General features: G+C 41.2%; 1 protein-coding gene, 1 long non-coding RNA gene and 1 pseudogene across 3 annotated transcripts; 2 read left to right on the plus strand and 1 right to left on the minus strand.

Annotated features, from left to right (window-relative positions):
- Positions 1-52,255: 52,255 nt before the first annotated feature.
- LOC144261739 (28S ribosomal RNA) lies at positions 52,256-53,268 on the plus strand (annotated as a pseudogene).
- A 104,689-nt stretch (positions 53,269-157,957) lies between these two features.
- On the minus strand, positions 157,958-395,352 carry LOC144260466 (uncharacterized). 2 transcript variants are annotated; one of them, XR_013345022.1, is made up of 5 exons: positions 395,273-395,352; positions 367,156-367,339; positions 344,283-344,469; positions 236,745-236,800; positions 157,958-158,002 (listed from the first exon to the last, which is right to left on the minus strand). It is a non-coding gene; the product is annotated as an uncharacterized LOC144260466 (long non-coding RNA). The 2 variants fall into 2 exon arrangements; XR_013345023.1 differs by lacking the exons at positions 157,958-158,002; positions 236,745-236,800 and adding an exon at positions 293,623-293,884.
- Positions 223,296-234,729, plus strand: PRL (prolactin). The gene is made up of 5 exons (XM_077809099.1): positions 223,296-223,332; positions 225,160-225,341; positions 227,392-227,499; positions 229,810-229,989; positions 234,538-234,729. Exons 1-5 carry the CDS (start codon positions 223,296-223,298, stop codon positions 234,727-234,729), a joined length of 699 nt encoding a protein of 232 aa, XP_077665225.1.
- Positions 395,353-576,716: the final 181,364 nt, after the last annotated feature.

Genomic DNA, 576,716 nt, shown 5'->3' on the forward strand with positions numbered 1-576,716 from the left:
CTTTTCCAGTTCTGTTATTCTGTTTTAAAAAACACTGACATTTTCTTAAACAGACATAATTTACAATTTTAAGTAACACAACAGTGCCTTGGTGTGTAAGGGCCAGCAAGCAAACAAGACTCCTTTCAGAAAGATCAGAAAAAAAAACAGTCTTGTGCTCAGTGAGGTCACTACAGCTTAAAGCTAGAAGGGTGCAGAACTAGGGCACTTCTGTGATTTTTTTTCCGCTTTGAAATGTATATAATGCTCCCATTGCAGAGCCTCTGAGTGTATGTAGAGTAAAAAACATTACCCAACACCACAGTAGCATGTGGGAGTAAATCTAGACACAGAGAGATCAACCAGGGTCCTGATCCTGCTTTGGTTGAAGTCAACCGCAAATCTCCCATTCACTTTAATGGTGCAGGATCAGACTTTTAAGTTCTGATCTTGCTCCCTAAGAAGTCAATGGGAGTCTTTTTGTTGACTTCATTGGGCTTTAGATCATGCAATGAATGCACTTTTATTATCAGAACTCCACCAGACTGTTCTATACTCTGGGACTAACTTCCTGCAGAGGATGATGGGATCTAAATTAGCTGTTACCACTCAAGAAAGAGATCTTGGATAGTTGTGGATAGTTCTCTGAAAACATCCACTCAATGTGCAACAGCAGTCAAAAAAAGCTAACAGAATGTTAGGGATCATTAGGAAAGGGATAGTTAATAAGACAGAAAATATCATATTGCCTCTATATAAATCCATGGTACACCCATATCTTGAATACTGCGTGCAGATGTGGTAGCCCCATTTCAAAAAAGATATTAGAATTGGAAACGGTTTAGAAAAGGGCAACAAAAATGATTAGGGAAAATGGAACAGATTCCATATAAGGATAGATTAATAAGAGTTAGACTTCATAGAATCATAGAATCATAGAATATCAGGGTTGGAAGGGACCTCAGGAGGTCATCTAGTCCAACCCCCTGCTCAAAGCAGGACCAATCCCCAATTAAATCATCCCAGCCAGGGCTTTGTCAAGCCTGACCTGAAAAACTTCTAAGGAAGGAGATTCTACCACCTCCCTAGGTAACGCATTCCAGTGTTTCACCACCCTCCTAGTGAAAAAGTTTTTCCTAATATCCAACCTAAACCTCCCCCACTGCAACTTGAGACCATTACTCCTTGTCCTGTCCTCTTCTACCACTGAGAATAGTCTAGAACCATCCTCTCTGGAACCACCTCTCAGGTAGTTGAAAGCAGCTATCAAATCCCCCCTCATTCTTCTCTTCTGCAGACTAAACAATCCCAGTTCCCTCAGCCTCTCCTCATAAGTCATGTGTTCCAGACCCCTAATCATTTTTGTTGCCCTTCGCTGGATGCTTTCCAATTTATCCACATCCTTCTTGTAGTGTGGGGCCCAAAACTGGACACAGTACTCCAGATGAGGCCTCACCAATGTCGAATAGAGGGGGACGATCACGTCCCTCGATCTGCTCGCTATGCCCCTACTTATACATCCCAAAATGCCATTGGCTTTTCAGCTTGGAAAAGAGACGACTAAGGAGGGATATGATAGAGGTCTATAAAATCATGACTGGTGTGGAGAAAGTAAATAAGGAAGTACATAATACAAGAAGTAGGGGTCACCCAATGAAATTAATAAGCAGCAGGTTTAAAACGAACATGAAGAAGTATTTCTTCACATAACGCACTGTCAACCTGTGGAACTCTTTGCCAGAGGATGTTGTGAAGGCCAAGACTATAACAGGGTTCAAAAAAGAACTAGATAAATTCATGGACAATATGTCCCTCAATGGCTATTAACAAGGATGGGTAGGGATGGTGTCCCTACCCTCTGTTTGCCAGAAGCTGGGCATGAGCAACAGGGAATGGATCACTCGATGATTACCTGTTCTGTTCATTCCCTCTGGGGCACCTCTCATTGGCCACGGTAGGAAGACAGGATACTTGGCTAGATGGACCTTTGGTCTGATCCAGTATGGCCATTCTTATGTTCTTAATCTGAACTGACAGAAGAAATAGAGAGGTGAACTGAATTGACCAAGATCAGACAACATGCCAGTGGCAGAGCCAGGAATAGAATCCAGCTCTTCTGAGTCCCAGGCCAATACCCTATCCACTGAACTATGCTTCCTTGTATGTGGAGCTTCCTTGGAGCTGTAGAGGGACAGAATTTGGAACTAAATACATCACCCCCTTTCTATTAAAAGGGGAGTACAGTAGTTTATTTTTCCCTGAAGCTCAACAAAGTACATGTTGCCTGAGTTTTATTATAATTATCCTATTTGTGGGACTAGATATTTTCACAGCTGCTAGGTAACTACACCTGTATTCTCCTTCCACAGTCCACTCCAGGAGTTTCCAGTCAGGCATTGGCCACGGTCGGAAGACAGGATACTGGGCTAGATGGACGTTTGGTCTGACCTAGTATGGCTGTTCTTATGTTCTTAGCTGGAGTTCTCATGTTATACCAATAGGGTGGTCTTAAAGGAAAAGATCATTGTGACACTTTCTGGCAGTTGCCAGGGTTGTGAGGTACCTCTTTAGCATCTGCCCTTAGCATAAGGAAGCCTTCCTTGTAAGCCTCCCCAATTCCACTAGCCACAGGCAACATAACCATTCCCCTCAAGGCTTATACAGGCCCCGCTCTCTCTCTCCCCCTCTCTCTCTCGATGTTAGTGATTGGCACACTCCAACCCCCCAGCCTTCCAAGCATCCCCCTGGAGTGACCAACCCCAGATCCACTAGAAACAGAATTCACAAGGTAGCTGCTTCCAAATAAATAGTACTCACAAGCCTATCAGTTTCAGCTCAAGATCGCCATTCCATTTAGCATTTAGATATGTTTATAGTGAAAACAAGTAAAAGGCTATTTAACAAAGAGGAGAGATTTAAATAATAGTAAATAGAAACACTGGAAACAAATGGTTACGTGTAAAATAAAATCATAACACGCATTTTAGAACCTAGACTTACTTAACTAGTTACTATCATGTTTTCTGGTAGTGCTGACGTGTTTTTCAGCCAGGTAGGCTGTGATCCCTTTTCCAGGAAACCAAGCATGCTCTCAGCTTGTCTCCTCAGTGAAAGATCCCAGGTTCATCTCAGTACCTCCAGTTATGCCCCCCAAATCCATTGTCTTTATTCGTAAACAGGACACCCCCTCACTATTTTTGTTATTTCCTGCTTCTCTTATGTCAATTCACAGCTTCTTCATTTGCACTAGGCTCAGTAATGCACATATACTGAGGGTATGTCTATATTTAAAAGGCTACAGCAGCATAGGTGAGCTGCTTTCGTGTAGACACTACCTATGCCGATGGTGTAGACAGTACTAGGTAGGTGTAGTTAATCCACCTCCCTACGAAGCGGTACCTAGGTCAATAGAAGAATTCTTCCATCAACCTAGTGCTTTCTGCACAAGGACTTAGGTCAGTTTAACAATGCCACTCACCCCCCAACTGACGTAATTAAACTGACCTAATTTTCTAGTGTAGACTAGGTTTTACAGTGTTAGACACAAAATACCCAATGACCACCCAGAGAGAGAAACTTTTACTACCCTCTACCTAAAAAGAAGCTGTTTAGCACCTTCTGGTGAGCTGTCTAAACTTATATACCTTAAACACATAGTTTTCAGTATAGATATATAACTCCTTAAATATCATCCATACATACCTTTCACTATGACTATGATGACCAGTAAGCTACTGGCTTTCAATAGAGAGCTCACCTGCCTTTGGCACACTATTAAGTAGATACCTGACCCCAGGGATCTTTGTAAAATGCTAAGTACCCCTTATGCCTTCTGCCAGCTGGCATCAGGAGATCTTTGAGTCACAATAATTACAACTGTCTGTCACAACAACTGACTGTCACAATTAAATAAATTGTCCCCAATAAAGTAAAACTCACTCAGCCATAACACAAAAAAAGTAAAAAGATGAACCTTATATCATTTCCTAAATCTCAACAATTTTGGCCTCTGCCACACTAACAGGGAAAGTGAGTTCCATAATCAAGGATCCTCCACTGAGAATGCCCTAACTTTAGTCCACTTACAGTCATATCCAGGATTTTTAACAGCAGCATTCTAGTTGATCTCAATTGCTGGGAAGGTGCACACGGAAAGAAGTAGTGTCTCAAATATTCAGGATTTAAAAACCAATAGATTCAAACCTAAGATTGTATCTTGACAGATGGAAACTAGTGAAGTCTGCACAAAACAGTTGACATATGAGCCACAGGACTGAAACTGCAAAATAAATGGGTGCAGTAGCTAAACTTTCTATGTGGTCTTGAAGAGTAGCCCCATTTAGAAGTACTACAGAATTACTAAATCAAAAGATGTGAATTAAATATTGGCCCAAGTGAAAATCCTGGACCCAAACACCTGAACTTTGAACATCAGCTCTGGATTCAAGCTTTCTGGGTCTAAATGAAAGTTTGTTTAAATACTTTTAGGCCCTTATTCAAAAAAAACTAACGTAGAATAAATCCATGTGTCTGCACTTCTGGGGTACAACTGGGATCATCAATGCCTAAATACTGTGAAAAGGGCTGTTCTGATGATATTTGAAAACAGGAATCTCACAAGAAAGCCCATACTTGTGAAATCTCTAGCAAAATGTTGCCTCAGGAAGTTTGGATAGTCCAGACAAGGTTGAGATAAGCATGCAAACTTTTGAATGTTTATCTGAAATAAACTCAAGCGCTGACTCTTTTGCAAGTTACTTGAGACTAGTGTGTACACAGTAAATATATTCATTCTTTTGACCATATTTATATTTAGTTGAGGAATCCAGTTTGATAACATTGCCCCCTGCCTCTGCAAGCTGCCTGGATGGAGTCAAGTTGATTCAAGAGAAGCAATTATGCTTGAGACATCTCTCTCTATTCTACACAGATTACAGCAAATTTGAATTTAAATTAGAAGTTAAAAAAATGGCTGAATATGGTCAGAGGTGGGTATTACCCATGAGCTTCAGTACTGAATATGTTTGCGTGATCAAATAAATACTCTATATTATACTGAAGCTTTTGAAGAATGTTTAGAAGTAACACAAGTGGGAAAAATCCTCCTTGTGCCAGACTCTAGGATGTTTTTTAAACATACATCAAGGCAAAGCCATAAAGCAGCCAGTTGCCCTCTGCCAAAAGCAGCATTCTCTCTCTCTCTCTCTCTCTCTCCCCCTCTCTCTCCTCCTCCCTTGAAATGAATAAGATCTAGATCAAGGAAGTTGCACCACACCCTTTAGGTACTTTTTACATTTGCAGAAATCTCTATTTTGCAAGAGGACTTTTTAGTTTTCTTTTGCCCAATCAACCCACCTCCTTCCTTGCACTGTACCAAAGGTCAGAAGACAAATAAGGCCTGTCAGTTCTAGAGCTGCAGTGGTCAATCCAAGCTATCAGCTGTATGCAAGGGGCCTCATACCAACGGTCACAACCTTGCTAGGGACTTCTGGAATGTCTCAAGGTATCAGTTCAACATGAGGGGGTGGGAGGGAGAGTGTTCTTATTCAAGATTACCTGTGATAAAGACAGCTCTGTGGAGGTCTGGTAAGAATGAATCTTTCAGGGGATAACACATGCTGCAATATTTTATCAAAAGGGGTTACAGTAAACCCCTTCTACTCCTGTCTCCTAATCTTCCCTTTCTTATCAAAATACAGTAAGTATGTTGTTAAAGGCCTCTTATTGCTGCAACTAAGTTACATCAGCTCCCCTCCACCCCGATCACATGCTGAATCAGCAGTTCTGAAAACAGTGCCGTCTCTGACAGGCACTGATTCTGGATATGTCAGTTAAGCACTGTGAAGGGCAAGCGGCCAAGTGGCAGCACGGTAATTTCGGAGTTCCTGCATAACACTTGCTAGCCTGCAAGATACTGTGTGTGGGTTTACACTGATACGAGATCACAGCAATTGAAAACATGGCTCTGCATTTAGAATCTGAAGATCATTTGCACCCCTGCCAATGATTAACGTACATAATATGATGCTTCTGAACACGTCTCAGAAACTTCCTAATCAGGGAAAGTGCTGAAATGTGTAATGCATGGGTGCAACTTGGGGCAGCATCTGGATTTGCAAGTGATTTTTTTTGGTAGGTGGGACATAGCACATATAAAAGTAAGAGAGAACTTTAAACAAAATACAATTAACATTTCTATAACCCCTATTTTTATTATCTTTTCCTCCCTAATCCTCCTCCCCCTCACACACACACACACACACACCTTTTTTGTCATTCTATTCATTTTTCAACAGGTCACTTTTCTTTCAATATTTTTTCTGAGCTAATTAAAATGGTTTGTCCATTTCTCCATATTTTCTCTCTCTCCATTATTCTCACTCTTTTATAGTATGTTGCTTACCCCCCTATGAGCCCTTATCCGTTGAGATACCTTTGTCACCTCTGCACCCCCATTTTCCTTATTGCCCATCCCCCGGGTTCTTTGCTGTTCACAATCTCTCTTTCCTGTCAACCCGTCTCTTCTGCCACAAGAACACCACTGTCTTTCTTTCCAGCCAATGGCCCTGCTTCAGCAGTCCATTCCTGTTTAGCAAATCATTTAAGCATGTACTTAATTATTGAGCTTAATTTTTATTTCAATGAGCCTTAAGCACATGCTGAATGGCTTTACTGGACAGGGGCAGATTAGGCACGCGTTTAGATGTTTTGCTGAATTGGAGCTATAAACCATCATCGACAGCAAAGCAAAGCATCAGGCAAACTGTAATGAGCCCCTTTCTGCTCACCACATCTGTACACCACATCCATCACTGGGGTGCTTCAGTGCTTATAAGAGTAAATAATGGCCTGCATAAACCACACTCTCTAGCAGGAATGAGAGAGGCTTCTTTTTAAAATGTGGGTTACTCTGCAGCTATAACATAACTGTTTCAAAGGCTCCCAAATCCTGCATAAAACAAAGTAGAACCATTCCTTGAAGACAAAACAGCAGTAGCAGGACAGACAGGTGCTCAAACTATCTTGGGAGAGTAGCACATAGTTTAAAAAATTACTTCAGCCTGAAGTAATTTGAAGGAGAACCCATCAGTGCAAATGACAGCAAGGGGAGGTGGAGTTTTCACATTATCTCAGAGGTTCTGAGTTGATCAGACTTTCAAGTACTCAAAACTGGAGAACAGGCTAGAAATTCTGGTGTGGCAGACTCCAAATGTACCACACAAACATATATTACAACTCATAACACTAATACATAACAAAGTATCTAGCATTAAAATATTAAAACTCATGAACCAGATCCTGGCCCCCTGTTTATGGCCTCAAAGGGCTACAAAGCCCTCAACATGGGAGAATCCTCAGGTGCTGTAATGCTGGATTGGCTGGTTTTCCATCACCCTGCCTCACAGACTTGAGGGACCGAGTTACATCACGGACCTGACTGGGTAACAGGAGCACGTTCAGAATACCATTGCACTCGGGTAATCCCGAGCCACTAGAACAGCCCCTTGAAGGTGTGGGTAGCTGGGAGCAAATTAAAGCAGCTTTGGGGCTGCTCTAATTTGTATCAGAGGTTGAATCATCCTGTAGCTGCCACAGGGTCAGACAGATATAAAGTCTTTTTGTCCCTCCTAAGGTCCTGCACCATGCAGAGCTTGGCCATTTAAAAACTGGGGCCCATCTTTTTCTAAAGTAAACTCACCCCCAAAAGCCCATTACTGCATTGAAAACAAGTTAATAGAGCTATTTGTGACTGCAACAAGAAGTTTAAGGGTGTACATTCATCAGACTTGATGCCCATTTCTTAAGGCAGTTGATCTGATCATGTTCAAGTAGTGTATAGGGCCAAAACCCATTTGCTTAACTCACAAATATGGTTAAATAGCCGTCATGCACAAGGCAAGCTGGATTTGACTCCTAATCAATAAGGACACAATTCTGCAAACTGTTAATACTGGATATATGTGCTGATTCAGCAAAACACTCAAGCACGTGCTTAATTTTAAGCGCATACATAAGTCCCACTGAAGTCAAGGATTTATTTAAGTTTTTTGCTGAGGAGCATAATCACAGTAGTAAGAACTAAGTTCAGTACTAAGTATTTGCAGAATTACAGTATTGGCTGTAATTTTGTTTTGTTTCTGATGTCATAACCCTCACTCAGATTCAGACCTTTAGTGAGGAAGTGAAAAGGTAACTACTTCCACGGAAACAGACAAAACTGCTAGGGAAAAAAAATAGAACATTTGATGCATTCCCCAAGGCAAATATTGTGTAATCATGATAGTATACTACATCCCTCATAACTCTGTGAAGTATAAAATGCAGCAACTTACCTATCCTTAATTAGCTGTATTTAGTAGTTTTTATGGACACTGAACATAGTGTGTTAATTTGCATATATTAGCATGTCATTTGCATGCTTACCTCAAGGTACTCAATTTTATTACCTTCCGTGGCCCTATTTCTCTAATGACTGTATTGGAATATAAAAGATTCCCCATTGTGTTTGTTCTATTATCTTTATATGTATTTTGGAATAATGCATCTTGCTGAGATGTGAGACTCTTTATGCAGAAGCTTTTGTTTTAAAATCTAAGCCATTTCACAACCACCCACCCTGCTGAATTTTCTGTCCAGTTTATATTTTCTTGCCTGCTCTTCAATCTACCCAAATAAGTTCTCGGATTTTTTTTTAAAAAAGAGTCAGGTACTGAGTAGAAATTTGCTCAAGTTTTAGCTTAAAAAGAAAGTCAAGCACAAAAAATTAATGAATCTTACTCAGTCTATCAGCACCTAAAGGCACAGAGAGAGAAAAATAACAGCTGCAGCTGGGGAGAGCTGAAAAGGGTCAGAGGTTAGTGCCTGCATCTACATTCACTGAGAGACAGGGAGGAAAAATAAAGGGTCTCTCTTTGTTGCAACTCAGCACTATTTTAGAAAGTGCAGATACTAACTTAATTACCTTTTGCACTGGAGCACTGCAGCAGGCTATAAATCAATACCTAAGGTCACATTGCTAAAAGCAGTAAAAACAGCCTTTTCTCACACTCCAGTATGTTGTTTGCTGCTTCTGCACCCGTATCACTAGAGTTCAATATCAGATGGGAAACAGAGGGCTGAAATAATGACCACAAGAGGAATCAGAATGATAAAAACTGATGTTTAAAGTGACCTAGCCAAACTCAAGGCAGATAAGATGACCGCATTAAATCTTCTATCCTTTAACAGTTAAGAGACCTGTGTAGCACCAGCTGAGTGCCCAGCAGTTTAAAGACATTTCAGTGTGTCCTGGATGCTCGTTTTGAGTTATAGTTTGATTTTTTTTTTCCAACAGTAATTTCCGCAGAGTAAATCTTTGGCAATTTGAACCAGTACCTGAGACGAACAATAGATGTGAATGCATGGCATCTGATTTCAATAAGGTATTGGGTGCAGAGCTCATTTTAACAAAGGACAGACATTCTCATTTGATTTTCTATTATACCTGCTGACCCAGATATTTTACAGCCCTTGGAAGAGAAAACAATTGATATGAAACTGTAAGATATGGAAAGAGCCACTTCCAGCTGAGACAAGATTGGCACAATTTTTAATGGGTTTGCCAGAGGGAGCCATTTTTTCATTTTGGTGCACATGGTCAAGCTGCTGCCTCAAGCACCTCAAATGCAGTAGTGTGCAGGACACACGCCCAGGTGCCAGAGAGATGAGGAACTCTATGCCTAGATTAGATTAGAGGACCGAGGCTCTACTGCCTTGCAATCATTCATACTTGTGATAGGCGAGAGCAATGTGAGTATAAAATGCTACCACGGCTCTGACCTGGTAGTGTGTTATGCTCTCTTTCCCCAAGTGTAATTCACTGTCCAAGGTAGAAGGGAATCAAGCCCTAGATCTCTGCCCTGATACCAAAGATCCCCATGAGCTTGGAACTAACTGGTAGAGAGATCACCTTTCCCACTGCAACTATGGTCTTCCTTAACAGTGGAAACTGTTGATCAGTAGGAGTAGGCTTGAGAGCAAGGCAAAACACTTACAGGAACTGGACCTGGACCTAGATTTTGGAGCTCACGTGCATTTTTTACACTTGGCTTTCCACACACAAAACGAATCAAAGTCTGCAGGCAGGGAAGGAAGAAAAAGAGACTATTAACATTTTTATTTTTAATTACTTGGAAGGTGCCTAGATTTAAGATGACGAGTATCACAAAATATCCTTGGTGATACAGTAGATAGATACACTCATACAAGAGACAGATAGGACTCCATTTGAATCCACATTCAATTAGCTGGAGTATAATTAGGCCAAGTTGGAAAACTGAAAAATATTTTTGGTAAAATTTGACTACTGCCTCTACATAAAGTACAGTAAAAATAAGTAAAATTCTGATACTCAAAACCATGCCCAGAATATTTTTATTACCTTCAGGTTCAGTATTCTGAAATTTCCCCTTTGGACTGTTTGAGTTGCATACACCCCTTATGAAAAAAAACAACATAATGCAACCTGGTTTGACTTTCAGCAGTCTTAAGAGAAAGTGTTTGTAGATGGGAATAAAATTTTCCACCAAAATCCAACTCAGGAAAACCAGGTTTTCAGAAAACAGATGGTATATTTTGAAAAATATATTTTTAAAAAGAACCCTCGTGGGAAACTAAATTTGTATCTACCCAGTATACAGAATTAATTTTCTTGATAATTATGGGTGTTGTAATAGGATATAAACAAAACCCAAACAGTATGTCAGGCTGGGCCTTCATGTTTCGAGACACCTGAAATTTGCATCACTGCCTACGGGCACATTTCTGCCACTAAAAAGTCTGTTCTTTTCATAGAGTGGCGTTGTGTGTGATCATTAATCATAGACTCTCAAGCGTTGCCACCATAAATACTGAATCTGCATAAAATTCACTACTGAAATTGCAGGATTTTTTCCCCCAAAGACTATCAAATGCAGACATGATGGGGAGAAAGTCAATAGCAGACAGAACAGAAGAAAGAAAAAATACCTCCCTCGATTCACTAGATTTTGCTTAGACATTTTACAGCAGTACTATACATTTCTGGTACAGTTCTTCAGATTCTTGAGTATTGTACTGGCTCACTCTCAGTCTTAATACACACACCAATCCTCAGACACATCAAAATATAGCTTCAACATAAAAAGGAAAAATCTTTCTTTCATTATTTCAAAATAATAAGTCTTCTATAATTATTTTAATTTTTCCTCCAAGACTGTCACATAAAAATACAATATAGTGCATCTAAGGGGAATGTATTTAGATTTGTATCTTAAATCAAGTTTCAATATTCTACTCACAAAAATGGGGTTAGGCATTTGAAAAAGTAACCCTTAATCAGGAATGCTGAACATAGCAATACATTTAGTATGCCTGGATACTGGCCTGATTCCAAATTTTTAAAAGAAATATCAGAATAAAAAAAGAGAAACACATTGTGATTTTTAAAAATCTATTTTAACTGTAATTAGTTTCATGCCTGTATAAATGTATGGTATGTAATTCACAAAGATTTACATGGGTAATAGATTTATATAAATACCCATGTGGTAAAGTAACTAGGACAAGGAAATGGGATTCAAAAGGCCTGGTTTTCATTCCTGGCTCTGTAACAAACTTTCTGTGTAAACTTGTCAAGTCATTTAGCCTTTCTATGCCTTAATTAACAGAGGTAGTCAAAAAACATTGGTGTAAGTTTTCTGTTGGAAAATGCATTTCCATTTGTGTCAGTTTTGACAAATTTTCAATGGGAAAATGTCAAAATGAATAATTTAAAATTCCTTATTTCATTCTGATAATGCTGAAATGTTTCTTTTTGATTACCATAGGTAAAAATATTACAACTACAACTACTATAAAAATTACAACTATATCATGTCATTTTGACTTTTTAAAGTACCAATGTTTCAAATTTTTTGAAGTTTTTGGAATTTTAATTCCACAAATTTTTTTTGAAATTTCAACTTTTCAATCTAGTATAGAATGAAAACAAATATTGAAGTGTTGGAATTTTCTGCTGGATGGAAATTCCATTTTCCAATGAACTGTGTTAGTTGACCCATCTGTAAAATGGGGATAGTATACTTACATATTTAATGGCATGTTTTGACTCAATTACTTAGGTTCAGATGGTTAATTGTTTTATATACACCTGCAGCAAAATTATTCCCTTGAATGAGAAAAACATACCGCAGATCTGTGCATGGGACTATTGCTAAGAGAGGCTGTAAAGAGCTGCCCAAATGAAACTATTTGCAGTGCACCACAAAAACAAGAAGTTTTATTTGTCACAAAAGACCCAGGAACCATGCTATATATTCTTGAGCACCATATTACTGGTACTGGGGCTGGTCAAAAATTTTCCGTCAAAACTGCTTTTTGACAGAAAATTGTCTTTTTTTTGACAAAACACAATTTTTCATGAAATGGGCCTGCTTTCTCTGGAAAAGTTTAATTTTTCATCAAAAAACAAACATTTGAAAACTGAAATATTTGGGCCAAAGACCAAAATATTTTGATTTGGACATGCACAGTGCCTCATGGGAGTTGTAGTTTGGTGGCTTCATGTCCTCACTTTCCTCTATGGACCGGGCTCTCCAGCCAGACTACATCTCCCATGCTTCAAAGCTTCCCATTTCCAAGAGGATAGACCATGATGCATTATGGGAGATGTAGCCTAACGATGGAGCCCAGTCTATAAAGGAGAATGGGAGCATGAGTTGCCAAATCTACAATTCCCATGAGACACTGCCAAATCAAAATATTTTGGTTTTGCCTAAAAAAAAAAAATCAGTTTTCATAATTTTTGTTGAAAAATTGAATTTTTCAGCAGATAAAAACATTTTCTGACCAACTCTAACTAGCACTGTATCTAATAACTATTTACATCTACTACTTAAATATCATAACAAAGATTTCACATTCCATGGGGCTGCTATCCCCCTCCCACAGAAATGGGGTCAGAGAAGACAGAGAAGCAAGGAATGAGAGGAACTTTGTCTTTGTCCCCCTCCAATGCCCTGGCTAATACAGCTGTGCAAAGGGGGAAGTAATCTGCTGCTGGTTTGCACTGGTAGTAGATTACTTCCCCAATGGAGCAAGACGGGAACTAGGGAGTGAATTATGACTCTTAGGCTAGAAGCATCCTATTTTGTCTTAGTATTTATTTGTGACTAGTAACATAGTTCTGCTGTGCTACTAGTCACAAATAAATCAAACTAGTGGCAGGAAAGAAACATGGTTCCTTGGAAAAAATAGGATTCTGGAATTGGGATGGGTTTGCTAATTTCCCAATTCCGGGAATAAACTAATCACTGAGATTAAAAAAGAACTATGAACATAGAGCTGAATCCAATGTAATTGTTTATATATTCCCACAGATGAGCTTTAGTCCTCATGACTATGACTGATAATGCCAGTAAGAGTTATAGTGGGCTAAATTCTGCTCTCATTTGCAGGGAACCTAATGGGTTTCCTAGGTTTAATGAAGAGCAGAAGTTGGTCCTGTGTTGACAGTTGTTATACAGAATCCTGCAGACACAGCAGTCTGATATTTTTATGCTAAGCCTCCATGTTGATTTTGAGATGTAGATTCATTTCCACTATCTAGTTTGTATTGAAACTGCTAGGCTCACAGATCTGAACCCAGATTTTCAAGAGCTGACCCTCTTAACACATTCACTTCTTGGCAGCTTACCTCCACTTTCAACACATATTCTGCAGACTGACCAAGAAAAACATTTTTCTTTTTTCCCTTTGTGAGTGGGCTCTTTCCTTGTCCCTTTTCTGAATTAATTCAAAAGATAACAAACTTAAAGTCAGGACTGTCTGTTAACAGCCTTTACCAGTGAAAGATCAGAGGGGAACCAAGCAATCAGGCTAAAAGTGGAAACAGTTAAGACCAATTATAGCAAGACAAATTAAAATGTTTCATAGTTCATGAGTCAATTTAGCTGTAGGTCACGTATTACGGAATTGAAGGGCTCAAAATATTCACCTTATTATTCCTCTGTGTGCAAAAATAATAACAGCTGTTCTAGTATTCCAGCTGTATGTCATCCCATAGTTGATAGCTGGTTGCACCAAAAAGTGCAGGCAGGTCAGAAATAGAACTACCATCAAGTTATTCAGAGTGTCTGTCCCGCTTCCCCAAACATCTTCTCTCCCCCTTCCAAAGCTTTAACTCTATCCTTCACTCTTGCACATTCTTTTCTTGAAGTTACAGGCTGCTCTGAAAAACTTTCAGCAATAACACAAATACCAGAGGTCCCTAAAATGTCTGAAACTCTTTCCCTTTCACCAGGGGCGGCAGGTTTGTAGAAATTTTGGTAGTGCCCAGAACCCGCCCCCGCCCCCAAACTCCACCCCCACCTGCCTAAAGCTCTGGGAGGGAGTTTGGGTGGGGGTAGGAGATCTGGCGGGGGGGGGAGGGGAAGGCCCTGGGCTGGGGCAGGAGATTGGGGTGCAGGCTCTGGGTGGGAGTTTGGGTGCAGAAGGGATGAGAGGCTGGGCTCTGGGAGGCAGTTTGGGTTGGGGAGGGGATCTGGGCTCTAGGATGGAGTTTGGGTGCTGGGTGAAGGCTCCGGTCTGAGACAGGGGTTTGGGGTGCAGGAGGAGGGGTTGAGGGGTGCAGGCTCTGGGAGGGAGTTAGGGGCGGGAGGAGATGTGTGGGAAAGGGGTTGGGGTGCAGGCTCTGGGAGGGGGTGGGGGGTTCGACGCTTACCTGGGGCTCCTAGGCAGGGCGGGTCAGGGGGCCACCACGCGCTGCTACCCCCAGGCACTAACCTCGCAGCTTCCTATTGGCTGCAGGGGTGCTTGGGGCAGGAGCAGTGCGCGTAGACACAGACCCACCCTGCCCAGGGGCCACAGGGAGGGGCCAGCAGCCATGTGGAGTGAGCAGGCAGAAGCCCCTCAGCTCCGCTGTGCTGCCAGTGGTGGGTGGGGGCCCCGGGGCCGTTTTAAATTGCCCGGGGGGGAGCGCCCGGGGGCGGAAGGCGGGGCTGAGGGAGAAACCAGGCCTCAAACAGTGCTGGAGCCAGGCCCCAGGCCAGCAATATTGCTGGTGCCCAGGCACCACGGGCCCATATAACTCACCGCCTATGCCTTTCACCACATCAAAGGTCTGAAAGGCTGATTTACAGCCTCACTCCACTGGTGTATAAGACCCACAACGCTGATCTTCCACTGGGAATACCCACAGTGTAAGAGTGATTCCTTGGCAGCATGGCTCTACTCTTTACCCAGTGCTTAATTTGTAATGAAAGAGGTGCCAGGGCTCAAGCAACTTTTGTACTTTCATAACGGCCATGGCAAGCCCAGAGATGCCGGGGCTATGAACTGCCAAGCCTAGAGATGCCGGGGCTCAGCCCAAGCAAGCCCTGGCACAAATTAAGCACTGTCTGTACGCCTCTTGCTGCTGTCTTCACTGTAGGGGCATGAAGGGGGAAACTGCTCTCCAGCTCTCCCATAGAGAGCTGTTGACTTTCAGTGGAACGTAGGTGCTAATGAAAAATGTATCCAGTATCTATCTCTCTCTTCCTCTTCATTGCTCTCTAAAGCAGAGTGACAGATTAGAGTTTCAGATTTGAAAAAAAATGATTTGAAAATAAATGTTGAATTGGTCTGTGTTGGTAACAATGATTTCCTATGTAGGCTTTGAGTGGCTGCTGCCTCCTGCCCTCTCCCTATGCTTTCCAGCTCACGTAATGCATTATCAATCACATGGCTTTCCTATGATATACTAAAAGGCAGTAAACAAATGTTGTCAGCACTCTAACCTTGAGAGAATGGGATTCTGCGAGGAAAGGAGGAACTCCCTGCGTCCTCTTCCCCCATCTCTTTGCGCACTCATGCAAGAGGAAAGCCAAAATCTGACTATATAAATAAGCCTCACAAAACCCCTGTAAAGCAATGTTTGCCTACCCAATTTACAAATGAGGAAACTGAGGCAAAAATAACTTACCCAAGCCAAATACAAACCTGGGAATAGAATGTAGGAATCCTCTGTCCATCGCCTGCTCTATCCATTTAGCCACATTGCTTCATGATAGTAACCAGGCTTCGTTCATATCACATTTTGAAGCATCAGCTATCTAGGAGATTAGCCCACCTTTTAGCATATCATGCTTTTCTTTCATTTGATCATCAGAGGAAGATACAGCTTGTTTTTTGGGGCCACATACTATCAAGATTCAGCACGACAGATCTAGTTACAAGGTTTTGCTTCGAGAAGTGACTGTGTACATCATTACAGACAAAACAAGAAATTCACCCAAAGTAACAGTTTTATCAGAATAAATAGGCCCAGACCTTCCCTGATAGCACCACTTTCCACTGGCTGGGTGATTAGAGAGGCTATCAAACACAACCTCTTTCCTGCTCTCCAGGCTTTAAATAAATACTTGTGCTAATTGCAGATAGCAGCAAAATGCAGCACCAACCGTTTCAAAACGGGCATGGATGTGAAAGGAATAAACAAGCTATGGTAGATTAAACTCTGCAGAGTGGTGTTTTTCTGACACTGTCAGAATGTATAATAAAGAGTCCCTTGCTATTTTACTGTTCCTATCCTTGTAATGCATGCCGGATACCTATAATTTATGACACCGAGCCATTGCTTCATGAGTTGCACTTCCTTTTAAACTGATGCTGAACTCGTTAGTGGGGAAAATGTGACAGGTTGATAGTGGTTTCTTATCTTCAGGTTAAACATTGTCAGAATAATTCATGGTCAGGCAACTGTTAGAACTGTAATGTTTTTATAATTGGAGCTGGAGTGGATTGTTCACCAAGGATTTGAGATCTAGCAAACAAGACTCCCCTGTTCTGGAGCTCACTGCCTGCTCATCCATCAGTGTTCACAAAGGGCAGTATTCTGAAAACCATTCCACTGAGCTTTGAGAAAATTTCAAAGAGATCCAAGCAGAGGAACCAACAGAGCTGCTGAAAGGTGAAAAATCACTGTATTGCCAACTCTCAGTGATCAAAAATAATGAGTCAAGTCCCAACAAACAGTGAGATTTAAATAATAAATAACAAATAATTATAATAATAAATGTTGGGTTAGTTGTTAACGTTCATGTTTTCAAGTTTTTCTCTTTACCCATGAGGGCTAGAAGCTTACTTTATTTTTAATGAAAGCAGAGATGGTCATGTAATCACATGACTCCTGGAGCTGAGGATTTAAGAAAAAACAGGAAATAAAATCCTGAGAGCTGGAAACCCTGAGGTTACATTCAGAATTGGCTCCTTACATCTGTCAGTTTAGATCAGCTAAGAATCTGGACCTATATCTGTTTTCTGGGAGTGTGTATTCTGCATGTTGTATATTTGCATGCATGTGTGCATGCGCATGTGTACCTATGCCAAGACTTAACTGAGGACAGTGACCTGTGTTCCAAAACTGCAGGAAAAAAAGGTGTGTTAAAGTTTGCACTGAATTTGCATAGAATATGCAGCTTACATTATAGACTGGTTAACCCAAACTTTAATTGTGAGAAAGTGCTTGCATTTCAAAGAAAGGAAAAAGCTCATTTGTTATTAATGCTGACCCTTTGTCATTAGCTATCAGTTGCAACACAAATTGCTTCTTTATTTTATTTCAATTTATTGTTATACGCTCACGAGACCAACAAAATGCTCTGGTACCATGACCTTGAGAAGTGGCACTTACTTCCAAGTTCTGTACAACAGAACACAGCACATGGGCTTAACAGAGCAAGTCTCAATGAGATGAGGTGGGTGAGGTAATACCTTTTATTGGACCAACTTCTGTTGGTGAGAGCGACAAGCTTTCAAGTTTCAGAGTAGCAGCCGTGTTAATCTGCATCCATAAAAAGAAAAGGAGTACCTGTGGCACCTTAGAGACTAACAAATCTATTTGAGCATAAGCGTTCATGAGCTACAGCTCACTTCATTGGATGCATGCAGTGGAAAATACAGTGGGGAGATTTATATACACAGAGAACATGAAACAATGGGTGTTACCATACACACTGTAACAAGAGTGATCAGGTAAGGTGAGCTATTACCAGCAGGAGAGCGGGGGGGGGGGGAAACCTTTTGTAGTAATAATCAAGGTGGGCCATTTCCAGCAGTTGACAAGAACGTGTGAGGAACAGTGTGTGTGGGGGGGGAGAGGGAATAAGCATGGGGAAATAGTTTTACTTTGTGTAGTGACACATCCACTCCCAGTCTTCATTCAAGCCTAAGTTAATTGTATCCAGTTTGCAAATTAATTCAAATTCAGCAGTCTCTTGTTGGAGTCTGGTTTTGAAGTTTTTTTGTTGAAGAATTGCCACTTTTAGGTCTGTAATCGACTGACCAAAGAGACTGAAGTGTTCTCCGACTGGTTTTTGAATGTTATAGTTCTTGATGTCTGATTTGTGTCCATTTATTCTTTTACGTAGAGACTGTCCAGTTTGGCCAATGTATATGGCAGAGGGGCATTGCTGGCACATGATGGCATATATCACATTGGTAGATATGCAGGTGAACGAGCCTCTGATAGTGTGGCTGATGTGATTAGGCCCTATGATGGTGTCCCCTGAATAGATATGTGGACACAGTTGGCAACGGGCTTTGTTGCAAGGATAGGTTCCTGAGTTAGTGGTTTTGTTGTGTGGTTGCTGGTGAGTATTTGCTTCAGGTTGCGGGGCTGTCTGTAAGCAAGGACTGTCCTGTCTCCCAAGATCTGTGAGAGTGATGGGTCGTCCTTCAGGATAGGTTGTAGATCCTTCATGATGCGTTAGAGAGGTTTTAGTTGGCGGCTGACGGTAATGGCTAGTGGCGTTCTGTTATTTTCTTTGTTGGGCCTGTCCTGTAGTAGGTAACTTCTGGGTACTCTTCTGGCTCTGTCAATCTGTTTCTTCACTTCAGTAGGTGGGTACTGTAGTTGTAAGAACGCTTGATAGAGATATTGTAGGTGTTTGCTCTGTCTGAGGGGTTGGAGCAAATGTGGTTGTAACGTAGAGCTTGGCTGTAGACAATGGATCGTGTGGTGTGGTCTGGATAAAAGCTGGAAGCATGTAGATAGGCATAGCGATCAGTAAGTTTCCGGTATAGGGTGGTGTTTATGTGACCATCACTTATTAGCACCGTAGTGTCCAGGAAGTGGATCTCTTGTGTGGACTGGTTCAGCCACCAGGTTTGCCGTGACATTATCGGGGATACTGTTTCTGATGGCTTGTAGTCCATCTTCATGTGGAATGTTGATATAGAGGGCTTCTACATCCATAGTGGCTAGGATGGTGTTTTCAGGAAGATCACCAATGGATTGTAGTTTCCTCAGGAAGTCAGTGGTGTCTCGAAGACAGCTGGGAGTGCTGGTAGAGTAGGGCCTGAGGAGGGAGTCTACATAGCCATACAGTCCTGCTGTCAGGGTGCCAATTCCTGAGATGATGGGGCGTCCAGGATTTCCAGGTTTATGGATCTTGGGTAGCAGATAGAATACCCCTGGTCGGGGTTCTAGGGGTGTCGGTGCAGATTTGTTCTTGTGCTTTTTCAGGGAGTTTCTTGAGCAGATGATGTAGTTTCTTTTCGTAACCCCCAGTGGGATCAGAGGGTAATGGCTTGTAGAAAGTGGTGTTGGAGAGCTGCCTAGCAGCCTCTTGTTCATATTCTGACCTATTCATGATGACGACAGCATCTCCTTTGACAGCCTTTTTGATTATGATGTCAGAGTTGTTTCTGAGGCTGTGGATGGCATTGTGTTCTGCACAGCTGAGGTTATGGGGCAAGTGATGCTGCTTTTCCACAATTTCAGCCCATGCACGTTGGCAGAAGCACTCTATGTAGAAGTCCAGTCTGTTGTTTCGACCTTCAGGAGGTCCTTCTTTTGTAGTCTTGGTAGGAAGGTCTCTGTGGGTTAGTATGTTGTTCAGAGGTGTGTTGGAAATATTCCTTGAGTCAGAGACGTCAACAATAGGATTCTAGGTCACCACAGAACTGTATCATGTTCATGGGGGTGGAGGGGCAGAAGGAGAGGCCATGAGATAGGACAGATTCTTCTGCTGGGCTAAGAATATAGTTGGATAGATTAACAATGTTGTTGGGTGGGTTAAGGGAACCACTGTTTTGGCCCCTTGTGGCATTTAGTAGTTTAGATAGTTTAGTGTCCTTTTTCTTTTGTAGAGAAGCAAAGTGTGTGTTGTAAATGACTTGCCTAGTTTTTGTAAAGTCCAGTCACAAGGAAGTATGTGTGGAAGCTTGTTTTTTTATGAGCTTATCCAGTTTTGAGAGCTCATTCTTAATCTTTCCCTGTTTACTGTAGAAGATGTTGATCAGGTGGCACAAGCACAAGAAGATGTTGAAAGTGTGTGGCACAAGCTGTCAGCATAGTCTGTGTGGTATGTAGATTGTAATGGATTTTTTACCTTTAGTCCTTTTGGTATGATGTCCATCTGTTTGCATTTGGAAAGGAAGATGATGTCTGTCTGTATCTGTACGAGTTTTTTCATGAAGTTGATAGATTTCCACTCCATACGGCTAAATTCAGTACCTTGCATAATGACAGATTTCAGAGTAGCAGCAGTGTTAGTCCGTATCCGCAAAAAGAAAAGGAGTACTTGTGGCACCTTAGAGACTAACAAATTTATTTGAGCATTAGCTTTCGTGAGCTACAGCTCACTTCATTGGATGCATTCAGTGGAAAATACCTGATCACTCTTGTTACAGTGTGTATGGTAACATCCATTGTTTCATGTTCTTTGTGTCTATAAATCTCCCCACTTTATTTTCCACTGCATGCATCCGATGAAGTGAGCTGTAGGTCACGAAAGCTTATGCTCAAATAAATTTGTTAGTCTCTAAGGTGCCACAAGTACTCCTTTTCTTTTTACAAGCTTTCAAGGTACACAGAATTCTTCCTCAGGACTGGGAACAGTACTCAGAGTGTCACAGTTAAACACAAGGTCAAACTGTTTAGCATTAGTAGTTGGCATCTGAGGGATCATTCAAGGTGAAGTGGCCCATTATTTCTCCTGTAGTCATAGGACAAAAATGGGGGTTAATGGGATACAGATTGTTACAATAAGCCATAAATCCAATGTCTTTATTAAGACCATTATATTTAGTATCTAGCAAAGTTATGAATTTAATCTCCCAGGCTCATCTTTTCAAAGTGTTGTGGAGGTTTCCCTTGATGATGAGGACCAATAGGTCAGATATAGAGTGATGGCTTTGTGAACAGTGTTCACCCACGGGTGATAGGGTGTTTTTGCTTTTTTATCATTTTCCTGCGTGAATTCATTTGAGAGTGTAGTGATTGTCTGGTTTCACCCACATAGCTGTTATTGGGGAATTTAGTGCACTGGATGAAGTACACCACATGTTGTGATAGCATGTGTAAGATCCAGGGATCTAAAAAGGTATGCTGTATGTGTTGGGGGTTGGTCACTGTAGCAGTGGAGATATGTCTGCCAGTTTTGCATCTATTGTTCTGGCAGGGTCTGGTGCCACTTTGAGTTGGTGTGTCCTGGTCTGTGGAGAGCTTGCTTCTAATGATGAGCTTGGAGTGGTTGAGAGCTTATTTGAAGGCCAGAAGAGGGGGTTCAGGAATGATTTCTTTCAGGATGGGGTCCCCCTCAAGTATGGGTTGTAGCTGATTGTTGATACCTTATGTGGGTTTTAGTGGGGGGTGGCAGATGACCACTCGGGGTGTGCAGTTGGAGGGAATTTTATTTCTGTATTGAAGCAGGTTCTCTTGGGGTATTCAGGTGGCCTACTCCATGATGCAATCTACTTCTCTGGTGCATTGTCCCTGTTTGATGAAGGTGGTTTTGAGTGTATTAAGGTGTATATCCCAGACTTTATCCTCAGAGCATATTCTGTAGTATTTTGAGTGCTTGACTATAGATAACAGATTTCCTGGTGTGTTTGGGGTGGTTACAGTATGTGGATGACATTGCCCCAGCTGTTCAGCACACAAGTCTCCATACCATCAGCTGCATCCTAACCCAAGTTCTTAGCACAATGGCTGATTATTTCCAACTCTGGAAACTTAGGCCTAACCCCAAAAAACCATGGTGGCCACTTTCCATCTGAACAATAAAATGGCTAATACCAAACACGATGTGCAGTTCTGTGATGCGAGCATCAGCCATGAGGCTAGCCCAAAGTACCTCAGCGTTACACTGGACCAGAATTTGACCTTTCGACAACACCTTGAGAGTGCCCACAGCATGGTCAGGTCTTGTGTCGTGCTTATCAGGAACTTGGCTGGAACATCATGGGGCCCCAGTCCACGGACCTTACAAACTGCAACAATTGCCTTGATATATTCTGTGGCTGAATACTGTGCACCAGTGTGTTCTAACAGCAGTCACACTAAATTCCTTGATACTCAACTCAATAACGCCATGCGCATAATGTCAAGGATGCTCAAATCAACTCCAGTCAACTGGCTTCTGGTCCTATTGCACATCCAGCCTCCACAGATTAGAAGACCTGCCCAGTGTGACAGGATCCCCCGGGTGCAGCCTGGGACTGTGGAACAGATGTGCCCCCTTAACTCACTATTCTGGGTTGTCTCTCACAATGCTTTGCTAGTGACAAGCAGCGAAGCCATCCAGGTCCTGTTATCACTCAGCACAACCGTATGTGGAGCCCCACAGCCAGCTAGATTGCATGAATGCTTCCAGAGCCACTCATGAATCACACAGAGTAAGGCACCAGCCAAATCCCCCCCAGCTCCCAGACTTCTACCTCAGGAATATAACATTTTGCACTGCTCAAGACCCTTTCCTGAGCAATGCAAGTTTATTAATTGGTTCACCACTTCATCAATGGAAAGTGGATATACACCAGGCTTTGTAAACTTGAGCAGATTTACAAAGCACTTCAGGTAAACAGTAAAATAATAAACAGTAAAACAAGTTTATTGATTACAAAAGACAGATTTTAAGTGATTATAAGTGATAGTAAAAAAGTCAGAGTGGTTATCAAAATAAAATAAAATATAAGCATGCAGTCTAAACTCTCAACCCTATTAGACTGGGCAACGTCTAGCTTAAGCAGTTTTTCTCACCCCATTAGGTATTGCAGTTCATAGTATACAGGTTTCACCCTTAAAACCTGGGCCAGTCTCCTCTGTTGGAGTCTTCAGTCTTCTGAGTGTCCTCGTTGCTTGCAGCATAGGTGTGGGGGAAGAGAAAAGGCGAAGCCTGGGGCCACTGTGTTCTGTTTTATATCCTTAGCCCATTTGAGAACACAAGTCCAGGCATGTCTGGTGGGCATTGGTGAGTCACCAGGTGAAGCAATACCCCCGCTGTGTCTCCTGTGAGTGAGTCAATGAATTGTAAATCCTAAACTGGACAATGGCTGGTGATGTCTGCTCAGCACCCACCTGGGTGTTGGTTACCTCCCTTATTGTTGTCTCTGGAGAGCTAGTATCTGGGCGCTTCCCAAACCCATAGCATATTTTAGTGAAAACCATACAGCAGAATTATTATAATTTTATATTCATTAATGATATACATACTTGGATGGAACAATGTGTTTCAGGAGATCATAACCTTTCCCCTGATACCTCACATGGCATGCTTTATATGCAATATCACAATTATATATAGATGAGGAATATGGGGGTTACAGGGTGCTCTGCCAAGATACAGAGTGTCACACCAGACATCTCGCTTTCTCAACCATGTCATTGCAAACATGAGAATTCTGTTGCACGATGAGCTGCAGAACCCACCAAAGACAAGATTAAAATCCTGCATCCCTCTATGGAACCACATTAAGACCCTTACATTCAACTTTGAAACTGGAGCTCCATGGAGAGCCACATGGAGCATTTCAACAGTGCAAAATAAACAGCTGTTGTTGACCCAGCCGAGGAACCACTGGATTTTGATTTATGTCAGAGAGACTCATGAAGATTGAATCGCGTCAGGATATCTCATGGGAGATGTGGACAAATCCTCTTTAAATTGAAAATGAGGCAAACACCTATATGCGACTGTGGTCTCCAGGCACAAATGATGGAGCACATCATATCTGAGTGTCCCCTTTGTTCTTTCGCCAGGGGCCTGAAGGACATTCACCAGCTCACTGCTGTGGCAATGGGCTGTCTTTCAAATCTAGATATACATTTGTAATCATTGCTACCTACCCAAGCAATACAAAAGAAGACTGGATCTATAAGGTAGATGTGTCATCCATGGGTTTCTTACCTATAGATGTTTGTAGGGTTCTATTGCTGAAATTGGTGATGGTGTCCAGGAAGTTGATGCTAGTGTGGGCGTGTTCCAGAGGGGGTTTAATGGCACAGGTGGCAATTGTTGAATTTGTGGTGGAAATTTGTGAGGGAGTTTAAGCCATCTGTCCAGAGGATGAAAAACAACATTGATGTATCTCTGGTATATCATTGGCTTTGTGGTGCATTTGTCCAAAAATTGTTCTATAAGTTGGCCCATGAAGAGACTGGCATATCAGGAAGCCATCCTAGTACCCAGGGCTGTTCCCATCGTTTGGACAAAGTGATTGTTGTTGAAAGTAAAATTGTAATGTGTGAGGATGAAATGCATGAGTCTGGCAATGTGTTTGGGGTCGATATCTGATGGCTGTCCATTGTCTTGTAAATATTTGAGGAAGGCAGCTATGCTGTCATTGTTAGGGATGTTGGTGTATAGGGAAGCAACATCACATCTCAGACACTCCATGACTCGCTCCAGTACCATTAGAAAAAGAGAAATTCTGGATATTAGACACTTTGTGCTGTTTGAAAAATAGGTTTTGTATAAATAAATAAATATTTAATAATGCATGCTCTTTTCTTAAAATAATATTGATGGCAGAGCTATGATTGTTATATGTCTAAAAATCCCAAATGGCAAACTATAATTAAAGCCAGAACTGTTGAACAAATAAACCTGTTAAATACACAATATTACCAGGCAAAATGGCTATGCGTTTATCTTTTTGCTACTGTAATTACATTGACTGCTGCTCTTCATGCATATATTAATACCTTGCTTACATTACAGAGGCTAAGACATAAATTAAAGAGCACAGACTTGAAGGAAGGTTGTAGTCAGACAGCAAACAGTGGTAGCAAGCATTTTATATTGAAAAATAAACTCCTAGCACTGGATTTGACTGCTGTTTTTACTGGGATGTTCCAGTTTCTTGCAATCCCAACAACCCAATTTCTCCAAAATTATAATTAATGAAGTGTCATCTTGGAAAGCCTATCTAGACGAGGTTTACAAAATACTACAGGTCACTTTGCCCTGGCTGCGATTACAAAACTAGCTGGACTCAGAGAAGACATTCAGTTTATCTTGAGATAGGAAAGGAAAAACACCACGTCAGTTCTATTTTCTGTGTAATAAGACAACTATTTTAAGGGCTCTCGGCTAATTTCAGCAAGGGTTCTGTATAATTATTGATTGGCTGGAGTGGGTGTGCTACCTATTAGAGGCAAAAGAGGTCAGGACATTCATTCCCATGGGCTGAACTTTTCTGAACCTGGAAATGAGAGAAGAGACTTGGAAGTGACTTCTGACCACTTGAGACAAATGATGCCAAAACTGCCTTTACAATTCATATGCTGTATTTAGCTGTGCCTGGCTTTTGAATGTAGGAGCTGTTAAATATTGTACTTGAGATTGAAAAATTACAAAGACTGTGATGTTTTCTTGAAGAAACTCATGGAAAAATTTTCAGGTGGCACTTTATCTTAAGCTTCTATTTACAAATGGTTTGGAAAAGATTAATAAATGATGGGTAGATGTCATAGGCATGATTAACATGAGTTATAGATGGTTATAAATATATCAGTAGAAGGTGTTATGGGTGGTTATTACATCCAAAAGAACTATGCTAATAGAATCTTAAGGTTACAAAGCCAAGCATTCAAACATTATGAAAAGCCAGAATTAAAGTTGCCCATGCAACCTTAATTCAGCCACTTTGTGTTTATCCATTATCGTAAGTCTAATTATATGATCACATAATGTTTTGTTCATGGGACCCCGCCTCACTCTGAGCACAGGATGGATGGTACTTACTGAATGGGTAGTCATTCGATATTCTTTTTAAATCTCAGGATTCAGGGTGTGGCCCTATGCATTATTTACTGCACACCATCCAAATGGCCCACTTGACTGCAGAATTATTAATTTCCTCATGGTGCTTTTCCATGGTATTTTTATTGTAATATGTTAGCGTGTTACAAACATTAATGAATTTATGTTCACCACACTCCTGGCAAAGGAAGGGTGACATTTATCCCCATTTTACAGATGGAAAATTGAGGCACAAAGATTATGATCAAAAGTATCTACTACTTTTGGTGCCCAATTTGAGATGCTCAGGATCTGATTTGTCAGAGTACTTAGCATTTCATAGTACTTTATATGATCAGAGCAGCACTCCAATTGACCTCAGTTGCAGGTATAAATGCTCAGAACATCTGCAAATTAGAACCCAAGTGTCAAGCGGGGTACCCAGAAAGCAAAGCACAGACACTGGCCACCTGTACAACATTTTGATTTATATAACTTGTCCAGCATCACACAAGAATTCGTGGGAGAGACAGAGATAGAATCCAGTTCCTCCAGGCACATTAACCAGGAGACCATCCTTTCTTTTCCTGCAACCCCAGCTCACTCAGTATAGATGCTCCAACTTCTGTGACGAATGAAGCAAGGATCCCAGATATTTGCGGAACATCAAAGGAATGCTGAGACTCAGGAATCCTGGGTTCTATTCCAGATTCTGAGGAGGCATGTGCTCTAGTGCTTAGAGAGTCTTCCACTCCTCTACCCCCAGCCTCTCCATGTCTCCTTCTGAACCTATCCTCCCTTCCCTAGCTAATCTCCCTGTTATCAACACTCCATACCCCCTATCATCTGCTGCTATCCCTTCCAGCTCCTACCCATCCTGATAGACCTGACTTCAGGCCTCATCCCATCCTGCTCCTATTCTCAACACACACACAAAGCCCTGTGAAATCTCCCACTAGGCCCTACACCCTCAGTTCCCACACACCTCCACAACTGCCACCTACGCACCAATCTTGAAACCATCCCTTTCGAGTGTTGTGATTTTGGGGAAGGCTACATAGCCTGATAATCCCTCCTTTATTTTCAGCAGTTGGCTTGATCTTTCCTATCTAATGTCTTCAGAGGAAGACAGTAGGCCAGCTCCCCCGCCAGCAGACTCAGGAGCAGAATCTTCATTTCTAGAATCTTTAGATAAATCTCACTTTTCTTTCTGTTCTCCTTCAACTCTCTCCTGAGGCCAGTTTCCCTCATATCCTGAGTTCTTGACTCCCACATGACCACTCCATCCTTCTTCCCTCCCTCCCTCTGCAGCTCTCTTCTTTTCCTTCCTCCTCCAATGGCTCACTTTCTTGTTCTTCCTGGGAGCAAAGAATTTGCATGGTCCTTTGTGCCCTTATGTCCGTGTGAGCAACAATCACCTAGGAGCAATTCAGATTTACACCTCAAAGTCTGAAACACACCCCTTTCCAGAATCCATAAGGGTTCTGGGCTGGATTTAGCTCATCTCTCGTTTTCAGAAATGAAAAAAGTTAAAAACATGTCAAAACTTATATCACTCATACACACTGTACATGTATACAGTGGGCCCAATCCTCCTCTCATACTCATTTTACATCAGTGTAACTCCATTCACAGGTTAGCACTAATGTAAGTGAGAAGGGACTCAAGCCCACTATGTTGAAGGGGAGTTTCTTTGTGCACTGACTAAGGCCATGTCTACACTAGCACTTATGTCAGCAAAGCTTTTCTCTCTCAGAGGTGTGATAAAACACACCGCTGAGTGAAATAAGTTTTGCCAGCATAAGCGCTTGTGTGCACAGTGCTATGTTGGAGGGAAATGCTCTCCTGCCGACATTGCTACCGCCACTCATTGAGCTGATTTTATTATGTTGACAGGAGAGCTCTCTCCCATCAGCATAACATGGCTACAGGAGTGCTCTTACAACGGCATAGCAGTATCAGTACAGCTGTGCTGCTGTAAGCCTGTGAGTGTATACATGACCTAATTTTCACGTTGTTGAGTGACTTTGGTACTGTGACTATTTCTTATTTCCTTTAAACGTTCTTAACTTACTGTAGGGAAGTTTGCTGAATGTTCATGTTACTAAGGCTTATGTACCCTCTATAAATGACTTCAACTACATATTTTAAGTCACAGAATCATAGGACTGGAAGGGACCTCAAGAGGTCCAATCCCCTGCACTCATGGCAGGACTAAGTATTAACTAGACCATCCCTGACAGGTTTATCTAACCTGCTCTTAAAAATCTCCAATGATGGAGATTTCACAACATCCCTAGGCTATTTATTCCAGTGCTTAACCACCCTGACAGTTAGGAAGTTTTTCCTAATGTCCAACCTAAACCTCCCTTGCTGCAGTTTAAGCCCATTGATTCTTGTCCTGTCCTCAGAGGTTAAGAAGAACAATTTTTCTCGCTCCTCCTTATAACAACCTTTTATGTACTTGAAAACTTATATCCCCTCTCAGTCTTCTCTTTTCCAGACTAAACAAACCCAATTTTTTCAATCTTTCTTCATGGGCATGTTTTCTAGACCTTTAATCGTTTTTGCTGCTCTTCTCTGGACTTTCTCCAATTTGTTCACATCCTTCCTGAAATGTGGCTCCCAGAACTGGACACAATACTCCAGTTGAGGTGCGGAGTAGAGGTACATCAGTGCGGAGTAGAGCGGAAGAATTACATCTCGCGTCTTGTTTACAATACTTCTACTAATACATCCCACAATGATGTTAGCTTTTCTTTTGCAACAGTGTTACATTGTTGACTCATATTGAGCTTGTGGTCCACTATGACCCCCAGATCCCTTTCCCCAGTACTCCTTCCTAGGCAGTCATTTCCCATTTTGTATGTGTGCAACTGACTGTTCCTTCCTAAGTGGAGCACTTTGCATTTGTCCTTATTGAATTTCATCTTATTTACTTCAGACCATTTCTCCAGTTTGTGCAGATCTTTTTGAATTATAATCCTAACCTCCAAAGCACAAAGTCCAAAAAATAACGGTATTCATGTATTATTGGAGGTTTCTTTCACTGGCTGGCAAGCTGCCTTCTTTCCATTACATTTAGTCACCCTGTTTTTGAGCAAGGCATTTTCAGTGTTGATCAGTTGTGTGTTTCCACAGTCCTATGGATGGTCACAGCATTAGCTGGTCTTAGGCAATTAACATCTGGTAAATTAAAGAAGGTTACCCTGTCATGGAACAAATATGGTTCCCTGATCATGATTTCAAGAACCAATGCTTGAGACCATCACTGCCACGTATGAAATAGTGTGGCAGTTCCATTTACATGAAGGAAACAGGCTGGAAGGACAGTTATCTCCAGGGTGGGTTTCCAGTTAGAGGATTTTAACAATTTTATTTGCCCTTGTAAAGAGTAACGTTCAAAGCCCCATTTTGCTGACACTGTTTATTATAATACTGCTACTGTTTTAAGATCACATTTTCATATCTACACTAACATGGAGTAATATTTTGTTTGAAGAGTAGTCCCACTGAAACTTGGGGGGTAATATACTACTCATCGAAAGAAAGGATATTAAAATCTGACCCTTAATTACTATGGACCATTCCTGAGGTTTTTAAAGCTGCAGAAAGTATTTTTAGGGTGCTTGTCATGTAAATGCCACAGAAGTAAGTTTGACTTCAATAGGGATTTGCTAATGACTGAATGAAATTTGCATCAGTACTTCAGGATTTGGTCCATATGATTGTAGATCAAGAAATCTGCAGCCATTTATACTCAAATAAGGTATTAGTTTGTGGAATGTATTTTGAGTGCAATATCTAGTCATGTAGATTTCTTTTGGTCTCTGCAAGATTTTGCAAATCTCTTACTGTAATACCTTGCAGGGGAAAAAATCATATTTTTCAGCTGTTTCCATTATATAGAGAATGTGGTGCAGAGCTTCAGCTGGATTTAAGTAAGCATAGCTCCATTGACTTCAACAGAACTACATCGATTTACACCAGCTGAGGATATGAGCCCTTGCATTTAATCTGAACAAAATATATATTGGTAATACAAAACTGTTAGAAGATATAAGGAAAAACAAGATTACTTTTAAGGAGCTCAAATAGAAATTTAAGGAGAAAAATGTCTCCAGCAGAAATGACACAGTCAGAGAATAACACAGACCACTGGAATAACAACCATGCTGTCAAAATATAGCCAAAGGACCACAGTTTGCAGAGAATTACAGTATCATTATCAGTGACATGGGGAAAAAAAGATAAGAGCAGCTTAACTACTGCCTGTCAATGTCTGCGCCTCGTTCAGCACCCAGCTTAAATAGTATTCAGGCAGCTGCCTGTGGATATACCCAATATTACATGTTAATGTAAAAGTTAGACTGCCAAGTTAGTGTCCCCCCACACACACACTTTTCTTTGTTCTCTGAAAGGAGCCTACCAGAAACTACTTTAAGCTTCTTCCATGACATTCACTGTGATCCCAAAAATGCAGAAGATGCATGCGGCTTCATGATTCACAACTATGTTAGTTTCTGTCGTATAATAGAGAAGGAAGTAACCAATTAGAATTCAGAATACAAGTAACCCTTAATGTTATTTTTTTTTAATTCCCTTCTTAATTCTGACCTTGGTCAAGTCCCTTCATCTCTCTGTAGCTCAGATTCCTCATCAATAAAATGGATAATAAATCAATACAATAATAATAATAATAGCATACTTTATATAGGATTGGCAGGATATTTTAATCCTAACCAAATCTGAGAGGCAGTGTGGGTCAGTAGATAGGGCACTGGATAGGAACTCAAGAGATCTGGGTTCTACTTGTGACACTGTCCCTGGCCTGCTGGGTGATCTTAGGCAAGTCACTTTCACATCTCTGTGCCTTTCTGTTGTGTCTATTCAGATTTTAAGGTTTTTGGGCCAGAGACTGTTTTTCGTTTATGGAGTCTAGGTCAATGGGTGCTACCATTGTACAAAGCGTCCATTACAGTTATTTAACTTTTTGACAACTCATTTTTTAAATGTATAGTTTTTAATATGCAAAATGTTTTGGTCCAGACACTGTGGATTGTATGTAGCTGGGCCTAAAGACCAAAAAAAATCTATAAAGGCAAATAATATGAAGTTTGCAATTTAACTACGTGTTAACATGTTAGACTATAATGGCTCAGAAGGAGAAGTTATCGTTTTTTATGAAGAAAGGAGGCCAGATAAAGGATTGGTTCAATACTAGAAAATATTTACAAGACAGAAAGAAGTAAAGTATTCAGAGTTAAAATAAAAAGGAGTATTCTTAGGCACAACATAAAACTGCATCTGTTGAAACAACTCAAGTTCAGAGCAGTCTGATAGGGCATCCTTTGTTGCTCAAGTATGGCAGTATCTATCCGTGCCCTCAATAGATAAATTAAATGACGACAGATGAAGGGCCATTGCCAAGACAGTGAAGGAATTGCATTTAGATGTGTAAATAGTTGGTACTAAACCATTAAAATAAACAGGTGAAATACAGATTTAATGGCTTAGACTGCTAATACCGGTTAATTTGTTCTTTGACCATTTTATAAACTGTCTGAAACTCAAATTAGCAGCACATTTCTTCTAGTAAAGAGCACAGTCCTTTGAGGTGCTAACTTGCCCTCTCAGTTTTCAATGAATACATAATGTACCACACAGCTTTCAACTATGACAGATACATAAAATCATCTTATTCTTCTGAGGGAGGGGGGTAGGGGCAGGTTTTAATCTTGCTAGAAACAAATCTAATTCCGAGGTATGCAAGTTTTTCCAGCTCTTCTGTCCTACCAAATAGGTCAGTCCCGTTACACAGCACTAAAAATCTGGGCTGAAATCCTGGCCGTGGTGAATTCAATCGGAGCTCTGCTAATGACTTTGATAGGGCCAGGATTTAACCTCTGAATCAGAAAATAGCCACTAGGTACAGCATTTGCTTCCTGGTCACCCCTCGCCCCCAAAGAATATCATGTATTTGTAAACTCTCAATGCTCTTGCTTTAATTCTGCATACTGGAAGCTTCTCAAGCTGGTTGTGAGCTTTTTTTTATGTTTTACAAATATATCCTTCTACAGATATTTGGGCCCAAGATGTAAAGTCTGGGAAAGTTTGGATCTGCCTCCAAAGTTCAAGGATGTTTGGATCTGGAGTTAATTCATTATGGAGAAAGGGCCCAGCTTGGAGGTTTAGATCTGAACTTTATTAAATTTCAGGGCATTCAGATTTGGGATTTGGTTTAGGCCCAGCTGTTATCCGCATCTCTGTACATGCTCCTCTAACAGATTTGGAGGCAGCCAAGACTATACTTGTCAGTATGTAATGTAAACAGCAGTCAGTATTGTTGTTTTTGATGTTGTAGGTTGGGTAAATTTGAGTTTGTTTTGTTGGTGGTAAGTTTTTATTTTTTGTGTTCATCTATAACAGAGGTGGGCAAACTACGGCCCGCGGGCCACATCCGGTCCACAGGACTGTCCTGCCTGGCCCCTGAGCTCCCAGCTGGGGAGGCTAGCCCCCGTCCTCTTCCCTGCTGTCCCCCCCCAGCAGCCTCAGCTCACCGCGCCACCAGCACTCTGGCCCACCGCTCCTGTCAGGCAGCGTGGGTCGCGTAGCTGGCTCCGGCCGGGTGGCGGGGCTGCGAGCTCCTGCTGCTCTGAGCAGCATGGTAAGGGGATGGGGAGCGGGGGGGTTGGATAAGGGGCAGGGGTTCCTGGGGGCAGTCAGGGAACAGGGAGCAGAGGCCGGTTGGATAGGCATGGGAGTCCTGGGGGTGGGGGGCTGTGGATAGGGGTTGGGGCAGTCAGGGGACAGGGAGCAGGGAGCAGGGTGGGTTGATAGGTGAGGTCCTGGGGCACGGTTAGGAGCGGGGGCCCGGGAGAGGGCGGTCAGGGGACAAGGAGCAGGAGGGGTTGGATGGGTCAGGGATTCTGAGGGGGGCAGGAAGTGGGAGGGGGCAGATAGGGGGCAGAGGCCAGGCTATTTGGGGAGGCACAGCCTTCCCTACCCGGCCATCCATACAGTTTCACAACCCTGATGTGGCCCTCGGGCAAAACGTTTGCTCACATCTGATCTATAATATCACATGGTAGTCTGGATCCGCAGTGATGGAAGCTTTAGAAATACCTAGGCAGGCACAGAGCACCAGAAATATATCAAATTACTTTATATTACTCTCCACAACAAGTTACTAGAAAGTCAGTTGTAGGATGAGTGATGAAAATCAAATAAACAAACAAAAATTTGGTTTCACACCACTTATCCATGTTTTTTTCCAGAAGTATCATCAAAAGAGTTAGGTACATAATGTAAATAGAAGTTCTCATTCAACAGTGGAGATACCAAGACAATAACCAAATTATATTTTTGTTTGTTTTTATTTTCCTCCTAATTTTTAAATGTTTAAAAATTTCCAAACCAGTTCTAGTACTGATCAAAAGTTCCTTTAAGAGACCTCATCTCATGAGACACTCATATCTCAAAGCTTTGATATTGATCCTCTGTTCATGAAACACAAATATGACTGTCATCCTTTGGAGACTGCTGCCACTCTCTAGCCTATAGGTTTGTTTCCTTGGGATTTGCTTATTTGTTTTACCAGAGTTTACAAAATATAAGCATGGTCTAAGTCCTGCTTTTCATCTTAGTAGAAATGGCTTAGCCCAATATCCCTCACACCTGTCTCCGTTATGGGCCATATCTGAACAACTAGGGCCAGATCCTCAGTTAGTGTAAATCGGTGCAGCAATACAATCCTAAAAGACTCCTCATCTTTATACAGTAAAATTTGGTACCATCTGGGTTAAGATTGAATTTCAAATCATGACAAGTTTGGGAGCATTGAAATCTTTGTTTTGGAGACAGCCTATTACAGAGATCCAGTGTTTTGGTTTAGCCCTATTTCTACTTATTAGCTAAAGGCATAACAATTTGAGATGTGGTATGAATAGATTCCCATCACTATAATTTCAACTCAGTGATTACACTGAACCAAAACCATTTCCTGAGCATAAAGACTCAGGATGCTATTCACATTGTTGCTGAAAATCTGGCTGCAGGTTTCATTCTGTCTGCTACGGGTGCACTTGCTGGCACTCTGTATCCTATGCTACTGGACCATGTGCATAATCTGATTTAAATCCAGGCACACACAAAGATAGGTCCCTCAGAAGCCAAGAGAAAACATAATTCTCTAGGAAATAGAAAGATTGCTACAGAAAGTCACCAAATGTCACAGCTTCCTCTTCTGGAGCAGGGTCACTAAGAGGGGATGCTGTAAAAAAGTTATCTGTGTGGGGAAATTCTGATGCAAACATCCATTCTGATTCTTACACCAGTCAAAAGCAGGAGTAATTCCACTCAAGTCATGGGTCTCGCACTGGTGTAAAGCGGAATCAGAACTGGACCCTCCGACTGCTTTCATTTCCACCTGTCAAAGGCACCTCCAGGCCTTGTGCCTCAATGCATACCCAAGTCATGGCAATATCTATAACAATATACTCTTACTCATGTCTTACTTCTTAATTTAAGAGTAGATTGTGCTAGCTAGCATCTAATAGTTATTAATATCCTAATAGCATTAAGGTGTTCAGTATTGAACTTAATTGTAACACTGATGAGAGTCCACTAGAAATGTGGAAATCTGATTATGTGGAATCTCAATAATAAATCACAGCTTTCTTCCCATTCCTTAATAAACTGTTAACCAATACTAAATTAACTATAAGTAGTTAAAGAAGACACTGAAAATTTAGACTGAAGGACTACTGGTATCTTTTTAATGGGAAAGATTAGATTCTTCAGACCTGGTGTACATGAGAAGCCATCAAGCTGTATACTAAACCACTTGCTGCTCAGTATTCTTCATCAGTTAAAACTTAACAAAAAACACACACCCCTAAAAAACACATGCCTAATGTATTTCCATGCAGCAAAAACCTGCAGCACAACTGAGCACCAACTGCTGTGAAAAATTGTCATCCCACTGTCACATTCCGGGTGCAATCCAGACCAGTGTGGGGTTGTCTCACCACCTGCCCTGCAACCTTGGGTGCCTCACAATGCTTTGCTGTGGTAGCTCCCTACCTGGGCTGCTCACAAACAGCCAAAGAGCTTGCAGGTCACACTCTGAGTGTCTGTGTATAGCTACAGCCCTGGCCCAGCAGCTCTGACCCCAGCAGCCTCTCAGTATCACTCCAGTCACAGTCTGGTTTCCACCAGCCTTGGTTACTACTTGCAGACTGACCCCAACACACTCCCAGTCCTGAATTTTCCTAAAAACATCTGTACTGCACTGTCCAGCCCTCTCCTGAGCAGTTGAGATATCAAAGGTCCATTGCCCCGTTAAGGGTCAATATTCACCTGTTTGCTAGTTCATTTTAAACACAGCACTGGATTGGTTTAGATTTAAAATAAAACAAAGAGAGATGTTTTAAGTGAGTACAAGAATAAGGCATTAAAGTCAGAAATGGTTACAAGAGAAATAAAGATAAAGCATTTCCTAGTAGCTAAAACTTAACAAGCTAGACTTGGTTCAAGGTAACGTCCTTACCACAAGTTCCCGGCAACAACACTGACCAAATTCCCAGGTCAAGATATCCCCCCAAAGGTCAAAGGGCTGGTTCCTTTGTCTTTTTAAGTGAAAGAGAGAGAGATAAGGATAGGTGACTTGGGGTGGTTTTGCCCCTCACTTTTATAGTCCCAATCACCCTTTGAAGTGGATTCTTCTGAGGGTTACCACTCAAAGCAAACTTTATTCAAACAGTAAAGAAGTCAACATGGAGTCTGGTGGTAAAGGTAGCCCCATGCTCTTTCTTCTCTCCTGTGTCTGCTGAAATGCAGATTTGCCTTGTCTCTTGCCATTTTCCCCTCTTGCTGTCTCAGGGACCCTGTTTGCTACTTATATGTAAATTGAGGTAAACACACATTCCTCTGTTTAGGATAAACCTATTCAACTACTTTTGCCTAGTCAGAGCTGTGTGGGTCTGAACATGTGCTAACATCATCATACAAGGGGAATGCATAACTTTACATATAATGTTGCTACATACATTTCACAAGCAAGTTCATTAGTTTTCAAATGATAGCTCACAAACCATATTTTGTACAAAGATTATTACAATAGTGTGGAGGATGTGAATACAGGGGTGCTTTTGGTCACACCTACTTCACTAAAAAGATCATGCACATTCCAGAAACCTTCTCAAACAGCATGGATTTGCTCCACCTATACCCACCAACCATAAAACCACATGCATTCCCAGAGTTCACTACATTCCCTCATCAATAAGTTCTGGACACCCTAAAGGAATATCAACCCAAGACTTATGAATCTGACCCAGGCCTTTCCTGGCTTTTAAAAGAGAGTCATAAAAAACTGGTGCCAATTGTGACCAAAATAACCAATGCATCTTTCAGAGAAGGTGTCAAGGTTCCTCCCCCACTCTGAACTCTAGGGTACAGATGTGGGGACCTGCATGAAAAACCTCCTAAGCTTATCTTCACCAGCTTAGGTCAAAACTTCCCCAAGGTACAAAATATTCCCCCCGTTGTCCTTGGACTGGCCGCTACCACCACCAAACTAATACTGGTTACTGGGGAAGAGCTGTTTGGACGCGTCCTTCCCCCCAAAATACTTCCCAAAACCTTGCACCCCACTTCCTGGACAAGGTTTGGTAAAAAGCCTCACCAATTTGCCTAGGTGACTACAGACCCAGACCCTTGGATCTTAAGAACAATGAACAATCCTCCCAACACTTGCACCCCCCCTTTCCTGGGGAATGTTGGATAAAAAGCCTCACCAATTTGCATAGGTGACCACAGACCCAAACCCTTGGATCTGAGAACAATGAAAAAGCATTCAGTTTTCTTACAAGAAGACTTTTAATAAAAATAGAAGTAAATAGAAATAAAGAAATCCCCCCTGTAAAATCAGGATGGTAGATATCTTACAGGGTAATTAGATTCAAAAACATAGAGAACCCCTCTAGGCAAAACCTTAAGTTACAAAAAAGATACACAGACAGAAATAGTTATTCTATTCAGCACAATTCTTTTCTCAGCCATTTAAAGAAATCATAATCTAACACATACCTAGCTAGATTACTTACTAAAAGTTCTAAGACTCCATTCCTGGTCTATCCCCTGCAGAAACCAGCATATAGACAGACACAGACCCTTTGTTTCTCTCCCTCCTCCCAGCTTTTGAAAGTATCTTGTCTCCTCATTGGTCATTTTGGTCAGGTGCCAGCGAGGTTACCTTTAGCTTCTTAACCCTTTACAGGTGAGAGGAGCTTTCCCCTGGCCAGGAGGGATTTCAAAGGGGTTTACCCTTCCCTTTATATTTATGACAGAAGGAATCTTCCCTTCCTCCTTCAAACATGCAATAGTCTAACAAACAAAAGAACAAGTATACACTGGTTTTAACCAACTACCTCCAATGCCAAACCTACCATTCCTGAGTAAGCTCATGGAAAAGCTAGCCAAAGCTCGTCTAACTGAGGCTAACATTCTAGACCTGGCACAATCTGGATTCAGGCCAGGACATGGAACTGAAACTGCCTTATTGGCACTGATGGACAATCTCTTCCTGTCGATGGCAAACAATCAGTGCAAACAACCATTCTCAGACTCCTGGACCTCTCGGCAGCATTCAACATTGTTGACCATGAGATACTGCTGTCTCACATAAGAGAAGGGGCAAAGGTCCTGGCTAATGCACTAAAATGGTCTGAGTCCTTCCTGTAGCACCCAACGAGTAGATGGGAAACTGCACCTCTACCACTACACCTCTCACTTGTGGAGTTCCGCAAGGATCAATTCTCTCTCTGGTTGTTTTCAACATCTACATATAACTACTAAATGAACTGGTCAGATAAAATGGACTCAAATGTCAGTAATATGCAGATGACACACAACTCTATCTATCCTTCACCACATATGACCTCATCACTGCCATCAAGATGGCCCAGTGCTTCAAGAAGATTAGCTCATATATGAAGAACAGCTAGCTGAAGCTGAACCCAAGCAAGACAAAGGTGACACTGGTGAGCAAAGGAAAGCATTCTGAAAGGTCTACAGCCACAGTACAGTCTCCTGTGGTTGAATGTACACACCTCAGTTTGTCAGGTCAGTCCATAGTTTAGCATTGCTCTTGGATTCCTCATTGACATAGGCTCTCACAAAGTAGCGTCCATGAATAATACTTTCTATCATCTTCAGTTAGCTCCTTCCCATCCTGGCAGACAATGACCTGGCCTCAGTCATTCACGCCTTTCTCAGAAGGACTACAGCAATCTGATATACCTGGCATAGATTCATAGATATTAAGGTCAGAAGGGACCATTATGATCCTCTAGTCTGACCTCCTGCACAATGCAGGCCAGAGAATCTCACCCACCCACTCCTATGTCTGAGCTATTGAATCCTCAAATCATGGTTTAAAGACTTCAAGGTGCAGAGAATCCTCCAGCAAGTGACCCGTGCCCCATGCTGCAGAGGAAGGCGAAAACCACCAGGGCCTCCTTCCAATCTGCCCTGGAGGAAAATTTCTTCCTGACCCCAAATATGGCGATCAGCTGAATCCTGAGCACGTGGGCAAGATTCACCAGCCAGATACCGAGGAAAGAATTCTCTGTGTAACTCAGATCCCATCCCATCCCATCACAGGCCATTGGGCCTATTTACCATGAATATTTAAAGAACAGTTAATTGCCAAAATCATGTTATCCCATCATACCATCTCCTCCATAAACTTATAGAGTTTAATCTTGAAGCCAGATAGGTCTTTTGCCGCCACTGCTTCCCTTGGAAGGCTGTTCCAGAACTTCACTCCGCATGAAGTCTTCAGCACTTAGGAAACTCCTACTAGTACAGAACACTGCAACATTTCTCCTCAGCAACACTGGTTACCACAAGCACATGAAACCTGTCTTGTGTTCTCTCACTGGTTTCCCATAGAATGCTGAATCAAGTTCAAGACTCCGTTCCTTATCTTTAAGTCGATCCATGGCCTAGGATATCAAAAATATTGTCAGGTTTCAGAGTAACAGCCGTGTTAGTCTGTATTCGCAAAAAGAAATGGAGTACTTGTGGCACCTTAGAGACTAACCAATTTATTTGAGCATGAGCTTTCGTGAGCTATAGCTCACTTCATCAGATGCATACTGTGGAAACTGCAGCAGACTTTATATATACACAGAGAATATGAAACAATACCTCCTCCCACCCCACTGTCCTGCTGGTAATAGCTTATCTAAAGTAATCATCAGGTTAGGCCCTTTCCAGCACAAATCCAGGTTTTCTCACCCTCCACCCCCCCACACAAATTCACTCTCCTGCTGGTGATAGCCCATCCAAAGTGACAACTCTTTACACAATGTGCATGATAATGAAGTTAGGCCATTTCCTGCACAAATCCAGATTCTCTCACTCCCTCACCCCCCTCCAAAAACCCACCCCCATACACACACAGACTCACTCTCCTGCTGGTAATAGCTTGTCCAAACTGACCACTCTCCAAGTTTAAATCCAAGTTAAACCAGAACATCTGGGGGGGGGGGGGGTAGGAAAAAACAAGAGGAAATAGGCTACCTTGCATAATGACTTAGCCACTCCCAGTCTCTATTTAAGCCTAAATTAATAGTATCCAATTTGCAAATGAATTCCAATTCAGCAGTTTCTCGCTGGAGTCTGGATTTGAAGTTTTTTTGTTTTAAGATAGCGACCTTCATGTCTGTGATTGCGTGACCAGAGAGATTGAAGTGTTCTCCGACTGGTTTATGAATGTTATAATTCTTGACATCTGATTTGTGTCCATTTATTCTTTTACGTAGAGACTGTCCAGTTTGACCAATGTACATGGCAGAGGGGCATTGCTGGCACATGATGGCATAAATCACATTGGTGGATGTGCAGGTGAACGAGCCTCTGATAGTGTGGCTGATGTTATTAGGCCCTGTGATGGTGTCCCCTGAATAGATATGTGGGCACAATTGGCAACGGGCTTTGTTGCAAGGATAAGTTCCTGGGTTAGTGGTTCTGTTGTGTGGTATGTGGTTGTTGGTGAGTATTTGCTTCAGGTTGCGGGGCTGTCTGTAGGCAAGGACTGGCCTGTCTCCCAAGATTTGTGAGAGTGTTGGGTCATCCTTTAGGATAGGTTGTAGATCCTTAATAATGCGTTGGAGGGGTTTTAGTTGGGGGCTGAAGGTGACGGCTAGTGGCGTTCTGTTATTTTCTTTGTTAGGCCTGTCCTGTAGTAGGTAACTTCTGGGAACTCTTCTGGCTCTATCAATCTGTTTCTTTACTTCCGCAGGTGGGTACTGTAGTTGTAAGAAAGCTTGACAGAGATCTTGTAGGTGTTTGTCTCTGTCTGAGGGGTTGGAGCAAATGCGGTTGTATCGCAGAGCTTGGCTGTAGACGATGGATCGTGTGGTGTGGTCAGGGTGAAAGCTGGAGGCATGCAGGTAGGAATAGCGGTCAGTAGGTTTCCGGTATAGGGTGGTGTTTATGTGACCATTGTTTATTAGCACTGTAGTGTCCAGGAAGTGGATCTCTTGTGTGGACTGGACCAGGCTGAGGTTGATGGTGGGATGGAAATTGTTGAAATCATGGTGGAATTCCTCAAGGGCTTCTTTTCCATGGGTCCAGATGATGAAGATGTCATCAATATAGCGCAAGTAGAGTAGGGGCTTTAGGGGACGAGAGCTGAGGAAGCGTTGTTCTAAATCAGCCATAAAAATGTTGGCATACTGTGGGGCCATGCGGGTACCCATAGCAGTGCCGCTGATCTGAAGGTATACATTGTCCCCAAATGTGAAATAGTTATGGGTAAGGACAAAGTCACAAAGTTCAGCCACCAGGTTAGCCGTGACATTATCGGGGATAGTGTTCCTGACGGCTTGTAGTCCATCTTTGTGTGGAATGTTGGTGTAGAGGGCTTCCACATCCATAGTGGCCAGGATGGTGTTATCAGGAAGATCACCGATGGATTGAAGTTTCCTCAGGAAGTCAGTGGTGTCTCGAAGGTAGCTGGGAGTGCTGGTAGCGTAGGGCCTGAGGAGGGAGTCTACATAGCCAGACAATCCTGCTGTCAGGGTGCCAATGCCTGAAATGATGGGGCGCCCAGGAGTTCCAGGTTTATGGATCTTGGGTAGTAGATAGAATATCCCAGGTCGGGGTTCCAGGGGTGTGTCTGTGCGGATTTGATCTTGTGCTTTTTCAGGAAGTTTCTTGAGCATATGCTGTAGTTGCTTTTGGTAACTCTCAGTGGGATCATAGGGTAATGGCTTGTAGAAACTCATGTTGGAGAGCTGCCGAGCAGCCTCTTGTTCATATTCCGACCTATTCATGATGACAACAGCACCTCCTTTGTCAGCCTTTTTGATTATGATGTCAGAGTTGTTTCTGAGGCTGTGGATGGCATTGCGTTCCGCATGGCTGAGGTTATGGGGCAAGTGATGCTGCTTTTCCACAATTTCAGCCCGTGCACGTCGGCGGAAGCACTCTATGTAGAAGTCCAGTCTGCTGTTTCGACCTTCAAGAGGAGTCCACCTAGAATCCTTCTTTCTGTAGTGTTGGTAGGGAGACCTCTGTGGATTAGTATGTTGTTCAGAGGTATTTTGGAAATATTCCTTGAGTCGGAGACGTCGAAAATAGGATTCTAGGTCACCACAGAACTGTATCATGTTCATGGGGGTGGAGGGGCAGAAGGAGAGGCCCCGAGATAGAACAGCTGCTTCTGCTGGGCTGAGAGTATAGTTGGATTGGTCAAACTGGACAGTCTCTACGTAAAAGAATAAATGGACACAAATCAGATGTCAAGAATTATAACATTCATAAACCAGTCGGAGAACACTTCAATCTCTCTGGTCACGCAATCACAGACATGAAGGTCGCTATCTTAAAACAAAAAAACTTCAAATCCAGACTCCAGCGAGAAACTGCTGAATTGGAATTCATTTGCAAATTGGATACTATTAATTTAGGCTTAAATAGAGACTGGGAGTGGCTAAGTCATTATGCAAGGTAGCCTATTTCCTCTTGCTTTTTCCTACCCCCCCCCCAGATGTTCTGGTTTAACTTGGATTTAAACTTGGAGAGTGGTCAGTTTGGACAAGCTATTACCAGCAGGAGAGTGAGTCTGTGTGTGTATGGGGGTGGGTTTTTGGAGGGGGGTGAGGGAGTGAGAGAACCTGGATTTGTGCAGGAAATGGCCTAACTTCATTATCATGCACATTGTGTAAAGAGTTGTCACTTTGGATGGGCTATCACCAGCAGGAGAGTGAATTTGTGTGGGGGGGTGGAGGGTGAGAAAACCTGGATTTGTGCTGGAAATGGCCTAACCTGATGATTACTTTAGATAAGCTATTACCAGCAGGACAGTGGGGTGGGAGGAGGTATTGTTTCATATTCTCTGTGTATATATAAAGTCTGCTGCAGTTTCCACAGTATGCATCTGATGAAGTGAGCTATAGCTCACGAAAGCTCATGCTCAAATAAATTGGTTAGTCTCTAAGGTGCCACAAGTACTCCATTTCTTTTTGTAAAATATTGTCTAAATTTGTAGGACAAAGACCATGGTCCTCAAGCACAATGGAACTCTCAGCAATAAAAGTAAAGCTCATCTGTATGGAAGACAGAATTTTCTTGCATGCAAGTTCAAGACTGTAGAATGAACTTCTCCAGCAACTAAGGGTTATCACACATCTCATCATTCTGCACTCCTAGAGCAAAACACATTTCTGTGACCTTGCCTTCTTTAACAAATATATTGCAATGTGTATATTTTAAAACAAACAAAAAACCTAAAACCCTACCAAACAAGACAATCCAGTGTATGTTATTCTCCTCCTGAGGAGAGGATGAGAGAACAAACATGTGACAGATGTGTAATCAGGTTGCTTGATGCACTACTGGACAGAGCTCAGATACTACAGAGAAGAGCACAATATAAGTAAGACCTTATATAGAATACTTATCTAATATAGATGTGATAGAAATACTTAGAATTAATTTTACCAGATACCTTACGCTAACAAACAGACCTAATCTATTAGTTTAGTGGCATATATTCCCTCCTTCATATGTATACATCAAAGGACAGGATGAATCTGGCAACAGATAATCCGACCTGAAAGTCTCACTTTCCTGCCGCACAAATGTTACACACTCATTAATATGTGAAGGCATTTCTTAACAGCAATAAAACAACTCCTAAGCGGACACTCAGCTTTGCTCTGTCTTACTGAATGAGTTAAGACTGTTGCACAAATATATAGCAAGAGAAAGAAGAACTGCATTATAGGAATGGACATATTTATGCACTTCTTCCAGTGTATATAACGCCTCCCCATTGCTCTAGATACTACATTAATCAAAAGTGACAACTGTCCAAAAAATACAAGCCACTTAACAGAGGTGAACTGTCCAATCAGAATATAACAGCCTAGGTCATATCCCAAAATAATAATAAAATAGCCCCAGTCAGTTACCACCCACTCTTGACCAGCTGTCAATTAAAAGCCTAAGGGAAAAAACTCATTACAGTTAATTACCAGCATTCAAAATTGTATCATCTATGAGCTGACTCTTCTTTATCTATTTATAATTACTCTACATACAGTGGGAGCCATTAACAGGGAAGTGCACTGTTGTTTCACTGTAAGTAGAAGTTTGCTAAGGGGCTGGTCAAAAGCCCACTGAAGTCAAAGGGAGGTTTTCCTTTGCCTTAGCTTTGGATCACCCTCTCAAGTTGCCCCTAGAACTCCTTCTTACCTTCTCTAGTTGCAAGGGGCATTGACATCTGTGGAAGACTATTGGAAAGAGATTATATCTTGGGTAGTGAATGAAACAAGACCATTTTCGCTGTCCCATTTCTCTTTTTTCCCAGTTTAATACAAACCTGCCTTATTTTGTTGATGACATAAAAGCCCCTTGGTGGTTCAATCAGTACTGAGACCTTTCAATTCTCACAATGCAAATGCTTCTAATATCTTATTTCTATCACCCCAAACTATGTCAATTCTGAAGAACTGTGGGAGAAAGGCAATTTGTACTTTGTGTGTAAAAACAAACAATACAGGGCAGGTCTCTATTGCTATGGTATTTACTTTCACTTTCGCAGATTACTGTTGTGAGTTTTTCCCTTCTCTTCTCTCATGTCATAATAGATCTACCGCTATAAAATATACTTCAAAATTGTTCATAGTATGACATGCACCACATACACACAGTGAATTTTTCCTCAGGGAGTACTGTTCTTTATTTTTTTCATCACAGGCTCAGAGTGAAGATATAACGGATTGTGCATGAATTGGCAGTAACGTTTGTTTCCCCAAAATCACTGCTTCAACCCTAATTTAGCAGCATTACCAGAGAGAACCCATTTGAGTGAATGAACCAGGTTGGCTAGAAACCATGACAGAAGGGATCCTAACAAGGAAAGCTTCCTGATGGTGGGGTGCAGGAAGATGTCAAAGAAAGACTGCTTCAAAATCCTGAAAACCGTATTGGAGGCTATAGAAAGAGACTAGTAGACCTTTGGAGAAGAAGTCTAGAGCCACAGGTAATTAGAGGTAAATGGGTTTCACAGGGAAGGGAAATCTGAATGGTAGTTTTGGAGAGAGGGACAGTGAAATGGAAGAAACTTCAGAAGATTTATTATTCATGTTGTGGTAGCATCAGGACCGCATTGTGCTCGGCATTGTGCCCATATGTATTATGAAAGAAGCAATCCATGCCCCAAAGAGCTTTTAATCTAAGTAGATTGTTTCTAAGTTTTGATATGATTCCAAGATGCTGGGGTGGGGTTTCACCAGTCATCAAAAGCAGCACTCTGTCCTGTTTAAATGAACCTTAGTACGAGCTGAGAAAATTGAAAGGATCGGTTTTCTGTAGTTGAGAGAGGAGACAAGGTAGTAAAACACAAAATAATGAATTGCATAAAAGAAATAAATGAAGTGCTACTGTTTACCCTGTCATAACACAAGAATAAGGGACCGTTCAATGAAACTGAAAGGCAATAGCATTAAAATGGATAAAAGGATTTTTTTTTAAATAGAAAACATAATCAATCTGTGAAACTCACTGCCACAGATGTCATTGAGGCCAAGAGCTTAGTAGGCTTCAAAAATGGCTTAGACGTTTGTATGTATAATAAGAACATCCATCATTACTTGGAAATGATTAAATAAGGTTAGGAATATATAAGCTCATGCTTTAGGGTATAAACTAAGACCCAAGTGAGACTAGGAAGAAACTTCCCGTACGGGCAGATTATTCTGTAACCATTCGCTGGTTTCTTGCACCTTCTTCTGAATCATCTGGTGCTCCCCACTGTCAGAGCCAGGATATTGGACTAGATGGTCCTGATGCAGTACGACAATTCCTATCTTCCTATTGTCACACCAGAATTCCTTTGGTTGGTGAGCCTCTGTGTTTTTCCAGCCCTCACAGCAATACCAGAGTGCAACATCCCAGCGTGTATTTCACTGTTGCACAGCAATGAGAGACTGTGGCCCGGGAGCAGGTGGCTCACTTCACTCATCAGGACTCCATGATAGATGAGAAGTGAGGCAGTTCTTGAGAGATCTATTTCAGGCTGGCAGTACTTCAGTCCATTCTGATGTTTCTTGCAAAGATCTGGCAGGATCGAAGCATTTAAAACAAAAAACAAAACAACCCAACAATGCTCCCCTCCGCTTTGATTTTGCCCGCTATAGCTCTGAGAGCTGTGCCGAAGAGTGAAAGAACCAGGTCACTGATGATTAGAGTCTGTTTTGATGTAGGATTGCTGGAATAGGCTCTGGAGAAAAGTGAATAGTGAGCATGAGATTAAAGAGCTAGTATTAAAGCAGATATGCGGGCTTTGGTCCTACAACCTAGCACACAGTCCCAATCAGACATCATGCATTATTATTCCCTTGAGACGGTCTGGGGCACTGCCCCACTGGGCTCCACTAACACAGCACTACTCTCATTAGATGTGAGAAGCATTATTAAGCATTACCAGCAAATCTGAGGCTAGTAGTTCATTCAGCATCTAAAATTATTAGATGTGAGAAGACATCTATAGCAGCTGGCACCTACAACATTATAGCAATAGACCTGCTTCTAAAATCTAATGCTAGGGGGGAAGTGGCAAGGGGAGTGGGTGAGGAGGAGAATGACAAAGGAAATGGGTGAAAAGGGAGCAAAAATGGGGCGAGCAGAGATTGTACAACAGAAGACAATGCAAAAACAGAGTGAAGACAATACAGGAGCAATTGATATAAAGAAAAGAAAAACAAAGAACATTTATCCCACAATAGAGAGCCCATGCTGCCTAAGACAATAAGCCAGGAAAACCAATGCAGGCAGTGGGAAGGACCAGTTGTGAGGGGTAAGGGCTGAGGCATTTGTCATATATTAAAACTTGGACTCACAACCTTTACTTCTAAATCTTTGGCCTCTATTTTTGGTACTGGTCGGATGCTCTTCCACTGAAAACATTCTGACATGGACCCTGATGGCCATTAGCCAGGTCTAGAAAAGAAAGCACATACTTTGCGCCTGACAAAACCAGGATGGGACAAATTGATTCCTGCTTTAATGTCATTGACTTCCATGAGCTTACACCACTGAGATGATTTGGGCCTAATCTGTTTGCACTGAACAAGTGCTCAAATGAACCAAGTAATCATGTCAACTGAGACGCCAGGCTAAGTCTAAACTACGGGCTCGAGTTGTGATTCCTCTGCTTGTACACACACACACGTGCGCTGGCTCTCCGTGTCAAGCTAGCACGTTTATAAATAGCTGGGTAGCTGAGGTAGCACTGGTAGAAGCAGTGGAGGCATGCTTGAGCCGTGACTAGTGTGACCCAACCTGAAATAGGTGGGTACGCACACAGCATGGTTCAGCCGTGCCACCGCTGCCACTAGGGTCTGTTCTAACTTAAAGCAGCCATCCACAGTCACAAGTGGGCTGCTCTTTAGGCTAGAATATCTCAAGTTCATAGCTCTCCAGCTACTCCCCTTCCTGCCCCTGACACACCCCTCCCACCCCTATTCATTCCCATCTCCCCATCATACCCCTACACTAGTTGCTGAGGTGGGGGAAGTCAAGGGATAGCCTAGGTCTGCCTTTGCCAACTCCACATTGCCTCTGTGCTGGGAGTATTCCTTGGTGATGAATGTAAAAGTGTTGCAGCAGAGCACAAAACTGGGTTTGGGGTTTTTTTAGGTTCTTAACTCCATTAGAAAGCGGAAATGGCTTTACCGAAACTGAGAAAGTAAAGCAGTGTAACTTAGCCCTGTGATTATCCTCTGATGGATAGCAAATACTTTTCTCTGAACCAGAATGCAGGACTGCTGGTCTCCATAAGGATTATCAGGAGGCCCAAGTGACGGGGGGGGGTGGACTCTTGACTGGAGTAGAAAATCTCATCTGACCCTTTCTGAGAAGATTCCAAACACGCACACAAACCTCTGTGCGTGCAGCACATGCTATCAACCCGTCCGTTTATAAAAAGAATCGTTACAATACGAGTGAGGAAATATCCTTTCTTGCAGTATTTCCACATCTGGGCCAAGCGGATCTCACAAGTACGTAGGCATGCAGTAATGAATGGGAAAGGGAAGTTAACCAAACTTTTTTTAACATTGGGTTCAAGTTCTGGGTGAAGGTTCAGGGAAAGGGCAGGGGTCCCTGTTTTACCCAAACTAGTTTGAACATCCCTTGTAAAGAATGAAAACAGCTGTCTAAGGCAGTGCTCCAAGTTGCCAACAGTTTGTAAGGCTAAAAAAGTTTAATCGATTAAATGAACAGGCATTTGTTTTCCTACCCACCAATGTATCTGAGGACTATAAAGGGACAAACTGCATATCTGGCAACTGAAGCTGTCAATAGGGCAGGCTAGCAAACAGGAATTATATTTTGTAGTTCTTGTTCTGTATTAGAAGAACATTTACTGGGGATTTGGGAGATGCAGGTTCCAGTCCTGACTTCAATCAAGCAGAGCAGGGACTTGAGCCTCTGTCTCCCACATATAAAGTGAATTCCTTAACCACAGGACTAGTCTGGGGTGGACTGGTGGTTGGCTGGCTAGGTCGGTCGGTCTCCCTCTCATCTATACCATGTCTAGAGAGATAAGAGGGATATGTTTTTGCTAAAAGTTTCGGTTTCAACGAATCAACATTTTCTAATGGAAAAGAGATTCAATGGAAAATTCCCAACCACTTTTAGCTGTGTTTTTCAGGTGTTAGCTAAGGGTCCGTAAAAAAATTTTTTTTTTAAATTTCAGTTATCATTAGTAAGCTTAGGGTAGCTGAAATTACCAATGAAACATTATAAAGTAAACTGTAAGAGATCCAGTCAGGTGCCCCCTGCTGGGCACCCACCAGACTGCTGTGCAGGTAATCCAAAACCCTGGAATCCTGGAGCCCTATGCGGCTTAGGTCTCTGCAGCCCCCGGTCTCAGCCGGTTGCAGTATCATTTCTTCCCTTGGTGCGTCTGGCACATTTCCTGGGCACAGACTCAATTAGTTACTCCTTTATGGAAATGGTGCTCCTCAGCCCACCAGTCTTGTGTCCCCAGGACCAGCACTGAAGATACCTCAGTTTCTTAAACACACCCTGTCCCAGAATCTCACTGACAGATGTGAGTCTTGTGGGTTACACTATAACTCTCTCAGGAGGCACATGTAATTGTGAAGCAAATAACACACTCACACACTTTACACAGAAGTCTAACACATTTGCTCTTTTTACTTAATCATATGAAACACAAGAGAGTACAGATCATTTAGAAAACAATAAACACGGCAACCACAATGCCCCTCATCAGCTTACCCTTCCCTTAAGAGATCATCTAGGTTCAGAAAAGCAGGCAGAGTTCCCTGCCTCTGCAGGCCCCTGCAGGCTGGAATGCTTCTCTCTCTTCTTGAGCTGGAGACAAACTGGCCTATGACCCCAGGCAGCTCACCTCCTCCCTTTCTATAACTTGTAGCCCCCTTTATCAGGTCAACAGGTGACCAGAGTCCTGCCAAGTGACTTCATTACCAAGGCAACCTCTCCCCTGCTAAACCAGTTCTCCTGGTTGAGAGCCAGTCTATTGTTTAGAGCGATTCCATTTCTGTGAGAGAGCACTTAACAACAACAGCCCGCTTGTTTTTTTTCTTTTGCCACCAGCCTTTGGAATTTCAGTCCAGCATGGAGGCGAACCAGCAACAGAGAAGGCAAAAGGCTGCACATTCAAAATGAAGTTTGCTGCTGGGTAAAGACACATAGAAGGAGGCATTCACGACTTAGCAGTTTTCATAGTAACACTTCGTAATCTCAGCTAGAATTCATAAATTAGGACAGCCGGATTCCCAAATTGTCACATAGGCATATTAACAAAAGCCCATTGGAATCAATAAGAGTCTTTCTTTTGGATCAGGCACATTACACTCTCCCCTCCAGCACTGCCAAAGGTTGAGCAACGGAGTTTATAATTGAGGGCTGAATTATGGCTTAGTTATGAATTAGCTTCTGTCTGGCCTGCTCTCCTGAGTCATTTTTACTGTAAACTAAACTCTTTGCAAATCACTGTCATTCATGACTAGTCATTACTGTTACAATGAATCAATGTTGGGGGAGAAATTAAGGATGTTATGGACCCCTGCTAAGAAGTCACAGGTACGGCTGTCCCTGAATTAGGATCTATCACCTAATTGATCTCAGTGCAAATAAGGATAAGGAGCAAGAAAAGGTAAACTAAAAAGGTTCTTTATTTAACATAAGGTAAGTATATGGACAAAATATCTCAGTGGCTGCATGGGCATGAAGCCCAGAAACCTCTCCCTCTACAAATGACAGACAAATATATTTATACTTTACAGATCAAAGTTCATCTGATCGTCTGCCTCAGCCTCGAGATGTTGGATCCGGACCTACCACTGCATTTGGGAATGACACGTGGTGCAGGAGAGACTCGGACGTTTGAGGACTGCTGGACCAGGATTAGGATCAGGATCAGTTCTCAGGTAAGTAGCTGTGGTGGTACCTCTCAGAGATCTTCCGGCGGTTCTTGATCCAACAACACTAACGCAGACTGCTACTAGGTAGGACAGAGGGGGGAGGAGGGGGCTTTAAAATCCTCTAGTCTCTAAGCAGTTTAGTGACCACCTGACCAGTCCTTTTCCCACCTTTCCACAAAAGAGTGCCAAACGCAAACAAAAGGGCACCAAAGTTCCAAAGAGAAGTGTAGCCAACATGGCTGCCAAACAACTACTAGACACCATTCAAGATGGCGATTTTAACAAATTTTTGACATTATCATTTCCCAGGTAAATAAAACAAGATACAACATAGACATAAATCAGAGCATGCATATTAAAATATAAATACATGAATAACGCTATACATTACCAACACTGCTATATTACACTGTTCTTTTGCTGAAGTTTGCCTCTGACAGCTTGTAGTTTGATAAGTGAAAGGAGGTTGAGGGACATTTTAGACCACAAGGGTCCACAGAAATCACACATATCACAGTCCCAACATAGCCCTGGGACAGTTTTTAAGAACTGTATCATAATGATATATAAACATACCAAGATAATATTATCATCATTGTAACAACAGGGGAAATGCTTCTGCTGCTCTTAGCCCTGCTAAGAATTTTGTTGGTGATATCACTTTTACAACCCATATATACATCATTGGATGCGTTTCTTGCTATAAGCTTCTTGCTTTGAAACACAAAAGTAGACCTGGTCAAAAATTTTCCAAAGGAAAGTTTTTGGAAAATGCCAATATGTGGAAGGTGAAATATTTTGCAGAAGTGTGTCAACTTTGTTGAAAATTCGTTGAGAGAGAAAAATAGAAAAAATACAATTTTTTTTCCCACAGTTCCACGGCCCAAAATGTCCAAGAAAGCCAGGGCTTTGCCTGGGTGCTTGCTTTGAAAGTTTCCATACTTCTGTTGAATACTCCTCATAAATAATTCCTTCTACTGTCTCACATACAGGCTCAGACTCCTTACAAGGACAGAACTGCATCTGCAGAATCCAACCACTAGCCACTCCTTCTCTCTGGCTGATCTGGGTGCATCCCGCTTAGCTTAGAGAGCTGCCCTGCATGGGTGGTGAGGAGGATTGGTCCCCAGGCTACACAGATATGTTCCCCCAGTGCCAGGGATACCCAAGTAGTTGTGGTGGGGGAGGTGTCTCCCATGGAGGAAATAGGAGCTGGCTTAACACATGTTCCTGTACTGTGGCTGTCAGTCAGGCCTGGCTAGGCATAGGAATAGGTGACTCCTGGCAATTTTGAGGTGGTTCCCTGTGCCTGTAGCAGGGAGGATGGGGTCTGCACACACCACACAGTCAACCTATGGAACTTGTTGTCTGAGGATGCTGTGAAGGCCAAAAGCATGGGTTCAAAAAAGAATTACATGGATAATAGGTCCATCAATGGCAATTAGCCAAAATGGTCAGGGATGCAGCCCTATATGATCCGGGTGTCCCTAAGCCTCTGACTGCCAGAAGCTGGGACTGGCTACAGAGAATGGATCATTCAATAATTGCTCTGTTCTGTCTATTCCTTCTGAAGCATCTGGCCCTGGCCACCGTCAGAAGACAGGATACTGGGATAGATGTACCATCAGTCTCATCCTTTATGGCTGTTCTTATGTTATTAAAAGAACAAAAAAAAACCAAAAAACCATTACAACAAGGAGAAAAATTATAAAGAAAGGATGCATACAGCACTTGAGATTCCCAGGTGGTCTTGCATCCAAGTACTAACCAGGCCCAGGACAGTTTATCTTCTGAGCTCATATGAGTTTCAGTGCATTCAGTCCAGTATGGCCATGGATAGTTGAATCTGGATTAGAGGACAGGGCTGGGAGTCACCAGCCCTTGAAACAGGTTACTGAATGCCTTCTACTGCTGGCTTTAGAAGGTTCTGATGATACCCGTTCCACGGGATCCTTTCCCTCATTTGATGTCCTTTTTTCCTAATTTCTCTTCTTCAATCTATCTACCAAACCCTTTTCCTGGGAATCTCATGATGATTAAAACAATTCTAGCTTCCTATAGATGGATGGAACATGGTAGGACAGGCCACTTGAGGTGGTCAGTATCCTGACTAACCCAGAAAAGAAACCCACAGGGGTTTTCACATAGCCAAATACCTCATCTAATTAGTGATGTGCATGAATGGCTGAATGAGAGTCTCACTGTCCCTATGTACTATCTAGTGAAACCACAGCCAACAAAATGGGCTTGGCATACTAAGCAGTGAAACAAGACCCTGTTGAGCATGACTAGTCTGGTACTGTGAAGAGACATGAGAGGTGCAGAATAAGTTAGAGGCCTCCAGGCTGCCAGAGAAATATCACTACTCATATTGTTTTTTCACTTGCCAGTTTACCAGTGAGGTGGAGGGAGGAGAGGCAAACCCTGAGGGGCTCTCACTTCTGGCTCCAGGTACCTGGTGCATGCTGGGCATGACCTGCTCTGGGAGAGGTGTCATGTTGGGTGTTTGACTAAAGCAGTACACCAGTAACAAAGGTGTACTAAAGTGAGTATAGGGAGGACAGAAATCTCCCATGGCGCAGAAGGGCAAAAGCTCATTCAATCTTGATTTTCAGTATGAATACAGACCAGGAAAGTGGGGCCTCACAATGCTTCTCGATCCTGAGAAGTCCAAATGTCTCTTCATCCAGAGCCTCTATCTCCTTTCCTGAAGAAAAACATCTCTTTAAGCAGGAGGTGTCAGAAATGTTACCACAGGGATAACTGGCTTTTGGCAGCCAAGCGTTCATAGCAGTAGCTTTTTGATCCTTCAGAGTCAGCTCTTTCTATCATTGTGAAGCAGAATTCACCAATCAGTGGTTGTTCACCCACTAATAGGGAATGTGAGCTGGGGATAGACCATCGTGAGACAGGTTAGTTTTATGCGATTGAAAATGTGTTGCAATTGTAATCCTGCTCAGTATGAGAGGAACCACAGGTTCAGACATTTGGTGTATGTGTTTGGCTGAAGAGCCAATGTGGTGAAGCTACCATCTGTAGGATTATGACTGAATTCCTCTAAATCAGTATCCCCCCTAAACATAACAATATGGCAACACTGTGGAGCCTCAGTTGCCCTGGATAGCCAGCTAATCCCTCAGGTAGGGCACAGTACAGAAAACTGTTTATGTTGAGACCAGAGTGTAGACAGAAGGGAGCTGCCTATCACCTGTTCATGGGGATAGCTCAGTGGTTTGAGCATTGGCCTGCTAAACCCAGGGTTGTGAGCTCAATCCTTGAGGGGCATTTAGGGGCCAAAAATTGGGGACTGGTCCTGCTTTGAGCAGGCGGTTGAACTAGACGATCTCCTGAGGTCCCTTCCAACCCTGATATCCTATGACAGGACGGTAAGCAAAACCAAGAGATTGTTGAAGACCACATTTTCATAACTTGGCACTATATTAGGGTTCACAACTCAGGTAAACCCACACAAAAAGAGGCACATATTTGCATATACAAACTCTTGATTTGCATGGGCAAATTCAGGTACATGTGAGCGGCCTGTTTTATTTGCAGGTGCAAAGCTATTTTAATTGAGAGGCTCACAACCCAGGAAATTTTGCACATTTCACAAGAGTGGAAAAAAGTTTTTATTTCACGGTAAACATTGCATGAAGCAAAGACCAGATGTTTGCCTGTTTTTACTCTGCCTCACTCTCCCAGCTGGAGTTATTAATTATACCTTTTATTCTCCTTTAGCAGCTCTTAACTTTAAAAGATTAAATGGCTTGATTAGCCCTGTTTAGCATTTCCTAGGTGGTTTATTGAATGTCACATTTAACATTCTGGCACCTCAGAGATGAAGCTAAAGGAGGAATAGAAGCCTTGAAGGAATAGAACTATTTTTTCCAGGGAACAGGAGAAGGGCAATTGTTATAAATTGGACATTTTTATTTACACTCCAACACACACACACTCAGCTAAAATGTACATTATTTATAAATGTTGACATGGATTTTTTTTAAGTATCTTTGGAAGTAGTTTCCTAGGAACAGTACCTGCACTGTTACCTAAAAGAGTGCTCCACAAATGTCCTCATCTGTCTTTTCTAGCAGATCCACCTTCTTGAAAGTATGTAGGAATATTCTTCAAAGGTGAGGATGATGTGCTATACCAAATTCACTTATTCTAAATGGGGCTGAGTCTTTCTCCTTGTATTCTATGCCATATGTTACATAAGAGGTCAGATTGGTGATCATAATGATCCTTTCTAACCCTGGAATTTATGACTCTATGAATCCTTGCCTGGCTCAAATGGCTGCATCCCCACTGGCAAAATGGAACCTGTCATTTACCAACAATAATGGGAGCTATGATGTAGGTAGCACTTAAGCACTTTTACTATTGTATACTCTAACTCTGCTCAGTGAATGGATCTGCTTGGGTGGTGAGCTACAGGTCCAGTATTTTCCACAGTAAACAATAGCTGGCTGGCATGTGTAAGTAAAAGTGGGGGAGGAGAAAGTGTGTGTGTGTATATATATAAGGGCGGGGGGAGGAGAAAGTCTCTCCGTGTCTGACCTTCAGCTAACTGGAACATATTCAGCCATTTAAGGCATTGTCATTGGATAAATCCTTGTGAATGCCTGAGATCATAGAACCCCTCCATTTGTTTTCAGGCCTATCTCCAAGCTCTGGTTAAATAGCTATCATTTCTAACATTTGCATTCCTCTTACCCTGTAGTGGGAGAGGGGGAGGAAGATGGTGCTATCATAATTACACTACATTCTTCTGGATTCCATAATGAGCTATTATTTTGCTAATGGAATATTCAAGTAGTCTGCAGTAATTTATCAAATAGTCCCAAGTCCCATTTTCTCTGTGTGAATCTTTTTGTTCGCAGGTAAATTGATGTGTGGGGGGTTATCAAGGCTTTTTTGTAATTCAAATTAACCATTCCACCTCCCTTTCTCAAGAAAAGCTCTTTAGGCACAGAATGTTATTTCTTTTAAATAATGTTTAGAATTAGAATTGTGCAGACTTTCTGTGAGTGGTAATTTCTGCATTTTAATTTAGTCTCACAATGTCTGCATTTCAACACCTAATTTTGAAAATTTGCCTAAACCAAAGGGGAGCAAAATGTAATTCAACTTCTTTTTAAATCCATTGTCTGTTCCATTGTCAGATTAAACTGCACTGAGTTAGAGATAAAGGACAGAAAACCCTCCTGGTTTTCAGTGTTTTATTTTACCTACAGTGGAGGAAAAAATGGCCTGAATGTACATATAGAATAAATTGAACACCCACCACACGTACGCACACTCCGCACACATATGGGGGGGGGGGGAGAAAGAGAGGATAGCTAATAGCACTGCAGAGCAGTTACTGTTCAAAGCATTCTCTGCATCCAACACTTTCTCATTCAGCGCCTTTCTTAAAACCACCTCTGCCACAATGACTATGAGAAATCAGCCATTTAATAATGGTTTGGGGGGTATGGAAGGGGACAGTTGGCATTTTACATATAAGTAACAGAAGAAAAACTGCAAAAGGAAATATACGTAGACAAAAATTGAAAATATTTGATCCCTCTGCCACACACACCATTTGCCTGTCATCTTCTTAGACCTCAATCCTGCAGTACGCTCAGCAAAAGCATACCTGTGCGCCTGCACATATCCCCATTGAGAACAGCCTGTGTAGAGGTTATTTCCAATTCGGAGCCTTAGATTTTAAGCTCTTTGGAACAGAGCCTGTATCTTCCTATGGGTCTGTACAGCACCTAACACAAAGAGGTTCCAGTCCTAGTTGGGGTCTCTGGAGACTACTATGGTGGGGGCTCTCCAGTCAAAGATAAGTTGTTCCAAACTCCCATCCCTCCTCCAAATTTTGGGGAGGGAGGAATAACTCCAATACACATATCTGTTCCAAGATCTTTATCAGAAGACCCACAGCACCACTAAACAAGAATACACAATAAATAAAACATAACACAATAAATAAAATCTAAATACATCACAAAGGGACTTTAACTCCATCCATAACAAGCCATCCAAACACTCTCTCTGGCCTTTATCCAATAACCCCAGGTTAGGGCACTTCCTTCCCTTTACCCAGAGGACAATTATAGTGTTCAGTGTAGCTCAAGTGTGACAGCTGCCCTCTTGGCAGACTTACTAGGGATTGAAGCAGGGACCTCCAGAGCTAAAAGCATAAACTTCTACACTTGTGCTAAAGAGCCATGGCTGTATCAACGCACATCTGTGGGTTACACAAGCTCCTAGTGGCCACATACCCAGGCTGCTCCTTGGGTCTGTCTCCACCCTAAGGGCTCAGGCTCTGAGCTTGCTGCAGCCCTGCTGCGCAGTCCCTTCTAGAGCGGCATCCTTGTCCTGGAATGCTCTAAGCAGGAAGTATGGCCCATCCCCTAACCAATCATCGGGCTGGCCTTCACAGCACTGCTATTGATACATGGAGTAGGGGGATCTTCATACAGCAAACAAGACAGCATCTAATGAGAACTTTTTAACTGTAATGTTCTATTATTAACAAATGAATACATTTTTTTTGCAGTTTCTCACATACATCAATGCTTTTAATAATATCTTAAAACGCATGCTAGATCTTAAATCATTTTAACATCCTCCTGTTGAGCCATATCACCCACATTTATAACACATTTAAAGTGACAGAATGCTTTGGGAATATGTCGTTGCCACAATATCATTCATTAAACATAAATATTCGAGAACTGAACTTCACAAACCACATTTTTTAGTGGAAGGAAGTTGTGTAATGTAAACATTTGGTTCACACTATAAATGTCTTAAAATACTGTCATCTGCCTGCAATAATTTATGTTAAATAGAAACTAATTATGCCTAATCATGGCTCCAAGTTTTCCATGAGTTTATGGTCAAGTGGTTAGAACTAGAATCCACACTAGTATGCTTCAGTCTATATGCTATATTTAGGCATGGAAGGATTAGATTTTTATCGGGAAATGTCGGCAAATGTCAATTTCACCATACACAAACCTGCAAAAAATAGTCTCACTGATAGTAATAACCATTTGCAGATAGACAAAGTAAGAAAAATGCTGCTTGACAACTTATTATAGTTTTATTTAAAGATATTTACTTTATATATTTTGACATGCAATGTTGACAATTTGTGTTTTAACAGTTATAAAGCTTTTAACTTCTTTGTCTCAACATCTACTATCATTAAATATGTATTGTCGATTCCCCATTGTCTGACACACACACCCTTTCATAATTCCCCACAACTGTGAAAATTAAAAATTTATAAAAATAAAAAATGCTTAAACATCAGTATCCATTAATATTATTTTTTAAAAATTCAAATTCTGCCACGCCCAGTTATAGTGAAGGTTGGCATCAAGCCACAGAGAGACCTGAACTGAATACTATCAAAATCCTAAAGAGTAGCTTTGCTCCCTAAAATATAGAGATTTGTTTGTATTTGTTCATTTAATGAAATGTGATTTTATCAATTTAACTTGTGCAGTGATATAGTAATGAAACAAATCCAATGTTCAGTATATCTGTTCATTCCTTAAACTCCCTGTTGAAACTGCCAACAAATGCCTTAATGTGGCAATTTCTTTGATGCGGATATCTGCCCATCTCTACCATTTAGGGCTGATTTTGAACTGGCAGTCTTGGTGTGAAAAGCTGTGTACCCCATTACTAATCCTGTGAGCCAATTCACTACACATTTTTGCATTAAAATGAAACAAAGTTTTCTAAGGGGAAAAATAACTTGATCAGAAATGTTTTCTTTATTATTAACGGAACAGGTACACAAAAAGAACAAAAGGAACAAAATGTGAAGAATGAAAAATGTAAATGGAAGTGGCAGAATTATCCATAATAATGCAGAAAAGGCAGAAATGTTCATTAAATATTTCTGTTCTGCAGTTAGGGGGGAAAACAGATGATATAGTCTCATCATACTGTGATGCTAATAGTCTTTCCATTCCTGGAGGAGGATGTTAAACAGAGATTACTAAAGTTAGAGAGTTTCAGGTCTTGATAACTTGCATTTAAGAGTTTTAAGAGAGCTGGCTGAGAAGCTTGCTGGACTGTTAATGTTGATGTTCAATAAGTCTCGGAGCACTGGGGAAGTTCCAGAAAGCCTGGAAGAATGTATCAATTTGAAAAAAGGATAAACAGGATGGCCTGAGTAATTGTAGGTCTGTCAATCTGACATCAATCCCAGGCAAGATATGGACAGTTGATATGGGACTTGATTAAAAACGAGCTAAAGGAGGGTAATATAATTAGTGCAAATCAACATGAGTTTATGAAAAATACATCCTATCAAACTTAATTGATATCTTTTTTTCTAAATGTGATTACAAGTTTGGTTGATAACAGTGATAGTGTTGATATAATATACTTAAACTTCTGTAAGGCATTTGAGTTAGTATTGCATGACATTTTGATTAAAAACAAGAACAATATACAATTAACATGGCACACATTAAGTGGATTAAAAACTGGCTAACTGATAGTTCTCCAAGTATAATTGTAAACAGGGAATTTTCATCAAGTGGGGTGTTTCCAATGAGGTCCCACAGGGATCTATTCTTTGCCCTACACTATTTAACACCTTTATCAATGACCTGGAAGAAAATATAAAATCATCACTGACAAAGTTTGCAGGTGAAACAAAAATTGGGGGAATGATAAATAATGAAGAGGACAGGTCACAGATTCAGCACAATCTAGATTGCTTGGCAAATAGGGCACAAGCAAACAATGTGTGTTTTGGTATGAATAAAGGTAAATATACACATCTAGGAACAAAGAACATAGGCCATACTTACAGGATGGGGGACTCTATCCTGGGAACCAGTGACTCTGAAAAAGATTGGGGGTTGTGGTGGATAATCAACTGAACATGAGAGCTCAATGTGATGCTGTGGCCAAAAGAGCTAATGTGACCCTAGGATGCATAAATTGGGCAATCTCAACTAGGAGTATTTTACCTCTGTATTTGGCACTGGTGTGACCACGGCTGGACTACTGTGTATGGTTCTGGTACTCACAGCTCAAGAAGGAAGTTGATAAATTGGAGAGGGTTCAGAGAAGAGCCACCAGAATGATTAAAGGATTAGAAAACATGCCTTAGACTGATCTTAATCTATTTAGCTTAACAAAGTGGAGGTTAAGGGGTGACTTTATTATTGTCTGTAAGTATGTACATGGGGAATAAATATTTAATAATGGGCTCCTCAATCTAGCAGAGAAAGGTATAACAATGCAGTGGCTGAAAGTTAACACTAGACAAAATTCAGATTAGAAATGAGACATAAATTTTTGACAATGAGGGTAATTAACCATTGGAATACCGAGGGTTGTAGTGGATTCTCAATTACTGACAATTTTTAAATCAAAACTAGATGTTTTTCTAAAAGATTTGCTCTAGGAATTATATTGGGGAAGTTCTATGGCCTGTGTTATACAGGAGATCAGAGGATCACAGAGACTCCTTCTGGCCTTGGAATCTAAGAATCTATTAACATTATAGCAGATTGGAATGCAAACTGCTCACTTCTTACTAATCTCACCTGATGTTTCAGCTGACTGGGACCTTACTCTTTAGTTTATGTTGTTCTGTGTAAAGTGAATGACTAATAAAATTGGATGACTAGGTATGTATAAATCTTGCTGGTTTTGCTTCAGTCTAAGACTGTGGACAGTTACACATGCAAACATAGAGAGAGGCAGGATGGTCCAGTGGCTGCCTAGGACTTGGAGACTAGGGATCAAGTCCCTGTTCCATCATAGACTTCCTGTGTGATCTTGGGAAGTCACTTGTCTCTCTATGCATCAATTCCCCACCTGTTAAAAAGAGTGAGGATAATAGTACTTCCATACCTCAAAGGGGTGTTATAAAGATAAATACACCAAACACTGTGGTGCTCAGATTCTTTACTCAGATACTTCACGCTACCATAGTAATAGGACACATAAATTTCTTATATTAAATGTAAATTTCACATTTCATGACTTCTGAATACTTAATAATAGTTAGATTGTGAACTCTTTGGGGAAGAGACTAATACTAGGTGTTTATCCAGTGCCTTTCATAATGGTCCCTGGTCTTGGTTGGTCACTAAGTGCTACCATGATACAAATTAATAATAAATAAAATAATAATAATAACAACAATAATAATAACAACATAAGCTTTAGCATTCTCTTAATGATTTTGTTTCTAACACACACTTCCACACAAGCATCCCGTTCTCTCAAAAAAAAAAAAGTCTAAGGAGAGTTTGAAACTTGTCTAGATTTTTCCCATTTCATCATCACAATAATGCAGTAGGAAATTTTTGTTCAATTACATTTGACCAAAGGAGTATTTTTCACAACAGTGGCATCCACACATTCCAATTCTATGGTGATCCACTCCCGACTGTAACGTATCACTACTCTTTTAGAAGATTCTCCTGGTTTAGGTTGTTTGGTACATTATTATTCACATCTTCAATGTTGATGTAAAATGATTTTGTCAGTTAACTTGGGGAGGGTGAGAATTATCTGCACTATTGCTAGAAAGTTTAAGCACCTACCTCTGGGTGTCCACTCCATCTTTGCACACCATGCTGCTAAAAGAATGCATTCGAGGAAAACAAATCTTTGTTCCCTGAATGCAAGAATAGAGACAATATGAAAGAAGATCTAATGACTAAAAACATAGCACATTTTAAGATAACTCTAGCGCTTTCCGTAGTTAACAGAGACCACATACACTGATGCTATTGCTAACTTTGCTCCGCCTCATTGCTCATGAACAAGACTAAAAGAAACTTCCCTTTAATAGAAAGGGGGGAAATCTCAATAGCTTGACTCTAGCAGGATTTGCCATAGCTTCCACAAAGATGTACTGTAAAAGCAAACACACTGACTAGCAAAGGCTTCTCACCAGTGGGAAACAAGCCCTTTTTAAATAAAGGCACATCACTCTTTTTTCCAGGGTTAGCAGTCTGCAACATTCAGAAATGGCTTTCTCAGCCCATCTATGCAAAGATCTGAAATTCTACTGTTTTCTGTGAGAGATTCTATGCCCAGATAATAGCTTTCCCTAAAACCCATTCCAGTTGAAACCAGCATCTCACTCCCTCCTTGCAGCAGTTGCCATAGTTTTTCTAATGCAAAGTCCAATTGAAAAACACATATTTAGAAGAATTTGAACACACACAAGCACACACAGCAAACACAGCCAAAGGAGATTTTTCACAAGGCTACTTTCTCCTGGCCTGTATTTCAAGACAGAGAAATTTGTGTCTGGTCTCATATATAAAAGTTAGCACTGACATTTAAGTTTTGCCATATCAGTAAGTTCAGAGAAGAAAAAAAAGTTTTCAGTTCTGTGTTGCTTCTGACAAAGAGCTTATGTGAGCCCCAGGAAAAGGGCTGCTGCAGCTGTTTCAAACGAGAAACCTTAATTTTGCTGAAAATTCTTTCCTGCCTGCTAGTTTTCACTATCAATATGTTATACTAAATTATTTCATTAAGTAATTCTTGTCCTCTGTACCCTACTCATCTTCGAGGACAAACTTTAGATCTACCTTGTGAATGTTGATAATATTTCTACTCAAAAGACACCTGCTGTTTTCTAAAGTTGACATACCACCTGGGCTCCTTTTCCGAGTCTTCTTCATAAAGATATATTATAATTGCAACAGTTATTAAGAAAAAGAAAATTATCCTTTGGTGCTAGTGATCTACTATATTCTTTCCCACCTTTGTTCTTAGGCAGACCTCTCTCCTACAGACAGACTTGAAGACAACTTCAAGTGACAATGAGACAAATTTCATTTTGTTGTGAACTGTCTTTTCAATTACTTTACTCCTTTCCATTTCCCCTTGCTGACCTGGACCAGGCTGTTAATCTGACAGAGGTCCCAAACCTCCAGATTAAAATAAAAATTAAAATTAAAATTGTTATCCTTCCACTTAGACCAGTGGAGTATGCATTGTAATTACAAGGAAGTGTTTGGTTCAGGTTTACAAGAAAAACTGAGTTACTTCTGCCATAGCCCATGACAATATAAACAAAATCTGACATGTTGCAACCAATACATTTATGTACAAATAGATGCACATAAAGTACATGTTGGTATATTTTATATTCTTTACAGCAGCCGTTGTTAGGAAATCCAATGACACCTCCTAGGAGTCAACCGTCCTGATTCTCTACCCAATTACACCAATGTACTCCACTCCATTGTAACCCACGTTACAGCCAATAGACTTACATGAGTGTAATGGAGAGGAAAGTCAAGCTTAGTGACTCAAGTCCTGCTCTCACATAAAGCTTGATGCATTGCATACTGAAGTAAATTGGAGTTTTCCTGTTGACTTTAATGGGCATTAGACTGGGCCTTTACAGAGTAATTATTTTGAAGTTAATGTAGTTACTCCAGTTGTACAACAGAATTTGCTCAGTTCATTTAAGGAATAAATATTATAGCACAGAGGTACTCACTCTAGGCTGGGCATTTCTCCCCCAGCCCCCAACTGCTTTCTGCTTCCTTTTGTTGTTGTTTTGCTCTCTTTTTAAGGTATCTTTTCCTAGTCTCATCACTGACAATGCTAGGATGAAAGATATTTCATGATACTCAGAAGTTTGCGAAGCCAGCATACTGAAGGAGGTCTACATAGTCAGGTCACATTCTTTCCAAGTTTTTTTCAAGGGCCATTTGGGGAGACATTCCAAAATCGCACATTTTACATAGTCATGTATCATTTTCTGGTCAGAAAACATATTGTTACAGTGCAACAAGATATCTGGAATTTCATAGGTGCAATTTTACATGGCTAACTCAATTTTAACAACATAGGGCGAACTGAGGCATTACTTAGAAGCCATGTTTTTGTGGAGGCCTGAATTAGGAGGGATAAGTATTAGAAATTGTGTTAAACTGCCCTAAACATAGGGGGCATTCTGCATTTACTGTAGGGCCCAGCTCTAGCCTCAATTACACCCAGTCAACCTCACTGAAGTTGATAGAATAGAACTATGCAAGAAAAAGGACATTTCCCACACAGAATTTTCTGCAATTTTATTTCACTGTTTATATATCCCCCAATGGTGTAGTTTTGTAAAATATTGCAAAATTGTCATTTTTTATAGGACAACGTTGCAAATTTTGAATTTTTCCATACTTTAGCAGAAGCTAACTTTGTTCAATTTCAGTGGGATTCTTGGATGAACAAGGAATACACCAAAGAAGGACAATCCAGTGATTAAAGCAGCAAGCTGGGGCTCAGAAGACCTTTGCTACAGACTTCCTGTACAACCTTAGGCAAGTCACTTAGCTGCTCTGTGCCTCTGTTTCCATATGTACAAAGAGGATAGTAGCACTTCCCTACCTCACAGGGGGTTTGTGATAATAAACATCAAAGATTGAGAGGTACTCACATGCTATGTTAATGGGTGCCATATAAGTACTCAAGCTGGAGAGACCATCAGGGTCTCAAGAGCCAATTGACCTACCACAATCAGAGAACAATTCCAAGTAATGAACAATCTGATTAATCCAGTTTGCACCCTTCCTTTCAGGAGTTGCGTGTCAAGGAATTTTCAGGTTATTTTGTGGTGTCAGGAAAGCACTGTCTGTCTCATTGTGTGGTAGGCACAATCACAGACACTTCCCTGTTTGTGTTGCTCACTGACTAGACAGGCTGAGGCACAAGTGGGATCCATTCCTCTCATTGCTAGTGAGGGAAAGTGCAGAGATGCTATGGCTATTCTTATCATTGATGGCCTTTGGGAGGGCAAGAAGCCAGTTTTTCTGAAAGAAGCACTTGTTAGACCCAGAGGCTCAACCACATAAATAAAGATGAGGTGAACAGAGAGTGAGAACCTGAGAGTTCTGCATCTGCACTGAGTGGGATTCTAGATCTAGATCATACTGTATCTTTAAGAACTGTAATTTGCCAGTGAATTTGCCATTATTAAAGATGCCTGAAGGTTGGTCTTTCACACTTCAAGGGTGCCTGCCTATCCTCTTAGCTTCTGAGAGGGAAACACAGTAACTAAAATTAAGATAAATTCTCACATTTATCCACAGGATATAGGCAGTAACAACACAATGAGCATCCTGCCCTACCAATGCACCTCAAGTCCAATTTGAGTGGACCACCCTCTGGGTGTGAGGGTGGTAACAACTGTGGACCAAGATACTCCAAACCTTATTCAAAACATAGTCCTATTGAAGTCAGAGGATTTTGGCTGAGTAAGTCTCAGGTAATAACTACAAAATTTGGCACAATAAAATACTTTGCACTTCGATACTAAATATCATTAACTACTTTACAAACATTAAGAACTTAACCCCTCATTTTTTGGTTTCTGTGATGTGGACAGCTGCCCATTGAAATCAACCTGAGACCAACTCATTTTATGTAGGTTACCTAACACCCAACAGATGGTAACAGCTTTTCATGAACACCAACAATGGTTACATTCACATTAATGAACTAAAGGTGAAGGCCTTGTATCCCATTACCAGTCCCTAAGCTATCTACTTCCTACAAAACAATATTGGCTGGGATTCCCATTATTAACTACAGCATTTCTAGTTAGAATGTTTGATAAAAGTCTGGAGAACTAATTGTAGAGAAAAAATCAATTAAACTGTTACAATTTCCTTGTTAGGTTAATATTATAAACTTTTAAAGCCTGTCTTAATTTGGCATCATTAATAACTGGAATATCAGTCATGAGTTCTGTTGTCCCTTTAAACCAAAGATGATTAACTCCACTCTCTCTCAGAGGTATAATTTGCAAAGGATAAAAACCACAGAAGTACAACAAATTATTATACTAACAATGTTGTTTCTGTGTATGATTTTATGAGCAGGACTCCATCAATCCAATGAGTACCTATAGTTTCATACAGTGCTATCCTCATATTCCTAATGAAATGGGAGGTATATTTGTAATGAAACGCAAATTTGCTTAAAATTTTAGCATTTACATATATTTACATACCTATTTTCAGATGAAATTGTTTTTATTGAAGCAGTTTCTTATGTTTATGAGACAAAGACTCCCAAAAATGAACAATTTCAAATATGCAAAAATGGGGCAAAATATAATTGTAGAAAATTCCACACAAAACTGTTCCTAGAACTTCTCACAACACTTTATTTAACCCTGTAGTTCTGCGGCATCATAGAGGATCTCAGAGATCAAAAACCTGTAATGCTCCCGTGATGCTGAAACCATTTCTTTTCACAGAGCAGACAGGCCTCTTCTAGGCTTCCCCTTCAGGGCTGTCTGTTTATCACTATCCCCTAACTGCCGACACACCTGTTCGCTGCTGTGCCCAGTGCGTGTGCTGCTGCACCTTCTCCCCAGTGCTGGCCACCACAGCTTTAAAACACACGCCAGCCAGTTTTCAGGATCCCGCTGCCTGCCCAACTTCCCTGATGACTGCTGCTCCATTGCCACCCACGTGTCTGGATGCCTCTGCAAAAAAGCATCTCCAAAATCACCACACTGTAGCGCAGGTCTAATTGCCTATGTGTCTTTTGTGGTCTAGCATAGACTGTGAACCTGGGTGTACAATTCAAAAACGTGTTCCATCTGTCCACTACTCACATCCCAAACATGCAGTATCTATGGAAGAAAGCAGTTTTATTCACAGCACTAAATATTTTAGGTCCAATTCTCCTCTTACTTGTACAGGTGTAACAGCACTGAATTCAAAGGAGTTACATCAGCAAGTCAGAGTAGATTTATGATAGAACATAGGCCAATAAGCTTACAGAATGCAGCATTCCCAGTGCACAGGACTGCATCTCCTTCAAATGCCAGCTAGTCATCTCTCACATCCACCGCCATGCCCACAGACACACCTTCCCTTTATGAGATTCCACATTTTTCTGCACTGCGTTAAAACCTATATAATAAGATTTAGAGGTAAATATTCAGGCTGCTGTGGGATAGCTAGCTGCACAACTCCCAATAACTCCCATGCATCATTTCAAATATTAACACCAATGTCTGCTCCTTCCACATGACCTAACAGTCCCAACTGGTTAATCAAATAAAGCTGAACACAACAGCAAAGCATTCACTGACTCACCATCTGTGCAGGACAGATGACAGATGAAACTGCTGTCACACAACCACTCCCAAAGGGGGCGGTCTCCTCATGATCAACTGGTGACTGATCAAATGGAGTCCCTGACCTCCCAGTTCCAACTCTTTAGATAATTCTTTTATTAACCATCTGAGCTACATAACTGTTGACCTCAAGTTTCAAGCTTCAACTTCCAACGTCAGTCAAGGGTAAATAATGGATAAGCCTTTGATAAAGTATTTCCGTACTATATGAAATTGCTTTTTTTTCCCTAACTGGCGTATCTGATGCCAAGGAAACAATTTCTCTGCCCTGATACACAACAGAGATCTCTGAAGCTCCTTTGAAAGGACTGTAATCCAGAACTTTTTCTACTTGGATCAAATGCCTTTCCACTAATAGAACCATCATGACATTAAAAACCAGGAACCATAGCTTTAAATTAATATGTTTCAAAAATATCCAGGTAGTCTTATCTTTAAATTTACAATAAATTCAACATTCCACCTTCAATCTTCTAGGGCAAAGAGTCTTTGCTGGATCAGAGCTCTGCTTGGCACAGGAGAAGGCAGCGGTGCAAGCACAAATCATATCTTGCTGGTACTGCACTCATGGGAGGGACACAAGGGGGGGGGGCACGTGACCTCCCCATGTGACCCTCCATGTGACTCCTCCCCAACCCGCCCCCAGCCCAGGGTCCCCACACTCTCTCCGTCCCCTCCGACACTCCCCTTTGTATATACAAACATCAACATCCTTAACTACTCACTTTCCCCCCACATATGTAGTATTCAGTCTGTTTATATGGAATATGGGAGTTGGGTGAGGAGCCATTTCAGCATAGGTATGACTTATTAAAAGACAAATTTTAAGTAGAACTGTATCCTAAACTGCTTTATGGTATTGTAACCAAACTTTGCATTTCAATGGGGGATTCAATTTCCTTTATAGGAACAGACTCCTGAAACTCTTACCAGTCCATAAAAGTGGTCCACAGTCATGCAAATAGTCCCATTGTATTCAGTGGGACTTATGAAATGATTAAGGGTTTACAGGATTCGGTTCCGAGTTTGTAAATTGTTTTGGATGAAATTGACAATGCCTGAGCTGTCAGATCAGAAGGAGTTTCATTTGAACAAAGGTGGGCAGATGTGTGATAAGTCTTAGCTCTGTTGCTAAGATGAGGAACATATTTTCAGCAAACTTCTTGGCAGATTCCTGAGGGAGCTGGTTTAAGGCCATCAGTATAATAATATTCACTTATAGTTCTCTCACCCACAAGCTGGAAAATGAGGCATTTGTTTTCTTTGTTTTGCTGCTCCAGTTCCAGTTAACAAAATGCATGTTAGACTAGTTTGGCTTCAAAGAAGAATTCTTTGTACACTGGGGACAACACCTGATTCCTGTCAGGCTGCAGAACTGTGCTGACATCAGAATCCAAATATCCTCTGGTCAGTGCAAGCAGAGGCATTCCTCTGATGATTTGGACTTGATGTGATGTAGTATGGATGTCATGGATAATTCAGACCAATGGGGAGAAAAAGAATCAAAAACAGTGTTTAAACACCTTCCGTCCCCCCATCCCTCCCCCCTTGAGGACTCCTGACCAATGTAACAGCACAATACATATGCTAACGAACTTAAACAAAGACTTTGTTTAAGTTCATTAGTATATGTATTGTGCTCTTCAAGCCATTTAAAGAATGAATGCCCTCCCTAGCCGTGTTCTGCTCTTTTAAGGAGCAGAGCACAGCCCCATACCCCGCTCCAGAGGTGGGGGGGGAGACTAACCCCAAGTCTTTCCGGTACCCCATACCTGCTAAAAATATCTTGCCGGTACCGCCCTACTTGCACTCCTGGGAGAAGGGCACAGGTGGAGGTAACCTCAGTTACATTCCCCGATTCTCTGGGTGGTTCTATGCTGCACCAACCCCGGCAGAGTTTAGAGCAGACTGGGGACTGCTCTAATCTACACTAAATGGCAATGGTCCCTCAGAGACTGGCCTCCAGCTAGGGATAGAGCACAGTGTGCAATAACACTGGAATTGGAAAGGTTATAGTATAAGAGCCAGCTATGTTGCCTCTGTGCTAGCTGAGGACCCTCCCAACCTCAATAGATGAGATCTGTCCAGTTCCTGTCTTCTTTGTGCCTCCAGAGCAAGAGTTTAACAAAGTGGAGTAAATCTGGCTATATAAATATTAAATGTACATAATAAAACTAAAATTACACCAATTATATTGTGGCTTGTTTGGAATATTAGCATTTTAGTAATGTAGAGGGAAGAAAAATAATTTGTTTTATTTCTCTGAACAATCCATCCAATATATTTTTAAAAGACAAAAATGCTTTCTTGAGTAATAAATAACTAATGTAAACCCCATCATTGTGTATGCATAGTTGAGATTATGTTTTCCAATATGCATTATTTTGCATTTATCGACACTGAATTTCATCCGGCATTGTGTTGGCCAGTCACCCAGTTTTGTGAAATCCCTTTGTAACTCTTTGCAGTCAGCTTTGGACTTAACTGCCTTGAGTAATATTTTATTGTCAGCGAACTTTGCCACCTCATTGTTTAAACCTTTTTCCAGATCATTTATGAATATGTTGAACAGCACTTGTCCCAGTACAGATCCTTGGAGCACTATTTACCGCTATCCACTGTGAACACCGACCATGTATTCCTACCCTTTGATCCTATCTTTTAATCATTTACTGATCCATGAGTAGACTTCCTGTCTTATCCAATATCTGCCTACTTTGCTTAAGAGCATTTGGTGAGGGTCCATGTCAAAGGCTTTCTGAAAGTCCAAGTATACTATATGCACTGGATCACTCTTGTCCACATATTTGTCGACAACCTCAAAAGAATTCTAGTAGATTATACTAGATTAGGTGAGGCATGACTTACCTTTACAAAAGCCATGTTGACTCTTCCCCAACATATCATGTTCATATAAGTGTCTGATAATTCTGTTCTTTACTATAGTTTCAATCAATTTGCCTGGTACTGAAGTTAGACTTATTGGCCTGTAATTGCCAGGATCACCTCTGGAGAAATTTTTTTAAAAATGAGTGTTGCATTAACTACCCTCCAGTCACGTGATACAGAGGCTGATTTAAGTGATAGGTTACATACCACAGTTAGCAGTTCTGCCATTTCACATCTGAGTTCCTTCCTTGAATACCATCTAGTCTGTTGACTTATTAACTATTTAATTTATCTGTTTGTTCGAAAACCTCCTCTACTGACACCTCAATCTGGACAGTTCCTCAGATTTGCCACCTCAGGTGTGGGAATCTCCCTCACATCCTCTGCATTGAAGATCGATGCAAAGAATTCACTGGCCTTCTGCGCAAAGGCCTTGACTGCTACTACCAATATACTCCTTCCAGTGTGCCTGCACATACTAGAAATCCATTATACCTGCCCCATGCACCTTCCCAGTGAGAGTCGGAGATTCCACCTTCCAACTCCAGACCACATCTGGAACGTTACCCAGTGCACACTTTGGGCCAGAGGCCTCAGAGTACCCCATTCATTAAACATGACTAATTACTTACTTGCCATAGAGATGAACATAGCCACAGTATATTTTGTTTCCATTTGCACTATAGGATATAAATCATGGAATGAACAGAGACCCAATATAATATATACAATATATAACCCACTTAACACACATCCCCCATTTTTTGTCTTTCCCCACTCTGACTGGATGGGTGTTAACAGGCCACTTCACTTCATCTTGATCATTCTCTTGAAATGTGTGTTAATTACTTATGCTAAACAATCCTTTCCACCTTGTATTTAGCAGTGAAGCTCTGAGTACATTTCCCAGACCTGAAGAAGAGCTCTGTGTAAGCTCAAAAGCTTGTCTCTCTCATCAACAGAAGTTGGTCCAATAAAAGATATTATCTCACCCACCTTGTCTCGCTAATAAAAGAATCTGACATTGTCGTTGTTTTGATACCTTCATTTGCCTTTAGATTAATACTGGACAGTTATCAGAGGGCAGACTTAAGGCTGGTTTTGGAATGTATAATGTGATAAGTAAATGCCAACAAGTAAAAAAAAAAAAGACATTGTATGATTTGGGAGGCTACTTAAATATTTCTTTTCCAATAAATGCTTATTCCCATAGTTGAAAATGTTTAAGTGTCTGTAAACTCTAACTTTCCTTGGTACACACCTATTTCACCTTTCATGTTAACTAGCAACCAGAACTTAAAGGTAACAAATATTTTGTTGTCTATTAACTGGATATATATATAGAGAGAGAGGCCCAGGGTGGAATTTTGGAGCGTCCAACATGCCCACTCCCAACATGTGCCTCCTCCTCTGTTCAGCTTGAACAAACAAGTATCATGCCTGGTTCTCTCTTACAACGTGGCACTTCAAAATTCTAATAAGTCATCCTTTGCCTGCCCCCCATATTTCAAACTGCCCGACAGCCTTCCTTGTTGGTCTAACCCGTTGCATTCAGAGCAACTGCTATGTTCAAATACACAACTCACTTGCTGTTCATGCTAATGCTGACCCTTGTTAAACTGCCAATTTTTTTTTTTTTTTTTTTTTTTTTTGGAAACCTGTTCCATTGCTGGGAACATGTTGCCTAGCTACTTTGTACTCCAGTGGCCCAGGCTTACAATCTATTAGCTTCCTGGGCCAAACTCATCCATGATGTATCAGCTGAATTTGGCCGATCATTTCTAACTATAAATGGATATCTACTGTTTGGCTGGGTCCCCAGCTATCCTTCTTCTAAACTGTTCATCCCACTTAAGCCATATGCTGTCATTGTAAGTGGAGTGTACTTTCCAGGTGGCATTTATGTAACTAAAGATCAGTTTACCTGCAGTTATTTCTCCCCCAAGTCCCATTGGCCAAAATACTGACATCCAATTGTTAACTGATGATGCTAGTTCTGAAACAATCTCTAATCTCCGTTCTCTTTTTCCAATGACTCTTCAGTTTTGCTTTTTGAGCACTTCACATATTGAAAATATATTGCATGTATTCCCATCACTTTTGGGTCTACTGATCAATTAATTTCCAGAACATCAAGTAGGAACAGGAAGGTTTTTAATCCCATCATGCCATTTGCCCTGTTCTACTTATGGTTCTGAAGCCCTCTGTGCCTTAAACCCACCTTTAACAGGCTTCATATATTACTGGCCTATTTTAGGGTCAAACCTTGGTCCCTCTTTCGTGCTCATGAAGGCTCCAGTTGCAGCAGAATTGGGCAAACTTCCCTCAGACCCCCAATCTTGACTGTAAGGAATTGTGGCCCCATCACAGCTTTCTCCCATTTCTGGCCTTATTTAACTAAAACTATTTTCTACCAAAAAGAAAAAAAAAAGGCAGCAGACAGATAAAAGAAGAGGAGAAAGATGAAAAGTTTACAACAAGCATGGAAGAATACACAGCAGAGCTTAGAACTCTCAGAAAAACACAAAACATCTCAAGTACACTGCATAGGATTTCACCACAGAGGCCAAAATATCTCTGGCACCAGAGCTCACTCTTCTCACTACAAGTACATACCTTGTCATCACATGTTATTTTACTATTAACATTTGTCACTGACATTTCTGAGTAAAAACAAAAAACAGTAACTTTGATCTATATGATTGTTATTCCATAAAATGTGATTCCATAAAATCTTGCCCCATCCATTTTAAGCCAGAATTCCCGCACTGAATTCAGTAAGGAGTTCTTCTTTCAAATGGATGGATAGGAGAGTATAACCCACGGGTCGGAAGACGTAGTCTCTTTCCACAGTGCAGCTTTTAGCCAAGTTTGTAATGGCTTCTTAAAATGCATCATTCTAAACATGACACCCACACCCAACATAGTTGATTAGTAACAGGAGGCAGATAACCAGTTTTGCTCTTACCCCAGGTACATAGTTGTATTTCTATGGCCATTGCTAACCCTTAAATCTTGATTCAGTAAAGCTTCCCTATTCAGGAATGGTGCTTAAGTAAGTGCTTAGCTTTAAACACTTACTGATGTCCCTGTGACGGGGGCCCTGTGTCAAGCTAAGGTGCCCCCATCGGTGCACCCCGTCACCCTGTTGTCGGGATCCCCCTGTTATGCGGGGGATTTCAGCCAAGTGGGTCCTGGCCCCCTGACGGGGTTACTTAGACAAATAGTCCATAGTCCGGAATCTGGGCGGGCAAAACAAGCAAACAGTCTGGAGCACTAGAGTCTCTGGGCCGCGCAAAGCAACCAAATGGTCTATGGCCCTGTAGCCTCCAGGCTGGGGCAAGACAAACAAACAATCTATGGCCTGACAGCCTCTGGGCTGGGGCAGGCAGTTGCATTGGGAAATTAGTTCTCTGGGCAGGGCAAAGCAGCAAGCAAATTGCAGCCTCTGGGCGGGGCAAAGCAGACAAACAGTATATGGCCCTGCAGCCTCCAGCTAGGGCAGGCAGTTGCAGTGGGGGGATTAGCCCTCGCAGGGCAAAATATGAATCTGTCTATGGCCCCAGGGTGGGGCAAAACAAACAAACCAGGTAGGGGCCTTACTTCCCTCTGGGCTGGGATGTAAAACAGGCAGCAGCCTCCTCAGCGGGCAGCGGCTTGGCTTCCCCAGCAGTCTCTGCAGTCAGCAACTTGCCTGGAGCGTAGTCCGGGTCTTCAGGCTCTATCGTTGGGAGCATCGCAGGAACCGGCAGGGTATGTCCTTCCTTCTCTGTCACCAACCCTGACTGAGCTGTAATGCCTTCTTTTATCTGGCTTCTCCAACTGGAGCATGCACAGCAGGGAAAAGGGGGCGTGGCCACCTGGGCCCACGATTGCAGCCCCCCATCAACCCAGTGCAGGCTTGGTGCACCCCGTCACAGTCCCATTTAAGCATGTGCTTAAATCACTGGTTCTCACCCTCAACCACTTGTAGCCCAATCAGCACATAGCTACGGCCCATGTGACATCCTTAGGGCCATACAGATAATATATATCTATTGTACAGCCCACATAAAACATAACACATATGCAGCCCACAAAGGTAAATTGGTTGAGAACCACTGACTTAAATGCTTTTCTAAATAGGAATGGACAGAAGCACCTGCTTAAGTGTTTCCTGAACCAGGGCCTTACTTAGCTGTATGGACAGGGACTTGCAATTGTTTCTATGTTCTATGTCAGTATGGCTGTTTTCCCTCCCTCTTGGCTGTCAGTGCAATAGGACATCCCGGTACTCTGCCTTATGTTCTGTGGATGTTGCTTCATGACCAGGTCTTCTGGGCCCTCCATGTCCTGCTGAAGCAGTATGAATAAATGTTCAGATTAGCCTGAAATGCAGACTTAGGCAGTGTGGTAGGGATGGATGCACACACTCACTTGACACATGGTTGTGTTGCAAAAAGAAAAAGCTACTGCATGGCCACAACCCAATCCGTCTTGGTGGTTCTGGGTCAAATAAGAATATCACAGACTAGTTACAAAACCTTGATAGAACTTGTAGCATGGCAAGGTGTGACACTTTTCAGGTGAGGTGTCCAAAGTGAATCACTACCACTTGCTCACAGTGGGAAGGAGCCCTGTCTGTGCCCACTAGAGGAAACACTCCCCAGCCAGCATCTGTGATCTCTGCTATTCCCTCCTTCAGGCTAGCAGTTTACATGCCTCATTTTGTTACACTCAGGTACCCAGTTCCTGTTCTTCTGGATACGCACACTGTACACCAATTCGCTGCTTCCATGAAAGCAGTGCACCCCAGTTCACTGGTTTTACCTCCAATGTTGGAGCACCCACAGAAAAAAAGTGGGTGCTCAGCACGCACCAGCCACCCGCTGATCAGCTGTCATCAGCTCCACCAATCAGCTGCTCCCCCTCCCCACCAGCACCTGGTACCCACTGCCGATCAACTATTCAGCGGTGGGTGGGAGACACCAGGGAGGGGAGCGGAAGGAGCAGGGGCGTGAAAAGGTAGAGCAAGGGTGGAGCACGCTCAGGGGGGAGGGGAGGAGTGGGGACAGGAAGAGGCAGGGCGGAGCCTCGGGGCAAGGGCAGGGCCTTGGGGGAAGGGGAAAAGTCGGGGAGGGGCCTTGGGGTGGAGCGGGGATGGAGCACCCCCAGGGAAAGCTGAAATCAGCACCTGTGGTTACAAGTTATTGTCTCTTAATCCAAGAGGCCCCCTCTTCAGTGAGCTCTCCTGGGCTCCATTTATCTTTGTACATACTCAAGTCTCCACCAGATCCAGACAGTGAACAAAGTGCTATCTCCAGACATGCCCACTGTGCTCAACACTGATTGAGTTAGCCCAGAGACCCCACCTCACTGCAGGTGACAAGTCTTACTTCAGCAGTTTCATAAACTAATATCCCACATTTTACATATCTCTTAAATTGTTTCCTGCACAAACATCTTGCAATAACCATGACAATCTGCAAGTTCTTAGCTTTCCACAGAAACTACACACAAACCCACCTTTGGTAAAATATAGAGAAGATGGTTGGATGCAGGAGTAATAGACCTGCCTGGCTATGCCTCTGTCACACGAGGCTATTTGCCAATTACAGTAGGTAATCCCCTCAGTCCCCTTTTCCTAAGTAATATTAACATCCCAGAACAATTGTTTTAATCTATCTATCTATATTACAATAATTTATTTTAAAAACATTATTACGTCAGTAACTATCAACAATAGAAGAAATAAAGGCAAAGCCTCAGTGGTGTGATTAGCCGTCGAGCTCAAGTAAAAGTCATAAAGCACTGAGAGAAAGTGGCTTCTGCCAGGAGGAGCAATAACTTGTGAGCATTGTTCACAGAAGGACATGCGTATGGGAAGGACTGGAACATTTTCAGGTGCTGGATTTTGTTTCTCATCCTATCCTGTTTCACTTATACTAAAAGTTAAGGGAAATGGTGAGAGAAATCACTTTCCCTTGCTGCACTTGGAGCCTTTCTCATGATTACTTGCCATCTTGACTCAGCAGTGGTAACAGAAACAAACATGGGTGAAAGTCATATCATCTCTGCATAGGAAATACAGAAGAGCACTGGTTGTGGTCGGAAATGGTTCTGCCATAGCTGTAGATTTTATTGTGTGTTATTAGAGTCCCTGCTGCAGCATCTCCAGGAGGAAGCCAGTAGCAGAAGCTTAAATGGAACTAAAGATCCAAACTTTGATGACCATTTGAGAGGGAGGAGTGGCAAGCCAAAGGATCCTGAGAAGAGTAAGAAGCTGGGGAACCTACAAGAGGAAGAGTGGGGGACTAGCACGAGCTAGTTGTTTGTCTATACTGCTCCAACGGATGGTAGCCCAGGAAGCAGTCTCCTTTCCCTATAGATTTTGTGGACAACTGGAAATCAGGCCTGTCTTCCTAGGCCTGCAATGGACTCTTTTTGTAACCTTGAGACAGTCACTTACACTTTCTCCTTGCCTCAGTTATTGCACCTGTGAAATTGTGAGGCTTGAAGCACATCAAGATCCATCAAATCTGAAAAAGGCAAAAACGACTGCACTATATTTTCATGAGAGATGCTAGTGTAATATGTGTTGACTCTACAGGACCTGCTAACATATTCTGGCAATCTACCATCGTAATTAAACTATAATTATTTATTATACTTTTACTGTGGTTTATTTTTTCTTGGAGACAGTAAATCCCCCACTAATCTTTTCAGAGATTGATTTTTAAATGCCCACTGTTTGCAAAGGGCAAGGTTGTTAAGTAATTATGAGTTAATAGCTCTGTTATTATTAGGGGATATACATCATAAATGATGGGGAAATCTCAGGGCAGGGAATGGTTGAATTACAAATGAGATACCTTACTTTAAAGCTGGACTGGGATAGTCAGTAGAAGACTTTCCTTTGTCATCAGCTGGTGCACATCTTTGGCATTTTTTTTATCTCCACTATGGCTGGATTGTAAAGGAACCTACCCCCCATCAGCGATAGCTTATAGGGTTTCAGTTCTCATTTCTCCCTCTTCCCCTTCCCCCCCCACCCCTTTTTTTTTTTTTTTTTTGGTCCTTTCACCCTTGTTCTCAAAAGGACTCTTGGCTTTTTTGCACATCCTTCAACAGCACTGATTTTCTAAACAATAAATAAGCTCCGTATGAGCGTGTAGTCTGTTGTTGGCCTGTGAAGTCTGCTACTGTAACTTTGGACAAGTATCTACACTGGGGAAGTATCATTTAAAATGTTCCAGACTAAAAATTTAAATCAGACAAAATAAATATTTCAGCATGCTAACCTGTAAACTATTCCTTGCTGCTATTGGAGCTTAATGCACTTACTGCTGTAGCTCCTTGTTAAAGGGTAATACATATTTAATACATTCAGGCATCACAGTGAGTAACACAATCCGTGTATATTGGCTAACAAATTATTTGCTGTCCTTGAGCCTTAGCTTACTACATCTTAAATTGCATCCATGGAGATTTGGAATTATGGTGGCACACAGGAAACATGCATTTGCTGCGATCAATTTACCATCTTAGGCTACACAGGATTGGGCTTTAAAGTTCCACCTATCCTGAAGGGTATTTGCACTGAAGAACATTCTGTCCTGTGAGAATACAAAAAGACTCCCTTTCTGTAAGGAAAGTGGAATTTTAAGGTGCCAGGAATGTACTCTCATCATGCCTCAAAGTCAGCAGATGAGGACTTGGACAGGCCTCCGAAGGAATACCATTTGTTGCTGGATGAAGTGTTGGGCACACCAAGGGTGGTAACCTTCCCTCTGATGACTGTATATAAAACCAGTGCCCCTCTATCATATTAGGGAGCACCATGCTCCTAGAAGTGCTATCTTTTGCATGACAGGTTTCAGAGTAACAGCCGTGTTAGTCTGTATTCGCAAAAAGAAAAGGAGTACTTGTGGCACCTTAGAGACTAACCAATTTATTTGAGCATGAGCTTTCGTGAGCTATGAAGTGAGCTGTAGCTCACGAAAGCTCATGCTCAAATAAATTGGTTAGTCTCTAAGGTGCCACAAGTACTCCTTATCTTTTGCATGAGAGCTCCTCATTGCCCCTTGTCAACATTAATGATTCCATCATACTTATCCCCTCAAATTAGGGGTGTTAGCCCTGTGTCTGGTCAAATTTCAACTTGGCTAATCGCATTTCACTTATCTAATTTAAGAATTCTGACATTTTACAGCCACTTTTTACTCATTAATAACTACACCAGGCCCAAGGTACCTTTATTATTACTACACAGCAGGGACTGAACTGCCATGCTTCACCAAAAAAACTTCAAAAACAGACTCCAACGTGAAACTGCAGAAATGGAATTAATTTGCAAACTGGACACCATCAGATTAGGCCTGAATAAAGATTGGGAATGGTTGGGTCATTACAAAACCTAAACCTAATTTCCCCAATACTAATTTCCCCCTACTGTTACTCACACCTTCTTGTCAACTGTCTGAAATGGGCCACTCTCATTACCACTTCAAAAGTTATTTTTCCTCCCTTGGTATCCTGCTGTCAATTGAATTGTCTCATTAGACTGACCTCACACTTGGTAAGGCAACTCACATCTTTTCATGTATTTATACCTGCTCCTGTATTTCCCACTCCATGCATCTGATGAAGTGGATTCTAGCCCATGAAAGCTTATGCCCAAATAAATTTGTTAGTCTCTAAGGTCCCACAAGGACTCCTCGGTGTTTCTCCCTTACGGAATATGTCATGGTAGATTGGGGGCAAGGAGGAGTGGTGGCAGGGGCTGGAAAACACCATTCCAGCAGGTGTAAGTTAGAACACAGCTGTGTCTGCTCTAACCCATATGGGGTCCAGTGCAGCCCCTGACCAGTCATATGATATGGGGAGGTGGTTGTCATTCAGGGTTCAGGGTGAGATACACAAAGGGACTTTGGCATTGGAATGCTGAGTTTCACGGCCTAGAAAAATCAGACAACAACACTGCAATCCACAAAAACTAGTTAGGCAGATAAACTCTCTATACAATGGATGAGGATAAATAGGCACCTAGAAATAGGATCCACAAACCCAGCATGCTAGGCACAGAGCTACCTAAGCTAGCTAACAAGAGCATGTGCTAAGCCCTGTCCCTCTCTCTGAGACAGGCACCTAAGTTTGGGCTGCAGGGAGGCACCTCTCTCTGCTAAAAATCCACAAATGGGAATCAGCTGCCAGGAGTCAGCTGACTTAGATGCTTAAGGCATTGCCAACCTTATAACATTTAGCCCAGTGGTTAGAGCACTCTGAGGGTGAGAAGGGATTTCATACTTCTGAAGAGGGGGCTCCAACCACTAAGCTATGGGATAGTCTGATGCGGGGTTCCCTCAGTCTCTCCTGTTGAAGCTGTTCCACTGTGGATAAATACTTAAAAAGTAATTCAGTGAGAGTACTTCTCTCTCTCTCGCTCCCATCCCCTTGCTCCAATCACTTTTTTACTAGTTATTCACAGTGGAACAGTTTCAACAAGATAGTTAAGGGAGCCCCATATCAAAATATCCCATAGTTCAGCTTGCCAACATTTATTTTATTGTTTATAATTTTGATGGAATATATTAATGTTTAAGTTTTTTTTAATCAATTTAACTTTTCACAGTTGCAGGAATTTATTGGGGGGGTCAGATAATAATTAGTGACCGCTGATATTGCAATTCAAAATGCTAAAGTTTTATAACCATTAAATCACAAATTGTCAATGTCACATCAATATAAACAAAGGAAATATCCCTACATCAAATGCTAATAAGTTCTCAAGTAGCATTTTTCTGATTTTGCCAATTTCAGTTATTATTGTTGGTTTGGGTGTGGACGGTGAAATTGACATTTACTTGCAAAATGCTAATCCTTCCAAGCCTACCCATAGCTCAGTGGTTAGAGCTTTCACATCCTTTCTCCCCATCTAGCAGAGAGGTGGCAGTTTTGAACCTAGGTCTCCCACATCCTAGGTGAGAGTGTTAAGCACTGGTGAGCACCACCACTTTCCCTTAGAGTTTGAATGGACCTGATCTTGTAGGTATGCTCAGATACCACCTACCAGCTTGGGCCCCACATGCAATTTAGGCTGCCGAATGCCTATCTTCCCTGGTTTGTGAATTGCTCTAGGACTTAAGCGAGAGATAGACATTTGGACACCTAGACGGAGGCAGCAGTGTGTGTGCTTATAGGCAGAAACTTAGGCACATAGGAAACTTTTATTCTGAAAACTTAGGCACCGAGTGAGTTTAGCTACATACCAGGTTTGGAAGGAGTTTTATGGATCTCAGTGGAGCCAAAACTTGGATTTAGGTGCCTAAGTATCTTTATGGATGTGGGCCTTAGTGCAGATGAGGATCGATCCCTATATCTGGATTGCTTGTATTTCACAAACTTGTTCACTTATACTTTCACTAGTCTTAGAACCAATGGAAATCTGGAGAAATATAGCCAAATCCTTAAAGATATTTGTAAGTGTTGTTTTGGGTTGTGGTGGGGGGGGAGAAAGGTTTTTACAACTATAGAATTCAATTTCTAAGGATATCTAGAGCCTGCTGAATAATTTCATATCCCTTAACAGTCAATGTGTAGATTAGAATGTGTTCCTCTACAGAAGCAATACTGATTTCAAATATAAAAGCATTCCAGGTTTATCCTGGCCATGCCTTCCAAGCAAAGAGTTGGAATAAACTTTAGAAACTCCAGGACAAATAAAGAAACACTAGGGCTGGGCTTATTATTCTGACCAAGTAAATGAGCTGTCTAAAAATGAAGACAAAAAAATTAAAGGTCTCTTATCTTGCAAGCCTGAGGAAAGCCTTAATTAAAATCTCTTGCAGTTGTGTTACTGTAGATGCCACCCCCCATTTTGTTGTTGTTGCTTCATCTCTCAGACAGGAGGTTCCCATTGTGTCAAGGCACAAGTAGAGGCATCTGAAAAAGATATTGTCCCTTTTCCCTTCTCTAAACTGTAAAGTTTTACCTATCCCTGTTTTGAGCATCAATGTGAGCAGTGTGTTTTAGAGAAGGGCTCAAGCTGCGTTATTCTTATTGGGATCCAGATTATGAGCTCCCTAAAATTTCATGGTACCTATAAAGCTAGGGATTGTTTGCAACATTCAGGTCTGCATCTGGAATTTAGATTTTGAACCTCTAAAGAGAGATAATTCTTTCACTCCCCCTTTTATTTATCATAAAGCACATCCTCACAACTGATTGCTACTACTCAGAGGACGTGGACTTTGTGTGTGCAAAAAAATTTCCTTGAAATTATCTGAACGTTGAGGGGAGGATAAACTTAAAAGAGGCATCTTACATTCTGCCCCGAACAAGCTTGTGCTTAGTTTTATTGCTTCTAGTAGGGTGTTTCATAATCTAAGGCCATCCACCTAAAGTATCCTGTCTCCTGATCTTGACAGCTTCACCATGAGTCATAGCTACAAAAACCCCAGTGAGCATTGCTTTATTGATGGATCGTGGATATGGAATCTGAAAGATAATCTTCCTTTTAAGACTTTCCTCTGAAACAACAGGCATCGACCACTCTCAGAGGCAGATATTAAACATTAAGGACCATTAGTCTGATGAGGCACATCTTGCATTCGTATCATATATTGTGCATGTTTATTGGCCATTCAGATTACATTATGATAGATGCAAGCCATACATCATAGGAGATATAAAAAGGATTCTATTTTAAGTCTCTGTATCCCTTCCCTCCCCTATTCCAACTGTGGATTTCCATCCCCAATTCCTATTTTAATGCTAGCTAACTGAAAAATTGTACTGAAAAATTCCATCCTCTTCCTGGGCTCTTTGCTCTTAAACTAACAACCAGGCTTTAGTGCCAATTTCAGCTATGTTCTTCATAATGAAATTAGACCAGGCACGCAGGGATGGTATCAGTTTCCCTAGGACTCATCAGGGTGAAATTCCCTCCTGTGCTGAGGCCTGTGCACCACTTAAGTCCTAAAAATAATGGTTAATTTGAATTTAAGTGGTGTATGGGCCCTGTGCTGGCCCTCTGCACAGATGGGAATGCCACCACAGAGGGGGCACTCAGCCATACCTCACAATACTGGCCCTTCTTTGTCATCTAAATGAAGTAATCAAGTAAACTCAGCTCCAAAGAGCAAGGTGGAATGAAAAACAAAGCCACCTTTATTCCCCAAGTCAGCTTCCAGAGGCTTTTCATCATGGTTTGAATCTGCATTTGATTGGAGCTCAGTACAGCTCTGGTGATATTTATATACCACCTGAACAAACTCAAGGAGACTAGAATTCAAGTCTTAAAGGGTCAGCCACAGACTGTTCTTTGAACTTATTCACACTGCAAGTAAAAGACTAGCTAGCTCCAAACATAGACTGTCATCAAATGACTGTAAGTACTCACATTTTTGTAGGAGCAATTAAACTTGTTCGTTTTTGAAAGTTACATTAGCAAAGACAGCTTGTGTGAGAGATAGGTGACATTCAGCTCTGGCTCCACTATCGAAATGGAATTTGTGCTTTGATTGCACCATTGCTGCCGATTCATCTCCAGGATGGAGTAGCAGCTTTCTATGGAGTGACAATATAATCAGCTAGAACTATTTGTTTTATTATTATTCATATTTTTTCCATCAATCAACAGTTAAAAGTAATACAACAAGGAATACTATAAATTACTGTAAAAATACAAGCCCAGGCAAAATCATATTTATACCAAAAGCCCCAAGTAACAACTCATACATCTTTAAGTGTGCCAATAAGACAGTAATTTCATGCTGTTAGCAAAATCTATGAGACAGTGAAGCCCCTTTATGGGGAAAAAAATTATTCCGACACCAAAAGTCAAAAGAAATGAAGAAAGAGTTCATTTGAAAGTATTCTAGATGCATTTCTTGAACTACAGTAAAATACTCTAATCTGACAACTGCGTCCATTGTTTACAACTTTGCCTACTATTTTGCAACCAGTAGTAAAATGAAAAAACAAGGGCTCAATATTGTAAAGTTTAGCCCCTCCTGGGAGGTCCTGAGTGTTCCCAACCTCAGTGGGGAAGTTGATTTTTAAGTGGTGTTAATGGCACCCTGCATTTCCCAGGATCAGGACCGAAGCAATGGGTAGTGTCATGCAGTAATATTGCCATGTGTCAGAATTTCATACCATGGTTATTTCATTCAGCTATCTCCTCTTTTTTTAGCTCGTATCAGCTGGCTTTTCCATTTCCCCTCCCTCCAAAACTTGTGAAGTGTACTGGATTTGCTGTATTTTGGGTATCTGTATTTTGGGTAAATCACCCTTCCTGTTCCATTGCAGTGCCTAGCCAAGCAATACCCAGGGATATAAAATTGGGGGGGGGGGAGAGGGAGAGAGTGTGCACCTCTCCCCCCAGAGTAGTACTGGGACAGGGAAGCCATGGGTTCTAAGCTCATCTTCACTAACAGCTGATTATATTTCTGTTTTATAACCACTACTATTAAATATGGTCTCATATCCCAGAGAAAAGCAATTATTGGTCTCCCCATTTTACAAAGACATTAACTGAGAGGTGGTACAAGCCATTTCTAGGAGTCTGCTGCTGACTAGTGTGGTGGGGATCCATAGGTTTACACACGAGGGAATTTGTTTTTCCAGTTTTCTTTTTAAACTGGTTTATTGAATTCATAGAGTGAGAAGATATCCTTAAAAACAAGTCTGATGGTTAAAGCAACATGATAATCTGTCATTTATCATGGCATGTGTAACAAAAACACAGTTGTTCCATATTTCAGTTACCTTTCTCACACATTAGCATGGTTAAAGATTTAGAGAGTTTTTTCCTCTCAGTGGTCACCAATATGTTAATTCCCTTGAAGTCTAGTCTTATTCTGTGATTTTGTTGGCAGATGATTTGCTTGTAAAGTAGCACTCACTCTTAGAGTCACTTTTAGATGTCCTGCTTCACCTTTTACTCAGCCAAAACTCCCAGAGTCAATGGGAATTTGCACCAGTTTGGTTGACTCACGTCTGCTAAGGAATCTGCTGAGTGAGTAGACATTTTGCCTGAATAGATGTTGAGAAAAAAAGTGAGGACTTTGGTCAAAGCCCACAGAGAGAGTTCCAAATGGGACAGAATGCAGCTAGTCCATTGATGCTGCACAGTTTATTTTGCTAACTATTTTGCATCAATTTGTTATTTCTATTAACAGTAGAATCCCAGGAATCCAGGACAATTTGTGCTGTTAAAGCCCAAAGCCCATTCTGCGGACTGACTCACAAGCTGTTTATTTGCATGATCCAAGAAAGTAATCTTACAATACATTTATTTAACTTTCAGATTTGTATTAAGGGTCAGGTCACTTGTGCAGCTAGAATAAGGTGTGCATTATGACATTATCCACATATGACAATAGAAAATCACAGAGCCTTCTTTTATTTTAACATCCTAAAACAGCCTTAATGCCACTGTTGGGACTAGGCTGCCTATAATTCATTCTGAGGGCAGATGATTACTATAAAGTTTTGATTGTGCCTTAATTTTCCCATGGTACAAGGGCTGTTTGTTAAATTGACTACGTATGACACAGTCGTCTGGAGTTGCCAGACAAATGCATTTTCAGTACTCTCACATTTCCTGTTTTCTGAATTGAGGTCTGTATTTGTAAATGGTATGAATTCCTAGGCTCAATAACAAAGCAGCTAGCTGATATGTGGCCACATATGGTAAAGAGCATTTTTAAAATATATATGAATCCCTTTTCCAGCCAGTAGGAGGAGGCAGTAATCCCAATGACTCACGTTACCTCCTGACACAAGTAAAGATAGAGAGCAACAGCAAGTCATTTTCTCTCCAAAGACACTAAGATAGTGTGTCTTGTAGTGGCCCTCGGTAACCAGAAAGTCCTGATTTTCATAAAAAACACCATAGCATTTGGACATGCTAGGGCTTGTCTACACTTGGAAGTTTACCAAAATAGCTATTCTGAAATAACTCCCCTCCTGGACACTCTTATTCTAGAAAGATCATCCACACACTGGCTTGTACCGAAATATTATATGTGATACAGCATGGCCAGAAGGCAGCAGGAGAGTGATCTAGGAGAGATATGTAAGTCCCACAATGAGGAGAAGCCTTATTCCCTGAAGAGGGAAGAAAGGTTTCTATAGATTAATTAAAAGTACCTGAAGCCAATTAGAGCACCTGAAGCCAGTCACCTGATAAAAAACCCCTGCTTCAATCAGCCAGGGAAAGAAGTTGCAGCAGAGTGGTTTGGAGTTGGAGCAGAGAGCAGTTTGAAGGAGTTGGAGCAGAGTGCAGTCTGAAGGAGTTGGAGTAGAAGAGAGTTTGGAGAAGTGCCGTGGCTGGCTAGAAGACCAAGACCCTAGGTAAAGAGACACTCGGCCTGTGCAGAGAGAGAGGGCAGGAAGCCCAAAAGCTGAAGAGCAGGAGAGGGAAGTAGCCCAGGGGAAAGAAGCACTAGTTCAAGTGGTTTACCACTATCCCTAGGGCCCCTGAGCTGGGACCCAGAGTAGAGGGCGGGCCCGGGTTCCTCCCTCTCCACTACCCTTCTCTGGGTTACTAGTGGGACAGTGGATACGCTAGTTCAGGGGCAGGAAACTGTGCCCCGAATCCCCCCCAAGAAGAGGAAGTGTGGGACCCATCATAATCGTATCGGCAATTTGCCACATATAGTACATTTCCAAGTGTAGACAACCCCTTACTTCACGGGTAACAGGTTAATCTGATTACACTGTAATGTATAAATGCTGCAGGCTATAAGCATAAGTTCTATACCAGTCTAACAGAATGCCGACTGTCAAGTGCCATTAAACATCAGTTTTGTTATCTAAAATGTTGGATAATGGCAAAAACTAAGGAGGATCAAAAATATCTTTGTTATATGATACTCCCCCAAAACAAAGCTCCGTGTTAGCCTTCTTTTAAGTATTATAATAAATCGCAACTACAGGATTTGTGAGTTAGATTTGTGAAAGAAAATTAACATCTTTTAACTTATACACTGTAAAAAACTGACCAAGAAGGAACACATAACAATGACATCTCTCTATGGGACTTAATAGAAGCACAACAAAATATACATCTTACTATTGCACTATTCGTGTCAGATTAGCTACCTGTTCATCTGTCTTTCTAGGGTAGTGTTTCCCAAACTTGTTCCGCCGCTTGTGCAGGGAAAGCCCCAGGTGGGCCGGACCAGTTTGTTTACCTGCCGCGTCTGCAGGTTCGGCTGATCGCGGCTCCCACTGGCCACGGTTCGCTGCTCTAGGCCAATGGGGGCTGCGGGACGTGGCGCGGGCCATGCTGGCCGCCCTTCCCATAGACCCCATTGGCCTGGAGCAGCGAACCACAGCTAGTGGGAGCCGCGATCGGCCGAACCTGCGGATGTGGCAGCTAAACAAACCGGCCCAGCCCGCCAGGGGCTTTCCTTGAACAAGCGGTGTCCCAAGTTTGGGAAACACTGTTCTACGGTATTTATAATGCAACCAGCACAACAGTATCTTATCACTAAATTATGAGATCTTCAAATTTCAGGATATAAACTGATCAACACACAGGACAGGAAAGAATCTCCTATTTCCATGTCCATTACATTTCAGCATTGAACAACTAGTCAGATTATTTGGCCTGAATTCTCATTTGTGGAAAGGGATTTCAGTGTTCCCTAGTGTAAATGAGAACTCAGGCCAAAGAATCAATCTGACTCGTCAATGAAAAAAGCAGCCATAAATCAGGATTATATTTGCGCTCACTTTAAGGCACCTTTGCACCACAGAGTAGAGAATGAGAATCACTCCTTTATTTTTTATAGTTAATACCTCTCACTTTTTTCCATAAATGGAAGTATACAGAAACAACCTGAACTGGCATATTGACTGTTCCCTCTGCTATACCTCCATATTGTCTGACTCTCCTTTCATTTGCTCCCTTGCTGGCCTATAGAGAATCCAGTCTGAAACCTTTGCTTCTTCTTTCCATACAAATTGTCCTTTAAGAATAATCTTCATTACTAGTTCCTTAAAAGGAATGCTACTTAATTTTTTTTTAAGGGAAGGATGTGGAAATCTACACATATATTCAATGAAATGTAGAAACTTACTCTTAGGTCTAAAGGACCAATATTATTATTTATTCAGTTGCTGAGCTTTTCTCTTGTGGTAACAAGGTTTCATTCTGATCTTAAAAAATGCCTCTGTGGCTGATTTCCACACTCCTCCAATGAATATTTCACATGGGTTTTAATTTAGTACATTTTGCAAAGATTGAGTGTCATGGATACAGAATAATGCATTGCTGCTGAAGAGCTGACAAAGAATGGCCAGAAAACAACAAACCCTATCCTGGTATCTGAACAGTTCCAGGAAAATCAAAGAGTCAGACAGCTTCAATGAATGCCACAGAATTCCTCTGGGCTCCTTTTTAGTGATTGTTTTTCAAACTTACTTGCATGTCCTTTATCATTAATTCCATTTTGTAGGTTGAAATCCAGATGCCTTTCATCCCTGAATACAAATATTTGTTGATTACATTTTCATGTCATTTGTAAATTATTCAGAATAACCCTGAAAGAAAAAAAGAAGCCAATAAGTTCTCAATCCAATGATATTTAAAACCAGATTATTAAATCTTTTCAAGCAGCCAAAGAGCTTCCCCAACTTGACACTGATATTCAAGAGAGTCCTAGTATATTTCCTTTAGTGTGTGTAGTTTTCCCATCCCACCCCACCCCCATATAGGGAGAGGAACAAATCCCTCACTAAATTGCAGCAAGGGAACTCAAAGCTCAAGATGGTCTCCAACTGAGTGGAAGAGACTGCAGAATTCAGCTAATGTTTGATACACTCTATTAAGTATCAGGAACTTGAGGGGAAGTGACTGTCTTTTGTTGCCATGGCTGCCAAAATATGTGCAGTTATTGATCAGAGTATCAAGGTTGAAAAGACAGTGACAAGAAAAACAACACAGCACGCAGCTGCCATAAACAAGCTATTTCCAAACTGTAATGTCAGTTTGCTGAGAAGGACCTTTCATTTCTATGTCAGCTAGCTAGGTTTGAACTATGGCCGGGTTCTTTCTAATTACTAGGAAAAACTAGATCACACTTCCAGTAAGAGCTCGAGGCCCCAAGCATCTACGAGAATGTTAGAAGCTTCCTACAATCACCCAGATGTTTAAACATGCTTTTATTTTTTAATCTGAAGACAAAAAGTACTATTTTCTTTTTTTAAGGCTGCTGAAAAGTCTTGTTCATAGAGTATGTAAGATCACACCAGAAAACACAAGGACAATTCAAGGTCAAATCTATATCTCATCTCACTACTTCCTTAATCCATTTGGCACAGCTTACAATCTAGAGGACTATAAAGGATGCATAGTAGGGTTCTTTGCACAAAGCACATGGAAGTGACCTCAGCTGCCCTCCTATGAATAATGGGAGCTATTAGACTGAGGTGATGGCAGTAGCAACAATATAGTACTTTGTAGCTCCCACTTCTGAGCAAGTAGGGGAAAAGCAAGAAGACAGTTCAGTCCTGCAGATATGTATTTACTATGCCAATATTTTTCCTTTTCTTTTGTCGTTATAGCAGTTATAGCAATGAGATATTTATTCTGGCATGGCTAACAGCCCCCAAAGTGTAGCATTTTAGTCATCAGCCATTTTAAATGCACTTCATTTTAAAAAGCTGACAAACAATAATCCATTTCACCAGATCATCATAGTAAAGGACTCATTATGCTCAGCTTCTCTGAAGACAATTGTTGTTATGACATCGACGACATGAATAAACAGACAGGTACAGCTCAAGGGGTGATGGGTGCAGTCAGAATAGTGTCCATCATTACCATGCACCCTTTCCATCAGTATTCACCTTTTTAACTGTGACAGGGATCTATTTAAAAGCACATGCACGTTATAATCAGATTATCATCCTCAGCTCCCAGGCACTTTGGAGACTTCTTGGTGAGTTCCAAAAATGCTTTTCATTGTGGTGACGTAAAGGATGTGACAAAATACTCTCTGCTTTTATTCTTCCTCCTATTCTAGATATTTCCTGTTTCGGGGCTCACACAAGTAACAGTTTTCTGAGAAAACAAAAAAGACTGAAAAATGTTAATGGGGATTTGGGATGAGGGGGGTGTTTCTTTTTTGTGCTGCATTTTCAGGTTCAGCTCCAGCTCAAATGGTGATAAAGGGCCAGATCTGGCCAAAATGCAGACAAAGGCCACCATAAATCTTAATTTTGCCCTCCTAGAACATGATGTTTCTGGGTACAAGGATCATAGATATAGATATCACAGCAACCTGAGGGTTGCTCTAGCTTTCCTTGGCTGCCAGTGCTACCATAGGGCTGAAATTGCAGCTGGGGACATAGGAACATCCTGGCCATCTTTGCTCTGGTTAGACTTTTTCCAGTGCAGAAAGCAGGAAGAGTGAATCTGCTCAAATGGTTAAGCTGTTTCTATAAGCAACTTGCTCCCTTCCCAGAAGTGTTTTGAAATTATGCCAGATTTGTTACCTTCATGGATGTGAAGGAAACCTTAAAATGTAATCCAAATGTAACCAATGCCGAGATGCCAGCCTGAAATAATATCTCAGAGAGGTGTGAAATGCAGCTGCCGCATTCCTTTTACTGGGTTGTAATCCCACTACTGTTGAGGGCTCTCCCTGACCCTCAACAGCACCTAGTTGAGGGAGTATCAATGACTTTGCTGAGGTGATGATGTCCCATGCTCCCCCCAGAGACTCGTGCTCCAGTGAGCTTGTTCATTCACCCTGTGGGACATACTCCAGTCTGCCTGGAGTCACAGAGGGATGATTCTAAAAGGGAGGACCCCACCTGCCCAAAGAGGCTAGATGGTGGGACACACACCGATCTAGCAGATGGCTCTATTTTGAGTGGCTCTTGCCACTATCACCCTAAGAAAAGGCAGGACCATGACACAGACATGAAACCACAAGAAAAGGATCAGCAGTGTCCCCCATGTGGAGATGTGGCCGAAGATGCCAGCTTGACTTAAACCAGCCCCTAAACGGTTTAAGTCAATGGAGCTAAATGGAGCTAATGATTTACCTAGGAAAGAGAGGAAAACTTTGACTGCAGGGGCAGGGGGAATGACACATTTTCCCTGAATAAGAGGTTTCAGATTCTGACTATTAGTGGCTGGCTAAAATGTTGGCAGTACTTATGAAACCTGGTCTGGTGACAGGCAGTTGCAGATATTTGAAACTAGGTTCTTAGAGACCTCACTGATCATTTGTTTCCACAAGTTTTATTCCTACTTTTCGCAGCCCTTCAGACACACAGTGGTTACCATTACAAAGTAAGCATTTACCCACAATTGACTGCATAGTGCTATCTCACATACCACAGTTAGTTCCTATTCTAATTTGAGAAGAAACTGTGATACCTGAGAAACCACTGCAGGCAAATGCTCAATTTTCTTTAAAAAATGGTGACCACTGTGTACTCATTTGGTTGCCTGCATGACACATTTTATTCCCCAACTAGCTGCGAGTACATTAGCTAAATACTTCACTTTTCACCCATCTTGAGAAGTCCTCAAGTTGTTCCTAAACACTTCTCTCTCTGCAGCATATTGCAATGTTACCATAAGATGCAGCCAAAGGACAGCAATATAGTCAAAAGTACCATATTGTTCATAGATTCATAGATATTTAGGTCAGAAGGGACCATTATGATCATCTAGTCTGACCTCCTGCACAACGCAGGCCACAGAAATTCACCCACCACTCCTGCAAAAAACCTCACACCTATATCTGTGCTATTGAAGTCCTCAAATTGTAGTTTAAAGACTTCAAAGAGCAGAGAATCCTCCAGCAAGTGACCCATGCCCCATGCTACAGAGGAAGGCGAAAAACCTCCAGGGCCTCTTCCAATCTGCCCTGGAGGAAAATTCCTTCCCGACCCCAAATATGGTGATCCGCTAAACCCTGAGCATATGGGCAAGATTCATCAGCCAGATATTACAGAAAATTCTTTCCTGGGTAACTCAGATCCCACCCCATCTAATATCCCATCACAGGCCATTGGGCCTATTTACCATGAATATTTAATTACCAAAACCATGTTATCCCATCATACCATCTCCTCCATAAACTTATCAAGTTTAATCTTAAAGCTGGATTAAAATATGTTCAAAGTATTACTTTTCTGATATCATGTAATCATATTTTTCTCTCTAGTGTTGGAGTAAAATGGGAGACTTGCCTGTTAACCTGGTAATTTTCATTCTAAGTTTTTCTTCTATATAAAATGAGCACTATCATCTCTCTTTGTGAAATTATTTCCAATAAGGTTCCTCCAGAAACAATTATGAACTTTTTTTGGGGGGGGGGTGAGGAGTTACAAGCTTGAATTTTCTAGCAAAGCAACAAAGAAATTCTACAGAAAAGTTCTGCCAACATGTTTCTGATAACTGAGACAAAGCAAATAAAATATATTTAATAAAAGATGACATAAGATATAATGGTATTATCTATAATATTATATTTTTGCATTAGCAAAAAAAGAGTAAGTATAAACAAGAACAAAAAATTCAACAGTAAGGAGAAGTAGGCTGAAACTGCAATGAGACACAGTATGGATGAGATGTATAAAAAAGAAGTGTGAAAAAAATCACACCAGAGGGTAAAGCTAATGATTGACAAATATTGAGTACCAGAAGGACCACATGTGAAAGGGGAAAAAACAGGACTTGTTGACAAGTGAAGAGCTGTGAGAGAAGAGAGGAGCTGAACATATTTTTTTTAATGAGGTGTTAAGTAGATCACCTCGAGAGGTTGGGATAATGATTGTGATGATGAGTTGGCCAGCGTGTGAAAATAGCTAAATAATATGACACTTGGCAAACTCAGGAGAACACTGAAACATGAGATTGTCATTTTATCCAGAACCTAACTACTCATTCTACTCAAATGACTTTTAGCGATGTTCACAGGAAAAGTGGTGGCCATCTCATTAAAGTAACAGCTTGTAAAAAAAAAAGGCATGTATTTTTTTTACATGTCCAAGAAATAGCCTAGTATTTAAAATATCAAATCTTTCCCTCTTTCTCAAAGCTCATCAAAACCCAAATATTCTGACACCTTCTAGTTAAAGGCCCTTATCCAGCAAACAAAGTTAAGCACTTGCTTAAGTTAAGTTCATACATAAGTCCCACTGAAGTCAATACTTAAGTATTGAGTGGTCTGGTGAATTGGGGACATAATAACCACCCATCATTCTGCTATCTTTCTGTCTATGTTGTATTCTACATTGACTTGTGCCTTTAGCAGGTTAGTCTTTTGCAGGGAAACTCTTATTCATTTGACAAAGTTCTCATATTGTACTTTCATGTATACTTAAGGTCCTACATATAACAGATTAAATAATAAAATAAATAAGGAAATAGCAATAAATATGCAGTAAAAGATTAATTTGTTGCATTCCTTATACCCTTCCAAAAAAAATCCCCACTAGAAATGGAAGCAGGGGCACAGAGAATTCTGTTAGGCCCAAAATGATGGCTGCATCCTGCCACCAACACAGGAGTACATAGGTGTAGCACAGGGGTTCTCCGTGAATTGGACAGGAGGGATGTATGTGGGTGGAGGAATGGCTGGTGGATCTACGAACACATTCAATCTACTATCTGTGCCCCGGCCCTAACACCTGGCCTCACAGAAGAACTGGAGTGAAGTGAGCTCCCATGGACTTATCCTTTATGGTGAACAAGGGGTTCTAGATACCCTAGGTTCTAGATATCCTACTCTCTTTGAGGTGGGACCATACTATCTATCCATATCCAAAGGGGGAGGGCTGGATTTGGAGGGGGGGTGTCAGGATTTGCCTCAAAAATAAAGAGGAAAAAACTGTGGGAACATTTTAATGGGAAATAAAGCAAGCAGAAGTATTGTCAAGTTGTTCAAAAATAAAATGTCTGAAGTGTCTAAAATAGCTTACATCTGTTTGAAGGAACTTGACAGTGACAAACTCAGAGGATGTTTGTTGTGGATGTTCAAGGATGGCAAGGAAGAGGATATGCTTATGTGTTGAGATTCTAAATATAGAACTCCAATGCACAGCAATGAGACACAGTTCATCAACAGTATCTATAGGAAGTCAGGAATATAGCATGAACTAGGGGAAGCACCACCACCACTGTTCACATAGTAACTATGCAGAGGAGGCAATTCTATTCCATCTCGGCAAAGCATTTTGCTGGGTCCATTGATTTAATACTATATATGAAGGGAACTGTGAACATTATAGGCCAATGAATAGGGCCAGATTGTGATAGCCTTACTCATGCTGAATAGGGTGACCGTATTTCCCCAAAGGGAAAATGGGACACTGCACAGGACCTGCCGGAGCCCCCGACCCTTGCACGGAGTTTGCCTGAGCCGCTTGCCTGAGCTCCTTCCCGTGCATGGAGCTGGCCCAAGCCGCCTGGCATCTCTGCTACCCAAGCCCTGCCACACAGGGCTGGTGTTGCAACTCCTCCCCCAAAATGTTCCTCATGCCCCACCTTTTTGTCAAAGCTGGGCATTTGTCCCATTTCCTCTTGCCAACTAATGATGAGATAGCAAGAGAAAAATGGGACGAATGCCTAGTTTTCCCCAAAAAAGAGGACTGTCTTGACCAAAATGGGATGTATGGTCCCTATAAGGCTGAAGGCTATACCCCTTAACACATTCAAAACTGCCTTCACCAAACAAGGACAATCCACCATAGGAGTAGATCCCATAATGGAATGGGCCACCCAGATACCCTAAGACAACTGCTTCAATGCAAAAATAAAACCCCCTCTAACTGCAGATGCCTAATTGTTATCTACCACTCCACACTGGAACCCATATGGGGTTCAAACAACTACAACCCATACTCGATGGCGATCCCATCCTGAAAGAAATCTTTCCTGAACCCCCTCTTCTGGCCTTCAAACAACCCTCCAACCTCTCTTTGTAGTAATTTCCAGTATTCTCACAAGTGTCATGTCAGACCCGGGGTTTAATATGATGTTTTGCTCTGGATAAAATTTCACAAGTTTTCAAAAAAAAAAATCAGCTTTTGCAGGGCACATTTTGCTATGCAATAATTAGAAACATGTGGGTCTGCCACTAATAAAAAGATTTAAGATGTAGATTGGTAAACAAGAGGGCTAGAAGTGGAAATTCATAAAATAATGTAAAACTATGCTCACTAGTCACCAGTTGATTGTATGTATCAGCTGTTCATCCATCCACTTCTCCACTGTGAAGAAAACCACCAAAATCATCATCAAAACATTTCACACACCGGTATATAAACCTCTTGACATAGATATTTTCTTTCATGAACCTGATGCTACTGGATATGAAATTCACTAAGCAACACGTTCTTGACCACATTTCTGCCCATCCATATTTTGTTACCTCAGTCTTATTTTTCAGATGAGAAACCCTTATTCCACGTTTCAAGTGACAGTGACAATGAACTCCATGCCTGAAGCTCAAATACAGGGACTCCATCCTTAATCATTTGTTTATCTAGTGCATCCCAGCCATTTTTAATCTGGAATCAATTGACACTGATTACAAATGCATGCCTATAGAGTCTTGGGGAAGGCAAGATGGGTGTGAGAAGTAGGACTTCTGTATGCATCAGGGAGAATGTGGACACTAGTCAGATTTGATTTTACAGCTGCCCCATATGGAAAAGAGCTACCTCCACAGTAAGCTTATGAAATCGCAGGATGAACCTACTGATGTTAGATTGTTATTTCTTCTAGTCTTGATTTTGCCGCTATAAATGATCCTCACCGAGTACAAAAAAGATTTTCACCTAGTATAAGTTGGCATCGCCCTATTGCAGTCAATGCGGCTCTTCTGATTTACACCAGCTAGCTATCTGGGCTGGTTATTTTGACCACTCTGGCTAAAGATGATGAGTAAAAGAACAAAAATGGAGACTCCACTTGAAAATAAAAAAAGCAATGCTGGGGAGACAGCAATTAATGTGTTTTCAAAAGTAAAGATGTTGGTTATTTTGGCATATTCTATCCTAAGAAACATGTCATTACTAGCCTTCTGGAAAACAGATATTTTTCACTAGGTTATTAGGCTCTGCAATTATAAAGAGGTTGAAAGAGTCAGAAATGGTTTCATGATGAGGTAATAAGCTACACACTAGTTTTCTAGTGTTTAAAAGTTTTAGATAATTTTTCTCAATCTTACATCAGAAAGACAGACCAGCATAAGACCAGCTGCGCTTACAGACAAGTGGAAAAGTTGTTTGCCAGAACCATAGACTCTTAAAACAGTTGTGCACATATTTATCAGTAACTAAGACAGATCAAAGAGGAGTTGCATATAGAATCAGAGGGCAGTAGTGACTGAAATATGGAAGGAGATCTGAAAAGAGCCAAAATGATAACGAACAACAGGGACAGAAAATTGGTATTGACTGTAGCTGAGAAACGATGACACACAGCAGTGTAAAAGATTTTGGGTTTTTTCCTGAAACCACAGGACAGACACAGCAAGGTGTCACAAGAATGAAGCTTCTATGATAAAGAAAAAAGATATACTTCTTGGCACAATTAAAGTTTAGGGTTGCAAACAGGGGGGTGAAACATTTTCATTTTATGAAAAAAAGCTGCATAAAATTTTCTAGCAAAAAATAAATGAGAACCAGCACCACAAGAGTTACACTGAGGCTGTGGTATTCGGAACACTTCCAGAACTGGAAAAACATTTTGAGAATGGTGCTAGCCCAAAAATATAGCACTAAACTGCAGAGGTGAAGAAACATCAGTATAGGTTCCCTATAACCTGTTTTATATTCCCCACTCATGCCCCACAAATCTCAATGATGCAAAGCAACCCTAGCTGTTTGGATTGTACCACTGAGGTATGTGTTTGTGAGGGGGTGGATAAAACCCACACTCAAGAAAGTTTAGAGTGGAGGAACAACTCTGGGCCTGAGAGGCACCACCCCAACAGGCCTTCTGAGCATGCTCCAGCTACAGGAGGGACCTCAAAAGGAGTCTTTTCAGTACAGCAGGGTGGTGGACAGAGAGAGACAGACCTGCACTCGCTGCTGCAGAGGGGCTATGCCAGGAAGGTGCTCCTCAGCTGCACAGAGCCAAGATTCCCTAACTTGCTAAAACCCATGGTCCAGGTCACCAGGGACAACCGCCAGCCGTGATGCACCCCAAGGGGAGTGGTAGAGCAGCAGGAAGAGGCTCAGGGGAGAGCATTAGTTGGACTCCTGCGTTACAGTGCTCAAGAGGTCCCCTGGGTCGGAACGCAGTGGAGTGGGAGGACTTGGGTTCCCCTACCCCATAATCACTAGGTGGGGCTGCCACCACAGACTGCAGCCACTAGGCAGGGAGGCTCACCTCCCCCACCTACCTCCAGGCCAGGGGACTTCAGGGAAGGGGTTGGAATGGGGGGCAGGGAAGGGGTGGGAAGAGGTGGGGCTGGGGCGGGGCCTCATAGAAGGGGTGGAGGGGGGGCAGGGCCAGAGGCAGCGAGGGTGGGGTGTCAGTGATGCGGCCCTCGGGCCAATGCACTCGTCCTCATGTGGCCCTCGTGGTCATTTGAGTTTGAGACCCCTGCCCTAATGTCTCAAAAAAAAAGTGGCTTTGCCTTTTAATTTAATCGCATGATATGCTCTTTTAGTTTTAAAGTATGGATTGTTGTATTATGCAATAAGTGCCGAATTGCGTAATATAGAAGTTGCAGAAATGTATAGAAAGCACGCGTTTGCTCGCAGCATGCGTCTCCACTACTGCGGCGCCACATTACCATTGGTCCTCCCCTTCCCCTCCGACTACTATTCTAGGAAATTCTTTGACCTATATAAGCGGCCACATCAGGCGTGCCCAGCGCAGTGTTTACAGTGTTTGTAATCTTTGTTGCATGTACTCAGCTGAAATAGCAATAACAAGCCCGTGGCTTTACGTTTTAATTCAATCGGACGATACCCCCTTTTAATTTTAAAATATGGATTGGTTCGTTGTTAAGATAAGAAAAGGAGCAGGCAAACTGAATTATAATAAATGTGCTGATAGTAGTGCAAATACCTCGGACTCCTCACTTAAGAACTTACATGAAGATAATGCCGCCACCAGTTCCAGTGCGTGCAATAAACTGAGCAATGACCAACAGAAACAGACTTTGTCTCTTAGTTCAGGTCAGTGTAGTTCCTATTCCAAGCCATCAGACATTCCATCTGATGTCTGTGATATTCCAAAAAATAGATTAGAACACCGGTCTCAATTATCTAGAGGTCCTTATCAGCCTAGATTGAGCATGTTTCCTAGAAGTAAAATAGGGAATAAACAAAGAAGTTTTCAGTCCGATTGGTATGAAAAGTATAGGTGGTTAGAATATAGCCCATCAAAGGACGCAGCATTTTGCTTTTCTTCTCCTCTAATGATGCAGCAAACAAAGGTCATACTGATCCAGCATTTATTAATAAGGGACTCAGAAACTGGCATAGGGCTAACAAATGTTTTATAAACCACCAACCGTCAAAATCTCACGTGTTGAGCTGTTCTTCATGGTCAAGTTTTAATGAAGGGAAACCTACTGATGTATTGTTGGATGAGGGCAAGCAGGCTTATCTGTCTAAACAAGAAGAAGAACGGTGCCATAACCGAAGTGTAATGGAGCGACTGATCGACATTGTTCTGTGTTTGGCGAAAGGTGGGAGACCATTCAGGGGTCACAATGAAAAAGCTGACAGTTTTGAGAAAGGTTTATTTCTAAATCTTGTCAATATGCTCCAAAAATATGATCCCGTAATGGCAAAGCATGTGCAACAATCTCCTCAAAACGCTACCTGAGTAATCGCATCCAAAATGATTTAATTGTGGCCTTGCACAACATTGTGCAACAAAAGATTGTGTCTGCACTAAATGGAAAAATGGTCTCAATAATTGCTGACGACACTACTGACTGTGGACACCATGAACAGATGTCCATTGTGGTGCGGTATTTTGACAATGAAAAACATAGTCCAGTTGGACATTTTGTGTCTGTTCAGAGACTATTAACAGTTGATGCTCAGTCTATTTTTGACCAGTTAAATGACGTCCTTGACATTCTTAAAATTGACTGGTCATCTCTCTGGTTTGATGGCACATCTACTATGTCTGGATGTACTGCGGGAGTTCAAATGAAATGTAAAGAAAGAAACAGTGAAATACTCTATGTACACTGCTATGCGCATCGTTTGAACCTCGTCCTTGTAGCTGCATGCAGTTCAAGTAAACAAAACAGAACTGTCTATTCTTTTTGGTGTTATTCAGACTCTTTATGCCTTCATGGAGGGGAGTCCTGTGCGACATGTGGTAATGGAGAAGATTTCACAAGAAGTAGGATCCCAGTTGAAGACTTTGAAGTCACTATCAAACACAAGATGGGCATGCAGAGCAGAAGCAGTGGCTGCTGTAAAACAAAACTACTCCATCATTTTACAAGCTTTACAAGAGATTATCGAAACCACTTGCCTTGCTGACGCTAAAATAAAAGCCAGGGGTCTTATCCATGAACTAAATTCATTCAAGTTCATCTTTGCCCTTCATATGATGCACGCTATTCTCCAGATGGCGGTAAAAGTGAGTAAGGCTCTTCAAGCTCCAGATCTCAACTTACTTACTGCAATGACAGGGGTGAAAAATTTGCATAATTCTTTGGCTGCAATGAGAAGTGGCCCAGAATATTTTCAATGACAGTGTGAAAATGTGTGTAGAGAATGATATATCGATTCCCCCAGTTAAGAAGAGAAAAATGTCCACTCATATTGATGACACGTTTGAGTCCCAGCATCACTTTGATACAAAAGAGGAGCAGGAGAGAATAACTTCACTTTACCCACTCCTAGACTCAATGATTACCGGCATTGACCAGCGATCTGAACAGGAGACTTGTAAAATTGTGACTGCAGTGGGAAAACTGCTGAGCTTAGACTTCGCAGGGACGATATGAGAATCATTGTTAACAAATTTAAAGTGTCCTTGGATGAGTTGGAAGCTGAAGTCGGATTGCTTCAGGGTTATGATGGATCTGTTCCTAAAGGTAGCACTACGAACACTGCCAGAGAGTGGCTCGATTGGCTAAAGGAATTGGATTGGTCTTCCATGTTCCAGGCCTTTTACAAATGTATTCAATGCTTTGCAGACTTACCTGTTACAGGCTGTTCATGTGAAAGACCACATGTAAAAAACAAACTAAGTAGTACAATGTCCCAACAGCACCTCGACTCACTCATGATTTTGTTAATTGAACAAGAATTGGCTTCATCAGTTAATTACAATGATGTGATTGAGGAATTTAAATCCATAACACCTGGTGAGTGACATCTCATTCTCTAGGACAGGAAGATGAAGAAACCTTAATCTGTTTTGGTCAATTTGGGTTAGCTCATTATCTGGTTAAAGATAAAGATCATGAAAATTGACTGTATCTTTGTATACGCCTGGTTATCACTACTGCAAAAATTTGGTATTTTGTGTCTCATTTTTTAAGTTTGTATTTTTTAAGTAAAGTTTAGTTGTTAATTTAAAAAAAAATTAAGTTTAGTTAAGTTTTAGTTTCTTTAGTTTGTTTGATGAATAAAAATAATGTCCTTTATGATTGAGTATTCAATAAATGTTCACCTTTTAAAAATAAATAAATAAATAAAATTCCCTGGGTGCACACCCTAATGAAATGTGCTGCACACGCCTATGTTAATTATAATTATCAGCCAGATCACACCCTCCTGTAGACAAACCCAAGGCAGCTGGCTGAGAAGGAGGAAAACTATAAGAGTCTTCTCCTGGAGATTCCCCCATGTTGTTTGATCAGAGGGATGGGAGTTGCTGAAAAGTTCTCCTCCACACCCTGTGGATTCCCAAGGATTTATGTGGAGGCCCCCATGTTTCCACTGTGGTTGCTAGAGCCCCTCTACATCCCTCAAACTCTCTTTGGCAATGTGTCTCCAAGGGACTGTCACTACTAAGGATTCCAAGGCTCCTGTTGTGAATGAGACTCTTCAGAAAAGAAAACTAAGACCAAGGCTCAGGGAATCTCCTCCAAGATGGAGAGTGGATGATATGGATTCCCAAATGGATTTAGGAGGGAATTGGAACTGTGTAGACACATTGTTTGCTAGTTAGGGGAGAAGGATACCAGTTGCCCCTGAAGATAAGAGCATGATGCTTGAGTTGGAGGTAGGATAGCAGCCCCAGATCTCTCACAGACACCTTCCTCCTTCCATGGGCGAGTCATCTCTTCAACAGGGTCACTCTTCCCCCGTGATCTGAAGTCACAGGTAGGAAGGGAGAAAAGCAGAGGTAGTGGGAAGGGTTTAGACTAGGTTTGGTTAAATTTCAGTGAGAGATAGAATGATGATTTTGGCTAAGGAGATTCTTATTCAAAACAAACTTGTTCAGCCACATTTATTAGATAAGATAATGTGTATGATCACGTGACAATGGTAAAGAATCAAAGAAGTCATCACTTTCTTCTGACACTGACCCAGAGTTTTATTAGAACAAGGAAAAAATGATTGTTCCTATAGCTACCCTGTCTCTTTTTCTGCTTCATGGTAGAGCTTCAGCCTAGCACTTCCCCAGCCCATGCCTGCCTGGCTTCCTGCAGATTTAAACAGATTTGAAGCAGCAGCATGCTATCCTCACCAGTATAAGAGACATTTCCAGTGTGACCTGCCTGTCTTCACTGTACGGTAGAACTGGAACTGGCTGAAAATTCTATGCAAATGAATAGTCTCTAAGGTGCCACAAGTACTCCTTTTCTTTTTGCGGATACAGACTAACACGGCTGCTACTCTGAAACCAGAATTTAGATGGTAGCTTATAAATAAAGATGGATGGAAAATGGTTCAAAAATGAAGAGTTTGCAGCCTGATGGTAGAAAAAAAGTTCAAGTTGAGAATGTCAATGTCAAAGTTCTGCTCTTTCCTAGTGACCTGCTCTTTCCAGCATGATGATCTGTAATGGGTGGCTGGGTACATGTGTAGCCATTAGAAACAGGTACGGTAAATTGATTCTTTGTTGGCAGGTTAATTACCTGCATTTTATTTAGGAGCAATTTAATCACCCAGAGCATAAAAATAAATGTGTGTTCATCAGCTTTGTTCATTCTATAGGCCTGCTCACTATATTGTAAGATTCCAGTTTCATACGTGAGTTTTGTCTCTCTCGAACAAATGTATTATTTTTCCAGATGTTCAGAAGGAAAGAGCTTCCTTTGCAGCACATACCGGATCTACTGAGAACCTGGCATTTGTTTATGTTGGCTTCACTGTATTTCATGGGCATGGATCTTAGCCTCCTCAACTCTATTAAGCCTCCAGCTTTGATGGGACTCTGAGTCAGAATTTGATACTAGTAGCTGAAGTAAAAAGCCCTGTGTTGACAGAGAAAAGAGACTTTTAAAAACCTTTTCATTTCATTTTTAGCAGATTTATGTTAAAGACCTCCATCTTCACCAGAAAGTGTGTACAACAGAAAGATGAAACATTGAAGTTGCCCCTCCTGTGTATGTGTGAACATGAAACATGCAATATACATTACTGTCATCTAACGTCATGTCTTCAGAATGGAATGGTTCATGCATGTTGAAAGAATTTGTAAGAATTTCTGAAGTCCTTGTCCCCTCCATTTATAAACTGATGGCATATTAGCCAGCAAGTGAACAGCTTTGTGTTTAGAGAGTTTTTATAATTGTTCCATTAGTAACATATCAAAACATCACTTCTGTGTCAAAAAACCTCTCAGTATCACTCCTAGGAAAGTGGATGTGCCTTGGCAACAATTACAAAACTCCAGCAATAAAACAACAACAGCAACACAGGGAGGAATTGACATTTAATTGATGTTTTCTTGTTTAATTAGTTTTAAATTCAATTGACAAAATGTAAATAATTATTTCAAAAAATACTGGGTTTTTAATTATTACAAACAGTTTTGTTGGTACTTAAAAACAACATTATGCTGTAATTTGCTGTAAAGTTTCCTGTGAGAAAAGAATGAACCAGACACCTGTAGGATGCACTAAAGGAAATTTCTTCTAGAGTTCATTTCAAGCTAGTTAGAAAGATATAAAGTGAACCATTTATGTCTGTCAGCTAATAGAATCCATCTACAGAGCAGATGAATGCACCACTAATGAGGTGATATGCTGTAGTCTTTGTGGCTTTGGCAAGCTTGGAAAGGATTAGCCCATCACAGCCTATTTTCCTTCCAATATTCCTTCAAACCCCTAGAAAAAACAAAGAAACCAGAAGGAGTTAATAAAGAGATGGCTGTTCGTGGTTCTCCCATTCTGAATCAAGTTGGAGTAAACGAAAGAAATAAAATGTGATTAATTGGAAGACTTTTGTATTTTATTCTGTTTAAGCCATGAATGATCACTCACTTGAATAGTGTTAGGAATTTCATTACACATTATCAAATGAACTTTTTCATAGATGGTGGAAGGACATCCAGCCACAAAACACTGCTTCAGCAGATCACAAATGTTAATGCATTTGGCAAGAGCATTACTTTATTAATAATTGCTTGCTACTTACGATGTGCAAGACACAAAGATCATACATTCTCTAGAACTACCCTGGAAGACCCAGAAGAAGGTGTTACCTGGGAATCTTTTTAGTTTATCTGTCTTCTTTTGTTCTCCTTACATAAAATGTTAGAGTGGAGATACAGACTGACTGATGTGGTCCTTGTGAAAGACATGAGTCTTACGTGGGATTTGAATGAGGAGAGGGTATTGGCCTGCTGCGCTGGGATTGTCATTTCAGTCCCAGTGGGCTGCCTGAAAGTCGTCATGAAAATGGAAGTTGTAGACGAAAAGAAATGGGACAGAGTAGCTCACGTCGTTGATGGAACAAAAGGAGAAAGGCTGGAGACCCATATGCTGGTAGGCACTGAAAGAGTTACATTGAAGGACTCACTATATATAGAGGTAGTGTGACTGTACAGTGTCACTTCCAGATTATTAATAAAACAATATTTCTTGTTGTAATCACATATACTTGTGTGTCCTTCTTGTCCCTGCCTGCATACAACAGACCCACCAAAGTGTGTCCCATGAATGCCAGCTGGCAAAGAATATCCTAATTCTGGTATGCAAATTCTGATTCACCAAAGAATATCATGTGAGGTCTTAAATGAAAGCCAGGGTCACACTGGTTATTAATATCATTGTAAAAAGAAAAGGAGTACTAGTGGCACCTTAGAGACTAACCAATTTATTTGAGCATAAGTTTTCGTGAGCTACAGCTCACTTCATCGGATGCATACTGTGGAAAGTGTAGAAGTGAGCTGTAGCTCACCAAAGCTTATGCTCAAATAAATTGGTTAGTCTCTAAGGTGCCTCTAGTACTCCTTTTCTTTTTGTGAATACAGACTAACACGGCTGCTACTCTGAAACCTAGTATCATTGTGAAACACATGTACAACTACTATGTAAGAAGTTATGTATTTATAGTAAAAGTACATCCTTAAATTCTGTTTCAAGGCAGAGTTGACAAACAGGTTTTCTGTCTGCCTGTCAGCATGTATATTAAGCATTGTAAGCCAACACAATCCTATTTACATACAAAGTCAACAGGGGGATGTGAAGTCAACAGGAAGGCAAAACACCAGAGGAAAGCCACAGGGATTTATTCTGACTGAGTACAGACAATAAATTCTGGGGAATATAAAGAGAAGGCAAGAAAGATGCCCCTTTATTCTGCATCTAGGCAGTAATCAGGTAATGCAGTTACATTCATGAAAATGGGGTCACAACCAGCCTTGGTTGAAATGCTGTAGAGAACATCTGGGATGAGAAACTTCTATAGGCAGAAAGTTAGCCTGTTAAGATAAGTCTCTATATATAGAAAGCGGATTATGATTTTGTTTTATATATATATATCTATATCCCTTTTGTTTCCATTATCCTTACTCGCTATCTCTTGAATCTTTTAAAATAAACTTATTGTTGTTCTCACCATAAGCCTATCTCAGTGCTGTGGTGTTATACAAGGTGTGATCCGGAGTTGAATCTCACAGGCTAGTGTGTGCTCTGTTCCACAGGGGACAGCAGATCTGGTATTTCTGAGAGTGTTCAGTGGATGGTGGTAGGACACTACAGAGGAATTATTTGAAGGGGGGCTTGAGGCCTGAGGTGCACCTACTGTTAACCTACAAGGCAAAGTAAGGGCTGGCATAGCCCAGAGGAGTGTGCTTGGATAGCAGATAAGCTGGTGGTATCAGGAAGCTGACATCCATGATCCAACTAAACACAACCAGGTCCCCTTCTCACTGGAAGCAGGGGGGGGGGGTAAACAAGGTGATGCACAGTCCTGGGTATCCAGAGAACCGTCACATATAAACATAAGGATGGAGGCACAGACCAGGGCCAAATTGACTGGAATATGAAACAGAGACATAAACTTTCAAACAGTCTGAGTGTTGGAGACTTTGCTCAGTTCAGAGAAGCACCCAAAAACGTAGATGCTTAACCTAATCTTATCTGAATCTCCTGAGTATGGAAAAATGGATTGAAAATCCCATGAGAAAAGGCTCTCTCCAAAGACTGTTGGTACCGCCAGCTTGCAGACGGAGCTAAAAATACTGCATGAATGTTTTCTCAATGTATTTGGCATTCATACTTCCAACACCAAGAAAAAAATATGTTCTAACAGTTAAGGCTTTTGATACTGTCATGCATGACCATCTCATAAACAAATTAGAGAAATATAACCTAGATGGAGCTATAACTATAAGGTAGGTGCATAGCTGGCTGGAAAACTGTTCTCAGAGAGTAGTTATCAGTGGTTCACAGTCAAATTGGAAGGGCATATTGAGTGGGATCCCGCAGGGATAAGTTCTGGGTCTGGTTCTGTTCACTATCTTCATCAACGATTTAGACAATTGCTTAGAGAGTATACATATAAAGTTTGTGGACAATACCAAGCTAGGAGGGGTTGTAAGTGCTTTGGAGGATAGAATTAAAATTCAAAATGATCTGGACAAACTGGAGAAATAGTCTGAAGTAAATAGGATGAAATTCAATAAGGACAAATGGAAAGTACTCCACTTAGGAAGGAACAATCAGATGCACACATACAGAAGGGGAAATGACTGCCTAGGAAGGAGTACTGCAAAATGGGATCTGGGTCATAGGGGATCACAAGCTAAATATGAGTCAACAGTGTAACACTGTTACAAAAAAAAAGAAAACGTCATTTTGGGATGTATTAGCAAGAATGTTTTAAGCAAGACATGAGAAGTAATTCTTCCGCTCTACTTCATGCGGATTAGGCCTCACCTGGAGTATTGTGTCTAGTTCTGGAAGCCACGTTTCAGGAAAGATGTGGACAAATTGGAGAAAGTCCAGAGAAGAGCAACAAAAAATGATTAAAGGTCTAGAAAACATGACCTATGAGGGAAGATTGAAAAAATTGGGTTTGTTTAGTCTGGAGAAGAGAAGACTGAGAGGGGACATGATAACAGTTTTCAAGTACATAAAAGGTTGTTACAAGGAGGAGGGAGAAAAATTGTTCTCCTTAACCTTTGAGGATTGGACAAGAAGCAATGGGCTTAAACTGCAGCAAGGGAGGTTTAAGGTTGGACATTAGGAAAAACTTCCTAACTTTCAGGGTGGTTAAGCACTGGAATAAATTGCCTAGGGAGGCTGTGGAATCTCCATCGTTGGAGATTAAGGGCAGGTTGGACAAACACCTGTCAGGGATGGTCTAGATCAGTAGTTCTCAACCAGGGGTCCACGGCCACCTGGGGGTCTGCGAGCCCTTTCAAGGGGTCCGTGGGGCCCTGCAGCTGAAACCCCAATCCCCAGCGCCCCCTGCGGGGCTGAAGCCAGGAGGCGCAGGGCTGAAGCCACAATCCCTGCTGGCGCCCCTCACGGGGCTGAAGTTGGGAGGCGCAGGGTTGAATCCCCGAGCCCTGGTGCTCCCTGTGGGGCAGAAGCGCTGAGCCCATGGGCAGAGTTGGGGACTTAGAGGGCATTCCCGCCGCCCGCCTGCTCCCCCCCAAAACTGCAGTGCAACAGCACGGCAGTTCAGGGGGAGGAGGGGCAGCTCCACACCTTGCCCCCCGCAATTTCCTTTCCCCAACCAGGCCAGGTTGGAGGCAGGAAGCCAGAGCCCATGTAGTGGAACAAACAGCTCCCTGGAAGAATTTCCTATCTAGGTTGTACTGATCATGCTCACCCAAACTGAACAGGCTCAGTAGGTAACTGCTATTGGTGGGCTGGGAAATGTGCTGGCTGCTGTTTTTGCCGTTACACCAGGCAGTGTGGGGCAGCTGCTGCTCTGGCTGGTGCCCTGGGGCAGGCAGCTGCCGCGTTCCCTCCTCTCCTGCTGGTGCCCCAGTTTGAAGCTGCTCCTCAACTCCCAGCCTCCTTTGCTCCCACAGAGGCAGCCGGTAAGAGCCGCCCATGTGGGGAGACCCAGCTCTGTGGCTGGCAGACCCGTCCAGGAATAGGGACTGCAGGGGAGCCCTCCCACCACTCAGTCCCTAGTACCCCTCTCCCTACATCCTGAGCTACACCCTCCCTGCACCCTGAGCTACCCCCATGCCTGCACACAGCCCCTAGCCACACCCTCCCTGCACTCTGAGCTGTTTTCAAACTTTTTGAGCTAAGCCCCCCATCTCTGAGTTATCATTTTTGGTTGCCTCCCCCCCCAGGCTAGGCGGCCTGCAGAGGTGAGTCAGGCGGTAGATGTGGCGCTCCCTCAACCCCGCCACATGGAGGTGGCTCAAGCCCTGCTGGCCCCTGCCCCCTCAAAATAGAAGTCAAACTATGCCTATGCCCACGGCCCCTGCTCCGAGGCCCCCACCTGCCTCCACTGGGCCCTGGAGTTTTTATAGCATGTCGAGGGGGGCCTACAATTCTATGAGCTTCATTACAAACCGCAGTTTTATTTTTCCTAAAAATTATACCTTATATCAGTCTTTAACACATCTCCTTTTCCTTCCCTTCATGATAAAGGCTCTCCAGTTGCTGATATAACTGTACTGAGTGCAGAGGAGGAAAGATTCAAAACAAGACTTATAATTTTCCAAGCATCAGCATCACTTTGAATCAAATAATTTTGCCATCCCAACTACATCCCAATCTTACCATTACCACACTTAAAATAAGTGGCTCAAATATTTAGCACTTTAGTTGTATTTACTGTCTGGCCAGTCATATTCTGAAAGAATTCCAGACAAAGGAGAAAAGCATGGTTTGCCTCCTAAAAGACAAATAAAACCCCTAGCATTTCATAGCTGGAATGTTCTTTTGCTCTGTTTCTTGTGGTACATAAAAAATGATTGAATGGAGAGGTCACCTTAACCCACACAGGTGACCTACTTCAGGTCAGAGGACTGTAGGTGATAAGAAGCCCAGCAAAAAGGACACATCTGCTGTGCATCTTTTTGAGTCTCCTTACTGAAATTCTGACACTGGAATAAGCATGTTAAATACATTATCAAAATATAACCAAGTGGTAAAATATGATACTTTTTATAGCTCTTTTAATTGACTGCACCATTTCTATTAATACCACACGTACAGAGTGAAGCCTTCTTAAATCACCAGTTAAACAATAAAGCTGTTTTAAGAAGTAGATGTACTGTACATTAAGGCCATGCATTTACAGAACCAGGTAGCATATAAATCCCAGATGATAAACATCAAAGACATCTAATGAACTATATTACATAATCCCCATTTAGCAGCCAGGTTAAAGTAGGTGAGATTGTCAACTGCTGTACCCTTCTCAGCAACCTTCTCCTTCTACTCGTTGAAAGTGAAGTATTTTCATATATACTCTATGTACATACACACACACTATATATTAAAGACTAAATTTTGGACCAATTCAATGCCAATATTCAAAACTCTTTAATTTGTTCTACGTAGTAATTCTCTGCTTCCAATAGAATCATTTGCAGTACTAAATATCACTTCTGAACTGTCTTACTTACATTATGCAGCTACATATGCATCGCTTTGGCATTGTCAGACAAACTAAACACTCTGAACTATAAACCTCAAGTCATATTCACACCAGAAGAAGTGGTACTATATTTTTTAATGGGATGGGACATGACTTGCCACAGCAGAGGGACCCAATTTTCTGAACTCTGCTAGAACTCAGGCACAGAGATAATTAAGCTAGACGAGGATCTGATGGTACACTTTGCAGCTAGGACCATGTACACATAGATAGTTACTGACCATAGAGAATTACAGACTAGTATATGTTTCAGAGTAACAGCCGTGTTAGTCTGTATTCGCAAAAAGAAAAGGAGTACTTGTGGCACCTTAGAGACTAACCAATTTATTTGAGCATAAGCTTTCGTGAGCTACAACTCACTTCATCGGATGCATAAAGTGGAAAATGCAGTGAGGGTGTTTTATGCACACAGACCATGAAAAAATGGGTGTTTATCACTACAAAAGGTTTTCTCTCCCCCCACCCTACTCTCCTGCTGGTAATAGCTTATCTAAAGTGATCACTCTCCTTACAATGTGTATGATAATCAAGTTGGGCCATTTCCAGCACAAATCCAGGTTTTCTTCCCTCCCCCCAAAAACAAACCCACTCTCCTGTTGGTAATAGCTTATCTAAAGTGATCACTCTCCTTACAATGTGTATGATAACCTGGATTTGTGCTGGAAATGGCCCACCTTGATTATCATACACATTGTAAGGAGAGTGATCACTTTAGATAAGCTATTACCAACAGGAGAGTGGGTTTGTTTGTGGGGGGGAGAGAAAACCTGGATTTGTGCTGAAAATGGCCCACCTTGATTTTCTCCCCCCCCCCATCCCAATTATTAATTATTAATTAGCACAAATCCAGGTTTTTGAATGTTATAATTCTTGACATCTGATTTGTGTCCATTTATTCTTTTACGTAGAGAAACTCTTTTACTCTATGTAAAAGAATAAATGGACACAAATCAGATGTTAAGAATTATAACATTCAAAAACCAGTTGGAGAACACTTCAATCTCTCTGGTCACTCGATTTCTGATCTCAAAGTGACTATCCTTCAACAAAAAAACTTCGAAAACAGACTCCAGTGAGAGACTGCTGAATTGGAATTAATTTGCAAATTGGATACACTTCAAATTGGATACAATTAACTTAGGCTTGAATAGAGACTGGGAATGGTTGAGTTATTATAAAAAGTAACCTATTTCCCCTTGTTTATTCCTCCCCCCACCCCCCCACTGTTCCTCAGACGTTCTTGTTAAACCCTGGATTTGTGCTGGAAATGGCCCACCTTGATTATCATACACATTGTAAGGAGAAAGAAAAGGAGTACTTGTGGCACCTTAGAGACTAACCAATTTATTTGAGCATAAGCTTTTGTGAGCTACAGCTGTAGCTCACGAAAGCTTATGCTCAAATAAATTGGTTAGTCTCTAAGGTGCCACAAGTACTCCTTTTCTTTTTGCGAATACAGACTAACATGGCTGTTACATTGTAAGGAGAGTGATCACTTTAGATAAGCTATTACCAGCAGGAGAGATGGGTGGGGGAAGAGAAAACCTTTTGTAGTGATAAATACACATTTTTTCATGGTCTGTGTGTATAAAAACATCTTCTGTATTTTCCACAGTATGCATCCGATGAAGTGAGCTGTAGCTCACGAAAGTTTATGCTCAAATAAATTGGTTAGACTAGTATATGCAATGCAATTAGTATTTTTCTGTAATGCGTCCTTTTTAATTCTTTAATTTTCTTTCAATCTCAGTGTTTTTAGAGATAAGTAATGGAAATTCTAAATCCTAGTTTGAATTTTTCTAAAATGCTTTTTGGTTCCTAAGGTCCTCATCCAGTCCAGAATCAAAAATAATACCATGTAACCAATCACAACTAACCAGCACAACTGAAATTTCAAATATCAAAAAACTTATAAATACTTGCCATAAACTATCTGCCATAAAGTCATAGTCATTCCAGAAATAACATGAGAATAGCCTTTCTCCCCAGTATTTTGGCTCTTTTGCTTCCAATTCTGGTTGCAATTCATGAAGCGTTGGAAGAAAAAGAATGAAATTTTACTTTTTCTAGTTCTGTCTCGGTTCACTGCAATTTTCAGAACCAATTGGTGCATTCCTTTTTTCAGATATGTATTTCTTATGTCTCTTATCTCTGCCAGCCCTTGAACTTGGCATGAGCATTATCATGTTACAAAGATCATTACACCAATCAGGTTATCTTTTCAAACTAAGAAATCCTTAGTCACACAAAAACCCTACTGATCTCAAAACAAGTTTTACCTGAGTAATAACTGCAAGATACATTCCTTAGAAAAAAAATTATATAGCCATTCCCATTCATTTCCTGGATTAACAGTAAATTTTACAGTAATATTCTCTATGCCAAGCAGACATTGATACATTTTCATAAGCACTTTCTCACCTACTAACATCATGATACTTTGCACGCTGTCCCCACTGACAATGATGCTATGAAAAATCATAGTGCATGCCAGATAAAGCAGACTTTCAGCATTCACACTCCATTAATTAATTCATCACCTAAAAGCTAAGTATTGATTTTTTAATGGCTTTACAAATCTGTTTAAGTTTCTATGATGTAATTAAGAGGACGTGTGTTTACTGTAAATTATCTAGCAAGTACAATGGCACTGCTCTCAGCAATAACAAACATCCTAGGCACAAAGCAGACAACAGGGAAAATGACTGCTTGAAAATGCTTTCCTACTAATGATTTATTTAAAAACACACAGGGTAAGATTATTTTCAAGCTCTATTGTTAAAAATTCCCTTACAGCTGTTAAAAAAGGGGGGTTCAATATTGCTCCCATTAAAGTCAGGGAGAGATGACATTGAATTCCATGGTAGAAGAAGCAGGCCATAAAATGAGACATATCTTCCATCTTTCAGTTCACAACAGAAGTCACATTTACCAAATAAAATTCCAGAAAATGGTGTCAAATTGTACTGGTCATCAACAGACAGATAAAGCTTTTTACAAGTCTGAATGTGAGGGATCTGTGATAATTCTATGTAATTTTCCATCACAACAAACGTTTGCTTGGGTGTCATTTTGAAATTGTTCCCACAATCACTCATTGGTAATAATTTTTGTTTTGTCTAAAAAGAAGGAAGAAATGCAATGCAAGAACTACTATCGCACAAACAATATTTACTGTACTTTTGTTCCTAAATACTAGTTAAAAAAAGCCATAATTCATATAGGCAGCAACAACATTTCCATTAAAATAACACTGAAAAAGAATGGAACCATGAGACAAACTTGGGATCAACTCCCTCCTCACATACCTCCTCCCCCCCTTAAAAAAGATCATGGTCTTGTGGTTAAGGCACTGGAATGAAACAGTCTGTCACATGCGTATTAGAGTTGGTCAAATTTTTTTTCCCTAGAATGATTTTCTGACAAAAAATGCCCTTCTTGCAAAACTGAAATTACTCATGAGAAAATTTCTGTTTGGCTGAAAAATTTCTATTTTCCATCAAGAAAATCAACATGACAGCTGCCAAGCTGCCTCCTTGGAAGATTCATCAATATCACTTCTTGACAGTGAAACTGACAAGAGCTTTTGTGATGTGCTGCCCAGGCTAAGTGCCCTGATTCTGTTTCCCCACCCGTTCTAGAGACAGAGTGACAGAGAACCAGGGCACTCAGCCTCCCTGACAGCTCAGAGAGATAGAGAGGCAGAGTGGGAGGTGGGGAGCCAGAGCAACCAGGTTCTCTACCACTCCAGCTCCCATAATTACATAAATACATGACAAACTCAACAACTAATACCATGGTGCTGATACAGCCTCCTGCAAGTATCTGTGAATCTCTGGCCTTACAATTACACTGCAAAATTAAACCTGTCAGTGCTAGCTGATTATCAGAAAGAGAGTGGGGTGGGGGTGAGTAGTGGTGATAGCTGTTTGGTTCTGAAATAAGAAACTAGGCGTGCAAGGAATTACAGTCAAAAAATAAATTGGCTGAAAATAGTGATACCGAAAGAAACAAGGTTGGGAAGGTTTAGAAGGTCCTGACCTTTGGCCCATCCCCCAAACCGAGAGCACATCCTGGAGGCTGCTTTCTCTGCTAATCTGCAGCCTTTCAATTAATGTGGGGGGACGGAGTGGGGGCGGGAGGGGGGAGAATCTATCCATTGTGTAAGTCTATGGCCGAAATGCAGAGGGTATATTTTATTTTACAGCGAACTCCAGAGGGAGGGCTGCAACACTTCTCCTGAGAATAGTTACTGCTATTACTCAGTTTTCAAATGACATCCAACTGTTAATGGGAGAAGGGAGGATATCTGAAGCTACTCATCATGCAGAGATAAAACGGTGGCAGAATAATCCGGCTATGTCTTTTTTTAATGTTAATGAGCGGCAGAGCTTAGTTGGGGGTTTTTTAATTAAAAATTCATTGGGTTTTATACTTACTTGAAAAAATATTGGAACGCTTCTCAATATTTAACAACAGGATGTAAAAAGATATTTCTCTTAATATCATATTTTGGTTTAGGAAGAGACCTCAACATTTTTATACTAATCTACACATTTTGGTAAATTTAAAGAAAGATGTTTGCATAATGAATGTTCTAAAGATGCTTGTACAGCTTATTAAACTAAGTCTTTTTTCATTAACTTAATGTTCTATGACTACTATACTATGAAAGCTAAATACAAGGTACTTTTAGCACCAGTAGTACTGATAGGAAACATTTCAATATTCTTAGTCCATACTCCTAGTCGGTCTGGGAAGTCACTAGTTATCCGAAAACTCTAATATGTGATGACCAGAAAAGCAGAAAACATGGAGATAATCAACCCTTTCATTTTTCACCATACTATGCAAAGCACACATCTAATAATGATTGCACCATGTCTGGATATGGACTAAACTGGAACCCATATACGTTGTGCATATACTTTGAGGCCATGGGCCATGGGCATAAATATGTAACAATTAACTCTTTACCTATTGGATTACTACAAGATGTAATCCACATGAGCTACTGCATTCCCACATGAGCTGCCTATAAATAGCAATATATTGTTGCTACTAACATTCTAGACTGCAGTGAACCCAGAGCGGGTGTCTTATACATGCAGACTAATAATGAATAATAACTATTTAGAATTAAAACAGCAGCCCTCCAACTGATTTTCTGCAAAAAGGTAAGGTGGCTTTTATGATGATTTATTTGCTGTTTGATCACTATTGTTCCTTGCAATTCTTTCTTTATATAATAAAAGAGTAACCATGTTAAGAAGATCCAAGTGGGTTCTAAGAAATTCATCAAAAGAGTAATTCTAAAGCATTTAAAATTTTCTTTTAGAACATCCTTCTCCACCCATCCTGCAGTAAGTCCTTATGAAAATGTAGCAAGTATTCAGAGGAAAAAAAACCATGAGCTACAAAATATACATGTCATGAAATTGCCTGAGAATAAATGGACTTTGAGTTTCTGTCCTCACTTACCTTCCTCAAGGAGATCTTCAAATACAGTTTGTGGAGTAGTGGCTATTGTTATATGGGGGCGTAGTGAGGCGGTGTGGCTCCCCGCCATCCCAGAGAGGGACGAGCCCTTCCGGGCACCAGAGCGGGTGGAGCTAGGGAGCTCTGAGCCCACCCCTCAGAGGGTCAGGTGGCGCCCTGGAAGTATAAAGGCTCGACCTCAGAACTCACTGGGAAGACAGCCACCTCCGACCTGCCCCATGCCCGCTACCCAGAGGAGTTGCTGGGCCTGCCTCTCGCCAACTTCCCTGAGGAACCCATAGTGCTGGACCCTCCAGAGGACACCACTGAGACCCAGGTACCTCAAGAGGGGGAGTGTGGAAGTAGCCCAGGGGCAGCCGACCTAAGTCTGACTGCAGCACTGCCTGAGCCCATGTCAGTGTGTTGCAGCCAGGATCCCCACTGACTCAGCAGCGGGTCTTCTGCCTCTGCTAGGGCCCCGGGCTGGGAGGCAGTAGAGTGGGAGGACCTGCGTCCCCCTGCCACCCAACCCACAGGTGGTAGTCTCCCCCTCTCCCAGGCCCTTTGGAGGCTTGGGCCTACTATTGGTACTGCTCCTGCTCAGCCCCCGCCTGAAGGCTTGAGCGCCTGACTCCTTGTTGCCCCGCCCAGACCAAGGGCCTGGGCTTATTGATACGCTTGCACTGTTACCGCTCAGCCCTGCCTGAGGGTCTGCATGCCTGACTTACCGTTGCCCTGCCCTGACCCAGGGCCTGGGCTTACTCTGCTTATTGCAGTTGCCGCAAGGGCCGCCGAAGCAGATTCCAGGGGCCGGACTAATTCCCCCAAGACATCAATGGCATGTAGTGAGGCTGTGTGGCTGCCCGCTGCCCCAGAGAGGGACGAGCCCCGGCTAACCTCTTTACAGGGGGCCTGAGATTTTAAAATAATAATACATTTCGGGAGTTGTTTTTAGATTCGGGTGCACTCAAGTCACATTTTCAAGCTTTCCTCCACAAACATAAGGGCTGGAAGCTCACTTTTTAAAATTATATAAGTATTTCAATTTTCATGTAATCACACAACTCCAAAAGATGGAGTTTAAGAAAAATATCAAATACGGTAAGACTTGCCATCAGGGCTGACCTTACCATGAGGCGAACTGAGGCGGCTGCCTCAGGTGTCAGACTGTGGGGAGGGCGCCACTAGGACCCAGAGTGTAGAAAATTGTGCCTGCTGCTGGGGCGTATGTATTCTCTCTGCTCTAGATGCACAGAGATGGTGGAGTGCTGTGTTGGAGGAAGGAGGGCACAAGAGACATAATAGATAGGAGAAAAGGTGAGAGGGAATAACAGAAAGCAGCAGGAGCTGCAGGAAGAGAGAGGAGGAGGAGCCTCTTATGTACCTCTCTAGCACCCCCAGGAGCCTGGACTGATTAACACCAGCTTCTCAGGGAGCTTCCTGTTTCCTGTTGCTTCCCCGAACCCACTTGAGAACAGGCAGTCAACTGAACTAGTAGGAGCCAGTTAGGCCCTTAAGATGCAGATATCTTCCCTCACTCAGGTCCTGCTACCAGCCTGCTTATTTTTCCCCTTCAACTGAGTGTTGAGAGCCACTATAGCTGGCACAGAACAGCAGTCATCAGTAAAAGAAGAAAACGCCCCTCTGGGGCAGCATTCAGAAAAAGAAAGCAAGCAAAGGAAGCTTTTCTATCTAAGCAGGAAGGAGCTCTCCTGAGATACATAGACACAAATGTTCACGGTGAGCCTTCCGGCCCCAGTGAGGACGTCAGTGGTGAGGAGATGCCTGATCTTCCAGTTAGTCAGAGTGCACATGACCTGGCAGCTACTGCAGCATCCATTTCTCCATCTCAAATGGATATAACCATGCACATTCCTGAAGAAAAGCGTAGATCAGAGAAGAGTATGGTGGAGGCACAAGAAACAGCTGCTGCTGAGTTTAGTTCCTTAAGTCTTGATGATCCAGGACTGTGGACCCACTTGAGCACTAGCCTGAGGGACTTCCTTGTACTGCATGGGCCACAGCAAGTGAAAAACTTCATGTTCCCCAAAGACAATAAAAATAGAAGTTTCCATCCAACACATTACTGGCTTGAAATCCCCAATGGTGACAAAGTGGAGAGGCCATGGCTTATGTACTCAAAACCCAGAATGCTGCATACTGTTTTTGTTGCAAACTCTTCCAGTCTAATGTTCCAGTCACATTGGGTTCTACCGGAACACAGGACTGGAAAAATCTAACTAGAAATCTGCCATGCTATGAGAGGCAGCAAATCACCAGAGAGCATTCCATAGGTGGAAAGAGCTTGAGATGAGACTAAGGTTAAAGGCCACCATAGACGATCAGCATCAAGAGAAGATTGCATCAGAGTCTCTTTACTGGCAAAATGTTCTGAAAAGGTTCGTTGCCATTGTGAGAATGCTTGCTACCCAAAACCTAGCACAGCGTGACACTTCAGATCAGCTGTATGTGCCGAACAGTGGAAACTTCCTTAAAATTGTGGAGCTGATGACTGAGTTTGATGCTGTACTCCAGGAGCATCTAAGAAGAGTCACCACCCAAGAAATGGACACACACCACTACCTTGGAAAAACAATTCAAAATAAGATCATACAGTTACTGGCAACAAAAGTCAAACAGAAGATTCTGGCAGATCTGAAGTCAGCAAGATATTACTCTGTTATTCTGGACTGCACACCTGACATCAGCCATACGGAACAAATGACTTTACTGGTGCGTTTTGTAACAACACCAGAACCTAGTAAAAAGGTCCCTGCAATGGTGACTGTCAGAGCATTTTCTAGAATTTATTGACATTGATGATACTACAGGAGCTTGTATGACAAATGTGCTTCTTAAAAAGCTGGAACATACGGGAATTGCGATAGCAGACGTGAGAGGTCAGGGCTACAATAATGATGCCAACATGAGAGGAAAGAACAGAGGAGTGCAGAAATGGATTTGAGAGTTAAACCCTCGAGCTTTTTTTCCCATACAGTTCTCATTCATTGAACTTGGTGGTCAGTGATGCAGCATCAGCTTCTAGTTAGGCTGCTGGATTTTTTAATGTAATTCAAAGCATCTATGTATTTTTCTCTGCAACAACTCATCGATGGCAAATTTTGAAGCAACATCTGGGAAGATCCTCTCTGACACTGAAACCACTGAGTGCCACACGACGGGAAAGTCGAGTGGAGGTGATAAAGCCTATTAAACACCAAATTGGGAAGATAGATGATGCCATAGTTGCCATTATGGAGGAAAATGTTATGCCAGGAACTGTTCGTGGGAGAACAGTGGCAGAGAGAAATGGAATCACCAGAAACATACATAACTTCACATTTCTGTGTGGCTTAGTGTTGTAGCATGACATACTGTTTGAAATAAATGTTGTAAAAATAAATAAAGAGACTCCAAGGTGTTGACCTTGATATATCTGGAGCAATGAAACAACTGGACAAAGCAAAGTCATACCTACAGTCTTACCGGTCAGATGAGGGATTTCAAAACGTTCTGGAGAGTGCACAGAAGTTGACAGAGGAATGTCACACTGAAGCTATTTTCCCACCCTTTCAAGAATACAAGAGTCACCAAAGAAGATGACATTTTGATTACGAGGCACAGTATAATCTCATAAGAGACCCCAAACAACAATTCAAAGTTGAATTCTTTAACCAGGTGCTAGATTGTGCAATACAGTCAGTTGAAGAACGTTTCATGCAGCTCAAGGAACACAGCAGTATATTTGGGATGTCGTATGATATTCCAAAGCTCCTCACTATACCTGAAGAACACCTACACCAGCAATGCAGGGCACTAGAGACAGTGTTGACACATGATGACATGCGCGATATTGATGCGAGTGATTTAGGTGATGAACTGAAAGTCCTTTCAAGATACATTTCAGCAGGATCAACTCCAAAGGCTGTTCTGGAATATATGTGCACAAATAAGATGACCACCCTCTTTCCAAATGCTTTTGTTGCTCTGCGCATACTTCTAACACTTCCTGTAACAGTTGCTAGTGGAGAACACAGCTTCTCCAAGCTGAAGTTGCGGAGAGTGGACCAGATGATATGTCTGGGGCGAGAAAGCAGAAGGAGACTCCGCTGGTTGGAAGGCATGAGATGTGATGTCCTGAGGTTGGGGGTTCCACGACCACCACTCCCAAGAGGAGAAGGCGGGTGGTGGTGGTTGGAGACTCTCTCCTCCGGGGGACTGAGTCATCTATCTGCCGCCCTGACCGGGAAAACCGAGAAGTCTGCTGCTTGCCAGGGGCTAAGATTCGCGATGTGACGGAGAGACTGCCGAGACTCATCAAGCCCTCGGATCGCTACCCCTTCCTGCTTCTCCACGTGGGCACCAATGATACTGCCAAGAATGACCTTGAGCGGATCACTGCGGACTACGTGGCTCTGGGAAGAAGGATAAAGGAGTTGGAGGCGCAAGTGGTGTTCTCGTCCATCCTTCCCATGGAAGGAAAAGGCCTGGGTAGGGACCGTTGAATCGTCGAAGTCAACGAATGGTTACACAGGTGGTGTCGGAGAGAAGGCTTTGGATTCTTTGACCATGGGATGGTGTTCCATGAAGGAGGAGTGCTGGACAGAGACGGGCTCCATCTTACGAAGAGAGGGAAGAGCATCTTTGCCAGCAGGCTGGCTAACCTAGTGAGGAGGGCTTTAAACTAGGTTCACCGGGGGGAAGGAGACCAAAGCCCTGAGGTAAGTGGGAAAGCGGGATACCGGGAGGAAGCACAGGCTGGAATGTCTGTGAGGGGAGGGCTCCTGCCTCATACTGGGAATGAGGGGCGATCAACAGGTTATCTCAAGTGCTTATATACGAATGCACAAAGCCTTAGAAACAAGCAGGGAGAACTGGAGGTCCTGGTGATGTCCAGGAACTATGACGTGATTGGAATAACAGAGACTTGGTGGGATAACTCACATGACTGGAGTACTGTCATGGATGGTTATAAACTGTTCAGGAAGGACAGGCAGGGCAGAAAAGGTGGGGGAGTAGCACTGTATGTAAGGGAGCAGTATGACTGCTCAGAGCTCCGGTATGAAACTGCAGAAAAACCTGAGTGTCTCTGGATTAAGTTTAGAAGTGTGTGCAACAAGAGTGATGTAGTAGTGGGAGTCTGCTATAGACCACCGGACCAGGGAGATGAGGTAGATGAGGCTTTCTTCCGGCAGCTCACGGAAGCTACTAGATCGCATGCCCTGATTCTCATGGGTGACTTTAATTTTCCTGATATCTGCTGGGAGAGCAATACAGCAGTGCATAGACAATCCAGGAAGTTTTTGGAAAGCGTAGGGGACAATTTCCTGGCGCAAGTGCTAGAGGAGCCAACTAGGGGGGGCGCTTTTCTTGACCTGCTGCTCACAAACCGGGTAGAATTAGTGGGGGAAGCAAAAGTGGATGGGAATCTGGGAGGCAGTGACCATGAGTTGGTTGAGTTCAGGATCCTGATGCAGGGAAGAAAGGTAAGCAGCAGGATACGGACCCTGGACTTCAGGAAAGCAGACTTCGACTCCCTCAGGGAACGGATGGCCAGGATCCCCTGGGGGACTAACATGAAGGGGAAAGGAGTCCAGGAGAGCTGGCTGTATTTCAAGGAATCCCTGTTGAGGTTACAGGGACAAACCATCCCGATGAGTCGAAAGAATAGTAAATATGGCAGGCGACCACCTTGGCTTAATGGTGAAATCCTAGCGGATCTTAAACATAAAAAAGAAGCTTACAAGAAGTGGAAGGTTGGACATATGACCAGGGAAGAGTATAAAAATATTGCTCGGGCATGTAGGAATGATATCAGGAGGGCCAAATCGCACCTGGAGCTGCAGCTAGCAAGAGATGTCAAGAGTAACAAGAAGGGTTTCTTCAGGTATGTTGGCAACAAGAAGAAAGCCAAGGAAAGTGTGGGCCCCTTACTGAATGAGGGAGGCAACCTAGTGACAGAGGATGTGGAAAAAGCTAATGTACTCAATGCTTTTTTTGCCTCTGTTTTCACTAACAAGGTCAGCTCCCAGACTGCTGCGCTGGGCATCACAAAATGGGGAACAGATGGCCAGCCTCTGTGGAGATAGAGGTGGTCAGGGACTATTTAGAAAAGCTGGACGTGCACAAGTCCATGGGGCCGGACGAGTTGCATCCGAGAGTGCTGAAGGAATTGGCAGCTGTGATTCCAGAGCCATTGGCCATTATCTTTGAAAACTCGTGGCGAACGGGGGAAGTCCCGGATGACTGGAAAAAGGCTAATGTAGTGCCAATCTTTAAAAAAGGGAAGAAGGAGGATCCTGGGAACTACAGGCCAGTCAGCCTCACCTCAGTCCCTGGAAAAATCATGGAGCAGGTCCTCAAAGAATCAATTCTGAAGCACTTGCATGAGAGGAAAGTGATCAGGAACAGCCAGCATGGATTCACCAAGGGAAGGTCATGCCTGACTAATCTAATCGCCTTTTATGATGAGATTACTGGTTCTGTGGGTGAAGGGAAAGCAGTGGATGTATTGTTTCTTGACTTTAGCAAAGCTTTTGACACGGTCTTCCACAGTATTCTTGTCAGCAAGTTAAGGAAGTATGGGCTGGATGAATGCACTATAAGGTGGGTAGAAAGCTGGCTAGATTGTCGGGCTCAACGGGTAGTGATCAATGGCTCCATGTCTAGTTGGCAGCCGGTGTCAAGTGGAGTGCCCCAGGGGTCAGTCCTGGGGCCGGTTTTGTTCAATATCTTCATAAATGATCTGGAGGATGGTGTAGATTGCACTCTCAGCAAATTCGCGGATGATACTAAACTGGGAGGAGTGGTAGATACGCTGGAGGGGAGGGATAGGATACAGAAGGACCTAGACAAATTGGAAGATTGGGCCAAAAGAAATCTGATGAGATTCAATAAGGATAAGTGCAGGGTCCTGCACTTAGGACGGAAGAATCCAATGCACCGCTACAGACTAGGGACCGAATGGCTAGGCAGCAGTTCTGCGGAAAAGGACCTAGGGGTGACAGTGGACGAGAAGCTGGATATGAGTCAGCAGTGTGCCCTTGTTGCCAAGAAGGCCAATGGCATTTTGGGATGTATAAGTAGAGGCATAGCAAGCAGATCGAGGGACGTGATCATTCCCCTCTATTCGACATTGGTGAGGCCTCATCTGGAGTACTCTGTCCAGTTTTGGGCCCCACACTACAAGAAGGATGTGGATAAATTGGAGAGAGTCCAGCGAAGGGCAACAAAAATTATTAGGGGTCTAGAACACATGACTTATGAGGAGAGGCTGAGGGAGCTGGGATTGTTTAGTCTGCAGAAGAGGAGAAGAATGAGGGGGGATTTGATAGCTGCTTTCAACTACCTGAAAGGGGGTTCCAAAGAGGATGGCTCTAGACTGTTCTCAATGGTAGCAGATGACAGAACGAGGAGTAATGGTCTCAAGTTGCAGTGGGGGAGGTTTAGATTGGATACTAGGAAAAACTTTTTCACTATGAGGGTGGTGAAACACTGGAATGCGTTACCTAGGGAGGTGGTAGAATCTCCTTCCTTAGAGGTTTTTAAGGTCAGGCTTGACAAAGCCCTGGCTGGGATGATTTAACTGGGAATTGGTCCTGCTTCGAGCAGGGGGTTGGACTAGATGACCTTCTGGGGTCCCTTCCAACCCTATATTCTATGATTCTATGAAGTTAATAAAAACACATCTACGCTCCACAATGACACAGGAGAGGCTGGTTGGCCTTGCAACCATCTCAAGAGAGCATGAGCTGGCCCAGACTGTGGATCTTCAGGAAGTAGTTCAAATCTTTGCAACCAAGAAGGCACAGAAAGCACCACTTTGATTATTTGAACAGATAAAAATGCCAGTGTTTACTATGCAGACAAGAAAAGTTACATTTGCTGTTCAGGCATTTGAAAGTTAAGTGTTACTTAAAATTTTTGAACAAGGCATTTTAAGTTGTTAATTCTCCTTTATTGGGGTAGGTAGCAGAGCAGTACCATGAGAGGAGTAGAACAGGAAGAAAGCAGAATTGAGACCTTTCAAAGTTTTGGCCCAAGTGAGGGGTTATACAGGCGTCATTTGAGCTCCCCACCTCAGATGCCAAAATGTTGTGGGCCGGCCCTGCTTGCAATAAGACCACAAAAGTTGGCAACACTCAGTCACTTTCCAAACACATGATGCAGAATTTCCTTGGTGTAGGGGTCTTGTGCTGAGTGCAGTCTTTCATAGAAGTTGGGGAAAAGGAGAATTGGGCCGTGCTCAATGGCTGAGCAGTCACACAGAGTAACCTGTGCACCCTCTACATATCAAAAAGAAAGGATCTGCACTGGGCTACATTGTGGATGGGCTGGAGAGATCCTGCATACCTCCATTTATGAGAATCCAGTGCCCCAACACCCTGCACAACTGGCAGTGATCTGCTGTGGTCACTTTTCCAGTCCATAGGCTGGAACAGCAGCCAGATTTGTGGGGTGGATTTCACATCCCCACACTCTATTGCTGCACACGTTGCATGCACAGAAAAGGGGGTTTATGAGGCTGGAGTGAACTTCAGCCACAACTAGTTTGTTAAATATATTTTTCAATATGTTGAATGTTTACTCCCAAATAATACGTTTGTATTCAGAATGAAAACAAGTTTTTCCTATAGCAGGGAAATAGGACAAAGTCCAAATATTTGGACACCTATTGTACAATGTTGATTTCAGTGAGAAGTTCTGAGTGTGTAAGCAATGAAAGATTAGGCACCTTTAAGGTTTTATCTAATCTAACCCTTTTAGACACATCTCTCTCATTTTCATTTGACCACTCTAAATAAAGTGGAAATATGGCATATGCCAAGCAATACATTACAATGCTCAGGTTCAACTCCTCCCAAGCATGGTTATTTTACGTTCTTAGCTTTTCAGATCTCTGAATCTGATTGTTGCTTCCTATCCTCTAGGCCAAATGCAGTACCTTTGTAAGCAGATGTAAATCCGTCAATAAGAATGGATTTATGCCTGCTCATATGGAGGCTGAATTTGGTCCAATATGTTTTGCAACAGATCTAATCATAAACTCAATCATCTAAAGAGACACCATTGTGTGTGTATGTAGGTGTGTAAAATGGTGTCTCTTTAGATGATTTTATCTATCTATAAATGGTGTCTCTTTAAATGATTGGATTTATTATTAGAATATATATTGCTTTTACTTGAAGATAAAAAGATTCTGTACGTGGTTTGAGTGCAGATTTAATTACTGAATTCCTGATTTCTCCCAGGTACTACAATCTTCTGCAAAGAGCACAAACTTCTAATTATAAATATTCTCCAGGAGTAGTTTGGGTTGTAGTAGTTTGGGTTGTATAGGTCTGGGGCCATTTGCCCATGCAGGTATTTTGAGTGCATTTATCCTATTTAATAAATGCTTGTGCAAACAGCCATGCCTCTATTCTTCTGTATCCAGGACAGTGAAAATAAAAAATACAAGTTACCATTTTGGAATCACCCACAAATATGGCTTCATGCCCAAAGAATTTAATTTTTTTAATTATGGGAAGATAATTGATAATTATAAACAGGTACAAGTGAGTATGATGTCAAATTGATCATGGAAACTTACTTTGCTGAAGTAAGAAAAAAAAAGATGGCTGTAATCGATTAAAGGTACACTGTCAATTTCTAATTGATTAATTAGTAATGAATAATTTTTCTGCCTCCAACTCTTTGTGTTGTGCATAAATAGTCAAATGATTTTTAGCCTTGTTAAAGCTAATGAACAAAAAACCTCCTGGGTGAAAAGCAAATGACTTCATTTGAATTTGGTGAGGAACAAAGTATGGGAGCAATTTAGTTAAGACACTAAACACTAGATGCTAGACACTTCACACCAGATGTAGTTTAGCTTGTGGTCAAAATGAATGTCAAGAACAGTACCATTACATAGAGCTGTGTGCAGGGTGGATTTAGGGGCAGGAGACCACCTGGGGTGCTGAGCTTGGGAGGCGCCAAGCTTGGGGTGCTGTTTTTGTTGTTAGGGACAAAATGTTTGAAGTAAAATGTTTCAGGCATTCCATATGTGGATTAATTTTTCACTAACCTCCTATAACGTTCTGGACCTTTGTAGAATCTCATGGAACCTTCCAGACTTTCTGAGACATACATTTTCCTTGAACCTCCTAGACTGTTGTCTGCCATGCCCTCGTGGGTATATAAGGGGCAGGGCATTGCCAGTCAGTCAGTGAGGTATAAGAACAAAGTGAGAGCCCAGCTGTGATATTGAGAATCTTGTTTTATTGTGTAATTGTGAATGTGTACTTGTGTTTTAAGACATGAAGAGTGTAAGTCACAACTAATAAAGGACATATTTAATGAGATGCCAGAGATATCTATCAAACCCCTATCTACGCAACAATATAAAAGATATATTTTTACTTCTTTTGCCATGCTGAACATGCAGTGTTTGATGACTTTCTAAGACTGCAGAACATAGACTTTTGCTCTCCCTAATACTGTCTGTTTTTCCCCTGTATAAAATAAAAGATGCCCCAAACAAGCCTTCAGGCGCTCAGTATAGGAAACAAAAGGCTCAGTTGCAATCTAGTTTGCAGCAAGGGGTAAATCTGATGGGAAACTATCTGAAACAGTAGCAATTGTCCTAGTGCAGAAGACATTGAGGAGCAAAGTGTAAATGATGGCAGTCCTATTACGAAGGAATTATCAGTTTTACCTGAAAATAAGGAATGAAAATGTGAGGAAAGTGATGGAGAATCGTCCAATTTTCCTGACAGCGTAAAGAAGAGTTACAATAAAGAAGAATGTGGCTCACATGAAAAGGAGAATAATGACAAAGAAAAATCTGGTTTACATTAAAAGAAGAAATATGATAAAGAAGAATCAGCCTCACATAATGACAGAAACAGCAACAAGAAAAACTGCATACCACAAATCGGTATATCACATCCTGCTTTATGGCTGGCAATCTTAAACTCTGCCGATATTGAGCATACAATTTTCAACCAGCCAGGCAAAATCAAGGATATGATGTTTCCAGTAAATGAGCAGATGTGACACTTCTCAAAGTCACACTGTGAAAGAGTGCTTGAGAATGGTGAGAAACTGAATTGGAGTTGGCTAGTTTACTCGAAATCAACTGACAAAGTGTCCTGTTTTTGTTGCAAAATATTTGACAAGAATGTCAAATTGTTGCTCGTGTTTTCTGGGTACAATTACTGGCATAACTTAACTAATGCTCTGAAGCAACATGAAAAGTCACCCAACCACTTTATGGCCTACTCCAAATGGATGGAGGTCAAGACCAAGCTCGAGCTGAATAAATGGATAGATGCAGAAAACCAGCGCATTATTAATGTAGAAACCCAGCACTGGATAAGCATGCTTGACTGTCTGATCTCAATTACCCTCTTCCTTGCAAAAAATAATTTGGCTTTCTGGGGCTCATCAGATAAGTTGTTCATTAAACATAACGGTAATTTCCTCGGTTTGGTAGAGCTCCTTGGGAAATACAATGATGTTGCGTGTGAGCAACTATGTTGAGTAGTTTGTAAAGAAGCTATGGACCATTACTACAGAAAAACTATTCAAAATGCATTGATTGACCTTATGGCAAGGAAGATGCTTGATAATATATTGATGCGGCTCAGCAAAGCGATGTACTATGCTGTAATAATGGACTGCACTCCCAACATTAGTCGCAGTGAAAACATGTCATTTACAGTAAGATTTCTTGCCAAGGATGGCTGTACCCAAGTAAAGGAACACTTCATCTGTTTCTGGTCTGTGGACAACTCTACTGGAAAGGCCTAACAGAACTGTTTATGAACATTTTGAATGAGAATGAAATAAAGCTTCAGGACTGCTGCGGTCAAGGCTACAACAGCACGATCATGAAGGGAAGAAACAGTGGCATCCAGGCAAGGATCCTTGTGCTGATTCCAAGAGCTTTCTTCATACCTTGTGGCTGCCATTCCCTCAGCCTGGTTGTGTCAGATGCAGCATCATCTTCTTTAGAGTCAGTATCTCTCGACAGAGTACTGCAAAGGATATACGTCCTGTTTTCAGCATCAAATATCAGGTTGAAGATCCTCATGGACAATGTTACAAATCTGGCCGTGAAGCCACTAAGTGACACTCACTGAGAGAGCTGCATTGACAGTGTAAGCCAGTGAGTGAGGTTTACGATGCCCCAGTGGAACTGGTGCAGTCAAGTAAAGCCTAAGGCGGAATCAGACACGAGGCACAAAGCCTGACAAACCAGATCACTGATGTCAAATTTCTGGTCTCAGTTGTGGTTTGGCATGATATCCTATTCCAAGTAAACATTGTAAGCAAGGCATTACAAACTCAGTCAATGGCTATCACAACCGCTACTTCTTTGATGAGAAACTGTCTTGATTTCGTTGTGGCCTACAGAGACAACAGATTTGAAGATGCCATCACTGCTGCCAAGGAAATGGCAGAGAACTTAGGAGTTGATCCTGTCTTCAGGGAATCTCATATTCATCAGAAGAAGAGAGAGTTTGGTTACAAGGACAAAAATGAGATGATGGGAAGCTCGGAAGAAAAATTCAAGAGGGAGTATTTTTGCTCACCCATTGACAAGAGTCTCACTCAAGAGTCTATCGAAGAAAGGTCTGGACAAATGAAACACCACAAAAACACCTGGGTTTTTTGTATGACTTTAATAAGTTGCCGGCAGACAGGAAAACAGTCAAACAATTATATGGACCATCAACAGATGCTGACACGTGGGGACTGTTCGGATGTCAACGATAAAGACCTCAATGTCAAATTAGACAACATCCGTTACATTTTGCAACACAGGAAGCACTCTCCACTCCAAGTTCTCCAATTCATTCGTGATGCAGAGCTGAAGGACATGTTTCCTAATGTGTGGTAGCTTTGGGGATTCTGCTCACACTGCCAGTCACAGTAGCGAGTGGTGAGCACAGCTTTTCAAAGCTCAGGCTCATTAAAACATATCTTCGATCGACAACGGTCAACCAGAGACTGACATCGCTTGCTATTTTATTGCTTGGAAATGCCATTGGCCAGTCTCTGGATCTCTCTGATGCTGTGCTTCAGTTCATGAGGGCAAAGGTGAAAAAAGCAACCTTTTGAATTAAAGGACTAGGGTTAACATTCTACAGCTGTCACCTACTGTAACAGTATTTAATAGTGGTCCACCCAATGTTGGTGCACAGTTCAATTTCATGATGTTAGTACATTTCAATTATTCTTAAAATTTAAAAGTTTATACAAGCTTAGAGAAAACAATTTTTTTTATTTGCGTATATATGGCCTGAATAAATACAGATTTACAGATCCTAGCATACAAATTTATCATCTTGTATGACAGGGATAAATCATGCAGGCAAATCGAGCACCAAAGTTGTGAAATGGGCTACAAATGCAATAAAAATAAGGTATTGAAAAGTTTAACAAATGGAGAGGGAGGGCACCAAAGACGCTCCTCGCCTGGGGCATCATTTGGTCTAGAGCCGGCCCTGGCTGTGTAAACTCTTCCTCTAGAACTAAGAAGTATCTGAAATCAGCAACTTGTCACAAATTCAAATTTTGTCTTTGAACCAGCAGAGGTTTGCTCAAATTTTCTTCACACCCACTTGCTTTCTGCTCCATCAGGCTGCTGTTTAATTTATATGGAGTTCAAACCTGGTTTGCTTTAAAAATGAGTCTGAGCTAAGCCTCCAAACTCTGGGAAAATCTAAATCCAGATCCTAACTTTACAGCTCGAGGTAATTTCTAATTAATTGATTTAGGCTGCATGCAACTAGTCAATATGCCATTTCTCCTGTACTCCTCATTGGGTGGTTAAAAGAAAAATAAATCAGTTAATTTACAGATTACCAGATCAACATATTTTATAATATACCTGGTCTTGTGAAGACAGTATACTTTCCCTTGCTTGACACAAATGCAGCACCCCAGTAGTTCCAATCTCTGTCTCAGTACTTGATAAACTCTTAATTTCCATAAAACACATCAGAACACACAACACCACATCTCATGTTATTCTAGCTTCCAAATTCCTTAATTACTTTAGTTTTCAGTCTCTATCTAGAATTCTCCAATTCCTGAATCCTGCAGTTCCACACATTGGATGCTCTATACTCTCTGGGTGAGATTTAAAAAAAAAAAAAACAAATTCAGAATTGGCCTGACCTCGACCTTCAGCTGAGTGCTTTGAAAAAACCCCACTCTCTCTGTGCAAATGAAAAGATGCTCAGCTTGCGTTTCTGATTAGCAGTGCAACATTCAGCAAATGTTGTCGAGTTCACGTTTACTTACGTTACAAAAACAGGAGAGAACTATAACAAAACTATTTTAAGTTACCATAAGCACGTAAGACTGTAATGAAGTGCCATGAATGATTACATTTTCAATAATCCAACCAAAACTATTTGCAGTGTGATCTAATGATATTGAGATGTTCCTATTAGACTCAACCTTATAGAGCTCACACAGTGATCCTTAATACTTCCATTAACTTAGTTACACTTCCAATATTGAGAAGCTCTTGCATTTTGGTATCATTGTTCTGAACGGTCCAGCTCCATGGTTAGTCCGCAGCTCTGTTGTACAGCATCACATGAAATACACCAGGATGCTACAGTATTAAGAAATTGCAGAGATCATTCCTTTAAGCTGATGCAAGTTTCTTCAAAACACATGCTGCTAAATTCAACCCACTAAAAGCACTGACTGTTTTTTGTTCATTTCTTGAAATTAAATTCCAGCTGTTCTGAGTAATTCTATCTGCCCCTGGTTTGTATGACCAAATCCCCGGTGTTATAATTCTTTTTTAGACACCGCAAATAGATTTCACCAGTTTCTGCTGCAGAAATGACAAACCACTGTAAATTTGTAGCAGGAATACTTCATTGTTAACTGTAGTTTCAACAGAAATAATAATGAAAAATACATCTTATGAAAGAATATTTTTGAAGGTCACTACCAAAAACAATTTGCTTAACAAGCCTGAGTTTGAGATGAATTCTAGTAAGCTGCATAGCCCGGGGGCGGGGCAAGGAGGAAAGAATTGGATGCATACTCATGTTACCTTGAGGAAGATGTCAGTGCTGCTTTTCTGCAGCAACATCCTGATGATTGCACACGTTTTTACATGAAATGAAACATAAAATGATATTCGATAATAAAAAAAAGCATTTTATGTCAGCAGCTAACACGCAGTTTATTACAGTAGTTTTACCCTGGTCTTATTGGTCAGAGCTTTGAAATTCCTGAGGTTGAGCTGCCATGTGTTCAGAAGCACTTAATGAAGTTCAAATTTTCTTCCCGGTTCTGCATTATCACATCTTGAAGGTATGTCTTAATGTAAAATCAGATGGTCTATGAAACCACCAAAACTATAAAAGTAAAGAGCAATTCTCTGGGGCTTTTCTACAGCTCCTTTCTTTGGCTTTAACTCTAATCTTAGCTTTGATTTTCTTCAAACTGTTGTGCAGATGTCCTTCTATAACTTTGTACGGCTCTAGGTCATTGTCACACAAACTCTTTGTATGTTTGCTAGACACTTACGCTGCATTCCAAAAACACTCCTATTTGTTTCACTTACTTGCCTGTACTAAAGATTAATAATATATTGTTGTGAAGGACTCACAAACAATTCAGTTTCATTAACTTTTCCTCATGTCAGGTGAACCAACGTTTCCTATTCCATTCCCTTGCTCGACAGATTTCCTGTGAATGCACAAATCTGTTCACTCATTTATCATTAAAGTCCCAATTTAGCTGAATTAATAGGGCTTATTTAACCTTCCCCCCAGAGGAAATGTATCAAGTTTTACAGAAATAGCATGTCTTTTTTTATATAAAAAAGTCCCACTATAAATCACAGCAAACACACACTTTCATATCCTGCTTAACCATGAAAAACAACTAACCCAGAATAGTTTTACCCATGAGCAATATACACAAAACCACATGTGCTTCTCTGGAAGTGATGCCTTCCTTTTTCATGTTTGTTTCTGAGCGAAATTAGTGTTCCTGAAAGGTGACAGACCTGGAGGCTCAAATTCTTGATTCATCTACAGAACAGGTATGGCATGTGCAGAGGCACTGCAAGCTTCTGGATAGCACTTTGTTAATGTCCCTGCTCTTTATTCTGGAGGAATTAACTCTGTAGGCAAAGAGAGAGTTTATGTTCCATTCCCATTCAGTCCTTGGCCTCCACCGAACCCTCCAACAAGTGTGTCAGTTAGCATAAGTTGTAAGGGTGTTTATTTGTGAGTTGACATCTGGACCAAAGAACATGAACTGAGACCAGCAACTCATTTTATTTAATCCAGATAGCTATCAGATGCTAATAACTTTCAATCACTCCTGAGCTAGATCAGAATTCATTGGGAGACTTATATCCCTACCCTATTCTTCTCTCTCACAATGCAAGCATGTTGTAGTTTCTTCATTCTAAAAAAACCCATTCTTTACCCCACTTACCTTTCCAACTACTACTTTCCAACTTCCATCTCCCTTTCATCTCAAAGTCCATTGAATGCAAAGTTTACATTTGCTGTCTGCAGTTCCTTTCCTCCAGTTACATGTTAGACCCTCTCTAATCCAGCTTCCACCCCCTTGCATTCCACTGAAACTATTCTTGTCAAAGTCGCCAATGAACTTTTCCTAGTCAAAGCTCAGAACAAATACACTATCCTCATCTTCCTTGAGCTGTCAGCTGTCTTTGACCCAGCTGACCATGCTCTCTTTCTTGTCCATGACTACTTTCTTGATTCTCCTCCTATCTCTCGAATCACTCCTTCAGCGTGTTGTTTGGAGGACCTTCTTATGCTGCCCTGCAACTTTCTGTGGGAGTTCCCAGGGTTCTGTCCTTGGTCCTCTTCTCTTCTCGCTCTGACCTTATCGCTGGGTAATCTCATCCTCAAACACAAATTCAACAACCATCTCTATGCTGACAAGTCACAGATTCATCTCGCTACTTTAGACCTGTTAACTTCAGTCCAAACTCAAATTTAATCGTGTCGCTCTAACAACTCCTCATGGATGTCTAGCCATCAGTTCAAGCTCAACATGGCTAAAACAGAGCTCCTAATCTCCCTATCCCCCCAACGCTCCCCCACTTTTCTCAGTCACTGTGGCCGCCACCACCACCATCCTGCCTGTCACTCAGGCCCATAACCTGGACATCAACCTTAACTCAGACCGCTCTCTATAGTGGGGTGGGCAAACTACGGCCGGGGATCACATCCGGACCACCAGACGTTTTAATCCAGCCCTCGAGCTCCCGCGGGGGAGTGGGATCCAGGGCTTGTGCTGCTGTGGCGCTCCAGCCAGGGGAGTAGTCTCGGGGGCTTGCCCCGCGCCGCATGGCTCCCAGAAGCAGTGGCATGTCCCCCCTCTGGCTCCTACGCATAGGGGCAGCCAAGGGGCTCCGCACACTGACCCTGCAACTCCCATTGGCCGGGAACTGGAGCCAATGGGAGCTGCGGGGTGGCGCCTGTGGGCAGGGCAACGTGCAGAGCCACCTGGCCGCGCCTACACGTAGAAGTCGGAGTGGGGACATGCCATTGCTTCTTGGAGCTGCTTGAGGTAAGCGCCGCCCAGAGCCTGCACCCCTGACCCCCTCCTGCATCCAAACCTCCTGACCCAGCCATGATCCCCCTCCCTCCCTCCGAACCTCTTCGTCCCAGCCCAGAGCACCCTCCTGTATCCCCACCCCAGAGCCCTCACCCCCTGCCAGAGCCCTCACCTGCACCCCAACCCCCAATTTTGTGAGCATTCATGGCCTGCTATACAATTTCCATACCCAGATGTGGCCCCCAGGCCAAAAAGTTTGCCCACCCCTGCTCTATAGCCTCACTTGCAGGCTATATTTAAATCTTGGAGATTCCTTCTGCATAACATCTCAAGATACAGCCTTTCCTGCCCATAAAACTTGCCTGGGATCTCATAATCTCACATCTCAATTCCTGCAACATCTTTTTCTCTGATCTTGACAAACAATCTTGCCCTGCTTGTATCCATGCAAGCTACTGCTGCAAAAATCATTTTCCTATCTGGTCATTTTGACCATGTCTCCCCTCTCTTTGCACCATTCCACTGGCTCCCCCTTTTCTATCACATCAAACGTAAACTGCTTGTACTCACTTTCAAGTCCCTTCACACCCTATCCTCATCCTATCATTCAATACTGAAGTGTCAGCTCCCACCTCTGATCAGCCCATGATCTCAGCTTCCTTCACCCACTTGTTAAATTTCCAAACAAGCACCTTGGGGCTCCTCCATGCTGCCACTCATGCTTGAAAGGAATACCTAGTAAACATCCACACAACTACTTCATTATCCACTTTCAAATCTCTCCTTAAAACTCTTTTGTCATGATGCAGACAAAAAAATTGACAATGGTTAGGCTGTATCACAACCTAGCATGCTGACAAATGTTGTCACTTTGTTTCCTTGCCCTCCCCCATCTGTCTGTAGCCATCCACTGTCTCTTGTCTTTTACTTAGATTGTAAATTCTTTTGGGGACAGGAACAGTCTTTTTTGGTCTACGTTTGTCCATGGCACAATGGGGTCCTTGTCCATGACAAGGGCTCCTAGGAGCTACAGTAACACAAATAATAATAAAATAAGCAAATAAATAATAATAATAATGAAATATCATGGAAGGCTCCAGTTCATCCTATGCGTCCCTTACATCATTGATCCTATCAACTCTTGTCTGATCACATTAAAGAGGAGACTAGTGACAAACAGAAACCACTTTTTAGGGGAAAACGGATAAACTGCCCAACACTCAGTTATCAAGCGCTTTATGTTTTAAAGCTGAAAGCCTTGAAAACATTTATGGAGTGTTCATTCACCCTTATACACTATTTTTAGGAGATTATTCAGACTGCGCAAAAGAGAAAGCAATATGTTTTATGAAATAGTCTATTCACATCCAGTTTCCTGAGGCTATCGCTGACTATTTGCCAGCTCCTTGCCTAGAAACAGGGGGGCCACATCAGCAGTTTCACCATTTATATAAAGGCTGCCCTTTTAGGGCTTGATATTATATGCTGGAAGTTCCACTGAAGTCAGTGGATTTCTTTTAAATTAAACTGAATTCCCTGGGTTAGTAATGCTTGGGTTTGGATAACTTCAACAATTGGCGGGGGGGGGGGTGAGGGTGTAATCCTGATGGAGCATTGCCAACCCTACACATTCAAAAACCATGAATCAGGCCCCAAAAATATAATGAGATTGACTTAAAAGTCAGATGCCTTTTTAAAAACTAATAATTTGGGGGCGGGGGGGGAATTTGCCTTTTGGCTTCTGAGCCCTTAGAGTACACTTGGGACACATTTTCAAGCTTTTCTTTGCAACCATAAGGGCTATAAACTTACTTTTTTTAAAATGAAAGCTGAGATTGTCATGGACTCATAAGCTGGGGCTTTACGAAAGACAAAAATATCACATGACTCACAATGAAATCATGAGAGTTAGCAAAACTGATATGTACTCTAACCTTAACTCCACCTTAAAAAAGAACCGCCTGTGTTGTCTGGGTACCTCTAACACAGAGCTTGAGAAGACAAACTTACTGAAGTCCACTACCTCTATTACACCAAAATGAATGGCGATTTATTATTAATTATTTATTATGATTATTATTTCAGGTGTCCACTAGGTGGGCTGTGTTATATATCTTCCAAAATTAGTCACTTTGAATTAAGGTGTACTTAACTGTCTGGCAATTTTACAGTGAAAAATAATGAGTTTTTCACTTTCATCCTGGTTCAAGTGTCCTGACACCTTAAATGACATGATTCTGGCATTGTCCCTCCTCAGTTATGTCTGAGATAGATGAAGTCATTTTTTAAAACTATCAGATCTAATTTGGAAACACTGAATATGTTTACAGCTAGTCTCTGGTCAATTGATGTCACAATCTGAGTTGCTGTGAAAACCTCTAAGCCCTAGAGAAGGAACCCTTAAATATCAACAAGGTTGCTGAAGAAGGGAATAGAGATGAGGTGGAGGGAGAAAGCTCACATGCCAATTACAACTGGCTTTCCAAACAGATCGACAGAGGCTTCTTTAGTTCTACTTAGCCTTGCGTGACCATATTTGACTATCACATGGGAAGGAGGGAGTGGAAACAAGAAAAAAAAAAGAGAAAGAGAGAGGGGGAGAGAGAGAGAGAGAGACTTCTCAATTTTCTCTTGTTGATCAGATCCATCTTCTCTAGTCTCTTTGGGTACTAGCACTTTTGTTGTTGTGTCCCTTTTACATGTGTGGTTTTTCACAGGCAATGCAGAATCTCAAAAAGCTCCTTTCAGTGTACATTGAGACACTTATCCAATTCTTCACAGAAATATCCCAACAGCATGGCCTGTAAAATGAGCCAAATCCACTGGAGCTATTGACTTCAGGGGAGTAGCAAGCAGCAGTATATTTGGCCCATCATTTGGACAGAGAAAAGCCTTTCTAGTGAGACTTTGTACCCCAGAGAGGTAGAAAGACAGACAAACAGCAGCTTTTCATAAGGTATTTCAACACCTCTGATCCAAGACAGAATGAAAATACAGACTCACACAAAAGTGAAAGAACGTGGCAGAGGTGGAAAGGAAACCAAACCCTACTGAGACTCAAAAAAAGTTTTGGATCAATATTTTGGTAAAAGTTCAGAAGGGCTTAGTACCAGTTCAATCCTTCCTTGCTCCCACCTGCTTAAACACCTCGAAGGCAGCTAGTAACAAAGATCTGTCAATGTCTAACGATTTGTTGCACAAGTGAACTTTGTGGTGGATATATGTTGTCTCCACAACCACATATTCATCTGTTTTTTCCCCTAGTCTCACGTTTTTTACCCCTCACATGACTTGTGGGTTTCAGCTATGTTTTTACATTAAATAACATGAATAAATATTATGGCATGGCAGTAATAATTCTCTAGCTAAGGTTGAAATTATATAACTCTATTATCAGCCTAATTTTCCAACCCATTTCCAAAGAGGGACCAGTTTTCCTTATGTTTTGCATGCTGCATCTCACCCTAGGGCACACTTTTCCTCCAACGTTTGGTAAAAATCCAACAAAGGGTTTTAAAGTTGCTATATTCTTAAAATTTGTCTGTAGTTTACTTTTAAACTCTTTTTTCTAAGACTTTTATTGTTGTCATTTGTTATTTGTATTACAGCAGCACCTTAACCTTATATCCAACTGAGATGGGAGAGCCCAGTGTTTCTAATATACAAATACTTACCAAGAGAGTGTCAGCCACTAAGAGCTTACAATCTAAATAGACATACAGACTGTGTTGGAAGGAAAGGATAGAACACAGCAGTGGAGAGAACAAAGTGATAGTCTCCAAGTGACGTTAGTGCCACAATTGATTGATTTTTTTAAAAAAATGTTTTGGGTAGGGTTTTGTTGGGATGGAGTTAGCGAAACAGAAGGACAAAGGGAGGGAGACAGGATCCTGAAAGGAAGGAAATTAAAGAGAACAGGGAAGAGAGACAAAAAAGGGAAGCATGGAAGGCAGGTGGAATGAGACTGAAGCAAAGAAACTGTAAGGGAGGAAGCTAGAGCAAACAGCCAAGCAGCAGAGTTAAAGCCAATCCCAAACATTCAAAACTCGTGAGTCAGGCCTCACCGCTCCCTCCTAAAAAATCATGAGTTTGACTTAAATATAATATATAGTGGGTTCTTTTTATTTTCCTTCTGAGTTTCTGTTTTCCATCTTTTCTCTTCAACCACATGTTTAAAAGAAAATGAGATTCTCATATCCGAATTCATGAGATTCTCATATACTCCAGGGGCAAGGGTTTTAAGAGAAACATGACAAAATCATGAGATGTGCCATCAGCGCAGCAGTGGAAAGTGGTCAAACACTGATGATGACAACAATGTCTCAAGTCTTTACAGCAGCTCCTTGTCTCTGCTCACAGTACCTCTATAAAGCCCAATCAAAAACTCCATTTTTGTTTATTTTTTAGGCCTTGCTTTAGTATTTTGGGGAGGGTTAAAACCATATAAAGAGTTGGCTTTAAATGCAGACAGAGCAAAGTTTATAGTGTACATTTTTTATACTGTCAGCTTCTAACTTACTTTCTTCTGACTTCAACCACTACAGAGGAATGGGAACTGTGGAAATGCAGGGGAAATGTGGTGGTGCAGAACTCCAGGAAACTGTATGGAGTAGGGACTTGAAAAGTGGGACATCGATGAATGAGGTGCAGGGGTGGGATATGAGGGGTGCTTCCTTGGGTTAGAATGCAGGGGGTCTCTGAGAAAGGTAATAAAAAGGGGGCTTGTAGAGGGCACAGATTATTGGCAAGGGCATGAAGGGTGCAGGGGACCCCAGAAGCATAAAGAGGCAATGCTCACACCAAGTATCCCCTTTAGATTATGCAGCCTGTTTCCCTAATGCACCCGGCCACCTCTGCAAGCTGCTGTGAGAGGAAAATCACATCCCCACCTCCACCCCTCCCCATGTGAGTGATTTGAGCCCATAAGGGGTGCTATGAAGGAGTCATCCCTTCCCAGAATGCAGTGCACTGCAGTTATATCAGCCCTTTCTGCAGGAGGGGATAGGGAAGAAGGCGCCTTGCACTTTCCTGTCCTGTGCACCTGCACAAGGGCTAGATACAATCTGACCCTATGAAACACGACTACCTATAGGGTGAAAGGCATAGTATACTAATATATAGTATTTGACTTCTAATATATTTTAATTTAGATTTTTTCTTAAATGTTAAGGTATTACATTGTAATGGATCTTTGAACATTGAAGTTTTACAGTAGAAGTTGGGAACATATTGGTATATCATGGGTGTGGCTTCTGCAACTACCGTACATGGAAACTGTAACAGTTTTCAGTGACCCTCATGCTCTCATTTCTGCCCGTGAAGCATGATAGGATGTGTGGTCTGTGGTGTGGTGAGGGTGAGAAGCAATGTGGTGAACAACTGTCAGTAGCACACTGGTGGTCTGTAACATACTGGAAGGCTTAAAATGTTCTGGGTTTACACTGCCCACGCAGCCAAATTAATTGCCACCCACAAACCACCTGACCCATTTACATTTTCCAGTCAAAATAAGATATTATATTTCTGTAGGGTGTTATCTCCAGAGCAGCTTGTGAGCTAATTCAATGTGACACCACTGGACCATATATACTACTCTGCACACTGCAAATAAGTGCAAGGAGGAGTATCGAAAGTGTGATAACACTTTACCTAGCTCTACCATAGAATTTATCCCAAGTTACAGTGTTATGTGTATTTGGGGCCAATAGTAATTGTAGGTATATTTAAGCAGGTATCTACAAAAGATTAAAAGGTGAAGAATGCAGGAGGCCATAAGTGTGTTTTACACAGAGTGAACATATTCTAAGAGGACAGGTGAATGATTTTATACTCTACTAAGAAGTCCCAAGGGTACCTCTCTACTTCAGTCAGTCTTGCATGGGAGACATTTTCACATCATAAAAAGAGAGACATCTTCCTTTCACATCCCCTTAAAGTTCCTAAAAATCCCAATTCACTGTGTGCTTCCAATAGAAAATGGCTCCTCTAAACAGCAGAGGCTGAGAAAGGGGCCTCACCCCCAATCCAAAAAGAAGCAGTTGCTATAGAACTGCGGGTGCAAGTCCTCAATTAGGACTTGTCATACATCTGTCAGCACTCATGAAATTCAGATGCCTGAAGTGACAGGTACAGTAGCTGGTTTGGGATTTAAAAAAATTGATACCTTCAGGTTTCTTCTTTTCCCGACTACTCTGGGAAACAGAGCAGAGAGAGATACTGTACTGCCTGTGTCTTGAGGCACCGTGTCAGGGAGGCAAGAATTCAAGTAGAGTTACAAGAAATGGGGTTTTAAAGTGAGGGGGGAAAACGGGGAGAGAGAGAGAGAGAGAGAAGTGATTCTCTTTCAAACTCTGACAAGATGGATGAACATACAGCTGTGATATTTGAGACCAAGACTGGCAGATGTTTGACTGCAAGTTCATGCCATCCATGTCAGAACTTGACATGAGGTTTAAAGAAATGAAGGGCTGGGTTATCTAAGAAAAAGCTCTTTGTGAACGAAGAGAAGCAAATAATTATAGCACTAAGGGGCCCAATTCCTTTAAAACAACATAAAATGCCTGTAAGCTTTTATTCATTTAAGCTGTACAGGGATTTCTTCCCCTCCTCCCTTTAACAAGCCAATTAAAGCACTGCATGACCATTGCAAATAGAAAAAACTGAAGACTTGTGCAGGTACTGAATACTATTTAAGCAGAAATGCATGCATGAAATCATTAAAGAATTTATGAAGGTATCCTTTTCTCTCTCCTTCCTAAATAAAGCTGGCAAACTTCTATGTCTCTACCTCCACCTAGCATGTATACAGGCTCTCACTGGGTAAATTCTTAAAAAGTCCAATAAAAATTATGTGAAAATTTGCTATGAATCAGGCCCTAAAAATCTGACAACAAATCCCATGCTGAAATCCTAGAGGCCGAGTGGAACAGATTTCTGTAGAAAAACTGGAATTCTGCCAAGAATTTTTAAGAGTCTGAATGCCTCGGGGGGAATATATAAAGATAACTTCATGATTCACCTAACCAATGCAGTAAAACCAGTTCCCAAAAGCAAGGACCAGAACACTATGCGTATTTGGGTGCATTTTTTAACTCCTGGTTTTCCCTCCCCTTCTCCTTCTGTTCCATTACTGGTTGCCACCCAATTCCCTTTGAACTAGGAAGGTAGGCTATATAAGCTACTTTTACTTCTCGGCCAGCCAAAAGGGAAGGGTCATGAGCAGGGCAGCCAGTTCCCTCTTCTTTGAAAGCTGTATGTCTGTTCTCCTTTAGATACACATCCTCCTGCCTAAGCCTCAGCACAGTGTTTCTCCTCTCACAAATGTCTAAGCTCCAGTTCTGTCCTGCAATCTTCTCACTACCTAAATCAGCCATGTAATAATCATCATCCACTCCAATGTATAAAACATCTCATCGCTGTCTTGCAAGGCAAACAAAAATCAAAGCAATTTTAACTATCTTATAAAATTATGTTTAAACTAAAATACATCTGCAGCAAAGGCAAAGAAGATAGTAGGCCACATATAAGCACCCTGACACCCTGACCTTAGTATGTTCTGAAAAGGCATCTCTCGATTCAAGATAGAGAAACCTGCCTGACATCCATATGAACAAAAAGGAACTAACCTAAAGAAGTCCAACCAACTGAGACCAAAAATGATGACAAGACAGGCAGGACTCCAGAAGGCTCTCTGACATATTCATGACAAAGTCCACTTGAGCTTTTGATAGTTATAAAGATTTTAAATGATATTAGCACAAGCTAGAAACAAACTTTATGGCTTGGACCAACCTTGATCATGTTGCAAACCTCTGCCCTGCATTTGAAGAAACATTTTGGATCCAGATTAGGAACCAAATTTCACAGGTAATCTCTACTTTCTAAATAACTTTATATTTCTTTGACTACCTTTGAAGTGTATTTTAGACCAGGATAACATGATGCCCATTAAAACTCTAGCAGTGGCATTTCTAAAGTAAACAGTCTCCTGATCAACAAAGCTGGAAGGTCTAAAGAAGGTATATAAAACATTAATTAAATTCCACAACTGACCTCTGAAGAAGATATTATACCCCACCCCCCCTTTTTTTTAAACAGACAATGGAATCCTGCTTCCTGTGAAATCTGTGGAAGTTTTGTCATTGATCTTCAATAGAACCTGGTTTGGGTTCTAAATGACTTGCACAAGAACATAGAGGGAGTCAGTGGCATAAAACTATAAATCAGACAGTTCTGCAGGAGTCTGTCCATTCCAGGGAAAGCAGCCAGATGGTACAAGTGTCTCCAATATTATTCAACGTATTAAATGCAGTGGGTTCTGTTCCTGGCTGCGCCACTGACCTGCTACATGACCTTGGGCAAATCACTTCACCTTTGTATGCCTCACTTACCCCAAAAATAGGAATAATGACTCCTTCCTTTGTAAACTACTTTGATACTTAAGGATAAATAAAAGCTGTATAAGAGCCCAATATTATTTGGAAAATGCATTCTTTGGGACATAATTTTCCCTGCTGAACTTTGATTCATGGGAGTTGCCAAAACAAGCGCCTTTTACAACTGATTTAATTTGAAACCCCAAAAAAAACTTGGGATCAAGGTTTGAATCAAATTACTAGAAGAGATTTCAGCTGTTACACAGCCATAATAGCTATAGTAAGATGGAAAGTCTTCAAGACCACAGCTGCCAATAAGAAACCAACAGCGATGCTTCTCTTATTGTAGGAAAATGGCTTCTTCCCCACAAACCACTTCTCTTTATGAGACAACAATGTAATAATGCACTGGTTTCAAGACGTAAAGCTAGCAGCTGCAAATCCCATTACTTTTTTTTTTTTTTTTTTTTACAGTTCCCAGGGCATGGGGGAAGGTGGAAGGCAGATAGATTTAAAACAATAAGGGGATAAGACCTCAGAACAGGTAACAAAAGCACAAAACATTTTTGTGCTGTTTTTCTGAAAAACATACACAAATACAATGTGACAGGTTTCAGGGTAACAGACGTGTTAGTTTGTATTTGCAAAAAGAAAAGAAGTACTTGTGGCACCTTAGAGACTAACCAATTTATTTGACCATAAGCTTTCGGTCACGAAAGCTTATGGTCAAATAAATTGGTTAGTCTCTAAGGTGCCACAAGTACTCCTTTTCTTTTTGCAAATACAATGTGATCAGCACTCGGAGCACATCGTATCAAGAGGAACTAAAGATAGAGGTTACAGTTATTTGCCACCTCTTGCTGGTAAAGATTAAAATAACTACAGACTGACAAATGACATGAGTAATATTTCTTTTAATCAGATATTTTCTCTTTTGTAAAGAGAATGAAAAATTTTTAACACCACATTAGCCCCATTCCTCATTTGGGAATAACAACAATGCCCCAATTCAGCAAAGTACTTAAAGGCAGGTAACTAGTCCCATTCTCTTCAGTGGGAGTATTCAGATGCTTAAAGTTGATGTTATACACGTGTCTAAATTAAGCATGTAAGAGTTTTGCTGAATCAAGGCCTAAGCTTGCAGAATCAGCCTTCTCAATTGGCAATAAATGAGCCCAGAATACAATTTTATCTAGAACATGAAATTTCATGTGTTGCTTTTATCTTTTAAATACAGTAGGTCTGTGTTTCATAGGCCCAATGCATTAACATCTGCTATCTGTAATCTGTAACACCTATACAGAAGAACCATTATCACAAGATGACAATTTGGCAGTGAACTTTGATATACAACAGTGACAAGGTGTTAAACCCAAAACCTTGTCTCATAAAGAGCGAGTATTTTATTGCTTTAATGGGTTGACTTTATGCTGTTTCTTACCTTTTTGTGTACCAAGAGTTAGGGATTTTTTTTCCAAAGAGAAAAAAGGGGGATATTAAACACATGTGGGAAACTCCTTTGTTCAGCTATAATGATTTGAAGTTTTGATTATTTGTAGCATGTTCTAATGAAAATCTATATCTTATTTATAAGGTAAAGGGCCCCATATTGCACATTGTCTGCATACAGGACTTTCGTTGAAGTCAATGGGAGTTCCTCACTTCCTCAGGCCCTTAATTCTTTTTCCGGGATTCCTTTGTAAGATCCTCAAGGTATATCAACAAATATATTGCCTTGTTGCATTTGAAATGCACTCTTTGGCCCCAATTTGACGAACAGAAAGGAAGGGGTTTTCCATCTCTTTTACACCTTGGTAAATCAGTCACTGAGGTCAGTGGAGTTACATTGGTGTAAAACCAGTTTGTGAAGAGAATCGGCCACTTTTGGGGCTTACGGTGGTGAATTAACAACCAATCCAACAGATTTTCAGATCAGGGGAACCAAATCAGCCCAAGAATACATTACACTTTATGATGTTGATATACAAGATGATTCAGCAAACACCGCCTGTTGAAACTTACAGATGGAGAGCTAACAATGGAACCAAAATGTGATCTAAAATAAACATCCCAGCAATGCAGTCAACATCAGAAACTGCTGAATGAAAGAGAGTTAACTATCGCTAGCATGCAGACCAAATGGTTTTCATTTACACGTGCTGGCTTCTTTTCTCCATTTGGAATCTTCACCCTGAGCATTCCTTGATATTATGTTCTCTTTCTATAATTTCAGTGCACTGGATGGCTGTGTGATGCAAAGATGGCAAATTATATGTGATTCACTTAGTCATAGCAACACATAACCTGTTCTCATGAGCAGATAGTCCAAGCTATCACAGCATGTGAGAAATGTGAAAGCTTATGAAAATTAATCTGGAGGACATGAAGGAAGAGTTGGGTAATTTTATGATCAGAACGAATTTAGTCAAATGCTAAGGGTACGTCTACACTGCAGTTGGGAGCGTGCTTCTCATAGGTGCTGATTCCGTGGGTGCTCCAGGGCTGGAGCATGCACAGAAAAAAATTAGCAGGTGCTTAGCACCCCTCCCTCCAGGCGCTCCTTGCACGCCATGGAACAGCTGTTCTGCAGTGTGCAGGAGGCGCTGGGTGGAGGGGGAGGAACAGGGATGGGATGTGCTCGGGGGAAGGGACATAATGGGGTGGGGAAGAGGCGGGATGGGAAGAGAAAGGGCAGGGCCAGGCATGGAGTGGGAATGGGAAGAGGTGGCGCGGGGTGGGGGTTTGGGAGAAGGGATGGAGTTGGGGTGGGGTTTGGGGCTGAGCTGGGGTTGAGCACCCCGGGGAAAATTAGAAGCCGGCATCTGTGGTGCTTTTCATCCCAGGTAGACACATTCATGCTAACTAAAAACACGAAGCAGCTTGAGCAGCAGCTCAGGCTCTCAAGCCCACCCAAAATCCTGGGACCAAGTGGGGGTGGCTAGCCTGAGCCTTCGCCAGGGCCACCACATCCAGTCTGCTATTTCTAGCGTGCTCACAAGACTGTCTGCCCAGGCTGGGAGGCACATTCCCAGCTGCAGAGTAGACATATCCTTAAAGGTTTATGGAATAAGTGAGTATTTGAAGAGAGTTCAGGAAAGAAAATTTTCCCCAATTAAAGCACTGCACAATTGGCCAGCTGCATTACTGCTTGGGAATTAATTTTCTCTGAAGTACGGGCTACCGTCAGAGACAGAATACCAAGTTATAGTCAGCAGTAGTCTGATCTGATATGACTATTCATGTGTTTCTATGGCTTTGTCTACATAGTGGTTTCATGAAATCAGTTCAAACCCGTATGGGTACACTCCTATTCCAGTTTCAGAATGATTTATTTTGGTTTAGCCGAACACCTGTTCCTAATTAAGTTATTGTGCAATAAACTACTCAAACTGAACTAGAAGGGTTTGCACCATTTTGACAATAGCACCACCTATAATTTAAAGCGGCCCAACACTTCCCAGTAAAACCTTGTTTTCTGGTTATAACTTTGTGAAATGTTAACTGTTAGAGCTGAAATTTTACAAGTCAGGCTTCTACCTTGGGCTGAATTTTTCTTGAAAATTTTGCCAAAACAGTTCACCAGTTTGCAAGACTGAAACTAGGGGAAAACATGTTGTATTACAATGTTTTAAAAAAAAAAATCGGGTGACCTTTACTTTGTACAACTCTAGCAACCACATGCTTTGGAGCGGGGTATTGACATTTGACAGAGGGTGACCTTTGTGTCAGGAATGAGCCTTTTGCCATTCTAGTGAAAATTTTCCCAAATTTGGCCAAGCGATCAGACTTTGAAAAATGACAATTCATGCATGCTCATGCCTGCCCCCCTGGAGCCAGGACCGGGAGTTGGGGGGGGAATGATGCAGACAGGGGTAAGGGGACCAAAGCTGGGGCCACAGCTGGAAGTGGGTCTTGGGATGGGTATGGGGCCACAGCCGGGGGAAAGGATGGGGGCAGGGGTGCAGCCAGGCTGTGGTGAGGGCCAGCAGCCAGGTGCAGCTCCATTCCCGGCCTCACCCCCAGCCTCAGCCCCAAGCGCGGAATGGAGCTATGGCCAGCAGGCTGAGGCTGGGGGCTGGTGCAGGGCCAGGAGCAAAACTGTGCCAAGGCTGAATGGGGCCAGGCATGGGAGCCGGAGACACAACTGGGGGCAGGACCGGAGCAGAGCTGGAGGTGGGCAGGGACTACATGGCACTCCCTCCCCGCTCCCCTGTAGGGGCTGGCCTGGGCCCCACTATGCCCCCCACCCTGTGGATTTTCCTCCACATCCCCCTAGGGTGGCGCAACCACAGTTTGGGGACCTCTGGTTTAACAGCTAGAACTTCTGAAGATGACATCGTCACTGAGCTTGCTTGAGCGCCTTGCCTCCCAGTGCTGGCTGGACTGAGCATGCTCCATTAAACCTGTGTGCAACCTTAATTCTGGCATTTTCTACTTTTGAGTGCTTGACTTTGTAACCTTTGTGTTCTTTTAATGTAGTTTTTTTTTAATATTGAATATATAGGATCTCTAAGGGCTTCATAACAAATTGGTTGACACTATATCAAGAGAGAGAGAAAATAAAATATTTGATTAAACAAAAAAGCTACAGCATTGTAAGACTGCACTCTCGTATTTAATAATTTCTAGGTTCGATGCCTCAGCATTGAACTGAACACATACATTATGTACCTAAATCTGTTGTATTTCTAATTCTTCAAATAGTGTGCAGCATGTCATGTCATTCTGCTGACAAGCAATTGGCAGGTAGTTTTTACAATAGCAAGATGGATTCACAGTGTGGGATGTGTTGATTGCTCATGTCAGTCCCTTTGAAATTTTAAAGCAGTAGTAATTAGAGTTATAAATCTCTCCCAAATATAATTAGATTACTATTTATACCTATTGTTAAAACCAGTCTGAGAAATTACTTTTTGGGCACCATGTCAGGAGAAATAATCTCTTTAAAACACTGAGTTAAATATAATCCATAGACCTATATTCTGTAATAAAACTGCATAATGCAGGTATTAAAGAACGCTTAGTGTCTCGTCCTATTACTACATTTCATAATAGTGCATTCTAGCTGAAGTTTTCTTCACTTTCTACCTCTGCTCTGGTTGAGCACTATAATGCTGTAAAATGAGATAAAGGTGCTATATATAGTCATCTCTGAGCAACAGGCTCAGAGATAAGGGAACAGAACTGCATGTTGCATAGGGTACAGTGGTAGGTTATGATTACTGTACTGTGGTGATGCTGTGCTGTGAACATCAGAGTATTTCGATTTTATATAATCAGATTGTAAGCCCTCAGGTGACCATTATGATCAAGTTGGTCTGACCTTGAACTAGACCATATTCATAGATTTTACTTTCGATCTTTTTGAAAGATATACAAGACTTCAAGCAATGGCAACGCTACCGCATCCTTTGGTAATTTGTTCAAATGGCACATTACCCTTACTGATTTGTATCTTGTTTTGACATTTTTTTCTGACTTCAGCTTCCAGCCTCTGGATCTTATGACTTTGTTTGCTAGATTAAAAGAGCCCTCCATCATCAAACAGGGAAAAGATATCTACACAGATGCTAATGTAGATATTTATGTGATCAAGTCAACTCTTAACCTTCTCTTCTATAAACTAGATAGATGAGTTCTTGAGCAGAATATCGGGTAATGGGGCTTTTCCTTTGAAATCCAGCAAAAGAGTAGACTTCCTTCCATTTCAAAATGTACCAAGCCATGAGTCTTTGTAGCAGGCCAGCCCCATTGTTGGTCTAACAGGTTCTGACTAAATCATGCAGAGGTTGAAGTGCAATCAATATTGTTGGCATTCCCCAATGACCAAATCAGACCTCCTTGGGCACAATCAATTATATTTATAAGGCAAAGACGATAGGTGCATTTCTAAATCTATGGGTAGGATGGTCACTCTAAGACTAAGCAGGAAAGAGATCTAGAGGATTCACCTGCAGCACCTAGCAGCAAGATAACCCTCACCTCCACAGGTTGAGCCAACTGGGAGCAGGCTTTGCTTACTGATTTAAAAGCTAAGGTCCCCAGTCCTGCAGATTATTCTGTGCAAACAGACTCCTGCATTCATGCAAAAACCCATTGCTTCCAGTGGGGCTCTGTGCAGATGGAGGTATCTGTGCACATGGAGATGGTTGCAAGATCAAGACCTAATAGGGTAACCATATTTCCCAAAGAGAAAATGGGACACCACGTTGGGGCTAGCCTGAGTGCTCCCCCCACCGCATGGGGCTGGCCTGAGCTACTTGTCAGAGTCCCCCTCCCCACGCAGAGCTGGCGTCCTGGTCATAACATGACGTATAGTCACCCTAAGGCCTAAGAAATTTTAGTTCTCAATGCCCTGTCAAAGCAGCCCCCTTGCAACAGCCAATCAACATTCTTTCTTTTCCTCAGTGCCCAAGCAGTCACTTCATTTTTCTATTTGTCTTTTTATTTATTTACTTGTAAGAATATCAATATCAATAATTTTGGGGGGGGTTTCTATTGAATGATTTGACTAATATAAAAAAGCAGTGTTGATTTGGTTCCTTATTGATTTTATTAACATTTTCATCCAGTGTAGTTTCTGCTTAACATGTTATTAAACGTTTGTTTAATTCTGTAGCTCTTTCATACAGAACAACCAGCCAGATTTAATTTCACTGGTATTTGACTGATAAAAATGCAGTCTGGGCATAGTTCTTTATTCACCGTTATACTCTTGCATGGCAAAATGGAGTTCTTCTGTATTACCAGCGTCTCTGTTAGAGAGACACTTATCACTCAATGTGGCTTGAGAACTTGGTGAAAACTTTTATTGCACATTATTGTTATGACATTTCATGGAATGTCTGTCTTTTCTAAAAATATCAAAATTATAAATATAATTTTAAAAGACTAGAATATGCACATAAGTTTTTGTTTGTTTGTTTTTGCAGTACTTGTTCTCCTATACTATACCTCCTACTCCATCAACAGCTTAATCCTGTTCCTGCTCATGCAAATATCAAAGCTCCCATTGATCTCAGTGCTACAGAAACAGACTCCAAGTTACAGAAGACACTTCTGTATTCAAAGCTTATGTTTATACTGTTTTGAAACCACTTAAGGTTTCCGTTGTGCTTGAATAAGATTTTTTCTCCACAGTAGAACTTAAACACATGCTTAACTTAAGTATGTGTGTAATCTCACTGAAGTCAATATCCCCTAGTGTTGACCACAACCAACACATTTTTAAACATGACTAGCCCTATCTCATTTAAATGAGATGCAATGACTCATTTAAATCGGTCAGCTAAAACTTGCTACGTAACACATTTTCTAACCCAACTTATTCTCCCAACTAAACAAATCACAAATGGAAGACAGGGTGTGGTGGTATGAATAACTTGGCCCCTTACATGAACCACCCAGTGCTCTCTTTATGTTTAGGAAATTGTTAAAGAAAAAGGATTTTAAAAAAAGCACAAAAGTGAATTTTAGTAAGTTTCCCCATTTTTCTTTCAATTTTTTCTTGGTGGTGTGTTTCATTATGACCATTGAATGTTTCTTATCTTTAGGCAACTACATCCATAAGGAAAGTTGTTCATTCCCAGCATTCATCAGTTAGAGTCTATACCCTGAAGCACAAGGGTTTATATCCCTTGTAATACATGGCACAGAAGTTTCTGATGAACCTGTTCTGTGGTTACATAAAGAATTTCTGTTTCCAAGACTTCCAGCACTTGCATGAGTACTTTAGGAAGGGGAGGAGGAAAGGACTTATAAAAGTAATTTCTTGATATTAAAAGGAAAATATTAAATATGCTTTCAGTCTGAAATACTGATTTTTTTTTCTAAAAATGTTCCCAAGACTGCAAAATGTTTTATGTGTCCTTTGAGCACTCTAACTACAGTAGCATATGTTTGTGCTGCTTTACCAAATCTCCACATCTTCCAAAGGCTGGAATTGTTCCTATTTCTTTTTCCTTTGTGTGTGTGTGTGTATTGAGGGAATATTATTTATAACCTTCAAAGGTCTGCCACAGCATTTTTGAATCAATGCCATTCAGCACATCAAGGTTACAGTTGTTCTATATTAATCTAATTGTTTTAACAACACTGGAAAGCTTGTTCCTACTACAGTATATATTTATACCTACTATAATTCTGGCCTTTGGGATAATGGTATCCTAAAGATCAATGTTTCAGCACCACCTATTACACTAATATTAACAAAAATCACCACAAATACATACCTAGTCACGAACCTCCCAGTATTATTAAAGTCTGCAGGAAGTCTCAGTCTAGTGAAATTGATGTAGGATTTGAAGTGGTAAAAGTAAGGAATGTAATTACTGTGAGGAGAAACACCCTGGGAGATGGTAAAGAAGAAAGAATTGAAAGAACTGAACCATGAGTTGGCCAAAAATATTAGCGTACAATGTAAAAAACATACCACACAGAACCACCAAACACAGGAGGTGAGAGCTTAACCTCTTTTTCATTCTGGAGTACCAGGATTTGAAAGTGAGATGTCCTTGTATGAGTACCTGCTTGTGTTTTGCATGCAGCATGCTAAATAATGCCCGATGGTGATTTCTGTCTCTTCTGGTGTTGAGGACTTTTAGCAAACTCAGTGAAGACATTCATTGGAAAGATTTTCATGGTTCAAAAGAGCAGCTTCCCTAAGTTTTTCGTAACAGTGCACTGTGACTGATTTTATAGACACAATCCTGTTTCTATTTAAGTCAGTGGGAGTTTTATCACTGCCCTCCGTTGGCCTGATGTTAATGGGCTGGAGCATCCCCTCTGCAGAGGAGAGGGGGTTAGTGCTCCCACCTGGATATGCCAAAGAAGAGGAATGCTAACTTCATAGCAATGTCCTTTCTCCCTGGAATCCTGTGGATGCTCCTCGCCTGGGGCCACGCATGGAAGAGGTTCCATGCAACTTCAGCATAGGGCTGAAGAAGGGAATAACATTAGACAATCCATTCCTCAAGCCACCATTGCCCGTCAGCCCTAGGGGAATTCCAGAAGGGAATCTAATAGGAGTTATTGCTGCTCCAAACAGCATTACCCTCCCATGCTTCACCCTTGTGATGGCTGCCAAGCAGCTGAAGGGGGATCCAGCCAATGGCAGAACAGCTTGTGCAGGAGCCAAACTACCAGAAAGGAGGGGGTCAGTGGAGCAGTATGTAGGTGGGGGGTTGTCCAAGTGGATAACTCCTGCCTTTGTAGATCCAGGAAGAGGGCTCTTGACCCTTATGATGTCCATAATCCACGTGGTGGGGTAGCTTCTCCCCCTCTAAATTTGTGATCCACATAACAGGCAGAATTGGGGAGCAGCTGAATATAATGCAGAGGTGCCCCATGTGGCAATGAAATACTTCACGAACATATCAGTGCTGTGCTCCTAAACAAGGTATATGTTATGCTATTAATCCACAAGTCATCACATTTTCTACAGAACACAGTTTCACAGCACCATGTTATTCTTCATGTAGATTTCAACACCAAAAAGGCCGGTGTCCTTCTGCAAAGGAAAGTTTCACCATCTGAGCACACAGGAGCAATTTGGTGTAGGATTCACATGCAGCAAGACATTAATAAAAATTTACATAAATATATATGTTCATTTGTGAGATGAAAACACCCAGTAACATTAGCATTTAAATGGTGACAATCATCAAATCATAAAAGACGATTCATGTGAGTAAATGAAATATTCTAGGAAAGAAGCCTATAGGGACCAATCATGCAGTATGATAGCATTCCCTGAGCACGCTCAGTATCATGCAGAAGATTCCTGATTTCCATAATTGTATCCTGAACTATTAAAAGAACTGTAAAGGTAAATTTTCAAAAGCACCTAACAGACTTAGAAGTCTAAGTCAAAAGTGGCTACAGCACTGAGGGGCCTAAGTTCCATTGACCTTCAATAAGACTTGGGGCAATTCTACACTACACTGACGCAGCTGTGCCGCTGTAACACATCTGGTGAAGCGCGCTATGCAGACAGGAGAGAGCTCTCCCATCAACATAAATACTCCACCTCTGCTAGAGGTGGAACCTACCAAGATTGCGCCCGTGGGACAGCGCTTAGGTCACTGTGACTTGCATCACTCGGGGTGGGGGGGGGGGGAAGAGGGTTGTCTTTTTCACACCACTGAGTGATGTAAGTTGTATTGACTTAAGCGGTAGTGTAGACCAGACCTTAGGCTCCTGGGTGCTGAAGTCACTTTTGAAATTTTACCCATACTGTTAACACAGATGGTCAGCCATAAAGTCAATGGTTTGATAGTCACTGGTTGTTAAACATGCCTCTCCCTGAATACTGAGCACAAAACCCTAGATCCAACCACTCCTAACCTTAGGAATTGGAATTCAAGCTGTGGATAAAAATTTCCCAAAGGTCAGGTTAGCTGATTCAGTGGCAGGATTAAGGCCCATTAGAGAGAGCGCTCCAATCTCTAGACTGAAATCTCCAATTCAAAATCTGTATCCGATTCAAATCTCCAATTACAGTCCATCTCTAATTGAAAAATTATGCCAGGAGAGGACTCAATTTGACCATCACAGTAAGCACTGTTTGTGGTCTGAGGTTTCATACTGGAGGATTAGGAGTTGCAAAATGAAATGGATTCTATTGTATAAAAACACTTTTCACACTAGTGTTTATAACCTGATGGTGCTCATTTCAAATGCCTATCTAGATGTGCCAGATATCACATTTGTGTACTTCCAACGCATATGCATGGTGAAATTAAGCAATAAATTATGTTTATTTTTAACAGTCTAATTATTAGGAAATGTGAAGATTAACCCTTGGCCCCTAACTTTCTAATTGCTCTAATTTAATACTATGTTTTTGGCAGAAAATTTAATTTGAAATGGCAAAGGGTTGATTATAGAATTTTTCCAGGGAGTTTTCCAAGGAAAAATAGAAAGACAAATATTGAGTAAAACCAATGAAATGCTAATTTGAGTCTCTAATTTCTACTTTGACTTTTTTTAAAAAAATTACTCATATTAACCTTGTGTATGGAATAAGAGTAAGAATATACTTTTACTGAACTATGTTCTGAATTTGGCAAAAGGGAATTAAAAGCCACACACTAAACAAGCAAAGTAGGGCATGTTTTAAACAGTGACCCTAAGTAAGCATTTAATTAATATCAATAGATTTAGATATCTGATTAAACATTAATATCTAAAGACCTGTGTGTCTCCTTTTAATTATGAGCAGATGTAATCACACATAAGCAGCTCAGGTTTTCTTTTCCTTCTATAAGTTGAGGCTTTTACACTCTTTGATTTAACTATGGCTGTTTAACATTATCGGCACGTTACACCCAACTAGTTTGGAGATTTCACATTAGTACTTTGAAAAGGCAGCCTTGATCCTAGCCAAAATCACATACAGATATTCAAATCTCTATCCCCTATGTACACACAGACACACACACAGAGTTGGATCCCTGTTGTGAGATACAGTCCAAACAAAAGCGTTTGCATTTGAAATCTGAGGCCAGGACCGTACATTTTTCGGAGATGCAGACACAGTGTCAGCTGGTGGGATTTGTTGCAATGAAAGCTTTGCATTTAGAAGGAGGATATTTCAGAGACAGGTCTTTGGCTTCCAAAAGAACCAGCGTCCTATTCTTGCACTGACATGCCCAGCCACTGTTAAGGCTTAAGTACATGCACCTCCCCTGCCACTGACCCCTTCAGAGTGGTATTCACAGAAAACACAATAGAACATTGAGAGCAAAAACAGCTTATGAGGGTACTTCAGCCATTCTGCTGATTTTCTCCCTCCTCCTTGTGTCTGTCAGTCTCCTCAGAGGCTGATACCTCAGGTGGCCCATTCTGCCTGTCCAGACACTCAAAGGAAAAGCCCCTCTCCTCAGGAGATTTTTCAATCCAGTGAAACAATCTGAGACATTGACTTCTCATGGGATTTTCTAATTTGAACCAGACATTTAGTCCAATGAAGAAAGGTAGTGTAAAGAGCAGTCAATCTGCACTACAATACAGTATTTCAGCATTTATATTTCAATACAATTAATTTGGTCCATTGTATCAACTCATCTACTACATGGATCATCACGTCCAGTGGTTCGTGATTTCAATCCCAGCTCTGCCACTGACTAACTGTATTGCATTGGGGAAGCCAGTTAACTTCTGTGTGTCTCAGTTTTCACTTCAGTATAATGGCGATAATATTACTCTCACACTGTAAAGTTCCAAAATCCCACTGATTTCAACACAGTTGGACATCTAAATCCCTTAGGCTTCTTTTAAATTCTAACCCTCATTACTTACTTGCCTGAGTCCAAAAGTCACTTTTTAGCATGCGCATGCATCTGATAAACTCCCAGAACCTTTACAGTTTGCTGCCAGATAATGCTGATTAAAATCTTAAACAGGCCATTTGTAATCTTTGGCTCTGAAACCAATTCAGAATGAAAGATACAAGTTTACTATTTGTGAAACGGAAGCAAGGAATTTTATTCTTCATCTATTACATAAAATGAGATTAAAAGAAGAGTCCTGTAGCTGTTATATAAATGGAAACTGTCGTATGCTGCAATTGCGCAACAGTGCATATGGATTAGACTGTTTATGCAAGTTGTCAGCTGTCCATCAAACAAGCAGATGCAATACAGAAGTATCATTTCATTTACCAGATTTTTGACACATAAGCACAAAGGAAAAAAATACAACTTGTCCAAACAAAATTACTGCTATATAGTATATTATCCAGTTATTCTGCTAGGGAGGGGTACATGAGAGAACTTAGATTTGCTGATATTTATGTTCTTCAGTAAACGCTGCTTGTAACCACGTCTGTCTAGATTATGTGCATTTTACTTTATTGGAAGAGTAACTAACAACACATTGTAGTTAAATTCTGGCCTCTAAATGATGTTAGAAGGCTTTTAACTCTGGGAATTTAGTAGTGTGTCACATGCAAAAGGCCTCGAACCGAACTTAAACCATTTGCTACAGTAGCTTAAAAACAACAAGAGTCAGTATTAGTAAAAAAAGAGAACACTCACACAATCACAAAACCCTATTCTCTGAAAGGCTGTGTTCAGTATATAAGATTAGATCAGACAAATGGATTTGATGGGTTTTATAGTTAGAGCCCCATGCATTTCATGGCACCAACAGACCAAATTTCATAGCAACACCTCCTAAATTCTGCAGCAGCAATTTCTAAAGTGTGCAACAGTAACCACTAAATTCTGCAGCAACATTAATGTATTCTATTGCCCTAAAATGCCCTTCATTCCCTTCCCATCCACCCCTCACACCAACAATCCATGGCTCATTGTTGCCAACTCTAGATAATTATTTTCAACAAAATGATTATTTTCAAGCGGTCCCTCTCCCCCAGATAGCCCAGCTTCACTCCGTAGTTGTCAATACCATAACGTTGCCCAGGTGATCCCACTAAGAAACTCTTTCCCCTTACATGGGATGGGGAATGGAAAGCTTGCAGCTGGCCTTAAAAAACTGAACTATCTGGCTCTCTGGGTCTTGGCTGTTTCTGGGTCCTCCACTCCCCACCAGCAATCTGTTTGCAAGTTCCAGCTACCTAGAACCATCTAGGAAGCGGGGAAAGTTGAAGAATCAGACAGCTGCATGCAAGTCCCAGCGTGTCAGGGAGACAAATAAATAAATCGGACTTGGATGCAACAAAATGACAAATTCTATGTCAGAAATATTGAATTCCACAGCATCTTGACAAAATACCAAATTCTGCAGGCATGGAGTTGCAGAAACTTGACTCAGATGAATGGAACAGTTCCCACCTCTCGGTTACTGTTTCAGGTATCTCTCATTCTGAAGACACTGCACCTGTTTTTGCGTGGTTCACATTTTGACCACTCCCTTTTTGTCTGGACATGAAAGCTATATTCTGGACCAAGGGAGTCCACCACCACAGAGGGCTTGACTTCACAGCTGGATTAACTCAAGGGCTGCCCCTAACTCAAGCCCTGTCCACACACAAAAAATCCTTGAGTGTGGTGCTGCTTTTAACTCTGGCCCGTTGGAAGTATAAGCTAAAACCTGCATGAGCACAACCCACCAGCTGCTAACATGACGCAAGCCAACTCTGATCAAATGCCTCTAGTCCTTCCAACCCTCCTTCCTCTGTATGCCCTGAAAGAACAGACAAATTCTCCTACCATTTACTAGGAAAGAATTCATAGAGGGTCTCAATTGACTGCAGCACAAAGAACTGTGGGATACGTTCCCGGAAGTTTTAGTGTCACACATGAATGAGTGCAGCACCAGTGAGGACACAGCAACTCAAGTGTTTTTTCACAGCGTGGCTGTTCTCAGTTGAGCGAGGCTAACTTGAGACGAAAAACTCTCGAGTTAAGTCTGCAGTGAAGACTTACCCTGGGTCACGCACTGTGTAGTGCCTTGCTCAAAATTAAACGTGTTATTATGAAGCAGCTACACAAGTTTTAAACATTAGTACTGGAACTGAAATGAGTGGCATCTTATTTTAATCCTCAGAAGGGAAAATGAACCTGTTTGTAAGCACCTTTATCAAGCGAGTGATTATGAGGCAGAAGCCTGGGCTATTCTACACTACTCACTTATAAGAGGATAGTATTTTATTCCAGCATAAGCTATTTGACATTAAGGTAATGTTTTAACATTTTGAGGAAAATTATCAAATGAATTAAGAATTACTAGATATTGCTTCCCACCCAACAAATAAGAGCTATTCCACCTTATCATCCGATTTCATAGACTAAGTAGGGTCAAGCCAGGGAGGTGGGAGGATTCAAAAAGTGCTGTTGCTGATGTGGTATGTGACACCCTTCCTCAAACCCCAACATAGCATTAGGAGTACCGTCCTGGGGGAAAGGTTGTCAAACTGAGCTCCTGATTATGTATTGTTAAAATTCTCAGTCACTTTTTGTAGAAATAGATATGTTCCCTGGCCGAATTCCATTTGCAATACATAGGGCATTGTGCCCGCCTAAATTCCACCAGCAGTTTCACCTGTAAGTAGAATGGCGTTCTTCACCCTCTGCCCTAAACTGCTAGAAGAGGAGTATTATACAAAACACAGGGGCTGCTATTCCAGAAGATCTGACAAGCTAAGCAAAGTCAAGACAGGTAATTACTCAAAGAGGGGACACATTCCTCGGTAGTTGTGTCTTTAATAGCTATGACGGGTGTGCACCTTGTTTCTCTGTCGCAGATGAAAGAACCCAGGCCTTTTTAAAGATATATAAAAAGAGTGAGGGCTGAAACTTGGACACACTCCAATCACAGGTTTCAGAGTAACAGCCGTGTTAGTCTGTATTCGCAAAAAGAAAAGGAGTACTTGTGGCACCTTAGAGACTAACCAATTTATTTGAGCATGAGCTTTCGTGAGCTACAGCTCACTTCACCAGATGCATACCGTGGAAACTGCAGCAGACTTTATATATACACAGAGAATATGAAACAATACCTCCTCCCACCCCACTGTCCTGCTGGTAATAGCTTATCTAAAGTAATCTTCAGGTTAGGCCATTTCCAGCACAAATCCAGGTTTTCTCACCCTCCACCCCCCCCCACAAATTCACTCTCCTGCTGGTGATAGCCCATCCAAAGTGACAACTCTTTACACATTGTGCATGATAATCAAGGTGGGCCATTTCCAGCACAAATCCAGGTTTTCTCACATCCCCCCCACCCCCATACACACACAAACTCACTCTCCTGCTGGTAATAGCTCATCCAAACTGACCACTCTCCAAGTTTAAATCCAAGTTAAACCAGAACATCTGGGGGGGGGGGAGGGCGGGGTAGGAAAAAACAAGAGGAAATAGGCTACCTTGCATAATGACTTAGCCACTCCCAGTCTCTATTTAAGCCTAAATTAATAGTATCCAATTTGCAAATGAATTCCAATTCAGCAGTTTCTCGCTGGAGTCTGGATTTGAAGTTTTTTTGTTTTAAGATAGCGACCTTCATGTCTGTGATTGCGTGACCAGAGAGATTGAAGTGTTCTCCGACTGGTTTATGAATGTTATAATTCTTGACATCTGATTTGTGTCCATTTATTCTTTTACGTAGAGACTGTCCAGTTTGACCAATGTACATGGCAGAGGGGCATTGCTGGCACATGATGGCATAAATCACATTGGTGGATGTGCAGGTGAACGAGCCTCTGATAGTGTGGCTGATGTGATTAGGCCCTGTGATGGTGTCCCCTGAATAGATATGTGGGCACAATTGGCAACGGGCTTTGTTGCAAGGATAAGTTCCTGGGTTAGTGGTTCTGTTGTGTGGTATGTGGTTGTTGGTGAGTATTTGCTTCAGGTTGCGGGGCTGTCTGTAGGCAAGGACTGGCCTGTCTCCCAAGATTTGTGAGAGTGTTGGGTCATCCTTTAGGATAGGTTGTAGATCCTTAATAATGCGTTGGAGGGGTTTTAGTTGGGGGCTGAAGGTGATGGCTAGTGGCGTTCTGTTATTTTCTTTGTTAGGCCTGTCCTGTAGTAGGTAACTTCTGGGAACTCTTCTGGCTCTATCAATCTGTTTCTTTACTTCCGCAGGTGGGTATTGTAGTTGTAAGAAAGCTTGACAGAGATCTTGTAGGTGTTTGTCTCTGTCTGAGGGGTTGGAGCAAATGCGGTTGTATCGCAGAGCTTGGCTGTAGACGATGGATCGTGTGGTGTGGTCAGGGTGAAAGCTGGAGGCATGCAGGTAGGAATAGCGGTCAGTAGGTTTCCGGTATAGGGTGGTGTTTATGTGACCATTGTTTATTAGCACTGTAGTGTCCAGGAAGTGGATCTCTTGTGTGGACTGGACCAGGCTGAGGTTGATGGTGGGATGGAAATTGTTGAAGTCATGGTGGAATTCCTCAAGGGCTTCTTTTCCATGGGTCCAGATGATGAAGATGTCATCAATATAGCGCAAGTAGAGTAGGGGCTTTAGGGGACGAGAGCTGAGGAAGCGTTGTTCTAAATCAGCCATAAAAATGTTGGCATACTGTGGGGCCATGCGGGTACCCATAGCAGTGCCGCTGATCTGAAGGTATACATTGTCCCCAAATGTGAAATAGTTATGGGTAAGGACAAAGTCACAAAGTTCAGCCACCAGGTTAGCCGTGACATTATCGGGGATAGTGTTCCTGACGGCTTGTAGTCCATCTTTGTGTGGAATGTTGGTGTAGAGGGCTTCTACATCCATAGTGGCCATGACGGTGTTATCAGGAAGATCACCGATGGATTGAAGTTTCCTCAGGAAGTCAGTGGTGTCTCGAAGGTAGCTGGGAGTGCTGGTAGCGTAGGGCCTGAGGAGGGAGTCTACATAGCCAGACAATCCTGCTGTCAGGGTGCCAATGCCTGAAATGATGGGGCGCCCAGGAGTTCCAGGTTTATGGATCTTGGGTAGTAGATAGAATATCCCAGGTCGGGGTTCCAGGGGTGTGTCTGTGCGGATTTGATCTTGTGCTTTTTCAGGAAGTTTCTTGAGCAAATGCTGTAGTTGCTTTTGGTAACTCTCAGTGGGATCATAGGGTAATGGCTTGTAGAAACTCGTGTTGGAGAGCTGCCGAGCAGTCTCTTGTTCATATTCCGACCTATTCATGATGACAACAGCACCTCCTTTGTCAGCCTTTTTGATTATGATGTCAGAGTTGTTTCTGAGGCTGTGGATGGCATTGCGTTCCGCATGGCTGAGGTTATGGGGCAAGTGATGCTGCTTTTCCACAATTTCAGCCCGTGCACGTCGGCGGAAGCACTCTATGTAGAAGTCCAGTCTGCTGTTTTGACCTTCAGGAGGAGTCCACCTAGAATCCTTCTTTTTGTAGTGTTGGTAGGGAGACCTCTGTGGATTAGTATGTTGTTCAGAGGTATTTTGGAAATATTCCTTGAGTCGGAGACGTCGAAAATAGGATTCTAGGTCACCACAGAACTGTATCATGTTCGTGGGGGTGGAGGGGCAGAAGGAGAGGCCCCGGGATAGAACAGCCCTCAGACAGAGACAAACACCTACAAGATCTCTGTCAAGCTTTCTTACAACTACAATACCCACCTGCGGAAGTAAAGAAACAGATTGATAGAGCCAGAAGAGTTCCCAGAAGTTACCTACTACAGGACAGGCCTAACAAAGAAAATAACAGAACGCCACTAGCCATCACCTTCAGCCCCCAACTAAAACCCCTCCAACGCATTATTAAGGATCTACAACCTATCCTAAAGGATGACCCAACACTCTCACAAATCTTGGGAGACAGGCCAGTCCTTGCCTACAGACAGCCCCGCAACCTGAAGCAAATACTCACCAACAACCACATACCACACAACAGAACCACTAACCCAGGAACTTATCCTTGCAACAAAGCCCGTTGCCAATTGTGCCCACATATCTATTCAGGGGACACCATCACAGGGCCTAATCACATCAGCCACACTATCAGAGGCTCGTTCACCTGCACATCCACCAATGTGATTTATGCCATCATGTGCCAGCAATGCCCCTCTGCCATGTACATTGGTCAAACTGGACAGTCTCTACGTAAAAGAATAAATGGACACAAATCAGATGTCAAGAATTATAACATTCATAAACCAGTCGGAGAACACTTCAATCTCTCTGGTCACGCAATCACAGACATGAAGGTCGCTATCTTAAAACAAAAAAACTTCAAATCCAGACTCCAGCGAGAAACTGCTGAATTGGAATTCATTTGCAAATTGGATACTATTAATTTAGGCTTAAATAGAGACTGGGAGTGGCTAAGTCATTATGCAAGGTAGCCTATTTCCTCTTGTTTTTTCCTACCCCGCCCTCCCCCCCCCCCCAGATGTTCTGGTTTAACTTGGATTTAAACTTGGAGAGTGGTCAGTTTGGATGAGCTATTACCAGCAGGAGAGTGAGTTTGTGTGTGTATGGGGGTGGGGGGGATGTGAGAAAACCTGGATTTGTGCTGGAAATGGCCCACCTTGATTATCATGCACAATGTGTAAAGAGTTGTCACTTTGGATGGGCTATCACCAGCAGGAGAGTGAATTTGTGGGGGGGGGTGGAGGGTGAGAAAACCTGGATTTGTGCTGGAAATGGCCTAACCTGAAGATTACTTTAGATAAGCTATTACCAGCAGGACAGTGGGATGGGAGGAGGTATTGTTTCATATTCTCTGTGTATATATAAAGTCTGCTGCAGTTTCCACGGTATGCATCTGGTGAAGTGAGCTGTAGCTCACGAAAGCTCATGCTCAAATAAATTGGTTAGTCTCTAAGGTGCCACAAGTACTCCTTTTCTTTTTACTCCAATCACAGGGATTAAATTCTGCCTGCCTTTGTAGTAGGAATTAAATGGTATTATTCTGTTCCTGACACAAAACTGTTAGGTATTATTATTGTTAAACAGCTTCTCTGCTCTGCCCCAGAAATGAATGAAGTGATCCCTTACCAAGATGTTCTGAGGTTCGATTAAATAAGTCTCAATTCTTCTGTTAGATGCCTGAATCAGGCTGCCACTGAAGACAGTGGAAGCCACGTGCAACACATCCGAGGGCATAATTTGGTCCATAATATTTGTAGAGTGCTTTGAAATCTGGGATGAAAAGCAATATAGAAAAAAGATTATTATTAGTTTAGTTTCAACAGGTCCCAAGACATCATTGCAGAGAAGGATTCGTTAACAACTTGCAGATAGCAGATCCATTTCACCTGCTAGAGATGCCTCCGACCTCGTGCCTGAGAAGTTTCTAAACCAGGTTACTGTCTAATGAACATTTCTTCAGGCTGAGTCCTCCCCGTAACTTAATAGAGTCATTGCTGAGTTTCATGGCCCAGTAGAGACATGCATGATTGTCCCCACTCTTATGATTTTATCTCTGTTTATCTGAAGAGCGACGGTGACATGTACTGAAAGGACAGTTGCTTTTAGGTGGGGTTACCAAGCTGTTCAGTCACTTCTCATATCTGAATCTGGCCATGCAGTTAGCATCCCTCTAGTCACAAAGGCCCAGAGAGCCCCTTCTGCCAGAAATACCTATGGGAGCTAGCCTGCCAAGAGGAAAATTCAGTCAGGCTCTCTGCACCCAATCATTGCACAGGAGCTGGGGTCCGCTCTGCCCCTCCAGAATGAGTTGTAGTTCTACCCAGAGAAACCAGTGAATCCCAAAATTTGCAGGAGAGAGACCCCCATACAGAAGGTTCCCTCGACACATGGATCTCAAGGGCATGACCTGGAGGCCACTTAGAATCTCATTTCTAAAACAGATTTAGTGCACAGCTCTCTATTTTCCAGTCCACCTTACACAGAAATGGCAGATACTCCATCCTTCAGCTATAGGCTGGTACAAAACGCTTGCGCATAGACAGATGGGCCTGACCCAAAACGCTAGCTATAAACACCTCTGGAATTTGAAAGGGTTCAGAATCCAAACCCCTCTGTGGCTCCAAATTTCATGAGTGTCTTTCTCTGTGTCAAGGCAAAACCCTACACAGAGCACTGTGAATTTCAAGAGGTGAAATCGGGATTTCAATCTAATGTTGTGGCCATGGCCTATCTTTGGACTTTTCTACATTAGGAAGTTCTACAATTTTAATTATACCATACAGTAAAAACCCCACCTTCCCCTAAGCGGGGATGCAGCTGCTTTATACTGACATAACAGTTCCGCTTTCCAGATGGGAACAGCTATACCAGGATAAGTCATCTTTGTATTAGTTAACTGCATCCACACTGGGGTATTCACTGCAATAACTATTTCAGTGAACTAAAAATCATACCCTAACTGACAGAGTTATAACGTAAAACTTTAGAGAGTGTTACCCAGGCCTTTAGATCTTAAGACATATGCATGTTGCAGTGGATTTCTGTAATCAGATAGCTCAGGACTGGGGGGTGAGGGGAGGGAGGTAAGAGTGCAGGAGGAGAAACTCAGAGGCAAACTTTGCAAACTGAACTTGTCTTGAACTCGTGGCAGTTTCTGAATTTCATTTTAGGAATCTCACCATATCACTGCTTTAGGAATTTTCATTAACTGTATAGCCCATCAGCTCCCTATAGAGAAGTTGCTGGTATAATATTTATGACATTGAGTTGGTGTTGTTAAAGGTCTTAAAACTGAGGTAGCTGTAGCTGCAAATAAATATTGGGAGAAAAGCACTCCAAGCTCCATGCTGGATTGCATTTAGCTTCAGCTGAATTTCAGAGAGAGGAGGGCAAACACAAAATGTATCAACCTAAGCAGCTCTTGAATTACAAACTCATAAATCAGAGACGGAAAAGACCTATTATGGCCATTTAGTCCATCTGCCTTTTGCCAGTGCAAGGAACCTCCCTGCTTAAACATGCCCCTGTATGATCCTAAACGAGGAGCTTTTTACTGACTTCTCCTCCAAATCAACTTGTGAAGGTTTTCAATTATTCTATGAGCAACTCCTCTTTCGTGAAAGATCAACAAAGTAGTTGTCAAACATACACTAACAGACTATACCCACTAAGGAAGTTAACACAATGAACTCATCCTGCATGAGTATCCCGATACACCCAACTGCAGCTGCCATACTTCAATTATATGAAAGAATGCACTAGATCTGGGGTCCAAGCGAGCAAAGAATCACCCAGCGGGCTACAGTGAAACAAGCTGTTGTCTTTAAATAGAAAAATGTTCTGTATCCCTGCATTACCTCTTTATTCTGGATGTAGCCATGGAGTTTGGGCCATGCAGCCCACAGAGAAATAAGTACTTGTCTACAGTTAAATAGAAATTTATAGAGGGTCCACATTTGCTTTGCTAGTGCATGAGTTAATCAGTTCCTGCATATACCTCATGAAGCTATTATAGAGCTTAAAAAATTAAAAGGGATTATCTTATACTTCCAGGGTCCATCCAAGTGTCACGCAACAATTTATCCAGACATATGGATCTGAGACTACATACAGTGGTTCATAGATCAGGAAGACATCAAAGCCTCTTTCAAAGGAGGTGTGGGGTGGGGGAAGCATTAACAGGGCTAGCAGCTGAGAAATGGGCATTGCTACAGTTTCTGACACATCCTCAGCCTGAACAGACTGTTTTTCATGACAGCCCCTATAATACTAACTGTTTCCACATCTCGAGCAGGGGGCAATAGAGTGTCAGGGGAGGCTTAAGTTCTAGCAGCAAGCACTAAAACAGCTGGCACTCCCTCACTCTCCTGCCAGCTGCCCAAGAAGCAACTTTCCCTACCTCATCATAAAAATGGCATGACTTCAGTTGGCTCCCTCACTGCATTAACCCTCCTCTTCCCAGAATGCAGACGTGCCACAGGATCATCCGATGATGTATGACTAAGGATGATCTTGTTCTGACAACAGAGCGAGAAAGACAGACCCTGTAACAAGCCAGACAGCCTGTACATTACTGCACTCTTACTGTCACTTTGAGTAGCAATGTAAAAAATAAATAAAGATACAGCTGAACATCTCTCTCACACGAATTAAAACCAGATTTGGAAAGCAAATAAGACACCGCTTGGTTCCCACATTCCAGATTATAATGGTATTTACACTACACTTACATTTATCATATAGGCTGTACCAGCTGAAAAACAGCTCAGACACTACAGAATGGAGGGAGATTTGTGAGGTAATGTATTTGCCTATTTGCAAATAACTCTGGTTTTGGCAGCTCACACCTCTTTTCCCCTCAAATATGTTTGTTTAGCCTGTGTTATATCATGGCAGGGCAGTGCATAGCTCACTAAAAACTAAGCCAGTAAGCATGATAATAGAAAAACGTGCCCAGAGCTATATGTTCAAACCTGGCTATTTTTCAGGGCTGTCAGAAGCCAAAGGGGGAGTTTCTGTGGAGCTGTTTCCTGTGGTGGCTGCCTAAGATCACCTCCAGAACTAACATCCCCTCTCTCCTTCCCCCTGTGCACACAGCCCCTGCCCTCTATTTCAGTGAAGCCCTTTCAACAGCACATATGCAAGTCTGTCAGCTCGGCTGCATTGAGAGGATTTAATGCCAGGCAACTGTACAACATTTTTTAAAATATGGAACCAGATTGTATCTGGTGCTTGCGCGAGAGGACCTTGGCCCCCCCTCCCTGAGTCACCCCCTCCATCATGCAAGGGAAAGAGACAACTGCAGGCCCTGGTTCCCCTGCTATATGCTGACAGGATATTGATACCACCTGTGGGGAAGGCATACCAAGGTGAAATTCACCCACTGCAAAGGACCAGCACAATGATCAAGCATGGTCCATACCTCTGGTGCTGGAGTTATGAATAAGGCAGTGTCCTTTTCCCTGTCTCTTGCATGGCAGTGGAACATGATGGTACCAGATAAGCACCAAGCCTCTTGTTTAATAGAAACAAGATCTGCAGGCGGTTCCAGATCACTACTCCAGATCTGCCATCTAATGTAACTTCTGAAAGAGACAAAAATACCCTCAAAGGACTATGTGAATGCAAATAAGCATGAATATAACACTCAGCTTCCACAAGCCAGAAATGAATATGAATTCATTCAGAGAATTTCCTTCATGAGTTACACTGTAGGACATTTATATATAGAAAGGAAATAAATATAACAAATAATAAAAATGGAAGTAGAGGTCTCAGAAAGTTTTTTTTAAGATTTACATATCTGTTTAAAAGTTAATTGGCTTATTGCCAGGTAAGAACTTGAGTCACAATTTCAAATTAGTAGCATTCACATCCTGCATTCAAGACCAAGAGAAAGATGGTTTTCAGCTGTTTTTATACTAACAATGTTGTAGTTGAGTCTCCAGAATGGTTCCTATCACCAACGATTAGAGCTTGTGGACATATTTGTTGTAAGTGATATTTGTTGTGAATTTCGCCCCTTTTCCTTGTTTGTAAATCATTCACTAACCCACTCTAATTTCTAATAATTTTCGGGGGCATGTTCTGCAAATATTCGTTTATGGGTTCAGTCTTGCAACACTGAAGTCCATGGGAGTTTGGACTTCAAGGAGATCATGGACTTCAATTGGAGCTGGATTAGGCCTTCCATGAACAAACTTCAACCTATAGGTTAGTATCTACAAATTGTTTATTTCTATTATTTGCTAAATCAGCATTCACTGTTTGACTTGTCACTTTTAAAGCTGGTCAAAATTCGTGCTTAAAAATGGGTTGTCAACTATGAAATTTTTTTTGTTTCTTTTAAAGGAAAATGCTATTTGACAAAATTTTGACAGGAAATTTCAGTTCAGTTTTTGAAAATAAAGATTTCTGATTTTTGTCCCTCCACCCCCACACTCTTTTTGCTGCTGAAGGCAATAGAATGATTGATGTCTAAGTGTTCTCACTCTCTTTATTTACCCCCTTTCGGTAACAGAGGGGGAGAGAATCCCTAGGTCCACTCCCTTTTCAAGGCTATGATAAATTCTGTACAAACTTTGCCTTGTAAGATATAATCCGAAAACATGATTTGCTGATCATGACTGTCCTGGTAACATATGTGTGGCAACATTGCATGTGAAGTTATGAGATTCTACTATATGATGTTAGAAAGATATATTCCAAATCTGGGGAAGAAGCCACAAACCAGTTCCTCAGAGACATAAGGCTGACTGACACTGCAGCCAGGTGTCGATGAAATCAAATGGACCACCATCTGGTTAAGTGGCCATTCTCTGGCAGGAAAAAAGGGTGTGAGTGAGAAATTTACAATTTGGCAAAGAAACAGCTGGAGGCTCCTATCTCCACAGACTCTCTCCCCTGATCCCAGCTCGAGATGATTCTCAAAGAGGAAAGGGTACAAGAATGGAAGACTCGCCAAAATATTCCTCCCTTTGTCTCCATCCACAGCAGCCACAACACCTCAGGAATGAAGTAACAGCTTTGGACTGAGGGAAGGATCCTGTATGAATGGAATTCAGCCAGTAAGAAGCATGTCACGAGAGAGACACCTTTTGCTTGAATTTACTTTGGCTTGTTAAGTTAGGTATTAGTTGCATGTTACATTTTATTTCTTTGTACCCAATTCTGACTGTTATGCTTCATTACTTGTCAAAAAAAATTAAAAAAAATAAAATCTATCTTTCTGTACTTAAACTTGTTTTATCTAACCAGTGTGTTTGGATTGAAATGTTTGGGAAACTCCATTTGGGATAACTGGATTTGTGCATATGATTTTCTATTCATAAAAGGACCAACTTTACATGAGCTTGAGAGAGGAGAGGGCTGGGCAGTACAAGGTGTACATTTCTGGGGGAAGTCTGGGAATGGGAATTTGCTGGTGTTGCTCTGCAATGTAATTCAAGAGTGGCTGGCTTTAGTATTGTATAGCTGGGAGCAATTTACATGCTGCAGGCTGTGTGTGAGCAGGCCAGGAGTGGTACTTCTCACAGCAAAGCAGTGTAAAAGGTACTTAGACTGGAGAATTGAGGGGGCACAGCTGTCCAACAGTCCAGACTGTACCCTGCGTAATGTCATAGGGGGAATGAAAAACTAGAGAACCCTGGTAAAGGCAAGCTGCAGTGTCTGGGTCCCACATGCTGGACTCATGTGCTTTTAAACTTCCTGAGACTAAGCAGAATCCAGGCATTTCCTCTGGATCACATGGCACACTTTTGAGATGCAGAACTTTTTTCTTGCACACCCCTCTCAGAACTGAGAGCCAACAATCCAACTTCCTAGGCCCTGTAACTAGTGCTAGCTGCCCTAGCATACCCCTTCCCAGAGCTCTACCTTGTGGGCACTTCAGCTTACAGTTCACCTCTTCAGGGGCCCATGATAGTGGAAGCAAATAGACAAAAGCTTAGCAAAGGGTTCCAAAACCAGTCACTGTTTATTTTAGCTAGCACAGTGTACAGATCCAAACATGCATATATGCCATTCCCTGTCTCATTTGCCTCACCACGCTGGAGTGTTCTTCAGAGATTGGTGTCTTTGGAGGTTCCAAGTCCCCTCTCCGGGATTTCAGTCCACCAGGCCAGGCTTTCTGCCTGCCCCAGTGTATTTGTTCTGTGCACCCAAAATTAATTTTTAAAATATGTATTAAAAATATCTCCACTAGTGACAAGATCGGGAAAGGGAAATACAATAGAAAACTCATGATGGGAGGTGCCTTACACAGAAATTTAGAAGAATCTGGTGAGAAGCACTGCTGTGCATCCTACTCCAATTTTTTTTTTCCCCTACATGAAAACATATTTATTAACTTGAACATCCAACAGTGAAACAAAGCCAAACGATATGCAAACAAATCAGTTCTTCATGCATTATTGATCCCAGTCTGCAAATTGATGCTTTTACCGGTCAGACTGGTTTATAAATGGGCTTTGGAGAGTCAGTTACATCCTAGGCAACAGTAATACAAATTGGCTGTAAAGGTTTGTTGCATTCTACACCCACTTAGCACAGGTAGCAAGGACTACACAAGGTATATTTTAGTAAAGAATGAGTCCCAATGGCCCTCATTCACCACTGTGCTCCATAAACAGCTGAAAATCTGGATTAATCAGGCTCCCTCAGTTTTCCCTGGGTGGCATTCAGCTGCCGTAGCAGTCCTCAGTGCACGATCCCACAATTGCAGGAACAATCCCTTGGTGCTATGGGTAGCAAGGTGAAATTTAGGGCAGCCATATACTGTCCATACCTTGCAACATAGGACTGACTTGGCATACTGCTGGGACAGGCCATGACTCGGGGTGCATAACGGTAGCCTGAAGCCACCTTTGACTTTCAAACCCCCTCCATAAGTACCTCTAGAATGGCCCAGGATTCTCCATAGAATTTTCATAGATTTATGAAACTGCCAGTCTTCCAACTTAAAGAACACCATCGCCACATTATTTACTTTAACTAAGGAGGCCAAGTTCATAGAAGACACACTAGAACTCCCCTTCTACCTCACAGTTGAACTCCAGTTGCGGCCTCTGTGTGTATTTGATCCTAGTGACTGAGGACTGAAGTTTTAAAGAGAATGCACAGCACATCAAGTGATTCAGAATGTAAACAGCCTCTTGAAGGGAAAATATACAGGATCCACAGGCAACACAATAGACTGACCCATCAGCCTTCCCATCACTAGCCCAAGCCTCTAGAAGTAAATGCAGCAGAGGAAATAAAAAAAAACGAAAGATAAATCTCAGTGGTTGTGGGTTTTCAGTGACTGGCTGCAACATCCTGTCTTGTGGAACAGAGAGCAGTGCTAAACAGGAAAACACGCAGAGAATATTCATCCAACTGTATCAGCTTAGTTGCCAACCTGAAAAATGGTAATAATGTATATTCAAATAAGAAAAAGAAAGATTTTAAACATAATTTCTCTTAATTTCTAGATTTGTTGTGAATTCCTACGGGATCATTATTTTATCTAGTGACTAAAAAGTGCAATACAACGGATGTCCAACTCGTGTTCACGACCACATATTTCACTGTGGCCTGGAGAAAAGTAGAAGTGAGACAGACCAAGGCAGCTTTGAACAAGTCCTTTCAGTTAAAGTCTGGCTCTTCCAAGTTTAGCAGTGCATTACCTGAAGGCTTGTGTCACTGAGTTCTGCAAGAGCTGCTCTATGAATGCGAAAAATAAATAAATTAGATAAATAAATAAATAATAGGAGGTGAAATCACCACCAAGTAAGTAATTACTGGCTTCTCCCTCTGAGGAATAAATCCAAGCCAAGCAGACATAAAAATATAAAGTTTCCTTTCTAGATGCAGGCTCCAAAGCCAAGAGGCACTGCACAAGGGTTTTCACAACTTTTGGAAACATTCAACAGTAATAAAGAACATAAACGGACTACAGATTAAAAGTGAATGAAGCAGTAGGAAGGAGCTCAGTTATCCTTACGCTGTGCTGCCCCTGGACCGACAACAGCTTCATTTTCCATTTGGCACAGAATGGTTTTGGAACTCCCCCAGCTGAATTAAAAGTGTGCCCAAAGCTCTGTGTCCCACATGTGACCTGAGGCAGGTCACCTGGGTCCAGCAGTCAGGGGGAACGAGATCAGTTAACACCTTGCTGCACTTTGCGAGAATGAGGGAGGGAGCCAGTAAAGAAGGCTCAAGGATCAGCTCAAAAAGCAAACAGTCCTGCTTCCTGGTTTAAGAATATGATCTGGGCAGAGCAGCTCACTTGTTTCAGTCCAGATGGAAGGCTAGCTCAGCTCCCCAGTGGCCTTGCTGCAAACAGTAAGCTTTTTGTGTTTCTAGGCAATATGTGCAAGTTAAGAACTGACAGTGTAAGCCAAACAAACATTCATTTTAACAGCTTAAGGTCCAAACAGGCACACCAAGAAGTTCAGCTCTCCCCTGTGGTACAGCTCTACTCAGTGAGGGGTATGAGTGGGATCCTAGTCAGGGAGCAGGCTGTGGCTCCCTGACTCTGTACCAGCCTAGTCCAGTGTCAGCTGGAGCAGCCTAGGAACTACTCTAATTTATGCCACTGGCTCTAAATCTTAAAGGGACTTTATGCTAGAGGAGGTTTGGAAGAGCAGAGCTCTTCTTTGCACATTCCCTATGCCAGACTGGGGGTTGGGACAGCTGGCATAGGAGCTCCTTTTGCGGGATTTATGCCAGAAAAATTCTCTGCTAGGCAATTACATCCATCATTAGTCCTCTCTGTAATCAGACCAGTAGCTCTGAAGTGCAATGGAGAATCTGGCTCAGATTTTTTTTAAAAAAATATAAAACACAGAAGAAGCAGCTTAGACTTAATTTGAAATATCCTATAAGTTATGAAACAAGTAGGATTTGTTGATATTTTCTCCATCATCATGTGTGTGCATCGCACTTTCCAGATATAGGCCATGATTTAGGATCCTGAAGGGAACCCGAATAAGTGGTCTGATTTCAAAGACTGCCAAACTCATAATAGCTTTCACTAACCACATTCATATGAGCCATTACTGAACTGGAGATATAAGCCTACGGCTATTGCTGTGTTAAAGATTTTGAAAATCTTGATCATAAGTTTTATGACGAGACCCCTACAACTCTGAATCATGCAACCCCCTGGGGACATTGGCAAGAATAGTTGCATGAATAAAAGCATTGGAAACAGTCATTCTTGTGGCATTTGTTTTTTTCTTGAAGGCCCTGCTCCTGGATTCATATAAATCTCATTTAATTTAAAAAAAAAATTCTAGTCCATATGAATGCAAAGAATCACTTGAAAAATATGAACCCTAAAGGCTCCAACACAAAAAAGGAAGAACATAACATGTATTTCTTAAAAATCTCATGGTTTTTGAATGCTTGGGTATAGAAATACTTAGGAAGGGTTTCAGCACTGCACCTTAATTTGATGCAACAGACAAAGGAACAGGAAGAAATAGAAGACAAATAAATTCTGAAATTTATTTTGTTTGCCTTTGTAGCATGTCCTTTTAATCTGAAATTTGATTCTAGAAATGCATGAAAATCTTTACCTCTCAAACAAGTGATGGGAAAAAATGGTGCAATCCATGCTTTTGAAAAGTCATGGAATTTTTACCATACCATTTCATGCTCCACTGCATAGATGTCAAGCATTTTTTATTGCAAGCCCTGAAAAAAGTTATATAAGATCTGCCAGAAATGTATACTAGGGCAAGCTTTCAGCAGCTGGAGGTTAACAATTGCATGCTGCAGTAGACATGCATAATTTATCTGCATTTACACATGCTACTATCACAGTGGCATAAGTAAACTGTACAACAAAATGCACCTGAATGTCTAAGTACCTACTAGCATACAGAGTTATCCAGTATCCAGCAGTACTTGCCAAGTGCACATGCACTCAAAGGGTCATGTTCTACTCCAGTGAACACCCTGGCAATTCCATTGGTCTCAGTGATGTTGCACTGGGCACACAATCAGCATTCAGGGGAAAGTGTGCATGTTTTGCACACTGACCTCGGCCTCCACCTATTGACTATGTAGTTTGTTAGGTCTCCCTGGGAATCTATTTACCCAGACATTCATAGATTTAAAAGCCAGAAGGGACCACTGCAATAACCTAGTCTGACCTCCTGCATAACAGAGGCCAGAGAACCTCACCTAGCAATTCCTGCAATAAACCCTCACCTTTTGTTTGAGCTGTAGTATCTGTTTTAGAAAGTCAGCCAATCCTGATTTAAAGGTAAAGTGATTGAGAATCCACCACATCCCTAGATAAATTGTTCCAGTAGTTAATTACCCGAAATTAAAAAACAAATCAAGTATTAGCATTTTCCTCTTGCCCAAAACAGGATCTTTCTCAGATCAATTAGATGGTTCAATCTCATAAAACCACCCAGCAATGTTTAGTTTATTCTTGGATTGACTTCCAGTTCTTTAAGATACATATTTTAGCAATAGTCACGTTTGTTATACACTACTTATTTGAATTATTCAGACTTCAAGTCTACCATTTTACTAACTATCACTTTAGTAATATAAAACTAACTCGCTAACTTTCTGATAATGGACTACGTTAAACATGTATTTAGTAAAGTTTTGGATGCTTGGTAGAAGTTAGTCTGCCAACTTGTACGACCTTCATCAATAGCTTTGTTTAAGAATCATAGAATATCAGGGTTGGAAGGGACCTCAGGAGATCATCTAGTCCAACCCCCTGCTCAAAGCAGGATCAATTCCCAGTTTTTGCCCCAGATCCCTAAATGGCCCCCTCAAGGATTGAAGTCACAACCCTGGGTTTAGCAGGCCAATGCTCAAACCACTGAGCTATCCCTCCCCCCTGCAGATGTTGCAGTTGTCCGTATCCATCTATTCCAATGGATTATGATCCTACCCAGCAATGGTCAGAGGGGCCATGCTCTAGTGATGGCAATGTGAGATTCAGAATATTACGGGGTGAGGATTTACTGGTTTAGTTTCTCATTAAACTGCTGTCACATTTTAAGTCTTCTAGAGGAAAGGCTTTGGACAGTATAGCTCCCCCTTACATTAAAACACTTAGCAAAAGTGCTTTGTAATGATTTTACACCTTGGCTCAAGCACAGACCTTTTCCATGTACTGTATTGAAGTCTGCACTGCATGAAGCAGCTGAACAGCCTGCTTTCCTCTGTTGTGGCTATTCTTGTAGCAGCTGTGTACTACAATGGATTCTGCGTATATAATTCAATATTGGAGAGTTCTGGTTTTCTGCTGCAAGGAGAACATTAATAAGAGAACCCGAGACCGTTATACAAAAGCAGTTCACGGCACAAATGTGGCCAGATGCCATCCAAACAGAGCTCTTAAAAAAAAAAAAGCGCCCTAAAATAATGAGCATGGGCCATTTGTGAATGTATTGTGATAATATATAAAATGAGAATGATAACACTTCTCTACCTCTCAAAAGGGTGTAAGAATATGTTCATTGGTGTTTGTCAGGTACTCACAAACAGCATCTAACTTTTGCTCTGTTTTACGGATTACCTCAAAAGGCGGTTTTCTGCATGAAATAAGTGGTTTGTTCTTTTAGGTGTGGAGAAATAGAGTACTTTTTGCACACCAAATGATTTTACTTGAATACCCATTAGAACAAATTTTAAAAGGGGCCTCAACCCAGCCTTTAAAATCCTTAGAGCAGTCTTCCACATCTAAATTTTAAGCTGTGCAAATATGTGGATTGGATACAAATGTGTGCGCGTATACATTCCCAAATGTGTTGCTGCAGAAAGCTGGATATTACAACATTTTCATATGGAAAACTGCACCCACAGCTGTGCACTTTTGAAAATATAGCCTACTATACATAAGATCATTCAGTGTAGGTGCTGCAATATCTCAGTCATTTGAGAATGAGTTAAACTCATAATTTCCTTGTTTTTATTGGAATGCACCTCACTTTTAACATTACATCTATTTTTAGCATTTTATAGGACATTAATACAAATAAATCACATAAGGACTATTCTTAACGGATCTGCAACTTGCATACATATCACACACAATAATGTAGTTCCATTTCACATTAATCACAGTAGTATAATACATCAGACAATAAAACAGATTTCTGACAGGTTTGTGCAAGTTTACATTTGCTCAGCCCAGATCCCTTCTTCCTATAATCATCCTCTACTTGATATACGTCTTAACAATTTTTTTTAAGATACTCCTCCAGCCTGTAAGGTTAAGTATATCTCTGTAATCCAAGTTACTATTCCATCTGAGTGTGCTTAAAATATAAAACTAAATTTTGGGGCAATTTATGTTCTCAGAAAGCAATATAAGAGATTCTATTTCCCCTTGTTACTTATACCCTGAGAGTGTTGGCATTTCATGCAGTTTAAATGAGGTACACACAGAATGCAATCTCCTCAATAAAATTACCTAGAGTTTGTATACACACGCATGCTTGAACCAAACCAAAAAAACCCAAAAAAGGGCCTAAAATCATTGCCACGGTTGGCAAGGAGGATTTCCCTCCGTCCCTCGAGTACATAAATATAAACTTCCACCAGAAATAATTAGAGACAGACCTGACACAAGAAATTCAGATTCAGATCTGAATTTCAAACTACCCATGCTTTGTTCAGCTCTTTTCCCCTGAGCTAGAAGGCCATCTGCAAATTTTCGGAAGCCCCCCACAAAAGGAGCATTGATTTGGGCTACTCATTAAAACTAGTAAGTGTTACATAGGTGTATAGGGGGAAACAAATCCGAAAACACTTGTTTTCCTCTTCAAAGTCTTCTAAAAACGATGATGCCTGTAACTTAGTGCTGCCTGCACCACTCAGATTTCTGTGTGAGCCTCTTTGTCCTATTAGTCTCACTGTATCACTAAGCATTAAATGCATCACAATCACAGAAAAACTTACTGAAAGTGTTGAATGCTGTATGTATAAACAACTTGTGTGTAATTGGATAAGTCTAAGTGAATTGGCTGACACAGCATTTGGCAACAGAAAGCTGGATCAGCTTCCAGCTGAGAAAAGCTTACCCTAGTACCTGTGAGATTTCCTTTTACAATAGCTCACCCTGGCAGAACAGCTGCCTGCGGACGATAAGGGTACTGGCTGGACTCTTGGCTATCATGCTGTATACCTGTGTGCAGCAAACTACAGAAAGGAAACCTTTTTAACTAGAAGTTTGAGGACCACTGCTTAGCAGACAGTGACATTATATACACTGACTACAGACCTGCGTCTGTAATTTAACTCCATAATTGACTTTTATGGCTCCAATACGCCAAACCAATACCCCAGATCTGGATATGCCCAAAGTGGGGATTAAAAATTCAGATCTAGATCCAAATGTCCTGGCCCAGGATTATATAGGATTGCAGTGCCCTTCATGTAGGTTAAATAAAGGCAATGCACCAGATGTATACATCTTTGAGGATTCTTGCCCTAAGTACCAAATTAAGTATGGGATAGACTACATTGGTAAACAATCAAGGGTGAAATCCCAGCACCATTAAACCTTATTCCTTTGATTGTATTTACACTTGCATATGACTTCAGAAATACATGGCAGCTCAATGTATGTTTTCCATGTTCACTACTGGCCTCAATCAAAGACCAGTCCAGATTTGGTTTGGTTTCATTCTGGGGAACACCAATTTTTAATATATGGATGTGAAGAGTGTGTACATCTCTAGTCTATGAGAACGGACAAGTGACCAAATGTCAATTCAAACTTTGGGCCTGATCCAAAGCTAATTGCAGTCAATGGAAAAACCCTTGACTTCAGAAGGCTTTGGATCAGGCCTTTAATGAACAATATGGCAAAGACAGATGTCAGCAATCTTCATGGCTTTCAGGCACCACCTCACTGGCCTAAAAGGGAGCAAGCCAGGATAAGCCGTTTGTCAGTCAACATCTCCTACACCAGAAGAAGCAGCACTACTGCCAATCCAGAAGGGCAACCAAAAAGGGTGGTTTATTTAAAAGTAATTGAAATGCAGTTGTAGACCAAGCCAAAGGAGTTCCGTGACTCTAAGACATAATCAATGTTTATTTATATTACATGAGTAATACAGACCATAAACTAAAGTAATTGTATCCCTTTATTTTATTGAAAACATTAATTTGAATTAAAGAACCACATGTTCTTTATATACAAGAATCTAAAAGCTATTCCTGCCTAGGAGAAATAAAGAGTAATCAGAATCATAGCTGACTAAAAGGATTTAAATTTTTATGGACTCCCAATCGCTTATATAAAGCTTGCATTTTATGTTATGCATCTGAATGTTTGACCCATCTCATGCAGTCGCCAAACAGAAATGAAAGATTTAATGGCCTTTCAACTTTATTAGCCTTATATTATCACTAGTAAAAAAGGGAAAAGATACCCAATACATATGTCTGCAAGAAAGTTTATTCGTTACAAGCTGCCTGTAGGAGTGTATCATACAAATCTATGTTAGTCAACAACAAGAAAGATAGTATGTCCTGCATATTGATCTTTCCTTTGCCGATTAAGTGAGGGTGAGCTCATCTACAATTCCCCTCAGTCACTAAATTATTCTCATTCTGGAGTCAAGCAACGGTTTCGCTGCAGTGCCAGGAAATTATCGCTTAGACCCCATGCATCCAGGTCAATAACCTATCCCTAGCTTTAGCAGCTGCATGCTGGATTAATAAATTATTCACTCTTTTCAATATTTTATGTTCACTTTATTGATTTATTATTAACTGTTGGAAGTGTTGACATCAAATATTATCCAACTCCTAAAAACAGACAATTGCTGGGGTTGGTTTGTTTGAAGGATCAGCTTGTTCTCTCATTGACTGTAAATGGCTGGCCCACAAGCCTGGAACACATTGGACCAAATTACACCGGATTTTGGCTCAGCTCCACTGGCTTCAGTGAAGTTCTGCCACCAGTTTATGTCAGTAGATAATTTGGCCCCTCCCCTCCTCAGTCCCCAGAGTTAAACTGGAAGCTAGTTAAGCTTAGTGCTTTTAAAAACTGTTTTAATGGAGAGAAATAAATTAGATAATTTCAACTTCATCATGGACAGCAGTAGACTGTAGTCTCTAAAATGAAAGCACATCAGTACAGTCTGCCATATGGTACAGTCAGTTTATTGATCAAAGAAGATCTTTGTTATATAGGCAGATAATTCACCTTTCACTTTGGAAGAGGTTGAAGGTTCTACAAATACTAGAAGTTTCTATCATACAAATACTTTGCGATTCTAAACTGTCTTCTAGCTGAGTATCTACAGGCCCATTACATTCATGAATGAAGCTTCACAAGGTATCATGAAATGGAATTGTCAGCCTCCAGCCAGCTCTACCAATGAATTCACTAGATGTGAAACTGTTGGACCCAATGGCAAGGGTGAACAGTGGGACACGCCACCACTTAACCTGTGTTTCCTCTTCTCTACATTTTATACTGGCATTACACTACAAGTCTGAGGTCTGGACATATCTGTAAAATACAAGATCTGAAGGGAATTGCAATCAGGAAGTCTCCAGTACAATATTCTTGGGTGATGTTTATTTGTTTCCACTAGATCAGAGGTGGGCAAACTATGGCCTGAGGGACCATCCTGCCCGGCCCATGAGCTCCCGGCCAGGGCAGCTAGCCCCCGGCCCCTCCCCTGCTGTCCCCCCTCCCCCGCAGCTCACCTCGCTGCCAGCGCTCTGGCCCACCGCTCCGGCCGGGCAATGCAGCAGGCTCGGGCTGGGCGTCGGGGCTGGGAGCTCCTGCCGCTCTGAGCGGCATGGTAAGGGGGCAGGGGAGTTGGATATGGGGCGGGGGTGTGGACGGGGTTGAGGGAACAGGGAGCAGAGGCGGTCAGGGGAACAGGGTAGTTGAATAGGCGTGGGAATCCCGGGGGATGAGGGTGTGGATAGGGGGTGGTTAGGGGTAGGGGGTCCCGGGAGGGGGCAATCAGGGGACAAGGAGCAGGGCGGGGTTGGATGGGTCGGGAGGTCTGAGGGGGGCAGTCAGGGGGCGGAAGCCAGGCTGTTTAGGGAGGCACAGCCTTCCCTACTCAGCCCTCCATACAGTTTTGCAACCCCGATGTGGCCCTCGGGCGAAAAAGTTTGCCCACCTCTGCACTAGATACTGCACCATTCAGATAAAGTGATAAGGAGATAAGATCAGTGGACACATTATGACCTAGCATACAGACTTCTGAAGAGGGAATGCATTCCCTTATTTATCACTCAACGCATAGAAGACAGGTCTGCAACAGAATTCAAAGCTAGCAGGCTTATATTTGATGCAAGAGAAAAGAAAGAAAGGTTCACACCAAGGAACTGCACAGGACTCAAGGAAGTACTGGACTTGCTTTACCAATGCACAGTTCTGTGACAAACACCAGCTACACCGCTTCCACTTGCAGCCATATCAACAATATCTGCAGCAGAACTTATTTGTATGTTGAAGAATAAAAGGACAGAAAATCATTGAGCTTGACCTACCCACACAGAATCACAGTGGGCTTGACAGATCCCCAAACCCTAAGGTACAGTTGTTTTTGTGTAAGGGGTTGTTTTTCAATTGACAGACCTCAAGTGATTACATGGTGAGGGTATTGGTACTTCTCACACAAGGAGATAACTGAATGAGCTAGCCCCACAGATTTTTTTGCTGAAGCTCCCGAGTCAGATATAGTGCTAAATTACACTGGTGTATGTCTGGAATAACTCCATTAATTTAGTGGAAAATTTACAGGTGTAAATGCAAGTGGAATTCAGCCTCTTGTACCTACTTCTATATCTTGCATCTTTTGTGTGGCAGCCAGTGACTGAAGAAATCATCCTGAAAGAGAGCAAACCTAGGCTTGCTCCAGTCAGGAAGTGCTGTCACACCCCAGGTCATGTCAAAATAGAGATGTGCAAAGCCTGGCCTGCTGCACGCTGAGGAGTTTGACCTAAGGAAGGGCAAGAAGCTATGCTGAGAAATTCTGTTGGTTGAGGACTTCCTAGGAACTCCCACTAGCAGAGGGTCATGAAAGAATCAGCAGTCATCAGCTGCCCAAATTACACTATCCACCACCAGCAATGCCCACTTTTTGAGCTACATTAGCTTCACTTCCCCAAGCAGAGGGGATGCTGTGGATACCTTGTGTTGCTCCCACCTTCTGCTGGCAAGAGCTCTGCACCAGGTTCCATGCTGGTTATTGCTGGCACAGATTTCTGGGGACTAGTCCGGTAGCCCTGACTCTCTTATACCAGTTTAAAACAGAAGTCCATGAAGTTCCACTGGTATAATAATGGTAGGAGCGGAGAATCAGGTATCTTATTTACAGTACACATCAGGAACAAATGCAGAAAAACTTGCACAGTGAGAGATTTTGAAATACTGTTATTGTTGACTTGCAGTCTGGTTTAAAGCCTATAACATCATGACAGATTTAGACAGTGTTGTATATAGAAACAGGAGGTGGCCATTCAGTACTAGCTAACACCTTTAGTGTTCTATTGAAGGCTTTTTCAGATTCATCATTGTAATTGGAACCACCACCAATATGGGTTTGTGATAAGATCTTTGACTTGGGTACACAATCCAATCTCACTAACAAAAAACGAGCTGTTGAAATATCCCTCTGTAGGAGGACCAGATGTCCAAGGTAGTCAGGGATTTGCAAGACACTGGTCCCCCCTTCTGCCTCCGCATCTCAGTTTGCCTCAAGCTACTGTAGAATACCAGCTTCTCAGCACAGGTCTACTGATCAGAGGAGATGTTGTATAAAAATGACACGACCTCCCTTCAGAATTCAGCAGGACCTCTGAAGGAGCACCTTTTTCTGACCCACATTTTTTCTGCCCTGATTGAGCCTTCCCCTTGCCAATAACCCTTCTCTATCCCCTTCCCAATCACACTGAACCAGTGCCACTGAAAACAGTCAGTCACTAAGCTCTGTCCACTCTATCACTAAGCTGGTCAGGTTTAGGGAACAACTTCACTAAAAAGGTGAAGTTTACCTTGTTGGAGATCATGTTAAAAGGTCTTATAATGCAACTGGTGCTGTCTATGTTGATGGGTCTAAGCCAAGTTATAGTCAGTGTAGGAGATTATGCTGCAGCCATGGTCCTTACATCTCCACAACAGACTGTTATTGCTTCTACAGTGCAAAGAGTAATCTGAAATACTTGTTTCGTCAGTCAAATAAGCACATAATGGATAGAGTTCTACTGTCATTTACACAGATATAAAGCGGAGCAACTACATTGAAACCAGAGTTGAATCAATGTAAAACTGTGGAGAAGAATCAGGCCCATAGACTTCATACAATCCCAAATTCCAAACTCAGTTTATGTACCCATCTATTTGAGGCACTGTGTATAAACCCTATACCATGCAGCTTAGTATGTAGAGGAGATTTATTTTTGTTTTGTTTTGTTTAGGGAGACCTTTAACAAGCCAAGAAAATCCATTCTGTGCAATTCCGTGGCTCTATTCATTGCAGTAGGGGCTGAGGAACACAGTATCTTTGGACAGGATTCCCCTTCTCCCTGTAATCTCCAGAAGTGGCATAATGTCATGGTAGTGACATTATGCCACGTGTTTTAATTAGGTATATAGTTTATGGAAATGTTATATTCAGTGAATACAAGATAGTGACACTGATGCCAACAGGCTAATACTATCAGCTTTTGAGTTAGCTGGAATTGGGGAGTCTTAGTCTTTCATGCTGTGGGTGGCATAACCTACCTTTTACTGATGGGACCTTCTCAGACATAATATGCTGTCATATTTGTCAGGGGAGATCAAATGCAGCTTTCCAATGTACTGTCCCAAGGGTATTAACTTCTTATGGAGGATCTCTTTTTCCCAAGGGATTGAAATAATCTTCCCACAGACATTAGGCTGGCACCCAATTCAAACTGTTTCAGAGGAAGATTAGGGGAGATCCTGGTGTTATTTAATAATTGTAGCTGCTGACAGGGGTTTAATATGCATGTTTAAGCATTGTATTTAGCCCCATTGTTCATATTCTGCATGAGCTAGATCCCTGGGACAGTGAAGCATGATGTTAACAAATGTGGCTCTTCCTCCTCTGATAAACGCCTATCCTTCTGTCCTTATCCTCAGCAACAAAGCATCACTGTTCACCTCAGTCCACTTTTCCTTTGGAAAAAAATGACAGTTTCAGCATTGTAAATAAAGAAACAGTGTCAGTGGATTAAGTAATGTGATAGCATTTTGATAACTAAAGGGCCTATTGCTATCAAACAGCTGCTGCGTTCTCCATTTGCAACTCCACAGGATTATAATTTGCTACAGAAACTCAGTTACAATAGACAAGAGCAGAGGTTTCCCAAATCAATGGAATCATTTTTCAATAGCAAACCTGGATGTGATCCTACTGACCACACATGGGGAGGGCAAAGCTAACACCTGTCTATATGAGATGAGGAAATTAGTAACAAAAGAGTTTTGTCCCTACAAAATAATCACCCAGGTGTACTGTAAGCTATATGCTAAGGTTCAATAAGTGTAATGCCATGAAAGAACTCTTTAATGAGACCATCCCTGTAGTAAGATTGCTTACGTCTTCACTGTTTGAGTCTTTACAACAAAAGACCTTTATCTTAAAATGTTTCCAAAATGATTTTTAACCCTGACTGCAGCCCCAATTAAAATGCAGAAGATATGTCAAATAATATATTATCACTCAAGCAGAAAGTTAAACCTAAAGCAGGTGGCAGCTGGCATTTTCAGACCAAAAAAATCTAGCTCTTTTGAAAATGGACAATAGGAGACTCAGGCTGCCCCTCTCTCTTACTGGGGAGATTGCTTGTGAGCTGCTTAAGCCAGAAATAATAACCCACAAAAGTCACACTAGTCCATAAAACACCATACAGATTGTTATGGCCTGGCTGATCCAGGAATCTCATGTAAAGAGTGTTCCATACACCAGACAGAGCAACAAGAGCATGTTTGTACATTTGCATATTGTATCACATGTCAAAAATATCCGCTACTCAGACCCTGTTCTTTTCAGATACGGCAGATTCCTAGTATTGCATTTGGTCCTCAGCAAAATGGGGGGCAGATTATGGCGGTAGTAGCCACTGCTGCAGTGCTGAGGGAGTGGAGAGTTGAGCCACACCAGCAGCAGCAATAGCAGCTGGAGGAGACTATTTTCCCTGCAAGCAGAACGCCTCTGGGGCCGGTAGGGGAAGGTACACGGGGATAGCGTCTGCTACATTCTGTACACAGCGTGTGTCCTTCCAATCCCAGATTCAGCCTGTGCAAGCAGCGGCCTTGCCCCAGATCCCAAATGGCCCCCTCAAGGATTGAATTCACAACCCAATAGAGTCCTGTTGAAGCTTGTTAGTACCTTGCCTTGTTGATACAACCTTTTGGCGACGAGGATGGATCTTCTGCCTCTGAACCCACCTGCACCCTTTCTGCAAAGCCCAGGTGAGCCTCCAATTGCTTTTGCTACCTGGATCCGTATGTTTGAGACTTATTTGCTTGCAATCAGTGCTACAGAGCTTTCTGAAGTAAGAAAGCATTCTCTGCTAATCCACTGCCTTGGAGCAGAAGGGCAGAGTATATTTTACACTTTTCCCCTTGCAGATGATAAATATGAGACTGCACTCACTGCATTAAAGAATTTTTTTTGTGCCAAAAGTGAATGTAGTAGCTAATCATTACAGATTTCGCCAGCGTGAGCAGAAACCAGGGGAAACTATAATGCAGTATATTGCTTCCCTGAGGAGTTTGATTGTAATTTGTGAGTTTGGGAATATGGCAGATGAGATGATTAGAGACCAGCTCATTGAGAAAACAACCATGCTTCATGTAAGAGAATGCTTACTCTAGAACCACAGCTTGCACTAGAAAAGCAATAACCATTGCTACTCAAATTGAGTCAGCTACAGCTGAAGCCAAAATAATGAGCATGGATACAGGAGGCACAGTCCAGGCTGTGACTCCTTTGCAGGAAAGTTCACTACCACTTCAGACACACAATTGCAAGAGGAAAACTAATGAAAAACCACCAAAATGTGGTCACTGATTGCCTTTTTCGCCTGCCTTTGCCTTCATCAGATGGTCCACCGGAGGATAAGGATGTAGTGGTTGCACTTATTACAAGCACTCTCACTGCAATTACAAGAGAATAATTTCAAGCTGCTTGTTCAGCATGTCCAATTCAACAAAAACTATGGGAATTTCTGAAAAAGAGATGGCCCAGTCACCCTAAAAACCTTGACCCAGTTTTGAGTTCGGGATGAACTTTCTTTCTTTGATGGCTGTGTGCTACGAGGTACACACCAGCTCCTTGTGCCAGAGGAATTACAGTCAAAACACACACCTGGCACATGACACTCATCAAGGAATTGTCCGAACCAAACAACGACTACGGGATCTGTATTGGTGGCCAGGGATGGACTCTCAATCTGAAGCACTCATAAAATACTGGGTCACTTGCCAAATGCATGATAAGACAGCAGTGACATATACCTCTCCATTACAGCCTGTTCCTCTTCCTGAATCTGCATGGGAAAAAGTGGCGATTGATATTGTAGGACCCTTTGATACTGCTCCAACTGACTGCCATTATGCCATCACTTTAATAGACTGTTTCAGTAAATGGCCTGAGGTAGCGTTTACATCGCAAATCTCTTCTGCTACAGTAATTAAGTTCCTCTCTTCAGTGTTTAGGAGGGAAGGTAACCCCAAAGAACTGGTTTCAAATAATGGTAGTCAATTTACTTCCTCTGTGCCAGAAAAGTTTCAAACTCCAGGAAACATTTTACACAGAAGGTCATCCCTATATTACCCTCAAGCCAATGGGGAAATCGAACAGTTTAACAGAAGTTTGAAAGAGAGTTTGCAAATGGCTAAACTGGAAGGGCGATTTTGGATACCCTTCACTACTGATTTCTTGCAAGCATACCGGGCTACACGACATGCCACAACGCAAAGATCACCCGCAGAGTTACTGCATGGGAAACAGATGAATACTAAACTGAACATCGCTGGATTGTTAAAGGCATGACCTGATGCCCCAAATGAGGATGATGTGAGAAAAACAGTTGAACAGAACCAAGCAAAGTCTAAGGCTTTCACAGAAAAGCGGCGGGGTGCTAAGGAACGAAAGTTTAAGTGTGGTTCCTTCGTTAGAATACGAAAACCTGGAATTTTACGCAAAGGGGACCATAAATTCACAGCTCCCTAAAAATCACAGTGAAGAAGGGACCTTATACCTATCTACTTTCTGATGCGCAGGTATGGAATGCTTCTTATCTTGCACCTGCGTATTCACCAAAGGAGATTTTGCCAACACCCAGTCTGCATTGGATGACTTCACCAACACAACAAGACATTGCACTGAAACCGGGGCTTGAGAAACGGCCTGTCAGACCCAGATGACCACCTGTCTGGACACGAGACTATGTTATGTAGTATCTACAGTGTTTTCAGTGTAATATTTCTGCCAACAGTATAGTGTCTTGTTTCGTATTTGTTTCTGTGGTTAAAACAATAATGTTTATTTTAATTGGGAGAGTTTCTTAAGAGAGGAGAGAATGTGTGTTTAGATGTTGCTTGTAATTGTTAGAATTGGGAGCACTGGCTGTTGGGAGTCTGAAAGGACAGGAAACAGGAAGGAGGGGGGAGGAGTTGAGAGGCTGGGAGAAAGCTACAGAAGGTGCAGCAGCAGCTTGGTAAAGAGGTTTCCACTTTGAAAATAAAGTCCTGTTGAAGCTTGTTAGTACCTTGCCTGGTTGATACAACAAAACTGTGCAAAATGCAACGAAACCTGAGAACATGAATAGAGTCCTGGACTAAATTGTTAGCTCAGCTTTGTCTTCCTAGGCATTTGTGTTTATGAAGAAATTAGAGGGAAAGAATTAGGCTAATTAGCCCCAATAACCAGTGAACACACCACACTTTGTGTCTCAATTAATGGCCAAGACTATTCCTTTAAAGCAGACCTCATTTTGTTGGCCAGGCATTTCGGGAAATGATGTGTGGGGAATGAGAGAGGGACAGGAAAGAGCTCTGGTCTTTAGCGCTCATGCAAATACAAGTTTCTTTCAAGATTCACAATACCTGAAGAGGAGAAGTTCTATGGAGAGAACACTCATTACTACACTAGCTGGTTACTGGTGTGTTCACAGGCGTCTTTGTGGTTCCTCTCATCTTCTCCAAATCAAAAGCCCAGCTTAACAAAAAACACGCACACACAACACAACACACCACACACACCCTGTAGCTGGACTTTTCAGAGCAAATGGACTTTTTATGCAGTTAGCAACACATGCACAGGGGAATGTTCATTATTTTTTCTGCATGGACTGAAGAAGTCTGAATGAGCTCATCCTTGCATCACGGAATGGCTGTGAATGAGCTCATCCTTGCATCACTGAATGGCTGTGATATCATCAAGTACACGAGCCTGGATAGTGCAAGAAATCAATTGCATTCTAGAACTATTTGGGAGATGGCAGTTTAAAAAGCACTGGGACATAAATCATGATCTCTCGTATGTACTTCATTAAATTAGGTGTCACATACCTTTCATTCCTGGCTTGCGAGAGAAGTTTTGCGCCGTTTGTAGCCCAGAAGCATCTCATTGAGGCTTTGAGGCTTTATGTTATTTCTTAGATTAGCTGGGAAAAGAAATCTGCTTTCAAAAGGAGTTTTAGAGAAATGATACAAAGTGTTAATATGTGGAACCAGTTATCAAAGGCAGCATAGAAGCTGCAACTGAATACATTCAAAAGGAGACCAGTACTTAAAAGGTGATAAAAAAATCACTGCAGGGTAGAAACACATCTTAGAGAGGCAGAAGGACCTTGACCACCTCCTATTTCAGAATATTATATGCTGTACTAATTTAATTACATTGAAACCCTATTATTCCCAACTCCAGCTAATTTAGCCACCTCCACCAACTGCCTTATTGATTAACCACTGGGTGGTCACAGCCTTAGCCATGTCCCCTTGCAGTTAATACACATTATACACTGATCCTCCAGTTTCATCAAAATGCTGTTTCCCCACAAATACATGCCTTTATGCCAGTTATTCAAAAATCCATTTTTCTATGGTTTTGGATGTTCTCCTTCATCAACCCCACCTACGATTGCATCAACTATTTTTTTTAAAACATATAAAACATTTACAATTAAATTAAGGCTCTGCAATAGAGCCCCCCAGAAAGGTGACTACTTCTAACAAATCCTATACAATTGTTGAACTGCAAGATATAAAATAGAAGGCAAGGGAATAAAATGATCTTCCATGCTACAGGCTATGTGAAACAGCTCTGGGGTAGTGGTGACAAAAAAGGCAAACAAAAAACAACCTTTGTCAGTGTGCTTAAAATTCCAGGAACTATAAAAATGACAGAGATGACTTTCTTGGTGTAGCTTGGAAGAAAAAAGTGAAAGCATCAGAGAGTTACTGGAGAAGATGCAGTGCATAATGTAGCTCTGTAGGAAAGAAACAAACAAACCAACTCAGTATCACTTAGTGACCAAGTGTTTTGGTCCTTTGAAGATGTTTCAAAACACAGGAACAAAACCAGATCTTTTAAGTGTTGTATCTCTTTTGGACATTTATCTATTCAAAGACTGGGCAAGGAGAGGAATCAGAGAAAGACTTTTGTTGACCCATATAAAACATCATGTTTGATTGTGAGTGGTTGGGTGTTGGGGCCGGTTTAAATTGTTTGATTTGCAGAGAGTTGGAATCATGCACTTTATTTAAACCTGTCCTGCTAAACTTGTGAACTTTGAAAACTTAAAAAAAACAAAGGGGGAGGGGGCTCTCTCACATAATTATATAGCACATCCTCACAATTCTAGGATTTCTCTCTGTCTAATTAATGTGGGGATTTCCAGAACCTGCAGTCAGTAGTTGCTAAAAATGGAGTTCCAGTTAACCTAAAGCTGACTCAAAACATTATCCAAAATCAAAATGATCCTTTTTGAAGTTCATAAGAAATATGGTTCATTTTTATGTGTTGGGAATTTTTTGTTTGTTTGGCTATTCCTATTTTCATGAGCACTTGTGCATATTTTGTTAAGACCCGAAGTGGAAATACTACAAGAAAGTCTATTCTTCTTGTATCTCTGATCTATCCATAGTTAAGAAAGAGCAGAAATCTCACAAGAAACCCTTTTTCTTCTTCCAGTATTTCCAACCCAATTTCTCCCTCAACTGGAAGCAGAGTAGTGCTAGACTAGAAGCAGTGCTAGAGTAGAAGTGAGGAGACTTATTTTCTGTTCCTCACTCTGCCACTAATTTTCTCTGTAACATGGTGTTATGTTTACAGCAGACAAACAGAGAAGTTAGATAAAAACATCAAATACTCTTGCTGAAAGTCTGTAACATAATACTACTTTTATTCATAATATCCATAATGATAACAGTAACCAAAACCAGAGAGAAGCAAAGCAGGCTGCTCCCTAAAGCAGAGAGGCATAACCTTGTTCTAAGCTGTCTTCTTCCAGACTGACTCTGATTGCAGGCTTCCCTACAGAGCCTCTGAGCCTGCAAGTAGGACCAGGAACACCCCCTCCATTATACCCCTACACATTCTTAAAAGTATAGCTTGCATTTCCAACACAGTGCTCAGTACATTGCACATAAGACGTCACCCTCATTATACCTAAGTTTTCCCATGTTTAAAAATAGGGCCAGCAATTCTTTCATACAATTGAAAAGTGCTAAGTATCATGGGTTTTTTCATGGCTGTACTAAGGTTCTGTTCTCAACTTTTAAAAAGCACCCGTGTTTCATGGATGTTTACATAGTTTGCTCTGGCCACTCTGATGGAATAGAAAGGCTGCAAGAGGTCTCACCTGCACCTCTGCTACACACAAAGCACCACATTTCCAAAGGGGCTCATTACTTGTAAGCCCATCCCTATAAACAGGTAAACTAGGTAATTGCATGTAGAGATGTGTAGTTTGGTGTGCAATTACCTGATTTGCACATGCAAACAGGCCATATACATTAAAATGTAGTTCTTCATGTACGCCCCAGATCAGCAAGATTCTTAACAGTATGTCTACTTTAAGAAAACTTGGGTTTGAACAATGGAACTATTCACATGTCAAAAGCATACTGAATCAGGGCCCTAGCAACTAATAGTGTGCGCAGTTACCTGATATGGATGCTCAAGTGCAGCTTTTTTTAGAGGTGAGCTTGCTTAAGGAGCACTTTTTACATCTGAATCTAGTTTCAGATACAGGTTTTTGCCAGATCAGGACTAAGGTTCTGGTTAAGTTTCTTGATTTCAATCAAATCTGGAATAGAACTGTTAATTAGTCGGTCTCTTCCAGTTTTGAATCTGACATGAAGCTAAAGCTGTAGAGAGTGGTTTGACTAGGTCAGGGATTCAAATCCAAATATCACATGATTTTGAATGAGTTCTGAATGAAGATTCTAGTTCTAAGCCAGTTTTGTCCTTTGAGCCAGAATACTGACCAACATCAGGGATACAGTTTGGCCCCAAACACAGCGAAAAACCAGGCACAGATGGGAGCTCGGTCCTGAGTACAATTTGCTGAGCAAGAAATAACATTTAATAATGTATAATTCCTTAGCCTAGGGTCTACTGAATTTATTTTTGTTTAAAGGATCCCTGTTTTCATTTCAAATAAAAATACACCAAAAATATTGCATCACCAGATGTACTTGTGAATTTAGTTTGTTCCTTTATAGTTTATTTTCTTTTGATGGGTCTGCAAAATACAAAAAATAATTATTAAAAAAAACATTGGACATGTTTAATTAATATGCATTTCTAAGGTGCTCATCCTAATAATATGTGAGTGCCAGGTGCAGAATGAATTTTCATATAATTGGTTCTGTGCCTTGTATTTTGTTTGAGAAGCTTACAAGAAGAGACACAAATCTCAAGGTCTGTCCAATTCATATTAGGTAATTATTTAATCAGACCCATTAAAATGAAGCAACTATTAAGAGACCAAGAGAGAGCAGAAAAGGAAAATTCATATTTCTGTACAGACTCTTCTCTCATTAGTCAGAGTGACCAAAGATCCAAGATTCCATTTCCCAGCTCTCAGCCACCACCCAAGATTGCAGTCTCCAGATGTAGCCACTTCATTTTATCTGTAAATATATTTCCCCACAGGGGAAAAAAAATCTCTCCTCCTCTACCCCTTTTTTCCCCATGTACAGAATTGCTCAAACAGTTAGGTGCACTCTATTTACATATTTATATGGATGCCGTTACTTCAGTATCTAATCACCTTAGAATTATTCAAAAACAGATCACAGCAATCTCTCCTTCTCAGGCTATAGGAGACATGTGCTCATTTGTTTTTGTTTCTATGTTTGGGGATGTTGGGTGTCTAGGTTTCTGTGAAGAATTTACAGAGGGAAAGCTAAATCAAAGAGATTAGATTTGTGGTAGAGGATGAAGAAGGGACTCGCTTTCCTCTGAGGCATCAAGTACCATATCAGCTGCCACTGGACTACGTGGACCCATGGTCTGATCCAGTATGACAAATCCCAAATTCCTATTAGGTTTTTATTAAATGCATCTGAATTCAATTTCCTGGGTTACTGTAACACATTACAAAGATATACTTTGATGTGTCCCCCACAAACCTCCTCATTACTACACCCTGTCCTTTTCCCCACACTCTCCACCCCTGGCCCCTGGATCTCTCAAGTCAAAGCAATGTCATGCTGCATGCCTTCCTGCTCACATGAATGGCAGTTGCTGGAGAAATGAATCCAAAAGAAACAGCCAATAAAAACAGTAACAGCTGTAACAATTTTACATGGCACGGTTCTGATTTCCTTGATTTTTGAGTCTTACCCTACATACACACACACCCTTTCTTTTTTCTCTTTTCTTTTTCCTTCCTTTACCTTTACCACATATAATAATTTCATATTATTATTTTTTTGGGGCGGGGGGGAAGCAGGTTTGTCTGCCTGCTTACAAACCTTGTGATTTGGAAACGAGTTTTAGTTTATTACGGATTAGAATTTTCCAAAACAAGTGGAAGAGAGGGTGAAAAAGGGAGTGGTAATAAATGCAGAAGGAGATACTGTAGGAAAAGGGGGCAGGTAACTCGCAGTCATAGGTGTAGAGTTTTATAGTAATAGGACTGGTTCTGTTTTTAAATTTTCTGTTGGCAAATTTAGAAGACGGTTCTTTGCATTTTGACTGGGCATGTTTGTGTGAGGAGCACTTTCCTGAGAGTCTGTACTGTTGCCATGTTAGTAACAGCAGCATAAGGAGAGAGCATCAGGCCAAAGGGAGCCTTCTGGGTGTAGCTAGTAAACACAAGACTTAACTAAGAAGGAAAATGAATACAATGGGTTGGAAAAACCAAGCACAAAGAAAAGCCCAGCATTAGATTGTGATCAACCTGTTCCTTTCCTCCCATTAAAACTTCATGGCCCTCAGGAATGCTCCCTTACCCCAGACTGCAAAAGAAGTCCACAGGACCTGTGCAAGGACTGTTCCACAACGGCTTCCCTTTAACAACTATCCTGTCCTGAACCCCACTTTCCAGAGGGAAGGCTGTAAAACAAAGACGGCTACTGCACAGCTGTAAGATCCCTATTGTTTTTAAGCACAAAACAAAAGGTGTGATGTATTTTTTAAACAGGCGCTGCACTTCTCCACCTATACTTACAGACTGATATGCGACTTGAAGACAAGATGGGATCATGAGAGCCACTAGTTTTGTCCGAGGGAACATACTCTGATTTCTCCTGGGACCCACCTTATATGTATAAGTGAAAGTGAGTCTCTCTCTTTGGCTAGGGATGGAGTTGCATCTCTCACACAAAACAGACAATCTGATTTTTTTAGTAGTACGTAGTTCGAAAAGGTATGTTCTAATTTAACCACAAGTTATGGGCCTGCTGCAGAAATTACTGGGTAAAATTCTGTGTTCTGTGGAGGTCAGACTGCATCACCGTAATGTCCTGTCTGGCTCTCAAATCTATGAACTGGCAACCTGCAAAAGATTCAGAATTGGGTTTGGTTCAAATGAGCACTCCAAAAAGCTTGTCTAAGCCTCTTTGGTCTGGAGATTTCCAGTTATATAAAGGAGAAAAAAAGTGGGTCCTATTTTGAAAAAGAGAGGGAAATTAATGAGTGGACAGAGTCTGCCAATAGAAAGTTAACAGAGTTGCATTTTGAAAATGAGAACAGAATTTGTTCAGTGTTTCCAAAACCTGCCTTTCACATTAAGTATTTTTAACCAAAAGTGTCCCTGTTGTGTTTCTTATTTCCAAGGTTCGCACAGCTGTGACCACTGAGATCAAAAAATAGCATCTCCCAATAAATTTGCCATTTTTTCAGGTTCATATAATTGCATTAAATTACTTCATCTTTTTTAAAAAATACTAATGTGGGCCATTTTGTGTTCAGACTATTTGCATGTAACTAATGAGTTCAATATGCTTCCATATTGCTGCTGTGCTAACAGAGTTTGTGTGATACAATATTTTTGTGACATTAACACCTGAAACTTTAAACTGAGGTCCCTTGTTGCTGTCACTTAAAGCCAACCAGGTGGAAGTTAAAGAGCCTGTGGCATCTTTTAGAAAGAGTAGGGGGATAAGATTGATACTTTGGCCAATGATCCCCCTCTCACTGTGACAGGTTCTAATGTCCAAGGCTATGCAAAAGCTTCAGCCAAGTGCCTAACAGTTGTAGTGATTGCTCCATCAATCACTGAGAGCACAAATAATATTTAATTTGTTATTGTAAAGAACTTCCAGATAACTAATAGACATTATATAAAGCGGACTGAGTGGCAGTTTGTTGTGTAATAGATTTGTGGCCAGAGTATGAGCAATTGAAACCTGCACTGGATAAGACATCTACCATGAAGATTGGATAACAGAGTTTTGCCCTTAACTTGTGCTGAGATATCTCCATAGCAAGGCACAACAAGATCCTTAAAAGATGGACTTTGAACTTCCTTATTTTTTTCAGGGCATGGTCATGATCTTTTGTTGTGGTGCGGGAGTGAGCGATCCTCAAACCAGAAATTACCGCAGCCTTGCACTCCACAGAAAGGCCGAAGGCCCTACCAAGTCACTCCCTTCAAATGTCACCCAGCTTTCTTTGCAGAATTTCATTTAGATGAGGTTTCTGCATGTGCAATACCAGTCATACCCACCTCTATGTGCCTGCCATGAGCCCATCAGACCTCACAAACTATGCTGGGTCAGTATTCGGATGGGAGACATCCAACATCTTGGATGGAAGAAATTATCCTGGAACAGAAGTGCTCTCTGTTGAGTCAGTGCCACAGTATGGTATCAGGGGACGCTGGCGGTGGTGGTGGTGCTGTGTCTTGCATAAGACATAAAACCAATGTTTTGATCACGTCTTAAAGATTGTATTGCACGTTGTCTCATGCATAAAGGAGCTAACCAAAGTGTCCTGGCTATGTTTCAATTTTGGAAATCCCTCCACATGCAAACTGCCTTCTCTAGCTCTCCCTGAGGTTGTGTGGCTCTGTACCTCACCCAACATGAGCCCATGCTCTGTAGGCACAGTAGACAAGCAAATATTACAAAAAACATTTCCTATGGGATTTCTTTTGTTTGGTGGGTTTGGGGTTTTTTGTTTTGTTTTTGTAACAAACTTGACAAATTCACAATTGTTTAGGAAGTTAAGGCAGAGTGGCTTTTCAAACACACATGGTTAGACATATAACTGTATATGAAGCTATACAGTTTGCAGGAAACATGCACCTATGGGCAAGCTTACTTTCTGAATATGGGTTCCTAAGGCCATCAAAATCCAAAGGTTGAAAAACTGCCTTATAGATCATGCACATTTAGATAACGACACCCTTTTGACACATGACTTTGATAAAATTTGAGAGGCTGTTCTGTGTATATTGCTGCAAAATTAACAGTGGCCGGAGGAAGAGGAAGCACTGTGGATTGCCCCCAGGATCTTTAAGCTGCTTTTGACCTTAAGTGAAACCTTAGTGGATTAGATCTCTGTTTCTGCTCCCACTGCAGAAAGAAATCAACCCAGCTCTGGGCAAATGCTGCTTACAGGACTGTCAAGCAGTGGCAGTTTGTGCGAGGGAGCATTCAAAATACTCAAAAAGAGATTTTAAACGTCTCCTCAAAACACACTGAGAAATCCTTCACCATAAGACAGGGATACTTTTAAAATACCTAAATATTATTCCACAATGAGAACATCTCCTTCCAACTGAGTGAGATTTGGCAGGTCTGAGCTTAGCCTCATTTCCGTATCTTCCACTGCCAAGGATAATAAACAAATCATTGCTAGTTCTATCGAGGCTGGTAATGAAATCTCCAGTAGAACAATGAGATTCCCTTCAAAAACGGTGAAAGAAGAAGTGGGGTTGTGGGTTGTGTCAATATGTCAAGTAATATTCATATTTCAGAGTGGCTGAGAGACCTTCTCTCTAAGTGTAAGGGGACTGTTGCCCCCTTAATAACATTCAGTGGGGGTGTTTTGGTTGGCTAGCTCCCAGTACTAAAAGGGGAAGGGTCTATGGGAAACCAGGACCCTGAGACTGACAGACCCCAGGAACAATGGGGAAAGGCCAATTTTCTCAGGTCAGCCTGAATGACAGGGCGGGCAGGCTAATCAGGGAGTCAGGAGGCCAGGGAGCTCCTCCATGTGAGCTGGAATTGCCTGGGTCAGACAGAGTGGGGCCGAGCTAAGGAGAAAGCAGGGGCCCAAGCTGAGCTGGAGAGCAGAGCTGTGCCAGATCCAGAGAGAGCAGACCCTGTCCTGGGAGCAGAGCTGCAGCCCCAAAGCCAGAGGCACAGCCCAGAGAGAGCAGACTTGCCCTGGGAGCAGAGCTGCAGCAAACAGAGCCAGAAGGGCCAGAAAAGCAGCCAGGAAGCAGGTCAGTGCTGGGAGCAGAGTCACAGAAGCAGCCTGCAGAGTAGACCTTTCCTGGGAGCAGAGCTGTAGCAACCAGAGGCAGAGGGGCCAAAGAAGCAGCCCAGGGAGCTGGAGGCAGAGCAGCAGCAGCGCTGAGAAAGAGTGGTGGAGCTGGGGCTGGAGCAGTCTGGAGCTGGGTGCGGTGAGCAGCTGGGGAGAGCGAGGGGAACCCTGGGCAGCGGGCCCAGCACAGGGAGACACCTCAGCAAAGAGGCTCTGCAGGCCAGGCTTGGATCGTAACCCCGACAGGACGGGGGTGACGCTGGGAAGAAGGGTCCTACCACTTAGAGCCTGAGAGCGTGTGGCCACCACCAGAGCAAGTGTCCAACCCACAGCATGCCTGCAGCAAAGCCAGGGCCTGAGAAGAAGGCCTGGGACTTACAAGGAACAGACTGTGAACTGCCCTGACGTTCCAGAGACACTGTTTGTGATATTCCCTGCCACAGAGCAGGTTGATGTGTTTCCCTTAACCTTTCCCATTTTTCCTTATTCTTTTTAAAATTAATTGTTGATTAAATAACTTGCATTTGCTTTAACTTGTATGTAATGGTCAGTGGGTCAGAGAAGTGCCCAGTGCAGAGAGAGTACCCCGGAGTAGGGACACTCTAGCCCCTGTCCTAGGTGACCACAGCAGGGTTGGGGGTCAAGCCCCCCAGGAATCCTGGGCCCAGCCTTTTGGGGTTTGGAGGACTCTGCCAGACAGGAGAGTGGAAGAGGAGTCCTCAAGGGCAGGGAGGCCACTGGGTAAAGGAAGTGGGAGCAAGGACTCAGATCCTTTCGCTAGCCCACTTCACTGGGGTAGTACAGAATCCAGGGAAGTTCCCCACAATAGTGGGACTATTCCCCCACTTACATAAGTGACACTATGGCAACTGACAGCTGCTGAAGTACTCTTGCTATTAGTCCCTACACTGAAATGTCTGTAAGGTTCGGGTAGGTATTTGATTCTCAGATCACTCCCTCTATTAGGCCCCAAGAAAGCCTGAATTAGTTAACCTTCAGAGTAGGCTTTTGCCTAAAGGGATGAATGCAAAGCCTTAAGTACACTGGGAATCCAGAAATTAATGGCCAACAACCGATATAGCTGTGAGCGCGCAAATCCTAGGTGGGTTCCAAACAAGAACAAGTGCTACCACAGCTTTCCTTGTTTACAGGTGAGGTTTATACTGGTGCAGTTACATCTGTACATGGCCACCAACTGCTGGAATTGGGGCAAATTCGTAATATAAACAAGAGAGTGGAGAAAAGTCCATTATCTTTAAGTACAATCTGTTAGACTTGCCTACGTTTTTTTTTTAATCTCAAGTATTTCTGCTTACGCTCAGAGCTGTGTTTTTCTGTCTAAAGTCAGGATTTCCAGTCAATAATTCCAAAGAATGGTAAAACAAACCTAGATAATGTAGAAGCTAACCAAAACCTCCACCCCAAACTCAAACACAGCCCTTTGTGATCTCAGGCAGTTTGGTTTGCTTTGCTTCTTTTTATTTTTCTAATTTTCATGCATCTCTGTTCTCAAGGGGTGAGATACTCAACTGGTGTAAATCAGCATAGCTGCATTGACTTTTATGGAGCTATGGAAATGTAGACCAGCTGAGAATGTGGCCCCCTGGATTTTCAAGAGGGGGTACATATTATACACTATGAGTTACCTTCTATACATAATAAGCAACTGCGGGGTTTTCTGACAGAATTACCCTGTCAGAGCCCAACAAACAACATCTATTCTTCAAAATAAAATGTGAATCAATGAGAAAGCATATCCCATTCCCATTTAATTCACTCTCAGTTTATAGTAAGTCAACACCCACTCCAGGGTTTTCCAAGAGCATCTTGTCTCATCTATATTTGTCTTCTAATTTGTAAACTCCTCACGGCAAGAACTGTGTTTATTTATGTCTTGTTCAGTGCTGATCACATCAGAGATTAGCAAGTACTTCTTAATATTAACAATAATAAATATTACGTGGCAAAGCACAGCACACCAGAAGACAATATGACTCAGAATGGCCTGGCAAGAAGCAGACACCTCAGAAGTTGAAAGGTCAGGTCCCAGCAGAGAGGACACTTCAACACCGTATCCTCACACTACATGCATGCAGCTCTCATGTAAGCTATTCAGTTTGGAGGAGAGAGTCCCTTTCACCTCCCTGGATGCTTCTATAGAATGGACTTTCCCCCTCTCAGAGCACAGAAAACCAGCTGGAGTAACTTAAGTGCAGTAAAGTAGTAAAATAAACAGAACAGCAAAGTGCTGAATCCAGCCATTTCCTCTAGGGGAATCTGAGCAGCTTTGTGGCTTTATTGGTGCTTGTAATTAACACCTGACTCAAGCATGTTGATGGGCAAAATGGGGAGGAGGGTAGAAACTTGCAGCCTTGAACTGAATGGCTTTGAATTGGCTCAGTTTTCCATGGAATATTTTGGCAATGGCAATGATTGAATAAACTTGAAGTGAAAAGGAGTTTAGGGTTTTTCCCCTGCCCTGCCCCCTTAATTCCTAGGATAAAGCATGTGTTTCCATTTAATTCTGGATAAAATCCAATTGATGTCTGGGTTTTTATTCAAATGTTTATTCTGCTGTGGGATTATTAGTGTTATTTTTTAGTTAGGAGCAGCTTACTTCTACCTCAGTTCAGCAAAATCACTTCTTTATTCTTGTGCTCACATCAGTGCTTTAGGCTCTTGAGAAATGTTGCACCTACTGTGTGTAGGGCTGTATTCTTCCTAATTCACACACTGTTTATGTTTACAGGCCAGATCCTTCAAGTCCTTACACAAGAGAAGCACCCATTGGCTTCAGCTTGAGTTTTTAAACAACAAATAATTAGAATACCTTGGGACTAATCCTCCACTGTGTTACACCAACTTTATGCCAGTGTGACTATTGGCACATAGTGTGTTTTCTCACTCTCTCTCTCTTTCATGGAGACTTTCCTTTTGTGCTTTCCTCTTTGTTCTTTGACTGGTATGAAATAAGTAGTTTAGCCTGAGGTATAGAAGGGTTTTGCGCATATGGAAAAATACAAGTGGATCTATTGCTGGCTAAGGTTTAGGCTAAGATTTAGGTTCAAGGCTCAGCCGGGACTAAGTTTTGAGTTTGGGCTTGTTGGCCAATATTGTAGGAGCCAGTCTCATGAGATTGTTCAAAACAATGCAAGTCGTGAAAGATCAGCAATGTTGATTTCTACCTTCCTGGATGACATCCAAAGGGGATCCAGTAAATAGGCCCCTTCAAGTTCCAAATATGACCCAGACTTATACATGGGTTTACATATGGAGTTACAACCTGACTGTCCAAGTTTCCACTTTTGGCCCAGCTCCCATTATCCAGTATTAATCAATATGTGTTATCTGTTAAGGTATAATACCTACACCAAATGCTAGCGTTAAGGCTGTTGTGGGAATGGTAACTCTGTATTCTCTGGTTTCAGAGTAGCAGCCGTGTTAGTCTGTATCCGCAAAAAGAAAAGGAGTACTTGTGGCACCTTAGCATAAGCTTTCGTGAGCTTCCGATGAAGTGAGCAGTAGCTCACGAAAGCTTACGATCAAATAAATGTGTTAGTCTCTAAGGTGCCATAAGTACTCCTTTTCTTTTTTCTGAATTCTCTGTCCTTAATGTGACTAAAATCCTGACCTTAGTGTTGTATTAACAGAGGGCTGATGAATTTTTCTGTATATAGGCAGGGTGAGCAGGGGAATCTTCAAAAGAAGCAGGATACACCACTCCGGCAGCACCTGGGGCCCGACTCCCTCAGTGTCAACAGTTTGTCCTGATTACATCAAGCAGTTGTGAAAGCATCCTGTTTGTTCCACAGTGTGTTGCTTTATGGAACTTTAGGCATCTGCTCCTTTCCTGAAACCCCTTTAGCCAACTGGTTTATGTATCTGACATATCCTAATTTATCCATCTACCCCAATTTTATTACAGTGCTCTATTATTGCTACTAACAAAGTATTTTCCAACCAAAAACAAACCCAAGAACAGCAAAAATACTCTGCCCTTCTGCTCAGCAATTTTATATCAGAGTTCATATGGCATAGTAAAGTCAAACTAGCCCTAATGTCAAATGACTAAAACTTATATATTTCATCAGTCTATGGTAATTCAAATCATTAACTTTCGGAGACATAGAAGTTGTAAAGAACCATTCACACATATGGCATTAAACAAAATACTAAATAATAACATAATAATAATAATACGATTAAATCACCATTTCACATGGCATTTTCCAAATGACTAAAGCTTCCAGGCATTTGGTCAAATCCTGACAATATAATCATGATGATAGTAAGCAGGCTGCCTATTTTATAAACAGTTCTCCAAGCAATCAGTAAACTATGGAGTAATGCGTTATGTTTCACAAAATTAAGATAAAATGTTTATGGTATTTACTATTCCTGTTAGCCAGGTTTCAGTAACAATTAGGGAAGCATTCTCCTTGGGCCTGCCCATAGACTTTGTGACTGGCAAAATTATTTTTGGTAGATCTAAACAGTAACACTCAACTGTGGCCTTCTGTTCTGCCTACATATCCATCACTTCCACTGACATCACTGGGGCCTACACACACACAGAAGGAGAACAGATCTTAGAAGAGAATTTGCCCTCAGGGGCAAGTCCAGTTGCACCTCTCTTACCCCTCCCCAGGCTGTGGAAATTCCTTAGGCAACACAACTGAGGGACCTAAATCTGAGGCTGTATCAGAGGAGGCAGGACATTGGTTGACCAGAAAGGTGTGAGGCTAAAGGATCCACAGCTGCATGGGACTTTCCATCCCCTCCACCCAAAAAAGAAATCCTTGAAAGGACTTGAATTAGGTGTATGCTACATCAGCCACTGGTCTAAAGCAGCCTCCATGGAGCAGCTGGAGGGGAATGTCCCATGACATATCTACTCAGTGCTCAGCCTGGCTTCTTAGCCTGTATTGCCTACAAATTTAGTCTGAAAAAGTACAGCTTCACCCTGTGAGTCAGCCATGAAAATCTCAACTGGAGACCAATTTAAGAGCAAACTGCACAGTTTCTTGTATAAAATTTATCAGGCCTTAGCTGAAGGAAGATTACATCCTTGGGATTTTGTTGGCTTGTTTTTTGTTTTGTCTTTGCCTTTTAGCATTGTCAGGTAGTGAAAAATGTTGAAAAATATCTGAAAGGAAAAAAAAGAGGCTCTTCTTGCTTTGTATGAAAATCACAACTTACTATCTCAGGCTAGTCACATTGCAGCTGAGCAGTACTGTGAGGACAGGAAATAGTACAAGAAAAATGCTTGTTGAAAAGATAATTTTTTAAAAAAAATAAATGAATCTTTTTGACCCATTGATGGGTTCTCTCATTCCTCAGTTTTTCTTTTTTAGGGGATAGATCCTGGAAGGTGCAGAATGCCTCAATTCCCATTGTCAGCTATAGGAGCTGAGAGTGTTGAGTGGTTTACTGGAGGCATTGAGCACAGCATCAGGACCTGTGTTCATAACCTGCATCAAACTGAGGCATAATTATTGTTTCTTTTTTAGTCAGAGTGATGACAACTCATTATGAGTGCCATGACCACAGGGATACAACAGGACCTTTCTGGGAAGATCTGGCTCTAAAATCTTCTTTCACTGACATGACCTTTCACACTCAATCCTCCTTCTTTGCAACATTTGCAGTATAAAAGGGGGGGGGGGGAAAACATTGCATAAAGTTTTCTTTTTCTTCTGTTGTTCATAGTACTTCTGCCTCAAAGCCTACAAGTGATGGGGAGGATAAATAATAACTGACTAAGGCCTTGATTCTGCAAAGAATTACACAAGTGCATAATTTTACAGATATGAGTATTCTCACTGAAGTCCCACCACTAAGGTATATCTTCACTGCAATCAGTTGTGTGAGTGCAGCTTGTGAAGATATATCTGAGCTAACTTTGATCGAGCTAGCTTGAACAATAAAAGCAAGGTAGCCGTGGCAGCATAGGCTAGCAGCTACAGCACCAACCCAGGATCCTGGGTGGGCTTGAATTCAGGTAGCTAGCCCACGCTGCCACCTGCACTGCAGTGACTTCACTGCTATTTTTAGCAAGTTAGCTCAATCAAAGCTATCTAAGGTATGTTTACTTGTGCTGCACTCACATCTCCTGATTGAAGCGTAGACATACCCTTAGAGCCGTGGTCCCCAAACTGTGGGGCGTGCCCCGGGGGAGGGAGAGACACCCAGCCCCACTCTGCCCCCAGCTCCACTCTGGTGCCACCCCCAGCCACAGATCCGACCCCAGCTACTGACTCCCAACTCCATTCCCAGCTGAGGGCCCGTTCCTGGCTAAGGCCCTGGCTGCAGCTCCAGCCCTGACTGCGGCCCGCTCCCAACTGTGGCTCCTAGGGGGGAGGGGTGCGGACCAGGTAAGAGTGGAGTGGGGGGCATGGACAAAAAAGTTTGGGGACCGTTGCCTTAGAGGGACTGCTGTTAATTTAAGTCAATGGAGCTACTCGTGGTTAATCTGAATGCATAAATAACACTTTGCTGGGCCAGGGCCTTATACAGTAACTGCATGAACTCATTATTGTTGCCTTGTTTTCTTCTTTCTTTTCTCTCCCTTCCTCTGTTTAGGACTCTCAATTGTGGTGTTATGTTAAATTTGGATTGGATTCAGGGGAAGTGTCTTTACTTGATTATGAGGTTCTAGGCACTCAAATAATGATTATGCCATCAACAGTACAAGTTATGACTTTACTTTAAATTAAGCAAGTAAACCTAACTAAGCAGTGTGCAAAAAAAATCCCAATATGGTCAGTTGTCAGTTAGACTGTCTGGCTCACATTAAGTGGGGTCACTGTAACTTTGTACCGGGTTGAAGGAAAGCAAGATTTGACGCTCCATCTGTTTCTTTCTTGCTCTTCTTTATTGGAAATTGACTGTGTATTATTCCCTATGGAGGAATATGTCCCAAAAGGGTAGGAAAGGCTGGGGCTCTACCCACTCTCTACACCAGCTAGCAGAAGGTAGAAAATTCCATCCCACAATTGGCTCTCCCTGGATCACTGCAGAGCACCCCTTGCATTGACTTCCCTGGGAGTTGAAGGTGCTCTGCACCTCACAAGTGGCTCTCAGCATTTGACAGAATCAGGCCATTAGTCAGGCAGGAGCATATGGCTTTATAGATCAAAATCAACACCTTGACCCCTGAAGCAAATTGGAAGCCATTGTAGACTTTGGAAAACAGGAGTAAGTAATATGCTTCCTTGGCTAGCTCCAGTAAATAAGTGAGCAGCTGCATTTGTACAAGGTCTAAGATTTTCAGTTTCTTTGCAAGCAGACAACGCCACCTGACATCTGGGGGAAAATATTATTTCCAAACTAGCCATATGTAGTGTCCCAATCAGATTTAAGATTTAACAGAGCAATATTTGATTTGAGTCTACCTTCTTTTAGGATTAGGGTTTATTATTTTAAATAGGGTAAAAAGGAGTATCAGAGAGAGAGACAGACTAAGACAGATAGATATCAGAGTTGGAAAAAAAGTAGTTTTCCGATGAGATCTTCTGAATAAAAGCTATCCAGTGTATATCCACAAAAGTAAAAAAAAATGTGGAGAAGTGAATGGTGTCTTTTGGCTAATTGCACCTTACACCTGGGAAACTGAAAAGCAGTAAAAGATGTTCACTATGTAAAGAAAACAAAGCAATATGTTCCCCTGGTTACTAGTCTAGAAAACAGAAGCCAGTCACAATAATGAATTCAGATCCTATATTACTTTGCTAGTGTCAGTGCAGGGTTGGACGTATTGAGTGTAACTTTAAAGTGATAGCAGATATAAAATAAAGTGGGGGATGGGAGAGAAAAAGAAGGGGAGAATCAGCTCCACCAGGATTTCAGTACTGTATGTAGCAAAAGACTGCCCAGCAGCTACCGCATTTCATGCCTTCACAATAACTGAGAAAGCTGTTTTCAGCTGATCCAAGCTTAACTGCCATTGATCAGAGGCATTTTGCTGATTGCCAAATAGAACATGCCATGTGTCAATCTCTTTTGTAAGAACCAGTTAAAACAAACTTAAATCCATGAGCGGCACCTTGCCTCCCCCTCCACCCCCTGCCCCAGCTGCAATTTTCCTCTAATGCACACACCTCTCCAGCCCCAATAAAGGGAAAGGGATAAAGGGGGGAAACCACTTCTTTAATTAAAACTATTTGTGTCATGTAAATTACTCATGACAAAAGCAAAAGGTGTTTATGACTATCAGCAGATATCAGCCTTGCAGAGCAAGGGCCAGCATTTACATTTCTATTGCTTATCACTGTTTGGGATGGGAATTATAGCATTCTTCAGATTAACTCCCTCCAGGCATACAACTGTTTGACCTTTTGCATGCTAAATTGCATACACTAAATTATTTTTCTCTCTCTTTCTTTTACTGAGATAAACAAGGCCTGTTACATGACTCAGGCTGCCCTTTTCTCTTGCCTGTTACATATGTATAAGTAAATATTTTCCAGTTAATCCTCCAATTTAAAGTCTAACTTTCAAAGCAGGCTTTATGAAATTAGAAAAAAATGAATTATGTGATAGATTAGATGGATTTTGTTGCTTTTAAACCACAGAAGCAGTTTTTAGTCAAGAATTTGTAATCAGTTTGAAAATAAATAGAGGCAACACTATGATAAAGTGAGTTTCAGAGGAGCATGTTTGCAAACAGGCTTCAGAGGCAGTGCATGTTAAATGGAAAGTATCAGAGTAGCAGCCGTGTTAGTCTATATTCGCAAAAAGAAAAGGAGTACTTGTGGCACCTTAGAGACTAACAGATTTATTTGAGCATGAGCTTTCGTGAGCTACAGCTCACTTCATCAGATGCATTCAGTGAGCTGTAGCTCATGAAAGCTTATGCTCAAATAAATTTGTTAGTCTCTAAGGTGCCACAAGTACTCCTTTTCTTTTAAATGGAAAGTAGGAATTCTTTAAGCTTTGCCTACAATAATTAAAAAACAGTGCAGCTAACTACAATAGTTCCCCAAAGGAGGCGGTAATTGGGAGAATATTGGAGAAGAAAGAGTATGGAGAACAAAGCAATATGTTCATCAGATGATTAGCTATATTCCTACATATAGGTGTGGTAGGATCTCTCAGATTAATCCTTGCTATTCTGAATTTTTAAATAATAGTAAATGAGATATATTTAAAAACAGACCATTGCTCAGACCACAGATCCAAATTATACTCTCAGTTAGAATGGTGTAAATCAGGAGTAACTGAGGAAGTTAGTTGGAGTTATTCTGGTCTCAAGTTAGTGTAGTCCTGATGTATGCCACTGAAATTGAGAGCACAATCTGTTCAAGTACAATAGAACTGCATTGACATAGCTGAATTTGCATAGGTAATGGTTACAACTCCCTCATCTGCAGAAGCCTGATTCCGGTGGCATGCAGGATCATTACGGCATGGGACTTCCTTAGCTGCAGTGGGTGACCAAGACATCTTATGTGCCTTGTCACGCTCTCCATCCCCCACAGCACGATACTGAACCACCTTCATGGCCCTTAAATCACAAATTGATTTCCTCCACCCAGTCCACCAGAACAGTCTTTGCATACTAGAGAAAGGCAATTTCCCCATCTTGCCGAGGGTATAGGACTCACCAGCTTTATCCCACTCATCAAAGAGGTTTACCGGAGTAAAAAGAAAAGGAGTACTTGTGGCACCTTAGAGACTAACCAATTTATCTGAGCATAAGCTTTCGTGAGCTACAGCTCACTGAATGCATGTGATGGGGGACTTAGTTGGGGGCTGAAGGTGACGGCTAGTGGCGTTCTGTTATTTTACCGGAGTGTGGCCGCTGTCGCTTGCAAACAGCAACTTGGAGCCACTGGTGAGAGCTGGGTATAGGTGGGGACCAAAGCAGATGAACTACTCCCTAAGGAGCATGACATATTCCTGCGACAGAAGTACTACCTCTCCCTAATACCCCCATACACCCCATCTATAGTCAGCACATGAAACAGCTTGAACAATTTTACATGTGCTACTTCCATTCAATAATGAGGATTCACTGGCAGGACAAACTGACCAATATATTAAGGTCCCTGAAAGAGCAAACACAACCAGCACTGAGGAAATGATATTGAGAGAGCACGGCTTAGGTGGACCAGACATGTAATCAGAATGGAAGAGCACCGTCTCCCAAAACAGATCTCATATGGGGAGATGAGTCAGGGCAAAAGAAAGAAGCGTCGTCGGTCTAAGTGCTTCAAAGACAACCTGAAGAGCAGTCTCCAGTGGGCTGGCATCAATTCCAAAGAACTTGAGCAAATGGCTCAGAACAGGACTCACTGGCGGTCTCTGACAAGATCAATATGTAACGGGTTTGAGCAGGATCGACGAAATCATCTCCAGGCTGCATGTGAAAGGTGCCACAGAGCTGCATCATCAAATATCATAGATACAGACTTCCCCTGCCCTCAGTGTGGCCGGGACTGTCCCTAGCTATTTTGGTGCCCACTGCAGGGGGGCTCTGTGAGCCCGCTGCGGGGGGGGGGGGGCTGTGTGAGGCCCCAGGCCTCCGCAGGGGGGCTGTGCGGGCCCCGCCCCAGGCCTCCGTGGGAGACGGTGGCTGGCTACTTCCTCCGGGAAGTGGAATGATGGAATGACTGGGCCCCAGCCTGCTCCGCTCCCGCGGTTCCCCCTCCCCTGCAAGCCTGGGAGCCAGGCGAGCGGAGCAGGCTGGGATGCGGCGCGGCTGGGAGCCAGGGGAGCGAAACAGGCTGGGGCCGGGTCACTCCACTTCCCGCAGGAAGCGGCCAGCCCCCGTCCCCCACGGAGGCCTGGGGCCAGCTCCCCCGCTCCCACCCGCAGAGGCCTGGGGCCCCAGGCTGCAACCGCCCCCCAGCACTCGCTGGCGGTGCGGCTGGGAGCCAGGGGAGTGGAGCAGGCTAGGGCTGGGTCGCTCCATTTACCAGTGAGTGCAGGGTTGGGCTTGGCCGCAATCTTCAGGGGGGCTGGGGCAAAACAGGGGCGGAGGCCTGGGGAAGAGCCGGAGCAGGGGCTGGAGCAGCACGCAGCTGCGCAGGGCACCAGGAGGCACCAGGAAATTTGGTGCTTCCTGGTGCCCTGCCTAGGCAGCTGCATGCTTTGTGCATGGGTAAGGACGGCCCTGAGTGTGGCCAACTCTGTGCATCAGGGTTCGGACTGCAGAGTCGTACGCATGGCCAGAAATGAGAATTGCGACATATGATCATCGCCGTGAGGGATGGACTACCAACAAAGGTTACAAGGGAGGTAAGGCATGCACACACAGAGAGTAAACAAGATCTTCCCCATTTCACTAGTGATTATAGAAGACGTGCATCATTACATGATGTGATGTACTTTCTACTATTGTGACATAAGGAAAACCTGATTGCTATCCTGACGATGAGAAAAATTCCTTGTCCTGAACAATAGGAAGGTTAGCTCCCTGGTTGTCCTACAACCACAACTTCAGGCTTTGGCCTGCCAATTTAGCAGGAGCCAGCATATATCTCAGCAGTGAGGGGGGGTTCTGTACATGCAAACTTAACTAGGACTGAGTGAAAGCCAGACCATTAATTGAAACAACGTGCCATCTTTGGGATGTTCCCAGCACCATTTACTCAAAAGACATTTGAAGAGAAATAACTAGAATTTAGCCATTTTAGCTAAGAATATACATTGTGAAATTGTTAATCCACTCATTTAGGAGGGTTCAAAGTTGTTCATGGGGTGGACCACATCCTTCTAGAGAGAATGCTTTGTGGACACCTCAATACCATTCTCAAATCACATTGCCCATCTCTCCTTGTTACATTCACAATCTCAAGGACTATCTCCCTCTCATTTATAATCATATTGCATCCCTTTGTCAAATTACTGCAGTTACATGGAAAAGTGATAATGGGAAAGCATTTGTGCGTTTTTTGCAATCTTTATTGTAGCAAGTTTTTTGTCCTTTTTGAAAGGAGTAAAACATGCTGCCTACTTTTATCCTTCGCTTCATCTCCCTCTCCCATAGTTTCTGATTCTGTCGGTGGAAAACAAAACAGGACTCAGCATGATGTGGCCAAATAGGCCACGAACCATAGTTTGAGAACCTCTGTTCTACTTACTGGATTAAACAAGAACACAGGTTAAAGCACGTACTTAACGTGACTTCTGTCAAGTTTATTGGATATAATATAACTCCTTTACGTCTGCCAGTCTCTGTTAGACTTTTATTTCATATTTTGTTATATACTTATGGAAAAATCATGGCAGAAACCTGTACTAAGTAAAAGCTTTTTGATATGACCAAAAGGAGAAGCCATCACAGAAGACCATATTCTCCACTGATACCTAATTGTAATTCCCAATAATAATGTTACATGCACAAACTAAAGGGAGAATAATCTATACATGTTACGTGGACACTCTAATGAAGGACTCAGTAATATTAAGGCATATATCGTCTGTTCATAGAAACAGTTATTCTTTGTAAAGTCTTCCAATGGCATGCCAGACAAACCCATTATAGAAAAAGTTTTTTTGCTAATTTGGAGAATCAGAATACAAAGTCTTTCTATTCTTTTCCAGATCAAAGGGTCAAATTTTGCCCAAGGGGCACAAAACTCAGTTGACTTGAACAGGAGTTGCATTTGCTTATCTCAGAGAAGAACCTGGCCCGGAGTTTATTATCCTTCTATCATGATGTTGAGCCAAATTGGATGCTCCAACGGACCTCAATAAAATTATGAGTTGAGACATTAACAAAATGGACCATCTCTTAACTATAGTGACATTAATCCCCAAAAGAGAAAAAGAAATGATTTTTTTAAATTACAATCTGTTGCACCCACCATTGCATCCAAATCCATCCTCCTCTCTGGGAAGCTATGCATAAATACACACACGCTTACTTGTACACATATGTGTAAATCTGCCTCATCCACAGAAACACAGACACCATGATTCATGCAAATCACTGAAACTGAAAGCCAGGCATTCTGGAAGATTTCAGTGTTGGGGATAGAAGAGAAAGTTAGTATTTCTCAAGGTCACATCCAATGTGTTTGTTGAATTGAGAGAGCCTACTAAATGGCTCTTGCAGTGTCACATACCGGCGGGGGAAGGGGGGGGAATATCTGAGCCACAATGAGAATCATTTAAAAAGGCAAATAAAACAAATAATTCTGACAAACAGATGGCAATCAGCATAGCTGTGTGAAAATGATAAGAAACACTAGGGAAATTCTGCAAGATATCCATCATAATTTGTCTAGTCCATGGTTCGGTGTTCTTGGGACGTCATGCTCCCCGCTTTGTTTTATACCCAGAGACAATGAAATCTGGGTTAGTTGTCTCCCAAAACATATTACTTATAATATTGTGGGTCATTTTATTTTTCTTACTTCAAAGGCCAGAATTTTATTATACAACTTTATGGTGAAATGTCCAAACCTCTTTGACATATGAACCCATGTCCATATTATAGCATCCTGGTTTTATAAACCCAAATTGCTACATAACATTACTTAGAACACTACTTATAAGCCTGAAGTGCACTGTCAACTCTTTTCGAACATCCATTTGCTTTTACAAGCAAAGTGGAGAAGTTAATAGAAGAATATAGAAATTAAGAAAATAATAGAAAAACCCATTGTTTTTTTCATTTGTTTCCTTGCTGCCTTTGTCCTTTAATGTATTAGAGCAGTGGCTCTCAACCTTTCCAGAGACTGTACCCCTTTCAGGGGTCTGATTTGTCTTGTGTACCCCCAAGTTTCACCTCACTTAAAAACTACTTGCTAACAAAATCAGACATAAAAATACAAAAGTGTCACCACACACTATTATGGGACAATACCTTACTTTCTCATTTTTACAATAATAAATCAATTGGAATATAAATATTGTACTTACAATTCGGTGTATAGTATATGGACCAGTATAAACAAGTCATTGTCTATATCAAATTTCAGTTTGTACTGACTTCACTAGTGCTTTTTATGTAGCCTGTTGTAAAACTAGGTAAATATCTAGATGAATTGATGTACCCCCTGGAAGACCTCTGCATACCCCCAGGGGTACACATACCCCTGGTTGAGAACCACGGTATTAGAGCAATACGGTACATCCTGTACTGCCAATGGGGCAGATCTGAAACCCTATTATAACCATCTACACCTCAAATACAATCATGTCAGGGGGCCTTTTTTTACATGGTTGTCTCTTGACATATAGGAACAGCTGGGAGGAGGGGCAGACGAGGAGGCGAGAAAATGGAAACATGTCCCCACTGCAGAACAGACACATTTTTCACTCCAGTCCTCCCCTCCCACAACTTTTCATGTGTGGTTACAGTGCAGTGACCTGACCTTGTTGCAACATGGTTGCAATCTGTAGCATAGATGAGAATGTAACTACAGTATGTTCCATAACCAGGCTGCTGCCTTGTGCGTATCCTTATGCTTTTGTGACCTGCCATTTAACAAAAGAAATAAATCACAATTTGCCTTGGGATTCTGTTTCACTTTGGTTTTTTAAATTACCCACAAGGGGCAAGTATCCTTTGCACCAATCATGCAAACCTCAGCTTGAAAGTCAAAGAGGCCTCAGCCTGTTGATTAAAGTCTTGATCACTTGAAAGACCCAGCAGCTGCGAGATTTGTTTCAGAGGTTGGCTCCTGTTAGTCTTGCCACAAGGAGAAGGCTGAGCTGGGAAAGACTGAACAAACAGGGGGTGAAATCCTGGACACATTAAAGTCCATCACTAACCTCTCATTAACGTCAGTGGATCCAGGATTTCACCCAGACATTTCACTTTAGACTGATAGAGGGAGCGCATTTCCACCAAAGCTTGTTAATTCATTTTTTATTTTCAATCACTTTCAGTGTATTGTTCTGTTAGGTTCTCTAGGAACTTTGCATTGGAGATAGTCAAAGTGTTTTCTTCCTACAGCACCTGGCTTCAAAAAAAAAATCAAACAATTTTTTATAGCATATGGATTAACATTTTGCTTGCGTCATGTTAAATCAGTGGAATACCCAATCCCACTTTGGAATAGCACCTGAAAAGGGATAGTCATTTGCTCACGTGCCAAAGGAAATATTCACCACTGTAACCTTCTGACAAGGATGCCGTTATTAAGAAGTAATCCTGGTTAGGCAGGTCAAATCAGGGGACTGGGAGTGAGTAAATCTTGGGTTCTCTTCCTACCTTCACCAGCATCTTGCAGCGTGACTGTTAGCAAACTGCTTGTCCTCTCTTCTCCTCAGTTTCCCCATCAGACAAATGGGAATAAGAGTACCTACCTCACAGGGTTATTGAGAAGACAAATTAGTGCATGGAGAGTACTGTGAAAGCTTCAGATGAAAGGCAGTTTATAAGTGCTTACTATTATTACTGGAGTTTTCAGATCAGTAAGGGAATAAAACCTCTGCATCATTTTCTTACTATTTGTGATTATCACAGAAAGCTTCAGAGGCCCCAAACAAGATCATTGTGCAAGGCACTATATAAACACGCAGTAAAAGATAATCCATGAGTTGAAGCCATTACTTTCTAAACAGACAAGACAAAGGCTGGGAGAAAGGAGTATTGTCCCCATTTTTTACAGATGGGGAACTGCAGTACAGATATATTAAGTGACTTGCCCAAGGACACACAGGAAGTCTGTGGTAGAGATGAGAATTAAGCCCAGATCTCCCGAATGCCAGGCCAGTGCCTGAACCACAGACCTTGTTATCAGGAAGCAGCTCTCTCTCTCTCTCTCTCTCTCTCTCACATACACTAGACTTGAAGCTGCCTCTAACAGCAAAACTCCCATATATGCCAACAGGATCAGGATGAGGCTCATTGCACTCTGTCACTTTTAGAGCTGTAAACTGCAGCCTGTAGATCAGAAATGCAGAATGAGTATGCTAGCAGTCAATGCTATCACTTATACTAACTAAATTAAGTCCATGTGGCTTAAAGCTTCTTGCACTAGGTATTTTCTTTTCTCCCCACATATGGGCCTTGGTACGTTGAGGCTAGGGTAAGAAAAGATTCCAAATCAGTCAAATTCAAACTAAGCAGAGAAATGGGATAATAGGTAAGGTTCATGTCTGACCTTTGGCAGAATGTCAGAAGTGGTGAGGCAAAGCCTGGAAACAGATTGGTGCTCTGACTCTAATCCCTCACTACTGCCTTCTCTGTGCAGCCTGAGCCACGGGGCTACACATCAGTACGTCCGTTTTTAAACCTCTCAGCCACCGCGTCAAGAATGAAGCCCAAGGACAGGAAAGTTTCAGATTTTGCTGGAGAATAGATGATTAGTTTAGCCCCTTCAGTCACACAAAAGGTGCTAGCCCTTAAAACACTCATCCAGATAAGGTCTAGTCTACATTACAAAATCTAACCATGTTCAAGGACAGTTAACACTCCAGTTTACTGAAACACAGTAGTGTCTTGTAGCATAGTGGGACCTAATCATGATTTAGCTGTGTCCCTGAATTGTTCTAAACTCTCAGACACAATGGACATAGGAGCTAAGGCCATGTCTACCATAGACTGTTCTCTTAAAATTTCCTCTGAGTTTTAACACAGCTCAGCTTCAGCAGCATTAGGCGGTGGGAGCATCAGCAGCCACCAATATTTTAAGCAATGTGTCATGAAGACCTGAACAGGTCCAGAGGACGTCGTGCTTATATGCCAGTGGCCACCTAGATCCCTGCCCTGCATTGGGGCTTTTGCTGTCACTGTCACTGGTGGAACTGCACCAGAGCTAGCAATGCTGATAAATATTTAGCATAACTTCCTAGTGTAGATTCACCCCAGGTAGTGTCAGATATTATCATTTATTATAAGTAATACAGTAGCACCTACAGGCTTCAACCAAGGTCAGGGCCACATTCTGCTAAGCACTGTTCAAACGCAGTAAGGGCACGTCTACACTCACCTCCGGAGCAATTGATCCAGCAGGGTCGATTTATCGTATCGCATCGTGAAGATGCGATAAATCGACCGCCGAGCACTCTCCCGTTGACTCTGGTACTCCACCGGAGTGAGAAGCGTAGGCGGAGTCGACAGGGAAGCGTCAGCAGTCGACCTACCGCAGTGAAGACACTGCGGTGAGTAGATCTAAGTACGTCGATTTCAGCTACGTTATTCACGTAGCTGATGTTGTGTAACTTAGATTGATTCCCCCCCACCACACACACACACGCAGTGTAGACCAGGCCTAAGAGATGGCCCCTGCCTTGAAGAGCTTATACTTTAAAAAGGTAGGGAAGGGTGAAGTGATGTGCCCATTGGCAGAGCTGAGACTAGCATCCAAGTCTCCTGCACAGAGCTGTACAAATAACCGATTTTTCAATTCACTGGCAATTCTGAAAAATCATTTCAGGTTTACCCAAAATAAAAAATTTTTCAAAATTTTCAGAGAAACAAAAAAAAAATTTTTTTTGGATCAGACAAGATATTTTGTTTAGATTTCAAGCATTTAACGTTTTTTTAAAAAAATAAAATGGAAGGAAATTTCAAAACAAAGTCATTTCACATAGAAAAATCATAATGTCATTTCAGAAATGCCAAAACATAATCTTGTGACTTTCTCACAATGTTTCGTTGTGTTTTCAACATGAACAATTCATTGAAATGGATACATTTATGTAATATTTCAATGTTGACAAATCTGCACTGACCACTGGAAAAAAAATTTCAGCTGAAACATTTTGCCCAGCAATTCTCCTGAGTCCCAGACCAGTGCCATGTTTGCCAAGCCTTGCTGCCTCTCATAATAGGATAGGATTTATTATTTGGACAAGTGACAAATTAGATATTACTTTACCCATTTTTGCAGAGGGGGAATTGGAAGTACAGAGAGATTTATTGACTCTGTCAAGGTCATCTCCATCCCTGCTCAGTTTTCTAAGAATTGTGCTGGCCAAACTATGCTATTGACTGCATTGAAAGAAAGTCTACTAAGGGTTAAAAGTCAGGCCCTGGAGTCAGAAGAGAGAGAACGTTCATACAAGGCCTGTTTGATACAGGGTAACTGCTTCACACTATATTTTCCCATCTGTAAAATGGAGATAGTTAAAACATGAATTCCAAAAATATCTGGAAATATTCATTTGAATTTGTAAATGAATTTACTCCACCTCTATTCACAGGCCCATTTTCTTCACTCTTCCTGAATATCACAGCAAGTAAGCTTTCCTATTGTAAAAACTCAGAAGGAGGACATTGTAAACTCAAACGATTGAATATTTGTCAAAAGCAAATTTTAAAATATATAATTAATCCTGAGCCATGTGAATTCCAGCTTGTGATTTTTGCACTCAAACATGCAATTCCAAATTTGCATTATTGTTGCTTAGATATATGTTACCCAATCAGGGAACAGAAATTAGACCAGGTGATTTTGTAACTAACCAGCACAGAGAAAATTGTGAATATTCTCAAATGAGCTGTTTTCTAATGAGCTACAGACCAAGAATTATTCTCTGAAGAAAATGACAGATAATTTTGAATTAATAAATGTAAGAATATTACAATTTTAATGGACAATTTCAGAAGACAAAACAGCAAAATTTACTGAATGAAATGTTCATTGTGAATTATTCATCCAGCTCTAATAATAATTCTTCTATATAGATGCTTTAGAAGGCTTAATTAATGTATGTAAAACACTGGGAGGCTCAGATGGAAGGTGCTACAGAAGTGCAAAGTATTGTTATTATTATTGTAGTCTATAGTGCAGAATAACAGACACAGTTCTCAGAAAGAAAAAAAAAAGAATTGTGTCAGTATTGGTCAAGAAACCAATATATATTAGGCCCACACAAGCAAGAACTACGTTTAAACAGGATTTTGCCGGCACATCGTATTGTGAGCAGGACCCAAACAGTGACATTATTTTCTGAAGACTGCTCTTTATGCATTTATTCCCTGCTCCCTCCACTCCCATAAAAGTGAGAATCATTTGCATTCCAAAAGCAGGAAGGCAGGCAGTCTGCAACTTATACAGCCTCGGATGTGGGAGATAATTACAGGTACAAGCAATTAATAAGCAGCGCACCCTGAGAGGGGGCTCAGTGGGGACCCTCTAAAAAGCAGTAAAGAAACATTCTAGAACTTAGCTGGCTTACAAATAGAATTAAGCAGTGAGGACTTGTGCACCCTGTTCTCATTTTCCCCACTTTTCTTTTGAAATTGAGAACATGGAGTCACTTTGAAGTAAAAGTTGTGGAGGCTGCCTGAATGTGATATTATGGATTTCCATAACGTGCTTCTCCACAATGCGGATGTGCATTTTTCAAACATGTTAATAAATCCTTTGATCTGATTTGTTCCACAAGAGCATTGTATAAACTAAAAGTAAGCACTATATATGGACTTGGCTGGTGGAAAAGATGATTGGCCTGTCTCAAAAGAACCCTGAACCATCACGTCTGAAAGCTCTTTTCAGCCTTCCTCAGCCTAAACATTTTATGGAATGAGGGTCATGGGTCACCAACTGTCAAAACACAACAAAATTACACAGTGCTCCTGTGAGGAAACTGAGCAGACAGTAAAGTCAGAGTTCACAAGCAGGACTCCTTAATGCATGTAACAAACAGTAATGCTGCTGTTAAAAAATAACAGGTATTTTCCCCTAAATCTTTCTGATTTTTACAAGTAGCACAGCAAGTTAAGAGAACTTCAGTATTAAAAGATCAGTGCACATGCTGAATTAAACTATTTAAAACTAAAAAAAGAAAAAAAAATCACCAAACTCAATCTCAAAGTAAACTGCTTGCAAACTCCAAAGTACCAAATGGTTTCTTAAAACCAGAGGCTCATAAATCTTCCTTTAATGTTTCTAATTTCAAAAATTGTATCTTTGTGTGTGGGTGTATATTATTGTTGTTGTTTTTTGGCTTTGTTTTTGCCTTTGGATGTATGGTCTGCAAATCTCTAACAGCCTTTTAAGCTTGCAGTACGAGCTTCTGCTCACTCTGTTGGAAACAGCCTGCCCAGTCAACAGCAGGCTCCGAGCATGACTTCATTCTTCAGAACGAATCACTGGGGAAGAGGCTGCACAGACAGAAGAACTGTAGTTTCTATTTTTAAACACTGCCTGTCTCAGTCATAGCTCAAAACAGTGGTAAGAGTTCAAACATTCAGGGCCTCGGTGTATCCATTCTCCCTTCTGGCTGGGCCTCAGAAAGATGATTCCTCTATTATTAAAAAAAAAGAATAACCTAATTTTTAGACCATACTCTGCAGTGAATACACACATACAAATCTCATCTTCTGAAATTGACTAGATGAACACAGCTGTTCAGAAAAAAGGGAGATCATGGATTTTTCTGTTCTTCAGCTTTTCCTCAAATTTCATTTTGAAGGAATTTATCTGACCAGCTATCATATAAGACTGTGACATCACCTCAGATGAGCAAAGACCACAAATTTTGGACACAGATCTAAACTTTCCCTGCATACAGGAACATTTGAGTTCCCACATTACAGAAATCATTGCCAGTTGAGAGCCTCAAAGTTTGGGGTGTCCAGAACCAGAATCTGTTTCACTCCTACTGCTAGTGTTGTTGACGTTGTTTTTCCCTTCTAAAGCCAGATTTAACATTCCGGTAGGACCTGTGAAAACTATTTTTCATGTCTCACTCCACCACCACTACCTCGTATTCTGCTCCAGCTGTGATCACTCCACTAAAGGTGTGGCCAGCCTAAGGCTATGAGGGAAAAGATTACCAAAATAGTGAGTTGGAGCACGCTCCAAATTGACTGACATATTTGATGTAAGTAGTAAGCTGGGAATCATCAGCTTCATCACCAGCCTTATAGTGCAGGAGAAGTGGAACCGAGCAGCTGGTTCTGAAATATGTGCTACTCCTAAGGGCATTCTGCACCAAAAATTTTAAAATTCTGCACACAATATTTTAAAATTCTGCAAAATTCTTCAAATTTTATTTGTCAAATGAATGTGAAGCCTCCAGCATGGCATTGGGGAGCACAGTCCACTGGCTGCACAGAGGTGGGAGATCACTTTGCTGCTCCCTGCCCCAGACATGGACTCAGCGGTGAGGCTGCACCCAACTCTGACACAGCGCAAGGATACAGCCTGCCCCAAAACACTCCAGGGCCCTGTCCCGCTGTGTGGGTAGGCATGCTCAGCAAGGCAGGATCCAAGTGTGGAGGGGCTTAATGTGGGGGGATCCAGGTGTGGGTTGAGAGGGTTCTGTATGGGGCAATCTGAGTGCGGGCAGCTCAGTGGGGGATCTGGGTGCAGGGAAGATCTGGATGCACAGGTGCTTGTTGGGGGCGGGGGTCCAGATGAAGGTGGTTAGCACTCAGCAGTGGGCAGGGTCTGGGTGTGGGGGGATAGAAATCAGCAGGGGGGTCTGGGTGTGGGGGGCTCAGTGAGGAGTCCAGATGCTGGGGGAGTGGGTTCAGTGGGGTGGGGATCCAGGTGCAGCTGGTTGGGGCTCGGGTGGGGTGGGGATCCAGGTGCGGGTGGCTCATTGGGGTGGTCCAGGGACGGGGGAGTGGGGCTCATCGGGGGGATTCTGAGTGTGGGGGAGTTGGGGTCGGTGGGAGGGTCTGGGTATGAGGGGATCGGGATGTACGGGGGTTGGGCAGATGGGGGAGCAACTCCCTGTGCAGGGGTCCCTTCCCATGCAGCCGAGGAGTGATGGGTGCAGGAAGCGGGGGGGGCGGGGAGGGATTTTGCAGAGCTTCCTGAAGCCAGGGGAGAAATCCGGGGGTGGGTCTGACCCAGGCCTGGATGCTGTGCAGTGGAAGAGGAAGTCCCATCCTCCCCAGACCAGCTGGGACTAGCTGAGCCCAGTACAGGGTAGGAGCCACCAACCAGGCCTTCCAAAGTCCCGCCCCCTGCCCCACAATCATTTACTTCTCTGCCAGCTGCCTTGGGCACCCAAAACATACTGCTGGGGAGGGTCGCATGACCGCTCTTGTGGCTTCCCTTTGCTTCCCCATCAGACAGTCATTTTTCTGCAGGGAAGCAAAGAAATCTGCAGGGGACATAAATTCTGCACATTTGCAGTGGCACAGAATTCCCCCAGGAGTAATGTGCATGGGTCTCTAGCAACTATACAGTAAGTTTTGTAAGGGACAAGTGTTTAAATATACCATGGGTCTGGAGGTTAAGTCACCAGCCCCAGCTGGATGGGTTTGTAGTATGCTCTGGTCACTTTTAGTACAGCAACTATATAGTACCTTTCAAACATTTAATAGTTTATCATCACAATAGTCCTATGCAGTAGGTTTGATTGGCAGGACCTTTCAGGGTGATTAGTATTTGAATAGGTCAGGCTCTCTCAGTTTTGGTTGTTTCCTGCATTGACTTTGTCAGAGTTTAACTTGAGAATAAGGCACTGTAATACCTCAAACAGTACATTAAAATATTAATAGCAGATGAATTCAGAAGCCTTTGCCAAGGAAACAAATATATATTTGTTTCAGGTCCCATAATAATGGATTAAAGCATCAGGAAACGAATTTTCCAGTCTAATCCTGCAATATTCATACAGGTTATTCTTCTTGGCACATCAGTGAGACTACAAACCTGGCAGTCAGCAAAATACTTATCTCCTAATAATTCCCTTCATCGTTTCTTTGCCAAATCATGTCAGTATTGTTTGAAACGGTCAATTTTATTTCCATGTCAAAGAAAGGGTCTGAAAGTTGTTTCTATTTCAATGCCTAGAGGGATGTATCTTAAAATACTAAATGACATCCCACAGAGTAGGCTAATGTAGTATCCTTTCTAGATTCGAGCCATACCATGGCATTATTTCATTATTCTGGAACTACTTTTATGATCTCCTTTCTAATCATATTATCTTGTTGCTTAATGGAAAAGTGATTTCAATTTACTTTGGTGATATGTCCATGAAGCTGTAAGATTTTCTGTCTTTCTATTGGCTAATGGCACAGAATCTAGTATAATAGAAACAAGAAACAGAGAATATAGTACAAGCACAGGGAGTGAGAGGTGGGAGGGGGGTTATATAATTATTTTTGTGTGAATAGACCCTTATCCTGTCAAAAACACTATACATCAACATTGCTTCTCATTAGTACTGCACCTATAATTGAAACTGACAGTAGCCATGTGGAATGAAGCTCTGATCCATGCTTACCTGCCTGTATGTGTATGTTCTAAGTTTGTGTTGGTATACTAAGACTGTGTGCTCTGTATATGTGCGGTATGTGTGTGTAGCATATCTATGCAATATGTGTATGTGTAAGGGACGTACCTGGGTTGTGTGCAGAAGTGTGTGGTACTATATGTAAGTGTTCTGTTTGCATGAAGCAGTCACAGTCTAGTCTAATGGATTTGTACCATGCATGAAAAGGCTACATGTACATGGGGTGCCTCCATAAGGGTTCAGCATGAATAAATGCATATGGATATGTGAGAAACAAAAGAAGGAAGAAGGTACAAGTGAAGTAGACGCTGTAGTTCTAAGTTATGTATGATTTGTGTGTGTTTTTGTAGGATTTATAAGGGATGTGTGTGCAGAATGCACATGCTCTGTATGTAAAATTTATGCACATGTGATACATGTAAGTGATATGTATGCTTTTGCATAAAGAAAAATTAATATACTGTTCAGAATATTCAAATATTCCAATTTTCAGAAGGTACACATGGATACAAAATTAAAAACTGCATTTAAACTGTTCTTAGGGAAACAGCAACATATGCACTCTTGATTTTATCAAACCCCTCTAAAATCCAGTTCAATAAGCATTTAGATCTATCACAAAACATACACACTGTGAATAAAGCCTCTCTCCCAACACAAACAAAATGAATAGAAACAGCAGCAGCAGAACCTCCAGACAGGATTCCTAACAACTATGGACATTTTTTTCCATTACACATTTTAATGTATGTGTGTGTCAAATGTGGCACCAGGCAACATGAGAGTAATTGTATCTGCTTTTATTCATAGGCCAACAAGGCCTCTCTGACCTGAAGTTCTGAGGACGAACCTTTCAAACAAATCAAGGTCTCCACAAAGTCTTCAGTGAAGAGTCCTGAACACTGTCATGAGCCTGTCAGATAAAAGTTAATTGTGTCTCTTGCTGATTGATCCCTCTACTCTTCTTTTAAAAAACTTGCAGATTTCATTTCATAGGGTGAAGGGCAACTTGAAATTCTCTCCAGATGTCAAGGGTTCTCTCCCCAATCCTCCCCTCCCCCAACTCCCAAGATCTATGCTCTGAGAAGAAGGGAATAGAGACACCACCACCCCTAAAAAAATAGAAAGAAAAAAAAGAAAGAAAAACCCTTCACTGAAGTGAAAAGCCTAAATTAAAAAACGTTTGTGCAGTGAAAAGTGGCTAGAGGGAATGTGAAAGAATCGCTGATTGCTACTGGCAAGTTTACAAGCTTTCAAGGATCTTCACATTCAGCTTAATGAGAATAGTTATAGCAGCATTGCGTCACACTGAGGTTTTATGAGAATAATGAAGTCTTTATTAAACGAAATATCTGCAGTTTCCATTATTGCTCACGTAGCTATGGAACCTCTACACTTGTCTACACATGGGACGAGGAGGCTCAGTGCCTGGCATAAATGAACCACTACCTACTGTATCTTTCCATTCTTTCTGTGATCTTCTGTATCTCCAACAAAGAATGAGTTTCTTTCCACTTAGGCTGCTTAAATGACACAGAGAGTTGACATGACTCCCTGGCAACCATCTAGCCAAGTGAGTAAAATGGAGATGCTAAGGAGAATAATTTGCTGATTATAGGTGAAAAGGACCTTGGAGGCTAGATTAACAGAGTTATTTTTAAAAAACAAAATGCTGTGAAAACAGAAGGAAATTATTTGTTGCGTATCTTTCTTTGACCATTTAAAGCACTGATACTAAAAGCACCTACATGGAACCAATTGCAGGATCAGGGCCCAAATCACTATTGGTTCAAGAGCTATTCAGCTTCTCAAGCTTGTAGTGGACTACTAAAAAGAGGGGGCTTTGTTTCAGAGTAGCATTTATGGGTAACAGGAGATGTTAGTGGGTTTCACACTGAACAGAAAGATGGTCTGTGGCTGATGTGTGATAAGTAGAAGGTGTTTCTTGGATCTATAGATATATTGTGTGCTATCAGGGCTGCCTCCATGCTACACCATAGTCTACAGCAGTGGTTCTCAAAGTTTTGTACCGGTGACCGCATTCACACCGCAAGCCTCTCAGTGCGACCCCCCCTTATACATTAAAAACACTTTTTTATATATTTAACACCATTATAAATGCTGGAGGCAAAGCAGGGTTTGGGGTGGAGACTGATAGCTCGCAACCCCCCATGTAATAACCTCATGACCCCCCCGAGGGGTTCTGACCTCCAGTTTGAGAACCCCTGGTCTACAGGCCAATTAGATGCAGCCAGAATGTTGACAGATGTCATATTGTTTGAAATTAGTTGTCAACTCTCTCATTTTGCCTATGAATAGGAAGTGAGCAGCTGGATGGGCTTCCCTGAGGCAAGTGGTGCTTGTCGAGAATGAGTGAGGACATGACTCACAGTTCTTGAACCCTGGAATATGGGGCATAGTCCCCCAGAGAAGGGGGGCGGGGGAGCCCAGCCCCAAACAAGGTGAGGGTGAGACTAACGACACTATATAAGAAAAGAGAAACACTAATTACAACAGACAAATCATTCTCGCAGGCAACCTAATGTAGGGAGGAACTAGGATTCTGACTCTGACCATACAGTGGTAAGAGGGAACTGAGGAGGTGTCATCCCGCACAGCCTCATATAACCTCGCCTGCACCATGAGGCTACATATGGTGCATGTGCGGGCCAGCGAACACTGGTACAAAAATCTTCCCGCTCAGACGCATAGTGTGTTTGCGCACTCACATTTGGAATACATATAGAGACTATTGCTCGAAGACTTATGAGTTGTAGATGAGGTGATAGTTAAAGAGGTCATCTGCACTGACTCCTGGCTTTTTGAAGATTCAGCTTCTGATTCATATATTGGACCAATATATGTGACATTTGCATTTTCAGAGAAGTTGGCAGGACACCTGGTCAAAAACTGCAGAATACTTTTCGTAAAACTTGTTAAAACTTTTTCTGAAAACTTTGTTGAAATTTTGAAAAATATTGGCCCTTTCAAAAGCAGGTTGAAAAAGAACAAATTTTTTTTTCATGGAAATTTTTTGAAAAAAATGTTTGAAAGAAATTTTGATGAATTTTGAAATTTCTAGTTTCAGTCTTTTCCAGTTGGCAGTTCCCTCCTCTGCAGAACACACCGATTATTTCCATTCACAGTGGGCACAGGTAACCCTGGCTGGCTTCCACTAGCTGGGATGAACATGGATCTCTGCCAAAGATGGTGGCTCAAATATTTCTCAATGTCTGTTCCACAAAGAAGGCAAACGCCAAACCCTAATATAAGATTTCAGGAGGAAACCTTGTGAAAGGAAATAGTTGTGAAGATTGTCTTCCACTTACTCTCTCTTACTGGTTTTCCCAGGGAAGTGATAGGCACTTCAGATTTGGTTTGTTGTGAGGAGCCCTCGACCCTTGGGAGGATCTCCATTTAAAGCAAACCAAACTGTAATTTTATAATTGCACTTTAAGGAACAAAAATTAAAAAGTATCTTCTAAAAAGAGCATGAACATAAAGATTTTCATAATTTAAGTCACATAATGAGATTTGTGACACTTCTTGTGTATGAAAGAAAAAAGTATACAACATAGAAGACTTATGATAGTCAGCATTTTTGACAATGGCAAAGCCATTCAATTTATATGATACTTCAGCCTTCACTTTGCAAACCACTAGATGTTCAAGGTTCAGGCTGAGACCATAGGAAATGAGTAAAGAAGCTCTAAAGGTGAGTTGCTCCAATTAGATGCAAATACATTTATTAGAGCAAATGCTAAACAGGAAGACATCTTCCATTTTTAATGAATTTTTAAAGACACAAATGAGCAGCAGGTGTGCTATTCTAATGTAATTGACCTTTTAAACAGTGATCAGCAATGGGGTAATGCCCTTACTATCAAGAAATTTTCTTTTGTATTATTTCTCCTCTCTCTCGTTTTAGAAATGTTTACTTCAAGTTTTGAAGTTTAATTGTATTAATAATTATTTCCCTTCGATTTTAATTATTGATCATCCATTATTATTTGTGTGTATTCTGAGGGTTTTTTTAAAAATGTAAAATACAAGTTTTGGAATATAGATGCTTACCCTGCACTATAATCCCTCTGAATGGCCTTCACAAGTTACCTGGCTAAGTGCTAGTCCTTTGAGTCAGGTGTTGAGCCGACAGTTTCTATTTGCACTGGATGAATTGGTACGAAGGAGATGTATAGAGCAACCACCTAGTTTATCCAACTTCTGAACCTCCACAGAGGAAGGAAAACACAAGCCACGATGTACTTAAGCCCTGAATCTGCAGGCACTTCAGCATGTGCATAATTTTACTCACTTGAGTATTCCCATTGAAATCAACAATAGTTTAAGTGAAGGAACAGAGCTTAAGACCCCAACAACTGCTCGACCGGTAGTATAGGGAGCAGCCCTGGCTAGTTTGAGTATATACCCAGGGTCCCATCTGGGTTTGTACCACCCAAACTGCTGCCTGTGCTGCCCTGGCTTCACAGCTATTGTTATTCGAGCTAGCTAGATCAAAGCTAGGTCCGGTACGTGTTGCAGTCACACCGCTGCCGTGTAGACAGACCCTCAGAGGCGTAGCACAGATTCTCACCCCTGACCTCTGCCAACCTTTGCTGCTTCACCAGCCCGCTACTTTCAACCTATACCACTTCCCCAAGGTCATCTTTCCACGCGCCCTGTTCTCTGCATCAGGTCCTTATCTACACTCAAAAGGAACAGTCTAATTGGAAAGTACTGAGCTGGGGAAGCAGTTCAGGGATGCACTCTCTCTGACATAAGGGGCACAGGATTCATTCTTCGTCTGACATGCCTGAACACCATCAGTTAGTAAAATAAAGTAGGCAGGCTAAAACAAAACTATATTTATCGCAAATATATGAAAAAAATGTGTCTTTATTGAAACTTTTCAAAAATGTTTATCCAGAGTTCAGTGCTTTTTCCACATGATTTCAATGTTAAATCAGCCTCTTGTTTTTGTAGGCCCCAATTCTACAAAGCACTTAAGTAAATGCTTAATTCCAAGCACATGGGTAAGCTCATCTCTATTTAGCAATGGACATATGCATATGTTTAAAGTTAATCACATACTTAAGTGCTTTACTGACTTGGGTTGTAATCTGATTAATTTCAGGAAAATGGCATCTTCCAATAAGAAGCAAATTTTACTTTTTTTTAAACAATTCCCATTATATTTTGACAATTATAACAATTGAAATGTTTTTTGTGCAGCGAGTGGTTCCCGCTCAAAACAAACCCTCTTAACAATACTGATCAACTTGTATAATGTATGGAAGACAGCGCTTTCATAAGATACTCAGTTGGCATGTCACTGAATAAATATATGGTTTTACCTTCACTTGCCAATTGGTCATTTCTGTTTTGCTATGCGTAGGTAAATTCTTGGAGCCTCATTCCACTTAGAGATATAATGAAAAGCAATGTAGTAAAATGAGGATTTATGGGGAATAACTTACTGATTGTAGCAGAAACTGGCCATGGAAAATGAGTTAAGAGATTAAAGCAAACATAAGAAAATAGAAGCAAATTATATAGACTGTTTAAATCATTAATCTTTCTACTTCTACAGCTGTTACATTAATCATGTTTCAGAATCAAGTGCACTTCTTCCTGTAGATATGAGAGATGACAGACAGCATTCAATAGTGTTTGAATAACAAATTTATTTTCATTTAGGGACTCTCTCTGCAAAAACTTACTATTGTGTGTCATACTCACTATTGCAAATACTCCCTTTGGACTGGATTGCACCTTCTGATCCACCCAAGTAAGAGGCAATGCATAATTCTGCTGCAACAGGACCAGGGCAGGGACCAAACAGTGACGCAGAGTCACAGTTTGATCCCTGCTTCCCCTGTTGCATCAGCTCACCTTTGCTGGCCAGCACACTGAGGAAGGCAAAGAGTAGGCTCTGCCCACTCCCTACCCACCTGAGTAGAATTGTGGGCCGGCTGGCAGCTACACCCTTCACAACACAAAGACTGGCAGTGGGCGTGCATCAGCCAGTGTGCAGTCAGGCTCACAATTCAGCTCATTAACATCAATGAGAGTACTAGCCTATGGCAAGCACTATGCCCGGTGGAAAGTCTTTACAGCACTGGGCCTTTAGATGCAAGTAGTTACACACAACTGTTGAATTTCTCGGCTACTCAGATATGCTCAGAGGAATCCACTCAGACATTCAGACTTAAAATAGGCACTTCTTCATTTTTACTTTCAGAGCAACCTGAAATATCACAGTATCAGTATGTATTGTCTAGCCTTTGTTTCACTCTTTGTGAGTTCATCTGTTTGGCTTGCATCATCAACTAGAACGCTACTTGGGATTCGCACTTAATTTTTTATGGTGTAATTTGACTATGTCATCACAGTGCAAATGATAATAAAACTAGTTTTCAAACATGTTCTGCAATGTTTGCTTCTAATAGAGGGTATGAAACAACATAAGTATTTAAATTTACATTAAAAGTGAACAGAAAATTTCCCAAAGATTTCCATTTGTTTTTTATTTTTCCCCCATATGAAATCATTGTCCCTTATGTTCTTATCTGTTTTTCACACGCCTGCATATAGAGATCTCACTACGGAAATATTTATTCTCCATTTTTCTGTTCCTTCTGTGACAAACATTTTGAAAGCATATTTTTTAAATGTCAAGATTCTTTATGAGGGGATAAAAGCCACTTGATTTACAGAATCCCAGATATCAGACTCTCCCTTTTATTTTTGCATGAAAGTCCCAGATCTTAGAGATTGTAGGGTGTAATCAGAATAGAAAAAAAAGTCAAGAATAATTTTAGATAAAGAAACAGTCTATAACTTTTTTTGGGGGGGGAGGGGTTTATTGATCACATGGAAGTTCTTTTGGTGCAAGCTCCTGTTCCTTCTCCAAACCAAATTGTTTTGTATATTTCCAAAGCTAACTGATAAATCCAGCTAATTGGAGAAGTGTGTAAACTATATATAAACCAAAGACACAAACAGTTATATTTTTAATATTCTGTACCTAAATTATACCTGAAAAACATTACTGTACATGTAGCCAAGTATACAAATGATTATGTCATGCGTACTTTATTCGCACACTCAAATGTGAGATTTGCATGTACAGTTTAGGGCCCATCTTTTTAAAATGTGACCCAAACTGTCTTTTTCAAACTTCTGTACCAGTTGTGTTCTTTTCTACCAGATAAATGCACTTCCAGCTCACTGTATAGCAAAATCAAGATACATTATCCAGTCTTCATTTCAGTTAGCTATCCCTGTTGGATACACACTTTTAACTAACAGGGTAATAACCCATTTTCTTTCCTATTTCAGGTGCATATCAACTATGCAACATACTATTCATATTTCAGAGAGCCTAAGAAAGGTATAGAATGGTATGAACTTGTAGAGGTAGGATCATTATCTCTGAGAAAAGCTCTACTTTTTAGCACTGACAAATAATTTTTAATCAAAAGTTAAACATGATACAGTCTAAGATATTTATCTTAAGTAAAAAACTGACACAGTACTATGAATATAGCATTGTATTCTATGGTCTGCTTGCCTGTTATTGCTTTTTTTTCCTACTAACAAACATAATATTCAGCTATAGATAATAATTGAGTCTCACTGTTTTTAATACAAATTGTTATCGTTTTAAAGAATATTACTCCTTTGACTTATTTCTTTTCTTTCTTTGTCTATACCTCATTATTATATCTCCCTCTTCTTTTGGCTTTATGACTTCAGTGAGGAAGTCTTTACTTAAGGCACAGGTCTGGGAATCAAGAGGTCTTGGTTCTCTCTCATCTGTGATACAGACTTCCTGTGAGACCTAGGACAAGCCACTTAACCTTTCTCTCTATCAGCAGTCACATCTGTTAATGGGATTTCACCTTTACATTTCCCTCTCTCATAGGTGTGTTTCTTCTATTCCTTTGCCTATTCAGATTGTTTTGAAGTTTAATCCATTTGTGTTTGTAACACACTTGGAGATCTTGGGAGGAAGGAACAATAGAAAAGCACAGTATCTTCAGTCCTGTTTCTAAGGCCTTGTCTACACTATGGGGCTAAGTCGACCTAAGTTACACTACTCCAGCTACGTGAATAACATAACTGGAGTCGACGTTGCTTACGTTGACTTACCGCGGTGTCTTCACTGCGCTGCATTGACGGAGACGCTCTCCCGTTTACTTACTTACTCTTCTCATTCTGGTGGAGTACCGGAGTCGACCAGTGAGTGCACTGCTGTCGATTTAATGTGTCTTCACTGTACCCGCTAAATCAATGCCCGCTGCATCGATTGCAGCAGTGTCTATCTCCCCAGTAGTGAAGACAAGCCCTCAGTAATTCCTAATGCAGATGTCAACAAAATTTGAAGACTATTTTTGCTTCTTTGGTGGTTTGCATCTGAGGATTTCAAATATTATGAACTAGAACTAAAAAATACCTGTTAGGTAGGTAAGTATATCAGACTGACACACGGAGGTTAATACATGACTTGCCCAAAAGTATGTGGAACAAAGGGCTGAGTGCAGAGGCCAGTTCTTCTGACTTGCTTTCCTGTGCCTCAGATCTCAAACCAAGCCTCGTCTTGGTTTGATTCCCGTATGAGTTTAAGCAGCTACTATACTAATAATTGACCCAGTCCTGAGCAACATCCTGTTGGTAATTACAACCTGTTGCTGACGCATTTCTAATTGAATACTGTTTTTCAACCACTGAATCCCACAGTTTACCCTCTAGAACTCTCCTCTCCTGTGTTTTTAATTTTCACCTTTTACATCCACAGTTACAAAACAATGAAGAATTCAGAGTTCCATATGTGCCCATTACATGGGTATGGAATGGGTTATCTGAAGGTAAGATATTCATTAAAAATTAATTCCTTATTCATTATAATCATTTAATTTGGAAAGTTTTTTCATAGGTAAATGGATCTGAGGAACAGATGAGAGATTAAGCACTCGCTAATACATTCATACAGATGGGCCTCACACAATAACATGGGGCTACTAGAGCTGACCTGCTGGGTAGCTTGTAGATTATCACAGAGATGTCAGATCTGGAAACAAATTATACATCCCATTGATTAGAACAACCACTACTTTCCATACAGTAGATATGTAGATTTTTTTTAAATAAGTAGCTCTCATCTACAATAAAAATCTCATCTTTTATTAGGTTTCCATTAATAGATAATATTTAAGTAAGCAGCAAACACGGCAACTTCCCTGATTTTTTTTTTAATTTAAGTGTGTTTAATTATAAGAATTGCACTCTTCCCTTAGCACCTTTCAGATTCAGGACAAAACAATACTTCTTGGTTACTATTTAAAGATCTAATACTTTGGATTCAATTTTAGGCTCCCTGTTCTTTCTCTTTCCTGAATTGAGCTGTGTTCCTATCATGCTGAGGTTTCAACAAACTGGTTTTATAGATGCATTTTATTTGGAGGAGCCTCCATTTCCTCTCTTGGCAGATTTCAGTGCAATTTGTTCACTTCTCTCTCAAGGTCTGTAATGTTGATTTTGCAAGATACTGTTTCCCTTACACAGTTACCCATAACTATCAATAATGAAAATGCATGTGTCCTTCTCATGTGGAGAGGGAGCTAGCAACAAGACAGTAAAAGTTGGGGATATCTTTCCCAGCTTGCTAACTAGAACACTCCGGCCTAAACTAGACTCCCACAGAGATCAGTGGGATTTGCACCTAAGAGCAGAATATGTCTACTCTTTCATTCTGACAATCATTGTACTACTCCAGTCCACTCTAAGATCTCACAGCCAAATTTATCAAATTCCCTCCCCCAAGCCACAAAGTCATGCTGAATATGAATATGAAAGAGAGGAGCATTTTGATGTTTGTAATTAAGAATGTAAACTCAATGACGAGGAAGCATAGGAAACAACCTGCTGAATATATGCAGCATGGCCCCTGGAGGGTATATAAATCTGGCACCCGCAGAAGATGAGAATAAGAACTTCAGGCTTCTTTCTGGTGAAGAAAGTTGCCACACATGCTCACTACCATGAGCAAGGGGACTTCGTTGAAAGGTAAGTCTCTTGCCATTAGCTTTTTGATATTTGTGTGTGTGTGTGTGTGCTTCTTTTAAGTTAGAGTGAATTTGGTACAGAATGAAGAAAGGTGTTGGAGTGACAGGTCTGTAGACTGAAGTCCTCTCTTTAGCCATACAACACATACAGTACAGGCAGCATCAGTGCAAGCTTTCTCCATCTCTACGTGGAAAGTCTATTCCTAGAGTGAGAAGGTAGTTTGGTGCCTATATCTACTCAGTCCTATATCTGTTGGCCTCTCTGCAGGCTTGTCTTCATGTACAGTGCAGCTGCGTTGCTGTAGTGCTTTAAAGGGTATGTCTACATTACTCACGTTACAGTGCGGCCGCTCTCCCGGCAATTAAAAAAACCATCCCGAACGAGCGATGGTAGCTTTATCAGCTCCTGACAACAAAGCACCGTCCATACTGGTGATTTTCAACGCTAAAACTTTTGTCGCTTAGGGGTGTGTGTTTTCACACCCCTGAACGACAAAAGTTTTAGCGCTGCAAGTGGCAGTGTAGACACAGCCTTTGTGAAGATGCTACTATATTGACAGGAGAGCTTCTCCCATCGGCATAGTTAATCCACCTCCTTGAGAGTTGGATTTTTCACAATTATACCAATAGAGGACCGTACTGGCCTCACGCTAACAGGAGTACTGATTAATGTAAATTATAATTGGTTTAAGGATGTAACATCGACACCACCCAGATTGCCTATTTATTTCACAAAAACCACTGAATAGCTGTCAGAAAGCAATGACTTTCAGTCATTACCAACATTGTCCAGAATCAAACTAGGGATTTAAAAGTGCATGGCTCTGTAACCTAATCCCAATCTCTTGAGCCATCTAGTCTCAATGTTCCTTTACCATCTGAGTCTTTCTCAGCACACTCCTCTATCTGCAGCATTTTGAGTATACATTGTTTATCGGGTTTGCATTATAATGTTTGTGTAGATAAAAGGAATTTTCCTGAGTTCAAAGCCAGAGAGAAACCTGCTGAACTACATGCTATTACTTTAATAGATGATATAAAGGTGGTTCTTCTGTTTTATTAGGTATATTTTAGTTTGGCACACATAAAATGAATACATCTGATAAATCAGTACATTTATAAAGTCATTTTTCTGGTGCATTTTACCTCTAGCTGTACGGGATCCTAATATTTGAACCAATGTATTAATTTATCAGGTATTATTTTTTAAAGATTTCACTGTACTTCTGTGCATATTTTATTTCACTGGGTAGAAAACTGATTCTGTCAAGTTAATGTTAAAGTTTTATCAGATCTGTTTTGTCTATAAGACATTCAGAAGTCCTTTGTAAAAGCTTCAAAAGATCAGAAAGGGGCTGAAGTACACTATGGATTTTGTTAGCAGTAGGCACTTTAGGGTTAAACTCAAACTGCTAAACAGCACAGCTGCTGGAAATCTTTTGAGGGAATTCCCAGGACAATCAAAATCTTTAGAGAGTGACCTAACTACCCTCCCTCAAAATTAATTTAAAAACTGCAAACATTTGCAAAGAAGAAAAGCACATTTGTGGAAGGCCAGGAGAAAAATAAAAGGGAGTAACCCACTTTTCCAACTATGTATCTATGAAAATATAATTATGTATTTATATTTACAAAGTGAGGAAGGCTGATTTTTTTCCACTTATTGCTATATAATGAAGGCAGGTACAGTGGTAAGAGACAGTAGAGAGCGCAGTATATTGTGATACAGGGAACCCTGTTTCCTGAAAAATTGTGATAGTTTCTGCTATACGACGCCTTCTAAATCCATATATCTGTGTGTTTTGTTTTTTGTTTTAAACCTGAATAGGTGTGCTGCTGGTGGTTCTGCTGGTATCAAACATGTTCCTGCCAAAGAAAGGTGTGACCTCATTGCCAATCTGTCCCAGTGGGTCTGTTGGTTGTCAGGTCTCCCTTGGGAATCTTTTTGACCGTGCAGTTAAACTCTCACACTATATCCACTCCCTCTCCTCAGAAATGTTCAACGAATTTGTAAGTACTCAGCATTTTATGAGTGAGACTTGACAGAAACTGCAGTACAATACTTTAAAAAAAAAACACAAGCGGAGCTTAGGAATACAAAATGGTTCAGGCTTGGGGAAACAGGGTTAGTAGTATCTGTGTCCACTACAGCACACTCCCCTCCAGAGTCTGGAATGGAGCTCAAGATTCCTGAGTCTCATCACACCTCTGTGGTCAGCAAATATCTGTGAAACCCACTGGCAAAGTCTGTCATCCCCCTCCAGCACTGGCCCACACAGAAGTAACAACCTACGACTGCAATGAGTTACTCCACTAGGTCCAGTGGCAGAGGTCTGTGTGGTGGAGCTAAAGGTTCTGACCCTGCTGATGAATCAAGTGGGTGTCAATAAGGTGCCACATGGAGGAATTTCTGTTCTTTCAGTTTGCTTTTCAAAAAGACCTACAAAATTGCACAATAAACTAAATTAAAGGAACATTAAGGTTGAAAACTCGAGCACTCAAAAGTTAGGAAATACCAAAATGAAGGTTGCCTGGTCAACCTTAATTCATCCCCTTTGTCATACACATTATGATTAGGCTTGGAAGGACTGGTAAATGTCAGTACGTTGTGGATTTCACCGTATACATAAACTAACAAATATTTCCATTGATAATAATCAAAATGTACAGATAGGCAAAGTAAGAAAAATGCTGCTTGAGAACTTATTAGAGTTTGATTTAAGGATATTTACTTTGATTATTTGACATGTGGTGCTGACAGTTTGTGTTTTAACAGTTATAAAGCTTTAATCTTTTGAATCTCAGCATTTACGGTCATTAAACAATTATTGTCTGACCCCCCTCATCATCTGACCTACTTATTTCCCACAATTATTAAATAGCTAATAAAATTATTCAAAATAGCCATAGATATTATCCATTGAAAAATCAAATTCTGCCAAGCCTTATTATGATGCAGTCGTTAATTTTACATGATCACATACTTTTTCCCCATAGGACTGGACCTTTAGTTTTCTACAAAGAACATTAAAACATTTTCTAGGGCATAAGCAAACTGTACCAGGTCTCATTAAACTGACCCTTTGTTCAGAAAGGTTGGATCTGGACTGACTCAATACAAACTCAGATATCAAAGACATCAAGTGTCCTTCTAGACTCCTTGATGGACATTCCTTCTAGACTCAATGATGGATCCTTAGGTGGTATAAATTGACATAGCTTCTTTGACTCCAATGGAACTATGCCAGTTTATACTAACTGAAGAGCTGGTTCTTAATTTTTATATTCACTTCTTTAAAATTGAAGGTCAACTCCTTTACCTCCCTTACATTGCAGGCTTTCAGTCACTGACTGCTGAGCTTATACATGCTTGATATAAAATTTGATGGCAAAAGCATAGGTGCCAATATTTGAAAATTATTAATAAGGCAGTTTGGGAGGGAGAGGAGGAAGTAGAAAAAGTATCTCCAGTGAAATATACCGAACAAGATTATTCTTTTGGGAGGACATAGCTGTACAGTTATAAAGCGCCACAAGCAAGCCATAGGCCAGTTATACCTAGAATATTTGAGGAAACTCTGCCATTCCTATCACAATATATTTAAATAACTTCAAAATTGTAACTTAGAAATAAAGATATCCACATAGTTCATTCTGTGGACCACTTTATAAGAAAGATTCTCCTCTCACACATCTTACCCCCCAGATCTCCAAATCCCCTACTAGTTGATTCTCAAAATGATTTAGTTTATCAGACCACCAGAAAGGGTTGTAAGAACCACTATACTAAAATATAGGACCTATCCCTTCTAAACAGATTCTGTGCAGGAGTCTAATCCCAGAAAGTATTTTCCTTCCACAGTTTTAGGTCATATCAACTCAAATAAAAGAATCTGATTCCAAACTACTTCTCTGTATAGTGACTGGACAAAACACAGCACATGCAGAGATGAAACCAAAGGAACAATACCTACTTAATTTCCTTTAGAATATCTGTGCCATGACTCATCTATTTATTTATTTATTTATTTCATAAATGCATGTTGTTGTTGATCCACAGGATGAGCGCTATGCTCAAGGCCGTGGGTTTATTACAAAGGCCATTAATGGCTGCCACACTTCCTCCCTAACCACTCCTGAAGACAAAGAACAAGCTCAGCAGATTCACGTGAGTCTCATTTTTAACCTATTTCAGAATGAAAGGAGGAGAAAGAGGCAATAGTGAAATTAGAGCTGGCTAGGCCACAGCTAGTTGAAAGAGATAAAACAGTTACCGTATATACTCGATCATAAGCTGGTTCGTTTATAAGCCAACCCCTCCCCCCCCCCCCAAGATGGATAAGTAAAAATGGAAAATTTTTATGACCCATTCATAAGCCGACCCTATAATTCAGGGGTCAGCAAACTTTGGCTCCCGGGCCATCAGGATAAGCCGCTGGTGGGCCGCGTCTGCAGACACAGAGGTAAACCTAAGTAAACAAAGTGTCCCGGTGCGCCAGCTGCTTACCCTGACGGGCCGGGACAGCAACTGGTGGGGAAATTTTTTGCAAGGGAGAAGCTGGGGGTCAGGGGAGTAATCCCTGTGACCACCCCCCACATGACCCCACCCCTAGCCCGGGAACCCCACACGATCCCCATCCCATCCCTTCCCTTCCCACCTTATCTGGGGAGGGCCAGGGGAGGATGTCTCTGGCCTGGCCGGAGCTGCTCCAGCAGGCTGGGCGGTGTGGCCGCAGCATGTTCCAGTGGGCGGGGCCGAGGGGCGCGGCCACAGCCTGCCAGCCCTGGAGCTGCAGCTGTTTCAGAGGCTGGGGGGGAGAGCAGCATGGCCAGAAGTGGAGAGATTCTGGCTCCACCTCTTCCCTTCTGGCTCTGCTAGCTGTGCTGCCTCTCCCTGCTCCCTCTGTTGGGGGGAGGGGCTCTCTCTGTACCCATTCATAAGCCGACCCCCTTCTCTGATGCTTCCCTTTTTTACTAAAAAATTCGGCTTATGAACAAGTATGTATGGTAATTCAAAATCAAATGCAAGGAAAAGAAAAGTAGAAAATGTCAAATACTGATGAAAATTCTTACAGATATTCAGTTTCAATATATGTACTATAAAAGAAAAAATCTTATTCCTGTTGCTCTCAGTCTCCCTCTCTTCGTATGTTACATTCAGTTACTGCATATTATTTCAAATTACTCTTTAGAGCAGAGACCAAGTCTTTCTTTATATCTGTATAGCACTCTCATTGGAGCCTTTGGGCATTACTTTAATACAAATAGATAATAATTAAGCATGATAATAAAAGGTACAGGAAGGACCAAAGAGGGCCTCAGTAGTCAAAGAGACACATAAATACAATAGGTACTATTCTATTGGCTCTATAGTTACTGTAGCAGTTGACAGACTCTAAATAGATAACCATGCAATAGCCACCAGATAAGAAGTGGCCACATCATCACTCAGATAGAGACTTTAACAACACAAGGTAATTGCAACAATCAAACAACTTGTAAAGAGAGTCATGTTGGATATTGCCACATTAAATTCTGTATTCTCCATTTAACAATGGCAGCCATAATCAGAGATGTGTATGTCCACTTCCTTTTAGCCCTTGAAAATGCTTTGGAGAGGACAGTGTGCAAGCTTAGTCACCAAAGAGTTATGCCAGAGTTTGATGTTTTACCAGTTGCACCCTAGTCCCAGTTTTGCAATCCCAAGATCCTCCTTTTAGAATATTACAATAGGGTTACAAATTCTCTTTCTTTTAGCACAGGAGCAAATGCAGAATATAAGTCCCATGTGTCAACTTTAAAAGGTTTCTAGTGCAGCAGAATGGTTAGCAGCACCCCCAAAAGAGCAAAAGCTTTTTGAGCTTCCATCTAACCCCAAGCAGTGAAAGCTTCTAAAGAGAAGAACTTTCCCTGGAAGCAAACTCTTCAAAGGGGATGAGGAGGATGACAGGGCATGTTTACTATGTTCTATAGACAGTAGAAGTCCTTTATAAAAGGCATTAAGTGGCCTACCCCAGAGTGCATCTTCCATTCCGTGCTGAGATTTTTCTTCAGATCCCACCAGACTTCTAAATCTGTCTCATTAAAAACTGGCTAATTATCAAGTTAAATGCAACTCCATTCAGAGAGGGTAATCCTAGTCACTCTCACTATACAATATACTGTGGAGACAATTTTGGTGATATTTTGTATTTGCAGTATTCTATCACCATTCATCCAATTCTCTTTTAACACATTTTTAATAATAACTGATTGTATGTACATGAATACACCATTCGCAGAGGGGTGAACTGAAATATATGGAGAAGACAAGTGATGTGCCAAAGGGCACACTGCAAATCGATGACAGAGCTAGAAATAAAATCGAGGTTCCCTCAGTCTTAGACCACTGCTCCAACCTGAGTACAACACTGCCTTCTCGTGCTGCCTTCATATAGTCTTCTTGCTTTAACTGCATCTTCTTAATGTTGATGAACAGCATGAAGACCTACTGAATTTAGTGTTGGGAGTACTGCGCTCCTGGAATGATCCCCTGCTCCACCTGGTCTCTGAAGTGCAAAGTATCAAAGAAGCTCCAGATACCATTCTCTGGAAGGCTGTGGAGATTGAGGAACAGAACAAGCGTCTTCTAGAAGGAATGGAGAAAATAGTTGGACAGGTAGGTGAGCATTAGGGCCCCGATGTCCTAGTTCAAAGCTCCCAGGAAGCCACATACGGGAGTAGGCTCATTCTGTTCAGAGCAGGAGAGTGATGGAGATGGAGGGGGAGGGATTCTCAGCACTCATCTGCTCTAACTGATTCCAACCATGTACTCTCCCTAAAGGGACACCTGAAGATTGGCATGGAATAGCTTAGCTTCCATCCTTCCTGAACACATCCCTACACCAGGGGAGGGTGCAGTTGGAGCAGGACCTTGGTCTGCTGGCGTTGCATCACAAAAGAGGCCCCCTGGCACCAGGCTGAATTATAATTGAGAATCTGGCCCACAATGTTGCCCATTAAAGAAGCAATGCCTTAATTCCTTCCCTTTTTGGCCACTAAGAAACTATATGCTGTTATTGCACTACAGTTTTGGTGTCTATGTGTAGACAGAAGGAAGGGATCTTTTATAAACAGTTGACACAAAAACATCCTAAAGTCCAACATATGCTACAACACTGACAAGCAGAACTATATAACTAGATGCTAACATGCTTCCTTTCATACTCAATGATTAATATTTGAAATGTGTGCCATCTTAACCTTGTGAGGTGGTTTGTGGATGCTGTGTTAATATCCTTTGCCTAATTTTTAAGCATCTTTTTATTTCTCTAAAGAGGCTAGAAAGTCAGATTATTTTTAATTTTAAGAACAAGTAATTCTGTCGATTAGAGGGAAAGGAGAACTTTTTTTCCTGCACAGATGGGTATTCACTTGTATCTTTAAGATTATGCCAGGCCTAACGATGCCTCCTGGAAAAGTTTCCACTATGCAAGAGTCTTTAGTCTAGTAATGGAATGATTGTGATGCAGAAGTGAAAAGACCATATATGTACTAGAAATGATAGCACTGACTATCATTAAGGTTCCCAACATTTCCCCTTATAAGACCCTGTTTCCAGTTGCTTATAACTTTGCCAAACTAACTATTTGGGCTGAAATTTCCCATGCTGGGTGTCTGCCTCAGGCTGGATTTTTTGGAAAATTTCAGACAAAATGGCTGAGTCGTTTCCAAGAACAAAGCTAGGGAAAAATATTCTAGGTGACCTTTTCTTTGAAAACCTTTAGTGGCCTCATACTTCGAGTAGCAACTTGAAATTTGGCAGGTGGGTGGGCTTTGCCTCCATCTGAAGAGCCACCCAAATTTATCCAAGAGATAAGCCTTTGAAAATGTGCAATTCACACATGCTCAATAGATACTTGTTATAGCTTAATTCCCCAAACATTCCATCTGAATTGAATGTGTTCCACCCTGGGCTTCAGGGGTCTGAGAAGGACTTTCCCTATAATTGATGTTCCTGGCTGCTCCAGGCTGTGATGAGTCTGGATCCAGGGGGAGTAGACTGGGACAAGGAGCCTGGGGAGTAAAGACTGGGAGAGTTGGCATGAGGGAGAGAACTGGGACTGGGAGTTTTGGTAAGAGACTGGAATTGGCTGGGCAGGGAGACTAGCACTGGGAACTGAGTGGGTTGATGCTGAAATTGGATGAAGAGCCAGAGGATACTGACCGAGAGCCAGAGTGGACAGGATGTGTGGGGCTGACTGGAAGAGAGAAATTGGATGAGGAGCCAAAAGTGGGGAACTGGGACTGGAATGAGAAGCCTGAGTAATTGAGATTGGGACTGGCTACAGGAGGAGAAATGAGACTCGGACAGGCTGGAGAGGAAGGACCAGAAGGAGTCAAGCTTGGGGAAAACAGGCAAAAGACTTTGTGGCCACTAGAGAACACATTGCTCCAAAGCCTGGAAAGGAATTCAAGATCCCTGAATTTAACCATTCCTCTCCTGAGAGCAAATATCTGTTTCATCCCCTTATAGTACTGATTCACATAGAGGATGACAACCTACTACTGCCATCATTTACTCCATTGGCTCAAGTGGCAGGGGTCTCTGTAGAGAATCTAAAGATTCCAATTCTGCAAATGTCCCATGTGGGTGACAATATGATGTCCCATGAGGGAATTTCTGTTTTTTCAGTTTATTTTTTAAAAACCTAGGAAATTACACCCACAAAAACTGCATTAAAAGGACATTGTTAAAGTTACAAAGTCAAGCTCTCAAAAGTTAGGAAATGACAGATGAAGGTAGCCTTAATTCAGCCCCACTCAGCCTATGCATTATTATACAGTCTTTACTTACATGATCACAAACTATTTTTTCCACAGGACCCCTGCCTCATTCTGTGCACACATTCAACCTGCTCTTGGGATGAATCAGGGTTGCATAAAGAAAGAGGCTGTTGTCTGAAGGGGTCCCTGCCTTATTTACTCTGAGAAATCAGGTCCTAGACATCTCACAGATTCACAAATTCCAAGGCCAGAAAGGACCATTGTGATCATCCAGTCTGACCTCTTGTAAAACACAGTCAAAGTATATATTTCTTTTTGAACTAGAGCATTATCTCAAAAAGTATTCACCCAAATTTAGTGGATACTTTTTACTTTAATCTCTCTGTTCCTCAGTTCCCCATCCATAAAGTGGGATATTAACAAAATAAATATTAAACAAATTCGTTAATGTTTGTGAAACTCAGATACCATGAGGAAATAATAATTCATTCTTCAGAGCAGGGCTTGAATAGTGTGCAGTAAATAAGGCCTAGGTCACACATTGAGCAATGAGGAAAATAAAATATTGAATAGTGGTTCACTGAGTGCTGTGCACCCTGTGCACTGAATGACACAGGTACTTCATGGAAAAAGTAATTTGTGATCATGTAATTAAAGACTGTATCATAATCTACACACACATGGAGGCAACCTTAATTCTGGCATTTCCTTACCTTTGGGTGCTTGACTTTGCAACCTTAATACTATTTTTAACATATATATCTATATATATAGTAAGTAATATATATAGTATTGCTTACAGCTCTCCAAACTGGAAAAGAGGTGTTTAAGAGTCTGTTCTTGAAGTCTTGCATTTTGCAAGGATTCCCTGACAATAAACATGGAATCTTTCCTTGCAGAGGTGTCCTCCTCTCTGTCTTGGATCTGGTTCCCGAGCATTATGAGAAAGTCTGTGACACATGGTCCCCCCACCCCCTAGTTTGGTAAGCCTAGACAACATAGTTGTCTCACAGTACCCGTACATGAGTTATGAGTAACTGATTGAAAGCTTTCCTGTCTAAAAGCAGCTCAAGTTTGTTTATGTTTAATGGGACCTCTGACAGATCCCATAAATCAATCAGTAGCTGAACTGGGCTTTACAAAGTTTCAGACTTCACTGGCTTTGGTCAAGTTCTAAACAGCTGAACATCCTTAAGAAGTGCTCACAGTATTCACTAACTTCTATTAGAGCATAAATAAAACATGGTCTTATTCTCTCAGTTTGGAGTCTCAGTTTAGACAGCAACCTGACTTTGTTCATGACCACAAATGCATCTATCAATTAAAGCTGAGACATCTCCATCTATATCCATCTGTAAAACCTGCAGGAAGGGGTCCAAGAAAACAGTGGAAATTAAGTGCTGCTAGAATTATCTTCTTACATTGTTCTCATTCTAGAAACAGATTTAGAGATCAGGTTGGCAAGATCAGTAGTGTCAAGTCATGGTTTCTTATCCACTGGCAAGACTATTGCAGTGTGGCCAATAGCTTGCCCAGACAGAGACAGCCATAGGCAGTCTTGGTTTATAGTTGTTCCCCACTGGTTTTCACAGGAGGGATGAATCAGCTTCGCAAGTGGTGATAGGAAGAGATGATCCTCCTGCTATTAAGTATAGTTTTCCTTGACAAGAGAAAATGGATGAAAACTTCTTCAAATGAGGGGAGTTTAACCAATCTTTATTTTAGACGCTCACTGACTACATGAGTTTTTACTCATACTCTTCTATCAGATTTCACTGAATCACTTATGGTTTCCCCTCATGTTCTACTGGACCCCAGTATTTGCTTTGTAGAAGTGGATGTTTATATGAAGAAGCACTCTTGATGTCTGTCTCTGCCTTTAACATACTCCTGAGGCTGTCCATACCAGAGTCATTGTCTCAGAGAAGGCCTGAGACAAAGCTGGGAGGGGGGCACATGTAAAGAAATCCAAAGAGCAGATCCATCCACCTGCCCAGGAAAACTTAAAGGCAGATTGAACCAAGAGGCAATGCCATTGGCAGGTCTGCACATGATGGAAGGACTGGCTTTGTCATGAAATCAGATTCCATCAGGCATTAGAGCAGGTAAGCACTCTATATACTGTAGAAGAGCAAACTTTTAGTGAAAGACTGATAACAAAATCATATAGATACACATAGAAATATAATGTGGCATTATTTTGAGGTACAGATTTAATGTTCCATACATTAGGGTGTATCATGCCTGCAAGATCTTTGGAACCATAATGTAAACCAGAGTTTTTTACAAGCTTTAATCAATTAGACAGCATACCCAAGGCAAGCATTACTTGGCTCTTTGGTGCTTTACCTAGAACTCTCTTGTCTGATTCCCTAGCTTCTATTGCTTAGCCTAGTAGTGCTGTCAATGAAATACTATCACTTTGTTTCCTTTTGATTAGGTTCATCCTGGTGAAATAGAAAATGAAGTCTACTCCAGGTGGTCAGGTCTCCCATCCCTGCAAATGTCAGATGAGGACTCCCGTCTCTTTGCCTTTTACAGTCTGCTACACTGCCTGCGTAGGGATTCCCACAAAATTGACAACTACCTGAAGCTGTTAAAATGTCGCCTTATCCATGATAGCAACTGTTAAGTATTCACTAGGCCCATCCCTCACTGAAATGATATCACTAAATCATTCAAGGGGGCCTTCTTGTTGCTTTGTCATATTTTGTTGCAAACTTTCTGAGAAATTACATTGTGCTGTATAAAGACCACCAATAACGTTTATGCATGTTTACATGGTTTCTGGCTGCAGTCAATAATGTTGTTTATCTCAATGTTTAAAAACTTATAAATCCATTGTACTGTAGTAATACACTGTACTGTTTACTTAACTCAGCTACTGGCATCTCAGTGATAACCAAATCATGCAAATACAAATATTACTAAAACCAAAATGCATAAATATGTGAGTTGAATCAGTGCAGGAAAAATGGTTGCTATGCCTTAAATCTTTAGCAACACAAGCTTCTTCTTTTGGGTCTCCGTCTCCAGTTATTGATGCACAACATGGGCTGTCCTAATTCCCTCCTCCCTACCCACCCCTAAAATTAAAGGGACATAATCTAGAGGATTAACCTCAGCACTGAAAAGCAAGGTGGTCCTCCATTCCAATCCTAATTCTCCCACTTTCCAAACATTACTTACTAAGTCCTCACAACATCGCTAAGAAGTACGCATTTAGTATTACCTGCATTGTACAAGTAGGGAAGCAGAAGCTAAGAGAAGCTAACAGACAAATTGTTTCCACTAAATTTGGGTGCTTCAGTTTTTGGGCACCCAACTTGACACACTGAGGTTGGGCACCCAAAAACGAAGTCACCTAAAATTATTAGGCATTTTGGAAAATTTGGGCCTAAGGTCTCCCAGCAAATCAACTTGAGAACCAAGACTGGAACATGGGCTCATAGTTACTAAGCACATACTTATTTGATTAGTATATTATAGTATACTTATTTGTCAGACAAGTCACTTAATTTCTCCATGTCTCATTTTAACCATCTCTCCAGTGGGTATAATGATAGTTACTTACCTAAACTGCATGTGCTGCGTACATATCTGGATATTTTAAATCCTTTATAACTTCATATTTCATTTGTATACTATATTGTTATTCCCATTTTACAGCTATTTAATGAGAGGCAGAACAAAACAAACTTCTTCCTAGTCAGTCACTACTGACAACTGCTATAAGCAGCATCACTTTAGCCACCACTGAAATACAGCAAACTACGGCTGGGCGCAGCAGCTGTTTAATAGTCTACAGCTGTACAACACAACAGTTAAGGACAGGGAGCAAATGAGTAAAACTGGGTAGGCCGAATGTAGTTGCTCAAAGTGGATTTTCATCTGGATAATGGAAGTAACATGCCTTTTGTTGTAAAAACAATGCCACAAGTTCTTTATTGATCGCAAATGCTTAGAACTTCAGTTTGAGATCTCATTTAAAAAAAAAAGGCAGCACATCTCTCTAGTACTCAGGAGGAAGAGCATGACCTATTGAATCACAATCAACTCAAGAGCTCCTATCTATGTGTTGAGATGTCCCCATGATAATTAACTTTTAATTTCTCTTGAGATCAAAGTCCAAAGTAGCGTGGCTACTGACACACACACTTTGAATTCAGGTGAAATTAGCCTAAAAACAGTAGACATTTCTAATTCCAGACTGTTATATGAATAGAGCTAAAATAACTTTCTTCACTCTACAAAAAACTAAGTGAGATTTGATGTAGCCATCCAAAAGGAGAAGTTAGCAGCTTCAAAAGTGCAGCTTCTCAACTTCCCTCAAACAATTGTTGTAATGGATAACTCATTTTTTAAAAAGCATAAACATCTGGTTTCTTGTAGCTTGTTTTTGTATGATTTGGGGAGTTTTTTTATTTGGTGGAGAAGCAGAGGAAAGATGAGCAAAAATGGATTTTAACAACTGAAAAGTAGACTGGGATTGCAGCTGTTTAGCTAAAGGGACATTTGAAACAGATCTGGTTAACTTACTGAGTCATCGCAGCTGTCACAGAGAGAGAGAGAGAGAGAGACACACACAATCCCATAACCATAGTCAAAATTAGACCTGTCCTTCCCATGTCCTGGCACAGACAGTACCTGCAGGATGCAGTTTCTACTCTCCAGGTCTTCAGGCATCTCCACAACATGGCTAGCTAAAGTTAAGGGAGAAAGTAAAAATGAGGAAGTCACTGGCTGCAAACATGTGAGGTGAGTCAATAACAAAGCTCCCACTGAATTCAGTGGAGTCCGGATTTCACTCCTGATATTAGAAGCAAAAATCAGATGCTCAGGAAAAGGTTATTTTTAGTTTTTAAGAGCTTTTGTTCGAAGGTTATATTAAATGATATAGGTGAAAATTCAAAATTCTTACAACTTTAAAAGTATTCCTAATAACTAAACCTGAACATTTCATGGAAGAAAATGGAATTTGATGGGAGGAAGCTGTTCTACTTTGTATAGCGGAGGTCCCCAAAGTGTGGGGCATGCTCCCTATAGGGGCACGGAGGAACATTCAGGAGGTCACGGCGGGACCTGGGGCCAGCCCCCATGGCTGTTGGGAAGGAGTGCTACCCAGCCCTTCCCTGCCTCCAGTTCTGCTCCAGTCCCGCCCTCAGCCACATCCCCAGCCTCAGTGTGGCTCTGTGCCCGACCCTGTGCCAGCCCCCAAACTTGGCTGCTAGCAACAGCTCTGTTCCCAGCCTGGGGCACGGCCAGGAGTGGAGCAGCACCTGGCCATGGGCCCAGCTACCAGCCCCCACCGCACCCCAGCTGTGGCTCTGCTCCCACCCTCTGCCCCTAGCTGCGGCCCTGCTCCTGACCCCAGATCCACCCCCAGCTGCAGCTCCGGGCTCAGCCTCCTTACCCCTGTCCACGTCTCCCCTCTCTGCTTCCCAGAGCCACGGCCCCACTCCCAGCCCAGTTCCAGAGGAGTGGGGGGTATGGACAGGGATAAGGGGGGGCACAACCCTCAAAAGTTTGGGGACGCTGTTGTATGGACTACTTAAATCAGAGGTGGGCAAACTACGGCCTGCAGGCCACATACGGCCCTCGGGACCATCCTGCCTGGCCCTTGAGCTCCAGGCCGGGGAGGCTAGTCCCCAGCCCCTCCCCCGCTGTCCTCCCTCCCCCGGAGCCACACCACCGTGCAGGCAGTGTGGCTGGCTCCAGCCGGGTAGCACAGCTGCCAGTCCTGGTGCTCTGAGTGGCATGGTAAGGGGGTGGGGGGTCGGATAAGGGGCAGTAGGTCTGGGGGGGGGTTGCATAGGTGTGGGAGTCCCGGGGGGCCTGTCAGGGGGTGGAGGTGTGGATAGGGGTCGGGGACAGGGAGTGGGGGGGCTGGATAGGGGGGATAGGGGGCGGTTAGGGGTGGGGGATCCCAAGAGGGGGTGGTCAGGGACAAGGAGCAGGTGGGGTTGGATGGGTTAAGGGTTCTTAGGGGGGCAGTCAGGGGGTGGGAAGTGGGCGGATAGGGGGCGGGGCCAGGCTGTTTGGGGAGGCGCAGCCTTCCTGACCCGGCCCTCCATACAGTTTCGCAACCCCGATGTGGCCCTCAGGCTAAAAAGTTTGCCCACGCCTGACTTAAATAGTCATTGGGCCAGAGAGAGCAGTTGACGCTATAGCCTGATGGTTACGGTACTCACTCAACATGGGATCTAGTCCCTGCTCCAATAACTATTTAGGTATGCCACACAAAGTGAAACAGCTTCAACAGAGACCTCCACTCCAGATACCCTATAGTCCAGCAGTTAGGGCACTCACCTGGAGGTTCAAGTCCCTACTTCAAATGAGGCAGAATGGGGATTTGGACATGGTGAGTTCTGTAGCCACTGGGTTACTGGGTATGGACAGGGGTAGGTATCCTCATCTCCTGGCTATCTTTCATGCAGGTTAGTTATGCTGTGAGAACACCTATTGGATCAGGTGCCATTGGAGAGCTAAGCAAGGGAATGCCTCATTTGAGAGTCTCAGCAGGGCTTAGGCATGAGCTAGGTGCCAGAGCAGCTTGGTGGCTTCACGGCCTAGGCAGCTGTGCACATGCCTAATGTCTGAAATGTAGATACCGAAGGGACTTTGTCTGGTGCCTAGTTTTGAAAGTTGAAAGTGCCAGTAGTGAAAGTTGAGGGTGCTGCATGCCAGAAATACTCTGGACTTTACAAGATTGAGTCCCTTAACTACTCTGTGCCTCATTTTCCTATCTATAAAATGAGGATAATACTTTACTAGCTGTCGGGGATGTTGTTAATTCACTAATATTTATGAAACATTCAGCTACTTGGGTGTTTAAAGCTTATAAACAGATATATGGTTATTATTGGTTGTATTTATCTTCAAATGGGAACCAGTACATCTGTTAACTGAGTACTGGAACGGAACTCAGAACTTCTGGATTCTGTTCCCATCCCTTCTACTAACTCATTGTGTAACTATAGGGAGATTACTTACGTGCTCCATGCTTCTGTTTCCCAAACTATAAAACTAAGTTAATGATACTTACCCACTTTCCTAAAGTGCTCTGAGATCTTTAAGCTAGATATCAGTATACAAGCACAAAGTATAGTTTTTCTATGTAGACATTAGAGATTACATAGCACTGATTTGTGCTATTGAGGCAGACCATATTTTTTAGAATACAAAATCAATTAATAAGAGTTTTCGGTTACAAGTCTCACCTTCTAGATACAACGCGTTTGCAATCCAGTAACAGTAGTACTAGGACCCATGTTTCCAGCAGTATGGGCCCAATTAGGGTAACCAGATGTCCTGTTTTTATAGGGACAGTCCCAGGTTTTGGGACTGTTTGTTATATAGGCCCCTCTTACTCGCCACCCCATCCCATTTTTTCCACAGTTGCTATCTGGTCACCCTAGGCCCAATCCTGTTTCCATGAAAGTCAATGAATGACAAAGCTCCTACAGATTTCATTGGACTTAGGATCAGGCCCTATTACACCAAATATAAATGATGCAGAAGTTAAAACTGATTCATCATGGTTCAATTCATCATCAATCACAACAAAGTGGAATGTGTAGGCAGGGCAAAAATCTAACCCACCTTCTTGTGACTTGCATTTGGTACAGCTTTACACATCTTGTCCAGCTTTAATAACAATAGAAAGGGGAAGCTGTTATACACAGTGAATGCCATGTATAATCAAGTACTAAATACTGATTCGGTAACTTCTGTGACAACCTCCAGTTTCTTTTTTCTCTTTTCCTACAGTAAGCTGCCAGCAAGTACTAATCTTTCTCTATTAGACACACTCTCTTTCTCTAGGTTTAACTGGCTGCATTCCAGCACTTGGTAATTCTGCAGTAAAGATTACTTTCAGAAAAATAGTTCCAAATGGGACTCAATTTTAGTAACAAGGGTTGTGGTCTGGAAACAGGACACACCTTTTTGAAGATTTACATTCAATTTCAGAAAGTTAAGGAATTCCCCAATCATTTAGGGCATATTGCCAAAGATAAGTACCTACATTAATGAATGAAAAACGGGCATAGACACAAATAGCAGGTGTAATGTCCAAATACAAACCGGGTAATTTCATGCTTATCTATATATTTGCATACATTTAGACCCCAATATTACAAACACATAGGCATATAAATAACTTTACAGACATACTTACTCCCCCTGAACTAATTCGGACTACTCATGTCTGTAAAGTTCCTCTCACGCAAGATCAGAGCCTTAATTTGTGCTTTCAAATTTTGTAGGCACAGCTTAGATGACTGAAGTTTTCTCTCAGTGTTCAATTAAACCCAAGACCAAGACTGAATATCCAAAAAATGTTGTTAATATTAAAAAAATGTTAGCGTATTCAGAATTTCTTAACTGCCACCATCTGGTATTTGGAAAATCCACATTCAGGCATATATTCGTGTTCAAATAAACATCAAAACTTGAAACCAGTGGGAATTGTATCCAGAGATCACACCCCCATAAATTTATTTATTTAAATAAATGTAAAGAAACTGGCTTAACGTAGTCACAAGTAAAAACAAAACATTGACGATCTCAAAAGACTCACTCATATCTCATTGTTTTTAAGCAATTCTTATCTTGAAGTTAAAATGACTATCAGACAACATTTCAGCAATATCTACCTTCCTCGGATCTTTGTGTCTGTGTTTAGAGACATCCCTCCATAACTGAACATATAGAAAAATGTACATTTTTATGGTAGTGATTTTTTCATTTCCTTTCATTTATTCAGCTGGGAAGAGGAAATGAAAAAATATGAGCAATGGTGTCTGATGTACTGTAAACTACATCTATTTCTGGCAGGGGCTAGCAACATGAACTGTCCTTACGTTAGGTAAAGGGGACACATTTCCTGCTCCCATTTTCTTTGTTCTGATTTATTCAAGTCCCCAAAGGCTAATTCTATGGAGTGCAAAAGAAATATAAAAGCATTTTAGCCCGAGCTATAGGCTGGCTACCAATTGGTAAATTAATTTTACCATGCATTTCTCTGTCTCCTAGGATATGATCTACTTCAGAGAAAACTGTTGCCTTTTGCTATGCCACCTACTCTCTCCTTTGTACCTCTGTTCATCTTCTACTACTCACCTAGGAACACTTCAGTTCCCTTGCTCAGACTGTGCGTGTGTTTGGGGCAGGGTGAGGGAGAGCACAGAATAGGTTGTTATGCCACATCCCAACTTCTCGCGTTTGCCTGCTGAGGAAAAATTGCAGCTTGCTTTTTTGCCTCCCACCTCCACCCTTTGAGCAGCGTTCATGTAATTTGCTGAATGATTGAATTTTGTCATCAGAAGTAACTCAAACCATCACCATCTTCCCCATTCACTTCATTGGCACACTGTAATCTTATTAGTGGAAACAGAGTAAGTGAGCATAGGCACTGACTCTGTGGGTGCTCTGGGGCTGGAGCACCCACGGGGAAAAATTAGTGGAAAATTTAGGAAAAATTGGTGCAGAGCACCCACCAGCAGCCAAGCTCCCTGCCCCGACCCCGCTCACCTCCTCCTCCGCCTCCTCCACGAGCGCGCCATGTCCCAGCTCCTTGCCTACCTCCCAGTGCTTACCGCTGCCAAACAGCTGTAGCAAGCTCCTGGCGGGAGGGGGGAAGAGCGGGAATGTGGCGCGCTCAGGGGAGGCAGTGGGGAAGGAGTCGAATAGGGACAGGGAGGGGGCGGAGACTTTGGGGAAGGGTGGAGTCAGGGCGGGGCTAGGGGCAGAGGGGAGTCGAAGACCCACCAGCGCTATTAGATGTTGGTGCTTACATAAGTGAGCAGGAGTATACAGAAAGACTAGCACTTTTGGGGTCATTTAAATACTTGTTCACATGCACAAAAGTCAGTGACCTGTAGAGAAGCCATAATGTCTTGGGGTTTTTATTGACATTGTTTTCATTTAAAAAACAAAAACAATTACTGGAGATCAAAGTTTTAGGCAGAGCCTTTTGCTGGAAATTGCTACATTCATGCCAACTTGGAAAATTATGATATAGATACTAGTCAAAGTACCATAATGTTTAAGAAAAACAATACAGCAGACATTTCTGTGCATTTTTATCCAATCTGCCAGCAGGAAATACTTTACCAAGAATAAAAATCAAAGGTATTTACTGCCACTATTTAATAGCAATAGTTCCACAAAAATTCTCTTTTACTGTCAAAAAACACAACACTTATTATGTAAGCACTTTTCTTCTTTTAATAAATGATAGGGTTGGTTTACACTGAAGAGTTCAGATCATTTATGAAATCACACCAGTAAATGAATGACAGTGTGAGTCATCAAAAATACTAAGATCACTCAAGCTGGTACATCAAAGCAGCTTTAAAACTCATTTTGATATTCCATACATTGCATGTTGCAGAAGGGAGAATGTAGAATATGAAATATTGAATGTGCATTTATATCCTGTGGATTGTGTTGGGTGCTAAATGACCCACATATCCAGAAAATTTCCTAGTTACCAATATATTTCAGTATCAACCTCTCCCTACCTGACCTAGAAACTTCATTTACAAGTTTATCATTATTGTAAGAAAGTTATTGCTGAACATTTATTATTTGTGTTACCGTAGTGCTTGGAAGCCCCTGTCATGGCCCAGTACTCCACTATAGATACTGTACAAACTCAGAACTAAAAAAAGGCCTTTGCCCTAAAGAGCTTACAATCTATGTGAGATGAAACAGTTTACAAAACCTAGTCTTTATCATAGTCTCTCTCTTTATAACTTATTTCTTATTATTGCTAACATAGGAATACATCCTGCAACATTAACATACTATTATTGTGCTCCTGATAAGCATCATGCACCATTTGCACGGTCAAGCCTATAAGCAGGCATGATGATGGGTTCTTTCTTTTTTCATAGATTCATAGATTCCAAGGCCAGAAGAAACCATTGTGATCATCTAGTCTGATACCTGTATATCACAGGCCATAGAACTTTCCCAAACTAATTCCTAGAGCAGATCTGTTAGAAAAACTGCCAATCTTGATTTAAAAATTGTCGGTGATGAAGAATCCTTCATTATAGTAAATTGTTCCAATCGTTAATTACTCTCACCATTCAAAATGTATGCCTTATTTCCAGAAGGAAGTAGCACTGATACGCTTCCCTGGGACCCATTTTTCAGGAGGTTTCCAGCCCAGTTTTGCTGACAAAGAAAGGTTCAGATAAAAGTTTAGAAACTTATCTGAGCTAAGTGCTTATCCAACCCAAAACAAACCTCTGAACTTTTTTGAGGCACATCGATCATTCTGAACCTACAGAGCCTGTGCTGTGACCTTATATGACAAAAGCTGCTTAAATTAATGTGCCTTGACATAATACCTGTGGGAGAATCAGTGCATTCTCTGTGGTCCCCTGCGTTAAAGCTATTGCAATAAAGCAACAGGGCAAGTCTTTTAAGCAGCTCTAGGGCTATTTGAGGTGAATCCATTCCTTGTGTGTCTCTTTTGCACCAAAGTGACAAAATAAAAACAGTAAGATCCTGTTTTTTGAGATCTGGAACTAGACAATATTTTTATCGCTATTAGAAAGCTCTCTCTCCTCTCTCTCAAGGGTCATATGAATGAAGAAAGTGCAGCATGCAGTCTGAGTTTATGGAGAGATTCGCTTTTGATCAATGGTACCATAACAAATGTACAGCAAAAGCCTAAATAAGTATTCGCAAGATGTTTTAGGGGGATCTATTTCTTTTTATTTTCACTAGCGAATCAATCTAGGTGAACAAACAATATGAAAAGAACCGGATGAAAAAAATCTAAAGGACTTTTTAAGATGGTAGATAACTGCATTTTCCTGGAGGTCATGCTTTCTGTCTCTGGGACAATGATTCTAGTTTGTGTCAGCATACCATCCGCAGAAAAGGGTCACTGCTGTTCCACGGGAGAATAAAGTAGTGCCAAAATAGCCAGTGAAAAGCGAAGGGTACAGTGAAAATCCTACTACCTCTACTTAATCTCTGTCTAGGTATTTATACAATGCTCATCACCTTGGTATTTTAACACTATACATCTCGTACCACACGGCCCCTTGGAAGAAAGGGTTGTGATTGTGGATATTGGCTTGGCACATGTTAGTGCATGAGAGACACCTATGACTATGACATATGTCTGCTCAGGGCCAAGGGGAGCAAGGTGGAGTTATATTAGGAAGTTTAGGACCCCTGCCTGAGTCTCTCGAATATACACCATACTTATCAGGGAGTGAGTCCGTAAACAACACATACACACTTCCCTGCAATCATGTTGATACAGGATGTTTTTGATGATAGGAATAATCTTACAAATAAGCAGCCACTTGCTCTTTTGAATCTACTTAAAATAAAGAATTTATTCATACCATGCACTATCTCCTGAGTTGAGCATAGTCCACAGAGATTAATTAAAGTGACCCAAAATCTGAGGGATTGGATTCTTAGGCTCTCTCTCAGGCTCTGTCACTGATCAGAGTATTAAATCTATATTTTGTATCCACTAAACAAATACTGAGAAGAGTTTTTCAGCACCTAGATGAAAGCAGTGCATTTCCTCTAGCTGTTTTAATGCTGCCATGGCTTTTTGTCATAGGAAATCCTCTGAGAAGGTGAGTATTTGGTTCAAATGCATTTAAATAAAGAAAAACTCTATTACAGTGAACATTCACTTGGCAGATTATTTCCATGGACACATCACTATAAACCAAGCTTGCGCCATCTGCTCTACCCACTAATTACTAATGCAACCCCTCCCCCATAACTCACAGTTGCATGGTACAGTAAGATGTAAGAGATTTTCAATGCATGTGCATGTTCTTTTTCAGAAAAGCATGCATCTGCCATATTTTTCTTGTCTATTAGTTAAAAATTAAGGGAGGAGGTTACCCGTTTGATTTTATTTGCGGCACTAATGCAATTGTTTTTGCATCCTCATTTAAAAAGGTAATTACTACTACATTTAAAACACAATTCATGCTTGCAGCATAGGTAAGATAGAATTGTGTTCCTAAATTGTTCCACAGCCCTGCAAAGCCCAACGGTCAGTGGTGCAAGTATGGTGGTATGGTCCAGTACTCTGTACCAGTAAGATATTTATAGCTTGTACGGCATACTGGAAAGACACAGGAGGAGCCTGCCCCCAGCCCATCCATGCAGCTGTCTCCTGAGTCCTCCTACCTGGGGTCTGTACAGCAGAAGTCTCTGGCGCAATGGGAGGACAACAGAGCTCCCCCCTAACCCCGCCCCAAGGTAACGTGGGATGGATGTGGCTCATGGGGAGAGCACGGGGGCCCCGGGTTGGAGGTAGGGAGGAGTCATGTGCGGAGGGTCACATGGGGAGGTCACGTGCCCCCGCTTTGTGTCCCTCCCATGTGTGCAGCGTACCAGCAAGAAATGATTTCTATTTCCACCACTGCGAACAGTACAGCACTATATGGAACCAAAGTTAAAACGAGGTTCACTGCTGCGTAAGCTACAAGAGCACACAACTTTTAACTATGTCAGGGTCTTACAGTGTTGAAACTGTCCTGCAAAATGCTAGATTTACATAATGTAGCTGAGGCCTTACAAATTATTTTGTTTGCTTCACCCATGCAATGAAATATCTTCAGAATTAATTTCTATTAAAAAACAACTGGGAAATGAGGATTTTTCTCTAGTAAGGGGAAAGTATCCCATTCTCACTTATCTGCGTTCAAAGCATCAGGAAAACATAGCTGATACCTGTCTTAACTAGACCTGACTATACAAAGGTAACTATTTTCATCAAAAATTTCCTAAATAAATGAAGTTTTTCAAAAAGGTTCGCAGAAATGTGAAATATGCCAGAAACGTTTTCATTTTGAAGAAAAGTTCACTGTTAATTTTGAATTAACATTTTTCAAAGAACCAAACCAAGCCACATTTTAAGTCAAAATGTTAAATTTTTGTTCTGGTTAAAAATGTTAATACAAAATGAAAATTGTTTCAAAATGTCCTGTAGGAAAAACTGACTTTTTTTCATTGGAAAAGACATTTTCACACACACACAAAGTTTTGACAAAATCCTATTTTTGGTGGGAAAATTTTCCTCATGCAAAATTCCAGCCAGCTCTATGATCTGGAGGAGAGTTTTAGAAACATCTGGCAAAGGGGAAGGATGAGGAAGGGGGACAAAGTAACCAGATTTAAATGGCCGCACAAGATACCAGAATTAGAGGGTGGAGAATACTCCTGGTCTTCACTCCATAGATTACCAATTTCCACTTTCTTCTGTGTTACCACTTCCCCATAGTGGTTACCCATAGAGGTAACCCTAATGATATCATGATGCATCATACATAGGGTTTGGAAACATGTAAAGTGAGCTGTAGCTCACGAAAGCTTATGCTCAAATAAATTGGTTAGTCTCTAAGGTGCCACAAGTACTCCTTTTCTTTTTGCAAATACAGACTAACATGGCTGTTACTCTGAAACATGTAATGTGATGTTTATCACATCCTATCAATATACAAAAATCAAGAAAAAAATGTAACTAAGGTAGCTGAAAGTAAAAAACTCTTTCAGAAGAGAAGTATATTATAGGCCTTTTTTTGCGTGCACACAAATGACTGTGAGAACAAATCAAGTAACACAGATATGTGAGCAACATTAATTGTGCTTGCATTTATTTGCTCCCGTATCAGCGAGAGCGGAAAAAAGTGCGGCTGAGCTGATGGTCTGCTCAAAATCAGGCCCCTAGTACGAAGCTATAGCGCTTAAAAGGAGCAAAACGGGGTGATATCAGAGGTAACTGGCCTGATTTTTTCCTCTACATTAAATTTATTTCCTTTAGAAATTAGCAACAGCCTTCCCATCCACAACTACCAAGCAGTGGGATTATCAAGATTCTCCAATGAGTACCAGCAGGAGCATTTCTCTCAAGGGAAATCCTGCCTCAATTCTCAATCACATATCCTCACAAACCCCTCTCGATTTTTTTAAAGGTATGTGGGAGGGGAGGGTTAGTTTTTTGCCTCTACTTTGAAGGACTCTGAAATCCTTCTGATGCTGAATCTGAATTCTGAATTACTTCCTTGAGTGATCATTGCAGGAGACTGCTAAAAGAAGCAATTATGTAGAGGCAGCCTTATGGCTGGAAGAAAAAGCAGGTTTAAAGCTATGTGTCAACACTGACCATTGTTCCTATTAGGGTACAATTTTCATGATATTTAGCATGGCATGTAAAATAAGGTTAGTTAGAACATGCAATTCTAAGCCTTTCAGAGCTTATCATTCTTCAAACATTCAATAGTCATCCTTAATACATTACCTTTGGGACAACATTTGAGTAGGCCTCTGCAATCTAACACCAAGGGACCAAAGAGAAAGACCATGGCTTAAAAGCCTGGTTAAAGATTAACACAAACAGTAATAAGGAGATTCTTAGGAAAGAATCAGGACAGCTGCAGCTGAATCTCTACTACCTGCTGAGGGTTGCTAAGCAACTCAGGCCTACGACTGCCCCAAGGGCCTTTTACTTTACCATTAGGATTTTTGAGGGGGGGCGGGAAAAGGATTTTTAGTCAGACTATTGAGATGTGAATATATATTCTTTCAAATAAAGCAAAAAAAAAAAAGCAGCCCCTGTGTCAGTCAGTACTTTCAACTGCAGAGCATTCACTGTATGGAGAGATTTTTTTAAAAAAAAATGTAACTGACAAAATCTGGCAACAATGCACAGTTTAAAAAGTGACATTTTGACTCTAAGGGAGGAATTATTTGCAATTTGTTTTGAACAGAAGCTTAGTTCATGTCAGATGTGAACCTCCAGACAATCATTAGTTTAAACTGCCTGCTATGTGTTTAAAAAATTCAGTCAATTTAGAACTGATCTGAATTGCAAATGTAATGGTAATAAGCCATTAGGGAACAACATATCTCTTTTTTGCACTTGCAGCCCTCTGCTTTAAGGGGCCTCAATTGCACTGAAATATGAAAAAAAACATTTTAATCATGTGCATTGTCAACAAACATGGAAATGCTAGAGATTCAGATGTGTGAGAGAGTAGTATTCAGAGGATAAGAACTAGAAGTTGCGACATGAGTAGAGAAACACATGTGCTCCTTACTTTGAATGATATATGGTAGTAAGTCTTCCTAAAAATTAATATTCAGCCTTTTCGGTAGCATTACAACCACCTGGAATCAAGGAATAACTTGGAGCCATTTTGGAACCTCTGTGAAGTCATTTTGAAGTGTCTTGTCCAGTTGGGTCAATTTTGTTGAGGGTCATCATCATTCAACTTCTCCTAGTTTGCATGTTTCATATTCAAAGAATCCCTCCCCTTTCCTTAGTCTTGCCATTATTGGGGGATCCAACATAGTATTTTTTTAAACTTTGTATTTTATATTAAAACAATAAAAATAAACACGTAACCAACCAAAATGTATGTAAATACACACACAAGACTGAAATAGTATATAAATAAATTAATTATTTGCAAAACCTGGAAAAAACACAAAAAGAAACAAAAACCCTGAACCCAGAGAGGTCAGTGCATCAATTAAAGTGATTAAATAAATATATAAGTGAGAATATAACCTGTGAGTATCAGGAACTAATAAATATTAAACTTCAAAAATATGCAATAGCTTAATGTATGACCAGACATCCTTGTATTTTTTTCAAGTGTTTCTATTAGACTGAGTCATTTTTTCTATTAATGCAGTAGTAGAGAACTCACTAAACCAGTCTGTGTCTGAGGGAGGAATTGCAGATTTCCATTTTCTCAAAATAACTGTCTTGGCCACTAAAAGTTACTGCAATCCATTTTTTAATGTTAATTGGTGACGCCAGCTCATCCAGCACCACTAAAATACACAGTATTTGAGAAGGAAAGATAGTGACACTTACATTTTTTGAGTGAGTGCTGAATATGGTGTTCCAGAATACATGCATTTTGGACAGGTATAGAGGATGTGTGAAAGGTTGGCATGTGGTTGTTTGTATCTCCAACATTCGCTGTGTGGTGTCAATCTAGCCTTGAACATTCTGTTACTAAACAGTTGTACCTGTTTAATGTTGTGTTCTGGAAGAATCACAAGGATAAAAAACTTGAAATATCTTTCACGTTAAGCCATATATCCTCCTAGGTTTCCATTGAGATAGTAAGGCTAAGTTCTTTTTCCCATTTTTCTTTGAGCCCGAGTGGGTAATGCAAAGTATTAAGCCACCTATAGTTAATTCCTACAAAGTGAGTTTTGTTTCCATATTTAACATGTTCTTCTAGAGGTGAGGGAGTTGAAATGGACTAATTGTCCCCTATCCTTGCATGAATCCTTGAGCATAGCCCCTAAAAGAAGGACCTGTGTGACAGCCCTGAGGTTAATATTTGTTACACATGTAATCAAAGGAGGCCAGCCTATCATCTTGTATTATATCTTTAATTTTTGTATCCAAATTGTCTTAATCGTGGAGCTGGCCTTGATCCTGGGGTGCAGGTTATCCGATAGCAGTACAGAAAGAGAATTAGTAAGATCTGATGCTATAATTATCCCAACACATTGCTCCATGTAGATGCAAAGATAGGATTTTTCCTTAAGGATGTGGTTAGCCTCTTAAGGTATATAAAAGAGGAAAGAAAACCAAACGGCATGGCTAAGCTTTTTTAAACTCAAACCAGGCTGGTGTGTATACTGAGCCACTGGAGGGGAACCACCTTACCATAGGACACATTTAGAATCCTAGATAGGAAGACACAGTATTTTTATACTGCCTCACAGACCTGAAAATAGCAGACAAAACTCAAATTACTTCCAGGTTTCTCAAGTCCACAACTTCCAGTGAGTATGTGATATTACATGCTAGCTGATAAAGTCAGACACCTGCCAAATTCAATCAGACTCCTATGGGTGATAGTGAATTTCAGCAGAGACTTGGGGCAGCTCTGTTGTCACTTATACTGTATGTGTAGCCATGAAGAGGAAAAAATATCCCTGCACTCTAACATTCACAGCTGTATTTGCAAATAAGATTCCTGGAGTTTTGGCTCTGAGGTCCTTGTTCTTGTCTTCTAGGAGCTTTGATCTTTCTAAAATTTGCCAGAGATTATAGGAAATAATAATTTCTGAATAATAAAGACAAATTACTACATATTTTACTTTTAAATTTATTTTCTTTCAATATTCAAAATATTTCCTGAGGTGACTGTAACAATATAAATAAGGCTCTTACTAGGACAAATCATTCTAAGCTTTATTTTATTTTATTCAAAGATACTGTAACACTGCCAGCAGTGACTCAAGAGCCTGAATCTCAACCTTGAAGCAGACTGTTAGGAACCAGGGCAAAAACCCCAAATTGGCTGAGAGTTTTATACTTTGATGTCACCAACCAGTTATCACGTGTAAACTCTTCAGGCACTAAAACATCCTTAACATGGAGTCAGACAGTTCCCTTGGCTACTCCAATCTGTCTTGCCATTCAGGTGAGCAAACCTTTGTAATAGAAGGTCCCTTACACCAAGAATCAACCAATATTCAAGTCATTCTCAGTCCCAAAGGACCAGTCACTTACCCAAGGTCAATCGTACATTAGATCTCAACCAAAGACTATGCTTGTAGCCAATCCTATAGTAAGCTGTATGAAAATTTATTAAATAGGAAAAGGAAATGAGAGCTATTTACTGTTCCCAGTCAATGGGAGCTGCAGGAAGCAGCAATGGACCGCAGGGACGTGCTAGCCACCACTTCCCGCAGCTCCCATTGGCCGGGAATGGCAAACCGCGGCCACAGGGAGCTGGGGACGGCCGTGCCTGCAGACGGTCAATGTAAACAAACTTTTCCCTTGAGTTAAATCTAGAGAATTTATGAATTTTGCAGCCCCCCCAATAGATCCAATAGTCCTCTATCCAAGGAGTGGGGTAAGGATTAGGCTCAGTGATGGCATATACCCTTCTAAACCTACACAAAACCTCATGGATTTATCATTTTTAGGTACTATTATAATAGCAAACATCCAGAGGCTTTTTGATTTAGTAATCACTCCCATGGCTAGCATGCTCTCCACCTCTTGAATTTGTCTTTGCATTTCTCCTTCAGCACAGTATGCTCTGCTAGGGGCAGGTGTGGCCCTGTAGTTTCAATGGAATGCACTATTTTGTTAGTTAAACCTGGCAGGTTGGAAAATACCTGCCTGTGGCATTCCAAAAGGGCCAACATCTCCAGCTTTTGGGTTGGGTCCAAATCCTCCCAAATCTCAATTCTCTCCTGAGAAGTCTGTTCCTTACTCTCCCTGATCACATCAATTAAAGGGGCAGTAAATGTTAACTCATCAGCACCACAGATCATTCACCAACATCTCTCTTCCGTAGTAAGCTTTCAATCTATGGACATGTACTGTTTGCACAGCTTCCCTGCCACGGGGTTTCATTATATAAGTGACCTCATTCACTCTATCACCTCGAAAGGTCCCCCCGTCCCAACAATCTTGCATCTTTTTGTTCTTCTGGAATCAACTCTAGCACCAAGTCACCTATATTAAAATATCTTTCTCCAGCATGCCTGTCATAGCATGTTTTCTGAGATACCTGACTCATTTCAAGGTCCTGATGCACAAAGCCCGTCATGGTCTTTAAAATGAATAACATACTCCCCTACAGGCTGTCCTGACTCTCCTGTTCTACCCTCCCAAGAGCCTCAAATTAAATCTAGGGGGTCTCCTCACCTTTCTCCTGTAAAGGAGAGCAAAGGGGGCAAACCCATAGACTCTTGGTGTTCACTACTGTATGTGAGTAACAAATAAGCAACACATCCCTATCACTCTCTCACCAGGTAACATACATCATCAGCGTAGACTTCAATATCCCATTGAATCTTTTTACCTGATCATTAGTTTCTGGATGATAGGGGGCAGCCTTTATATGTGTACTCCAAACAACTCCCATAACTTTTAAAAATTAAACTACAGACATTAAATTTTCACCATGGTCTGACATGATTTCCCTGGGGAAAGTAACTCTGCTAAAAATGGTAAATAGGGCAGTAGCCATGGTTTCAGTTTCTATATTAGACAGAGCTGTGGCTTCAGGGTACCTGATGGCAGAATCTACAACCAGTATTTATTTATTTCCGTTTCTGGAAGGTTTGGGTAGGGATCCCACAACATCTACAGACACTCCGGCAAACACTTCCTTAATGATGGGCAATGACTGCAAAGGTGCCTTGCAGAGTCCCTTTAACCTCTTATGCTTTTGACATAAAACACAACTCTTACAGTAATTTTTTACTGTTTAAAACACATGAGGCCAATAAAAATTCTGTTTGAGCCTATCAAAGGTTCTCTCCACTCCTAAATGTTCTGCAAAGGGACAATCATGAACTACCTACAGCAACTCTGTCCCATATTTATCAGGCACGAGCACCTGCTTGCAAACCTCACCAGGGCATCTTTTCTTCCCTATGGGAGCCTTCTTGTACAAAAAGCCTCCTTCTAAAAAAAATTTTCCCTGTCTTTCCCCAGCCAGGATATTATTCTGAGCCACATTCCTCTCCTTGCCCTGGGAAGGATCAGCCTGTTGAGCCTCATAGACTTTTGATGTGTTTACACTGCAATTAAAAACCCGCAACTGGTCTGTGCCAGCTGACGCAGGCTGGCAGGTCTTGGGCTAAGAGGCTGTTTAACTGCAATGTGGACATTCAGGCTTGGGGTTCAGCCCAAGCTCTGGGACCCTCCCACCTTGCAACCTCCTAGAGCCTGGGCTGCAGCCCAAGCTCGAATGTCTAAACCCCCAATTAAACAGTCTTGTGAGCTCAAATCAGCTGACACTGACCAGCTGATGGTTTTTAATTGCAGTTGTAGTCATACCCTTTAAGGCAAGAAGAGACCATTATGATCATCTAGTTTGATCTGCACATCACAGCTACAGAACCTCACCCACCCAGTCCTGTAACAGACTCAACCTCTGGCTGAGTTACTGAAGTCCTCAAATGTTGAGGTAAAGACTTCAGGTTACAAAGACTCCACCATTTACTCTAGTTCAAACCAGCCAGTGACCCATGCCTCATCCTGCAGAAAAAGGGGAAAACAAACAAACAAAAAAAACCAGGGCCTCCGCCAGTCTGACCGGGAGAGGAATTCCTTCCTGACCCCAAATATGGTGATCAGTTAAACCCTGAACTTTTGGACGAGACCCACCAGCCAGACACCTGGGAAAGAATTCTCTGTAATAAATCAGAGCCCTCCACATCTAGTGACCCATCTCCGGCAGTTGGAGATTGGACTATCTCATCATACAGTCCCCTCTATAAACATATCAAGCTCAGTCTTGAAACAAGTTAGGTATTTTGTCCCCACTACTCCCCTTGGAAGCTGCTCCAGAACTGTCAGTGTCACAGATATACACAAAGAGGTCAAGATGCAGACTGCATCCATAATTCCATAGTGAAAAAAATTCAGAAATTCTAGATTCCTTATTTCCTGGACTGCATGGTTGACAATTTATCTCTCTGACATTTACATCAAGTGAATCAATCTCTTTCCAGTTATCCCTCTGAAGCATTTTGGGGGACAAAACTCTACCCTAGTATACAAATATGCGTGGGGCTCCCATTCACTTCAATAAGAGATATACATTCACATGCATCCAAGGACAGAATTGAGACCACTGTAAATATCTGACAGCCAGCAATAATTAGCACATTAAAGATTCAGAACAATCCTCTCAATTACTACTAATCAGGAAGTATCATTCCTTCCAAGAGTGATATTACTGCATAGGACAATTAGCATAGTGCAGTGCATTCCCAGAGGTATTTCCTTGAAGCAACAAGTATTTCCTGTGATAGCATTAAAAATGGTGCCATAAATTCACTCAGATGGAAGTGCAATAGTCAAATATTTTTAAGCAGTACAGAGCTGCAATATTAAGAAGTATCTAACTATTCCAAATCACTTACCCACAAACTTAGCTACATGCCATTTCCCCAGTGACTGCAGGCTTCAATGGAAAAGTAAAAAAAATGGGTTTTTGTATTCCTAGATGGGCTAGGAAATTCAGCACACAGAGTAGGTTCATTAACTGCACTTAAAACTCTGTAATAATTAGGCATAAAAGGGAGAAGAAAGAATAAGATGACAGCCTAAGTTTTATCTTTCTTTGTTTTTATTGGTTGCATTAGACAATCAATCTCAGTTTAATATTTTTGGCTCATTAGGCCAGATTTTCACAACTTGCTGCCTAAGTTACTCCTGCAAAACAGGAATGTGCCCATGAGACATGTTCAAAACATGACTTTTCCACAAACACAAAGTTGGGTTCTTGCATGCACAACTAACCAGCTGCACACGCAAATGCATGTCCGGCTAGCTCGAATGAGCATACGGAATGTAGAAGATACTGAAATTGGAAGATTTGGTTAGATTTGGCTATGTTAGAAATGTGACTTTATATGGTTAACCATATACATTTTGCATCAGATATCCGGCTATTTAAATATTATTTTTCCCATGATCTATTCTTGAGAGCATGTCATATAAATTATCATATATGGGTCATGAGTGGAGTCATGTGAATGGAGCCCAAAAGCCAAACAACAGTCTCTCATCTGCAACTGAACCTTATCCAAACACAGAGTAATATTTTAATTCAGTTAAAGAAGAATGTTATTGGAAGTAAAAGCCTTACCCAGCATCCCTTATTCATGTGAATATTCACATTGACTTTAATGGGACTACTCAGATGACTAAGGAGTGAATGATCAGTTTTGTTGATTTAGATTTTTAATCCCCAAGGAGTGTCAACATAGATTGTAACAAAGTGTAATAAAGAATGTAGATATAATACTATGAGCCAGATCTTGGCCCAGTTTGCATGTCAGCACAAATAAGTATGTGGGTATAAAATGCCCCCTTATTGCCTTGCACCAAGTATCTGGATTGTACTTAAAAGGCTGCTACACCCTCTCCACACCAGTTAGGAGGTGGTGATTTGGTTTGTGGGTGGAGCTATGTCTAGAGTAGCTACTCTGATGTATCACAGGAATTATTCTGGTGTAGTATACTTCCTCTGCACAGCAGTGGTAAATGGAGAGACAGCGTGTAACCCAGAGTTACAATCTGCCTTCCAGTCTACTCCAGGGTGAGGCAACAATAAATTGTCCCCCTTGCTCAGGGCCCATGGCAAAACCATAACTGAGCCCTGTGTGTGTATTTTGCACCAGAGGTTGGACAAACTTGTCAATATCAGGGTCCATGTCAGGGTTAGGCTCAATGCTAATCGCCAAATAAATAATAACGTGATCATCCCCATCCTTCTTATATGACATCTTCTGGTTACTATGCAATCCCAGTAGCTTACTATGGAACAGTATTTTTAGGGCATAAAGATGAACACTGGTAGTAGAGAGTAGTACAAAGATGTCCATTGGAATTAAAGAAGGGGAAAATGGTTTATGTGATCAGGTTCTACCATTTTAAATTGGGTGTAAGTAATGTGTAGGTCCTTGCACAGACCCTCTATAATGTTCAGAGTTCAATATGTTCAGAGTTCAAAACAAGAGAATGGGTCTCCTGGTCCTAATCTTACCATACGATTGCCACTTGATATTTAAGGTTATTTAAGGCCGTGTTCGTCTGTATTCGCAAAAAGAAAAGGAGTACTTGTGGCACCTTAGAGACTATAAATTGGTTAGTCTGTAAGGGGCCACAAGTACTCCTTTTCTTTTTGATATTTAAGGAAATTCCTGTTCAATAACTCATATAGCAATAACATCTCTTAAAGGAATCTCTTTGTGGTGACAACAAAGATAAACAGCTATTAATATGATCATTTTAGTAGATGAGAATCATTAAGGCCTGGATCATGTACTCTTCTGGGCAAGGGATAGGTGGGAGGAAAGCACTGTGAGGTTCCTCCTCATTGAGTTTCTTCCAAAGAGCAGGAGAGTGTCTTGTCACCACCTCCAGCTGGAGTTAAAGAACCCAAGCCCCACATATCAACTTAGAGTTGTATCTTGCTGGAAGCAAATGGCTGTCCACACTGCCTCAAGGCATCCTTCAGCTCTTCTCTGGTAAAGCCATGCTAACAGGGCTTCCTGTGCCAAGAACTACAGACAGAACCTTCCTTCCTTTCCCCTAGAAGGAAAGTTCAGCTGCACTCTAATTCTCCACTACTACAGCTTCATGTTGTATTAATCCAAGTGGATGCCACACAGGTGATGGCAGAGACAGTGTATCCTCTCACTGCATCCCAGGCAGCACCCCCCACTGTAACCTTTCTTGGGGCATCAATACAGAAAAGCACTTAAATATGTGCTTTAAGCTTCAAGCATAAGTTGTCCAATAGAACTACTCATGTGCTTAAAGCTAAGCATGTGCTTAAGTATGTGGATCAGGACGCAACAAGATGTAGATCCACAGACTTGCACCAAACCCTTTATAGTTCCAAGGATGGGAAGATGGAGCCATCAGGCTGGTGTTCCCTACTATCTCCAGCATGTGGGAAGGGGTAGATCTACATGCAGCAGGCCTCCTCCAGGTGGATCTACAGCGTTCAATCTGTCCCAATATTTCCCTATTTGCTAAACAAGGTTTTTATTCATTCAGGGGACAAGACATGTCAGAATGCATGTTAATACAAGATAATGCATGCCTCAGGGCCAGTTACAGCGAGGAGGTGAAGACAGCAACCCATGATGCAAAGGTGAAAACAATGATGCAAAATGTGTTTTATCTCACAGTAACACATGCCTGGAGGTCCTTTTACTGTGAGCATTAAAAGTCCCAAGCAAAAAACAAAAAATATAAAAAAGGCCTTTTCCTAATTATCCTGTAACCTTTTACATAAAGGATTTTTTCCTTACAAATACAGAATATAATGCAAGGTAGAGAAGTGAAAATAATTGCAAAATACTCTTAATATTAAAAACAAAACTTAGATGATTGTGCCATGGCAATGTAGTGAAAGAACTGTTATTTTCTTTGATTGTAATGTTGTCAAATGAATGTTCAGAGACAGAATTCAGGGCAAAACTAACACCTTGCTGTATGTCAACAGGCTCACAGCTGTATAATTATTGTATATTGTGCTGGTGGGTGGGTGAGGGTTGATTAATTTATATTGTATTTGTTTTTGTCCTTCTCCTTGAATTCATTTGGTCAAATTGTTTATTTGCTAATAAATCTGAATAATCCCCTTAATTTAATAAGATTACTCAAAAAAATAGAGACCATTCACAAGCGTAAGCATTTACAAGAGCAGACCCTATGCTTTTAAATGTGTTTGTGAAGGTATGTAAATGTGTCATAAATGAAAAGGAAAACGCTTCAAACAGTTACTATTGGGCATAGTTCTTACTACAATGAGTAGTTCATTAACAGTTTACCCAGCGGAAAGTCTTTGCAGGATCAGTCCTTAGAATATTAACATTTATTACCATAAACTAATAAATGCATTTGTTTCTTCTAACAAACTGTACATTCTTAAAAATTGAGAACTGAAAAAGCCCAATAAAAATCAATTTAAAAGGCACCCAACACATTACTTTTGCCAAATTTTACTTTCCTTAATGGAAAGTAATTATGGACCTTGCAATTCCATCCTTGCCTATGAAAATAAACCATTTTTCCTCTTTGAGAGCTTTCACATGGGAAAATGAGAAAAGTTTTTTTATTCAGACAGAGCACAAAAAAATTCAAGAATTGAAAATATTTCAGGAGGTTTGGGGGAGAATTTTTTTGTTTTGTTTTTTGTTGTTTGGTTTGGTTTTTTGTACTTCATAAAAATGTGACCTTGCATTAGCAATGGGAATTTTTTACACCCTTTTTAATGGCCACAGCAGAGTTTAACCCTTCGAATACTGACCAATTTGCAGCTGGCTGACATCTGGAAACTGGATATACCTAGGATTTCGGAAAAAGATGGAGAAGGGATAGCTAATCCAGAGACTGAGGAGAGTTTCCCAGGTAGTTGGTACTAAGGATAGGACTCAACTGGAAAGAGACATCATCTAATCCCTATCTGTCCCTCAGAAAATCCCCCCCCCCCACCTCCAAATCCCATAAGATATGAGAGTCTGCTTCATTGCTGTTGTTTCCCATTTAGAAAAGGTCAGGATTCAGCAGCTGGGAGGTTGGTCAAATTTCCAGTAGTCAGGGAAGTAGGTCATGTGATTACAGGGGTGCTGGGGGACACCATTGCTGGATGGGGAGCAGCTGGAGAGAACTGACATTTGTGGTAGCAGGGGAATGAGTTTCAGCAAGATTATGGACAGGTTCAAGGCATGTAGGGACTGGATCACTTGCTGTTGAGGAGTAGAGGAAAGGAAAGGATCAATGGCTCAGGGACTGTTATGGGTAAGGCTGGCCAGAAAATAAGAATTCTGGTTCACTAAAAATGTAAAGGTATCAAAATTTGTTTTTGTTCTGCAGTGGAATAAAAATGAGACCTTTAGATATGTTTTGCAAAAAAGAATAGAAAGAAAGAGAGACCCCAGAATAGCCAATTGCCTGCTGGTGAGAGCAGTCCACCTGGTATGGGATATGGTAACCCAGATTCAGGTCTGCCTGGGGTGGGTCTCTCACATCCCAAGTGAGTGCCCTAACCTAATCCATAGAGCTATTGGCAATTGTGGGGTCTCCCTTTCTCTACCACTCCCCCTTCTATGAAATTCCATCCTGGACCAAGAAAGTTTAGTTGAAAAATTTCATGAAAATTTCATGTTTCAATGAATTGGTATTTTCTCATGAAAACCATTTAGTTAAAAAATTCCCAACGAGCTCTAGTTGTGGGGAGCATGTTGATGGAAGGAAATTATTGTAAGTTGTTGAAGGGTTAACAGCACATTTGTGCACTTTGCTGACATACAAGAGTAAAATACTTAATCAGGTGATTTATGCAACAGAAAAAACAAAGGTGTACATGCCTATCTACTGGTGCTAAGTCCATTAATATTAGAATTAGATATGTCATCTACACCCAATAAACTCCCTTCTCCTCTACCTCCATTTGTTTTTAAACACCCCCATGGTTGCATATCAGAATTTTGTTTAAATGAGCTTCACTGAGTACAAAAGACCTGAATAATTTGAAATGCAATAAACGTGTCTTTGTAGCCTTATTATTTCCTTACTAGAGAAAAGAATAAGGTGAGATTAGCTCAAATAACAATTCACTGCCTTATATTAGGTTCACCAGGTTACAGAGTGAAACCATCATGCGCTTCAAAATAAAAGGGTTGTAAAATATGACAGCATGTATAGTTAATTAGGTGTCTTGATTATTCAATCCTGGTATAGGAGCACAAGCCATGTTTTACTGAAGAGACAAGTGTTGACAGAAGTTCACGCTTTAGAGATTCTTCTTTAAACATTTTAGACTCTTGTCAAAAATATAATTGCACTTATATTGAGATTTTCTGGATTTATTGTAATGTGGGTTTGATTTTGTTCACCAGATGCAAGTTTGAGAAATCATGATGATGGGGTGGTCTATGAATCTGAATAGAATAGAATACAATGAGAGTTTTGCTGGAAAAGTAAAAAACAAAACAACTTCATTTCCAACAAGAAAAAGAACACTAGAAATAAAATTAAAGAGAATGTGTTAGTTATTTACACTATCAAAGTTTTAGAAGTGGCAGAAGAGAATTCTGGTCCCCAACCAGCCTGCACACTCTACTCCTGACAAAAGGCTAGCACTGCTGTTGGCATCATAGGAAAAGGAAAATTCAGACACCCATAAGGCATAAAGGAAAAAACTATCCTGCCTTAGAGAATGCGTTTGGTCAGATCAGAGACTTACAAATCATCACTGGGAGTGGCAAATGACAATTTAAGGGCAACATTATGTTTTAGCCCTGTTTGTGAATTGTGGGGAAGAGAAAAATGTAAACTGAGATCTTTAAAAAAAAAAATCACAAAAAATAAGTGACTATGGTATAAATTCCCAAATTAGTTTAGAAATGAGAATTGCAATTTCTCTGCAAGGCAACATTTTCCTTTCAAGGAAAAAAGAAAAAAAAGTGTTTATTTTTACTATGTCTGGATTCCATGGCTTATCTAATGCATGGTTCCAATGCAGCAGTTTATTTGGTTTTTTCTTTTCTTTTTTTTTTTTTTTTTTTTGGTTATTTGGTGATGACACTGAATTTTACATGCTGCTTGTCTTAATGCCACTAAAGAATCCTTTTTTCTTACCTGCCATCCCCTAACCCCTCGGGGAAATGTACATGCAGACACTATACACAGAAAGCCCATTTCCCTCTGAGCCCTGCATTTACCATTTCCAATCACTCTAGACATTTGCAGGGTGTCAGCTGTGAAGGAAACATGAATATGTTCACATGATCAGCAGCTGCACAGTGAAAAATGCCTGGGGGGAAGGGGAATTTTCTAGACCCCCTGCCTACATCCAGCCCTGCATGTTGTGAGGTGATTAAAAATCCAAGCATAGGAGTTAGCAGGAAAGCCACAGATACTTAGGGAATGACGAGGCAAAAGAACAGATTTTCAGTAAGATTTCAAACACTGTGAGACTGTGTTGCTACAAGACACTTGTGTAGCTGATACTATTAATAGCATCCTTATTGGAGATTAACCTGAACAGCAAAATTCAAATATAGGTTTTGGAACATTTCTCCTCCGCAAAATACAGTGGTGTTCAGATCCAGGGTGTTGTTTCAGGCCTGGCTCAAATCTTTGTAGCTATTAGTGACAGCAAACAATTTATATAGTAGCTTTTCAGTAACATCAGATTTCCCAAATCTTGGGTGGGCTTTCATTTACTAAGGAGCCATGGCTTATATACAACAGAAGCTTTCCAAAATGAGGCACCATCATTCACATCTGATCTTCATCTCTACAACCTGTTAGGACTATACTTTTAGCCCAAAGGCTGCTACTGGGTCAGTCTTAATAAATTATGATGGCTGAAAATGGAGCAGTATCACCTTAAATAGAATGCCAAGGTATTTGGAGAAACAGTGAATTAAGAAGGAGTGCGAAGTCAGGCAAAACAAGCTTAGAGTTAGAAATGGTGGACATGCTGGAGAATAATTTGTCTTGCTATTTGGTTGTCTTTAGCATCTATACCCTCCCAATCTCTCTGCATGGGAGACTGTGCCGAGAATATGAAAGCAAATAAAATCTTAGAAAATTATCTATTGATCTAAAACTACTTGTAAAGTACCTGTTATATTAGGGATCATTTTGCTCTCTTTCAGCAATCCAGGACTCATAACTGAGAATGAGCATCAGAGGTCAGGAACAGGGACCCGGAAGCCTGAATAGTGTTGGGTGTGTGCTGTTGAGTGTGTGCATTTGGCAAGAGAAGGCCATGAGCTTCTTTCTCTCCAATGCACCCAGGCAACAGAACATGGGGATTCTTACCTAGTGTTCAAGGGAGCAGGGCTACCATGCTTTGCTGATGCATTACACAGGAACAAGAGGGCAATCTCCCCGCAAGTTTGGGTGCATCCTACAACGTGCAACATCTGCTAGCCATAGATGAACGCTGCTTCTTTTTAGAGTGGTGGCAGCAATAAGCGATCTGTGACTCCTCCTCACAACTCCATGAGCCATGCTGCCCTCTGCTAGAAGGATGGCTGCTGGAACAGATACATGACTGGCTCATTTTCCACAACTCTTATTGTTTATGGGCAGGATTTTGCCTAGTGAGAGTTAAAGATGATACAATATCTCCAAGTGAAATAAACAAACATCAGAAACACCTGTCCCTCAAATTCCACCTGACATTATTCCACATATGTATATGAGGGCAAATTTCAACACCAGATTTCACTGCAACGTTTTTGAAAATGTTTTCTCTTCGTCTAGTCAGGAAACTTGCCAATGTTCAAATGATGGGATACCAAGTTTGTGCTGTCTTCCACGCAGCTCTAAGGATGGCCTTATATACCAAGCCTCAGAAGTGACAACCAAAACATTTTTTGATGATGATGATGATGATGAAGTGTTTTTACTAGCTGAAGGGTTCTAAACAATGTCACGAGCCATCAAGCAAAGTAACATTCAGGATTATTCACAATAATAAAATAATAATAATACTTTGCACGTACATAGAGCTTTCCATGTTTTAAGAACTGCGCAAACATTTCTTAATTAATGTTTAGTTAATATTAAGATCCCTAGATTTATTTAAAGTATTCCCACTTAAAGGCTCACTAGTCTCCTTTCACTCTCCAGCAATCATCTACTCCCTGGTTGGCGGAACACGCTATTGCCTTTTATAACTGATAAACAGAAAGCATTTTCTAGGCTGCAGACTCCCACCTCCCAGGTCTTTGAGCTTGCTGATGAAAGACTGCCCTACCCTTTCTACTCTTGAGACACTGTTCTCCAGCTACCCAACTAGGCAGGTATTAAAAGCTTGGGATTTGATCAAAGTATTTTTCAGGATGAGAGGTTCAACTTCCATCCAACCAAATGAGTTCTGACCAAAACTGCAGATATGACTCCAACACCAAAGAATGAAGCACAGAATTTGAAAAAAGCAACAAGGTGAAAAGTAATTCCAGCCTATACAGCAAAACAAATTCTCATCTCAGTCTGATCCCAGACAGGCAAAAAGCCCTATACTAGAAACAAATCGTAGCTGATCAAGATGGAGTTCTCTGAGAATGCATCCTACTTCTCACCTTGAGGCAACAGTCCCAAAATCCAATTTTCCCCAGTGTTTAATGTTATAATTATTTATGCCCTCCATTCTGCATAAAGGTAAACGTTACCACTGCCCTGAATCAGATACTGGCAATACAGATCAGATATACAATACTCCAGATGAAGGATTAATCTTGAGGGAGAGAATTCTTTTAATACGTCCTTGTTGGACTAAACAAAAGGGTGTTGTAACTGGGTCGGCACCCACCTCTGATGTGTGCCCCATTTTTTCTGGCCAATAGTGCCTGAAAACACAGTTCTTTCTCAGGGGGGGAACGGGAGCACTCACCTCTCGTGGATGTCCCCCTTTCTCTCAGTTAGGTGTGACCTTACTTTTTTGGGGGGTCTTACATTAGGGTGGCGCCTGCCTGTCGCAAGCACCCCCAGCCATTGCCTCTCTTGGCTGATCTTCAGCATTTCAGCCTCCGGCCAAGCTGCACACACTTTCTGGGGTATACAGTCCCAAGTTCTTATCTTGGCCCTGGTATGGGGCTGTAGCTCTAAGGCTTCTTCCCTGAGGCGCTGCCTTCTTCAACCACCCAGCCAGGGTCCATCTCGGTACCCTCACCTGGTCTGGCCAGGTCCTGGGCTCAGACCCCTGGGCTCAGCCTGCCCACACTGACCTTTTCATGGTCCTGCTGCTACTCTATCCAGCCAGCCAGACACCTGGTCTTTGGCAGCCTTCCCTAGGCTCAGTTCTGCATGGTGAGCTCTCTGCTGTGAGCTGCCCATGGCCTACTGCTTGTCTAGCCAGCCAGGCACCCAATCTTCCCTCATCAAGCTCCACACAGCAACTGAAGGCTCTGCTCTGCTGCTTGCCTTTTATCTGGCCCTTCTGGCCACTTATTGGTCACTCGGGCAGCCCCTCTGATTGGCTGCTCTTTTGCAGCCACTTTAGGCTTCCTGGAGGACTTCTGGCTGCTCTATTCTGGGGCAGGGTAATGCAGGATCACGAGGGCTCCAGACCGAGTCCACCCTGCCACAGGTGTCTTAAAGAGGGATTTGAATAAAAAGAGAGAGTCTGCTTGATATAGAAACGGAGATTGTTCCAAGCATAAAGGGTACATTAAAAATAGCATAATCATGGCAGGGGAGTGTGTAAAAAGGGACTTTAGCTGGAAGACACATATGCAATGGAAGGCGGAGCAGAAAAAAATCGAGAAAGAGGCAGTCATGAGTGGCCTTAAGACAAAAAGGTGAATCCCTTCACTGGTTACCTTTCAAGAAGAGTGACAGAGCACTGGGAGAGGAGATAATATTAGCAGATGCAAGACTGCTTGGGGAAGGTTGGACAGCCATGAAGGGGGAAGCTGTAGTTGCCAAATAGGGGATTAAAAGAAGGGAACAGGAAGAAACAAGTATGAAATAGGATTACCTGTTCTGTTCATTCCCTGTGAAGCACCTGGCATTGGCCACTGTCGGAATACAGGATACTGGGCTAGATGGACCTTTGGTCTGTCCCAGTATGGCCGTTCTTATGTTCTTAAAAGGAGGTTCTTGCAGCAGATAAACCATAGACTATGAGAGGAGGAGGAGGAGCTGGAAGCAACAGATGGGTTAGAACAAGAACTCAGTACTACCACCACTGCAGTAAAGGTAAAGGGAAATGCTATCAAATGAAATGGAGAGAGCCAGGTTCCTCTGAGGAGGGGACATGGATAGAATGGTGGATTAAGCAATCATGGGCTAAGGTAAATTTCTCAGAGATGGAGCAGGAGTTTCAGAGGAAATAAGGAATGGAAGTCAGCAAGGGAGCTGATGAAGGCATAATAGGACTGAACTCATCAGGTGGAAGGAGAGAGCAGATATAAGGGAAATGGCATGCGTAGGATGACTGATTCCGCAGAAGAACAAGAGGCAGAAGTGGAAATGAGAAGGGAATTTGTTCGAATGAAAACAGAAGTGAAAGGCTGGTGCTGCCATTAGATAAGGGAGGAAGCTAGTAAGTTGAATTGGTGAGAGTTGAAAAGGGAAGGAGGGACTCTTGTCGCATAGAATCTAAGGGAATGTTTACATTGCAGTTCGGAGCATGCTTCCTAGTGTGGGTAGAGAGACATGCACTAACTCTGCCTGAGCCAGCATACTAAAAATACTAGCTTATGCAGGGATAGCACAGGGGTAGCTTGCGCTAGCTGCCTGATTATAAATCCACCCAGAGGCCCTGGGTATTTACTCAGGCAGCTAGTGCAAGCTACTGGGCACGCTACTCCCAAACTACACTGCTAATTTTAGCATGCCAGCTCAAGCAGAATTAGCACATATCTGTCTAGGCACTCTGGGAAGCATGCTCCCAGCTGCAGTGTAGACAAACCCTAAGAGGGTAATGACATAGGGCACTGAAGAAGAAGGTGGAAACCAATCTATTTATATTAGGTACTTATACCCATTGCCATAGTAGGAGTACCTCTTGAACATATTTATCCTCACAATACACCCCTGTGAGATAGGTAAGTGCTATTAACCCCATTTTACAGATGGGGAACTGAGACATGGAAAGGCTTAATAACTTGCCCAAGGTCACACAGTAAGTCTGTGTTAGAGCAGGGACTTGAACCCAGGTTCCCCAAGACCAAGCCTAGTGTCTTAACCACTGGACCAAGATGCTGCAGATAGTATAAATGTGGGAAACATGGCAATAGCGAACACTAGTGAACTTGAGTAGAGCCAGAGCCCTATTATTTCATGTCTAATGTAACTCCACTGACTTCAGTGACATTACACAGGTCTAAATTTGATCCCAAATGTCAAACATCACCTCTCCCCATTTCTGTTTTAAATTCTGTAACATTAGAGATGTAAAACCTTACTTAGAAAAGCTGAGACAGCTGTGGACTTTTGAAAGAATTCACTTACATGGACAAGGCCAAATTTTTGCCAGCAGACACATTTTTTGTGGAATAAAAGTTTCACCCTAAAGCAAATTTGCCTCATATTATATCTTTGTTTGAGCATAACTTTTTACTTTTCCCGCCCAAAGTAAAGGGGCTTTTTGACGGCCAGAATCATCTTTTAATTTCATAGAAAGGGTCAAAATATTTAACTGCAGCAAAACTGCAGTACTTTCCAGGGATTTCTATTTGCTTTTAGTGTGTACCGCTACTCACTGCAAGAGAAAGGAGAACTCAGACTTGAGGAGATACAAAGCGATGGACACAAACTCTTGCACAACTGGACCTTTGGTGAGTTTGTGTTGTTATTGCATATACTGCTGCATAGAGGGAGGGGGTGCTTGTGTTGCTATTTCTGTCTAATCAATGCAACTAGTTATAATTTATTAAATGAAACATCCCTGACCTGTGCATGGAGAGAATACAGAATACAGGCTGTTATACTGTAGGCATAGGAATATGTTCAGGGTAGGTGCATTTATATCTATTATCAAGAAAATAAAATAATTAAAATACATGATGTTAAGCTCAATCGCAGCCGGAAAAAAACAAAAACAGAAAAAAAAAACCCACACAAGCTCAGGATTCTCCTGAAAAAAATATTTCATTTTAGCATGGGTTTGTTAGTTTGTTTCCTTTTTCCCCCACCCTCTCTTCAGTCAGCTGTCTATCAGAGAGGCAGGTGGACTATCAACTTTGCTGGGAAGAATGAGACTCATTCCTAATATAAAATAATGACTCAAAATTATTTAAATCCTTTGAAAACCTTAATGCTGGTTGGTTTTGGTAGATGTTTGGTTTTGGGATGCATTTTTTTTATTTTTCTTTAAATGGATTCAAATTATTTGTGAGTTTTTTTAATTCAATATTTTCTCTCTGTGTCAGGGAAATGACATCTTTGAAATAGCTGTTGAGTGCAGCTGAGAAGTCATAGTGAGAGCACATGATCCAAGAAGTGTCTCCTGAGCCACTGGAAAACCTATACAACTGCAGCTAGTGAGAGATGTTAAGAGTAACAAGAAAGGTTTCTTCAGGTATGTTGGCAACAAGAAGAAAGCCAAGGAAAGTGTGGGCCCCTTAATGAATGAGGGAGGCAACCTAGTGACAGAGGATGTGGAAAAAGCTAATGTACTCAATGCTTTTTTTGCCTCGGTCTTCACTAACAAGGTCAGCTCCCAGACTGCTGCGCTGGGCATCATAACATGGGGAACAGATGGCCAGCCCTCTGTGGAGAAAGAGGTGGTTAGGGACTATTTAGAAAAGCTGGACGTGCACAAGTCCATGGGGCCGGACGAGTTGCATCCAAGAGTGCTAAAAGAACTGGTGGCTGTGATTGCAGAGCCATTGGCCATTATCTTTGAAAACTCGTGGCGAACGGGGGAAGTCCCGGATGACTGGAAAAAGGCTAATGTAGTGCCAATCTTTAAAAAAGGGAAGGAGAAGGATCCTGGGAACTACAGGCCAGTCAGCCTTACTTCAGTCCCCGGAAAAATCATGGAGCAGGTCCTCAAAGAATCAATCTTGAAGCACTTACATGAGAGGAAAGTGATCAGGAACAGTCAGCATGGATTCACCAAGGGAAGGTCATGCCTGACTAATCTAATCGCCTTCTATGATGAGATTACTGGTTCTGTGGATGAAGGGAAAGCAGTGGATGTATTGTTTCTTGACTTTAGCAAAGCTTTTGACATGGTCTCCCACAGTATTCTTGTCAGCAAGTTAAAGTAGTACAGGCTGGATGAATGCACTATAAGGTGGGTAGAAAGTTGGCTAGATTGTCGGGCTCAACGGGTAGTGATCAATGGCTCCATGTCTAGTTGGCAGCCGGTGTCAAGTGGAGTGCCCCAGGGGTCGGTCCTGGGGCCGGTTTTGTTCAATATCTTCATAAATGATCTGGAGGATGGTGTGGATTGCACTCTCAGCAAATTTGCGGATGATACTAAACTGGGAGGAGTGGTAGATACGCTGGAGGGCAGCGATAGTATACAGAGGGACCTGGACAAATTGGAGGATTGGGCCAAAAGAAATCTGATGAGGTTCAATAAGGATAAGTGCAGGGTCCTGCACTTAGGACGGAAGAACCCAATGCACAGCTACACACTAGGGACCGAATGGTTAGGCAGCAGTTCTGCGGAAAAGGACCTAGGGGTGACAGTGGACGAGAAGCTGGATATGAGTCAGCAGTGTGCCCTTGTTGCCAAGAAGGCCAATGGCATTTTGGGATGTATAAGTAGGGGCATAGCGAGCAGATCGAGGGACGTGATCGTCCCCCTCTATTCGACATTGGTGAGGCCTCATCTGGAGTACTCTGTCCAGTTTTGGGCCCCATACTACAAGAAGGATGTGGATAAATTGGAAAGAGTCCAGCGAAGGGCAACAAAAATGATTAGGGGTCTGGAACACATGACTTATGAGGAGAGGCTGAGGGAACTGGGATTGTTTAGTCTGCAGAAGAGAAGAATGAGGGGGGATTTGATAGCTGCTTTCAACTACCTGAGAGGTGGTTCCAGAGAGGATGGTTCTAGACTATTCTCAGTGGTAGAAGAGGACAGGACAAGGAGTAATGGTCTCAAGTTGCAGTGGGGGAGGTTTAGGTTGGATATTAGGAAAAACTTTTTCACTAGGAGGGTGGTGAAACACTGGAATGCATTGCCTAGGGAGGTGGTGGAATCTCCTTCCTTAGAAGTTTTTAAGGTCAGGCTTGACAAAGCCCTGGCTGAGATGATTTAATTGGGGATTGGTCCTGCTTTTGAGCAGGGGGTTGGACTAGATGACCTCCTGAGGTCCCTTCCAACCCTGATATTCTATGATTCTATGGTGTCTATGTTTATTTTGTGACAGTTTGAGGTGGCCAGCCAAACTACCTTATCTCTGAAAGCCATTTTAGTCATGTGCCTTGTATTACATTAAATTAACTGTGAGTAATTAGTCCAGTTTATCCACATTGAGTGCCCAGGTTTTCAAATTTCATTCTCCGAGGCTGTCATCAGGACTCTTTCTTGTGGCAGTGTGTACTGCGCAGGGCTCTCTGCTCAGTGTCCCCCTCTGGATCTCTCATTTTAAACCTGTGTTTGTTTTGTTTTTCATTCTCTGTCCCCTGTAATCAGTAAATACGGAGTTCTGTGCCCCTTCCTTGTCTGAGGGGCAGTCTTTTCATTGCTTTGGTGGGCTCCTCTAACCACCCCAGGACTGAAATTGGCTTGCACCTTTCACAAGCATTAAAAGTCTGATCCTGTAACAGGATCTGTGCAGGTGGCCAATGCAAAGCCCCACTAAAGTCAAAGGGGGCTCTACATAATGGCAGTAGTCTGACCAGACAAAGCTTATTCCAACATCCAGATCTAAACTTGTACATAAACACTTAAGGAAACTTTAGAACTACGGTAAGTGGTGCTAGTTACCCCAGGTTCTGATATTGTAAGAGGGAGATTTTCAATGGGAGTTAGATGCCTACCTGCCATCTGTGCCTGGGAACATGTTTCCTTTAGTGACTATAACAAATAACTACAACTGATTTAGAACTTCTCAATCATAATGTAATTCCCATATTAATATCTTACACTGGCAGTTTTGGAGCAAAGCATTACCTACCTAAAATGCCCTGACTTATAACCAAAAGTGTATTGGGAATTGTTAGTGGCCGAGCTCAAAAATAAAGGATCATTAACCCTAATGACTCTGCATGGAGGACTGGAAAGGAGCAATCAAAGAGGTTATGAATTATTATATACAGATGTTGGAGGCTAAGAGAAAGTAGGAGGCACATTCTAACTGGCTCTGGAAGAATAAAAGGGGTAACAGGACTCCTTTATTTGGCACTAAAGGTGTACTTTGCACTGTACCAGAAACAAAAATAAAGGTGTACTTTGCACTGTACCCTCCCTCCAATGGCTTGCCGTCTAAAAGTTAAACACACGGAAAATGGGACGGACTGAGAAGGAGGTAGCAGCATTTTGGATTCATTGTTTTTTAACCATTTTGGGGTTGGGTTTTTTTTTTTTTTTTTACAATGAAATCATTCTTGTGGGCCTTTCAAACCCTAACTGAAAAGGAGAAGGTGGTTTGATATATGGTAAAAGGAAGGTTGTTGACATGGGGAACACATCAGTGGGATACCTTGGAGGAAAGTACTATTGATGCTAAGGCCCTGACCCAGGTACATAGCTCTGAGCATGTGAGAAATCTTATTGACTCAGTGAGAGTTTTGCCTGATTAAAGACAACAGAGTTTGTCCCTTAAAAACACGTATTTATGTGTGTATGTCCATGAAGGAGAAGTAAACATTAAAATAGCTAAAACCCTCTCAAGCCTCCCAAGTACATTATTTTGATGACAAAAAACACCTTTCCTTCTGTGAAATCCAACAAGGTTCATAAGTAGGTTTGAAATTCCCCTAGAGCAAATATATTATCCCTAGAAGAGTGGCTAATTTCCCCCAGTTTTTTTTTGCCACTGAGGCTAAGCTGAGCTGTCTTTCCCTCTGTAATCTGGGGCAGCTGGCAGAGCCAACAGATCTGCCCCAGAGCACACAGAGGATTTTGCTGTTAATTCTGTCAAGGCTTCTCTTTCCCAATACCAAGTAAGCCCACCCAATCATAATCAAGTATGAGCTTGTCCAAAGCACTTAAAAGCCTGATTAAAAGCCCAGTGGCATCACTGAGTGCCTTTCCATTAACTTCAATGGGCTTTGAATTAGGTCCTAGGTCAGCCAAAAGTTGAACATTCTGATTCACTCTAAGAGTAGTAATTTGTCAAAATATGCTAAGATCAGGGCCATTTAAGCCTAACTTTCTAAACAATACTTAGTTTATACTATAAAAAAATCATAATGGTATGAATTTGGACATTTCCTCTCTGTTTGCATACAGTATGCACTATTCTGATCTGAGAGACACGTGTGCACCTCCAACTGAAGTCACATGAAAAATATTCAGTAAGTACTAACATTAACACATAGCTATAGAATACGGATTGGCAGTGCCATGCCAGCATATTCCTACCATCATGTCTGAGTCCTGATTTAGGGCCTAATCCAATGCCCACTGAAGTCAATGGGAGTCCTCTTGAGGTAAGAGGGTAATTTAGCCCCTGGTCCAGCAAAGCACTTAAGCACTCGAATAACTAAGAACTTAAGTAGTCCACTGAAGCCACACACATGCTTAAGTGCTGTGCTGAATCAGGGCCTTAGTCTCCATGGTGACTCTTCAGCCTTGGCCTCTCTTTTGACACAGCTAACAAGCTTGCCAATTAATGATAACTGCAGTAGAGATTTTGAACATGGACAGTTTTTCACTAGAAATTGGTCTGAGATCAAATTAATGTCACCTAACTGCAATCACTAGGTGGGGAATAACTTTTAGGTCCCATTGACTTGGGGTGAATTCAAAATGAGATTCTAGAGGTAAAAGTTGATCCATTACCAGTCTCCTAAACTATCCAGTGTCCCTATATCTTCTAACTTTTTATAATAACGTGGGGGTTTTTTTAACTGGTTTCTGTATCACTGTCTCTGGAAAATAGTCTCATTTAGAATTAAGTGTTGACACAATCCATAAATTATCTGCGTCTGTCATATTTACCTTGTACTGATATGCACTACCTATTCAGAGCTTGAAAACCATTTGTAATATTTAAACTGTCTCTCTCAAACTATGTGTCAATACAGCTTAATAGTTCCAACTATTAGGAATCATTTTGTTGCTGTATAAAAGAGTTACCTACACTTTTACTTATATGCCATGTAACTGTCTCAGATATAACTCACAGGATACAGGACATTGATGTAAGGCTAAGTCACATTACAAGTCACATGGACACAAATGCTCTTTGATCATCAGCAACTGTGGTTTTTCTTGTGGTGAATTCTCAGAGGTTTGGGGAGAGCAAGATGATCTAAAGTACTTTGCGTCTTTCCAAAGATAGGAAAATGGATTTTTAACTGCAGCACCACACATAGGTGGTTTGTTGTAGCTGTCGAGGTCAGGTGGGAACAAGTAGAACATTCACAAAAGCAAACTGTTCAGTAACATTTCAGAATACAGTATCACTGTACATGACAGTGTGTGTTTGCGTGTGTATTAAACCCTTGCATACATAGATGACACTAAGAGCTGTCTACATGCATTCATTTGGAAGGATATTTCTTCATTCTGATTTTTTTAAAAGCATCTTCCCATTTATGATAAAGAATTTTGCTGTGTTTCAATGAAACATTTTAAAAATTCCCTTTTTAAAAAAAAAAAACCCTCGTTCAAATTGTCACAGCTCGACAACCCTGTGAAATATTATTCTGCTACGGCTCACAAAGTGGACAAGAGTCACTCAGTCAGTCAATAATAAATTCAAAGGTGGAGACAAGGATGCAATTCTACAGGGCATATAAAATTTGCACCCTGTTATGAAGAAACCAGTTATAGTCCACCATTCCAGAATTTTATCTAAATCGCCACTAAAATTCACACTTTTTCCAAAGCTAAATCAACATCCTACCAATTTTTATTAAAAGATGCCCAACTTGAGTGGGGCAATTTACTGTTCAGATATCCCTGAATTGCTGATACACACATTAAGAGAAATCATACATGTCTACAAAGAGAACAGACTTCTGAGATTATAAAATCAAAAAACGCAGATAAAGGAAATACCACACTTGTCATGGATAATATAACCAAATATCATGCTGAAGTGGAGGAACAATTATCCTGTGGTGCATATGTCAAAATAACTAAAAATTTCTACAGCCTCTGTGTCCAAGAGGTTTATTTAAAACAGTTTATGATCAAGGATGGGAAAACCAGTTTAGCTGAAAGCTGGACCTGATCTGAATCTTCAATAAAAACATAAATAAAACCATACTATAATTCAAGATAGTGTCCTTAGCTTTTCTTTATTTTTTTTTTAATTGCATACTTTTTAACAGTTTTTGCACACCTCTTAGAGGCCAGGCTTTGAAGTCACTTTGCAGCTGAAAATTTTGAGGGCTAATAACTGCCCGCTCAAATAATTGTGCCCACAGTTTAGGCCAAGTTAAAGGCACACTTAGGTACCTAACTGTCTAAATGACCTAAATTGAAAGTGAAAGTAATTAACAGCACAAGACCCAGAGGCAGGTTGAAATGCAAGCTTTTCTCTTCTCACAGCCAGCGTCTTCATTCAGTCCCACACACAGACTAGAGTATACTTACAGCATAGCTGAACAGGTAAGATTAATGGTGAAAAGACTTCAGGATCCCATGGACTGGATTCATTTAAAGTGAATCTCCTGTAGACAGAGCTAATAGCAACACTGTAATCTTCATCAGAGTAGCTTGGTAATTCATGAAGATACCTAGGTTTCTCCTGATGGTTGCCTATGGATGGTTAGCTCAGCACTAAATGGACACTCACGCCTTCAAACTAGGGGGACCATGCTAGGAAGATTAATCCAGCAGCTCCTTTCCCTCACACATCTTCTTCCAAAGAACTAAGGGTGCAGCAGCACCACTGCAGCATGTAGTGGGAGAGTTTCTCCTGGTGGCATAGTTAATCCACCTCCCCCAGAGGAGTTAGGTCAGTGTAACTGCATCGCTCAGGGGTGTGGATTTTTCAAACCGCTGAATGACATAGTTACAAATCTAGTGTAGACCTGGCCTATGAATGATATTTTTAAAGGGAAAAGTTACCCTTTTCTTCTCCATTACAAGGGGAAAAAACAGTAGGCAATGATCCCCCTGCAGAAAGAGCTCTGCATGGAGCCCCATTGAAGTCAAGGGGGCCCCATGTGAGTGTGGGGATCCACCTGCACAGAGCTCATGACCTAACAGAGAAACTGGCCATTTATTTCCAGGTTGCTTTTTTTTTTTTTTGGCTAGTTTGGTATCACGAAAAACAAACAAACAGGGATTTATTTTTATTTTCACTGCCAAACACAATTTACTTTTGCCAAAACCAACTCAAAGTATGTGTGGTGAGTAATCTTAGCTTCACTCCTGGGGGAAATGAAAATTGAACAGGCACTGCTAGCAATGGGTCAGATTTAAGCCATAGTCTAACTTCAAGTATCAGGGGGGTAGCCGTGTTAGTCTGGATCTGTAAAAGCAGCAAAGAGTCCTATGGCACCTTATAGACTAACAGACGTATTGGAGCATAAGCTTTAGTGGGTGAATACCCCCTTCGTCAGATGCAACAAAGTAATACATTTGGTATTCACCCACGAAAGCTTAAGCTCCAAAACGTCTGTTAGTCTATAAGGTGCCACAGGACTCTTTGCCAGTCTAACTTCACTGACTTCAGAGGCGATTTAATAGGGAAGCATATTGGCCTAAGCATGGGAGGAGGGAGAAGGTACAGAAGAGAGCTAAGGCAATTTGCTCAGGGTTCACAACAGCAGCAGCGGTTGTTTCAGGATTTGACAAATAAAAGCACCAAACATAACCGTGCAGGTATTTGTCTTGAGCAAGCGAACTGAACCTTAACAATTAATGCACTGTGTGCGTACATTACATACATTTACCAGAGGAACCCATCACTCACCTGTAATCCGTTTTTACTCTTTGGGATGACAGGGCTTTCAGGCCAGCACTCCACACACAAAAATATTGGTGATGGACAATGATTCTTCAGTAAAGGAAAGAAAACAGAATTGCTTCTTATGGCGAATACAGCACATTAATTACAGTAACGATTTACACTGCATAAAATCAAGGGAGAGACCTGTTGGAATGCCTTTTCTCTCTTCAAGTCAAGAAACGCTTTAAGAGTCTCCATTAGCTATCCAGAGAGGAAAGGAATCACACTGATGTCATAGGCTTAAAAAAACTAATTGAATTTTCACTTGCCATAAAAAACAGAAGACAACAATTAAGGGCCGTACCCTCCGCTGGTGTAAATCAGCAAAGCACCACTGAAGATCATAGAGCTATGTCAATTTGCATCAGCTGAGAAGCTGGTCCAGAGTGTGCAGAGACAGTAATTCAAGCAAACAATTCTGATTTCCAGGCAGCTTTCTATGCATTGTCATTTTGAAACCAGGCTATAGGACATTTCTTTGAATTAGCCTTGAAATCCTTCAATATTAAAGTATAGTATGTACCAGCCTAATTGGAAACAGTTTTGCCTCAACACTTCCTGCATTTATTCAAGGCCTTAGAGAAAGAGAGAGAGAGGTCCTGCTTTGAAGCCGTGTGACATCTCAGGACAAATTTAAGCATCATTTTCTAAAGTGTATAATTGAAAACATACTTTAATACACACTGTGATTTCACTCTACCTGGAAATAAGTACACACCAAAATCTTGGATCTGAATACCCCCAAAGCTCGGAGCAGTTTTGATCCAGACCCAAACTTTACAAATTTTCCTCTCCCTGTATAATGAGCTGAATCAAGATCCCATATCCAAAATTCCTGAACTGACCTGAACCCATCTCTAATTCAAAGACATCAATGTCAGTATCAATTATCAATCCCCATACCATTTATCATTTACCAACCATCACCAAACAAGATCAGGGCCCTGTACGCACACACAGTCCCTACCCCAAACAGCTTACAATTTAACTAGACAAAACAGGCAGAGGGCGTGGGATAAAGGAATTATTATTGCCATTTTCAGACGGTGAACCAAGGAAAAGAGGTTAACTGTCAGATTCTCAAGTGCTCAGCATTCACAATTGGTAAAGTGAAGATTTTGTCACAGGTATTTTTTACTAAAAGTCAGGGACAGGACATGGGCAATAAACAATAAATCATGGAAGCCTGAGCTCTGCCTCTGGTGGGACTGACAGCTGAAGCCTGAGCAGGGCTGAAGCTCAAGTCGTTGTGAAGATCTGTTAAAGTCCCGGAATCCATACCGCCATGACCAAATCATTTCTTTAACAATTGGGGTCAGATTTTCAAAAAGTGCCCTGCAGCTCCCATTGAGACCTTAATGGTGTCTAAATGAGAACTTGGCCTCAACTGTTGGTGTTTTGAACATTTGCCTGTAAGTGATTTGCCCAAGATCACAAAGGAAATCTCTTGCAGAGCCAGAAATTGAATCCGCGTCTCCTGAGTTCTAGGCCAGTGCTTTAACCACAGGTCCGTACTTTCCTCTCCATATCAGCACAGTGTATTTCTTTGTAAAATTCCATCTAGTTAAATAGCACATAATGGGCTTTTTTCTTTATTCATAAATAATGATAATATGACATTATGAGATTGTCACTTGTTATTCACAGGCAACACTTGTTCTCTTTCCCCACAACTACATACCAGATTGTCATCTGTGAATGTCACTGGAGCCACTGTATTTTAGAATCCTTTTACAGCAGTTTTCCGAGTGCAATTGTCCTTTATCTATCTTTTGAGGGTAGAAAAGGTTGATAATCTGAAGTTCCTATGTAGAATGAATTAAGTATCCCCTCTTTATACAGCCATCTAAAAAGCAGATAGATTAATGCACTGAGAGGCTTTTCGGGCCATCTGAGAGAGGGAGAGAGAGAGATATTTTCAGTCAAGATAATCATGATAATGGCAGGTGTTTGCATCATCTCCATAACAGCTGCTGCTACTCAGTGAAGGTTTGTCTGCCAGAGTAATATTTGAGTAGTGGCCACTGGACATCATCATGTGTCTGTGAACACTAATATACATGAAGAAAAATGGCATAAAATACCATACTGTGCCTTTTGATACTACATTTCTGATTTTACTTAGAGAAATACATAGAATTACCAATCATTTCAGCTTCTGAGGGTCATGGAGGAATGGCGTATATTGCTTCCATCTCATCCTATACATCAAGGGAATTATAGACTTGTGCTGTATCTGTATACACAAACACAAGACCCTGAATCTTGAGTGCTTGATGTCCAGAACTCCACTCACATTTGGGTTACTATTTTTATACTTTTCTCATCCTTGTAATTCCAGTCTTTTCAAACACCATCCCTTCTAAATGACCTTTTGGATCAATTGCCCTTTGTTGTTCCATTTCTCCCTTGGCAAAATAATAATAATATTTAACAAACCTTCCAGAGCTAATCTTACCCTAATGGTCAAATCCAAACTCCAGACTCTTTGCTTCTTGGCAGAGTTCTTCGTTACTGCTACATCATCAACTTTACCTGAAGATCTGTTTTCCTCAGAAAGATCTTAATAGTTCTTAAATGACTTTCCTTTTTCTCAGTTTTATATCTATTTCACCTGTTATGCAGCTCAGAGAACTAGCACTAGAATTCACTTTCTTTTCCTATTTTATCACCTCAGAAATCAGGATTTTGTCCCAGCTCTTCCACAAACTTCCTACCTAAGTTTTGGCAAGTCAATTAAACTCTGGTCCTCTGGAAAATGGACCTGTGTGCATTCCCACAAGTGAAGGAGGCATTTTGGTGGGAAACCGGGGAGAAGTCTCTGGGCTTGTCTACATAGGGACAGCCAGGAAAGCTAATCCAAGTTAACTAAAAGTATGAAATAAAAGTAGATCAGTTAAACTGCATTAAACCCCTGACACACTCATTCAGAAATAAAGTGGCCTTAATTCAGTGTAACTTAATTCACATTGCAAGTGTACTGACAAGCCCTCTATCACATCTTGCAACTGCTTGTCATTTTGGAAAAGCAGCTTTGACTCTTTTGGACATCAATAATGAAAATATTTTTGTCACCCTCTTTTCTCTCCTGTATCAGCTTCATTGACAAGAAATCCTGGCTTTTTTTAAAATAATCACTTTTTCTTAAACATTTTACTATTCCTGCCCTTAAACTGCCTCTTGCATACGCCTATGTTGAAATCTACCTTTGGTTCTAATGTTGTCATGTAATGTCATTTAACTGAGTAGATCAAAGAACAAAAACATAAGACATTTTGCAACAACTTCCAAAAAAGCCATTCTAAAAGTATTTTAATTTTTAAAAGTACTTAATGTAATCAAAATGTCAAAAGCATGATCCCTTTCCCAATGAAACTTAACCCTAAACATTTGAAAGCCTGAGGATCGTTATATTGTTTCAGGTTTCAGAGTAGCAGCCGTGTTAGTCTGTATCCACAGAAAGAAAAGGAGTACTTGTGGCACCTGAGAGACTAACCAATTTATTTGAGCATAAGCTTTTGTGAGCTACAGCTCACTTCATCGGATGCATTCAGTTACCTAGGGGCAAGGGTATAAAAATTATCATTACAATGAAACTGTAGTTACAAAATTAGCTACCCCCTCCCTATAGTAAATAGCACATGCTTGCTGAACTCAGAGTGAAAATCTGCTCCTTCAGCCCTAAAAGCACAGGCCTCTTGCACTTGAGCTAGAAGAAGATCTCTGTTGGCTTTCAGCACTAGAAAAACATACCTAGTCTCTCTTAACTGCAGCCAGCCCACAGAGGTCAACATGTTCCTGCATACATATAGACACCAATTCATCATTGCCCTGTAGCCATTTTACACCCGCTATGTCAGCACAATGGGGCTGCAGGAAAGGTGTAAGATTTCTTGGTCCGGAGGGCCAGCTCTGGGCCCCACCACGAAAAGTTCAGCTGCTGGTGGTGTTCCAGGGCAGTACATAGGAAGGAGGGGGAAATCTGAGGACAAGAGTGGGTAGAGGGAGCTATGTGCGGCTGCAAATCCTCAAAGGGGCCATTGACACATGGATATAAGTTAGAGCAGCCCTTAGGGCTGGAAATTTTAGTAACTACTCAGATTCCTACATTTGTAAATAAACTCCTATCAATCACTCTACAATTACTTCCTTTTTCAATTACAGGTGGCTTTTGAGTGTTCTAGAATTGTGCAGGGAAACTGCAAAAATGTAGCTTTTGTTTGTTGGTTGGTTGGTTGTTTTTTTTACCTGCATCTGTGAATAAAGCACCATCTAAAAACAGAGATAGTGATTAAAATGGCTTAAATCTATTATAAAATGTGATTTAATTAGCATAATTTAAAAAAAAAAATCTTGTCACCTTCCTCTTCCTAACAGCAATGCCTGAAATTGTGCACATCACCCACTATTTAAACATCATGTAAAGCACCCTACTGTATGCCAAGCACATACAGCCAAATAGATCTTACTGGATGGAAATTACTTTCAGCTTTGTAATATTCAATGATATATTGTTAAGTGACTTCAGTCTGTTTACGGTATGAAAGGGAAAAAAAAACATTCAGCGAACTAGAAAAAGTTCCAATGTTTGAGAAAAGAATGAGAAGTCATTTAATGGTTTTATAGCTTTTGAACTTTCACATATTTTGGATTTTTCTAATACTTGTGTGGATTAAAGAGCTCCACATCTAAGTGGCTGGGGCACTTCACATTTTTCTGGATCAGGTTTAATGCTTTCAAAGTTGTCGCCTTCTTCACTTCGTATGAATGTACTCTAGATTCGCGGTCTTTTTCCTTTATAGTTGTGTGTTTTCTAGTGTGCTTTTTTTTTTTTTTTAAATCAACCCTCCCAAATGCCTGGGTTTCTGGATCACAAAAATGAGAAATTTCACACATCAGTACATTTTGGGTTGTTTTGGTGTGGGTTTTCCCATGCTTTTCTTCCCATTTTAATCCCCGAAACATAAAAAATAAAATGGCAGAAAAAAATTAAAATGGAAGAGGTCCATACTTTTTTCACCTTCATGTGTTATGTCAAACTGGGCTCTTGAAATAAAAAGAGAAGAACCATTTACATCAGTGTAACATTCATGATTTTAAAGCTGCAGCTATCTCTTTTTCATCTCTTTAGAGACTATTTCAAAGCAGAGGTTCTGGAAACCAAAGAAAGAAGAAAAAACTCTCTGATGTCCATATTAAAATGCTGCATGCTCCTACCCATTGGCAGGGGATTAAGGTATGAAGAGTGGTTCCTTTCATCCTTATGAATTTCAATGCTCAAAAAATGTATATATATTGTTATGCTGAAAAGTGCTAAAGGTTGCCATGGAAGGGATGGGGGTGTCTTTCCAGTAGAGACAGGGAAGTGTTAGTACCATTATACAAGGCACTGGTGAGACCTCACCTGGAATACTGTGTGCAGCTCTGGTCTCCCATGTTTAAGAAGGATGAATTCAAACTGGAACAGGTACAGAGAAGGGCTACTAGGATGATCCAAGGAATGGAAAACCTGTCTTATGAAGGGAGACTTAAAGAGCTTGGCTTGTTTAGCCTAACCAAAAGAAGGCTGAGTGGACACAGGATTGCTCTCTATGAATATATCAGAGGGATAAATACAAGGGAGGGAGAGGAATTATTTAAGTTAAGTGCCAATGAGGACACAAGAACAAATGGATATAAACTGGCCATCAACAAGTTTAGGCTCAAAATCAGGTGAAGGTTTCTAATCATCAGAGGAGTGATTTCTGGAACAGCCTTCCAAGGGGAGCAGTGGGGGCAAAAAACCTAACTAGCTTCAAGACTGAGCTTGGTAAGTTTATGGAGGGGATGGTATGATGGGACTGTCTACGATGGCATGTGGCCCATCAGTGACTGCCGGTATCAAATATCCCCAGTGGCTGGGGACGGGACACTAGATGGGGAAGGCTCTGAGTTACTACTGAGAATTCTTTTCCAGGTATCTGCCTGGTGGGTCTTGCCCACATGCTCAGGGTATAACTGTTCACCATATTTGGGGTCAGGAAGGACTTTTCCCCTAGGTCAGATTGGCAGAGACCCCGGGGGAGGAGGAAGTGGGGGTTCGCCTTCCTCGGCAGCATGGGGCCTGGGTCACTTGCAGGTTTAAACTGGTGTAAATGGTGAATTCTCTGTAACTAGAAGTCTGTAAACCATGATTTGAGGATTTTAGTAACTCAGCCAGCCAGAGGTTAGGGGTCTATTACAGGAGTGGGGTAGTTAGGTTCTGTGGCCTGCCATGTGCAGGAGCTCAGACTAGATGATCATGATGGCCCCTGCTCACCTTAAAGTCTATGAGTCTTGGATCCAGAGGCAATCAGAGACTTCATTAAAGCAAATGGGTATGCCAACTACTCTATTTTAGGTTCAAAAGAATGAGCAATCAAGCCCTTTTTATATAGTAAAAACTTTTGCAGACAATAAGGATGACCACCCAAGGACCAAACCGCATGGCCAGGGCACAGCTAAAGCCTGGCTGATTAATAGGGGTTTACTGGTTGCAAACACAAGGGTTCTGATATTAGTTTCAGGCTGTAGGTATGCTGGAGGAAGAAAGGCAGCAGCGGAAGTTGTAAGCATGACCCTGAAAAGAATCAGAGAGAGCTTCTTGGGCACTGAGCTCACTGAAGGGACAGACTTGGGGATTTCTAAATAAGGAAACTGCCTGCTGTATGTTTCTACTGTGTTCAGGGAAACAGAACTTTGAATAAACAAAATCACAGCAAAAATATACCTGGACTTGTATCACCAACTTTTCATCCAAATGGAAACAACCTTACAAGTTCCTGAATTTTGGCCAACTGCTCAGGTCAAAGGGGCAACAATATAATGCAGTCCAATAAAGTAAGTTAAGCTTGTGGACATCCCCTTACAAACAAAAACAGAATTAAAATTTGAAAAAGTTATTTTGCTAAGAGAAATATTTCCCTTCTTTACAGTAATAAATATTTCAGTAGTCTTCCATTTGCAGCATGATCAATCTTTTTTTTATCTACCCTAAACAATCATTGAAAACAAAACAAATTCATCAGTCATAGACTGCAATGACTTTTTTCAGCAATAAATCAGTCCTCCTTGCAGAAGTGTCTAAAGATGTTTCTTCTCCCCATAAGCTTCTGGGATTTGCCAGCATCTTTAAAGAAAACACAAAACAGTGTGGAGATATGCCAGCATTATGTCATAAATGTTTTCAAGAAAATACCATATGATCAGCACTCTGATCTCCTCTTTCCAGCCTACAAAGATGAGTAACTTCAGTTCTACTGTAAAATTCAGGGTCTTCACTAAATGTACTCAATTTAAAAACATTGAAATAAAAGACAGAAAAATACATACTGAGTTCTCATTGCATCCATCATAAAAATACATGAGCGTTTTGGGCTCCAGCTGAATCATCAAGGGCAAAATAAAATCCATAAAACTCTGTTACTATGAGAGATTTTTCTTTTTCTTAAAAAAGACGGCTGGTGTTCTTGATTTTTTTTTTCTTCTATCTAATGTGATTTGCAGGCTTGCAAGCAAGTTACTGTTTCAATGCTACAGTATAACCAAGTTTATTGGTCTCTATCATTATGTAGCACTGGAGTATGGTGAAAATTTTATTGCAGCTTTCCTGCCTTCAATTTCTCCAGGCTGTTTTACAATTCGTGTCTGGTATAAAAGACCATCAAGAAATATGAGATAACAGACACTGTTGCTCCAAACCCAGAGCCTGATTCTGGATTCCTTCCGTACCCAAAACTCCCACCAGGCAGAGGTGCTGGAATAATTTTTGTAGTGGGGGTGAGAGACGGCCATTGAACCAAACTGTAAACCCTGTATATAATGGAAACCACTTCAAGCCAAGGGGTGCGGCAGTTTCAGCACCTATGTCCACTGAAGTCAATGCGAGTTTCGTTGAGCAAAGAATGCAGGATTGGATGGCCTGTCAATTCTTACGACTTATGAATTGACAGCACTTGAAATTTTGGACAGTTCTTTTTAAGAGTTCTCTAAATCTGTAGTGAAAACTGGAGTCTAGACAAATTATTAGAATAGTTCAGGTTTCAGAGTAGCAGCCGTGTTAGTCTGTATTCGCAAAAAGAAAAGGAGTACTTGTGGCAACTTAGAGACTAACCAATTTATTTGAGCATAAGCTTTCGTGAGCTACAGCTTACTTCATTGGATGCATTCAGTGGAAAATACAGTGGGGAGATATATACATAGAGAACATGAAACAATGGGTGTTACCATACACACTGTAACCAGAGTGATCACTTAAGATGAGCTATTACCAGCAGGAGAGCGGGGGGGGGGGAGAGGGGGGAAGGAAGTTTTGTAGTGATAATCAAAGTGGGCCATTTCCAGCAAGTTGACAAGAACATCTGAGGAACCGGGGGGGGGGGGGGGGGGGGAGGGGGAATAAACATGGGGAAATAGTTTTACTTTGTGTAATGACCCATTCACTCCCAGTCTCTATTCAAGCCTCAGTTAATTGTATCCAGTTTGCAAATTAATTCCAATTCAGCAGTCTCAGTTCAGTAAGTACAAATATAACTTACACTATATAACACTGCACTATTACTGCAGTGTTAATTGCAAATTATTAATTTTAGCTTTTCATGAAGAAAATACAAACAGTGAGTTGGCTCCATATCTGACTACCTCCCTGCACTACTTCTTATTATACTGCAGGAAGAATATCTGTTCTATGAAACCACATGTCATCTGGCTGCTTGGTCTCCTTGGTCTGCCATAAACTGGCCTATAGGAAATCAGATTTCTGTCATAAAACAAGAGAAGAAAAATAGTTTGGAAGGTAATGCTTAATTTACATGTCTTCAATTCCTTTTTCATTTTAGGCTAATCTGTCATCCAATGGAGAACTGCAACTACAAAGATAAGAATCAAACTATCTGAATTCTATATTAAAATATATATATTATGCCACTGAACATAGTGGGAATAGAGAGTCTAATGCAAAGGCTACGAAATCTGTAAAGACAAGTGTGTTACTCCATGTTTTACTAATAAAAATGCTTGATGGAAATTATACCAACTGACTGTGAAAGTAAGTGGAAGGCATAATGATGCAGTTTCTACTTCTCTAAGGAGAGGAATGATCCACAGAACTCTTAATGGAATTCAGCAGCAGATATCACACAGCACTACAAGGAAGGAGACATAATCTTGTCAAATGTTAAAACAAATTGAAACAGTCCTTAGTGCAATGGCTAATCTATATATGTAAACAAGTCATATAAAAGAAGTGGAGGCCCCATGTGTAAATAACTATGTTTGAGATTTAAAAGAGAATGAAAAGAATAACATGGAAATTGTAGTATTATTGTATATATATCGTTGCTATTTTGAACATATTCCATTGAGCAATAAAGGGGTATGTGTTACATATGTAAACATGAATACAGCTTGGAGATACAGCAACATCTGCATTATAAAAGGTAAAAACAACATCTGCATTATAAAAGAATCTGATTAAGATTCACTAAACATTTGTTTAAAAAATTTCCCAGAAAACAAGCTCCCATCACAATGCGCCCCGCACACCTCCCCCCACAACATGACTGAGCCTCTGAGCCCTGATGAAATACCACCACCACCCTCCTCCTCTAAAAAGCACAGTTATTTCAAATACCTATACTTTGAAGTATTTGAAACACCATGACCTTGGAATGGGCTGTAATTATTATTTCTGGAGAAAAACAAGCACTAGGAGTCAAAATACAAAGAAAAATATGTGGCAAACCGATAGAGAAAGTTGTACTGCACCATGACTTAAAACTTGCATGAACAACTTTGTTGTAGATAGTCAGAGATACCAAAACAGGGATGAAGTATAGAAGCCCACTACAATGCCTAACATTTTCTTATTGTGTATGGCTTCTTTATACCTAGGAGAACACTGCTGTGTGTGACAGCAGCAATCTTATTCTCAAAAGTTCTACAGTCTATTTCAGAGGAGACATTGTAGTTCCATGGAGACTTTACTTGTGTTCTTTCTTGTTGCTGTTTTAGTTTATTTAAAATAAAAGACATTTTAGGTTGAAAGTATATGGCTGCCCTTTGGTATGGAAAAACAAAGTGGAGAGCATCATCACATTCCTTACGCATTCAGTACTGAGGTAAAATTTCCCCCCATTCTTTCCTACAGTCATGAGCACACTCTGGTACACAGTTCATTAATTTAGTGCTGCCAGCTAATTTTCAGAGCAATACTGATGGAAGCTGTCACAGATCCTGGCAAATGCCCCCTCCTGGCCACTCACGAGGACCACTGTGAGGGGAATCCAAGCCACTATGTTTTCGATCTCTGGTATATTTTAGCCCCTGGAGCCAAACAGAGCCCAGCCACTGCCTGGATCCTGGGGTCTCCAGGCACACTCTCATGGCACCCACTGTCCAGCTGCGTAGCCCTTCTGAGCACACCGGTGACCCCTCAAACTCTCTTGCACTTAAACACACCTCTCCCCCAGAATTCCATCAAAAAGGTGTGATGCTTCTAGTTACAGTTTAACTCTCTCAGATGCATGCAGCAATTATGAAGCAGTTAACACACAGTCACACACTTCGCACCTAGTCTAACCTTTAGGCTCTTTTATACTTACTCATGCAAAGCACAGGAGAGTACAGATCATACAAGACAAACTACACATATATCCCTTCCTCCATTTCCTCTCCACTCCAGGGAATTCTTGGATGGGGTCAGAATCCCTTGGGAATCACCTGGGCTTAAGAAAGTGGGCAGGGCCCCCACTCCATGAGGCTGCTACATCCTGGTGACCTTGCTCTTTCCTGTTCATTGCTTTCTCTTCCTGTCTGGCTCCCTTTGCTTCTGTGTGGCTTGCTAATTATTCCTGTGTTCTTTCTTTTGGGTAACTTCTCGCTGCTCCTTCTTTCTGCCTCTCTTCAGAGGAGAGAGCTAAACTGGTTTTCTAAGGATGCAGCTCACCCACTGTTTGCATCTCAATTCTGTCATTGATTCCTAAACCCTTTGTGTTTGGACCTGAATTGTGTCGTTGAATCCCCCATTGCATCTGTCTGGTGGATACCTGCTACAGAACCAGTCAGCAGCGATTGATCCACATACATGTAGGCACTATGAGACAGTAATATTTCATAATACAACTTCACAACAGCAACCAGAATTCATAATTTTTACTAATATAGCCCACAGTTCATAGAAGATTAGGGTTGGAAGAGAGACCCTTCAGGAGGTCATCTAGTCCAATCCCTTGCTCAAAGTAGAACCAACACCAACCAAATCATCCCAGCCAAGGCTTTGTCAAGCCGGGCCTTAAAAAGCTCTAAGGATGGAGATTCCACCACCTCCCTAGGTAACCCACTCCAGTGCTTCACCACCCTCCTAGTGAAATAGCGTTTCACTTCCCTCGATCTGCTGGCAATGCCCCTACTAGTACAGCCCAATATGCCATTGGCCTTCTTGGCAACAAGGGCACACTGTTAACTCATATCCAGTGTCTCATCCACTGTAATCCCCAGGTCCTTTTCTGCAGAACTGCTGCTTAGCCAGTCGGTCCCCAGCCTGTAGCGGTGCATGGGATTCTTCCGTCCTAAGAGCAGGACTCTCATCACAGAGGCTTATGTAGGGCCAACACATTATTGGAGTGAGGATACAGAAAAGGGTGAATTCAAAGGTAGAGGAAAACAAAAAGGATGAAAATCCTGACTCCACTCAAATTCATGGCAAAACTTCCATTGATTTCAATATGGCTAGGATTTCTGCCAAGGACCCCATCTAGATATATTTTGGAATGGATGAGGCTTAATGGAAGGGGGCATGAAAAATAATATTTAAAACCTGTCTTTTTAACTTAAAGAGCATATTCTGTAGTATTAATACTCTACATTATGCCTCTAATTCTTGAAAACAGAATGTGTGACCGTGTGAGTTGCTATGAAGGCCTATCTGCCTATGTCTTTACACACACTCTTCTTTATCTCTAGTGTAAAACTCTAGTGTATTTGTATTGTCATGAGACCTAGGTGACAGGATTTCAGTTGTGACTTTGCCACTCACGAGAATTATTCAAGTTTTATGTGAAGACATATTTTAATTTAAAATAAAAGTATTTTCTGGAGCCATGAATTGCAACCTTCTCCTGACATAGATTGTCATTATACATCACATACTGCACATGCATGCTATGTGTAGTATTATTTTGTATGTATATATACATACACCTACATATAAGCATGTATCAATAATGTGGAAGCAGGAATAGATTTTCGTGCCCCACTGGTTTGGTAGATTCTTAGAGTATTACAGTATTCCTGTAAGAAGGGAAATTTTGCCTATATCCAAATTTTTCTAGAGGGCATATTTTTGAATTTGTAAACTACTCAATACACCTTGTAGTGCAATAAAAGAAATATGCCAGTTGCTACTCTTGAATTATAATATAAAAATCCTTGCACTTCTGGTTTGAACTCAGAACCTAAACGCATCTGCAGAGGGAGTGTCGATCTTGGTATCCTGGCAGGATGGTGAAGGCTAAAGAGGGTGGTTCACTCCTCACAGCTCTACTCTCTTGATGGCAAGAAAGTGCAGACCGGTATTGCCATATTTTTATGCTATATCATATGGCCATTTTCAGGAAACTGGAAGGTTGTGTGGTTACAGTACAAAATGTCTGACAAATCCATAGCCACCCAAGACTTCACTATTAACAGTATACCAAACAACATGGACACTTTTAGGACTTCACAGTTTCAAGTGAAGATAGGACCAAAATCATAGGCCACTTTTGTTAAAGGTGAATCATCTTTAGTTGCAGCAATGCTAGGGTTTAGGGCACACTCTTGAGCAAATCTGAGGATGGCAGGCAGTATACTAGAATTGTCACTGCAGACAAGCGACATTTAACTAACAAGCAGACGCTGCTGCAGCAACAGGAGTCTCAAAGGAGGTCATTGGAAGGAAGTCAGGAAAGATTGCCATAAACACGTTTTTAAAGGAATGCAGAGAATTTACAATATTTTTAATGTAGAGGTTTCTTTCAAAGTCTTCCAGGATATGTTGCTTTTTTGGGAGGTTTAGTAAAAGCATTTTTCTTGCTCTTTGGGGTTAATTAAGCCTATGTTTCTGCCACTTATAGTTTCCACCAACATCAAGACAAGAATGTGGGTAAACAGGTTTATTACATGAATCTTCCTTTGTCCCTCTTCCACCAAGTACAGGTTGTCAGTTCATTATGCCTTTGAACTTAAGGTATACCAAAGGAAACCAGATTGGATATTTCTTTTTTTTGGAGTCACTTTAAAAAGAATTTTAGAAAAGTAACCTATTGTCAAATATAATTTATGGGGCATTGCATTTTTCTGTGCATCTAATAAGCCATTTAATGGTTTATTAAACCAACTAACTTTGTAGTTTGTGATAAGAAAACATTCTTTCTCTTGGGATGAGACATGTTCTGCACTGAAATTCCAATCATCAAGGAATATGTAGACTTGTTTGTACAATGCTTGTTTGGGAAAGCTTCCATATTATTTATTCCTTTCCTTTAGAATCCTTCCTCCTATCTTTTGCATCCAGTGCTGTGCAAGAATTTCAGGACACCTAAAGTTCACTCTTCCTAGAAGAAAGGTTGCAAGTCATATTTCCCTCTCTTGTACACACACACCTTATTGCACATTCATCTTTATTGGCTGATGTTTCTGTGGACTAGACAGCTTATTTCTAGGGGCTGTTAAAAGCCCTTTGAAAGAGATTCCAAATCATAATTAACGACTAGGTTGTGGCTGGCTTGTGAACAGGCACGCTGGGAGGAGGGCAAAACCAGGCTTCTCCTCCACCAGAAGCTAGCCACAATCCCAGTTCCTTCCTTTCCTTAGCACAGAGGTTACCCACCTGCTAGCCTCGAGCACAAGCCACCCTAAAAGGGTGTGTCTACACTGCATTGGAGAGCAAGCCTCCTAGCCTGGATCCACAACTCAGACCAGGGGGCTTAAAACAGCTGGACAGACATTGCAGCTCTCAAGCCGAGGGGAAGGCTGAGAGCCCGAGCTCCAGCCCAAGTCACAATGTCAAAGCAACAGCTACACAGCTATTTTTAGCATGCTAGTGTGCACCCCATGAGCACAATTCTGTGAACCCGAGCTGGAAAGGCTCCCAAATGCATACCCAAAGGGACAGGAAGGGGTCAAGCATGGCCACGGCCCAACACTCTTCTGCATCATCAGCAGAGCAGGTAAACCAAAGAGGTAGCAATAGATACCCTCTTACAAGAATGTATCCCCTTACAAGGTATAGGAGCGGGCATATACTCCCTGAAGATGTGGGAGCTCTGTGAGGCATGTCATTTGAGCTGATACAGTTAGAGACGTTAGAGAGATATTTGCAGATGCAAGTCTGAACCAGGAAGAGATCAGGGTGTAGAGGTAGTTTTGTGAGTTATCAGTATAGAGAGGGTAGTTGAAGCCATGAGATCAGTTAAGACCACCGAGGGATGCAGAAGACGTGGCAGCCAAAGACGGAGCTAAGAGGACACCAGATCAGAAGAAAAGTAGGAATGAGGTTGAGAGCCAGAGAGTGGGAAGGATACCTCAAGCATCCAATGCGAAGTTTATCTTTGAGGAGTCAGCCAGTTGCATCAGATAGTGTCAGTTTTCCTTAAAAACCACTGCCAACGCCTTGGACTGAGGAAGAGGTAAGGAGGTGGTCTGTGTTTAAGGAGAGAGTCAAAGGTGGAGAAGAGATGGCAGAAATTTAAATCTGTATGAGAGTAGTGATTAGAAGACTTAAGGGCTTTTTTGGGAGGGGTGGGGGGTCACTAAGACATAAGAATATAAGTCTCCATTTTCCATTGCTTCATCTTCATACCTGTCCAAGAATCTGTGGGGGGTGAGGCAGAGGGGCCAGAAAACTTTGTATTCACTGGGAATTCTGGGTGTCTGGAGAATTGTGAACACGGTTTACATCACTCGAAAAAGCATTTAAAAGAAATTTTAAATGAAAAGTTTCAAACACAAATCAACTTGCCTTTCATCATACAGTCACACTCTTATATTACCAATCAATATTTTTGTCTCTTTCCCACATTCCACCTCTTCCCTCTATTTCAAGAAGTTATAATTCTTTGCTTGTGACATCATAACGTGTGTTCATGAAAATTAATTTAAAATTGCAAGCACAAAATTTTAACTTCTGTGAATAGAGAAGGATAACAGAGGAAAATTGTGATATAAACACAGATCTTCTATACTTAATGATAACAAAGAAAATATTCACAATTACATCAAGGAAGTCTTGATTGACTGTTTTTATTTGCCTCCTGAAGGGAGGTTAGAATTCTGTTAAAAAACAATAAAAACCGCACTGATTTAAGGGGATGGGTATAAAAAAAGAGCTACTGGGGAAGTCCAGTTCCAAACTGAACACAGAAAGCTATTTGGAAATCCAGAAGAGGTTATCTTATCAAACTGATCACAGGCCAGCTATAACTATCTACTGTACATGCAGCACAGATATGTCTTCAGTATGCAAATAGTTTTCCAGATAAACACTACACACAACACTGTCCTCTGTAGAAAATCTTGGGTTTGTCTGTGCATATGGGAGACAGAGACTGGGGAGAAGAATTTCACCCAGGAACATAAACAGATTAATTTTGTGAAGCAAGGATAGCTAAAAAGAGTCAAGAATAATGTTATGCAATAAAAGCTGGTATATATTTCCCTTTCCAAACTGGGAATCCTACATGGCTTCTTTTAAACAAGCCAGTTGTTTGGACAGAACAAAATTTATATATGTGTTTTGTTCTCTTCTAAAGGGGACAGAGTTCAAATATACAGTACATGAAAGATGCATGCCTCAAAACAGTGCAGTGCACAGGAGAGAGAGAGAGAATATAACCCCTAATCTGTTACCTGTTCCAAGCAGTCTAAGAACTTAAATATCTTACCCTTTGCAGCATCATTTTAAAGATTAAAACAGTAAATGATTATCAACATTTCATAACTCTTTTGCCTTCCTCTGCAAAAAATAGGTCAAAGAATAAATGGCAACAAACTGTCTTTGCTCCTTTTTCTGCATTTGAGAGAGAAAAATGAGGGAGATAAATCTGCATAATACTGAACCGAATCTCTTTAATTCCAGTCAGCTTTTATCATTCAATCACCGAGTCTGTATGTGGAAAAATTCATGCTAATTCCCCCTAGCAACAGCCTCGGCCTATCAGGACACTCCATGCACCATGAAGCTGCCAGCCAGCAAGAATAACTCTAAGTAGGTCAGGCCTGTATTTCTAAAAATGCCACGGTCTAGTAACCCCACTGTCCCGTCTGTCTGCCCTGCTCCATAATAACCTCAATTGCCTGGTGACACAATGACATACTACCCTGCTAGAGCGCAATCAAATCATGCTGCATTATTCTGCTGCAAGCATCGCTGCTGGATGAAGGACCCTTCGAGGGGCAGCATTAATCAGGGAGCCATTCATGTCCACTAGCACTTCACTCTGGAGATGGGTCCTGCATTAATGACCAGCTGTTTGAACTAACACAAACAAAATAATGTCTTCCACCCTGTTGGGCGCACAGAATACACTATTCTGATCAGGCAGGTTATGCTCATTGACTAAGTCTAAGATGTAAATTAAACAGGCTCAGACAATGCTAGCTTTTGTAACCTTCTATTAATTAAATTAAGTATATTTAAATTATATTACATGCATTTCAAAGAGCTATTGGTTTAATATACAGTCATCTCCTCCTACAAATTTGTGTTCACAGTAAAAAAAAAAATCTGTGTTTGCATAATACAAACTATCTATCTTGGTGTATTAAGGAGCTAAATAAACATAGCTGAACTGAAACTGACTTCAGCTGGGAATATGGAAACAAACCAGGCTTGTAGCAATTGTGCAGCATGAACACAAACAGAAATGCAAACTGAATGTTGTAAGGTGTATGGATAAAAGCCATGTAAACATTTTACAGCAACAATGTGGAAAAAGGCCAATCAGAGCAGATTAAGTACCCCCCACAATCTCACTGTTTAAATGTTGCTGAATGGCCAGCATAGACCTAAAATAACTGCAGAGTACAGAAAGATCCTAGCATGGCTTGATCTTGTCCCTTTAAAAACAAGCATTCCTGGTACTCTGCAGTATTGATGGTTTTCTGCTTGGCTCCAAGATGATGTACTGAGCCTCACAAAATCTTTTTTCTTTTTTTGCACTCTTAAACAGAGGAGTCAATGTAAACCACATCAGACCACAATAAGTCTTCTCTGGGGTGGTATTTTAATATCAAACATGTAATGCCAAAACAGAATTTCAGCATGCCTTCTTTATGTTTTTTTACTCCCTTTTTTTTAAGCACCTCCGTGTATCTCTTGGTTTTTTCCTTTGTAGCATGCTTCAGTGTCACACAGCTGCTTGTACTAGATGGGAGTCCTTAAAGATATTTTCAGGGATAGTTCATCTGCATTTTTTAAAGGATTCACGCTTTTACTTAGTGAACACATGCCCTCTGACAAGTTCCTAATTTAGCCTTCAATTATGCAGAATTCAGTAAGTCTTATATATGTAATCCATCCATATTTGATTTATGAACACAGCAGATTCATTAATCCATTTGCTCTTGTTTGAACCAGGCTTGATAACTAGGTTATGACTATCTTCCTTACTTTGTGGCACACATCACAGTTATTCTTGGAGAGATACACTCACTGACGTAACCCCGAGCAGCTAATTACAAGCTGCTGACATTTTGCTTGTCTCTGCAGCTTTGAAGCTATAAGTTAAAGTCTCTCTTCCTCCTCCCTGTTTTGTTTTAAAGTGGCTGGGTTGGAAACACAGCATTTGAGAAAGGTACATGAGAGGTGCAACTCCTTAGCTGAGCTCAATGTATTTTCCAAAACTATTTTTCCTTTAAACAGATAACTATAGTTTGGAAGTAATAAGACTCTTCCGCCCACAACACCGGAATGTTATCCAACAGCTGGCTAAATATAATCCAACACACAGGGCTGCCTTTGTAGACCTGGTAACAAATAGTGGAAGGCCCAGACAGGCGTCTTGCAGGATAGCTCACCATGACTATTGGGAAATTCCCTCATACAAATTTTAAGATGACTTTATGGGTTTTGGATTTGTGTTTAAAAAAACCCCAAACTCTCACAGTAGGTGGTGGCTGAAAATCATACCAAGTCCCCACTAGTTGAGTGCAGCATTTATTTCCCTTAACTTCATTTTGCACATTGCATGGATATGGCCAACCTGAGCTGTCTACTAGTTTTCACCATACTATCTATGTCTGTATTATGATAAGTCCATCTGTTCTAAAAACACAGTCTTCCAAAGGCATGTCCAAAAATGAAAAGTATCAGTGTCCATTTCAGAATGATGCACTGCCAGTTGTGAGCATTGCCTCTTTTAACCGGACCAAGAATCTTTTTTTAATTATAGGCTGATTTTGAAATTTAAAAAAAGTAGTAAATATAATGCTGAATCCATCTCAGTTGAGCATTTAGCCATCTGAAGACTGTGGTAGCCAGCTGGTCTAGCAGTCATCTGGGATAAATTTATTTTGATTAGATTGATCACATTTCTATTTACAGTATAGAATTTTTCACCATACTAAATACAGCTGTGTTTATAAAGATTTTAAGATGAAGAAAACAAAACCCACACAGTTCCTCTCAGCACAGTACAGAAGATTCAGTGCTTCAAGGTGTTAAATCAAAAGAAGCTGCTTTCACATTTCTTAAAAGAATTCTGCATACGTCTGTTTTCACAAAGCACCTTCTGATTCAGGAAATGGGTGTAGAGCTGTAGCTGAAAACATAAGCTGCAATCAAATCTGATCTAGCAAACTTACAAACTTCCTGTGTAAATTGGTCAGAAATGCCTTTTTTCATGTCTACACATGGACACACAAGAGATACACATACATATATAAATATATACTGCATGATGGCCGTTTTCCCTGGGGATGTCAGCGCAGTCACCTAGCCCATCAGTTCCCTCCCTGACAGCGTCGGGAGTGTTCAGACTACAATTTACAGTCCCTCCGTCCATACATTGTTTGGTAAATTATGCAACCCTCTCTAGAATAAGAATGCACAGAATCAGACAAACAGAATACAGTGTTTCTTCTTCCTTTTCATTTGCTCTCTCGCTCTCTTCCTCCCACAGCTTTGCCTTTACAGGCGGACATATCAGATACCTTATTCATCCATCTCCAGCACAGTGCTGAGGTGAAACACTACTGCATCACTGTGGCTTTTCCCATGTTAATCCTTTCGAGCAGCAGAGGCTGGATTCGTGCTGCTGATGCCCTTGTCGTGTGCTGGATTACTTTGCGTAATATTTCTTTAAACTTTCTCCCACCTCACTTTGGATTAACGTCCCCACCCTTCCAAAAAAACCCCCAAAACACCCCATCCCACATCACAACCCTTCTCTTCCAGCACCAACAGAAAAAAAAATGCGGCCAGCGTTCCATCGCTGCTCTTCCTTAGCAGTGTGCAGATGAGTGATTCCTGACTCAGACATGCCAGGGTGAAGCACAGGCAGCCAAACCGCAGCAGCCCCGGCAGCAGCAACAGAAACAGCAGAAGCCGCCCAGGTAAATGGGGGGAAAAAGCAGGATATGCTGAGAGCGGTGCCGCGTCGTAGCTGTGAGAGAAGACGACGTTGCTTCTTCCAAACAGCGCAGCTCGAAGCCTGCAGGAACGGAGGAGCGGGAAGACCCAAAATGAAAAATAAAAGCCAAAGAGTTAAGAATTAATAAAACAATTATAAATATAATAATAAATTGATTCAACTTTATTTCTGGGCTTTTGCGGGGGCTCTTTTCCACCCCCCCAAAGTCTCTTGTGTTGCTGAATGTTACTGTCCAGGAGTGCCGAGTCACAAAGGCTCACTCTCCAAAGCGCAGGGAGTCCAGCATCACATGAGAAACCACATGATACACCAGAATTGGATGCTGATGTGGTCAACTATTTCAGTGAACAACAACAACAAAAATACGCGGAACAAGGCATGTCCCTCTCTAGCAGCTAGAATTTCCTTGTTTAATAATCACCAAAAAAATTAAATATCTTTCGCTATATAAACTACTGATACTTCAAGAGCTAAGAGGATGCTGTTCCACAGACACTAGCTGGATGGCAGCAATATTACTTCTAGGCTGCATTGCACAAAGCTGATTCCACTTTAGTGAATTCCTGAAAAGCATACTCCATGTCTTTACAGCCTGAACAGGCTCAGAAAACCAATTCCATTATACTCCCTGCAATCTGTATCCGAACCTGCATTCTGAATCATTTATTTTAGACTAATAAGATGTTTGCCAAGACGGCTCCTTTCCCCAGTTAGCACCACAGGCTAGATTTACTACGGTGGGGAAGCCTGTCCCAGTGCAGCATGGAAACATAGACTGCATTCGTTATTGTCATAATCGGTGATTTTACTAAACAACCTGTCCCACAAATAGTCAGGAAAAACAAGCAAAAGGTGTCTCCTGCTTTATTGAACCTGACAGGGCTCTTTGTTTGCAGTGGGGCATATTATGTTTGTAAACAGTGGCATTATTTTTTTCTCATATTGCTGTGATGAGCCCTTTTGGATCGAAGCGGAGGATTAGATTTCTCAGCATTGAGAAAACAGGCGATCTCTCTAGATAGCTTGCTCCTGCAGAGGTGCTCTGCCACAGCGTTTAACTTACTAGCATGTCAGCAACCCTTGCAATGTCCAGCTAAGGCCCTGGAACCTCACAATGCTGTTTGCTGTCAGGTCTCCAAGAGGTTAACATCCTTCCTTGCTTTACCATCGTGCCTATAGGACCATCGTACTGAGGGAGTGGTTAGCTGGGGGCGGGGGAAACTGATCTGGATGATGGATGGAATCACTGCTGGCATAAGGTTATCATCCAACAAACAGAGTTCGCAGTTTGAAGCTTGTTTTACTCTATAGTTTGTGAAAATGACAGAGCAGGTAGCACAGAATCCCCCATCCCCTCTGTTTGCAAAAGCAGGGCATCACTTTGCAACGCCATACTCCCTGGCTCTTTGTACTGAAACTGTAAACCATGTCAGGAAAATGTAAAAGGATAGCTGCCATGAACACAAACAGCTGTTTTCCATGAGATCTCACTGTAAGCTGTGAAGTTTATATCACAGCACTCAAGCACAGAATTCCCCAAAAGAAAGATATATGTATAGCATTTGGGCAGGAAGGGGGAGTAAAAGCACGAAAGAGTGCTCTTTTGTGTTGTTTTCAACCTTCCTAACAGCTCGTGCAATGGCAGATTACAAGAATTTGCACACAGCAGTTAGTATTCATTTTCATTGGTTCCTAATAGAAAGGGTTTTTTGAAAGGGCTGCACCTATGAGAAGCCAAGATCCACATACAACATTACCAAAATGCCAAGTAAGTCTGTGCAGAGAACTCTGGGGACTACAGTTTTGTACACAAACATCATAGGAACGTTATATAACTATCAAAAGGCATTTTTATACATGACATGACCAGTTACACTTTTTCATCACTGTGTTGAAGAGGGATATCAGCACACAAACTCAGGCTGTGGCCAATGCATACTTAAAATTAGCCACTTGTTTTCCAGTTGCAGTGTTGGCTTAATCTGGATGATGAAGACTTCAAAACAAGCTTTTCACAAGATAAGTGTGAAGCATTATTGACTGGTAGTGGCAGGGAATGGTGTGTGCACCAGGAAGAGATATATTCAAAGTCCCTACAAAATTTTGGCAAACAAGACTAAAGTAGCTGTCTTGGGTGGACAGCAGAAGTCTCAATCTCATTTTGCTAGCAAAAGTACTCCTGGAACTCATCTAACAGTCAGACAGAAAGGTTAGCAGTTCCTTTTGAGCTCGTCTACCTTTATTATTCGTTTCTAATACATAATCCTTGTCTCTGTGAGTTGATGACCTTTTCCTGTTTTATCCACTAGATTCATAGATTCATAGATATTTAGGTCAGAAGGGACCATTATGATCATCTAGTCTGACCTCCTGCACAACGCAGGCCACAGAATTTCACCCACCACTCCTGCAAAAAACCTCTCACCTATGTCTGAGCTATTGAAGTCCTCAAATCATGGTTTAAAGACTTCAAGGAGCAGAGAATCCTCCAGCAAGTGACCCGTGCCCCATGCTACAGAGGAAGGCGAAAAACCTCCAGGGCCTCTTCCAATCTGCCCTAGCGGAAAATTCCTTCCCGACCCCAAATATGGCGATCAGCTAAACCCTCAGCATATGGGCAAGATTCACCAGACAGATACTACAGAAAATTCTTTCCTGGGTAACTCAGATCCCACCCCATCTAATATCCCATCACAGGCCATTGGGCCTATTTGCCATGAATATTTAATTACCAAAACCATGTTATCCCATCATACCATCTCCTCCATAAACTTATTGAGTTTAATCTTAAAGCCAGATAGATCTTTTGCTCCCACTGCTTTCCTTGGAAGGTTATTCCAAAACTTCACGCCTCTGATGGTTAGAAACCTTGGTCTAATTTCAAGTCTAAACTTCCTGGTGGCCAGTTTATATCCATTTGTTCTTGTGTCCACATTGGTACTGTGCTTAAATAATTCCTCTCCCTCTCCGGTATTTATCCCTCTGATATATTTCTAGAGAGCAATCATACCTCCCCTCAACCTTCTCTTAGTTAGGCTAAACAAGCCAAGCTCTTGGAGTCTCCTTTCATAAGACAAGTTTTCCATTCCTCGGATCATCCTCATAGCCCTTTTATGTACCTGTTCCGGTTTGAATTCATCCTTCTTAAACATGGGAGACCAGAACTGCACACAGTATTCCAGATGAGGTCTCACCAGTACCTTGTATAACGCTACTAACACCTCCTTATCTTTACTGAAAATACCTCGCCTGATGCATCCCAAGACCGCATTAGCTTTTTTCACGGCCATATCACATTGGCGGCTCATAGTCATCCTATGATCAACCAATACTCCAAGGTCCTTCTCCTCCTCCGTTACTTCTAATTGATGCATCCCCAGCTTATAACTAAAATTCTTGTTATTAATCCCTAAATGCATGACCTTACACTTCTAACTATTAAATTTCATCCTATTACTATTACTCCAGTTTACAAGGTCATCCAGATCCTCCTGTAGGATATTCCTGTCCTTCTCTAAATTGGCAACTCCCAGCTTTGTATCATCCGCAAACTTTATCAGCACACTCCCACTTTTTGTGCCGAGGTCAGTAATAAAAAGATTAAATAAGATTGGTCCCAAAACCGATCCTTGAGGAACTCCACTGGTAAACTCCCTCCAGCCTGACAGTTCACCTTTCAGAAGGACCCGTTGTAGTCTCCCCTTTAACCAATTCCTTATCCACCTTTCAATTTTCCTATTGATCCCCATCATATCCAATTTAACTAATAATTCCCCATGTGGCACGGTATCAAACGCCTTACTGAAATCTAGGTAAATTAGATCCACTGCGTTTCCTTTGTCTAAAAAAATCTGTTACTTTCTCAAAGAAGGAGATCAGGTTGGTTTGGCACGATCTACCTTTTGTAAAACCATGTTGTATTTTCTCCCATTTACCATTGACTTCAATGTCCTTAAGTACCTTCTCCTTCAAAATTTTTTCCAAGACCTTGCATACTACAGATGTCAAACTAACAGGCCTATAGTTACCCGGATCACTTTTTTTCCCTTTCTTAAAAATAGGAACTATGTTAGCAATTCTCCAATCATTTCTCTGTTCTGGCCATGCATAACTACAGTTATTTTATATATATTTTATATATTACACACTCACACATGTTATCACTGAGGAGGTGGGGTGAATCCTTCAACGACTGGTAATGAAACGTGGAACTTTTCTCCTGTTGGTCACCTAACTGAATCCAACTCAGGTCAGTAGTGTCTGAAAGTTGTCACCATCTAATGGCTGTCTCAATGGCTATGTAAAATGGTCCAGAGCTTTCACTTTAGATCCTAGCCCACAACACTAAAATGGCCAAAAGTGGCCATCTCAGTAGAAACATCAAGGACTGAATGAGCACAAAACCTGAATTATGCACTCACACTAAAGCTAGTCACTGCAAGACAGAATTGAGACACATTGATGGGGCACAGTGTGGGAAAGATTTCACTACTGTTGCCTGGACTGAACCTGTTTGGAGGACTTCAGTCTCTTTAGGCTGCTAACAAATGTCTTTCATGAACACCAGGGGATACATTTAAATGGGCCTCAGAAATTGTGCCCAGCAATATCTGTAGATGCAGCCAGGAGGTCCTGTCATTTGCATTTCCAAACCTTCCTATGGAGAAACAGGAGCAACCATAGCCCCACAGAGACCCTTGATTTCAATATTTCAGGCTCACGTTATTGTTGGATACTATGATTTTATCTATCATATGTTAATTCCTGAACTCAGATTCAGGTTCTGGAACCATCTGTCTGAAAAATCACTATTTCTCTGTTCAAGCCCAGCACCTGAGTTGCACCCGGCAACATTAGTCCATCCAAGCCCTGAGCAATCAAACAGGCAGCTATGCACACAACACAGGTAATTTAAGGGGCAAATAGGCACTTCTGGGTGGCACATTAGCTTTTGTGCTCCAATGCAGACTTTTAGATTGTACAATACCTGGAAAGCACTTAACACATTTTGGATGCTACCACAATGTAAATAAATAAATAAAATAATAATAATAATCTCCAGATGCAATTTAAGGTGCCAACATATGATGAGTTGTCCCCAAATATTTGATCCCAGATCCTGCTCTGTGTTAGGGCAGTTTTGCACCACTCTAGCAATGAAAAGTTGGTGTACCTGACCACAGGAGGATTGTCTCTGAAGAGGGGGTCAATTCAGACCCCTTCAGGTTGCTTTAATTTGTGTCAAAGACTGGACCAACATCTAGATGGCTCCAAGTTCAAGAGAGTGAAAAGTACCTTTGCAAAGAGAGTGAAAAGAACCCACAGTACCCTGAGGTGTGTTGAGTAGTCTTCAGCTGCGGCTCAGGATGTGGGTCTTGATGGTCTCCTTTATATGGCCAATCATGTTCAAAATAGATCAGTTTATTAAGCCAGTGTGCTAATGTGCTTCTTTTAGATCTGTGGGCTAACTGCAGGATTTTAATAATCGGAGATCTGATTCTCATCTCACCATGATTTTACAGTTGTAACTTCCCTTGACTTCAGTGGAATTATTCTTTATTTATAATAGTATAAGCAAAAGCAAAATACGGACCAGAGGGTTTTAAAAACTCATTCTTTTGTGACACTGATATACTTCCCTAATGAATAAAGAGAAAAAAATAGAATGCCTAAGTGAACTGGTAGTAAAACAATAATGGTGATCTCTGTGTAAGTCACAAAGGAAGTACTGCAATAAGAAATTGCAATATCACATTGAGTATTTACAAATACTGTACAAATCAAGTGTGAAAGACCACCACCTTTGTTTCAGTCCCTATGACAGAAAAAGCAATTGAGCCCAGAAAACTATTCTATAAGCAGGCCAATGTAATAAACAAAACATTAAATTAGTGCAGAGCTGTTGACCCTACTTCTTTATGTTTTGTTTTGTTATTTCCACTATTGTTAAGCCTTGATCATGACAACCCTATTGCTTAACCACTGCGAATTTCTGCTCTTTCTGACTGCTTCAGAAAGTCACTCCAAAGGTACAGCCAGATGCTGATGCCTTATCTGCACTAAACTGGGTTTCCCCCTTTAAGTCTGAGCAATCACATCTGACTAGGTACCTACCATATGAAATGTGATTTCATATATTGACTTGGGTTAAAGGTATTAAAATTAACATCTACAAAAGAACTGGATTTTCTGTGTCTTTTCATCACTACTGTACGTACACCATTCTGCTCATGTAAGTCAACATCTGCGCAGTATGCCATATAAAATCTAGGTAGGACATTTTTGAAATGTTGATTTCTTTTAAATCTCACTATGGGAACATGGCTTACATTTGTAAAGCATGTTTCGGCATGAAATGTTTTACACTCTTTATGAACTACAAGTGGTATATGCAGTAAATACAGGAATTATTTCATCCACCAATGGAATGCTGTTACATTGGGGTGGAAGGTAACTCCTATTTAACACCACACAGTAACACTATCTATGGCAGGAAGTGAGGAATAAACATCCTACTGAAACTAGAGAGAAATTCTAAATTCCCCAGGAACTGGAATATCACTAATGGACATGTGCAAATCAGATGAACTTTCTGGTTACTAGTTTTACTACAAATCCAAAACTTGGTCAAGGTTTCTAAAGCCCCCCTTGAGCCTATCAGGAAGGGTTCACTGAAAATTCAACCCAGATTGCCTTCAATGGGTCACAAATCTCAGTGAATCTAAGGTTTCAGCCGTGTTAGTCGGTATCCGCAAAAAGAAAAGGAGGACTTGTGGCACCTTAGAGACTAACAAATTTAAATTTGTCAGTCTCTAAGGTGCCACAAGTCCTCCTTTTCTTTTTTAGTGAATCTAAGGTGTTTTCAATGAACTGTCTCCCTCCATACAAGCTTTGGAGAGAGATTTATGGTTATGCTTGAGGTTTCAACCCAAAAGCCAGGCAAAACTTGGGGTTTGTCACTGAACCTGAAACCTCAAAGTGAAACTAAGGGGGTGAACTCTGTGGATTGAAACCAAACCACATACTTGTTCAGCCACAAGTGAACAAAACCTCAGTGCTACACAGGCTCTAGTAGAGAGTCAGGCAGGATGTTGGCCACAATATTAGGGTACCTACCCTTTGCATAAAATGCCATGGGACGTTTAGTGACTGGGGTCTCATCTGGAAGATATCGCTTTGGTTGTCTATCTCTCCAGAGAAAAGCTCAGGGCCCTCCTATCTGTAATGATTCAGTAGCTGTGCCTGAGCTCCGTGCTGCCAGAATACACAAAAACCTTGAATTTTTCTAGAATATGTTACTGATAATGTATAATTTATGGTCAATATAAGTTCCACACTTTCAGTACGGGAAAAGAATGGGAGACAATTATCAATAGGGATAGGCAAATAATACATAATTACTATTCAGTGAATCTTCTCTCTTTCTGAGATTTATCCAGTAACAGATCACAATTTACTTGAATTTATGTTATTCAAAAGTACTTTCTAAATAATTTTCCCAATAATTCTTGGTCTGCAGCTCAGTTATGAACGGTGTGTTGCAATTATTCAAAATCTGATCTGTTTTGACTGAAAGGATAGGTCACATGGGATATTTTTATTCCATGATTGATTGATTGTAACACTTAGAATTAGGTTTCCAACGTGAATATTTGCTATTATGATACTGAAATTCATCTACCATGAATATTCTGCAGTATTTCCTTAAAATATACTGTTCCACAAACACTTCCTTCCCGTCAGTAAACTCAATCCATAGAACATTTGTGGACAGCAAACACAAAAGGGGTCTGGGACAAAGATAAAATAAATGTGTTTAAAAACTCAAATGATTATTACTTTTTTCCTTCAGTATTTATTCAGCTCTAATAATCACATACCTGAAAAGATTAAAATGTTTCTATTGCTGCATCTGAGCACCTTAAAGACCTGAGTCTATGATTCTTAAGTGCTGTGGGACTGAAGCATGAGAAAATTGTCTGAGTGTGAAGTGAGACCTCACTTTTGGTGCTGGAGGACAGTAGTGATTTAGAGTTTCACTGGGGAAGGATACGGCACCACGAATGATGTAACGTAGCCAAGAGAGCAGCTTCCACCCTTGATGAAAAATATCACTCCACATTGATAAAACCTTCTCAGAGTTCAAACTGCCATTATTACTCAGACTTACTCGGAGTTGTTTTCTGTAACCAATCACTATGTAAGAGCCGGAGCCAAATTCCTCTGAGTTACAAATTCAGCAGTAACGTAAATGTTGGTGTAAGATACATATTGGGTGTAAGCTGGTGTTGAAGTACTGTGACTGGCACTAATTTGATATACAGTAGGTGTGCAAAATGAGTTTAATTTATAAATAGAGGACTTGGGAAAGTGAGAGTGTGCATGTGTCTGGAAATGGAATTTACATGAGGATAGAAGATAACATTGCTTTATTTTTCACACTACTATGTTTCCCTTTTTATTTCCTCAGTGTAAATTTCATTTATTGTGCACAAAAGCTGAATATTAAATTGGTGCTAGTTATACTACTTAGTCTCTGTGCTCATTTTTGATCAAACTACATCCAAATATATAAACTTATGCCACCAGTAACATCACCACTACATCTGACGTCCATCAGAATTTGCACCTACTTCACATACAGCTTTGATTTTGACTCTAGGGCCAAAATTCTGCTTTCAGTTACATGGACATGACTGCCTGAAGTCAAAGGGACTTGAACCACTGGACGGAATTGGGCCCTAAGTCTTGAATTACAGTACAGCCATTCCGTGGTGGTCCCACACTTTAAGAATTTAGTATAAAAGCACCAGATTTAAGATCTGCTATAAATATCAGTTCTTCCTTGGATGCCTTCTTGCTTGTAGTACCTGTATCACAAAATGTTTCTGAACACAATATGTTCTAGATGTTATGGAGATGCCATAAAAATCAGAGTGTGAACTATGAATTCCTTATACAAACAAGTTTACAGATTCCAGTACATATTTTACAAACCAGAAGAAATCATTGGGAAGGAGATGCCCCATGGAGACTGAAGATCTGTGTGTACAATAATTAGGAGTTCATGGTGAGAACAACTGCCTTTAGTTGTTTGGTGAATTCACACTGTATGTGGTTACAAATTAAATACCAATTGATATCTGTTTTCGAATTACAAATTGTATTCTACAAAGTGAAAAATGCCCTGAAGCACACTACAGGCTGGTCTACACTATGAGTTTATGTCGAATTTAGCAACATTAAATCGAAATAACTCTGCACCTGTCCATACAATGAAGCCATTTTTTTCAACACAAGGGCTCTTAAAACCGATTTCTGTACTCCTCCCCGACGAGGGGATTACCTCTGAAATCGACATCACCATTTCGAATTAGGGTTAGTGTGGACACAATTCGACAGTATTGGCCTCTGGGAGCTATCCCACAGTGCACCATTGTGACCACTCTAGACAGCACTCTGAACTCAGATGCACTGGCCAGATGTACAGGAAAAGCCCTGGGAACTTTTGAATCTCATTTCCTGTTTGGCCAGGCGAGCTCATCAGCACAGATGACCATGCAGCCCTAGAATCGAAAAAGAGCTCCAGCATGGACCGAACGGGAGGTACTGGATCTGATCGATGTATGGGGAAAGGAATCCGTGCTATCAGAACTACGTTCCAAAAGACAAAATGCCAAAACATTTCAAAAAATCTCCGAGGCCATGAGGGACAGAGGCTACAGCAGGGACGTAACACAGTGCCGTGTGAAACTTAAGGAGCTCGGACAAGCGTACCAGAAAACCAAAGAATCAAACGGACACTCCAGGACAGAGCCCCAGACATGCTGCTTCTACGCTGAGCTGCATGCAATTCTAGGGGGGAACATCACCAGTACCCCATCCCGTCTGTGGACTCCGATGATGGGGTACTCTTCACCATGCCTGAGGATTTTGCGGATGGGGAAAATGAGGAGGAGGAAACGAGCTTGAGGAGAGCACACAGCACACCATTATCCCCGACAGCCAGGATCTTTTATCATCCTGACTGACATACCCTCCCAACCCAACGAAGCTGGAAAAGGGACCTCTGGTGAGTGTACCTTTTTAAATATAATACATGTTATAAAAGCAAGCGTATTTTAATGATTAAGTAGCCCTGAGGACTTGGGATGCATTCGTGGCCAGTACAGCTACTGGAAAAGTCTGTTAACGTGTCTGGGGTTGGAGTGGAAATCCTCCAGGGACATCTCCGTGGAGCTCTCCTGGAGGTACTCTAAAAGCCTTTGCAGAAGGTTTCTGGGGAGAGTAGCCTTATTTCGTCCTCCATGGTAGGACACTTTACCATGCCATGCTAGTAGCAAGTAATCTGGTATCATTGCATGACAAAGCCTGGCAGCGGATGGTCCCGGTGTTTGCTGGCATTCAAGCAACATCCATCCTTTATCTCTCTGTGTTATCCTCAGGAGAGTGATATCGTTCATGGTAACCTGGTTGAAATACAGGAATTTAATTAAGGGGACATTCAGAGGTGGCCATTCCTAGTGGGCTGTTTGCCTGTGGCTGAAAAGAAATCCTCCCCACAGCTAGCCAAGTGGTGGGGGGAGGGAGGGAGGGCCATTGGCGCTGAGCTGTTTGCTTTTGGCTAGCAAAATGTGACCTTGTACCAAAATCATGTGCTATGTAATGTGAATAGTGTTGTTCACCATGAAAGAGTATAGCCATTGTTCTGTAAAATGTGCCTTTTTAAATACTTCACTCCCTTTTTTTCCTCCCGCAGCTGCAAATGTTTCAAGCCTCCCTCCTCCATCCCAAAGGCTATCTCAGATAAGGCGGCGAAAAAAACGCACGTGCAATTAAATATTCTCTGAGCTCATGCAGTCATCCAGCACTGACAGAGCTCACCAGAATGTGTGGAGGGACACAGTAGCACAGGAGAGGAAAGCGGCCAATGAACGTGAGGACAGGAGGGACGATCAAGATGAGAGGTGGCGGCAGGAAGTTCAGAGGAGGCAGGATGCAACGCTGGCACTACTGTGGGATCAAATGGACATGATCCGGCGTCTGGTGGAGGTTCAGCAACAGCAGTAGGATTGCAGATTGCTGCTGCAGCCCCTGTTTAACCGCCCTCCCTCCTCCCCAAGTTCCATAGCCTCCTCACCCAGACGCCCAAGAACAGAGGGGAGAGGGGAGGGAGGAGAGGCTCTGGGCACCCAACCACTCCAGCTCAGTGGACAGCCCAAGCAACAGAAGGCTGTCATTCAACAAGTTTTGAAGTGGCCTTTTCCTTCCCTCCTACCCTCCTCCCACACCCCACCTGGGCTACCTTGTGAGTTATCTCCCTATTTTTATAATCAATTAATAAAGAATACATGGTTTTTAAATGATAGTGACTTTATTTCCTTTGCAAGCAAGCTGTGATCGAAGGCGGGAGGGCGGGTGGCTTACAGGGAATTAGAGTCAACCAACGGGGTGGATTTTCATCAAGGAGAAACAAACAGAAGTGTCACACGGTACCCTGGCCAGTCATGAAACTGGTTTTCAAAGCTTCTCTGATGCACCGCGCTTCCTGCTGTGCTCTTCTAATCGCCCTGGTGTCTGGCTGCGTGTATTCAGCGGCCAGGCGATTTGCCTCAACCTCCCACCCCACCATAAAAGTCTCCCCCTTACTCTCACAGAGATTGTGGAGCACACAGCAAGCAGCAATAACAATGGGAATATTCGTTTCGCTGAGGTCTAAGTGAGTCAGTAACCAGCGACCCTTTAAACATCCAAATGCACACTCTACCACCATTCTGCACTTGCTCAGCCTACAGTTGAACAGTTCCTGACTACTGTCCAGGGTGCCTGTGTATGGCTTCATGAGCCAGGGCATTCAGGGGTAGGCTGGGTTCCCAAGGGATAACCTTATTGGGATCCAGGAAGTGGGCGGGCGAAGCCTAAGTGGGGGGTCCACAGGACCTGGAAAACCAATTAATTACGGGGGACAACTAATGAACAACAGGGACAGGAGTGCGATCAAAGGGTCAAAGGAAGGGAACTGGACGGGGACACCGAGCAGAGAACCCCGGACAGCGACCACTGCTCCTCGAAGGCGTCAAAGGATTCAGTGGACACCGCCCAGAGGAACTCTGCCTAGAGGCGTGAACGAACAGAGGATCGGAAATAGGCCCTACAGTCGCAGGAGACTCCATCAGCCAACCTCCTCACCCTGGTTTTATAGATGGCCATTTTAGCCAGGGCCAGGAGGAGGTTGACCAGGAGGTCCAGCGACTTAGTGGGGCCATGGACAGGGAGTGCATAGATAAGGAGGTGAGGGGAGAAGTGCAACCAAAATCTTAACAAAATATTCATGAGGAGCCAGAATAGGGGCTGCAGCTGGCGCACTCCAGCTAGACGTGCGCCAGGGTTTCCCTCACGCCGCAAAAGGGGCAGGTGCCCGGGATTGGGGTGAACCGCGCCAAGAACACGCCCGTGCTCAGGGCCCCGTGAAGGAGCTGCCAACTGATATCCCCGGCGGGCCTCGGGACTAAGGTGGAATATAGGCTGACCCACTGGGGCTCCTCACCCTCTAGAGGTGGCAGGAGGTCCCGCCACTTTGTGTCAGGGCAGGACGTGAGGGTGAGGACATGAAGGGTGTGGAGCACGAGAGTGTAGAGATGTTTCTTTGACGCGGTCTGGAACCAGACCGGCGGCAGCTCGCGTAGCCGGCTCACGGTGAAGGGGTGGGGGGGTCGGTCGGGTCCACAGGGCAGGGGCCCGATGAAAAGGTCCGGAGGGTCTGGGGTGGAGGGTGGGCGGGGCGCGCCCTCTCGCAGGACCCGCTCAAGGTAAACCCGAGCAGCGGGCGGCAAAGCGGCCCTCACCTCCTGGAGTACGCGCAGGGGAGTACGAGGTATGGAGAGCCCCATGCACTGAGCGAGCGTCAGGGGATCCAGCCAGTCTCCCCGGTCGTAGTCCAGGAGGTCTCCAACTCTGGTAACTTCTGCCAGGACCAACCCCTGGCGCACTGAGGGGGACTCTGCCACCTGCACACGGAGCTGGGGGTTGTGTAGCAGGGGCTCCACGAGGAGATCTTCCCCCATGGAGGCCGCCATGGACCTAGTCGCTGTGAACAGTTTCCAGGTCCGGAGAAGTTCCTGGTAGAAGACCGGCCGCCCGGAGAGGTCTCGCGGAAGACCTCTCGGATGGAGATAAAGGAGCTACCGGTCATACTGGAGCCCTCGGAAGCGGCGCAGGAAGGCGTGCGCCAGTACGCTCCATGCCGGACTACCTGCACCATAAAGGAGCCTCTGCAGGGCCTGGAGGCGGAAGACATGGACCTGAGTGTGGAGACACTTCAGACCCTGCCCTCCCTCCTCCAGGGGTAGATGGAGAACCCCCACAGAGACCCAGTGCAGTCCTGACCAGAAGAACTCCAGAATCAACTTCTGGAGGTTGTCCAGGAAATCCAGGGCCAGAACCAGGGTGTTGAGCCGGTACCAGAACATGGACAGGACTAGTTGATTGAGCACCAGTGCCCGCCCTCGAAGGGACAGACACTGGAGCAGTCCTGTCCATCTCTGGAGCCGATCTACCACCCTGCCCTCTAAACCGTGCCAGTTCTCCGGTGGAGACGGATGCGTGGCAGAAAGGTGAACGCCCAGATAGAGCAGCGGACCCGCGCTCCACCGGATGGCCTGAAGCGCGGGTGGGAGGGAGCTCACCTGCCGCCAGTCTCCTACCACCAAGCCAGAGCTCTTTACCCAGTTGACCCGGGCAGAGGAGGCTGCCAAGTAGACGGCCTGGCAAGCCTCCACCCGGGCCAAGTCGCCCGGGTCCTGGACCACGAGGAGCACATCGTTGGCATATGCCCACAGGACCAGCTCCGGCTCCCGTAGCGCCAACCCCGTCAACCTCCTGCGGAGGAGACAGAGGAAGGGCTCGATCACTAGAGCGTACAGCTGGCCCGAGAGAGGGCACCCCTGCTGTACTCCTCGCCCGAAGCTGACCGGTTCGGTCAGGGTCCAGTTGAGCCTGACCAGACACTCTGCGGAGGTGTACAGCTCCTGGAGAAAACCCACAAACTGGGGTCCAAAGCCAAACACTCGCAGAGTGCTCAGGAGATACCCGTGATCCACCCTGTCGAACGCCTTCTCCTGATCCAGGGACAGGAGGGCGAACAACAGACCGTCCCTACACCTGAGTTCCAAGAGGTCCCAGACCAGATACAGGTTGTCGAAGATGGTGCGACCTGGGACGGTGTAGATCTGGTCTGGGTGGATCACGTCCGCCAGCACGGACCCTAGCCGCAGCGAGATGGCTTTTGCTATGAACTCGTAGTCCGTGCTGAGGAGCGAGATGGGACGCCAATTTCGTAAATCGCAGAGGTCCCCCTTCTTTGGCAATAAGGCGAGCATGGCTCGCCTGCACAAAAGAGGGAGGACCCCGCTCTGCAAAGACTCGGCGCAGACGGTGACTAGGTCTGGGCCGAGGACGTCCCAGAACACGCAGTAGAACTCCCCGGTCAGCCCGTCCATACCCGGAGATTTATTGGTGGGCATGCGGGGGAGGGGTTCCGAGAACTCGGCCAGAGTGAGAGGCAGCTCTAGCCGGTCTCGGTCGCCTGCGCTGACCATCGGGAGTTCATCCCAGAGCACTCTGCAAGCGTTAGGATCGGTCGGATCCGGGGAGAAAAGGCCTGCGTAGAAGGCCCTGGCCCTCCTACACATCTCTGCTGGATCTGTGAGGGGGGTGCCGTCCTCTGCGAGGAGGCAGGTGACGTGCTTCTTGGCCCCCCTCTTTTTCTCCAGGGCATAGAAGAAGCGGGAGCCGTGATCCATCTCCCCAAGGATAACTATAGGCATTTCAACATCCCCAACAGTAATCTTCTGGTTTGGGAAGTAAATCCCTTTCTGCAGCCGTTTAAACACACCAGAGTTCCTGAAGATGCGAGCGTCATGAACCTTTCCCGGCCATCCCACGTTGATGTTGGTGAAACGTTCCTTGTGATCCACCAGTGCTTGCAGCACCATTGAAAAGTACCCCTTTCAGTTTATGTACTGGCTGCCCTGGTGGTCTGGTCCCAAGATAGGGATATGGGTTCCGTCTATCACCCCACCACAGTTAGGGAATCCCATTGCAGCAAAGCCATCTACTATAACCTGCACATTTCCCAGAGTCACTACCTTTGATAGCAGCAGATCAATGATTGCATTGGCTACTTGCATTACAGCAACCCCCACGGTAGATTTGCCCACTCCAAATTGATTACCAACTGACTGGTAGCTGTCTGGCGTTGCAAGCTTCCACAGGGCTACTGCCACTCGCTTCTCAACTTTGAGGGCTGCTCTCATCTTGGTATTCTTGCGCTTCAGGGCAGGGGAAAGCAAGTCACAATGTTCCATGAAAGTGCCCTTATGCATGCAAAAGTTTTGGAGCCACTGGGAATCATCCCAAACCTGCAACACTATGCGGTCCCACCAATCTGTGCTTGTTTTCCGGGCCCAGAATCAGTGTTCCACGGCATTAACACCATGATCTCCAAATTGCTGGGACCGCGGTTTTAGAGAAATCTGTGTCCATGTTCTCATCACTCTCATCACCATGCTGCCATTGCCTCCTCGCCTGGTTTTTCAGGTTCTGGTTCTGCATAAACTGCACGATAACGCGCAAGGTGTTTACAATGGTAATAACTGCTGTGGTGAGCTGAACGGGCTCCATGCTTGCCATGCTATGGCGTCTGCTCGGGCAATCTAGGGAAAAGGGCGCGAAATGATTGTCTGCCGTTGCTTTCATGGAGAGAGGGTTGACTGACGACGTTTACCCATAACCACCCACGACAATGTTTTTGCCCCATCGGGCATTGGGAGCTCAGCCCAGAATTCCAATGGGCAGCACAGACTGTGGGAACTGTGGGATAGCTACCCACAGTGCACTGCTCGGAATGTCGACGTTTGCCACAGTACTGTGGACGCACACCGCCGAATTAATGTGCTTAGTGTGGACGCATGCACTCGACTTTATACAATCTGTTCCCAAAAATCAACTACTGTGAAATCAGAATAATTTCGTAGTGTAGACATACCCCAAGACCAGGTTCTAGTGAAATTGCTGACAAAGTGATTAATATTTGGTCTTGGGCAAGAGAGGGCTTTCCCTTTGTTAACTACCCAGTTTTAGACTGGTCTTTTACATGGAACACATTCCAAGTTCAAAGTGGAAGATCTATGTTTTTTCACCTGTGAATATTTTCACCTTAGACTTCAGCAGCACTATCAAGAAGTAACTTTTCCATGCTTGTTACTGTAAACAAAGATTGCATGGCAAGCGTCCAAGAGTTACAGAAGGTCAGGGACCAAACTGCAAGAAAGTCGAAGACTGCCTCCAGAAATTGAAGTGAGAACCGCCAGAGTACCAAACTTTGCTTGCTCTTCTCACTACTCTGGTTAGTTGGGCAACATGACAAACATGGGATTCGTTATATAATACATACAAGTTTATATCGGCCCTTTTGTGTTCAGTTGTTATTACTTTGTCAAACATACTGTTTAGGTTGAAATTTTCCATGCTGTTTTCTGCATCAGACTGAAATGTTTTGGAAAGTTTCAGCCAAAACAGTTTGTTTGGCATAATTATGAGCAACCGGAAAAAAGGGTCTAATGTTGTGCACCATAGAAAAGGTGATGAGGAAATTAATAATGCTGTCTTCAGATCAGGTTTTGAATAGTGTGAAGTAAACAGGACAAGGGAGCACACACTGAAAAATGGAGAATAAAATAAAGTATTAAATAGCTGCTCACTAAGTGAGAGCAATCCATCCTGTGCACTACAAGGCAGGCGTCTTGTGGAAAAAATAGCATGTGATCATATAATTAAAGACTGAATCATAATGCACATGCAGAAGTGGACAAGCAAACTTAATTCTGAAACCTCCTAATGTTCATGTGCTTAACTCTGTAACCTTCATACAAAAATGACGAAGAAAAAGCACCAACTCAGAGACTAATCTAAAAGCCCCAAACTAAATATATGTCCTGACTGAGGAAAGCACTTCAGCACTTGCTTAACTTCAAGCATGTGCTTAAGTCCAATTGTCTTCAACAGGTCTTAAGTATATACTTAAGTGCTCTTCATGAATAAGGGTGATTTATTGAATCCGGGCCATAGCAGCCAGAAAATGGATGTTGCACTAGCAGGAGAGTATGGAGGCAAGAGGCACATGTTGTTAGCTTGTGAAGTACAGATATGTTTACTTGTAAGCAATCGCAAGAAACTTTGAAGAGCTCTAAGACTAACTATTGACAACAAGATGAATGTTTCCTGGTCTCTCATCTTACAGCAAGAAGTCATTTGCAGATGTTTTCTACTTTTCCTTGCCATTTAGAAGCAAATTCAATTCCTCCAAATCTGAAATTCATAACGATGTAGATTCCCAGTGTTTGTATTATACTGTCATTAACTCATGAATATGTTTTATACACATTTTAAAATTGCAAAACAAAAGCTTCAAACTTGCTTTCATGCTGAATTGTGTGATGTGGGAGTGTAGCCCACCATCTCATGAGCTAAAGTACAAGATTTGCTATTTATCTAATTTCCAAGACAATGAACAGATCTCAGTACTCGTATGACAGCCTCATTCCATCAATTATATTGAGGGTACAGCTCCAGGACATGATAAAGCCCTTTTAGGAATAGTCTGATAGCTAACAGTGGTTTCCATTGGCTCATATAGATCTTAACCAGATAAAATGCTCTGGTTCAGCAATTGGGTTGAGCTGGTTTCACCATATACAGCAATAATTCTGACACTCCATAAACACTCCAAGGGTGAAATCCTGACCCCACTGACTTCAGCAGGGCCAGGACTTGACTTCAAGTATTTCTGCAGTAGATTGAGAGATTTAATCCAAGAACATAAGGCAGTTATATACTTGCACCAAATATTTAATGTCTGTTTCAACTGAGATTTATTAATCCGCAAGTAACTATTGAAATATTTTAACTGAGTTAAATATTTACTGCATGTTCAAAATGGAACTAAATGAAACGGACACCGGTGCTGGCACTGTGGGCACATTTTTATCAGTCCCCTCAAGTTTAAGTTTCCACACAACAATTTCTCTTCAGTCATGTATTTGACAAAATAACCTTCCTCTGTAAACATACTGTGGCGGTAATGAAAGTCTTCAACCTTCAGTTCAGAAATCTTCCTTGCTGAGTTCTGAATGTGACTGAATACTTGCATGGACAGTTGTGCAGGGGGAGAGTTTTCAACATTCACACACTACATCTGACAGCCTGGCTTCATCTAATTACAGCTGCTGCTCCATATTGGACTGACCTGATCATTTGTAACTAAATGAGTATCATGTCCAGCTGTTTTCCTTCGGACTTTTCCTCACTCCATCAACCTCATGAAGAAACTTGCACAAGTACAGAGAGACATCATCTTCCTTTCCAAATGCAAACAGATGGACATCGTACCAAATGGACTGAAGGTGAAAAATCCATTACAATCTACATACTGCACAGGCCACAGTTAGAGATTATGCCACACACTATCAAAGAAACTGAGGAATCACCTAATCAGCATCCTATACAGCAAACAGGAAAACGTCAAAAAAGAGCTCTCCAACCTGGAGACTCTCATAAATAACCAACCTTCCATACAAACGGACTTTACTAAAATAAGACAGGAGATCTACATTACACACTTCACCTCTCTACAAAGGAAAAAGGACTGTAAGCTGTCTAAAATCCCACCTGCCACATGGGGCCACAACAGTGGTACCCCTAACTCACCCAGCAATATCATCAATCTATCCAGCTACACATTCAGCCCGGCAGAATGGTGTCTCCTATCTCGGGGACTCTCATTCTGCCCCGCGACCCTGACAAACATGATACAGTTCTGCGTGATCTGGAAGCCTACTTTCGCCGTCTCCGACTCAAAGAATACTTTCCAAGATAACACTGAACAGCACACTGATACACAGATACCCTCCCACCAACAGCACAAGAAGAAGAACTCCACATGGATTCCTCCTGACAGTCTGGACCTATACATAGGATGCTTCCACAGACATACACAGGCAGAAATTGTGGAAAAACAACATTGCTTGCCTCATAACCTAAGTTGTGCAGAACTCAATGCCATCCACAGCCTCAGAAACAACCCTGACATTATCATCAAAGAGGCTGATAAAGGAGGTGCTGTTGTCATCATGAACAGGTCTGACTACCAAAAGGAGGCTGCCAGACAACTCTCTAATACCAAATTCTACAGGCCACTTTCCTCAGATCCCACTGAGGAATACATTAAGAAACTGCACCATCTACTCAGGACACTCTCTACACTAACACAGGAACAAATCAACATACCCTTAGAGCCCCAACCGGGGTTATTCTATCTACTACTCAAGATCAACAAACCTGGAAATCCTGGACGCCCCATCATCTCGGGCATTGGCACTCTCACTAAGGGACTGTCCGGATATGTGGACTCTCTAACTCAGACCCTACGCCACCAGCACTCCCAGCTATCTCCGTGACACCACTGATTTCCTGAGAAAACTATAATGCATTGGTGATCTTCCAGAAAACACCATCCTAGCCACAATGGATGTAGAGGCTCTCTACACAAACATCCCACATACAGATGGAATACAAGCTGTCAGGAACAGTATCCCTGATGATGCCACAGCACAACTGGTTGCTGAGCTCTGTGACTTTATCCTCACGCACAATTATTTCAAATTTGGTGACAATATATACCTCCAGAGCAGTAGCACTGCTATGGGCACCTGCATGGCCCCACAATATGCCATCATTTTTATGGCTGACCTGGAACAACGCTTCCTCAGCTCTTGTCCACTCACGCCCCTTCTCTACCTACACTATGTTGATGACATCTTCATCATCTGGACCCAGGGGAAAGAAACCCTGGAAGAATTCCACAATGATTTCAATAGCTTCCACCCCACCATCAACCTCAGCCTGGACCAATCTACATGGGAGGTCCACTTCCTAGACACCCTGGTGCAAAGAAGTGACGGTCACGTTACCACCACCCTATACCGAAAACCCACCGACCGCTATGCCTACCTTCATGCCTCCAGCTTCCATCCCGGACCCATCACACAATCCATTGTCTACAGCCAAGCGCTGAGGTACAAGCGCATTTGCTCCAACCCCTCAGACAGAGACCAACACCTACCAGATCTTCACCAATCATTCTCAAGACTAAGATACCCACACGAGGAAATAAGAAAACAGATCAACAGAGACAGACATGTACCCAGAAGCCTCCTGCTGCAAGACAAGCCCAAGAAAGAAACCAACAGAACTCCACTGACCATCAAATACAGTGCTCAGCTAAAACCTCTCCAACGCATCATCACTGATCTACAACCCATCCTGGACAACGATCCTTCACTTTCACAGGCCTTGGGAGGCAGGTCAGTCCTCGCCCACAGACAACCCGCCAACCTGAAGCATATTCTCACCAGCAACCACACACCGCAGCAGAGTAACTCTAACTCAGGAACCAATCCATGCAACAAAGCTCGATGCCAACACTGCCCACATATCTACACCAGCGACACCATCACAGGACCAAACCAGATCAGCCACACCATCACCGGTTCATTCATCTGCATGTCCACCAATGTAATATACGCCATCATGTGCCAGCAATGCCCCTCTGCTATGTACATTGGCCAAACTGGACAGTCCCTAAAAAAACCTGTAGGAGAACACTTCAACCTCCCTGGACACACACAATAGCAGATTGAAAGGTAGCCATCCTGCCGCAAAAAAACTTCAGGACCAGACTTCAAGGAGAAACTGCTGAGCTTCAGTTCATTTGCAAATTTGAGACCATCAGCTCAGGATTAAACAAAGACTGTGAATGGCTAGCCAACTACAAAAGCAGTTTCTCCTCCCTTGGTGTTCACACCTCAACTGCTAGAAGAGGGCCTCATCCTCCCTGATTGAACTAACCTCGTTATCCCTAGCCTGATTCTTGCTTGCATATTTATACCTGCCTCTGGAAATTTCCACTACATGCGTCCGACGAAGTGGGTATTCACCCACGAAAGCTTATGCTCCAATACGTCTGTTAGTCTATAAGGTGCCACAGGACTCTTTGCCTCACTACAGCTGTTTTGTTTTGTTTAATCCACATTAAAGTTATATAATGACCATATAATTTAGAATGAGGACACATGCAGTGCTTCAAATGGGCCCATACTGGATACATACATAGACACACACAAGTTTATACAGTATTGATAGCAATAATTATTTAATTGCTAAAACTCATATTTTATGCTATCTATCCCCCCGACATATCTATAGAACCAATAGTGCAGAGGGTGAATCTGCCCTGGATCCAGGTTTTCTAAAAGTAGATCCCTGAGTTCTTGACACAACCTTTTTCCATCAGATCCTCACATCAGGCTACATAAAAAGTATCTAAAAATAGGGCAGCCAGGTTCTTTATTCAACAGAGCATGTGCAAGGCACCCACTGCCTTGGGATTCCCATTGACTTCAGTAGGCCAAGATTTCACTTTTGGTGTCTAAAGCTTTTGAGCATGTGCTGTACAGCTGTATTCTTGCTAATGATTCTATACAGTGGAGCAATTGTTGCACTGCACCCAAACGTATTATTGTTAAAACTAGCGAAGAAAGAAATCAATGTGGCTCTTGGCTAATAAAGTAGCATGTGTTCATTTCAAGTAAAAAGATTTTTTTTCAGAATTCTTGCAGAAAGTGCCAGTTTGACACTGAAGGTGAAACTGAATTAAAGGCTACACATTCTATTCCTTGCTAGAATAACAAATTAAAGATTGGGTGCATCAAATACTAAGAGTCTTAAAGTGAATTTCAACAAACTAAATGCCATATTGTGAGTATATCTTCATATTCAGATTATATGGATGTCTACATATCTTGCTTTGGTGCTTCTAAATTTACCAAGTAGAGAGAACCTTTCAGTTCAAAAGATCTCTATTTCCCTTCTGAGCTCCTTGTGCTAATACACTGAAGGCACAGGTTATTTATCATGAGATCAATGGGAATATTGCAAAAACTATTCTCAGCCACAAACCTCTATTGCTGATGAAAATGATGGCTTGTGGCTTCCACCTTGAAATCACATGCCAAAAATGAAATTAACTGCACTCACACATGGCTATACAGTTGTATCAGTAAATCCTGTGGTACAACCCCCAAAAGCTTAATAATTGTGCTCCTGATTAAATATTAATAAAAATGTTTCCCCAGATCAGAGATGTATTCTAAAAGAAATTGTTTTGGGAAGGTGCAGTGTGGATTATCCTTTCCTAATAAAATTAGTGTTTCTAATTATCTTAGACATTGTAAATTATTCCAAAGGAATTCATTATTTACTATTATATAGAGATGAAGGATAGTCTTGTGTAAAATATTGGACTACGACTTGGGAGATGTGGCTTGAATTCCTGACCCTGCCAAAGACTTCCTGTGTGACCTGAGCAAGTCACAAAGTGGGTTTTCAAAAGAACCTAAGTGATTTAGGAGCACCAGTCCCACTGAAAATCACTGTCAGATAAAAATTATGTTGAATTGGAGATGGGGTTAGGCACCTAAATAACCTTAACTCTGCCCTGAGAGAAAAAAATGAAAAAGTATCTAATGTCTTTACAAGTCAGCTTCATTCAACCTGGGATTACAAATACTATTAATCACTAATCATGCAGTCATTACATGCAGGAGTTAAGGTTGTTTGGGTGCCATAACTGTGCATTTCCAGACCTTAACATGTTTAGATTTCTTATAAATGTAATCTAATTCTGAATTCCTGAGATCATAATGTTTGTATGAAGGATAATTACACTGGTTTTAATGGTTTTACCCAGTTTACCATAGTTTTTATTTGGGAATTAGAGGAGGCCATCATTTCAAATCTCAATACAATATAATCAATAACATTAATTGATACAAAATAGAGGAGTATCCAGCACTTGAGCAAAAAGTGACTGTAGTAAATCAGACTGCTCTGGAAAAACAAAAAAGAGCAAACATTCTCTGCTTGCAAGATAAAGCCAGAAGGGCACAATGTAGAGATAAGAAATACAACACTGTATAATAAGACTGTGAAACTCCTCCACAGTTTCATATACTTGTAGTTTGTATTCCTACTGCTCCCTATGCCTGGGAAATTGATATCTCTTAATGAATAAATAAACAAACATGAGAGTTAGTAAGTAACTAAAATATTAGTTCTTTATCCAACACATACTCCAGTTTATAAGGTTTGGCCAGGATCACAAAAGTGATTACATTGCCTAAACTACTGTACATTTTGGGCCAAATAAAGCCTTAATGTAAGCAGGTGCAACTCTACTAGTTTCAAGTAAGTTATGCCTGCTTACACAAGGGATGAATTTGATCTACTGTCTTCTGTAGCTACCGAAAATATAAACATCTACATCTGACCTTTATCTGTACACTTTGCACTGCTTGTTCTGTAGATTTGTTTTCTATGTTTTAAACATTCATTTTGGCCAGTAATAAAAAAATACACCTTTAAAGATAAAAAATTATACTAGTCATTGAATAAGGGAGAGGGAAAAAAGGAAGATGCCTGAATTAATCCAATCTAAGAAAATATTTTAAATATGGACTCTTGGTACATGATAGGTTGTAGATTCTGTGTTCAGTCATAATTTGAAGCTACATTATATTTAATAAAACCACAGTATGGTCTCCTGTCCTATTAAAACTGCATTCTACCTAACTGTAGCTGAATAATTTGTATAAAATTGATTGCTCCAGTTCTTAGTAGAAGCTCTAATTGCATTCCTGGTATAACTTAAAAATGATAACCTTATCTTAATAAGTAGCATGCTACGGTAATGCTTTTGAAAGCCTCTGAGAATTAACCTGCATTTTTAAACAGGAGCCTTGGGGTTTTTAAAAAAAATATCATGTAGAACACGAGTGTGTGTTAATTTATCAAAAACAACAAAGCAAAACAATAAAACTGTGACAGTAGAAATATCACTGCTGTCACCTTTTCTGGTCATGCAGTATGCCTTTCTGTTGGTAGATCTAGATTCAATAAACATGTGCACATTCACACACAAGCAAGACAATCTGAGGGCTCTCCACCCATGAAGGTGGGAGTATGTGCCCACATGTATGCAGGAAATGTGTAGTCAGCAATACTGCATTTCAATCTTAATTCACAACGAAATCTCAGTAAAGCAAATAAGCCATCCACTGGGATATGGGGTGGGATTAGCACGCATGTAGGCTGAAACAGAAGACATGTTTGTACCATAAAAAGCCTGCACAAAAGCCTCATGATGGATATACTCCAGAACCCAAGCATAAATGGATGGAAAAACAAATTCGGCTGAATTAAAGGGTAGTCAAAAGAAAATAATATTCAAGGCAGTCCAGACAGCATAATCAACAGGATCTGATGATAGAATTTGAGGTCATTTTAGCACTTGGGTGAGTTGGTCAAGGAACCAAAGTTGCCGTGCTGTTGCTACTTCTGGAAGCATATACTTCCCAGCAGGGCAAACAAATGCTGTGGTTTTGCAGAAGAATGGTGGTACAATCTGGTTAGCAAGTGTCCAGGTGCTCTTTATATAAACCCTGTTTTGCTTTTTTTTTTTTAAAAAAAAAGTAAGCATTAGAGATAAAGGTACTTTTGTATATTGCATATGTTTGTCCTGTGAAATGCTAGCAAACCTTTCTTGTTTAATATTAAACATTAGTCAGGCTGATCAGGGATTGCAGGAGTGATTCATGCCTACTAACAGGATGTGATACTGGCAGTTTGCAGTGGGGTGCAAATGCTTCTAACATTTAAGACACCCTTTACGATTGTCTGGGTTATATTTCAGAATAATCTCTAAGGCCTAAGATGGTCCCACTCATGTAAATGGATAATTTCCTTTGACTTCACTGTTGCAGGATCAAACTCTCCATGTACAAAAAGAGTGAAGTAAAGCTACAGGGTATTACTGTGCCCGTTCCCAACACAATCCCTGCATCTTTTCAGAAATAACTCTCATTTCTTAGCTGGCATCTGTGAAGAGCTCATTTCAGATAGAAATTCCTCTTTTGAAAATAATTCTACTACTTACAGGGCAGACACCATCCTTAAATCATGTGTGTGTACAGTGCCGAGTTCAATGGGACCCTGATCCTTGACTAGAGCCTCTAGGTGCTACCTACAAATTCATTAACAAATAAAATAAAATAATAATAGTAATAAATAATAATAATAATACAGTGTTGCCTTGTAATTATTTTCATCAGATTTTTTAATAAAAAGCATATACACGTATATGGAGCTCAAGACTTATGTGCGTGTGTGTCCCCTGTCCCTACATTATTGCCTCTGAAATTTAATTTATGGTCATTGGCAAAATATTAAACACTTTTCAGAAATAGTAAGACCCATCTGTGAATGCTCCCTCTGTAACAAGATATATTAGAAAAGTAAATTCAGATAAGCAGCAGCAATCATTATCAGGCCAAACTGGCATTAAAAACCCAGTGGAGAATGTATGTCCAATGACATACTTTAAAACCAGTTATGCCAAATGCATTTAACAATATTATGTCTGTTCTTTGAAAAGAAAATGTTCATAGAATTTGAATTGGTTTTGGTTCTGAAGGATTTCTTGAATTTTGCCAAATCCTTAGCCTTTTGCCATAATAATCTGATTCTCACAATTTTCATCAGTTCTTATTTACCACATGGATATACAAAAGAGGGACTGAATGAAAACCATCAGTTATTTAAGACTGCCTGCCTAATGTTTCTGCTTAATGTAATGCACAAGAAGCACAACCAAGATAACCTCTGGTGTGATTCCAGCCAGTCTTTTAGCTAGCCCTTATAAATCCATTAATCACCTCTATGAAAGCCACTGCCTTCTTTAGCAAAGATAATGTATGTTATTGGGATTACTCCACTGCATGCAGAGTCATTAAAGAAAGATAGACCAAAATTTATGACTGAGTCTGTGGACAGCAAGGCATTATTTTAACCATAAAATCACAATCTGCAAGCAGAATGGCCAAACTGGAGGAACCATTAAAGACTTATAATTACAATCAATCAATGTGACACTACTGTGGACATCTTTATTACTTTAAATACACTAATCAAATACTTCTGCATTCAAACAGAACGATTGATAGGCAGATAGACACAGAAAACATCCCTACAGAGAGCCATTTAAAATTATCTATTCAAAAGGTAACAAAAAAGCAGCAGCATAATTAAATGGAATGCAAAGCATTGACTGAAAGTGCTTTGAGTTAGGGTACCAGACTCGGGATGGACAAACTTGCATACATAAGCAATATCCAGTCTCCCCTCAAAAATATACACACCTGCATACCTCATTCCTACAACTTGCTGAACTCTCCTAAATTGGACCAACAAATAACCCACAGGTAATCTTTGCTTCAAGGTATTTTGTAAGAAAAATAAATAGTTCAGTAATTCTGCACCAGAGTATTCAATTCCCTCTCTCTTTCTCCACACGTCTGAAGTCAGAGAAAAGACTATCTTGGTGTTGTTTACATAATTACAATTGTGACTGTCAATATTATCTAATTGCATCAACATTCAATTTCATATCACCCAGGTGCTGGTATTATTGTTGCGCACATAAATATTTCAGTATTAATGAACAAGAACCTGTTCAGCATCTCTGCCACCCCTCAGGCCCATATGGTATTGTACCTGAATGAATATGTTATTGAGGAGGAGCTGCTTTTCAGCAGTGCCTGCAAACTTGACATTCATGAATGGTAGCTTCTTGAGCTAGTGCGGGGAACCAAACACACACGTGCTAATTCTTATGAATTGAAATGATAGTGCCTGCACTGCTGCCCACAGGAGAAGGATTTCTAATGAATCTTACAAAGGACTGGATTAGTGCTACTTCTTATTATACACAATAAAGCTATTTAAAATGCTGTTGTTATTTACAAGGAATAACCCTTATGGTCATTTAGATACAATTAACAGATGATCTTAACATACACACTGACTCAAACAACATGCATTTTCCCCCTCTCATTTGGAAAGAAGCATCACACAGAGTTTCATTAAAAAAATCTGCCATCTGTATAAAATCTGAGGTCTTGGGCAGCGTGTGTGTGTGCAGGGGGGTGATTTTTGGTTTGTTTTTCCCTGTGCTTATCTAGATGATTGGCTTCTCTGAAGAGACGAGTCAGTGGCAGCATGCCAATTGCCTCACCAATGCAATGAGGAAAAGGAAGAGGAGACCTGTGCAAATACACTGAATACTTTCAACAAAAATTATAACCACTTTGCAACAACATAGCAACTTTCATCCAAGGCTCTCAAATACTTAAGGTGGATAGGGCTCAAAGATAGAGAACAGCTTCAATCTGGCTTCTCAGTTTTGTGTCACAGGGAAGAATACTCTCCATTACAACATGATAGCCTTAGAGAAGGCTAAGTAATGAGAAAACTGCAGTAATTTGTCTATTGAAAATCCAATTAGTTTAAGCCAATATTTATCAGATCACTCCCTTTAAAACATTTATCTTCAATTTTAAGTGAGTTACAGTCATTTGGATTGGACTATCCTTCGCTAATGAAACTGTCAAACCTTTCAGACACTTGAATTCATTTTCAAATACAGTGGAGCCCTCTAAAAGGAACAGAAAGGTTACTAAATATATTTGAGGTTCCACTGCATTAAAACACAATCTCTTGTATCAAATGACAAAACACAATGAAAGCTTTTAGAGGAAAACATTGCAAAGTGACAATCTAAAGAACGCACGCACAACCTGGCAGCAAACAAGTCCAACCCTCTGACGGGATCTTCTGTGCCTCATGCTGAAAAAGCACTTGTGCCTCACAGGACTGACTAGCTACTTTCAGTCGACTTGAAGTTTCCCCCTCCGTCATCATTCTTTTCCTTTTATTGACTCAGTGCAAACACATTGTACAGTAGTCTGAGTAGAGAAGATTGTGAAAGATCCCATGACATTCTTTTTGCAATTGACCTTATCATTTGTGAAAAACAGACAGCCACAAAAAGTTTACTAGCTATGAGTCAGGGATGGGGCCAGCCGTATCAAAAACAGCGATGTGTCTTTAACAAAACAGCTGGCAGTAAACAAGAGTTGCCTGAATGGGAAATGACACACAGCAGGGCACAGTCACTTCCTGGTCGAAGCATTCGGCTTTTGCCAAAACAAAAATCAAACAATACTCAAATCTGTGCATATATCCTCGGTGACAAAGGACAAGGGTACAGTGGTATTGTTAAATACCAGCTCCCTCAATGTTGAGATCCAAAAAGCCTGACACTGCATTTTCCCCTTGTAGAGGAATTTACATTACAAAGAATACAAACAGCTTGGGATCATGTATGTGTACAGTACTATACATACAAATATGAAGCCTGGTTTTTAAAAGAATGCATGAGTTTTTGTATGAGCTGATGTGTGTACAAAAGTTTGCATGACCTTTTAAAAATCTGGCCCATAATATATGTTAATATTAGGGCTGTCGATTAATCACAGTTAACTCACGCGATTAACTCAAAAAAATTCATGGCACTGTTAAACAACAGAATAACAACTGAAATTTATTAAATATTTTTGGATGTTTTTCTACATTTTCAAATACACCGATTTCAATTACAACACAGAATACAAAGTGTATAGTGCTCACTTTATATTATTTTTATCACAAGAAATAGTATTTTTCAATTCACCTCATACAAGTACTGTAGTGCAATCTCTTTATCATGAAAGTGCAACTTACAAATGTAGGGTTTTTTTTGGTTACATAACTGCACTCAAAAACAAAACAATGTAAAACTTTAGAGCCTACAAGTCCACTCAGTCCTACTTCTTGTTCAGTTAATCACTAAGACAAACAAGTTTGTTTACATTTGCAGGAGATAATGCTGCCCATTCTTAATTACAATGTCACCTGAAAGTGAGAACAGGCGTTCGCATGGCACTGTTGTAGCTGGCCTCGCAAGATATTTACATACCAAATGCGCTGAAGATTCATATTGCTCTTCATGCTTCAGGCATTGTTCCAGAGGACATGATTCCATGCTGATGATGCTCGTTAAAAAAATAATGCGTTAATTAAAATTGTGATTGAACTCCTTGGGGGAGAACTGTATGTCTCCTGCTCTGTTTTACCTGCATTCTGCCATATATTTCATATTTAGTAGTCTGGGATGATGACCCAGCACGTCTGTTCGTTTTAAGAACACTGTCACTGCAAATTTGACAAAATGCAAAGAAACATACCAATATGAGATTTCTAAAGATAGCTACAGCACTCGACCCAAGATTTAAAAATCTGAAGTGCCTTCCAAAATCTGAGAGAGATGAGGTGTGGAGCAGGCTTTCAGAAGTCTTAAAAGAGCATCACTCCAATGCGGAAACTACAGAACCCAAACCACCAAAAAAGAAAATCAACCTTCTGCTGGTGGCATCTGACTCAGATGATGAAAATGAACATCACCCACTGTCTTGCTTTCCTTGCAGGAGTAACCATTTCGATGTCATAATACAGCCATCACTTCCACATTCACACCCCTGCATTAAGCCAGATGAAACTGAGCATCTTGTTCACATTCTCTCCTTACTTGGGGACACAGGCGTAGCCTTTATCAAGATGACTAGTCAGAAATTTTGGATATCTTAGTCTGAAAACAAAGTGCATTGGGATACTTCTAGATGAAAGATATTATTAGGATAACATGCTTTGTATTTGAATCTTTCCAATCACTGACCTAATGAATGAGAAATATTTGCAAGATTTTTCTCCTGAATGACACATTATTTCTCTCTTCCCCTTTCTCCATCATAATCCACTCCCAGCTTTATGCCACATGGTGATGCATGCCATTACTACTAATGCTGCATGAAAATTTATGCAGCTAGAGCAAAGGCCCTTTACAATTGTCTGAGCCAATGGTATTAATCATCAGCTGAGATTTGAAAATCATAACCAGGAGACAGCAATCGAAACAGCTCTGCATCATAATAACAAAATGTGCAGAGCAACTTGGAAAAAAAGAACACCCCTTTCTACTTTCCAGTCTCTGTGCAATGAGGGAAGCATATTAAAAAAACATGTTCATTTCAATGTTTTTTATTGCAACAATAATTTTCTTGCTCCACTGGAATATATTTTTAATTATATAACCTTAGAATAATAACATTAATCAAGGCACTTCTGCATGGCATTGTCAAGGGAATAGCATATACAGAATGTGCCCAGCTACAATGGAATCACTAGTGAAAGGGCGGAGTTTAGCACAGTCTGATATTATACACACACACTTTTATTACCATGTGCAGATGTACATAGACAATACTCAAGTACAGTAGCTGTCATTGTTATTTAAAAGCTTATATCCACATTTAATAAAATATTCAAATTGGACTCTGAATAAGATAAGTTTTCTTTGAATAATATATGGGCTGGAGATATTTTATTAACTGAAAATACATGTGCCATTTCTCATCACGTGCAAAAAAAAGTAAAAAGGTGTAATTTACATTTCAGTTTGAAATGAAAGAGATGGTAACTTTTCATATGGTCTTCTACTCAGCCTCTCTGCACACACAGGGAAAACTGTATGCAAACTTGCACCTGTAACTGTGCAGATGCAAACTCTTATGTGGGAGCTGTAAAATTCTAGCTCCTGCACACCTATGCACACACACACACACACACGGTTTGACCAGTGCAAATGCTGAATGCCTGCTCAGGCAGAGATGTATGTGCAAACATCTGTGCATGTTCTTTCACGTTTCAAAGGGCGGACATAAGGCTCATGTGCCTTTGAAAATGTAGGTAGGCCATAACTAGCAACATATGAACATGAAAGGTATTTTATGAACAGAGATATCCTAATTTAATGACATTACAAGGAAGTTCATATGCAATAAATAAGCTGCAATACAGCCAGGGCCCTTGGAAAAACTTTGAAAGACTCATCTAGGATTCTTCCTTTCCCTCTAGGGAACATATAGTGGAGTGGCCTGAAACTAGGGCTGCCAATCCTCCAGGATTGTCCAGGAATTAAAAAATAATCTTTAACTAAAGAGGTCATGTGATGAAACCTCCAGGAATACATCCAACCAAAACTGGCAACCCTACCTGAAACAGTTCAGAATACTCAGCTCAGCTGGCTGGTTTATGGTGGGACTGTCCTCACCTTTCCCTTCAGGGGTACTATGCAGACAAGCTATGCTAGCTTTGAGCAATCTTTTCTCTCAGGAAGTACAAGGGTTGATTTCAACTGGCCTCTGCACAGAGGCCTAAAGGGGCTAGTCCTGTACCATTGGAGTATATGTGAGAGCTTTGCTGTTTACTTGATGGATGCAGGATCAGGTCCATGTAGAGAGGTTAAAAGGCTCTCACTCCTTATGTGTCTGACTTGAGAGAAGCCGCAATCTGATTCTGAAGAGTTATTTAAGAGATTTACAATGTATTAATGTCTAAAACTTTCAAGAATACATTAGCTGCTATGACAAAACGAAACTTAATCACTTAGTGCATTTGACGTTCACCCTTGGTTCACATTGGTTAAATGATACTTTTTCAATAAATATTCAAAGCAATACGCAGCAGAATTTCACATAGTAGAAGGCAAGTCACGTGTCTTTTAAGGTAGGGTAAAATGCCTGTCTGATACGTGCATAGTCACCTCAGAGACTGCAAAGTATTATTATTCCATGTAGATTTCCATGCAGTTACTTCTTTACTAGCACTTTTCAGGGACCTGTAACAAAGTGCCCATAACGTTACTTGCTTCAAATTGTAAAAGCAGAGAGTGTATTTTTAATTTCCATTTCATTCACTTCAGCTGTGCTCATCCCTAATTACTTGAAATTGAGAGTTCTGTCAACATATTCTCTTGGTGACATACAAGCCACAGTACCACTTCCGCTCTACATATTCTATTGTGCAGTCTGATTTGTTATAATTACCTTGACGAAAGAAAATGTATCTTATTGACTGAATGCCACTAGTTCCAAGGCCTTCCTTTTAGCTTTTCTTTTTTAAACTCATCTTCATCTAAGTGTTTTTGTTTTAGTATCTGGTAGACACATGCAGTAGGGTGTTTTGACATATTCCGGGAATGGTCAACAAAAAAGCCAAGTTCTTTCATTTGACCTATAAGTCAACAAAACTGTTGTTATACTGCTAACCTTAATCTGTTTATTTTTTGCAAGCTTAATCATGTGTATAGGTAAACCTATAAACTAGACTTGCAAATTCATCCAGTTATAACTTGTATTCCAATATCATCAATAAGACACCAATTTTACAGCAAAGGACTTTTATAAAATCAACAATTGCAAATAAAATACCCTATAGTAAAAAATAATTTAAATATTAAGACTATTCTGGATGTATAAAGAACTCAGGATAAAATTTACTGCAGAGGCTGCTTTCAAGGGCCTCCGTGCCACTTAAGTTAATGTCTGAAGATGGCCTGAAGTAGAGAGAAAGGCCTGAACTAGTCCTCCATACTGGGATGGATTTCACCCTAACAGAATAACACTGATATTTAAGAAAGAAAATTCCTAGTTTTATGATTTTTTTACCTTTTAAAGTTACTTTTGGGGGTATTAAATTACTTTCCCCAACTCATAGAAAATTATTTTTGTAGGTTTAATTATTTTTACCTGATGCAATAGAATCAGAACTGCTCATTACTACAATTGAAGAGCTCCATTCTGAGCAACTGAAACAGGCATCATTATTTATTATTGCAATTTCATTGTTAACTAGAATTTTTTCTAATACAGGAGAAATTGTAATACAAAGAAATGACATTTACTTAAACCTGTAGTCTATGGAAGTTGCGTACTCCAACCAACAGAGTTCAGTTGGATTTCCCTGTTATAAAAGAGTACGTCAAGTACATCCATTTTAGGGCTGGACAAAAAGTTCTGATAGGAAGCCAAACCTGTTTGAACTTGCACATTCTTGTATGTATCCATCTTTGGTTATTATATAATGCACGTCACTATGATACCTAAACTCTGCATGTTTGAGAAAACAAATACCCCCAAAGAACTGTGTTTTTCTCAGGGTTCCTCTGGGTCAGAGTAGGGTGATTTTGTGTGTTTATTCATTCTCTGTTTTCATTGTATTATATTTTATAAGCATTCATTCTTGGGAAGACTTCATAGAAAAGATGTGACCAGGACACCATCAGGCTCAAGCTTAGCCTTGTCTCTTTCAGTAAGGAGCTCCACAGTCAGGGCCACTGGCAAAACTCTGTTCACAGTACCTGATAGTTGGAACCTGGGCCTATCTCTAGGATACACAGCTGAACTTAGGGAATTGTGGTCTGTGAGGTAGCTGGCCCCAAGTTCATTAAGTGCCTTGTAGATTAGGACCAGGACTTTAAACTTGGCTCTGAAGCCAATGAGAAGCCAGTAGAGTTTGTGAAGCACACACATAATGTGCCCTCACCAACCTTTGTTGTGACTGAAGAGTGCCTCTGCATGCTCTACCCTCTTCGGGTTTTTTGCACTAGCTGCATCCAGGTACAGCAAGTCACAACAGTCCATCCCAGAGCAGTAAAAGTGTGGATCACCATGGCTCAGTGCTCATTTGAGAGGAGTGGGTAAAGGTTCCTAAAGAAGCACATTTGAAATGAGGGATTTCTTGCCATTGTGGCAATCTGTTCCAGGAGTGGTTAGGTGTCTAGCAAGGTCACCACCCTGATGATCTACAGTCTGATGACCTTGATTGCTGGTGATGTTAGCATACTGGCAAGTTTCTCAGATTTCCTACCATCATCATGTGTGTCTTTCCTGGCTTGAGCCCAAGCCAACAAATTCTTTATCCACCTGTTGAATTCTTCCAGGTGTTGGCTATCTTGGCAATGGCAGAGGCTGAGTCACTGGGGAAGAAAACAGTTGAATATCATCCACATGATGTTGATCAGTCTGGAGAATCTCACGTTCTCTCTGGGCAACCACATGAAGACATCAGAGGAATGGAACAAATGTTGAGTCTTGTGTTACTTGACAAGATAGAGTAAAGAACAAGAGCTGGACATCGTGATTTCAGTTCAGCAGACATATGTGTTACTACATGGAGGTTCTGCATTGTGACATAAACATCACATCATACTGTGGAGGAGTGGGCACTTGGTTTCTGATGAGACCCACCTAGAAAAGCCCTGCTTTGAGATCCTAAACTTTAGAGCACTATGAGAGGAGAAGGCAAAGCATTATTTCTACATTCAACTGAACTGAACATCCTGCATTTCCAAAAGCCATCGGTGGCGTATTATAGTGGCACAGCAGCACCACTGCTGTTAAGGTTCCATCACAACTTCTGCTTAAAGGTTGACCTAAGTCCTCTAAAATCAACATGCTTCACCTCAGGAGGGTACAGTGTAGGGTTAGTGACCCCAAGTTGGAATCACGTGAGCTAAGGGTTGTGGAGAGATAAGCCCTGAGAAAAAATGGACATTTTTCAAAAGGTTTCTAGGTGGGGGGAGGGATAGATTGCGCAGAATTTAGAGATCAAATTAACTGCTGTGATGCAAGTTAAAATGGTCTCAATTCTGTCTAATTTTACTCAAGGTCGTGTATGGAATTCACTGTATCTCTGCAGGACCCAAACTGAGAACAGTATTTAAGAAAAAAAAATATATATATATATATTTCTCACAGTGTGGGTGCACCCACCAGCGCTGGTAATGTGTCCCAACTCCCCAGTGCACACCCTGAGCATCCATCCATTCACTTAGACTGTGAGCTCTTTGGGACAGATTGTCTAATGCCACTATAGTTAAGGTTGTGTCATGACTTCTGTTTGAAGGTTGACCTTTCTAAGTCCTCTAAAATCAACATGGTTAGTCAGATTCCTATGACATTTCGTGTGAAATTCAGGTGGGTGAGGGTAGGGTTTGTGACCCAAATTTTGGGTTCTATTGAGCTACAGATTCGGGAGAAATAAACCCTGAAATAAATAGGAATTTTTCAAAAACTTTCTAGGTGGGGGTTCTTTTGGTCTCCACCTGTCCAGTTTTATCCAAGGTAGAGCAGGGCACCCGCTACATTTGTAGGAGACTTGAACTGAGAACAGTGTTTAAGAAAATGTACATTTTTACAGTGCATATGCACCAATGCAGAAAAACGGCTAGAGTGTTTCCATTCCCACCATTATATGTGCTTTAAAGCTGACATTTGTACATGCTCGAAAATCCAAAAACAGTTACTTGGCTTGCTTTGAAATTTGGTGTGCCTCATGGGAGCACAGGGTACTACTGGTGATCCAGACCAGGAGTCATTTGACTGATGGATTCCTGAGTTACAGCCTCCCCCACAGAAAAGGTTTCTCTCTGCTGCCTTGTACCAGTAAACTGAGAGGTAACTAATGACTGGATTAATGACTTTTTGTCCTTTAATAGTGTCAGATGAAATCCTGTGGGGGAGAAAGGATAGGTTGTAAAAGGAGATGAAGAGCTAGTACATTTCAGCAACTGTGCGGTTGGCACAGTAAAGGTATGTGTGTTAATAGAATGTACTGGGGTATTGCTGAAAGAGGGTTTAACTCTTTATTACCAGAAGTTTGAGGTTTGCTTAACTCAGCATTCTGCAAGGGAACAACATACCACCAAGCAACGTTAACTCTGAATTAATATAGTTTTTCCCATTGAACAGAGTAGTTTGTATTCAAGCTCAAATGTGAACTTCTCTGGGTTTCCCAACCCCCAATCCATGTGGTGATTATAATGATATACCAATTATGGTCTAAAGAGACAAAGTATGTGCACCTAGATTTAGGGACATCATGACATCAGAGCCATGTTGGGCTTAGGGCTAGGGAAAGGACTGGGACAAGGGTCCCCAAGTTCTGCTGAAGAAAATTCCTGTCGACGGTGGGTCGAGTACTGAAGCAAACTGGTTCACGTATTAACTCTCTATACACACTGACGGGGTAAACAATATGGGATAGATATTTACCATTTCAACTGCTCTGTCTGTAGATGCCACCTCTAACAGTTCATCCTGAATTTGTGCCAAAGAACTCCCGGCACAGGCCCAGTTTGGCAAGCTTACGTTTTTTGGATGACTTGAATTCAACACATACTTGTAGGATACAGGATGCAAAGCAGTTGTCTTTGAAAGCAACTTTTGCTTTAGAATTAGTTAATGCTCCAAAGACAGAGTAGGAATGCAGGTAAAGGGATCAGGGATATTTCGCAACATGGGATAGAGAACCTGTGGAGGATACACTGATTATGCATATTGAGATAAATGAAGATAATTAATCACAGGCATTGGTAAATTTTTAAGCACTCACTGAAGTAATAATCCAAATACATATTGCTATTGTGCAGGCAATGCCCACCCATAACGGCTGCTGTGGATAGTCCATAAGGGAAGAGTGCAAACACCTGGCTGATAGTGGGTGATGAAGAGCATAGAGGGAATTGTGTATTAAGCCACAAAGCATTTTTCATGCTCAGGTAATAATGGGATTTTCAAAAGTAAAGAAACTACTTTGCTAGTCTCATAGGACATAGATGTGGTTCTGTCTCAGTGTGTCATTTACATTATTGTCATTTACATATTATAATGAGTTATTGGCATACCTTAGTGACATTTCCATGACTTTTAAGGCAGCCTGTTGATGAGAGCACCTTATGTATCCAGTGAGCATGATATTGGCACCTGCTTCAGGCAGTGGTTCCCAGGCAGATAGCTTGTTAGACCACTCCAAAAAAGAAAGGAAAATTTTACATGCAAGGAGTTGAGACTATTAACTCAAATGATCCAGAAGAGCTATTGCCTTCCTTTTCATGTGCAGCTATGGTTGTCAGCTAGGAAAAAATCCACTCTTGCAAACTACTGTGACCAGAAAGGCAAGCTAAAAAATATGCTTTAATCTAATTCTGGTAAAAGTTTACCAGGTCTTGGAATGACTTTTTGTTCTCCTATCCTTATGCTTTCACAAGATAATCTCTTTGTAATAATATACCTTTGCCTGAGACTTTAGACTAGCTCTCTTTTTTCATTAAATGGGCATATTTTGTAGGTCTCTCTTGTAGCACTGTCGTGGGCCCGAGGAGGGATATGGTCCAGCACCTATCCATCTAGGTCAGCCCTGGAATATTCTAACTACTCTTAAAGTATTTAAACCCTATTATGGTTCCTAGCACAGTTTAAAAATCCCTGTAGGGTGCCTCATCCAATGGACATCTCCACAATGTCCAGAAGATGTGTGACTTCTCCCCAAAGACACAGACACCTTGCACCTGGAACAGGCACTGCATAAATTCCCTATATATATCATCTCATTTTGGGGCCAGCCAACTAGGACAATTCTGGCCAACATACTTTTAAGAATAAACTGGTGTCTGACTGGCTAATATTTTTCTCAACTTTCGTAAGTGAATGCTATGTCAGGCATACAGCAATCTGACATGCTGGCAAAGATTCCATTGAATATAATGCATATTAACTTGGCAGCATAGATTACTTTGATGGACAAATCACTTCAAACTAATCTTTCATTGTGAGCTCTGTTCTCTAATTACATATACAAAAACAATAACTCAGAATGGCACCATGAAAATGTAAGGTCATGTGTGTGTTCTTCCACTGTGGGCTATAAATCTGACAACTTCTTCCCATGCTTTAGACTCAGGTTAGAGAGAAATCCAATCTGCCTTGGAAAAAAAAAAAGACTTTTTTTCATAAAAAATAATTCATAATTTCTCAATATAATTTACATTATATTGTGGCACTGTAATAAAGATAGGACAGTTGTGTTTGATAATTGACTTTCATTCTGAGTCCTGGTTTTCAAGAGCAAATAACTTCATAGCTAACTTCAGACTAACTTGTCCCAGTCCTGAATTCACAGCTCCCATGTATATATTTATGAACTTTAACAGATACATGTCCCTGCACATTTATGAGGAAAATGAGGCCCAAAAGGACCATATTTAGCTTGATCCCTGTTGGAAAATGGTTAGCTTTTTAATGATGTTCTAGTAGATATCAGACTTTGGATAATAGGATATTCCTTTTCTATTTTCTAAAAGTTTGGGATCATTACCTACATACACAAATGCATATCTATGTAGAGTTTCCTGCAAAACATTAAGTAGTAGAAAGGAATAATGGCAGAGTTTGGGTGAGCACAGATCACCAAAGTAAGTGAAAGTCAACTGACTGCCTTTACGTGTTTCAAATATATAGGAATGGGGAAGAGACTATTCAGAGCATCTATGACATTAACCTTTTGTTACTGGTACCCTTGCTCCTGGTACTAGTTTTGGAATTATATGTATAATATTCATACAAACACATTCCTCTCCTCCACCACCTGCAAAACCCCAAAGAAGATAAAACCAAAAATAAAAATAAGGAGGTATAATCCACAGACCATTCATAAAGATAAAACTGCAATAAGTTAGCATATCAGTATATTAAAGCAAAAGACTTCCAAACCTGTGGGGAACCACATTAATTTGGCTCCAAGCACAGTAAGGAAACAATATCCTAAGCACCTTGTATTGTTCTCTGATTTGTGCAGAGATAGTTGCTGGGGAAAGGGATTGAGGTAGTGTTGCAGGGTTATCCTGGACAGATGTTTATTGCTGATAATTTCTCACTGTATATACATACACACACTTTGGTACTGCTAGTCAGCTTGAGGAGTTAACCCAGCAGAAGTGTGTGAAATACACCATCTCAACTTTTTCAAGAGAAACCCCTATCAGGCAAAGGAAGAAACTGATCAACCTGACCTCCAAGTTGTTGGAACTTCTTGTAAAAGATCATCACAAGTTCACCCTGGATCAATTCACTTGTCCTGTCACAATACGGACATCATGGGATGGTTTAGAATATCAGTTCAGCTATTTGTATTTGATAATACAAAAACACTTTCACATGAAGTAGGGGAGGTTGAATTGATATTTCCTCTATGCATGTTGCAGCAATCTACCAATGAGTTGTCAAAATAGCTACCAAAATACAGGAGAGAATGGGCCCTCAAGTGGAAACCATCGTGGTTGAGGTGCAGAGGTATGTAAGAGGACATGTTGAAAGAACATGGCCATTCTACATGAAATGATCGGATACTCCCAATGAAACAAAAAATATGGGTTGCAAAATCGCAATGGAAATAGTAAGGTTAAGAGTTAACTTGATCTCAGTCTATAATTATCAACATGGGAAGACGATATCTGAGAGCAGAGGGCTTTTTAATCCAGCAGACCAAAGGCATAGCAAGAACCAATACCCAGAAGCTGAAGATAAGCTGAAACTTGAAATAAGATGCAAATATTTAACATTACGGGTAACTAACCATTGGAATACCTTATCAAGGGATATGGTGGATTCTCCATCACTTGAAATCTTTAAATCACGATTGGGTGCACAAACAATATGCTCCAGATCAAACACAAGTTATTGAGTTTAATTGCTCCAGATCAAACACAAGTTATTGGGTTTAACTTAGTAATTATCCTTTGGCCTGTCCTGTGTAGGAAGACAGACTAGAAAATCATAATAGTTCCTTCTGCTCTTAACATCTATGAATTTAGCCATCAGGCTAGCTGTGGAAAAAGAAGCATTTCATTCTAATATTTGGTTCCTAACCTTGGATGAAGTGAAGTGCCTACTGAGCAGCTTGTATGTCTTTAAATCATTGAGATTTATGAAAAGTATCTGTTCAGTGGCCTGATACTTTTAATTGTTGTCATCACAGGCCATTGGAGTTTTAAATATCTTCATGAGAAATTGCTAAAACAGGAACTCTGCTTCTGCTTGTTAGCCTGTTGTACTTGCATCAAAGCTACAGCCTGTATAAACAGGAAACTGGAATCAGTCTGCTAATGCATTACCCACAGGATTGAGAGCACAGAGGGGACAGGGGACATATAAACAGAACTACATCCCATACTGCCTGTTCACTGCTGAAACGTAATCACTTCTGTGCAGATCATCATCCCAGGTAAAGCCAGGATATAAACTTCTCCGACGTAGCTGGATTAAGTTAAATAAGTACATATAAAACCAAGTCTGAATAGTGCACCAGTGATTTAAGATTTTTATGCTTGCACTGAAATTCAAGGTACAACTTTTCAAGTGACTTACAAGACTAAAGTTTCATTTTCAAAACTGACTTAGTCCCACTAACTTTCACTGAGACGCTAGGCTACGTCATTTACTCACTTAAGATAATGTTACATTTAGCCTTTTTAACTCTCCTTCAAAGTCAATGCAAAACTCTGTGGCTGAAATTTAGGAGTAAATGCAATAAGGAAAAGCAATATTGTAACACTGTCTCTCATCCACTTTATTTGATTACTGTGAGTAGCTACAAAATGCAAAAAAAGACCTAACTGACTTGAAGGGTGTACAAAAGAATCTAGTCCATTGTAAATGCTGTGCAACAAAGTGCACTGTGCCCTGAATTTTCTAAGTATCATGTTATATGTTATTATTCGGGCTGTAAGGGGTGCCAACAGAGCTACAGAGTCCTTTCTATTAATGTTTTAGGAAGTCTAAAAGAAACCTCAGAGAATGAAATCGGAGATGCCAATTAAGGTGTTAATAAAAGAATAAGAGGCTCCTGCCTCTGAGAAGGATAGCAGCAGCTTTTGCAAATTCTATGTTTTACTCTTCACAAAAAAAGAAAAAACAGTAACAAATGTCACTATTTGAGATGGAAGGTCCTTATGGTAGACCAGGTTTGGGGGTTTTTTTCCCCCTTGAAGGAATCAAATATGGTCCTGAACAGGTGCTTGTCAAGCTGCCGTTAGAATCCAGTTCCCTGACTCTCACACTATCTTGCTGTATGACCTTGGATAAACCACTCAGTGGATCTGAACTTCAGTTTTCCTATATCTAAATGGAGCTCATGACCCCCGGGAAGGTTAAGGGCCACCAGTTGAGAAACTTTGTTCAGGACCACATGGGCTCTGTGAAAAGGGCAGGGGAGTGCTTCTGATTGTCAGTGTAAGGTTAGATCAAATAAGTTGATTAGGTCCTTCACTTTCCAGCTGCACACATATGGGCACCACATCCACGTTTAAGATTACTTAAAATTTAACACTGTTTTATTGTGCACTTGTTCATAAATTTCATGTGTTACAAGTAGTTTTTTCCCAAACTGTTAAAAGCTTATTTTACTCACTAGGCACATGCATATTTCAAATTATGGGAAATTTGGAAAAATACTTCAACATGTGCTTAAACCCATCCTACTCAGCAAAGCACGTAAGCACATGCTTAAACACCACTGAAGTCAAGCATGCGTTAACTTTGCTGAACTGGAGTTAGGGAGATAATATTGAGATGATGCTCAGTTTAGTACAGGATTCTCTAATATGAGGGGAAGTGGGGCCACTTTTTCTCAGAAGCCAATTTTAAATAATCTGTGACCCAAAGGTTTCAGGCTCTCTATGACTTATAACTGCATTTGAAGGGTGAGTCAGGATGACAAATCAAAGGGTCATGCAACCTTGCCTTTACAAAAACAAGTCACAAAGTGGAATTGAGGGTGTGCATGGAAGGTCCTTTTCATGATTCTGCGCTGATGGCAATTGGAGTTCTGGTGAGCACAAGACCTATCAAGAAAAGGATGCTCCCTCCTACCAAAAAGCAGGTTTCAGCAATGAGGATTAGCAGAATCTCTTCTCTTCCTCCAACCACAAGTAAATTTGGGTTATTTGTGTATTTCTACATTTATGCCATTTGATCAGGCCCAGAGTCATTCCTCTCCTCACAAACAGCAGTGAAGAAGGATCACTCCAGCTTTAGAATTGTAGTGATTCTCATTAGCTGAGTGGCCGCCCCTCGCCCCCCCCCCCGGACTGAATGGACAGACATATGGGGAAAGTGAGGCAAGGTCACTCTCAAAGCACCCCTAAACAAACAGCTGATTTTATTTTGCTTCTTTTAGGGTCAGACAGGTTGACTTGCTTTAATCCCATCATCTGCAGTCTTCTACAGTTTGCGCTGCCGAAAGAGTTTTCAATCAGGCTCACTGATGGAAAATAAAGGAGTAACAAGATATGTTTAAACTGATGAACCAAAAAAAAAAAAGGGGGTGGGTGGGGGGGGGCTATTTTTTCTGGCATTCCTAAAGTGCAAACTAGATTTTTTTGTATAATATTTTAGTTAGTTTTATCATATTCATATTTATGTAAGTAAACAGAAATGTATTCTTCAATTCTGCCTCGCAGTTTAACAATCATGGTTCAGCCCTAGTTACAGCTAACAAAATTTAGCTACAAGAATTTGATGCATTGCTTATCTGAATGGTAACATTTTATAAGTGTCCAAACAACTTTATTACATTACTTTTCTTATTCATACATCTACACACCCACGCGCCTTATGTGTTAGTTTTCTGAAACCGGCAACCAGACACTCTAAAACGTATTATTATTGAACAGGACTCTCCTCAAATTACTGAATATTACCCAGGGTCAGGAGGGTATCTCAAACATATGGGTAACCATATGCTTTATCACTGACCCATATAGCCTTTTTTTTTTTGTTCCTATAGGATTTTAAGTGTATTGTTCTCTAGAACATTTCAGGCTGCTCCCACTTCACTGTTTCCGCAATATACTCCAATCATTACAGACAAAAATAGAAACATATTCTGCATCAGTCCCAGTCTACTTCAAGAAATGACTGTAAATGCTTCTTTCAGTCTGCACTTTATCTTCATATCTGAAATGGTTATCCATTCTCTCAATACTAAGTGATCAGCATGATGGAAGAGCAAGAGGCAATTATTACTGACCTTCAGAGACTAAAATACCTTAATGGTCATATGTTCTCCTCTCTGCTTCAATGACTCATTTATTTCTACAGTAACTCTTCTTCAAGAAAAAAAACCCCACAACATAAGTTGGCTAACTCAAAACTTACAGATATTAAGGGTTTCTTGCAGGTTGGGAACTTCTGCGGAATCTAGTTATTAAAACTATGTCTTTCTCCAGAATAGAGAAAAGAGTGGTTAGCAGAGTAAAAAACTGTCATGTAAATACTGCAAGATGAGCAGTAATTATATTACTAATGCATGTTTTTTGGGAAGGTGATTTTTTATTTTTTACTATGTCAATTGCTGCCATGCAATAATAATCTTTTTCCTCCGTACCACACTTTTAAATATCCCACCATCTGATCTATTTCGATAGTATAGGCCTATAGCCAGTCATACAATTTGCTGGCCTGAAAACATAACAAACATAATTCAACAACAGCAACAACAAAACACTCAAAGTTTAAGGTATTTTACTGCCAAGATCCAGCTCTGAAATGGGTGGGCCATGGTGTGAGCCAATGACTTTTTCTGCTTGATTATTTTTCATACGTAGTTTGAATCCTCCCATAAACGTAGAGGACTACATTTTCAATATTTGTGGGGACACACTGCACATTCAAAAAATGAATTGGAGGTGCAAATATCAGTACCTGTGCCTTAATTTGCACCTGTTAGTAGGTGTAAAATATGTGCATAGATTGACAAATAATTGGACAATATTACTACGTATCATTCTTCTTTCAGTCTTGTTAGTCTAAACAGACTGTACACAATACAGATTTTAATTTGATATTGCACAATAAGTATAATTCATAAGATGGTTAATGTATATTGCATTAATATACAGTGTGTACTAAGAATAATACAGTAATTAATGTACCATAAGCTCAGAACAGTGTCCCGGGAAAACTTTGCAATAGTATCTTTAGCAAGTAGGCAAAATATTTTTGCTTTAAATATTGTTCAGTACATCTACATTTCTAAAAGAAATATGTATTTTACATACATAGAACGGTATTTACTCTCCTCTTAAAGTTTCATTTTAGTAACAACAGGCCTGATTCTCCACAGACTCGTAACGTGTATAATCATTTACACCTGTGCAAAGTAGATGTGAAACACTACTGAACAGGTCCCACTTTAAAGCTTTTTGCACTGGAATAAATGATTACATAAATGGCAAAGCAGTGGAGAATAAGACCCTAGGACAGGGGTTCTCAAACTGAGGGTTGGGACCTCCCTGAAGGTCGCAAGGTTATTAAATGCAGGGGGTTGCAAGCTGTCAGCCTCCACCCCAAACCTGGCTTTGCCTCCAGCATTTATAATGGTGTTAAATGTATTAAAAAAAGTGTTTTTAATTTATAATGGGGGGTCGCACTCAGAGGCTTGCGATGTGAAAGGGGTCACCAGTACAGTTCAAGAACCATTGCCCTAGGACTATGTCCAAATACCACCTTCTTGCTCACCAGAACTTCTTCGTGTGCATAGTCAGTTGTAGCTGCTGACTTTACCAGTGTAAAAGCGGTTTTACTACTTTACACCTATTAGCCCTGCAGAGCCAACACAGTTCCAAAAGAATGAAGTTGAGTCTTCTGTTTTACACATCTTGATCAGAATTGTTCTTTAAATTATGAACCATAAATAGGGTGACCATCTGTCCCGTTTTTAAAGGGACAGTCCCGTTTTGGGGGACTTTTTCTTATACAGACGCCTATTACCCTCCATCCTCGGTCCCTTTTTTCACAGTTGCTATCTCGTCACCCTAACCATAGAGATCACAGCCTGACTTTCAGAAATCAGGCAGAATGTACAGGACTGATAGCTTTGAAAAAACAAAACAAAACAAAACAAACCACAGCCATCCTTTTACTTATACACCGAGCAAATGTGCAATGGAGTCATTGTCTTTGTGTAGATTAAGATTTAAAAGCATGTTGTTAACATGTTAGCTAACGCACACGAAAACACATTTTAAAAGTTGAGTGTGGATAATGCAATGTATACTTTAACAACTAGTAAACTCATCCAATTAAAGCCTGAGGGGAACCAAGGCTTTTACTTAGCCAGTTTAGCACATGCTAAGACATGCACTGCCTTATGTACAATGGACTTAAAATGTTAACTACCGTAATATATTCCAACATGATGCCTTTAAATCCCTGACTAAAATGGGCTCCTGAAAATACATTTAGGCTAGAGTTTGTGGCCCTACTGTAACTCAAGGTAATTCTTCTTTGCCATTTATCTTAGAGTTAGCTAACATCTTTGCAACTGTCCATTAAAGGTACAGTATGTTTAAACCACGTTTTAAAACCTGCAGCAGTGAGTATCAGAACCTGGGACCTACAGACTCGAGCTCGTGGAGCCAACACTACAGCACCAGAAACAGCTGAGTAGATGCTGGAGCTCAGGCTCTGAAGCCTTGGAAGGGACTGGGTTTCAGAGCCCAAGCACCAGGCCAAGGCACAATGTTTACACTGCTGTTTTTAGCAATATAGTGTGAGTCTGTAGACCTGGGCTCTGAGACTTGCTGCCATGATTTTAAAACGCAATGTAGACATACCCCTAGATGCTTCAGGGCACAGAAGTGTGTTGTTAATCCCATGGCTTGTTAATTTGAGTTACAATATGGCTACAAACGTTTGTCCAGTCACTTCTAGAAACAAGCAGTATACCACAATCTCATATTTAAGTCACTTTTCATAGTACACTTTAACACAAGTGAAGAAAAAGTGTTCATTATCAAGGATATTCTCCTTCATCAATTTGCTGTGTAATAATTTAAAAATTAATATTCCTTGTGAAACTAGCCTACTTACATAGCATTGACTTTTTCACTGCATTTATTTTAGTTATTAATTTCTGCTATACAGTGAGGGTGGCCATTTTTAAAGTTGAATGAAATAAGATCCTTATAAGATGTTATGGAATTATTCAAGGAGACAGGGAAAAATGCTGTAGTTTAATACCTATAATATTTCCTTTTTGGCAGTCAGAATACTACCATGATTTTACTGGTGTATTAATGATCTGCATTCTATAAACTTCCTAATCAATAAGGATGCAAGAATGAGCGCTGCTTATTTGATAATTAAGCAGGAACGAGCACAAAGCTGTGGTATGACTACAACAATGCACAGTAGGGTTAAATCTGAGCATGATAGAAAGCTGATGCTAAAATGATTTGACAAATAATAGCTTTGAGTTCATTACTGCTATTCTCTGTAGAGTATTAACATACAACTAACAACCAGCCAGAAGGAGGAGTACATCTGTTATGTTACTTAGACACTTAAATACCATGATGCTGCCTTTAAACACAATAGATCTTCCATCGGCACCCTGTCCAATACATCCTTAGAAGGCTGAATTTTCACAATTTTAATTTATGCAGCTGTGTTTATTTACATGGAGCCTACAAATCTATTAAATAAGTCATCAGTTGCACTCATTCTTTACCATCAGAGTTTTCCAGTATGTACACTTGTAGTGAGAGGTTTATTTACAGTGATTCAGGCAGTGGTGGACCAATTAAGAAACAGAAAAGATCTATAAAGAGGAGAATTTTTCTGCAGCATGAGAGTTAGCAAAGGGAAACTAACATGTTATTTAGCTCTGACACAGTAAACAAACTAATACAACCAATCCTTCACATTCAGAGGTTAGGAGAAAAGAAATGAAATGGCATTCTAGAAGAGGTGGGTCATATGTATTATTTCGAAGTTTTATGTACACTGACAGATAGGCATATACCAAGAGAGGAAAATCAGTGAAAACTGTCATGTATTCAGTCTATGATGGAGCATGGATTTCACAAGAAACCAAACATTATTAACAATTTCCTGTTCTTACTATTAAGGGGTTTCACTGACTGAAGCTAAGCAACTGCCTAGAATACATTTCACACTGGAATTAAAATGAGAAAAGAGTTCTAAGTTGACTTCCTTTCTGTAAATAATCTTTATCCATTCCTCCTTTCATTCATTTTATAAATGTGGGCTATAGTTAGTGCAAGTCTACTAGTAGGATGTGCTGGAAAAAAATTAAAAACTTCTAGTTTGACAGATATCCAGTAGTTCACAGTTTTTCATTTTTCCTGTATAGTTAAATGGTATCAGTATTTAAAGTGTCTGAGATTACCAAATGGGAATTCTTCACAGTAGAAATATACTTTCCTTGTGGGCTTACAAAATAGCATTTAGTCTAATTTTTCATTAAGTAAATATAAGATTTTTCTGGGAAAATAACAATGCAACTTGTCTCCTTGAGATAGTTTTGTAATATCAAGAAGCAGTGTTACACTTTTGTTCCTTGAAAGACACTCAAAACAAGGTGGGCAAGATGTTGTGGGGGAAACCAACACCATGCAGTTGAATTCCCCAAGGAAAATTCATGTTTATTAAGTTGCTATTCTTGTTCAGTGAAGGTTAGCAAACATTTGAAAGAATTTCCTTCTGGGTCTAACGAAGTGGAAAACGGGAGTGGATGTGATAATACCTGACAGGCCTTGGTTTTCAGCTTGTAGAATTGGTATTATTTTTGCACTATTTCAAGTTCTGGATCCTGGTTTCTGATAATATACCAACAATTCAAATATCTCTCTCTATATACACACACTGAGGAAAACAGAAACAATTGCTCATGTTCGCTGCAGTGCAAAATCATTCTATTTAATGTTGCATTATTGTTAGCATTTGACAGCTTCATACATAATGACAGGGGTTAAACATGCTGTATATTCAGCTCTACTGTAATGGAGACTTTCTTTTGCTATATTTCTTTCCAAATTTAGCATAGCTATTTCTTGCAGGCTTACAAGTCAGAATGAACTACTACTTCTACTTAGGACCTGACCCAATCAAAGTCAATGAAAAGACTCCCATTAATTTCAGTGCATATTAGTGCAGGCCCTTGATGCCTACAATGCAGAAATATACTTGAAAAAGTAGTAGACTCAAAACACAACATACAAAGATATTTCTTATAATTTCACATTTCAGCTAGGGTCTTCTCTCCAGAAGCATAATTCATAGAATCATAGAAGATGAGGGTTATAAGAGACCTCAGGAGGTCATCTAGTCCAATCCCCTGCTCAAAGCAGGACCAACACCAACTAAATTATCCCTTTTGTTCCTTAGTTTCTACCTTTGTGACACTTAGCACCACAAAGAACGCAAATCATGCTCATCAGAGAATAGACTTCTAATCAAAAAAGCAGAATTCTAAGATTTTCTTTATTTTCTTATAGCCTCATACAGCAGCTGCATTCCTCCTCCAAGAGGCTTATTGTGTTATACTCACTAAACAGTTTGAATCCACTACAGTTAGGCCATGTCTACACTACAAGTTTTGGTCTGTGCCAATTACATCAGCATAAGACCACAACAGTTAGTCGATCGTGCATGTGCATTTATACTTGACTGCTTGCGTTAGTGCTGCACATACTCAGCAGGAGTGCTTGTGTTAACGCAAAGTGCAGTGCACTATGGACAGATATCCCAGTGAGTCACGTGCCACCCTCCAACACAATCCCTTTTCGTAAATTTTCACAATGCGTTGTGGGGCACACACAAGTCGCGCAGGAAGAGCTGGAAGCAAGGGGTCAAGTTCCCATGATGAAAATTGCTCCATCCAAGACAGCCAAGCCTATTTAATAATTTTCACACCTTTTTAAAAATCCCACACACCTGCGTGGTACTTGTCACTGTACACCATCTCTGACAGAAGCATGGGGCCCAGTGACACTTGTTTTTTATAATTTGACAAAATGAATTGCAACCAGATTTTTCCCTCCCTTGAATCCCTGTACTCAACAGTAATTTTTCTTGTGATAAAGATTAAAAAACAAAACAAAACTGGATGGCTTAGGAAATAAGCATTTGAATATAAAACCTTTCACCTATTAGTCACAGAATCAGATCAAGCCCAAGTGGAGGATGAATGAAGTCAGAGCCAGACAGTAGTTTAGTGGACTGTGAAAAATGAGCTGTGCTTCATTTATGGTGGACAGGTGTCCTCATCACAGACTGACACCTTGGCTGACAGACAAATGTTAGAACAAGCATGGGAACTACACTATCTTTGCATCCCTAAAGGATATACATCTTCAGGTCAGGATGAAGAGATTTTGGGCGTGTCCATATTAGGCAAAAAGTTAACATATGGTAGGAATACACCTAACATGGTAAAATTCTACTGAAGTTAAGGTGGGTGAGGTAATATCTTTTATTGGGCCAACTTCTGTTGGTAGAGAGACGAGCTTTCAAGCTTACACTTCTGCATAAGCTCGAAAGCTTGTCTCTCTCACCAACAGAATTTGGCCCAATAAAAGATATTACCTCACCCACCTTGTCTCTCTAATATCCTGGGACCAACCCAGCTACAATACCACTGCATACAAAAATGGCAAGATAGTGACGACAAGGCAGTTTGTAATTTTCACATGCGTTAGCAGATCCTGGGAAGATCAAACTGCTAACGTGTTAAAAATGCAACTAGATGTTTACCTCATTGTAGTTACTGCATATTAGCTGACATGTAGTAAGAACACACATTGTTTCCTAGTGAAGACAAGACAATTGAGGGGACTGTATAAGTCAAAACAGCCCTGACACTGGTTCAACCTATTCTGTCCATAAACAGAAGGCATACGTCTCCAGTGTCATCAAATTAACTCTAGATGATGCATTTCTAACCTCCTCTAAAAGCGTATTCATGAACTGTCAACTTTCATGAGCACTAAAATGAATTAAAGGAAAAACCGCAAAAACTGACGATGTTCCTAACCAATCTTTACTTGTTATTCAGAAAAAAATCCAGACGTGGAAGAAAACTACTGGAAGTTAACAGCTGAAGAAAAGTCTGTTTTTAAAAAGGTTTCTTTTCCTCCAAAAGATAAGAATATCTTTTCCAGAAAAAGGTGGTTGTCCTAGCCACATACAAGAAGAGTAAATTGATTTGAAACATTTGTGGGAAGAGCAATGTTTTTCCACAGCTGTAGGTGGAATAGCAACAATTAGCATTTTCACATGGACACCTTTGAAGATATCCACTTAGGTATTTTTAACGGGTGAAAGCTAAATTTATTCAAAATTCAGGGGCTTTTTCAAATACAACAAGTGTTCTTCCTCCTTTTCCTGCTCAATTCCCCATCTGACAATGCTTAAACAGCAATCCATTTACATCATTTAAAATCCCATATAGTGTAGCTTCTGAAATGTTCATATTTAACTGCAGAATTGCATTATTTGCAATGACATGACCCAGCTGAAATGTAAAAATAATAATGTAAAGCTGACCTGCCAATATGCCAGGAGTATACTGCAGTATCACCCAAGATGCATATCAGACCAATGCCTATTTCAAGTTTAATGATAAATGAGTTCCTAGGATACAAAATAGTGAAGATCATAAGTCCCATAAGGAATTTCTATCATTTCTTGCTGGAATTCAGATATCCACATTCACAGACAGTTATCAAGAAAAACGAAGACAGAATAAAATGAGTGGGGGAAATATAAATGTAAATAAATTTAAAGCAAACGCTATTTCTGGCATTGCTAACTTGTTTATGAGATATGGAACAAGTAAAATTAGATACGAGTTTGGGAGCACTGGTTCTCACCTGTAGTCCTTAGTATCCAGAGAAGGGCATAACTTGGACATTGCTTGGTCACCATTACAGTACCTCCTGCCATAACAGCAAGAGTGACAGGCAAGCCGTACTATCCCTCAGTGAGCAGTTTCTGAGCGGGCCCCCTCACTTAGGAAGACTGGCTTGACTTCTGGGCCTCGTTGCTATCCAGGGAAACCTTTAGAAAACAAAAACCATATAAGAAGATCAGCCAAAAAAAGAGAGAGAGACACTCCAATACAAACACTATGGAGATAACTGCTGAAAAATTAGTATTTAGACAACTTTGGCACCATTCAAGCAATGTGATTTCCAAATTAGATTTGGGATATATAGTCCTAAAGCTAAAGGTTAACTGATTTGAATTACCTGATCTCTGACTCTAACTACTTTAAATAGGTGGCAAAACACAAGCCATTTCCTTTACATCTATAACTTCTGTTGAGTTCAGTAGTTCAAAAAGTCTTATTATCACAGCGAGATAAGACAGAATTATGACTCTGGGTTTGACATAGTGGAGTGCCTCATTACACATTGTCAGACATCACAGAGTGCACCACAGATTTCCCCCTCAAGGAGAAATAATGAGCTGTTCTGGATCCACGGTGCTTTTTACAGCATCTCAGATGTTTCCCTTTGTTTATTTTTTCATTTAAAAAAATAGCAGCCAAAGTAAACAAAAAGTAAAACAACAGTAGTATAAACTTGATAAAGACCAAAATGCCATTGTTGCTGACTAAGCAAATACTTTACTAGTCACAGAAATAATCTGTTTATTTAGCATTCTGTTGTAATAAAATGGGATGCCCACACAGTCTTTTTTTGTGCAATTCCCTCCTCATTATCATCCTGTCCAGTTTGCTGCAGGCCATGACGTAGTCTTTGATAATAGTTTTGGCATATGTTTCCTAGGGAAAGGCCTGGCCACCCTTCTGCTGAATGGATGTCCATCGCGTTAATGCTGAAGATACATATGTGCCGCCTCCCACTGTGTCAAACCCTTAACACCCACGTGATCTGTCACTATCATTTAATACCATCCAAGCAACATTAATTATACAGATAGTACAGACCTTCTCCTACAAATGGGAAATGTATGTATTTATATTGTGCACACACATGAAATACACTATATATATTAGCAACACACACTACATTTAATGACAGATAAGCTTGCAGCAGGGCATACCCTGCCCACCCAAAACCTTATAAACAGGGAAATAAAAAGTTAAAGGGAAAGACATGTACACTCTTTTTCACCTTCATATTGAGTACAACTGCAATACACTGCAATGTCCCATAAGACTTTTGCTTCCGTCTCCAACAGATAATCCAAAGCAGAAATAACACTAGAACAACAATTTTATTTATACGGCACCCCTGCCACTAAATAAGGACTTGTGTGCTGAACAATAAAAAATCCTCATTAACAAAAACACTCCAACCTCCACAATATTACAGACAACAAGAATAAAAGACAAAAAGAATCAAAACAAGGCAATAAAACAACAACATCAGTGATAGTAATTTAAGAATGCCCCAAAAATAAGCTTCAAGGGTTTTTTTTTTAAATGGGAAGAGATGAAATTACGTGAATTTCAGGAGGGAGCGAAAGCTCTATCGCCTACTGGCTCAAGGCATGATGTCCTGAAGCTATCCCAGCTTCATCAAATGCATACTCTAATGCAAAACCTTAACAGTGATCTCAGCAGTGTTAAGGCAAAATAACTTCCCAAATGCATGGAATGTGTGACAATCTGATGTATTGATCTGATGATAGAATTGATATAAAAAGCATATGATGTAATTTTTTGTTGTACTAAAACTCACTGACATCAGAAATTCACCATTCCTTCTACTGTTAGAATGAAACTCTCTGATGCATCCTTAAGTACAGTGCAGCTTCTGCTGCACCATAATATCAAAATCACTATCTAGCACCTTGCCACTTTCCACATCAAGCAAAATAATTAAACTATGACTCAACTGCATCTTATTGCCTTGCCAGGTGCACCTGGGTGGACAATGCATTGAGAACCAAAAATACTAAATCCAATGCATTCCCCTATGCAGCATTCCCAGCTCAAGGTGAAACATGATAGCAACAATCACCCTGAAGGTAAAGAGTATGAAAAATGCAACACAAAGAATTACCAATAAAATACCTCCACAATAAAAGACCTTAACAAACATTAAAATGGTTATGGGAAAAAACACATACATGCCCATGCACACAAAATAAATAGTTTAGCATATACAGCAATACAGGAGCTTCTAACAAGAATGTGTAGGTAGAACAGCTCTTGCTTGAGCCCATCTAGAAACAGATAATTAACCTCTGATGAAACTGAAAGCAATTTTTTCTTTTGTTTTGCCCGCCCCCCCCGTTTTTTTTAAGGGGCCAAACCACTGTTCATAGGGTTGGATTCTGTACTGCATGTGGGATAGATTCAGATTTCTAGAATCCATTCCATATTGTGTGGGTTTTTTTTTTAAACTGATGATATACCAGCTCAGAGAAGCTGAAATTCTCATGAGCAATATTTCTTCCTTTACTGAGCAAGACAGCAAAGCAAATCAGAGTTCCAAACCAAAGCACAAAATGTGACATAGGACTGCTCTAAAAATGAAAAAAGGAAAGGAGTACTTGTGGCACCTTAGAGACTAACCAATTTATTTGAGCATAAGCTTTAGTGAGCTACAGCTCACTTCATCAGATGCATACTGTGGAAACTGCAGAAGACTGTCTATCATAAAAATATCAGGGTTGGAAGGGACCTCAGGAGATCATCTAGTCCAACTCTCTGCTCAAAGCAGGACCAATCCCCAACTAAATCACCCCAGCCAGGGCTTTGTCAAGCCTGACCTTAAAAACTTCTAAGGAAGGGGATTCCACCACCTCCCTAGGTAACACATTCCAGTGTTTCACCACCCTCCTAGTGAAAAAGTTTTTCCTAATATCCAACCTAAACCTCCCGCACTGCAACTTGAGACCATTACTCCTCGTTCTGTCATCCGCTACCACTGAGAACAGTCTAGATCCATCCTCTTTGGAACACCCTTTCAGGTAGTTGAAAGCAGCTATCAAATCCCCCCTCATTCTTCTCTTCCGCAGACTAAACAATCCCAGTTCCCACAGCCTCTCCTCGTACGTCATGTGCCCCATCCCCCTGATCATTTTTGTTGCCCTCTGCTGGATGTTTTATACACAGAGACCATGAAACAATACCTCCTCCCACCCCACTCTCCTGCCAGTAATAGCTTATCTAAAGTGATCACTCTCCTTACAATGTGTATGATAATCCAGTTGGGCCATTTCCAGCACAAAATCCAGGTTTTCTCACCCTCCGCCCGCCCCCTCCCCACAAACTCACTCTCCTGCTGGTAATAGCCCATCCAAAGTGACCACTCTCTTTACAATGTGTACGATAATCAAGATGGGCCATTTCCAGCACAAATCCAGGTTTTCTCACCCCCCCCCCTTTTTTCCAAAAACCACACACACAAACTCACTCTCCTGCTGGTAATAGCTTATCCATAGTGACCACTCTCCCTACAATGTGCATGATAATCAAGGTGGGCCATTTCCAGCACAAATCCAGGTTTTCTCCCCCCACCCCCCCCATATAGACTCACTCTCCTGCTGGTAATAGCTCATCCAAACTGACCATTCTCCTTACAATGTGTATGATAATCAAGGTGGGCCATTTCCAGCACAAATCCAGGTTTAACCAGAACGTCTGGGGGTGGGGGGGAACAAGGGGAAATAGGCTACCTTGCATAATGACTTAGCCACTCCCAGTCTCTATTTAAGCCTAAATTAATAGTATCCAATTTGCAAATGAATTCCAATTCAGCAGTTTCTCGCTGGAGTCTGGATTTGAAGTTTTTTTGTTTTAAGATAGCGACCTTCATGTCTGTAATTGCGTGACCAGAGAGATTGAAGTGTTCTCCGACTGGTTTATGAATGTTATAATTCTTGACATCTGATTTGTGTCCATTTATTCTTTTACATAGAGACCATCCAGTTTGACCAATGTACATGGCAGAGGGGCATTGCTGGCACATGATGGCATATATCACATTGGTGGATGTGCAGGTGAACGAGCCTCTGATAGTGTGGCTGATGTTATTAGGCCCTGTGATGGTGTCCCCTGAATAGATATGTGGGCACAGTTGGCAACGGGCTTTGTTGCAAGGATAGGTTCCTGGGTTAGTGGTTCTGTTGTGTGGTATGTTATTGTTGGTGAGTATTTGCTTCAGGTTGGGGGAAATTTGTGCTGGAAATGGCCCACCTTGATTTTCATACACATTGTAAGGAGAGTGGTCACTTTGGATAAGCTATTACCAGCAGGACAGTGAGTTTGTGTGTGTGGTTTTTGGAAAAAAGGGGGGGTGTGAGAAAACCTGGATTTGTGCTGGACATGGCCCATCTTGATTATCATGCACATTGTAAAGAGAGTGGTCACTTTGGATGGGCTATTACCAGCAGGACAGTGAGTTTGTGGGGGGGGGGGGGCGGGGGGCGGAGGGTGAGAAAAACTGGATTTGTGCTGGAAATGGCCCAACTTGATTATCATACACATTGTAAGGAGAGTGATCACTTTAGATAAGCTATTACTAGCAGGAGAGTGGGGTGGGAGGAGGTATTGTTTCATGGTCTCTGTGTATATAATGTCTTCTGCAGTTTCCACAGTATGCATACGATGAAGTGAGCTGTAGCTCACGAAAGCTTATGCTCAAATAAATTGGTTAGTCTCTAAGGTGCCACAAGTACTCCTTTTCTTTTTGCGAATACAGACTAACACGGCTGTTATTCTGAAACCTAAAAACGAAAGTTTTGTTTTGTATATTTTCCGTGCTTAAAGAATAAGCTGCCCCATTGCTCACAGAAGGGGAGTGGGGAGCTGAGCCACTTTGAGTTGCTGGTCCCTTTAGTTCCCTGTTCCTGCTCCCCCTTTCCACTCCCATTGAGAATAACTTCTGGTTGCTGTGGGGAAAAGAAGGCGGAGACAGTTCCATCTGTGACAGCTCTGATTGGTTATTCTGTCCCAGGAGGAAGGCAAGTGGGGGACAGGCAGGCAGTCAGAGGGCTCAAATTCATTAAAGGGCTGTAGTGTCTCCCATCATTGTGAGATTGGCTCCAATCCAGCCCCAGCTGGTGAGGCTATCATAATGCAGCATGTCCTCTTAATCGCAGGGTTTTTGAAATTTTTCCAAACCAGGAGTGTTTAATAAAATGTCAACCCAAAAGTCAACTCTATTACTCAGTGCCCATGATGCTGCCTTGGAATCCTTAAACTTGACACTCCCTGGCATAGGCATGTTGTGGAAATTTGCCTTTGGATAAGTAAAAATGGCATAAGTTGTGTTGCTCCATCAAAGTAGGCCATGGTCCAACTCCTAAACAACTTTCGACAGAATCACATCTCCATATAAGTCTGGGGTGCCACAATGGTGAAGATGAAGGGATGCTATTTTATATACAGTAACGTATGTAATAAACTATTTAAATAAAATGATTGATACAGCTACACAGGTTGGTAATGATACAGACTATCAGCTTGCCAGTCCACTCATTTTGCACAGTGATTCAGCAGCATCAGTACCAAACAAACTGCCCCACAGGCTTCGGTATGTATCTCATTTCTCCTCGTCCTCTAATGTAATCATCTTATTTTGCTGTGGTATTAACGTCCAATACAAGACACTTCTAAAGAAGTGAGAATTAACATTTCAAATCCTATGTGACTGGAAGTGAGGGTGGGGGCTAAAATTGTGGAGCAAGGCCCTTATACAAAATCTAGAGTCAACAGTTCTCACATTATCAGAATCTCATGATTATAGGATGTTGGGGGCGGTTTGCTGTTGTTTTGGACTTTTTTAAACCACACTTCCCCTGGTCTCCTAATGTTTGTCAGCATCCCTATAAACTTTCAACCTTACTCAAAACGGCTACCATTTCTCCATTCCCGCTTCTTCCCCCCAATTAGGATGAAACAGGGCTGACCTCAGTGAAAATGATTACTTACTGGTACCCATAATGTAGAAAATGGACAGGAAACCATGAGAGAACAGGAAAATATGGGCAGGAAGGAAATTGAGGGCACATGCAAGGGAATGTAAGAAAAATTAAGAGATATAAGCAGAAGAGAAAAGTTGTTTTCCATGAGTAGTTTTCTAACCAAAGCAAAAGTGGCTTTAAAATTTAATTGCATTTATTAAAAAATGTGCCTTTCAATTGCTTTAGTCACAAACCTAAATTCAACTGAAAAGTGACAGTACAAAATTGTTGAGAGATTAGAGTATAAGAGGAATTATAAATGGGAAAAATACTTTATAATATCTACTGTATAAATACTGAGGAACTAACAAGATAAAAATTATAATTAAAAATGAGCTGCAAATCATCCTGAAGACACCATCTCTATCTGCATGCATGCAGCAGCTTGTACAAATGGGTTCTCTGTACAAGTTTACACAAGTTACCAAAGTGGAAAGCCAGGCATGAGAAATGTCACTCATCTAAGTCTGTTTTGGTTACATTTCCTATCACCAAGCAGACAGGAAGCGTTCTCAGACTCACAAAGAAGCAAACAGAAGTCAGAGCTAAAAGTAGACTCTTTTTCTGCATGCTATTACTCTGAAAGAACGGAAACCATATGGGGATCGGGTTATTATTCAGCTAGTTAGAGCCTTCAGGTGGCTTCAAATTAAAAAGAAAGATTGTCAACAGATGTACCCATCCACTCTACATCCTTTTTTTCATACAGTGTATTAAAACATTATTATAGCTGCATCCACTTGTGCTGCTATAGCCCAAGGTATGCCAGCATTTCAGTATCTGATTGTTACTTTCCTGTAAGAACTCACATCGAAAACTTAGTTATAAAAATTCACTCTGGGATGAGCCTTTAGGTTTTTTGGAGTGGTCAAAAGTAGTTGTAAGCATTGTAGATGGTTCTACACATTAAACATACTAACTCTGACACAGATACCACTTTTGGCGCTTTCTCGTCTAACGTGTCAGTTATCTGTGCATTTACCAATTCAGCACCGAGTGCTGTACTAGCCTTTACTTGTGAATGAGCCCATCCGACACATCCCCATTACATTATGTCCTAATATTACATGCCATAGGCAGCTATACCAGAATAAACACATGTTCCAGCTTTAAGAGTTTAATGACAGGTTAGCCCAGCATTTTCTTGTTCATGCGTGAATGGTATCAGCATTCATGAAACAGATTCTTGGCACTTGTGTGTGGGGACATGAACAAGTGTCCAAATGAGCACTGGGATAAAGCCTATTAACAGTACGTTTGAAACTTACCAAAATAAATTAACACTTTCAGGCATTTTAGATTTCATTCCTGATTGGTGGGTGTAAGCTGGCGTGACCGTCCCTCCGCATCCGAGGGAGGCCATGCCTCCTCGCAGTTTGGTCTGCTAGAGTATTCTCCCAAATGAAGAAAAAACAAGGGGAGAATTTGCGGTTCTCAATGGACCCCGGCCTTCCAGCATGGTGGGGCAGAAAGCAGTCAAGGCTCTGGCCTGCAGTTAGGCAGAGCTGTAGCAGTTTATCCGCCCAGTCTAGGGGCTCCAGCAGGGGGCGAGCGCCAAGTACTGTTGCTGGGGCTCCAGTAGGGATGCCCGAGAAGCGCAGGCCTTTTGGCCTAAGAAGGGGGAATACTGCCACCCCAGGGGTGGGATGGCAGGGGGGACGCAGGCCTGCCCAACTCCATATCCCAGGCCAGGGCCCCAAACACTGGCAAAGTGGTCTGCCTCTGAGTCAGCTGGGATTCCACCCGCAACACGCTGACCGTGTTTCCGGCGGCACCACAGTCAGACAGTAGTCTGACTCCCTGACTCCTGCTTCCTATTCTCCCCCTCGGGTGTACCTGCATCCAGGGGTCATCCTCAGTCTCCCCGGGATACTCTGCCAAGGGTAGCGGTAGCAGCTCCTCAGCGTCGGGAGTGGCAGGGCTCTCTGGAAGCTCAGGCTGGTCTTCTAGGCAGCAGCAGTTCTCCTTGGCATCCCACTCCAGCAGCAGGGAAGAAGCGTCTGTCTCCTTCTGCAGCTCCCTTTTGACAGAGCTGCTGGGCCAGCCTTTTATACTTCCTCTCTCTGTCCCGCCACTGCAGAGCGTGGCCCTCCTGGTTCCACCCACCAGGCGACTTGCAGCGTTCCCTCCGCGTCCACCTCTGAGGGAGCCCATGCCACCTCACTACAGTGGGACAGCAGGAGAAATAGCTGTGCATTGTGGTGTTTGCTTTTACACCAGCTATTTGAAATGTGAACAGAAAATGATCACAGACATTTTTAAATGTAGTACAGCAAATAATTGATTATGCAAATATAACCTGTTGTAGCACGTGTGGTATTCTTACTAACTCTGCCACCCAGGAAAATGTACATGGAAATCTACTGGCATAGTACTTCAATTCATGAACTTAGTGCCATAAATTAATGTCTATCATCTTATGGGTTAATTTGCAACCGTATAGTGATTTGCAAGGACAGTAGAATCAAAGACTCAAAAGCAAAATATGCACAGAATGCCAACTATGATACTTGTAAATGTAAGCACATCCATATTCACTCATTCATTCATTCAAACACAGAGGATTCACTCATTTCACTTATCAATCAGATTGGTACATAAGATAGCTGTGGGCAGAGGGCAAGATTTCAAAATATTTGTTTATTTTTAATAGCACAGGTAATGATAATAGATACTAAACTAGGGCAAAAACTTAAGAACAATTATTTCTTCTAGTTTTCACCCTAGAGGGAAAAGATATTTCCCTTTGCCTGAAATGTCTCTTGGAAATATTTTTCTTTAAATGAAACATTCAGAATTGTATGTTTTTGAGAAGTGAAGCTGATGGTTAAAAATAGGGAATGGCAATGTAGCAGAAAGCCCTTTTAGCCTTGCATATTGAAAGAGCCTTACCCAAAGTTCCTTCTCTTCTATTATCCCGCAACAGCCCATGAACTTTTCAAAAACTGCTGCTGAAGACAGCTTGGGGAGGCTTTTAGTATTATTAGGATATTACTTACTGCTTTCCAAATGCATGACAAGTGACTTAAATGAAAAAAATCATTCCAATAGTATTTGCAGGAGGGACCAGTTGTTCTCATCCATTCAAACAAACTTGAGTACACACTCCTTCAGGCTTTATTATCCAGTCTACTAAACTACCTCTAACAATTGTAGGATCTTTAAAATAATTCAGTTCAATGAACAAGATCTACATTTTACAAGAAATTGAAGTCTGTTTATTCTAACAAGGTCTCTAAACTCAGTCTAAAGGCAAGCTATCAAACTTGGCAACATGAGGTTTACCATAATACAGGCTCAAGTTCAAGGCTCCCTTTAACCGCAATTAATGATGGTATTTCATGAAATGTAACCATATGCCAGCAATCCAAGTCTGAACCCAATTTCTCCACTAGCAAAACTTGAATGAATTCAAATCCCTCAATCCTTCTTTTTTTTTTTTTTGGCTTTAACAACTGATTTGAAAGGCTGTTTGAGATTCTACTTTTCAATCAACACGTGATCAACATCAGTAATGACTGGATGATCAGCCACAGAGTCCATAGTCATTGGATACCTTCCTGTAGCCTTGCCAAATCCCACACACCCCTCACCCTCAGCAAGTCATATTTTGATGGTCAGTTAAAATACCTCTCGAGTTCTTTTCCACGATCAACTGTCATTATAGAAAAGTGCAGATGAATAGACATTGTACCTAGGTTGATAAGTTTTCATGACAATTTTTCAAAGCTACTTTACAGTTGTATATTAAGCCTCAAAAGCATACACATTGTTATGTTGTATTTAAACTGATAAAAATAAATTTTAGTGTTATGCTCTTTGCTGATCTTTGCCCGATGGCTCCTGTCAGCTGTCTGTGGGCAACCAGCCTCTGAAACTGAATTACAGAGTAACAAGGTGTCTGCTTGAAAGATCAAAGGGACATTGGGATAAATCGTGCCATAACAATTACTGATAATAATTATAATTATTAACACACACACACACACACACACACACACTTTATTTCTCTAATGTCAGTCTTGGAATCCTAGGCATTAAGATACGGCAGTATGCTTCAGTGTGTTGTTATTTGTTAATCAATAAAATGCTCCCAGTACAAAGATCTCTGAGTGCAAGTACAATACCTCACCTCCCAAACACTACATAAATCATGCTGTCCAATCTAATTAAGAAACAGTTACAAAATAAACTAAACACCCACATCCACAGGTAAAGGCCAGCTGGGTTCACACCATGCCATGAAGTTTTGATGATGAAGATGATGAAGACGACGACGGCCACCAACACAACCCTGACTCTGCTGGATCCCTGATGAGCTGAAATCCAGTATCAAGAGTTCTCCATGAAATTGTACTGGGCCACAGAGTTAAATTACTGAATGTTAGCACAAGTACCTAAAAGCTGGCATTTCCACACTGATGAACAGAGAGAGAAGACGTCTTTCAGAGACCTAGGATCTATACTATATAGGCTGCTGTAGTTCCAGTGAGAGAAACAACTAAACAATCTTCCTCCCAGACTTTTTCTGTACAGACCTTCCCATGGTCTTAAAAGTGTCTTTAGGCCCCAATCTGGGCTCTAGAAAGTTCTTCCCCAGCCTTCTTTAGGCTCTCCAACTCTGTAGTCTCTCTTTTAGGGCTCAATTAGTTTTCTTCCCCTGAATTTAGGGGTTTATGTCCACCACTTCCAGATGTCACTATATAAGAACTCAGGCCCCCTTCTCTTCTGGGTTCTGGTCCAGGAACCCTATATATTCAGTAACTGCCCAATTCACTTGACATGATTGTATCACTTTTTCTCTGCATCACTTCCTTCATGGCCTGCTCAGTTCGAGGCTTCTTTACAGACTTTCCCAGACTGGACACTTCTCCACTCCTCCAGGCCCTCTTTCGGCTATGCTCCAAGCTTCCTGTCTGGAGAACTTGGCCCAGGTTTTTGCAAATCTAATTTCCTTCATGCTGAGCTCCAGCTACTTCTTATATTGTCCACTCAGAGAGTCATATTCCTAGTCTCTTGAACCATCAATCATATGCTCCAGCTGATGACTAAAATTAAAAAAACCTCCTGCCTTAAAGGGACTGTGTCCCTATAACAGACATCCTGGTCTGCAAATGTCACCCCCTCCCGCGAAAGGACTAATGCCTTGTTACAGGGGGCCACCCTGCCATAGTTTCAACTTGCAAGCATCACTTATATCTTATCTAGGCAGGACTCCAGCTAACTTGGTCTCATCTAATCTACGATTTAGGCCAAGTTCTTTGAAAGCGAAGATCTGTCAGAATTTGATATAATAAAGAGAAACAGATGTATGTTTTCCTCATAATGATCTCACTAATTCATTACACTATTTCCACGAGCAGCCTCTCACATCCTGGGCTCTCTCAGAGAAAGAAAATAAGGCAACAGGTCCACAAACAGGTCAAAACCCTTCTGGTCAACAACAACTAAGTCTTTTGGCAGAGCCAAAAGTACAAGCACACCTGATCTTTCTTTCACAGGATGAGCTCAACCACCAAAAAAACTAGTGCAGTCTCATGCAAGACCCAGACTGAAAGCAAGAGTGAGAGAAACCAAGGAAATCTGGAGGTCTCTAGAGATGATATCAGAGCCACCTTGCCACAGTCTTCCCAACCTGCAGCAGAAAGATTAGAAACAGAGAGACAAATGGCAAGACTGGCGTCAAAGAACCATTCATCTGATGATGGCATCCTGTCCTTCCACAGGATTTAACTGTAATCTAAATTTACAAAATACCTAGTTTTATCACAACACATCTATTTTAAACATACTGTTTGAATATCAATAATGAATGTTTTTGATAATATCCATTTTTAGTTTTTTGCTATATAATTTTAAAATTCCGGCTTTGCTGCCATCTTCCTGGCTTTCTTATTGTTCTGTCTGGCTACTGAGACAGTTAAGATGGGATTAAGCATGTCAGTGCAAGGGATGGGCACTGGAAAGGGGAGGAAGAGAGAAAATGAAAAGACCACAGCCTGTGCAAAGCAGAGCATAGTTTTGTGGTTGCCAATCTCCAGTGCACCTAACAGGATCAATTATTAAATTGTTCATGCCCTTTGAACCTCATGGGTTATGATCTAAACAAGAATACACCCTGTCACTGATATTCACAGATGTGCAGATGCTGAAACTGTAAGGCTCATTCCCTCGCTTGAAGGGAATCAAAACACCCTGATGACACCTGGTGCACATTAAAACCAGCTTTGATTTCAACATTAGAAATCTAGGGGAATTCCAGGGGGTCATATTTGTCAGGTCACACTTTCCCCTCCAAATGTGGCTTTCCTTTCATATTTTCATTAACACTATCAACCCTAACAAATCTTCTTCTTCTCATTTTTTAGCTCTTCCTGCCATCTGAACCAGCCAGTTCCACCCTAATTGTGTGGAAAACCTGATTAGGAGACATACCTAAATTGTATGATAAAGTAGCAAAACAGACCTGTTAAAGCCAATCACACTGTGACCCTGTGTGACCACCACATGGCTATTCTCCTATGTTGAGAACTGCTTGAGCCCAGAGAACAGCACTTGTGGAAAGTTATCATAAACATTTGGAATGCACCTTCTGCTCTTTCTACATGGTTACTGCAGTGAATGTGGCTTTGGCGTATGAAAAATGAAGACACCAAGTTACTCGAAAACATAAAAACATAGGAATTGCCAAACTGAATCAGACCAGTGGTTCAACTAGTTTGGCATTCTGTCTTCAAGAGTGGCCAGTTCCAGACACTTCAGAAAAAGTGATCATTACCAGAATATCCTGTATTTGTGGCCCTACACATGAAAAACTTTAATTTCAAGGTTTTCAAAGTTCAGGGTCTTGAGTTTCTCTTCTGCAGCTGAAAACATACGACAAGAAACACAAAGTAGAGCACAAGCTTCTTTTCTTACTCTGCTCTAGGCTCTTGCTACTTTGCCGCCTGTAACAAGCAAAACACAAAACCAAGAATACCTTGGCTTGGCAGATCAATAAAAGGCAAACTGTTTTTCAACTATTTTGTTTAAAAATGTACACTGTCCATTTTTTACATCTCCATCTGTATACCAATTCGGGATACTAAAAGGTATCTTACATTTATTTATTTTTAAGGGATTGGGATTTGTCTTCTTTCTTCTAGTCAAAGTTTATGCAGCGATTACTGATGTACCCTACCTGGCCACTATTTTACAACTCACACCCTCCAGTTTAAATGCAAGAAAAATCACTGGGCATTGTACTTTAAAAAAAGAAAGTTTTCTCTTATTTGCTTAGCACACGCCCTTTACTCCTTCAGCTCTGTTTTGCAAAGCAACAGCAGCAGCAGATATAGCAGCCAGTCACAGCAACTAGGGACAGAGGAAAAAGGAAAGGGCTCAACTGCACCTTGAAGGGTGGGACAGATGCATCCTGTCCCAGGAGCACTGGGAGGCAGCGTGCTACAGGCAGGCACAATACCTCCCACAGCTCCTATGGAGGGCTGCTGTTGCGCCACCCTTTCAGGGAGTGCAGCACATGCCCCCCTCCAAGCCCAGTCAATATGGAGAAGGGTGACAAAGCCATGGCTCTGGCCCCACACTGTGATAGCTATCTACCTCGGATCACTAGCAACACTAGTCTGGAACACATCTTGCACTCCAGGGATCCAGTGCCTAAGGGTTCCTTGGATTTTTCTCCTCACTGTACACCTGAACATGTGCCATGCACAATTTGTTCCCATGTTTACCCCTTATATATATTTGGGAAGATGATTATATATTAATATCCCATATAAAATGATAGCAACAGATACAGAGCCAAATTCTTCTCTCATACATACTCTTGTAATTACAGAGGAACTCCACTGACTTCCATGGAACCAAATGAAGTCAATGGAATTACTCCAGATTTACATCAGTGTAACTGAACAAAGTTGGGCTCACAGTCTTCAGCACAACATATTCCAGAGCAGGTAGAATTGGGAAAAGCCAATTGCTCCATTTTGTGAGGGAGAATGTATATTTATTTCATTAAGTTAATTTTTATACAGCTTAGTGTTCATATGTCACAAATTCCAAATCACAAAAATATGTTCATTCTGGATTCTTTTTATTTTGTGACTTAGAAATATTCATTGTCTCTTCATTCCAGTTTACAAAGAGAAGTTTCCAGACGTAGCACTGAGAGCATGTCACTGCTCCACATTCATTCAAGCATCGTTTTAGAAATCTTGGTCTGCTAAATATTTTCTCACACTGGCTGATCAGACCCAGAGCTCGGGGCAGTAATTTACTTTGGTCATTAAAAGGAAAGAACAGAGTGCATTATCAGCTTTAAATAGAAAAGGCTGAATGTAAACTAACACAGCAGCAGTAGTCAGTCTATATTATTCACAATAATTAAAAAAGTCATTCACATCCATTCTGTGGCAGAAATTCTAGTACCCAAAGAATTAAATTCAGAAACTCTTTGATGATTCCAGAAAGCATTACTCACTTTTTACTGTCATTGGTATAACATCATTTGCACAATCTTTTCTCCCAAGTATAATATCTGCTCTTTGTATCTCTCAGACTCTCGGCTTAGTTTGCATATGGCTTTCCTCTGTCTGTGACATTTGCCCTCTGCCCCCTTTATGTATTTTAGGATTTGTTTTCCCCCTCCGCAAAACTTGCTCTTAAGGCAATGGTGCTAGGCAGCTTTTTTTCTTGATGCGTCCACAGCAATGCACTGAAAGAACATTCTTCCACATATGTGAAGAGAAGGATAGTATAATTTGAACTCAAGAGTGTCTGCAAGTTTTATATCATGTATTTCATTTGCTATGTAGGTAAATAGGCCTGTGGTGTATAGATAAAGTAACAGACAGCAGTAGGTGATACACTGCAGTCTGACAGTCACATGATGAAGCCATGAACCCTCATGCACCTGCTCCAACGGTGCATGTAGTCTGAGGGTTTTCCCTGATTGATGTCGGTGTAACTGCTTTGCAGGCTGTGTGGGTGAAGGATGTGGGTTGGCTTTCTGCAGTGTACTGTTCTAAACTTCCATCTGACATTACATAAGGAGAAGAGAGACGGAGACTCTCACATGCCCACCCACACAGACAAACAGACAGATATAAAAATACATGACCTTAAAAGTAGGAAACAAGCAAAAAGGAGGAAGCATCTTTCTAACTAGTGAAGCAAATAAATCATAGATGAAAACACCATGGGCATAAAAACAACGAAGAGCTAACTCCATTCCTGATGGAACATCACTGATGTAAATGGATTTACATTAGGGATGAGGCTGGCCTGTTACCTTTACAAGATTTGTTAGCACCCTCGACAGCTAGTGCTTTGCACAAAATATTATTAATTTAACCCAGCAATTTAATTTGAGTCCATGCTACCACAGAAAACCAGAAAACAACAACAATCCTGAACAACAACAACAAAATGTGTGTTTAAGTTTGGGCTGGTGCAGTGCGGGAGCATCTGGAAACTAGAGATGAGCAAACTTCTAAAGTTTCCAATGGTCTGTTTGGCTAAACATCCAAAAGGAAGCTCTCGAGCTAGTCTGATTTTACAAAAAAACTGGTTCACTCGTATCCCAAAAGGCAGCAGACCACTCAACAGTCCAGTATTATACGTACACCCTCTCTCTTTTAGAAGGCAGGAACATCTTTATGGTCTCCTGTTCAAGGGCTAATGAATGTCACCATGCTCACATGAAACATTTCCAGTAAATTACTCTTAAATATCATGGGAATACTCTGTTTATTATTTTAAAAAGGTGAGCTCCTGGAACTTCAGAAAGAAAGAATTCCTCCTGCATAAGCCTTCTTTCACCTCCAGAAACACCTTCAGTCCTTGGCAACTCATGTGTTGTTCCATCTGCTCCAAATCCAGTTTTGTGAAGGCAAATTATTCGCTACACTTGTTTAAAAGAAAATGATTGTGCTGCCCCAAAATAATATGTATATGTAAGTAAGTCACCTAACTCCCAACTCTATCCATGTTGTACATAGCTACATAGTTACCCAATTGAGTATGGTTCCTTTTAATAAAGTTACAGTACTGGAAGAAACTGAGTCAATACAGCAGCTTGTGGCTGAGGTGAAAGGTGTGAACAAAGGCTGTTCAAAGAAGGCTGTGGATAGATGTCTCCCAGAAACTTTGGAATTCACTCACAGAAATGTGCTGAAACTTTGGTCACGTGTAATTTTGAAAAAAGAGCCTGAGAGAGAGAGATGTGAGCAGAACAGAGATAGATCTGAACGCTCACTCCAGATCCAATCGCACTCCAACTGCACCCACTGTGCCAGAACCACATACAAGAGAGGTACATAGGCACTGCTACTTTCTATCATCCCTGGGCTACAAATCACACAAAGGGAAAGGGAGGCAGCAGTAAGAGTGCTAGGTGCTATGTCCTTATCCTGGGAGCAGGCCCTTTCAAGGAAGTCAGGGACTAGCCTACCTGTGACTGGCTCCGCCAAGGAGAACGAGACAACCCAGAGCCAACTGTGAAGAGTTAATTACCTAGGTGGCCGGGTGGGAGTTAATTAGTTAAGGAACACCTGGGCCTTATAAAGGGTTATGAGGGCTCAGAGAGGAAGCCCCAGAACACAGGGAGGAATCTCCTAAGGAGAGGGACATCTGGTTAGAGAGCTCACCAGAAAAGGGGACCTCTGAAATGAGCGAGCAACAATTTTTACCCAAGCTCCCCACATCTTCAGCACAGTTCTGTGTACAAACTATACAATCTGGTCCTAAATAATAATAATAATGATAATAATAATAATAATAATAATAATAATAATGCGTGTATAATAGACTCTCCAAGGTATATTAAAGCACTATGGAAACCTTGTGTATGGAATTATAAGATTTTTGTAATTTTTCTTAATTTGGGGAATTTTCTTGGAACTACAGCTAGAGATATAGATCAAGATTTGATAAAGTGACCAGTAATTTTGGCTGTCCCACATGAGACAGTTCAAAGGGACCTGATCATCAGAGGATAGTTGCTCAGCATTTTTGAAATGCAAGTTGGTGTAGCAAGTTGGGCACCCAACAACGTGTGGCATTCACAGTCTTTGGTTTTTTGTTTTTTGTTTTGTTTTGTTTTTTTAATCTTTGCCACATGAAGTATTTGCTGTGTAGAGACTTAAAATCCTGAACCACATTTACCCACACTAATACACCTGGAAGAAACAGAATTATTTAACTTTCACTTGCATCAGCAGTCTGCCAGTAAATATTTGGCAAGGGTTATGAAGCAGGTTATTGTAGATGCAATTCTGAAGCTAAGAAATGTAACTCTTTCCATCTATTTTTCCTCACGCTGACTTCAGTGAGGCATAAAACATACTGATCTTTAGATGTGGATGTTACACTACATCCAAACCCACAAGTCTTGTTTTGCAAAGTATGACAGAACTTCAACTTTTGTTTGTTGATTGTTAGTGGGAAACCACTATACTTAATTCCTGGTGAAATACCTTGTCCTCAAAAGACCACTGCTCGAAAACATTATGTGCCATGATCTATCCACAAAGGAATTAACATAGCACGATATGAACGCTACATACATCTGGGAGAAGATATATGAAAGGTAACAATGATTTTAAATGTCAGCAGCAAAGCCAAGGATTCTAAAACTTCAAACCAGAGGCTGAATCTGGACTGAACTTTCCTGGGTGAAGTAATAAAAATAATTGGCTTTGCATGCCTCATATTATCCATGATCTTGAATCCATCTCTGTTGAATAATGATCAGCATTGGTGTGAAATGCCCATGAATAGATAGGTGAAAGAGAAAACGGAAGTGAAGTTCAATGTTAGAGAAAATAATAATAATAGTAACAACTTTTTAACAACTATGATAATATTTAGCTATCATAGCATTTTGCATCTGTAGATCTCAAAGAGCTTTAAACAGCAGAGATTAAGTACCATCTCAATTTAACAGACGGGAAAACTGAGAAATAGTGAGATAAAGGGACTTGTCAAAGGTCATATAGCAGGTTATTGGCAAAGCTGTAAATATGACCCAGGGTTCTTAACTGTAACTGCATTGTCCTAGCTGCTAGACCACAGAGAGCAAAAAAATAGCTTATTAGTATATTAGTTAAAAACAATCACCCCTATATTTCCATCCATTTGGGTCTTCCTGATTAATCCAATAACTACTACTAGCAATGTACAGATTTGAGCAACAGAAATTCAATGTTGCATTGCCTCTCATCTTGCCTTTGAAAGGACACTTGTACTTTTCTGTGGCTTTGTCCTGCTTCCTGCAACATCAGACCCCAGGGTGCAAAAAAGTCCCAAATTAAAATTTGTGCCAGGTAAATCATATTTTTTTACCTGGCACTGTAAATGTATCATCAGACAAGATAGGAATGAATGATGTTCACCCACTTGAAAAATTAAAATGCTGACTTATTTTTTTCATGGGCTGGTATCCCCAAAGGTGACTAATAGAAACCCACTGCGGCAGTTACTAGCTATTGTCAAAGTGCATAAATATTGATTTGGTGCATCAAAAGCCTCAACAACCATGAAGCTGGACTAGGATCAGTCCCACTTGCAAGAATTTGATCCATCTGCTGAGCACCTTAGCCTTCTTGGAAACAAGAAACAAGAGAGACAACATACTCACTACTAGTCCAACACCTAGTCTGCTAAACACATAAGAACATTTGGCTTTGATACTTGTCCCATATGAAATAACCAAATGCTGCAATAGCAGCAGAAGATGCAACTGAAAGCGCTCAAAAGGAATGCATGCTAAACAATGCTATAAATTGCACGCCTGTGTAGAATCTCATAATAAAAAGGTCTGTAGTTTGGAATTCTAATCAAAGGGTTTGGAAAACAGGCAAGCCCTTGGGCCCCATTGCCTTTGTGACTGATGAACTGTCACTGCTGGAATAAAGCAAAAGGGTGGACGCTCCGTTTATTCTTCTACTAAATGGGGATGATGTTTACCTAACTCACAGGGGGGTTGTGAGCTTAATTAATATTTGTAAAGCACATTGACTACCGACAGTAGTCATGAACTATTGCTGTAGGATGTGGTGATATTTCAATTATGCACCACACACAGATACAGGCTGCTTCAGACTAGGAGATGGTAACCAACTATTCAGATACTCCACTCTAATGATCGGTTTCAGACCAACAGATCCAGACACCCTCATTTTTCCAGTGAATGCAAAATGTGAATCTGTGAATCAGCAGTTATTTCAAAATGTAATAGTCAGCCAGCATCCAGCCACACTCCAGTTCACCTCCCCACTCAGTCTTGCAAGGTTCTGACCAAGCCAGAAATTTCACCACTGAAATAGCAAACCTAAATAATGAAGGGGGAGAGGGGCATCTGAGTAGATATTAGATCTCAACCATAATTTTTTTTCCTTTTTAAAACCTCTCCCCACTTCCACTCAGATTGACTTTAATATCTTTGAAATATCAAAGCAGACAGGATCTCTGAAACATGTGAGGGGAGACACTCGGTAACTTCCATGTTATTTTTTTCTTTATTTTTCATGTACAATGTGATTCTTTTTAACAAAGGTGATACCCAGAGCAGGGGAGAAGCCAGGTAAGAGTGGGTGCCTTGAAATTAAAATCCCTGACAGGACACAACACTACAATTAAGTAAGTTAACAAACACAACTGCATTTAGAGAAGCAATAAGAAAACGTATCTTATCCTTGAGTGAGAGGAACATCAGAGAGGTTAAAGTAAAAACCACAAACTAACACTTTCCTGCTAAGGAAAAGTCTTTGCAACTCATCAGCCTTGCCTGCACGCTTACTAGCCTCCTATTTGTTCAGCTTTCCCCCTCCTTGCAGTCATTGTAATATTTATACTATTTGGTCAGAATAAACCCCTGCATGGCATTTTGAGTGCAAGATCAGTCCATGAACCAGACTCTCTGTAGAGGGGTGCCAAGATTATTTGCTTTCCCATTACCTTTTAACCTTCACAATACGAATGCTCCCCCAGATCTCTCTTTTCCCCATTCTGTTGGTTTTAAGGAAGAATGAAGGGAAACACACTCATACCCTCGCTCATGTCCCTTTGGGTCAGCCTTGATAGTCATGTTTTGACTCAACAGCTTTCAGGGAGAAAAAAAAGCAGCACTGACAAGAAATTTGTGACTTCCTAGCCAGGTTGTTTTGGAAGGAAATGTGCTCTGCCCTTTCGGGAAGGGGAAATTGCTTTGTAAGTCTAGACCGAGCCCTTCCCCTTCCATGTCTATTTCAATTCATTGAAGACAAAAAACAAAAGGAAGGTGGAGAACTGAAAGGACCATTGAGCAGAGTTTCCAAGCTCAAAACAGAATTATATGAGGGTTTAAAGAGTGCTTTGGCAGCCCAAACACTGATGAAGCATCAACCAGGGAGAGGGGAGGAGAGACAGGGAGAATGAAAAGACTATGAAATTAGAATGGAATCTAGGACAGGGATTGTGGTAGCATCTGCTATAGTCAAAGTGGAAAAGGAGAGAGGTAAAAAGGCAGAACAGGTGGCAGGCAGGCAGGCAGTCTGGCTATAATATCAGACTTGTTTGCCTTTACAACACTACAAAGAACACAACACCAGAAGTGAATGTCTAGAACTGCGCAGGTCATGGAGAAAATGTAAACAAGGTACCAGCAAATTCAGTGCGTTTTGAAGGCAATATTACTGATGAATACCCAACAGCTAAAGATGTGGTAAAGAATAAAGACATGATGACACCAAGCAGCTGTCAGATAGGATCAGAACAGCAGGAAACTTGAAACAATTAATCAGGTGAAATTAGATGCATTTTAAGAGAAGCCCAGAGGGGCCAGATGAGTTAAGATGTGGGAGAGACCACAGAGAGCATCTTGACAGTTGCACTGAGGCCCAGAAAGAATTAAAACAAGGGCCCAAAAGGAGTGGCCTGAGACAGTAGCACAACTGGTGACTAAAAATGCAGCACAGGTTGAAAGTGTGTTCCAATGCAAGAAGCAAGCTTGGAGCAGCAGCAAAGATAAAAGTGTGAGGGAAAAGCAGGAAATCTAGAGGAGCCTAGTGGAGAGCAGACAGCGAACTGATGTGGCCCCAAGAGATTTAAAGCGAGGTTTAGGATAATGTCAGAAGAATTTGAGTCAAAGCAGGGAGGGAAGCATATTGACAGCAGTTTTTGACCCAATTGAGAGACAGGGAGAGTGACCATTTAAATTGAACTAATTTGTAGAGAGTCATTGACCCTCACAAACTCCTGTTTTATTTACTGTTTATTTTTATGTTTAGGCGGAAAACATGGTTTTCTGTGTTTTGCTTTTATTTTAATTTTTTATTGGGGGGTTTTTGGGTGTGTGGAGGAGGTGAATGGAGTACAAAGTTTGACTCTTGTGAAGATCTTGATCATTTTCATATTTAATACTTTGAGTTTACTTTATGGACATAGAGGTAGCTGGCACTGTGATATTTTTCATATGGGAAAACAAATGTGGGCCTAGAAAGCAGCAGTGCTGTGAGCTGAACACATCCGATGACTCAGGGTCAAAGTTCAACCAGAGCCCTAAGTCTAAGAGAGGTTTTTTTCTTACTGGGAAGCAAACTAATATACATGATTGGACTCTCACATTTCTGGTCTCTCCATTAATAACAAATAAAAACAAACAAACCAGTAATGATCTTGCAAAACCCTTAGCCTTGTGCTTTTAGCCAATAGCACATTTCTTAGTTGTGTGTACGAGTGAGAGAGAGAAAATCTGGCAGCACATCATTTAAGAATTCATAGGGAGAACTGTTGCAAATGCCAGCTAATATAGCATATTTCTTATCCTGAGGTTGCACTGGGCTACAGCCCAGTTTCCTTAAGTCCCAAATTAAGAAAGAAAAACAAAACAAAACATTTTTTTCTTGACTAAGTGCCAAAAATGATATTTTCCCTCCTTACGCAAATTTCTCTGGACTAGAGATGGAATTGATACCTCTGAGTCATCATCTTCTTTCCCTGAATCAGAACATCATGCAGATGATGTAGTGTTTTCAGCACTGACACTTTAAGTGGCCTGGCTCTCTTCCCTTCTAAATCACAGAGTCAGGTTCGGGAGGTCAGTTTTATAAACAAGGTTAGCAAATTGCTATTAAGTTGGTCAATTCCAGTAATCAGCATCAAGGTAATGACAGTCACTCACTCACATTTCCCTTCAACAGACCAGAAATTGTTGATCAGCTAAATCCGTCCCAAGAAGTGTTTGATTCAGCACAAGTAAATGCAATTAGGTCGCAGTTATTTTTTTCTTAAAGCTGGAAACTACACCTGCATATATAAAATCATTTAAACTAGACACACCCCTCTAGCTTTAACATTTGGAGACACCTCTAAGCCTATTACAGGTTTTAAGGAATATATTTGGAAAGTAAATAATGCATGCGCTAACTTTCTTGTTAGTCAGACTGGCAAGATAATGAATTCTATCTATCAGGTGCTACCTGTCAATTATAGCCCTCATGTTGTTTACCGCATACCTGTGATTTACCGTAGGAAAAATATTGATTTCCCTAATGATCATACAAAATTCTGCTGAATTTCATATAACATTACTGTGGGGACTAGTAAATCAAAACACATAAAAGTAGCCTTCTTGCTTATCTTAGCCATCCGCAAAGTTTCATACAGCAAAAAATTATTTGATGTCATGTCAAATGGCAAATATGCTTCCCTGAAGCAGCCAGCTATTTAAATATGTACACTGTACTACCCTAATACATAACACCTAATTAAGCAATTTGGGAACTCCAACTGGCAGGCACAACACTGGCATACTGTACTTACAGAGCAGAGTATGGAAAAGAGCTAAAAATGAAGATGTGGCATGCTGCTTGCTGCTCTTGGTATTTCTAGGTTGCCCATCACAGTGTAACTAATGCTGCTGCTTCAGAGACCAATGATGGTATCGTAATGCCAGCTTGCGGATAGAGGCCCTTTACCATGTTCGATAGCAGAATGAAGACATCACCTATAAAAAAAATTAAAAGCAATGGTTATTTAACACCCCTAGACACACTGCTTTCTTCTATACTGTGGTTTGTCTCCACCCCACTCCCTCAAAGTCTCAGACAACAGACTGCTGGAGCAGTAAACACTTCAGTTTCATCCCAGTCAGCATCAGGTGGCACTTTTCTCAGCCATTTGAAGGACATTTACTCAAGGAGGGAAGCAGACAGAAAATGGCTAACTTGCTTTATCAAAATGAGTCTATTTCCACAGGCACTTTAACTACAGGGGATGGGGGGAAAGCAGTTTTTCTGCCCCGTGTTCACTCAGCATGAGACAGTAAAAGGCAGTGAAGATGAGTCATCTCTATGCGGAAACTGAAGGACTACTGGATACAAAGCAGAAAAGATTTAAAAAAGAAAGCCTGTGTAAAACACTAAGGGATCCTGGCGACAAACTGTGAAAATGGAGCTTGAATCCTTTCCTTAGATGACACTGTTCCACGTTAGCGGTTTTAAAATATATATCTATATATCAGGTTAAAATGTTTTCATTTTTAGCTTTTACCTATTTATATAATATGCCAAAAGCAGAAAATAGATGTGACAGCATATCAAGACTTATATCTGTTGCTGCTGTACATGGGAATTATCATAAGTAATTATTTAAATAGTTTCATTATGTATTATGCATAACTTATTTCCCCCCTCCCCCCATACACAACTTTAACTAACTATATCATGGGTCCAAAAATAGTTCTGCACTATTGACTGGATTAAAACAGGCAAAAGATCACTGTGCATACTCTACTTAGAAATGAGATCAAAGAACCTAATTCCCTACTGCCAACACGCACACTTTGATAACATTCAGGCGACATTTTTTAAATTTATAAAAACAGGAGCTATTTATATTCTATACATGAGCACGGAATATAACCTTGCACACTGCAAGCTTTTACAGCTCACACACATTCTGATGTCACTAGCAAAATATTTGGAGAGATAGCTGCTAAGTTTTGATCTAGATTCAATCTTCTTTAAAGCTCAGCATGTGTTCAGATGTAGGTGTCTGAGCTGGATCATTAAACTTTGGCTAGTGGCCAAGTTCAGATCTGGGTCCGAACTTCTGCAAAGTTCAGGTGTTTTTGTTTCACTCTCATCTCTAACATAAGTAAATAAGAGTGAGACTAAAACACTCAGTACTTACTCAGCTCTTTACAAACATTAACTAATTAATAACATTTATAGAAAATAATGTTAAATTATTTAGGACTTGAGTCTGCACTTATTGTAGTCAACTGGAGTTTTGCACTGACTTCAGTGGGAGCAAGAGAAGACCAACAGTCTATCATTATAGAAGAGAAGATGCATGAGCTATGATTATTTTATACATTGTTACAGAAAATGTCATGTTCAGCACTCACGGCAAGGTGCTTAGCCCCCAGCATGCAAGCTGTATAGTGGTTCTGTGGATCACTGAACGAGTAGATATTTAAATATTTGTTGCTTTTCTTTTAATTCGGGTTCTCGTGCGATTAAAAAAATTATCGTGATTAATCGCGCAATTTAAAAAATGTATCCTGATTAACCATACGATTAATCATGCTGTTAAATAATCGAATACCATTTGTTTAAATATTTGTAGATGTTTTCTACATTTTCAAATATATTGATTTCAGTTACAACACAGAACACAAAGTGTACAGTGCTCACTTTATTTTTATTTTATTACAAACATTTACACTGTAAAAAACAAAAGAAATAGTATTTTTCAATTCACCTAATACAAGTACTATATTGCAGTCTCTTTATCATGAAAGTTGAACTTACAAATGTAGAATTATGTACAAAAAAAATAACTGCATTCAAAAACAAAACAATATCAAACTTTAGAGCCTACAAGTCCATTCAGTCTTACTTCTTGTTCAGCCAGTCGCTCAGACAAACAAGTTTGTTTACATTTGCAGGAGATAATGCTGCCCACTTCCTGTTTACAATGTCACCGGAAAGTGAGAAGAGGCATTCACATGGCACTGTTGTAGCCAGCGTTGCAAGGTATTTGTGTGCCAGATGCGCTGAAGATTCATATGTCCCTTCATGCTTCAACCACCATTCCAGAGGACATGCGTCCATGCTGATAACGGGTTCTGCTTGATAATGATCCAAAGCAGAATGGACCAATGCATGTTCATTTTCATAATCTGAGTCAGATGCCACCAACAGAAGGTTGATTTTCTTTTTTGGTGGTTTGGGTTCTGTAGTTTCCGCATCTGCGTGTTGCTCTTTTAAGACTTCTGAAAGCAATTCCCACCTCGTCCCTCTCAGATTTTGGAAGGCACTTCAGATTCTTACACCTTGGGTGGAGTGCTGTAGCTATCTTTAGAAATCTCACATTGGTATCTTCTTTGCGTTTTGTCAAATCTACAGTGAGAGTATTCTGAAAATGAATAAGTCATCGTCCGAGACTGCTATAACATGAAATATATAGCAGAATGTGAGTAAAACAGAGAAGGAGACATACAATTCTCCCCCAAGAAGTTCGGTCACAAATTATTTAACACATTTTTTTTTAATGAGTGTCATCAGCACTGAAGCATGTCCTCTGGAATGGTGGCCAAATCATGAAGGGGCATATGAATGTTTAGCATATCTGGCACGTAAATACCTTGCAATGCTGGCTATGAAAGTGCCATGTGAATGCCTGTTCTCACTTTCAGGTGACATTGTAAGTAAGAAGCGGGCAGCATATCTCCCATGAATGTAAACAAACTTGCTTATCTTAGTGATTGGCTGAACAAGAAGTAGGATTGAGTGGACTTGTAGGAGCTAAAGTTTTACATTGTTTTGTTTTTGAGTGCAGTTATGTAACCAAAAAAAATCTACATTTGTAAGTTACACTTTCACTATAAAGAGATTGCACTACAGTACTTGTATGAGGTGAACTGTAAAATACCATTTCTTTTGTCTATCATTTTTGCTGTGCAAATATTTGTACACTTTGTATTCTGTGTTGTCATTGAAATCAATATATTTGAAAATGTAGAAAACATCCAAAAATATTCAGTAAATTTCAATTGACATTCTATTGTTTAACAGTGTGATTAAAACTTTGATTAATCACAATTAACTTTTTTAACCACGATTCATTTTTTTGAGTTAATCACATGAGTTTTATCGGTAGAATAGATAGAGACATTTGTATGTGTTAATTGATATTATACATTAGGAAATAAGGGCACAGAAATTACATATGTTCTCGAATAAAAATGTTAAAATTAAAATTCAGCCTTTGATTCTTTAAAATACCAACTCTTTGTTTATATTGTCACAAAAAGCAATCAATAAAACACAGCCTTGTACAGTTATGTCTATTAAGGCAGTGGCTCTCAAAGCCGGTCCGCCGCTTGTTCAAGGAAAGCCCCTGGTGGGCCGGACCGGTTTGTTTACCTGCCGTGTCCACAGGTTTTGCCGATCGTGGCTCCCACTGGCCGTGGTTCGCCGCTCCAAGCCAATGGGGGCTGCGGGAAGTGTGGCCAGCACATCCCTTGGCCCGTGCCGCTTCCCGCAGCCCCCGTTGGCCTGGAGCGGCGAACCGCGGCCAGTGGGAGCCACAATCGGCCAAACCTGCGAACGTGGCAGGTAAACAAACCATTCCAGCCCTCCAGGGGCTTTCTCTGAACAAGCGGCGGACCGGTTTTGAGAACCACTGTATTAAGGTATATCTACACTGTAATTAAAAACCTGTGGCTGGCCTGCACCAGCTGACTCAGGCTCACAGGGCTTGGGCGGCGGGGCTGTTTAACTGCAGTGTAGACATTCAGGATCAGGCTGGAGCTTGGGTTTCAGAGTAACAGCCGTGTTAGTCTGTATTCGCAAAAAGAAATGAAATGAAATGAAATATTTGTTAATAAAGTAAAAAGAAAAGGAGTACTTGTGGCACCTTAGAGACTAACCAATTTATTTGAGCATAAGCTTTCGTGAGCTACAGCTCACTTCATCGGATGCATACTGTATTATTATGCTCAAATAAATTGGTTAGTCTCTAAGGTGCCACAAGTACTCCTTTTCTTTTTACTTTATTAACAAATATTTCATTTCATTTCAAATACACTGATGTCAACAATACAAACCCAAATCTGAACGAGCCACTAGGGTTTCTTTGAGGAACCCAGTGCTGATGATGCTTGAGACCTTGAGTTTAGAAGACTTTACAGAATGCCCCACAATTATATGGGACATTACTTTGTTTGGTAAGTTATGTTTTTACACAAGAGGGATTGGTTCAACTCTTCCTGCATTGATTGAACAGCAGTTGTATTTGAGACTCAAGCAAAAAGGATAACATACAATAAATAGTCAACACAAAAAGTTCCTGTTTCTCCTGGGAAACTCTACAAGTTTAATGGAATTCCAGGTTACACTCAGCTTGGAAAGTGGCATGGGTCTGTATTTCAGGAAAAGCAACTTCTCTGAAAGCTTCTAAAGAACTTTAATACTTCAATGTCCTTATTCAGCAAAGCACTTACATTCATGCTTATCTTCAAGCACACTAGTAGTAATCCCTTCTCTACTGTGCAAAGAATTTAAGCAAGTGCTTAACTTTAAACACATGCTTAAGTTATTTTGCTGAATCAGAGTTTTAAAGAGGTAGGTAAAGGGGCCTCTGAAAGAACAAATATCTAGGAGTCAGCCAAAATTGTTTGTTGACTGCAAAAATCTGAGTTCATAATAGGCCATGCCTGCTGGTGACCAGCTCTGATAAGGTACAGCAGTCAGCTGCTTTTTTGGTACAGTACAATGTACTATTCACAGTACCCTTCTCTTATTCATTGGGAAAAAACAAATCCTGCAATTCAGGTTGCTGCCTTCTCTTAATGTATTAGTTTATATATATCTGGCTATTAAGCAAAACAAATTTTAAAAAACCTTCATTTTAGAGTCATCTATAACCTTATACTAAAATGATTTACTTAAGAGAGAAGGTTTATGGCGGAAGAATATATGAGGCAATAAATGTCTTACAGCTCGTTAAACACGGAAGCAAAGCTGAGGCCTTTGATAATTGTAAAAGCAGTTTCCAGGGATGATATTCTAACGTCCTCTTTATTCTAACATTCTCATAACACAACAGGATTAGAAAAATATAGACATCCTCATTGTTTCCTTCTTGTTGTTTCACCTTTTGGAGTTGCATGGATTCCATTTGGAACCATCATTTCCTTATGACTTTCTGCTAATGCGGATATGGACAATTTGTGGCTTGGATAAGTAAGTAACCGAGCAAGGCTAGGTTTTAAAAGTGCAGATTTGTTTGATGTCAAGTGAGTAAATAATTGAGCAAAAGAGTGTCCTGAGTGGAAAAACTTGTGATGTGATTGGAGACTAAATTTCCCAGAATAGGAGCCTAAATATTTCCTGCAACATATGTCCTTTGAAAAGTTAACAGATCAGTTTCAGACATGATGCAAGTGTGTGCAAATCATCTTACTTCAAAGAAGTTGCAGCCATGTACACTGGATATGAACTTAGTAGTAAATATTCAATTACCCAATTTCATGCATGTAAACGTAACGCTGTTGGCAATAAGATGCCTACTGAGGAAAAAAATTGGTCTGGTAAGTCCAATAAGTACTTCACAGTGCACTTTCTGAAGAGAGTGATAGATTCTTCTAGGCTGTGATTGGGTGAAATTCTTCTCTTGTCATACAATGCTGGATTATAGCCATTTAGATAAAATGAAGGAATGTAGCATATAGGTTGAAAATACTGCAAGAATATACTCTCTTGGGTTATTTCACAGAATCTCCAATTTAAAATAAAGTACCCACAAAGTGAAAAGCAATGACATATAGGAAATCATAGTTGACATGAGACATCAAAACGCTAAGATGACAGAGTTTGTATTTTGTCTTTTTGGAGAAAGGGTTAGTTTTTAAGTAAGTAGTGGACATTTAGCATCCTGGGGACATTCATCATCACATTATAACTATTTGGAGGCAGCTAAAATTTGGGACTGAAACCCGTTGTTAGCATCACTTTAGTCCAATTTTTAAATCACATTCCCTGTTCTGCTACTGTGTTTAGCACCATATTACGTTTTAGAGAAATCATGTGGCTTTCTGGATTCTTTGACCATTGTGCATTGTCCCATAAATTATATTTAAGAATGTAAAGAGGTCCTGCATTTTTGTTACCACATTTAGATTTCTACTTTCTGAGTCAAACTAATTTTTGGAGCCTGAACTTAAACCAAGTCTGAATGCTTGTTGTTTTCTCACTCCACAACCAATATCCCAATTGGAACATTAATAATGACTCTTCTCCCATAAATCTCAGCTATTCCCTTCCCATTTACTTGCGTTTCTGTGAACAAATTGTTGCTTCAAAGCAAAAAGCTGCATCCTGCATAGCTAATCAGCATAACCTCTGTCCTTTAAACCTACACCTCCCACCAAAAAAAAAAAATATAGTCTTCACAATACTCCTACACAATGACTGCAATTATTTAACCACAGAAGATTTTTCTTCTTCCTTTTTTTTAAAGTTATTGAGGGAAGGTCTATGTTTTCACACACATTTTCAACTAGTACTAAGTAAATTATTGCTTTTAAAAAAGAACTGCAAAGGTACAAAATATTTAGGGCTTGGAAAAAGTGAAAACAGATCAGGCAATGTGAAAGTAGTTCATTATGAAGTGATACTGGTTGCTCCGGAGTTTATGTTGAAACTAGCTCTACATTACAATTTTCAACACTCCCTGCAACTTTCTAAAAACTGTGCATGCTACATCTCATTCTCATCAACCACAATTTTTCTACCACATTTGGAAGTGGCTGGCTCTTCTCTTCCTCTCCACCTTTTAAAGGGGTCTCTTCCCTCCCCCGCTTCCCATCATGAGAAAGGTGTGTTAATAGTGGAAGACTTTTTTCTCCCTTGATTGCAAGGAACTGGCCACACAGACACTGTCTGCTTTATTCATTTTTACAGACTAGTTTCTTTCATGAGGAATCCAGGGGCTTAAGTTCTGACTCTGAACACATGTCCATCTAAGTGCATGGGAATATGTCCCCATAAGTCACAAACATATGGTTCTAATGATACTAGAAAGCAGAACTGGCCATAGCATTTTAGAATGGGCTTGCAAAACAATTTTCTTTCCTCCCCCACTCATTCTTTTATTATAGTGTTGACAACTCTAAATTTTAATGCAAATCTCATTATTTTTGATTAACTTGAAGCCTCAGCTCCTGGAGACAAATGCTTATGTAAGAATTTCATGATTTTTAAGCCAGTCTCGTGATTGTTTGACCATTTGAGGTTGGCAATACCATAATATTATTTGTATTGTCCTAATTTATTCCTGTCCAGCATGATCATACCATTTTGATGCAGAGGGATGACCAAGGATTTGGGGGAGGACTAGTGAGAAGATTGTTTGAGATACACCCTAAATTTAACCCACTCATTTTACATAATGTGTATGGGGAGATCTCTTTATGCGTACCTAGTCTCCTACTGCCGAAGAACGCTGCTGCTTGTTTCTACTTCTGCTGGTCTCTATTTGTTGACATTTTCACAGCTACTGTGCCTTTCCGAGGAATAGGGCTAGTTTTTTTTATTATTATTATTGTAAATGAAAGCAGAGATTCTCCTTTACATTTTCAAGGGCTGTACAGACCCTTATGACAGCTCTCTTGCAGTAACACTTTAAAGATACAACAAAAGACTAGGAAATAAAACGGGGTTTTATTTTAAAAGATGGAATTAAAAAGAGTAAAATGTTGGGCTGAAAACATCCAGATAGTGACTATTTAATCTTTATAAGCCTATGGCTTCTTTCCAGAACCTGTACACAAAGTAAATTGATATCACAGAAAGAAAAATATCCAGCAACAAATTAAGACATTCCCCCTGAAGGGACAGTGCAGAAAATCTTTTCCATTAATTTAAGAGGGAATAATCAAAAACAAAACGACAGACTCATTTCTAATGTGTCACCATATCAAGACACAACAATTACACATGGAGGTGGCAATGGCTTATATCAGTGTACGTATGTTTTGAATATGCTGTAGTGGGGCCCACACGAAAGTGTAGCTCAGTGACTTCATGATAATGATCTCACCCTGCTGAATGAGATCACACGGCTATAGTGTAATTGTGGTCAGCACTGGCACATGTATATGAATAAAAGGTCCTGTAGAACTCTCAACTCATGTGAGCTAGTTGCATTTACTAACTCATAAGAGGGCAGGCAATGCAAATACAAGGAATAAAACAGGATAAAAAATGGCATTGGTTGAGGCATGTTAGGGCCTCATCCTGTAAACCCTTACCATTCTCATGTGAGTAGTCTCACTGAGGGTCACTGAGATGCATATAGATTCCTGGTTCTGTGTATAACCATGAATGCCTTAAGAGTTACTTCAAAATGGCCATTTTCTGAAGGCTAAAATTTGCCAACATGCTTCACAGAAGAGAAATAATATGACAAGCAGCAGCACCACAAGCATAAATTTTCCCACATCCTGCCTGCATCTGTCCGTGAAGTGGCCCCTACAAGGCACAAGGTGGGTGGTGTAAGGAAAAGTAAAGCACGGGGCAACAACAGTCCAGCTCTTCTGTGAATTGAGAGTTTCAGTCTCTGGCACCTTTCGTGCACATTAAATTCCCCCACAGCAGATTTTAAAATAACAAATGTTTGGCTAAAATAACCTCTCAGGGGCTGGGTGTAATTTGATTGTTGCATGTTTCCTAAATGAAGGTCTAGTATTTCAGAGTATTTATAGAAAGCTAAATTAATCTTAAATGTATTTTGCACTGAGATTATATACCTAGCACATATAGAGCATTTTATAAATACTGTCATGCTTCAGGGGCAGTCATAGTAAAAAGTTGCCCAAAACTTAAAACTATTTGACATTACGGCACATTGCCCACAGCCCCCATAGGTGGAAGGAAGGAGGGAGGGAGAAAGGAGGGGCAGGCGTCTAACAAACTATTTACCAGTATGTGCATACTATTGCCGAGCTGCTTTGGTTTTCAGGCCACACACACTGTTTCCCCTTATTAACCAAACTCAGCAATCTGAAGGAGATAGACAGTTAGAGAAAGAAGAGGAGGAAGAAATATTTTTAAATGCATGAATTTGAAATATTACTCATGCTTTCTCTCTTACTTCAATTACGAGCCCTTCAGCCACATGCATAGCCAATAATACAAAATTAGCAACATTCACAACAAAGAAACCAGACTTCTTTACAGACGCTCTAAATGTTATTTCTTTCTTCTGTGTTTGGAAGGCAGTACACAAAGGCTGCATGGCACTCCCCACTGTGCTCAGTCCACAGCGCATGCCAAGCAATGAATGCCTTTTTAGTGTGCATGGGTGTGCATACTGGAGGAGAGGTTGAGTTCTCTCACTGTAAACCGTTCACAAGGAATGAATGGCTTGTGTGCGCACCATGAAGGTGTCCAGTCTAAACAGCATGACTGAAAATTAATGTTTTAGGATGGCTAAAGGCCACAGTGTTATGAAGTCACCTAAGAGCCACCTGCAGAACTAGTAAATAAGGGACTTGACGCAAGCTGGAAGAAGTTGCTTCTGCCAAAGGAAGGAAAAATGTGTGTTTTGAAAAAAAAAAATTCTCTCTGACCCTGGTCTCCCTTTGCTCTCCTATTCTCCTCTATAAACATACACCCAAAGGGACTCCACCTAGAAGAGAGGATGGTGAAGAAGGGGAGAATAAGAATAGGACAAAGTAGCAGAGCAAAGGTAAATGTCAATTTAAAAATTCCCCGATTAAAATAGAGAAAGAAAGCAACGTACAGGTTTATTCCTGAATTACAGACCTCCACTCTGTGTACATCTAATGTGTACAGGTTTTTGTTTTTGTTTTTTTTTTAAAACACCCTCTTAGTTCTGGCTTTGTTCACACAAAATTCCTTTGAATGGGCTTACTGAAATATGGTGCAAAGAAATAAAAAAACAGCCAAAGACCTACAATCTTCTGTACCTGTTATACTCATGTCCTCTATCATTCTGGGACCCAGCAAGTGGTTTTCATAGACATTACAGAACAGCAGCAACAAGATTTCCTTTGATGAAATGTTTGAACCACACCATTTTCCATTCACGGCTTACAGGCCATTCACCACAACTCTGCCATGCAAATCTTGTGCCCCTCTGAGTTCTTCCCTCTCCTCTAACCCACCATCCACTTCTCCCTAACGCCAGTTTGGGAATGCTTGCAAAATACAAAAGGAGAACATGGGGCAAATGCCAGCGTGTGACCTCTGTCTGTACTTAGCCACTCATGATATGTGAATCAGGTTTGTTGCATGCAGGTTTCCATGGTAATGTGACTACACAGCAAGCAGAGGAGTTACATAGTTTTTTAGCAGTGTTACAAGAAACAACAGAGCTATGCTTAAGAGGACACCTAAATAGTTCCTATCACCACAGATCTCTACAGATATAACTGAAGGGCTCTTTTCCACATTATTCTCCTCCTTATTTTTCTTTTCTTTTCTAAATAACCTGTCCTTTTTTTTGATAAATGAAAGGCATTTTTCTAAGGGAGTCTGTGATGGAAATAGCTATCAAGAAGAATGCTTATATATAGCAGGGAGAGAAAGTGATCCATTATATATAGTCAAGCAGTACACCTAATGACCCCTTTAACTTCTTCTGTTGAGGGCATTTCTTGAGTTTTACTGTGGACTATAAAGCAGTGAGCTGTAATTCCTGACCGGTTTCTAAAGCCCAATAAAAAAAGGCACTCAACTAGGCACACTACAGAAACAGCGCATATTTTTATAGACCAATTTTTAAAAATTCCAAACTTTAAAAGCTAAGCACCAGGTACCCTGAAGGCTATTAAATAAAAATTAAATTTTGAAAAGTCAGTTGATTTAGTGTTTATTTTTTGTCTTTTCCCATTTTTCAGAGAAGAGGGTTTTCTTTCATTACATGAACTGTTCAACAGGTAGTTTAATATCCTTAGATATTAAAACTTTCACCAGGTGTGAACTGTCCCACATCTAAATTCTTTTTAAACAGAATTTCAGGACATCCTTCTGTTCAATCATTTTCCTGTCCTCAGCCTCTTATCTCGTCACCAACCTCCATGATTCAGGAGCAATGATGATCCACTGCCTCAGATGGACAGTTCTGTTCCTTGCTCTGCACATTTCTAGTAGACATGAGCAGTGCTGATGAGAAGAAGAAAAGTAAATGCTGCTAGGCAAGAGATGCATGATTTCTCCTAAGCTGTGGAGGTGGGTGAAAGTATAGCTTTTTGAGATTTCCATGCACATTTTTGAGCAAAAAATTTGTTTTTTCAAGTTTGTGTGTGCCTCAGTACAAAAAGTTACCAGTCTCCCAACATTTTTTCCTGAAATAGATATCTCAAGCTGTGCAAAGTCATGTGAAATAAATTGGTGAAAATTTTTTACAACTCATGAAAAAACCTGACTAACTTTGCCCTGAGCTACTCACAAGTGTAGAGGAGCCTATAACAATACGTATTACTGATAAGTACCTGAACAGAGCAACCTGCTCAACTGTGCAGCCAATAAAACATTTAGCAGAGTATAAAGCAGTATCTTCTCCCCGTAAACTTCTTGCATCAAATAGTAACATAATCTGATGAGCCATAACTAACATGATTGCAACGAAGTATCTCAAATGACGCCACATGATCTATTTTAGCAATGTGGAAAGATGCGCTCTCTCCCAACTTCACAAATATCCTTAAATGAAATGTAATGTGAACAATTCAGGAAATGCCTTTACAAGTCAGCATGCGTAATATCAAGATGAAAAAAATCAGGACTAAAAATTATTTGCTGCATAAAAGATGTGTGATGGACTGTTTTCTTATCGCTAGTAATCCGTGCATGCTGATAATTTACAACTAATTCAGCTTGGCAAGCTACCACTAATGAAAAGAGAGAAAAGACATGACTTGATTATAAATGAAAGAAAAGAGAAGTCTGAATATACTATATAAACCCTAGCAACTAAAGAAAATATGAAATCTGATGCTGTATCAACTTTCAAAAGGTGTGTGCGCAGTTTCCCAAAAGCGTTTTCTCACCCTTCCACATAATGTATAAAAGAACACACCAAAACCCCTGATAAACATTCCCACTGGGGGTGGGGGTGGTGGTCTGGGAGGGGGAATAAACCACACACACTTTCCATATATTTTGCTAATCCTATACAATATTCACAGGAAAGCAAAAGCAGCATTAAAAAAAAAAATCACTCCAAGTTAAGCATGCATGGCTTTAGAAAGTGACTTCTCATGTGTAAGAGAAAGGGGCATTCTGTTACTATGGAATCCAATCCAATTCATCCTATGTTATTGGAATTGGCTCAGCTCAGAGATCATGCTACTTGTCCACAGCTAACAAATTGAAAGCCACATAGCCGCTATACTAAACTTGGCTTACTCCAGGGCTGTGGAAGAAAGGATAAGAGCATCAGAAGACATAATGTTACTGTGTTTTTAAATGAGAAATCATCTGAGCAAGCCACTGTCTGGGAGGAGGGATTTATTTGGATAAATTATACTGATTAAATAGGGCACGTGCCAAAAGCAATGTGACTGTGGAAACACAATGTTACTAAACTGTTTGGATAGTCCACAGTTAACACCAAAAACTTTGTGTGGTGTCAGAAAAATTGGCATCTTAGAAAAGGTAATATTTTACCTGCCCCGGGAAAAGTGATTGCTTTTTAAAAAAATTTTGCAGTCCCTCATGGTACAATGCAGCACAGGGTATATTCTAGTCCTACATGTGACACAAAAATTCTTTACTCAAGAGATTCAGTCAGCAGAAAGACCATTAATGTAATACCAGAGGTTTACATTCTGTATGGCTCCCATAATTTTCTGTCTCCACTCTCCACCTTATTCAGCTTCTCTGCAACTTTTAAATTCCACTCTGAGTAAATAACACCATGGGGGAGATGGGAGCCAGAGCCTCTATGGCTGCTGTGCCCAGCACTTCCTGATCATCAGAAGGGTGAAACAGATAATCAGACACTTTTGCTGCTGCTAGAGATGAGTTATGTGCAGGTGCAAAAGGGATAACAGTGCTGTGGCTTGAGGAATTCTACATGGGAAGGAAGAGACAAACAATTGATCTCTCCTCTCTTTCCAGCTCCACCTCTCACAACGGGCTGTAACCAGGGTGAGGGGAATGACACAAAGTGTGTGTGTGCGGGGGAGAAAAATGGAGCAGAAAAATTATGGAAAAAGTGGTAGGGGGCACAAATATGCGTGTTCACTCCAGATGCTAAAATGCCTAGTTACAGTTCTGCCTCGCAATGTTGTCAGTTTCAGCCTTCTGTATGGGGAAGTGCCATAAACAGCAGCAGCAGCAACAGGAGGTAGGAAAGATAGGAAAGTAAAGAACATCCCCAAAATAGCAGGGGATAGAAACCCAAGTAAAAATAGAAAGAGAAGAAAATAAGTGAATAGGTTAACATTGTTCCATTATTGACTGGTTGTGGTTGAGTCCATTGAGCATATGTTTTGCCAAATGACATTTCAATATGCTCTTTGCACATAAAGCTTTACTGGCTGTTATCACTTTCAACCAGTTCACAAGCACACAACAAAACAGCACTGTTTTTAACACTTAGAGGAAAAGGGGGGGAAATGGGCAGTCTAAGAAATGCTTACTCATCCTGGGTTGTGAAAAGTAGACTCCAAGAGATTAATGAGGGTGAAGACTGCACTTGAGTTAATTGGTTCAGTAGGCAAAAGAAACTCACAGAACCATTCGACTGCAATTTTGGAAACTGCCCCTGTTGCCATTAAAAAAGAGAGGAGGAGATTTTCCCCAAAAGACAATTCACGTTGCAAAATATTTCAGTTCCACTCAGTCATGATTATCTATACCTTTCCTGCATGAAAGAAATTAAAAAGAAAGGGAGGGTTGGGAAGAGGGGCTGAAGTAGGCATCTCCTGAAATGTGTGTTACATACTGAGACATGAGCTACACAATGGGGAGATACCTTTTTAGTGCTACCCTCACATGTACACAGGGCTCCTACTGGAGACAGCCAGAGTCACCTAGTCACACAAGAACAGACTATGGCTTTTAGCACAGATGTGTCTAAAAGCATCTATACACATTACAATGTCCACATGGACTTCAGATACACAGGAAGGAATGTTCAAAATATAGAGGTAAATTTCAAAATTAAAGAGCACAATTTTGGCACACAAGCTATGAGTAACAAGCTACCAGTAACCTGGACTCTTCCAAGATTTTCCCAGTTCTCTGCAACTACTACAGCTTGTCATGTCTGTGACCAAGATTACTTTTGTCTTTATTAAACAATAACAAAATACTTTTTTTTAATATTTGGTCTACGAATGCTTCCAGTAACATCCCCCCTCACAGTCTTCTCCCTACACCCCAGGCAAAAAAGAAAAGGAGAAAAAGAAAACCCAGATCACGAAGTAAAACTGTTCTTCTGAAACTTGGAATTTGCGGACATTGTTGAGAGATTGGGAGCGATGCTCATTTTTCACATTTCCAGCCTGGAGTTCTATACTGGTACTCTCACTGGCTGCATCACTCTTGCAGAAAGGAGAAGGCATTCCCAGGTTCTCAATTCAAAAACTCTATTTGTCCCCTGTGAAAGAGCTGGATTCTCCCTTTAAAATCCATCAAGCACTACTGTGCTCTCAATGCACACGGCTAAAACAGACGCCCAACAATAAGCCCAGAAGCACACGCTATGAGTTCTTCATACATTTTAATTACAATTTACACAAAATGAAAAAGACAAGTTAACAAACTCAGTTCATAAAAATTTAATCGCAAATTGCATTTTTATACTGAAAAGCAGAGGACGAAAGCCTTCAGCCAGCAGATCAGAAAAACATATTACAAATAAAAGTAACCTGCACTCCCCAGTTGGGAGGAAATAGAGAGAAGGAGTATGGGACTGCACAGTGACAGAGATTTTGTAAGAGTGTTTCTCATTAAGCTGGTCCCTCTGTACCAGAACTGCAGACTCTAAAGGTCTTATCCCATGCGCTGTTTCAAGACCACTAACCAAATGTGTGTGATTCAGCAGAAACAGGAAGCAGAACAAAACTATTTCAAAAAGCGACACTGGAGTGGGAGACAACAGTTGCCACCTCCAGACATTGAGAGATTGCATTATGCTGAGGGATCTGTGGCCACCCATGTTTAGTGCAGATAAGTAAGAACATGCTCGGCTCTGACCAATCACAGGCCTACTACTGCAGCTGCACATCCAAAGCACTGGGTGGCCCCTCATTTCAGCAGCTCTAAACCGTTTTAAATTGAAAACATGATTGCAGAGATCTGGGGTGGTACTCTGAACAGAACAGAAAGATTAAAAAGGAACGGGGGGTTAATTCCCTGCCAGCCTCTCTGAATCATCCACCAGGTGATAGGGAATCCTGTGCAAAGCTCAAGTTAATTTTATTGTAGTACCTTATGCCACTTCACTGCACACTCATGATGATCAGCAATGAAAGTAATAAAGGAAATTGTGCCCTATAGGTCCCTGTAACAGCATGAAAATTACTCCACTATTTAGTCTCCTTTGCATGGACTGTTTTTACAGTGTAATTAGTGCTACTTGATTAAATATGTTATCAAATTCAGTACAAAATGAATGACAAATGTCATAGCTTTACAATGCCATTACTGCAGTATGGATTTCATCTGTCTTCCTGGCTCCATCTTTAAACACCATGTCCATAGCTGCACCTTGCATTTCACCTGTCACTTGGAGGCTAGTGCACGTCTAATTCCATGTATTAAAATTTATTTCTGCATATAAAAGTACATGACTCAGTCTGTGATTAACAGGGGATTTTTTTAAAAAAGGGGGTGAAAGGTAAATTATAAAAGTTACTTCCAGAACAATATCATTTGCAAGTTAGAACCCTTCAGTTAAAAAGAAATCCACTAGGTTCTAATTTATTAATGAATAGCTGCTGTCTTTGTAATTTTGCAGTACTTATTCCATTACTGTCTGACACTTCCTATTGTCACTGCTTGAATTTTTAAACACTTCCGCATGACTAGTGCTAATCTCTACATCTTGTGGAGGGCTGGTAATAAAAGGAGAGGGATGCACAGGTGTGTAAGAGTGATTTTATCTAAACATGTAATAAAGCCCACTAGATAATATAAAAAATTCCCCCCTCAACTTCACCATCTCTTCTCCCTCAACCCCCAGTTTTTAAAAAGAAAACAGATATTCAAACACAGCATAGAAAACTTCGTTTTCTTTATTTTGGAGAGCATCTAGACTGATACCTAACTCTTTAGAGGAAAAAGAGAGAATGATTCTTTCTCCAAGAACAAAGAGTGTTGGTGCAAAGAAGTGACACTTCCACCCGAAAAAGAATATTTTGTAGCGAATAGAAAGTTTGGTATCTTGACCTGCTTTCAAAAAATCTTGTATAACTGGAATGACAAGCTATTGTGAACATCAGCTTTGAAGAATGCAATCTCCAAAAACAAGCTCTGATTTACACAAGAATCTATATACAGGTACCTGGACAACCTTTTATTTGTCTATTCAAGAACATTTCAACATCTCTGTTAAAACTCTGATTCTCTGCAAACTAATTTCAACAGATACGTACAAAAAAAGTATGCTTCTGAATGCAGGGTTTAAGGCTTTTTTTAAAAAAAATTCACATTTTATTTTATTGTCGCAGTACCCATATAGAAGTATACATTGCAATATATATGTTATTTGGTTTCCATGCCAAAGTATCAAATGATCACATAGCAATGTTCCATTCATCTTCTTTAGAAACAGAAGAGGTGGAATATTTCTAGATCTTCCTAAATCCTTTGCAGAGTAATGAATTAAATATTTTGGTATTACAGTTATGGTATAGGCAAAAGGTGCTATTCTGGTCTCAGCAAAAGCTACCATGCGGTCTAGATCCTGTTACATGTTGAGAGAGGGAATATAGCTGAGCATCCAGTGTTCCTTTCCTCCACTTAAGATGCCATGCAATGTAAACTACCACTTAAGATAGAGACAGATACCATAATGACTGGCATTTTAAAATATCGATTAGATAAGACCTTATTATAACATCTCACTAAAGCAATAAGGCTTTTTTGTTAGCGTGTGTTGGAGGCTCAATTCTAACAGCAATTTCATCACGTTGTGGATCATTTTCACCTGGGGTAGAGCTGATTTGCACTATGCCACCAGCACAATGCATTTCTAAAGCTGCCACAGCCATCCCAAAAAGGATCACCCCAGCGTAGGGGCTCCTCCATTGCAGTACAGCCAGATCTGTATTGACTCCTGCGCCATTCCCCATCTCTGCATCCCGTGTAAGGAATATGAGGAGGCAGCCGGGGAAGAGGACATATGGCCAGGGCTTCCCTGAACCCCAGCAATCCCTAGCTGCAGTAAAATTGGCAACTAGTGTAATTTAGAGCAGACTGATCAGCGCAGCCAACAGTCATTCCATAATGAGGACCTAAAGCCACCTTTGCAATCCTACCACCCCTCCTCCCAACCACCCCACATTGCCCGAATTTCCCCAGATTTCACTGTGTGTTCCTAGAGCTCAAAAGAAATCTTGTTTTTATCTATGAGGAAGCAATGTTTTTATCTATGAGGAAGAGAACAAAGCATTCCTGCAGTCAGAAATTGTGTGCCTATTTGAACTTGTCACATCATACATCGCCATATACCCTACATATTCTAAAGTTAAATTAGTCCATTGCATAAGACACTAGAAAGCAGTGTAGGTGTGTGGCCAACTCTGCTAGGTACATTGCCATGCAACTGCATGTTACATGAGATGTTTGAGGCAATCCAATCACAGGCAAAGAGTAGTCAAATAGAGTTGAAATTTTTATCTCATCAGCCACCACTGCTCACCAGGGGTTCTTCACTATATTGAGAGATTTCCTAAGCAGAAGTCTTTGACTTATAAGGTTTTTAGGAATCTGAAAGAGGTTCCAGTTTTGCTCTTTTTTTTTTCTGTCCTAAATTTTCATAATCATTGTTCTATTTTCAGTTAATATGGGGTCAGGATCCTTGGCTGCTGTTAACCTTGCATGTCTGTCTATCGCAACAGATATCCTCTAGAGCACCTGCATTATAATCGCTCTGTTTTAAACAGAATGAATGAAAAGAGTCAGCAGTAATCATCATTCTTAATAAGTCGAAGACATACCAAGAGAGCTCACTGATGTCTGAAAGTGCTGACAGACTTGCACGGGACTCCTACATCAAAAGGAATAGTTAATACAGCTGGCTGAAAGACATTACATATGGCTCCCAGTGTGATAATTTAAGAGTGATCCTGTGGCAAAAACAGTTCATAAGGGCTCTGAAGGATTCATTTTTATATTGCTTTCACAGCATCCAAAACCCCACCAAACCACATTAATGGGTCCAGATAACACCTAGCCCTATTGCCACATAGTGTAAGTAGATCGTCTAAACGTTATGCACAAGCCTAACGACACAGCTTGTAACCCAGAACTGCCCAACCTTTCCACACTGTAGACTGCACTGGCACCTCGACAGAAGCCCTAGAGCCAGAGCGAGTTTGAATATACATTGACATGAATTGTTATAATAAAAAATAAACTCAAACCACCATAATATCAGACAAAAAGAAGAGGAGTACTTGTGGCACCTTAGAGACTAACCAATTTATTTGAGCATAAGCTTTGGTGAACTACAGCTCACTTCATCGGATGCATTCAGTGGAAAATACAGTGGGGAGATTTATATACACAGAGAACATGAAACAATGGGTGTTACCATACACACTGTAACCAGAGTGATCACTTAAGGTGAGCTATTACCAGCAGGAGAGCGGGGGGAGGGAGGGGGATGACTTTTTTGCAGTGATAATCCCCTCCCCTCCCCTCCCCTGCCACCCCACCCCCCCACCCCCGGCTCTCCTGCTGGTAATAGCTCACCTTACTTGACCACTCTCATTACAGTGTGTATGGTAACACCCACTGTTTCATGTTCTCTGTGTATATAAATCTCCCCACTGTATTTTCCACTGAATGCATCCGATGAAGTGAGCTGTAACTCACGAAAGCTTATGCTCAAATAAATTGGTTAGTCTCTAAGGTGCCACAAGTACTCCTTTTCTTTTTGTGAATACAGACTAACACGGCTGCTACTCTGAAACCTGTCATAATATCAGATAGTTCTAGTAACCTCAGTTCACCAGCAATAAATACCTGTAGGCAAACAGGTGAAGTTCATGCTGAAGTTACAGGCAGAGAGTAAATATAGGCCATATGTTGAAGACTGCACATGCCTCCTGAGGTGCACACTGGCCACCCTAAGACGGTTTTCGAAAACATTTGCCTTCAGATCTGATACACGTGTGCATATGCAACATAGGGCAGAGTAAAAAACACATCACTCCTATCACTGTGAAAGAGATTTACACCCTAATTCCCTCAGGCAGTGCTTTGAAAATTCACCCCTTCATGTTTTTTAATCTAAATAATTACATTTGTCAAAAAATATACAACGGTTGCGATTCAACCTTGTCAATTGCTTCAGACAACTAGGTTACTTTATCTTGGCATTTGCACTATTCCCTAAATATTCCTTAGGCTAAGTAAAGGGAAGAACAGAAAATACCACCAATACTGAGGTGTAGTTGTCCAGGGAAAATTGGACAATCTTTTAAATGTGACCATCTGAAGACAGACCTGCCAAACCTCAATCAATTTTTTAATGCAGAGATTAATTCTTAGGCTTTTGCAGTTGTGCTAATGTAGAGAATAAAGAAAAACATTACTGGTGTGGCCTTTAAAACCCAGTTTTCTTTCTTTTAATCTATATTTTGCTCCTACAAATAACCTCAGAAGCAATGTTGCAAGTGCAAATGAGAGCATGTAGACATTTAATTACCTGCTGTAGTCTCAGATCAGGTAGGTAGATGTTGTGCCTACAAATAAATGTTCCCACAGTTATTTGTGAGCATGAAAAGAGAAGCCAGGTTCAGGCAAGTTTAAAAAGTCAGATCCGAAAAGTCCCAATGCATAAAACAAGTGATTTTTTATTTTGTATAGACAACCTACTGTAAATTGCACATTTTAAAAAAAGATAAAATTGGCCCCAAGCATGCTAAAAGTCAACACAATAATCTGCCTTTATCAAATTAAAATGATCTGAAATACAGTTCTAATTCAAAATTGTGTATCAAATGCAGAATGCATTAAACGATATACAGTATAAAATGTTAGTATAACAGCAACAGTAAAGGTAAGGATGTTCAAATTCCGTAGCTGGTATTGCTCCATGTCTAGTTACTTTTACCTTATTTTAACATTCGTGTACTGCCATGTGTTAACATTTATTCTGAAGTCCAAAACCATTTTGCTACTCTATGAAAGAAGATTGCTATATTTGTATCTTTGTAGCTTATCATTGCTTAAATGCATAATGATTTTGCGTAATAAATAACACTTGACTTCATTGAGAACTGCCAGTGCTCAGCACATCTGAAGAGCGGGCCCATTATCATCACATAGAGACACCACCATACCGTGAACACATACCATCCTAACTTTGTGACCCTGCGTCAAACACCCAACACAAAATCCGGAGCTCTCTCTAAATACAAGATGAGGACAAACCAATGAAAGTTGGGTTGTCCCACAAAGTTTGTGATGGGTGGCATCAAGACATGGGCAAACCTCAGGGAGTTTTAGACTATGCTAAGCTATGTTTTAGACTTGCTAAATACATTTGAGCTCAAATACTAATTTTGAGTATAGCATTGTTTCTTTCCTAATAGGATTCATTTTTTATAAAACTGTGTTTGTAGAGGAAGAGTACTAAAATACTCACTCATAGAAACCAAAGGATTTATTGGAACACTGCAAGTAACAATACGAGCACACAAAGACAGGACTTAACTCCCTCTTAGCACAGAATTCTTCCTCTTTCTACCCTCTACTTCCCAAAAGACAAGCTGACACTAGTGGTTTGAATGTGACCATATGCACCATATCTGTTTTTAATTGCAATTTTTAATTTAGAATTTGGTCTCTCCCTTTTCTCCTTCCTACTTCTCTTTTTCACCCTACTTATTCTCTACTCCATTTTTCATGCTTTTTGTTGTTGTTATTGTTTTTTAAACCACGTCCACTACTTTGGTCCTTTTATATCATTGTGTTTCATAAGTTGTATTTGTGTTTGACAAACCTTCAAGTCAGAGTCAAAATTTAGAATGGATATTGTCTGAGTGAGTTGAAATTAGGCAAAACAATTTTTACATCCTTTGTGGCAACACTAATTAGAGTTCACATGAAATTAGCAGGGCTTGTCAGTAAGAAAAGGTAGCCTGTTTCCTGTAACTGATTGTGCTTTTAAGCAATTACGAAGATGTTATTTACACAACAGTTTTAAAGACACTTTATAGAAAACTAGCTGTTCTTGATCATGTGTGTCATTTTGTTTAATCATAAGATATTAAATATCTTTCCTCCCTGGCTTATTTTACTGGAAAACTCTTATATCGCTTTAAAACTGTTTGCAATTATATTTCATTTAAGATGTAATTTATATTTTATTTTTTGGTTTGCTCTCAACATTACCCCTGGGACCTGAAAGCAAGATGCTGGATCTCAAGTAGTTTTCCATGAAGAGTTCTGTAATGTATATTACATTTATGTTTTCAGTAAGTAACTGGCATTAAGCAATCACAGATCTGAGAACAAACCTGAAACCTAAATATTTATCACAGAAGAGTGACCAGTTGCATAAGTAGTAAATCATACTGATGAATAATAATTTCTGGATTTCTACTAGTTTATACATGAGAAGCTGAATTTTTAAAATTTCTCTGCCCTAATTTAGTCACTTAAATCCATATCAAGGCACCCATATACTTTTATTTTGACACATAACTATGGAATGAAGTGCTTAACTTCAGGCAATTGTTCAAAGCACAATTCAGTGTTGTAACTGGGGCTTTGATATTACCATGGTAATTTTTAGGTCACAATGATTATGGTTTTGAACAACAACTCTGTCCAACTATTGCTGGCTATTCTACCCCGTCAGATGCATTGGAAAGAGATGGGCACCCCTCCGCGCACACACACGCACAGTTACAGTCTCTGGTTAGCAGTGCAATGTTCTGGGCTGGAAGCCTGAAGAAGGGTAAATTCTGCAGTCATAGAGAAGCTACAGCAAAATTATCAAAAATCCTGGCTGGGTTTTGGAGTAACCAAACTACTTTTGTAATTGCTCTTCACATTTTGTTTTTTAAAATTGTAAATTAAAAAATAAACAAACAAACAAAAACTCACCTCAAGCCACCCAACAGAATAGCCCTGCAATCCTGAGTAATGAAAACTCTTACTGAAAGTCCATTGGTCTGGTCCTTTGTATCTTCTCAGGATTGCAGCTGAGCTTCTGCTTTAACCCTCTTGTGCAACCAAGAGTTAACTTTGCAGTGCCCAGTGCTCTCAACCAACGTTTACTCAACTGCATTCACCCACCCATAAAAATTCCCTTAAACAAAAACAACCCCCCCCCCCAAGAAACATACAGAATTTCATACACCTATTCCAAAGCCTGACCTTAACCACTATAGATATTAAATCACTCTTACATGAGTGTGAAAGGAAAGAGGAGAGTAGGCTGTTTGTAACTAAAGGATTTTAATTAGAAAAGAGCATGCACTTATGCTAGCTGTATGAACTAAATCAGCAGAGACTCCCTCACTCAGTGTTATGAGACTTTGACCAGAGGTGGGACATAACCAAACCACTCTCCCTTTTCCAACCCCTGTAGTGTAGGGTAGTATCTCCTTAAATAGTTTGTGAGCAACTCTAGTGATGCTCTCTGTCTTAGGTTTTGGAAACCAGTCAGAGAAGTTGTAGGTATGCAGCTAGGCCTTGCATGTTTCTACAGATTTAGTAAATACGGTTAACTACGACTCAACTGTGCCCATTTGGATTCTTCATAATGTTTATTGTTGTGTAAAAAGCAAAAGACAACACTCCCTCTATTAATAAGGTTTACCAAATGACAAGGGATGTCTATGTTTTCCTACTGATAGAGAAAACAACATCCTGACAGTGTTACCAACATGCCTCCAGCTTTCATCCAGACCACACCACACGATCCATTCTCTACAGCCAAGCTCTACGATACAACTGCATTTGCTCCAACCCCTCAGACAGAGACAAACACCTACAAGATCTCTATTAAGTGTTCTTACAACTACAATACCCGCCTGCTGAAGTGAAGAAACAGATTGACAGAGCCAGAAGAGTACCCAGAAGTTACCTACTACAGGACAGGCCCAACAAGAAAATAACAGAACGCCACTAGCCATCACCTTCAGCCCCCAAATAAAACCTCTCCAACGCATCATCAAGGATCTACAACCTATCCTGAAGGACGACCCATCACTCTCACAGATCTTGGGAGACAGGCCAGTCCTTGCTTACAGACAGCCCCCCAACCCGAAGCAAATACTTACCAGCAACCATGCAACAAAAACACTAATCCAGGAACCTATCCTTGCAACAAAACCCATTGCCAACTTTGTCCACATATCTATTCAGGGGACAACATCATAAGGCCTAATCACATCAGCCACACTATCAGAGGCTCGTTCACCTGCACATCTACCAATGTGATATATGCCATCATGTGCCAGCAATGCCCCTCTGCCATGTACATTGGCCAAACTGGACAGTCTCTACATAAAAGAATAAATGGACACCAATCAGACGTCAAGAACTATAACATTCAAAAATCAGTCGGAGAACACTTCAGTCTCTTTGGTCACTTGATTACAGACCTAAAAGTGGCAATTCTTCAACAACAAAAACTTCAAAACCAGACTCCAACGAGAGACTGCTGAATTGGAATTAATTTGCAAACTGGATACAATTAACTTAGGCTTGAATAAAGACTGGGAGTGGATGGGTCATTACACAAAGTAAAACTATTTCCCCATGTTTATTCTCCCCCACCCCCCAGTTCCTCACCCGTTCTTGTCAACTGCTGGAAATGGCCCACCTTGATTATCACTACAAAAGGTCCCCCCCACCCCACACCGCTCTCCTGCTGGAAATAGCTCACCTTACCTGATCACTCTCATTACAGTGTGTATGGTAACACCCATTGTTTTATGTTCTCTGTGTATATAAAATCTCCCCCCTGTATTTTCCACTGCATGCATCCAATGAAGTGAGCTGTAGCTTACGAAAGCTTATGCTCATATAAATGTGTTAGTCTCTAAGGTGCCACAAGTACTTCTTTTCTTTTATCTGAAAGTGGAGTGACTCTGATGAGGACTTAACTGTGCCAGATAATTACTTTTGCCCACTGCTGTGATGTCACTTTCAGAAGCACCTCCTTCAGAGATAACAAGGTGACATAGTTCAAGAAGGTGGCAGACAGAAATTCGTAAAGAGATTGGGGAATCAGAACACTTAGCATACCTTTTTGGATCCAAACACTGTTGTGTTCAAATAAACTCAAGTTTTCCCCCCAAACAGATTGGTCCGTTTCTAACTCACATACTATACAATTCCTATACCAAAAAAAGATAAATCAGTCCATGAACATAAGCGAAATCGGAAAAGGAAAAACAAACAAAAACAAAAACAAAAAAAGCATCTCAATCCCATCTCATGTTCGTGCTCCTGAACTAATGCCAAGGTTATGGTACATTTCAGGAAACATATACAAAAGTCAAATACGCAGTTCCCGATATAAAACAATTAGCTCATGTCAAAATGGGCTGAAAACACCACTTATTTTAGTTCTCTCATGTTACTACCTATCTACATCCTTGTCACATCATTGTGTCATTTCAATACATGAGAATTACATTAAGTTTAGATGAAGACTTTTGCTTCTTGCAGAGAAGGGAGGCAGTATTTTCCTAGAAAACATTTACTGCAATAAAGATCCTGCTTCAATATTGACTTTAATTTTGTGACTTGCAATCTGTCACTTTCATTTTACCTCACCAGACAAAAATGATTGTACTCAAAGAGCTAGACAATAAAATAAAAGGGAGTGTGAAAGTCAAAAAATTAAAATGGACAGGACGAAGAAGAGTGGAAAAGATGCAAAGAACACAAATAAAAAAATCTTAATACTGAGAACAACCAAAGGGAAATTAGGAAACCGGGGCAAACCCCAAGTTTCTTACTCAGGCAAACTCTCTCAGATTTCATTGATCCATTAGTTACTGTCACTGAGGAAATCCTAGCCTTCCCAACTTAGTTAAAATAACAGATTTTTTTTTTTGCCCAGAATATTCTTTTAGATTTAGAAGCTCATTAGCTTAAGTATCTCTAAAACTACAAGCAAATCACCTAAGAACTCACAGTAAATATGCCCAGGTATGCTTCAGATAGTTTATGGACTATAATACAGGCACAGAATAGTCATCACACCCTTACTATGCATATTTTTCCCTCTTCTCATACTCTTATGATTCATGAAAGTGCCATTTCAAAGCTAACACTGTATCTTTATTTTTTTCATTCATGTCAATGCTCCAGCCATTTGAAAAGCCACAATAATTTGCTCCCCTTTAAATTCTCATCACAGGAGCCAAACTTCTGACTGGGTGGGACTCACTTGAAGTCTGTAAGGTCATTCTTGAAATCACTGAGCAGTGTCAGGCCCAGTATAAAGCCTTCCTAATACAGAGGTTGAATAAACCACCCAGGAAATACCAGGCCAAGCCTGGGAACAAAAATCAGGGCTTCTGCATGACTGCATCAAGTATTACTGACAGGTCATTATGCTGACCCTTATTCTCCCACACAAAACAATTGGCAATATTCATTTCAATGAGAGTTGTTTAGCCTCTTACATTTGAAAGTATTCCTAGGTATTCATGTTATCGGCAGTACTGTTTGATAAAAGATCCTGTTTTTAGAAGGAGATACAAATTTCCAGTACGGTTTCTTTCACAGATTCAAAAACAAGCACAACAAAAGAACAGGGCAATTTCTGTTCCTCCTGTGTTATTTATACAGTAATTCCACGCACAGAAATGAAGAAAAAAGTGTTTACTGTGAACACAGGAAACTTTGTAGCTTATACTTCATTTTTCAGTCATCTTTTTTTAGGATTTTCCAAAATTACTATCAAATGGAAACTTGTGGAATCTACATCTTAGGTTAGTCTTCTAGACATGGAACTGAAGCAGTCACATGCTGATGAGGAATATTTCAGTGGAATGAAGTTATGCTAATCATAAGGCTATAAAATATGTACTGCACTGCTTGGTGCAGGGTGTCAGAGAACCGCTGTAATTGATTTCAGTGTGGAGAGAAAACACACTAGATAGACTGAAAATTCCTTGAATATTTTACGTCATATAGCTAGGCAAAGAACTAAAACTTGTTGCAACTGTTAATTTTAAATTTTAAAACTTCTTAATTTTTTTCTCCTTCCTCACTGCAAATGTCACTTTCTCTAGCATCTTATATACACACTTATATCCCTATTTTCAAAGCATTACTTGTTAGCCACATAGTTGCCCACAACAATCACTGTGAATAACGTGTGGCTCATTTCCATGCAACTTTAAAAATGTAGGACACATGTGACCGTCTATATTAACTGACACCAGAGGAGATTTCTGAGTTGCAGAATCTCATCAAGTTTTAAATAGTTATAATGCTTAACCGATTTGATTCTTACCACTGGGACACTAGATAAATTCAAAATCTTGTCATCAATTATGGAAGATTCCTATGACAACTTTGATTTTACAAAATTAGGTTATCTTCCAGCCTGTGGACATTTTCCTATTGCATTCTGGGTTAATCCACATATATGGCTTTTTCTGTCAGAATGACAAAAGATAGTTGATTTTGTTTCACAGTGTATTCTTATCGATGCTCTACTCTTAGCCAGTCTTTGACTGATAGGGTGTTACAGAAAAGGTCCAGGAATTGATTTGTAAATAATTACAGCTAAGTCTTCAGTTCTGAGTAGCTATCGATAAACGCATATCCTTTTTCACTGGTGAATGCCTTTAAATCGGCTTTAGAATGTTCAGTTTCCAACTCTAAGACACTGAACTCATTAAACTCTTTTCTGAGCGGCATCCGCTAGTGTTGTCATAGTTAAGGGTCTGTCAGGGATTTCTATTATACCACCCAGGAGGATGGATTTACAGTGAGAAAAATTTGCTCTTGGAAGAATCCAGAGGCAAATATTTCTTTTTAAAGCAGATTTATTTTTCAAATCTTTGTTATTTTAAAGTTACCAGAGAAAATAGAAAAGAATGCACCCATTACCTGCAGTTTGTTTACTCAACTTTTAAAATAACCTGTTTCTGTTTTATATACTGTGCAGATTATAAATCCATACCAAAAATGGGGAAGAGTCATTTGGGGAAGAAGAAAAAAAAATGTAAATGAAAGTTTGAAAAGCAAGTACAATGCATGTGCAACCATTTCATAGGCTTTTTACTATATATTCCATATTATGAAGTTATAATAGTCAGAAACATACTACAGTTACTATGCACTCAGAGAACAAATGCCATTAATCTCTGGAAGAGCCACTATGGTATTCTGAGATGGCATTATAAACAACCAGGATAATGTATGGAGGGTTGTATTTAATTTTTGTACATAGAGCTGAACAAAAGAAGTACTGAGCGGTATCTGAGAGCTGCCTCTTCAACATTACAAAACAATTGACCATAAAGCCCTCTTTATTAGTGGTTACTAGAGATAGCCAACGGTTTCAGTTTAACAATCAGATCAGTCCTCTACCTACTTCAACAATGACAGCAAAGAAGTGCCCTCCTAACAAGGGCTAAGCAACGGATTATGACAAACACCACTTCGGTATGATGAACACCAGCCATCACTGGCACTACCCTATCAATAACTATAATTCAATTAATTCCACCTACCTGCACCACCTGTCTCTCTGTAAGAAATACTGGTGTTGCTGCAATGCACTTAACTTAAACACTGCCAGCACACTAATGGGTCATTCCCCCAATGTGCCAAAATTACTAAAAGTTGCCATTAATAGCCTCTCCCACAGGAAGTTTCTTGACAATTCTCCCCCACACGTTACGTGACCAGAAACACTGCTTCAAGCCTTCACGCTGAAAACAATTAAGTGAGATGTCCTTATTTCCCAACCAAATATATGTCGAATAGCAATAATGCTTGACCATTTTGTTTATGTCCCCAATTGTTTACAAAGGAAAAGATAGGATACCCAGAGTGATACCTGGATCACGCCCACTTATAGAGGAACCTTTCATAGAGATCTAACAGAAGCAAGAAAACTGTGAGACTGAAGGGAGAGGCAGGAATGATTCCTAGTTTTCAAGGTGCAAAGCCTCACAACCCTCTGGATCCGAAGAGACAAGACCACTAGCTCTGCAGAGGCTGATGCTGCCTCCATGAATGGCTTCCACTTCAACTCTCTTTTGCTGATCTCCCTTCATGTGCTTCATTGGCTGGGGCCCCTGTAGCTTCAGAGAAGATTCAGAAAGGAGGTTTGACATTACTCCCACTTAAATATCCATTGGGTTAGCAAAGGACAGTACCACAGTGTGTGGTCTACTCTCTCTCTCTCACTCTTCTGGCTCCTCCTCCTACAAAGCGTTCTCCAAGGGAAATGATACCATGAGGCAACAGCATCCCCCTGCTCCTTGGCGAAGGGGAGATCCACTCACAAAAGTAATCCTCTCTCCCAGTGTCATCAAGTGGAAGCTTCATTGATGCTCTTAAGGACTTGACGGTGGATGGACCCAGAAATAAATTAGAGAAAATATTTGCAAGCAAAGAAAAAGCAGGCAAAGTATTTCACTTAATATTAAAAAACCCTACATTCTTAAAAACTGCCTTTAAGCCACTGAGGCAAAGAAGCCTTTAAAAAAAGTTGGGCATAATTTTATTTTTATTTTTTAAATGTACTCACTGGATGTGAGCCTCAGCAATAGCTTCCATTAACTGTGGCACCAGTCTTGTTCCAGATGGCATACAAAATAACTTACAAATGACAAAGTTCAGCAGGTTTATAGCAGCTGTTCAATTCCAGTATTTAGGCCACCCACTTCAGCAGAACTGAGAGCTTTCAATTAACTCCTGCCTCACAGAGCCTTCAAACAGCACCAGAACATGTGTTCAATATTTTCTCACAAAGTAGTCAGCCAAATATGGAGGCTTAGCAATCTGAGCTGCCCTGCAATGCACCCACATCATTCTGCCTTTTTTTTTTCTTTTTTTTGAAACTGAATGTGAGCCTAGGTGAGCAACAAGCAGTAAGAGAATTTAGGGCCTTATGACCTTAGAAATATCATTGTAAAAAACAGAAGTCAGAGTGCTCCTGTGTTAGTCTTCCCAGGCAAGAATGAAAGAACAACCCTTATGCAAATATTATTTATGTTAGGTGTTTCAAGGGCTCCTGTCACCATCACACATAAATGTTGGATAACTGTTAATGGCAAATTGAGCATGTCCAAAAGCAGATCTCTTCTCTCCACCCTCCCCATTTCCATTTGTATTTCTATTTCCTCCTCTTCCTTGGGGTTGCCTGTTATTCCAGTCTTCCACTTTCTCTCAAAATCTTCTCACCAGGGATTGGTACTACGGTGAGGGAGAGATGGTGCTGTCAGGCCTTTGCGACAGGTCTTGTATTTAGACCTGAACACAGGCAAACTCTGAATCAATTTATTCTACTCTTATTAAGTGTTCCATATCTGGAGTCCTGCCACTGAGAATGGCAGCCCACTTTAGCTCATGAGTCTGATCTAGGACCTAGACTAGTTTCAGCACACCTAGAGACTAGATGCCTTGGAAGGTGAAGGAGGGATAGGCAGTCTCTGAGATAGCCCAGTCCTAATCAAGGGTCTTGCAAATTAGGACTGACTCTGAATTTGCAAAGCACCCGTATGTGGTGAGTTCATGTCAGTCAATTCTGCTCAGCAGACAACCTGTAGTGGCTTCACATGGTGTTTACTTCTCCACAACATACCAGTGAACTAGCTTGAAAGTGACAACTCCCGGAAATGATTACTAGCTTGGAAGTGACATCTCACAGTGGAAAGATGCTTGTCAGAGAAGAGGAGGAAGCAGTCTCCTGGCTAGGCTGTAATGGGAAAAAAGTTTTCCTCACCACTTCTTGAAATCTGTATTCCCTGCAGCAGTGAAGGAATTTTAGCCTGACCTCAAGGCTGCTGTACTCCCTTAATAACTGGTGGTCAAGAGGGAGATCACAGTTCTGGCATGCTACTGAAATGTTTCTAACTCTGCCAGTTATTTATTATTTAAATGATTCATTCATTATGACAGTTGTTTGAACCATTCGAGAGCAGCAACAAGAAGCATCATCTCCCTCAGTGCTATTGAGTGTGTGTGGAAGAGCGAATGGGCAAGTATGGGTTTTATATATACTAGTTCTCTGAGGAAAAAAAATCACTATTTACGTGTGATTTACATTATGAAATTGTGTAAACATTAGTTAAAAACTAATTCTTGGCTTGCATTAACTTCATATTCTGTTCAGAATTGCCAAGAAGCATCAGCATAATAGAGGGGAGAGAGGAAGATTACTCCAGCTTTTGAAATAAAGGCAGTTTTTTAAGTACAGCAGACAATTGCAGATACATTGTTAAGGGACATGATTATAATGGACAATCAGCAGTAACAGGCAAGAAAAGATTTTTCCAAACTACACAAATTAAAATCAATGCATTCTTCTCTGGCTACACTGGAGAAGAGCTCTGGCTACAGAAGACACTTTGAAGGCATTACTAGTACTCTAAACAGAGCTAGAGTAGGGGAGGTGGCAAGTGCAGAGATGAATTGGAGTAGGTACAGATGTTTAATTTTCTACAAAGTGTTATTCTACATGTCACACACATTTTCTTTTGCTAAAAAATTCTCCAAAAGACAAAACACTGATATTTTCAGGAAACTTTCACAGTAACAAGTACCTATTTTCTTACTGTCCAGGAAGCTCAATGAAAAACCTACTTCTTGGGGGTTTTAGCAGTAAATTTACTGGCGGAAAAATGAATTGGAATAATATTCTGAAATTAAGAGAGAGAGAGAGAGTGTTGCTACACAGGCCTTTGAGTATAGTCTACATATTTGTGTGCATTCTGTCACACTATCTGTAATCCCTAAAGTACATAATCCCTACCTCATTTGCAACTACCATCCTCTCCTCATCCTACCTTCTCCAAATATCAAAGACCAGATCCTCCAGTGTAGTGCAGCCTTGCGTGCTACATTGCTAGCAGATTCTGCCCACAGAGCCTGGATATATGGCCCTGGAGAGATCTCCCATGGCAAGGGGAAATCCTGCGGTGGTGTAGAATTAGCACAGAGGCTTCTTTGACACTCCCCTTTCCCTTTTGTTTAACCCACAAGGAAAGGAGGCGTGGCCAAGTACTTGCATGTCATGCCAATACCCGGCTGCAGTTTTGGCCCCTTGGAGCTTACTTGCAGCCAACATAAATTAAAGACAATCAAAGACTGCTCTAATATAAGTTGGAGGACTAGCCCTGCACACCATGGCCTCAGGATTGGGAGAGAGTAAAGGGGAGTTTTATGCAAGGAAACAGATACTAAGCCCTGTAGGGACATCCTAATAAGACTGGGAGGGCAAAGGAATGTCTCTGTCTGGCACTTCAGTATTTCATTCTTGCTTCTATTTGATAGACATAACATTATGTTCGTTTTGTCAAATGTAAAATGTGTTTTCACACATCTACCTGGAAGTGTACATGCCTTTCTAGTCATTGTTTAATTAAACTATAGCACACAATAGCATCTGGGGATATATAAAACAAAAAGCTGGCTAGGTATGGAGTTTTCTTATTGTAACTATCTTTCAAACTTGCACGCTTTCTGATGAAAAATAAATAGGACAGTTTAGCTGAGCACCCCATATAGTAGGATCAAAGAAATCCACCAGTTCTGATACAGTCCAGCTGGCAGTGTGTTAAACACAACATGCATAGAAACATTAACAGTAAGGTTTAGTAAGCAGTAATACATGTCATAGCTCCAAACTTAGGCCTGGCTGAAAGTATGCTGAATATATTTTTTCTTTCCCTACGCTAAGCTAAACTGGATTCAATACCAGCTCAGTTGTTCCTTTGCCTATTGTTAGCAGGTCATTTTTTGAACATAGACAAGCCCACTGGCTTGGGCCCAGTCTTGCATGGTGCCTGCTCTCTCCTCCTCAATCCTCTGTATATGCCAGATGCAATGGCTGTCCTTGCACTCAGGGAGCACAGAAACAACATAAGACTAATATCTTATATTGGGGCTAACCTCCCCAGGAAGGGCAGAAAGCATCTCCCACTGTAGTAGTGAACATTTGCGCCACCCCTACCATGGTCTATATTTTAATGGCACTCTTTAGCCCTTTGCAGGCAATGAGCAATAACAAGGTGTAGTGGAAACATGCATCCCTTAGGTGAAGTACATGGCATAAGGCTAAAGGCAGATTGCTTTCAATCGCCAAAGTAGCATAACTGTGTGTGTGTTTTCCCCCACCCCTCTCATATGCATTACTTTTTAGTGATCCAATGCCCTGTTTCTACAGAAACAGGATCAGAAAGGCAGTTGGTAGCCAGCACTTGAGCAGGAGCCTGCTTCCTTGCAGAACTCCACTATTGACAATGAGCCAGGATATGTAGATGACAGTTTGAACAAGCAGTCTGAGGTCTGCACATTATTTAAATTTAGAATATATAATTAAATCTAAAAATAATAAAGAAGATTTCTTTGAGACATTGTCCTTAATAGTTGCCCTCTTTCCTTTCCTCATATGCAGTATCAGAGCCAGATCCCCGGCGTGGAGAAGCCACTTTGTCCCAACTACTGACAGACCTGGACATAAAGCTGGGCTAAGCCAGCCCAGGAAAAATCATCCCAGGGTAAGAGCCATTCTTATGCCATTCTCCCCCTTTGCTGTCAGTGCAGCAGGGAAAATGGACTAAGGACACACCTGAGCCGGGCCAATTCTCAGCTGCATTTTCAGCCCCCTGTAACCATTTACAGATGGCATAAGCCAGACTAGACCTCCATCTGTTCTACCTCAGTGCAATAGAACCAACCATCCCTTTGCCTTCTCCCACACAGCCTCATGATGTGTGCAAGTCAACCATAGCCAAGGATTTTGCCATAGATTTCCAAGACAGCAATTAGCTACTGCGACTGTGCAGTTACACTGGATATCCATTCACATATTGAGAACGATCAGTGGTTAAATGGTTGTCTCTTGAGAAAGGGTGATAATCTATAAACAGTGTCTTATGAACTCAGGGTATTATTACACATTAACATTCACATTTCTATCAGGAATAGAGTTTAAATGATCAGACAAATAACAAGGATGTTATTTAATTTAAAATTTTGTGCCAACTGGAAAAAAATCACCATCCATCTAATATTTGTTTAACAATTCCATCATGAGAAAAATTCTGAAAGAGGCTGTTCAGATACCTTTATCCACCAACCTTGAGTCACTTACTATACTTTTCCCCTGATGTGTGCATAATTCCAAAACACTTTTTTAAATTCTTTGCCTTAAACACTGTTACTCTAATTTTTCAAGTACAGTAGCAACATCTCAGTTTATTCAAATAATTGAAAGAATATATATATAAAGCTTGAATAAGAGGACAGCAACAAATGCAGAAGCCTGTCCTAGATTTTTATCATATTTCCCTTTTGTTTTATTTTCCTTGCCATTTTTAAAAACTGCAGCCAACACATGCTGTTAAATATCTTTGACTCCATGGTGGAGGAAAGGTGAAAAAGACGACAGAGTGTTCTGTGCAACTTCAGCGTTACAAACATTACTTCAGGCTAGCACCTCGATTGTTTGATTACATGAAGTAGAGTTATACACCTCATTCCCTTTCCAAAAAGTGACGTTACAAAGCATCCGCAAATAAAAAAATATTTAAATTAGAATCATAGAATATCAGGGTTGGAAGGGACCTCAGGAGGTCATCTAGTCCAACCCCCTGCTCAAAGCAGGACCAATCCCCAACTAAATCATCCCAGCCAGAGATTTGTCAAGCCTGACCTTAAAAACTCCTAAGGAAGGAGATTCCACCACCTCCCTAGGCAACGCATTCCAGTGTTTCACCACCCTCCTAGTGAAAAAGTTTTTCCTAATATCCAACCTAAACCTCCCCCACCACAACTTGAGACCATTACTCCTTGTTCTGTCATCTGCTACCACTGAGAACAGTCTGGATCCATCCTCTTTAGAACCCCCCTTCAGGTAGTTGAAAGCAGCTATCGAATCCCCCCTCATTCTTCTCTTCCGCAGAATAAACAATCCCAGTTCCCTCAGCCTCTCCTCATAAGTCATGTGTTCCAGTCCCCTAATAATTTTTGTTGCCCTCCGCTGGACGTTCTCCAATTTTTCCACATCCTTCTTGTAGTGTGGGGCCCAAAACTGGACACAGTACTCCAGATGAGGCCTCACCAATGCCGAATAGAGGGGAACGATCACGTCCCTCGATCTGCTGGCAATGCTCCTACTTATACATCCCAAAATGCCATTGGCCTTTTTGGCAACAAGGGCACACTGTTGACTCACATCCAGCTTCTCCTCCACTGTAACCTCTAGGTCTTTTTCTGCAGAACTGCTGCCTACCCATTCGGTCCCTAGTCTGTAGCGGTGCATGGGATTCTTCCGTCCTAAGTGCAGGGCTCTGCACTTGTCCTTGTTGAACTTCATCAGATTTCTTTTGGCCCAATCCTCTAATTTGTCTAGGTCCTCTGTATCCTATCCCTACCCTCCAGCATATCTACCACTCCTCCCAGTTTAGTGTCATCTGCAAACTTGCTGAGGGTGCAATCCACACCATCCTCCAGATCATTTATGAAGATATTGAACAAAACCGGCCCGGGGACCGACCCTTGGGGCACTCCACTTGATACCGGCTGCCAACTAGACATGGAGCCATTGATCACTACCCGTTGAGCCCGACAATCTAGCCAATTCTCTATCCACCTTATAGTCCATTCATCCAGCCCATACTTCTTTAACTTGCTGGCAAGAATACTGTGGGAGACAGTGTTAAAAGCTTTGCTAAAGTCAAGGAACAACATGTCCACTGCTTTCCCCTCATCCACAGAGCCAGTTATCTCGTCATAGAAGGCAATTAGATTAGTCAGGCATGACTTGCCGTTGGTGAATCCATGCTGACTGTTCCTGATCACTTTTCTCTTCTCTAAGTGCTTCAGAATTGATTCCTTGAGGACCTGCTCCATGATTTTTCCGGGGACTGAGGCGAGGCTGACTGGCCTGTAGTTCCCAGGATCCTCCTTCTTCCCTTTTTTAAAGATGGGCACTACATTAGCCTTTTTCCAGTTGTCCGGGATTATGTAACTCTCCCATGCACAAAGCCCATCTATTTTCAACATGATAAAATGTACATTGATACAAACTAACCCTTTCGTAATCCAACCAATTAGTTAATATCAGAGTCATCAGGTAAAGCCCCACTGCAGAATCTTCAGGTCAAGGTATAAGTGGTGACGGATATCAGAAAGTTTTCATCATCTTTAGAGACAATTCCGACACAGACAGAAACATACCAGTACTTTCACCCTCATCTCATCCAGCACATGTGCATACTCACACACATACCTACACATCAAGTACATTTGGGAGAATACACAAATAAAATCACATACAGTTAAATAATATTGCAATAATTCCCCAGGAACTTTAAACAAAAAAACCCCCATCTTTTTTAGATCCACAAGCTTAGACTTTTAGAAAAAAGGCTATAAAATGATGCAAGGTTTTGACTATTAGAGTTGTTCCACTGATATCATTAAAAGAGCTGAATTAGATTTGTAATTATTCCCTTATGAGTTTTGCTGTCTATCTGAGAAAGAAGAGTATTCATTTGTGTCCTTAGGTTGACTTACTTTGGCAAAAAAGCCAGAGGGGTGGGAGACAGCAAAAACTTATTTTTACTGTGCGTCTTGTAGAATGGAAGGAAATAAGACTTATTTTGAAAGAAAAAAAAAAAAAGAAAACCAGAATGTTTGGAGACAGCAAAAACTTAGTTCTACTGTCAGTGTGGTAGAATGGAAGAAAATAAGTGTCAATAATTAATAAGGTCCATGCCAGTCAATATCAGCTGTATCTTCCATTTGGATTATACAGCAGCATCCTCAGAATAAATCCGGTCTCTGCAGTATTTGCTCACTATCTGCTGCGTAGCACAGTAACAGTTCATTAACATGCAAATGCTTGACAGTTACTTGGATTAAGTACATCTGCATATTTATAAACAGCCATTCCAAACCACAGCCCCATTTAAGGAAAATGTTTAATGACACTGAACCAAAATATTAACTCATCTAACTCATACCAATTGAATAGTGTGCTGCTGGTGGGTATGTTTTTTTTTATTATTATTATTAGCATGTTGCTATTTAAAAAATAGATCAGTAGCCAAGTGTTCTGATTCTTCTACAATTAGTTCATGTTTTATAGGTTCTTTACATCTTTTCTGAGACAATCATTCTCTTTAGCTGTGAAAAAGCCCAAATAGGAAGGATGAAGCCATGCTTTGGACATCCACGAAATGTAAATGTATTACAATGAAAACAAACATATTTAAAGTTAAATTTAAGCAGAATTTAATAAAATAGAATATCCATAAAAATTTCTTCATTTTAAAAGGATTCAGCAAAAGCTTAAAAAAAAAAAAAAAAAGAGGACAGGTTGGTAAAAAACAGGCTCAAAAGGGACTCAAAATCAATGCACTTCATTTCTTTTTATTGTTAACAACAGTAACTCTGTGGTGCCCTTTGTTCATGTCTACTCAGCTCTAGAAATCAAACATATCAAACCAGCTGGCTAAACTTTATTTTTTAGCATACCGTCTAATAATTAAATCATTTCTCTAGAATTATTTGTATGGCTCTTTCTTAAAGATTTGGCCATGAATCTGAATTCCTCAGTTCCTCAACCTAAAACCACACCTCAAATATTTACAGAGAAAGATTAAAATCAGGAACACAGGTTTTTAAAAAAATGGACAAAGGTTGCTGAAAGCTATAGATTCAAACTGATGGTAATAAAACATTAAGTTATTTACCTAGTGCTGCACATGTTTTCCTGATGCTGGAAGACCAACCTTCAGAGCAAATTAATGTCAAATTAATGCAGGAAAGGGGAGGAGGAGCTCAGTCAAATAAATGGGTAGTTAAGAAGACTGGCCTCAATAGTGATAGATAAAAAGAAACTTTTCTGATTTGTAGTGCTTGTCCTAAGCAGGGCAGCAAAGGAGTCACACATTCTTCATTATCTTGCCAACAGAAAAAGTGCTCACTTCCCGGAGAGCACCGCCCTTTCAGATATCAGACGCCATGCCGTCAGGAAAGTCAAGAGCTCTGGCTACACTAGAGAGCTTACAGCGGTGCAGCTGCATCAGTGAAGCTACGCTGCTGTTCACTCTCTAGTGTAACTGCTCTAAGCTGACAAGAGAGCTCTCCCGTCAACTTAATTAACCCACCCCAATGAGCAGCGGTAGCTATGTCGGCAGGAGAAGCTGCCCACATCGGTGTTTCAGCCAATGTAACTTATGTCAATCAGGGGGGTGGCCCAAGCCCACACCCCTAGCCCAAGTGTCATATTTCAATGTCTGTAACGTCATCTTGATGAAAAGCAACTGTAAATTACAGACACACACAGGTAAAACGTGTATATTTCATACCCGTATAACCAAAAGGGCTTACTTAGTCAGTAACAGCAGCAGGGTACAATACAGTTTTTGACCTCCACGGTTGCCCCTTTTCACAGATTGATTTCTTTCGAGGAAAAATATGTTCAATGTCCCATTTGTCTGCACTGAAGTTCAGATTCTGTTGCACTAATGCCTCCAGCAAAAAGCTGTGGGAAGGGAGGAACAATGTTGTGGTCAGGCAACACACCCACAAATGTCACAGAACACCCCTGCTCCCCAGAAGAGCTCTTCTGAGAGTGTGGATTAAGCTCACAGAGTAAAGTTGCCCCTACAGCCTCCTTCTAGATTCCTCATCTCCCATAGAGCAAAAGCCCTCAAAAGCAACCTCTGTCTTCTGGCATGCTGAGTCCTTGCTCATCATAACAGGATCTCTGACCTTAACAGCAGTGCTGAAAATTAAACTCTTCACATGGGCTTGGGCTTGCTGTGAGATTTCCTTGAAAGTCTATGAAGACCTGTGTTCTGCAATGCATTTTACCCTCGTGCACGCAAGAGGGTCAGCACTCATGCTATAGACTTCCTCGCTTAATTCTATCAATTTGGGTACCAATCCAACACAAAGCTATATCTAACCAACCATGGAGTATCATGAGGCTACAGGGACAATTTACAGACATGAACTGTAAAACAATTTCAAATAAATTCAGTGGAATGAACTAAATATTGTATTACTGAGAAAACATGAGCTTCACTCACGTGCCTAAGAGGGTACATGGCTAAAAGCTGAAAAGCTTCTTTGCACAGTCCTAATCCAGAAACATTCATGCAATGTGTGTTACATGTTTCAACTCTACCTGGATCCTATTTACCAGCTATAACGTAGGTTACAAGTGAATCAATTAGCATGTAATTTTAGTTACCCTGCAATAGGCACAATTTAAAAAAATTAGATGTTTACATCACTGTTGTCCGTCTATATCTGTTGTCACAGCATTTCTATTCTATTTTAAGAGCCTATTCCACATTTCCTCTACAGCTGTTATCGAAGTCAGGAGTGGGACAAATGCATTTAAGACTTTGATATAGAATCAAACAGGGCCAAAATGAAGTTGGCAGCAGTTGTTCTTTCGTATCTTATGCAGTGTTTACATATCACTACTTGAAATTCTTCTCACATTATTTTCAGATATTTTAATTTTTTCCCCCATCATTATCTATGAAACTGTAGTTATAGGTTATATATTGTGGAACTCCTTATGAACAAAAGCTAGGATCCAAGTAAGATTAACTTTATGATTTTTATATTCTTTGATTTTATATATTTAATTGCAACCTCTTGCTTTCCCTATACTGGCACTTTTGAAAATTTTGCCCTAACTCTAAAATCTGCTTTCTAGCATATCCTCCTATGCAGACAACTGAAAAGAATATTCTGGTTTTAACACAAACCAAGTTCACCACAGTAACAACTACAGGTTGTTGTGGTTTTTTTTACTTTTTCTTCTTCTAAATAAATATTGCTTGTGTGGTTTTAAGCTGTCCTGTGTTTCTCCCTGACACCCTCCTCAGACTTCATGCTACTGGTGATTGTAAAGCTGATCAACTACAAGCTCTTCTACAGGAGATAACCGACTAATGGTAACTCAACATAATATGTCAGACCTGCTACAATTTACTGCTATGGTGAGAGGGAGAGAGAATAGGTTCTTGCATAGCTGCTTTTCCAGAAAGCTGTGCCTTCAGAATGCTTATCTTTCTACCTCATTTGTTGGATGAGTGAATGTTGCCTGCATGCAGACTTAGTGTCATAATGAGAAATCACATGTGCACATGAACAGTGAATATAATGGATCAATATGAATATCAATAAAGCAAGTTTGGCAAGTGCTGCACCACTGTAATCTAGTATTTTTTTTAGCCCTCATCTTCATTTGTTGTTAACAGAATTTTTCCTGCCCCACTAGATTCTAGTACAGTAACTGATCAAAACACTCCCAGAGAAACAACTTTTTTCTGCATCTGCTCCCCCAAATGTAACTTTCAATAACACAACTATATGCAGAGCCAGACATAGTAATCATTTTGGGGAGTGAGAGCATGAGAGAGAGAATTATTTGAAATACAACAAATGAGGTAGAAAGATAAGCATTTGAAATACACCCTAAACTGAACTGAGTTGATTTACATAAAACTTGTGTCAGGTTTCACACAAATCATTTGATAGTATTTCTATTTTAGGTATTCAAATTAGAAGTGAACCCAGTCACATAATGATGGCCACCCATTCCAGCTGCTATGTTTCTGCTTGTGTTTCATTTTATTGATTAAAAACTTGAATTTCAGATTGAGCGTGATAGAAATGTATTAAGGAAAAAGGAGAAGTTTCACCAATATTAAACCAAATGAAACCAGATCCAACAAACACTTACTGCTCTCTCAAACAAAAGCTGATCATGAGCTGAAGCCCAGACCCTAAAGTGGGGCTTAGAAAAAAATTTTTAAAAGGCTTTGGATGGCTCATATATCCAACAGGCTTTCATACAGTACATTTACAGAAAGGGAGCTGTTTGTGATTTTGGACGGGAATTGGTGGGATGTAGCACACAGATGAAAGAGCAAACATTTTTTCCCTTCGTTTTATATTAGCACCACATTCTGAAATGAAGCCCAGCAGGAAACAAACATCCAGCACAGATTTCAAAAGACATCTCACATCTTTGTATTAAAATGTGTTATTTTAAAGTCCTGATGTTGCATGTTTGGTTTTTATTAAGACCAGAGCCAGCACAGGAAGTGCTATTTAATTTATTGTAAAAGAATGTGACAAATATTAGTGGACAATCGGATGTCAATTGCAGGAAGCCAAAAAGAAAATTGAAGACTTGGAGAGAATGACTCATGGGCCTCGTGCTATTATCTATGAGAATACTAAGGGCTGCAAGGTTTGAAAAATTACACTGATGACCTTGAGAGTAACTCAGATGAAAGAATATCAGGTTGATGGAGTTTCCTGAGGGGATGGAAGTAGGGCAGTCTAGGTTTTTCTTTTCCAATGGATTGTGAAGACGTTTCTGATAAACTATCCTAATTTCCCTTTAAAACGAGTGGCTACAGGTAGCATTCCCTGACAGAGCCAAATAAGAGAGCACCCTATCTACTCCTGCAAGAAATGCACAACTCTTGGAGGGAAAAATGTCTAAATTTGATGGCAACTTAGTATTTCTAGGACTGAGAATATTCTTTTACCCCAAATATCCACCCTGTTTTTACAGTAAGAATAAAATCGACTGGAATGGAGTTTTGCACTGTTCTATCCTGCTAGACACAGCTTTTACTTTGAAAGTCACACGGATGTTTTTGTCTTTCCCTCACAGACTGATTAGGTTTTTGGATTAAAACAAGAAGGAGGTGGTTTCCATGAGATGAAAGATATGACCATAGAGGACTCTTAGTTGGAAGACTTTCTGCTTCCTAATGGTAAGATATGAAATGCAGCCTCTTGGGAGGCTGCTACCTGTTTACTGACGATAACATTCCCATATAAAGATTCAGACTTTGTATTGGAAGTAATGTTTTTGCTATTGCCAGCTCTGGCTTCTGCTTTTTATGGCATTTAGAGGTCTAGCGATGGGTACAACATTCCCCACTCTCCAGTCTCAGGCTTGGTAAACTAGCAAACTCTGAGACTAGCAATCACAGGGCAAGACTGGTAGTCCAGATTTCTGAGTCATATTCCTGACTCTGCCATAAACATACCATAAGAGCACCAGCCAGCCAAACCCACATTGGGCTTCTATCTACCTGTACATAAAAAGAGGGACAATAAATACTTACGTATCTCACATGGGTTGTTATGATTAATGAATTGGTTGTAACACACTTTGCTATTCTTGGATGAAAGTGCAAAGCACTATAATATTATTCTTCACCACCTTAGGCCCTGATTTATGTCACAAAGGAAAGGAGTACCTGCAACCAGTCTGGTGTTTTTGAACCTGCCACTTTTCACCGTAAACCCCTTGAGCCTGGTTCTCATCCATAGTTGTAAGGTGTTTCCAAGGCATTGATCAGACTGACTATAGCCTAATATGGCTGCAAATGACATCAACTATGGGAGAGGGATCATCAGTCAGTGCCCTTTAACTGCAGAGAATAGGTTTCAGTCGCCTTTCCTGCCAGGCAAAATTGTTTGTATTCAGGCGGAGTCATCTACTGTATGGAAACACCAACAGGTTCTCAAAGTGACAAGCATCAGACCCTCTCTGTTTGGTGACAGCCCACAATGAGACCATGGAGGTGCTACTGCTAGGACAACTTCATGCTCCAGCCTGAGAGCTGGACTCTTGGCTTCGTGTCTAATGAAGTACTGGGTTCATTGTATCAATTGGTCCGTTCTGGCCTTAGAATCTATGAATTATGGATTGAGATTGTCAGCATTTCCCTAGGTTTCAGAGGGGACCAAATGTCTAATTCTTAAAGTTGCCATTTTGAGGTCAGTGTTCAAGACACCATCTCTTGATTCTGAAAATCTAGCTATTACCTCATATCCAATCTCCCATTTTTGTGGAAGAGCACTGAGGTCATGGTGAGGCAGTGTCAACCTGATGCTACAATAGCTCAGTCCCTTTTCAAGGATACAGGGTGTAAGCCATTCTTATAATTCAGTCTAAACATTAATAGTGATCCATATTTGATATAAAGTAGAATGCAAAAACCTTATTCGTATGTTTGCTATTCTTCCTAACCTGTGGAATCTGGGAGAAAGTATTTTCTTTCATTAAAATGCTCATCTTGTTATTGCATGCAAGGTTTATATTCCCCTGCTATCCCATTGCATTAAGATTTGTCTGTGTCCAATCATTCAGTTGTTCTGCAGGGTTTCTCACCTGAACATGTCCTAGAATTTGGAAGCACGGAGATTTTGTGTTGTTTTTTTTTCCAGGAGAGCCAATGAGAACCATCTGCATTTTAAAAATTATTTGTTTTGGATTTGGGCACTGGTGTGCTGTTTATCATGCTGACTAGTATTGTCCTATTGTTATCTTATGCTCTGCCCATCTGTTGCATATACCTTTTGCTCTGACTTACACTAAGATTGTAAGTGTTGCCTCTTGTCTCACACTTAGATTGTAAGTTCTTCAGGGCAAAGGCCATATCTTTTTGTGTGTTTGTACATGGTTAGCACAATGGGGAGGCCAGTAAATTGTACTCTAATACAAATATTAAATAATAAATGATGTTTACATACAGATTGGTGCAGTGCCATTCCTATTTATGCCTAAATGTGCATGTAGTTGAGATCAATGTTTCTCAAATGTGGCCACCAGGGGCTTTTCTTATGGCCACAGCCTCCTGGGTGGTGATGGGGGGAGGAGCAAAGCAGCCACCCCTCTCCAGGGCCACCAGCAGGGGCTGGTCCTTGCCCCTTTCTGGAACCTCAACCACTATAGAGCAGGCGACCAGTGCGAGTTCCCCACCTTCCTGGGAGTGGTGGGGATCGGGGTTTGGCCCTGGGGTGGTGGGTGGCAGGCTCTGGCCATGTGGCTGGCGGTGGACTCCATCCCACAGCTGCAGGGCTTCAGGCTCCAGCCCTGGGCTCACCCCCTGCATGGCCGCTGGCCCTCCCAGCCTCCCTCCCCACCTGGGGTTAATTTGTCCCTGAGCTTGCTGGGGCTGAGTAAGTCTGCTGTGAAAAGTGATTTTAATAAATATACAAATATCACTTTTCACAGTAGCAGATCTAAAAAACAAAATCAACCAAAAAAAGCAAAACATGCAAAGCACCTTATTTGTGTTTCTGTTCAGGTCCAGTAAAGAAAAGAAACAACCGTACATTACTTTTATTACAGAGTCTTCAAAAAACCCCTACATAAATAAATGACAATGATTTGGACATGTATATGTTCATATTTATGTGTTTTTCCTAAAATTAATTAAGTATTTTAGGAAAAATTGTCAGAGCAAGAGTTGGTGGCCGCACTCTGAGGCCACCAAAAAAATCTGTTGTGAGAAACCCTGGTTTAGATTATAATTATCAAACAATGATAAGAAAGCAGATTAAAAACACACAAATCAAAATAAATAAAAATCTGAGTGAAAATGTGAAAAGGGCATATTTTCTTGTCTCAACATAAGCATCTGAAAGACCTCCTGACAATGAGAACTTAAGAGGCTTGTTATATCAGGATATTTGTGTGACCCACATCGTTATTGCACGATCGCTACATACTAAGGTACTTGAGTATTTCTGAAAAGCTAGGTTTAGAGTAGCAGCCGTGTTAGTCTGTATCTGCAAAAAGATTTCTTTTTTCTGAAAAACTAGACCTTAATCACTCTTTCACAGTTGTGGTGGAGTATCATCTCCTGCTGGGAAGTATATCTATGCTCTCCACTCTTTGGACCATACAATAGGACCATTCGCACATGTTTTGGAGCCGTTACAGTTGTAATGAGTGAATGTATCTAATGAGCATTCAGTACTTGTTAAATCTGTGTATTCAAAACCTTTAGCAACATTTTTACTGGGACAAGAGCCGATATACACTATAGCCGCTTTCTCTAAATTATAAAACCACCTGGCACCTTGTGTGGTTTTATGCCTTGGATGCATTATTTCATACTACAGATGAATTACATGCAAACTGAAGTCCCTAAGCCCACTCTTGTTGAAACCAATAGAAAAGTTCCTCAATCAAGCCCTACATTTTAAAATACAAAGCACAGAAACTCAAAAAGCCTCCAAAACCTAGAAAAATATATATATTGGTTTTCAGTTAAAGTGTAAATTTGAAAATAACCGAACCAAATATCTTTCAAAAATAAATAAAAATGGTAAAAAATCTCAGACAGGAGAACATTTTTACAGCCCAATTATAAACTTCAGAAAATAAATGCTTTAATGGAAATGCTCACAGACCTTTAATATAGCACTGTTAATAGCTCTTTTTTCCTAGCAGCGAACTGAAATGCAAGAATTGTGGTATAATGGTCTCCAGTATTTTAGATTGACTGAATTGATTTTTAAAGATTCTACTCCAGGAGGTAGGGAGAGTGTGTGGTGAAAAGCAGCAACTCCATCTGTGCAGTGGAATTGATTATATGTTCAGGATGGCTTATGCTACAGGACTATAAAAAATTGCTGGTGACTTTGGTTACAAGTGGAGTTATCAGTCAGGCTGAATTATTGACACATTTTTGTGTATTGTGGTTTCAAATATCTTTCCATAGTTTCTTTTTCATCCACAAAATCTAAACATTCAGAGCCATCATCTAAAAGAAAGTTACAAAATTGACTTTAGGAACAAGCTGCTTCAATCCCAGAGATTACCAAAAACTTCTTTCTTCAAAGCTGGTGCAGTAGGAAAGATGTTTAACCTCCCACTTCCTTTGGCTCCCATTTAGACCAATTAATATCAAGAGACCATCTGTCATTCTAAAGCCATACAGTGCAGCGGCACTGCCTTACTGGTCTGTCTTCAGGCTAGCCACTGCCTCATTTTCCCCTCAGTCAAGATGGATCTCCCAACCTTCCCAAGTCTCTTTCTGGGCATAGTTTTATTCTTCAGACATAAAATTTAGGCAAAATATGTAACCAGCAGCAGTTCCTCTGCCCACCTTGGGCTACAGCGTTTCACCTTGCCCCTCCCAGGGCTTGTCTACACATACAGCGCTGCAATAAGGGTCTCCGCAGTCCTCTTCCTAGGGGCGGCAGAAGAAACCTCTCTGGGCATTGGTCCTATCCCTAGGTCAAGCTGTTCATTCAGCCATGGCATAGGGTTTCTTCAGCCTTCTTCTAAAGACTGCAGTTATTCCTCTGCAGCAATGGTACTGGGGAGCTTGGTCCCTCTCTCTTTTTCCTGGAATCCCAAACCCTAGTAAGTGAAGCGACCAACTACTACTTCTTCCAAGTCTGTTCACCAGTCCCCACAGCTACTTCCTAATTGACCCTCACAGATTGTTTCCCCAGGTCTTCTGCCTGGCTTTTATGGCTTCTGCCTGGCTTCTATGGTCCTGCCTCAGCCCTGATCCTTCCACTAGAGTGTGTCAAGAACATTCTTTACATAGTCTCCAGAAGACAATCACAAGAGACAGTCATCTGACCTCTCTTCCACATGTGTTCCATCTGAAGACAGCTCCTCCCAAAAATCCCTGGTCTCAAGGGGTATGTCTACACTGCAATTGGGAGTAAGCCTCCCAGCCCAGAACTACAGACTTGTGCTAGTGGGGCTAAAAATAGCAGTGTGGGTGTTGTGGCTCGGGCTGGACCACCCAACCCCCTAATCTTGAGAGCCCAAGACACAAAGTACACACTACTATTTTTAGCGTGTTATCTCAAGACCAAGTGTTAATCTGTTGACCCAGGCTGGGCGGATCACTCTAAGAGGCTATATCCCTATAACAGAACTGACCTCATCTGTGCTTGCAGGCCACCATTCAGTTACATTAATACTCAAATAAAATTACTGAAGAATAGCTTTCCTGAGGCAAAGAACCTCATGCATGTTCCTTTCTGCTCATGTCTTCAGATCAATTTTAATATCTCCTAAGTACTCACAGGTCAAAGTAGCTCTACTCTCATATTTACTCTTCTACAAGACTGTCCTACCTTGTTTCTCCTCATACACAGAACACTGGGAAAGCTAACATTTTTGGCTTTGCCAGCACAATGGTCAAAGACGCATATATCCTGGGAAATTCATATAACTCAAAATTCAGCTTTACGATTTTAGCATATTTTGTAAATTTGACCCCTAAAGTTTTTAAAATAGACTGCAGAGAGGTCTTACAAAGCTATTTGTTCTTTTCATTCTGAAATACCCCAAGTAGAATGAAACTGACAAGGCTGGCATCTGCAAGCAATCCAAGTGGAGAAATCCAAATCTGAGGATTTACCATCTGGAGGAGCAGTGTAGTAACTAAGGTAGCAAAGTGAGAAAGGGATATGGCAAGTCTGAACTAAAGTATTAAAATCATGAAGGTTGAGGCCCTGCCAGGGTTTGGGAGAGGAGGGGTGAGGTGAAGCAGCTCTTGATGGAGAAGGCCAGCTGATAAAACAGGAGCTGCTAAAACTAGTTTTAACTGGAACAAATCATGGCAGGGACAAAAAGAATGTTAGTAAATACCAGTACCACTGTAGCTGTGTATGAACACTAAAGCTTTTAGTATTTTTGTTTTAGCATATTCATCCATAAAATTTGAAGCACAAGCATTAAACGGCTATCAGTCGCTTAAGATCTGTATATATTAATGCTAAATTCTGTCTTTGCTGTTATTTTATGCCTACTACCTTGGAACAATTGTGCATGAAAGGAGGGATAGTTTAAAAGAAATTTTAAAAAATCAGGTATGCTGTGATAATTCACTGCTCTGTAAATATTGAAGACAGCTCGTTGTTCTACTGTGCACTAGTATTCAGGGTTAGAAAATCAGCTACTTAATGTCCATTCGTCCTGATAGGAGTGTTTATCCTACCTCTCCGCGTAGGTACTCTGCCTCCCCAAGAGGCAGTGGTGGATTACCTACACCCCTGAGTGTAGTTATACTGACATAAATTTGTACTGTGGACCAGGGCTTAGAGAGCTGAGGAAACCTAACTCTCCCTCTCCAGCACAGGTCTGGTCTACACTACGGACCTGTATTATTATAACTACATTGCTCAGGAGTGGGAAAATCCACACCCCTAAGCAACATAGTTATACTGACTTCAACACGCCACCCCACCCCGTATAGACAGCGCTATCTCAGCGGGAGAACATCTCCCGCCAACATAGCTAGTGGATTAACTATGCCCATTGGCTTAGAGCATTTTCATTTAAGTGATACAGCAGCACAGCTGCTCTGGTGCAGCTCTTTAAGTCTAATCTCTCTAATGACTCCCTCAGGCTGGCTCCAGAAGCAGCACAGAGGAGCTGTAGAAGAACCTACCTAATCTGATGATACACTCTTTGCCTTGAGAGAAATAGGTCACAACTGCAGGGCCACCAGAGGAGCGGGAACAAAAGGGAAAGGAGGAGGGAACAAAAAGTTGGAAAAAGACATCTCAAAATGACAAATGACAGCTGAGATTCTCACATAAATCACTTTTTTTCCAGGAGCTGGATCTTTAAGTAAAACAAAACATCACAAGATTTGGCAACACAGTGATGCAATACCCAGCATGAGGAGTCGTTGATTCCAGAATGGAACCTCACTAGGTGCTTCTGCAACACAAATAAATAATCATTTCACATGACAACATGAGAAGCAGGGGGTTACCTAGTGACTGATAAAAACTTTGTAAGTGTACCAAAGATTCTATTCAAAACACCTTGAAACAAACTGCACTGTTGTCTGTATTTGGGAATAATAAAAAAAATGTTGCAAAACTCATGCCATGTATACACACAAAGTATACATTGAGACTCTGCTGATTTCAAAGGAAGCAAGAACAGATAAACTACCAGGATAACATATGATTTGGATATGAATGAGGTTTACATCTGTTAATGGTTAATTTGTTCAAACTTCACCCACAGTGGAGTTTTGAAGATGCAAAGATAAAAGTTAAACAAATGAGCCATGTTTTTAAAAGCTGAATGGAGTAATGGACCTAAAATCATAAAATGATGATTCTCTTTGACTTCACTAATGCTGCCATTAAGCAACACCTTTGCAGTGTAATGGACTAGGCCTGGGCATAGTAGTCAAGAGACTTTGTATTTCATACAGGTTCTCAGCAAGATTTACTTCTGTTACGTCACTTTCACTCACTAACCCTCAGTTTTCCCATCTACAAAATAGAAATAATGGTATTTACTTATTTAACTAAACAGTGTTTGTGAAGTGCAATGTAACTGCGAAATTTTACTGAGATTGGTAATTATCAGGAGGCAGAATTGTAACTCAGGACTTCCTGGATCTAGCACTGTAGCTAATCCCCTAGGTCAGAAGTGGGCAAACTATGGCCTGTGGGTCACATCTGGCCCACGGGACCGTCTTGCCTGGCCTCTGAGCTCCTGGCTGGGGAGGCTAGTCCCCAGCCCCTCCCCTGTTATCCCCCCTCCCCTGCAGCCTCAGCTCACTGCATCGCCAGCGCTCTGGCCTGCTGCTCCTGCCGGCCACTGTGTTGGCGTAGCTGGCTCCAGCATGGTAAGGGGATGGGGAATGGGGGGTTCCAGGGGGCAGACAGGGAGCAGGGAGCTGTTGGATGGGGCAGAGGTTCGGGGGGGGCGGTCAGGGAACAGGGAAGTGGGGGGCTAGATAGGGCATGGGAGTCCCTGGGGGCCTGTCCCTGGGGGCGGGGGTTTTGGGGGGGGCAGTGAGGGGACAGGGAGCAGTTGGATGGGGCGGAGGTTTTGGAGGGGCAGTCAGGGGACAGAGAGCAATTGGATGGGGTGGAGGTTTTGGGGGGGGCAGTCAGGGGACGGGGAACGGGAGGGTTGGATAGGCATGGGAGTCCCAGGCAGTCGGTCGAGGGTTTGGATGGGGGTCAGGGCAGTCACGGGACAGAGAGAAGGGGGAGGGTTGGATAGGGGGTGGAGTGCCAGGGGGGCAGTTGGGGCGGGGGTCCCAGGAGGGGGCGGTCAGGGGACAAGGAGCAGGGGGGTTGGATGGGTTGGGAATTTTGACGGGGGTAGTCAGGGGGTGGGAAGTGGGAGGGGGCAGATAGAGGGCAGGAGCCAGGCTGTTTGGTGAGGCACAGCCTTCCCTACCTGGCCCTCCATATAGTTTTGCAACCCCTATGTGACCCTTGGGCCAAAAAGTTTGCTCACTCCTGCCCTAGGTCATGTGGATTTTCACCTCAAACGCCAGACTCTTCAAAATTCACAAGTGTAAATTTTCTAGTAAAAATGGTTTTTTTCTCTAACTTTTACAAAGGTTATTTCACGACACTTCAAAAAATGTCAACATTTCATAACATTATTCAAATTGCAGTAAACTTGAAAACTGGCAAATTTCACTAAAACACACTTTCATGATTAATATTTCTCCCAACTACAGATAAGGAATTAAAGCTATCCTAATCGATATTGAGTAAACACAAAGCAATACATGTCCACAGAGTGGGGTCTGAGTTAACAGTTCCAATAAGAACCATAACTGAATTTCCTGATTTAACTGTACTTTAAATCTCAACTACAATGTAGCAGTAAAATAGTTAATTGCATTTTAATCTATGATTAACCATATTATTTGACTCCAGGTTAGAACATCTGCCTAAATGCCATTCATACTAGGTTCTCCCTGGGAAAAAAAAAAACAGATCATAAGAGATATTGGATAACATTTATCTAATTTCCAATAAACTCCTGCAATCTCTGGAAGATACAAATTTTGAAACGGGCCCTAACCCATGAGAAAGAAATTCCTAAACCTCAGTTATAACTGTGAAGAACGTATAGACAGACTGTTCTTATAAGGGACAAAAGGAAGGGAAAAGCAAAAAATCCCCATTGCTAACATGGTAATCTGAGTGTTGACTACATACCACAAGTTGTGTCAATGCCTTTTTTCCTTCTGCTATGCCAACACCGGACTTTCTTTTACAGATACAGCAGGGAAGAATTTTAGAGGGTTTGAGGAGGAAACCGGGAGTTAGGATGACTTGATTCTATTCTATTTGACTGACTGTGTGAACTCTGGCAAATAAACGCTATGCCTCATTTTACCTATCTGTAAAGTGGAGATATATTTACCTACTGTACAGGACAGGGCTGCAGTTAAGTTTAATTTATTAGCTTGTGTCTGTTAAGATATTTGAAATTTATACACTGTATAAATATTAATGATGCTCTTCAAAACAGTGGTAATAACAATCCACATGACATCAATACTCTACTATTTCAAGGAGGAAGTTATTTTTCCCTACAACTATATGAACTTTTTCCCCCAGGTGGAAAGTACAAAACTTTTTTTAAATAGTAAAACATTTAAATGAGATATAAATAAAAAGTGTGTCAGGCCAGGTCCTGTCTTATGAATGTGCCAGTTGCTTAAAAAAAAAAAGCAAGGAAAAAAACCAATAAAATCAAGAAGGAGATTTAAATAACACATAAATGGGAAGTGTGGCAGCTAAAGATCTTTCTTGTGCAGGTGCCATTTGCTTTCCCCCTCCCCCACCCCGGTGAGAAAAAATAATAAAATCAAGTTCAGAATATTTGTGTTGTAACCCAATCCTCACGGTCTTTTGACATTTGATACTTGGGTGTTGAATTTTGCCATAATCCTCATGGACTCATCGGTGTCTGACAGCTTTATAGGATTACTAGGGAGGTTTTGCAATAGTAGGATGGTAATTGAAAACCGGGCCTCCTAGTGTTGTGTTTATGAATACAAGCAGATGTGTACTCATCGTTCTCATATTTAAGTAATACTTCTAGAGCCCTTCAACTTAGTTAAAAAGAAAAGGAGTACTTGTGGCACCTTAGAGACTAACAAATTTATTTGAGCATAAACTTTCGTGAGCTACAGCTCACTTCATCGGCTGCATCCAATGAAGTGAGCTGCAGCTCACGAAAGCTTATGATCAAATAAATTTGTTAGTCTCTAAGGTGCCACAAGTACTCCTTTTCTTTTTGAGGATACAGACTAACATGGCTACTACTCTGAAACCTGTCAACTTACTTAGACATTCCCAGAGAATTATACATTCATGTCACCCACTGCAAAAGATTTCTAACATTTACTCTACATCGTACCCATTTATACAAGGGAAAAGAGCCACTTTGCCAAGTTAATCATATGGCTGATATCTTGCATCTCAGCCCAGTACACAAAACACATTGTATCACTAATTTTTTATAGAATATAAATGGGCATCCAACACTTCCTTACAGATCTCCTGTCTCTGTTGTATCTATTAATTATGAAAGCTCCACAATATGGGGAGGACGGCAGATTACAGGCAAAGCAGACCACTTATCAGAAAATATCATCTTACATTTCTCAGGGGACCATGGCAGCACGATCTTGCACTGCTGAATCACGGATATGTCTGGTGCATTTATAATGTTACTGTAGTAGCACTCACTCTGTAATCCTCTGTGCCTTAATCCCACAGTCTCAAAGCCAGCAACTTGTCACATGACCTGAACCACTTCTGCTGTGTGAGCAGGATTCTTTGCACGAGCCTTTATCCTGGGTATTATTTCCCCTGATCTGCATGTGCTGAACAGTTGTCAGTGAGGATGATAAACAACACACAAACGTACAGCCTTTGGAGAGGGGGAAAAAACAGTTTGGCAATGAAACAATGCCGGTGCCAGTAACGATTACATAACTTCTACCGACAAACCTCCTAATGCGTCTACTTCATTACTACTATTTCAGTTTCGTCAAAGCAAACAAGATTTTGTTCCACCACTTGGTATTATAAAATCTATTATCAAATGTATTCTGATTTAACAGAAGCTAAGCTAAGACATCATTTGTGCAATACAGGGATCCCTCCCGCTGCCCAATACAATATAGCTATTGTATATACCTTTATATAGTACTGTGTGGACACAACTACATGGAATTCAATGCTTATTCAGTATCTAGCAAGTAATCTTTAAGGAAGTATAATAAGAAGGGTCCTTCAAAGTGAACAATCTTAACCCTTCAAAGAAAATCAGCACCTTTCTTTGAGGAGAATGTTGTCTTTGATGGAAAGCTAGAAGAGAGACCAGGTATCCGAAAAAGTTCCTTGTTGATGTCCTCTGCACCTTTGGTACCTATGGCAGGGCTACAAAGAACCACAAAATAGTAAGGAGCAAGTTCTGCTGTCCTTGCATTACTGTCTCAGGAAAGATAACCAAGGGAAGGTGAACAAAACATGCCAAAAATCCAAAAGGCGGACAAAATCAAGCTAATAATGGAAGGAATTTAATAATAAACCTGAAGAACACCACTAGTACTAGAAATTCTACATTAAGCCCCAAAGCACTTATTTTCTGTTCATTTCTTTCCCAATATGGGTAACACTACTTGGTCTACATACAGTTGTACGGGAAATGAACTGGATCTGTGCTGCGTAGTCGCCTTCAATATATGCGCATATTCATCAGTCTTGTCCTACATGCATAAATCTACCTTTGCAATTTCTGGAAAACATTGATAAACACTGTTTAGAAGACTAGAAATGTAAAAGGACAGATAAAATGCAGTCCATTTATAAATAGAAACTTACTGTGTCGGTAGGTCATTCAAATGAACCCAATTTTTTTCCCACAATTAAATCTACGGTGTTATCAAGAAATCGGTTTATTTCAAGACTGTCAATCCAATATATAAATTTCCCTTTGTACTTGAAATGCCTTTATCAGATAAGATAGCTTTTGTTTAAACTGCTATTTTCAGCCTTTGCTTTGGAGGTTTTGAATATACACAGTAAAGTAACTTGAGATTTCCTACCCTGTTTTAAAACGTGTTTCTTCTGTCTGTTTGTATTTTGTAATTTCCTGTCAAATAACCTCACCATAATTAACCTTCCAAGCTCAAACCTACTTTTTTTTTTAAACTATTCCCACTTCCTAAGGATGGTAATAAAATGCTGATTACATTTGGCTGTTATCTGCCCTTTCTTCCCCTCCTTTCTCCCTACCCGCCCCCCTTTGTCAAAACCAGCACTCAGGTTTCAATTCGAGGTGGACTGAAAGGAGCACGTAACAGAAAGAGGAAGCAAATCAGACTGCAGAAATCCAGATTCATTAGAGTTTATTGGGTCAATCTGCAGCTGGATTGGAGCCAGACAATTAGGTAGTGCCACTCCTGAAGTCTGGATGTGTCAGTCTCTTTCCAATGCTAAGTGAACTCCACCGGGCCCACAGTAACCAACACAGATCAGCCTGCTGCCCGGCTGTCTGCTGTGGTAGCAGTGGTGTGAGTGGGCGTAGGAAAGCAAAGGGAGGGCTTATGTCCCCAAGGAGGTGGAGGGGGACCACAGCAATGTGCTGCTTCTCCAGTTCAGTTTAAAAATGATTGAAACAGGCTGATTTGGCTGATTTATGTATTTCTTTTTGCATCATCAAAATCACAAAAAATACAAGCAACATTTGCTTTTTAAGGTAAATAATGTCTCTCTTTGCTTACTATACGATATTTTCCATAAAGAAAATTTATGTTGTCATGCTATTTCTACGTACTCTGACAAAAGCATTATTATGTGGTAACCTATTAAATATGAAGGAGATATGTCTCCTGCTTTCTTTCCAACTCTAACCCTTCTACTTTCCCTAGTGATCCCATCTCTTCCTATGTACTTACCAGCCCCTATTTCCCCAAATCTCTACCACTCATTGTCTTCTGGCTCCTTCCCCTGTCCACTATCCTCAAAAACCTCAACTCCACCTGCTACTCCAGCTATTGCCCATCTCAGAGTCATTCCCCCCTTTAATCTGTAAACTAATTGTATGTGCAGTCTACAGCCCATGCATTCACTTCCTCTCCTACAACAAACATGGTCTTGGATCCCTTCCAATCTGACTTCCATTGTTTCTGCTCTACTGAAACCACTCTCACTAGGGTCTCTCATGACCTCTTCCTGGCCAAGTGTCAGGCATTCTACTCAATCTTCAACATTCTTGGCCTCTCTGCTGCTTTTAATACTCTTGATCATCCTCTCGTCCTTATCCTCATTGGGCTTTCGAGACACATGGCTAGTTCTTCTCCTACCTCTCTGCTCATTCTTGTATTATCTCTGTTGGTGGAGTGCTCTCCGTCTACTGCTTAAAGCTATGCCAATGTATCACTTCCGTACAGACACTCACTATAGCAATGGGACTGATTCTCCCGTCACTGTAGTAAATCCACCTCCCTGAGGGGCAGTAGCTAGGTCAACAGAAGAATTTTTCCATCAATCTAGCACTGTCCATATGGGGACTTAAGTCGGCTTAACTACACCGCTTTGGGGTGTGTGGATTTTTCATATGCCTGCGCAATGTAGCTGGGTTGATATAATTTTCTAGTGTAGACCAGCCCCAAGTTTACTTTAGTAGTTTTTAAAGCCTGTCTGTCTGTCCTTGACACTCTGCTCTTCTCATTTTACACCCTTTCTATGGGTAGTTCTTGGCTTCTCCATTGAGTCTGCCAATTAGTGCAAACCACAGGAATGAATTTGTACTGAGATACACCAAACTCATTTCTTAAGGGGACTACCAAATATTCATTATATTGAGAACAACTTTCAGTCCCCACTGAACTGGCTGGATTAAAATAGAGGTGAAAGGCTTTGTAGTCGTTAGGTATTGGGGGGCTGGATGTCTCAGGACATAAGTGATAATTTATCATTTTAGCTCTGTATTTGGCACAGGTGTAACCGCTTCTGGAATACTGTGTCCAGTTCTGGTGCCCACAATACAATTTTTAGGCTGTTGATAAACTGGAGAGGGTTCTGTACCCACCTCTGCCTGAAGTGACCTAGTATAATTTTTCATTTACTTTATTTCTACAAGGGGGTCAACTATATTTACCCTTAGGGTAGGCTTATGAGGTGTAGGTAAGTAATAACATTTGTATGTAAACTGATCAGTAAGTAATAGAGATGAGATGAGAAGAGAATTTGCTCCCAGCTCAATGCACCTCCTCTTAGGCTAAAGGGCATTTGGTCTCTCACATTTTGTCTGAGGTTATAACAAACTTCTCAGCAGAAATAAGATTTTTTTTTTAATTTGGGTTTGTTTTGGAGGGGAAGGGACAGGTGAACTCTACTATAGCAAAATCCATGATTACAATTGCACACGAACCCTTGGCAGAATATTGTTTTTCAGAAGTTTACTAGATCTATGTTTCCTAAATTTATTTCAGTCAAGAGATGCACTTCCAAAATGGATGAACACTCCATGTGGCTGCTTTAAACAAGATCATCTCAATCTGTAAATAAGAAGTGGTTAAAGGAATTCACTACAGAAATCAGTCACATTAATCAGCTAGATACAGCAGATTGATGTAGGGCCATTAGAGTTGTCTAAACAGTTTTGTTAACCTTTAACAAAAATGTGAGGGAACACATGGTGGACTAGTTCACCGTTAAATAGATATGAGGTACACTTTTTTGTGATGTAATGCATGTATCATTTATCTTGTTCCTTTTAATTTTGCGAAAGGAAAAACAAAATAAAATTAGTCAATAAAGGACAATTTATAGCTACATGATTCTTTCGCACAAGTTCATCTTAGGCTATAGACAGAGACAGACAGTGAAGGAACATACATGTTTACACAAGGGCAGATAGCCTGAGATGCACTGAAGCAGACGGACATTATTAGTCAGCATATAAAGCAAAAAGAATCATCAAAATATCTGATTAGAGAGATATTTCAAAGGATTTCCTCTAGTGTTTTTGGTAGGATCACTGTGTTCTTTACAGCTGATCACCACAGCATTGCAGAACAGCACTCACACCAGTAGGTGAAATGAGGCCACTGCCTGAACACCAACATGTGCTCCACTCGATCCGCTTCCTCAGGAGTGCTCCTTACTGAATCAGGAGGACCAGGAACTGAGCAAAGAGACCTAATAAGGTGACAGTTGCCAGTGCCGGGAAGGGAGAAAATGGCCTATTTAGCCCCACTGGCCACAAGCAAGAGGGCAAGAAAATGCTGTTTTATTCCCCCACCCAGCCCCACTCTTCTCTGAGGAAGGGAAGAGGGAAGCTATCTAAAGAGTGATCAGTGTGGTGAAAGGAGGAGTTTGGTTTAGTGTTTCCCCAGTCTAGCCAAATCAGGGTGCTTTAACCAAATAGCCAAATTTTGCTATCCTTACAATGAGCAGTACTTTACTCTGTGAATAGTCCCACTGAAATCAGTTCTACAGTGACTTTGCATTATACCAGTCAGACTCTTTATTGAGTAAGGGACTATTAAACCTGAGTAGCAGTAGCCTAGTCAGGCTCAGTATTGCCAATCCCAAGCATTCAAAACCATGAGTCAGACCCTGAGGGTACGTCTATTGATCGATCTATCGGGGATCGATTTATCGCGTCTAGTGTAGACGTGATAAATCAATCCTCAATCGCTCTGCCGTCAACTCCGGTACTCCACCACGACGAGAGGCGGAAGCGGAATCAATAGGGGAGCAGCAGCAGTCAACCCCATGAGGATGCAAGGTAAGTTGACCTAAGATACTTGGACTTCAGCTACGCTATTCTCGTAGTAGTGTAGACCAGGCCTAAGAAACATGAGATTGACTTAAAAATAAAAAGAACCACAAAATGTTTTGAAAATCTCATTTGCTTTCTTAGCACTGGGTTCATGCTTTTCTCCACAACCACTAGGGCTAGAAACTTCTTAAGTGAAAGCTGGAAGGCAATCACTTGCCTCCAGAAGCAGGAGCTTTAAGAGAAAGACCAAATTTCATGACAGTTGGCCACAGCACAGGCTCTGTGAAAAAACATGCTTTTGCCAATCATAACACTAACTAGTACTGAAATCAAAACCTCATGTTTACATAAATGTTTGTTTAAACTTGGATTTGATTTTCTTATTTGTTTTGTTACACAATCTGAAGGAGTACAAATTCACAAGTAATCAGCTAATAAAGATGTTTAGGTGCTGAGTGCTAGAAATGTCTAGATTTTAAAGATGTTTTCAGAGGCAGGGTACCAGGGCAAATCAAAGGGATTTAATTTCTACCTTCTACGGATTTACATCTTATTTTTACCACTTTGTTTTTGTCTACAGACATAGGGCCAAATTCAGCCTGGTGTCAACTCTTATTGAAGTCACCGGGCCAAATTCCATAGTAGTGCAAGCACTAATATAAATTACAAATGGTGTGTTAAACTCTAAGTTACAATGGTGCAGCTCAGTTGGGGACATTGGTGTAAGTGAAAGGAGTACTTGGCCTGGTGTCAACACTCCTCTCTATGTAAATTACAGCTGTTGATTTGTACAGATACTAAATACTAAATCAATGCAGATTACACTATTTTACTATTTACAACCATTTTCTGGTCAGCTACACCTGGGATTCAATTCTTCTCCACAGGATACAAATAACTTCCAGTAATTTAAAAGGGAGTTACTCATATCCTACAGGAGACAACTGGGCTCCAACATTTAACTTGCACAACTATTTACACCTACACTGAATTTGGCGCTTGGTGTCTGTGCCTACTATCAAGGCATGGGCTGCTTCCACTATTAATGTATGACCCTGAACAGTTATCTCATAATTAGCCATTAGGCACCTGCCTAAGCAACACAGAGAATGACAGACACTTGAGAATTGGTTCACTCTTATCCTAGCCTTTTCTTAATGACCTGCAGTTTTCATTGCTTTCTTCATTAAAAACCAACAGATAGCAACTACTGAAGCCAACATAAAGCTCAGTGCTGGGACTGCAGGCATCTTGGCAGGGCCAGGTTTTCTGTCTCCTCCTATTAACACAATGTAAACCAACTCTTGATCTGAAAGGTTGTAGGATCAGTCAGTACGGGTGAGCTTAATGTATTTGGAGCTGTCGGGCAGATACACTGAACTGGAGAAACAAGGCTTAGTTTAATAACACTGCTGGTCAGGTTTGTAGTACTATCAATGGGTCACATAAGCCAAAGACTAGGATGTTCTTCAAACAGCAAGATTTCTATTAACTCTCATGTGATATGCCCAGGGGGTATTTTAGGATTTATCTTTAAGCACTAAAAAAAAAAAAAAAAAAATGGTACATGGGCAAATCAAAGCTAAGGCTGCATATTCCATAGACTTGCAACAGTACATAAAAAAAAAGTAAACTGTCATAATGTCATGTATGTCTTCCACCGTTTGCTTACTGGCAAAGTTTGGTCGACTCTCAAATTTAATCTGAAGTAAAACTCTCTCCTTTTGCAAATATTAATAGACAGCCTTGGTAATACAGAATCAGAGAGATGTAGGGCTGAAAGGGACCTTGAGAGGTCATCAAGTCCAGCCCCTTGCACTGTAGCAGGACCAAGTAAACCTATGCCATCCTTGACAGGTGTTTGTCCAACTTGGGTTTAAAAGTTTCCAATCATGGGAACTCCATGATCTCCCTTGGAAACTTATTCCAGAGCTTAACTATCCTTATAGTTAGAATGTTTTTTTCCCCAATATCTAACTTAAATCTCCCTTGCATCATGTTAAGCCCGTTACTTCTTGTCCTGCCTTCAGCCCTTCACATATTGGATCATCGCCATCTTTAGAACAGCCCTTCATATATTGGAAGGCTATCCATGCCCCCCGCTCCCCCCTCAGGTCTTTTTTTCTCAAGACTAAACATGCTTGTTTTTTTTTAAACCTTTCTGCACAGGTCAGGTTTTCTAAACCTTTTATCATTTTTGTTGCTCTCCTCTGGACTCTTTCCAATTTGTCCACATCTTTCCTAAACTATGGTGCCCAGAATTGGACACAGTTCTCCAGCTGGGGCCTCACCAGTGTTGAGCAGAGCAGGACCATTACTTCCCATGTCTTACATACAACACCCCTATTAATAAACCCCAGAATCTTATTAGCTTTGTTTACAACTTCAGCACATTGATGACTCATATTCCATTTGTGGTCCACTATAAATCCCAGATCTTTTTCAGCAGTACTACCACCTAAGACAGTTATTCCCCATTTTGTAGTTGTGCATTTGATTTTTCCTACCTAAGTGAAGTACTTTGCACTTGTCCTTACTGAATTTCATCTTGTTGACTTCAGACCAATTCATCAAGAATTCTAATCCTGCCCTCCAAAGTGCCTGGAACTCCTCTCAACTTGGTGTTATCTGCAAACTTTATATGCACACTCTCTACTCCATTATCCAAGCCATTAATGAAAATATTATGTAGTATTGGACTCAGGACCGATCCCTGCACCACCCCACTCGATGTACCCTCCCAATTTTATAGGAAACCATTGATAACTACATTTTGAGTATGACGTTTCAACCAGTTGTGTACCCACCTTAAGAATAATTTCATCTAGACCACATTTCCCTGGTTTGCTTATGAGAATGTAATATGGAACTGTGTCAAAAGCCTTACTAAAAATCAAGGTATATCATGTCTACTGCCTCCCCACATCCAGTAGGTTAGTAATCCTATCAAAGAAGGAAATTAAGTTGGTTTGGCATAATTTATTCCTTACAAATCAATGCTGGCCATTCCCTATAATCCTATGATCCTCCAGGTGCTTACAAATTGATTGTGTAATAATTTCTCCAGTATCTTTCCAGGTATTGAAGTTAGGCTGACTGGTCTACGTCGGATCCGTAGTGCCACCAGATCTCAAATGTACCATGGGGACCAGTTATCCAAATAGAAGCATAGTTTACATACGTTTTGGCCATATGGCTCTCTTTGCACATACTTTCATATAATTAAATAAAAATACGTAGATAAAAAATTAAGCTATGATGAAAATTAATAGTGGTCACTCCATGGAAGTCCTTAATTAAGAGTGCGGTGGTACAGAGGGAGACTATGTCTACCCTAAGGGTTATTTTTAATTCTCTTACCATCAATCTAGTGCGCCCACTGTTCCTGGCACTGGTGGTAGAGCAATTCAGAAAACCCGTAGCATAGCCAAGGCCAGAAAAAGAGAGAAGAGCAACATACTGAGGGTCTGGTTCTGCCAACCCTACTCACAATGGATACTCTGTAGGTAGTTGTGTTGAGTAAGGCACTGCTCAGCATGAGTAAGGGTGGCAGAGTCAGTCCCTGAAGGATTAAAGCACTGCTGTTCTGCTCCACTGCTCACTCTTAAAAAGGCTATTGCCACTAACCTACTGTGGCAGGTAAAAACAGCAGCTGGGAGGCCTTCCTGCCTCACCTCACATACAGTTCTAAATAAGCAGCCTTAGTCTTCTGTGAGGTCTGACATTATCATTACACAGATCTCTATAAATAAAGAATTATGAACGGCTGGTGTCTGGATAGCCCTGTCTCCCTTTGTGACTAAGAAGTTGTGTTTTAGGGCCTACTTGGCTTGCCCTGAAGGCTTCCCAGAGTGTTGTATAATAAAGATGATTGAAATGCAGACTATGTCAACAGACACTTCCTTTGAGAGAGGTAAACAGTAGGACAATACCTCACTCATCAAAAACAACCAGACATACCTATGGGGTATACAAAGCCAGAGGTGATCCCTTTGTGTGGGTGGGTGGGGATGGGGGGGGGGGAAGGGCTGGAAGGGGTTCTCCAAAAAGAAAATATTTTTGCAGATTTAATATAAAAAGAAGAATGTGCTGGCAACACCCACAATGATGTCATATCAGCTGCTCATTCCAGGTCAAATACAGTGTGACAGGAAGCATGAGACTCAATACAAGCATGACCCCATGAACTTACTGCCGTTTTTTCCCAGTGTGGAGTACTGAGAGATACCCAGTGGAAAGAGCATATTTGGTAATGCATTTTAGCAGCACAGTCTTTTCAAAAAACATTATGCCATTACATGAAAAAAAAAATGATATGACAAAATGCGCTCTCATGACTACTCCTGTATTATAAAGTCCTGACAATCCCAAAGATCATATTAAAATTAATATTCCCCTACAGTCTCTATATTGCCATATCAACAGGATAGGGGAGGATATCAAATGGACAGTTGTTTTCAGCCACCCAGCTTAGAGAGACAGATAGTAGCGTATCATAACATGAAACACTGAAACGTGGCCGGTTTCAGAGTAGCAGCCGTGTTAGTCTGTTTCCGCAAAAAGAACAGGAGGACTTGTGGCACCTTAGAGACTAACAAATTTATTTGAGCATAAGCTTCTGTGAGCTACATCGGATGCAGCATTTTTAGTAGCAATCAAGACGTCCAAACAACTGAATCATGACTCCCGAGAAAAAATGGTGACCCATTCAGAAATCTGTTCATTTTCCAAGTTTCTATTTCTCTATTTCTGAAAAAGAGTTGTTGTTTTTTTTTTTTAAATTGTTATGAGGTTTTCCACCTTAATAGCTCAACCAGTTCAAAATCATCATTTTGGGGGAAAGGAGCAAGAAGGAAGAAAGCCAGACCTCAATTACTGGTGGTGCTTTTTTTATCGGCTGATCTAGGCCCTTACCAAGTGTGTCTGTCTTTCTTTTTCTTTCCACTTAAGTAGAAATTCTGCAGCTGTAGCAAAAAGCAGAAGCTGACAGATCTCTCTTATTCCAGAAAAGGCTTTAGTCATTCTGCTATAGAGTATATAGTATTACATATATTTTTATGTAATTTAATGAAAAAGTTATTTTTACTATAAAAAGTGTCATAAGTAAAGGGTCAACCTCATAACAAAAAGACCAGGTTTGGGCTTCTTTAGCAAAACTACATGGGACTCATGCCACATGCCTTGCTTATGACTTCTACCGCACTCCCTGCCCCTGCGTCATCACTGGGAAGTTTTAACATGCCCAGCAGTTACAGCAGTAATAATGAGCCAATGCTAATTGCAAACCTTAAGTGACTGGATTACACCATAGGCAAGAATGGGGGGGGGGGGGCGGAGAGGGGAAACGGGTGTCTCTGATCTACCTGAAGTATGTAAAGCGGAGTCCCAGTGGGAACAGGGGTTGCACTCATGTAGCAATGGAAAAATAGATCCTAAAATATGCTTTTTACATCCAACACATTCACACTTATTCTAAGACAAACAATTAACATTAGTTTGCCAGCACTGCCCTTGTTTCCTCATATGGATAAGTTTTCAATGTTTTTATAGCTCACCGCTCATTATATTTTGCTCATTTGCAAGTATTAAACGATCATCTGCATAGAGATGATGGTGAGCATAATATAAGAGTAATATTCATAGAAGATAAAACACAGTGGGTAGTGGATTCTAATAAAGAGCCAATGAAGCTTGGCTGACCCTTTTATCTGTGTGAACCGGCTCTTGCTTCTAAATTAGGGCTCACCATACTTTGTTGTACTCTTTCTGGCTACTTTAAAAAGAATAATCACAGCAAAATAATTGGAACATGAACAGCAATATAAAGGGGTGCAAACTGACTAGTGTTTCTATTCTTTTTATTATGGGGTTTATTAAGAGCCTAACCGATCACAATTGGGCCACTAACACAGTATAATAAAATTACAGACAATTTAATGTAAAGGCTTTTTTTAAGTAGTAAATTTTAGTTTTGGGGTGTTTTAATGCACCCATATCTTCAGCCAGTGGGCTTTTTCACCACCAGTCAGATGCTATTATTGAACAGGACTGTAAGAAATGTGCATTCAGGGGTCAGTTCACACAAACTCAATACAGGAGTTGCCATGGGAAGGAAACTTCTAGTGTAATAGCCAAGAATCACATCCCATCACCCCTACTAGCCCTGAAGACATGGGCTATGTCAGACTTTACTTTTGATGTCTTGTGTGTGTCTTGGGGAGGGGAGCCTGACCACTTGTTCCATCCTGGGGACATATGGCCCTCCCTGCTCTACCTTGGGTCCTCAAACAGTACCAAGATGGCTGCTATTCCCAGCAGGAGAGTTGCCTGGTATGGAAGGCTGTCTCTCCCAAACCTTTCCAGGGTCTTTGGAGTCAGTACACCTTGCCCACTCGCTTCCCACTATATAGCAGGGAAGCACAGTAGTTGTCAGCCACCTTCCAGACTGGGCTCAGCACCACAGATACCCTGTAATCCTTAACATGGCTGCTACAGAATGATTAAGGCAAAGAGTCCTAGGGCTTCTCTTCTTTACATTCTAGTTTCAAGGAATTATGGGTATCTGTCCCTGAGCTCACTAGAGCACCACTCTGGCTCTTTCTTTACATTTGTTTTCTGTTTATGAGGAAAGATTATCCACTTTTACACTCAGGGAGGTAGTGACTGATAGCAGGTTGTCCTCTGTCTCCTTCACCACCATCCTTAGATATGTACAACAAACAGGTTGGGGAGTGAAGATGTAGTAAGTAACCCAGAGTCCCACAAAAGACCACAGCAGGAGGCTTCTGGTTTTAGGACTGAGTGAGAAGAGTATAGGCCACACGCACCTCTGTCCCCAAGGACAGACATGGAGCAGGCATCACAACTTTGCAGCTAAACATAACACCATCACAACTTTGCAAATGGTGGAGCTGATATTCACTGATAAAAGAGGATCTGAATCCATTCTGATTTCAAGGTGGGGGGGCTGGATTCTAGGCAAAGTGTTTACAGAGCCCTACTGCTGAACTTTGCATGCCAGTTTTATAACCTGGTTTGTGGTGATCTATTATGATTAAAGAGACAACGGCTGATGTGAGTATTGGCCTTCGTTAGCAAATCATCTGAACGCTGACAATAGGAAAGCCATATGTGCATATTCCTGTAGCTACATGCGTACAGTAATTATGGCATAGGTTAGCAGTAACACATGCCTCAGGTACTGTACTTGGTCAGGCATGATGCTCACAGAATACCTCTGGTTAAGACTTCAAACTCCAGAGTGCCTTATTGCTCAGACAAAACTGGCAGTCTATTTTGTAAATGTATATAAGATTCTACTAAAAGAAAACACTGTGTAGATATTTTACAGAATGAAATTTAGTTTATGGCAGGGAAACCAGAAACACAAATAAGAAAAACAACTTTAATTGATATTTTTCCTGTTTTGTTTGTAAGTGAATTAATTCCAAGGTAGATTTTTAAAGACTACACTGCATTTATACAAAAGCGTGACAGTTTCCACTGAGATGCATGCTTTGCCCCAATCTCTGTTCACTTGGCAGGCAGTCTAGGGTAAGCTGGTACCACTCAGGGAGAAACAAGGGTTGCTTGATACAACAGAAATCAGTCCCTTAATCTTCCCTCACACAAGTAATACTTACTCACGCAAGTCGTCCAGCTGCAATCATGTGATTAAGGATTGCAGGATGTGACCCATCTATAGCAATTCATAACAAAAAAATCAAGTTAATTCTTTCAATTCACAAAGCTAAAGGGTTTTCAAAATGGGACCATATTGAAAAGCTTCACAAAAGTATATTTTTCTGAAAAGGTTCATTTCTATCTGAATGGCACTGACTGTTCAGCAGTTGTTTTTTAAGAGAGCTGGTTCTTGCAAGGTCTTTAATGCTACAGTGTGACCTGGGAGGTCACAGATAGTTAATGTAATTATATTGCTTGATATATTATGCCATCTACTATTGTTTATATTAAAGTAGTGCTTAAGATGTTGCATAGACAAATGGGAAGGCATGGTCCTAGTGAAGAGTTTACATTCTGTAAGACAAAAACCAGAGGAAGGGGTAGAAGAGCTACAACATACAAGATTCTGTTCCCCTTCTCCTTCCACTGTAGCAATGCCCCTCAAGTAGTGTCCTCAAGTTCTTAGCTCATAAAATTTAAACCATTACTTCAGAATGTTTCCATGGTGGCATAAGAATTTCTGGAGGATACAGATAGGAAGCCTTCCCTGGTTGTGTTTAGGCCAGTGTTGCTCACTAAAGTTCTAGAGATTCTGGAGATACTTCATGACACAACCTGTGCTACCCACTGTACTACCTACTTCTGAAAGCCAACAGGGAAGAACTGGGTCCACAGCTGGTGGAAACTGTCAGTGACTCCCCTGTGGAGGGCAATATCCCAGCTGCTATAAAGGAAACCGTGGCAGGCCCATTCCTCAGAAAAAAACATCAATTGTTAACAATGTGGCCAAATATCATCCAAGATCTAATCTTCCATTCCTGATTGATTATTGACAAGCTTGTGGCCAACTCTCAGAGCACTTAAATGCCTCAAAAAGAAGAGGAGTACTTGTGGCACCTTAGAGGCTAACAAATTTATTTGAGCATAAGCTTTCATGAGCTACATAGTCACAAAAGCTTATGCTCAAATAAGTTTGTTAGCCTTTCAGGTGCCACAAGTAATCCTTTTCTTTTTGCAGATACAGACTAACATGGCTGCTACTCTGACACCTTAAATGCCTCAATTATCCTTGTTTCTTGTCAGTCTGAGAACAGCCCAGAAAATGACCAGTCTCTCCCTAGCGATGGATGGCCATGCCAATATATTAGATCTGTCCATACCTTGTACAAAGTGGTTCATGTGGTGATGTGGAGCCAGGAGCCAGTGAAAAGCAGGGGGAGGCTAAGACAGGCACAGGCTGGAGAAGATAAGGTTAGAAGGGATCAGACTTGTGGGATGGACAGGGTCAAATGGAGAGCACACTCTCCTCTAGAACTTGGAGCTGAATCTAGGATTCTGAGTCTCAATATTCCTTTGCTATCAGCAAAGATCTGTGACATGCGCTAGCAAAGTGTGTGTCTCATCCCATTTGAGTGGCACATCCACTCAGGTAACAACAATTGACTATTGCTACCAGTTATCCTTTTACCTCAAGTGGCAGAGGTCTAAATCTTGATGATGACCCAATCTGGGGGTCAATATGAGAGAATTTGTTTTTTCATTCTACTTTAAAAAAAACTAGGAAATTACAGTGACTGGTTGGATCACAGAAACCCGCTGGGGGCTGCCAACTGATATGCCAAGACTACTTCTGCCCCTGCTTTCTTGCCCTGGCAGCTTGGGACTTCAGTGCCCTTCCTGGTTTGAGCCAGACCCGCTAGCCTGCTACAAACACAGACCCAAGTCTGAACCACGTCCCCTAACAGCTATCGGCTTAAACTGAAAGCAGCTTAAGAAGCGTTCCTGTCTTTAACACTCAGATGCCCAACTCCCAATGGGGTCCAAATCCCAAATAAATCTGTTTTACCCTGTATAAAGCTTATACAGGGTAAACTCATAAATTGTTCGCCCCCTATAACACTGATAGAGAGATATGCACAACTGCTTGCCCCCCGCCCAGATACTAATACATACTCTGGGTTAATTAATAAGTAAAAAGTGATTTTATTAAACACAGAAAGTAGGATTTAAGTGGTTCCAAGTAGTAACAGACAGAACAAAGTGAATTACCAAGCAAAATAAAATAGAACACGCAAGTCTATGTCTAATACAGTAAGAAAACTGAATACAGATAAAACCTCACCCTCAGAGGTGTTCCAGTAAGCTTCCTTTTACAGACTAGTCTCCTTCTAGTCTGGGTTCAGCAATCACTCACACCCCCAGCAGTTACTGTCCTTTGTTCCAGAACCCCAGCTACAAGATGAAATTTTGGAGTCACATGGGCAAGTCACATGTCCATGCATGACTCAGAACTTACAGGCAACAGCCATGGTTCACATGCTACCTTGAACATCCCCCATGTAGACTTCTTATGTGAACTGGAGCCTTCCAAGATCCACTGTCCGTTAAGTGATTGGGCAAATTCCTTTCCAAAGAAGCTGACCAAATCCCTTACTAAGGCTATTTAAAATCAAACAAGTATACAGCCAATATTCATAACTTCAAATACAACAGTGACACATGCATACAAATAGGATGAATATATTCAGTAGATCATAACCTTTACATAGATATATTACATAGCATATGTAGCATAAATCATATTCCAGTTATGTCATATATATACACATTCATAAGCATATTTCCATAAAGCCTTATGGGGTGCACCTTCACAATTATATACAAAAAAATAAATTAAAAAGAACATTAAGGTTGCAAATCATCTCAAAATTTAGGAAATGGCAGAATTTAGGTTGTCAATGCAAACTTAATTCAGCCCCTTGTACGTATGCATAATGATATAATTTTTAACATAACATAGTATTTTCCCATAGGAACCCCGCCTCATTCATTGCACAGGTGGACAGTGCCCAAAGAATAAATTAGAAACGTGTAGTGAATAAGGCAGTTATCTGTGGGAACTCTATCTCATTTGCTGCAAAGTCAGAAGGTGTGTACTGAATAAGGCAAGGTACTGCAGGAAGAGGAAAGGCGGTTTCATGGTCAATTGAAGTTAATGGGAGGTCTGCTCTGAATATATAAAGTGCTATACCTTACAAAGTACTCTTAAAAAAAATCAGACCCAAAGCATCTTTTTGGGCACCAAGATCAGCAGGTGCTTTTGACATTACTCTCGCTGTGCCTCAGATCCCATCTGTAAAAGTGGAATAACAACCTTAACTCATGGGGGTAAGGGGAGGGCGGGGATTGTAAAGATAAATTCATTCCTATCTATGAAGCACTCACATACTACAGTGATCAGCACCACGAAAACTCCATAAGGAAATTAATAATTCTGCATTCAGTGCAGGGTTTGAAGAGTGTGCAGCAAATAAGGCATAGAGCCACACACTGAATGACAAAACAAAATATCAAATAGCTACCCATTCAATAAGCCCTATCCATTCTGTGCACTGAATGAAATAGGAGCTTGTTATCATGTGATTAAAAGACTATCATAATGCATACACACAAGGGGCTGAATTAAGTTTGCTTAGGCAATTTCAGTTCTGGCACTTCTGAGTGCTTGACTTTGCAACATTAAAGTTCCTTTAACGTAATTTTCGTATCTGTAATTTAGGCATTATATAATTTACATTTCTAATGTGAAAGATAAAACCTAGACATGTATATGTGTATATAATTAATACATTAGTACATATTATACGCACCCGTGTGTACACTCGTGCACGTGCATAAATGTTAATTAGAGTAGTAACAAGGAGCAAGACCTGAGACTAATAAAAAGTTTAAAGAAAAGATTGTGTCCCCAATGCGCTCTTGCATTTGTAAGAAACTCTAGGAATACACACAGCTTCAATAAAACCTCTCTTGTGGTGACTTTCTTTAGTTGCCCTAAGTTTTAAAGTAATTTCCAAACCTAAAACACTTGTCACCAGAATAGATGTAAATTAAACATACTAATTGCAAACAGAAATACACACACTTCACACATACTAAAGAAAATCTATGCTTTTAAATTATGGAGTCATAATGTACAGCAGTTGACCAGCAAGCCAGTTTTTTACCCACAGTCCTGAAAAATAGCTGAGAGAGGCTAATACTAACATGTTTTCATTTTCATTTCAAACTCTGGTACCAATTCAGCTAATACCACACTGTATGATCTCTTGCTGCTATAAGAGCCAAAAGTTTCACTTGAAATCTTTTCAATTATCAGATCTGGAAAGCTTTTCAATCACTTTAGTTTGAGAAGGATTACAAAAAACAAAGCAAGACCAGAGATAAAAGGCCAGGGGCTTGAAACATTTATCACTCATCATACTCTTCCATCTGATGCTAGGTTAGCATCTTTACAGATTTAATAGAATTACCTACCTACCTTTTTTATGAAGAGATTAAACCCCAGAAATTTAAAAGCTGAATCTATGGGGTTAGCAATTAAAACCCAAAAACAAGGGCATCGAATCCTTATGGAGTAGAAGGGCTAGAAATGGAAACATCCAGAGTAGAAGGGAGATTCCCAGCTTCCCAAAAGGATATTTGCTTCTAGTTCTAGAAAACTCCGAAATATTGACTTTAATGACATTTTTGTGGATGAAAAAATTTAGGTAATTGTTTTTTAAAAAGTAGCAGGTTTTTTTTTCTCCTCTAAGCCTTGTATAGTTGCATTCATACCACCTAAGGAACCTGGCTTTGCAGCTGGAGGGACACTACTAGTAGTTCCACTGAAAAATTTCAAGCGCTCACTAAAACATTCCCGAAACAAGTAAACATGTGGCACATGATGGTGTGGTGTAATGTAAAGATTTTACTGGCATTCATTATGAATGACCCACTCTGGCTACCCCAATCTCATGCTGATGATACCCTTAATACCATACCTCACGATTGATATTCTGCCTATACAGAATGCCCACAAAGTGGTTATTGTTAAATGAGCAGTGGACCAGAAAGTTCCAAATATGAGCATATCTGATATAATTACACAAGTCAGGACTCAATAACCAGTTGTTAAAATAATGTAGGAAAAATCCTTTCATAAATCAATGGGCTGGGTCTTGGTCCCAATAATTCAATAGCAGTTTCCCCATTGACTACAACAGGAGAAAGAGCTAATACAATAACTTTACTTAAAAAAACTAGACTGAAGTATGTATCCTGTAAAACTAAATTTAAATCTAAATCTTATCCCCTCCCCTCAAAAAACAAACCAAACCAAACAAACAAAACCAACCACGATCAAGCAGAACAGTAAAGGAATTTACTGTATGTTAGTAATTGTTTTTTTAAGTATTCTTGTAAAGTCTTTTGAAAGTCACCAAATGTACAAAACATTAAGCAAGGCTCCACACAAATCCTGATTTTCAAATAATATCTCAAATCACTCAAGCTTGGGTATGTAGCTTCATAGATCGTGATGGGTTACCTGGATGGTATTATATGGTGTGTCTCTTGAAAATTTACACAAAAATATAGAAAATACTATAGTTCCCATTGCCTTAACCATACCTAAATTAAGATATATTGTGTACATGTGGGTACGATAGAAAAATATTTTGATTTTCTCACTGTCTAGTTGGGGAAAGGTATTAAAATGCACACGTGACAAACTATATTAATCAAATTGTATTCTCCACCATCCAATAGTTTCTGCCATTTACTATATAGTGGTGGGCAGAAATCAGACACACTGAATCCTATCTCTTCACACCTTCTTTGGTACAGATCCCTTCTTTCCCATTAGCTAACATGCTTCCCTAGTGCAAAACCTGCTCTCCCACTACACCCTAAGGACGTCTATCCTTCTGTTCTCTCCTCCCTGTGCAGAAACCTTTATCTCTGGATCTTCTCCTCTACCTCCTATTCTCCTACATTCCCTCCACCACCAGCTCTAGAAGCACCTTCATTGCAACCTACTTTCAATTACAGCCCATCAGAAAACATTTTACAAAAATGGTTGTCACTTAACGTCAAAACATAGTTCAACAGAAATTTTCCCCACTCGCTACATTCTCTACTACTGCATCCTTCCATCTCTCACCTGCTTCTAGAGAACCTACATATGGTGGCCACCCACTCCCATTGCCTCTTTCCTGTACCCACCCAACTCCAGAGGCACAAACACAACATAGCCACCTATTTCCTTCTGTCGTCCTGTCCTGTCCCCTCACCCAGTTCCAAAGCTACTCCTTTCCCCCCCTGTAACCTGCTCCTTCTCAGAACTTGCTTCCCTGCCACCACTGGTCTTCCCTAATACACCATCAGCTGCTTCCTCACTCAGTTTCCTTCCCCGACTTGGTTCAAGAGACCTCCTCATGGACTTCCTCCACAACACCACTCCACAAACATCTCTTGCCCCACCTATACCACCATTGCCACCTCTTTTACTTTCTTACATACTTTCTGGTGCATCATTTCCCTTCTGCCTATACTACACAAGCAGCAGCATCTCACTCTGCCTATGTGTGAAAGAAAACTGACCCCTCAATGGTTGAAAGGGCCTTCTCCGAACCTAAGCTGTTCTGGTGATGGCTGTACTAATGTGAGCATGGGAAAGACTCATCCAAATTGCTAAAGAAACATGAAAGCTGTGCTGAATGGTTAACAGCACTACAGAGGAACCAGGAAAGACAAAATAAATATAAGCGTTAAAAATGTTTAAGTTCATATACCAATACTGTCAGCGGGTTGCTGGGCCTTGGTTTTACTAGTCCCTAATTATCAGCTGTCCTGCCACCATCCCACCATCCTTTCCTAACCAATCATAACCGCACAGTATTCAGAGCGTAGCTCCAAACAAAAATGCTCCAAACTGAACATATTTGAATTTAGGAAGTTTGGGTCCAAAACTTGAGTACAAGCCCATCTCTACTCCTCTTTGAGCAGTCTGGTTTAATTTTTAATGACATATTTAGCTAAGGTGCATGCCTGAGGTAAGAATAATCAGTGTTAAATTTAAACCAGTGCAGCTGATATGGTTGTTGGAAGACTACCCACAACCTTGTATATGAAGAAGGAGGGGAGTAGAGAGACCAGAACAGCTTAAGAAGATCATTTTTGGAAACATCATCAGGAACTAGTTGAAAACACACACATATAGCCCAGCTGCAAGACAGATAGATCCCTGACCAGTGCTAGTCTTTCTGATCTACTCATAAGCATATGCAAAAGTGTGATTGAACTCTACCTCCTAGGCTCCACCCTGAGCTCTAGTGTGATTAGTTTTTTCTTAGGACTGATTCAAGAAAAATTTAAATTGTCAGTTCAACTTCTTTGATTTCTTAACAAATAAAAGCTACCCAAATTACAAAGAGTGCTGCGCTGAAGGGTGTTGGAAAGCTGAAATGCATGGGATTTATCAAAACCTCATGCCACTCTTTATAGAAACTCTCTTGTCACTAAAGAGGAAAAGTAAACTTTGAAGTTTGGTTCTTATAATTAAAGGGTGTGACTGCAATAGCTGAAGTTTCTTCTATTCCCATTTGAAACCATGAGAGTTATATCTTCCTGTTTTGACGACAGGCCTCCCGAAGAAAGGTCTGAGTTAATTATAAATTATCCCATTACTCACCCCAGGTGTCCCTCCTGGAGCAGGAAGGAACTACAACACAGAGTGCTGCATGTAAATCCTTTGATCACATATACAATCCCACTTCAGAAACATAAATCCTCCTCTTTCACTGTACTGACATGACTCATACCTGAAATGAAGAGAGAACAGGACACAAGCTCTCAGTAACCTTATGTCAATGGAAAAGTTAAAAAAAAAAAAACATTTTAAACTAATTAGCCAAGTCCCCAGTATTTTCTCAATACAAATATGGAAGTCAAATGCATTTCTGTAATTAAGTTTCAACAGCCCTTGATAAACACACATTTATGGGAAAAAAAACTACATGTTTCAAGCTAAGTTCAGCTAAAATAGAATGTCCTGTTACATATTGCAGTCTGGACATTGCTTCAATTCAACAGAACTAATGCAAAGTCTTTGTTAGGATCCCTTTCTCACAAAAACTTTCAAGAGCAGAAACACAACCAAGACTGTGCACTTAAGACAGGGCCTTAAAAATAAAATACATGTCCTACTTCCACACTGCAGCAGGAAGCCAAAATATGTCTATGCAACACAAATATACCCTTACAATGGGTGTTTTTCTTGGTTTCTGCACCCTTTTGTAGTCTGTTCTTAATTAATTGTATTTATTTATTTTACTGCATCAGTTCCATAAAAACAGGACCAATGTGCTATAGACAAACAGAAGTGGCCATCCTTTAATGGTTTTAGATATGCCAAAAGACAGATAGAATAACATGTCTCAAAACATTAGCCAGTTTCCATGCATTTCTTCCACAAGAGAAGGCACATTTTTACTCTTTGTGAAGAGGAGAAAGACTTGCAAGCCAAATTGTAAAGGAGGACTTGTGGCACCTTAGAGACTAACAAATTTATTTGAGCATAAGCTTTCGTGAGCTGCAGCTCACTTCATCGGATGCATGTAGTAGAAACTACAGTGGGGAGATTTTATACACACAGAGAACATGAAACAATGGGTGTTACCATACAGACTGTAACAAGAGTGATCAGGTAAGGTGAGCCATTACCAGCAGGAGAGCGGCGGCGGCGGGGGGGGGGGGGGGGGGGGGCCTTTTGTAGTGATAATCAAGGTGAGCCATTTCCAGCAATTGACAAGAACGTGTGAGGAACGGGGGGGGGGAAGGGGAATGGGGGGGGAATAAACATGGGGAAATAGTTTTACTTTATGTAATGACACATCCACTCCCAGTCTTTATTCAAGCCTAAATTAATTGTATCCAGTTTGCAAATTAATTCCAATTCAGCAGTCTCTCGTTGGAGTCTGGTTTTGAAACAAGCCACATTGTGTCAACAACAGCAGAATTAACAGAGTCTGGAGTGTTCAGCAAGACTTATACCTAAGTAAACACTAATAAAAATAAAATAAATTAAATGTAGAACACACTAGCACAACAGAGAGCTGACCCACGAAGCATCCTGGCCTGTCTGGTAAGTAGCCTACATATAGTTTCCTGAGCTGAGAGACCAGATCTGTGATTGTTTTAAGTTCTCTGGCTTTTTTTAAAATATACATTGTTGGAAACCTGGTAACTCCAACTTCCCAATGATGTATAACAATATTTTCCAGCCCGACCAGTTCAGGCAGTATTAGACCTGAAAAAAAAAATCACATAATTCTGAACACTATCTTGCTTCCCCTACCTGCAATTCCAACCACATTTTAGTGACTGTTATCTTGAAAACCGATAGCAAAACCAACATTATTTACTTACAGGGCACTTTCCTGAACATTTTTGTAATTGTTGTTAAATTTGCACCATTACCAAGTACTACCATCTCAACTGCCTGCCAATAATCAACAACAGAACAAAAACTATGCCATGTTTCCCCAGCAGAATTAATTTTTTACAAGTGTTAATGTGTATCCATATTTCCTGAACTGTGCTGGCTGTTTCCTTTTTACATTTTTTTTTAAAACATTAAGTTTCTCATTCTTAATTTAAAGTCAAATTCTGCTTGCAGATGCACACTCACGCAGAACTCTTATGGATGCCAGCGGGAATTGCAAAATGTATATATCTGAGGACAGAATTAGCCCAGACTATTTAAATAAAATAGTACATTTATAAACATTTATGTAGCTATGGCACAAGTAAGATCAGTAAATTAATATCAGAGTTTAGGGCCAGAAGGGGCCACCAGATTATTTAGTCTGACCTGTATACATAGGCCAGCAACGCCATCCAGCTACCCACACACTAACCCAATCACTGAAATTAGACTAAAGTACTCCTGTCCCCAGGAGACTAAATCATTGTGTGTTACAGGCAGAGTTGGGGGGGAGGAAGGGTACACCAAAACCTGATGTGACAGATACTATTGACAGATGTTATTTTTCTTTACACACGCACACGCACACACACACGCAATTTCACCTGAAAGAACACATGCAGTAAGAATTGGAAGAAAATAAACTTAAGTAAACATTCTTCTCTGAGATCACCAGAGCATTAAGCGCATTTCTTTTAGCTCTTTGAACAATACAGTCTAAACCGCAGACGCTGAAGCCTGTCAGCTATGAAGTGTCCAAAGATTACACCTCAGCAACATACCCTTGAATCACATTCCAGTCCCACTTAATGATAGTAAAGTCAAAGAGAAGGTACTTTTGCTGAAAACACTGATGCCAAAAATGCCAGGGGAAAAATGTTTTCTACTGTGAGAAATCTTTCATTAGTTCTATCTAAGGACAAGAAACATAAATATCATTTTTATATATGATGATTAAAATGTCACAATTAGTTAAAGTCAAAGAGGTCTATTTAGCCTCCTGTATAGCACTGTCATGGTCTCTGCCCAAAATTAAAAGGCTGGGAGTTAAAAGAAACTGGTGAATTACAAGCTTTCATACTAAAACAAAACAACAAAAACCATGAACTAAGCAAATAAGAGGGCCCCTGGGGTTTCCACACCTACCCAACCACCCCATGCTCCCTGTCCCTTGACTACCTCTGGGACCCCCGGCCGCTTATCCAACCCCCCTCTCTCCGCCCCCTTACCATGCCGCTCAGTGCACCAGGACTGGCAGCTGCGCTGCCTGGCTGGAGTCAGCCACACCGCCATGCAGTCCAGAGCACCGGGGCAGGCCAGCGGCTCTCGTAGCCGTGCTGCCCGGCAGGAGCTCGCAGCCCTGCACCCAGAGCACTGGCAGCATGGTGAGCTGAGGCTGTGGGGGAGGGGGGACAGCAGGAGAGGGGCCAGGGGCTACCCTCCCTGGCCAGGAGCTCAGGGGCCAGGCAGAACAGTCCCGCAGGCCATAGTTTCCCCATCTCTGATCTAGATACTAAAGCTATCAGGGAAGGTTGCCAAATTATACAGAGTGGATCTGACTCCACAAACTAAGCAACACCACCAAAAAGTATAGCTACAACATTTTTACCACTGTGGTTTATGAGAAAGATCCCATCCTGCACAGATACAGTGGTGTAAGGGTTACATATGAGGTCACTGTCATGACAGTCTGGCAGCTTGAGGTTTATGTAAATGGAGTGGTTTGGTAACGTGATATGAGTTTTTATATAATGATGCATATAGTGTAATATTCTCCTGATATACTGAAATCATGGTCATAATAACTGTGTAGGAGTCTGCATGCTTTGCCGTTGCATACTTCTTATAGTTCAGTTTGCACCTGAAGCAATTAGAGCACTTAACAGATAAAGATTTCCTCCTACTATAAACTTATCTGATTTTATGTGACTGAACATAAAATGCTGTGCTTAATGATCTTGCTAAGGAATGCACTGCACATTAAATCAGCAGTGGATAAATAAAAGATCATTAAAGTTCCAGTCAGAATGCCCTGTCTTCAAATGCAAAACAACACATTTCTATTTGTAACAACTAAACCTTCAAGAAGAAAAAAACACACACACAAGTTGATGAAAGAGTCATAAGGGATTGGACTTCTTTGGCAGTCACAACAAAGATTGCAGCTAGCTAGTATGTAGAAGCAATCAACATTAATCTTATTAATCATAAAAGTATTCCTTGGATCCTTGAATTTAATTATCGGTGCTCTGCTTGTGGACCAAGGGCAGGTTCTGTAGTTCTGTAAGCCTCAGATGGAAGGGATCACCTATTAGAAGATTTCAACACTTGAAGAGAGTTCACTCTGAAAATTATCATAAAGGCCCACTCCCCTTACACTTTGAGCTGACTGCCAAGAAAATTTCAAAGCCCAGCTGCCACCTGTATCTGAGATAGATTCTTCAAATACTGTATGTAGAGAAGCACACCTTAAAATGTGTCAGTGGCTGATGTGAACAAAAATAAGCCAGAAGTCTCTCAGTTGGTGCTGGAAGAATCACTTGGGACATATTCATCTGCCATACTGAGCAGAGTTAAAACTAAAAATTGAGAAGGGCGCGAGAGTTGTGACTGGGCTAAGGGCCAAATCTTGAGGTCCTTGTGCATGCTCAGCTCCAACCGAAATCAAGAGAAATTTAGACCTTAGGATTCGTCTATAAAAATTCTAAGAACAAGGTTTGCTAAAGGGCTTTTCCTGGCCTCCATTAGTGTGCATGAAAATCTGAACATGTGAAAATAATTTGTATACACAGGTATACACACGCTTTCATTTGTGGGCTCAAATTTTAGGGTTCATGCAGGTAAAATCCACCATTTAAGTGAAATATACTGCATAATTAGAGGCCACGATTTGAAAATTTGGCCCTGAACGTTTTCCTGGTCTTGGAAGGTCTAATTTATGCTAGCCTTTGGGCAAAGCAGACTAGCTGGCATTAAGATTTAAGATCATCATTGAGAAAGAGAAAAGTACATTTCATTATTTATAACGTCTCAGCTGAACGTATTCAAAGCGCTGACATCTTTATGTAAGATCCAAGACAGTGACAATGTAAAAAAGGAGAGAGAGAGAGATGTAAACTTCTGTTCACTTCACTTTTTACCTAGCCAACATGCCCAAGTTTCTTGTGGCAGCTGTTTAACAGAATAATAAAATCGAGGTATACTCTTGAGTTGGAAGGTGAATTTCCTTCTCGCCGCATAAGCTTTACCATCTAGTAGGCCACAACCACTTAACAGCCTTTAATACTTTATTTAAAACAAGGCAGACAGGAAAAAAAAATCACAAGAAAACAAATCAGCCAAACCCAAGCCTCCTTTTGAGACGCTTTGATACAGTCACCTATATTACATGTACTATCAGTATGTACCAAAGGGAGATATAGGAAGTATCAGCTGCTTGTTTGGTTGGTTGATCTTAGGATCATTTAAAAAACAAACAAACAAACAAAAGTGAATAGTCAAGTTTCCCCTAGCCCAGTCTTCAAATACTGACACAATGGGTGTACTGTTCATACCCCTCTTGCTGGTTTAGCATCATATGTGCATCGTGACGGGCACATGTCTCATTCTCAGGGTATGTCTACACTGGAAATGGAGGTTAATTCCCAGCTTGGGTAGACATATCCATGCTAGCTCTCAATGAGCTAGTACCCTAAAAACAGAAATGTAGCCACAGCAGTGTGAGCAGCAGGATAGGCTAGCCTCTCCAAGCATGATCCCATCTGAAACCTGAGGTATAAACTCAAGGCGGCTTATTCATGCCACTGTGATTCCACTGCTATTTTAGCACAGTAGCTCAATCAGAACTAGTGTGGATCTTGAGCTGGACATTACACCTCCAGCTCCAGTGAAGAAATACCCTATGATAGAAAGGAATGGTTAGGAATCTGGGTATCAAAAACAGGGAGCGAAATCAGAGAAACAACCAACAGGATCAATTAATCAGAACTAAGAAGTTGGCAACAAAGGACTAGAGATGGGAAGAGGGGAAGATGGAAACTGGAATGAGGAATAAATAGGAAAGGAAAGACAAAGAGAGAGAGAAAGGTGAGGAGATAACAGATATAAATAATGGGGAGACCTGGGGGTGAACCAAAGGGCACATATCCAGGGGGGGCAATATGAGAAGGGAAAGTGGCCTGGAAAAGAGGCTAGCATCTGATGAGGTCAAGTAGTGAAAGAGAACCTTGGTACTGAACTAAAGAAGGGTGAGTCTTGCTTTATGAAAGACAGACAGATAGATAGACACACACACACACACAGTGATGGAGAAAAAAATTATATTGGGATTAAGACACAAAAGTCAGGGAACCCCAGAATAAGAATCTATTCCCAATACTGTAATAGACTATCATTATGACAGGCAGAAAATTAATCCCTCTGGCCTTTATAATGACAGGTTTCAGAGTAGCAGCCGCGTTAGTCTGTATTCGCAAAAAGAAAAGGTGTACTTGTGGCACCTTAGAGACTAACCAATTTATTTGAGCGTAAGCTTTCGTGAGCTACAGCTCACTTCATCGGAGGATGAAGTGAGCTGTAGCTCACGAAAGCTTACGCTCAAATAAATTGGTTAGTCTCTAAGGTGCCACAAGTACACCTTTTCTTCTGGCCTTTAGTTTCCTCATCTACAAGATGGGTGTAAAAATTTACCCAACAGGAGTATAAAGACTCATTAATTAATAAGTTTGAAGTTGGAAATCCTCAGCTAGAACATGCAATAGAAGTTATTTTGTAGACGAATACTATTATTTGACAGGAGAGATAAGGGTAGAGATTGCTTTTCTTTTGCCCACCAGAGGTGGAACTGCCATCATTTGAATTCCATTTTTCCCTCCACTTGTCTGGATTTACTATTTGTCGGTGAATATACTTCTGATATGGTTCAATCCACCAACAGAAAATTAACAGCTCGGGGAAACAGACTGTTTTTCTTAAAAGCACTTATAAATAATTTACTTTTCATTTTCTCAAGTATGTTCTTCTGGATTTTAAACTTGAGCTATTCAGAATCAGGGCTGAACTTTCAAATCTGATAGCCTGTATAAAACCATGCAATGCATTTCTTTAGAGCAAGTCAAACCTACCTTGTTCCCTAATCATTACAAGATACAGAGTTTAAATAACTTCATTCTCATTTGCACATAAAAAGCCATTCCCATCAATTCAAACCTATGGCAAAGCCTCTTTTCATCTTACTGCTCTTTATGCCCAAATAATTAGCATGTGTACGTCTCTTTCTTTCCACATGCACATGCACACTCCTTTGCAGTAAGAGAAGTAAGTTGGCTTTAAGATGTTCAGTGAAAACTGCATCTAACATGTACACACCAGCATCTGGGCTGAGTTTGGTTGGCTGCATAATTGGACACAGATTTCATACACCGAGCAGATGGAATTCCCCCTTCTTTCCTCCCCACCCCACCCCCCTCCGCCAAAACACATTGAGGACCCATTCACACCCTTACCCAGAATGCCACTACAGAATCTCCCAGGCTTGCCACTTTCTAATGCTTGACATTATGCTGCCTCTGCCTCCTTGGCAGCTGGAGCCAATACATGCTCTTTGGTGGTGGGTCACGGGGCATGCTCTAGATCTTCATATGCCAAGACACATAAAATCAATGTTAATGCCCAGAAGAAGGAACTACTGATGCAGAAGGTCACTAAATGCCAGTTGCTCTATAGCACTGAAGTCTTGAAGGGAAACCCCACAAAATCGACAAGACATGAGCGAAACTGGTCCGCTAACACCACCATGGGATACTGGAAAATGGCAAAGAAAGCCAAACATGGAATAGACATCGCGAGTCTCAGAGAATTGAATACAATGATATATTTTTTAAAATATTTGAACTACATGCAGGAGAGCAGTCCACAGTATTATTTATTTTTATTTATTTATTTTAAAAACCATGGTCATTTTTCTAAGGACAACACGGATTACCAATACAGTTCTTTAACAAAAGAAAAAAAAAAGAAAAACAAAAAAATGGATCTCAATTTTTTGTAGCATTAGAAAAAAGAAAAAAAGACATGAACAGGCTGCTTATCTGATCCAACTTCCACTTAAAAATCTGAGCTACGCTGACTGACGGATGGCATACACAAATGTGAAACCATGTGCCACATTACTGGCACTATTTCCCCAAGGAAGAGGGAGAAAGAACAAACAAACCACATCTGAAAAATGCTAGTCACATCACTTCATTCACTTCTGAAAGGTGCTCAGATATTATGGTAACAAGGGCAGTTTAAGATCCAGAATAGAATAGAATCTTCAAACAAAAATGACCTCTTTCCTCTGCGTCTGCTTAACACTATTAAAAAGCAGTTGCACCCTTTGGTGTGATATGAATTTTGAAGGATATGGTGTGTTGAAAACTGTGTTAAAATTGTGAGCCTCCATTTTAAATTTCAGGAGTTTCCCTGGTCCTGCTTGAAGACTAGGGGGTTCTCTAGGGAAGTATGTAATCTTGGTCTAGCAGCAGAGAGTCTGTAAAAAGTCAGCTTAGAGTAAGGTGAGGTGAGTTGTGCCTCTCTGTCTTACAAAGCATCCTACTCTCTCTTTTCGGTTCTCATACATTAAGATTCTGGATTTTAAGAAAGAGTAGTGTTACATTGTAACCTTCCAGAAAGAGTATATTACAATTTTATCTAATTTCTCTGTTGGTATGCCATGAACATAACAGAGGACCACTGTATTGTTAGTCACATGCACTCTTCTTTAAACGTGGCTAGAACAGGGACTGATTGAGACGACTCAGGGCATGTCTACATTACAAACTTAACTCGACCTATGTTAGGCTGAATTACAGCCACTGCAGTTACTACTGAGGTGGCTTATGTCGACAATACCTTCCTTCTGCCAGTGGCACGTGTCCTCACCAGAATCACTTCCACTGACTTAAGAGGGGCCTGTTGGGGGCTGACAGCTCCGCATGCAGCTCCCCGCCAGGAGCCCAGCTGTCACCCAGGCTCTCGGCTCCCCACTGGGAGACCACCAGCCAAAGGGGTTCTCGGCTCCCCGCCAGGAGCCTGGCTGCTCCCCAGGCTCTCAGCTCCCTGCTCTGAGCATGGCTGCCCCCCATGCTGCTGGCGGAGAGCTTCACTCCCAGAGCCTGTGTGACTGATGGGCTCCCGGAGGAGAGCAGGGACCCTCAGTGTAGCTGGGTTCCTAGCAGGGAGCCTTGGTGCAGACAGGCTCCCGGCAGGCAGTGGGGAAAGACTGAGCTGTGAGTGACTTTGTCAATTTTACAGCTCCAGCATTGACCCTGGAAATTGACAAGAATGACAGCCAACAGCCGATGTAAGTAACCCGCAGTGTCTACACGGACACTGAGTCACCGTAACGACACCTGCATAAGCCTTGTGCCTCTCAGAGAGGTGGAGTTATTATGTTGTTGTAGCAGGACACACATCGGTGGGAACAAGGTTGTAGTGTGTACACTAACATAGTTACGTCAATGTAAGTTGCCTTATGTCGACCTAACTCTATGGTGTAGACCAGGCCTCAGAGGAGGAATTTAGCGAAGTGGGAGGCAAAACATTCACGGCTGATTTAAGGCAAATCTAAGGCCTAGGTACACCCTGACATGGCCCCAGTCTCACAGTCCTGTTCCCATACTAAGGCCCCAAACCACCTGGAACAGCTCTGGAAAGTGGGCAGCCTCTTCCTTCCCAGAGAAATAGGGGCAGCAGCATGAGCACCCTTCTACCTTCCAGGAGAAGTAGCAGGGACAGTACAGAAATTACCTCCATCGAACCCAAGAGCCAGGATGACAGCAATGGGTTCCTCCAGTACTTATAAGCTCAAGTGGGTGGTCTGAGCCTGCTAAACCCTTCTCCTCCTGCCACAAACAGTCTTTTGCTAGGGTTGTGTTGGTGGGTCCATCCAGAGATGTGGGTCTTTGAGTTAGTATCCCCCTACCTGAATGGAGCAGTATGCCCTTCAGGATATGTCAGCACTGCAATTGGACACCCACAGATGGCCCGTGCCAGGTGACTCAGACTCACGGGGGTCAGGCTAAGGGGCTGTTTAATTACAGTGTAGACGTTCACGCTTAAGCTGAAGCCTGAGACTAAATGTTTATACCGCAATTAAACACCCCTTTAGCCCAAGCCCAAGTCAGCTGGCATGGAACAGCCACAGGTTTTTAATTGCAGTGTAGACATACCCTCACACAGCTATTGTTTTAGGGTGATTGTAGACTCAGGTAGACATCACAGAACTGATTGTAACCAGATGCTTAATACAATTTATATTAACAACAAGGGAGAAGGAATATAACTCAGAATAGGAAAAGAACAGGTTAAAAAATATTTAGACAAGTTAGATGTATTCGAATTAGCAGGGCCTGGCAAAAATTCATCCTGCCTTACATAAGGAACTAATTGAAGCAACCTCAGAATTATTTGCAATTATCTTTGTGAACTTGGAAGATGCATGAGGTCCCAGAGGACTTGAGAAGGGCAAACATAGTACCTTTTTAAAAAAAGGAAACAAAGAGGATCCAGCAAATTATAGACCAGTCAACCTAACCAGGAAAGATACTGGAACAAATAATTAAATAATTGGTTTGCAAGCATCTAGAGGATAATAGGGTTTTAAAGAATAGCCAACATGCATTTGTCAAAAACAAATCATGCCAAACCAATATAATTTCCTGTTTTGACAGAGTTACTGGCTAGTGGATAAGGGGAGGCAGTTGATATGATTTATCTTGATTTTAGTAAGCTTTTCGCACAGTCACATATGACACTCCCATAAACAAACTAGGGAAATGTGGTCTAGATGAAATTACTCTAAAATGGGTGCATAACTTGTTGAAAAACCATAAGCAAAGAATAGTTATCAAAGGTTCGCTGTCAAAACTGGGAGGATGTTATCAAATGGAGTTCTGCAGGGGTCTGTCCTAGGTCTGGTTCTGCTATTTAATATTTTCCATTAATGACTTGGATAATAGAGAGGAGAGTGTGCTGATAAGATTTGCAGATGACACCAAGCTGGGAGGGGTTGCAAGCACTTTGGAGGACAAGATTAGAATTCAGAACAATTCTCCAATTTGCCAAGATCGTTTTGAAGTAAGAAAGATGATATTCAGTAAAAATAAGTGCAAAGTACTTCACTTAGGAAGGAAATATCAAACGCACAAATACAGAACAGGGAATAATTGGCTAGGCAGTAATACTGCTGAAAAAGATCTGGGTGTTATAGAGGATCACGAATTGAATTAGAGTTAACAACGCGAGGCAACTGAGAAAACAGATGTTTTCTTGTGTATTAACAGAAGTGTCATATCTAAAACATATGAGGTAATTATTCCACTCTACTCAGCAATGGTGAGGCCTCAGCTGGAGTACTGGGTCCACATACTAAGAAAGATGAGGACAAATGGAAGAGAGTCCAGAGGAGAGCAACAAAATTGATAAAAGGTTTAGAAAAATCTGACCTACTTGGAATGGTTAAAAAAGAAAAAAAGAGCCTGTTTATAGTCTTGAAAAAAAGTAGATTGAGAGTGGACCTGATAACAGTCTTCCAATATGTGAAGGGCTACTACAGAGAGGACTGTGATCAATTGTTCTCCATGTCCACTGAAGATAGGACAAGAAATAAAAGGCTTACTTGCCTGCTGCAAGGGAGATTTAGGTTAGATAACTATCCTTATAGTTAGAAAGCTTTTCCTGATCATTCTGGCATATACTTCCCCAGGAGATAAAAATCAGGTTGGATAAACACCTGCCAGGGATGGTCTAGGTTTACTTGGTCCTGCCTTAGCACATGGGGCTGGACTTGATGACCTCTTGAGGTCCCCTCCAACCCTACATTTCCATGATTCTGTCATAGAGCCAGACACATAGCTTGGGTCACATTTTAAATATTTTCTTCTCAACTGTAAGAGCTACAAACATACTTGGGGTTTTTGGGTGGGTTTTAATAGAAGAATAATCAGCTGTAATTCCAGAAGCCGGGGCTGTAATGTGGGCCAGTAGTGCCTAGGGCCTATACCCTAATCTGGCCCGGAGGACAAATTAAGTCATTCATTTCTTCTGTGGATCACAGGCATTTAGGAAACAGAGGCAGGCGTCCCAGATGTGCTAGTGTAAGGGGACTGTTGCCCCCTTACTAACATTCAGTGGGGGTGTTTTGGTTGGCTAGCTCCCAGTACTAAAAGGGGAAGGGTCTATGGGAAACCAGGACCCTGAGACTGATAGACCCCAGGAACAATGGGGAAAGGCCAATTTTCTCAGGTCAGCCTGAATGACAGGGCGGGCAGGCTAATCGAAGAGTCAGGAGGCCAGGGAAGTCCCGTCCTCCGTGTGAGCTGGAATTGCCTGGGTCAGACAGAGTGGGGCCGAGCTAAGGAGAAAGCAGGGGTACAAGCTGAGCTGGGGAGCAGAGCTGTGCCAGGGCCAGAGAGAGCAGACCCTGTCCTGGGAGCAGAGCTGCAGCCCCAAAGCCAGAGGCACAGCCCAGAGAGAGCAGACTTGCCCTGGGAGCAGAGTTGCAGCAACCAGAGCCAGAGGGGCCAGAAAAGCAGCCCAGGAAGCAGGTCAGTGCTGGGAGCAGAGTCACAGAAGCAGCCTGCAGAACAGACCTGTCCTGGGAGCAGAGCTGTAGCAACCAGAGGCAGAGGGGCCAAAAAGCAGCCCAGGGAGCTGGAGGCAGAGCAGCAGCAGTGCTGAGACAGAGTGGGGGAGCTGGGGCTGGAGCAGGGTGCGGTGAGCAGCTGGGGAGAGCGAGGGGGACCCTGGGCAGCGGGCCCAGCACACGGAGACGCCTCAGCCAAGAGGCTCTGCAGGCCAGGCTTGGATCGTAACCCCGACAGGGCGGGGGCGATACTGGGAAGAAGGGTCCTACCACTTAGAGCCTGAGAGCGTGTGGCCACCACCGGAGCAAGTGTCTAACCCACAGCATCCCTGCAGCAAAGCCAGGGCCTAAGAAGAAGGCCTGGGACTTACAAGGAACAGACTGTGAACTGCCCTGACGTTCCAGAGACACTGTTTGTGATGTTCCCTGCCACAGAGTGGGTTGATGTGTTTCCTTTAACCTTTCCCATTTTTCCTTACTCTTTTTAAAATTAATTGTTGATTAAGTAACTTGCATTTGCTTTAACTTGTATGTAACGGTCAGTGGGTCAGAGAAGTGCCCAGTGCAGAGAGAGTACCCCGGAGTGGGGACACCCTAGCCCCTGTCCTAGGTGACCACAGCAGGGTTGGGGGTCGAGCCCCCCAGGAATCCTGGGCCCAGCCTTTTGGGATTAGGAGGACTCTGCCAGACAGGAGAGTGGAAGGGGAGTCCTCAAAGGCAGGGAGGCCACTGGGTAAAGGAAATGGGAGTGAGGACTCAGATCCTTTTGCTAGCCCACTTCACCGGGGTAGTGCAGAAGCCAGGAAAGTTCCCCACAAAGTTCCCTCGCTTACACTAGCTAGTCAGTCCATCCAAGGCTTTTAAGTGCATCTCAGCAACTAGTTAAGTGAGGAATAAGGCTCCAGTCCTACAGTCATCTCCACGTAGATGAACCCCTGCACAAGCATGGTGCCCATCTTAGTTTGAGGGCCTAATTTATTAAATTCTATTTGTCCAGACTGAGTTTTTGCTTTTCCTTGGCTGCCACATGAGATATTTTCAGTCTTGTTTAATGTTAAAAACAATCTCTGTGGTGTGCCCAATATGTTGAAGAAATTATTCCAAAAGAGTTCATTATTTTAAAATTGACCTATTATGCTGATACACACAATGCATATCTTGGGTTATCTGCCACTTAATTGCTGGTTAGAGCCCTAATTTACACATCCGACCTGTTAAGACACAGAAACTTTGCATTAATTAGTTCTGCAGTAGAATTAATTCAAAATGAAAAAGGTGACCTATTTTCTTTTTTCTTCATCCTTTTTTGATATATGCCAATTCTTTCAGTTTCTTTTACCACAATTCAACACACCCCACTCTCAGAAAATTAACTGTAAAACAATCTACATGGAATACATATTTCATTTAATTTACCAAACAGATTTGCATTACCAAACTTTTTTTGTACCTCTTTATGTAAAAGTTCATATGTTGCAGGGCATAAAATATTTCAAATAGGGGTCTTAGAATTGAAATTGAAATCTTATTCCTCCCAAATTAAAAGCTGCATCCATCCAGTTTTATTTACACAACCCCCTCTCTGTTTGCCAGTGAATGATAACTATGCAGGTCTTCCTTCATAACTCTGTTGAGATACATCTTATATTTTCAGTGTCCAGCTATCATGGAGAAAGTAAATGATATAGGAACCACTATCAACAAAGAGAAATTCAATATTACAACAAGCATGGGTGTCTCCGCACTCTTAGATCCCCCACTGCATACTTAACTAGAAAACTTGCCTCAAGATTACCACTTCCTTGACTTTGCCTATATCTAGCACAGTAGTAGTTAAACTATGACACTGTGGTTAAGGCAGGTAGGAGAAAATTTTGCTTCAAGCTAGCCAAAGAGCAGCTTTGTTTCTAATTTACATGTTTATTTTTTAAAATACATTTTAACTACAAAATGTCACAAAGGAGAGTAAATAAATTATGAAAAGACAAATCCCATTCTATTTATATTTCTGCATCTTTTCTCCTCAAGTAAGGTTACATGAGTATCAGTCACATGCACCAAGAAAGGAAACCACTTTAAAAATGAGGCAAATCCATGGTGCCAGTTTTTCACACTCCAGTAGTGGCTTCACACTGTCTCGTTTCTAAATGGCAATAGCTTCCACCAAGTCCATTTTTTTGCTTAAACTACCCATGGGGTGGGGTGATAGGGAGCATGTCTAAACTTTGGCACATTTGTACCAACATTCAAATGTAAAATATTTCTTTACAAAACTGTTGGCTTTAGATATGGCCTTGAATAGAAAAAAAAAAAACACATTTGCAGTAGCTACTCAGAATTAGGCTAAATAATTGATCAACTTAAACATAACCATATAGAAGGGGGGACACTGAACTTATTCACTCTGGCCTGTGTTCAAATATCCTCTTTTCTAAATTCTAAATTTTCTAAATTCTAAATCTTGAACAATTAAAATAGCTGCATCTTAAGAAGACACAGTCTGATTGAGAAGACTGGCCCAAATTCATTGTTGCTTATAAATCTCCACTGAAGCCAATTTGACAGAGACCATCGACAAGAATCCATAATGGGTAAGGCTGCGTGTCTGTTACAGAGGTCACAGATTCCGTGACTTTCCATGACCTCCATGACTTCTGCGGTGGCCGGTGCAGCTGATTCAGGGGCTGCCGGAGGGGGCTCAGAGGTGGGGCGAGGAGTTGGGGTGCAGGGCAGCGCTTAACTCGGGGGACTCCCCGGAAGCAGCCGGCATGTCCCTGCAGCTCCTAGGGGCCAGGGGTCTTTGCATACTGCACATGCTCGCAGGTGCCACCCCCCCCCCATCCAGGGTGACCAGATGTCCCGATTTTTGGGTCTTTTTCTTATATAGGCTCCTATTACCCCCCTGTCCTGATTTTTCACACTTGCTGTCTGGTCACCCTATGCCCCCGCCGCTCCCATTGGCTGCGGTTCCCAGCCAATGAGAGCTGCAGACCCAAAGCTCGTGGCGGGGGCAGCGAGGGGAGCCCCACGGCATTCCCTCCCCATAGGAGCTGCAGGGACACATGGAGCTGGGTAGGGAGCCTGCCAACCCTTCCCCGCCCCCCCCCCTCCACCCCCAGCACCAGTAGGGGTCTCAGGCCGCACGCCGCCACTGCCCCCTCCAGCACCAGCGGAGGTCCAGGCCAAGTGCCCCTCCTTCTCTGCCCCCCCCCAGCACTAGCAGGGGTCCCTGGCCATCCCCAGCACCCACAGCACCCCTGGCCCCCCCACCCCACCCCCCCGAGTACCCCAGCCCAAATTTTAGTTGGGGTATATAGTACAAGTCATGGACAGGTCACGGGCTGTGAATTTTTGTTTACTGTCCATGACCTGTCCATGACATTTACTAAAAATACCCATGACTAAAATGTAGCCTTAATCATGAGCAATTTTTAAATCAAGAATGAATTTATTTTTCAAAGCTATGCCTTAACTCAAACAGGAATTATTTGGGGGAAGTTCTATACAGAACGTGCTATAGACAGGAGATCACATCAGTTAATTTCAACAATACCAATTTATGGTATTTTACCAAGCATACTAATATTTATGAAGGGGTTTTTTTTGTAATATTTTAAAAAGGAGCTTAGAAGTCAGAATATATAGAAGAAGACCAGATATCCATTTTGAAACCATCTTTAAAAAAAAAAAAACACTTGTTAAATAAACAATAAATCAACTCCTGTTTTTCTTCCAATGCTGTATGTTTTCTTGGCAGGGACTAGACTGTAAAGCCTATCAGAAAACAGATAAAGAAAGAAGTAAGGATAAAACACAGCAGGGGAACAGTCCCCAAGGCTGATGATTTGAACACAATTTAGTTTACAGTTAACTCACAGCATGATATTTGTAATGTCCTTTATCACCTATGAAGCTGTTTTCTCATTTCTCATTATCATTACACTTAAGACAAGAAAATATGTATCTGTGCAAAATGAAAAAATATTTGCACATGAACACACAAGGCAAAAATATGACAATTTACATTTTAAAAGGGGGTTCTAGTTTACACTCACGCAAGAAAAATATAAAGTTAACATAGGTAGAACAGGTGTACTGATATTTTTTCAAATACCAAAGCCTTTTCTTCTTTGTTTTTAATCTTCTCCCATTCATGCTCACACCATGGAACAATAACTATAAATATTTTTCTCACTCCACTTTGTCCTCATTCTAACCAAAATGCTCCAATTTTGGCTTTTTTTGCTTTATTTTCATTTTTAACAGACATTACATTCTTCTTTTAAATGGGGAACATTCTACCCTTCGAAGATGCTGATGTAAGACTTTCAGAACCACCTGTACTCCCTAGCTGGTGCATCTAACTGTGGGCCTTTTGCTATCCAAACTTAGAGGGCAATCCTTCTGAACTCTCTCTGAAACCACTTCCAGAATGTCCATTGAAATCAATGGGAGTCCCATAAATGCATGGCAGCTACGGAATCGGGTTCAAATTAGTCACTCTAATTCATTTTTTTGCCCTTATATGGGTCAGTCTTTACCATACATATTTTTATTCTTACAGTCCGCCTCGTTCAGGCTTTCAAATACAAAAAGATCATCTACAAAGAATTAAAGAAATCAGTATGATCCACATCAACAATATCACTAATATCATACCCAATATGAACAGTATAAGTTCTGATCACTTATACTGGGTTTACCTAGAGCCCATTGTTAGGCATATTTATGGGTAAGGTATGTTAACACATTTAGGGCCTAATTCAAAAGCCCATATAAGTCAGTTGAGAAACTCACATTAATTTATCTGGGAACTGGATCAGGCATTTAATGCCTATTAGCAGCAGTTATTATTCTGATGTATACCGCACACTTTATGATCTTCAAAGTCCCTGGTAATAGAAAAGATGGGATCAGGATTCTCTTCCACAGCTGAAAATACTATATTAATAAAGACAACTATTTATTCATCAATTGATGAACGAAGTATTTCGGGGACTGTCACAAAGCAACATCTTTTTGTATTTGGATCTTTGATTCTGTTTGCCAATGTAAAAGGGAAAACTCAAACATCTCTTGTATCTTTTGCTACTGAAATTGAGTTAAAAATAATCTGTGAAAGGAGCAGCATGCAAACATTTTGCTATCTCTACCCATTTGGGGCTGTGAGGCAGTCTGTCAGGCCTTCTCTGCCCCCCACTGGAGGTGTCAGTGTCCTGACACCCTGCTCTCCAGAAAAACACACTCAGACCAGGCTACCAACAAGACTTAGTCCTTCAAAAGCCTATAAGGGCCAAGAGGAGACACTGACCAATCAGGAGCCAGCAGACCAGTTAAGGTGGCTTGCCTGATATCTCAGGGTCAATACTGGTGAGCCTTGGACAGAGGAGGAGCTATTTAGTGCTAGCCTGCAACCTCAGGACCTGGTCAGGGCTCAGCCTTCATGCACTGCAAATAAGCACATGCCTTTGAGTTTTGTTTTGTTTGTTAGACAGCCAAATCCTAAATTTTGATATCTTTAGTTTACTCCTGGGGGAATTCTGCACCACTGGGCACGTGCAGAATTTAAGTCCCCCACAGATTTCTTCGCTTCCCTGCAGAAAAATGACTTTCTGATGGGGAAGCAAAAGGAAGCCACAAGAGCGGTCATGCGACCCTTCCCAGCAGTATGTTTCGGGAGCCCAGGGCAGCCAGCAGAGAGGTGAATCACTGTGGGGCAGGAGATGGGACTGGGAAAGACCCGTCTGGTGGCTCCTACCCTCTGCACCAGGCTCAACTGCTAGTTCCAGCTGGGCTGGGGAGGACGGGACTTCCTGTTCCCCTGCAGGGCAACCAGGGCTGGGTCAGACCCACCCCCAGATTTCTCCCCCGGCTGCAGGAAGCTCTACAAAGTCCCTCCCTCCCATTTCCTGCACCCATTGCTCCTCAGCTTCAGGGGAAGAGATTCCTGTAGAGGGAGCTGCTCCCCCATCCACCCTACACTTGTACATCCAGCCCCCCTCATACCCAAACCCTCCCGCTGAGCCTCACCCCCCACAATTAGAAACCCCTCCCACCAAGCCCCACTCCCTCTGCACCTGGACCACCCCGATGAGCCATCCGCACCTGGGATCCCATCCCACTGAGTCCTACTCCCCCAGCATCTGGACCCCCCCCACTAAGCCCCCATCACCCAGACGCCCCTGCCGAGCGCTATCACCTGCACGCCCCTACCATTTTCACTTGGACGCCCCAGCAGAACCCTATTACCCCTGCACCCACAACTCCCCAACAAACCCTTGTGCATCTAGATCCCCCTACACCCGGATCCCCCACTGAGCTGCCTGCATCCAGATTGTCTCACACAGAACTCTTTCAACCCACACCTGGATCCCTGCACAATAAACCCCTCCACACTTGGATCTTGCCTTGCTGAGCCTGCCTGCCCACACCTGGTGCACCCAGCACAGATGGGCAAGGCCCTGGAGTGTTTCTGGGGCAGGCCTGGTCCTTGTGCTGTCAGGGTTGGGTGCAGTCTCACCACTGAGTCTGTGTCCCAGGGAGAGCTGCACAGTGAGCTGCCATCTCTGTGCAGCCACTGGCCTATGCTCCCTAATGCCATGCTGGAGCCTCCCCATTTATTTGACAAATAAAGTTTGCAGAATTTTAAAATATTGTGCGCAGAATTTCTTTTTTTTTTTTTGGTGCAGAATTTTGAATTTTTTGGCCCTCTGGAGTATTAGACTGAAACAGAGTTTACAGCACAGAGTGTGCTGCTCCTACGAGGTAGCCATAACAATGGACAAAGGCAGGCAGTGCCTGCAGCACCACACTTGGCCTGCAGAAGGCACTATTGAGCAGCTGCACCTATGATGGGGTTTTTTTCCAATGACTGGAGGCCTGAAGTAACTGTGTTGGAGAAGTAGAGTTTTGCTGAGCCAGAAATAAGCAGAAAAACAACCAGCAAAAACTAAAAGTACAACTAAACCCCATATTACTTCAACTATCTCTAGGAACAGCTGAAATTTTTGAACAGTCAGGTAGTCTAACTAGATAGTTATATAAATTTTGGATTTGAGAGACAAATCCAAATGTCCAAAAATTGAGGTTAAAATAGTTGGAGTTTACTTGTACCTAAAGTGCAGATCTGATCGCAAACACTGACCGTTCATGTTCTAATTCCTTCTAAAGGCTTATATTTATTGTTCTCTTATTTCTACTCAGTTTTTCTTCTAATTTAAGATGTTCAATCCCAGGTTAAGCCCTCCTACCCCCATTCCCACACTATTGCTCCTGCTCTCTGAGATCATGGACAGGCTCTCTATTAGTGCTATTCTCAGGCTGAAGGAACGTTAATATTATAGAATTTGCACTGTAAATATCAATGTCATAAAGCAGAGTTGAATAGCAGAAGCTAACCCACAGGTCCAACACATTAGGTTTGCATCCAAATGTAGAGAAAATCCGGAAACCAGAAATTAAGCATGAGGTTTTTTGTTTGCTTGTTAATTTTGGGCTAGGAAAAGAGGAAAAATAGGATATGTATGAAACAAAACATAGAACAGGATGGGGGGGGGGAAAATGTACAGTGGGATGAAATGACTATCTTAAAACAAAAACTGAAATCCTGGCACAGATTCCAAAAGATGCAGAGATCACTGTTTCACAAAAACACGGAGTCCCAACTCACAAAGGAGTACTTGGGGGAAACACATGTTGGCTTGTTGGTTTTCTAGATGATGTATAGTTTAAAAGGTTCCCTATCTTTTAAACATTAAAAGACAAACTTCTATTAACAAAAACATTGGAGAGGCTGTAAGCAAGATATAAAGAAATATTTGCTGGCATCCATTTTTCTAGCCAGCCAATTTTTCTATTAGAGTAAAACTCTCCAATCTAGCGTAACTCTCCTCTGCATATTCTGCACCCATTCCATGCATGGAACTCCTGCTGTCATCAATGAACATTCCACCCAGGAAACAACTGCAGGATATGCAAACAAGTTATCCATTGCAAATCAAAGAGGATGTTGCCTTTGTTACTGAGTTTAAAATATTGGTCGAGGAACTTATAAATTTCTGTGTAAGTAGGGAAATTAAACCTGTGCATTCATATTAGTCAGAGAAAAATAGAACTTGACCTCAAATTTATTTTGTAGAATTTTAATACTAAACTTAAAGCCTCATTTTGAGTTGTCCATAGTTTATTCATCTTTTTTTTAACTGCCTTGCCTGTATTGGCACACTGTTATTCCAGATTACTTTCTTTCTTTTGAATGTTATCAAATTAAAGCTATCAAGGAGATGATGCAAAAAACAATACACCATTCAAACCAGTTTCTACCTAAAATCAAGTATGCTCTCAGTATGAGCTCTGGTAATTTCAGTCAAGGAATCATTATGAACTAAAGCTGAAAAACTTAATCAGTAAACATGAATGCTAATCTAGCCATACAGAAGTGTAGTTACTTTGTGAGTTGTTCCAGATAGCGTGTGTCCTCAGAAGTCTGCTGTGACAGAGACAAGACAGCAGTGCCAAGAGCATTGGTGGAGTCAGCAAACACAAGCACAGAGCAAAGACTCATCAAAGACTCCATAGGAAAAAAAAAAAGTACAAAAGTGGTTTGTCTGGTGGAAGACCGATAGTTAGAGGACAGCCCTTTTTAAACTCAGTGGAAAAGACACATATACAAGGCACCAGCATAATTACAGAAGCCACTATGCCAGCCTGCCAAGCTGCGCTAATGTGGCCTTTTGACCGGGTTTTATTCTTGGATTCAGTCTTCATCTTCTACCCTCCTCCTCTCATCACAAAATCAGTTAGTAAATGTAAGCCTTGTATTATCATGTGGTACCACTTTCTCTTCTGAGGTCTTTCTATCTGACAGTCTAAATTCTGCAGTCCAGTTTGGCATAAGAACTCCCTTTAATGAAGAGAACTCTCACTATTCTGACAACTTTACATGTTTAAAAAAAATTTTCCATCCAGACTTCCTTGTTTTCTCAAGTAAAAGTCTGTCACTTAGTCTAGACCGTATTCAGCAGAACCAGATTCATTGTATCATTTATCATGAAAAACTTTTTTCATCATCTTTGTATAAAACATTGCCTTCTATATGGTACCAAGGAAAAAGTAAGACACATGGATTGTGATGTTCAATAATCACTCAGAGACAAGGTGCTTGACAAATATCTGCTTCATATAGTGTCACAGTTCCAACTGCCTCAGTTACACAAAATGAGTCTCTTAAAGGTACAGTTCCCCACATTGATGGATGGATGTTTTCCTTAATTTAGTCACTACTGTCTGTACTGAAATTGATCAGTGTCTAATGATTTGGTCTAAATCATTTTTAAGAAGCCATAAACTTGGACACTGGTATAAGCCCTACAAGGGAGATCCACCTATATAATTATTAATCACACCTGATTGTTAAACTCTATGCCCATCATATCTGTGTGTATCCCAGGAACCCCTACACAAATAAATTGACTCAGATTTGTGGTTTCCTTCTAATGAACCTGAAAGAGTAGGAATCTATTTCTTTTGGGATATATCACTTTGGAATATTCAAGTGATGGTGTGTTGTTCTCACTTTAATCTGCATAAAATGTAGTAATCACTTTACATATAAAATCTGTCACATTTTTCGATGGGACCTCAACTTGACGGCACAATTTTTTGTATGTCCTTTTTTTCCCACTCAATTTGTTTGCACACACAAACTATATTTCCATATGTAAATTACATGGGTATTTAATATCTACCTATTTTGTATTTAATGAACTTGAGAAGAATGATTTTAGAGACAGCTATTGAAAATTTGGCCATGAAACTTTAAGACAGGCCCAAATGTAGCTTATGTTTTGAAACCAAAATTTAAAAGCAAAATTCTCACTGGAAAAAAGCTTTGCGATTCTCAGGTTTCCACATAGTATTATTCACCAAGTAGACTGCAAGCAATTAAACAAACTGAAAAGTAGTAAATCACAAAGCCACTAGTAATGTGGGAAACTCTGTGGCCAAACAGATATCCAAAAATGCGAGTTGCCCCATCCAATACAAGAAGTGTTTAATAGTGCACTGCTACTACAGTACAAAGATGTACACAAAATATCATTCAGTCTACACACTTCAACTCTTCTGAAGCAAGATTCAGGCTAGAATACTGTAAAAGGCAATGTATATGAATTTGGTAATCCCTTTATAGCAGAAACTTCAGTTCAGCTGTAAGTAGGGTCCCCACCTCAACCAAGCAGCATAAATCCAAACTGTAGGACAAGAATAGCAGATTTTGATATCTCAGGGTATGTCTGCATGTCAGGCTGGGAGTGAGTGTCCCTGCCCTTTGCTAGCTATCAGCGATAACAACGAGGAGTCCTTGTGGCCCCTTAGAGACTAACAAATTTATTTGGGCATAAGCTTTCGTGGGCTAGAACCCACTTCATCAGATGCATGGAGTGGAAAATACAGGAGCAGGTATAAAATACGTGAAAAGATGGGAGTTGTCTTACCAAGTGTGAGGTCAGTCTAATAAGACAATTCAATTAACAGCAGGATACTAAGGGAGAAAAAATAACTGTAGTGGTAATGAGAGTGGCCCATTTCAAACAGTTAGTATCCTGCTGTTAATTGAATTGTCTTATTAGACTGACCTCACACTTGGTAAGACAACTCCCATCTTTTCACATATTTATACCTGCTCCTGTATTTTCCACGCCATGCATCTGATGAAGTGGGTTCTAGCCCACGAAAGCTTATGCCCAAATAAATTTGTTAGTCTCTAAGGTGCCACAAGGACTCCTCGTTGTTTTTGCTGATACAGACTAACACGGCTACCACTCTGAAACCAATCAGAGGTAGTGCGCTAAAAATCGAATGTAGTCACAACAGCATGAGCAGCCGGAGGCGGTAGCCCCCAGTACATACCTGGTGTCTCTGATAGGCATGCACTCAGGGCGGCAAGGTCCTCCCACTGCTCTGGCTACACTATATTTTCAGAGCACTAGCTCGATGAAAGCTAGTGGGGTAATGCATCCTAGAGCTGTGTCCTAGCTCAAAGAACCTTGGTTACGCCTGGTTTAGGAGAAGCTTCTCACACAGATACAGAATCCTGTACTTCGTCCCACATGGAAAAAAAGTATAGCAGAAACCAGCATTGCAGCGCCCACCATTATTTAAGAAGTTTTTGTAACAAAGATGTCTGGACACTACTGATTAGCAAGCAAGAAAAAGCAGTAGTTAAAAGAATAAAGCACTTCTGTGGCCTTTCATGTAATCATTAAACTTGCCCATAATGTGATACACAGGACTGTCCACTGTGCGCTAAGGCAGCGCTTCCCTATCTCTTCCTAAACGGCAGCCTCACTTCCCTGTATCAGGGATAGAAAAGTAAAATGTATTTCTTTTGAATACAAAACTATGCCCAGCCTAAAGCACATTACATGTTTGTAGTTAGGAAGGTGTGCGCTAAATTGGCATTCGTCAATATCTCGCTCTATTCAGAAGCAATGTGTTTCTCTTCACTTCACTTCCTCCAAAATACTAAAGGAATTACATTTCGGCCATAAACATCCAGGAGCTCTAGGTACACAAGATTTTCTCTTGGACACTACTTTTCTGGGGAACACAGTACTTATTTACAAGAGAATCTTACCTGCCCAAATCCAAGTCAATGCTGAGTCGTCAATGCCACCCCTACAATGAACATCTCTCTGCACTAGAAGATCAGTTTGTTTAAAGCAACACACTATTTTGCATGCATCAGTGAAGTCACATTGACAACATTATACAAATACATTGATACTGGCTAATCTATCTACATTAACCACCACTTTTTTTTTCCAAGTCACTTTTTTATTATATTATTACTATTCCTGAAGTATTTTACTCACGTTGTAAAGACAGAGAATCAGCCTGTCTGGTACTTTCATCATATCACTTGCACATAATTAGTTCTATCTGATATCAGCCCAGCTATCTTAACTTTTCCCTTTGAAAGTATGTTGGTTCAGCTTGTTGTTATATAGCCCTGTCTGAAGCTGCCCAGGCTAGTCTTAAAGAAGGAGAGGAGAAGAAATGCACCTCTTCTTTTAGGTTTTGTCATCAAATATGAGACAGCAGAAGGGTAGAGGTAGTAGGGGACTCTTGGCCCAGATATGAAAAAAATAAAAATAAATGGCAATTATTTTAGCCCTCTTCTCAGGTCACTTTGTTAGACCTGAAGGACTGAAACCCATCCAAATTCTGCAGTCTTCACTAAATCCTTAAGCAAAATTCCCAAAGACTTTAATAGAACTTTTGCCTGGAGTAAAAAGTGCCATATTTGGCCCAATTATTATGGAGGTGCGTGGTAGGCTAGGATAGGATGATTTTAAAGTAAATTTGCATTTGGTTAAAAAACAAGAGAAAACCTTATTCCTATTTCCATGCAGCACAAAGCAACACATGGAGTGGTTCGAATGAAAGCGAAGGGAAGGCAAGAGGGAGGAGGTGTTAAGCTAAAGATATTTAGAAACCTCCCAGCGTGTGCTGGAAAGGACTGGGGTAACACGTGTTAAGGAGTTGGAAGTGGAAGGCTCAGAACTTCAAGGACTTGTGCATATTTTCAGGGATGGGCTTGTAAGGGTTCACAGGGTTTAGTAAGCTTTTCTGCCAACTCTGCCAAGCTTGAAGCAAATGCAGATAACCTCAGCTTAACCCAACTTCAAGCAAACCTCCCCGCCTCCCACGCACACCACCAGTCCTTCCATTAATGAGTGCTTATCTAAAAAGAAACTATGAAATCACTTCAGTCACAGCTCATTTAATGCATTTTTTATAAACTGTTCCATATCACTGGAATGCTGTGTCTCAGCATCCCAATATACACCTGGATGTTAAAAAACAAATAAATATATGGCAGTGTAAAGAGTTCTGAAGGTTGATTTCCATCAAGCCTTTACTAATGCATCATGGGGTTTCTACACATTGAATAAGGGATTCCAGATTTCATTACTGTTATCTGCTTCTAAGATAAACAATACCAAAAAAGTTCCTTGTGGAACTTCTCAAACACTGGTGGGCCTCTCAAATGGCCAGACTGAGCAATTAGGCATTTAGTTAGACTCTTAGGATTTCTTCTCTCCTCGGGTTGTTGTCCTTTCCCCTAAATGTGAACACAAGTTCACTACAGTGTCTGTCAAGGACCACCCAAGCATTAACCTTCATTTCACACCATCTGTCTCTGTTGGCCCAAGATAAAAATCTAGACAAAGGCTTCCTTTATTATTTTACTCATAACTTGCTAAACCTTCACCTGACAAATATGGGCTCAGCCTTTAAGCACCTGTAGTATGGCCAGTAAGGGAAATGAACCCTTGGCATGGAAGCAACAGCACAGACTTGAGAGCGCAAAATCAAATCCAACAAGGACACCAGAGAACTGGAGTCTACAATTATTGAGGCACCAGAAAACCCCAGCTCTCAAAATTGCAACTAGTGGAGACTATTCATTTTTATCATACTTTGCTAATTTGTTACCATAGGACATCTAACAATATTTTTCTTGAATAACATCTTATCAACTCCAAATTACTAACTATGAATATTAAACAACCAGCTACTTTTTATTCAGATACTTCTGGTGTTCCTGCTTTGGCTTGCAGCAAGAAAGAAAAAACCCACAGACACTGAAATGCAATCTCTAGGAAGAGTCTTTTAAATACACAAGGCATTTGCAAATCAGCAACTCCTTCTACTTCATGACCTCGGGTGTTGATATAAGGAATGACGAAGTAAGGACACGACAAAACATCCCAGCTCATAATAAAATGCTGGTGAATCATGAAAGTCATTACTTAATGCTGATCAAACGAACCTTAATGAAACACTGTAGTCTCTCTTCCCTTATGTGCTATTAGCGTCCGTATATATTGCTAAAACTACCTTCATGACAAATTGGGACATCTCTCCTTTGGGTATAATTACATAGACTGCATTTGAATAGCTGCTGATGGGTGATAAAAACATGAAGTAAAAACCATTGGCTTTTATTTTGACATTTAACACCACTTCCACATATAGAGCCATCTTCTGCACGATTGTGCTAAGAGATCACATTCTAATTCTCATTGCCTTGCTCAGTGAAACATGTTAAGAATCCTTAATATAGTGATCTATTAGTCTTTTTTTACTGAAAAGAAAGCCATGCTGTGGCACTGAAATGCTGAGACGCACTCATTTGAAATGACACGGAGACTTTTTTTTCTTTTTCTTCAAAAATCCAACCTCTGAACTTTTAGGACTTGAATCCACCGGTTCTAATGAGGACCTTCTTAAGGGCCTGTTATCATATACGGAGCTACAATCATACGCTGAGTGTGGGCTTTGAAGTATTTTTTTTCCCCCAAATTTTCAATTTCTTTACAAAGTCCTGTCTTTGACCTAAATTTCATTAGGCACTTTGAGGCACCAAGCAAGGGACCGTAATTTAGGATGCTTCCTTACCTAGAAGTAGCTTTGAGACATGCAGAAGTGAAAGAGGAGATATGGGGTGGGGGTGTTAAAACTGCTTTTGAACACACACTAGAGTTAGAGAACATTGATGGCTATACACCGCAGTGTAGACTCCCTGCTTTTGGGAAGGAGAGGTTGACATTGGTCCTGGATAAGTTATGAGAGAAGGAAGAATCTTTGTTTAGTGGTGGGAAACTTCCACTACTAAAAACACTCCATTATGCAAAATAGAGCTGGTCAGCTAACTTGCAGCAGAACAGGTTTCTGTCAGAAAATACTGATTTGACTCAATCAAAATGTTGTAAGAGAAATGACGGATTTTGTCAAATTTTTTTTACACAAAAAATCAAAGTGCTTCATTTTGACTATTACCTATCATTGTCAAAATGTTTCAACATATGTGGTATAAATTATGATATGCAAGCCAAAATGAAGCATTTCAGTCTTCTCAGAATGAAATGTTTTGAAGAAGTCTTCTCAATATTTCCAGAATTAATTTTTTCAGAATTTTTGTTATGCAGGAAATTTCAACTTTTCATTCCAAAAGGAAATTTTAAAATGTAGGAATTTCCCATGGAATGAAAATTCCAAGATTCCGCCAGCTGAATGCATAGCATGAAAAATGTCCTCTCTCCGGTGACAAGCAGTTAATTCTCTGGCTTTGTCTTCACTGACACAAAAGGTATTTTTTGTAGGGGTGGGGGACTAATCTGAAGATAACAAATGCCCAAGAGTTATTTCACTGTAAAATCCTAAGTGGAGACCAGGCACATGTAGCATTTGCCGTGAGATAGTTAGGCAAGATCAATACTATAGCCCAGAGGTGGGCAAACTACGGCCCACGGGACCATCCTGCCCGGCCGCTGAGCTCCTGGCCGGGGAGGCTAGCCCCTGGCCCCTCCCCCGCTGTCCCTCTCCCCCACAGCCACACCACCGCGCAGGGGCAATGCTCTGGGTGCGGGGCTGCAGAGCCTGGCCTGTCCCGGCGCTCTGCGCTGCATGGCGCAGCACAGCTCCCTGTCCTAGTGCAGCTGCACTGCCAGCCACCGGTGCTCCAGGCAGCATGGTCAGGGGGCAGGGAGGGGTTGGATAGAGGGCAGGGGAGTTTGGGGGGGTGGTCAGGGGCGTGGATAGGGGTCGGGGCGGTCAGAGGGTGGGGAACAGGGGGGTTGAATGGGGGCAGGGGTCCTGGGGGGGGGGGATTGGATGGGGCAGGAGTCCCAGGGTGGCTGTCGGGGGTGAGAAGCAGGGGGGGATCAGGAAGGGGGCAGGGGCTGGGTCATGCCTGGCTGTTTGGGGAGGCACAGCGTCCCCTAACTGGCCCTCCATACAATTTCAGAAACTCGATGTGGCCCTCAGGCTAAAAAGTTTGCCCATCCCTGCTATAGCCCCTGCCTGTGGTTAATCTTGCCTAGTTTACCTCATAGTAAAACTAAAGTCACTTGTCTCCACTATGTTTTTAAAGCAACATAGCTAACACACATTAGTTATCCCACAGTAAAAAATACTTTTTTGGGGGGGCAGGAAGTGGTCAGTGAAGCCCTAGCCTCTCTGGCAACCAGGGACCTACGCTGCTGCAGCAGGAGGGGCAAAGTGAAGTTTGCAAGATTCTTGTTATGTTCAGTGCTGCCCCATGTATTGGAAGCAGGAATGAAACCGATCAGATTGGTGTATATTTCATTCTTAAGTATGGCGCAGACCTAGTGTTCTGATGCTCAGCAAATTTTAAAAAAAAATTCTATTTCCCCTTCATCACCCAGAGCACAAGTTTCTGCTGCTCTGACTGTTGCACACAAGAACAGCTGGTTGAAAATTTTCACAAAACTTTTTGCCCATGCTTACATTTTGAATTTCCAAATTTTTCATCTAAAACGGGACAAATTTTGTGTGAAAATTCTCATTAAATATTTTTCAGAATAAAATGGTTAGCAGCAGAATAAAGAAAGAAGAAAAGTCTTACAACCCCTGCAGAGTCCCAATGCCTTTGACTGCTGTATCTCATCCTCACACTTTTGTTTTGCAAAGTTGACAGAAAAGATCCTGTTCAACACAGCCATATTTTATACATTTTGTATGCAAGGTACTGTATCTTAACATGTTTATTGACAAGTTTAATATAAACTCTAATGGAGGGACTGAAGAATTAAGAGGTATAGAAATGTGAGGTAATATATGGGTTCAGATGAAACCAATAAATAGATGAAGAAGCAGAGATGGAGCAATACAGAAAATTTATAAGCTGAGGTTCCAAGTGCAGCCATAACTTGGCCACATCATGTATTTGACATAGGAAGTATTTTTATTATAGTTTCTATTGTAATATATGGGCCTCAAACTCATTGTATTCACTGAATTTTTTCACGCAAGGGGCTATGTTTAATCCAAACACTCATTTTAGATTTTATTTGACTTATTAAAAACCAGTCACTTTTCTATTGAGTATAATATTCCATTTATTGCCGCAGTGGGGGTGCAACTCTGAACCAGGGAGACTAAAGCATCAGGATGTCATCCTGTGAAATTCCTACTATCTCTGTGTAACACTAAGGGCTTGTCCACACTGGCACTTTACAGGGCTGCAACTTTCTCGCTCAGGGATGTGAAAAAAAAACACACACACACACACACACACACCCCCGAGCGCAGCAAGTTTCAGCGCTGGAACGCGCCAGTGTAGACAGTGCCCCTGCGCAGCGACCACACAAGCCACAGTAAACGCTGCCACGGCAGCGCTTTAACTTTGCCAGTGTAGGCTAGCCCTAAAGAAAATGGCAGGACTCGGTTCTGAACAAATGAGCAGAGAGAAAATCAGCTAACGAAAAGTTTACAGAGCAGTGAGGGAGGATTTGATAGCAGCCTTCAACTACCTGAAGGCGGGTTCCAAAGAGGATGGAGCTTGGCTGTTCTCAGTGGTGGCAGATGTCAGAACAAGGAGCAATGGTCTCAAGTTGTAGGGCGGGGGAGGTCTAGACTGGATATTAGGAAACACTATTTCACTAGGAGGGTGGTGAAATCTTCGTCCTGAGAGGTTTTTAAGGCCTGGCTTGACAAAGCCCTGGCTGGGATGATTTAGTTGGTTTTGGTCCTGCTTTTAAGCAGAGGGTTGGACCACATGACCTCCTGAGGTCTCTTCCAATCCTAATCTTCTATGATTCATCTTTGCTACTTTTTAAGTAAGTAATTAGACTTAATGTAGATCTGGATCCAGAGTCCACTGAAATCAATCAAAAGTCTCCCTCTGATCTCCAAGGGCTTTGTACCAAATCCATAATGAACACATGAGAACAATGATTCTCATTTCCTTCCTCCTGATAGACACACCTTGGAACTCTCTGGGAGGGGCAGTTTGCCTTTTCTCCTCCCTCATAACCTAATTCAACAATAAAGAAAACGACTGAAAGCCATGAATGCAGAAGTGGATTTTACAGTGTGTACGTGCCATGAGTCCTTCTTGTACCTGAACTTGGCCTTTTGGGTATTTGTCAGATTTTTAATTGATAATAAGCCCCACCAATCATCTTACAGTCACCATTCTTCTTCCCATAAAAGGCAACCTCGATGCCCTTTGGACTATCACACTACCCTGTAATCATATGGAGGGATTGCTGTTGAGTAACATGATGTAGGGATTACTAGTGCCATTAATATCTGCAGTTTATTTATAGCTTTATAAAAAAAACCAGAAAATTGTGCACCTAACTAGTTGTTCAAACACTTATACTTTTTCTCTTCTCCTCCCACAAATAACCAAAACTGTTTCATATTACATTGTGCTCAGCTGGGCGTTTCCCAACTAACTTTCCCCTGCCCCCCACCCAATGCCCGAAACTTATGTAGAAAAGAAGCCGTTACTGATTTTCTTCTGGTGGCGAGATTGACACCAACCTGCTGTACCTGCCACTGTTTCATTCTCTCTACGGTGTGATGCTGCATGTGTGAAAAAGCAGGAACGCATGTACAGTTCAAGCATCAGCACTGGATAGCCATCTCAGACACATCACACCTGTGAATTTACCACCTATGACAGCATCAGACCAAGACTTAGAAAGCAAGTAGAAAGATTGATGTAAGTCTCAGGACAATTCTCATCAATCATCATTGGCCCTACTCCTAGTAGTGAACAAGGAGGAGTAAGTTGTTTAAATTTGCCTGTTTGATTGTTAAACACATGTATAATTTTTTTAAAAAAATAATTCTGGTGCAATACATAATTTATTTAGGACCAACCAAAAGAAACCAAACAGTGAAATTGCTTTGACTGTGTTTCATAATATCTGAAACCCAAGATTGACTTGAACCCTGACCATGACCTCACAAAAAGGAATTTATCCTAGCCAACTCTCCCTTTCTTATCCTTTTCTTCAAAGAGGACTTCACAAAATACCTAGCCTCAAACAACAAAGCCAAAGAAACGGGGGAAAGCTCTGTTTTACACCAATGTGAAGAATTTTACAGTTTGACAAAAGGTTGCAGTTCAATCTAAAGTGTAGTCATCAGGGACTCAGTCCTCCATGCATAATGGAACAAGTGAAATTTGTTTTTCTGACTCAGTAGACGAGATCACAGCATAATCCCTATCCAGGAATTTGGAGGGGAAGCAGAGGGCACTCTTTTCTTAACTCAACCCATGCAGTGGAAAGGAAGGGTGCTCCCTACACACAAGATGGAGCTACATCATTCATTGATAGTATATGAGCAAGAGAACAGTTTTAGTAGATAAATTTCTTCCACTGCTTAGAATGAATGTTATGATAAAAAAGGTGTTTATTATAACAATCGGGAGTGACTAATCAGAATATTCCTCTACTTACTTTCAGGCATAACAAATTAAAAAACAAAGGTTTATGCTCCACTGTTAAAATAATTCAGGTGCCATTTTCTACATTCAAGCAAAATTGAATCTTGATTCACTAACAGAAGTTATTTACTGAATTTATGCTGATATTCTCCCAAGTACAGTTCAGTGCACCTGGCAACTCAAGCTCTTTACTTTAAAGAATGACAAATAATATCTTATGTCTACATTTCAGCAGAGTTGGGGGGGTTTTGACCAATCAAACTGAAATTTTGGAAAGAGCTTTTGATTGCTATTTGTTTTGGTTGGGGGTTTTTTCGTTTGTTTGTTTGTTGGTTGGTTGGTTCTTAAGAGCACTTTCTCTCAAAATAAGGCTTGTGGTAATAAAAACACAGGGTCCCCTGAGGAAACCATGGCAGCCTCTGAAGTCTACTTTTATCTTCCTTAAAAGAAATTTGAAAACAAGAACCACAATCACCCAGTCAAGTTTGATTAAATAATGTTTTAGCAACACCACCACTAATACACAAGTTAAAAAATAACAGCCACTGCAAAACTTAGAGCGGAACATTTTAAAAACGTGGTAACGTATGTCCAGTCTCTACTTTCTATTTGTCTGATTCTGCAACCCTTACATCTGTTGAATATATGAGATTACTCACTCTGGATAACATTTGCAAGTAAAGACTGAAGAAGAGGGCTTACAGTGTTCCTGAAATATTCTCAGAAACTGTGTGGCCTGTGTCATTTGGAAAAATTACATGAAATGGGGCTGAAATGTACTGAACTTGGCTGAAGAGGCACCTATTTGTGTGGGACTTGTGATTCCTCCCTCCCCTCCCAATCCCCCTGCCACTGTTTAATAGCATGCTAAAAACAATAGGCCCACAAAACTTGTAAAGTTACTTGTGCAAACCAAATGTCATATGAGAGTTGGCATAAATAAAATACAATTGAAAGAAAATATCCCTATCACAGATCTGTCTGAATGGCCAGATTTGTGGAAGTCCTTTATGTGGATGAAAAGCCTTCATTAAGACCACAGATGGAACCATAAGCCACAAGACTGGAGACATTTCTTGTTTAGTTCCTTTATTACTTTTTTTAAATATCCAGGCTGAAATTATTATTTCAAATACAGCCATCTAGGCAAGTTTCTTTTCCAAGCTGAAAGCCAAGGAAACAAGCCAAGGAAAATGTAAATTCCTGGAGATTCTATGCTTATTGGGTGGTAGTTAAATATTTAGATGTTGCTTTCCTTCCATCCAAGCCATGGCTACTTTTTTCCCCATATTTCAATGGATCCCCCACCCCCTCCCCGACAGGATGATTTATGAATAACAACAGCTAGCCAGCAGAAGCAGCAACAGCATGAGCTCCAGGTGTTAGGAAAAAAACCCTGCATAACTAATTCTCTCTGTTATTCTATCACATCCCCCAAAATATTATGGTTGAAGATTCAAAAGTCTGTTATAGTCCAGCATATTTACTCCTTCATCTTGGAAGAGAAACATCTCATGTAAAAAAAAAGACAAAAGGGTTCAAGCATGGATTGCTCTCTGGCAGCTAAAAACATAGCAACCAATGGTTTGAGATGGGGGGGGGTTTTCTGTTTTGTTTTTTAAGCCAAGGTCTAGCAATATGGACAACTTCGTTCTCAAAGATTCATGGGAAAATATAAGTGACTATCACAGGCTTCCAAAGCTATGCCACACCAACTCTGTTGGAACCCAATTTCTATTATTGGGGTTTTTTTTCTTCCAAGAACTGTAATGTTTAAGTACAAATGAATTTTAGATAACATACTGGTCCTGTTCTGTACCATGGGTATTTTGATTTTAATTATATAACTGTAGCACTCCACAATGCATCCTGACTGTGACTAAGCAGCCCTTGGATTCAGGATGTTATTTCATAGCAAAGCCTTGGAAAGACTTCTTGTGTTGCAGCTGAAGGCTAATACTTAACTGAAGGCTAATACTGCTGGAACATGTTTATTTTTCTACATAACTGTGTAATTACACCTGTTTTGGAGAAACTTGCTATTATGGAATGGCTTGCCCACAATTTAGAAACGTAATCAGCAAGTGGACTCTACCGGAAACATGGAAATACTTTAAATAATAAGATTCACTGCCAAAAAAATGACTGCAGCTTGGTATTTTCATCTCACTGTGAATCTGAGTACAGCCAAATGTGGAAGAAATGAATAAAGTGGAACTTGAATAAATGCTAGGATGGCTGCAAATAACTTGGCACTGCAATAAATTGATGAGAAGGGAACTGAAAAAAACAGGAGTCTCCTGGAGTATCTGAATTGTTAGCTAAATATGTGCTTAAAGAAATAAGAAAGGGGGAGAAACTTCTTGTAAAGTTGCAGGATGAATCTGAATAAGAGAACAAAGCACAAAAGGCCTGGGGTATAATGAAGCGAGCCTTCAAGGCAAAGCAGTCCAATTAGATTTGCAATGTTTTCTTTCCTTCCTGCTTTCTTTATTTATATATGTATAAATAACACACACCAATAAAAATTGTGGACAGGGTTAGGAAAGAAACAAAATGGAATAAAGGAAACTATATACATAGACACAAAAAACATATATAGTTTCCTTTATTCCATTTTGTTTCTTTCCTAACCTGTCCACAATTTCTATTGGTGTATACCAGCAAGAAACCTTTCTTTTATTATTATTATGTTTAAAAAATCTGGTACTGCTGAAGAAAAAAAAGTCCCAAAACCCTGCTCCTAAATAAGATAAATGATAAAATAAGAATGGCCATACTGGGTCAGACCAAAACGGCTTAGGACATAAGAACCATGCCTGGCCTAAATGCATTAATAGATAGTTTTAAAAAAAATTAATAAATGGGACAGGATTGACTGGCAGAACAGAAGGCCATTCCCCAGTGTTGATCATGGAATGAGCTCACATAAAAATTCAGAGAAGCTGTACAACTATATTTTTATCACAGGGACATGTGATTCAAAGAAGAGGCAAATTGGTTTGCCGTACAGAGTTTAAAAAATCCTCACTTTAATCTGTCTTCATTTTGGAAAGTTCTTGGTTATTTAGTCTACAGCCTTCTTTTGAAGGGTGATCAAGATGGAGAGAAGCTGCTGGCTGCAGCTCTGAAAGAATGAAGAACATCAACAAACAGAATATTTTTCTTCTTTTTTATGCCTAACATTTTCAAATAGAAAGGAATTCCGATTCAATTATTTCACTGTGTTGAATCCAAATGCAAATGCTTTAAAGCAGGGAAAAGAAATAAATTGATATCCTATAAATATTCTGCAAATAGAGCTTGTTCTCTAAGTTATCGAAGGGAACTTCCCCTCGGGATAGTAGATGGAAAAATAAGGGAGCAGTTTCCATTGGCATATTTACAATTATGAATCAGTGTACGTACTGTGGGATCATTATGTAACTTCAATTGTTGAGAAATATTATACATTATTTTTATGACATTAATTCATATCTTGGCCTTTTGCTTCTATCTATTTATATCTCTTAAGTATCTGTATCTCCCAATAATTATAATATTTGAGCACTTCACAACACTCCTCTTACAGAAGTACTATTAACCCCATATGACAGATGCAGAAGTGAAACACAGAGAGACTAAAAGGCATTCCCAGGGTCACAGAGGAAATCTGTGTTTGAGCAGGGAACCGAAGCTATGTCTCCCAAGTCCCATGTTAGTTCCCTAATCATTGGACCATGCTTCCCCACTCTCTCACTCTTGACCACATTTTTTTTTCTTTAATTTAACTAAAGACAGTCACAACTCTGATTGTGAGAAAGCAAAGCCCAATACTGGAATAAGTCCAATGAATGACTAGTTTTTTCCTGCTTACTGTTGGTCACCAGGAGCCAAACCTTGTGAGGCACTAAGTGCTATTGAAGACAAACAAGACAGAGTGCCCAGAATCTCACAAGGCCAGTCCCTTTCTCTCACACTGCGGTACTACGGCAGGGCACTGATACAGGAAACTCAAGGATTGCTTTGTGCGCACACATGCACATGAATGTGAGAGCAGCTGCTCTCCAGCCAGCTTATCTTTAATGTTTTCATTCACAAAGGATACCAGACTTTCATATTAGATAGCAGAATAAATACTTTCCTTGCTGCTAGGCTAATTAGAATTTCTCCATTAAATTTTACATGATTCCCAAGATTGCTGGCCAAAGCCCTGTTGAAGTGGAAAATGCTGATTTATTTTCCTTTTAAAGCAAAACAAAAAAAACCTCATGATTGCCTTTATTTATACTCCTCTGATATTCTTCATATGGTGAGAGAAGAAAATTGGCAAGCAGAGTAACTCTTCCCAATCCCACACAGAACTGCACAAATTAACAACCACTGTGCCCTGTCTCTCAATTTATTTTTACCTTTACTGTGAGGAAGAATCTAGCTATGATCTTAAAGGTAGAGTAATTTTTTGAGGGTTTTTTGGTTTTGTTTTTTTTTAAAAGAAGTCCTAATTACTATAAAGAAAATTGTCTGAATTCTTCTCAGACTTTGATGAGCAGGCAGCATCCGGCCTGCTGTACAGACCATTAGACTGCTGAAAATTGTAGAAAAAAAAGTCTGAGTCTCAAAAAAAAGGTAGGAGCAGGGGAAGGGACGACTCAAGCTATATTTAAGTACTTCACTCCTAAGCATGACTTCAGTCAAAGACAAATTGAGATATAATGTGTATTCTTAGTTCGTAAGTGGGTGCTCATGTTATACCATATATAGCTGCTTACCACAAAGTGTTGTATCACATATATAGGACTGTACTCATGTTCAGAGTATAATTGTGGAATTCCATGCTTCTAGCCAGCAAGCCCACAAGTAGCTCTTATTAGTAATGATTCTGAAGGTTGAAATGTTGCCCCCCTAGAACATAATACAGCTTTCTTGGTTAATAATATTATGCGCTAACTAAAGGGGTTCCATTGCTCAGATTCACTGTAATCACAGCTCAATCCTTCATAATTTCTCCTTGTCTTAAGTAGTTCTTTCTAAAACATACTATTCTTACAAGGAGTTTTCCCCTCTTAAGGTGGAAAAGCAGACACGGCAGCTTAAAAGTCTGTAGATTCCTTGGCAAAATAATTCCAAAAGGCCAACATCGCTATTGAGAGAACAATGAACAAAAGTAAAATGACATCTGAGATTGTGAAAATTATGCTTTTAGTGAAGGGACTGGAACACTCCTATTTGGCCTGCAATGAGACAGAAGGGTCTGGCATACTACACTTTAGGAGGATGAAGTGCTCTGTTTGGAGCAGAGAAGCAGCTCATGGTAACATCCTGCTTTTGTTATTTTTTATAAGCAGGCTTAAATCAGAGCATAGAGGGAGGAAGCAAATAAAAGAACTGGCTTCAAATTTAGACCACCAACATAAATGAAAGAAAATTTGCCTACCTGTCTATGATTTCCTTTCAGCCAACTACATTTTTATATGAAAAGTATAAACAACTCTTAAGTGCTTGGTTTCAAAGTAATATTTATTTCTATTTCCGAAGCTGCTGTGGTGCTATATTAAAGCTTTGTGAAAGGACGTAAAGAAAGAGGAGGAGGAGGAGGAGGAATGGGAAAGAAGAACATGGAAGCTACAGATGGGAAACATTATTGAATCTTGCTCCGCCCACTCAGGCCATCTGCAAAAGCTTGGGTCTGTCCGACTTTGCAGCCAACATGACCTTGAGGCCCTGTATAGTTACTCAAAACTGCACCTGCGTGGGATTAAGTATCCTGTTAGTGAGTGATAGCCTCTCTCGCTCAGTCTCAAACAGCTTTCACAAGATCAAGCAGGAGGAGGGGGAGGAAAAGGCAGCAGAGAGGGCACAGCAGAGCAGTGCCTTCCCTCACAGACAGAATAAGCAATAATATTGATTTAGGTAGCTAACCTTGTCCAAGTCACCACCTGCAGAAAGCTGTGTCTGAAATTCTTATGCATGTTTAGATCAGTTCTGGTTTCAGCTCACACATAATTGCAGCCTGTCAGAAGCATGGATCTAACCTGGAACACAAAATATCTCCTTTGAGCTCATTACCATTTTATAATGCTGAATGTGAAGCTTTTTTCTTTTGACCCAGCAAATTGCTGATTCTCTGGACTACTGGCTATCTGAAATTGAGAGATGCCCGAGTAGATAAGACCTAAATATAGACATGTTTCTAAACAACGTCAGCCCAGCTGCTTTCTTGGAATTTTTCTAATCCCAATAAGAAATTGATGAAATGATAGCATTCAAAATATTCCTTAGAAGTCACATAACTGATTAGAGCAGTGACTTTGCAGTCCCCTGGAGAATGCACCCCCCTGAAAGTACAAAAGGGACTTCTGAGTCCTTGTCTAATAAGTGTCTCGTTAACTGATAAACAAAAACAAACTATAATCAGTTAACAGAAATGGAAGAAAAAAGTTCCAGACACCTTCTACCCATGTTCTTTGCTCATAAAGGCAATTTTTTATCTACTTAAAATATAGCCTTTTCCATACAAAATGTTCCTAATTTTCAGTGATAAAACAACATTGTTGCTAGATAAGAGCGAAAGGATTAAGGGGGAAAGCTCCAATCCATCCCAGACTCGGAGATCGAAAATTAATCCAAATGTCAGTGGACAATCTAGCTTTCCTCAGGGGAGCTCCACATCCCACTGTTAGGAATACTGCAGAGTTTCAAATGCATGGTGTAGACATGCACACCAGTGCATGTTGTTAGACTGTTACTGTAACATAACCACACAGCTCATGTGCCTGTACTGGGTAGAAAATATTACAGAGCTCGTGCTCTGCCCTGAATTTAAGGAGGACAGGAGGGGTGGAACCAGACCATTTGTACAAAACTGCACTTTTCCAATCCAATTAGCCTTCTCCACCCAGCCTCCCATTCTCAAGGCCTGTGGTGATCCCCTGTGAGGCTGAAAGGCTCAGAATTATATTAGCATTTAATGCAGGGAGAGGTCAATTGCTACCATCCAAGTGTTTTTATACACATAGGTTTATATAGGACACAGCAGGTTATTGCCAGGCTCAAGTGAAGGCCTAAATGATTCCCAGCACCTGAGAAGTGCAATAATCCCCTAGAAATAGTGCTACTGTGAAACAGAATTTATACATACAAATAAGGAAAACAGATCCGCTCATTTAATGGCCAGAGTGACATGTGCATGACATCATCAGCAACCAATCAGAAAGTGCCAGGTGTGTCTGCTGTTCTTACACCATTTTATATTTATGAGTAAACACCAGGAGGGTGTTAACCCTAAGCTGTGTGTTTCCTCCCTACCTACTTCTTTTAAAAAACAACTGCTTCCATTCAATATCAGACTTGACAAAAATATGCAGCCTTTCATCTCAATACATTCTCTGACAAATCCTGAACAATAAGTGGAAAGCGGGGGAGAATGGCTGGAACTACTTGTCACTGTTTCCTGCAAACCTGTAGGCAGCACAGAGCTTCAGATCATGTCTTCCTTGGCTACAGAATACAGAAACAAGGGAAAGAGAAGCACAACAGGTCAACACTGGGTCAAGGCTTTTGTTGTTATTCAACAAATGAATACAATTGTTATTTCCATCTAGATACTTTAAACTGTCTTTGTAAATTAAGCACTTAGCTGCTTCCTTCACCACCATCTCCTCTGATTTTTTTGGTAAAAGCCTTTTTAAGGCCTATCACTTACTTATGTGATACATAATACTAGTCAGGTGCAGTGTGAACAGGTCAATCAGAGCATTAAAAGTCATGGCCATGCAGTCAGAGACACCCAGGCTTTTGCAGCTGGCCTGAGAGGAGTGGGGAGTAAAGGTCAAGGAACTTACACATCTGTAATTGTCATATTCTTCTCCATCTGTCCTTATATTATTCACTGAGCTTGTGGCTTTAGCATTCTGCTTCAGTAGCAAAAAAATCATTGCAGCAGGGATGTTACAGAGCTTTTCTGACAGCTTAAGTTATTACTATTAGTAGCAGTAGATTTTCAAAGGAAGATTTTAGACCGGGCCAAAAAAAAAAAAAAATAAAAAGTTCACACCATAGTGATACATTTCCACAAGCAATCTGCTGCCTCACAAACCCATTCTTAAGAGTATTTCAAAAAAAGCCTAAATACATTCTCCTTTTTCAGCCTTTAACCATTATAGTAATAGCAGGATCGCTGGATGCTGCATCATGAAATAGAACTAACAATATGCGGTAGAGAACTTGGCCAGCAACAAAGATGACAGAGTTCAACATGCTGGCTTTAAGCCATATTGACAATTCTCAAACTAAATGTTCTATTCTCATTCTTAGATTTAGCAAATTTTACAGGGGGAAATAAATAAAGATACCCAACCTGGCCACAACAAACTTTGAGCGCCTTGCTTCAAAGCTCCTTGTAAAATATTCCTGTTCTCTTTCTTGTGCAAAATCCATGTAAAATGTGGCTCAAAAAGTGCACGGGGCAATATAAATATAAAGCTAATAAAGCAGACTTAAAAGATGGACTGTGTAATGTGAACATAGGTTTTACTGGCCAATACTGAATCCCTATGTTATTTAGTCACAAACAGCTCATTTTACTTGCATTGTATTGCTAAGAGCTAAAGCATGGTCCCCTCTGTTCTGCTGTTTATTAGATATAAACAGATATGTCTTCTCCCATGCCTTTACAATATGTCCTAGATAGCAAGGTCGCCTAAACCATTACCAAAAAGAAGTGCCATTTTTATACTTTTAAGATACAGTTTACTACCAAAACAGGAACCAGTTATTTTTCTTTCTTCAACATCTTCTGTACCAGTCCAGACATTTGTGTTATAGCTCATTACAAATGTCTAGTTCTGCAGGAAAGGAAATTCCAACTTCCTCAAAGCTCACCCTACACATTTCTTCTGGGGGGAGGAGAGAAGAGAGCGAGAGAAGAAACATTTTTCTTGAAGATTTGCAAATCTATTGCCTGGGCATCATCAAACATCTTTGTAAAATATTATGGAACACATATGTATATATCTTTACATATGCAGTCTTAGAAAGGTGAAAGCTATCAGGTGCTAGCCCCCACCCATAGTGTTTACCAAAGTAAACTGCTTCTGGGAGATTCCAAGGGTCTAGACTGGTACAGAAGACTGAAGAAATGAGGGACTTTTTTTTTTTCATAGAAGATTTATCTTTTTCTCCAAGCTTTTTGTACCAATCCAGTGTACTTTCCTACAAAGTTTACTATCTAACAGATAAAATACATGCTTTCTGAAATATTCTAATTGTTCATTGAAATATGATGCAAGTCTGTTTGCTTTCTTGGGCTGTACTTTTCACATATTTAAATTAAGGCTAAGAGATAGCTACATTATACATGGACACGTGCAATCAGCAAATGACCAGTAAAAGCCCCTCCACTTGCTCGTTGGGAAGAACTAGAGAGTCCAGACTGGTTTAGAAGACTGAAGAGAACATCTTTCTGATGGTTTTTTTGTGGGGGCCAAAATCAAGCGACTACACTGGGTGTTGTCACTGTGAATGTTTAAAAATACAAAGCCAAGACAAATTAACAAAAGGAAGAGAAACGGACATGGAAACCAAAGCAGCATAAGGAAAATTCAGCACACAGCATCAAAAAAGGATGAATTGCTTCAATTTGAGAGCAGCTAGTACACTCAAGGCCATCCTGCCAAAATTTTACTTAATATGGACCACTATGACTAAAGATTGACCAGTATCTTCATTCAAAGAGAAAATACTTTCAGTGGTCAGCATACTACTCAAAACTGACTTTGGACTAAACTTTGCAGAGGCTCTGAACCCAATAGAAAATTATTTTTCTCATGAATATATAATTATTTGTACTTTTATAGTGTCTTACAAAAATTAGTTAATGAAGCTTCACAGTACCTATTATGTAGGAAGTATAATTATGTTCATACCCAGAAAAAAGAAAACCACTTTAAAGGCTGAGAGTACATAGCACTATCTTAAGTATTAACATCATTTCAAGGAAATTGTATTTCCAAACCTAATATGGAACTGGAGAAAGCTTGGGCCTTAGAGGGGGAAAAAAAGGAGAATGGGGTTATTTTCCCCTACCTTCTTGCCAACTTCCGGAGAAGGAGAATGTCCGTAAATGTCCAAATGAGCAAGTCCAAATGCAGACCCACAATCAAACTTCAGATCTCCTCCCAGTCTTGTCATTTAACCTCTAAATTAAGTTTCCTCACCACCTGTTGGAGCTGTTAAAAATCACCAGTTCAAAGATACCTGGTAGATAATGGTTATCACCCCCCAACAGTCTAAACTTAATTGCAATTGTCATTTCTCAGCTTAACACTGAAAGGCAGACTGCTTACTGAAAAATAACCATTTTCATTTGTGACAACTGATTGTAAGCCTATAAGCCATATAACCTGCTTTAATACAGCCCAAATTTTTGAAGTCACTAGGGCTCTCCCCCATCAATCATACAGAAACATATACGCCTTTTCCAAAATGGAGAGAGAATGGGAACCTCTTCATCATTCCAAATACACGGACATCATGGGGGCCAAGCTCACACCTGAGTAGCCAAGACAGTTTCAGTGCAAGATTAAGCAGGTTCTGCAAGTTCTTCCCCTCAACATCTTTCTCCCAACTACACTTTCTTCCATTCCCAAAACTTACAGTTCTTCTCAATCTGGTCTTTTGCAGGAGTGCAAAATGTGCACTTACAGTGAAATTAGTCAGGACTACAAAGTAGCCAGACCAGAACTAGGAAAACAGCTAGATTACAGGAGTCGGCAAACTTTCAGAAGTGGTGTGCCGAGTCTTCATTTATTCACTCTAAGGTTTTGCGTGCCAGTAATACATTTTAATGTTTTTAGAAGGTCTCTTTCTATAAGTCTATAATATATAACTAAACTATTGTAGTATGTAAAGTAAATAAAGTTTTTTAAATGTTTAAGAAGCTTCATTTAAAATTAAATTAAAATGCAGAGCCCCCTGGACCGGTGGCCAGGACCTGGGCAGCGTGAGTGCCACTGAAAATCAGCTCGCGTGCCGCCTTTGGCACGCGTGCCATAGGTTGCCTACCCCTGAGCTAGAGTAACTGGGTCAATACCTAAAATGGCCATTAAGCTATTACAGTCTACAAGAATCTAACTGGGGAACAAATATTTAATAATGGGCTCTTCAATATAGCAGGAAAAGATCCAGCCACTGGATTGTGTTGTAAGATGGAGCTAGACAAATTCGGAATGGAAATGAAGCATACATTTTTAACTGTTAGTAATTAGGCATTGGAACAATTTACCAAGAGTCATAGTAAATTCTTCATCACTGACAATTGTTAAATCCAGACTGGATGTTTTTCAAAAAGATCTGCTCTAGGAATTATTTTGGGGAAGTTCTATGGCCTTTGTTATATAGGAGATCAGACAATGATCACAGTGGCCCTTTCTGGCCTTGGAATTTATAAGCACACTAGGCAGAACAACCTCCTGCAAAAAGAGCAATGTTTTCTTGAACTCTTGCCCTCAAAAGACAGAGAAACACCACAAAATGTACAGATGATGATGTGGTTTATACATCAAATTTCTTGGCAAAGACTTCCATTTTCCAAACTTCTCATTCCAAGACCACACCTCCACAGTCAGGAGATTTACTGGTTTAGTACACCCACAAAGAAACCCTCCTATACATCAGAGCTAAAGGCTCTTATGAAGTTTCAAGATATGGCCCAAAATGTTTTCCGGATATCACCTACGGCTGAGGACTGAAGGGATAAACATGTATGGTATTCTTTAAGCACCTCTAGATGCCACTGGATTCCTATTCTAACTATGAGCGTAGTTAAGTTCTGGAATAGGCTTCGAAGGGAGGTTGCAGAATCTCTATCATGGGAGGTTTTTAGGAATAGGCTGGACAAATGTAGGTCAGGGATGGTCTGAGTTCCCTTGGTCCTGCCTCAGTGCAGGGAGCTGGACTTGATGACCTTTCAAAGTCCCTTCCAGCCCTACATTTCTATGATTCTCATAGGCCTGTTCCTGTGTACAGTGGACTGAGCAAAGATAAAGTTATAGGGTTGGTTGTTTGGTTTAAACACATGATGTTACAGCATTTGCCTAGTAGTTCTGGTAAAACTTAGCAAGTTTCTTTGCTTGCATTTAACTTTCCATGCCATAAAATGTGAAGTATCAAGCAAGGAAGCTCAAAATAGCTATATTTCAACTACACAATAAGAATGTAATTCATTTTCAAAGATCCCTCTTGTCCTCTTTTCCATTTCCTGAAGAACCTCTCAAAAAAGACAGGAAGCCTGAGCCAGAAGGGTGGGAGGCTTCTTTGACACAGGATAGCATGAGGACTCATGTTCAATTTTTTATTTTAATATGTTCCACTCTACTAGAGTAAGATTTCAATTTTACTATTTATAATGATCTAAACCATCTCCTGTAAACATTATTTCCAAATGGTCTGCATCTGAAATAATTTAATTCAAGTTACATGTAAAAATAGGATCTCCTGTAAGCAAGAGCTTGCTCTCTCAGATACACATATATACACAGACATCAAAGATACCATCAAGCCGGCAAAGAGAATGTTTATAACTTCACTAGCATTTTTATGTCAGAGGAGGAAGACGGGCCTGCTCATACTAGAGTACAAGTTTTGCATTATACCTTGAACACCTGTTACAAAACAAAAGCCACTAGTGAACAGGAAAGAGACTTAATTCCCAATCTTATAAAGTCTTTTTAAAAGCACCAATTAATCTTCTCTTCCTTCCACTCAATGATTTTCTAATCCTAACTGTGCCATTTGAGCACATCTTGTGATATAAAAATTTGGTAGTAAAGGAAGGAAATGTATCCAGCTGTTTACTTGTAATTACTCCCTGAATGGCAGCTATCACACAATTGGTGACAAATCCTCACTTAAATATGGCAAAATCAGAAACTCTCCACTACACTGCAGGTTCAATAATGTGCCTAAATTCTGTCACTTTTGCAGCAGAATGTGATAATATACATTCCCAATGAAAGTCCTGCTCTTCCTATCCAGATCAGATGTGGTAGAGACCTATGAGAAGGAGGGTTTGGTGACAGAGCAAGCCTTCACGTAGCTTGGTGGCTGACTGCTGCAGACCTGGAAATACTGTCCACTCTCCACTGACTCCTACGGAGTAAAATTCCTTCTTCGCTCCAACTGATAAATATATGAAAATTCATCTCTTGTCATTCTTTCTGACTCTGCTAACTGGCTGACTCACTCAAGCAGACCTACAAACAATGCTGTCAAAATGTCTTATTCTAGTTTGTTTTGGAATAAGTAATTTGTAGGAGGCACACAGTCTGCCAGTTTGAGATGGCCCTCCGTGACACAGAGACCCACTGGTGGTTCACTACTCAGCAACTCTTGTCAGACCTGACATACTCACTACACCTAACACACTGTTATGAAATATACCCAAAAGATAGCATGTAATATATCATTGGAAAACTAATAACTTACTGATCATTAAAGTTCTTGCATGAGGTCTGTATGGGGTGTTATATAAAGATTTATAAGTATGTGGTAGAATTACATTCCTAAAATGTGTTCAGCAAGCAATGTATAAGCACAGTCCTACCTAGACAAAGGAATGTGTATTTGCATGTCTGACCAGCCTAGTCATCAGGCAGAGAATGGAGATACATTTACATGCAAGTCACCAAACTAGCGAATCAGAGAAATTGCCTCTTAACTATAAAGACAAAGGGTCTAAACCTCAAATGATAAGTAATTGAATCAACTGATCGTATATAATATTACCGTACATATAGGTCATCCAACTTCCATTCAGTGTTACCACATTCAGCCACTAATGGACTGGGCTGAATTTGAATAGTTCTATGTCCTGTACCCAGTGGCCGGAAATATTCAGTATATAAGTATAAGCATTTTTTTAAAGTTTCTTTATATGCAAATAACTGCAATTTACATCTGATTACCATACGTTTTTATGAATATACATTCCGAAAATGACACATGCAGAGCATTTTGGTTATTTTATTTTAATTGTTTTAGGCCCCATTCTTGCTTTGAAAACATCCTACATCTTTTAAATGGTCACACGTGGTGGTGGTGAAGCTTAATGAGTTATACAAGTTTGTTTGTTTTTCACTTTATTCCATTATGGTACAGTAGTGTGCTAAGGATCATACTGAAATCAGATTTTAAGAGATATTGAGAATGTGTGATCATCTCAGTGTTCTTCCTTAATAAAGTAACTATCATGTTCACTGTTCTGTTCCAGAATACCCAAAGCCATCATGGACTAATGTCATGCAGGATTTTAAAATAAATTAAGTATTTTTTGTATTGTAGTAACACATAAAAGTATTTATAATCATCAGCCTAATGTTTTTTATTGTATTCCTTTAGCTTAAAAAATATGCTAAACAAAAATTAAAAATTTGCTCTGGGCTCAGACTTTGTGTGCCAAGTTTCAGTTTGCAATGAATTTTAATAGCACAGTTATAAACCAAAAGCAGGGGTCTATACTGGAAATAACACAATAATAACTATAGCTATCAGCGCAAATGACACTGCTCTAATATATTGATTCTCCTGTGTATGGATATTCCTCAGAGCCTCGGATTTTGTGCATTTGTAGCATACATTAAAAATGGGGGGCGGGAGGGGGAAGACCTGTAATTGTATTCACTGGAGTTAAAAGTCAAAATACAAAGTCTAGATCCTTAACCATTCCCTCCCTATCAAGAACCTGAAGTTCCTAATTAGTTAAGTGCTCCATGTACTTTCTGATTAGAGAACCTATTTTGGAAAAGGAAGGGAGGAGGGTACTTAACTCAGGCATTCTGGCTGGAAGGGAGAGGAAGAAAAGAAGAATAAACTTAAAAGGAACAGAAGCAGGGAGAAAAACAGAGGAGAAAGAGGGATCACAAGAGACAAAACTGGAATACAATACAATATAGAAGAGGAAGCTGATTATGAAAATCTATGTTAATGAAGGTAACAGGAAAGCTTCAGCATGAGAAAATAAAGAAGGAAGAAGAAAACATAGCAGACAAAGGGTGGAGAGAGAAAAAAAGAAGCTAGGAGAGAATGAAGGAAACAAAGAAAATGATTTTCTTTTAAATGTAACTCAGACAAAGCCTAATCCTTCAGACTTTGTGCAGGCAAAACATTAATTAATTTTCAGAATCAGAACCACAATATTAAAGGTTAGTGATTTTTTTAATGTATCCTTTGTACATTTCATTATACTGTACTTCTGTGGCAAAATCTCCCACAGCTCTGTAAATATGGGAAAGGAGGTGATGGCAAAATGTTGATGCTGAAGGGACTTGAGCCAAATTGCTGCTTACTGTTGGGAAAGTCCCTAGGTTAATGGGGCAGCTAGTTTTCAGAATTGCATGTTGCAGCGACAGGTAACATTTTCCCCTGTATTTCATACCCTGCTGTCTGAAAAACCACCAGCACCAAGTGTAACCATTTAAATGAGGCTTGATGTTCTCAAATCAAGACTTCGCTTAAAAAAAATTAAATGCTTTGCATGTGTCATTTTCTGAATGTATGCTGGCAAAAATGTACAGTGTATGAGATTTAAATTGTAAGTATTTGCAGGTAAGCATACACTTTTTAAAACACTTCCACTTTTTGCAGGAAAGTCTATTTCCTGTAAACACACAGAATACGGACAAAATGAGTCGTCATTATGCTGGAAAGACACAGTTAACTGGAGTTGAAGGCACTCAGATTTAGCCCCACATTGGCGAGTTGGCTGCAAAGGCCAGCACTGAGCAAATTCCATCCCCAGCGTTGCAAGCCTCTGAGACCCTCAAGAGGGAAAGCTAGGATGTTAAGTTTCTGCATGAAGCCCAACATTCCTGGCTATTTTTTATGCATCTCCAGGACCTGTCAGAGCCCCATGCTCCAAGGCTTAAGCTTTTTTTCCCTTCCATAAATTTAATTAATGAGGAGTTTTCTAAAAGAGTACATTCTCTTTAGGGCTATGTTATTCAGAGGTTAATGGCTCTGATATGCAGCCAGGCCAAACAGTCATAAGCAGCAATAACTCTTCAACAGCTCCAATGCTCAGCCGTAAATGTCACTGAGTCTTCCATTGAGCTTCTCCCCCCGCCCCCATCCCTGTTCATCCCCCATCCTACCCACCATAACTCTTCTGGTTTCTATTTAAGCACTACAGAGTGGTAGTTCATACAATATGAAAAGTTTCAGCAACATAGTCAATGTCCCTTAATTACTGCACTTACTTTCCTCAAAGAAAAAAATATTAGTGGGAGTCAATTTTGACTGCCCTGGGGCATAAATACTAGATGATAGGGAAGTGATTCTATTTAGTCTCTGGAAAAACAAACAGCATGCCGATTTCTAAACTATGCTGGAGTGCTACTGTAACATTTGGCACAACCTCATTGGGAGGACTGTGTCATGCTGATGGATTAATGAGCTGCTACGGAAGAAAAGAAGATATATGTAATAATCAAGTTGAACTGACATAGCTGCTGCAAGTAAATGCTGCATGTCTTACCTATACTATTCAATGCCAGAGGGACAAAAAACGTATGAGAAATTCTGAATGGGATAAATTGAGAATATGATTAGAAAAGTGGAGAAGATGATTTTATAATAAATCAAAAATTTGTTCAAGGTTCTATCCCACACTTTGAAGACTGGTCAGATAGGTCTAGGAAAGGACTTACAAAATGCACGTATCAAAACAAAACAAAAATCTAAGTAATAAATCTTGCACCAGAAGTATAAATCCCTGCTGCATTAGTCCAGAGACTCTAGCTTATGAATTATGTCTTTGCTCTCTCATCTTCACGTAAAACTAAACAGATATGCTTCATTTGTTGGATGTTATTTTGACTGGTTAGTAAATACTTTCTACCATTTTGCTTATGTAGGTCACTGAGCAATATTTTTGTTTATCAGTGAATATGAAATGCTCTTTGTACTTTAGGTATAATAAGTTGTTTGGGTTTCGTGACCTATTTATGTATTTGTTCTGAAAAACAGCAAGGAATCTCAAAGTTTACAAAAATTTATTTTAGATGAATACCCGAAAGTTTATACAACTGTGCAAACCTAATTGTCTGAAAAATTGGGTTGGAAATCTTGAGAGAACAGACTGAAATCAAAATGTTTAGTACTTCTACTTCCAGTAAGAACTAGAAAACGCAAAAGAATGCACAGGAGAAGTGAAAAAAAGCTTTTTAAAACCTCAAGTCTGTTCAGGTTCAAATCAAGGAGTGTGAAAAGGTCTGGCTCAGACCTTTCTTGAGTCAAAGCTGTTCCCTCATCCCTAATGTCAGTTCCATTTAAGATTATTTTCAAAAGGACATTGAATGGGATGTAAAGAACATGTGTAGGAAAGCTGTTCTCAAGACTTCAAAAAATAACCACCACCATGTAAATAAATACTAAAACTAGAATGCTTGTGTTTTCATGATTCCCAAAATGTGCAGGACAGTCATGACCTTTAACAATTTTTCTTAAATCCTACAAGCTTACAAGGCAACTAGTGAACTCCAAAGGCACTGCATGCTCACAGTGAGACACTGAGTCACACTGAGGTAACACAACATGACTCAACGTGACCGGGGTGCCCCACCGATAGACCACACACAGCCCTCAGAATGTTTCATAAGGCCCACAGCCTGCTTCAACACAATATACTAACAGCTTATTCATTAGCATTTTGCCATCGTGTTTACATCATCTTAGTGATACACAAGTGAGTAAGTAAACAATACTGTACCTAGAAACAATCTAAGTATGTACGAAAGAAGCTAACTTAAAATATAAATCAATACAGGTGACTTTAAATCTTATTAAAATATGTAGAATTTGTTTGGGCCACACAAGGTTGTACTTAGGTTTATGTGGCCCTCCTGTGTAATAAGGTTGGTCACCACTGAAGTAAACGAATAATGCACAGAAGGAAACATGATATCAAGAACCAGGCTAACCATGCTGTTAAACAAAGATAGGTAGCAATTAGAGCTAGGCCAAAACCTGAAAGCTGAATCGGAACTCTAGAACAGCCCCATCAACACCATATCTGAGTAGTGCTGCTCACAACTGGCCAATTCAAAATGAAAGCTTTTATTTCAGAAGCTCCTGCAAAAAGGAAATTTAAAAAAAAATTGTTTCCAACATATTGATCTATTTCGGTTTGATTTTCCTAAAAGAAACAGAGCAGTTGCCTGCCCTGACTCCAGAAGCTGCCTGAGGAGTCTCCAGACAAAGAGGGGGAAGCCTGGCTTTCAAGGCTTCTAGGCTTCAGTGGCGCTCCCTGCTGCAGAACCTGGAATCTAGACACTGAGAACCCTTGCTGCAGTTCCATCAAACCCTACCTGTGTTTCGCAGAAGTTTGTCAAAACAGAAACATTTTCCACAAAAGATTTCAGTTTTGACAAACCTGTGTTTTCAAGAGGGAAAATTCCCAACCAAACCTACATTTGAGCACCCTCAGCATAATTCAGATCCAGAACTTCCCTCTCACTCTCTTTATTTTATTCATACCCCTCTAGCAACCCTGACAGCTGAAGCTGAGGCCACCTTGCTCTGTTTTGTGTATGGTAGAATCATATGCAGAGGAAATGGGACAGGATCAGCAAAGGGTGATATTAAGCAGGTACAAGAGAGGAAGCGTAACCGCTGCAGTGAATTAAAGGAGTAGCCTTTCACTGCTGCAGACCTGTAAATTAACATCTCAGCCACAACATGGGTTAAATAAGTCACACAAAATATAGAAACATCAAAGTAAAACACGGGCACACAGAAACATTACCACAAAGGTTTCAGCGTAGAAACCTTTTCGTATTACTATCATTGGACATTGGCTATTTTTAATATTATGCAGTTAGAATATTTTTATTGCTAATCACTCTTTACATTCTATATTCCAGAAGATTGTTAATACTGACAACCCGTCTTCAGCATAGGCAGCTGTAGAAATTTGAGCTAGAGTACCACAAGACCCTCACGTATAAAAAAAATAATATTCTGACCAATTAGTGTTCTAGTATTTATCTGGAATTTTGAAACTGTTCTCATTTTTACCACAAAACATTTTTAATATTATTAAAATATTACATCAAAATATTGACAATTTTACTAAATTACAGAATAGCTCCAAAAAGAAATTAACAACGTAAAAACCATTATCTGCTCTTTTTCTAGAAATCCCTGTTTGGTATCACTATATAATAAGTTATAACATCACAGGATGCAAAGCAAGATAAATCAAGATGAAACCATAACAAAATACAAAAATGACCTCCCACAGAATATCCCATTGTCACAGCAGGTTGCACTTTATGGATTCTTCACTAAAATGGGAACAAGCAAAATAACAGCTGCTCCTTCCTGTATTCATACACCAGTATGAACCTTTTCGAAATATGACCCACTGAAACACGGAAGCAATAACAAATAGTGTTTAAGTTCCAAAAAATCCAATAATAATCTCAAATGAGGAAACATGCAGTTAATTCATAGCACACCACCAAAAAACAGTTCAGTAAGTCAGCCAGCAAACTCCTGCACTTGACAACTGGAATGTGAAACTCTTTTGGTCAGGGACTGTGTTTTTACTATATGCCTACACCAGTGGTCCCCAAAATGTGGGGTGCACCCCTCTAAGGGAGGCATGGAGAAACAGTTCGGGAGGGGGGGCTCAGCGGGGTCTGGGCCACCCCTACAGGGGGCAGGGAGGGAGTGCCACCCAGCCCTGCTCTGCCACCAGCTCCGGCCCTGACCATGGCCCCGCTCCCAGCTACAGCTCTGGCTACAGCTCCTACTGCAGCCCCGCTCCCAGCCTCCGGGCGGGCCAGGGGACCAGAAAAGGTGGAGCAGGAGCAAAAAAGTTTGGGAACCACTGCCCTACATACGACTGCGATACAGATAACATTATGTTTGATGTGGGTTGTTTTGTAACTTACTAGTCATGTATTTAAATATATTTAGCTAAACACAGCTTGTTTGGAAAAAGAATGTTAAATCTTGGGCCATATCACCCTCTTCTGTGGTAAAAACCCATGAGAGGAGGGGATTGAAGGAAATAACCTACATGAGGAGACTCCATGACTAAAAGTAATATGGCTCTAATTTACCTCGAAATTACCATAGAGTGCAATGGATGACAGTGCTCAGCATTCTTCAGTGTGTCATTCTCCACACACATACCCCACCACCACAACCTCCCCCACACGATCCCAACTCTAGGGAGCATTCAAGCATTTTCTCTGGAGTGTGGGACTGGATGATGCATTGTAGGTGGGTGGAACACTCTTATTGGGAAAAGGCGACTAAACGGCATTAAAATGATCTTTATAGGGAGGCAATCATTCAGCAATATTTACACTTGAAGCAAAGAGCAAACAGAATGTCATCTAAACACTTCAGGTTACTTAGTTAGCTTTAAGTTATTCGAAAGCAAAACATTATGAAAAAGCATCTTCCATCCCATTCTGAACAAGTGCGCAGGAGAAAGATGACAGTACACATACACTGGGCAGGTATGGCTAACTCAGTGGAAGGAGAAATATCAAGGATTTTCTACCACACACAATTCATAACCTCTCAACCTTCACATGAAACACACACAAAGTCCTTAACCAAACTCCAGATCTAGCACCCTAAGGGGAGATGACCATCACAACTGGCTCCAGATTGTCAGGTGGGAGCCTGGAGGGAGGTCACAGCTCCAAAGCAGCAGCATGGCTTCTGCTGGTCACTTAGGAGGGTTGCAGCTCTGGTCTGTCCCAGAGTTTCTTAAAGCCACCAAGATTGGCCAGATGCCCACAAAAGGTGGCACAGGGCAGAAGCTGGTCTCTTCTAGCTCTACCCATCACTGCAAAATCCCAATTTCCCCTCTCCTTTGGATTATTGGCTACACAATGTCAATTTACTGTCACTCTGCCTGCATAGGGCTGTGTGTTGTCAGGTCAGGGAGTCACAATTTAACAGCCAACGTGGGGATAGCGCTACATGTTGTACAGGTTTGCATTGCATGGGCTCAGCCTGTTGGACAATAATCTTCATTTTGCGATGCACTTGAATTATGTTAAATTCACGGGCTTGCAAATTCAGGAGGCAGGTCCCAGTAGTAAGTATTAAATTCCTCTCAGAGGAGGTAGCATTCCTGCAGGGGTCAGGAGTTGGGGTAATGCTCACTTTTCCCACAAATTAGGCATCAGCCGGAATTCCTTATGTGCAAGAAGGGTCTGAATTGACAGGGATGCCTGAGCTCTCCTGGGATTCTCATATTGACTTATGCAGTAATCTTCACAGCCCTGTGGCCTTAATATACTTTAGTCCTAGTACAACTTTGGGTTGAAGTAGATTTGCTCTGGATTTGGGGATCAGAGGAAGAAAAGGCCAGTGACCACCTGGGGTGGCTGTTGCTTCCTGCCCTTTCATTGCTGCTGGAACAGGTTGCTTTTAGTTCTTTGGATTTAAATCAAGGATTTAATAGAGTTGCAGTCACTTGGGCAAATGATTCTAATTCCGTTCTCCATTATCACTGGCCCCCTGACATTTCCAAAAAACTTTTCCCAAAATGGAACAAACCTCCAACGCTCCAAGGTGTATGTAAAATTTCATTACATTCACAGCAAAAAAATAAAAGGCTAGTTTCAGTATCTGATGTAGTCAACTTCCATTTCTAATGCTACATTAAGAAAGAAATGTCTTACCATTAAGTAAGTCATGGAGTAGTGTTGCCAACTCTCATGATTTTATTGTGAGTCTCATGTTATTTGGTGTTTTTCTTAAAGTCCAGACTCTAGGGGTCATGTAATATGTTTACATTAGACTCTCAGCTTTTATTAAAAAATTAAGTTTTAGCTCTCATGGCTGTGGAGAAAACCTGGAAAATGTAAGTCCTAAAATCTCAAACATAAAAAGGCAAATAAAAAGACCTCACATTTATTTATTTTTTAAATCGCATGGTTTTTAAACCAATCATGATTTTGGGGCGCCTGTATTAGGATGTTTCAATACTTCAGATTGGTAATAGTACAAGTGGTACTTACTTCCCAGACTCTGCTGTAACAAAAAGATCTTTGAGAGTAGATCACTGGTATCAGAATTTAGCTGGTAGTTTTGCTCATGATGCATGAAAGCAAATGAAGTAAAGTTCACTCTTCCAGTGCTGTCCTGGCTTTTTGTTAGTAAAACTTGGGCTTAGCAATAAAACAAACAGATGACTATAAAGACAAAGGATTATATTTTCAACTAATTTATACCACAAAACAGGCCAGACTCTCCTCAAGAGCTTAATCCTGCATCTACCGAAATCAAGTTAAAGCTCTCATTTTAACGGTGCAGGATCAGGCCTCAAAGCACTAAGGAGTTAAATTCAACAGCTTGGGTGTAAAAGAAATCCTCCCTCTCCAGAGGCTGCTTTAGTTTCCATGGCTGCTATATTCCTCCTCCACTCCCCCTTACGTGGGACAAGTGGAATAGCTGATACAGCCACTCTCCACCACAAATCCCCACTCTAGCCAACAGAATATAATCCCTGCAGAGTGGAGTGAGGAACACTGATTTATCCCAGCCTCTCCCTCATATGCAGATGTCAGAGCTCAAAGCCCAGGTTCCATAACCAGAAAACGGCCTCTGTACTAGGCACTGTAGACAGCCCTCCAGATGTTGGGTTGGGCACTGTTCCATGAGTTATGTCTGCACCAGTCACAGTGTGAGGCAGAAACCAGACCACACCAATACATGGCTGTGACAAATCTGGTCATGCCAGAGAGTAGCCTGTTGAGCCTGATCCATGTAGAAAAGGACATGGGTGCAGGGTGGACTCCTGAATTTATTTAGTGCATTAGACTCTTTCCCCCCAATGCTTCCACTCTGTAAGGATGTGATTTTCAGTTCGCTGGTGGCACTAATGTATGGCATGCGGCAGCTGCCATAGCAAAGGGGTGTTGAGGAATTAGCCATGGTGTCACACCTTAGTCCACAGGAGTGGGATTCTTCCTAGGGTTGCCAGTTTTCTAGTTGCACAAAACTGAACACCCTAGCCCCACCTCTTCCCCCAAGGTCCTGCCCCAGGTTCACTACATTCGCCCTCCCTTTGTGGCTTGCTCTCCCCCACCCTCACTCCCTTTCATTGGGCTTGAGCAGGGCTGCGGGAGAGAGTGAGGGCTCTAACTGGGGGTATGAGCTCCAGGATGGGGCCAGAAATGATGGGTTCAGGGTGTGGGAGGGGGCTCCGGGCTGGGGCAGGGAGTTGGGGTGCAGAAGGGGGTGCAGGTTCCGGCTGGGGGTGTGGCCTCCAGGCTGGGGGCTGGGGCCGAGAGATTCGGAGTGCGGGAGGGGGCTGCAGGTGGAGGCAGGGGGTTGGGGTGTGGAAGGGGGGTGAGGGGTTTGGAGTGCATGAGGGGCTCCAGGCTGGGGCTGAGGGATTTGGAGTGCGGGAGTGGGCTCCGAGTTGACGCAGGGAGTTGGGGTTCTGGAGAGGGTGAGGGCTCTGGAGTGGGGCTGGGGATGAGGGGTTCAGGGTGTGGGAGGGGGCTCTGGGCTGGGGCAGGGGGTTGGGGTGCAGAGGGAGTGAGGGCTCTGGGCTGGGGTGCAGGCTCTGGGGTGGGGCCGGTGATGAGGAGTTTGTGGTGGAGGAGGTTGCTCTAGATTTGTGGCGGGGGTGGGGGCTCAGGGCTGGGGGAGGGAGTTGGGGTGGTGGGCTTACCTTGGGCAGCTCCTGGTGAGCGGCGCAGCGGGGCTAAGGCAGGCTGCCTGCATGTCCTGGCACTGCACTCTGTGAGCCCCAAAAGCAACCAGCAGGTCCAGGTCCTAGGTTGTGGGGGGGGGGGAAGGGAACAGGAGGCTCCACACACCACTCTCGCCCTCAGGCACTGCCCCCCGCCCCCGCTGCTCCCATTGGCTGGTCACCCTAAATTCTTCCCTGAATACAAGCAAGCCTTCAAGTTGGCACAGCGTATTGTTCCCTGTCTGAGAATGAGGCATAAGTCAACTGGAGATGTACCAGGTTGGTTTCATCCGTCACAGTTCTCCAGGCAGACTTAACAGCAATGGCATCTCGTGAAAGGTCGTGTGGAGCTATGCACGCTAGCACATACAGACGGTAGGCTGGAATACAGCTCAAGCCGCCAGTAATAGTACGAGTGGCCAAATTCAGCTCTGTATCAACAAGCAGAGTGTGATGGCTGCACCCCAAGAGCAGTATTCAGCTGAAGCAACACACCAGGGCCAATACAGATGTATGAAGGCCTGAAGAGTCCACCTCCCAGGGGTTCCCAACCGTTTTCATATCAAGGGAGTCCAGGTAGAAATCTTCATTTTCTGGTGTTCCACGCGAGGCCACTATGTCAGACTGTGGTTGAGTTTTACCCCAAGTTTGTGACGACTGGATGGAATGGCAGTACCCATCCTTGGACATGGATCGAGATGGCAAGATAATTGTTTAGATGGAAAGTAGGTGCCACTGTTTTGGTATGAGAATTAGTCTCCGTTGCTGTATCTGTGTCAAAATGTCTGTGTCTTGTCGAAGATTCCTTTAAATCCTGTGGGAGTCAATCAATTTCAGTGTTAGCAACACAGAAATCATCAGCATATGCAGACTTCCCAGCCTGCATTTCAGAACTATCAAGTGTGCATAGAGTGAACAAAAGGGGAGCAACACTGACTCTTGGAAGGCCATGATGGAGATGTTTAAAATGATTGATTTTCTCTCCATCTTTGAGGAATGAAGCTTTGGTTGCTAATCATTTCTTAAGAACATAAAAATAGCCATAATGGATCAGACCAATGGTCCATCTAGCCCAGTATCCTTCTTCCAACAATGGCTAGTGCCAGATGCTTCAGAGGGAATGAACAGAACAGGGCAATATTGAGTGATCCATCCCCTGTCACCCAGTCCCAGCTTCTGAAACTCAGAGGTTTAGGGACACCCAGTGCTCGGGGTTGCATCCCTGACCATCCGGTCTAATAGCCATTGATGGACCTATCCTCCAAGAACTTACCTAATTCTTTTTTGAACCCAGTTATACTTCTGGTCTTCACAACATCCTTTGGCAACGAGTTTCACAGGTTGCCTGTGCATTGTGTGAAGAAATACTTCCTTTTGTCTGTTTTAAACCAGCTGCCTATTAATTTCATTGGGTGACCCCAGGCTTTTGTGTTCTGTGAAGGGGTAATGAACACTTCCCTATTCACTTTCTCCACACCATTCATCATTTTATAGACCTCTATCTTAGTCATCTCTTTTCTAAGCTGCTCAGTCCCAGAACTTTTAATCTCGCCTCATATGGAAGCCATCCCATACCCCAATCATTTCTGTTGCCCTTCTCTGTACTTTTTCCAATTCTAATTATCATTTTATAATATGGAGCGACCAGAACTGCACACAATATTCAAGGTGTGGGCATACTATGAATGTATATAGTGGCATTATTATATTTATTGTCAGATTGTTCATCCCTTTCCTAATGGTTCCTAACATTCTTTTAGCTTTTTTGACTGCTGCTGCACATTGAGTGAATGTTTTCATAGAACTATCCACAGTGAATCAAAGATCTCTTTTTTGAGTGGTAACACCAAATTTAGACCCGTACGTATAGTTTTTTGTATGTATAGTTCGGATTATGTTTTCCAATGTGCATTACTTGCATTTATCAACAGCTGAATTTCATCTGCCATTGTAGTGGCCAATCACTGAATTTTGTGAGATCCCTTTGTAACTCTTCGCAATTTGCTGTGGACTTAACTATCTTGAACAATTTTGTATTGTCTGCAAACTTTGACACCTCCCTGTTTACCCCTTTTTCCAGATCATTTATGAATATGTTGAACAGCACTGGGCAGTAAATAAAAACTCATGGCCCATGACCTGTCCATGACTTGTACTATATACCCTAACTAAAACTTAGGTGCTCTGGGGTGGGGCGGCCCAGGGGGCACCACAGGTGCTCGGGGAGGTTAGGGGGGATGACAGGTACCAGTGTGCAACCTGGGCCGCCCCACCCCAGAGCACTGCTTTTGGGGGGGTCTGGGGGGAGCATGGCCGCCAGAGACCCCCGCTGCTTCTAGGGGAGGTGGGGGGCACAGCAGCCCAAGACTGCTGCTACTGCTGAGGGGCCCTCCGGCCGCTGTAGGAGACACAGAGGTCCCAGAAAGTCATGGAATCCATGACCTCGGTGACAGACTCGGAGCCTTACTTATCAGTAACAGAACACAGCAATCATTTGGTAGCTGTTTGGGTCTGTCAATGGTTTCCTGGCTTGGGACAGCTACCACATTTGCTCTGCATCAAGCTTTTGGGCTGTTGCAGTCTTGGATAGAACAATTCAGAAATCAAAGCAGCCAGCTTCTGGTGATTTGTCCAAAGTGAGAGACAAACTCATAGCGGAGGTTATCTAGACCAGGAGCCTTCCTGATGTATAGCCATGTTATCTAAACACGCAGCTACAGTTGATATATAGCCAAGTTGAGCTCTTAATCAGCAAAAGTAGCCATCAGGTTCATGTCTGCACTCAGACCCTGCCATCTCACAGCATCCACCCTTTTAAATCTAGGGTTGAAAACTGTGTCTCCATTAGGAGCTCTGCCATTGGCCACCCGCTGGGATGCAATGGAATTTACTGTGACTGCATATTTCCTTTTGCTCAGACTAGATTTGCTGCTCAATCTTTCAATAGTTTGCCAGACTTTGCAACTGGAATGCATGAAATTCAGTGTGGAAACAATTTCTTTCCAACGCTCTTGTTGGTTTGTTCTAGAAGATGAGAAAAAAATCTCTACTTTTATGAAAAATCTCCTGTTAGTTCTCGGCAGATTTAAACTTCTGATATTGTCAATCTGATGCATTTACAACAGTGTACAGATGAAAACATAATGAAAGGGAAAATATTTAGTTGGGCACAAAAATGAGTAACCTCTCCTTTCTACACCAATAAATCATAAGAAAGACCAAGCTCAACAATAATCCTTGTAGCACCCACCTGGACACTTCTCCCTAACTCAATATGCTGCTCTTATCTATTAGTTTTGTTGCTGCTCCCACTGCTAGTTTTCAAATTTAAATCAATGTGCCAGTTCTCACATACAAAAGCCAATATGAATAAGATTTCATGAGACAAATATCAAATTCTTTACAAAAATCAAGTTATTACATTGACTGAATTCCATTCAGCTATTTTGTAATTCCATCAAAATGGCAAACCAGTTTGTCTGGCATGATGTGACCCTTATACATCTATGCTGTTTATTGCTAATCATTCTGTTATCTGTATTCAGACAGGATATTTTTTGTCTTTTAATATTAGTGATTCAAATTGAGACATAGAAAATTGTCCGATTTTTGTTAAGATTAGTACCTGGTTTGCTTTTTTCCTCACAATCCTCTACTAGTGCCCAGTATTCCACAAATTTTCAGATATAGTGGTCAGTGGTATGGTAAAATCATTAGCTAAATTTTCTAAAAACTCTGGGATCCATATAATTTGAACCTGCTGATTCATATAGTGTCTTTAATTTTTCAAACTCTACTCTTTTGTGTTCTTTATAAACAGCTATATCCTCTACTGCACCTTGCATTTTGATTTGGTAGAATTTAATTTGGCAGAATTTTATACCCACTCTGCATCCACTTTGCACAGGTATAACTTATTGTATAAGATGCAAGACAATGGAGAAGCCGACCCAAGGTGTGCATTGTTCACAAAGTTTCTTTTCCTTATTTTGCTTGTTGCAAACTTTCAAAAGCATTTGAGTAGCTCAAATCTCCCTCCTTACGTATTACTGGCCCTACTATATAGCATTTCTAGTAACAAGCTACTTAAATATTTTGTGTGTATTTCAGAAAAAAATACTGAAAAATTTGTGGAAAATAGTAAGCCTTGATTGCTCATTTACACATCTAAAATGAGTGAGTTGTTGTATAGAGTGTTAATGTAGATTCTATAAAATTAGCTCCTAAATCAGACTTTCTATGTACAACCACTAACACTTATATGTATATTTGTAGCACAGTTTGTATATTTAAACATATAATTGTGGACACCATGGCTGCAAAATCTAAGAGGAAGTTTCAAGTTATCCCGCCCTAACTACATTGTTCCTACTGGAAAGATATTGCAATCAGTAGATTAACCATAAATTAAATGTATATATAAAAAGTATCCTGCATTTTACATCCTAAATTAAAAGAGATGTAATTAGGGCCCTTGAAAATAATTTTGGCTTGTGCTGAGTTTATACCAATAGCTATAGCAGCCATTTATCTCAGGCACTTCTGCCAAATTTGCCTCATTCTACTGGTCTGTGTTTTAATCATCACATATACTTTCATGTTCCAGTTGAAAGTATCCATTATATACTCGAACAACCAATACTCTATGGAGAAGTTTTTAAGGCCAATGTAGTTTCAATTTATTTGGGTGTTATTGGCGAAGTGCCAGAAGCATACAAATTCTTCTGAAGTGCATTATTTTATATATTGTCAGCACACACACACATGTTGCCAGGCATCCACGGAACACCCAGTCAAAAAAGGATCCTGATGGCTCCGGTCAGCAGTGCAGCGTGGCTAAGGCAGGCTCCCTGCCTACCCCAGCTCCGGGTGGCTCCTGGAAGCAGCCGGCATGTCCCTGCAGCCCCTAGGCACGGGGCAGTCAGGGAAGCTGCATGCACTGCCCCTGCCTCGAGCACCAGCTCCACAGCTCTCATTGGCTGGGAATCATGGCCAATGGGAGCTGCGGGGGCCACACCTGTGGGCACCTACCATGCAGAACCATCTGGCTAGCCTTGCGCCTAGGAGCCAGACATGCCAGCTGCTTCTAGGAGCCACAGGGAGCCTGCCTTAGCCCCGCTGTGCTGCTGACCAGGAGCTGCCTGAGATGAGCCCGCACCCCTCATTCCCTCCCACATCCCAACCCCCTGCCCCAGGTTGCAACCCCCTCCCACATCCTAACTCCCTCCCACAGCCCACACCCACTCCTGCACCCCAATCCCAACCTCAAGCCCCTGCCCACACCCCAAACCCCTCATCTGCCCCATCCCAGAGCCCACACCCCAACCCCCTGCCTCCAGCCCATAGCCCCCTCCCACACTCTGAACCCCTCATTTCTGGCACCACTCCAGAGTCTGCACCCCCTCCTGCACCCCAACTCCCTGCCCCAGCCCAGTTAAAGCAAGTGAGGGTGGGGGAGAACGAGCAAGGGGGCGTGGGGGGGGATGGGCTGAGTGGGGTGTGGGTTCTCGGACAAGGAGCGGGGCAAGGGTGTTCAGTTTTGTGTGATTAGAAAGTTGGCAAACACACACACACACACAGAGTCTCTGATCTCAATTACAGCACGGCAAATTAGGAGTAACTCTCCTGCTGACTATTAACTTACATTGGCATGATATTCAGGCCACTGAATTATATACATACACAAATACATAATCTTAAGCAAGGATGGCAATAGCGTTAACACCACATTTAGTACATTTTATTTTCGTTTTTCCCCAAGTTAGCTTGGTTGTTTTGTGATTTTTTTCCATGTGCATGCACACACATGCAAAGTAAACATTTGAAGACTGACAAAGTCTTTATTCTAATCGAACCCAGAGACAACGCACGTCAATGGCCTCTAACAATAATGTGCAAAGGCATAACCTCCTAATTTATGAGATAGTTCAGAGCACTGATAAAAATTATTCCTTGATTTAAGGATTCAGATTAGACTATAAGGGTTGGAAATAATTAGTTCTAGTGCCAGCTGAACTTTCAGTCTACTTGTAAAATTAGATAGTGTTTTTTTCAAAACCGTAAGCTGCTTTGATCTGGTTCATACAGTGCTTGGTTCAGCTGCTGAGTGGACTCCAAGAACAGCAGGAAGCAAACTATTTATGGAGCTGGAATTTTAGATAATTGCGTTTGGAGCAATTTCTCTGCAAAACCAATCTTGTTTTCTTATTTGGTTATACACAGGATACCACATGAGAGCACCTTATAAATGCTTCTATCAAATACATACATGCACATGTCTATGGTTAAACTGAAAGATCAGTGTTCAGATTTCCCTTGAATTAAACTAACAATGTCTAGACCAACTGCTTCAGCCAGTCCAATTATAACTCTCCTGTAAAGAAAAAGTGAACAGCTGCAGGGAAAGGAAGGCAATCACAGCTGCCTTAAAACTTATTAAACTAAATTATGCTGGAGGATCTGCAGCTGAAAAGGAATTTTTATCAACAGTAAATTCTCAAATATTGAAAGTTTGAGATATTTTAGCGGCAGGTAAATTTATTTAATCCCGTTTCTCTTTAATCTTCACCATAATTTTGCATGACTTTGGGCCACGGTTTACATGAGCACTTACTGAGTAGCAAACTGGCATGTAAATCTACAGCACGCCACATGCTATCTGTCTGTGTGGAACCTGCTGATATACACTTAACATTCCACAGCATGCTTTGACATTCTGCTGTTTAAAATCGCAGTACATTGAAGTGCGCTAGCGAACTTTTAGCGTGCAGCAACAGGGTCCACGCTGTAGAGTTACACACCAGTTTTCAGTGGAGTAAGTGCTCATGTACGCAGACATGCCATCAATTGCAAACATTCAAATCTGGGGTAATTACAATGAAGTTAATAGAGTTGCTCCAAATTCAAATGGTTGTAAAAAGAGAAGAGCTCAGGTCTACAATTTTTTTTTACTGACCACTCCCAAAAAAAGTATTAGCAGGTGAAAATAAAATAAAAACACTGAATGTGTATCTTTGTACACTTTCTACCTTTATTTACATAGGAAGCCTCATAAACATTCAAATGAGATTCAAAAGAGACAGATATACACTGGGCTAGGTTATAATTACCTCAGAGCAGAGAATATTCTTTAGATTAGTGTAAGTCCTGAAGATAAAACAAGTACCTGTTTGTATTCACATTTAGAGTATGTTAGAATTTTGCTCATGAGCTAGATCTACAAAAAAGACAAGTATTTGTTCATATTACTGTTCTTCATTAAAAACCAGCAAGATATTACAACCCCTCCACACAAAGTGTAACCAGACATACATTAGCAAATAGACTAAAATTTGAAAAAAAAAATTACTAGACATTGTTTCTATGCAACACAAATCAGTTGCAAAAATTTTGTTGGCCCAAAGAAAGGATTAGTTATGAATGTGTGTCACTTGGATGTGAAAATGTTTGGATCTAGATTCTTTTTTGCCCATAAAAGGTGGTGAACCCAAACCCAAGCTTCATTAGCAAGGAGCCCTAGACCAGCTGCATGAAGACACATCTGGCATGCCAATCCTCTCCCACGGTCCAGGAATTGGGCCTCAAAGCTTGCAAATCCACATTAGCAATCTTTGGGTCCAGTAAACAAAAGCAGATGGCCCAACTTGTTTCCGTTTCTACCCAGACTATTGCCCCAACCCCATTTACTACAACATAACTAACCTCACCTCGTGGGTGCCAAAGAGCGTGTGTTATTTACACAAGTACTCCTTTCAGAAAGGTGCAGTGTCAACATCATCAAATCACACCCTACAAGAGATCTCCCTCCCCCCCACCCCCACCCCCTGATGCATCAGGTATTTTTAATGTATCATGGAGTAGTAAGCATTGGATTTTGCTTATGACAAGTGTTCTTTGTATTCAAATCCCATTCAGGTTTCTTCAGGATCTAGAAAATCACCTATCTGCTCCTTGTCTTGCCTGGTGAGTGACAGCAACCTTAGAAATGGGAAACAACAGTATTCTCACTGCAAAAAGCGTAACTATAAACAAACACCACAAAAAAAGCCTAGATGAAAAAATACAAATGCCTCAAAATCTTCAGCCCTGCCAAAAGAATGAACAAACCAGTTCATTGCTGAAAGCCTGAGAAATCTGCACTATAATTCTGTGATGCATATTCCTAATTGTATTATATTCACTGACTGGAAAAAAAACCACGTACTGTCAATGTTCCTTTTTTACCAACTTATCAGTGCATGCCCTTGACCACAGTACAAAAAAGCATTAACCAGCACTCTGTAAGTAAAAGACTGTTCTGCAATATAAATTGTACATCTTAGAAACTCAGCATTTCTTTAGCACTGAAAAGCTATTCAAGCATTCCTGGATCTGTAGGCTAAGTGGTTTGCTTCATTCGGGGGGAGGAGGGGGGGGCGACAATGCTGATATTTCAAGAAACCTAATCTCTTAATGATTGGGATCAGAGGAATGGGTATGGCCATGAAAGAGACATCTTGAAACAGGCCTAATCTCAGGCATATCTGAATTTACAAACAGAGCGGAGAGTCAGCATTGCCACCAACATTGTTTCAACTGACTGCGATCTGTCTATCCCAGGGTGGTCCATCCAGCATGATTGAATTCCACATTCTATCCCACACGGAAATTTCTTACTCACTGATACCTTCTCATGAAAGAACTATCACATTCATTCTCTTTGCACTGAATGCAATGGAAATGCAGGACTGCCATTATGCAGAACTACCACTGTGAGGTGAGTAGGCATCCCTTCCATCCAACAATGGCAGTGCAAACCCCCAGAGACAAAACAAACACTCCCACTTGGCTTTGCTTTATTATGGGCAGGCTCGTATTTGCTTTCCAGACTATAGATTTTCCTGGTTCTGCCTTGTAGCTAGCTCACCTCTGCATTAGATTCCAGTCTATAAAGTACAGACTCTTTCTATTCATTTTAAAAGACTGGATATTATTTTTCATGGAAAATCCAAATGTTTTCCAATTCAGGTCACTCCCCATATCAGTGAAGCATAACACTAATCAGTACTGGTGCACACACACTGTGGCCTCCGCTTTCCTTATCAGTCCGCATCAGGGCAGTAATGCTCATCTGTAAGAGGTGACATTTTGGGGGTTAAAAGCTGATGTGTTTTTGTTGTGGAGAAAAGTAGGACAACGATGACTATACTTTGTTATCAAGAGGGGGAAAAGGTCACTTGGCTCCATGATGGGTTCACATAATTATCTGGACACACAAAATGTGGCATTCTAATTTTTTCCTGAACAGAACAGCAGCGGCTTTCAGTCAGCGATAAGTCTGTGGGAGTTTTGTTTTATATCTGTTTGGTGTTGCTTTTATTGACAAATATAATATACAGGTAAGATAGGGATGATGGACCCAAAAATGGGGAGGGAGTTTAAATAGATTTTGTAATGTGTATTTCATGGCTTTAATCTAATGTAGTATCACAAAACCTAAAATCTGAGACTTCCAATAATAAAAACAACCAGGAGAAGTCTACTAGGAACTGAGTGGAGGAGAACAATCTCAATTTAAACTTGACCTACAAAGCTAAAGGATGACTCTTCAGTTATGAAATATATCAAGACAGAAAGATCTTTGTTTATTGAATTTCCCTAGCATAAACGTACATTCTGAATGGCAGAATACTTGTGCTTATAGTTAAGTTTTGGATTACAAAAGAAAAAAACCCACAAATATGGCAACTTGGAGACTCTATACAATTTAGGAATGCAGTTTAAGATTGTGAACTCTGTATGAATCTTTAGGAAAATCTTAGGAAAACTGGTTTGTCGGAGGGGGTGGAGAAGAGGTCATCTCCCCATGAAGTTACCTGGTAGGGTTTTGATCTCTTGAGGAGGTTTAACAGAGAGTCATCTAGCAAAGGAGACTGGAAGGTTATAAAAATGGCAGGAGCTACTCTGTTTGGGATCTTCAGCCACTTCTACCAGCTCAAGCAGAGGGTAGCTGTGGCGGGAATCTGATGAGGCAGAGAGAATCCTCTACACTTGAGCTCAGATTATCCCCACACGGACTACCAAGGGAAGAGAGAACTAGAGTGAGGGGCACAGCCTTAATAATGGTGGTTGTTTTCTACCTGAGCTGCACTCCGTGCTTTATCTATTGGGTAAAGAACAACGATGATTTAGAATCCTGTGCCAAGTCTGCCTGTATGTTACATGCTACACCTATCTCATGCTCTTGAACGATTAAAGCTGTGGACCCAGAACACCCACATGGCTGGAGTTCTGGGAGAGGGTGTGTTTAAGATATGGGAGAAGTGTGAGGGGCCAGGACTGGTGTCAAGTGCTGAACAGTTGGACCACATGGTCTCAGCTCTGAGGAGGGAGTGCTGCCGGACAGAGGGTCTGTTCCCTGGGAGTGTGGTGCCGTGCCTGGACTCTGTTCAGACCCCAGAGGCTTAAACCACATAGGATCCATTGGTTTGCCGAATGGCCAAAAGGGATCGCTTGACTAGTTCTGTGACAAATAGTGTCAAAATTGCTACATCTAGACCTGTACATAATTATGTGCATCTGCAATGATAAAACCAAGGTGATAAAATTTGCTCTGAGTGCCTATTGCTAAGGTATCTTAATAAATGGGAGGTCATTTTACAGCTAACAAAATGACTAGGTTTAAACTTTTAATGCTGTTTGAGTGCACAAGTGCACACACACACACACACCCCCCGAAGTTTAGACCATGAGGTAAAGATTTTCAAAATTCCGGTGAGAGCTGCTGGGTGCTCAGCACTTCTGAAAAAAATCAGGCCACTTAGTTTGGTCCCTAATATGGACTTAGGAGCCTACCTTTGAAAATCTTGACCTACGTTATATTTTAAGAATTGTGCACTCAGATAATGAAAGGTAGAGATGTGATGCTCAGTTCAAACACTGACTCTAGTGACACACTAAAAACTCAAGATAGATACTACAAAAAAGGAGAATCTGGCCTCTCCAAAGAGAGATTCTGCCAACTTTAATTTACACAAAACTACCAATATGTTGATTGTAGGGTTGCCAGAAGTCCCTTATTACAAGGGATGTCCTTATTTTTTAAATATCTGTACAACAAGACTGGGAATTGCTTAGTGCTGCAAAAAGCAGTAAGTAATACCCCTGCTGAATGTAGGTGAGTACTGCTTATTAATAAATAAAATAAATATCAGGAGGAGTGGGGCAAGGCCACTAAGAAAACAGTCCCTTATTTTTGAAATACAGTACTGGCAACCCTAGCCTTGATTCTCATGTTCTCACAGCATTCACAATAACAGGCATTGCAACAGGAACCAACAAAAGTTGATCTTATTGTGAATCATTTGTATGTATTAGGACAAGCATGTCTTGCTGTAAGAGTAGAAATAAAAATTAGGGCTGTCAAGAGATTTAAAAAATTAATTGCAATTAATTGTCATTTTAATCACACTTAAATAGAATACCATTTATTTAAATATTTTGGATGTTTTCTATATTTTCAAATATATTTCAGTTACAACACAGAATACAAATTGTACAGTGCTCACTTTATATTATTTTTATTACAAATATTTGCACTGTAAAGATAAACAGAAGAAATAGTATTTTTCAAATTTCTCATACAAGTACTGTAGTGCGATCTATATCATGAAAGTTGATCTTACAAAGGTAGAATTACTATTTTTACATAACTCCCTTCAGCTGAGTGAGCCCTTGTTTGCAAGGGAGGATGCTGAAGGGGAAGAGAGACTGGTGCAGGGAGGCTGACCTTGCCAGAACCCTGTTCTCTATGGTCATGGTTCTCAAACTTTGTGTGCTGGTGATCCCATTTGGACTTTAAAAAATTGTGACCCCCTATCTTCAGCCCTAGGAGGCTCGGGGCTTCAGTCCCTTCCGCTCCCGCTCCCCAGTCACTAGCATTGCCAGTTTTGGTTGGATGTATTCCTGGAGGTTTCTTCACATGACAATCTTTAATTAAAGATTAATCTTTAATTCCTAGAGAGTCCAGCCCAATCCTGGAGTTATGGCAACCCTACCAATGGCCCACAGAGGTCTGGGCTTCAAAGCCTCCCCCTCCCCCAGCTGCCTGTGGAGCTGCAGGTTCAGCCTCCCTCCCCACCCAGACATATGCCATTAACACGTTAAATGCACTAATTTTGCTCAGTTAATTGCAGGTGTTAACTGCGATTAATTGACAGGCCTAATAAAAATACTGGTGTGAGTCTGAGGTATATTAGGCCCGTGCCAAGCAATTTTATGGGGGCCACATGCCAGTTGTCAAGGAAGCTCACAGAATGCAGATTCTAGAATTTTCCCTGAGAAGGGGAGTCAACTGAGAAATTCTGGGTGGCAAGCTTGCTTGGTGTGGGTCTGAAGTCAGATGCACAGAAAGTTCCAAGTTCAGCTTAACAACTTGGCTAAGTTGTTCCTCTAAGGGACTGAATAGCAAGTCAGGCTGCAAGGCTCATTGCAGAGGTTCAAACAAACAACTTGTTCAATTCTCCAGACAGAGCACAGACAAACCTAGCTTATGGTTTTAGTTAGAAACATGTTTATTGGTTACAATTCAACATAATAGTAGTTTGGCATTCCTGAATATGTTTCAGTAATTTCTCTTATACCTACAAATGCAGTTCAGTTTGCATTTCCTTGACTGATTTCCCCAAGCTACCATATACCAAAAGGAGAGGGAACACACTAGAATGTGACTGCCTTCAAAGCTCACTACCCCGTATTATTAAAGGGAGCCATACAAGGGTAATGGGATCTACATTAGCCCTAGAAAAATGTAAACATTTAGAAAAAGAATGTTAGTTTTTTCCCCTAGATTTAAAAAATGGCATCAAACTGTATTGTATAGCCAATGGAGTGGTTAGAGATCAGAGGTTTTGTACTCTCAAATCAGCAAAACTACTATGGTCCTGCACTGTCATTACTGAAGAGTATTATCTTAGAACGATTTGGACCAACAGTTCTATTTTAATGGTATACCTGTGATTTTTCTGATCCAGAATGAGTTTCTCATACCCTTCAGTGGACTATATGCCACTAAACTGGATATTTTCATGAGAACTATACCTATTAATGGGGCAGTCAACCTGAAATCTTGACAACTGAAAAAAGTCGAAAGTAATTTTAGGTACTAAACCTGCCCCTGATCACGATCCCTACCCCCACTCCACCCATTTTTGTGGATTGACAATCACAATTTCCTCTTTTCAAAATGAGTGTCTCTATCCTGATGCTGTGTGAAAAACACACAGAGGACAGAGGAAATGACTAGGGCCCCCGTCCTACAAACATGCACACGTTGAACTTTAAACACAACACCAGTGCTATTAGTTTCTGTAACTTTGTTTCATAGTTTTGGCTTCAATGGGACTAGTTATGTGCTTGAAGTTCAGCACACGTGTAAGTGTTTGTAGGAACAAGGCTTAATTGATTTTATCCACAGAGTGCTATCAAATACACCGAACAAAGAAAAAATCCCTAATTTCTTTCAGTTATAGCATCCTAAGCATGGGTGGCAGGTATCTTAGGCAAGGGTAGGCTTTGCCTTCCAAACAGCCTACTGTGGCCCCACCCACACTCTGCCCCCAGGCCAGGCCCCCTCCTGTGGTTCTTAGGGCACTCTGCATGGCTGGCCACCCAGTGCTGGGGCATCACCCCCGGCCGCCCAGTGCCAGGGCCGGGGTGCTCTAGTCTCCTGCGGGGGGAGGCACAGAAGGGGGGCAGATGGGGAGGGGCAGGGCCTTGGGCACAAGGGGAGGGGCCAGCCTACCCAACGGCCGGGTCACCAGCTGCCCATGATCCTAAGTCTTTCTTGTAAGAATGATAGCTAACAAAATTTCAGAGAAGTGTGATTTTCAAACCAGCTACGTCCCTTTAACAGTGGTGCATTTTTTCCTGCTGTTTCAGTTGCAGTGCATTAAACATGCATGGATAAATTTGCCAGGTGAAGTGGTTTAGATGGCAAGTCCTGTCCCCCCCGTTCCCCTGCCAACACACACCCACCCACCCAAACCCGGGGGGGGGGGGGAGAGAAATCACATGCCACCATTATTTTGTATATTAAGCAGTGGTAGCGTGAGGTCTTTTGGGCCAGACATTAAATGAAGGACCTTCCCCTGATCTTCTAGAATGGGTTCCTGAAGCTCAAGGCTCTTTGTGACTACTTAACAATGCAGCCAGCTCTTCCGCATCACCTATCATCTGAGGCCAGGCTGCAAGAGTCTTTGTACCATAATTAATCCCCAGGAAACTCTATACAAGGTAGATAATGAAATACCTTTAACTGAAACAAGCAGCAATTTATAATACAGGCTTTCAGGCCAGAAAGATCCCTTTCTTTAGGTACTTCGGTAGAAGCTGCAAACTGAAGAATTTCAGGAACCAGCTGCTGCAGGGTTCAACAAATTCACCTGTCTATGCTTCAGACAACTACCAGCAGTACCTGCCAAAGCAGACAGAAGACTACTTGGACTATCTAGAAGATATGTAACTCAGAGCCATCTTCAGCACTGCCAAAGACAATTCTTCTGACTAAAGTGACTGAGCCAGTAGCATTAAGCTACTGAGCCAGTGATTCAGCATTAAAGAAAATAGCACTTCCTAGGGGCCATTTTTTGGGGAAAGGAAATCTGCAGCAGTTCACAAGTGAATTTAATTTGCCATATTATATTTGCACAGTCATCTCTTCAGACAATTAAAATATTGTATTGCAAATTAAAATTCCTCATGCCTTGTTGCAAGTCTTACTACAAATGTTGTCCCCAGGAAGCACTATTAACTTTAATGTGGCAACTCTCTGTTCCTGGCACATGAGGAGTCATCCTCAAAGTAATTCAAGGGTCATCTCACTGAAGGTGGAAAGAGAAAAGAGGATCAAACTAATAATGATGCAGGGGGAAGTAAACAGAATGACAGGTTATGACAAGGAGATGTGCAAGACGGAGATACACAAGGAGAAAGCAAAAATAAGGCAAAAGGGAAATTAGAAATAATGAATGGTGTGCCATTTGCTTAGAGGCAAGTATTCTGCAGATATACAGGCCTGGGTTCAATTCTCAGCCTCTGTCTCATTCTCCCAGGCTATCAGGGGCTGGGAATGCTGTTGACACAATGCTCTCAGGCCCTGGAGGAAGGGTCACTGCTTCAAATTGATCAAAAGAAGGATTATGACAGGCTCTAAAGGAAATTCCTTCTGTCCTCTTCAAGCTGGAACGATGGGACTTTACAGTGGAATTGGGGGAAATAATTTAAAACATTTTAGGAAAAACAACCAGCTCTGTTAGTAGATCTTATTTCTTGCCTTTGGGCTCTGCTGTGCTGTGGGCCTCAGGTAAAAATGTCTGCACTCTGCTTACATTACATACTACACCAGTGGAACTGCTCCAATACAGAATTTCTGTAAGTTCAAATTTTGCTATGGTAGAAGCAGCCAATGAAAAATGGATCCCCCAATAGCCCTGCCTCATTCAATACATGTACAATACCATCCAATACATGTACTGAATGATTCACATACTATTATTTTTCCATGATCCACGATAGGGTAAATGCACTGTATCATAATACATATGCACAAGGGACCAGAGTTAAGGTTGAGATTTATTAAGATACTCGCACTAGAATGTTCTGTCCCAATTTTTCATTAAGACCCCCAAAAGACACTTCTGCCAAATTTCACCTTTATTCCCTCAGTCAAAATAGCATCTGGGTGGTTCATCCACCGGAAGATTTTTTTTTTTTTGAAAGTATATTCCCCCTCTTCTCTTATTAAAAAAAAAATAAATAAAACCTAAACTCTATTCACTCAATACTTTCCAAAAAAAAATCACTCTCAGCAGAGGTCAGGCCTGGAAACCTTAAATTATAAGACGTTTCAAACAGTTATAAGCAAATGGAAAAAAAATTAAAATGCAAACACTTAAGCCTTAACTATAGCTATTGTTACATATTCTAGCTATAATTTAGTTTATCTCAACATAATTCAAAATTTGTCACCCCATGAAACATGAATAGTGAAATAAGATCACTTTTTACTTGCAGGAGGAGAAAGTAAAGGCAGGAGCCATACCTGGTGTAAAAAGGCATAGCTCCTTTGGTTTCAATTGAGCTATAGTGATTGACACAGGCTGAAGATCTGGACTGAGGAAAGAGATGTGGATAGGCAGTTGAGGTGCATACAGAGAAAGAAAATGGTGGCTGCATTTCTCTGAACTCTGGCCAGCTCCACATGATACCTACCCCCTCCATTAAAAAAAAATCCTTGTGTATTGCCCAGCTGCCAATGAATAATAATGGTTTGCTCTAACACTATGGGAGATTACCAGGCACCTACTGCAGGATCATACTGAGGAAGAAGGGGATCTTTAAATGAGCTGCAGTGGAGGCATTGGGCCAGTTCTTCTATACACTGATCTTGTTCATCTTTCCCTAGAATAGATATTATAAACAGTTTTGGCATACATTGTAGACATGTATTTTACTGTGCTGTTCTATTTGCTTCGGAAGAGTATGGTCTCTATAGAAAGGCATCATGTAACTGTTCGGAATCTACTAGAATTTTATTTTTCCTTAGCAGCCCTCCATTAAAGATCTGAGAGGTTTCTGTTAAAGTCCTACTTGAAAACCAGTTTCCAAAGTGAATTTAGCCACTTGAATTCACTAGTATTTGAAAAGGACAGAAGCTCCCAATCACACCACATTCCTAACTCAAAGTTCCTGATCTAAACCAAGCTTTAGCCCACCAGTGTCTTCTCCATTTAGCTCCTTCCCACACTTTTTTTACATTGTGACCATTTCAGTCAGAAACTAGGGTCATAAACTTCTCCATTGGAAAGCATTTATAGCTATTTGGACTGAATTATTCTGTTCAAGAGGTTATAATAATAAAGGAAGCTTAGAAGCATACTTCTTCCAAATTCTAGTATGTCACTGCCAGTTTGGAAAATTGGCTCACTATTTATCTTTGTTTGGCTCCTCTAGATTCTCAAATTTCTTGCTTTGAACCTACTCTGGACAAACAAAAAAGCTTAACGTTAACACCAAATTAGCATCAGGAAGAATATAGAAAATTTTACTTCTCATGAATTCCAACTTCAGATTCACAGTTGAATATAAATATTGTCAGAGTTTCAAACAGTATTAAAATGTTAAAATCCTGCCAAAGTTTACAGCCTAGTTATATCCTGCCACAGAAAAGTTTGTTCTGTTTTTCAATTTTATGAAGTCTCTGGCAAGAAACAACCTAGCTCCTTACATTCATATGCACACATCCATGCCTTATTTCACTGTAGCCTAATCAAACTGGCCAACTCACTTTCTCTACTCCCAAACATCTGCAACATCGGGGCGTGCACAAGGGGGAGCAAGCAGAGACACAGCCCCACCCTGAATAATCATCGGGGGCACAGAACTCCTCCAGCCCTGGTGAGAGCTGATAGTTTCCCCAGCCCTGGGGCTGCAGTGCAGCGAACGAGCTCCTCCGGCCCCAGGGCCATGGCGGGGGCACAGAATATGCCCCTCCAAAGCACTGCAATTTTAATTCCTGCACATGCCCCTGCACAATGTATACCCTCTCTCGATCATCCATTCCTGCACAGCAGAACAGAACAGTAGAACTTTTCCTCCTCTTCTGGGGACTGACTCACTCTTCTCTTCTGCAGACTAAATAACCCCAGTTCCCTCAGCTTCTCCTCATAAATCATGTGCTCCAGCCCCCTAATCATTTTTGTTGCCCTCTGCTGGACTCTCTCCAATTTGTCCACATCCCCTCTGTAGTGGGGGGACCAAAACTGGACACAATACTCCAGGTGAGGCCTCACCAGTGCCAAATTGAGGGGAATAATCACTTCCCTCGATCTACTGGCAATGCTCCTACTAATACAGCCCAATATGCCATTGGCCTGCTTGGCAACAAGGGCACACTGCTGACTCATATCCAGCTTCTCATCCACTGTAATCCCCAGGTCCTTTTCTGCAGAATTGCTGCTTAGCCAGTCGGTCCCCAGCCTACAGCAGTTCATGGGATTATTCCTTCTTAAGTGCAAAACTCTGCATTTGTCCTTGTTGAACCACAAATTTCTTTTGGCCCAATCCTCCAACTTGTCTAGGTCACTCTGGATCCTATCCCTACCCTCCAGCATAACTCCCTCTCCCCCCCACCGTTTAGTGCCATCTGCAAACTTGCAGAGGGTGCAATTAATCCCATCATCCAGATTAATAAAGATATTGAACAAAACCGGCCCCAGGACCAACCCCTGGGGCACTCCGCTTGATACCAGCTGCCAACTAGACAGAGCCATTGATCACTACCCGTTGAGCCTGACAATCTAGCCAGCTTTCTATCCACCTTATAGTCCATTCATCCAATCCATACTTTTTTAGCTTGCTGGCAAGAATACTGTGGAAGACCATATCAAAAGCTTTGCTAAAGTCTAGATATATCACATCAACTGCTTTTCCCATATCCACAGAGCCAGTTATCTCATCATAGAAGGCAATCAGGTTGGTCAGGCATGACTTGCCCTTGGTGAATTTATGTTGACTGTTCCTGATCACCTTCCTCTCCTCCAAGTGCTTCAAAATGGATTCCTTGAGGACCTGCTCCATGATTTTGCCAGGGACTGAAGTGAGGCTGACCGGTCTCTGTTCCCTGGGATCTCTTTTTTCCCCTTTTTTTAGTATGGGCACGATATTTGCCTTTTTCAAATTGTCTGGGACCTCCCCCGATCGCCACAAATTTTCAAAGATAATGGCCAATTGGTCTGCAATCACATCAGCCAACTCCGTCAGCACCCTTGGATGCATTAGATCTGGACCCATGAACTTGTGTATGTCCAGCTTTTCTAAATAGTCCTTAACCTGTTCTTTCACCATTGCGGGCTGCTCACCTACTCCTCATGCTGTGTTGCCCAGTGCAGCAGTCTGGGAGCTGCCCTTGTCTGTGAAGACTGAGGCAAAAAAAAAAAAGCATTGAGTACTTAAGCTTTTTCCACATCTGTCACTATGCTACCTCCCCCATTCAGTAACGGTCCCACACTTTCCCTGACCTTCTTGTTGCTTACATACCTGTAGAAACCCTTCACATCCCTTGCTAGCTGCAACTCCAATTGTGCCTTCTACCTAGCCTCAGCACATTTAAGGAGCAGGTGACCCAAAACTTCTCTAATTGAGATGGCTGGTCCTGCAACGTACTATGAGCTCCCACATTAGCCATCAGAACAGTAAATAAACTTTAAATCATTTTTTCAAAGAGGAAGGACTTAACTGAATGTCACATCCCACTCTCAACCCACCTATGATGACTCACTTCATCAGCTTAGCCTAGAGAAGGCCCAGAGCTTTGAAGAGCTGAATAAGAATAAGAACTGCTTTAACGTTTTCCATTCAGCGTGTAGGCAGGGACAACAGCAAACAAGGATAGATGTGCTCAAAATGAAATGCTATACAGCAATATCTTGGCTCTGTGCTCAGGATCAGATTACAGACCCAACACCTCCATTTCAGTCCAAGTGGGAAAACAAAAACAGTGTATCCTTTATCCAGCCCTCTCAGCTCCATTGCCCAGATGGTCTCTGCCAACCATGTAGGAACAACACGACACTGAATTACTGCCCTCTGCCACCAGCTAGCTCTGCTTTTTGGCAAATTTGGCTCCCTATTCTAGTTAGAATATCTTCCCAAATAGTTAACATCTCATTTCTCAGAGTCAAATCTTGCAATGTTGAAGAGGCTCATCCACAAGGATGACAATAGCCATTTTCATTTTGGTGATCTCTGGCACAAGGTTAGGATTAATATTAATTTACCCTTAATCAGTCTACTCTTCTGATGCAGCATCCACTCTAGTCTACTAAACACGTGAAGGGTTCCCATTTCCTGCTGTACCTTCAACATGTCACATATATATGCATGTCACTTAGTGGACTGGATTTGTAACAAGTTTGTTTTTTTTTTTTAAATCTTTCACCTACCCAAAATTTCTGTGAATCTCAACATAATGCATTAGAGGGAAAAAATTAAAATAAAGCTAAGGAGAAAAAATAGTGCTTTAGTACTACTCGTAGATAGGCCTCATAGCTGGCAAAAGGGCCTATGCTACAATGTATTGGCTGGGAGTTGAGGGCTCTTAGCATCTTTCAGGATCCCTCTGTACCTTGGATTATTCATGGCATCCTCTGAGGTCTTCACTGGGGATGAGCTCTTCCCCCATGGACTAGAAGTCTGTCAGCCAGGGAAGAATTTTAAGACATGCATTGCAGCCCAAAAGTATTGTGCTCTCTCTGACTGAGCTCCAGAAAGGAACTGTGTTAAACAGAATAGGAAGGACCATGCAGCCCAAAAACTATCCCTGTACATGGAACAAAAATAAGCAAGGGATAATCGGGAGAAGATTAGACTGGCTCATCCTCTCTGCTGCATTCTAGCAGTCAGTGAGTCAAGGAAGCCCATGACCCCCACTTCGCTTCTGGAAAGTTTTGTTTATTTTAAACCTGCCTGGTAGGCCAAGCCCAATGCCTGTCCAACACTCCATTCTTGTCTGAAGCGGAAGTAATTCCGGCAGGCTGTGTGAGTGCTGGGAGTTATGAAGTGCGGAAGCAAGGAAACTCATTCATTTGAATACTTCGTCTCCTTGCCATAGGGTAGCTCTGCAACTCCCTGCTACCACTGAGCTGGGTTTTAAAACATGTGTTTTGGAAAATGAGTGACAAGTTAACCTTTCTGCTGAGCAGGTCAGTCTTCTAAGGTGCCAGCTTTTGTGGCCTTCTGGGGTTTGTGCTGGATCATGCTCATAAGCAATAAGACCCAACAGGCAGTGCATGTTTTTGCAATTAGATCCTTGATAGGTATTTATAGCCACAAGGCCAAAAGCCAAGTTACTTTAACCACCCAAGCAGCACCAAAAATCACACTGAAGTTCAAGGCCTAGAGGTTCTCATGGCTAATCTGAAATATAGTTCAGCAATAAAGAGGAAAACTGGTTGTCGCACCTGTGCAATAGTGCCTATTCAATGTATAAAGGGGACAATCACAAAGCTCCATTTGTGTCCAGCATTCTAGACAAACATGTATTACTGATAATCCTATGATTTAAGAACATAAGAGCACTTGTGAATGTGACAGAATTGGGGTTTAAGTAAATTTATTCAAGCAGAGGGTAATTTATGCCTCTTTCTTCCATGCAAAATATAGGGCTTTCACCACTGCCTTCTATCTTTGGCCGTCTCTTGCTGCAGTCTTGGCTTCTTCCCATGTCAATTTGATAGCTTTCAGTTCTGCTTCTGCTGTATATTTCCAAGTTGTCCTTGATCTATCCTGTCACCTCTTGCCTGGGGATTCCAGTCCAACACGTGTCTTGTTAAGTTGTTTGGTTCTTTCTTCCATGTGTGTTCCACCCACCCACTTTTGTTCCATAATTTCTTGTCCTATCAGTTTGTTTCATCCTCCTCCAGAGCAATTCATTTCAGATTTTTTCTGGCTATCTAACGTTCAGAATTTGTCTAAGGCATTTGTTTATAAAACCTGGAACTTTAGATAGTAAGGTCTTGATAAGTCTCCAAATTCAGCACCATATAGTAAAACAGATTTTACAATGGTGCTAAATATTCAAAGTTGAGTTTGGAAGGCCAGGTTTCTGCTTCTCCAGATCAGCTCTAGAGTTGCAAAGGCATATCTGGCTTTTGCTATTCTGCACAAAGAGACATCAGTGATATGTAGGAATACTCTTAAGCAAACCTTTTATAGAAATAAATGTCTTTAAAAGAATAAGTTTGTCACACTTAAGATGACAGTGAATTGTTCACATCTTCAGAAATCCACACATGGCAACAGTGTAATACCTTCTAGAAACCCAAACCATAACGTTTCTTATTGTGGTGATAGGCTTGTGTGTCCAGAGAGGGAGGCACTAAATGTGCAGTTCATCCATGCAGCTGCGCTAGCATTTTCTAAAAATACAGCCACTTATCTGGTCTTTCAACTGAAAGACTGGTGTTTATGACCCCAACTACCTACATGAAAGAACTGGAAGAATATTCAGTGAGGGACAAATTCGACTACATTTCTGTGCACACCCAGACAGGGTCAGCAAAACAGAGCTTTCTACCACAGATCCACCACTTTGGTGTGGCTGAAGCCACTGGATTCCACTTGGGTAGGTGGGTTGACAGAAAGAAAGAAAGAAAACAGACTGGTAAATCCTTCAGTTATTAATTTGTTGTACCATATATTGTCAGAGTCACCACATTTTTTAAAAAACTTCTCAGTGATTTAAACAGAAACCTGTAAAGAGCAAGAGATGGAACTTTTTGATATTTTTCACTGGCATTTTGTTGCTGTAACATAAATACTGCTACTATTGGACTATATCCAGAAAAAATGGAAGGCAAAATTGTGGGAAAAAACTAATAAACCGCCACACTAAAAAGCATATAGCCAATTTCCTACCTGAAGAATATTCATCAATCCTTGCTGTCCTGTGACAGTGCTTCAGCAACTGTGCAAAAGAAAGAGATGGCCAATTCCTGTACATTTAAAAGAGAAACACAGGCATGTCATACCATGCAAAACCACAGAACTCTCAAAAGGACACCAATAAACTGATGCAGAAAAATAAAGACTTGCCAAAACTGGTTCATATGTTTCCTTGAAATTATTCTTTTGGGATGGTTCTGTGTTGTACAGCTAATTAAGTGTTTTATTCCACAAATTCAGGCAGAATTGTGGTTATTAATGAGATCAGGAGGACTTCACTTTGGATAGAAAGCTCAGGGCAAAATAAATGAAAACAAATCACAATGATTAATAATCATTAAAGCAGAAACCAGCAATGCATTCACCAGATATGTCTGCTATGAAATGGAATAAAAATGAAAACCACCTAAGATTAAAGATCTCTCTCCTATACTGTGTCCAGAGAGAGGCTTGTTCTTGTTCATTTACACTCAAAGCAGAAAAAGCAGCTTTACAGTTCTCATAGGAAAAGAAAGAATGGTTTGCAAATGGCTATATTTTACAGAGATAATGATTTACTTATTCTAAATATGAAACACATGGGTTTTCCTTAAAGCTTTGTTCTATTTTTAATTCCAGTTGCAAAGCTCTATCTTCCTAAACTGTCTTTGTATACAAAATATTTTTGAATTTTGGAGACAATGTTCTCCAGATTTATGTTCTGGCTATAATATCACACAAATAAGATAAGCTTCTGCAACTCAGAAAAGTGACAACACAGCAGAAAAAAAAGTTATTTTTCTAATCAAGTATTAAATTGGTAAAACTACTCAGATACTACTGTGTTAATCTTAGATACATCTCCTTGATTACTAGAGAGTAACCATGCAGTAAGCTATTAAATTAACCTTGCAGATTCCATGCAATGCAATCCTCTTCCATATTTGCTAGCATGTCTCCTTAAAGCTCGTAGGCAAATTATGCTTTCTAGGGCACTGAAAAGGTACTACTGCATAATATACTTGGGAGGCTGATTTTATGACCATCACTGCACATTTTAATTTAAATAAAACCCATATCACATGTTCCCCCCCCCCCCTTATGTACATCACAGAATCATCATGGACTAAGGTGAGACAATTTCTCACAGGAGGTCCTATCCAATTTCCTAGCAATCCGTAACACATGGAGGAGTGTTCTGCCACTGTGCTACAGCTACTTCTCATAGATACCTCAGCTGTCAGTCTCACCCTAAATAGAGTTAGCAAAGCATCATTCCCTGTACAATCTAAGGGATGTGGCTGCATTGCTCTCAATTATATTTCCATGTTAGTAAGAAATGAAGCTTAGAAAATCCACTCACAAATACCTGGCTCTCTTTTATAAAGCTTAAAATGAGACTTCTAATACTAGCACCCTTAATGACAGGTTTCAGAGTAGCAGCCTTGTTAGTCTATATCCACAAAAAGAAAAGGAGGACTTGTGGCACCTTAGATTCTAACAAATTTATTTCAGCATAATGCCTACCCAAGATCCATAAACCTGGAAATCCTGGACGCCCCATCATCTCAGGCATTGGCACCCTGACAGCAGGATTGTCTGGCTTTGTAGACTCCCTCCTCAGGCCCTACACTACCAGGACTCTCAGCTATCTTCGAGACACCACTGACTTCCTGAGGAAACTACAATCCATCGGTGATCTTCCTGAAAACACCATACTGGCCACTATGGATGTAGAAGCCTCTACACCAACATTCCACACAAAGATGGACTACAAGCCGTCAGGAACAGTATCCCTGATAATGTCACGACAAACCTGGTGGCTGAACTTAGTTATGGGTGAGGACAAAGTCACAATTTCACATTTGGGGGCAATGTATACCTTCAAATCAGCAGCACTGCTATGGGTACCCGCATGGCCCCACAGTATGCCAACATTTTTATGGCAGACTGAGAACAACGCTTCCTCAGCTCTCATCTCCTAATGCCCCTACTCTACTTGTGCTACATAGATGACATCTTCATCATCTGGACCCATGGAAAAGAAGCCCTTGAGGAATTCCACCATGATTTCAACAATTTCCTTCCCACCATCAACCTCAGCCTGGACCAGTCCACACAAGAGCGAGATCCACTTCCTGGACACTACGGTGCTAATAAGCAATGGTCACATAAACACCACCCTATACCGGAAACCTACTGACCACTATGCCTACCTACATGCCTCCAGCTTTCATCCAGACCACACCACACGATCCATTCTCTACAGCCAAGCTCTACGATACAACCGCATTTGCTCCAACCCCTCAGACAGAGACAAACACCTACAATATCTCTATCAAGCATTCTTACAACTACAATACCCACCTGCTGAAAAGAAACAGATTGACAGAGCCAGAAGACTACCCAGAAGTTACCTACTACAGGACAGGCCCAACAAAGAAAATAACAGAACGCCTCTAGCCATCACCTTCAGCCCCCAAATAAAACCTCTCCAATGCATCATCAAGGATCTACAACCTATCCTGAAGGACAACCCATCACTCACAGATCTTGGGAGACAGGACAGTCCTTGCTTACAGACAGCCCACCAACCTGAAGCAAATACTCACCAGCAACCACACACCACACAACAGAACCACTCACCCAGGAACCTATCCTTGCAACAAAGCCCGTTGCCAACTGTGTCCACATATCTATTCAGGGGACACTATCATAGGGCCTAATCACATCAGCCACACTATCAGAGGCTCGTTCACCTGCACATCTACCAATGTGATATATGCCATCATGTGCCAGCAATGCCCCTCTGCCATGTACATTGGCTAAACTGGACAGTCTCTACGTAAAAGAATAAATGGACACAAATCAGACATCAAGAATTATAACATTCAAAAACCAGTCGGAGAACACTTCAATCTCTTTGATCACTCAATTACAGACCTAAAAGTGGCAGTTCTTCACCAACAACAAAAACTTCAAAACCAGACTCCAACGAGAGACTGCTGAATTGGAATTAATTTGCAAACTGGATACAATTAACTTAGGCTTGAATAAAGACTGGGAGTGGATGGGTCATTACACAAAGTAAAACTATCTCCCCATGTTTATTCCCGCCACTGTTCCTCACACCTTCTTGTCAACTGCTGTGGCCCAGCTTAATATAACTACAAAAGGTCCCCTCCCCCCCACACACACTCTCCTGCTGGGAATAGTTCACCTTACCTGATCACTCTCGTTACAGTGTGTATGGTAACACCCATTGTTTCATGTTCTCTGTGTATCTAAATCTCCTCACTGTATTTTCCACTGAATGCATCCGATGAAGTGAGCTGTAGGTCACAAAAGCTTATGCTCAAATAAATTTGTTAGTCTCTAAGGTGCCACAAGTCCTCCTTTTCTTTTAGCACACTTAAGAGTATTTTCATTTAAGGTTGAGGTTTTAACTCCCTCTGACCAAAGCAAGAACATTTAGAGTTGTAACTATTCTTAACAGGCATCATGGGCGGTGGGTATAATAGCCAGGGAAGGCTTAGCCTTCCCTGGAGTGCCGCCAACCTGCTGCCTGACACCTGGGTCATGGTGGCCCTGCCCCTTCTGAGACCCCCACCACGTCTTCCACTCCACACTCTCCCTCCCCAAAGGTCCCCACTGCTCGCCGCGTCCCTCCTCCTTGGGACAGGGAGAGGCAGTGGCCGGTGGAGTGAGGCAGCTTGGCCAGGCGCTCTGGGGCTGGCAACTTCATGGGGGGGAAAGGGGAGCCTTCAGGGGTGGGAGGAGCTGGTGCTCAGGGCACTAGCAGCTCGGTCCTGGTGGGGGGCAGCAGCTTGGCAGGGGCAGCCTTCAGGGCTGGCAGCTTGAGGGGCTGGCCTGGCGCTTGGGGGGCCAGAGGTTTGTCCAGGCACCGGCACCCAGCAGTTTGTCCAGGGGAGGGCCTTCAGGGGCGGGAAGAGCTGGAACTCAGGGAGCTGGCGGCTCGGCCTGGTGCTACAGTTTCAAGCTCAGTGTGAAAAATCACCTCTGGTGCTCTTCCCAAATTTGGAGACTCCAGGAGCACATGAAGTCCAAGGATAGTGACCACAGACAATCACAAGTACAAACTTTTTCTGTACTACAGAGTACAGAAGTGACTGTACTCTGCGGTCAGGAAGGACATTCCATGATGTTACAATCAGATGTCTTGTGATCTTGGACAATAAATTGCAGTTTATTGCAATCTAGTTTTCCATAACATTACTGTAAAACAATGTGCCAATAGGCACCCTTGTGACCTTACTGCCATAGGGTTATTCCTAGGTCACCCACTCACAAGCATTTTAAAGTCTATGGCCTAATCTGACTAAGCTAAAAATTTTACAGGCCTCAGCCTTTGCATTCCAGGTCATGCTTTTTTTATTATATATATATATAATATTAGAGTGACCAGATGTCCTGATTTTGGGGTCTCTCTTATATAGGCTCCTATTACATATCTCCCTCCCCCATATCCCGATTTTTCACACTTGCTGTCTGGTCACCATATTATGCATGCACACACACACACACACACACACACACACACACACACCCCCTATTACTTTACCAGACCGCTGTGACTTCAGCTACGGCTGCAGCCAGGGCTGTGGGTGCACTGCCCCTGCTCACCCCTGTGACTGGGGCTGTGCTGCCCTGCAGCTGGGGCTGCGCTATTGGAATTTACTATCTTTTGACTGCGTGGTTACTCATACCAAACAATGCATTCACAGTAGTTTTAGGCATTTAAATTCCTGCTTTGTTTTTTCTGAGAATAAGGGAAAGTAGTATTACTGCCCCCTGACTTTACCTCAATCAAGCAGTCCTATATCCAGAAGGACTTAAGTGAGGCCTCCTTAGCTCAATAGTTAACGGAGCATAAGCCAAGGCTGAACATTCACTGCAAGATCACTATGATTGTACATTTTTCATCACCATCCACATATTTTAATCCCAGAAAGGAAAATATTGAAGGACCATATTCTCAATCTGCTTTATGGCCTATTTGCACGGACTTAGGTGGCATAGAGGAACCATAACCCAGATACAAATGACCAGCAGAGAATGCCCCGTTGAAGGGAATTCCCTGTTGCTACTTCCTCTGCTTCCCACTCTGGGCAAATGAAGTGAGTTGGAGAAGGGGCAAAGTGTTTTGGGGTGATTTTTTTTTTCCATTTGTTTTTTAGGAGCTTCAGAGAAGAGCTCTGCCAAGTCAATCCTCCACTTTTGCAGGGTCCATTAAGGACACTGACATTTGCAGAATTTACAAGCTAGTCTGGAGCAACTCTGACAGAGCTGATGGAAGAGAAGTTCTGAGGTCTGGAGATGCAGGTAGACTCTATGATGGAGTTTCAAAGGGGACTCAAGCAGATGGAGGGAAGGCAAGAGAAGACTGAAAGGAAAACTCAAGTCTTCCAGATGCAAGCTGGACTGGAGAACACTGGAGGGTAGACTGATGGGTCAGAAAAGTGGCCAGTGGAGGCATGTGACTACAAGAACCAGACAGAGAAGACCAGCTAGTGAAGGAGAAAGAACTCAGGAACAGATTTGCTGAGTTTGAAAATGGAGAAGGGGCATAACAGCCAGTAACAGAAGATGGGAGGGCATGAAGGAAGACGAGAGTCACTAGTCCTACAAGAAGGGAAGAGTCAATGGAAATAGCCAGAGTTTGAAGCCCCGGGACAGTGGATGACTCGTAAGATTGCAAGGGAGAACAAAAGACAAGAGGACTTGCTGCAACACCAGGAAGAAACAAGTCAACGTAACTGTTGATTCCCTACAAAGAAAAATGGACAGGCCTGTCACAGAGCTGATCCAGAGAACAGAACCGTGTGCTATCTTCTGGGAGCAAAGATACAGGATGTGGACCTGAGGCTGAGGACAGCCCTAATGGGTGCAGGAAAGAATCCACTGATTGTCCTTCATGTGGGAACAAATGATATTTCTAGATTCTGGCTGAAATGCATCAAGGGAGATTATGCCAGGCTGGGGAAGACATTAAAGAAACAGAGGTTCAGGTGATCTTCAGCGGGATTCTATCTGTCCCTAGAGGAGGAGAATGAAGGCAAGACAAGATGATCAACAGATGGCTCAGGCAGTGGTGCTACTAGGAGAGCTTTGGGATGTTCAACAACTGGGAGTCACATTCATGAACAGAAGATTGTTCTCATAGGATGAGAAGGAAATAGACTTCTGGGATTGAGGTTGGCACCACTGATTAAAAGAGCTTCACAGCTAAGTATTCAGAGAAGCCAGTTGAAGATGCTCACGTAACCTCCACTGCTGAATCTAATATTGACCAGGAAGAAAATTAAAAAGGATATAGCAATGAAGAAAGGAACAGCAGTGGGTAGGAGAATGGACATCAAGAGGAAATTAACACCAATCCCAGTGATGCTAACAGACAGGTAGGTGACACTGGCAGTAGAATGTCTGTACCTAATTGGGTGAGAATCTAGGCAAAGCCAAGCAGAAACAACCAAGATGTTTGTACACCAATGCAAGGAGCTTGGGTAACAAAACTGAGGAACTAGAACTACTGGTGCAGGAAGTGAAAGCAGATATTATAGGATTAACAGAAACATGGTAGAATAGTACAGGTATTGAAAGATGTGTGCTGTTCAGAAAAGGCAGAAATAAAGGTAAAGGTGGTGGAGTAACATTACATGTTAATAAGGTAATCTGAAAAGAAATTAGAAGTGATGGAATGGATAAAACAGAGTCAGTTTGGGTCAAAATCACTTTGGGGAAGAAAGCTACCAAGGGCTCCTCTGGGATAGTGCTTGGGGTATGCTACAGATCCCAAGATCCAATTTGGATATGCTTAGAGACTGGATATTTTAATGAAATAAAAACTGGCAATTTTCTGATTATGGGAGACTTGAATTTCCCGGATATAGATTAGAGGACAAGAGTTACTAATAATGGTAGTGCCCAGATTTTCCTGAATGTGATAGGCAATAGATTTCTTCACTAAATAGTCACCAAACCAACAAGAGGAGATGCCCATTTTGAATTTAGTATTGGTATGTAGTGAGGACCTCATAGAAGAGCTGGTTGTAGAGGACAAGCTTGGTTCCAGTGATAGTGAGCTAATTCAGTTTAAGATAAAAGAAAGGATAAGCAAGGAATCTACTTCTTGGAGGTCAAAAAATATAGGGAACAAGTAACGGCCAAATGCCAAGCAGAGTTGGACCTGGCAAAGGAAAGTAAAATCAATAGTAAAAGTTTCTATAGCAATATAAACAAAATGAAAACAACGCAAGAAGTGGAACCGCTAAGAACGGAGGATGGGGTGGAGATTAAAGATAATCTAGGCCTGACCCAATACCTAAATGACTACTTTGCCTCAGTTTTTAATAAGGGTAATGAGGAGCTTAGAGGTAGTGGTGGGATGGTTAAGTGAAATGTGAATATGGAAACCAAAAATTATCTCAGAGGTGGAAGTCAAGCTTAATGGGACCAAATTGGGGGGCCCAAATAACCTCCATCCAAGAATAATGGAACAGGCACATGAAAGTGCCAGACCAATAAAGTTTCATTAAAAATCCTGGCTAAACTCCGAATTGCTAATATAGTATCTATTTTTAAGAAAGGGGCAAAAAAGTGAAACCATACTCCTGTTAGTTTGACCTCAATTGTATGGAAGGCCTTGGAACAAATTTTGAAAGAGAAGACAGTTAAGGACATAGAGGGAAGGACATAGAGGGAAATGATAATTGGGATAAAATACAACATGGTTTTACAAAAGGTAGACCTTGCCAGACCACCCTGATCTTTCTTTCAGAAGATAAGAGATGTTTTTGACAAAGAAAATGCAGTAGATCTAATCTGCCTGGATTTCAGTAAGACATTTGATACAGTTCTACATGGGAAATTAATCAAATTGGAAAAGATGGGGGTGAATATGAGAATTGTAAGGTGAATAAAGAACAGGGTAAGGGGAGACTATAGCGGATCACACTGAAAGCTGAACTGTCAGGCTGGAGGGAGGTTACTAGTAAAGCTCCTCAGGGATCGGCCTTGGGACCAATCTTATTTAACATTTTCATTTATGACCTTGGCACAAAAAGTGGGAGTGTGCTAATAAAATTTGCAGGTGACACAAAGTTGGGGAGGTATAGCCAATATTGACGAAGATCGGAGTATTATACAAGAAGATTTAAATGATCTTGAAAACTGCAGTTAATAGAAATGGGATGAAATTTAACAGTGCAAACTCATGCATTTAGGGACTAACAACAAGTTGGAAGTGACCAAGGAGGCAAAAAACCTGGGTGAATTAGTCATCCTGTGATCAACCATGAAATGCCAATGTCATGTGGCTGTGACAAAGGCTAATACAATCTTAGGATTCATCAGGTGAGGTATTTTCAGTAGAGTCAGAAGTGCTAATGTCATTATACAAGGGACTGGTGAGATCTCATCTGGAATACTGTGTGCAATTCTGGTCTCCCATGTTTAAGATTAATTCAAATTGGAACAGGTGCAGGGAAGGGCTACTAGAATGATCAGAGAAATGGAAATCCTATCTTATAGAGGAGATTTAAGGAGCTTGGCTTGTTTAGCCTAACCAAAAGACAACTGATGAGCGAGAGGATTGCTCTCTATAAATACATCAGAGGGATACATACCAGGGAGGAAGAAGAGTTATTTAAGTTAAGTGCCAATGAGGACATGAGAACAAATGGATATTAACTGGCCATCAACAAGTTTAGTCTTGAAATTAGACAAAGGTTTCTCACATTTTGAGGAGTGTAGCTCTGGAACAGCCTTCCAAGGGGAGCAGTGGGGGGCAAAAAAACCGTAACTGGCTTAAAGACTGAGCTTGATAAGTTTATGGAAGAGACTGCCTACAATGGCATGTGGCTCATCTGCAACTACTAGTAGCAAACATCCACAGTGACGGAGACACAAGATGGGGAGGGCTCTGAGTTACTACAGAGAATTCTTTCCCAGGAGTCTGGCTGGTGAGTTTTACCAATATGCTCAGGGTCTGACTGCCATATTAGGGGTCAGGAAGGAATTTTCCCCTGGGTCAGATTGGCACAGACTTTGGGAGAGTTTCACCTTCTGCATCATGAGGCATGGGTCCCTTGCAGGTTTACATTAGAGTAAATGGTGGATTCTCTGTAACTTGAAGTCTTTAAATTTTGATTTGAGGACTTCAATAACTAAGTCAGATGTTATGGGTCTATTACAGAAGTGGGTGGGTAAGGTTCTGTGGCCTGCAATGTGCAGGTCAGACTAGATGATCACGATGGTCTCCTCTGGCCTTAAGGTCTATAAACCCTAAGCAACACTGTGGATCCCTGGTTCTCAGGCCCAGCTCCACCATAGCCCACACCTTGATGTCCCTTCTCCCCCCTCCACCCCAATCTTCCCTGCCCTAAGCAGAGTTCTCGTGAAGGAGAGACTCTGCCCCATTGTTTCAGGCTGTCTGGAGACACTTAGTTCTCATAGTCTCATCACAAGGATTAACTTCATCACCATGTACGCTGGAAGATTTAAAATAAAATTTAAAACAATTAAATATGATATGAAAGCTTAGTTTGAGGAGCACAAGATGGCATTCTTTAGGAAAAGTAGTCTTACCCAGCTGCTGTGAATTGTCCCTGTTCAGTCCCTGACTGTATTTTCAAAGTGAAGAAAGAATCTTTATGAAATTATTTAAACCATAAGATGATATTTTCTTATATATACACACTAGTGTTTGTAATAATGAAATGAAGGACATTGCCTGCAAATGATTTTTTAACCCCTCTTATGCCTGGATTCAAAGCTATAGTATATGACCCACTAATATAACACAGCAGGATCTCCAGACTTAGGTTCAAAGAATTCATTTTACAAAATAGAAGCCAACCACTGTAAAGTTATTTTTCCTGTATGCGTCAAGTGCAACCTCCACTGTGAGATGAGGAGACCATCTCTCATGGAGAGAGAACGGACAAAATCAGTCACTGAATTTCTTAGTTCATTCCTGGACCCCTGCTAAGCAAACATTGCAAATAAAAGCCAAGATCTAGCTGCTGGGCTCAGTTTATGAAATAACTAAAGGAACAACTTGCAATCATCTAATATTTCTCTTGGGATCTTATTTGCATGAGGTTTTCCTAGAGGTGAACAGTCAACTAGAACTACAAAAGCACCTGGAATCGCACCAGTTTATATGTAGAATGGCATGAAACCAAAACATAACCAAGCCCTCATCAAAATAAAATAAAATGGCAAAGCCTTATACAAAGAAAGTTTCCATGGCATATTAAGCTCATTTAAAATAACTATACCTTTATTATGCATCTCAAATCCACAAAGCAAAGAATTCAGAGCTAAAGTTAAAAATCTGGACTCAAGCTCTGGGCCAAATTCATCCTTGATGTAAGCCTATTAGAGACAGGAGTTAAGATAGGAATTAATTTCTGCTTAATGCAATCCAGTTCTCTCCTGCCCTGTACCTTCTGTAGTCATTTATGCATTTGCAAAGTTAATACGAAGTCGCTAGCAGTAAGTCGCTATTAAATCAGCATTCCACATTCATTTAAACCTGTGATAGAATTTTATACTTACTTTTCACAGGTGTAAACTACAAGGTATAAGGGAGCAGAGAATTAGGACTACTGAAGTGCCATACTTGAGTTTTGTACAATTTGTTTTAAAAAAGGTACATTGAAAAGGTATATTAAAAACGGTAAATCTGAAACAAAGCAGTGGTGAATCATACACTGTATGTATGAAAGATCACTCAGTAGCCTAAATCCCATGAAGAACTTATAAGAGAGCAAGTTAAAGCATAAGTCACTAACGATACTCAGTCTAAACAATGGATCATTAGTTTTTATGGATTTAAGGCAAAGACTTCAAAAACTGTTTTTGCATTTTTATAGATAAATTTCCATAGGTATTTTTCATTAGTATTAAAAAAGAAAATTCCTCAAACAGTACTCCAACATAACTAGCCTCTTAAAAACTCCTTAGATAAATATTTACTCGATTCAGACTAATGTCTTTTGGCCAAGTATGTATTTAGAGACTTTTAAAGCTTGCATTAACAACCAGATCACGTTTGTATGTATTCAGGGGCTTTTCAATAAAGTATGTATTTGACCCATCAATCTGATCAATATGAAAATGCACACCAACTTATTTTTAGATTATATTGAAATGTGTAGTTCTATTTCTCTCATCATTGAGCATCATTTGCCACTTTTCAGACCTTAATGTCTTTTCAATGAATTGTTTCTCTAATTTAAGTATCAAAAGGACAGATCCTAATTAAATGCAAAAATTCAAGGGAGTGTGTTGGGGGGGGGATTTGAGCACAGAGAACTTCTGAAGTCATGAAACTTCTAGTTCCTGCCCTTCTAACAACTTTTAAAGTGCTGAAACCTACTTAAACTTTAAGAAAAGGAATGAGATTCGCTACTGAATTATAACTATTGCAAGTTTCACATTAGAGCACATTACAGCTAAATTAAAGCCCCCTTGGAAAAAAAGTTTCCTAATGGAAACTTTGACAAACCTTTAACTGTACCAGCATGAATAGGGCACTACTAAAATTGTAGAATCTGTACCAACCGTCTCAAAATAGAGGGATTTGGGTAATCCATGATCTTTAGTGTCAAAATGATGCCACAAATTTCAATTAAGCTAATCCCATTAAGATCTAAGATTGTTATCCTTCTGAAATGAAAATACATTTAATTCAATCATAACAATGACAAGCATTCTCCCTCTGCCATTTCAGTACTCCTTTATTGAACCCTTTTAGCTTAACCAGAATATGGGGAGGTCATTTGACTGGGATGGTTACTTCTGTTGCCAACTCCCTCTCCCCACATACCTATAAAGGACATATTGTCCTAAATGAGTATAATCATTTCTGCACATTTGCTGCCAGCACTGTATTCCCAAAGAAAGACTCAACTTTGAGAGATTCTGGTCAGTGTCACAGCTAAACCTGACTAAAGAGGCAGGGAGGTGTAGCGGATAGAGCACTGGGCTGGATCACTCCCTCACACAAAGGAATCCATATGCAATGTGGGGCAAATCCTGTTCTCTGTGGAGGGTGGTTTTCATGGAGAAGGCCAACGGTTACATACCTCCTTTGTTGCAGTGGACAGGGTATGCAGGAACAGGGGTTCTGTAGCTACACAGATACTTTCATTCACCCCTACAACTAAGTTGCTTGTAAGAGCTATTTTATAAAGATCTTTTTTTTAATTTGAGAGAAACGTAGTATTGTATCTCCATCGTCACCAGAAAAAGACAAATGGTGCAGTATCTGCTTCAATATTTCTCTTGTACAAAATAAATTTACATTAAGTTTTTCCAACAAAACTAATTCCCACAAGGTGAACAAATACCCAAAACAGGGACCCAACAATAAACCAAACACAGGTACTTAATCTTCAGAGACTATGCTAAAACAAACTAGTAAAATTGCCCCTTTTCTCCATAGTTATTTGCTAGAGATGGGCACTTTGCATGTTAAAAAATGATCAGTTTTAAAAGAGGAAAAATAAATGGGCTTCATTAGAGTTGACAAAGTTCACCAGCCCATTTTCAATCGTGGCACCCTTTGGAACAAAGCACTTTATGACAAGAGATTTTACCTGCACAAATCTAACAGAAAAAATATTTTGTGCAGAACTGATCAAATGTGAAAATTATTTTTCAAGTTTTCTCTGGAGCCAAGGCTACAGCCATTTCTGGCTTGGCAAAAAAAGTACCTGCAACTCAAGCAGGTCCCTCAAATTCTTCAGATCCCTGACACTGAATTCCCAATTCTGAAAGGTCACAATGGTCATCTCCACTTCTTCCCCTCACTGTCATAGAGACAATCACTTCCACAGTATCTGACAGCTGAGTGACTGGGCATTTTTTCATTATCCTGTCCATCTTACCATAGAACATTCACCCAGACTTGCTGTTACTGTCTCTGGCCTTCTGGTAAGTTTACTTTAGGCTTTTACATTTTTTCCCCTATTTTGATGTACACCTCCCTCTACAAGAGGCCAGGAAATTATGTCATATCTTATCCGGCTTCTCCCAGGGCATCCACGATCCTGCAGACTCTCAGCATTGAAAGCCATGAGCTTTGAGATGCTGGCTGTGTTTACATTTTTTGAAAAGACTTTATAGGGCTACTTAAAATGTAGGCATTTCCTTCTATATCCCTTCTTCTATTTAAATTCTAAAAACCTTTTACATATTTTACCCTGCCAATATTCTTTAAAAGGAACACTGGCAAAAATTTGACCTTCAGCCCCTATACTATGGACTGCAATTCCTGATGTGCCTGAATTCCACAAAATGCCAGATGCAACCAAGTCTTACCACCTACATGACACATCACAGGAGTTATTAACCTCATTGAGAATGACCTTCAAATTTTTACCACCATTTTTAAAAGAAGTCTTCCACCTTGATACAGGTACAAGTGGGAAAAACATAGGGAAAGAAATATTATTTGCAAGCTTCTAAACAAGTACTGCTAAAAAGGGAAAAAATAAATAAGATGTTAAATACTAATTTTTTTAAACAGATGCAAGTGTCCTTTTGACTTACCACTCATAAAAATAAGACCCCAAGTATCAGTACAGAATACAGAAATAAATCTCGATGAGAAAAATCTGTTTTTATAATCTATGTTATCATTAAGATTAAATGCACTTTAAGTGTGTTTAATATAAAAGTAAGTGACTTGAATTGTAAGTACAAAAGAACATAAGGTGGTTAATAGACTGCAGGCAATTAGTTGTAAGTATATTTGAAGCTAAAATCATGATAAACTTGAATATGGGCCTAGGATTACATTAAAAAAATTTAACTTGTTTAAAATGTAGTATTTTGTAGGATGTATCTTACTGATAATGATTTTTATTAATTTATTTTTGCAATTTAAAAGGCCTAGCTTAGATGTTCATCAGAAACATGTATTTCAGGAATGCTTTTCCTAAAATTTTAGGAAGGCAACAATATACACTGATCTATAAGCTGATGTGGAACTTTTATTCTCATTCCATTAAGGGCCTTTAAACTGCCAGAGCAGCATAAAGTGTGTTTGATGCAAATGAGACTCAAGCCCTATATTCTTTATAGACATTGTGGGATCTTTTAAAAAAAAAAGGTCATAGGATATTATGCACCTTAAACCACCACATTCTCAAGTGTTGCTGATTTCTGCTAGTATAATGAGTATCAACTATTCATAAAGTTCTTATTTATGAATGTGTTACACTGACGAAGTTCATTTAACAACTGGCAGAATGACCCACATCAGAAAGCCTGACAGAAATTAAAGGCATTCAATTTCCTACACTGATTTGATCCTGTTTTCTACATATGGAAATCAAGTTGGGTTTTATTTCTGCTGTGACATCCGCCATCAGAGCAGAAGTTCTGCAGCAAAAGAATTGCTACTGTGAAATATTTACCCCTGCCTTTAGCAGAAAGCTTACATGTTATTTTCTTTAAAATCAAATCTGTTTTCAAGTGTAGTGTTCCATAAAAAAAGAAAACTTAAAAAAATACCTCATAGTGAATATAACAATCAAACCTTCCCAAATGCAACTATAATTTACCTCGGTCTGATCTTTATTATTTCTTTGATCGACGACCATGTTATTTTTAGTAAGTTACAGGATTTTTGGAGAGCTGACTTAAGAGTCAGTGCTGCATTGTGCTGAGCTTTGGGAAGCTGATGTGAGGACATGTAAAACAGTCTCCAGTTACAGTTAGGAGAACCCCAGATCCTCTTGAAATGGAAAATGGGTAACTATTCCCAAAAGAATAATTAACTGTAGTTGATTTTTCCTATATAATCAGAGTACTCAAATGCAAACCAACCAACTTAGCTTGACTAATCCTTGCAGTAAAATTTTGGGAAAGTAAGTAGCAAAGTGACAGCAACAACTGTCAAAGTCTAATACATTTAAAATGTTTCCTAGAATGGCCTGCTTCTGTCAGAATCTGCTTTGGCCAAGGACAGGACTGAGACTCAGGATCACAGTGTGGATAAAAGTAGATTTAAAAAACAAAAACAAAACACAAAACCATTTTGCTTTAAAACTGGATTTTTAAAATTAATCCTATTTAAAAATCAAATTTGACAACCTATATTAATCTATTAAAATAATTTAAATTAAAATAAAAATGTACACAGTACACGTTTGCTGTCAAGTTTTAAAGAAAGTGAAACCACTAAACTGGTAGAGGTCACCAGCTAAGCAACTGGAACTAAGAGTTTGTTGAAGTGCTAAACCAGCTTTCGATAGCAGTAGCCTCTTCTGCAGGTACAGAGAAAAAATATTAATTTCAGTTTATTTAACTAGTTTAGTTCAATGATTAATTAGTTTATTCAAAGTTAAGAAACCACTTTGGAGTTGAAAGAGAGCTTGTTTGCCTCTTCCCGTCTGTGAATAAAAATGGTGTGTTAAAGGATGAGAAGTACTAGTTCTTAAAAATTTAAAGAACATGGTGACCTAGAAATTATCAGTTCAATTCACTAAATTGTTTAATAAATAAGTTAGTTTATCAAAATATGTTTTGCATATAAAACTATGAGCATAGTGGGTCAGACAAATGGTCCATCTAGCCCAGTACCCTGTCTTCCAACAGTGGCCAGTATCAGAGCTTCACAGGGAAGTGTACAGAACAGAGCCATTGGAGAGATCCACCTGTCTTGCCATCCCAGCTTCTGGCAGTCAAATGTTTAGGATCACCCCAAGCGTGGGGTTACGTCCCTGGCCATCTTGGATTATGTCCATTGATAGTCCTGTCCTCCAAGAAAGCATCTAGTTTTTTTGAACCCAGTTATACTTTTGGCAATCACAACATCCTATGGCAATGAGTTCCATAGGGTAATTGTGTGAAACCTGCTCTAAACCTCTGCCTATTATTTTCGTTGGGTGACCCCTAGGTTTTGTGTTGTGTGAAAGAGTAAACACACACTTCTATTCACTTGCTCTACACCATTCAAGATTTTATAGACCTCTGTCATATTCCCCTTTAACAGTCTCTTTTCTAAGCTGATCAGCCCTAATCCTTTTAGTCTCTTCTCGTATAGAAGCTAATCCATACACTTGATCATCTTTGTTGCCCTCCTCTGAACCTGTTCCCGTTCCACCATATTCTTGTTGAGATGGGGCTAACAGACCTAGACAGTATTCAAGGTGTGGGTGCACCACGCATTTATGTAGTGGCATTAGGATATTTGCTATTCCTTTCTGAATAGTTTTTACATGAACACCTAAAGTTGTCTGTAGAAGTGCAGTATCAAATGAAAATGATGAACTTTCAGAAATGTATATTAACTTTGTGTAATAAAGTGACTAACAGGTGATATACACACAGATCACAAGCTCTGCAGACAGAGCATCCTGGGCAAGCTGCATGAGTGAGTAATCTTGAGAACTGGAAGGAGCTGATGAGGTAATTCCTTGAATGTATAAAAAAAGTACAGCTTTAAACCATAACCCACACTTTGTCACAAGCTGCAGCTGGAGAGTTTTACTAACCGGAATCTGCAGAACATATGGACTGGAATGTGTTCCAGCATCAAGCAGTTCAAATATGTACATTAAGTCACTCAGCTTTAATACACTATTTACAGTTTGACTTATGAATGCATCATTGTATTTTACATTTCCAAAATGAATGTGTACAAAAACCCTGGAAGCTTTATTGAGGGCAATTGATGCAAACATCAAAGACACCTAGAGCAAAGAAAAATCCGTGACCATATTAGCTTACAGCTCAAACACAAGGAGGATAGCATCTGTAAGTTCCATTTTATATAAAACAGCTTCAGCAAATTCTTTCCCTCTCACCCCCATTGTATTTCCTGACTACATCATCATGTAAGGAAGTCTGTGAGCCTTTGAAGCCTTCACCCAAAACAAACAAAAGCCTTTGTAACTCGAAGTCTTCTGCTTTCTGACCACCCACAGAGAATCTAACAGATACCTTCTTTTAAAGGCCACCCCAGGATGCTACTAGGGGAACGAAAAGATGACAAAGTCCAAATGTAACCATTATATAATATTGGTCTAGTGAAATATAATATTGCCATAATCTAAACAGTATGCTAAGATTTTCATTAATATGTTGAAGGGTCTGGTAGTGTTCATTGATTGAACAGGATAAGAACAAGATTTATTGCAGGGCCAAGTAGAAAACACTTTTTCAGAGGCAGAAATTGTTACTCTGTTTTTGATGCCACTTCCATAAACAGTACTTCCTAGAAAGACAGTGACTACTGGCTGATGTAGCAGCTTTCCAGCCAGCAACTTCCAGGAATTACATAATCAAAGCAACCCAAATAGTGTGGTGTATACAGGGACATACAGGTTGATGCCCAAGATATACCGACTGAATGGACTAAGCATTAGGGTGCAAAATACTGAGGCTATGTCTACACTACCATGGTAAATCGACCTACGCTACGCAACTCCAGCTATGTGAATAACTTAGCTGGAGTTGACCTACCTTAGGTCGAGTTACCATGGAGTCTACAGGAGAAAATCTCCCATTGACTTACCTTAGAATACAGGGGTTGACTGGAAAACTATCTGCAGTCGATTTGGTGGGTCTTTACTAGACCTGCTAAATAGACCGCTGGTGGATCGATCTAAGAGCTTCAATCCCAGCTGTAGTGTAGACTTGCCCTTAGAATTCCTGGAACCACAGATTCAATTCTTGGCATGATCAATTCAACTGGTCATTCTTGTGAGGTAGATGAATAGAATATTATTCAATTTCCCCATGCGTGAAACTTTGTCACGATGTTAGAGGTCCCTAACGTACTTTACTTATCAGGTGTTTGTTTCTTCATCCCTTGCCAAAAATATACTCCCCTTCAACTATACACATCTTCAATCCTGGCAGTCACAGTATTTCAGCAGTACTATCTAGCTTGCAAAGTACTTTGGGATCCTTCAGGATGAAAGTTCTCAGATATAATTTGTTTTGTATTAATACTTAGAAGGGTGTTTAATTCCATTTTACTGACAAATAAGTATTTTATAAAGCACAACTTGAAGCTTGTGAGAAATTCAAAAAAAATGTTCACACTTAATTGCCCCTACTTATAATTTATTATAAGATGTTTTTATTGTAATGATTTTAGGGAGTGTAAGAGAAAATTTAAAAAATAAAAAGAAATTCAAAGACCCACAAACATGATAAAAATACCATAAACTTTTAGAATTTAAAATTTAAATATAAATTAAGTTAATTTGGCATTCTTGAAAATAAGAATTAGAGTGTTGTTTGCAGAACAGACATGGTGCTGCTGAGATAATGCTCAGACTACAGTGTGGAAACTAGAGACAGGAAAAAGTGGAGGATGTGCTCTGACTTATGTCCTGCACTCAAAGCCAAGTTCTTAACGGAACTACCCACCATCTCATAGCTAGTGGCAACTTTTACTTTATTTATTCAAGTAAGGTGCCAAAAAGTGTCTGGCACTATACATAAAATAGAAACTTCAATAAATAATCCTATACAGGGTCAAATGGTCCACTGTAGTCTGCAATCTGTGGTACAAATATAAACAAAAATAGGAAGCTAAACCACCATAAAATGACCCAAATAAGGAGGACTTAAGGTCATCAATCTTTTGCTGTCTTGAAACTTTTAGTTAAGGAGCACCATAGCTTCAGGCCTTCTTAGAAGGCTCTCTTTTTCTGACCCTCATATGGATCCAGATTAAATCTCAGGATAACGAGAAATTCTGCTCATGGGACACATGGCAAAAATTCCTGTAAGGCACCCACGTCCTAGCTTAAAGGATTTTATATACTACAGCCATGTGCTGTGTTTGTCCTCTACCTGTCACAAGAATAGCAGCCCTTTGAGAAAGGCCACTTGCCAGCACTACATTTTTCAATAAATTCACACACAAATTTAAAAGTAGGTGTCTGTCGCTGTGAGGAGCCTGAGCATATCTGTGTCTAGTGTCTAGAAGGTATAATGGCAGAACACAGCCAAAAAGGAGGAATTGTACTGTGTAAACCCACTTAGCAAGCAAGAACAAAAAAATATGCTCTAGGACCACTTTCTCCCGAACAGAAGTGATGAAAAATTGGTTGTTGCACTGTGGTTACTGAAATGAAATGTTATTAAATCCATATACCCAAACGATTGCAAGGGTCTATCATTTTTCCCAAAAAACCTCTCCAAACATGTTCCAGTTAGTGAGAATCAAATAAAAAACAATGTCATACAACATAAGTGATGTCAGAAGAGGTGAGAAAATGAACAAAAAATCACTGGACAGCCAAGAACTGTATAACCTTAAGATAATGGGCATATAACCCTCAATAGCATCCTAGTGTTATTTTTGTTCATGAGAGAACCACCACAAGTGCCTGTTTCACACAAGCTAAATGTGAATGTAAATAGGCTGAATATATAAAATTGCAAATAAGGGGTGTGTACCACAGCCTGTCAACTTTAGCAGTCAGTACCATCACAATCTGTACCTGAAAACCCACTGATGAACAGTTAACAGAACATTTGTCTTGAAGGGCTAGCACACAATAGTGTGGTGTTAACTGGCCTCTAATAAAACATGAGAGATCATGTCCTCCAGGCTCAGTTGAGGCTTCAATATATATTGTCCATGTGAGCAAACCTCTGTAGGGTACATTTAAACCTCTGGCAAGATGCAAGATACACAGTTAAGGATTTTTGCATCCTGAATTAACACTTCACCCAGCAGGCAGCTCCACATCAGTTATCCATAGGAATGAATCTCAGAAAATATTTTAAAAATTATAAATATGCAAAATGGCTGCAAGCATGCTAATTATTGCAAACAAATTGTAAGCATAATTATACTTTTAAATATTTAAATTTTATGCATTTTGGCCTCATTTGTGAAAAAGGGAATTAATACATTTTTATAAACACATTGTTGCATACTACATTTGTTATCATTTACATTTTTTCTCCAGTATCTAATATGATGTGCATCCACAAAACATCTGGTAAATGCTACCATTCCCCCTGCCCCCTTGTTGCTGTTTAGCACCTTGAGAATGGCTCTCACTACAACCAATGTTAGAGACAATTTCCCACCCTCTGCTTCCTTTCTGCTCGTAATTATTCCTAAAGGAAATATCTCAAATAAATAAATTTTAAACCTTGAAGGAAACTGCCAACATTTTAAAGAGATACCTATCCTAGAGACAGAGTTTCTCCTTGTTATAACCAGAAACCGATGAAATGCACAGTAGAGGGGAAACTGAAGGCCAAAAATGTCCATTTATCACAGCTGAACCTCAGGTTTGCTTGCCTGTGCAAAGTCAAATCCTAGGCCTAGAACTTCTAACTTTGGCCCCCACCCCTTCTGCATCTCCCCTCCTCGGTGTGGGCAGCTAAGAGAAAATACACAGGCTTACCCAATATATATTCCTTTAAATAAGTCAACTGAACGTTACACCTTTCCTTATAATGTCTCATGTTACTGAAAATATTTTATGGTGTTGCTTGAAATTGAATTTTGTTTCTCCTGTTATTGATGCATTCAGTTGCTAGCTCTGGTCTACCCAAGTGGAAAAATTATATTATGCACATCACTTGGGGCGGAGAGGGTGCCGGGGGAGGGGGAGAAGAGAGAGACTGACAACTTCAGTAAGGTTTTGGCAACTAAAAGGGATTTCTCTATTTATAAATTAGTGTAACAAAAATAATTCAATAAAATGTCTCTTTGTCAGGACATACACTTGGAATTAATGTAGTCCGGGGAAAAAAACACCATAACCCTTGCCCCATTTATAGAGCCATTCTGATAATGGCAGAACACAGCATTTTCTGTTGTACAGAAGACCTGAGAGACTTTCAGAATAAAGCGTTTTCTCAACAAAAGGAATTGGTGTTGGCTTAACCTATTCAAAAGGATCACTGACAATCTTAACGTATTCTTTTCAGTGAAGCCAGTTCTGTGTGCTCCATAGAAGGCACATCAGCATCTTAAACAAGCACCCAGGTTACACACCCTTCCAGCTGCTTGTAAGCAAACAAGAATGAAAACACTTAGACAGAACCTGAAGGCTGAAGCCAGCTGTTATCCTAGAAAAGACATTTGTTTCATAAAACATCCTTTTAAATCAGAATAAAAATAAGCATCTTCACAATTTGAAAGAGTCTTAATTCTTCTCAGGTAACAGAAGCGAGTTAACCTTTCACACTCCAGGCAATTTGGGTGATAGCAGTCATACAATGATAGATTTCATGATTTTAAGGAAAGGAAGGAGTGAGAGCAGCAGAATAAGGATAATGGACTTCAAAAAAAAAAAAGAAGAACTGGAAGGTAAGGTCCCATTGGAAGAAAACCCAAGGGGAACTAGCTGTTCCTCAAGGAGACAATATTAAAGGTACAATTGCAAACTATCCTGATACTATTCTTCCTCTTTCCTTTGTAAGAGGCCAATATGGCTCCACCAGGAGCTCTTTAATAACATGAAAATCAAAAGGGAATTCTACAAATTAGTAAAAATATTGTCAAATGGATGAGGAGTACAAAACAGCACAAGTATGTAGGGACAAAATCGTTTTGTGCCTTCACCTTTCTGAGTTACACCTTTCAAGAGACAAAAGGCAGTAAGATAATGTTCTTAAAATACACTTTCCTTTGTCTTTCTTGCTCCTAGCGTAGGTCCTCTACATAGCACAGAAGGAGAGCTAATAACTGATGACATCAAGAAACCTGAGGTGCTTAATGCCTATTTCTTGTCTACACTAAAAAGTAGAACCAGATACTCAACACAACACCACCCACCAAGGGGGGGGAGAAACACTAGGCAAAATAGGGAAAGAATACATTAAAGAATATTCAGATAAATTAGAGATATTCAATCAGCAGTGCCTGATGAAATTCATCCTAGGGTACTTAAGAAACCAGTTAAAGCAATCTTTGAGCTGTTAGCAATTATGTTTGAGAACTTCTGGAGGACAGGAGAAGTCCCAGAAGACTGGAGAAGGGCAAACATAGTACCTAGCTCTAAAAAGGGGAACAAGGAGGATCTGGGGAATTATAGACCAGTCAGCCTAACTTGGATAACTTTGGAAAGATACCGGAGAATATTAAACAATGTGTAAGCCTCTGGAAAACAGGTTTATAAGAAAAAAAGTCATGCCAGTCCAACTTCTTTGATAGGATTAGTGATCTGGTGGATAAAGGGGAAGCAGTAGACATGACGTACCTTGGTTTCAGTAAGGCTTCTGATGCAGTTCCACATCACATTTTCACAAGCAAACAGGGAAATGTGTTCTATATGAAACTACTAGTAAGTGGGTGCAAAACAGGATGAAAGATCATACTCAAAACATAGTTATCAATGGTTTGCTGTCAAATTGGGAGAGTGTATCTAGTGGGATTGTGCAAGGATCAGTCCTGAGTCCAGTACTACTCAATATTTTCATTAATACTTGGATAATAGAGTAGAAAGTGTGCTTATAAAAAGTGTGCAGGTGACACCAAGTTGAGAGGAGAGGAGTTTCAAGCACTTTGGAGGGCAGGATTAGAATTCAAAATGATCCTGATGAATTGGAGGCTTGGTCTGAAGTCAACAAGATGAAATTCAGTGAAGAGAAGTGCAAAGTACTTCACTTAGGAAAGAAAAATAAAATGCACAACTACAAAGTCGGGAATAACTGTTTAGGTGGAAGTACTGCTGAAAAGGATCTGGGAGTTACAGGAGACCACAAACAGGATATGAGTCGTCAATGTGCTGCAGCTGCAAAAAGGCTAATAAGATTCTGGGGTGTATTAGTAGGAGTGTTGTATGTAAGAAATGGGAGGTAATTGTCCTGCTCTGTTCAGCACTGGGGAGGCTCCAGCTGGAGAACAGTGTCCAATTCTGGGCACCACACTTTAGGAAAGATGTGGACAAATTGGAAAGAGTCTAGAGGAGAGCAACAAAAATGATAAAAGGTTTTAAAAAACTGGGCATGTTTAGTCTAGAGAAAAGACAACTGACAGGGGAACCTGATAAGCTGTCATAAAGAGGGTGATGATCAATTGTTCTCCATGTCCACTGAAGTAGGACAAGTAGTAATGGTCTTAATCTGCAGAAAAGGAGATTTCGGTTAGATATTGGGGAAAACTTTCTAAGGTCTAGAATAGGAGGTCATGGAGTCCCCATCACTGAAGCTTTTAGAAATGAGCTGGACAAACATCTGTCAGGGATGGCCTAGATTTACTTGGTCCTGCCACAGTGCAGGTAGCTGGACTTGATGACCTCTTGAGGTCCCTTCCAGCACTACATTTCTATTATTCTATTGAGAGAGAAAAAAATCCTCCAGATTTAGAGACTGACAACATAATACAAAGGATTCAGAAAACACCAAACAAAATGAATATGGAAGAAATGCACACAGCTCTTTAAAAGGTGAGTGCTGTGTCTTGGAATTCCTAAAGAAACCTATATGAAAACAGAAGTTGGCTGGACCTTTCTATTTCCTTATGAGATAGAAAGAACAAAATTATCCCATCTTAGATCCACAAATAAGTATTCTATCCACCCATTTTCCCCTCTCCCCACGTTGATTTTTAAAAAAAGACAACCAGAATATCCCAGATTTCTGCTATACCCTTGGAAAAGTCACCGTAAATATTATTTCTAAAACAAATTGGACGTACTACTGTTGGGATAAGGCCTAAAGATGATGTGAATCTAATCAAGATATGTGTAAGGGGACTGTTGCCCCCTTACTAACATTCAGTGGGGGTGTTTTGGTTGGCTAGCTCCCAGTACTAAAAGGGGAAGGGTCTATGGAAATCAGGACCCTGAGACTGATAGTCCCCAGGAACAATGGGGAGAGGCCAATGCTCCAGGTCAGCCTGAATGACAGGGCGGGCAGGCTAATCAGAGAGTCAGGACACCAGGAAGGTCCCATCCTCCCTGTGAGCTGGAATTGCCTGGGTCAGACAGAGTGGGGCCGAGCTAAGGAGAAAGCAGGGGCACAAGCTGAGCTGGGGAGCTGAGCTGTGCCAGATCCAGAAAGAGCAGACCCTGTCCTGGGAGCAGAGCTGCAGGCCCAAAGACAGAGGCACAGCCCAGAGAGAGCAGACCCTGTCCTGGGAGTAGAGCTGCAGCAACCAGAGCCAGAAGGGCCAGAAAAGCAGCCCATGAAGCAGGTCAGTGCTGGGAGCAGAGTCACAGAAGCAGCCTGCAGAACAGACCTGTCCTGGGAGCAAAGCTGCAGCACCCAGAGGCAGAGGGTCAAAGAAGCAGCCCAGGGAGGTGGGGGCAGAGCAGCAGCAGCGCTGAGACCGAGTGGTGGAGCCGGGGCTGGAGCAGTCTGGTGCTGGGTGCGGTGAGCAGCTAGGGAGAGCGAGGGGGACCCTGGGCAGCGGGCCCAGCACAGGGAGACGCCTCAGCCAAGGGGCTCTGCAGGCCAGGCTTGGATCATAACCCTGACAGGGCAGGGACAATGCTGGGAAGAAGGGTCCTACCACTTAGAGCCTGAGGCCACCAACTCACAGCATCCCTGCAGCACAGTCAGGGCCTGAGAAGAAGGCCTGGGACCTACAAGGAACAGACTGTGAACTGCCCTGACGTTCCAGAGACACTGTTCGTGATGCTCCCTGCCACAGAGTGGGTTGATGCGTTTCCTTTAACCTTTCCCATTTTCCCTTATTCTTTTTAAAATTAATTGTTGATTAAGTAACTTGCATTTGCTTTAAATTGTATGTAATGGTCAGTGGGTCAGAGAAGTGCCCAGTGCAGAGAGAGTACCCTGGAGTGGGGACACCCTAGCCCCTGTCCTAGGTGACCACAGCAGGGTTGGGGGTCAAGCCCCCCAGGAATCCAGGACCCAGCCTTGTTGGGATTACGAGGACTCTGCCATACAGGAGAGTGGAAGAGGAGTCCTCAAGGGCAGGGAGGCCACTGGGTAAAGGAAGTGGGAGTGAGGCCTCAGATCCTTTCGCTAGCCCACTTCACCGGGCTAGTGCAGAAGCTAGGAAAATTCCGCACAATAGCAGGACTATTCCCCCGCTTATATACACAAGACCTGTTGTAGGAGTGATTACATTAATATACATGTATTAGTGTAGGACAAATACTAAAATATTTTCAAACTGGGAACTTTATTCATGGTCAATTTGTAATACAAATTTTTTTAAAAAGGTAGTCATTTGCCTTGTGTCAGAGGTTCTTAAACTTTTCATAGTGAGGGCCTCATCTTTAATACCATGTCTTGTGGACCACCACTCCACCCCATCACGATTGCCTGGATCACTCCCTGCTCCCATTCACAAACACATAATAGCTCTAACAAATATAGCACTGGCTTACTTGGAAGAGTAACATTAGAAAAGTAATGGTGTTTTCGCTTCTTTTAATGCAATTTATTGGCTGGAAACAAGAATGATTGTCTCCACTATGTGGCCAGCCAACTCACCACAGACCACAAGTGATCCATGGATCACAGTTTGGGAATGTCTGATCCAGATCATTAGACATAGCTGCTCATAACTCTCAGTTACAAACACCATTTAATGATGCTGTGCAGCAGTAAGTAAAAATATCCTTTCTAATTAAAGCTACATTTGCGCTTGAGTTAAACACTGGAATTTAATAAATCTTGCATGAGATGATCCTAAAGAAAAAACACACTAAATATTTATTTTAATTTAAATGCTGTGAGACTCAAATGTTGGTAGCTCTAAGTCTCTCTAGTTGTTATTCCAATCTCACAGTTGGGTCAGGGTTCAGTGATCTTCTCTTTTCTCTCAGACTAAATTGCATAAAAATGCAATGAGTTTAGCAGACTGATTCTACTACAGAGCCAGATCATAACTGGGGATGCAGCCAGACTCCTTTTTCCTCTCCCACATTTAGTCATTTGGTCCGTGAGAACAGTGTGGGCTTGCCTGACTTTACACTACCCCACTCCCAATTCACCATGAAATCATTGTGGAAATGGCCTCTTTCTAAAGTGGGCACCCCTGCCCCCTCTTTCCTCTTAACAGCAGAGTTATATGTTGTAAAGTATGTAACCCTTTAGATAAATAATGAGAAGAGAGCACCGATTCTCCCTGGACACAGTCCATTTTAAAGCTATGAGAACTTGGATTTCTTTCAGTTTCTGAAAGAATGAAATGCGAGGAGGGAAGGGGCAGTTCTCTCACACACACACACCCATCCACCCACCCCCTCTCTGGGGAAAGAGAAAATTATGGAGACATTTATGATGCATATTTGAGCAAAATTTTCAAAATGCCTTCATGCTACCCAGATTTGTGCATTCATATTTGTACCCCCAAGTTACTGCTCCTACAGATATTTGAATGCTTGATTTTGGGCACTTGTGACTACACAATTTGTATCTACAAATCCACATTCTCGGCAAGCAAAGACTAGTCACACAAGAACATGAAGCAAATTTGAGCACATGAGAATAGATACTGCTTTTGAAAATTTGGCCTTATAGGTGTAAGTTTCCCCAGTATATTATTTTTATGATTAGCAACCTACTATGGGAGACCAAGAGCTGAATTCTGTATCAGACGTATGCCTGATTGCCACTGGTTTCAGTGGGCAGAGCTTAGCCAGAAAAATAAATATATCAATTACTCATCAGAAAAAGCTAATATTTGGAAAAAAACAGTAACTATTGATAGAAGTTAGTGAAACTAGATCTGCTCAGACAAAAAGATGGGACGACAGGGAAGATTTGCACTTTGGGCAATAACAGTGGAGCAAATCCTTCTTTTCTCACCTTCCACACCAACTGCAAGTAGTCAGGCAGATTGAAGACAAAAATCATCTTTCCCCGCCCTCACTTTCCTCCTCCCCATAGCGACTTAGGTCTGCAGAAAGGCAATGGAGCTACTCCATAGCCACAGAGCAGCATAGAATGAATTAATCCTCAGCATTTTGGTCATCTTCTTAAAATGAAGAGTTGGAAAAATTCCTCTAAAACTTTTTGTATTCCTGTCCCTTTCCATGCCAGTTGTTAGACCAGTTATTTCAAGTACCCACTCTATTGCCTCCTACCTCTGCACCATATTATGATTGTCAATGTTTTTCCACTAATTATAAGCAGATTTTTACTTTGCATATGATATATATCTACATGTAGGCCCAGTTAATAAAAATAATTTAGATATGACTGATGTATAGAAATTAGTGCTGAAATACTATAATTTGCTTTAGTGCTTATATTTTAGAGCAACTTTTGCCTTCTCAAATAATGGCAAGTACCAAATCACAAGAAAAAAAGGGTGATGTTGTCATGTTGGGTAAGACTTCATTATGTTGTGCTGAACACTGTCAGTCCAACAGACATAGTAGGACATGATCTGATATATAAAGTCAAACTATTTTGGAAATGGGGGAGGGGAGAGTGCACCCAGTAATTTGTCACATACAAAATTCAGAATGAGGTAATCTACTACTCGTCTGACAGACTTCAATAGCTCATAGAATTGCTTACTGTAATATTTCTGATCAGGTTATAGATACCACTTTCACAATGGGCTGACTACTCCCCTGACCACCACAGTTCACTATATCTTTGCCACTTATTTCCAGTGGAGCATGGAACCTAGAAAAGTAAAGCTGGGGAAAAAAATCTGTCCATAAATGCAAATCCTAACCTTATTCTTCACAAAATGCTATAAAACAATAGAAATAAAAGTGTGCTAGCAGTCTTTTTGGCCAATTGTTTCTTCTACTGATCTAGCGAATTTGATTATTGCTGCAATATCCGAAGGTATTACTGTGTACTTCACTTCTATTGTTATGTGCACCAAACAAAACTGATGGTTCTGATTTGTTTGAATAAAGCAAGTTCTAGCTGGTAGCATACTCATTTCAGTTTTCCCCCCCACCTTCAGAAAATCCAGTTTCGTATATATTTTATTTATTACTTACTTATTCTTACTAAAGATGGCAGCATGCTGATTTGCCTGCTTCGTGCTTTAAAAAACGTTTAGTCTCATGATGTAGGGATGAAATGGGAGAGGGGCAATTAAAATTACACAAACCTGCTGTTGAACTGGCATACAAGTTTGAAAGTTTAGGAAGATCGTCAAACCACTCACCTAATCTTTATTCAAGGCAACCTGATGCAGACAGTGTGACAAAAGTCTGAACACTAACTGGTGGAAGTTAATATAGGATACCCCAGTTTTGGAAGGGATAACAACTTGCCTCTATCAATAAACAAAGATGTAAATGTCCTCCTTATTTGATCAGTTTGACAGGCCCTGAAATAAAAGGACAGATTATTCCATCAATAATGCAAAACTACTTGAAACATTTCAAATATATATCTGTCTCAACCAGGCCCACCCAACAGATATGCAATACCCTAGCTCAAAGCGTAAATACAAGACTCTTGCAAGTCCCTGTCTCATCTGGTTAATGGATTTTTTGTAATGCTTTAAATTAATAGAATACAAAAGTAGGATTAATTAGGGTCTAACATTGCTGTGGGTTAGTGGGTTATATAGACCTGCAGTCAAAGTATACCTCATTTTAAGGGATTTCAATTTGATCTACTGGGATTGAGATTTGGTATAATTTGGGATTTTAAATACTGTACTATTTGGCAATCAGTTAATCAAAGACACTTGAGAATATTCATTTACACTGCTATATTACTTCAATGTACAAAAATGTTCCTCCTGTGGCCTCAAGGCACATACATAAAAGTTACTACAAAAAAAAAAAACACACATCTATACATCAATTGAATCAATGTAACTGGTATTCCCAGCCACGCAAAACCACAGTCACATTCCCACCCCTCAAAGCTCCCTGCACAGGAAATGGGCTTTGCAACAGCCTAAAGTAGTTGACTTCCATGGCATATCTCCAACAAAGGAGAAAGAATTCCAGAGTAGCAGTTTCTGCACAGAAAACGTTCTTTCCCCCACCGTGTCCCAAATGAGTGGCTAGAATACAAAAAAAGGGTCTGAGGTAGACAGAACCCAAGCTTCTACAGATTTTAAAAATACCTTTAATTGCACCCCAGAAAAAAAACTGGGAGCCTGGGAAGAAAAACTAATATTTGACTATAAAACACGTGCAAGTAGACAGAAAATTCTGCACTAGCTGAAATTTGAGGGATCTTCACAGGTAGCCCCAGCTATAGTGCGCTGAAATAATAGAGAAAAAAGCATGGAGGCCTGCATATAAGCAAAAAGGTTGCAACCTCCTTGCCAAGCAATGTTTGAAAAAAGCATTCTCAGCCACCAGATCATCAAGATGTGGCAAAGGAACTACTAGGACTCCTAGATTGCAAACTTCGGTAGCAGGTGATAGTCATTCCCTCCTGGTCAGTGACAGCTATCATCACAGTCATCTCCTTGGGTTATTCCCCCATCAGACAACCAGCATCACCTTTGGTCTGATCCAGAAGGGGATTCAGCCAGCTGATTCTAATCCAACCCCAGTCTCATCCAGGCAGCAGGAAAGTTGAACAGCTGCATCACCAACATAGTTACGTTGAGGCAATTGCAGTGCGAGTACTCCTACCAGTTTCACACACACACATTGACCTGTACTGGTTGTCTGCTGACCACTTCGAAGTTAAAAAGTGTTGGTTTTGATCAATAAAGTCCTAAGTGACTTGGGACCTTGTTACCTAGGACACCACCGCTTATCACCATTACTCCTAAGGAAACTCTGCACAAAACAGAATTTGTGCAGAAATTAGTGTGCAGAATTTCCTTCCCTCACCCCACCACCACAGAAAAGGGCTGCAGAGCTGCTGGTTTTCACTAAGGGCCGCTGGACCTGGCAGAGCCCATCTCCTAAATGGAAGACACTGCAGCAAGGAGGGGGGAAGGGAGCTAGAGGGTTCCCAGCAGTGGCAGTTCTCAGCATGCCCTGAAGGAAGGAGGTGGCATTCAAAAAACTCCATCCAAGTCTGGGACCCAGCATCAGGCTGTTTTTCCCTCTGGATCCCTGGGCTCTGGGGAGGGAGGGGTCAGAGAAACAGGAACTGCGTTGTCATAGGGATTTCTTTAACTCTATCTCTGAGGGAATTTTTTGTGTCTGTATTTTTACATACTTGCTGACAGGTATTTTGAAATAAATTACTAAAATAATTGAAACTGGCATGGCTATATATTGTGTTATTTTGACAAATAAAATATGAAATTAAAATATTGTGTGCAGAATTCCCCCTGGAGTACACCATGTTATATTGTCAGTGTCACAATCAGCAGAAGTGATCAAACTGGAACAGCCTCAGAGTAGATGGCTGATGTTTGGAAGAGGTGTTGGTAGAGCCTTTTCCATATGAGGGCATTTGATTCTGAAGCTGTTTTCCTGCCTCAGCCCAGTAGAGCCTGGATGTGTTAATCTTCTCTTCTCTTTATTCCCAGGTTTTTGATTGGAGTCTGATTGAAAGATAATGGGATTATAATTATTCTTTTCTTGTGCAACTGTTAATTGGAAATTCTGGATGCACAATTTGTGTATGTGTTTAATGGCAGCTTGGAATTATTCTTAGTTTTGTTTAGTGTATTGCTCAGCACCTAGAACGAGTGATAGGTACTTTTTGGATCCAGAAAAACAAATTTAAATTAAAATAAATGAAACTGAGCAGGAAGGATGGCAAAATAGAGCCTTGCAACACTGCACACAAAAACCTTAAGTTAATTCTTCCCTCGAGATCAAACATAACGTCAGCCTCTCTGCTATGGTCAACAGTTGCTTGTTGGCCAGTGCTAGAAGCAATCACTCAACTAATAAGACTTGCACACACAGGCGCTGACTTTCTAATGTGCTGGGGGGTGCTCGACTCCTATCTCTGCCACAGGCCCTGCCCCCACTCTACTCCTTCCTCCAAGTCCTCACCCTGCCCTACCCTCACCCCCCCTCTTTGCGCCCCATTCCACCCTCTCCCCTGAGCACACTGCATTCTCGCTCCTCCCCCCAGAGCTCCTGCATGCTGTGAAACAGCTGATCATGGCAGGTGGGAAGCACTAAGGGGGGGCTGATAGAGGGGCACCCACCATTTTTTCCCTGTGGGTGCTTCAGCCCCGGAGCACCCATGGAGTCTCCACCATACCCAGGACTAAAATCAGATTGAGAGGGGTTAAAGAAATCTGGGGACTCCAGATTTGTGTGTTGAAAATACTGAAGTAGGACTAAAACAAAAACAGATGGCAGTACACTGCCAGATCCAAGTAATTCTAACCTATTGCAACAACAATTCAAAAAAGAATATTTGCTGTTTCTTTATAGCAGTTCTCAGTCCCTAAATGTCAAGAGCACAGCAATCTCAAGGCATGAGACAAGAAATACATTTAGTGGGCACAGACTTTCCATAAATCCCATGGATTTGGGAGCTCACTACCTGTCCTCTCCAAGCAGCAAAGTGAAATTTACTAAAAGTCTTAATCCCTGGAGTGCTGAGACAGCACTTCAGAGCTCCAAATTTTCATATATTTCACTTGACTGCCAGCACACTGAACTCAGAGAGGCACAGCAGGGGAGGGCAACACAAGAGCAAAGGGTGGGGGGAGGGATAATGTCTGCATAAGGGCTGCAGTGAAGGTGAGTGTAGAAAGACAAGACAGATTAGTAGCAGAGGGGGAAAAGAAATAGTGTGGGAGGTAAGAAGAAAGAATATAAGAATACTCCTGAGAGCATTCTATGCCAAAAAATTAAAAATTCTGCATCAAAATAAAAATTCTGTGTAGAAGATATAAAAGATCTGCAAAATTCTGCAAATTTTATTTGCCAAATAAAAGTGGAGGCTACAGCATGACATTGGGGAGCACAGGCCACTGGCTGCACAGAGGTCAGAGATCACTGTGCAGCTCCCGCCCCGGGACACGGGCTCAGTGGTGAGTCTGTACCCAACTCTTACACACCTCAAGGACTGGGCCTGCCCCAGAAACACCGCAGAGCCCTGCCCCTTTGTGCCAGGTACACCAGGTGTGGGCAGGCAGGCTCAGCAAGGCAAGACCCAAGTGTGGAGGGACTTAGTGGCTTGAGAGGGTTCTATGTGGGGCAATCTGAGTGTGGGTGGTTCAGCTGGGGGAGTCTGAGTGCGGGGGGTGAAGATCTGGATGCACAGAGGCTTGTTGGGGGTTCTTGGTACAATGGCAATGGGACTCTGCAGGAAGGTCCTTGTGAAGGTGGTTAGGGCTCAGCAAGGGGGGGGGGGATGGTCCAGGGTGTGGGAGGGTACAGATGCTGGGGGCATGGAGCTCAGTGGGGTGGGGATCCAGGTGCAGCTATTTGGGGCTCAGTAGGCTGGGGATCTAGGTGCAGGTGGCTCGTCCAGGCAAAGGGGGAGTGGGGCTCAGCAGGAGGGTTTGAGTAAGAGGGGGTCTGGGAGCATGGGGTTTGGGTGAATGGGGGAGCAGCTCCCTGTACAGTGATCCCTTCCCCTGTGGCTGAGGAGCAATGGGTGCAGGAAGTGCAGTGAGGGGGGAAGTTTGCAGAGCTTCCTACAGCTGGGTCTGACCCCGCCCTGGATGCCATGTGGGCAAGAGGAAGTCCTGTCCTCCCCAGTCCAGCTGGGATTAGCAGCTGAGCCCAGCACAATGTAGGAGCCACCAGCAGGTTTTTCCCCAATCCCGTCCCCTACCCCACAGTGATTTACCTCTCTGCCTGCTGCCCTGGGCACCAGAAACATACTGCTGGGGAGGGTCGCATGACTGCTTGCAGCTTCCCTTTGCTTCCCTGTCAGAAAGTCATTTTTCTGCAGGGAAACAAAGAAATCTGCAAGGAAAATGAATGCTGCACATACAGTGGTGCAGAATTCCCCCAGGAGTAATAAGAATCAAGTTAGAGCATCTGATCACTTACCTGGAAGTCAAGCAGATTCTTGCTTCTCCCTCCCCCCACACCCACTCCCTTTTCAACACATTGCTTTTTCTGGGTTGCTATTTTTAATCATCTTCCTCTTTTGCTTTCTCCCTGTATTTATTTTCTGAGGATGGTGATAAGAGCCCTTAAACTCTTTGTTGGTTCAGACGGTTTCAAGTGAACATTTTATTTAGTTTTGAATCACTTGGGTTCGCAGCCCTTCCCCTTGTGTTTTGGTTCAAAGAACCCCCAAGAAAAAAAAAACAAAGCAAAACACAAATCTGTCCTTTAACATGGTTTCAACAAAGTTATACATCAACTGTGGGCCATACAAAAGTTCACAAAACCTTTACTCAACATTTTGAGTAATCTGCACTGAATATGAAGATTATAATGGAACCTGAAACTAGGTGAATTTTGACTGCTTTTTTGAACTGTTGAGACATTTTGCACATCATTAATATTGATTGGCTTTTCTCTTTGTTGTGAGAATCTCAAACACTCATGAATGTGTCTTCACTGTATCTTTGCGGGGTGTGAAAGGATCATCATCATAAAAATGAACTAAGCACCAGAGAGATTAGGCGACCTGCCCAGGGTCATGCAGGAAGTCTGACACAGAGCTGAGAAATTAAATGAAATCTCCTGAGGTCCCAGTCCAGGGCCTTAATCACTAGTCCAACATCCTTCCCTTAGTAATAACTGGTTTCAGAGTAACAGCCGTGTTAGTCTGTATTCGCAAAAAGAAAAGGAGTACTTGTGGCACCTTAGAGACTAACCAATTTATTTGAGCATGAGCTTTCGTGAGCTACAGCTCACTTCATCAGATACATACCGTGGAAACTGCAGTTTCCACGGTATGTATCTGATGAAGTGAGCTGTAGCTCACGAAAGCTCATGCTCAAATAAATTGGTTAGTCTCTAAGGTGCCACAAGTACTCCTTTTCTTTTAGTAATAACTCTTGGTCATTGAGTTTCCAAACGCTAGAATGGGAAACAATCAGCCCCCTTCAGCCCCACTGAAAAGAAATGGAGGTGTTGCCATTTTCAGTTAAGGCCAAAAACTCACAAGTGAAATCCTGCTGTTCCTAGAATCATGAGCAGCTTTAGCTCATGCACCGACACATACAGCTTAATATTGCAATACTCATAAAAGTAACCAGGAGTTTGCAATACAGTATCATCAATGGGCCAGAAGATGTACAGATGAAGATGTTTAATTTTATATGAACAATGATGCATGCCAATTTTCACCATGATCACTTGGTTCGTATGTTGCAACCCTGTCCGCTACCTTTTATCTGTTGGTCTTCAGACTGTGAACTGTATTTTCCTGTGTCTTTAGCACAATTTGTGCACTTCCATAAAGATACGTAATCCAAGTGGAAGGCTGGTCTAGTGACTAAGGTACTAGCCTGGGACTCAGGAGAGCCAAATGCATATGCCTGCTCCACCACAGGACTTCCTGTGTGACCCTGAGCCAGTCATTTAGTCTCTCTATGCTTCACTACTTAATAGTACTTCCCCTGCTCAGAGGGATGTTAGGAGGATAACCATATTAAATATTGTGAAGGCACTCATTATTTTGGTAATGAAGTCCTAAAAGTATAACAGATAATTACTTGGTCACTACATACCTGGACTTGATTTAAGGGAGAAATCATAGAGGCTTTACATCTCATCAACAATCAACTAAGGCATCCAGTGCCAACATCTACATATGTTGTTTGAAGGTATTTGTCCCAAGTGTATCACACAAGTCCAATAATAAGATTATAAACACTAACTGATTGTCTTTTATGATTGCATAACTTCACTGTAATAACAATGAAGGAGCACAAACAGCTTACAGTTCATGCTGAAAAGATTGTGCACATTAATACACCAGTCTGGCTACAGTTTTTCCAGTGCACTAATTTATAAGTGTTGACAAGCCAAGTTGTGCTGGTGAGAGATTTGTAGAAATTTCAAGGTCTAGTAATCTTACTGTTAATAATGCCCTCATAAATTCACCGTACATTCACACCTTGAATACTGTGTGCAGTTCGGGTCACCCCATCTCAAAAAAAGATACTAGAATTCAAAAAAGTACAGAGAAGAGCAACAAAAACTACTGGGGTTTGGAATAGCTTCCATATGAGGAGAAATTTAAAAGACTGGGACTGTTCAGCTTAGAAAAGCGACAACTAAGGGGGGATATGACAGTGGTCTGTAAAACCCATAAAATGAATGGTGTGGAGAAAGTGAATAGGGAAGTGTTATTTACCATTTCACATACCAGGGGTCACCCAATAAAATTACAAGGCAGTATGTTTAAAACAAAAGGAATTACTTTTTCCACACAACGCACAGTCAACCTGTGGAACTCATTGCTTGGGGATGTTGTGAAGGCCAAAAGTATAACTGGGTTCAAAAAAAAAATTAGATACATTCTTGGGGGATAGGCCATCACTATCTATTAACCAACATGGTCATGGATACTACCCCACGCTCTTGGTGTTCCGAAATCTGACTGCCAGAAGCTGGGACTGGATGACTGGGAAGGGATCACCTGATCATTGCTGTGTTTGGTTCATAACTGCTGAAGCATCTGGCACCAGCCAGTGTCAGAAAACAGGATATCAGGGTTGCATGGACCATTGGTCTGACCCGTATGGCCATTCTTTTGTTCCTTTTGGCTGATTAAGCTATGTGAATATTCTTTTGCATGTTTGATGTACTTTACTTTCAAAGTAGTTAGATATTGGGGGATAAATCTATAGGAGCATCAAATACCTTGCTCAAGGTACTCAACTGCTTTTGAAAATTTCTCCTGGAGAGGGCAGGACCATGTCATGTATGTCAGATGATACATGACATCTGGGGCATAAAGACAATAGCTTATTGAAGTCTATTTTTGCTTATATATAGTAAACATGCTAGCAACATAAAATACATAACTTAGATACAGAAATAGGACTTTAAAACAGTAGTTCAGGTCTGTATCAGTCTTTTATTAAACATTCACATAATTCTATAGACAATATCTTATTGGGATGGTGACCTTCATTTATATAACTGACAGCCAGTTAAGGAGAACACAAAATTAAAAAAAAACCCTCTACATATCTATGAAGGTCACCATGCCAATAAGATGTTATTGATGGCAATAACTAGATGTAGAATAAAGAAAAGGAGTACTTGTGGCACCTTAGAAACAGACAAATTTATTTGAGCATAAGCTTCCGTGAGCTACAGCTCACTTCATCGGATGCAATGAAAGCTTATGCTCAAATAAATTTGTTTGTCTCTAAAGTGCCACAAGTACTCCTTTTCTTTTTGCAAATACAGACTAACATGGCTGCTACTCTGATAGATGTAGAAAAGTGCTCCCTAGTCACAGAATTGCGGGAACCAACTAACATACAGAAATCTCTATTGCCAGAAAAGTCATATGGGTCCTTGACTTAAGAGGGAAATTAAAAACACAGGCAAGACAGACTGACTTGCTAAGCAGAAAGTAGAGTAGTTTCTCCTTTCTACAAGGATTCTCAGTGCAAACCCCTCATTCATACACATGATATACGTTTAGGATAAGCAAATATGCCAGTTTCTACTGAAATCAGTGTTTAGTCATCATTTTAGGAGAACCAGTCAGGGTAATATGCGGCAATCCCTGCCTGTCTCCTTTCTCCCACTGTAACATTCCAACTCTTCCCTGTTGGATTCCTTTCCCACTTCCTCTCTTAATCAAACTCGGCAACTACCACTGCGTGAGGCCCCGCCTCCACCTTTACCAATGTTGCCTCTAATTTTTGACGGGCCGTGTGCACAAAAAATTTCTTCTGTGCAAACTGTTGTGCTTCTGTGCAAGTTTTTGTGCAGGCAGTGTTTTGCTGTGTGCGTGGGGGTTTTGGATCTGTGTGCCATGCACACAGCTTAAAGGGAACCGTGACCTTCACCACTGTGACATTCCCCAGAGCACAAGTTGAACAGCGGTGTCTCTTTAAAAAATTTCAGCCTGGGGAGCTTCTTCTATTGCTTTGCTGGGAAACAACCACTTCTCCTGGGTCTGCTCACACGCAGCCTTCAGCATGTAAATTCACACCCACTTAAATAAATGGAGCACTCTGACCAGTCACTGATGAATTACATCTAGGACGACACCTGCAAATTTTGTCCCAGACGTCCCCTAGAAATGTGCATCTTGTACTGTACAGTACCCCCTGGACAGTACAAGCTCACAGTGGGTGCATCATTTCATCAAAGGAAAAATTATAATGCACCAACCTTATCCCAAAGGGAGTTTCCACACACATTTCAATCCAAACACACACTGGTTAAGATAAGTTTATTAACTACAGAAAGATTTTAAGTTATTATGCATCAAAGCCAGGATTGGTTACAAAAGAAAACAAAAGTAATATCCAAGCTAATACCTCACTTAAACTAAGTGAGCTTAAAAGCAAAGATTTGCTCTCACTATAGCTGTTGAGAATTTCATATGCTGGGTCTCCTTCCAGCCTGGGACCATCCCCTTTAGTTCTTTGATAGCTGTTGTCATCATGAGCAGAGAGATAGGAGGAGGCAGCGGTGGCGTGGTGAAATGGGGCCCACTGTGTGTTTCTCTTATACCACCCTCCCTTCTTTGAGGATTACCCACCGCTGGGGTGTAGGCAACACATAGTCCGGGGTGGCTGAGCTGCATGCAGTTTTTACCATTAAAGTGCGGCTCCCGGAGCCCTCCAGCCCACCCCCATTCCCTGCCTACCATGCTGGGGGAGAAAGCTTAGGGCTTCTGCTCTACAGCAGAGTGGTGGGGCTAGGGGCTTCTGCCAGAGACTACTGGTGCCTGCTGAGAGTGGGGGACACAATTTAAAGGTTTGCCTGCCCCACCCCCAACTTAAGTCATACCCCACCCCAGCCACTCTCCCCTTAACCTCAGAAGCCCCTCCCTGCAGCTCTCAGATGTTAGCTCCACATGGAGAGGCAGGAGCAAACAGCTGGGAGCTGCAGGGAGGTAGAATGAGTCAGCAGCAAAAGCAGCTGTTCTCCCTGCAACACCCAGCTGTTTGCCGCTGCCTCTCCCCGCAGCCTCAGCTCCCAGCTTGCCGGCTCCAGCAGCTGCCATGCAGGGAAGGGACCCGGCATCACCATGTTACTGAGTGAGCCAGCAAACTCTGACAAAAATCTGGGGGAGAGCACATGACTGCACATGTCCCCTTCACACATTGCTTCTGGCTTCTGCCCAGCAGGAAGGGGGTGGAGGAGTCTAGGGGCTTCAGTCCCATGGTGTGCACCTGCTTGGGCTCGGGGCTTCAGCAGGAGTGGGGCTCCTCCTGAGGGGCTGAAGCTCTGATGCCTGGCAGGTGCACCCCAGCTCTCTCAAACTTCTGATGATTGCCATATGTGGCTCGGCAGGTCAGTACATTTGGCCACCTCTGACATAGTCCCTCATGGACATCAGGTTTGAAATGTTCCTGTGATGCAATGTAAATTTCTTATTCACACCTTCCCTGTGCTAGAGAAGGACTGCTTATGTAAGTGATAGCCCACTTGACTTTGTTGATACCTCTCTGGCAGTGTCAGTGTGTCTTTGTCTCTGAAAAGGAGGTTTATGGCTGTTACCCTGAATTACGAACACATTTCAGTAAAAATCATACAGTAGAATCTCAACTTCACATATAGTGTTGCTATACACTTCAATGGGATAATAGTCAGCAGATTATGAGTTTTCAAATGACTCAAGGCATACTCTGTACAGGATTTATCACAGTCTTGTACAAGCAGTGACCATAATAGACTGTCACAATCACCACCATCTCCTCTGATTCTTCAGGCCTACCATATTTTAGCCTGTCTCTCAGATGCCACTCATGGAAATATGGCAGATTCACACGAGAGAAGCAGACTAGGGCTGCTATATACGTAAAAGTTTTGCCAGCATAGCTATGTTAGGTTTGTGGGAAAAGTCAGAACCTATCTCAGTGACAGCTATACTGGCAAAAGCCTTAGAATAGACACGGTTACACAGACAGAAGTCCTTCTCATGGTATAGCTTAGTCCATTTGAGGAACTGATACAAGTTAGACCACCAGAGGGACTTTTTTGCCAGCAAAAACTGTCTCCATTACACTGGTTTGCCAGCATAGCTATACCAGTATATCACTGTCAAAAAGACAAATCCCAAAGGGACATATCCTCCTTGCAGACTGAGTACCACCCAGATTGATCTCTAAGCTAGGACCTTCAGACAGTTTGGCTGGATATTCAGTTTGTGTCCATCACTGGCAATCTTATGTCACCAAAGCTTTTGGACACCATGTGATTGCTGGCCGGTTAGCAACACTCTTTGGTGCACACACTTCATATTTAGTTTGTCAACCCTAATATGGTTGTAGCAAGACAGACACCAAAATAACCAGTGCTAATGGATGCGGTTGCTGGACTCATCTACAAAAAATCCTCATTGCTGATCTTATTCTGCTATTAAATATGGAGCAACAGATGAAGATGAGAATCAAACATCAATCTGCGGCTCTTCAACCATGAAGAACTCCAACTTCCTCAGTGCCCACGTTTCATTGCTGGGCAAGAAAGCAGGTAGAACCATGCTTCCACAGATCTGCAGCTTCGTAGACATCTTCATATCATGACATCTCAGAAGCGATTGCATGGCCCAGACCATGGCAGCAGCTGCTGCCATATGAGCGTCCACATCTTTCAAACACCCTCCAGTACTATCTATGATGCTTCCTGTACACTTCTGATGTGCTTTGTGGGAAAGGCCAGGATACTCCGTGCAGCTTCAGACCTAGTTGTTTCCCCATCAACCACATATTTATCTTGACACAGCTTTTTGAGAAAATGGCTGAATTTAATAAGCTCTGAGTAACTTTTTAATAGACTTCTTTCAGGACTTTGATCCACGGCATCGAGCAATCCTGTAGGCACCAATGTTGTGGCTCATGGTCCCTGGGAAGATATTACTGATAAGGTCTATAATAGAGTGGAAAGCGGTGTTGGAATTTAGGGTTGATAAACAGCAGAATTTCCTGTTGCCACAGGAGTTTGGCAAGGCTACATCCTGTCACCATCGTTGTTCAATATCAGCATTGGTGGGCTGATGGATAAGCTTGAGGAAGCAGATGTTGGGGCATCAATTTGATTGTTTTGCTTTAAGACCTCAAATACACCAATCATATTGCTGTGTTGGCTCTGTCTGGTGAACTGCTGCAGCTGATGCCCAGTCTGGTAAGGCAAGCAGCAGCATGCCAGATCCAGTTATTAATCCAGACAAATCTTTACCATCAAGCAGTTACCAACCCTAAATTACGGTCAGCTCAGTATTAACCTGACCTGATGGGTTACTGAGGAAGCAGCAACTGTCAAATGCCAGTATAGCTATACCAATAAATCCTTACTAGGGTAGATAAGGCCTAGTATAGTACATGACATACCAAGTAAGATAAAGGCAGCTCCTGGGTCCATCTTCAGCTGTCAGTTAGGAGGCAGGAAGGGAGTTTTAGGGGAAAGGCAGTGAGAGTGGAGATTGTCACAAATGAAAGCCATAAGGCTAGGATAGGAACTATAACATGCCCAGCTATCACATGGCTCCTCCTCTCCCTCCCCTCTGCCCCCCATCCCCCGAGTCTTATTTCCCATACCCACATATTATAACTGTATTCCACCCACTTGCCACTCCCTAACTGCATACCCAAAAACCATCTGACACCCACAAGTGACATATCTATCTTGTCTGACCAATGCTTTCTCTTTAAGGTGAAAGTGCTCTTTGTTCCTTCCATCCCATAGATCTCCCAATATTGCATATGTCCCAAGAGGCATGCTCATCTCACAGGAGTCTACTATTCCCTTTAATACAGAAACAGCAAGTATATGCTTATGACAATTATTGTTTCCACCTTAGTTATAAAGCTTAGAATATAAGAAAAGTAAATACAAATCCTAAGAAAATAATTTCTTTGAAGGACTTAGTTAAGAGGTTTGGTAGTAAGTGAAACTTGTAGAAAATTCATAGAAATTATTTGTCATACCTATTGATGCAGGAGTTAGAATTAAAGTAGCAGCTGAGTTACATATCTCATTCACTGAGGATTAGTCTCAGAAGAAATATAGCAGAACATTAGAAATGCGTCTAATTCATTATCTTTGCAAGATTCTAAACAGATTTATGGCTAAAATTTTCAAACTTATTAAGAACCTAATAAGTAGCTGGATTTTCAAAGATAATAAAATCCTACAGCGCAAATCAAAATCAACTGAGAGGTATTTCTGCCTCCACCTTTGAAATTCAGACTGCTTATTTAAGTGCCTAAATATGGATTTTGGTGCCTAAAGTTAAGCATCCAAATTTGAAAATTTTGGCAAGTACTCACATTCTCCTACGTCTTGATGTGGGTAATAATGATTTATTTGTTTTCTCTTTTCTTGCAAAAAGAAAAAATACATTAAGAAATAAAGCTATTTCAAACTCAAATGAGAGAAACATTTTGAAGGAGGAAAATGAAGCAAGCATGTTTAAAAATTATGGAACTTTGGAGAGATCCTAGTTGCATACCTTGTACATAAATAGTTTAGTGCAAGAAGGAGGGGGAGGGGGTTGAAAAAACCAAAGAGGGAAAGTCAGTAACTCTGCTGTGTAGATCTAGTGGATAAATTCTACTTTGGGGACCACAAACGTTTCTGCTGTGGCAAGTTTTTCCTGAAGTGCCAATATAGCCTATATTACTCCTTTTGGGGGCATCTTCCCTTTACAATTACATAATCAGTGTTAAAGACAAAAGTAATATAGACCTTTTTGGTCTTTTTCCCATGCACATTTTAGGAGCATTGCCCATACACAGGCTGACACCCACAGTGACGAAATTAGAAAATTATGTAAATGAGATGAAGTTGTGATGAATTTGCAGGACATGTGTCAATGAGCTTAAAAGGATGAAAAATTCTTTTAATATTTTCTAAGTGTTAGTTTATTTCTAAAGGTTCCACCTTGCACTCCACTGGGTTGCAAATTCTTCAAAGTAAAGTCTATTTCAAGCCTAATTAGCAGTAATGCTGCTGACAGGTTTTTTTCCTGCTAGCCCACATTTTCAATAAGAAAAAAGTTGAAGGTGGGGGTAAATTAGTAAAAGTTGCTGAAGATCAGTTCTTTTCTCTTACCAAGATAAGGTTTCAAATGTGGTGTAGGTCACAAAAGAGATACGCTACATGTTTTTGCTCTGATTTAGCAGACAAAATCCCCACACAAATGACAACTAAATATTGTCAGCATGGTGCCAGGATTTAAGTACATTGGCTAAATCACAATGTATTTGGGAATGTTGTACAACCTGTTTCTAGAAACTAATCAGTACCTCTAAAAAGAAAGGAAAAAATAAGTAAAATGATAACTGTCAGTTTGATAAATCTCCCTTTACTACCCCTGTTTCTGGCTAGGACAGTTTGAAAGGAGGGATATGGCAGACCCCCAGACAAACATGAAGATGATCTCACACCAATACTCCAACGTCTTGAATTACCTTTCTAATTGAGATGAGTCAAAGATAAAAATGGGAATTACAAGATTAAATGCTCTTTGCACTAAACATCTGTTCTCACAGTTACTGTATTGACTTCATTGGGGTTTCTAACTGGAGAATAGAATTTAGCCTGAATATGCTATTAGCATATCATTGTACAAAACTTACAGTATATTCAGAATATGTATCTTTCACGATTTTGTTATTTAATTCTGACTTAACTCATAACCCTGTTACGAAATTGTTTCCTAAAACAAATACTTCCTGAAGTCCAATCAAATATTTTTGAGGATTTAAATATCACTGTGGCAACAGTAATGTGTATGTTTGACAAGATGACATGAACATGCAATGTGAAGATCCTATTAATTTATCCTTTTATATACAGTGTCAGAGCTATGCTAAAAGCTATAGGATGCGGATGTATGTTGAACAATGACTTTTACTAATTCCTTTCTCCAGATAGCCAATTTCTCCCTCCTGGAGTGTGTCACTAATACACCATTTTTCCTGCTTCAGGCATTCTTAGAAATAGGAAAGTTGTGGCTGCCATGTACTCTCTTCCTAGGATAAAATTTAAAACCAGGAAATATATCATTGAGGAGTTTTGAGAAGTAAAATAAAAGTTAAGGCACCAGCCATGTATAATGAAAAGCTTCAGTCACGCCAACTAAAGCAGAGTTTAAAAACCACACACCCCCGTCAAAGGTTTTCCAAAATTATAAAAGGAATACTTAAAATTGTATTAACCCATTTAGTGTTGCCAAACATAGCAGATACTTCTTAATATTGCACTGACAATAGTGGAACATCATTCAGTTCAGAATCACAACATATGCAGCAAAGCAGTTAAAAAGTAAAGCTTCTCTTTATTAGAATTTAAGATGAATTTTAGAATACACACAGTATGCACAGCAATAGTATAATCCTGAGGTTTAAGAAATCCCTAATTCCTCATTGACACATCAGCCCATAACAGCTCCTTCAAACTCTGACATCTACACAGCCAAAACAATAAGCTTTATTAAAAGTCCCTAAATGTGGACATAAGCAGCAGTTGTAGCCTAAAAAAATTCCTAAATATGTATTTACATGACAGAAGGCTCTTAGTGAAGATTTTAGAAGTTTTATAGGGTTAGCCCCAGCATCCTCGTAGCAGCAGTCTTGGCACCCATGCAAAATAAGGTGTAGCACGGATACATACAGCATTATTTCACATTTATGTAGTGCTTTTCATTAACAAATCTCAAAACATTTTACAAAGTACATACAAGTAAAAATTTCACCAGTCACCAAAATGCAGCAAATTTTGCTATGGAACACAGTAGCTATTTAACAATGTATAGCAATACCACAGAAAGTGAGAAGAATATAGTATCTAGTTGAAACAAAGACATTTTAGGTACTCAGAACATAGTAAACCTGGCCAGGACACTAGAGGCCAACACACTTATTGCTGCAAATAGTTTTATAGGATCTTTTATGACAATAGTTTCACAGGATCTCATTATTAATCTTTCAGGAGCTCAGTTTTGTATACGAGAATGATTGCAATTGAAGTGGTCCAGTACTTACCCCACCCTAGCACCATGCTGGGACATTAAATCAATCCTTACTGAGAGGCATAGTGTGCCACCCGCTGAACTGCCATCACCACTTCTGTGACTCTGCCAGAGGTCCCCAGGGCTGTGAGGCACCTCTCTACCACCTGCCCCTAGCATGTAAAAGCCTTGTCTGCAGACCAGCTCCCCAACTCCACCAGCCATAGACAACATAAGCACTCCCCTCTAGGCCAACATAGGCCCCACTATCTTGCTCTCTACAGGTTAGCAATAGGCACACTCCAACCACCAACTTTCCGAGCATCTCCCTGCAGCTTTCATCCCGTTTACTGGACACTTGCAATATTTATAGATCCGTTGCTTCCAAAGAAGCAGTACAACCCTGCTTACCAGTTACTCCACTTGACACACAGCACTAAGGTAGGTTTATAGTGAAAATGAGTGAACATTTAACTAAGTAGAAACAAATAGTTACATATACAATAAAAAAATCACACTTTCAAGAACCTAGACTTACTTAACTAGATGCTTTCATGTCTCACAGCAATGCTTGCACAAAGTCACAGGAATATAAGAAAGGATTGTTCTGGCCCAGTATAGCCAGTCTGACAGTGACCATTGCCAGATGTTTCTGGCAGTTAGAGGTTTAGGGAGAACCAGATCATGGGGTTGCATCCCTGACCATCTTGGCTAATAGCCATTGATGGACCTATTCTCCAGGTTCTTCCATCAAATCTTTCCAGCATTTTACAGCCAGGCTTAGCTATGATCTTGTTCATGGGACCTCTTCAGTGAAAGGCCCCAGGTGTCTGTTTGAACCACCATATTATATATCTCCTTATTCATAAGCAGGATGCCCAATAGGGTAACCAGGTGTCCAGTTTTCGACCGGAATACCCAGTCGAAAAGGGACCCTGGCAGCTCTGGTCAGCACTGCCAACTGAGCCATTAAAAGTCTGGTTGGTGGTACTGCGGCACAAAGGCAGCTAGTCCCTACCTGTCCTGGCTGCCACTGTGCTGCACCCTGGAAGCAGCCAGCAGGTCCAGCTCCTAGGGTGGGGGGGGCCACAGGGTTCTGTACACTGCCCCCACGCCAAGCATCATCTCCGCACTCCTACTGGCAGGGAACCAGGGAGTGGGGGGCAGTGCCTGCAGGCAAGAGTGGAGTGTGGAGACTCTGCCCCCCCTACCTAGGACTTGGACCTGCTGTGTGTGCCCTGGAAACAACCAGTGAGGTGCCAGGACAGGGAGGCAGCCTGCCTTAGCCCCACTGTCCAGGAGCTGCCTGAGGTAAGCCCACTCCCAAGCCCCACCCCTGATTCCCCCCCAAACTTGGAGCATCCTCCTGCACCTCAAACCCCTCATCCCCAGCCCCACCTGAGAGACCGCACCTCCAGCTGGAGCCCTCACCCACCTCCTGCACCCCAACTCCCTGCCCTAGCCCAGAGCCCCCTCCTGCACCCATCATTTCTGGCCCCACCTCAGAGCTTGCACCCCAGTTAGAGCTCTTACCCTCTCCCGCATCACAACCCCCGCCCCAGCCCAGAGAAAATGAGTGAGGGTGGGGGAGAACGAGCCACCAAGGGGGGCGGGGAATTTCATGAGGGGGGTGGGGCCTCAGGGAAGTGGTGGAGCTAGGGTGTTCAGTTTTGAACAACTAGAAATTTGGCAACCCTAATGCCCAACCACTGGTTGTTTTTTCCCCTATATATGCCTTTTAATAATTGCTCATCAGCATCTGGCCCAGTATCCAAATAGGCATACATTGTGAAGCAGAAGACCAGACAAGGAAATAAGTGTCTGTTACCTCCTACCTGTCAGAGAAGCCCTGTCAGAGACATGTCACTTCCTGAAGACCCACCTTACCTTCAAGGCCTTATAAACATTTTTTGTATGAAGACATAACTTCATAATCATTGCAAAATGTGTATAAGGATAATATTTAAGATGTCCAGGGGGCAACTGACTCTTGATAGAGACCTCACATGCCATCTTTTAGTGAACTAATATGAACATTTCTGACCTAGGAGATCCCTCTAAGCAGTCATTCTCAAACTTTTGTACTGGTGACCCCTTTCAAATAGCAAGTCTGAGTGTGACCCCCCCTTATAAATTAAAAACACTTTTAAATATATTTAACACCATTATAAATGCTGGAGGCAAAGTGGGATTTGGGGTGGAGACTGGCAGCTTGTGACCCCCCCAATGTAATAATCTCATGACCCTGAGGGGTCCCAACCCCCAGTTTGAGAACCCCTGCTCTAAGCACCCCCTGTGCCCTCTGCCAGTTTGTACCAAGTCATCCCTGGATCACAACTTCCCACAGCAACTAGGTGACCTACACACATCTCCACCCAAAGAAAGATCTGCCCAATTTATGTAATTTGATGTAGCTACTATCCATGAAGGCTAAAAACGTGAAGCACAGCAAGCAACACTAGCAGCATCCCCTCCAATGTCCATCTTGAGGGCCAGATTCATTCCACATACAGGTCAGTGGATTTTCAGTGCCAAAATGCTCTCTCACCAACACATAGCCAAAAGGGGCATCTACAGCTAGAATTAGCCTCCACAAACAAAATTATATACACATATAGACACACACAAATAAAAGGGTAAAGACTATTGTTAACTGGTTGCAGCCAACTCTCATTATTTATATTATGCCACTATCTACAGTAGGTCTTATTGTGGTGGGTACTATACAAAAAAACATAGTAAGAGACAGTCCCTGCCTCAGAGGGTTTATAATCTCAGTAGACAAATCAGACAAAGTATGGGAGACAAAAATCATCCCCATTCCACAGATGAGAAATGGAGGCTTATGATGTTACACTTCAGTGTATAAACAGAGAAGTCAGATAAAAACAAAATATTCTTGCTGGGAAGTTGTAATTCAGAATGAGAACACACAAGAAGCCCCCCAAAGGAGATACAAAAATCAGGCTGCTCCCTGAAACAGAGTGGCACAACTCAACCCATCTTAATCTCAACTGGCTGTTTGCAGATTACTCCTGCTAGACCCAGATCACACACTTGCTGAGCCTGCAAGTAGGACTGGAGGACTCCTCACCCCTTTAAAGTGATAGCTTGCAATTCCAGTACAGCCCTCAAGAAACCCACACAGGAAGATTAAGTGATTTTTCAATGGTCACACAAGAAGTCTGAGGTAGACCCAGGAAAACCCAAGTTCTAGACTCCCAATTCAGTGTTTTCAGAGGACCATTCTTCCTCCCCTGGACATAACTGTCTTACAATTTTTGATGACAGCTAAGCTTCTGCTTTGGGAGATGCAGACAATTTGCAATCCCTCCTTATCAGAGAATTAAACTTACCTTGCCCACTCCTCTGATTACACCTACTAAATGTTCAACTCTGACAGAATGTTTAAGTTTGATATTCTTCCTGAGAGGGCTAAAGTAGCTTTAGTTTAAAAATACTAGCCACGTAGTAACTTCTATCATAGTTTTTCAGAAGTGGAGTCAGACTCATATCTATCAAGTCACTCTTTGCAGACAGATACCCAGACATCCTCTTTCTATTTAAGAAATATTAGTGATGCCAGTACATTACAATCAAGTTGTAATAGTTCTTTTAATACCAGAGGACCAAGAGGAACAGATAAGATAATGCTGAGTCCATTGATGATGCTCAGATAATTATAACAATAACTGGTAGCATCTCAAACACTGGCAAAGTGGAAAAGAGTATATAAACTCTTGCAGTATACAAATCAGAGCAGCTATACTGATATTACAGTCCCCAGAGTATGTACAACACCAGTGGAAGTGACAGGATACTGCTTTAGTTGCTGGCATGTGTAGTAAGAAATGAAATATAAAATAAAAATTAATTTGTTGTTCTTAACTGTTTTCCTCCTTTATTTCTGTGATGTCCTATACAAGTTACACAACCAAAGAGCTTATATGGGAACCCATCCACTAACAAATAAATAAAAGACATACCCAACTTGTGTTCATTTTTCAGTTCCTGACATTAAAATATATCCAGCGTTTTGTATTGAAGACCATTAAGGAAGCCAAATGGCTTTAATTCTGCCCTGTAACGATGCTATGAAAGTAGTTGGGGAGGGCAATGAAAATAACCTAAGTTTGTTTAAAAAAAATTCAGTTGAATCTAATATGGGACCACAAACACTACAATGCTTTAATCATAATGGTGTGATTACTGCATGGCATCACCTGGAAAAGAATGTGAACCAGTCACTCCTTGATCTGCACAAGCTGGCAACTGAAAAGAACGACCCTCATTTGTGTGACTTCATTGAAACACAGGGCAGAGTCAAGGTTGTTTGGGTGCCCTAACTGTATTTTTAACTTGAAAAGAAATCCAAATATGTTAAGTATAAACTTAACTTTGAATGTCCTGGATTTAGAATGTTTGGTTTTGGAATAATTACAAAATGTCTGCAATGTTTTTTCACCTTCAAGTTACGGATACACAATCTCAACCTTATCTCCATCTTAATGTAGTTTTTTTAATTTTGAAATATAATATACAGTTGGAGGTCTGCATGGAATTAATACTTTGAAGCAGACTAACATTGCTATGGCTGGTTGAGTCATATAATGGACCTGTCATATCTAGGTTTTCCTACTCTAAAGTGTTTCAAGTATTCAAGTTTCTGCCATGTATTCGGTATCACTGGCACATATGATACTCCATGGATATTTAACATTTTTAGGCTGTTCCCCCTCCTATTATTAACAGAAATACCTTATACGACTGAACTTGCTATTACAAAGCATATAAATAGTGTTTTCACTACCTAAACTGTCAGATTTCAGAGTAGCAGCCGTGTTAGTCTGTATTCGCAAAAAGAAAAGGAGTACTTGTGGCACCTTAGAGACTAACATTTATTTGAGCATAAGCTTTCGTGAGCTACAGCTCACTTCATCAGATGCATTCAGTGGATATCATACAGGAAGAATTTTTCTTTTTTGTGGATTTAAATAATGTCACATTGCATACCTGTAGCAGCAGCATTACCAAGAGCATGTTGTTTTACACATCAAGGAAAGCACATTAAGTGGCTTAAATTCTGTGGCTTACAGGTCTCAGGCAGATAAGATACTGCCTTATTGGCTGTCTGTACAATTCAGATTATAAACATCATGCAAACTCCTTGAGCAGTGAGCCAATTTCAGGAGAGAGAGATTAAATTTGACCAACATGGCCATATTCATGCCCTTTTATTTAAAAACACACATGTGCTGAAAATCTGAAAGCCCTGGTTTGAAGGCTCCTTTCTGAAAATGCTGTTTACACTTCTGGCTGTGGGGGACGCTTTCAAATCCACACCACTACCAAATAAGGTGAGCTGGCAAGTAATTGACATGTCACTATGGAGCTGCAGTTATACATTCTCGTTAACTGAAGCTTCAGTTCCTGCAAGCCTTGCCAATGTAACTGTCCTCCTGCCTGTGAAGTTCCCTACCAGAACTGTAGTCATCTCAACTACTAAGAATCAGTCACAGCCTCAAGAAAATTAGTCTTTAAAAGAATAAATATCACAGAACACTATACAGCAGTCCCAAAAAAAAGCATGACCAGAGTAGAAAGTGGATGTAAGTAAGGTTTGAAAAATTTACCAGACACCTGCTAGCCAGAGGCTGGTCAGAAAGATGGAGTCTAGGGGGTCTCCAAACACACAGACTCAGTACCCTGGGGAGAAAACCAAGCACTCCACTACCCCATGACCATTTTGAGGGGCAGAAGTCTTGCCTATTCTATCCCACCCTCATATTATTACACACTGTGATAAGGTTGCTTGACGTCACAATATCCTGCCGACCCCCAGTTTTATCTCCCCTTCACAGGAAAGACAACCAACCCATCACAAAGATGTCAATAGGACTACAAGAGATCACATATACAGGGACAGAAGCTGGCATAAGACTGAGGTTATGATGATAAGAAAGGAGGCAACATTCAGAAGAGCTAAACCATTGACCGACCTCCACCTAAGCCACCTGCATTTCATTCAACAAGTTAATATGAAACTTTGGTGTCCTATTGGAGTCATTACTAATCCTGAACACCCAGACAACAACAGTGGTGAGAAATTCCTTCCACATCCAGCTTTTCAGGAAACTATGCTTTGGGAAAGGCTCTGGCCATGGCAATAGATTCTATTTGGACTATTGTAATTCACTGTACCTGGAGCTGAATGTAGAGGTAACAAATTCCAGCTTGTGCACAATGCAGCAATCCACATTTTTAGTAGGAAGAACTATCAAGAACACATCACATGGGTGCTCCATACATACCACTGTTTTCCCAGATTCATGCAAGGTCTGAGTTCACTCACCATTGGGCACCTCCTTGTGGTGGTGTCTAGGGATTAGCTCCATTCAGATCTAACACCCGCTTCCTTGCGCTATAGCCCCCTCTCTCTGGGACTCAGGGTGCTCCACTTCATGACTCAGCCCTCCAGCCAGGTCACTGTACAGTCCTCCCATTCTGGAGGTATCAAAGTCCCACCAGATCAGCTGTCCTCATGCTACTCCAGAGAGTCTTCCAGTCCAGGGACAAGTCCTGTACCACTTTCCCAGCAGCTGGTAGAAGAACCCCAGCCCACCCATTACTCTGGGTTCCAGCCCAGGGACCCTACATGCAGCAACTACAGTCTGCTTGCTCCCAGACCCTGTCACTATTTCCCTGGACTCTTTCCTATTTCCTTTATTTTCTGCCCACACCCAGGTTTACTGTCCCAAACAACCTCCTTCCAGGCAGTAACTGTAGAGTACCTCCCCTCTTTGATTCCTTGCCAAACAAAACTCCCATTTTCCCTGGGAGCAACTACAGACTACTCCTCTATAGCCCCCTTCTGGTCTCAGTTTCATCCCTTTATACAGGACCAACCTGCTCCTTGCCAGCTGAACTTCACCTCTCATTAGACTTTATTGAGCCCTGGCTCTCCTCCCAGGTGCACATATAAGGTTAATTAACCTAACATCCTGCTCTGAGTGGGGTAGACATGCCATCACAATACCTTTCCAGTCATAACTCACAAAGAGAGCTGTGTTTCTCTAGGATAATGCAGCTACCATCACTCAGGACGACAATAAGCAACACAGTTAACACTGCCCTCCCCACAAGAACTGAAGAAAAGGAATTACAGCAACAAGAGAGTGCAAGAGAAAATAAGAAACAGTAATCAAAACTGCCAAACCTAGGACTGATTAAGTGCAAGGTTCACTATGGACAACTTTATGCACAGCTTACTTATTGTATTTAATGTTCAGATTCTAGGAACCCATCACTATAGCACTAGATACAATTCCCCTAAATAGACACTTCCATTAGCATACCCTAGCAACATTGCACATTTTCAGAACGAAGGGAAGAAGTTGATCCCAGAAATTTAGCACCTTTCCTTTGGAGTTTTCCCCTAAGTCCTGTGAGCAAAAAAATTTATACCTTGCGTACATTTTGTTTGAAAATGTTAGTGTCTATGGATTCTATGCTTACTTTGCCAGAGTAGCTATGGAAGAGCAATGGGAAAAACTTGCATAGTGCCTGACTGGTCTGTTTCTCAAATTCTGTTAGACCTTTAGTTCCATAATAATAAAATGATTTAGAGCAAGAAGGTACCATTATCAAAAATTAATTAAATGCTACAAGCTTGATTTTTTGGTATTAAGAAATTAAATGCCCTCAGATGATAGAATGTGAACTTTAAGCCTTCAAAGTAATTTTTTATCCTATTTCAACACTCTTCCATAAAAGGAATACAAGGGTGACAGAGTAAATACGTTCACAGATGCTACAGATAATTTATCTTTAACTAGCATATTAAAAACACAAAATTTCAGGATAAAGTTATTTCATGACTCCCTTTTTGTTTCACCCTATGCATTTACCACAGAACACTGACCCCTCTATTCACACGCAGAATTTGTACTAAATACCATTACCTCGATCCATGAACTGAATTGTCTAAATTGTCATTAAAGCCTCAGATAAAATTCATTTTGACACCTTTCCTCTACTTTCTGAATGAAAGGAGCCATAATCAGGTATTTTACCATGCTATTAGTACACGTTTTGATGATGTTCTACACCAGCCATTCCCCAGAGTCTACAAAACCATTAAAGTGTATGTTTACCCATTCTGGAAGCCCTGTGTGAATAAACTGGAGGACTCAGGGAGCTCTTAAAACCTTTAAGAAAACGCTGCCTGTTTAAATAGGTTTGAAGAGCAGAAATGATGTATTTCCATTGTGAGATCAGACCAGCACAATGCTCTATAAATTCACTTACCAAAACTCTGAATCTTACAGTCCCTATTATGTATCCAGAAACCCTGTTAACCATTTACTTTGTGCATTACTTTGAAAAGGCTACAATTTCTTATATGATGAATGCAGTTTCTTTACAAAGCAGAATAGCAAGACGTTCAGTCAATTCCAACTAAAGAATTTGGTGGGGGAAACAAAAAACACTATTCTCTGCAATCTTAGGTGTGAAGAAAAAACTTGGGAAATGATAGTTGCAAGTTTGGTTAATATGTATGAATAGTCTGTAAAATATGGCTATCAATGTTTCATCAATAGCTTATGACAAAACACACGATACAGTTTCCATTCAACACTGCATTTCACTGGAGTGTGTAAAAGCTATTGTCTTTATAGTCATTCACAAAAGAAACAAAACAATTCCATTTTGGCACAATGCACTAATCCACCACAGTTTGTGTTTAGCTTCCTGTCAGAAAGGCATTTCATGTTTCCCACCAGGAGCAGCCCCATTACAGTTCAGGAAGTGATGAGAGTTCCATTAAGAAGCTGCTTTCACCAAGGCTGTCTCCAAAGATGACAGTGTCTGAGATGAAAGCTTATTTACCACCAAGCCTTGAAGTCTTAGGAAGACTGACAGTCCTTTGCCAAGCTGGGAAAGAATATTTACTTATCCAGTTATTGTTCTGTTTTATGAAAAGAATATATAAACCAAAATTATTGAGTTTATGATGGACACATTTATTCATAAAGTCAGAGTATAACACATCAGGTGAATACTATACCTGAGCATTTTTTCTCTCTTCCAACATTAGTCAGAAGCACAGGATATAATCTGACGCTAACGTACATTAATATATACACAAAAATTGTAACAGAATTACATCATGAAGTAAACAATCACAATGAGGCTTTTCTGCTCCAAGTTTGCTATTGTCTCCTAATCGCTTTCACTATTGTTTGTTAAAATTAGAGGCTTTCAAAGGCAGCCTTACAAACAAAAGTTCAAATTTGAATTACAATAGGTTTAAATTCAAAGGCAGAGACAGAATAAACAAGAGGCTCAGAGTAAAGGTTCAATCACCATAAAAATGTACACTAAATAGCACCCCATGCCCCACATATTGAATTCTAGACATTGTTCAATAGTGCTTGAGACAGCATACCCTTAAGTGCCAATATTTTTCCTAGGAGACATTTTAAACTACTCCAGAGTCCCATAAACTTGATATATTTGGAGCAGTTATGGGGAAATCTCTAGACTCTGAACTTAAATGTCTGTAAAGAACGGTTACTTCCCTTAAAGAAAAGGAGTACTTGTGGCACCTTAGAAACTAACAAATTTATTTGAGCATAAGCTTTTGTGAGCTACAGCTCACTTCACTGGATGCATCCCTAAAGTAACTGTGGTTTTCAAAATGTTGTAGTCAGCATGGACCCCGCACTGTAGGCAGATATGTGCCTCACGCACAAGACCAGAAATGTTTTGAGTGGCAGCGTCCATTGGAGCCATGCATGCACCCTGTGCTTCCTCATGCTCCTGCACAAGGGCATTCACAGTGGGGCAGCCATACCCTATCTCAGCTCACTTGCAAGCAAAACTTGCATTAGCTGAGGGCTCCGAAAGCAGGGATGGAGGGCAGGTAATTGAATTCACACTGACTACTGCATCTCGAAGAACCACAGCTACTATGAGGGTAAATAACTACTCTTTCTTCTTCAAATGTGTCAATATGGATCCCACCGTAGGTGCAGGCAAGCATCATCATTCCTGAAAGTTGGAAGTGAAGCATGTCAGCTGTCCCCATCAAATAGTGATTCCAATACTACTCTCCTGAAATTAGTATCTGATCTGGCTGCCCTGTCAAGGGCATAATGTTTAACAAAAATCAGTGGGTTACTCCACTTTTCAGCCTTCCAGATCTCAGTCGTTGGCAAACTCCTGAAGCAGGCAGAAGATTCTAACTCTGCCTTGGTGGAACGTATCTTGGCGTTCAAAGGCAGAGGTTGCAATGGGTCCAACAGCCAAAATTACCTCTACCAGTAAGGAGCAATCAGGATGATTGCAGCCTTCTCCCATCTGATCTTGGATATCATCCTTGGGATCAGGGGAATGAGTGGAAAGGTATATAGGAGGCCTTGAGGCCAACATCAGGCCTAAGAGTCCCAGGCACGTTCACAACATTGTGGAATTTGATCTGAGGTCATTTGCCAACAATTGAAGAGACTGGAACCTGTCATCTGGGAGCCATGTTCTTATTCATCAGGTATCTATCAGAGTTCCTATGAACTCTTATCTGTGAGATGTGAGCAATGATTTTCATCGTTCACAAGGAGTCCTACCTGACAGAACAGGGAAAGGACGTAGTCTAAAGCTGTTGCAGTCCCCTGTTGAGATCTGCCTCTGATCAGCCAGTCATCCAGGTTTGAGATACATGGATTTCCTGTCTCCTTATATACACTATGTGCTACCACCCCTGCCAGGAAAAGTATTTGGTAAATACTTTCAGTGCTGTGGAGAATTGAAAGGGCAAAACCCCATACTGGGATGGTTGGACCCCACTGTGAATTTATATACTTCCTGTGTGCCAGATGGATGTCTGTATGAAAATATTCATGCTCCAAATCAAGAGCCACAAACCAGTCATGAGGTTGCAAAGATAGAATGATGGGGGCAAGCGTTACCATCCTGAATCTGAGATAACATACGTATTTGTTGAGTCTTCTCAGGTCTAGTATAGAATGAAGACCCTCTTTCTTCTTGGAATAAGGAAATACCAGAAGGAGAAGTCTCTTCCTATCAACTCTGATGGAACCTCTTCTACTCTACATAAGACAACAAGGGGGTCACTTCTCTTTGTAATAGGCCCGCATGAGAAAGATCCCTGAGGACAGACGGTGAAGGGGATGAGTAGAATGTAAAGAATGGAATTGGATGGGTTAGTCATGGGCGATGATCTCCAACACCCACTTGTCCAACGTCATGGCAGACCACACCTGATAGAATGGGGCAAGGTGGCCTTTGAAGGTGGGTCTGAAGAGCCTCATGGCAATCCTGTCAAATCTGTTGACATGGCTGGAGTGGGGTGTGTTGTCAATGAGGAGGGCTGCCATCCTCTGTTATATTTCAGGATGCCTGATGCATGGCACATTGTCTCTGCAGTGACCATTGCCTCTGACCACAGTGTCAAAGGCATCCATTGCTGCCTGCTGGGCCATCTTGGCAAATAGCTACCTTCCTTAATCATGTCAACCAAACACAAACAAGCCCTGCACTCCTCTTCTCTAGCTGAACCTAGCTTTTGTGCATCTAAATAGAAAATTAAAGAAATGTTCATGTATATTACCATTTACCAGAATGTTCCAGTATCTTATTTATCAGCCATTGGTGCTTAAATCTAAAATAAATTTCTGCCCAGCTTTCCATAAAAATAACAAAGTTGTTTCAATAAAACATTAAATTAACTGAGAAGAGGGAAAACTGAACACATTTGGCATAACTGCATATAGAATGGAGTTACTGTACTTCTCTGACTGCAGACCAAACAGAGCCATACTCATTTTTAAAGCTGTAGGAAATGACATGTTATAATAATAAAGCTTGAAAGTTCCTTCTTTAGAACAGCACCCCAAAAATCAACATGGCATTTTTGACGCTAAGGTTGCTTCTGCACCAGTGTTTCCATTGTAAATCTCCGCCTTCAGGAATTTATAGCATCATGAAAACAATTCCGGCCAGGCTGCAATTTGGCACAAGTTCCCAAGACTATGTTTTTTCAAATATCTGAAAGAAATCACTCTAGCTTTCTTTGGCCAGACTGGACTAAACAGTGTTTTTCCCTAGTTTTAGACCAAGTTTTTGCTTACTACAAAAAATAACCCAGATTTTTAATTTTTTTTTTTAAAGAAAACATGAATGTTTGTACGTCATTAGTGATAGTGGTTTTTGAAAGTTTGTAAGAAATATATTTAAAGTGAATGAGATGTTTATAAAGGGAACACCATCCATGGGGAGAGTGGGGAAGTCATATCAGTTACTTGTAAGTATCCACAATTACTAACACTGAAGCTTGTTAGAGAAATAATATTTTTTTACTATCTTCTTCAGTTTTACCTTGTGCATGTGACAGCACTGTAGTCAAGTTCACTGCTCTACGGATGGTCAGTTGCTCTTCCATTCTCAGGCACTAGCATAAGGTCACTCATGCATTGTTCTAAATAAAGCTTACGGGCAGGCTGGTAACAACAAGCAGTAGAGTCATCATTATTGTTAGTGGGGATTTTATTTGTATCTCTATTACAGTAACACTTGGTGGCCCCAACTCAGATCAAACTTTCATGGTGGTAGGCGCTGTACATAAATATAATAAAATAAGAGACAATCCCAAAGAGCTCAGAGCCTAAATCTGAGACCATGCGAGTGCTATCTTTTCTTGGGACCACTGCTGGGAGACAGGAGAAACTGAAAGGATCCATGACTTCACTTCCCAGGCCCCTGCATTGAGCTAGAGCAGTGGTTCCCAAACTTGTTCCGCAGCTTGTGCAGGGAGAGCCCTGGTGGGCCAGGCCGGTTTGTTTACCTGCCGCATCCGCAGGTTCAGCTGATCGCGGCTCCCAGGGGCTGCGGTTTGCTGCTTCAGGCCAATGGGAGCTGCTGGAAGCAGCAACCAGTACATCCCTCGGCCCGCGCCACTTGGAAACCGCTGAGCTAGAGTGTAGTGGGAGCCCTGAAGGGGCATTTTCTGGATCCCAACAAATACTGAGGAGCAACTGAGGCTTGCAAGGTGCTGGGAAGGTGTTTCACTCCCTGGGACTCCTCAATTGTTCCAAGGAGGAGTTGAGGAGTTTGGAAGCTTTACCTGGATGCTGCTTCTGCTGTAGATTCTGGTAAGCAGGTAGCCATGTGTGCAGCACGAGAGTAAGGAATGATAAGCTAAATTCAGGACATGCTTTTCTAAAGGGTGCTTATCTGAACAACAATGGACAAAACAGCAGCAGCAAAACTTGCAAAGGCACATAACCAACTTTCAGAACTCCAATAAAGCAGATGTGTTCAAACCTCCACCCAGATTGTTCTTAATTCTCAAATTCTACTAACATTTTCCAACTGGAGAGCTGACAGGCACCTGGACAAGCGTTTATGCAGTGAAATAGCTCTGATCCAAGAGACATTAGTGAACAGTTGAAAACAAAAAGAATGAAGAATTTCTTTTAGCATAGAAGCAGCAAGCTCCTTCACTTAGCACCTCTGGCACAGACTGACACATGTAGGTATGACAACATTGAGAATTCATGAATGGTATTTTCCTCACAAAGTACAGAAAATACAAGCTTTATATTGACAGTGGTGTATACACTTGAGTTCTACCCCTTAGGTACTGTATTTGTATTTGTAACACTACTTACACTTATTTATATACAGGCTAAAAATGTCCAATCTTGTTAGGACTTTTGGTTGAGTATTTTTTATCTATTTAAAATTAAAATATTTTTAGTGCTCTCCTGAAAAGAGGCAATATTCTCATGGCTAAGAAGGTTCTGAAAAAAGAAACATCAAACGTACACGAACCAAAAATGTTCATAAGTCATTGAGGCTATTAATAGGCTAGAGTCAAAGACTAAGAGAGAGATGGCAATTATCTGCAATACCTTTGGGAGACCTTACTGAATTAAGTTTAAGTATCTTCAGAGTCCATTGCATTAAATGCAAAGGTTTTGTATTACTGTGGGCTGGGATGATCAAAGGACTATATTGAACAATGTGGCAGACAAGAATGAACTTTTGGGAAGAGGATTTCCTGTAAAATATCTAAGGAGACGTGAATGCAAATTTTCCCACACCTTCCCGCCCCCCCGCCCCCCTCCCCCCGCTTCTTGTTATGCAAAAACCCAGCCCTTTAAAGCTATACCCTGAGGTGAGGGTGAATGCCTGCTGAATATCTGGTCCCAGGGTCCAAAGATCCAAACTGTACAAAGGAGGGATTCACAGATTCTTGGGGGTGCTTGTTCTGATCTAGCAGCTGTTACAAACTTGTTACCAGGGCCAAAACCCTTGGTGAAGTTTGAAGGACCGATCACCTGCCAGAGTCCTTAATGGAGTGGGGGTGCTGGTAAGCTTATTAGCATGTGTGTAGGTTCTTTTATTGTTTTAATACATTTTCTCTGTAAGGATTTCACCTTAACAATAAACATGCTTGCTTAGATAGAGCTGTGTGGTAACTTATAACTGTGGGCAATTTTGCTGTTCATAGGCTCTGAGAAGAAAGCAAAGCAGGCCTGCTGAGGCAGTCTGATTTGCTGGGGAACCCTGCCTGCAGCCTCTGGGTGAGGTGGGTCTGTGTCCCGCCCCAAGCGGCCAATAGGAAGCTGCAGGGGCAGTGCCTGGGGGTAGCAGCACACGGAGCACCCCCCCCCCAGCCTGCCCTGCCTCAGAGCCCTGGGTAAGCGCCGCACCCCCCCACCCCCTCCCAGAGCCTGCACCCCCACCCCTTTCCCACCCCCCTCCCACCCCAAACTCCCTCCCAGAGCCTGCACCCCCAGCCCAGAGCCTGCACCCCAGACCTCCTCCCCCAATCCAAACTCCCTCCCAGAGCCTTAGGCAGGTGGGAAGTGGAGTTTGGGGGGTGGGTGGGCTCTGGGCATTCTGGACAACACCAAAATTTCTACAAACCTGCCGCCCCTGGTGACAGACTCTAGAGAACAGATTGAGATCTCAAAATCAGAAGTTGGTCCTAAATTCCTACTGCTTTCCACTTTCCCTTCTTCAACACTAATAGACGTGGTAAAACATTCAAAGGAAGAAGTTAATAACACAAGTGATTTGTGGCAGGGACCCTGCTTTTTCTTATGTTCCAATACCACGTTGCGAGCACTATTTGAAAATAATAATACTGTAATAAAATGTAAAAGAACTGGTATAAATTATCTCAAATAGAAAAAACAGTGAATAGACTACAAACTTCTAATCTAAAGAGTCCTCTCTCATTATCACGCTTCTCTCCAAGCCATTATCACATTTTTATACCCATTTTCTAAAGAGAGCTATAAAGCCAGATTGAGCCTTTGATCAATGACTTGTGTAAAGAGGTGCCACAATTCCATCCATGAGTCTCATCTTGCACCAGGGAGTAAGTAATCTGTAACCGTCCTTCAACAGACACAGATTTCTCCCCCCACCACATCAGCTTTTTTGACCAATGCATTAACGAGTCAAGGCTTCATCTACTCCCCAACCCTCACAGCTCACCCATTCAGGAAGGAAGGGGAATAGCAGTGTGGTCACAGCCCCAGTTTCCCCTTTCTGTACCAAGGCCTAAGGTCCAGAGAGGCTATGTACGCATGCCCACATTTTTTATTTTCCTTTACATTCCTCACCAGCCATGTGAGGTTTA

This window comes from Eretmochelys imbricata, chromosome 2 (genome assembly GCF_965152235.1).
Source record: "Eretmochelys imbricata isolate rEreImb1 chromosome 2, rEreImb1.hap1, whole genome shotgun sequence".
Classification (NCBI taxonomy): Eukaryota; Metazoa; Chordata; order Testudines; family Cheloniidae; genus Eretmochelys; species Eretmochelys imbricata.

What these genes read in the sequence shown, in the direction of transcription:
- PRL (XM_077809099.1), top strand. Translation starts at nt 223,296, where the DNA reads ATGCTCACTACCATGAGCAAGGGGACTTCGTTGAAAG. An exon ending in CAAGGGGACTTCGTTGAAAG is followed by an intron (nt 223,333 to 225,159) that starts GTAAGTCTCTTG and finishes AAACCTGAATAG; the next exon opens with GTGTGCTGCTGGTGGTTCTG. An exon ending in AACAAGCTCAGCAGATTCAC is followed by an intron (nt 227,500 to 229,809) that starts GTGAGTCTCATT and finishes GTTGATGAACAG; the next exon opens with CATGAAGACCTACTGAATTT.